Raw genomic sequence first — 576,716 nt, forward strand, 5'->3', positions numbered from 1 at the left:
TGGCAGGGAGAGATATTAATTAGGGAGAACATATGAGCCTGGCCTGTGCAGTCAGTGGTTTAAGGGTAGTGGTGATAAGCTCTTTTGTTTTCATTTTAATGTCTCTTTATGTAACTTCTTGCTGATAATTTATTTAATAGTATTTCTACCTGAAGGGTAAAAATGAACATTAAGTTTAAGGGTTGAATAATTTTCAGGTCATCAAGTCCACTAAAGATAACAAAAAATTATTCTGATTTCTCACCTCCTTGTTAAGTCCAAATCCGTAAACTACAATAAACTATTCAATTTCTCAGAAAAATCAACTGTATCCCATCCCACAGGGACAAAATCCACCCACTCATCCTCCTTGTTTCTAAAATGACAAATTCTGTAAGCCCGTGGCAGAGACCATGAATATGGTTTTCTTTTTCTGGTTTTAGCTGGTTCTTGGTTATTAAGAGAAAAGCAACAAAAAGAAATTTAAACTTTCTAAAGGCAAGTGCTACTGGAGAAAAAATAGTTTATGGTAGTATGACTGAAAACAAAATTCGGACTTATCTGACTATTGCTCCCACTCCAGGCTCCCACTCCTGGTGCATCATTTATCCTCTCCCTTCTCCTGCAAGGTTTTCCTTAAATCATATCTTCCTTCAAGGTGTTGTTATATGTCTTTTCCAATAACATTTTGTGTTTGAATTCTTCTGGTACATTTTACTTCTCTGAGGTAGAACATTTATCAAGACACAGGCTCTCCACACCTCCTTTGGTGTGGAGAAGTGGGGAAATTTATAACACAGGAATTATTTACTCTGTGCTTCATTTTTCACTCACATAAATAAAATTTTTGTTCTCATCAACTAACTTGCCAGCATGCCACAGCTATAAACACTTATCATACCTTCTGATTACAGTTGCACAGCAGCACATCTAACACAAGGATCTGAAGAAGATTTGCAATCCTATATTACTCCTTCAAAGAGACAGGTAAAATTTATTATGACTTTCTAACAGGCATTGAAATTCTGTGGTTTGCTCAAGATTTTTCAACAGCCAGACTAAAACCTAACCCAAACATCCACCACTCATTTCTCTAAAAGCATCTTTAGTAAGATTTAGCTGATTTCACACCATTTATTTCAGGACTGAGACGTGGCTTCTCTTGAGTCCACTGTGATGCTGGCTTAGATAGACCAAACCTTCATATTTACATAATAGAAGTCAGGTCAAATGAAGTGAATGGTTGCCAAATGCAGTGTTGGTTGCCATGTCATTACTGAAACCTGGGAAGTTTCCTAAGACAGAAAGAAAAATAAAAACAGGTAAGGGTCCTGGTATGCTTACATTGCTGAAGTGTTCCCAGTCACAGGACTGATGCTGCATCACTAGTGTGCCCACGGGCTGGGCTGGGGCCATGCTCTCTGCTTTGCTACCCAAGAACTGCACAGGGCCAGCATGTGGCCTGACAACGCCTCTTAAACCAGCTGAGCAGACTGCTTCAGTTTTGCTTTCCTCTGTGCTTCACAGCCCTCTAGAAGTGCTCCTGGGACTCCCTTTCCAGGGACACAGGCAACACAAACCCTGAGCTTCCCACTGTGAAAATACTTCCGTACTGGGCTGAGACTCCCAACCTCACATCAGCTGTGGATCTGAACTTGGAAAAAAACTCACATGAACAAAGTTGTAATTATGGTTTAGGGACTTCAAGGGACACACCACACTGAACTCAGAAAAGACCAAGGGCCCAGGACTATGTAGTCTTTCTTCCTGGCCTCATGGCACAATACTCTCCTAGCCAGATGCTCCCTGACTTAAGTTTTATGCAGGAAGACAGATGTAGTCTATGATGAAGATGTAGTCCATGATACAGTCAGGACTATATAAGCAATGCACAGAATTTTTGGCATTGGTTTATACATCCTGAATTGAGTATTTCTTCAGAGAAAGACCATATGAAGTTTATTTGACCCTGTTCTGCTCTGCACCAAAGCTGCTGAAGAGGAACAATTCTTAATCACCCCACATAGTAAAACCAATGGGATGTGAATAAAAACATTCTCAAATTTTTAGAAGAATAAGAATGTGCTATTTAAACTGAAGTCCTTTGCTTTCATGCTTTCTGAGCTTTTCGTACAATTTAGAAGACACTTTCAGTCTGTGCAAAAATGATATGGCTACTTTACCAAGAGCTGAACCTTCAACAGTGTGAACTGGCATGGTTCCAGTTAGGCATTATAGCAATTAAGTTCAAGTACAAATCTAGCTCAATACACACACAAAAATTAATAAAATTGTGTCCAAAATTGTGCAGACTGATAACTCATTAAACAGGATTTCAGACTGTTAGACCAGCATCAGTTGTAATGCAAGTGAAATTGCAGGGTTTTGAAATCACATTAATGAATGAAGGATGTTCTTACCTCACACATGAAAAATAATTCAATGGGAGGGAAAATTGCACATCCTCTCTCTGTGCCTCTCACTGCCAGCTCATCATTTGCAGTATTGGGCACTGGGGATTCCCATTTGCTGGACTGCAGCCAGCAGCAGGATAATGCAGATGAACTTAAATAAAAGGACAAGATTCAGGGCATGTCAGGAGGATTTCCATTCTCAGCTAAATGTCAGCACTGATTTAAATTCAGGCAGGTCAAATCATGTTCCCCAATGAGCCAAATGCTGATTGCTGCCATTTCCACAGTAGCACAAGGCTGTCCAGGACCATCCTTTGCTTCACGTGGGATACTGAGTGAAAGACAAGCTCAATAAATTCTTAATGTATTCATTTCCAGGCAGGTCAAATGGTAATTAACCTCATGCACGTCCCTGCTGCTTTGAGAGCTAGCTTGCTATCTACCATGGAGCTACAATTTGATCCCATAGCTACCGTACAAGGGAGCTGATAAAGCTGTGCAGAACACCTCAGGAGCTGAGAAAGGAAGGGGAGAGGCTGAACAGGCACCTCTTTGAACAGTGTGGACCCAGCTGCAGGAGCATTCTGCTTGCAGGGATTGCTGGGGCAGCCTGGGATGCACAGGGCAGGCTCTAACACAGCTCTGCTCCCCAGGGCTCTGGCTTGGCAGTGTGAGCCAACCTTGCTCAATAGATGAGATGTTCAAAGGTGGCCCTGCTGATGGATGCCTATGAAAAATAAAACACTTCTTTCTCAGGCAAAGAGTTTCATTGCTCCCATGGCAGTACTCCAACAGCAATTTTTCCATTTGAGATTTTTTCTAGAAGGGATGGACCTATCAGTGTGTTTTCTGCACTGCTTCTGCTCTTTGGCAGAGACATGGAGATCCATCAGCAGTAAAAATAGGCTTAGTGCCATGCCTTGGTAACATCCTTGATATTGCTCTATACCAGGATAGAGAGGATGGGTAACTTCCCCTCCAGTTAAAGCTGCTTTTTCTGTTCCCTTATGTGTGAAAGAGTTTGTGCTTGTAAGGATAAGCTTGTGTTTAAGAAACAACTGGAGACCCCAAGAACATTTTACAGACTGTGGGAGGAAAACTTTCAGCCATACTACATATTGTCAAACAGTTAAACTGCTTCCCTACCCTGCCTGTGGAATTAGAACTGGGAACTGTAACTGTCCAGAAAGGCAAAAGCTGTGGAAGGGACTTTTTCTACAGCACTCCACAGGTCACTGTCTCAGCAACGTTGGCCTGGCTGATTTTTCTGCTGGCAAATTATAAATGTGAAAAGGCATTGGTCATCGACCTCTGGTGCTGACCAACTTCAATACCCAGGATAAATCTGCTCAATTTCTAGCAGGGAATGCACTGAAAAACAAGCTCAGGTAACAGGAATTGATGTCAGGTAATCAGTCTCCAGTCAGTTAGCAGTTTAGGGCACAAAGCTTCTATTAGTGTGATTAATTTCAAATTTTTTTCCTTCTGAGCAGTCACGAATTAAAAAATTACACATCAGATTCAAGAACAGACCCTTCTTCTCCCAGCTGTTGAAAAGCTAGTAACAGTCTGGGCTATTGCAAACTGACATTCTTCATACTGAACTCTGAGGTCAGGAATTCTCTTGAAGCAGAAGAATTTAGTTCCAGGATTAGATGCTGATGATATAAATTGTACTTGAGGGGACCAAACTTTGACCAAGGTTGCAAAATGACTCTCAACACCCTGAGGCCCACACGTTTCATCTGGATTCTTTATTACCTTCAATAGCTTCCCTGAAGAAGAAAGCCAAGTCTTGGACTGGTCTGGTTCATGGTGGTTAATCAGACATCATCTCCAAAAGCACTGGATGTTAACATTCACTGGATGTTTAAGAAGCAATATTTGAATATTTGTCAGTAAAGTGGATTTTCCAGTCTTCACCATGGTGGGTATCAGGGATATCTGGTATGACACATGAAATAATGAAAAGTGAACATCTCCTCTTCTCTGTGCAACACAGGTATTTCCTCTACTGTCTGAGAAATTACAACAATCAAAATACTCTTAAAACAGCAGAGCAAAATTAGATCCCATGAGCTCACATTAAGGTTGAACACCTAGCCCTGTTCCAGGTGCAAGCAATAGTGCCAGGCTGCAGAATGCATCTCAGAATGTTTCACAGACTCCGGGAAAGAGGTGTAGCCAGCCACAGGGAATCATCAGTGCTCCTGCCCTTCCTTTTACGTTTGTTCCAGGGAACAGCAATACTAATGTTCTGAGGCCACCTACTGTTTACTTTTAACACCTACATGTTAATGTATAGGATGCTGTCCCGGAGTCCAGTCTTTTTTCAGTGACCAGAAAGTGTTCCTGGTGCACCTTAAGGAAGTCACCATTCATCAGAAACAGAACTTGCTCTATTTTAATCGACATTATTTTATAAATATCATCACCCTCAGTTTTTTTAACAAGACTTTTCATGGAAAATAAGAATTACTGTCTTGATAATTTTGTATTTCATTAACATCTTCCGCAGCCTCTATAAGAATGCCATTAAAAGAGCCAGATCCTCCCAAAGCTTCCACTTTCAAGTACTCAGAAGGCGTCTAGATGCAGAGTGAAATCCTAGCTCCACTGACTCACAAGCAATTATTCCCCTTTGTATCAATAGAGCTAAGTTAGGGTGTTTTTTTTTTCTCTCTCAGTTCATCATAACAGGAATTTGCTGATCCCATGCTGTTAATCCCATCTGCTGCCACAAGCTTTGGCTTGAAGCACAATGAATAAAAGAGGTAGAGAAAAAAAGGAGGAGGAGAATCAGAAGCTGTTATCCACAAAATGTCTGAGGCTGAAAGCCTGAAGCTGAGCCTGTGGAGTCCAATCACTGCAATACAAATGGAAAGAAAGCTGAAACTCCAGCCACTGCAATATCCTACCCATTAGTAATAGCAGGATTCAGGTGACTAGTACAGTATTACTCCCTTCCATTTTCACACTGGGTATACACTCTCGGGTGCTATTTAAGCGTGGACTCCCAGTTCTTGTTGTCACACAGGTCCCACTTCTCCTTCCATTAAACAAGATCAATTGGAAGCTCAGATCTCCACTTTCAGTATCATTTCGTGAGCAATGGGACAGTGAGGTCTGCTGGGACCTGCCCCTCTCACCAGCATCTGCCTTAAAGAGGCTTCAGTGCAACAGTCAATCAACCAGCTGATCATCAATCAATCAGTTAAGGCATCAACAGCTCATTTTTCTCTCAATTCTGCTCCACTAAAGATCTCTTCAATCTAAAACATATTCTTTAGAGACCTGCAGAAATCTGGTTTCCTAAGTTATTTCTCCTCCATTTGTTATTCCTCACTGCTGAACGTTGACCAGACAGAGGTTGAGTTGTGCAGAACCTTTGCTGCTGGGTAGAATCTACAGATCCCAGGAGAGAAGTTACCTGGTGTGTCCCACAGAGCTGCAATCACTCATCTCCAAGGAAGCTGAAAACAGCATGAAGCATGTATAGTCTCATATTCTTTGTAATATTTAATATTCTTTTTAATATGCACAAAGCAAAATCGATGTAGAAAATAATATAGAATATTTATTTTAAACTTCTTTGTATATGAGTAACCATATTTACTGAAGAATGAGAAAGTAACTTTTAGAGAGTAAAACTCTTAAGATCTTTATTGATTTCTTCTCTTATTGCTAAACTATACCTTAATATGATGGACTAAGAGGCAGTAGTTAATGAGTGGCTGGGTTCTTTGATTCCCCTGAGCATTCCCTTTTCTCAACCTCAATGTAAAATAGTTAGAAGTAGCTTACCTCGAAATATTTTTACCTCAAGTAAAATTATCACAATATTCTTCCCTAAAGCTGCTCTGTTGATTCACAGTGCCATGCTGAATTCAGAAAACGAAGTAATTTCTGAAATGAAAGCTACATACTATCTGGATACCAAAAACCACTATCAAAATAGTCTGAATTTGTGAAGACAGAGGTGGTCCAACTGTAAGATATGTGTTTTCTGTTTAATATAGACAAATTTTTAATGTTTAAGGAAAATGAGCTTTAAAAGTCCCTTCTAGCCCAAACTGTTCTATGTGAAAGTAGAAGGACTAGGACAACTAGTATCACATCTTAACCTCTAATCAGGGTAATTAGTAGACTTAGTGAAAAATAGTACAATTAGTAGAAAAAAACAGTTAGGCTGCTTTCTTTTTCCATTTTGTATTTGGAATAAATAAACCCAGCACTGGAGCATTGCACTCTTTCAGGGTTGCTTTTTAAAATCTGCAGATGATCAATAAGGAGCCAGAGAAATATTTCAGGGCTGAAGGAAATAGTTCTCTGGGACCAGATTAATGAGTTTAGTGTGTTTAGTTTGTTAAAACAAAACCCGTAAGCTTACTTGTTTCCAATTTATAAGACCATCAAAGAGGAAAACTGAACTTTAAAAAAATTAGAGAGAAGGTAACAAGAAGAATTAACACCACAAGATGGAAACAGTCATTCGCAAATGAAGAATTAGGCAGAATGTTTTCTATTGGCAGTGATTAATAAAAAGAACAAACACCAAAGGAAAGAATGGGCTCTCTGTTCCCTGATATCTTCATATTTGGACTAGATGCCAGTCTGGAAGGTTTTCTTTAGTCTGGCACAAGGCTTGACATTGCATACCTGGGTGAAATGCAGTGGCCTGTGTTATGCAGGGTTCAGTCAATCAATGAGTACCATGCCTTACCCCTGCAGCTCTGTCTTCTGTTGCCTCCATCTCCAAATTCCCTGCATGCACACTGAGCATGGAAAAACCTGAACGCTTCAGCCCAGTCATCATTATTTATCTTGTCTGCAGGTTCCTTGAGCACTGGCTGTAGTTAGCTATTCAAACACTGGGACACAACCAACAGACAAGGCTTCTTTTGTCATACACTGACCTGGCAGACACCTCTCAAGTGTTAGGAATGTACCATGCAAGCATTGTTGCAGACCTTAAAGAGAGAAAAAATGTAGTGTGTACACATTTATTTCTCTCTTTAACAGTGTGAGGAGAACTTACTCAGTTTTCTTCACTGCGCTAGCCCCAGAAATGAAGGTAGGAAGAAGGCTACAACAACAGACATTTAAATGTTTATAAAAACTTAACTCGTATTATGTGTGCATGCAGCCACATATTTTTAGAGCTATCTGTAACAGATAGTCCAAATAGAGTGCAATTCACACAGTTCTATAACAGCAAAAATTTCTTAAAACCCCATATATTAATAAGAAAGTTCTGTAATTGTGGGTTCCATGCCTTGAGAATCACTTGGTGACTCATGAATGTTGTCAAGTTATGCAAAGGTTGCAAGGCAACTGGTCTACTCACTGATTTCCAGTTTTAATTTTTTAGCAGTCTGCCTATGAAGATTTCTTATATCAAATATTGACACAGGAACAACTGAAGTTAATGAGAAATAACTAGCCTCTCCTCATAATTTGTACTCCCCTGTCATATGCAATAGCACAACCAACACTCAGGTTGATGATGCTTCAACATGTTTCCAAAACAGTTTTACCTACTATAATTGCATCTGCAGAACAAAACTACTACCTATGTGCAGCATGTATGCACTATTTTACTAGATATTATCAAAATAAAGAAAAAAACCAACCAGTTTAGCATTAGTTGTCTATTTACCAACCCCTTGTTTATTTTGTCATTATTTTTGTCTTGACTATAGTAAGTCTAAAGTTAATAATACATTTGGATGCCAGTTTTTCCCCAAGGAGCAAATACTGACAAGAAATCTCACTTGTTTCTCAATTGATTTGCTTCTCTTTCAGCATATATTCTGGGGAGAATTCATTTACATACATATTCTGGTCTTTCAGTATACACAGTTGGCTTATAAGGGAGAAGAAGACAGATTTTTTTACCAGGCCCTGTAGTAACTGGACACAAAGCAATGGTTTTGAACTGAGAGGGGGTGGATTTAGATTAGTCATAAGGAAGACATTTCATGTCTCAGTGTCTCACTGAAACACTCTGTCCAGAGAACTTGTGGATGCCTTGCACTTTTATTGGAAAAGTTCAAGGTAAAGTTTTATGAGGGCTTTGAGCAACCTCATCTAGTGAAAGATGTCCCTGCCCATGGCCTGGTGCTTGGACTAGATGATCTTTAAAGACCCCTTCAAACCCAAACCAGTCTATGTTCCTATGATTCTGTTCTATGATCCTGTGATTCTTTGATATTAATCTAAAGATTGGGGAAAAAATGAGGATATAACAATCCATGTGTACGAACAAACTGATCAAAATCAGTTAAATGCAGAATAAAGAGACAGTGATGCATTAGTTATGCTCCAAGAATTGGACAGTGTCTAGAAATGTGTGACTGGTTAGGTATGACATATTAATTCAAGACTCTCTTTAGTTTTTGTGTGATTATATTTCATCTTGAAAGTTTACCAGTTTGCATTCTGTGGTGGTCACTATAGCAATTTCTTGCCAATTGCTGGTATTCTGAAAGGGCAAGCCAAAGCCTCAACTAGTGACATCCTCTGCAACCTATTTGACTTCAGTCAAGAGTTAATGAAGTATAAATTAGTGCAACAACTTGTCCAAATTTTGAAGTCTTCATTTGGGACCATGTAACACATGGACTGGTACATGAAAAAAATAATTTATTCGCTAGAAGTACAATCACCTGGGCTCCTTAATAGCAATATGAATGCAACAAACCACTTGAAAAATCAGTGTCCTTGGATTTTCTTTCACAATTGAAAGTGCTGTTTTAAGTGGCATGATTCATAGCTACTCAAATTCTGTAGTTTTACAAAGAGCATTTATACATTAATTTGGAATACAGGGTGTTAAAAATGAATAAGTAGTTCTTGGGGTTATTTTTGTTAGATCACATTAATTAGCCCTGGGATGGCAGAGAGGAGAAGTTTCTCTTGAAAGCTCTACTCTGCAGTGCATTATTAATTTTCTCATTCATTCCTTTTTAGCTCATTAGCTTTTAAATGTTATAGTTTAATGGTGAGGGGAAGCTGGAAGTATCTGTTCACTCTGCCATCCATTTCAAGCCCTCTCACAATGATTGTCATTATGATTAGTTTATATTGTGGTGGTACACAATGTGGGATAGGAGTGATATCATCACAGACTGTGGTGATGACAAAAATGAATTCTTAGAGTGATTTCTTTCTGCGCCATTTTATGACATCTTAGGAACAAAGTGAATTAAAGAATTTATTAAAAACTTTAATTAATTAAAACTCAACTTCCACTTACTAAATGAAAGCAGAGGATGGGGGAGAACAAAAGTATACAGTGGTGAGCCTATGGCAGAAGATGACTGATACTTGATATTTGGAAAGGGAGCAGAAAACTGGAAGATTTTCTCCTCCAGGTCGAGAGTTGCAGTGTATAACCTACAACTTCACATTATCTTTGCACTTTGACTCATGGACAAACAGTTGAGGTTTGACAAATAAACTATTCTTGGAAAAATGTTGGGGAAAATGCATAATAACAGTCTCATAAATTATAATCAGTCTCATTTAAAGTGTAATCTGGATGCACAAGGAAAAAACAATATGTTTATACACTCGAGCAGTCTCATCTTGTGAGATGGAGGAGCCTGGCTTTTCATTCCTTTCTTCTGATAGCCAGTTATTACAGCACCAGGTCTTGGTTCACCAGGACCTTAAACCTTGTGCAGTGCTTCTATCAACAAAAACTGCAGGACCTTTGACATGTTACCTTCATTTTGCAGGATACTCCTTTGATTAAGAAATTACTAATGTCACACTTTTGGAAGACATCTCCCATATGAGACCATGACACATTTTATGGCCTGAGGCTGCAAAATGTTCTTTTTACACTATTCTTTTTGTATGCAGCATTCAAAAATTTCATAGAGCTCTAGTCATCATAGAATTATATAAGCATAGAATGGTTTGGGCTGGAAAGGACCTTAAATATCACCTAGTTTCAAACCCTCTAATATGGACAGGGACACCTCCCAGAAGACCAGGTTACTCCAAGCCTCATCCAGCCTGGCCTTGAACACTTCCATAGCCACAACCTCCCCAGGCAACCTGTGTCAGTGTCTTGCCACCCTCACTCTAAAGAATTTCTTCCTAATATGCAATCTAAAAATACCCTCATCCATTTAAAAAACATTACCCCTTTTTCTATCACTGTATGCCCTTGTAAAAGCTCCCTCCCCAGATTTCCTGTAGCCTCTTCAGGTACTGGAAGGCCACTATAAGGTCTCTCTGGATTCTTTTTTCTCATCTGAGATCTGAGTAATTCCAACTTCCTCAGCCTGTCTTCAGAGGAGAGGTGCTCCAGCCCCCTGTGATCATTCTTCTGGTCCTCCTCTACACTCCAACATCTTCATGTCCTTCCTACCTTGGGGGCCCCAGATCTGGACACAGTACTCCAGGTGAGGTCTCATGAGAATGGAGTAGAGGGGCAGAGTCACCCTCCTTGGCCTGCTGGCCATGTTTCTTTGGATGCAGCCCAGGGTACTGTTGGTTTTCTGTGATGCAAGGGAACCTTGCCAGCTCAAGTTGAGCTCCTCATCAGCCCCACATCCTTTTCCTCAGGGCTGCTCCCAACCCCCCCATCACCCAACTTGTGTTTGAGATTGCCAAGACCCAGGTGCAAGACCTTGCACTTGACCTCACTTTATGAGATTGCCGTTCAATTTTTTAGGCATAATTTCTCAGCATACCTGTAATTGTTCCTTTGTCGAGAATCCATTAGGTACACTGCAGAAAGGGGCATTCTTCACCACTATGCTAAGAATCAAAAGTAACAAGAGCATTTTCAGACAACAGCTGGAAGTGTTGTCTGAGAGCACTGTGACCCTGCTTTTATGTGTTGGAGTGTGCTGGTGAAAGAATTAGGCAGGACCAAAAGGAAATATTTCCAGGCAGGTAGGGCTTCTCTGACAGTGCAAATAACATCTGACTCATATCATGCTAATCACACAGTATTTTTGTAGCAGTACGTGATAGCAATTTCTTCAGTTCCTGTCAGTAATTTACCTTCCTAATAAGGTGGTTCTGCTGAAAGGAACCAAAAGTCAATAGATGCTGAAAGTCAGTGAAATCTGAAATGTGAACCTAATGATGAATCTCTTCAGTTTTACACTTCCATGCTCCCTGCCGCCTCCTCCCCCCTTCCCCCCCCCTTCAAATCCCTTTTAGAATCCTCCAATTATTTTAATCCCTCCCTGAGAGGTCTCAGAAGGGCTTCTCTGACACATCTGCCTTGCTCATAAGGGAACCAAGGATGCAAACCATGGCTCTGCCCCTGATAATGAGTGGTATGAGAAGTCCTGGACAGATAGTACTGTGCTGATACCCTGTGCAGCACAGCAACCCTTTTCCTATCAATACATAAGTTTACCTTGAACCACATTGTACTACTGGGGGAGAGAGCTTATTGCAGTCTTTTTGAAATCTGTGTAAAGCAAAGTCACAAAAAGTTTACATTTTCTGGAAAAGTATGAGGAAAAGGTGTGCTTCCTTTCTGGTCTTTACTTTCAATTCCTCTTCATGTCTTCACAGGAGCATTACCATCAGCACTGATCTTTATTCCATGCCCAGGTTTGGGGTTTTGTATTTTTTTTTTGTTTGTTTGTTTCAGTTCTTGTTGTGTTTTTGGTTCTGTTGTTTCATAAAAATTAAATAATAACATAAAATAGTTTATGTCCTGTTTTACTGATCCGAAATATCATGTCTGAAGTCTACTCTATATACCATATTGCACAAGTTACCACAAAAATTTGTTCTCTATTCCTTTTCCCCCAAATAACTGAAAGCTTCATAACTGCTCCTTTAGAGAGCTGATGATTTGGGTTCTGAGTCTGGCTGTAACTATGATTTATCTGCTGGAAGCACAGTGGCCTGGGGTGCTGTAGCATTTCAGTTCAGATCAACAACCCTGCTGGTGGAAACAAACCTGTAAGTATTAATGTGGATGTCTTGCTGGAGACTTCCCTCACAGCTTTATAAGCTGTACTTATTCATTGTCATCTCCTCTTTTAATCTAAAGCTGCTTCAGCCTCATGGATCAGCCTTGGACAGAACTTGGTTTTCACCAAACACAACAGCTGACTGCTGCCAAGTAGGAGGAGTCCCACTCTCTGCTCCTGGCCATGTATTTTTGCTGCTTCTCTTCTGTATTTTTGCTGCTTCTCTTCTGACAGACATTTCTGGCATGATTAAACTTTTGGTCATCCAGTAAAAATGGTGATGAATACTCTTTTGCTGCTTGTGCTATCCTGGTGGGTCAGAGTAGGCTCCAGTGAGCACAGAGCCATTTAGCATAACCACAGGAGTGAAGGCTCTGTTTGGAACAGAGGAGCCAGAAAAAAGAGTTGCCTTGTTTGATGGATGTGCTTGAATCAGCTTGGGTGCTGGTTGAACATCTTGCAAGAGTTTTACAGGTTATAAACAGGGGCCCCCTACTGCACTCCTTTGAGTACACTACCTGGAGATAACTTGTAGTCAGTCCCCAATCATACAGTCATTTGTGTTGGAAATGACCTTAAGATCATTGAGCTCCAACCCAGGACACCTCCCATGAGACCAAGTTGCTCAAAGCCCTTTCAAACCTGGCCTTGAACACTTCCAGGGATGAGGCATACCCAGGCTCACTGGGTCAATGTCTCAACACCCTCACACTAAAGAATTTCTTCCTAATATCCAACCTAAAACTACGCTCTTTCAGATTGAAACTATTCCCCCTTGTCTTATCACTCCATGCCCTTGTAAAAACTCCCTCCCCAGCTTTCCTTTTGCCTCTTCAGGTACTGGAAGGCTGCTATATGGTCTCCCTAGAGACTTCTTTTTTCCAGGCTGAACAATCCCAACAGTCTGTCCTCACAGGAGAGGTGCTTCAGCCCTCTGATCATCTTCATGACCCTCATCTGGACTCATTCCAAGAGCTTCATGCCCTTCTCGTGTTGGGGGCCCCAGATCTGGGCACAATACTCCAGGTGGGATCCCACAAGATCTGTGTAGAGGGTCAGAGTCACCTTCCTTGACCTCATGGCCAAGCTTCCTTTGAAGCAGCCCAGGATTTGTTTGGATTTCTGGGCTGCAAGTGTACATTGCCAGCTCATGTTGAGCTTAATCATCTCTGGACACATCCTTACTAAGAACTGGAATGCATTGCAGAGATACAAAACTAGTAGAAACCTAGGGCATGAAAAAGCAGTAAAACTACATGATGTACCAGGTAGCATAGACTTGCTACTCTGTGCCTGGTAACAAATAGCACAGCCTTACTTTCTACATGCTGCCAGCACATCTCTTTGGAAAGAGGCTGGCCCCATAGAACACAGCTTCTGAGGGAGCTACCTCCCACAAATGTATGAGGTCTGAACAAACCCTCCATGTTCAGAAGGCTAAGCACAGTAGTCTTGTTCCTATCACAAATAAGGCCTCTGGGAGGCTTGCAATATATTGCAGTAATGATTTGCCAGCTCAAGGTTAGAAATGGGTCTGAGTGGTGCCTCCTAGTTCAGTAGTTCAGGCACAGCATTACTCTGAAATAGTGTTTCCACTTCTGCTCCCAGTTCAGGGACTCTGTCAGCCTCCACTTTGGGGTTATCACAAGACCAGAGACTTAGAGCTCTCTCTGCCTATGGCACAGGTTGTCTGAGTCATGTAACCCTCATGAGCCACTGGCTGACACTTGGAAAAAAAAATTAAGCATATTAGAATGTTCCTGGGACTAAGTTGTTCATTAATTTATAGATGACTTTGTTAGCACAATTCTTGAATAATAATTCTATTGCAGTGAGATTTTTTAAATCTCTTTGCAATAGGATGGTTTTCGTGAATTTCACTCCATCCTATTACAAATTAAAAGCTTCCAGTCTCCAGAAATTAAAAGTTCTGCACATTCATTTCAGAAATGCAGTGTATTATATCTTAGAAAAAAGAACAATCATTAATTTATACAGTTACCACTGCTACTGTTTAAAATAAACACTATTTTATTTATAAATTTAAACAGCATTTCTGTATCAGCAGCTAATTCAAAAGTAAAAAAGGATCTTGACCTACCAAAGACATGCAAGCTGTATGTCTCTGAACTCTCTTCCAGATCAGAATGCTTCTTGCTTATAACATTCTCTTATTCTCTTCCTAGTAATATCAGCTTGGTTTCTGAGTCAGCCAAGACCACCCAGGTTGATTTAATCAGCAATCCCAAGGCATCTCACTGAAAATTTCCACAGCCCTGAAGGAGGTTGGAGCTCTTCATCAGACAAATTACTGCAGCCCCAGATTCAAAGCATGGAAGGTGAGAGCCCATCCTGAGATCAGCAATCTGGATGGTTCTCTTCCATTGCACAAACACTTCCCTGCTATTCATACAAAACAGTGTTTATAACATAACTGGAGTGAGATGTAGCTGACATTAAAAAACCTTTGTGTTTCCATGGCATTGGCATGAATTCTTCCTCTCTCCCTCTGCCCCTAAATGAGTTATCTGAGTTGGTTGGTTTTGGTTTTTTTTTTGTTGTTGTTGTTTTGTTTTGTTTTGCAGGTTTGTTTGTCTGTGTTGGATTTTTTTTAAAGAAATTAATTTCTAAATTAAACCAAACATGTAAATGACATGCTTCTTAGATGGAGGGCCAGGTTCACATAAAATGTTTCTTCCAAGTTTTTCCCTTATTGTGTGAAACCAGCTTTCTTTTTATTTCCCATCATAGCCTGTGCAAGTCTTGTCCAGAGATTAGTCACACCCAATCATGCCTTCTTTCTGTTGATTTAGAATTAAAAAAAACAGGTTGGAAGAACCCTACAGAAAGAAACTGTCTTTGTAAAAGAGAGATGGAAAACTCTAAGTTGTATGGCTTACCGGGCATTTAAGAGGTTTGGCTCATCTTGCTTTTGAACTGTAGCATATTATATTTACTTGATGAACAATCTGACAAAGAATGAGGCATGAAAATACCTCCCTCTCCTTCTCTCAAGGTCTTCTCTTTAGTTTTTATTCATTTATCTTTTGTCATAAGATAACTCATCAAAGATATGTACTCTGAATCAAGGTTCTTGTGAGTCATCCCATTAGCCACAGTACATGGGAGTAGTGGAGGTGGAAAAGTGGAAGAGAAGTCTTGAGAAACTGGAGCAGAAGGTAAAAGCCATGAGGCACCTCAAATTCTCCAGAAATACTTCCATGTGGAAAGATTGCTGTCAAGAATTTTGTCTATTCATGAATGCTTGTAGAACTTCTGGAAAAGAAGACATGAAAAAGGTAGCTATTTTTATTTTAATATTAATGGGTTGGACACAGTTGATTTAATAGCCATATTTAAGTGAGAAAGGCTACGACTGCTAGGCAGTCACAGATATTTGAAGAGTACTGGGCTCTGAGAAAGAATGATGCATTTGGAAGATAGCTTGGATAGGGAAAGCCAAAAGAAAGGGAGGAATTGCTGCATCATTAATAACAGATTTGAGATTGTGGAGCTGAATATGCAGGCTTGGATGTTTAGCAGAATCTGAGCCCGGATTGGGCATCAGGGACTCAAAAGAGAAACAGAAGTGCTGAAGTCCCTTTTTGAAGCTGAGGATTTGTCAGGATGAAAAAAAATGGTTGTCCAGAAGCAAAAGAGAATAGTGGACTGCATAGTGCATACTGGACTGCAAGGTCAACAAGATCCAATGGAACATGCAGAAGAAAAACAAAACCACATATCTTAAGAAAATATTTGCAGGAAATATGAGAATCAAAGTGAGAGTTCAGTTTGAGGTCATTATGCCTGTGAGAAGCAGTTATTTTATAAAGCTTTCAAAAACTGAAAGAATGTACTTAAGGATTCCTAGTCTACTTAGAAAATTAGAAATTTTTGTATGAGCTGTTTAAGATACAGGTATATTCATCCAATACACAGATATTACTTTGAGGACAAATTAAACCCTTATAGATGGACTACTGAGGCTCAAATACATGGATTGTTTTGTAGAAAAAAATGCATCTGTTGGAACAAAGAGTGAAAACTCGGTAGGAAATAATTATTTGTGATTTTAAGCCAAGAAATAGTTAAAAGCCAGAGTTTAAAGTTCTTCCTACAAACAGAATACCTGTTACTCAGTGGGACTGCAGCCTGCATCAGGGCTAGGAACAGTCTCTCCCCACTTCTGGTGTTTGCAGTGTAGCACCTCAGCCAGCCCTTTTGTCATCCAACTGATGCATTTATTTGACACATTTGCATGAGAATCCAGGGAATGGCCCCCTCAAATGATCGTTTTCCCTCTGACAGCTGGAACACATGAAATCTTATAAATCTCACTGAATCTCTCAATGACTTATGCTTTCAGAGGGCTGGAGCCCAGAAGGTTGCCAATCATCCTGTTTGCTGTGTTCAGCAGCTTACTCTCCCACTTCCAGATACTCTCAGAGAAACTTTGCATGCCTGACATTGGGACTGGTTTAATTCACTGAGGAAAAAACTGGCATAGCCATATCCAAAAATAATGGTGGTTCAGACAGGCTACCTCCTGTATGAATATTGCATTTACTAACAGTGTAGACAAGGGATATCACTTCTGGTAATGAGAAATGATCATCACTGATTCCTGTGAAGCATAAAGAAGGCCAGTGGAGAGACTGTGGGTTGCTACCAGCAGATATATACCTGTGGTTTGAGGACTTACCTGTGCTGGACTGTCTGATGGCCCATTCAACATACTGGTTTCTTCAGTTTGTTTGCTCTTTCAATCCAGTTGCTTATCCAGGGCAGATAAAGCTGCCTTGTCAGTACTGCTGGCCTCCACACAAATGTTTTGGATAGTGAATTAATCCGAGATTTAAATGAAAGCAGCAGTCATCCAACTTGACTGTCACGTAAATGATTAGTCACACTGTCAGATAGGATATAAAACAACTTGATTTTCTGGAGTGTATTGAGCTTTTTGTTTTTCCTAGGAAGGTTAGGCTTGTGGTTCAGTATAAAGGAGCTCTTGTGCTTGGAAAGGCACAATAGGATTTCCTCTTGTGGGATGCTTTGCATTTTTCAGAATAGAGCTGATAAGTGAGGATTTATAATGCATCACTGGAAAAGATGAATTTTCCATACATCTCTGAATTGGTAATCAACTCCATAAAGAACAGGATCAACCATTTTGTAATCTGTTATGTTTTGGAAAAAATTTATTTTGCTACCCTAATTAAGTGGGAGAGATACTAGTTGTTTAGCTTGAATAACTAAATTTGAAATAGAACTAATCACTTAGAGTTAAAATACTGTGTGATTTAATATGCCATTTGCTGGATTTGTGGAAGCCTCAGGCTGCAATAGAGTTAATTTTCTTCGTAATGTTCCTAGTAGCTGGAACAGTGCTGTGTTTTGTCTTTCTAGTATGAGAAAAAATAACACACTGATGTTTTGGTCCTTGTTAGAAATGTTTTTCTAATGTTTCCTAAGTCTGGGACTCTTCAGTTTCTCATGTTCTGCTAATGAGCACAGGTGCAAAAGAAACCTAAACCAGGAGATAAGGAGGCCACAACTATCAGCAGAGACTGTGAATAAACAAGAGCAACTAATGGCCTGCATAGGCACAGAGGAAGAATTCAATAAGATGCTAAAAGACCCCTGACCAAAAAAAAAATCACCATTATGACAAGACAATGGATGAAGAGCAGGTGGGGGGGGCAGGTACATAGTTCACAAGGGTGTAATTGCCCAGGAGTTTCTTTGTTCAGGTTCTTCTTTGGAGGAGGGCTGACCCTACTGTTGTAGCTTTCAATTAAATTATTTATTTTTATGAAATCAGAGGCTTGTGATTCTGCTGAAGGAAACATAGGGTTGAAAAATAAAGTGTTCCTGAAGTGTGTGTGAGTGGTGTTGAAAGGGACACCCACCAGGTCACTGAGTTTCCTGCTGTGAAGGGACCCAGGTCCTGGCAGGTGAAGGCTCTGGTGGTGTGTGTGTAGCTCCTGGAAGAGTGGGTGGATGTTTGGGCAGTGGCTTCTCCTTTCACAGTAAGAATCTTGCAATTACCTTTCCTGTGACTGCTGGTCCCCAGGACTCAGTGAATTTTCAATATGATGGATACAAACTCGAATAATCCTATTGTGTGCTAATCCTCTCAGCAAACACATTTTTTGTGAATATTACTGCCCAGAGATACAGACAGACACTGTCATTCAATAAACGTCTTCTTCATTAACCATCTATTTAGAAGTGTACAAGTGTGAAGGGTAGATAACATTCAGCAAGGCTTGAAAAAGCTGTGCTTGCAAATGTGGTTTAGCCTGGTCTGCCATGTCAAGCTGGCCTAGCAAGCAGCTGTGGTGGGGTCAGGTCTTCAAAGGTTTATTACAGTCTGTTCCCCATTGGAGTGAATGAAATGTAATGTGTGCCCAGGTCTTGATTCTCAGTGTGCGTGCCATGACTGTGGGGCAGCAGCTGAAGCAGGGACCTGGGCTCCTTTCAGCAGGGCCAGGATCAGCAGAAGGGTGGAGCAGACAGCTGGAGACACCAGCACTCCCCCAGCAAATTTTCTCTAAACCTGTATGAAAGCCTTAGGTTATATCTATGTAAGAACAAGGACTAATGTTAGTGGAAGGGATCTCTGCATGTTCTTCTCCTTCAATCATTAAAGCAGTTGGGCTCTACAGGGATGGCTGGGAAACTCTCAGGAATGGAGAATTTCATCCTCCTTGGGCAACATGTTCCAGTTGTCAAGAAAGGATTTTCTCTTATGTCCAACCTGGACCTCCCATGTCCTAGTCTGTGACTGTTGCTATGTTATATAGAGAGTTATTGAATGGAGTTTCTTCTCCCCATTCAAATTTCATAGGCTGCAGCTAGGTCACCATTCAGCTTCCTCTTCAGAGCAGCAAACAAGCCCGGCTCTTAGAGTTCTAGGTACTGAACATTTCTATAGCCACCTTTTCAACTTTTTCCAGCTTCTTTGTATCCCTCTTGGACTGGAAGAGCCCAAACCAGACAAGTAGGTTCTAACAGGAGTCTCATACATTCCTGTAGGCTGTTGGCCTTGCTTCTCCTTACAGACCACTGCTATGCAGTTTGTCTCATTTGTGAGGACAGTATGCTTGAGACTGATATTGAGCTGTGTGTCCACCAAAACTCTCAGCTCTCGTTCAACAGGTAGCCAGTCAGTTCCCCATGAGTATTCATGTTTGTAACAGTGGAGTTATTCCACTGCCAGCACTTGGCACTTTTTGTTGAACTTGAAATTTCTATTGGTTCCATCCCTGAATTTACCAAAGTCCCCCTGAATTGAAGCTTTACATTTCAAGTGCTTCCAATTTAACTTCATCCACAAATTTGCTGAGGGTCTGTTCTCCCTCATGACCAGGTAACTGATGAAGATCATCTCCTGACACACTCCATCCATTACTGGATGCTCACTGGGCACTGAGCCGCTGATTACTGCCCTCTGATCCTGGCAGATTTTAACAGACATCATAACCTGTCCTTCCAGCCTGTGGTTTTAATGAGTGCCAACACTACCAGGATAGGCCAAGCAGGGCCTGGTAGACACAAAAAGCTATGGACCATTCCCATAGCTTGGGGAGGAGCTATTTGCAAGGGCTTGTAGTCAGAGGATGAGGAGAAATGGTCTTAAACTAGAGTAGTGTAGATTTAGATTGGATTTTAGGAAGACATTCTTTACTCTGAGGGTAGTGAATGACTGAAACAAGATGCCCAGAGAGGTGATGGGAGCCCCATCCCTGGAGACATTCAGATCAGGCTTGACAGGGCTCTGAGCTATCTGAGCTAGTTAAAGGTGTCCCTACTCACTGCAGAAGGTTTGGACTAGATGGTCTTTAAAGGTCCCTTCCAACCCAACACATTCTATGATTCCAAATAGGGTCTGGGAGCAGGACACAGTTGCATACTAGTTGTACATAACATCAGACACTCACATCTGGATTGTGTTATTCAAAAGGCAGAACTTTCTCAAAAAGCATAAAATAACTAAGGTCTTTATTAATAATTAGGGTCTTTATTAAGAGCAAATTTAAAGGAGGAAGATAATGTGCTTTTATTAAATATTGCATTCAAACAGGAATTCATGGAGGTCTTGTGCTTTACATGAGATCAGACTCAAAGTTTTGAAAGAGTCCCTGAAAAGATTGTATTCTTTTCCAATAACCTTTATCTTAACTATTTAGGGCTCATTCCCCAGAAAAAAACCCAGTGAAGGCTAAGGAGACATCCAGTATCTCTTTGTTCCTCCATGTGGCTGAGTATTCTATAGACATGAGATGATCTAACTGTAAAGAAGCTCCTGTTTCTGTCTCAAAAATGTTTCAGCATGTAGAAAAGATTACTAGCTTCAAATCTGAATGATAATTCAAAATCTAAAATTTTCTTTGTGAACAGAAATTATGACTTTAGTTTGAACTTGTCAACCATCAGCATCTTAGGCACATTCTAATCCTAATTTTAATTCATAATGTCCATAGCTCAAATGAAATTTCTAAAGGAAAAGCTATTTTTGCCTGAAGAAAACCAAATTCAACAATACCGGACCTAGATGTTTATACAACTTACATTGTGTAGACCTTCTTCTACAAGGAAAAATACGTTTGGCTTCAATGAGTTGGCATTGGTTGAGAAAAAACCTGATCATTTTGATCAGTTTCTGACACTTGTTATTCACTTTCATGAAAAAAGTACGGTCTATTTTCTCTAACATTTATGATCTCAGTTGTGTTAGCAGAGAGGATGGAGTGATGCTAACAAGACAAGGACTAGGTTATTCTTACTCCCCCCATTCAGTGTCTTAGGATTCAGCAACTGGATATTTTGGCTCAGTCCCAGGAGGAAAGACTGCAAAAACATTGACACTTATGATAATATCTTTATTGTGTTTCTGCACAGCATCAAGTCCAAAGGGACTTTACTCTCAGTTAGGGAATTGAAAAAGAATTCTGGTAATAGAAGATAATACTTAACTGGGAAAGAAGGAAAGCAGAAATGCAAAATTTGGGCCTATGGGATCTATCTCTTACTCTGTTACACTGATGGGGTGTTTTTCTACCATGTATATTTTTCAAGGGATAAAACATAACAGGATCCAAATAAAGTAATCTAAATTGTACAGGACAGGTAAGACTTGTACTGTCTGGTGTTGGATATCAGTGCTTTGCAAAAACACATGTATTCCTTGGAAGTGTCTGAGAGAGAACTAATGCATTTTAAATCAAAAACTTTTCTTCAAAAAGTTTCTTTTTAAAGTCTGAAATGTTCATGAAACCCTTGATTTTTATTTTTTTTTTACCAAAGGGGTACCTAAAAGGACAGTTTCTCCAGCACGACAGTTCCAGTCCTCAATAGCTGTGCCAGTTCAGGCAAACTGATAGCAAGTGAATTTGTGCTTGTGAGTTGGTGCAAATGTTGTGCATTCACTTCTCAGGGCTAAGCAGTCGCATGGGAACAGCTATTTCAGCACAACTCTTCCTGAGTAACTATCTGCATAAAGATGTTTACTTGGGAATAACTATTCAAGCATGAAATAGCTACTGTCCTTTACCTTCAAAACATTTATTAATCTGCCTTAACTGCTCGATGTAGGTGGACACACTGTAAAATTCTCATTTCCCATCCAAAGCTTGAATATAGGTTGGAGACACAGTAAAGGATTTAGTTAGAAAAGCAAACCTTTCACTTAAACTGCTTTGCTGCATCAGGTATATCCTGTGGCTTGTGTTTAGCTCAAGCATATGGTGGTGACTAAACCTTTGAAAAGAACCCTTGCAGAGCTTCACCTCTGTTTTCAGTCTTTGCAAGATCCTCTACACTTTGAACTGTATGCTTTGAAACTTCTTGTGATCTGGGCAACAGTATCATCCCTTTTCTGAATCAGGTACTACAGTCTTAGGGTAGAGCTCCAAAGAATTTTTCCCAGCTTCAGAATTCCCATAAGAAATGAGGGTTTTTTTCCTTGCTTTTTTTTTTCCCCAGACCAAAGCATAAGACAGCTTCTTCTGAGCCTTTTAGAGCTCTGTTGGCACAACAGGGGAGGGAAAGGGAACTGTGATACTCAAGAGATTATACCATGAGTGAGAGGAGATTTGAAATTGGTAAGAAAACTCGTTTTATTCACTAAAATATTTCAAATATATTTTTATATCTTTGGTCAAGGAATCTCCATGTTCTGTAGGTTGCAGATTCTGCTGCTCTACATGGCTCATTGCTTTTTAGCCCACCAAATGAAAATGACCCCATTAGTAGAAAGTTACATTAGTTTTATTAGATTGTTATTCAAGAACATTAGAAAATAATCATGTCTTTTATTGTTCTAGTTTTTTTTTTAAGATGTCTTCTTTTTTATCTAACAACGATCATTAATAGGAATAGAACAGTTATGTTTTCTTGAACATATTGCTAAACAAGTTGTAATATTTCTGGTAGAATGCATGGAACACATTAAAATGAAAGACCTCTTCTAAAAGCTTATAGTACCCCCATCATTATATATGTCCAAATTTTGATAGTCTTACTTCCCATAAATATTAATTGAATAAATTATTCCAGAAGCTGTGCCAGTAGGAATAATGGAGTAACTTACATAGCAATATACTGCTTGCCCAGAATAAGGATACTTGCACTGCTCCCTGTGTGTTGGTGATAAAATTGAATAGGAATACCAATTGTAGGCTTATGCTAAAATAAAATGCACCATCAGACATTATGCTTCCCAGGAGATAAGCCTGCTTTTCACTTTTCCAGACTGCTGTCAACCTCATCTTGTGGAACACATTTGTCCTCAGCCTCTCTGGCTTTACCAGAGACCACACTCCATTATTTTGCTCTTCTGAGCAAGAGTGGTGGAAGTCAGTCTGGTATTTAGTTCTTGGAGGGGATCGAAACAGAGAGAAGTGGTTGCTTTATGAGCAGAAACATCCTGCTCTAGGCACACACATACCAGCCTGTGTGTATATAACAGGACTGTAATTGGCAGCACTTTATATAACGGACTGTTTTCCATTTTGTCTTAACATGGAGACATTAATTTCCTTAAGCTGCAGTGATGTGACAGGCCTTAGCACTTGGATGAGACAGAGGTGCTCCATAGGCCAGGGTCTCAAAGGAGAGCATCACCCCCTCTCTATTTTCCCTTTTCAAGCACACACAAGTCATATGCATATGCAAGTCATATGCTCCTGCATTCCCTCCCCACCACTGGTGTCTTCCCACAGCCTGCAGGTTGATGCCTGCCTTGTGATGCTCCCAGCAGGTCTCTCTCCAAACTTCTGTGTCATCCCCAGGGGTCCTGAAAGTCCTTCAGCTGGAAAGGACTGTGCTTTAGTAATTCCCACAAAGGATACAGATTTTTTTCAAACCGTACCCCAGGAACCTGCAGAGATCTCTGGGTGACTGTCAACCTCCAGAAAAATAAACGGCAGTTAAAGAGAAGCATGGACCGGGGAGAGAATCTTTCTTTTAGAGTCAGAAGGAGATTGCAGTGAGACATCTGAGCTAATACCTGACAAATGGCAGACTGTTAAACCTTACTGTAGCCACAGTCAAAACCACAGCCTGATTCAACAAGGGAATAATTACTAAAGGCTTTTTCTCCTAATTTGATATTTCTGTTGTATTCAGCAATAAAGGCTTAAACTCTAGTTTTTATGGCTCCTCCCCAGGTTCCCTTTCTCCCCTTTCAATACAATTGCGTCACTCAAGTGGTCCCTCCTTGCCCAGCCAGTGTGGCAGCCCTGTGTGTACCATGGGAGGGGATCAGCACAAACACTCTGCTTAGCATTTGAGACACCTTCTGAAGCTCCTCCAGTAATGCACCTGATTTTTCAGAGTAGGTGTGTGCACAGTGGGCTCTTTTCCTCTAAGCGACTGGTTTGTCATCCACAATCAGGAGGTGGTGTGACCTTTGATAAAGAGATCTGAGCACTGTGTTTGCCAGCAGGGCACAGAGTGACACATCCACTATTTTTACTTCATGCGACACTCAGTTTCTTTCTGACCAAAGGTATACAAAGAAGGGGAACTCATGGATTTGATGGACGTGCTTGATAATTCTTCTCAACCAGAGCTCACCAATGTAACCATCTATTAAAAACAAACAAAAAAACAAACAAAAAATCCCTACCCCCTACTGATAAACACACCTCATGACTGCATTGTCCCTATTACCAAGCCCCAGAGCTTCTATGGGGACTGGCAGTCCATGCAGGAACAAACATTGATCCATTGCTTTCATTTGTCATGGGTTCATGGCTTCCAGATACAGCTGGATCTTTCTCACAGTTTGCATCAGCTTTCTTTTAGGGTCTGGAAACAACAGCAGCTGCTGTATGCTGAGCATTGCTGATAAAATTATACAGCTTGGTAGCATTTTGGTAAATATTGCTTGTGGGTGAAAGAAGCAAGGACACCAACAGAAGCCTGTGTGGTGATTTGCAGATACAACTGGTCCTTTACAGCAGAGATTGGACTTGATGTTCTTAAGGGTCCTTCTACCAGAGTGCAGGAGAAGGCAGGCCATGGAACAGACCGAAGGAGGTTTTGTGAAGTCATTGTCAGGGAATAGACTGGTAGAGTGGCCTACCAAATGTCCCTTTGGTAGAATACCCACATCACTGATAGAAAACTTCATATCTTGACCGAAGGAGAACCAAGGACCAAGAGAGTTCATGTAAAATAATAACAGGGCAAACCAGAGGGCTGGAGACAGGAGAAGAGAACAAGTGAGCTCATAGAAAGAAGTAGAAACTGTAGACAAATGGAGATAGGGATCCAGGCAGCCTTATCATCCCCTTCTTATGTTCCCTTAGTACACCTTACCTCTTTCCAGACATTTTTCCTTATTTGACTCTTCAAAATGGGTAAAAGAGCTCTAGCTAGGGGATTAGGAAAAATGTAACTCCATTAGTCCAGGCCAGGTTTTCCCTCTACCTTTTACATACCTTTTAATATCAAAAGAAAACCCTCACAAGAAGACAGGAGTCTTAGGTTAAGATGACAGACAAAGGGACTCCTGCTGGAAAATAGCAATTGATAAGGAACTAATGCTCTAATGAGTCTGTGAGCTCCTGACAACAACATTGCTCAGGCACTTCCCTAAACCATGTGCTGTCCAGGCAGGCAAACTATTAGCAGATAAAATCCACACTTGCCTGATGAACTGGGTTACAAATCTAATCTGAAAAGACAGGCTGCTAAGACTTTGCATTAATAGGTAACTGAAACTGCCCACTGCTCAAACCCATGTGGAAAAAGAAAAGCAGGATGAGACAAGATTTAGGAATTGTTCCTTGTGCCTAGAGATGAGTTTTCTGTCTCTTAATGTAATGCTTTCAGAAATCAGCTCAAAAGGCATTCTGAGCTGCCTGACAGAGCTGTTCATAGAAGCCCTGCATTGACACTGAAGTGCCACAGCCTTTATCGGAAAAAATTACTAATGAGGATGAAGTTTCTACTCTGAGGGACCCATGGGGCTTCTCTCTTGGCCCTAATGAAGCAGCTCGGCTGCTCTCTCCTTTAGAATTTGGCATAACACTTTTTTTCACACAACCACTACTGCATATGACTTTGTATACATAATCTTTTTCTTTTCTTTTTACTTTGTTTCTACTATTTCACCATTTTTTGTTGTGCATCTTTTCTTGCTTTTTCTTCATATTTTTCAACAAATTTCTCTTGCTCATTTTTGAACATTTTACTCTTTGTTTTGCTACATAACAAAACTGAGCCATGAGTCTTACTCCTACGAACTGTCTTGGGTAGTTCCCTTCCTATTCCCCGTGTTTTATTTCAAGATGGTTTAAATTATCACAGTTTACATGAAATCTAGAATAGGAAATTGGTATGCTGACTTAATCACTTTTCTTTCTGTGCTTCCACAGTCTTTTCTGCCTTCTTCCCCATCTGCCATCCCCACTCAATATATTTAGTTTCTTATTTCACATACACATCTGACATTATGTTGGGAGTTGCATCAGTACAGCATTGCAGTTTAGTACTTTCATTACATTTCTACCATTAAGTGCTGCCTGAAAGTGAAGTTTTTTGCTTCTTAGTCATTTCCTTACAGAGAGATGGGATAAGATGGATGTGCAGGCACTGCTTAAGAGAAGATATGAGAACTTTTTCTGCTGGTAGTGACGATATTGCTCTTTGAAGGGTCAGAATGCCACATAATTGGTTCAGTTCAGCCATAATATATGTTGCTATACTGCAAAACTTAGTTTTACATATACCAGTCAGTAAGCTGCTGAAATCTGCCTGTTGTGTCTGAATTCTGAATAAAATAAATCTGCACACCTGTATTGCTCTTCCTTCGCTTCCCTGTTCAGTGAGTGCTGCAGAAGCACAAGCCTACACTTAAAAATGTCAACAAAAGATGTCTCAACTTTCCTCACCAAACATTTTGGATTTGAGGTCCATGTTCTTTAAAAAATGAATACTTGCTGAAGCCCATCACTTTCTGATCAAGGAAGGAGGGTGAGGTAACTCATGAGTCTCCTTATGAATGTCTCATAAAAAAGCTTAAACAGAAAAATTCTGGTTTTGTTTTTTCAGTAAGCAGGATCCACTGATGCAAAGTTTTTAAGCATCCTTACATTTTAGAATACATTGCAGTGTGAAGAGAAAAAAAGCCAAAGTGCGTCCCTGCCCTCAGATACTTGCTGCAGATACTGAGTCATCTACTCAAATGTCAAAGCAGTTGCTTGAATTGGACTGAACTTGAATGTGAAGGAGTGGCCTTCTAGTACCACTCACCTATAGCACACTGACTTGATAGGGTAGTTGCAGAGTCTTAAATTTCCTTTCCTTTTGAACAAATAACCAGACACTCCTGAGTAAAGTTTACACTTTGTGCCTTTTCTGTCTCCTGATCCATCTTTTTATTTTGTTTTATGCTAACTTACGGGGCCTCCCAGAGAAGCAGCATTGTCCTAGAGCACAAAGAAATCAGAAACATGTTTTTTGGTGTGACACACCCATAGTTTCAGTAAGAGTTTGAAATGAAATTATGGACAACTGGCCTCCTAAGTAATAATTGGTAGGTTTTTAAAAAAATGTTCACATTTGAAATTAATTTCTTCTCTTTCTGTTGCATGGCTGTAGGCACTCAGCCCTTCTATCAGATGTATGAGACATGACACAAAGATGTGAGATTGCAATTAATTTATTTTTTTTTTGCTTATCAGCAACAGCTCTTTATAAATAACATTTATTCTACTGTGGAATGAAAATTAGCAGTGGAGTCACTTTCATGAGCTCATTATGGTTTATAATTTTTCAAGCCTATTGTAATTTTTTCCAGAAACAATTTCATTCTTTGACACAAAAAAGCTTTATTCACCATAACAAAAGACTGAAGAGAAAGGAGTAAGGGAAATATCTCTCAATATTTTAAGAAGAGACTTAGTGGGAATGAAGCTTGATCTCAATGGGAAAAAGTACTAACCAATTGGGTGATATTCAAGCCACAAAAATTTTCCAATGTCCTAATTTAAGTGGCTTCTTACCCATCTAAATCTCAGTGTTTTTAATTTGAAATCAGCCTCTCAACAGAGAGTCTCAAATGTATTCTTCCCACTGCAGCTGCACAGTCAATTCATTTCATTCAGTTCCTTGCAAACCTAAATGATATGCAAAGAAGGTGATGTGGGAGAAATATCAGTGGGATTTACCATACTGGGATTCAAGTAGCTTTCAGGGAGCAAATGACTTGGCTTGAGGCATCCCTTAAGTCCCTGATGGGATGAGACTGCAAGTTTTTTGTTAAGGGACTCAAAGCTGGGGGACTCTAAAGCTGAGGGGATTTCGCCTTTCTAGTCAAATACTGCTGATATTGGCTCGGTTTAAGACCCCTGGGGTTCCTCCAGTCCCAGTCCAATAGATAGAAATTGCTGGAAAACTGGCATCTTCAGAAAGACAAACTTTACTCATATAAATATGAACAACAGAGACAGCCTGATCCTGTTTTTCCCTTTAACTGCTGAGGGCATAAGTTAAGAGTGTCACAACCAGATGTTATAAGAATATTATATTTTATGTATTCTTGCATATTCATGCACCCATGCACCTGTGTGTGCTGCAGGCCACCCAGCTATAAAGTTGCCTGGCAGAAAAAAACCTGAGGGTCCAGATGGACACCAGGCTGAACATAAGCCAGAGAGGTGTCCTTGCTACAAGGAAGGTGAATGGTTTCCTAGGCTGCATTACACATAGTATTGGCAGCAGCTCAAAGGAGATGATGTTTCCTCTCAGCATTGGTGAGTCTACACCTATAGTACTACATCTAATTCTGTCCTCCATATTTAGGGACACCTTCCTGGAAAACTCTGTGTTTCCCTGCTTGAGCAGGGGGTTGGATCACACGACCTCCTGAGGATCCTACCAATCTGAATCATTCTGTGGTTGGGTGTTTCCTTCACAGAAGACATCCTGTCTTAGCAGTGACAGATTTAGTTTCAGCCTCATCTGTTTTTCCTTTGGGTCCTTAGCTATCTTCAGATGCCTTCAAGCTAAGGAAGACCCAATAACTTGTATTGAGAAGACTCAGTATCCTGATCATCTCCTTTCTATGCAAGTAAAACCACTTAAAGACTAGTGTAGAATGATTATTGATGAGAAGATCAACATTAGCCAGCAATGTGCATTTGCAGCCCAGAAAGCCAATCACATCCTGGTCTGCATAGAAAGAAGTGTGGGCAGCAGGTGAAGGGAGGTGACTCTGTCCCTCTACTCCACTCTCATGGAGGAATGTGTCCAGTCCTAGAGCTCCCAACATAAGAAAGACATGGAGCTATCAGAGTGAGTCCAGAGGAGGGACATGAAAATGATCAGAGCTCTGAAGCACCTTTCCTATGAAGACAGGTTGAGAGAATTTGGGTTGTTCAGCCCCAAGGAAGAGAAGGATCCAGAGAAAATGTACAGTGGCCTTCTGAAGGGGCTGACAAGAAAGCTGGGGAGGGACTTCTTACAAGGGCATGAAATGACAGGACAAGGGGGAATGACTTCACACTAAAAGAGAGTATATTTAGATCAGACACTAGGAAAAAATTCTTGACTGTGAGACACTGGCACAGCTTGCCCAGGGAAGTTGTGGCTGCCCCCTCTCTGGAAGTGATCAAGGTCAGGTTGGATGGGGCTTGGAGCAACCTGGTCTGGTGGGAGGTGTCCCAGCCCATGGTAGGGGGCTTGGACCTAGATGATCCCAATCCAGACCACTCTATGATTTTATGGTTCTGGTTCTATAATTATATGATCACTGCATCTTCCTTTGTTAACAATCATTCTTCAAAAAGTCTTGTTTCCATTGCAAACATCAACATCCATAATACAGGTTTGATTCAGGCCCCTGTTAAGACACAGTCTTGTTAGTTTTTCTTGCTTCTTGTTTTTTCATGTTGCTTGGTGTCAAGTTGTTGTGAGACAGTCTGTGGAAGTATAAAGTACTTCGGCACCTTGTTCAGCCAATGTAGAGAAGGAGATACTTTGAATTACTGTTGAGAAAACCAGTATCTCTTCAATGAATGTACAGGGCAACCTCACCTAGACATTCTACATTTTCGAGCAGTGCAATAGCTAAGTTAGATACCAGAGGCATCAGATCTGAAAGCAGCTCATACTTCTATCAATAGGTGGTTTAAGGGGAAATAAAAAACATATGTATTTTTTCCTAAGGAAATAAGCTTGCCCTGTCTGTGTCTACATGAAAACCAGTGTCTGCCAGCACCCAATAATGATGTTTAATCTGTGTCTGAATTTCAGATAATTCTGTCAGAAGGGTAGAGATCTAAACTATAGGAAGTGCTGACAAGGTTGAAGATAAGAGGTTGGGTGAAGAAGAGGCACCCTAAAAAAACTTCTACAGAAGGAAGGTTTTAGTACTGCCATTTTAGACTTTGCCCACTCCTGAGACACAAAACTTTTGGCAAAAGATCCAGCTGGTTTGTTTTCTCATGGAACCACTTGATCCTATAAGCATTCACCTTTCTTCTTCTGAAAAAAAAACAATCAACCCCAACAAAACCAAATCAGTGTAACCATGCTCCAAACATCACAGAACTACAACCTCTATTTTTGTTTAAAATGAAAAAAAACCAACCAACAAACAAAAATTATTTTTCTGTGCCTTGCAAACACTTTTGTTGTGAAAAATTCATTCTTGTTTGACACCTCAGATGCCTTTTCCCCACACCATCCTTCCCAATGAGTAAGGCAGGTATGGTGGAGAAATGGGATCATGTCTAACTAAATTTATTATTTTTATACATTTTCATTTTATGTTTCCACATGAAGGTTAAGGATAATTACCCTAGCAGATGAAACATCTGTTGCTAAAAACAGACAGCAGATGGAAAGGATTCATGGCATTTTTCTTTTTTAACAGTGAAATTAGGTATTCAGTGATTTTTTTTAGCACTTCAAAACTAAAAGCTCACACTTCCTCTTATGTAGAACCTACACCAGAATCTGGTTCTGCTTAGACCTATCTACATAGTATTTGAAACCCTAACAACCCCACAGCTAATAAATTATTTAATTAACACAAAAAGCTGTGAAGTCATCTCCCAGATCTATTAAAAAGAAATTGATCAAATAAACGTGATCCAGCTTGTGAGAGCCCCAGGTCTACCTCCTCTCAAAACATCATCCTTCCTACACTACTTTGTAGAAGGGCTTGTGTGTCTATTCCAATAAATAAATAAATGATTAAAGACAATTCTTTACACCTCAGGCTATGTGGCACAGCACAACTTGGCCTCAGGCAACTCCACCCATGGAGCCTACTGAGAAAAGTCTTTGTCCTGGGTTGTCCCTGCACCTGGCCAGTGCTTGGTGAAATGGAAACTGGCATGGGCCAAAATCACACCGAGAAGATCCCACCAAGTGAGCAATCACATGTCTGTTCCTGGAGATGTTTAGGGTAGGGCTGTGATTGCATTTCTGTAGTGCCACTTGAAGGTTCTCTGGAGGGGAACAATTTTCAGAGGAGCCAGAAAGGTGGCTTATATCCTCCTCTCAGAGACTGATCTTGATTTTTTGTGTGTCTGTACTTCATGTCCATGTATCATGCTGATGGGCACAAAAGCAAGGTATAGATAATAATGATGGGCACTGAGTAAACAGAACTTTCTGTGTGGATTAAAGTCACTCTGGGTCAAAACTATTAGCAACATTGTCTTTCCTCTCACAGTTAGGAAACACATGATCATTTCTATGTGTTTCACTGTGTACTTTTGACATGGTCATTTGTATGTGTTTCACTGTATACTTTTGACACTGTCACCAGATATCTCCTTGTCAATAGTTTGTGGTGCTTATTTCAGGCAGCATTTGCTGCATACAAAGCATCAAGCTCCCATTCTATGAAAAAATAGAGCCTGTTCTCAGAAATTGAAATTGCCACTCACAGTGTAAAGGCTAAAACCACAATATTCACTGGTTTGATGTCATAGCTATGAATTATGAATATTTCTTAGTCATCACCTCCAGACTGGAATGCTAACAAGTAAGTGCAATTTCTCCCATTCATTTTCCGTGGGTGTTAATACAGAAAGGCTTTTTCACACATATTCAGCTATCAATGCAGAGTTTTTCATCCATAAACAAAATCTTTACAGTTCCTTCCTATGTTCTAAGCAGCTATTATGCTGGTTTCAGTTTTCAAAAGAAATAATAATTTTGGTTGCCTGTGTTAAGAATGCTTACTCTATATCTGATTTTCTTAGCTCTCAGCATGGGCTGAAAGTCCTTGTAACCACATGATGCCTCAGAGCAAGCTTCAGAAAGCCTTAAGAACAAAGTGCACACATTTTTCTGGCCACAGAAACAGCTTTTGGTGAGTGTACATCTCACTTGTTCAGAATATATACCAGTAAGCCAGCCCACTAAGCTTGATTTTTGGTTTGTTGTGGTTTTTTCTTTCTTTTAACCCCCAATAAATTTTATTTGCACTTGAGTTTATAGAAACTGTTCTCTAAATGTGTATGTTATTCCAAATCCAGATGTACATGTATATATGTGTGTGCAGATGCAGACAGTGCATCTGGGCATGTTCAAGAAAAGGATCCTCCTTTGAGACATACCATATACAAATATTGTTAAATGCAATGGGTTCCATCCAATCTACTGCATAGGAGAAGAATTCATGGAGTTAATTATCTTGTGCTGTTCAGGGACAGATCACCATCAATGACACTCATCATGACTATAGACACTCTTGGCCTTTGAACCCCATTTGTGTCAGACATTTCCATCAAACCTGTTGTGTGAGTCCATCTATTCCTCACCAGGCAGATGTTGAATCATATCAGTTGGGCACAGGTTCACTGTTCAAGACAGGACTTTATGGAACACTTTAGCACCTGGGCTCATGCAGCAGGTGTGGTGGTGATCTAGAATTTGCATTTTATTTGTCAAATTTGGACTAAAAAACCAAAAGCTGCTGAATATCTAAATCTGTTGCCAGGGTCACTCTCCTGATGCTTCACAGCTTTTTTGTCCTCAACCAAAGTGGCTCCAGTTGTGCAACAGGTATTTAAACTGGAAGTAATGTAGATTAAATTAATCCCACCCTGAAGACTTGCTATGTACATACTTGAAACTGGTCATAGAATATTAATGACATTAATGAAATATTATTAATATTAATAAGATGAGACACTGAAAAACATGTATGTGAGTCTGTTTGTAACCTAACTAACATAATTTCAATATGCTGGTACATAGAAAATTACTATTTTATTTAAATTCATGACAGTACTACAAGGTTTTCCATGGATGGAGGGAACCATCTCTGTGCTTCACACATGTAGACCTGTGCCATATTAGTAAGATCCTGTGTACAGAAAACTGGAGGGGGTGAAACTATGAAAACAGGTTCTTTAAAAAGTCATATTCTCAGCAGTCCTGGGCTGTGGAGAATCCTAATGAGAGGTGCATGAATGAAAAATCAACTTTAGTGAAAAATTACTTCTATTTTATGCTGAACTTAGTACTGAAAAGTACTAAGCATATAGCTTATATCAAAACTCCTGAATGATCTGATGTTTCAGCAGCTCTGGCAGCTCTGACAGCTGCACTTGAATCCATTTCATCAGTAAAAGCTGTAACTTATTCTGGGAGCATGTCACCCAGGTCAGCCAAACCCAGGCACTGCAAAGAATGTCTGAACTTCAGATGAACCTTTCCCAAGAACTTGGTGGCAGATGAAGTCAACGATGGAAATTAATGTAAATGAAGGTTAATACAATCAGTTTTACAGTGTCTAATACTCAGATCAGACCTGATCAGCAAGACAGTTATTCAAAACCTTGAAAAAGCTTAGTCGAACACTGAATGTATCAGGTACATATTCAAAAAAGCATGGTTAGAAAATAGAGTTGTGATTTCAACTCTGGTGACAAACGTCAACTGACAGAAGGTTACCTGAAGACAGATCACTTATCTAACTCAAGAAGCAGGTATTTCTCAAAGATAAATTGATAAAAATTAGTTTAATACTGACAGATCACATGGTATGGGAGCACTGAGTTTTGTGTTCCATAACATATTAAATAATGAACATAAAAACACAGGATGACACTAACAACCCAAATGTCCTATCCATAGTGGTGAGAGTGATGCATAGAGAAAGGATGTAAGAATAGGATTGTGTGAAGTCAGACTTTATTTTGACTATCCTGAATAATTTTGTATTATTTTCACACTTTGGTACATCACTTTTGTGAATAGTTTATATGTCAAACTGCCCAGATTCTAGCACAGATCTTTCTGAAATGATTTTTCTAACTTCTCTGTGACATGTAAACTTACCACCTCTTCAACTTTTATTGCTGATGTTTTAACCAGGTTTTCCCCCAGTGGGATCTCAGTCTTTGCACATTATCTTGATTTCTTTGTTGATTTTTTTCTTGCAGGACCATATCAAAAGCCTTTTAAAGACCCTAGGCAGACTCATTGACTTCTCCAAAGAACTCAAGTAGATTTGTGAGAGAGTACTTCTATCAACCAAATCAGTGCTAACTCTCCTCTAATTCTATTCTTCACCACAGTTTCCAGTTATTTGCTTAGTGCAGTGTTCAGTCCAACTCTCCTGCAGTTACCTGCAACTATCTATAAAGTTTGGTCTCAGTTGCTGCCTTCCCCTGGTGTTGCAACTGAACTGAAGCAATAAACTTATCAGTTGTAAGTGCAGCAAATTTGTAACAGTTAACTCCAGAGGAAATTCTGGGAAATCCAGATATCAGCACACGCTGGGACAATCCTGGCCCACTAATAAGTGTGTTTGCAGGAAGTAAAAATTCATTTATTCAAATATCTGGGACAATGAGAAATCACTTCAAGAAACTAAAGTTGTTTTAAAGATAAATGAGGAATTTTACACTGTTATTCCTTTTCATGCGTTCAGTAAAATGGTGCAAGGGAAATTCAGTTTTAATCTGTTCCTTTGTGCTTTGTTTAGATTACACCAGGAAGGAAAAGTTAATAGTTTCCAAACTTTCAGTGTCGGAATATTCTTCTGATGGAAGAATGTAACCCAGGAGAACAAACTCAAAACTTGGTTTTTATTTTGAGGGTAGAATGCTTAACAGTAATAAATTTGTCAGCACTGGAATCTGTACCCAGCTTAACCACAGACTTTTAGCATAACCCAGTTCCTAAATTTCTGTTGTAAATAGATTCATTTGGTTCACTGAGAGTTAAGTATTTCCATACTGAGCTAAATTCTAATAATTCCTTATACTGTAAGCACTCCATTTATTTTGGGTGACAATGATATGTAACTCAGCAAAAGGGTAGCAAAATTATTGCAATATTAATAAAAATGCATCACAACAGTTGTGGAATAAACTATTAGGCTTTAAATCAGAAAAGTAATTACAGGCCTATTAACCAATATGGCCACAGCTGCTCTGTGTATTTATACACACAACTGTCTTCACATATACACCAGGAGGATTAGAATGAAATAAAACCCATGAAAGAAAGTATTTATCCAGTGAGTTAGAGCAAAAGCAAAGATTTCCTTTCCATACCAAGGAAAATGGAAAAAAACAGCTGCTCAGTTATTTTGTATACTTGTTCTTGCTTGACAATGATTAAAAATGTTAAAAGCATCAAAATGACATGTCAAGATTATAAATGGGGGTTTGTTTGTGAACAGCATCTCTCATCAGAATTTCTATTCCTCTCAGCAGTATTTGTCTACTCATCAGAAATCCCTCCTTCCAGAGATTACTTTGGTTTTGCTGATTCACAGAAATCTTTTTTTTTTTTCTTTTTTTCATTTTTTCTTTTCCTTTCCCCTCAATACCGGTATCTTTTTCATCTGAAACTCTTGAAATCCAAGAGGGGAATGATCAATAATAAGGGAATCTCACACATTGGCTATTTTAACTAAGTGAAAATCCAAAGACCAAGTAGGCAAAATGTTCATAGATTTTCAGGAAGTTGCCACCCATATGGCTGCAAAGTCTATGCTGGTCTGGCAGCCAATTTCCTGCATTTCTGCTGTGGCCAGAAATGGAAGTTTGTATCACACTTCTCTTTGCTAATGTGACATTCAGTTACATTACAGGCTAATTCACAGATGACATTTTCAAATGCCTACCTGCTTATTGCTCATCTTGCACTTTGGTACTTGGTAGTTTCTGTGGGCACAGGAAGGTGTTGAGCTACTCCAATCCACTTTCAGGCAAAGTTGAAGCAATCCTAAACTAACTTCTTTGAGGAGTGAGTTTTTTATTTTATAGTCGGGAACTGGGAGAGGGCAGAGGATGAAGAGAGCCTCTGTCTGGCAACAGCTTTGTAATCATCCCTGCTGCAGTTTCCCAGCTTCTGCCTGTGCTGCAGTTGCAGGATGGGGCTATTGCCTGCCTGTGCTTTAGGAAACGATGCAATAGGGATGTCTGGAGTAACAAACCACATCACCTGCAGAGGCAGAAGGAGCACAGAGAGGAGGAACGTCTTTGCTTATCACAGCCACCACAGGCATGCTGACTCCTGACACCACCACCTTATCATGTCCAGTATGGCAGCTCCCAGGCAATTTGCTCCTCTGTGACTAGAGAATCAAAATAGCTTAGCTTTGAAAATAGTTTGTAGGACAAACCCAAGTGTCCTGGGATCCTGCCCTGATAAAGCCATGCTAAAATTGACAAGATGTCTTAAGAAATGAAGAACCCCCTTGGCATGAGCAACAAAAATGACATAGCAATAGGTGGTGGTGTGGAGGTAGTTTGTCAGGGGGAGAGCTGCACAGATGGAAGGCATGTGGGAGGGAACCAGGCATCAGGATATAAAGGAAAGGGCATACCCAGGGAGTTGGCTAGTGAGCCAGTTTACCTTTGTGCATTGGGCCTACACCAGTGCCAGCATCACTGCCCTGGTTTGTACACAGCAGTTCCCACTGCTGTGACTCACACAGACCATGGCAAGAATCTCAAACCAGCCAAAATACTGCAGAGAAAACACCTCTTTCAACCTGACTATTGAATCCTCCTTGGACCTTATTTTAACCAAAGCTGCCTCTTCAAACACAGCCTTTATGTGGTTTCCCTGGGCTATTCTTTCCCATCATCTCATTCTACATCTATGTCTATATATTCTTCTGCTGTTCATCCAGACAGAAGAGTAAAGGTTAGAAAAAGCATAAGAATTCAAGTAGAGACTAGTGCAAGGTCCCAGCTATCCAGAAAAGAGAAACAAGAAAATTGAGGTGGCAACAAAAAGACCCAAGTAAACATGGAGATGTCTTAGTGCTGGACAGAACTGAAAGTTTCTGCCTTGTTGCTTCTCTGGATGGCAGAGACTTGCTGTTTTCCAGTCAGGTTTCTCTATGCTCCAGGTAGGAGGGCAGGAAAATTGAACAGAAAAAGCACAGCTCAGTGATTTACCCACTTTTCCTGGCAAATGAGGAAAGAAGGCGTAGGAGTATAGTTTATCCATCTTTGGCCTTTGATATGATACAGTGATGTGGGGTAGAATTCAGCCAGTCCCTGAATCAACAGGGAAGGAGGATACTTTTGCTTGCCACTGAGACAGGTAACCAACAGAAGATCATTTACTGTGAGATATTTTTGGACTTTTTTCAGGGCCATCACAGAACCACGATGAGTACCTCTGCATTGTTTATCTGTAAGCCTTCAAGTTCCAGTTGACACATGCATGTTAAATGGATAGCTGCTCTTCTAAATCCTGGAAACTAACACCTACACTGAGTTTTTCAAGAGGATATAACCTTGAAAAATTCAGTTAAACATTTGAACTTAGCTTGAATCAATCCTATGCAAAATTCAGTCACTGGCTTCTCCTGCTGAGGCCCATGAGATTGTGGCAGTGTCTTTGTGAGGGTTTACACAGCAGTTGGCATAATAGTTCTGTGAGATACAGCAGGAATGACCAACACAATAGCTTGCCCTGTAACAAATGTCAAGATGTTGCAGTCATATCACTGCAAAACACATTCTAGTTTGAGGACCTTGCTGAAAGCCCCCACACTGTTGCCTTCTGAGATGCTAAGAGTGTTGCCACTATGCTTCCCCATCTATCTGTGTATAAGGATGTGCCAGTGTTCTACTGAGTGCTTTTGACAACTTGAATTTTTATCTCTTCCACAGTTCCTGTAAGCAATGAGTAATTCTTCTCCACATGATAAACTCCACAAACTCCGTTGCCCCCTAATATTAGACTCTGAAGAAACCACGTCAAAGCAGTGATCTCATGTCAAAAACATCCCTGGCTCAAGAAACCCTAGCAAACAAGAGAGAGAAAAAAAGAAAAAAAGAAAAAAAAAAAAAAGAAAAAGAAAAAGAAAAGAAATAACACCTTCCTTGGCAATTTGGAGGATAATTTCTTTCTTCCTACGGAGAGTATGATGAGTAATTCCTTTGGAAATATTAAATTCCCTTGGAAAGTGCTTTGGAGTAATATTACTGAAGTCTTATGCTTTCAGTATTGCAGTCAGGATCATGAAATGCTCCTGGATTAAAACTTTGATTTAATAAGGAGAAAAAAGTGGGCAAAGAAATAAGGAAGAAATATTACAAGTGACAAATTAGTGCTCATAAATCAGCCCTCTCTCCCTCAAAGGTTACTAGCAAAATTCAGCACTGTTCAATCATTGAATAAAAGAACCACAGAACCACAGAAATCACAGAATTTTAGGGGTTGGAAGGGACCTCTGGAGCTCTTCTAATCCAGCAGCCCTGCTAAAGCACAATTCACCTAGAGCAGGCTACACTGGACCACATCCATGCAGGTTTCTAGAATCTTCAGAGAAGGAGGTTCCCCAATGTCTCTGGGCAGTCTGTTCCAATGCTCCGTCACCCTCAAAGCAAGATTTTTCCCATGTTCAGATGGAACTTCCTGTGTTCCAGTTTGCTCCCTTGTCCTGTCTCTGGCCTGGCCTGGCCCCATCCTCTTGAAACCTGCCCTTCAGCTCTTCATCAGCATGGATAAAATCCCCTCTCAGTCTTTTCCCAGAAGACCCAGGTCTCTCAGCCTTTCTTCACAGGAGAGATGGTCCAGTCCCCCAATCATCTTTGCAGCCCTCAGATGGGATCTTTCCAGTAGCTCCTTGTCTTTCTTGTACTGGGGAGCCATGTACTGGACATAGTGCTCCTGATACAGCCTCCCCAGGGCAGAGTAGGGGGAGAGAAGGACCTCAACTTGTTGGCCACACTCAATTTGCTGATGCTCCCCAGGATGCCATCCATCATCTTGGCCACAGGGGCACAGCTCTGTCCCAGCTCTTGTGCCCAGCCACACACCTGGGCCAAGCAGGAGAGGAGTCCTGTGGGGGTGTTTGTAAAGCAGACACTGTCTGAGAGGTTTCTCCTGTCAGGGTCTGCTCAGTACACAATGGAATTTTGTATCTCAAAGACTTAATTTCTTCTCTTGTAGTGTAACAAGGCAACCAGGTGCCCCTAATTGCCAGGGAGTGGGCATGAGCTTGTGTCAAGCCCACCTGTGCCTAATTAGGGCAGACCCCCACTGCACATGAGCAGGACCAGGTGGCCAATAAAAGGTGAGTTCTGAAGCACAGGCTCAGCTCAGTTCTGGGCTAGCCAGCAGAGAGGTCAGTTGCTCTTAGAGCAATAGCACCAATCCGGGCTAGTCAACTCTGAGAGCCATAGGCTTAGAGCGTTGCTTGTGAGTCTCTGCTGGAACACCTGGTTGGGCCTTGAAGCGCCGTTCCCTAAGAGAGGTTCATCTTGCTACATCCTCTATGTGATTATTTTTTAATTTTTATTTTAATACTAGAAGAGACACATTGGACCACATTGACTAGCTTTCTGTTTACCTCAGACCCAACAATTTTCCTGGTTGATCAGCCAGTTCTGTAACTTTTACCTCAATCACAGCTTATCTTTAAGAGGGACAGATGGAGACTGGTTTAAGAGAAGACTTAAGATCAGAGTGATCGATCTAGAGTGATTTATTCACTAATGGTTACTCAATCCAAGCTCTCAGTGAGTGATTGCTACATGTTAATTCCTTGCCTTACTAAAGCTCTAGTCTGAAATAGAAACAAACAAACAAAAAAATTGTTTCTCTAGTAATTTTAACTAACAGAACTAAGGCTGTGTATTTTCCCTGTATTTTGGATCTCAACTCTTAAATCAGTCTTGTTGCTTTTTGGAATGGCTTGCAGTTTCTCAACATCCCTTTTTGAACTGTGAGGATTTGAATGAGTCTTAGTAAAGCTGTAAATATTGTCTACCTACTCCTATTTTGTATTTCCAGTCTTATGCAGCCAACTGAACACACAGTATTCCAAGTCAAAGTCATAGGCATGAGGTTGCCAAATTTTCCACAGAATCTATAGTCCTGTGATAGACCAGAGATCAGGTGGGATAACTGTCATGACACTAGAGCACTATATTTAAGCAATTGAATCTCATCATTATCTTACTTAAATGTAGGTATCTGTGGGACAGCCATATGTCTAAACTTTGATTACATTTAATGGTGATTTAGCCAATAGTCAGTTACTCTGGACAGAGATTGAACCCCTCAAGCCCTTAAGGAGAAAATAGTTTAAGAGAAATTACTTGTTGAAACATTCATTTGGGATGATAACTGGACTAAGTAACACTGCATAGGTCTATTGTCTATGCAGACCTTCTCATCACAGAGGTGCTCTTGCAAGGAGGGGCTCCATGCCAGAGAAGTTACCTGGGTGCAGGTGGGTGCAGTGGGCTGCAGCCATGGGTGATCTGTGCTGATTAATGACCAACCCTGGAGGACCTTGGCCATGGGCCATCCACACTGGGGCAGGAGCATGTCCTAGGCATCCTGTGAAAGAGGGGTTCCCTAGGTGTTTTTTTAATTGGTTTTGGTTTTATCTTTCTTTTTCCTTTTTTCTTTTTTTTTTTTTCCTTGCTACCTGAATCCATAATCAAAAGGTTTTGTTAACTACTATGAATTGAATGAAGTAAAATTCCCTAAGTAGAGACTGCTTTGAATATGGCAGCCTCTTGAGTACCACCAGCTGAAGCAGTGAAGGTCTCCATGTTCTCCATACTCCTGATTGTGCAGCCCCAGGGAAAGAGCTGAGCTGGGGACATAGGCTGCAATGAAGTGGTGAACATTTCTTTGAAGAGAGAGTCCAGGAATCCAGGTAGGTACTTTAAAAGGTGAATAATTATGTTCTCCTAAACATAATTTGCTCTTACTCACAAGTAATTTTTGATTGGTTCTGATTTATGACTGGATAGTAATAACCAAAGAGTCTTTCTCCTGGCCTAGAAAAAAATTATGCCATTTTCAAAAATTATATACCCAAGTTCCAGTGCTTTGCAGTATTACAATATTTTATTTTCCTGCGTTCTTGCACTACTGCTGTCCTCCTGTCGTGTTCTGTAAAACTCCTGCATCTCTGGGAGGGGAGGGTAAGCTCTCATCTTCTTGTCATGCAAGAAGTCACCCATTTCAGCTAAAAGAAGGTCATTATGGAAAATTGTAGGAGTATGACCAGCAGCTTTTCCTGTAAAAAAGGTATCCTTTCTTGGTTGCCTACAGATTTTCTATCTTTGATCTAGACTCTTTAAAGCTTAGGACCTAGTATGCTGACTCAAGACCTCTTGATCCAGGATTTCCCCTGCTTACTGTTTCTTATTTGAATAGTAGCATCAGCTCTGTGAGTACCTAAGCATCCTTGCAGTTACACTGGTTCAGGTTTGTGTAGATCCTTTACTCACAGGTGGAGGAGATCCAGCTTTTCTCCTGCTTTGGAAACATGAAACATATGGTCTCTCTGCCAGGGAAGGTTTAGGTTTGATAGTAGGAAAAAATTCTTTACAGAGAGGGTGATCAGACATTGGAATGGGCTTCCCAGGGAGGTGGTGGATTCTCCATCCCTGGCGGTTTTTAAAAAGAGACTGATGTGGCACTCAGTGCCATGGTCTGGTAACCACAGTGGTGGTGGATTAAGGGTTGGACTTGGTGATCTCAGAGGTCCTTCCCAACCCAGATGATTCTGTGAGAGTCACACAGTGAATGTCTCTCCAGGAACCCACACTACCTGGTTCAGACCTGTAGGCCATTGGAGAAAGCAAATTTCCTAAACTATTCCAGGCTTGTAAAACAGAGAAGGAGGAAAAGGTTGGTCAGCCTCAGGTCTGAGCAGTCTCCTTGCCTCCCCAGGTGCACTGGTGTAGAGATTGTGGATTGCTGGTTATATCAGGATATGTGTGGAGGCATCCAACAGCAGACAGTAAGACAGCATCTGTTAGCAATACCTCGAAATGGAAACCAGGCTTTAATCAGAATATTGCCTTCATGCTTTAGGAATTGTTTTGTTTTGTTTTCATAGAGTAAGATAGTTTTGAGGTTTGCATTAATTAGTGCTATTAAAACTGAACAGTAAGCAGAGATAATTCGAGGTAATTTTTCCTGAGAATCTACTAAATAAGATTTATGTTTAGGGCAATTAATGAAAGGCAAATAGTTTTATACATGGCAATGGGGGAATTTCAATAGAATATAAAACTTATTTTATTTCTTAGGACAGAAAACACAGAAATAGATAGAAACATAGAACAAAGTAACTTGGGTCCCTTAACTTCTTCCCATATGTATTCCAGCCCCTGACTCTCCTTATAGCTCCCTTCTAACCTTCTCTAGTTCACTGATCTCTCTCTTGTAAGAATAAATATACTTAAAACGGTTACATAAAACAATTCCTGGTGGCAAATCACGCACTGGAGGTGGAATCTATAGGATCCAAATAGAAATTCATGAACAAGATTATCACCTGTAGTCCTTTATGGTCACTAAAGGCAAATAAGCTCTTCTCAGCTGCTCTCCTTCTAAAACAGACATTAGCAGTAGGATAGATGATCTGATACCTGGTAAATAGGAACCAAAAATAGGTAGGATATATGATGCTAAGGATGACTAGCTCAGATGGAGGCACTGCCACTGTGGACAGCTGATGATAACAGGATTCCTTCTCCCATGACTGCATTTCAGTCTTTGCTGGGAGAGAAACGCAAGGCACACATTTTTACACTGGAATCCCTGCAAGCAGCAGCTCCAGTACTCCAGGTATTAATCTTTGACCAAAAAGACATACAGAAACTGTTAACCCTCCTTTTCTCCAAGTAAAATGGTAAATGGCAGAAATTTGGTCTCCTTACAACTTGTCAGTTCATATCTAACATGGAGCAGTATATTTAAGTTTCCCTCACAAGAAGCTCCCAGGACAAAACCTTCCTACTTCTGTTTAGGCAGTGGTAATGACCCACTGCTGGCTTAGAAAAATCCCATTTTCAAGGAGATCACATGAAGTTACTGAAGACAACAGGAGTGACCTAATGGACTTCACAAAATCAGCACATCACTTTTTATATCTATAAAGGCTGAATTACTCGTGCTGCTTGAATCCTCACACATTGTTTTTTAAAGATATAATCACCTTGTAACACCGTGGTTGCAGCAATTAAGGCATTTAATTTTCTATGCAATTTTAAATAAAATAAACCCTTTATAGTTACATGAAAAGAAAAGGTTTCTCTTCACAGTTTCTCTTTTTTATTGTCTCCATAAGCAGACCTGCAAGCACCCCCACACGGATGCTCAGCAGGTTGTATCAGGCAGCTGCTTTCTCTGCTTGGCCAGTTTACAGCAGCATTTCTCCCCTGAGAGCAGTTCATGACATGTCTGAGCAAGCCAAGAACTAGCCAAGTGGGACAGCTGGAATTAGCTTCTGTGTGGCTGGTTCTTTGTGCCTTCTTTCTTCACCAGGCAACAGCTTCAGTGTGGCTGTGTCCACTGAGCTCGGTGCAGCAGTCCCTGGCTTGAGCTGGAGAACATCTGCAGGAGGTGCCCGTGGTGCTCTGGTGGGAGCTCAGGTTAGGGGTTTTCTAGAAGGTTATTCCAAAGATGCTGGGAGGTAGAAGTCGTATCAAACTGGCAGTGGACTTACAATTCACATGCCTCTGAATTAAGACTCCCATCATTGGCTTGCATTTGATTGTCCCTGGCCAGACCTCACTCATAAGCAAAATGGCAGGGGAAATTTAAGCAAACTGTAGGGTTTCCCCTGCCAGGGCTGGTCACCATATCCCCAGGTGTCTGGCTCATTCAGTCCTGTAAGGAGCCCCATACAAGACAAACTTTGCTCCACTCCAGAACCAAGGACATGAGGGTTTTGTGTGTTGGAAGGAAAAATTTTAAGTAGTTACTGGAAGCCTAGAAAAGCAAGTTTAACTGGGGATATGAATTAAATGTATGTATAGGAGACAAATTTTATCTAAAAAGACTTAAACTAAGAAAGAAAGATTTCTACATTCATCTTCTACATTTTCTTCACTTTCTCTGCTACAAAACCATGCATGTTTCTCTCTGCAGCCAGGAACCCTTCCTCCAACAGTCTGATGTTCCCTGTGACTTTCTTTGAGCTGTATGACCACTGATGGAGAAGAGGCAGGGATTTCTAAATTGCCTTCTCTGAATTTGAGTCATTTTTCCCCTATTGCATGCTAAAGTTTGGTTGCAGGTGGGATGAACACTGGAAGCAGGAAATGTGATACCAGCAGGGAAAGGTCTTAGATCTGAAAATGGAGATGGTCAGTAAATTCACAGATAGGAAGGACTCTCTGCTCACACCCCCAGAATATGCATCAGCCCCTTAACTGTTTCTGAAGGGCTGCAAATGTCACAGAGCTAACTCTGATTTCTGCATTGTTTTGCATTACAGATATTTCTATGGTAAAGAAAGAAAAAGCTTCTATGTGAAAAAGCTCCAGGTCCAATGAATCACTGGAGCTGTGGCTTTATAGTCTGCTCCTTTTCATTTTTTCTCATTAGATGTTACCTTCTTAGTTTTAGACCACAATGACTTGTGGTCTAATGCTCTATGAGTTTTTAATCACTGGCTGCACTGCAGTGCAGGTGGGGGGAAGGACAGGTTCCACCATGTGGTTCTGGATATGCTGTAAATTTACACAATCTGTTACTGTAACACAGACAACAGGCAAGGAAAAAACAGCTTATTTTTGTCCCAAGTTAAGGGGACAACCATTGGTTGTGCTTCCATTCTGACAGGACACATATACACATTTTTACCTGTTTGCCATATTGATTCTCATTTTTACCATCCTAAAATAAATACTTATGCCATTCCCCTTCTCTAGCTCTGGACATTAAATAGAGGCAAGGATTTTATGTCATTCAGTCTTATATGCTCTCCAAACTTGTGTTACTTCCCTGTATGCTGGTCTGCTCCATCTCACTATATCAGTGAGCTTGGCTGAATTATTGTGCTACTTCTGCTACCATGAATATTTCCCTGAGGTTAAGTAAAAATGTTTTGGGAAAGGTAGAAAACAGTAAGATATCCTCTATAAGAAGGGTGTATAGATATAGAAAAATAAGTAGGAAAGGGGCTTAAGTAGGGGAATTGTCCATTGTAGGAAAAAGCTATCTCAAGAGAAAAAGTATTTGTGCCTCATCTGGTGGGTTTGGTTCAAAGGCTGCTTTGAGTCTTACACGTTTTAATGGGATGCATCCCTCCTCCCTGGCAGCACAATGTGTGCTCCTGGCTGCATCTGGCAGGGTGATCAAAGTGGTCTGGAAGGTATTCTCCCTTTCTTTCCACAGTGCAGCTGGGCTACCCATGTTTCAGCCCAGAGCAGCTGGGGCAGCTTGGGATGTGAACAAGTAAGTTGAAGGAGAAGTAAATGGGGATTTCCTAAATTCAATCACAGTGACAGCTCTTTTCTTTGTTTCTCTTTTCATATATGCTTACATACACAAGTCTTCTCATCCAAATTTGTCCCAGCTTATCTCAGCTGTCAGTGACATGATGCTGGAGTCCAGAGATGCCCATGGCAGGAGGCAAATCCATCCTGCCATGCTGCAGAGTGGGCTGCTGCTTTACACACACTGCTAACACAGGACAGCTGGATTGTCCCCTGAAATTCTCTCTGGATGGAGCTCACTAGCTAGATGGCTACATGATGAGATGATGTTTTTTGCATCATTTGATGATGTGGATTTAATTAGGCAATTGCCTTAGTGTACCTGCACCAGCTTTGCAACTCTTGCCTAGAGTGCTCAAATGAGCTCGATCCCTACCTACAGAGGGATTGCCATGTAATAATGAAATAAATTTGAAGAGTTCAAAGCAGTAGCATTTTCTGTAATCCTATACAAAGACAATGAAAGACTGCATTTCTTGCAGAACTTGTGTCTTATCTTGTTCCCTCCTTTGAAAGCAGGAGAAAAATCAAGAAATAGTCAACACAATTGGGCTTTTCTTTTTGTTTACTTGGAAAACTTCTTTTAACCATGAACTTTAGCAAATTTTGGCAGTTACAAACCTGTACACTTTTTTTTTTTGTTGTTGTTTTGATTTTATAGCAAAAGAACACAAGACAATACTGCCAACAGCAATTATGATGGAACAATTAGTTTTAAGATGGACTATACCCCCTCAAAGTGATAAACTTTCCCTTTTGCATAAGGTTGAATTTTTTGTCATTGGTGAAATTACTTCTCTTAGACCCTACTTGTAATGGAATAAAAATCATATCACTATTTTTTTGTGCAAAACACATTCATTTAAAAAAAGTCAATAAAAACTATCTTAAAACCAGAAAAAGTTAAACAAAAAGAGTTGAACCCAAAGGAAAGTTACAGTACATTTTGAAATGATTAAAAAGTTTTCAAATCTAAAAATTTTTTTTCTTTTCTTGCTGTTACGTTAAAAGTTTAAACAGACTTTGATGATTCATCAGAATTATATCAAACAAACAAAAAATTAAAGCGACCTGATTGGCATCCAATATCTACAAAAGCCTGGTAATTTGAAACCATTATATACATTATTTTATAAACTTCTTTTTAAACACCAAAACATACATCTTTTACAAACCAGCCTGCTTGTGACAGGTAAAATTTACAAGACAATCTTTTCTGATACAGTGCTTTAAAGAGAACTGTTTTCACTCCTAAACATCTTTGTCACCTCCTGAAAAGTGGCAGTGGGCTCCTTGCATTGCTAAACAAGAGCGATTCAGGTATTCCTATGACATAAGAATGCTACAGCTCTGAGGGCTCCAACCTGTTCCCATAATACAGTTCAAGTGCACTCTTTAACACTGGTAAAGATTACTTATGGCCTTTGTGTAATATGACATACTTGCAATTATTGCTTTCATTATTACATAAAGAAATTAATTTAATTTCATTTCCTCCCCATCCGCCCTTCCCTTGGGTGACGCCGATCATTTGCTAACTGAATGGCCATTCTGATAATGGAGATGTTAAATGTCACATTTATGAAACGCAGGCTAAAAGCCATGAATAATGGGCAATAGTCTAAATTTCAAACCACAGTCTGGTGAATTTAGAGGAACGGCAAAGCAAACAGGCAAAAAGCACAGTTTTAGTGCATGATAAATGATGGTAAATTACCAGAGAATGAGCTTGAAGATGTGGGTCTTCTGCTGGAAATCCATGAAATATCCACTACCACTCAGCAAATATCTCAAGAGATACAACAACACACTGTTGTACTTTCACTACTGGTTTTAAATAGCTGTTTTGCTTTATTATTAAGGATGACACCTTTTCAAATATAGCTTAGCAGAACTGGTCCAGGGCACCCTCACTCTTCCATGACTGCAATTATTATCAGCTATACCCCATCCATTTGGCTTTTACAAGCAGGAGCTTGATGAGAAGTAAATGTGTGTGCTTAACCACGTGTCTTGTTCAGCCCACATTTCTGCTTTCATTGGAATTTATATTGAATGGAGAGCAACAATTTTTATGTCATATTTTCTAAGTTTACCACCTGCCTGGCTCATAGAGACAACGACTTCCCCAGTAATCAGTATTTCAGTGGTAGGCTTGTCCTCACTTTGCTGCAGCCAGTCTGAGTTTCTGGAGGGGGTAACAATACCTCAGCACTGCTACACAAAGGAATTCAGAAAAGAGGAGAAAAAGATTCTAAGGACCAAAATTTAACTTGTTTGTGGCACAGGAAGAGGAGGAGAGACAGCTTGAGAGATGGAGCACACAACTTTCTGACTTCAGTAACAAAGTGGCAGTGAGAAACCTTCGACTCCTTCCAGCCTTGTTCTGCAACTACAGGTTAACAAAACTAAGGGGATAATTCACGATCACAGATGTCCCCAAATTTCACGTAAATAGCTTGACTGCCTGGAAATCTGAGCATTGTAATGCATCTTTGCATTGCAACACCTTCCTAGTTGCATTCATAAGCTGTGTCCTAGAGGACCACAATACTTTACAGTGTTCTAGACAGATGTCTATTTGGCCCCATGGGAGAGAAGTGATGCTGCAAGCTCCCTGGTGTAACCCTTTCAGCTCTGCTGAAAGACACTCAGCTCATTATGGCTCTGGACAGAAATCATATCCACTATCTATGATGTTTTTTTGGGCTAACTAGGATGTTTATAATACACAGGCAAAATAATTCACATAATTAAGAAAGGTGCATAAACCTGTTTTTTCTTTTTTGGATAAGTCTGATAACATGGTACTGGCAGCATAAATTATGTTTTCAGTAACTTTAAGGCTCATTTCGTTGCCAGAGTTATCAAAAAGACCATCAATGTGCATGGCATTCTCAACCTGATCAAAATGCAGACAGCAAGCACACTTTTATCAGGCTCACACACTCCTGGCAAAGTCAGAAGTTTCTCATACAAGCATCTATTTGCATTTAAAAAAATTGGTTTTTTTCTTTTGTTGTTTCTTTACAAAAAGCAAAGACTGTCTTCATCCTAAGGGTTTTAATCCACTGATACTCAGAAGTACTTAATTAAGTCTATGAAAAACCTCCCTTACAGATGATTCTGAAAGAAAACATCGTGTAGTGGAGCCATCTGTAGGAATGTGAATTGAAATACAGACACAGAGGATAAGCAGAGATGTGAGGGGAAGCTCTAGCAGTGCCAGTGACCTGGCAATGACAGCAGCAACAGCAATATAAAAATAATCATATGGTAGAAACAGAATTGTATCTTGGATGGATTAATATGGACACAGATTCTTCCATTAGGTTATGAATGTGCCGTTTTCTTCCTGGTCAGAAGATTACTGCTTGTCCATGTAAAACAGTAATTAAAAATGAAATGAAATGGTTTGGATTAGTAAGAGAGATGTTAATATGAAAATCTTACTTCTTAAGAGGTGTTTCACCTTCATTCTCTTATCACTATCAAAAAGAGCCAGAACAAAACCAGAAAGGCCACGGAAATCCCAACATTCACAGAGGGGCATTTGTTTGAAGATAGATTTGGCTGATTTTATTTAGAGGGGAGGAGATGCTGAGGTATAGAACTCATAAGTGGCACAGAGAAGGCTGAACACATGATCCTTGGCACTTTCCAAACAGTGCTTTAGTAAGAAGGTTTACAGTGAAGTGAAATGAAATGAAATGGCAGCAACATCAAAATAGAAGTACTATACATTGTATTTATGCATATTTTACTAGTAAAACTCAGTATGAAAAAGGCATTACTGAGGCAACAAACTTGCCTCAGGTAAGAAACTTTGATTTTTTTTTAATTCTTTTTTTTTTTTGTATGGCAATTACTCTCATGGTGTCCTCTCTCATGACACTTCTGATATGTCCCAGTGAAGTTTTGATATTGTTGTCTCAGGCCTATTCAAGAATATTGACTACAGAAAACAGATGACAAGTACACTTCATAACTAGGCTGGGGGCTCGAACAGAACTAATTGCATAATGAATTGAACACATCTCACACCAAAACCCCCATGTAAACCGTAGCCTCATGCTAAGTGAGTATTGCATCATCAGAAAGTCTTACCAGCTTTGAAAGTGTAGCTAAATTTGCAGATTTGTTCTTCAAACTGAAATGTTTCTACTCTTTAAGAGACATCAGTCTAATTGTATCTGCTTTCCTGACCACAGACTTCATGACCAATGCAAGCCATCCTCTATCCATGACTCGAGGCTTGCCAAAACATTTCATGGCTTATTGGCAAACCCCTCAGTGCCTTGCAATCGCAGTAGGAACTGCCATATTTTTTTCCTTCTTGAAAACATGAGGATAAGAGCAGGGAAAAGGGGTTAAAATGTATAATGAGCACATTCAGAATCTAACACTGTTACAGAAGCATGTTTACTTTGAGAGGACCCGGTGACAGTCATAAATCAAATGGACAGGAACTATTTGCAGACAAGTACTTGATAATACTTGTATGTGCAGTATATGGTCTTTCTAGAAGTTCACTCAGTTTATTAATGTACTTGTACAATGAGCTGTTTTCTAGTGAAGAATTGCTGCATGATCCCAAAGAAAATATCTACACCAATCTTTCACAGCTATATGAGCTATTGGAGGGAAGCAGCCACAAAAGTTCCTACAACAAGAATTTTAGGAAAATCCTGTTTTATTAAAAGTGTTACAAGCTGCAACTATTTAAGTTAAATTTTATTATTAATTTCTTTGTGTTGGGGGTAATTTCTGCATAAACGCTTCCTGTATGTCAAGAAATGGCTCACAGTTTAAATTTGGTGAAACTCAAGTGAAAGTCAGACAAAAACATTTTCTGGGATACAACTGCTGAAACTACTCAGTGAAGATGTTTGATGAAAAGATGGAAAACAGCAGAAGAAACCTGTTAATGAATCTGTTAATCTATAACAATGATTTATGTATTCAATAGCTTTTCAGAATGACAATGATGTCATGGAAGGAATGGCTGAAGCCCCATCAGTAATGCAGACTGCAAACTCACATTCACTCTAAGGTATACAGATGCTGTAAAATGCAGGGGTAAAAACATTTTCATAGCACCAAGCAATGAGTATGTATAATCTGCTTTAATACATTGACTGAAAATCCCATATTTCCATATTGCCCTTAGCTGCTCAGGCCCAATCAGTGTGCAAGGCCATTTACTCCAATCAGGCTGTGGGAAGCATAAAAGCATACGGATGTCATGGGTTTCCTTATTCCACAAGAAAATTCTGAAGCCTGCCAACAACCTTTGGAAGCCCCCAAATCCTGTGAAATCACACGTCCAGTGGAAAATCTATGGCAAGGTCTTTGGCTGCAGCCCAACCATGCCATTCCACCAACTGTATCAGTCTGCATCAGCTAAGAACTCATCTCATAAACTCTAAGGATGGACACTTTCCAATTGCCATTAAGCTAACAATTTGAGGTAACAGCAGCATTATATGCAACTTAATTGCAAATAATTTTACTGCAATAATTGTAGCATAATGACTGCTGTTAAAGAAGTGACTGCACATGCAAAAAAAAATCCAAAAAGTCAGCAGTGCTTTGCAAATAGGTTTCCCAATATTTTCAGATACATGCTCCCATTGCATACAGAAGTCACGACAGGCTGTGCATATGAAGCTGGGGCAAAACTGGGTCACCATTAAGTCAAACTCTGTCATTTCTAGGAGTCCTCATGGGTGAAGTTAGGCACACACATCCAACATCTGATTTTTGGAAAATGGCAAGCAAAGTAGGCTGATTAGGAGTAAAAAACCGACCATATATATGTTTCTTTATATGCACACAAAGTAGAATTAAATGCTATTAACAAACAAATGTATAGATAAATATTTATGGACAAATGACTGGCCACTTGTCTTTAATAGGTCGATTTGTAAATGCTGTTGTTTTCAGCAATCTGACATGTTGTACACAGCAGCCTCAGTGATCAATTGCTTTCACTCTCTCATTGACATAAAATTTCATGCAACAGTGCACCTTGGAATGATCCATACCAGTTCCTTAATACTGTGGGGAGATCGTAACACTGTAACACTTTTAATAATACAATAAAAACAAACAAACAGACAAACAAAATCATTGGGGGAGAAAAAGAAATTATTTAGCAACTACTGTTTCCTCCTGCCCCAAAAGCTGAGTTTTACTCTTGGTAATAAATAGAAGGTACATACTGTCCAGATTGTCTGTAACAAATTTGTGATGTATAATACTGAACGCAAGTGGTCACTTCGTGTCTGCACATACAGTATCATTTCTGAACAAGTTAATAATGGGTTATACTGTATTTTTGCCTTGCCCAATATATATAGATACACCTTCAGCAAAATTTCTTCTCAGTATTTATACTATTAATTGAATCAAATGACAAAAAATAAAAGAAGAAGAGGAAGAAGAAGAAGAACAAGAAGGGAGCTTCCTTTACACTTGTGTCTGATGCTGGGTCTCCACAAATGGAATGTGAACATTTTCTAGGTTGAGTTCCTCCACACTTTCATAGTCACTCATGGCTACTTCAGAGTCATCAAAGCCGCAGCTGGCTGAGACGTCGGAGGAGGAGGCATCTAGAGAGTTGTGCAAGGATAAGGGCATCTTACCTGCACTAATGTTTTCTTTGTTCTGGCTTGGGCCAACAGCAAAAGTACTAAATTCGTTCCCAGTCTGAGACCCTGTGGTGTCTGTCTCGTTGGGGAACTGGTGTGGAGGGAGGTACTGGCTGGGGTGGAAGTGCGGCCGTCGCCTGCAGTCAGGGCTGAGCGTACTCGTCATTGAGACCGGCTGTGAGGGTGGGAGGGTTTCATATTGGTCTGGATAATCCTCTGGAAGAGGAGGGGGTAACTGGTCCTGGCTTAAAAACTCCTCTTCATGAGGGGGAGGGTAGTCGCTGTCAATGTCGTAGCCACCAAGGTAGTAATCTGTTTCCAGCTCCCTGGTACTGCCATGATGAGCTGAGCTTCCGTCTGCCGTCTCAAAGTTGGGCACTTCCTCAATGTCAGACAGGCGAGCCCCTGGCATCCAGTCAGAAGTATCCCAGTGATAGGCTGCAGCAGGAGACAGAAGCACAGCACTCTGTGAGGGTAGGTAGGGCTGCTAAGGAGGGCGGTGTGTAAGGAGGGCATGCACTCCCCTCAGTCCTCACAGCACCTCCAAATCACAGCATGCGCCACAGGCCACCGACACGGGTCAGCCATGCTCTGACCAGAGTGGGAGGGAGGGAGGGAGGGGAATAAATTGTATTATGATGCTAATGCAAACAAGCAAAGAAACAAAACATGGCCACTCTCAGGCATTTTGCTTTTTATAGAATGCTAGTAGGCTGTATTAGCAACTATGAGTCCAAAAAAACCAGAATGACAAAAATCTCTGAAATAATGCTTTTCTCCATTACTTGAAGGAATCTCTTAATGAAGTCAGCATGCTCATGGCATAACATCTAGTCTCCCCTTCCACCTCCAATGACTTTGTTTCAAGAAAGAAAGTGTGCAAGCAAATAATTTAATTGACTGAAAACTGTATCCTGAAATATTCTGGCCATTCTCATGCAGCCTTTAAACCCAAAAGAATTCAAACAAAAGAGAACACGTGAAGCTTTAAAAAAAAAAAAAAAGAACATGTTGGTGTCCTGCCCACCCCTGCCCAGCCCAACAGGCAAAAAGTGTCTCAGAAAAATCACCTCTGTTGTAGTTCTGTCCTTGATCCATAACAGTCACTGTCAGATACAAAGTGAAAAAAACTGGTAACTCGGAGCTTGTTACCAGCATAGTATTACATGTGAAAATACAACACTCTGCATGCATATTTCTAAAGTATGGCTGCTTCAGTGTCATTTTAATAGGAGTTTTAATTGCTCTTTATTTTAGCATACAATACAAGCTTGCCCAGTCAAATGCAGGCATACATACAGAAATTATTATGTTAGGTGTATTATATTCCTTTTCTATCATATCATAATTATCTACCCTCACTGAACAGATATGGATTTACATTAGAGCTGGAATTCTTAATACAAAAAGCGCTATCTGCCATCTCTACAGTTTATAATTGCAAAATACATTTCTCTTGCACTTGTTCACTTTGAAACAGAAAAATAAGAATCTACCATTCTCAGGGCCGGTTCAAACAAATCTGGGCCCACCTGGGCTCAGATACCATGGTGATGGGCACGGTATAAGAACCTGAATAGAATAGAATACAAAGCCATTTAATGGGGCTGTCAGCTACAATGCCCCTCAACCCCACACCCACCTCCCACTTGCACTGCCATGCTAGCTGGTGGCGAGGGAGGCATTCCAGTATGGAGAGGGTGCAGGGGTGGGGGAAAGAGCAAGGAAAGAGGTTTTATGTGAGACAAGAGCGAGGAATAAGCTGCAGCGTTTTCTAGATGAGATGCTCTTGCTCAGCCACATGTTATTTGGCTTCATGCAGGAAGTTTCTGGGCAAGGTCTCTGGGCTGTACTGCTGGGGGAGGTTTGGCCAGATAAATAGACCTTTATGGTATTACAGTACTTAACTTCTGTGGCTCAGCTACAGATGAGGAAAGAGGACCCCTCTCGCTCTTGCTTATCACCACATGGTCTACATGGTGATGGTGATTTCATCCTTAGCTCATTATCCAGACAGTAACTTTCTACCTACTATGTGTTAGTCTGAAGTGAGGAGGGTTGGAGCTACTGCAGATTTAGCAGCAGTGTCTGAACCGGCCCTAACCACTCTTCTCCTTCTTCACTTCTTTTCTGTAAAGCAGATTTCCTGTCTTTCATTCAGTATAATGACATTGCACCTGAGATCCATCGGGTCCCTCTGAGCTGTGTGGTTTCAGGATCCAGGAGAACATCACTAATTCTCTGATTTGCACAGTCCCCAGTGGGTTCCTGGGGAAGGAGCCCTGTCCTCCTGTGGCTCCAGGCAGAGATTCTGCCCAGCAGGCACAGGGAGCTCTGGTGCAGCCAATACCTCACTGCTGCCACCAGTTCAGTGGCAGAGCATGCAAGGTTCATCAGTCTCACAAGAGGAACTGGGCAAAGCCTTTCCTGTGACAACCCTTGGGCACTGCTGCCAGACTGGCTTTTTCTGATCTGCAAAGCACGGTGGAGAGCCAATGTGTTTGCTTAAAATTCCCTTTAGGAAGTCAAGGACATTTATGGTGTCTGTGCTTTCTTTTCAGCACAATTTTCCTATTTCTTAAACGGGACTTTTTTTGAGTTAACCTTGGCTAATTAATTTTACTTGACAGCCTGAAGAATGGCACTCTTACAATTCAGGAAATCAGCAAGTATACTATAGACAAGGATTCAAGTGCCATCACTAGCAAGGAGTAGAAGAGCTTCTCAAAACTAGCATGACACTGGCTCAAGAAAAAAAAAAAAATCAGTCATTTCACAAAAAGAATTTACTTTTCTAATCTGTCAATATTATCCAAATTGGATTACCTAAAGTCTGCAAAACTCATTTTAAATTTTCTGAAGACAGATGCAATTTTGGACTTGTGGATAATCTGAGTTGATTGTCGATACTCACGCAATAATAAGACAAATGTTGTATAAATAAATAAAATTAATGTTATCTTTAATACATCACATCTCCTCAGTGCTTTACAGAAGAGGGAAACAGTGATATTCCTGCCCTAGAGGTAGGGAAACCAGTTCATTTGTAACATGATGTGCCTATAGTTATCCAGGAGGTCAGTGGCAGAGATGAGTTTTGGGTCCTTGGACCCAACAGCCATGCTCTATTCAACAGTCAGATCAACCCCAGGGGGAAAGGCAGCTGTAGGGAGGTTGCCTTGCTACTTGGCACCCATGGAGTTGTATCTACATATCTTCTGTTTGTCACTGTGTTATCGGGAGAAACCATCCACCTGCCCCCCCACTACACTGCTCCTCTCCACATGGTCCTGTTGGACTTTACAGCCTTCCTGTATCTTCTTCTCTTTCCCAGCCTCTTCTGCTGGAATAATCTTAACCATTTGGCTACATTATTAACCTAATGCTATCCTCTCTGAAGGTAATGGGAATAAGCAAGCAAAAACATTGACTTGAAGAGAAGAGAATGATGACCTTTTCTACCACCTCCAATCACCCACAGATATTTTGTGGTACATCCCTCAGGTGTTTTTGTGTTTGCTGGTGAACATGCTGATCTGCAAATCCCCATCCCTGCCACCATTTTGCTGGTCAGTGTGGGTTAGTGAGGTTCTGCTGGAATGTTTCACAATGAAAAGAGGAAGCATTGTTGCATAACAAGAAAAAAAAATTCAAATACCTTCGTTTTCTATAGTGTCAACTACATTGTTGACAAGCTGTATGACAGTCACTATGGAAGCTTGCAGAGGAGGGAAAGCAGAAAATAAAGGGAGGGAAGGACAGCTTCAGGTTAGTATTTAAAACACACATCGTATGTTACCACAATAAATTCTCTCAAACAGACAGAACTGACATTGAAAAAAAAATAAAGGCTGCAGGCCAATGTATGATTTATGCAGTGGGTTGCAGGACATTTCATTTCAGATAATCCCATATATTTTCAGGGTGGTAATAAATTCCCAACCAGCATTTCCAGAAAGGCACATGATGTGTATCACCTCATAAATTCAAGCAGACTGGCCAGCTGATTCAATTAAACAAAGTAGTATCTTGTCTACCTGACACTAATTCCTAATTCATTCTTTCTTTAAGGTCTCCAGACACAGTGCCATGGGCTCCAAGGGATCATTATCTTTTATACCATCACACTATCTGAAATGGTGCTAAGCTCAGTCTATTTCCTAAAAGGAATATTTTACTTATTTACTGGTTGTGCTGTGCCATGTAATACCTCTGGGATGTTACGCAGGACTGCTGTAATTAGGAAGACACTTTCAAGCAGGTTTGGTTTGAATTTTGAGCTATGTTTGACAGAATGTTTTCACAAATGCTTTGTGTGCTCCTGGCAGCTGTTTTACCAAAACTTACTTTTCCTTTGAAATAATTAATATGGTTTTAATTGTTAAACAATTCAGTTTAACATGCAGTCAAGCAGGCCTACAATGTGTGGTCCCCTAGGTGACCTATTGTGGACCAACTAAAACCCTTGCCTTTGAGGACCTGAAATAAAACCCACCAAAACCAGAGAGAAAGCTCTAGCTCAGTGGGTACTGCATCTGCCCCTTGTCCTTTGTTTCGAATGATGGGAAAGCCAGTTGTTTTGGAGCAGGCTAAGAAGGGGACCAGAAATGTTGGGCAAGAAATACTTTTTTGTTTCACACAGTCAATGGACTTAAAGGTCACAAGAAACATGTTAACAGTAGTAGTGCCATTCAAATGTATGTTGAATATTGACATCTTTGTTAAGTTTTGGGCATGTGATCAAGGATCTCATAAAATTTCTTCAGTTCTTGTGAAAGCTTGGCAAAAAAGCCTTGATAAATCAAATAAACTACGCTCTGTGTCTACACTGACCATGTTAATGCCATCAACAGCACAGGTAATTGTGCATGAGAGGCTTTTATTGCCTTATGCATAATGAAGATTACTGAAAAATAAGTGATTCCATCTAATCAGCAGCTGAGTGGCCAGACAAGAGCTATGAGGCAGCTATAAACTGTATGTGGAGGACAACTGGGAGTGAAAAACAGAAGGTCAAAACTCAGGACCAGTGTGGTCTTCATTGCAGCTAAAGGTTGACTCTGCTGGGAGCTGAGCAGCGCATGCTCAGGCAAGGGAGGGAAACTTCTGCCCTGGTAGCTGAGCACAAGAGATTACCTAAACCCAGCATTGGTCATAGGGTAAAAATTGGTGTCTTCAACAGCAGCTCCTTCGACTTCCCTCTCTGAAAGCCAGTCTGTAGTGACAGTCTGGGCTGTAGTGAAACAGCAACAAAAAAATTCATTTTTGCCATGTCCCTCCATTCAAAATAGCTTAGAATGGAAACATGTAATTTGTCTTTCAGGTGACATTAAAATGTCATTGCTACGAGTGGGAAACTTTTTAAAAAATTTATGGCTAATAGTTTTTATTTATTTATTTTGAGCAGAAAAATACAAGTAGACTCAAAATCTTTTACATGGTGAGACAATCTCTATTTGACCCAGCAAGAGTAAGCTCCAGGCACTGTGGAGAGGGTGAGCAGAGGCTGCTGAAGGGTTTCTCTGGTGCAAAACAGGTTTCCCCTGTTGGAAGCAATTAACCAGTTTCACAAGACAGCCTCACACAGCAACGTGACACAAACCTGTCCCTGCTGCTAGCCATGAGGACACCAGCAGCAGTGCTCTCAGCTTTGGAGGAAGGAGGGTTGTCCCGTGTCCCCAAAAAGCAGGGATGCTGGACTGCATTTGTTGTGATTTCTGCAAACTTTTAACCTTTGCAGGGATGTGTAGCACATAGAACAAAAAAGACAGAAAGAGGAAGGATTTATGCCTTCCAGAGGAATATCTGATAGTCCTTATGTTCATGTATGTGAGCACGTGTATGCTAACTTATGCTTGTATTGATACTTAAGGCTCTTTCACTTCAACCCTTCCCTCCTCCTGCAAAACCCAGAACATATGTTCTTGCATTGACCTTGCAAAATGACTCAGATGATATAAGGTTTTTCTCTCATTCTCCTTGAAGATACAGATTTGCTTAGAATTTTAGAATTGTTATCACTAAAGGCCATATTTTAATTGCAGTTTCACAAAAAAGGGTTGGACACAGAAGGTCCAATCCAGCTTCAGTGGGTATCATGTCACTGATTTAAGTGGGGGCAGGATCAGATGCTTCTTAAAAAGCCTAATTAGAATGTGGGAGATATAAAAAGTAAGCACATACACTAAATGGCCTCCTGGATAATTACTCTAGAGGTAATTACAATATAAATATCTATTAATAAAATAATAATTCCAATAATTCTTCTAAAAAACATGAAAGTGTTGGTTTGGGTTTTTTTGGGGGGGGGTGAGATGCAGGGGTGGAAAAGCACTGAGAAGCTTGACAAAAGTACTTATGATGCTTCAGACAAAGCTGAACCAAAGGACCTGCAAGTGCACTTCTCTTTAAGTGCTTTTTTCAACATTTAGGAGTACCTAGGTAAGAGCTGCATGACATGACTGAGGAACTGGGTCTCCAGACAGTTCATTCGCTGGTGGCTGAGGAAACAAAGTGCAGTTTTTCTGTGCTAATCTTTTTCTGTGTATCTAAATGAGGCTTCTCTGACATCCATCATCCCTCACTGGCAGAAACATCTTGCCTCTTCTCAGACCCACAGCTCAACATACATGGGCCATAAAACAAGGGTTTGGTCTGACATTGCTGGCCTCTTTCAGGCTTGTATGGATCTGCCCACGTCACTGAGATAATGATGTAGGACACAAGAGCAAGCAATGCCCATGCACCAAGCAAGGATTCAGTGGTGTTCTGTTGTTTGCTGAGCTGTGATTGCCAGGGAGAGGCCAAGCCACCAGAGACTGACTCATCTGCTCATTGTTGCTGCTGAGCACCAGTGGAGTTCTGTTGGCACCATGAATGAAGCCTGGCAAACATCACAGAAATTACATTAATTTGACTGATGAAACATGAAAGTCATCCTCTTCCAAAAGGGAAAATGATAGAAACTTGAGTTTCCATTGTACCTCTAAGTTATAGTTATATAATCTTGGCAATGTGGCTCTGCTATGTCATACCTCTACTTCACTGTAAAGCTCCAAGCATAAAGATTTTAATTAATTTCCTGCAATTTAAAAAATGGACCCCAAGTGAGGATTAGGACCCAGGACTTTCTGACTTCTAGCATCATTGAAGGGTTTCTAGACACCAACGAAATATTTTAATGATATTAGAAAAACAGTTAAGTAGTTTTGTCCATAGTATAATAAAGACAAAAAACATTTCTTACCATTATCATCACCAGAATCAGACTGGAAAGAGCTGAGGGACTGTACTTCAGAGTTGCTGCCTTTGTTACTTCCTGAAAAACAGGTCACTTCCTCAGCGTCATCAACCCCTTTACCTTCATTGACAGCAAAAACAAAGCAAAATGGTACTCTCTAGGTATACATACTTATCTATTTATACCACAGAGTCAATTAAAGTCTGTCCAGAAGTAACCTTGCGGGGTTTTGGTTTTGGTTTTTTTTTTCAGAATACAACTATTTGCTTCAGAGAGAGGAAAAGACCTACTAGTCAAGAAGGCAGCCAATGAAGATACTTTTGGATTCTCTGAATCCCAAAGAGTCTGTCAAGTGGCTGACACCACTGTAATCAAGGAAGAAATGTCTGTATCCAGGATTGCCTTTTTAGATTCCATGTAGTCTCAGCAGCATGGAAAATGACTTTTAAAATGTGGTATAAACATTTGTACATGAGATTACAGCTCCATTTATCTTTACTTCTCATTTTCTATTTTGAGAGCCCCATAAAGGCTCATTCAGTGCTCAATAAAGCTATTGTGCATCTCTTTATTTGTATCAGTAGCCCTTGGATCAGATTTCAATGGCTCTACCACTTATGTATAAGATTATACTCAATATGCATCGCTTTTCATCAGGAACATTCAGTCTGGACAGCTCTTCTACAGTTCAGAATGGTAACTGCAGGCTATGGTATAAATTCTCATGTAATTAAACTCACATGAATAAACAAGTTCAACTACATATTATGTGAGTGATAATAAGGAATATGAAAACTTATACCCTATAATAAGCATTAATTTCCAATGAGCAAGCTCAGGTGCTGCAAAAATGTAAGTCCAGGTCCCTACTCACTAGCTGTAGATATTTCTACCCAGCACAGGGCATCTCCAAACAGCAGTGGCTGATTTGCTCCTGCAGGGTAAGGTAGGGTAAGCAGGGTATGTAGCATACAGAGTGAGTGCTGCAGGAATGAAGCTGCACTGCTTCCCACTCCTTGCCAGCTGAGGTCCCTCTCTGTGGCATGGCCTCCTGCTGTGGAGAAATTCATACAGGGACCAGAAGTGTCTGCTGCAGAAACACCCAGGAGAGTACAGAACAGAGCATGTATGGGGGCTGGTGCTTTCAATCAGCAAAATTATGTTAAATTGTTAAAAAGGTCAGCCATAGCACAACTGTGAAATACTCCCCAAAGATGTGAAAGCTTATTCCTGTTTTTCACTAGAAGAGCTTGGCCAATGTGTTGCCTTAGACAAAAATCTGTCAGAGCACAGATATGAGGCAGTGCTGAATTCCTCTCTTTATTCTTTAGTTCCTGTTGCCTAAATCTAAGAAAGTTCATTGATAATGTAGTTTTATTAGATAGTTTTGGTTACAGCTGGGTTGCAAAGGGGTTGATGGTGCATTAAGAAAAACTACTAAAAAGAGAAAATATCATAACCCAACCCCTACTCCCTGTATGCTAAAGCTCCCAGTCCATATGCCATATTCTGACTCATGAGGATAGACCATAGGGCCACAACTCTGTCCCAGCAAACTGGTATTTCCTTCTATGACATAGTATGTGAGTTTCTGGTATCTCCAGCAACTTCTTCAGGAATGGAGGGGGCACTGTGTTATCAGATGAGAAACCATCAGAGAACAAACAGGGTAATAATAATGGCGATGAGAAATTTTGTGATCACTCTGATACTGCATGTAGATGGGAAAGCAATGGAGTGAAAAGGTGATCCTATAAGCAGTGCATGATTTTCTTCTTCATTTCACGCACACTGGAAGTTGAGAATATTAGCTCATTTTTTGCCATTGCCAAACAGAATTGTTTCATGCAGGAGGTTTCAACATTTTTAATTCCCTTGGGAGAAAATCTGCCCAAACCTATCAGGATTTCTTTTTGCGAATTCTGCCCCAAATTCTTTTTTTTTTCCAATAGTAAGATGATTGCATTGTATCACTTGAAAAACTAATGCTCAAAGCACTTGCTCATATGTGCTTTCTGAACAATGAAATAAAAGTGTTTAGTCATACTTAATGCATAGAAGCAGAAGTCTTGTACTCCTACTGTTAATTATATCCTTTCAGAATTTAACCAAATCACTTCTTGGAGAAACATAACAATTTGAAGTTTATGAGGAGCATTAAGACTACATGTGCCACTGTACCTGCTGTACCCTGAAGGCAACCTGTACCAGTGGCAGGGAACATTAAGAGCAGAAAGCAGCAATACTTACTTTCCATCCCAGCATCCCACGTGCTCTTCCTGATGGAGTCACAATCGGAGCGACAAGGAGACACAGTGGGCAAGTTTGGAGCTACACTGCAAACCACCACCCCCCGCCTGGCCGTCAGTATTCGAGGGGACTCGGGATGAAATGTTGTCATCTCCTGGTGTTCCACACCAAGCCCATCAACTATCTTGTCCAGGTTATTCCTTGAGTCACTCTGGAAGCATGGGGTGTAGGCCATGGGTCTCACAGGGACCTGTGGAGGCCCGACCTCCTGGTAGATATTTCTGCTGTCTCCGCTGTTCCTGATATTCTTGAACTGGATCCCGTTGCTCTTGTTGAGCAGGGCAGCAGTGGCAGGATCCTGTACCAGAGTGATGTTGTTGCGGGAATAGTTCTTCCTGAAAACTTTCTTGCGAAAAATGATAAAGAGGATGACCAACAGGAATATGACAAAGAGGACCACAGCTATTCCTATCAGCTCCTCCTTGCCGACGTAGGAATGCCCAGCTTGTATATTGGGAACAACCACGGGGCGAAGACCACAGTATTGCCCCACGTAGCCAGGGGTGCAGTTACACAGAAACGAGCCAAATATGTTGACACAGGAGCCACCATTTTCACATTCTTCCCTTTCGCACTCGTTGATGTCTTCTTCACACCTTGAAAAAAAGAAACAGAGCTTGGGGAATGCCTAGCAAACAGCCCAGCTTGTACATCATGACTTATATTGACAAAGTGGTACTGTTACAGTTAACACCTTCCTGGTGCTTGGCAAATGATGTTATTATTATCGTCATGCATTTAAGGGTATTTCTTTTTTTCTACAACTATTGCATGACTTTTTAAGACAAGAACATAGAAACATCAAGAAGGAAATAGGAGTTTAAAGCATCTAATAGAAAGAGGCTCCATGACCCTAATGAGGTTCAGTTAATGTATTAGAGAATCTCAACCTTTTAATATTTGTTTTAGACCATCCCAAGAGACTCAATACAACATATTAGAAGGATTCAAGGAGAAAAAAATATGAGGAAAAAATACAGTAAAAAGAATTAGAGTATAATTTAAGAGAAGAGGATGATATACTGACTGTGTAAAATTATTTAGGGCTGGGGACAAACAGCAAATATTAGAGAAGCAGGGGAAAAAAAGAACAGAAATCTTAGTAAAAGAACTGGAAAGAAGAAGAGATGATTTTTAAAAGGCAGAACAAGAAGTATGAACAATAGACAAACTGGAGCACTGCTTCCAGTTCTGGAGCCTCTTTTACAGGAGAGATATGGATGTGCTGGACTGTGTCCAGAGAAAGTCCAGGAGGATGATCAGAGGGCTGGAGCACCTCTCCTGTGAAAACAGACTGAGAGAGTTGGGGTTATTCAGTCTGGAGAGGAGAAGGTTCTGAGGAGACCTTACTGTAGCTTTCCAGTATCTGAAGGGGCCTACAAAAAAGCTGGTGAGGGACTTTTTAGGATGTCAGGTGGTGATATGACTAGAGGTAATGGATTCAAACTAGAGGAGGGTAGATTTAGGCTGGAAGTTTGGAAGAGGTTCTTCACCATGAGGATAGTGAGACACTGGAACAGGTTGTCCAGAGATGTGGTGGATGCCCCATCCCTTGAAGTTTTTAAGGCCAGGCTGGACAGGACTCTGAGCAAACTGATCTAGTGAGAGGTGTCCCTGCACATGGCAGGGGGGTTTGGGACTAGATGATCTTACAGTTCCCTTCCAACCCTGAAAATTCTATGATTCTATGATAATGAGGAAAAAGTATGTTGTTGGGAACATCAGGGGATTTTCTCTTTCTGCACCAAATTTATGATCAAGGCTGGGATTTTAAGAAATTAATAAAGCAAGTTATATGCAGCAGGCTTTTATATCAGGGCTAAGGTGACGAAATAATTGATTCACTTTCCAAAAAAAGATTATACAGTGCCTTCCATGGGCTTCATGAGATTGCTTAAAAAGCCTCTAACACTTAGATGTGCATATCTCAGTGAAAATTGTCTGGAGATACCATCCTGAAATAATAATTTAGGAGGCCAAGTTCATAAAAGCATTTCTGAACATGCGAACTTCATGAATTTCTCAGTTGCCATTAGCTTAGTCTTGAAATAAGCACTAAGTTTCGGGTTAGGTTTTTTTGCTGGGTAAATTATAGATTTTGGATACAGATTTTGATAAATCCTGCCACTGCTGAATTGAAAAGCTCCTGTTGCCCACCTGGAGAAGGTCACTTACGTTACTCCTGTCAGGCCATTTCTGCAGCTGCAGATGAAAGCGTTGCCGATGGGATCACACGAGCCTCCATTCCGGCAGGGATTCGGGAAGCAGGCTGTGATCTCTGACTCACAATTCCTTCCCGTAAACTGAGAGAGGCAATTGCACTGGTAGCCTGGGAGGTGAAGGACACAGAGAAATAAATCAGAGGCTTACCACTGTATCTGTCTAGAAGCAAGGGGATCCATTTGGTGTCTTTGCTCCAAAAAATGTAATGAACTATAGGGGAGAGGGATGTTCATACTCATCCTTTGCCTAAAAGAAAGCTGAGGTAGGGCTTTTTACATAGGTATGTGGTCAGAGGACAAGGGGCATTGGTTTAAAAATTGAAGAGGGGAGATTTACATTAGACATTACGAAAAAATTCTTTCCTGTGAGCGTGGTGACATTGGAACACGTTGCCTTATGAAGCTGTGGCTGCCCCCTCCTTGGAAGGGTTGAAAACCAGGTTAAACGGGGCCTTGAGCAACCTGATCTAGTGAAAGGTGCCCCTGCCCATGCAGTGGGGTTGGAACTAGATGATCTTTAAGATCACTTCCAACTCCAGCCATTCTACTATTCTATGATTCTGGTATGTCTGTGTGATCCACACTAATGTCATTGAGAGTTTGTTTATCTGGAATGTCTCAGAAATCAGAGCTTATACCCACAACTAGGGATCAAAGGAAGTGCTGTGGGCCAGACCATCCTGATTGTCACGTTTCAGAGAAGAATAAATGTAAGCCATGCACAACTTTGGATACAAGAAATACTCTAGGTGCAGAATGCCTTTCCCAGCATCTTTGAAAATAAAGATCATACTGCTGATAGCAGCAGCCCACACTCCATTTGGGGCTTCACAGAAGAATAAATACATGAGCTGAGAGCTTTTCCATATCTGCCTTTTACAAGGATGACACAGTAGGGATGTGACAGTAATAAAACACTTGATAGTGATAATTAGCACTTTCATAAAGCGCAACATCTGGGCATGAGCTATAAACTTCCTAACACCAGCTGACCAGGGCAAGATCAGCTCGAATCAGAGTTGGATATGTTTAATGTGTGCTATTTAAAGACTGATTAATCACTGGCTGCAATACATCAGACAAAACTCCATGAAAGCATAGGGGGACCCTGTTGGGTATCTAAGTCCTGCTTCCATACTTCTTGCCAACAGATGAGCAACATCAGAATTAAAAAAAAAACAGTTCTCATACCCATCGGTTCACTCTGTCAGGCAACAAATGACAAATCACTTTTTACCCCCTCTCCCGTTTTCTTATGTCATAATGCCATTTATAAAACTTTATTTAAGGTCACAAAGAAATCCAGGGAGGTGGTGAGTCAATTCATATTGTGAACTGGAATTTGAAATCTGAGTGCCTTTTCCCTTGGGAAGAGCAAGGAACACATAGGTTATGAAAGCCATGATGATGGCTAAGGCAGTCCTTGGAATGGGAAGACTGGTAGATCAGAGTTGTTGAACTAGCAAAATTTTCCTGGACAGCTGTAAAAAACTTTGACTGTTTTTTTTAAAAAAAGGCTACTTACAAAATCCAAATGTCCTAAACAGATGCAGAGGCAAGGTTCAGCTCTAGTTATGGGGTTCACATAGTTACTGAATACAGCCTATTTACTGGAACAAGGAACCTTCCTGACATTAATGCTGCTGGAGCTAGAGCTGAAATGGTTGAGTGCAACTCAATTCCATGTCAAAATTATTGGACATAAAGCTGAGGTAGCTGAAATATCGTCCCTCAGTGGTGAGCTTTTCAAACATTTTAAAAAAACTTTCTTTATCTATACGTCTGAAAAAAATATATCAATTTTAAAAGCCATCATTCTGGGAAACAAGGCAGAAATTTCCAGCACAGTTACAAGGAAAACAATTTTAGGGAAACAATATGGAAAAGCCAGTGGGAGCACGAAGCAAAAGCAGTTCTGCAATAAGAATCCCCCATCTTTTACATTCTATATAGTTCAATATGCCTTGTTCAGTTACTTTAATTGAATTCTTTCATGAGGACAGGCTTTAGAAAAGATACTTGGAACCAGACTTGCTGGTTTATTCAGTCAAGAGTCCAACCCTATGTAACTGAAGTAAAGGAAATAGATACTCAAATATCATGCTGTTTCATTGTTCTGCTACAAGAAGGGAGACAGAAGCTCTGCTGTGTTCAAAGTTGCAAAGTTTAGAAGAGAAGTGATTCCACTTTGGGGATTCCTAGAAAGGGACATATTTGGTCAGTACCAGCAAGACAGGATTATTTTTTGGTGGTTTATATGTATCTTTCTTGCACAGTCTGAACAACTTTCAGGGCCTGAAGAGATCTGGGGCTGAAGAAAAGTAGAACTCTGACTGCACCAGGCATTGCATTTTGATGCCATCCCTGTGAAAGATTAACTGTTAGCTGACAAAGTAGCTGATCTAAAAATATTGTGGGTAGAAATCACAGCATGAATAAATAAGGCTCTTTCAGAGCTTCATTTTATGACTGAACAGTGACATCTATAGTTCAGAAATTTGCAGCAAAGTTTTATATATTTTATGGTCTCAATGGGTTTAAGTGAAATGTTCCATTAAAATATAAAAGATTTTGTTCATAAACAAATCTATTGCCTTATGAAATAGAATAATAGATATGCTAACTGATATTTTAAAACTATATAACTTTAAATTTACTTAAAAAAAGAACTTTTGGAATTGAAGTTGCTATTTGCCAATCATTGTAAGAGAAAGCCTTTGAATCACTTTCTTTTCACATCTTTAGATTATTTCAGTTGATTAAGTTCTAGGTTCTCAGTCTGTAATATTCTGTTGCATATATACACTGCAGAAATATTAAAAAAAATATTGATCAAGTTAAAAAGAGAACCCTCTGCCATTAAGCATAAAAGGAATATAGATTTATTAATTATTATTGTTTCTTATTGTTAATATTAAAGATGCACTAACTTTAGTTAACATTTGATATTAAGAGAAATTGACAGAGACTGTTCCAGATGGGTCAGAGCTCTATTGGGCAATGTATGAACACGACCAAAATGAAAAATGTGCTTTTGTAAGTCCACGTTTTCTGATTGAATTTGAGTTAATGATGGTGGAACACAGCTATTAGAAGATTTAAGTATTCAATATAGATTCTAAGTCTAGGGCTCAAAGTTAGAAATCAAAAAGGCAATAAAACAAGACAGTATGAAATTACAATATTTATCCCTGACTTCTATACACCTTTGGAAGCACTTGCTATACACCTGCCAACTCTGAGCCACTGGCAAAAGACACAGCACTTCCCTGTGACACACAAGCTTGGAGCTAGAGAGGATTCACCAGGGAGGTCTCCAGCTCAGCAAAGCATATGTTGAAACCCACAGAGGAGGGAAGTGAAGAGTGGATAGGATGCCTCAGTACACAGCCTGTGTACACTGACTGGCCAGCAGACCTGCCAGACCTTTTATGCTTCTCCAAACCCCGCAGCACTGGCTGTAATTTCACCCACTATTGCACATTGTAGCCACATGGCCATGGACTAAATGCAATCCTAGAGAAAACCCTTTCAGTCAGGAGTGCATGCTAGGTCTTACAAAGAGATTTTATTACACTTTAAACTTAATATCCAGGTAAGGTGTCCCATCTGTTTAGCACAAGAACATGACAAACAGAGCTGAAGAAAATGCAAAGTGCCCTGTCCTCTCAGCAGAGGACAAAAGACCTCTTTCATGCAATTTAGGGCTTGCTCCTGATCACAATGGAGGCACTGGAAGTCTTGGAAATTCTTCAACATTTAAGATCATACATGCCATCTGGGTTCCCTCCATGAGATATTAATATTTCGTTTTGCACATTGATGCTGGAAAATGCTCATCTGCATTCTCCAAGACTGCAAATTTTGTGATGTTACCACTGTATATCTTCAGAGGGAAACAGAGGATAAAAGATAGAGAGTTCTGGTAAACACATCTGTAGTGCTGCTGGGGTGGGACCACAACACCCTCAGCCTGTGGTACAATAACCAGTACCAATGGATGACCTAAGACCAACAACAAGCTGTGAGCAATGGCACATCCCTTTTAGGCTACAACTGCATTAGTAAGCCCTGCAGAGCAACAGGAATAGGTCTGTGGAGCAAAAGTTGGTCCTGAGGACCCAGCACCCTCAGTGCACATATTTCAGGGCTTTAGGATTATGTTAGCTGCTCTCCTGGTGCTGGCACCATCTAGAGGGAAGCCTGGTCCTGCCCTTCAAGGTATCACATCTCCACAGTGGGAACCAAAACATGCTGAGAGGGGATAATGAGAAGATCCACATTAATGCACATCTGTGGTCTAAACCATTACACAGACATAGCCCTGTTTAGCTTACATATGGTCCTGGGCTTTCTGGTTATTTCATAAGGCTTCTCTCATTCATCTCCACTAATCTGGGTCCCCTCTCTGTAGCTGAGTGTCACCTTATCACTTTGACACCAACAGCTTCTCTTCCTGCCTTGTTTGTGTGTCCCTCTCTAGAAGGAAAGGGATTTTTCAGCTCAGACCTTAACAAAGACAACAAGCTGTAAGCAAGGACATGGTGCAGGCTTTCTGCCTATACCTATGTTTGCCTGGCACTTAATAAGCAGAGACAGTAGCAAAAGGTGGGCTCAGTGCCATCAGCAGATGGGATGCTGCTATGCAGCCAACGTTTCCATTGGTAGCATTGCCAGCCTAAGCATCTGAATGTCTGTCTATCCTCAGGTTTACTTGGCTTTATTAAAGAGGATGCTCCGAACTGCTGCCAATTCTTTTTTTGAACATGTGTATGCTCCTGTTTCTATCTATCACATGCCAGAGGAGCTGGCTGTTAACTGTTATGTGCTTTGGCTTTTGCATTTGATCTCACCATGTAGTTTCTTTCCCTGCTGTGTAGCTACACCTTACAAACTTGCTGTCCAGAAACAGGCCTGCCCTTAGCCCTGCTCAGATAACATTTTCTGGCAAGGTAACTGATGAGAGGAACTGAAAGTGAAGGGGACCTTTCCCACCACTTGTATTTTGGTGTATTTATACACATATCAGGCCACCTTCAAGAACTGTATGTTCTTCAGCCACACATATTTCTGCCACTTCAAATTTAACTTATATTTCTGCCAACAGATGACTGCCTCTTGCCTCTAGCTAGTATGAAAATTAACCTCAGTTTTGTTTAAACTGGTGCTTTCTACGAAAGGATTGGTGTGTATGTTCCTTGAAACTGGGAATTAAAATTCCTATGTCTAAAAGCATAGCTATTAAAAAAAGGGTAACCCCTCTAAAAGTTTTAAAGGCTTTTTAAAAGTTAATTGATGTGCATTTGGCATTCTCATGTTACAGCATGAGGGTTTGTGTGTGTGTGAGAAAATGCAAGATCTAGAATATAAGTAATACCAGGTCAGTTCATGACTATGCTATTAATACACACATTTTTTCCTGATGTAATTCTTATAAACTACCTAATCCTCAAAAGCACCTGTGTTAATGTTGCCAACATGCTCTGAAACGTTATTAAAATCACCACCTAAGTGTCATATTACATTTTTTCCTCTCTTTGGATTTTAACTTTCTTTCTTAAAAAAAAAACAAAAAAAAAAACCACCAAGAAAACAACCTCCCAAAAAACTGAGGTGAAGGAAGAGGGGAAAGCAATGTTCTGTTCCCACACTGCCACAGTCTTTGACTCAGGAGATATTTCAGCTCAAATGCTTCACGTTCAAATAAAATTGCGTACTCATATAAGCCATTTACTTCAATCAAAGCCAGATGTATTTAGGACTGATCAAATTAAAAGGAAGTAACTATACTTATAATTGCAGGCTTTAGAAGCACAAGGTTTCTCTGTGTGGTTGAAAAGCTTGGCGCAGGGCTCAGATTTGATTACAGTAAAGCTTTCTATTGCTGTGATTGCTCATGTTGTTATTCATGCAGATAAACACACATTTACTATTGGCAGACCTGGTAATACCAATCTATTATTAGGGTTGTGTGACATTTCCCATTTTAAGACCTCATATTCAGCAGCTTATAGCTTAACCACACTTTAAACACTTGGTTGAATTTTCTTGGGAAATTTCAGTCTAAAGAGCCAAGCTGTTTCTGAAACTCATGCTGTTTGTAAGCTTTCAAAATGCTGGTGACTTTCTTTAAAAATAGCTTTACTGACCCATACTTATGGGTAAGGACTTAAAGGTCTGGAATAATGTGGCCTTTATTTCATGGCTGTGGTTTCCAGTGTCTTCAAGAAAATTGTCCTAAAGCCAATATAGCAGAAATCTTTTTCTGCTAGGAATCTCCCAAGCTATCAAACCCGATGAACGCTTTTCCAGACCATTTTAAGGATGTGTTGCATCTCCCTGCAGGGTCTCTGAACATGCAAGACCCTTTCTATAACTGTAAACAAGGCTGGGCATGCTGTTACGGGACTTAATTTGGACCCATGGAAACACCCAAGCACAAGCAGAGGTTCGAATCACGGTCACTTTCTGCTTACCCAGATACCAGATTTTGAAAGCAGAGAGGTTTCTCCATACTCTCAGTGATTTCTTGGAACATTATGATTTCGCCTGCAGAATAAGATTTCCATGTTGTCCTCCTGATCAATATGACAAAAAGAGCCAGTACAGGTCAACTAGCCCTGTGCTGACTCTCCTCTTAGGGTAACACCATTGCCATCAGCCCTGAGCTCTGTGCAGCCCCCACACAGCACTGTCCCTGAGCCAAGTTCTTCCAAGTTGCTCTGGCTTTACCCAGATGAACCTCACCAGCAGCCAGGACATTCTCCTAGTGCACCCAAAGCATCACCTTAGCAATTCCCTGAACAGGGATGCAACCTCTCCCTATTCCGATAGTGGCAGGATGAAGTGGAAGGTAACCAGAGGCAGCTTTTTATTAATGATGAACAGGGCAGTAGGCATTTCTATTGAAAGGAAGATCTATAAACAGCTTTCTGGTTTTTTGTCACTTAATTTCCTTGTGAAGCACAGTAGATCCTGATCCTGATGCTATGGAAAGCCCTGAGACTGGGAAGAGGACCTTTGCATGGTATACTTTTGAATGCTTCCTCCCACTAAAAAAGAGAAAAAAGCAGCCATTTCCTTTCTTGAGATAAAAATTATGAGCTATTACTTTTTTTTTTTTTCTATTTAAAAAGAAAATCAGCTGCTAACATCTATCTCAGTGAACGCAGTGGCTGATTATTCCTAAATACATGCTGCAGTCTGTGGCTCCACAACTAGCATTTGCAATACTGTAAGGATCTCTGCTCCATGGAATTTAATTACATGGCTTTTTTGCATATGGGGGTTACAAACAACAGAATGACTGATGGAAACAAAAATGCTCGTGCCTTCTCCTTGTGGGCTGGGCTGCAGAACCACCGACATAGAGTCAGGGCCCACAGCGCTGGAATTATGGCTTTATAACAATCCTTTATTTACATACACTGCTGAGGCAGTAAAAACAGCAAACAGATTTTTAACAGCAGACAGCTGAAAGATCCCTGCAGGGCACGTGCCCCCTCGCCGAGGCAGGAATGCAGGGAAGTGAAATTTGTTCCGTGACTGTTTTCCAGCAGTGAATTACGCTGACGTGAAAACGGTGCGTGCCATTCCAGCAATAAAATGGGTCAGATCATCAGCACTGCCTGTTTCTTGCTGGCCCCACTGCTCCCCTTAGTTTGAATTGGCATGCACATGGTGCTGGGAAAAAAAAAAGGATTACTCTAAAGTGTTTTGTTAGAAAGGTTTCAATTTACTCATCATGAGATTGCTGAGCAATACTGTAAATAGACTCAAATAGAATCTATACAAGGATCTGTTCTCAGGCTTCCTAGAATGCTTGCTTGGCAAATGGTTAACCTCAGTTATTAAGTATGGAGACTGAAACCAAGCCATGTTATGTGCATGTATATATTACAGTTGTATTTTCTAGGGATTTAAACAATCTTGCTTAGCAGTTCTCAGTAGCTGAAGCATCCTCCTGACTCAGAATGATTTTCTTTTGCCCTTTTTTTGGACACTCACTTTCTTTCCTTCCTTTAATAAATAGTCTCTTACCAAGAAACAGAAGCAGCAACAACTGTCCTCATGCTGCACATCACATCCTGGCTGGCCAGTGTTACCTTCCATTCCTCCCAATGGTCCTCCCATCTCCTTCCACTGACAGCAAAGCCAATAGCAAGGCCCTGGCATACCCTTTGCTCTGCCATGGGAGAAGAGGTGGCTGGATCAAAGCCAAGGATCCAGAGGAGATGCCAGCTGAGATATCTCAGCATCAGAAAACCTCCATTGTCAAGGCTTACTTTGTAAGAGCACTTGTGTCTTTGTAAGAGACACTTGGTTGTTCAGAGCTCACCAGATTTCAGTCCTGAAAACTTCCTAAACTCTAAAGTTTAGGAAGCTGCTAAAGTTTAGAAAAATCTACTTAGGGGAGGGTGATCAGAAAGGAAATATGAGAACAAGGCTTAAAACAATGAAAAAATAGAAATAACAATTATGGATACAAGAGAACCACATGGACACAGTAAAGGCAAAAGCCCTGGATAGTGGTTAAATGCTCCATTAATAAAAAAAGCTTAGTGGGAATTTCCCTAGGGGACCATGACCAAAATCTCTGGCAGTAAGAGGGTGGAAAGCTCTGAATTTGCAGAAGACCTCTCTGTTGACCATCCTTGTTTCTGGTAGAAGTTTTAGTGTGCCAGAAAAGGTGAGAAATACTGCCTGCTAACACAGTGTAGGAACTGGATGGGAAACCTGTACACTGCAAAGACAGAGCAACCCTGAAGGAAAGGTCCCACACATACACCATTTGTTTTTTTTTCTGCTAAGATTCTGGCTGTTGTCATGGTCTGGTAACTTGTGTACTACATTGCTGGGTAATATGTCACTGGCACCAAATCACACAAGCCACTGTATAACCACTGGACAGGAAACACCAACACAAGCACAGTTTAAATCAATGCCCTATAAACTTTGAATAGTATTACTTAGACCTTGAAGCACTCAAGCCTCTGAGGAAGCTGTAAAACACTTCTGGGGCAGTTTATAGTGGGGTGGACTTGCTATTTTCCAAGCAGACGTGTAATCAAATTATTCACTCACAAAAAGGACCAAGGTGTTTGTGGTCAGCCCAGTAATTATTTGTGACAGCTTCAGAAACAGAGAATAGGAACAGTGCTGCTGCATTGGTGAGGGACATTTGAAATCACCATTGTTCTCTACAGCTTTCAAAGCTGTAAATGGATCCTGAAAAATCCAGCTAAGCATTACAGTAATTGTAATTCTATAGGATTATCCTAACGGCCAATAAATCGATTTCCTCCTGGAACACTAATGCAACGAGAAGGGGCAGCATTTCACCATTATTTATAGAGCAAACAGCTTTTACACAATTTGCAATACCTATCAGAGTTTTATAGAGTTCATGAGATTTTTTCAAGCACGTTGCTGCATAAAACCATCTCTGGCCATAAATTGTAGAGAAAAAATGAGGGAGAGGAGAGGAGAGGAGGGATGTGATGGGGTTGGGGGGGGGGGGGGATTCAAACCCATAAAGTAATGCAAAATCTTTACCACCAGATGGCACGCTGGTACAGGTGCCGCCGTTCTGGCAGGGCTGCCTCTCGCACGCATCGGGGTAGAGGACGCAGCCAAGCTTTAACTCCGTCAGCCCAACCACTTCTGCGAAGCTGCTGCGCTTGTTCTGGAGCGGCAGCTCGTTGTTGTTTAGGACAACCGAATCCAGGCAACCCTGAAAGCCACTCAGCACCTGCGTTGTTCTCTTGTCGGTCAGGCTGCGGACATTATCCACTTGGACCTGGGCGCCGAAGTAGACGGAGCTATCGGTGCCCAGAGTCTGGAAATAGAGGGGGGCTTTGCGGCGCTCCACGTAGCTGTCATCCAGGGACAGGCTCGTGAAATTGCGATTCAGCTCCAGGAAGACTGAATGCCAGCTTCCATCATTAACGGCCCTGCCAGAAATTCCCAGGATTCCTGGGCCACTTCCACAGTCCAACTGGAACCACAGTTTGCCGTCAGCGATCTACAGGATGGAAAAAGAAAAAGATATCAAAGTGCTTCAGGCTCACGGCTGCCTTAGAGTCTGTTGTCATAGAGGAAACAGAAACACAGAGGACTTCTAGACATTCACTATATAGTGTTAAAGCTGCTCTCCTATGTGACACTATAATAGCAAAAAGCTGTGCTTTTGTCATCAGGAAAAACCACGAGGTGATAAATACCAGCGTAATCAGAATGCACCCAAAGCCAGTCACTGCAGGCAAACTGAAAAATACAGAAGAAAAAGAAATACAGATGCAGATCATGGGAGAAGTCTGGCATACGGGTATGTCTCAGTGAACAGGGAGTGGACTGGAAGACCCTTGTTTATCCTCTTGTCTCTGCTGCTAACCAGTTGTGTCTCTCTGAGCAAGCCCTGCCATCCACCCATCCACCCATGTGCTGTGACTCTGCTCCTAGTGTTTGGTGCTATCAAAGGGACAGTCAGGGTAAGAGTCAGTGGCCACTGTCTTCAGCTGGACATGCTAGGTGCTCTGCTCATGCACAGATCCTGTGCCTCTCTAATATTTCAGAGGATCTCAGCAAGGTGTGGACTTGTCCTTAAGTACTGTAAGTTCAGTTTCTCTTAAAAGCATAAGATGCTGGCTGGCCAAAAGTCAGGTGTTTTCCCAGGATGCTATACTACCTGTCCTGCCCATATCTTCTTCCTTTCCTGATATTTATGCTGGGTTCCTGGCCTTAGAGAGATTGTTAGGATTTCTCACTCTCTCTCCTGCCTTTTGCCCATCTGAAATCCTTGTAAAGGGTATATCTGTGCCAGCCTGCTGGGGCAGGCATAGTGCAGAGTGAGGGAATAGGTATGAAGTGCTGGTTTCCTGATTAGCAGTCTACCCAAAGAATTTAGGTTTCTTTAACAGATGGCAGATAAGTTAAAAATGGCTGACAAGGCTTGAAATAATTTCTTATGTCACATTAATTGGATTCAAGCTCTCTGAAAGCTCTTGCAATTATTTTACCTTTATGTCATGCTCTAGGAAGCATTTATCTCTGCAAACCCCATCTCAAGACAGTTCTGTCCCATTATTTATCCCCCTGAAAAGTTCAAGCACAGTGTCCTTTTTCATCCTTCCCTGCAGCACATGTTGTACTCTCACTGGTTTATCTGCAACACAACCCTACTGCTCTCTCCTGGCCAAGCAGAGTTGCCATTACTGTCAGTGCAAAAACTTCTCTGAACTTTGGTGGCCTGCTAGCCTGCCACAGCTAATGAAAATGTGAGGATTATGCCTGCATTGTGTCCATCTGACTTTGGCCATTTTTGGCCACTTCTGATTTGAATAGTCATTCAAAACTGTGCTAGCTAGAGACATCCCTTGGCGTGTGTCTGAACTGGTGTTCAAACTCTTCTGTGCCAGGCTCTTTGATGCAGCTTGAAACTAAATGGTTTTAGTTTAACTAGAACTGTTAATCTACAGGAGCAGACTGTACTGTTGCATCATTATCAGTATTTTACTGTCCTTGTAGACTCACAAAATTACCTGGAGAAAAGCTAAGGGTACAATATTCAGGTTTGATGATCTCTGGGCTTCCTTCTCCTTTCCAGACCTCAGACCCTTGGAATCATAGAATCATAGAAAGGTTTTGGTTGCAAGGGACCTTAAAGATCATCTAGCTGCAAACCTTCTGCCATGGGCAGGGACACCTTTCACTAGATCAGGTTGCTTGAGGCCCCATCCAACCAAGGGCCACCCACTGAGTGCTTCCAGGGATGGGGCAGCCACAACTTCCCTGGGCAATCTGTGCAGCATCTCACCACCCTCCCAGGAAAGAATTTTTTCCTAATATTTAACGTAACTCTCTCCAAGTTTTAAACCATTTTCCCTTGTCCTACCTACACACTTGTGCAAAAACCCCTAACCCAGCTTTCTTGTAGGCCCCCTTCACATATTGGAAAGCTGCTATAAAGTTACCTTGGAGCTTCCTCTTTTTTCTTTGGCTGAACAACCTCAACCTCCTCAGCCTATTTGCATAGGATAGGAGTTCCAGCCTTCTGATCAACCTCCAGCTGGGCTGTAACCTCAAGCCAAGCTGCACTGGCTTTGGTGTGTATAAACATACAGTCAGAATGTTAACCAAATGGCTCTCCACTGCTCTGCAATAGCTTGGATGATGTGGACAAATTGATGTTAAGCACTTGACAAGCTTCCTATGAATGCCAACTACCTAATTTTTCTGCATGGCAGAATGGTTGTGGAGGGATACACATGTAGAAGGAGCCAGAAGAGCAACAATTAGCCCCTACTATGGGCAGCTGGCTATTTTGAAGTCCTTGACCAGGAGGATGTAATGAAACTGAGAAGTGAGATCTATGGCTGTAATATAACATGTTTGCAGGATGTTGTTTGGTACTCCTAGAGCTCAATCAGGAAAAGGTAATGGATGTATAGAATAATATGTCTGCATCATGTTTCATTAAGAAATCTTTTCTTAAAAGACACAAAACTCAGCTGTAAACTAGTTTTGTAGATTGAAATTGTGCCTATTAAAGCATCTGCTCAGGAAGAGTCTTGGTAAACAAGATGCCCTGATAAGCAGCTGGTTTCTCTCCAGAGATGGAGCAATAGCTTCTTTTCTCCCTGTGCAACAAAACAGCCCCAAAACCTTGAAGGTACTGCTCAGAAAGTGTGGTATTCTCAACAGGAATACAAATCAAACATCACAATACATGCCAACATGTTACAGTTTGAAAAAATGCCATAATTGGATAAGCAGTTAACTTGCTTCTTATTCCAAAACATTTTTCCTATGGAAACTGTTCTACACTGATTGTGTATAATACACATATACCTCCCTTAAGACTACTTATACCCTGAAGGACCTACTGCCTATGTGTCTATTACCCTTACTCACCAAACATGCTTTTCCAATTATCTTTATAAATGCAACACCACATATGAGCACCTGGGATGAATATTACACCATTTGTATGTGGGAAACTATACTCTAAAAGATTTGCCATTAAAATATGTTTTATACATCCTTCTCATCCACTTTTATTTCCTTTCACCAGCAGATGATCTGACATAGAGAGTAAATATATATTGTCTGAAAGGCTGTTTCCTTCCTTTTATTAAAAAAGCACTAGTAACCCCCCACCTCAGGCTAAAGTGAAAGATGGAAAGGATGGTCTGACACTTACAGGACTAGCCTAGCATATGATAGATATCCATGGGAATCCACACTCTGTAACACTCTTCCTCTGGGATGTCAAGCAAGTCATTAGTTTCAGTTCTCCATCAGTAAAAGAGGGATAACGTCATTCCCTCCCTCACACCAGTGCTTCACTGATACATACATTAAAGACTGTGACATGCCCAGATACTCCAAATGATAGGGCCAAAAAATAATTTCATTAATTAGACAGTCACAGGCCTTGCTGTAGCTGAGCAGGGAGGACGTATTTGTCCCCTGCCGGCCCCTTGCCTCCAGAGTGAGGAGAAAGAGCAGGAACAGCTGGTGACAAGCAGAGGCTGCAAAGGGCTCCTGTCCTGCAGACTTATCAGCTGGGCTGGCAGGGAGGAGAAGGGTCCTCCACTCAGCAAGGGAAAACAATGTCTGCAGTCCTAAGCATGGAAAATTCCACCACAGAGCTTTGATTCAGCAATTGATCCCAGGTGTTCCCATGATTCATGGCAACCACCTGTGCTGTCATGGACACTTCTCAGTCCTCAAAGAGCTTCTTTGATTATAGCATGGAACTTGGTACCTTGGTACAAGCTGACTTTCAAGTCAACTTCTTACCTGAAGTGTATTCAAATTAATAGTGTGGAAATTCTATGAATGGCCAATGCTGTTGTCCAAGCCCAGCAGTTACCTAGACAGACACCTCAGTGGGGTGATTGGCTTGGTTGAGGGTTGGGCAGCATCAGACTCTGTCTGCTTTTTTTCTCCATCTATGTGATGTTAACACAGCACAGTGCTTGAGTTACCCCATCTCACAGATGAGATGCAAACTCTGCAAGCACTTGCTAGTGCAGCCTCTGACACCAGACGAAACCAGATCTGCACCAAGATGAAAGCAGTGAGACGTGGCTTCATCCTAGCTGGGCAGACAATTCCCACCAAGCTTCCACTTTTCAGAGCTTTATGGGTTTAGTTACTGTATCTCTCATTATAGCTATTAGGATAATTAATGCATACTTAAGCATGTATGATCTTATAGACACAAACTTCCTCACCTGTACAGAAGTACAAAGAAGAGAGAAGGTTCCAAAAGCTGATGCAATCTGTTACATTTCAAGTTTCATTCAACGAGTGAAATGGAGCCAAACACATATTGTAAATTATATTAGAATATTAGCCTGGCTAAGATGTTTGGCTAGCATCCATACTTGTGTATCAACACAGGTAATAAAATGATCAAATGGTTCTTCTGAGACCACCTTAGGCTCACACAGTCCATCTGCAGTCAGACACTATGGATACAGCATGCTGACTACTAATCTATCAGGGGAAATATTTCGTTAGCTGAATTACATTTCAGGTTTGTTTGTGTAAAGCAGTGTATTTAATTAAAATATGACTTGTTTCGACTCCAGTCATAACTAGGATCATATCCAAACTTCAGCCTTATCCAGCATAAGCCATGCAGCAGTAATGCACTAAAATGTGTAATACACACTTAACCATGCAAAGTTTTACATTAACTGCCTGAATGGAAGAGCATATGCTTGCATTTTACCATTTGACAGCTGTATTGCTAGTATGATAGAAAAGACTTTCTTTACCTATTTTTAATATTTTAAATTTTACGAAACAAGTTGAATCTCCATTATTTTCCATGGGAAAAAAAAAAAAGTAATTACACAGTTCTCTTCTGCAATGGCCTCATAATGCTTTCAATTGTTAAATCTTACTTTTCCCAGAGATGCTGCAAAGGAAAAAAGAAATGCTGATACAATTTGTGGCACATGTAATCTTTTCAAAGGAAAAAAAAAAAGCCATCAACCTGCATCTCATTTTGCTTCAATTGTCTTAAAAGCAAGAGTACATAAGAAAAAAAAATGGCCAACCTCTCAAAATCGATGGATGAGTTGCTTTATTTGAAACAGCTGAATAAATAACACCCTTATTATATTGTATCAACACAGTGTGGCTGGTAGGCTTTCAGCAAAGTAGTAGACAAGCAGTTTGCTCTATGGAATTGATTATTCATCCAAGAAGGAAACCACATTACGATTATGAAATATTTCCATCCTTGGAGTTATCACAAATGTATGAGCTCCCAAAATCAAGCTGGTCATTTAAACACTGAAAACCACAGTGCAGCATTAATTTTTAAATAGACTGAAATGGAGGAGACTTGCTTCAAAAAAATCAATGCCACTACATGCCCCAACAGAGGTGCTGTTTTCTGCTCATTCTCCCATGGGCTTGTACAATGTTGTTGGTCTAAACTTCTTCCACCTCTGACTTTATTTGGAGCTCAGTATTGGTGCTGGGCCCTCTGGTGCTAATCCGCCAGATACTTAAGTACATGCTTAAAATTAAGGTATGTGAGTAGTTCCAATTGCCTTCAAATGCAGGAAGTTAAGCAAGTGATTAAGTGCTTTGCTGGAGTGATGCCAGAGTGCTCAAAAGAACACAGGATCCCATCCTTTATCCTCTATTTGGAAAGCTTCTTCTCATGTTTAATTTAATTGAAAGCAATGCTCAAATGATAACAACTTCACATTTACATACCTCTAATTAATCTACTTAATGGCCTCATTTCTGAGCATTCCCTATGTCACAACATACATACCTGGTTTTTAAAAAAAAGACAAAACAAACTAAAAAGGCCTTACCTCTGGTTTAGAAATTAAAAAATACATTGTTAGAAAGTCTAAGTGTAACTTTCTTGTAAATATCTCCATTAGGGATCTCCAGAGCACACTAAGTCAGTGGGCATCAATGAAAAGACCTACTGTGGCTCCATCCCTTGGGCATAGTGCCATGTGCCTGTCATCAAGCACTTTTGTGAAACCTCAGTCTGATTTCCCTCTGCTGAATGACCTTCACAAACAGAACTCCAGGAATTCATGATCTTTTAAGTGAAGCCATTTCTTAAAAAACATACTGAAAGTAATGTTCTATTTTTCTTTAATCCCTATATTTACTGAACCCAAGGGCTACACCTGGGAAAAGGATGTACTTACTGCAACACCAAATCCTGCACTACCTAAGAGCCAAGTGTGAGGCTCTGGGAAGGGAATTCCCTGTGTCTTTCTTTGCTTGATGCATGTGAGAAGGTGGAGACCTTGTACCTGTAACACTGAATACAAGACTCTGGACCTTTCTCATCAGACGCATGAAGCAGCAGCTGTGTCTGAATTTCTCTATTAAGTGCTGCATGAGGTGGGTTCAGAGCTGGAAATTCCTCCTTGGAGCCAGGAAGCAAGAAATAACATTACCTGAAGGCTGGCCTCTCAGAGGGGTGCAGAGTAGATTTTGTTGCTGGTCCTTCAAGTATTTTTTTGTCCTGTTATCTTTCAAAATAAAATGGCTGTGTGATTCTGTGAAGCAATGACTGAAAACACCTAACTCCTAACCTACAACTAAATTACTAATCCAGGTGACTGCAATGAGGGTGTTTCTTACTTTTTTTTTTTTTTTTTTTTTTTTTGTAATAGCAGGAATTTTCCTTTTTTGGTGGCAAAATTTTACAGCTTCAACTATAGATTTCCACTCAGCTGCCTATGACCTGACCTTCTGGACTCCTTAATCACAGTAGTTTTATACACTAAGCTATAACAAAATAAATTATCCTACCAATCATTCTAGCTCCATTGCAGTCTGTCTCTGTATCTCCTATTGTTTTCAAGTGGCATCTTTCACCAGGGCTATTTATTTTTTCAAAGCAGTTTTCAAAAACTACAAAATTGCAAATGCTCCCTACTGATATATGCCAAGAGCAATCATGATGAAGGCTTCAAAGAAGGTCTTCAAGCCTGCAGTTTTGGTTTTTTGAACAAAATGTACACTGAAAAGTTCAAACTGTGAATTTCTATATGTCTCAAAGAGCTTAATTGTTTTGTGTAAATCTGACCATTGAGAGTTCCCAGTGAATGACAGACAGCACTCCTGCTTATGAAATATTTCAGTTTAACAGCTCTAAGATTATTTGTTGCCTGTTAATAACTCATTGAGACATTTAAACATTACCTGAGCATTCAGCCAAAAGAACTCTAAAGATTGCAAATACAGACACAAAAGGCTCTGTGCCATTTCTTCCATGGAAGAATTATGGGACATGGCCAAGTTACAAAAGTCAATGTCTTAATTTTGTCCCTTAGAGGCTCTAAGCAGAAATGCTGTATGTGCAGGCTCTTGGGTCTAGCACTCCCTTTCCTTCCAGCAGATATTTGTCATTCCACTGAAACCCAACAAAGAACAAAAATGCATGGAGAGCTTATCAATTAAATATCAAATGGATCTCAGACTCTATCTACCCCATGCATCTTTCAACAAATATCTTAATTCACAGAGTGCAGAAATCAGTAGGAGGCACATTCTGAGCAGTTGGTTTCTGGAATTAAGTTGGCAGCAGTGCAGGCATGTCCTCTAATCACAGGCACGGACACAGAGGAAGAACAGCTATTTCAGCATTGTTTTGACTATATCATCATATAAATGGTCAAATCTTACATCTTGTGCAGACTGGCTTCTGCATGGAGACATACATAAAGTTCTTATAACAAACAGCAACCAGTGGAGTATTTTCCAAGTAAAGTACCACTAGCAAGCTTCTTTTCTGATCATTGTTGTTGCTGCTCTTGTGGAAATTTCTGCATTTCCCTGTCACTATGAAACAGATCTGACTACATCTTCTCAAGCTGCAGCTGAAATGAGAACAGCATTCCCCAAACCAAAAGCCAACAGAAAACATACATTCAAGAAAAACAACTGTGGAAAAGATAAGTTATTTTAATTACCTTCAGAATTATACAGGGATTAGCTCTGGTGTACATTATAATCCCATTGCTTTGCAGTGTTCGCAGACGGAGAGCCAACTTGAATTCCTCTTTCTTGCTATTTTCAGAAACCCGGTATTTAATGTAGCTATTCCCAGCAAAGCTAAGGGAAGTGTGGCCTGAAATAACCAATTTGAAAAGACACATGTTCTTTTAGTGACACATGAAATAACTCCTCAGCTGTCAAGTTAAGCGAAGAATTTATAGAGCTAATTAGAATGTTGAGGAAGAAATAAATAAAACCCAACTTTTATGGGGAAAAAAAAGCTGGCATCTACTGTAAAAATACTGTGTGGATTTTAAAATCTGGATTTTTAATTCTTTTTCAGGGGCTGTAGAAAAGTTCTATTTCCCCACACTTAAAAAAAGAGTGATTTCTCCATGTATTCAGCATGTTTAAGTTTATACAACCCTGGAGACACCTAGGTTGTCTTGCTGATAATAGGAAGTAAAAAATGACCACGCCTGTACATCAAGCAGTTAAATCTATCAAGTTAGGTGTGGGCAGATGCCACCACACCCTTGCAATGAGTTCCCCTCAGCCCCTGTCCAGGACCACAGTGATTCAGCTCAGCATCTGCTGTGTTTTCATCAGGGAAATAGCACGTCCTCTGTCATGCAGCCCCAGATTCACTGAAGTCAACACAAAGCTCCACTTCACCAGCTTTCCACCTGGTTCTTTATATCCCAGGGAACAACACAGCTGCAGAGAACTAACAAATGTCCCCAGACTTTCTTGTTAGGATGGGATAGTGTTTTCATTAATAAAGACTGGAATTTTGGTACTCTAAATAGTAAGCAGAAGAGTTAATTTTAGAGCTTTGCCCACTGCAGAAAAACATCTGCCATAACAGTTCTGTTTTCTCTGCAGCCTGTTTTATTGGTCTGGGATTCAATCAAGTCAGTGAAAATTTCTCAATGGAAACTGGATCACAGCCCTCATACAGCCCCACAGACAACTATTTATTTTACAGGGCTTATAAATAGAAAGACCAAGTGTAGTGCTGAGAAGTGTTAAGCAGCACATCTTCTGTTGACCTCAGTGGCACCTCTACCTACAAAATGAGACTGGCACCACCTTGCTGCTCAAGGTATCCCCCTCTCCTGCTGTGACACCCACCTGAGCACTCTCCCAGCTTTCCTGGTGGGCACTGGCAGATGAAGGGTCTCCGGCTGGCTTCATACCCCACGCACTGCATGTCCTCTGGACAGGGCTTCTCCAGACAGGGATCATTTGACCCTGGGCAGAGTCCTCCTGCAGTAAGTTAAAATACTGTCAGGGATACAATGTAAAGCATGATCTTCAATAATACAAGAGTAGTGAAGGACAATTATTGATCTGTGCAAGCAAAGAATGGCTTAATAACAGTAACCAAAAAGAAACCCTTTGTGGAAGAGATGTCCTTGGGAGAAGTACACAGCAAAACCGTAAGAGTTTTTCTTCAAAGGCTGTCCTAAAACCCACGGGAATGCATTATGAAAACTGACTATTATGAGCAGTAATTGGTTCATAATTGGTGTTGTGACTCTCAGGCCAGACATTTTCTCACAACACCTCCTGTGCAGGGGATTTTGGGATATGTTGAAACAAATGACATGAGGCACTGTGCTCCTTTTGTGCCAGCATGCTTGTGAGAAGCAAATTTAAGGAGGTAGAGTTCCCTAGGAGACAGAACAAGAAAAAGCCATTCCTTGGCTACAGAGTGGCAGCTGGACTTTTCATCTTTGTCCTGCACAGGACACACTGCCAGCCTAATCGTATGGGACAGGCAAACCTGCCCTGTCCTCATGTTACTCCTGACATTTCTGAGGTCTAGTATCCATTGGGCACCTGGTCCAGGCTGCCAAAACCTATTCACCTTTTTTCTGGCGGGGGTTACACAAGTTTCATGCATCTGGAACTGCATATGCTCAGGAAAAAAACAACAAAACAAACCAAACCAACAACAATAAAAAAAAACCAAAACAAACAAGCAAACAAAAAACCCATAAAAAAACAAATCAAACCAAACCAAACCAAAACCAAAAACCAACCAACCAACCAACCAAACCCTGTATAATTTATTCTGGACAGTAAGAACTCGAAGTAAAAAAAATGAAAATCAAAAGTAAGCTTACTGTATTTCTTGATATTACCTAAATGAAGATATAAGCAGATCAATATTTTAAGTACATAGTTCCAATTTATAATTAGAAATTGGGTAAAACATCCATGTCCTTTTTCTTTTGGGGAAGAACACAATTTGGATAAAATTACTCTGAATTCTACTGTCAACTCTTTTCTACAAATATTTTATTATTATGGAATCTAATCTTGCCCAGGAATAGGTGAATTCAGAACTACTGACTTCGTAAGGGAAGTAACCTGAAGGGACAGATAAATACTCACTTTGAAATTTTCTTAAAATACTTGTGTGACACAATTCCACTAAAGTTCCCAGACCTCTTACATTCTTAGTAACTAAGAAGCTGAGCATGTCAAGGGCTTACTTAAAAGGCTATCAATTGCAAAGGAACTTCTTGCATTCCATGGGTTTTAGCTAAAAGTTCTATATAACTCAAAGTGTTATATAAATAAATCTATTTTGACTGCTCTAATCCTAATAGATTTGCCAACGCTATCTGTGATAATGCAAACCATGATATAGCTATTGATGCTCAGTACATGAATTCTTATGAATATGTGACTTCCACAAGTTTGTCTTTTCTGGGTTGACATAAGGAACTTGATAGATACATGGTCAGCTTCAAACTTCTATTATCTGTGTGTGGCTGTTATGAAAGTTACCTTTAAGTGCAGGAAAAGGGCACTCCTGCCCTTCCTTCTGTTGATATTACCAGGCAGAGTTTGAGCAGAGGCAGAGCCAGCAGCTGGGAAAGGACAGGTGTCTTTTGTTTTCCTTATCAAATTCATTTACTTAATACATGCAGCTGTTGATTTTAACAATAAAAAGTCAGCACCTTCTTGCCTATCACTTCTGGAATATTGGCAGGACTTGTTTATTGCAGGACTCTTATTATATTTAAAAACTACTTTACTTTTTGAGCATAGGTATTTTATTTACTATTTATAAAGGAAGAAATCAACCTGTCACAGTGTATATCTCCACAAGTAATGGAAAAAAGATTCTTATTGCTCTCACACTTCAGTACAAGCCAAGAAGGGCTCATAGTAAACATGGCTGGAATTACCTGGCACTGTAAGTGTTTTCTGGAATAAGAAAAATTACTGCTGTAGGTTTCAAAGTGGACATGGGCTGACTGCAAATATGGCAATGACTGTAAATGTCTTGCTTGATGTACAGCTCAGTCAATTTAATCTTTAACATCCTCCTCTCCTTTGTCAAACATTTGTTTGAGAGGTGTATGCAGTAAACGATTTACAGTACTGCCTGTAGCACTGTTAGAAAATGATGCATGGCAATCTTTATTAATCACTTTAGTAGGTAACAGCTGCAATATGCAGTCACATTTTAAGACTTATAGAATCAATAAACAAATGCCATTTAATAGGGTTTGCACTGCAGAACTATATTCTATTTAAATGCAAAGTCTGCGCAATTCACAGAGAATATGATCTTTTCTACAGCTTTTTCTTTTAGGGGAAAAGAAAACCTCTCATGCTTTGGAATTCAGTGGTGAGTAACAGTGATTTCTGAAATTGTAACGTGGTTCAGTATTATATAAGCTCCTTTGTATTTTCTAGTTGGCTATTTTAATTTACTCTTCTATGACAAATACACAGCATTCAGCTATATACAGGGCATTGCACTTCTCTAACACACTTAAACCTTTTGTAACGCTGTATTTCAGGTGAGCCTCTGCAGACAGAAATTTGGACTAAAGCCCCACAGCTTGTAAGTGTGCAGCAGAAAGGGGCACTGAGATTTCCAAATGTGGCTTCACAAATTTTCACATTCCCTAACCTATGACTGTATCTTTGACATGAAGCAATAAAGCTGTAGCTCGCTTTGTTATCCATCTTCGCCAGTTATTTTAGCTGATTCTGACTCTGATTTGTACTTCAGTTATCCCTACACAGAAAAAAAAATTACATGGAAAGAATCTAATGTATTTTGTGCAACTGTGGAAATGCACTAAAGAGCTGCTTATCCTGGCAGGCAGAGTAGTTCTTCTGGTAAACTACAAGCAAATCAACTTTTTATTCATCCTGCTGAAGTAGGATTTCATAGCTGTCAGGAAAGTTTTAAAATACTTGGATTTGGAAGAAGAAATGCTTTATGCCTGTCTATATGGTTTAAGTATATAAGCTACAAATCTGCATTATTGCATTGCCTTAGCTAACACACAATTTCAAGCTGATTTCACAAATATGCAGGGCAAAATTGTGAAATCATTCAAGTTTACGTTGTCCATATCAAAGATGTACAGCCTGAGTTCAAATCAAATTATTTTAAGGTTGCATTTCCACTCCAAAGAACAGTCTATTTACCATCCAGTAAGAGATTTGAGAATTATGGAGTTGAATTGACCTCTCTTTTCTTTTTCTTTTTTTCATAATGCTGTTCTCTACAAGGTATTACAGAGACACATGAGCTTGTGTCAACCAGTGCATGGCAGGAAAATGTGGAATAGAACCACTTGATTAAGACAGATCATCTTCAGTGGTATTCTCTAAAACAAGGTAAAAGTATTACAATCTCCATGATAGTATGCTGAGGGAGAAAACTTTCTTTTGCAAAATGAGACATTCCTGTCCATGCAAAGAAGGCTCACTTCCAGGAATGTAAATATAAATTGAAAATAGAGAGGTTCAACAATTGTAACTTGAGCCTTGTGATATCTGGTGTTTTTCTGTAAGCTTATTATTGTGAATTGGTATAAATATCAAAAAAGGAATCTGTTTCTCTTGGTTTCAGAAAAAAACTTGAAAGGTGACTCTTGGAAGTCAATGTTCTAGGGAGCAAATAAAGCAAAGCTCCAAACTGCTACCTTTAAAACAGTGTAGGAATTAGCTTAGTGGTAAAAGAAGATGGTCAAATCATGAACTGCATTTTTCTTTTTTTTTGGAGTGTGGTGAACAGGTATTGTAAGCAAATATTACTATACATTTATCAGTGCAGATATGCAAACCTGTTTCTGCACAAATAGGCTTTGTTTAGCACAAGTTTTAATGTTGGAAACTGGAACTGGAAAACTGTGTGTGTCACACAGTCCTAGTGAATCAGATTATTTCCAAGTTTAAGAAGTAGTGAGATTATTTGAGCTCTTCCATCCACTACCTGATCACAGCTTCCCTAAAGATGCCTTAAGTGGTACATTGCAATTCCTACTCACCCTGATTCTGCAGTCATGCCCCCACTTCATGCTTCAGCTCTCCCATGTTTCAAGAAGATTGGGCCTTAAAATGAGAGATGTTCATAGGCACAAACATCTCTCCTTATACAACTTAAAAGGACTACTGTCAAATCAAATTTAATACATTTATCTGCAGTTCTTTGTTCCCAAGCACCGGCAGTACACCTTCTTCTTCAGGCTTCCTGGCTAGCCTGCCAGAACAACTGAAGGTTCATGAGTATGTCTGTGCTTCCTGAACATGGGAAAATCAGTTCTGTAGACATAGGAACAGGGTTCCTGATGCCCAGTCCTGCAAAACATTTAGGTCTCTTCTAAGACTCAGTGTGTGCAGAGCACATGGACCACCTTTTAAGAAAAAGATCTTATATTAATAGCAGATCTTATACTGCATCATAGTCAATGCTTTCCTTTTGTCAGAACATTTTCAAAATACTAGAAGTGGCTTCATAAAGGCTGAATTGCCTTGTTTCACAAGAAAAGTGGTCTAAGACTGCTATTCACTTGATTAAATAATGTGGATGTGTGTCTGCACTTTTGCTGAATGCTTCTGGGTCTATTAGAAAATTTCTCTCAAACTATTAAGCCAGAACAGTATCAAACACTTGAAATGGAATTCATCTCATCTAACTTTAGGGCATGATTCATCCGACCGATTTGAGACATCTAGGGAGAGATGTATCACATCATTAAAAATACCTCATTCTTTCCACTATCTGCAAATGGGTCTTGGAGTGACCAGCTGAGATGTAGATATATGCCCACGTTTGTCAAGATTTCAATCCAAGCCTCTCCCATAAACATAGTAATATAACCTCACTTTTGTAAGATTATAATGCAGAGCAACTCTATAGCAAAGTAGTCCCAACAGAACCTGCTTTTTCCTGCATCTCTGTCTCAACACAAAAGAACTACTTTGCATCAAGAAAAAAAAAGAATACGGAACAGATTTTTGCTTCTGAAAAATAAGAACACGATGAGAACTATTTTACACAAACACATTTTTTCTATCCCTCCTATCTTCATTTCCCACAAGCACTGACAGATGTTCACATACCCCACATTATGCGATGGGAGATTGGCAATTGCAAAGCCCCTACAGCCACACTCATACCCCAGTTTGTTACGGTGTTTTTCATACGAACACAAGAAGATGAGCCAGAAATCTAAGGAGACAGTCTGTTATTTGAAAACTCTTTAGTTCAATTTTATTGATTTTAAAGGCTTAGATTGATGCACCTGAACTTTCAAACTTATCCTTCCAGAGCTGAGCTTCTAAACCTCTGAAGTTCACCCACTGCCTGCTTTACAGCCTCCCCCCATTTTCATGTTAGATAACTTTGTTGCTCACAAAGGTAATTTAGGTAAGTTATGCACAGCTGGGATGCATAAATTGTGCATATCTGTGACATCTGCCAGTGGGAAAAACACTCCAACTATGATACATATTTCAAGAACGAGTGAATTAGTTCAAAATCGAGCTTTCTGGGTCATAATTGAATCAGATCTCTGAAAACATATGCAATACCTTAATGGTTTTGTCGTAATTCAAGCTATTAATATTTACTGGACTGGTTCATGAAACTATTCTAGTAATAAAAGATGCATAATACTTTTATTATATTGATAATATCTTGTTAATGCTGTCCTGTTAAACAAGCCAAGATAAATTCAATTTTAGTATTTTGTGTGCTTACCCCTGACTTCATCAATTTGTGTGCATGTACAAGAACTACTAATCTAAGAAGTACCTGCATTTTTCTAACTCTTCTACTGGGCCTAGCCTTTTCGCAAAACTATACATTTTAATATACCCTCAAAAGTCTGTGCCACCTCCTAAATGATAAACCAAGATATGTGGCTATAGATTCACCTAAATGTCAAGGCAGTTCTTGTGGCTCCTTTAATTAAAAGCAGGAGAAGTCTGAAGCATTAACTAATGTGGTGAAGGACAAAGCATGGATTTTTATTTTTATTTTACTTCCCACCAAGATCTCTGTGCAAGTAATGGGCACCCTGGCTTTCACCTCCCAGGCAGTTATCTTTAAATGAGCAGCTCTGGACACTTCTATTTACAGGCTGGATGGTGGACAGGACATGCAGAACCCCACCCTGAGTCTTGTGCATCACCTATGGGAAGTCAGAACATTATGGCTAGAATATGAGTTGTGGGCACCCTTCCAGCTTTCCATTTGGATTGGGACAAGCTGCCTTTTGCTACTATTCCTGTAGGGCAGTCCTTGAGGCCAGGAGAAACCATCCAGAGGCTAGAGAACATGTATGGTTTGCAGAACCACACGGCCTTTCCAGTAGCCTGCCACACATTTTCAGGATTGACTGGTACATGAAAGAAAAATGTAGATATTGCTTTCCCAGCTGAATTGTGCTTTCAGCACAATCTTGCCATGCAGGGAGGAAAAGGGAGATAGCTGCTGGAACAGAACTCAACTGCACTGCAACATCCTTTTTTGGGGGAGTTAAAATCAGGGATTATGAGGCAGATCCACTTACTGTTGGTATCTGAAGGGAATAATAAATCATTATTGACTTTAATAAGTAGTGAAATGAAATTATAAACAGTGAGAATTTTGGCTGCCAGAAAACCAATTTCTGACAGTGAGGGCTATCACTATCCCCATGGAGATGAGTATTTGTGATTTCCTGGTATGAAAATGAGACAAAGATGTGACTTAGAGCATATAAAAGTGTTTTGCAGAAAGTGCTTCTACATTTGCTCCTGGACTCATCTGAAGGATTGCAGCATTGTCCCTTTTGAATCCATGAAAATCCTCTATTTCAGAGCCTTTCATGTGTAACAAAATGCCAACTATTTTTATAATAGCTACATCTGCTTGAAACTTAGAACATGATTACCTAAAAATTAACCACATAGCCTGCTCTTGAATGTACATGAAAATATCTGTGACACAAAACTTAACTTCTGTGGCATTATTTTTCACATGCTGCAGGAGACAATGATTTCTGGTTAAGTTCCATACAATTTATGACTATTTCCATTCCCACAGAAGTTAATGGTAAGACACAAACTCCTGCTGACTGCTGCAGAAACAAAGGCTGGGTACTTAGAGACATGGATGCTGAATTCTTGTATTGCTCTGCATGTGTGTATGTGTGCACGTGTGCTTAAGATGAGGGAGACTTAGCTGTATTGATTTTACAGCAGCTTTTTTCTCTGCTCTTAAATGAAGTGGAATGAGGAGCAAATAGCCTGGTAAACAAAAGAAACAGAGCTATTATTATAACTGTCTGAGGTTTTATACTCCAAGCACACAATCGTAAGGAAGATTGGCTTTCAAGCCTATTTGTCTTATATGCCCATGTGAAATTTCGGCCAAAAGGTGGAACAGCTTGAAACCCAGCCAAAGACCCACCCTGTCACCTACCATAGTGTTGGAGGTCAGGAAGAGTGCTTGCTTAGAGTTACTTAATAAAATAATTCATTGATTTCCATGCCTCTCTGCAAAAATGAGACTGGAAAAGGCATTTCCATCTGCAATGCTTAGGTCAGGGGTCCTTGAGTCCTAGTCCTTGGAGACTGCCAAAGCATTGCTGCAGACCAGACTGTTCTGCTAACAGTTACACTGCAGGTTTATTCCAGTGGGGGCACTGAGGGGGTGGGAAACCGCATCCCTCTCCCTCTCCCTCACCTCTCCTCTCCTCTCCTCTCCTCTCCTCTCCTCTCCTCTCCTCTCCTCTCCTCTCCTCTCCTCTCCTCTCCTCTCCTCTCCTCTCCTCTCCTCCTCCTCTCCTCTCCTCTCCTCTCCTCTCCTCTCCTCTCCTCTCCTCTCCTCTCCTCTCCTCTCCTCTCCTCTCCCTCCTCTCCTCTCCTCTCCTCTCCTTCTCTCCTCTCCTCTCCTCTCCTCTCCTCTCCTCTCCTCTCCTCTCCTCTCCTCTCCTCTCCTCTCCTCTCCTCTCCTCTCCTCTCCTCTCCTCTCCTCTCCTCTCCTCTCCTCTCCTCTCCTCTCCTCTCCTCTCCTCTCCTCTCCTCTCCTCTCCTCTCCTCTCCTCCTTTCTTTCCCTCCCTGGGAAGTTGGTTGATGGGTCTGATTATGGAGCCTCCAGGAAAGTGGTCTTTGTCATAAAAGGCCAAAGTTCATCAACTTCCATTTACATCAGTAAACATGAACAATTCTTCCTGAGCCTGAGAAATCAATTCCCACAATACATCAGCCAGTCATGCTTTAACGGACTGAATTCAAATGCCCCTTCCAATCTGCATCAGAGGAATAAAAACAATCCTATCACATAATGTGTAAAGCTGGGAGGGGCAGAGGGAGCAGGACTCACCATTGCACATGCAGCGCACATTCCTGTAAAAGCGGGGACACACAAAGCTGATTCGTGCCGTGCTGTAGGTCATCAGGGAATGGGAATCAATAGATAGGCTTTGCTCACAGTGTTGTTCCTGACAATCCAGTCCAGAGCAATTCTTCTCCAAGATGGCAGAAATGCGAATCACATTTTCCAAGTGTCTCCTTGCATTGGTAAGCTTCTGAATCAAATAGGCAGGCTTATAGAAACCACCGTTGTGCATCTGAACAGCAAACAGCATGTCAAGCTGATTGCTGCCTGCCACCGGCTGAATACTGATGATGTGCAGGCTGTCCTGTTTTTGGGAGAGCACTGCGTTTCGCAAGGTACGCCTGAAGCCGTGCATGTGAAGGCCCACGAAGTCTTCTGGGGAAACGTTCTCAAAACGGATGGTGACTGCGTTCTGCAGCATTTCTTGCAGCAACTGCTCAACGTGAACCACAACATCGATGGGTACCTGGAATCGGCCATCACTGACGGAGACATTCAGGATGTACTTGCCATTATCGAGCCCTCCAAGGGCAATGATCTTCCCATCATGGCTGTTGACCTTGAATAAACTTCTTTGCTCCGATTTTAATGTATATGTGAGGACATCGTACACATCCTGATCTGTGGCATGAATTTTCCCAATGACTCCCCCAGGAAAATCATCTTCCATGGTGACAATGAAAATCTCCAGTGGAATGGCAGTGGGTCTGTGAATGCTCTCTTCAATGACCCTCACCTGAATGTAGGTGTGGGAAACCTGCTGGGGCTTGCCAGAGTCCTTTGCCTAATGTAATTTTGAGAAAATAAAAATAAATGAGGAAACAAAAGCCAAAGAAAAAAACACGCTTATGGCACAGCTAACAACCATAACTTTTTGCTATTATGTATTTTTACTGAAGATGACCTCTCAAAAGAACTACACAAATGTATTTGCCAGATACATATGTAAAGAAATGTCTAAGCCATTTCTAGCAGTGGAACTTACAGACTCTTCAGGGAAGCACAGATACCTCATCTAAGTGATTGAAAAGAGAAATGTGTCAGCAGAATGTCTCATTACTTATACTGAAATGTTCCCACGATCCCACAGCTATCACTTGTCCTCAACAGAACCATTTGGCTGTGGTATACTCTGCATGAAATGGATTTTAGGCTCACATCTATTCTGGAATAGGCACTGAAGCCCAGTGATGCCAGCAAGACATGTGGTGTGGTTGACACACTGTAGGGAAGAGACACCATCCAGAGGGAACATGACAGGCTTGAGAGGTGGGCTCATGCCATCTCATGAAGTTCAGCAATACCCAGGGAAAGATCTTACATCTGGGTCACGGTAATCCTGAGCAAAAACACCAGTTGGGCAGAGAATGGATCAAAAATAGAGCCCTGAGGAAAAGCACTTGGGGGTGCCGGATGATGAGAAGCTCAATATGAGCCAGCAACATGCACTTGCAGCCCAGAAGCCAACTGTGTCCTGGGCTGCATCAAAAGAAGTGTTGGCAGCAAGTCAAGGGAGGTGATTCTCCCCTTTTACTCCACTCTCTCAAGACTCTCACACTGAACTGTGCTTAGTTCTGGAGGCCCCAACACAAGAAGGACACAGAACTGTTGGAGCAAGTCCAAAGGAAGGTCATAAAGATGATCAGAGTGCTGCAGCACCTCTCCTATACAGAGAGGTTGAGAGAGTTGGGGCTGTTCAGCCTGGAGAAGAGAAGGCTCTGGGGAGACCTTACAGTGGCCTTCCAGTACCTGAACAGGCCTACAAGAAACCTGGGGAGGCACTCTTTATAAGGGCATGTAGTGACAGGACAAAGGCTACTGGTTTCAACCTGGAAAAGTGTAAATTTAGGATAAATATTATGAAGAAGTTCTTGACTGTGAGAGTGGTGAGACACGAGCACAGGTTGCCCTGAGAAGCTGAGAATGTCTCATCCCTGGGAGTGTTGAAGGCCGGGCTGGATGTGGATGGGGCTTAGAGCAAACCTGGTCTAGTGTGAGGTAGCCCTGCCCATGGAAGGAGGGTTGGGACAAGATGATCTTTAAGGCTCCTCCCAACCCAAGCCAGTCTATGTTTCTCTGAAATACCACATCACTTTCTGCATTGCCTGTGTTTCAGACTCTGCTCAGCTTGTGTGGATATGAGGGGTTTAAGAGCTTTTCTACAGTGCTCTGTGCTACTTTACCTTAAGCAATCAAGAAATATGTTTGAAATAAATAAAATTTATCACCCTCCAAAACCAAAATAGGTTGGTTGTGCTGCTATTAAGCATAAAATATGAGAACCACACTGTACTTGGACAGATGACTGTATGACCCAGAGCACGTTTGATAGCACCATTTACACTTTTCTAGAGAGATTAAAAGGGCAAGTTTGACAAAAAACCCAAGGCCATCTTGACAGAAAGGTGTAAAAACTTGAATAAGTGTCCCTTCCTGCACTAAGAAAAATGTTTCACTGAAGTAAGTATTAAGATATACTGCTCCACATATTTACTTGCTCTGGAGGAAACAGAGGACTAAATTATCACTGAGCAGAGATATAGCACACATAAAAGATCTCTGAATTTGGACCTGGGGAGGAAAACTTACAAGCTAAAGAAAGTCAGGTTGGCAATGGCAATATAGACATTACTAGGAAACAATTAATAACTTTAAGACACTCTAAAAACCATTCATCCTCACTCCTAAAAGGGCTGGGTGGAATACTTAATTTTTTTTTTTTTTTTTTTTTTTTTTTTTTTTGGTACATGTGAGTGCACAAACATGCATACATACATGTACAGAGATTACATACCAATACAGTTTCAATTTTAACATTACATCTTAATAAACCTTACACAGAAGAGGAACCTGATGGTGAAAAGAAGAAAGCAGCACTCTGGTATACCTGAATGTAAAGAAATATTTCTGTGTTCCATATAAAGCAGGAAAATACAAAGTATGTTTTCTTTGCAAAAATCCCTACAGAAAATAATACTGGAAGGAATTAGGCCTCTACAATCCAACAGTGTTGAACGCATCTCAAACATTGTGGTCTGTCTAATATTTCACTTATATCGCATACTTGAATTTATACAGTTAGATGATGCTTCTTAAATTTTGGCTATACTGGAACTTTGGCTAGCAAATTGCCCTCAGGGCAGGGCATTTCAGAATGCAGGCATGGCAAGAGTGAAAGTGGGGGGTTTTTAAATTTTTTTCAAGGCTCAAGAAATAGGTTTCAGGAATATTGAATGGCAAATTTGTAGAACTTTACTTTGATTTGAACTGTTAGCATCAGAGCTTGTATTTTTAAAATTCTTACTAACTAGGAATATTACTGCTATGAACAGTATTAAATGTACTTCTAAAAGGGCTCTCAGGCTGTATATAGACAAATTGACCTCAGCAAAGCAGGTGGAGGAAGGCACCATTTCAGACTCAGCTTCAATGACCATGGCTCATATCAGTGGTGTAGTTCATTCCCTAGATTCGCATGTGAACCTAAATTTTTCTGCATTTTCTCTGTCGGGTCTGAGAAACATGGACAAATTACTTTTAGATTTACAGCTTTTTGTAATCAAAATCACCCTGGTTACAAAGTTCCTCAACAATGACTTTAAAGCTAAGTTTGAGATGGACTTCTACTGCATGTGTTATTTTCACATTCTTTAAGAGCTAAACTGACCTTGGAAATGTGATTTCATGAATTCTTGGTAGGCTTCCAAAATTTAAGATTAAATTTATGACTTAAAAGCAGAAGTTATTTTCCTTCCTAGAACGATATTTTGCTGTGACTTGTTCTGTGGTGTACTTCTATGTGTATAATGTGTTTTTTATTATTTTCCTCACTTAACTACAGAAAAAAAAAAAATGAAAATCTTAAGTCATAACAGCCATTGCTCAGAAAATCCATTTCATACAGAGGAAACTGGAAAGGTGGTTGGCTGCCTATTTATATTTACATGAAATCAGGTTCAAGGATATTAAAGGAAATATACCATATTGTGAGCCTGTAAACTGGAATGTGTGGCATTCAGTCAATTAAAACCAACCCATACAGGCAATGTACATATGAACTATCAACTAGAGGGTTTTTTTTTAGTATGCACATGCAAAAATCAAGCCATACCTGCACGCAGAGCACATACTCGGTTGCCACCATATGCTTGAAGATGACTGCAGATCTCAAGATGCCTTGAGGGTCCAGTGTAAACTCCTCCTCTTCATTGCCAGTGAGGATGGTGAAGGTAAAAGGGGGGCCATTGTGAAAAGAGTCTTTGTCTGTCACTACCAGCTGCAAAATGCTTGTGCCCACTGGTTTATTTTCCTTTACACATATACACAGTGTATAAAGAAAAGGATTAAAATGATACATATCACAATCACAAATGGTTTGCTATTGAGAATATACAGCTGAATGCTCTTTGCCCAAGACAGCATTTCACAAGCACTGCTTTTTTGACATCACTTACAGCCCATAGAAGAGGGGCAGAGATAGAAGTACCAACCACATCTCCAGGGCCCAATGAGCTCTACCTCATACTGTGTCTGGTCAGGACTGACCAACCATTAAGGCTCACACCCTGCAAGGTGCAAAGTGCAAACTCATCCCAGCTCAGACTTTTTGAGTCCAGAGTACCTGGCTCAATAGGGATGAATGGTAATATATGTGAGAGATGCTGAGGGTAAGGAGCAAAAGAAAACTGAAACTTACCAAGGACTTAAGAAAAACATGTTTAGACTTTAAATGCATCGTTTGCTAATAAATCATCAAATGCTAGTTAAATGAAAACAAACTTGTGTATTTTAAAAGTCAGAGAAGATTTTGATGTGCAGGATAAACTTACTTGAATTACAGCTGTATAGTTAGCTGGAGTAAACACAGGGCTGTTGTCATTCACATCAGAAATGTCCACATTGACCGTCACAGAAGAAGACAAAGGAGGGCTGCCACTGTCTCTTGCCTGGATAACTAATGAATAACCAGATATCTGCAAAAAGGTGAGAACATTGTCTAATAACGAAATCAGACCTAAATTTTCAACTCATGTCCTTTACATCCAGTGCACCACCTACAATATTCTAAGAGAAGCTGTTTGGCCCCATTACCTTCCCTGTCCTTAGAATAACATTATTCTGTTTATTGCCATACTGTGTCCCAACAGCTTTATAAGACTATCAATAAACATAACAGCTTCACTATACTAAAGTACCTGTATCAGATGCAGCATTCCTGAAACAAAGGGGTAGACAAAAAATAAATAATGGATATTATTCAAACTCAGACATTACTATTGTAGCTAACATTTTCATCTCTCCTATGTGTCAGCTGGAATATGTGACCTGATTCTATTTATCTTAGAGTTGGTTTCCAGGATAATATATACATTGCTTAATAGAGCCAACCATAGTTTGACACACAGCGTTTCTAATGTGGTGATGGAAAACCAAGAAAAAGTTCACAGGCAGTTGGCTTAAACACAGTGGAAAACATTTGGGACTACTAGAGACAACAGTCACTGTAGCAACAGGGTATTTTCCACTGTTCAGTAGAAGATAAGGGTTTTTTAAAGCCTATTTGCAACAGACACAAACTAATCAGCAGAGCGTGGGCAGTTCAGTGCATCACCCATGGGCCCTCTGTGCACATATGTGCCCATGCATGAGGTGTGACAATTTGCAAAAGCTCAGTCTCTGCACAGCTAATGGATGACAGCTTGATTTCATGAACTACATCTTTATGTTGACCTCCTTATGTCTTACAACTACATTTTACTGTATATCACTCCCTGCTCCACAGGGAGAGCTGCTGACAGGTCTGCCTGTGAATCCTGCAAAGGGAGGGAGCAAGGGGCCACACGAGTGCCAGATAAAACACCCTGCTCCAGGCTCTCAGTGCAGGGCTGGGACAGGGAAGAGCAAACCCTGCAAAGGGGAACAACATAATGCTAAAAGGGCTTTTTCATGGTTGGAGGAAATGTCAAAGCCATTTGTGAAAAATAAAAGCCATTTGGGTAGAAGAGAGGTACAGGCTAAGTGTACAAAACAAGGTGGCTCTTCTGGGATGTGGGACCTACCTAGAGATAAATAGCTCTTTTCAGGCGCAGATGTAGCGAGGAGAAAGACTGCAATTGATTTGGTGAGGGCATAGGGACACAGGAGGAAGGAAGAATCCTGAACTATGGAAAATCAAGAAACTGAGGCAGCGAATAATTTATTTTCTTTTTCTTTTTTGAGCTGTAATTTCTGCTGCTAGCTAAAGACATGATTGTTAGTTTTGCAGGATCCTTCTCAAACTTTACGTGTCTTTGCTTTCATTTCACTGTATCCCAGAAAGGTAGATGGCAAATGTCATGGTTTCTATGTGATTACAGCTCTGGAAATGAGTTTTCTTAAAACCACTGAAACCTGGGAGTCAGCACTGCCTTTGGGGATCTACAGCAGATGGGGCATCATGTATCATTTTCCCTGAAGGGGTCAGAAACACCTGTGTCTAGGAAATATGCCAAGGAAGCAAAGAAAAATACACTATCACAGCTTATTTTAACCAAGGGAAACATTGGAAAATGCATATCTAACGGAGCAGGCATTAAATATGCTGGTGAGGTGAATGCGTGTTTGTGCATGCATATGTATATGAATGCACTTCAGAAACTAAATAAAATCATAATAAGAAGTTAAGCCTGTGTTATTTAAGAGAAATACATTACAGCAAATTTTTAACATGAATATCCATTGCTACTTTCTGTCCTCAACAGTCAGCAGTAGAGTCATTCTGCCACCAAATGCTGACAATTTAATCCTGCCTTTGCGATAATACCAGGATATTTACCACTGTTTTAATCAGTAGCCCTGCTTCCAGTAGAAAGCTTTTCCAGCTGAATCCATGTTCTGAGGACAGCCATCAGCTTTCCCCAGTTTTGGGGATGCATTGGTTGGAGGCAGAAGGCATGGGTTTCTTTTTGTGTTGCAAGACTTTTGAAGCCATGTAGCACTCTCCTGCCCTGCCAGTAGCACAGACAGCTGTATTTATTTGTTGCTTTTTTTTGTTGTTTTTTTTTTTCCCCTAAAGCTGCTAATTGCTACCTATGGCAAAATGATGATAAATCACCCCAAATGAATAATCTAGTGAGCAAACAAAGCAGCAGAATCTGTTTAATGAAGCACTCTTTCACTTTTGGTACAGCCTGGCCACTTCATAACATCACCTCCCCAGTGACATGTTTTGCAGAGTGCTAATTAATGGCAGAGGTCTCAGCTCAGTGCTTGGTGCCACGGTCTGGAGTGTGTTGTAATCACTCTGTTGCACACCCTGCTGCACGTGTGGGCTTGCACACGCAGGAGAGAGGAGGCAATTCATTAACACAGCAACAGCTGCTGGTGGCACCACAGGAGAAATCCAGGGCTTGCTTTTTTCCCTGATCTGGCCTCAGCTGCTGCATTGGTGCAGGATGAGAATGCTAGCAGCGCAGTTGGCTTTTAGATAGGACTAGGGATAGAGCTGGGGTGGGAAGAAGGGGAGTAACATCAAAAAGATCTGTTGGAGTACCTTAGGCTGATCGTTGCAGAATACAAAAGACACTTCTTCAAAATAAGTTAGCAGCAGAGTTGAGATCAATACACATCTGTAAGTCATTGTAAGTTAAGAAGTCCCACATATCTTACCCTTTCTCTATCCAATTTCTTTTTAACCTTCACGAGTCCCAAAACTGGGTCAACTGAAAATTCATTGTCTTGATCCCCATTCACTATGGAAAAATGAATCTGGCCATTGGAAGGACTGTCCAGATCTTCTGCTATCAACTTTTTTGAGAGAAAAGTGAAAATTAGCAAAACAATTATTAAGCCATCTGTATGATACATTATTGTTCAACACCCCAAATAGTAAAACTTTATATGCCATCAAACTAGTTCCATCTGAACTGCACTCCTCTATAGCATCAAGCCAATCATTTTTTATAGGAGGTTCCCCTTTGAGCTTATCAAAATTCCAGCCTGAAAATATACACAATATTTTAATGGTAATATTCCATAAAACACTTGCTTTCTAGATCCACAAATTCCAATACATGAGCATTGTGAGGTCTAGGTGTGTCACACTGCATGCCAGAGTACACAAATACCATGTTTTTCACTGAAAAGTTCAGTTTTGCCTTTCCCATAAAATCCACTTGTTTCTAGCTGACTCATACTTTAAACATGCCATTGCTCTTTCACAGCACACTGGGGTTAAAAATGAAACAGTTGGTCCTACTACTACTACTACTACTACTACTGCTTCTACTTTCTTTTTGGGGGAGGCTGGCAGCAGCCTGGAAAGCAGTAGCAGACACAGTGTTGTCTAGGGAACAGTTTGGGTGATTCAAGACACAACAGTCATGATTTTTACCCAGTGCAGTGGTACTTTTTTACAGGTTGTGTGGCAGAAGGCTTCACCCTGCCTTAAGTGCTACCCACAGCCTCGCTCACCATTATCACTGAGTCACCAATGGCAGCATCCTCGCTGATGACCGCGCTGTAGACCAACTGGCTGAATGTCGGCGCGTTGTCATTGACATCTGTCACGTTGACATTCACAGTCGTCACAGCGCTCAGGGCTGGAGTTCCTCCATCTTTTGCTTCCACTACTAAGTAGAAATCCTTGCAGGACTCATAATCCAGCGCTTCAAAAATGGAAATTGCTCCTTTGAAGCAAGGAAGGGAATGTCAGTAGCCAGCAAAAAACCAAATAACGCTATGGACTAAGGGATCTGACTACAGTAAATAATACAGCGTGATATTTACCACCATGGCACACATACAAAATATTCTGTTCTAACTGTAACGCTGCCCAGTGCAATAAAAATATTTGGTCAGGTTGCTGCTGCTGTCATTTGCTTAAAGAATGACGCCAATTTCACTTGGGTTGCCTCTGAAGGAAGGACCTTCACAAGGCATGAAGCAATCAATGGTTTCTCATGAAAATTGTTTTTATTATATGAGTATTGCAGACAGAGAAGTTAGGGGTATATTCACCCATTTGTTTGGGCTTATACACAGAGCCTGTGGGAGAACTGGATGCCGACTCTGGAAATCAGCCCTGACAAGTCAACAGAAATTCACTCCTTCATAATTAACGTCTCATGAATTAAATACAAATGAATGGGGTATGAATACGTTTGAGAAATCAGTTGTCTATCATTTATGAGATTAAACAGAGACTTCATCACTCAACAAGGTTTTTTATAAATTTTGGGGTCCTTCATCACACAAACAAAACCTGACTCACTTCATGCACTGTCATCATTTGAGCAGGAGGAACTAAAGAAGGAGGGCTTTTGGACTCTGAAAGGGGGGGAACATGAAGACAGGGATCTGTTCCCTCCCATTTCCTGCCATACCATATAAAAGATTAGGAAAGTCATCAGCTCTGCTCTCTTTTCTTTCTGCTTGCTGCTGGCTGTGCTGCTGTTCTTTACCACCATCTTGCCATGTGCCCATCAGAGCTCATATCCGTGGGGTTGTGTGTATATACATATATTTGTATATGTTTGTATTCTTTGTTACTTTATCCCTTATGTTATTACCTTTCCCTTGTGTTACTAAACCTGCATTCAACTGTTTTCCATTTCCAACTTAAAGTCTCTGGTCTTTATTCCCCTTTTATCTTCCCTTTGTGAGTGTGGGAGGGGAATACAGAGGAATTCTGTCCTAAATTTGTGGTCTGCCCAAACTGCTAAGCTGTGGCAATGCACCCAGACTCCCTCTTGTATAGAAATTATTTTTATCCAGGCCTGCCACTTGTTTCCCATGTGCCTTTACAAGAAATGATGAGTAGGTTTTGCACAGATTACTAGTGATGCTATGAAGAAGGTAATACTAGGCATGGCAGGAAAGACTTACAAGCAAATCCTTAACCTTGGCAAGCCTAATCCTTTTCAATATAGACCAATCAGGAGCAGAGATGTGGGGGCTTAAAGGCCATTTGGTCCAACTGCAGCCTAGCACAGGTTAGCTAAACCTAATAATTCTTAAAGGTATTCATCTCTACTGTTCTTATAAACCTCCAACAAATCAGTTTCCTAACCTTCTTAGGAAATGCATTTCACTACTCAGTAATCATTACAGTTAGGAATTTCTTCCTATCATTTAACCAAAAAAATCCAAATGCAATTTGAGCCCATTCACAACTTCTTTTCTCATGACAGATAATGGGGAACAATACCTCTTTGGAGGTATTTTTTAAAGACTTGAATAATATCAGTATGTCTTCTTTTCTAGGTTAATAGCCTCAATTCATTCAGTCTGTTCTGATAAGCCATGTTTTAAAGAACCTTGGATCATTCTTCTTAATCTCATCTGGGCTTTCTCCAAATGAAGCCTACATGTCAGCATGAGTTTCTGGAAGAAGACGACCTGAAGAAGCTTCCAAGGGGCTAGCAGAGAGTTCCCACTGACAAATGGTGTGAAGGACATTATTTTTCAAGCCCTGATCAGGCATGCTACATCAGCACTCGGCTGTCTGGAAACTGAGCTCCTGCCTCTAAACCAATAATAATGGAGCTGTCACACATTAATGAATAATAAATAGTTTGGGTTTTTTTCCCTGTGTGATTAAGCTTCATTATGGGTTTTTATTGATTTATCTCCTCAGCTTTATTGTCAAATGTGAAGCTAAGTATTGCTGTCTCGGCATATTTATGTTTAAATTTTGTTAGCGCTAATCAACATTATGAAGCTAACAGACAACACACAATTATGTTAAGTCCCTTACATGTAAGGCAGTGGCCTCTGCAGAGTGCAGACAGATTTTTGCACACAGAAATATAAATTACACAATACAGCAATTTGAAATTTTCCAGCTTACTGGTTATTACAGCTGCACTCAAACAAATGTTACCTTCAGCTTTCAAAATCATGATTGTTTTGTTCTGAAGCTCTGCCAGCAGATTTGTACTGGTCATTCTGAATGTTATGAGAATAAGGGGACCCACTACAGGAAGCACAGAAGAATCATAGCTTACTGTCCATTGACAGATTAAAATCTCGGTAAGGATAAAGAATGTCTCCTACTAAGGAAATGCAAAGAAAATTAGCCTTTTGCACCAATTAAGGTAGCTTTTCTTAGTATTGCTTAAAGAGAAGCAGCAGTGTGTTTTTTAAATTTATGATGTATGACCAAAACCATGGCTGAAATCAACTGCCAGACAACACAAATCAAGAGCAGTCTACTTCAATGAAGTTGCATAAACAGCAATCACGTTAGAACTGCCAGCCACTTGGTCCTGACAGTACTGTCTGATGTTTGCTAAGGCCCAGACAGTTGAGGCTTTACTCAGCTGGTAAGTAGTGCAAGTGTTCATAACTGTAAGGGTAGCACAGTTTGGCTAACAACTTGTTACATCTACACTGACATCAAGAGACTTACGAATGGAGAAAAGCATTCTCCACTTGAGCTGGGGCAGCTGAGTGTGACTGTACTTTACATCACTCTCCAACCTAAAATTGGTTTTTAACTCTGCCACTAATTCCACATTGACAAGCTCTGAGTCTCTGTTCTTGGAAATTTTTTTGTTCCAAGGTATTTCCCCAAAGTGTTCACATTTTTCTGATATTTTAATTTTGCATTTTGCATTCCAAGCAAGAACAACTTTACAAACCTGTTTTTGAGTTAATCCTGAACTTCCCTTTCTCATTCCCTGATCTGATGAGATAGGCAATCTCAGCATTAGTACCAATGTCTTGGCTTGTAGCAAAAACTGAAAGGACCTCAGTGCCAGGCAAGGTGTCTTCAGGTACTGTAACAAGATAATCTCTTCTTTCAAACACAGGAGGGTTATCATTAATGTCTAGCACAGTAATGGTAACGGTGGCAAATGAGGACAGTGTTAGGACAATGCTCTGATCTGAGGCCTTTACAGTGATATTATAGGAAGACTGAAGCTCTCTATCAAGTGGATGCTCCAAAATAATAATTCCTGATGACCGGTCCACAGAGAAGTAACCATCTGCAGAGTCTGCCAGGGAATAGGTAACTTTTCTGTTCACACCTGAAAGGAAAGAAAATGTGAAAGTGACAAAATGAAATAAATAAGTCAACAGCCTCTTTCCTTTCAGAAACCCTAAACAAAATCTGCTATCACACTGACCCTTTCCACTGGGGGTGGAGCACATAGAGGTAGCCTGTGGGTATGGTAATGCTGAAAGTTTGGGAGATGAGGACATGCTCTTCTCACATGTCAAATCCCAGTGGATGAGTTAAGGTCCTTCCCTCATCATGATTTTTTTTTAATAGATTACTTTGCAGAACTGCTGTGTAATGAAACTTGAAAGCAGAATACAGAGATGGTCCTTGCCCAGATAAGCTTACAATTGAATTAGATGAGACAGGCAGAATGCTGAAATTGGAAATGTCTCAGAGCACATCTTGAAGGAAAAGAAATGTACATAAGGGAAAAATAAACCCATAAAAATACATCAGGTGGAACAGAATGTACTTGCTACTGGTGCTGCCTTATTCCACTGCTGAGAAGCAAAATATTGTAAGATGATACCTGTTAGACAAAAGCTGTATCAAAAAACACCTGGCAGGATATGGACATTTTAGAAAGGAGTGTCCCCTGTCGCCCTTAATTTGAGTGCAAAAATTGAGTTGTACAACATATATCCTGTGTTTTTCAGATCCTGCCTGTATCTCCCAATATGTAACACCTAACCTTCTGGCTGCTGAATATGCAGAATTGTGCTAAGGTTGTTGTCAGTAATAAGGCCTAAGGGAAAGGTACTGCCTTGGTTGCCTGCTACACTACAGTGTGATAGTAATTTCAAACCTAATTAAAAGTGAACACAGCTATAACCTAAGTCAACTCCCTTGATGCTGGTTGATTTTGTGATTTGGTCCTGGGCATTTCACTAAGAGATTACAGCTAAAACACAAAGATCCACTAAAATGGAGAGCTTCTGTTGTTAACATCTCTCACTTGAGCATTTGTTGCCCTTTTTGTTGGAGAACAGACTTTACAAGCCTGACATTAATCAGACGAACAAGAGCTACTAATCCCTTCTAGGCATATTTTGTTAATATAAAATTTGTGACAGTATTATTCTGCTTTCCAGCAGCAAAGCATTGTAGAAATGTCTGATCAAAAGCAGCACAAATCACAGTTGCTTTCTGCTTGACGCAGCAGTAGAGCATCCACACAAGGGGGAGCTGGGAGACTCTTTCTTCAATCACAAACATAAAAGCTACAGAAACTACAAAGTCCTAGACCCTATTTGGAGAATTTTAGGAATTACTATTTGGCCTCTCCTGGGAACAGTTTTTAAGCAGTGCTTCAGATAGTAATGACTATATTTCAAGCATTCAGATGTCTTTAAAATAAGGAAAATTTTAAACAGTGGTATTGCAGTGAACCAGGTGCATTTTGGTTTTATTTTGTCACAGCAAAACTTCTCTGTTCACCACGGCACCTCAAATGTGAAAAACACTGATGTGCTTCCTCAGCAGAACAGGCAAAGCAGCTGAAGGTGTGATTCCTGTCCTACAGATGAGAAATCAGGCTCAGATCATGAACTTTCATTGTTGAAACACCTAGATTCTGAATACCCTACACCTGCTGGAAACTCTGCTCACCTCTTCACTTGGCCTCTTTATACAGGCATCCAAATGCTTTCTCAGCTGACAATCAATCACACTGACAAAAGAGAAAGAGGGGTAATGCCCTCTCTAATGTGAAAAGGTTTGAGAGTCTGAATGCTTGGAGATGTTGTCTAAATTTCTAGAAGGTGAGGACCTCAGTCTGCTAGAAAACCTCCCCAAACTTCCCTTTGAAAAAGGGACAGAACTCACCAGAACAATTAATGAGCTAGTAACTAGAGTCGATCCCTGGGGATGCTGGAAGGAAGGATTTTTGCTTGATTCAGAGCATACAGTTGAACACCCAACCTACACAAGTTTTAACTGTAAAGGTATTTAGTATTCTGTACTGAGGTCTCTTCATGTCTGCCAGTTTCTATGCAGAATTAAATACTTCTCTGAAGCTTTCCACACATATGTGTCTGTGACTGCAGGAGAACATTAATCTGGTTTGCGTTTTTCTCTAGGACAAAACCCCTATATGATACTCACCACAGCATCCCTGGACACAACACAGAAGATTAAGGAACTGTGCTATCTGTAGGCATAAATATCTATAAAGGAGATGGCCTACCCATGACTCGTGTCTTGGAACACCCCAAAATTTCATCAGGAATAGCCTTCAAGGGGAAGTGAGGAGAGACAGAATTTGGTGCATGTGATTCCATGCAGGGTGAGTTTAGACACAAGAAGTGATAACTCCAGTGACTGCAATCTATTCGATACATAATCAGACCACTCTACCTGTATTCTACTTCCTAAAGGAGATGCCCACTGATTAACAAAACATGAATATTTTTTTGATAAGTGATTGCTAGTCACCCTGTAATAGAGACAATTCAGATACAGATTATGGCATTCTGGTTGCTAACTCTAGTATAAGGGATTTTAATGCAGAAATGGAGAGTTACTTTTTGAAGGCAAGAACTTTTCTTCCCTCCCTGCACAGGAAGAGGAACACAGAATTTTCAGGGATGTGGCTACTATCTCCTGAGAAAGAAGTATCCACCAGTGTGTGTCAGTGGCATCCCTGCCATGGAGGCGATGGTAGGTTCTGCTGTGACTCTAAAGGAGATGTTTTCTGTGGATAGGAAACAACTGCTCCAACACCATGGTTTCTGAATTGGTAAAGAGAGCAATCCTCCCACACTGCTTGTCTGCAGCTGTTGAGGGGATTACTGTTTGCAAACTGTGTTGTATCTGTTCACCTACTCACTTAAACTTCTCAGATTTCCAAGGTGCCAATCACACAACACAAGCTATTTGAACACGGAGAGATTTGCAGGAATTACTATGACTGTAAGAGGATTGCAATACATTTATAAATAAAGGAATAAGCAAGCACGTTTCTATTTAGGCTTGTATTAGCAAATGATACAATATTTCCCATTGACAAATCTGTTGTTTGAAGAGTTTGTACAACATACAGCCATACAGTACCTCCAAGGCCATCCTTGAGGATTTTTTTCTTGTTTTCTTCTGTACAAAAAAGGGGTATGCACTGAATGTCACATAATGACATTTTCTGTGTCATTAATACTTTCAGGAAAAAACCAGGAAAAAAACAGCTTGTCTTTATGTTATTCAGGACTACCAAATTCCTCCTTGTCTAACTCAGAATAAGATCACTTATGTTGGTAAGGACCTTTAAGATCACTGAGCACAATCATTAACCTGTCACTGTCAAGTCCACCACTCAACTGTGTCCCTAAGCAGCACATCTATGTGCCTCTTAAATACCAGCAGGGATGGTGATTCCACCACTTCCCTGTTCCACTGCTTGACAGCCCTCTCAGTGAAGAATTTTTTCCTAATATCCAATCCAAACCTCCCCTGGCACAACTTGAGGCCATTTCCCCTTGTTCTATCATTTGCCATTTGACCAACACCCACCTTGCTACAACTTCCTTTCAAGTGGTTGTGGGAAGCAATAAGGTCTCCCCTCAGTCTCCTTTTCTCCAAGCTAAACAACCCCAATTCCTTCATATGCTCCTCATAAAAGCTCCAGAGCAGCTTCATGGCTCTTCTTGGGACACACTTGAGCACTCAAGGTCTCTCTTGTAGTGAGTGGATCAGAACTGAATGCAGTATTTGAAGTATAGGTCAAATGAAAATGGTGGAGTTACAGCACCATTTAATTCAGACCATCACCAATTAAAAGGCTGAGCATTAACACAACAGCCACCATCCCCACATGACAGTGAGCTTCTGCAGTGGGCGTTACCATTTCCCATAGGCAAAGGTATTTTATTATTATCTCACACAAACTAGAATTTACATGTATTAAAGACCACTCATAGTGTGTTTCTCCTTTCTGTTTTCATCTGTGACCCTGAACTTATTATTTAATGTGTTCCCCAGGTATAGGTAGCCTACTCCTTTATCTCTGGAAAATGATGCTTAACTTTGTCATTTCTCATTTTCATTTTGAAAACCTATACAAGGAAAAATAATGGCAAGCTTTAAAAATATACAAACAAGAAGTAAAATAGAAATCTGTACAGGAATAGAGCTGCAATAAAAATTATCAATTTATCAGTGATTTGCAAGCATGATATCTGTACTTCCTCTTGGCTCTGTCTTTCGTGATGTGACCATTAACACCAGCATGTACCTATGGCCTTTCCTCATTACCCAAACACCAGCCACAGCACCAGTTACTGGAAGTCAAAAGTCCACAACTTCAGTAACAGCAAACAAGACAAAAGAGGAATACTAAACCCAATCTTCTAATACTTACTCCATCATTCTGAGATGAAAGAGAAAAATTTTGTAATATGTACCTTGCTGAACTGTAGAATATATAGTCTTGGAAAGGGGAAAGATATTTCAAGTGGTTTTTATGATTTAAGCAGAAGAGCTGGCCAAGTTCAATCCATAACACCACTACCAAGCCAGGCTTTCACTGTTTTGTGCCTTTTCTGTGGGGCAATGATAGCCTTAAACCTAAATGCCTTTACTCACATCAGTGCTCCAGACAGTCACATGGGATGGCCACAGGGCCACAGAGAACAGGGATGAAGATAACCAACCTCTTACTGAAGGAAATATTAGAAAAAAATGGTAGACAGAAGCTCTTAGTGGTTTATGGGATCTTTCTATGGGTATCTAATACCCTGCTTTCCATTTCATCTGGTTTGGGTGGTGTCTTTTTGGATGGTAAGATGAGATCTGGAAGGTTTCCTCACCCTCCCTCTCTTTTTTTAGCAGGTATTTACCTAGCCCAGGGCACTTGTTTCCATCAATGCTGCTGAGTGATTTACTTCCAAGTACTGATCAGGCATAAGCTTGATTATTTTTCTGAAGTGGGGGAAGCCAGTTTAGAAACACCTGATTTATGGTTTTACATTACAGCCAACAATATTGGACAACAGAGCCTGAAGCAATGAAATGCACGTGTAGAGCAATAGAAATATTAAAATATATGCATCCATGTATGTATGCATATATATAAATATTCATGCATATACATATATGTGTGTGCTGGTTTTGGCTGGCATAGAGTCAGTTTTCTTAACAGGAGCTGGTACAGGGCTCTTTTTTGGATTGGTGCTGAAAACAATGTTGGTAACACAGGGATGTTTTAGTTATTGCTAAGCAGTGTTTACACACAGTCAAGGCCTCTTTTGCTTTGCACCCAACCAGAGAGTAGGCTGAGGGTACACAAGAAGCTGGGAGGGGGCACAGCTGGGACAGCTGACCCCAACTGACCAAAAGGATGTTCCAGACCAAATGAGAGAGTATAAAGGTGGGGAAAGAAGGAGGAAGGGAGGGCATTTGTCTTCTCAAGTAACCATTACATTCTGGGGATGGTTGAACACCTGCCTGCCCATGGGAAGCAGTGAATTAATTCCTTGTTTTACTTCTCTTGTGTGTGCACCTTTTGCTTTACCTGTTAAACTGTCTTTAACTCAATACATAATTTTCCCACTTTTACTCTTCTAATTCTCCCCCCATCCCATTGAGGGCTGTGAGTGAGTGACTTGGTGGGGCTTGATTGCTGGCTGGGGTTTAACCATGACAATATGTTTCAGGGATCCAGTTTAAATATAAGGCTTATTCAGTCAATGTAACCCAAGAGATTCAGGTCTCCTTGTCTAGTTCTTTGCCTCCATGTTGTTAACAATGTCTTCAAAAATCTCAGAAATTAAAGAAATTAATAGAAATGACAGAGTATAAATACATCAGGAATCTTGTAGGGTCATCTGTTTAATCCCTGAACAAAGAAAGGATGGATGTAATTTATCCCCAAACAAAAGCTCATGCTTTGATCATGAACTTGCATGACCTCCTTGGATAATACCCAGTGTCTGACTTTTCTTAAAACTAAAAATCTTCTTCTGACTTTTTGCCGAGATTGAATAAAAATCATAAAAGATTATAGTAAAAAAAGAATAAAGACTGAGTTCTTTCCTCAGAGCTAGTTATCTGGTATCTAAAGACTGTTATATTTCATCATCTCTCTGGTCCCTGGCATACTCTCTCAACTGTTTTAATATTTCCTTGTAGTTCATGTTCTCCAGACCTGTGAACTTTCCCTTAAATCTCCAGGTATCTCTCATCTTCTTGGAAGTGCTGTACCCAAAACTCATCACAGCCTTTCAGATGAGGATTTGTGATCACTAAGTAAACAGAAAGAGCTACTTCTGTTTTCCAGTATTAGTCTTGCTTACCCCTCTCATTAAAGTATTTGCCTTTCCACACCACTAAGAAAGCATCAAGTTCCATTCTCTGCAGGTCTGCTGCCCAGTCAGCCATTATCCAGACAATACTTGTGCTCATTTATCTTGATGACCTGCACTGTACTGTTCCATACCACTTTTCCTGCTGTTCAATCCCACAACTAAGACTTTGACACCACCCAGGGTACTTGCAGTCCCATTCTACTTCCTGACACCCATCAATACTCAGACCTTATTCCTACTTATCCATTCAGGAATGAGAATAAGAGCAGTGCTGCACCTAGTTTCCTTCTTAACTTATCTCTCCAGTGGAATGGTCAATTCACCTGAATCTAGCTTCATGTAGTCCATGTTTCCATAGCTTGTTTGTAAAAACATCATGTGTTATGATGTCAAAGACCACACTACACCCCTCAGCAATACCACCCATAATATTTATTTCTGTATGGGCCCTTCACATGTTGTAGATGGAAATAAGATTGATGCCTCCTGTTTGTTGAACACAGACTAGCTTTTAGTTATCTTGATACACATGTACTCATTATTTTAATGCAAGTTGAGTGACTAAGTTTCTCTGATTAACTGTCTACAGCTTTAAAAATATGGCCCCTTACAAGATGCAACAATGGGGTCATATAGAAAGGATTTGGTCTTCTGGGTGCCAAGGCATGGGAAGCAAAATAAGAAATAGAGCTTGTTTAGGCAGAAACATAAGCTTTCTATCATATCCCCAAACACTTTGTTTACCTCCTAACACTAGGTAAGTCTAAACTCCATAGAGCCTATTATTTTTTATTTGGCAGTTTTTCAAGGACCCGGTGTGCTGCATCTGTGCATTCCTAGAAGGGATTCTGTTTTATTAATACAGCAAAGGCTAGCTTTTCTTCTGAACAACTCTCTGGGTGAACTTGGACCTGTATGTGTCCTCAGGAGAGAGCTGAGAGCTTTGAGCTCTACACATAATGCTAACTAACACTTTTTTCGTATCTGAGATGGGGATGTGGGTCACTGGACTCCCACTCTCCTTACAGAACATAAGTCTGAAGGCAAGGACATCTTTCCAGGAAGGAGGAGTATGAGGCTATACTGCCATAGACTATTACTTTTCATTGAATAAGCCCTGAGAAACAGCCCAGAACCCAGTCACCTGCTTGGCTACATAGCAATGCTCACTCGTGGATTGCTTGTGTGTTTGTTTGTTTGTTTCCAAGTGATTCCTGAAGCCTTTTTCAAAAAAGATTCAGTGATAGTGGAGAGGATTTCATACTTCATCTATAATTCCTTGCCTATGCAATGCTGTTTTGAATAGTAGCAGAAAAAGGAATTAATAATTCAGGTCTTGCATATCCTGTATTAGTGCACTAACCTCTGGAATATTCTAAAAGTCAGTGATGCAAAGACTGTGGGTAAAGATACAGGAAGCTTCATCTATGTTTTATAGAGAATGAGCCATCCTCTGCAAAGTATCTTGTTACATTTATTTTACAAACACTCAGACAATTTTCAGAAATATCATCTAGCTAGTGCTGCCTTCATGGACAAAGTTGCCTACCTATTAGCTGCTGGATTTTAGTAAATCTTCTGTCATAATATCTGTTATTCTCCTTATTCATGTTTCAGTCCTTGTTAACCTCTTTTCCAGATCCTGAATGTCTCAAAAGTTTCTATATCCATTTTAAGGGACCTGCTCAACATCAAAAACATGCCAAGTGGATGTTTCCTGTAGGGCTGCAGTTTCTTCTTCTGTACTTGACAGAGAAGGTCAGGGTGCAGATCTCCCATAGCGAGAAAGTCAAATGTATTCCCCAGGAAGGCAGAGTCCCTTCTGCTGCAGCTCTTCCACATTGCATGAAGAGGTGAATAATTAGTCCCCTTCAAACCAGGCTGATTAGACTTGATTGATTTAAATTCTCCACATTGAATGCAAACACACTAATCAGATGACTTCAGAATTGGCTCATAAATCTCGGTCCAAATACTATTTAAACTCTACACCACTCTTCAAAAAACACAACGTAATTCAGTCAAAAGTGAACTGTGTAAAACAGGGTTGTATATACTTTTGGGAATGCCTCAAGTCTTATCCTTGCTCCTTGAATTTGGCTTTCAACACTCATTTTTTTCCTCACACCCACCTGAAAATGAAAGCTTCAAATGTGGAGAACTGATGAATAAACCTCAGGCTGTTTTGCTTTCTGCTGTGAGTCTACGGACCCTGCAGAAGCTGGGACACATCTGGGCATCTTATGCACAGAAGTGAGAAAGTGCTTTGAAAAAAATGGCATACTACTTATTATTTTTACAGGCTGCACTACTGAATGCTATAAAATCTGCTATTATACGTGGGAAAATGTTTTCCTGAACTACACTTCCTGCAAAATCTCATCTCCCATTGATCCTTTTTCTTTGAATTATCTCCAGCTTGGGAAGAACTGGCAGTCAGAGAAGGCATCAGTGTGGGTTAGCTGCCTGTCTGCAATGTTCTGCCAGGACAGTGAGGATGTTAGGCTTTCATTTGTACCCTCATCGGTACATGTCTATAGTTATCCTCAGAGGACCCCCTAGGTGCCCATGCTGCACAGCACTCAGGGAGCACCTTCATCCTTGAAGATATCCAAAAGCCATCTGGAAATAGTCCTAAACAGACTGCAAAAGCCTTTCTGCTTGAGCAAGGTGGTTGGACAACATAACCCTCTGGAGGTCCCTTCCAACCTCAATGAATTTATGATTGTGTGAACCATGTGGCACAACACCTTTGTACCCACAAGGCCAGCAGACATTTTCTTGCAAGACTGTCCAAATCGCTTCTTCAACTATGATTTGTCATCAAGCATAACGCTGGGGTCCTCACATTCAGTACACAGAGAGGGCCCCTCCTGACATGTTTGCTATTTGCACATGCTTGCAAAAACTCAGGGTCATTCCTGCTGGAGTGTGACCATGACCTGAGACAAATACAAAGTCAGAGAATGGAGCAGCTGGCAAAGGATGACTGCCTGGCTGGGCAGGGGAGCAGGTGCAGACTTTTGCTATTTGAAGTGCTGACTGCTATTTAGGGAAAAATCAGATCAGTCTGAATTGTGTTTCTGAGAAAGTCCTAGAGCTGGCTAACCAGACCATGACCTGAGCACCCACTGGCTGCTTGCAGGCTGCATGTCACCACCCCTGTGCAATGCACTTGTATGGGCCCTGGGGCTGGAGAAGGGGGTGAGGACAGAGCAGAGAGGTCTGTGCACTGCTGGGAACTCTCTAACCAAAGGCCACTCGTGACAATTTTTTCTCTGCCTACATGTTTTTGGTTTCCTGCACACTGGCTGCATGCAATGCAAGGTGCAGGCTCCAAGAAAACCTCATCCATTGATACAGGTTATCTGTGCAGGGAATGTGAGAGGACCTGCATGAGTACGTGGCTTTGGCTGTAGGACAATGCAGAGACTGGAAAGCAGTGGTGGCAGGAGAAACAGGACTAGCTGACAAGCCTGTTCCTATTCTAAGAAAAATTCAAACTCCACCTTCACCACAAACCAAGAAAAAAAATCAATAGGTAGTGAAATCACTAAACTGACTACAAATGTGGATGGTGTGCAGGTGCCAGTGCCTCAGAAGTGATGAAGAGGAGTGCAGAAGGACAGATGACACACTGCTTATATTTAATACAGTAAGTGATCCTGTCTTTGGTAGCCCTCACCATCAATCAGCATGGAAACAGTCCTGAGATCAATGGCAAGACAAAGCAGCTGCAATTGAGGCAGGACTTGCTAACCATCACTAAAAGCACTGCTGAGTTTGGACCACCCAGTTATTCTCATACTCTCAGCTTAGATAGCAATTTGAGCTCTAGGTTTATTTTGATGCTTATAAATTTTTTAATGTCACGCTTGCCACTAAGTCCCATGTAGGTTTTCTCAGAAATGCTACTCTAGCATGACCCTAATTCCTTTGAAAGAGACTGAGATTGTATCTGTCTGATCGATTTATTCAGGTAATTACACCTCAATATTCACTCCAACACTTCTTATGTCTTAATTTGAACAAAAAGGAATAACTTGGCACTTTGATTTGAAGACAGTGGGAGGGGGAAAATCCTTGGCTCTCTCTGATCTTGTCTAAAAAACAATTTAAAACCAGAATTTTCTTTCATTTCTTCATTTTCAGATTTCCAAACCTGGTGGTGTTGAATTAGTAGAAAAAATTGTCTTGTGGAAATTTTAAGAATTTCCAGTTGAAGCAGGATGGAAATTAAAAATGCCTTATATTAAAGTTACTAAGATGCTTTAACAAAGAAACGTGTGTATATTCTCTTCCTTCAAGCAATCTTCTAATTTAAGACACCTAGCTCCATGATAAGGCTATGTAAAATGAACTTGTGGGCTATTAGACCTGTTTGATAACTAAAGCATTTTTCTTCTATTGAATACTATGAAGAAGAATCACATCTCCTTCAGTGTGACCAACCACTACATCTAGTTTCTAAGCATGTATCCAAATTACAAATATATTAAACAATGATTTATGTCCTAGTCCTTAAAATTCCCAGGACATTACGAGTTCAGGAACTCTAAGAGGTATCAAATACACAAAGCAGATAGATCACTATTTTACTATTTTATCTGGAAACTGCCTTAATTATCCAGCAGCATCTAATCACAATATTTTCAGTTTTATTTTAAATGTTATACTTGTTTCATCTCAATGGCCTCTCTACTTAATCCACTCAGCCTGTGGCTCTTTATAGCCCAAAGCAGAACTGGAAAGTTCTAGAAGATGTTTCTTTAATGTTAAAACTTTATCCATATCACTATTAGTCCCTTGAATTATGTTTTCAGGCTAATGCTCCACAAAACCTGACCACTAGGAATAATAACTTTTTCTCTGTGCAGGGAACATTACACTACCTGAATTAATTCATTATATAGCAATAGAGAATCAGTGATTTTGCTATGGACTAATAGAATAATAGATAAAACAAAACCTTATTTTGATAATCAAAGTCGCTTTCATATGATACAGTATCTTGATTGATTTTCAGGTCTAATTAAAGTACATAGCCCTTTCTTAGTTCACCACATGCATCCTCCCTTTAACTTATCTAGTTTCAGAAGGGAGATGTAGCAATTAGCTCATGGTTGTTTGGTTTTTTTCTTTTTCATTTCTAACCATCTTGAATAAAGTTGGTGCTAGCAAGAACTTTTGAAAATTTTTGATTCTAATTCTTTCTATCTCCCCCTATTTCCTTGAATGACATCTCACCTATGAGAAAAATGGTAGTTAAGACAACAGTGGAAAACAATACCAGGGCTTCAGACTGTTCATTAGTTTACTATCAGTAAATGGCTTCTCATATTTTGTGATTTTTCAACCAAGGCATATAGAGCAGCATTTCATAGATACTTCAATGAATGCTTGCTGCTCCTCTACTGATCCTTTGTATTTTCATTGTCAGCCTTAGTAACATCTGAGAATTCAAACATGCACTGTACTGAAGAAAAGGGGATTTTAACATGAAATATGTTTTCATTCAATGAAATCTGTGCTTTTTATGTGGAGCTACTCAGGCCATAGTTTTTACAAAACATCTCCAAAGCCACAGGAATGAAAAATAAACTATGGGACGCATTTATTCCAACTGAAGTGAATAACCTAGAAAAAAACCCTATCTGATATTTGTCAGGTTTTACTGCTGTGTTATGCAAAATATACCCCTCAAATATTTATAATTGGGCCCAGATTTCAAGGTTAAGGTCTTTATGTAATAAACTATTATAGTTTAAAAAAATGTACAGTTAAGCAACCAGAACATTTATAATGTACACTCAGTGTACAACAATGGTTTTATGCTAAGGTAACCAGCTGGAACAAATGGGAGTTATAGCAGTATAAAACTCAGGAAAAGCTGAGATTAATCATGTATAGGTCCCTATGGTACCAAACAATTTTACTTGCATAAATGGGTACTCAAAACTATGGCCAAAGGAAAGAGGTGAAACCATCGGAGGAGCAAAGTTGGAATTTACCCTCAGAACTGTCATTTACCCCTAAACATCCTGGATCAAGAGAATAAAAGACTACATGTTTCTGTGGCTGCTGCAATACTTTTCTCTTTGTAATGCCATTATGTCAAGCTCAGCCACAAGCCTTTGAGTGTACAAAAACGAACAGAAAAATGAGAAGAATGCAGAAGCAAAAGGAAGAAAACATGAGGAAAGGCAGCAATAGAAAAATTATCTGTATTGCAATCTCACCAACCCATGGAGTTTTCCTGCACATTTATTACTGTTTGCAGTATTGCTCACTTACCTACATCAGGATCAGTGGCTTGGACTCTTGTTAACAAAGCTTTAGTGGCTGTATTCTCATAGACACATGCAGTGTAGTGATCAGATGAAAACACTGGTGGATTATCATTAACATCTTCTAAAATAAGATGGATTTCTGATTGGCAGAACCTGCCACCACCGTCTGTAGCTCGGGCAACCAAGTTGTACACAGGGATTTTCTCTCGGTCAAGAGTGGCCAAGGATTTCAGCTCACCTAAAAATCATTAAAAGTAGAGGTCATAATTACTGTTGTAGCAGCATTTTAAAATATTGTATCTTAAAACTATGTATTTCACAGGAATAAGAATGAAGAAAAAAAAATCATCTTTCTTTATTCATACTGGAGCTGCCAGTATGAATGCAAGGAGGGTAAACCACTCATGGTGACCTTCAACAGTCTACAGCTTCACCCATGTGAACATCACTATATTTTTCCAAGTCTGTCTTTTTATTAGTCTCAAGACTATTAAACATAGAAACACATCCTGAATCTCTGAATCTGATGGATGAAGCCATAATGAAATGTAATTTTTCTAATGATATTGTTAAAAAATAATATCAATAACACCCTCTCTCCTCCACACATAGCAATCTCCAACCAGCTCTGAATTTCTGTGTATACCTCTGGAATCTAGCCTGAAAAAGACTCCTTATTCTTTTAGAGATAAGTATGACAATAAACACTGAAAAGAAAGAAAAAGCCAACTTGTTCAGGCTGTGAGAGCTTTACCCATGATCCATTTTGCCCTGTACAGATAAGCACTGCCAAACGTCACCACATCAGCAAAATGCCTCTGTGAGCTGGATGATAAGTTTTGGGTTAATTTTGTAAAGACTGTAAGTTGCAGTTAAATACAGAATTTATTCTTGAAGAGGGCAATACCTCCCCTTCCACACCTTGCACAGATGTCCAAATGACTCCGTGTGCATCAGTAACACTACAGCACTGTCTTCTGCTAGCCAGGCAGAGGAGGCATTGCACAGGGAAGGACTTAAGCCTATCATTATGGAAAACAAATTCCTAAGATTAACCAAGGGGTAGGATTTTTATTCATGGGAAAGTGATTTTATTTAGCTTTACTTCATAACAACCATAAAACCTAGATCTTAGCAGAGATCAGTATCTTTTTCCACACTAACTGCCAAGTGCCAAGACCTTTGTTGAAATACACTGTGTCCAAAAATTCATTACTGATATCCTTTCTTTTCCTCCTCCAATTCTGTGTATAACAGGAATGCTTTTTTAATGGGGTCTATATACCAATGTATCTAGACCAAGTTGGAAGAAATTAGAAGTAAACTCTGAAGGTGAAGGAGGATTACACTGTCAACTTCCCCTCTTGTGCATCAAAAAGTCACCCATAGGTGCCTGAGGTTGGTATCCACTGTTCTGATTGAAATATCCATCACAGACCAACAAAGATGTCTCCTTTTCTCTCTTCTACCACCACCACCCCTTCAGAAGTGGTCATCCACACCTGCCATAGCTGGAAAAAACATTTGATAACCAAGAATAACCTAACTCCAATTACAGAAGCTGGGACCTACCAATGTCAAGGAATTAAGAAGGATATTTGGAAACATTCAGTTGTTGTCTTACCATTTTCTGGATCTAAGAAAAATTTATTGTTCCCAGCACCATAGAGAGAGTAGCGAATTTCACCATTAGACCCAATGTCTGCATCTCTAGCACTGATTTTAAGTATGACTTTGTTTGATGGAATGTCTTCAGGAAACAGTGCTGTGTATGCAACCTAAAGACAAAAAAAAGAAATGCAAGCTACACTGTAACAGTATTTTATAGTCTTTGCACAACTTTTATTTTTAAATCTGTTTGTAGTGAACTTTTTCTACATAGGAAAATTTTTTTTCTTTATGTAATGTATTCCTAGAAGTTCAAATCATTGTTAAACTTTGAGATTTCCCAAACCATTGCCATATTATGACTCCTACTAGGGCTTGTCTTACATGTTAAATGCTATCTCATTTTCTATCTTCTAGTTGCTTCATTAACACCTACAAAATGGAAACTTTGATGTGTGTGCTAATGAAGACAACTGTTTTCATCTTCTCACTCAGCAGCGCTTGAGGGACACAAAGGCAGCATTCCCCAGAGTGGTGGTTACATTGATAGTGTCCATCAGTGGCAATGTAATGGTAGGAATTACATTAGGTTATACATCAGTATATATTCTAAAAGATTTTGTGATCAGTCATGTTAAAGAAATCTGAGTTTCACAGAGTCTTTCCTTTCACACAGACTACTACTGTAGTACTATCAGTTCCTCACATGTCCCTTTCACAGAACAAGACAGCTTCTGCTGTGAAAGCTGTGGTCAGGCCATACCTCATGCTTGCCTGACATGAGAGCAAGCAACATTCTTCTACCACTCCACTTTGCTCTCATACTGTGATAGAACAATTAGTAATGGCTTTAAACTGGAAGAGGGTAGATTTAGTTTAGACATTAAGAAGAAATTCTGCTCTATGAGGGTGGGACAGGTTGCCCCGAGAGGTTGTGGATGCCTCATCCCTGAAAGTGTTCAAGACCAGGCTGGATGGGGCTTTGAGCAACCTGGTCTCATTGAAGGTGTCCCTGCCCATGCAGGGGTGTTGGAACTAAATGATCTGTAAGGTCCCTTCCAACCCAAAGCATTCAGTGATTCTCTGATACTTTCATCTTGGCTTCACAGGACTATTTCATCCTGCTCTTCTCTCAGACAACTCTAGATTTTTCAACTAAGACCTTAAGGATGGAAATTCACAGTACCTGTGAATATGTACTGTAAATGGCAGGGACACCCATAGGGAAAGCATTGCTTTCAGCACAGCAGTTGATTGCTGTGGGTCCTGCCAACTCACCTGCTCACAGATCGGATTGTTATCATTAACATCAGTGACGGTCACTTCCACAGCAGCTTGGGTGACAAAAAGGCCATCCGTGGCAGTGATGTTCAGGTAATAAATGTCTTGCTCTTCCCGATCTAGAGGCCTTTTAACATAAACCTTCCACTCATTCTGAACCAGTCCCAGAGCAAACTTCCCTTTGGGGTTCCCTCCTGAAACAAGATAACACACAATGGGCTCAGGTGTCCCTTCAGAGGTCCCGCCTAGTTTAAACAAATAGATGCATAATAGAGGACATGGACTATGCAGCCATCATTTGTTTTACAGTGATTGGTGCTTTCAAACTCTCAGACTTGGGAAATATGTAATGAGATTACATTCTCTGTGTTTATTGCCCCCTGAACACCTTGTATGAAAGTGAACCAATAACTTTCTGTGGAAACAAAATCCATTTAGTAGAGCTGAAGATGATCTCTTGTTTAGTTCCCCGTAAGGGCAATCAAATTCAAACTGTGAACAATCAATAGTCCTCTCAGGCTGGTACAATTGTCTTTCCACTTAGTCTCGGGAGAGGATGTAATACACCATAGCTCTTGTTACCAAGACAATTTCATTAGCTGTTGATTATGCAATCAAGGACTGGAAGTGGGTTCTATTAAGGAATCCTCTAATGAAAGCTTTATCATACAGCTGTGCTGTTCCTCTGCTCATTAAAATTCTAGTTTTTAAAAAAGTTTACATGACACAGGAAGACACATTAGTCCTAACAAGAGGTCATTTGAGAAGCAGTTGGAAGATAAGCAGTACAATTAGATCAAATGTATCTGAGAGTGAAAGCTGGAGAAAGGAGTGCAGGAGACAAAGCAGAACAGCTTTTTATTGTGCTGTAACAGTGACACTGAACCTGGCAATCCTGCTCTTTCACATCATTAAAAGGCAGCCCAGTGACAAAAGCAAGTTGGGAGAGGGTAAGTTATGGTCCAGGTCATCCTCAGGAAGGAAGTAATGACATGTAACAGGCAGAAGGGTACAATAATCAAGGCAGACACAGTTGGTAATGTTTCCAACACTTATTTACTCTTTCATCTGAAATGATACAGTTTCCTGCCTGCTCCATGAAGAAAACACCTTCAGTCACCTCTCTCTGAGCCCAGTCTCATCCCTCTGTCACACCAGACAGTAAAATCTTAAAACTAATGTTGTGGTTTAACCCAGCAGACAGCTAAGCTGCACACAGCCATTCACTCATTGCCCCCCAGTGGGATATGGAGAGAGAACTGGAAGGGTGAAAATGTGAAAACTCATGGCTTGGACAAAGTCAGTTTAATAGGTAAAGCAACAGTTGCATGCACAAGAAAATTAAGAAAAAGAACTAACAGAAAGTGTTCAGCCATTTCCAGGGAAGCAGGGCTTCATCCTGCACAATGGTTACTTGGGAATAAAAATGCCATCACTCCAAACTTGCTCATTCTTTCCCCAGCTTTCATGGCTAAGCACAATGTCACATGGTCTGGAATATTCCTTTGTTGAGCTGAGGTCAATTGCTCCAGCTCTGCCCCCTCCCTACTTCTTGTGTACCCCCAGCCTATCACTGGTGGGGTGATGAGCAGAAAAGGCCTTGACTCTGTGTAAGCACTGCTCAGCAACAGCTAAAACATCCCTGTGATAGAAACACAGCACTGGCCACGAAACCAGAACATTCCTCATACCAGTTGCTATGAACCAAATCAACTCTACCTCAGCCAAAACCTGTACAGCCAAGTACCCAGTCTTGTGTGCCTAACATAAACTTGGTCTGTAAAAAGCTACCCACACCTTTAATAACCTAGGATAAAGCACCACAATCACAGCAAACTCATGTGCTGTGAAACTGAGTTGAGGACAAAGAAATGCTACCTGAGAACTACTTTTTATGTTTCTCAATCTAGAGAAGTGGTAACAAAAATATTAAGGGAATGCTTATTCTTTTGTGTAACAGGATCAAGAATGTAAAGCATGCTAGTGCTAGTGCACTTTTGCTTACAACCTATACAGTGTCCTGATATATGTCACAGGATCTCTCAAAGCTCAATGGAAAGACCCGGTTCTTAAAAATTCCTCTCTAGTACTTGAGTTGAATGTTTGAGTAAATAAGTATTAAAAAAAAAAAAAAAAAGGCTGAATTTATTTGAGCTGCCTCTGCTGTCAAGTGATTCAGTGTCACTGTTGTTGCTTCTGTTGTCACAATTCTGTCAGTTCCCAAGGACCTCCTTAGCAGGCAGAGAAGATCTGAACATGAAACTGAGCTTAAAAGCAAGCAAAAAAGACTAATGCACATTTCATACCTTCTTTCTACATCAAAAAGCAGAAAAGAGGTCACAGGCTGTAATCTATGCCTTCTTTATTAGCTACCAATGACAAGAGAGACTGTTTTCTATTTAATATGAAAACTAAGTCAGTTGGGACAGGCTGACTAAATCTTTCTTGTTAAGCATCACCATTTGTGCTGGCTACAAATGTGCCAAAAAAGCACATTGTAGGTAATAAGATTTAAAGAAAATTAGTCAGATAGGCATTATAATTATAAAAGACTCTACAATCACACAGAGCACAAAACTGATGTATCAAACAAAAATATTTTCTCTTGATAGAAGACAATTTTTTTCAATCACAAGACCAAGCAGAACCTAAGTTTCCCACTGATTTCTATGACACTCTGGAATAATCATCAGAGAACTCAGTTAAACCTTATATTACCTGTTGCGCAATATTTGTATTGCAATCAAATGCAACACATTTCTCCAAAAAGAGGGTTACACAGCATGTTGATGTGCACTACAAGCCAGATCTGAATACAATCCAAAGCAATGAGAATCTGTCCATTGACTTGAGCCTTAACGTAACTTCAAAGAAGGAAGACCTCTACTAATGGACATTACATTCTCCCTATTCAGTTCAACACCAGCATAAAAAAGCTTAACTTCTTTTCATAAAAGGCTGTAATCTTGTCATAGTTTAGTTTCATGTTGTAAATCATTAATAAAAATGTTCCTAAGTATTCTTATTTAGCTTTGTGGTATTAATCAGTGTTTTCCTGCATATTAGTCTTTTTGTAAAAGGAAATTATTAATTGTCCTGACCAACTATGAAGCAGTACACCCTATGTATGGGTATCCCATTACTACTAAAAGAGAAGAGGTAAAATCTAATTAAAGTCAGCTGGTGGCTTTTATGGCTGGCAGTAACACTAGCTTGGAGCAATTTTAAAATCACCGTTGCATTTTTCTTCATGAAATGGCTTTTAAATCATGTATAGGAATTTGGGGAGTATGCATATAAAAAAAGGGTTACTGAGATTCCCCCCCTCATACACATACTTTACTCCACTAAAAGGATCAGTTTGAATGAGCAAGAAACCTGAGCAGCAGACAGACAGCAAATGTGTAACGATTTATCTGCATGCATATTTTTCACTTTTTCACTTTTCTTAAAAAAAGGAAAGGCAAAAAAATCCACACTGTGGCCCAGGGAACCATTTTCTAGCACTTATACATATGTCTTGATGCAGATCTCATTCTGTGGTGATTAATTAACTTTTTCACTAATATATGTAAGCAGATTCAGTTTCCTAGGGGTGCTCTAATTAATTAGTTTTTCGCTCTGAATAATGTAGCTTTTCTAAACGGAAGCCTCCTGACTACATGTATTAATGGATTCTTTAAAATCTTCTGGCAGTTTTCTTATGTTCTACTTTGAATGTCACAACAGTGAAGTGCTAGCTACAAAAAACACTCCAGTAACTTTTTAGAAAGGCTTTGAGGCTAGAAGAATCAGCATTATCTTTTATCTTTTGTGACTTGAAGTTTGAATAACGCTCTCCCCCCCTCCCTCCCTAGTCAGCAAATAGTACAAAGCCAAATCAAGCTCAAGTTTAAGTAAAGAAAGAAAACAGTCAGATACAAATGAAATGCAGAGACACAGTGATCCAAAATAAACAAATCCTGACACACATCATTACTAAAGCGTACACAGAGGGAATTACAACAGCTAAAAAGGAACTGAAAACTAGAAGCCTACGGTTTTCATTGCAATGTCCTGATCTGGGAGGTAGAACTGAATATTTACTCACTTACTTAGTTAGCTTCTCTCTTATTTTATTAATTTATTTAGATATTTTCAACTCCCAATTAGAACTCTAGGCATCACATAAAATCAATAGGTTTAGCTCCCACTCCCAGTTTAAGATGTTTACTGAGCTGCTGAAATGATAAACCCAATCCTCTTAGCTTTACTATCATAAAACTGCAGACAGTCTTTCAGCCTGCAGCACAAGTCATACCCAAACACTGAAACATCCATTTCTCCAGAACTCTAGCATCTCATATATAAAATAAAAACAAACAAAAACTCCCTTCAATTCACTAATACTGGGCAATCAACCCAGTAAGGAAGCTACTGTGTGCAATATCAGTTTCTTCCAAAACACACTGTTCATCTTCCTTGAATTCACCTGAACCAAGCTCAAAGACTATTGTCTGTCCCTACATTTACATGCCTGATAGAGCCTAATTAACATCACTGAAAAACATAAAACACTTTAATATACTGAAGTCTTAGCAACTCATATTCTGATATGATGATTTTTCCTACTTTACCACTGTTAAATATTGATAATAGCTATCTGGGTCCAGGCTGGTTAAACATTCTAGTTAAATATCTGCAGAGCCCTGGTTTTAGCCAAACTGCCTCAGATGATAGAGGCAATGACCTCAAACAAGCCTTCAAAAGAAAACCACTGCACTCTCTAAGTGCATTTCTGTCATCTGTGCTTACTATTGATTTTCTATTAAGATTTACATGTAGTGCTTTTCCTTTGTGAACATCTCCAGTTGCTATCAAACTACAAATAACAAAAGTGATTTTTTTTTTCTCCCCACCATCAAATGCAGACAGAGGTGGATTTGCAAATGGCAACTAGTTGTCAGTAATTATAGATCCAGTCCCACACTAAAGGAGTTAAAAATAAAGAAATAAATTTATTCATCAGGATGTATTGACCTCTTTTTCAAAGTTGACCAGACAAGTACAGTCAAGTGCTTTTATTTTTAAACAGAGTGCAAAGGACTCTTCAGTGATCACTTCTGACCTAAACTTTTCATTTCCTAAACCAATGGCTTTTTTCCAATGTATCTTTTGTGTGCTACTTTTCTCCAACTGCATTTGCACAAAGCTGGCCTTAGTAGCTCCACATCTCATTCTCAAAATTTGTTTTCTTTTTCCTTTTTGACAGTGTCCTGTTTTGCCTCGGCATTTGTTGTTTGTATTCACAGAAGTTTCTATGGCTCAAGACACCTCCACAAAGCCTCAGCATTTTGAATAATCATCTAGCTAATATGATTCCATGAAATATTATAGTGCTGTTCCAGAGCTTAACTTGGGATAAAGTGCTTGCTAACAGATGATTTAGTTAAATTATATGTTAATAAGTTTTGACATTTGAATCAAAATAACCTAATTTCTCCATGTGCATTTCCCAAATTCAAAGGCTATATTAAAAGACAGAGGAATTTCTGAGGTCATGTACTTCAGCAATTGTACAGCAGGCATTAGAGAAAGTTTTGGTCTCTCACATCTAAGGTTTTCAGAAACTAAAATACCAGAAAAATATCTAATGTATTTTGAACTGTGACAGAAATTAAGGACCAGAATAGTCAATAATTTTCAAGTCACATGTGACAGTTATTATTCAAAAGTCCAGTTTTTGCTAAAAAACAGCACAGTCAGATGAGAAGACATTTTTATGCAACTAAAAGCATACTACAAGAGACAAAAGATTTCAGAATGAAAAAGTTTACATTCATCTGATGATCATAGTACATTAACACATCTTTGTTACACATGAAAGATTTGCTTTTCCTATAGCAATTTCTATACTGGGATCCCCAAACTCCTTCAAATATCACAAAATCTCTAGGATAAGGCACTACTTAATTACTTTTTGCTATATGGGAACTGAGGCACTGGCAGCTAATCCACCTTTCCTGAATCCTCCAAATCCTGCGTTTTACCCATAAGACAATTTTTCCTCTGCTTCTAATGTCCCACAACATGTCACACTACAAACACACAGTCTTTGCCAACCTTTATACTGAATCCAGTCTTTCATGTCAGAATGAATTTCTGGATGCTTTGAAGCTGATGCTACTGCTGACATGTAACACAGACAAACAGTGGCTAACTGGAAAATCAGACCTTTCCCTAAACACCATCCCCCAGCCATTTCCAATTTGATAGCTAACGAAGACGTAGGAGTCCTATCCTCCAGAGCAAAAGAGACAAACTGTTATTATTAAGTAATTTGTGTCCATAGCCTCCTACTTACATGAAGTCTTGTGTCATTTTAATCCCATCCAGTGAGAAAAAAATGTGATTTTGCCCAATAATCTAATTATGACTCTGTCATTAATATTAGCTCTCAATTTGTGAAGGCTGGGGGGAGTAACAAGGTTGTTCCCTCACATAATCTATTGGACAATGCAATCTGTAAGCAGAAACATAACTGCAACATCCCATCAATCATAGCATACTCACACAAAAGGCAGTCTGAATCGAGGAGAAAAGAATGATAATAAATAGAGCACAATAGGAAAGAGCAATTGTTACCACACTTTGAAAAACATGTTAGTAATGCAATCAAAATTGCCTTCTGCTGTATATAATAATTCATGGCAGCTAATCAGTGATTCTAAGTGAATTATTATTTCCCTGGCCAGAAGTCTGTGCTGGTAAAAAATGGCATCCTCTCACTCCTTCCAATGTAAAATTAATTTTGTATGGTTTTTTTCACCCCAATAAATAGTCGTATTTCTAAGTGGCTCTTGTATGCAATTTCCCATCTCAAAAAGAAGAATGCTATTTAAGAAAAAAACATTAAATGCTTGGAAATGTAAGAATTTTCTCCTTAATAATAAAATATTTTTCTCTTGGTTGAAAGATTAAGTCATGATGGCTTCCAAGCTGCTGACATGTCAGCTGTGATGGGGTGATGGGTTATACCACATTGCACTGCAGCAAATCATGAAGCATTAATCCTGGAATTATGAGAGAATACCCACACAGACACACAGACACACACTCCCTTTCTCTCTTTTCAGCCTTGGTAGTTGCTGCAAATTCTGCCAAAGTTAAGAAAAAAAAAATCTAAGATGCTATTGTCTCATTCATGATTCACCTAGAGCTGGACATATAAAAAATTCTTCAGTGAAGCTGATTTTGGGAAAAAGCATGCAAGTTGTTTCTTACCTGTAATATGGTAGCTAACCTGTCGGTTGACATCAGATGTGTCTTCATCCCAGGTGCTGAGAACAGCCACAACTTCCCCTGGAGGGTCACTCTCCTTCACTGACCCTCTGTATACCTCATGCTCAAAGACAGGTGCGTTATCATTTATATCTGTCACGGTAACTGAGACCAAGGTGGTTGATGACAAGGATAAGGCTTCCCCCAGATCTGAAGCCACCACAGCAAAAGTGAAAGCTGGATCCTTCTCATGGTCCAGATCCTTCAGTGTGCTGATCCAGCCACTGTTGCTATCAATGGTGAATGCTTCTGTGATCTTCTCCAACTCTGATTCAACTGCAAGTGTATAAGTGACCTGTCCATTTGCACTTGAGTCTGCATCAACTGCTTTAACTTGCATAAGCTTTGTTCCTATGGGCATCCCTTCCATTATTATAGCATCATAGCTAGCTGTTTCAAACATGGGCTTGTTGTCATTTACATCCAATACCTTAACCTCAACATCCACAGTCAACACAATGTCCACTTTGTCTAACTGAATGGTGGCCGCAACTTTGAAGTGAAATGCAGGATTTGTCTCATGGTCAAGTCTCTTATCCAGTTTCATGAGCCCTGTGTCTTGCTCTATGATGAAAACCCCATCTTTGTTGTTTTCAGTCAACTCACCATTAACCATGCTATACAAAGCACCCTGATTAGGCAAAACATGCAGAATGTCGATGGTACTACCTATGAGGGTGTCTTCTGCTACGGTAAAAGAATACTGGGGTTGAGAAAAGGCAGGCAAAATAATTTCTGGAGGCAAAACATGGATGTAGACAGGAATGAGGGAATGCTTTACTGGAATGCCACCATCAACTGCCTTGACAAAGAATGACAGAACAGTGTTTTTCAGCTGGTTAAAGCTACCCTTGGTGACCATCCATCCATTATCTGGATCTATTTCAAGCAGATCAGCCACTGAAACAGAGGCCTCACTGTAAAGAGAATAGGTAATTCTGGAATTGGATCCATCATCTGGATCTACTGCTTGCACTTGGGTCACCAAATAACCTTTCCCAACATCTGCTTTGACACTAGCTCTGTATTCAACTGTCATAAACTGGGGAGCATTGTCATTCTCATCCACTACTATCACTCTTACAGTGCAAAACGTAGTCCTGCCTCCTCCATCAAGGGCTCTCAAAAATACACCAATATCACTTTCCAGGGGGTTCTCCCGGTCTAACCTCTCCGTTGTCAGAATCTGCCCGTTGCTATCAATTAAAAATCGGTCCTTGGCAAAGTCATTTATTATGGAGTAGCTTATCTGGCCGTATATACCCGAATCTCCATCTGTTGCCTTCACATGGATTACCTTAGTTCCAGGAGCAGCATTTTCTCTAACCTCTGCAACGTAAACGCTCTGCGAAAACACAGGGCTGTAGAGGTTGGCCCCAAGGATCTGTATGTGCACCTGAGCTGTGCTGGTGAACAGCCCGTCTGACACGGAGACATTCAGGCTGTACATGGGTTCCATTCTCTGTTTCCGATGGTTGGAAAGCGTGATAACTCCACTCTTGCTGTCCATAATAAAACTGGTCCGATCATTTCCTGATAAGATACTGTACTCCAGTCTGTCAAAATCAGAGCTGTCGGCATCAGAGGCTTGGACACAAGTGACAAAATGACCCCGAGGAGCCAGTTCACTCACATACGATTCATATATTAACTGGTTAAACACTGGAGGGTTATCATTCATATCTGTTATTGAGACACTAACAAGAACCTCACTGCTCAGTGGTGGGAACCCATTATCAGTTGCTCTGACTTTCAAACTGCACTGCTGTATGAGTTCATGATCCAGCATCCGAGCTGTCAGAATTAGGCCACTGGTGCTGTCTATATGGAAATAGTCTGTGCTGTTAAAGGTGTCCTGGACTATTTGATACTGCACAATCTTGTTATTGTCAGAGTCAGCATCAATAGCGACAACTTGAAGTACAGGAGTCCCAATCAAAGATGCTTCAGACAAAGTAGCATTATAAGCTGACTGATCAAAAATTGGAGGATTATCATTCACATCATTAATGATCAAGTCCACAGTGACCTCTGCTCGAGCGCCAGTGAGGGCATCGCTGGCTCGCACCATCAGCTTGAAAAGAGAATTTATTTCATAGTCCAGTGGGCTGATGACACTCAGGACTCCAGTATCAAAGTCGATATTAAACTGGTTGTAGGGATCCCCATCAACAATGATGTAAATGATATCCTGGCCTTCTGGACTGGTTGCATTTATGCTTAGAATTGGTGTGTGCATTTCTACATCTTCATTCACGGAAGCTGTGTAGAAGGGCTTGTCAAATACAGGCATTGCTTTGTTAACAATAGTAATGGGGAGCTCTACTAAAGCAGACAATGATGGGTTACCACCATCTTTTGCAAGAATGACAACCAAATACTCTATATTAGATAAATCAGAATTGAAGGCTGCCTTTAAAGTGACGCTGCCAGTTCCTCTGTCAATTTCAAAATGTCCGTAGTCTTCCTTCAGAAGATATGACACCTCCCCATTTTCATCCTTATCTTTATCAATAGCTGTGACTCGATAGATCAGGGTGCCAGGCTCAGCATCAACTTGTACAGCAGCATAGTATGGGAGCCCCACAAATACTGGTGCATTGTCATTTATGTCCTCAATGTAAACCCTCACCACCACTCGAGCGACACGGAGGTGATCTAGTTCACGGCTTGCTTCTACCACCAACTCATACAGCTCTTGCTCCTCTCGATCAAAGGGGATTCCAGTTGTCTGAATAACTCCTGATGTGGATTTGATTTTAAATTTGTTGCCTGGGTTTAATATGCTGTATTTCAAAGGCTCATTGAGGCGGTTACCAACGGCATTCACCACAGCAATCTTTGTGATATTGGTGCTGTTTTCTGAGATAGAAGTGGAATAAAAATTTTGTGTGAAATGGAGCCCACTATCCATGGCTTCTTTTACCATTATTGTCACCATAGCAGTGCTATAAAATTTCCCATCAGATACTCTTACTATTAACATATAATGGTCTCTGGAGAGGCTATTGTTTTTAATGGTAAGCACCCCTGTGCGTGAATCGATTAAAAAATGGTCCATATTGCCTTCGATTAGACTATATGTTAGTTCAGGAGGGATCTCAGAATCCGGGTCTGTAGCCTTGACTTTGAGAACCTCAACACCAACATAGGTGGGCAGGAGCAAGACTGTCTCAAATACAGCCTGGCTGAAGACTGGTGGGTTATCGTTGACATCAGTTACCTCAATGGTGACTTCCACTGGGCTCTCGGCTGTAAGCTGAGGATTCCCACTGTCTCTAACATGCACGTGAAAGTGGAAGTGGGCTATTGTTTCATGGTCTAAATTTGCAATTGTTCTGATAGCACCTGTGCTGGAGTCTACAGTGAAATACTTCTTTGCAGTAGATTCAACAATCTGGTAGACAAGCAAAGCATTCTGGTTGCTGTCAGCATCAGTGGCACGTATCACCAGGGGACTGTTATTTGCACTCCGGACTATGCTATTTATGGGAGCAGCTTCGCTTATGCTGCCTGAGTACTGAGAGAAGAGGAAAACTGGTGGGTTATCATTTTCATCAACAATCTGAATGTTTACAGTAGCATTTGATGCCATGCCTGCCATATTTGTTGCCTGTACAATGAGCTGATAGAATGAAGCACGTTCATAATCAAGGGCTTTTTGACTGGTGACCACTCCAGAATATGGGTTTATAGCAAAGACTCCATCCACATTCCCATCTTTAACCTCATAAACCAATGTGGACTGACTGATTGCAGAGAGGGAGATGATGGAAGTACCAATATCCACATTTTCATTAATCTCAGCTTGGTATTCTTTGAGAGTGAACTTAGGGTGGGAGTTATCTGCCATCGTCACAGATACCCGCACAATTGCTGTTGCAGACAGTGGTGGAGAACCTTGATCAGTCACTTTGACTGACAAAACGAACTGTCCCATTGTGGTGAAGTCTGGCTCCTTCAGTAATGTAATGATTCCCAAAACTGGTTCAATCTTAAATGTGTTTCCAGTATTTCCTGAAACACAAATATTAGAAGCAAATTAGCAATTGAATACAACACACTTTATAATAATTTAAACCAGAAGTAAACAGCTGCAATTTGTTAAAGGTGGTTACTAAAAAAAAGCAAAACCAGAACCACCACCACAAAATAATACCAAAGGGCCTGCCAGCCTTGCTTTCTGAAAATCAGGCATCTCAGCAAATGCTATGGGTGGTCAAAGCGTCAGGAACTCAGGTGCTGATATCTGTATCTTGATTCTGAATATTAGCACTGAGCAAATGCTACATGAACATCACTCCTATTGAAGTAGGAAAAAGCATCCCTAAATTATGAGAATTAGTCAAATACATGTACACCTAAGGCAAAGAAAGTAGATCAGAGGCTAACAAGCCAATTACATGACAAATGGATAACAACTCAGGCTCTTAATTGAAGGGGATATTAAGCAACCGTAGAGAAGATTAGTAAAAGACTCAAAGAACTGAATATAAAAAGGTTAAACTGGCATTTAGAAAAATAAACCAGAACAAATAGCATAGAAAAGAGATTCAAGTATCTTGTGGCACAAAGGTTTATAAGATGATCTCTGAGGAGGATGGATCTAGATGAATGAGATTTAGCAGCAAATGTCATGAAATGTCTGTTATAACATGAAAGCAGAAATATCACTGACTGCAAAGGTGTAAACAGTGAGTTTGGATCAAGGATCTTCTTTGGGGCATTTTTTTTTCTTTTTAGTCTTTTTGCCAACAGACACATTCAAAACTTTTTTGTATCCCTAACCTGTAATTAGAGATCACTTTTATTAGGCAATCTGTATTTTGCTTGTTCCTTGGATGCCTGCTTGAAGCATAGGATGTTGTGTGTGTGTATGGCATGTGTAAGTATACAGACTCTTTTTTTAAAAAATTTGATTCAAAATACTAACAGCATGTACTGAGTTATAGCAATTCCAATCATTATAACATGCATTCTGCTATTGCAGGTTATACTCTGAAATCTAAAACTGCTTCCAATCTGCAGTCACGCATCCATCCAGGACCTGGAGTAAAATACGTCTCAGGTAACTGGTGATAAAAAAAGAGATTTTCTTTTAATGGAAATTGTTGCAGGTTCTGTCTGCAGAGCAGTAAATGTCAAGACTGCAATAGCTGGAATACCAAATGCATAAAATCCTAAATGAAGGGAGTTAATGCAAACTATTTTAAAGATGTGATTTGCTATCTGTTGTAAATTCTGAGACTTGAAGGCTAATTTAAGCTACATACTACTCTACGTACTTCAATACTGGTAGTGGTTTCCTATTTATATCCATCCTTCTAGATCAGTAAAGTTTACTCTAGTAGCTAACACAAAAATTGTGGTATTCACGGAGGAGCAGAGATTCTGCTACAGCTACAAATTCTCATAAAGATCACAGTATCTGTCACATTTGCAGACACTACAAATGCTGCTGCAGTTATTTTGTCACTGCTTGCTAATAAAAATAATTTTTAGCTACTAACTGCTTCATGTAAGGCCAGAATTGGTTCTTCTCCTTTAGGAATGACTTCTAAAATTACACAAAAGCTACTTTCTTTACCAGTTCTTCTCTTCATGTGTAAGGTGATGTAAGTAATGCCCTGGAATGAGAGAGCTGTGTACATTCTGAATGCTGCTGTTAAAAATTAGCATCCTCAGCTGCACAGATTTTATGGATCATAGAAACTACAGGATCAGAAGACTGACTTTTGATGCAGCTGGGATTGGAACATCTGTGGATAATGCAACTGGGGGGGGAGGGGGTTCACAGCTTCTAGCAAATGGAAATTTAAAATCTGACACTGCAGGGAGAGCTAATGATGAAACAGAAACAGGCTGTGAGGGAAGAAAGAGACTCTAGAAAAAATGCAGACTGAAAGAAAGAACCATCTAATAGCTAAAGCATCCTTCTTCATAATTTTTTTATCTGCATCTGATGAGGTATCTTCTTTTCTCCAGGCTAAACACCCCAGTTCCCTCAACTGCTCCTTGCCAGGCTTGTGCTCCAGACACTTCCCCAGCTTTGCTGCCCTTTCCTGGACATGCTCTCACACCTTGATGTCTTTCTTGTAGTGAGGGGCCCAAAACTGAACACAGTACTCAAGTTGCAGTCTCACCAGTGGTAAGTTCCAGGGGGGCCTAGTCCTGCTGGTCACACTGCTCTTAGTACCTAATACTTGATATAAGAAGGCTTTTGGCCTTCTTGGTTACCTGGGCACACTGCTGGCTCATATTCAGCCATCTGTCAATACCCCCAGGTCCTTTTCCTCTGGGCAGCTTTCTAGACACTCTTCAAGGCTGTAGCACTGCATGGGTTTGTTGTGACCAAACTACAGGACCTGGTTCTTGCCCTTGTCAAACTTCATGAAGGGAGGTGAAGGGACTACAGCAGAAGTCCTATGAGGAAGGGCTGAGGGAGCTGGGGGTGTTCAGTCTGGAGAAGAGGAGGCTCAGGGGAGACCTCATCACTCTCTACAACTCCCTGAAAGGAGGTTGGAGCTGGGGGGCGGTCGGTTTCTTCTCTCAAGTAGCTACCAGTTAGACAAGAGGGCATGGACTTAAGCTCTGCCAGGGGAGGTTTAGGCTAGATATTAGGAAAAAATTCTTTACAGAGAGAGTGATCAGACATGGGACTGGGCTGCCCAGGGAGGTGGTGGATTCTCCATCCCTGGAGGCTTTTAAAAAGAGACTGATGTGGCACTCAGTGCCATGGTCTGGTAACCACAGTGGCAATGGATTAAGGGTTGGACTTGATGATCTCAGAGGTCCTTTCCAACCCGGATGATTCTGTGATCCTGTGACTCATACAATTGGCCTTGGCCTATAGATCCAACCTATACAGGCCCCTCTGTAGAGCCTTCCTACCCTCAAGCAGATCAACATTCTTGCCCAACTTAGGGTCAGCTAAAAACTTAATGAGGGTGCACTCAATCCCCTCAGCCAGATCATTGATAAAGATACTAAAGAGAACTGGCCCCAATAGTGAGCCCTGGGGAGATCATGACATTACAATTTCAGCTTCTGCCCTAACCTGCTTCAATAGTGTAGACAAGCTCTGCATTTTCTCCTTTATCTTTGTCCAAAGCCGTGACCTGCAAGACTGCTGATCCAACTGCTGCTGATTCAAACACTGAGGCCTCATACAGTGGGCTGGTGAAGTATGGACTGTGGTCATTGGAGTCTTCCACATTTATGATGACTCTGGCCAGGTTTCTTCTATAAGGAAATTCTTGATCTCGGACCTATAGAACAAGTGCATAATACACATCCATCTAGTAAAACTCCACAAATACCACTCATCTGAGTGCTAATAATACTTTTAGTTCCATGAAAAAAATTATAAAAAAATCCATTCACCTCAAAAAACCAGTCTAAAATACATTCAGACACGAGATGGTACATAGTAAAATTAAAGAAACAGGAAGACCTTAGAGAAAAAAGATTCGTGAAAAAAATGTGTGGCACTTAATCATCATGACACAAATTTTTAAAATGGCAACCACATGACAACTTAAATTTGCTTTTAAGTTTGCATGAAATACTTTCTTTTTAATACATGCTAAATGGTCATGCCTTTCCCTGCTTTTTAGTATAGAGGTAAATATCCCTTGTCCATCACTCCTTCTTTCAAAGAGCTAAAATAATTTCACCCACTATAGTCAATCACATGTCAGCCTAGCACTTGTAGCTGCCAATGGACTTTTTTCATCATATGTGTTCACATCTTTCTGAAGATGTTGATACTATCAGTAAACAGTAGGAATTACCTTAAGTGCTGAGCAGACCCAGCACAGGTATCATTTGTCACACCTCTCTCAACCTCATATGAAGAATTTCAGCATTGCTAAACTGGTAATTCAGCCAATATGACCCCCAAAAGTTTGGCTCTACAGAAATAGAACAAATGCCTTAATGTAGCAGGTGAAGATCAAATACAAGCAGCAGAAAACAACCTCTGTCAGCCATGTCTCTCTGTGATTCTGTTTATATTTATTTCTGCTCGCCAAAGGACTTGCAGCTTGTCACCCTGTGAGCTCAGACCCAGGACACTGCTCCTGCCCACTGGATCTCTCTGCAGCTCTCTGACTCCTGGGCTCCCTGGTCCAGAGTTGGCCCTGTACCCAACACATCATGAGCTATTCTTTCAACGATCTCTTTTGCAGGAGTCTCAACTGATCAAAGAAAACAATGCGATGCAATGTTTAAACTAACACAGATTATTTTTTATTGCCCTCCATTCCATAATATACAACCTTGCCTTGAAAACTTATGTTTTGTAATTTAGACACACTAATAAAAAATGTTAATTAATTTCCTTCTGCATACTCAAACATTTGCAAATATTGCTGAAAGTTATTTTGCAGCTTATGTACAGAAGTCCATAAAAGTAAACTATAACTGAGACTTGTATTCAGAGAGGCTGTAGCATTTTCTGTGGCAAAAAAACAGTTATCTCCCTGTGAATAACTTCTCAAATAACTTTCAGCCTCACTTCAGAAACTCTGAAGATTACCTTGAGTGAGAGCACCAGATGCCAAGAGATTAAATAATTTCCTGCTTGCTCTCCCCTGAGATAGCAAATCATATCATATTCCATACAATGAATTCACAATAAGTTTCTCAAAATGCCCAAATAAGAACTGTAAAATAAATACACAGCAGGGAAGGCAAGATGACATTAATGACTACTTTCTGCACTAAGAGTCCTTTGTTCATGCAAAGACTAAGGCATGTATGCACCTGAAGCAGCAGTGATTCTGTCCTGAGCCAAGTGAATATTGCATTCTTACCATGACATTAAGGATGTGCTTATCTTGAGCCTCGTGGTCTAATCTCTCAGCTGTATAGAGCACCCCAGTGCTGGGATCAATTCTGAATTTTCTCATGCTGACTGTATCGATGCTACTGTGGATAATGTAGCTCAGCTTATGGTTTTCATCTCTGTCTATTGCTTCAATTTGCAGAATTTCAGTATCAGGGAGGATGTCCTCTGAAATGGTGACATCGTAACTTGGGTGAGAGAATTCTGGGCCATTATCATTGTTATCCAACACTTTGATAAGAACCTATAGTTAATAAAAGAAAAAAAAACATTTGAAGTTATTGAAGTCTAGTCACATTACTGAATAGACACCTAGAGAAATGTAATTTACTTTGGATGGCTGATGCTGTTATGCTGCTGTATGGAGGGCTGAGAAAAATCATTTAATATTAAATGCTTCCTGTTCAGGTCAGATCAAAAGAAATTGTAAGAATATGACTTTGGAGGCAAAATGTCTCTAATTATAAAACCTACTCAGAGCCTGACAAAAAGTACATATTTTCAGTGTCTATGGATTGGAAAATATTTCTACAATGGTCACAGGAAAGGTTTTGTCACCCCTTGTAAATGCACTGGTTACAGGAGACTTGTAGAGCTGTTATGGGATTTACATTTCTCTTCACTATTAGTAAGACTATAAAAGAATCCTTTTCATGTTACTTAAAACTGCTTTTTATACACTCAAGATTTCTCTAAATCCTGTGTTGTTTTCTGCCTGTGTCAGGAAGCACCAGCAATGTCAAATTGTGACAACAGAGGAGACTTCAAGTTGCTGTTACAAGTTAGGCTGTGTGAGGAGTGCTGAAACTCAGTGAGGTGACAACAGGAGATGTGACCTCATGACCACCCAAACCCACCCCACACAGATCTTTATGGACCTTTGCCAGGGATGACTGTCTTGATAGGCATCTAATTCACTTTCCCATCAAATGTTTGCCTCCCGTTGTTAGTAGTTTATAAATGGGAGGAACGCTGCTGAAAATGTGAATGAACTCTGTGCCATTTGCTTCCAATCTATCTTTAAAACCTCAGTACTGATTCCTAAAGAAGAGTGGAATAGGGGCAGGCAGCCAGGATGCTGCTGTGGCTGCTTATTACAGCATTTCAGTATGCCACAAGCTGTCTCTGGTAACTAATAGGAATCACTATTTTCCAAGCTTTGCCTTTCGACAGTTATGTGACTGTGCAATGCTGTGTGTGTGTGTCTCTGATGAGGTTTTGTGTTTTTCATCACTGGAGGAGACACTTCCTGAAGAAAATTTGTTTTCCAGACCTTGTATCCTACAGATTACTTTGGGCAATGTGGCATCAAAACCCTCGGCAAACTACTTAATACTGAAAGAGACAATGCAGAGTTGCCTCTTTATCAGTATTGTTTTTCAGTACTGTTTATCAGTACTTTTGCAGTATATACATGTGAAAGCACACATCTAGCTTTAGGAGGAGTGAAATGAAACAATCTTTTTATTCACATGCTTTGAAATAAGAAATAGTCTAAGGAATGACATGGGAAAGGCCATGCGCCAGGACTCCTCTCTAAAACTACAAGCTTGAGACACCTGTCAATATATTTGCTTTGTTTTTCTGAAAAGAACCTGACTCTTTTTTAAGCAAATATTTTATTGCTTTTCTTGATCAAGTCCTGTTCACTCGTTCCTTCTCAGCAGCAGAAAAATAGTTATACTTCTACTACAATATTTCACAGATGTTGGCCTCAGACAGAAATGAAACTTTAGATTTCCATGATACTTGGAAGGGTTTGCAGAACTCATTACCAGGAGGAACATGAGCAATTGTAAGCAGCAATTGCAATGAACTAGACTGGGAACTGCTTAAAAGACAGCTGAAATAAAATGCTAAGTTAAATGGCATAGGTCTTTTACTGTGCATTCCATAAGACTTAATCTTTACCAGATTATGGTACACCAGAGTGAAGCAGGGTGAAGCTTGTATTAAATTGTGTTTCAGTCTTGGACATGTAGCAATGAAAGTGCGAGGAAAGATACTTCCCTGAGCCTACATTAATGATGGAAAGTTGCTTAGCTTTTTATATTTTTGTTCAAGGCGTGTTTCTGAGCTGAGGAAAAAAAAAGCCAAACTGACAAGTATGGGAATAAATGATTTGTAATATGTGAAATAAAGCCCAAGGAAAAAATGAAAGACTTTAATGGGACACAGGACCATTGCTGAATGACTTTTGTTAGTGTAAGAAAGAGACACCAAAGCAGTCTGATTTGGGGATAAGCTGATTACCACTGTTTAGCAACTAAATACATCTTCTCATGCAGTTTTGATACTCAGTCCTTGCCAGGCACTGCTGCAACCGCTGTATTATTTTAACGGTGCATTGTTGATACATTTAATTTTACTTCTAATTAGTGGCCTAAAACTGTTATGCACCATTTTAGATGGATCTGATTGAATATATGCAGTGTTTCATTCTGCTGATGCTTATACAGCACCATTTACCCTGAACAAGTATGCTGCCATGTGCTGGAGAGGCTCATATGGGTGAATTTGTTTTTATCATTATTGTGTCAAGCCCAAGCTATCCTGTAAGAAAAAAGCCCCAGATTTACAGATGCAATGTGTCTTAAAGTTACTGCTACAGTGGTGACATGCTGATTTCTTTGTGTGGTATTTGATCACCCCAGTGCTGGGGATTACTTCCCACTGTATCGAATGCATTTTGGGATAGCTAGCAAATTGGGAAAGCAGAGGAAGGCACAAAGCTTTATCCACCACAAAGCTTGCAGTGTGATTATGCAAGCCACAGCTCGATGATTTAGGCCTTCACCAGACTCCATAAACTAAACAGGGTGGAACCAGATAAGCATCAGAGGCCCAGGGTAAGTCATGAGACTATGGAAAATATAGTGTGGATTCACAAAGCAGCATTTCCTCCCATTGAAAAAGGTAGAAACTAATGCCCTGACACACAGATATGGACCCTGATGGTGCTTGGGGAGTGGGAGGCATGGAGAGGGGAAAAAAAGAAAAGGAGTTCCTCATTCACTGTTGTTATCAAACTTATGGGGAATTATGCCCTTAGGATTGCTTTTCTTTGTTTCCATAAAATAACTTTTTTTCTTTTTCCCTTTTCACTTCTTATCTATTGTAAACTGATCAAGTGCCTGTATAAGAGGCAGGCATCTTCCTCCCTCCCTCCCTCCCTCCCTCCCTCCCTCCCTCCCTCCCTCCCTCCCCAGAGATGACAGTATTTTAATGACTTGTCAAGTGATCTACATTGAAATACACATTATTTATTACATACTCTGCATTTCAACAGCCATTTCCATCTGGAGATGGAAGGTGGTGGGTTAGAGATGCTAATGAAGGAAGAGGTCATTATTGATTCACAACTTCTTCTAGTAAAGCAGTTAAGAGTATTTCTAATTTTCTTGTCAGCTGTCCCTCAAAATCCCTGAGGGTCAGCTGTAATTTTAAACTTCACAGTCTCTCCTTTACCAGCGGGGGTGGATTTTCCTTGAAACAAAAGGAAGTTAAATTATATATGGGAATAGTGATTATACGGAGCTCTGTTAAACTCAAAAGCTATGGAAAAGGAGAAAATGGAACCCTCTTATGTTCCTAAAAATGTAACTGTCTTGGGAGCTACTTGAAACAAAACCAGGTTAAGTAAAAGGGAACTTAAGAGCCATTTTAAATAGCTATTATTTCTGCCCTCCTTACAACATTTTGGAAGAGCAAGTGACTGGTTATTAACCCCATCCTTTGCACTGGAAAACACTGCCTGACAGCAAGGTTAAGTGACTTACCAAAGCCACACAACCAGTGCAATGTCAAAGCTGGGAATGTAGTTCAGGACTGCATCTGTAGGTTTATTTTTGAGCCATCCCCCTTTTCTTAGTTCACCTTAAAGTGTCGACTTCCTATGAAGAATATTTCCTGCACCAGCAGGATGACCTCTAGTATGGTATTACTTAAAAAGATTGGGCAATCCCTTCCTTTCATAATGGACAAATGTTACACTGACACAAACACTAGGCTCATGGAAAACCTGATCCTACAAACATATGTGACGCTGAGTAAGCCAGATTCTACCAAATCATTAATATGTAGAGAGTTACCCAAATTCATTTAACAGCTGCCAAACTTGGGCATAAAATCTTGGTACTACTGGCAAATTTCCCACTGACTTCAAAAGGGCAAGCACTCTGCTCCTGGAATCCTTAAGCTTTAGCCAGCCTTTAGCAAGTCTTTCACCCCAAATCATGTGTTATCCTACTGAAGCAACTCAAAGACTCCCAGTGTATGTGTAATTTAATGCTTTCTTCATATTAATTTCCAAAAAGATATGGAGAGAATGAGCTGTGTTGCATAAATACCCTTTATTACTCTGTAAGTGACTGGTGAGTTAAGCTGTGACAATACCCATTGTGTTAAAACCAAAGACAAGTTTTAAAATTTCCCCAAATGAGGAATGAAAATGTTTACTATTTCTTGCTGCTAAGTAGGGATTCCTCTTTGCTGAGGACTATGCAAGGTTACTGACTAAACCGCTTTTCATAGACAAACATTAGCTCCAAGTCTTTTTTTCCACTCTCATAAAGCAAACATACAGCAAAGCAGTCTCTGCCCAGCTATCCTTGAAAGCTCATATCTTTTCCAGCACGTCACAGGCTCCAGCAAGGCAGGCTTGCTCCCTTCTGCTTCCATTGTGCAGAGCCTAATTTATAGTCTGAACAAGCGCCTCGCTATAAAAGATTTGCTTCTCCCTGCTCACTTCCTATTTCCCACAGTTAAAGCGAGTTTCAAATAAAGGATTCATGGGCCTCCAAGCTTACAAATTAGGAAAAGTAACACTCAGAGCTTTAGCAAAGACTTTGTATTCAAAATGGTAAGTGAAAGGCCTAAAGAAATACAATCAAATCAAAGCACGGCAAAACCTAATGCAGGAAGTCTATCCAAAGCTGTTTTTAATGTTGCCCATCACAAATACCTTTAGTTTAGGCACAAACATATTTGAGTGAAAACTGGATAAATGCCAGGAGCTGCTTTAGAGACATTTGAAGCTGGAAGAATCTGCTTGGCTAATTGCTTGGTCTGGGCACAGTGTTGTAGGACAACCTATTAAGTGCCTGAATTGCCTAAACTCAGGCTACGCTTTTGTATGGGTTTTGAAAACCTATTTTGATTTTATTTTGCTTTTACTAGTGTTACCACACAGCTTTTTTTGCTACATCCTGACAAGTTTTTCTCTATCTTAAACTGCACTTTAATATAAAAATGCAAACCTCAGTGGCCTGTTATTTTATACTTTAATGTGCCTCTTGATTTATGTTAAAGTGGCAGAAAAATTCTTTGTTTCCCAGGCAAGGCAGTGCTGAGATCTCTGAGTGGAACAGGAAAAAAAATCAAGGAGCAAGTTGGTTCAGTTTGGAGGAAATGCCCAACTAAGCAAAAGCAAAAAATTGAATTGAAACACCGTATCTTCTTGTCCATCCTAGAAGAATCCACTGTCCAGAGCCTCTTCTGGAAGACTCTTAAGTCTTACCTATATTTTGGCCATGTTCCTCTAAAAAGAGCTTTTCACTGCTCAGTTAAAAGAACCACAAAGGTATTCTCTGAAAGATGAGACCAGTTTTGTTATCCTGAAACTCATAGATAAAGCTCAATCCTGAGTAAAAGAATAAATAAAAATCCACAGTCTTCTGTAAGGAGAGAAAAAAAGGGGCAATGTGCAGTAAAACCTCTCACCTGGTTGGCTCCAGCTGAAAGTATTACAAGGGACCATGCACTGATCTACAAAAATTTTTCAGAGGAAAATGAATGTTCCTGAGTGTCCACCCTCCTGAGAAATAGTGAGATGCTTTTGTGAGAAGTGAAACTGAAGCCCTTTTTGCCTCCTAGCCTGAAAGCACCAGCCTTCACGCTTTAAAGCACATATTTATATATATGTATGTGTGTGTGTGTGTGTATACATATTATTAATTTATTTATTTTTACCCCATAGTGATTAGGATGATGAGAAACATGGCAAAGGCAAAAAAATAGGCAAGAGATAAAACTGTCTTTTTAATATAATATCATGAATCCAGGAATCTGTTTTTTAAAAAAATATTCACTGGTAAAATGTTTTCAACAAAAAATAAAGCTATCACCACTTAGATGAATGTTCCCCACTGTACTGTAGTTTTGTGGGTACTTTAGCAGAATACAACACCAGGCAATATAAAGAAATAAAAATAGTGCTATTCTTATGCTGCATTCAGATGTTAAGGATCTGAATTGTTCAGTAAAAAATGGAAATGAAGGCTTTGGGGATAAAATCAACTCATGACTAAGAGAACCTTTGACTACACAGTCCAAGTTAGTCAAAACTGGCAGGGGTGGGCATTTAGATGCCATTACACTGACTTCCTGCGAGGAGGTTCCTCTCTCTGTTCAAACAAGGACAAAAGACCCTTTCCCAGCCCAAAGGGAGGTGGTGGCACTGGTGAGGAGCAGGGGATCTGTGGGGAGCTGCTGTCTCAGATCTCTCCAGTCTGTGGGATGCAGAGGGTCCATCCCATCCCCAAGGCTAACAGCTTGCCTGGCAGCTGCAGGAATCACATTTTGTGGGGATTTAGAGCCAACGTTTGCCTTCAGCCTTTAATAAATCACCGTGTGGCCTCGAGCAGTGATGAATTAAGCTGAAGGAAAAACCCAAAAGCTCTCTCCCTGTCTCAGCCAGGAGACTTAGCCCCCCTAGAAGTTAATCAACGTGACAGAAGCTTTATATCCACACTCCGAATGTATAAATCAAGTGAGTCAACATTTCTTTGCCTTTGCCCCATCCTGCCTTGCCCATGGTGGCTCTGCTGCCAGGGTGCTGAGGCTCAGCTGTACGAGCAGCACAGAGAGCAGCAGCAGCAGCTCAGCAAGTCCTGACACTTTGGAGACTGTTCCTTTTTGTAATCCTAATTAGGGCCAAAGCAAACAGGTTTGTAGTTGAAAAGAAAGTTTTTAATTTTAAAACTATTATTAGTAAATATTCTTTATGTTCTTTTCACAAAAATGAACTTACAGGAGATACAACTTTTGAATCAAAATTATTTGCTTCCTCTCATGATACAGTAGTGAACCATGTGTGCAGTAAGGCACGAAGGAAGCAGTTTATCAGATTTTAAGGAATGCAGAAACACTGCTGAAGAAACTTTGTCAAGTCTGTGCCAGAGATCGTGTTACTGAAGCAAAAATCTTTGGCATTTTTATGCTGCATTTTACCACCTCCAACTGTGTAATAGACAAAGGGCCAGGAAGAGATAAAGGGAAACAGGTGGGGTGGAATAAAAAGCAAGACTGTTCCATTTGGCATGACAATGATCAGCTGCTTCATAATAAACCATTGCACTTTGGGGGGACTTTATATTACTTTATGTTATACAAGTATGTGAATTTACACATTTGCCTTCCCCTCTCTTCCTAGTCTACCGTATCTTCTTGGAGCTATAGTTGAAAATACAAGTGGTACTATGTACATGAGGTAAAATATTTAGAATGCCATTTTATCAAAACTCAGAACGAGGACACTGGGAGCTGTCAGTAGATGCCATTTTAGAATCATAGAATTTAGTTTGAAAAGACCTTTAAGATAATTAAGTCCAACCATTAACCTAACATAACACTATGAAGTCCACCAATAAAATATGTCCTCAAGAACAACATCTACACATCTTTTAAAAACCTCCAGGGATCATGACTCAACTAATACCCTGGGCAGCCTGCTCCAAGCTTCACAACCCTCTCAGTGAAGAATTTTTCCCTAAAATCAATCCAAAACCTCCCCTGGTGTAACTTGAAGCCCTTTCCTCTTATTCCATTGTTTGTTACCTGGAAGAAGACATAGCCTGCCACTTCACTCCAGCTTCCTTTCAGGAAAATGTAGAGAATGATAAGGTCTCCCCTAAGCCTTCTCTTCTCCAGACTGAACAACTCAAGTTCCCTCAGCCAATCGTCATAAAATTTGTGCTCTTGACTCTGACTCTAGGAAAGAGTCTTTCATTTGACTCTATCTATGACATATTTTACTTAACTTATCAGCTTAATATGTTTATTATTGCTCTGAAAGGAGATGAAGATGAATAAGGTCACCAAAGGCTCCAAAGTATGGCTGAATATACAGTAGGGAGAGATAATTAGACAGGCTGCAATTCTGGCAGCTTTGAGATAAGGATCATTTTTGAAATCTCTGTTGTGAAGACCAAAACAAATGCATTCTCAGATGTTGTCTGGGCCACAGTTAAATACTTACACGGTATTTGAAGAGAAACAGGTGGAGGAAAGAAGGGCCTATACCCAATGATGATTTCCTAGTGCTATACTATAGCAATCTTAAATTACTAGCTTTCATTTTTAAATAGGTCACATCTCTGTTACAAAGAATGCTCAAGCTTCTTTTAGAATGCAACAGCTTTACTGAAATATGTTTTTACCATATGTTTTAATTAAAAATGTAGAGTTTTCATCAAAACAGGTTTTGAGGACTGTCATAGGGGTCAATATCTCAAATCATAAGCAGCAAAACCAACAAATATAATAACGGCAAGAAGAAAAATTACTTGCATCCAGAATGTTTGAAATTACCATGAATATTTGGCTGAAATGTTTATAGGAATTTCATGTTAGTGATTCAACACCACATTTCTGAAATTTGGACTGAGAGTGTTGCCAAGATTTTAAAAAAGGCAAAACAAAAAACTAGTCAAGAGCTGAAGAAAATGTCTTACAGAAAGGGAATGTAAAGAGGTCAGGTGTTCTGGTTCACTTGCCTACCAGAAAACTGGGAGGTGATTTGACTATTCTGAGTAAGTGCCTTCCTGGAGAGAAAATACTGTTTTTTTAGAGAGCTCTTTAATTGAGCAGAGAAAGGCATAACAGGGAATACAAGCCAGAAAGAATCAAGTTAAAAATAAGGGATGTTTATAGCAGAGATGCAATTAATTACCAAAACTTGCAGGGAAAATAACAGATTTCTGCCACCTAACTTACTATCAACTAATGTTTTCTTATCAAGAGTGAATTATCTGTAGAAATTATCAGACAGGGATCAGATTGGACAGATTTTTGGGCTGATTATAAATGAGATATACATATGTGATTTAACACTCTCTTACAAAAGTTGGTGTAGTGACTCTGAATACAGATTTACATCTTAACTATTTGAGCAAAAAGGCAAGGTAAAACAGTAGCATCTGCATGGGCATGCATATATATGTAAATATAAAAGCTGTTCAGGTCCTTCTTCTGCATTATAAAGACGCAAATAACATGACAAAAATATATTTTTTATTTCCTCTATAAACCACATTTAACCTGGGATTTATGGCTGCATAGAGGTGTCCTCTACCACTATGTATTTTTCCCTACATGGCAAATAATATTCAGACTACAGGTGCACCTTACACTTGGGCAGTTATTCAGCTGAAGGATTTCAGGCCCTAGCTAATCCACACCCTGCAACTCCACCTTGTATTGAGGGAAATTGCTCTTTGGAGTTTCCCTGGTGCCCCTGTCCTGGTGCCATGACCCTAACCACATCCCGGCTCCAGACTGGTTCCCATCAAACAGATACCCAGGCTTGGCATCAGGGTCTCTCCAACAAGGATGTGTCAGAGCCAGCATTATCCCAGCCCTTCACATTAATCTGATCTGACTTTTTAATTGCTGAAAGGCACTGACCCTAATAAGCAAGTCTGGTTTTAAAAGGTTTGCTTCTTCCCCAGAAGACAAAGTAATCACAGGCAGCGACCCCAAAAGAGAAAACCTTTGAGTTTTAAGTTTCCCTTCCGAACAATTTCTTCTCTGAACAATTGATCCTGTGTCCCACATTCGGGTCTTGGGAGAATGAGAGGTAAAAACTCCATTTAATACGATCAATAGCAATATTCCCCAACACCACAGAAACATTGTTGTATTTTGGACCATTACAGGGTGATACAACTGTCAAAATCTAAGCTGCACCGTCTGTGACAGAGACTCCCTCAGCTGGAGAAAGGTGAATTACTTTCATGTGAGCATGAAGAGGACAAAAGGAGAAATATCACTTTGAAACATTAAACAGCCAATTATTTACAACTAGATGGAAAGACTCTGAAAAAATATCCCCTTCATTAGTTAACAGTGGCTTCAGAGGATGAGGCTTTATTTTAATGGCAAAAATTATTAATTTTTCAAGCACATATATTCCACTAACAAATTAAAAACTTGCCAAGAAAGGAATGTGATATTCTACCTGAGTCGTGGCAATGTTTGTTCCATCGGTGACCTCCACAGTCATATTATATATTGACCTCTGCTCTGCATCCAGGGGCTTTGCAATGACAATAGTGCCCACTCCCTTCTCCGCGTCGAAAGAACTATCGTAATTCCCTCCTAATTGTTGCACAAAAATACAATTAAATTAGCCATTTCTAGAAAATTTCCATTGAAAATGTTTCAAGAAGTGGGGATTATCTGTTTACTGGCATCCATCTTAACGGCCTGCCTTAGCACACACAGTACATCTACTGATACTTCCTTGTTAATAACTCATTTATATTTCAAAGCACAGTTTGTATATTGAAAGCAGATATCATTAAAATGCACTGCAAGAAAAAAAATCGAGCAGTATATTTAAGTGAACCATAACTAAGACTATGAAAAGAATCAAATGGCTATAAGCTCATAAGTTGTGTGCCCTTGTAGTGTAGATAATGAACAAGCACAATTATCTTTTTGTGTAAAAATAATTTTAAGAGCATTTTTTTCTGCAAATTTTATTTTCAGGAAATTCTCACTGATGCTCGTGGGTGCAAAGACTGTCAACTGAGTCTTTGAAAACTACAATTATAATCAATTTTAAAAATGCAAATACTGATTTGTTATGTTAATTTCAAGGACAATGATAATTACTGGCAGCAAAGGTCAAATTCTACTAGTCTTTTAGGAATTATTTAAATAGATCTGACAGGATACACATCATCAATTCCTTTCCATTTTAAAAAACCCCTCACAAAGCACTGTTCTGAAACTAATATCCCTTTATTCTGTCACACACTGAATGATGCAGCAGTGGGAAAACCCTCTAGAGTCTCAGGTGAAAGAAAAAAAAAAGAAAAAAAAATTAAAAAGTAAGAGGAAGCCATAAATAATTTGAGATTAAAGAGTTACAGGATTTATCCATTACAGCAATATCTTAGAAATTAGAACCACTCTGTATATTCAAAAGTAAAGCCTACGCTCCCTGCTGCTTCTTTCTCATCTATAAATTGGAATTCATTATGAGTTGAGTCTGAATTTTTGGAGGATGGGGACAGGGAGAGGTGGAACACAACACTGCTGACAAACAAACTCTTAAGGTAATGACAGCAATGCAATGCCACTAGCATACAAAGTGGAAAAGGCTTTCAAACCCCACTGGAGACAAAACCTGTGTAAGAGCTGCTTTGACCTCTTGCTATTTGATCCACAGGAAGAAAAACATACATTCCATGAACCCAGCTTTTGTGCAATACATGGAAATATATAGTTGAATGGCTGGTTTATTGTCACAAAATGGTTCTCATGTAAGAGCAGAGGACAGAGAAGCAAAGGGGACAGTCTTCCTTGCTCTCACATTAATTCTTTTATCTGCATGGTTTGCTGGCCAACCATCAGCATTATTCTCCAATTCAGTAATGCATTTAGTGAGAGGAAAAAAGCTTTGACATCTCAAGAAAGTGAAGATTTGGAGGAATCACAGTGAAGTCATAGCCCTTGAATTCCTTTATGTGAAGAAACCCTCACTTCTCTCTACCTATTGCACAGGTTATTGCAAAGGAAGTTTCAGCTAGAGGCAGCACTGCTATCTGCCTTGGGGGCAATTCAAGGAGGAGGAGAAGAACAGGGAGGAATAAGATCTACACAACGGAAAAGCAGAACTGGTGAACTTCTGCCCACTGAAATTCTCCAAACATAATTGCTCCAGACATGCCACCATAGTTCTCTATGCTGGATATATGTACATACATATATATACATATATATATATATATATAAGCCTGACCCAAACAAATGAAGCTGTGGTTTTCCAGGGAAACGCTGAGACTGGATCTGCTGTGATCTATGGTGGATAGAAACATTGCTTATTCCCTAACTTCTTTCTGCAAGCCCAAATTGCATATTTTTCTGCATTAATACATTCACATTTAAAACTATTTGACATTAGGAAAAAAAGTATAATTGTCCTTGACATTTAAGCAGTATCAGGGTCTTTGGATTTTGATTGTATCTTGTATCTTCAGTGTTTGTTTTTTGCTTTTTTTTTTCTTTTTTCTTTTTTTTTTAAAGCTAGTCTAGAAGAAAAGGATGCTGCCTCACAATATTTTAAATTGTTAAATTGATTTACTTAAGAAAAATCATACCATGAAAACCAACTCTGAAAAAAGCCTCCTTTGAAGAAGAGAGTTTGAGATTCTTGCAAGGAAATCTCTGCTGAAATGAAGCTAGCCTTGGGATAGTAGGCACTTTACAAAGAGAATGTTTCATACTGATAACCATGAAAACAAAATGAAAGCCTATACTTCAAGATGCTTAATAACCATCTTAATGAGCAATCAAAAGTTATATGATATCAACTGGCTTACACTTCCAACAAAATCCTGCTTTTAAAACTTCCAAGAACAAACGTGGAAAGATTAGCAATAAATGTTTTAAATACCCTTCCTCTCTTACTGAGAGCTGGGTATGCATGGAGCTGTGCTCTGTATTGCAAATATGATGACTTCTTCAACACATTTTCATTAAATGAAGAACATTCTTCCCTTAAAATATGAATTCAATCCATCACATCAGCTTTTAATATGTTATTCACATCTACCAAAATAGTCTGGTGACAAACAAATAAATCTTGGCCACCAGCCACCTGACTCTAGCCCACACTTGTAACTAACCAGGTGATGCACTTTATTTTAAATTGAGTAATATTCTACTAAACATTGCAGCAACTTCATCAAACACTGAGAAAGAGATAGATGAGAGAACACTGTGCTTTCAGATTTGTGATTATAATCTCTTTTGGAGTGAAATCCTGATTTATTTCTGACTCTGGCTGCTACATTTTAACAGACCATGGTCAGATGTTGAGAATGAAGAATGCCTTGTGTGGCTGACCTTCTGGGGATACTGCCTGAGGTACTGGGTCCTGCCTCTCATCTGGAGTAGAAGTCTGGAGCAGTTTTGTACTGCTCTTCACCATTCATACACCCTCAAAAGAGCTCCTCATATGATGAACACTTCTGAAGTTGCACTTAAGCACTGAAGAATAATTAATGAATTAGGTGTAAATGCTAAACTGTACGAGTCTTATAGATGGTTTAAGTCTATGCAAGGCCTACTGTGAAGCACCCAACACAATTATCTTTGAAGGACAGGTGTTGAAGGCATATGGAGAGAGAGTCATGCAAAAACAAACAGGACTTTTGTCCTATAAACTCCTCCAGTTGAAGTTTTCCAGGAACCCCAGGTGAAGCCACTTCCTTCCAAATGTGCTCCTGCTGAGGCTGCAGGGCTGAGCCCGTAGGAGGTGACAGCTGAGAAGGTATCAGCTTCACACATTTCTGGGGTACCTGAGGCCCATTTTTGAAAACATGCTGCTGGGTAACTACCAACCCTTTGAAGTGAGCTCATCTGCAATGCTGTAAGCTCCCACAGTAACAGTTTTACTAATGTTACTATCAGCCATTTAACATTTTCTTTCATCACAATCTTAGGATGAAAGGCAGCTAAGGATGATGAAATTTGGTTCAGCTGCTCAGTTTTATTAATGTGAATTTTTATTACCTGTGTTATTTTCCAACATATGGCACATGGTCTCCTTTTTATTGTCTACTAAAACCTGCTTTCAGATACAAGATACATAGAAGCTGCTAATGTGCTTGCAATTGCATTAGGAAAAAAATATTTCAAATGGAAATAATACATTGTGAGTTCCTCAGGCACTTTGGGAAAATCAACAATACAGAAGGCCAGTTGACTGAGCTGGCAGGTTGGTCAGACAGGTTGTCCTAAGAAACCACTTTAACACTGAATGGCCAGAGAAAGATGCAGATTAGCCATTGCTTGTAATATCATTGCAGGCTAAGCTGTACTGCTGATACATCTTCAATACAGATTAAAGACTTCTCTTCAAATGCTGTGATAAAACTGAACCACATAGAGTGGGTTTTCATGAGAAGTCCAAATCTACTTGCAAACCATCTTTGGATGAGAAGACTTACCATGTTTGGATGCTATAAATTAATCCAGAAAGTGCTTTTTCTCTCTAATTGACTGTTAAGATTTTCAAAGACACAAAGCACTGATAGTTAAGTCCATACTTCAGACATCTAATGGTAAGCTAGAAGACTTCCACTTTTACTGTCTTGAGATTGATATTAGTGCTCTTCTACAAGCATTATATTTCTACAAGTGGGAATTTTTTATGTTATATGAAAATGTGTTATAATTTATATAGGATTTTCCAAATCAGAGTAATCAATGTAACTCCAGATGTTGTCAGACTCAGGACAGCTGTAGAAACAGCCCCTGGTACAAAAAACCTTGTTAGTTGGGCCTCAATACAGTTTTGTGAGACCTTCCTAGGACATCCCAAATTGCACAGTATGGTCCAGAAAGAGATGTCAGGAAACTGAACCAAGACAGCTCAGAGCTAACAGAGGTGGTGTTCTTGGTACAGAGTAGCCTTAATTAAAATATTTTGGCTGAATCTGGAGTGTTACCTTGGATTTTAGGTATTTTCTTGGTTTCATTATCACTATGAGCATATATTTATTCTGACAAACAACTGCTCTGGAAAGAATTAGTTCTTGTTTTAATAAAACAGTTTTTAAAAAAAGGGCATTGAACTTTACATAACTAACAAGAGAGGGTCTTCTGATGTAAAGCTCATTTGGTGCAACAGACAGGCCAAGTGAAACCTTCTGAACTGCTAAAAGGGTTTTCTAGAGGTCAGCTGGAGAATGGGAGAATTTGTCTAAGGCAAGATATAAAGCAGATCTGACATTGTGTGGATGTTTCTTGGTTTGTTTTTTTTTTTTTTTTTCTTTTTTTTTCTTTTTTATATTTTAGTTTAATTATATTATTATTTTATTTTAGCAGGCATATTCTGCATGTATTTTGATTACAGTACAGCATTTGCTGCAAGAAATGCATTATTTTTTTTAGTGCTCTTCCTAGATAAGATTTCTTTTTATCAAGTCTATATATTTCTTTTTATCAAGTCTATCTATATTTGTATCAGCTGCTGATACACTGTTTAAGACAGTTTTAAAGGAAACACTGCAGTGAGAAATTATTTTCTCCTCTGGGAAGAAAACATGTCATCAAACCTGGAGGACTTATAAGAAAGTGAATCCATCTGAGGGCCTTTCTCTCTCTTTCCCAATGGAACAATCCTGAAGAGTGGGATGGCATATGCACCTCAGAAATACCTGATAACTGTGGAGAATCAGACTTGTTTTAGATGTAAAGATGGACCATACGAAACCCTGCAGGGCATCCCCAGATCAAATGCAGCTAAAACCTGGCAAGAGTCTTCCTTCACTGGCAGGTAGGAAAATGTATACATGCTCCACATTTAAACTTAATAAAGGTTGGATATATTGAGACTGCATAACTCTCATATGGCCTTCCAATGCCATGATGGATCAGTAAAGAAGGGAAACACAGGAGATGACTTAATTTAGAGATTAGTCCTCTAAAACACATTTTCTCAGGGAAGAGAAGCTTTTTACTTGTCTTGCCCTGAAGTAAACTAACACCACCAAGGACAGGGATGATAAATTGGGTCAATTGCTACAGTCCTCACATTGCTGAGAGCAGAATCAAAGGAAAATGCAGAAAGCTACTCCACCCTTAAACTCAAGGGTGAGTCCGAAGCAATTATAGGATTGCCAGTAAAAGTACAGCCAAACTTTTCACTTTTTCTGTTTTAAAAAAAGATGAAATAAACTTAGAGACTGCCTCAAGAAATATAAATACTACTGCAGACTTCTGCTAATCATAACATAAAAAATATTAGTAATACAGTGTGTGTTTATTCTCCTCTGTACTTTATCATCCTAAGAATAAAGTAATGCAGACTCTGAATTTTTAGATAGAACTACTGTAAGGTAAGTCAAAGCCTTGGGTTTGCTGCTAAGAAGCTGAAGGTAAGGGCATAAAAAGCAGAAAAGAAATCAGAAAGGTATTTTAGCTAATATAATTCAAAGGAGGCTAAGGAGCTACATGTTTTTGACATTAATGAAAATTTGCAGCACTGAAATAAATGGATAATTAATTAAAATTAATAGATCTTTAAATTATTGTAATTTAAACACCTTCGATAAGAATATAAAAGGCATAGGCTGGGGGAAGAAGGAAAGGAGGCCTGTTTGGAAGATCAGAGAGATGTTGTGCAACATGCTGCTTAAGCAAAAACTAGCACCATGCAGCTTAGCTCCAGTGTCAAAGTAGTCATCACACCATTCCCACCACTATCAAAGGATGAGATAGAGAGGGCTCAATTTACCTGAGAGAAAAACATTTTTAACTTATTTTGGAATTCCTATTTAAAATCAGTTTCTCATTAATGACTGAATAAATTTAATACAACTGAAACAACTGTGTTTGTGTTGTGGGAGCTACATGGACTGTGAATGGCATTGAATGCAGTCTGAAAAGAAAAACCAGGTATGACATCTCAACCATTCCCAATATAAACAAAATTAAACAAAAAAAGACAGGTAAGCATCCTGTTCCTTCGTAGTTCATGGATTGAAGATCTCCCTAGCTGCAAGAAACTCTCTTGGAGGTGAGTAACTGAAGAATTTAAACAGTTATTTAAAGTGTATTTAATTAAGCTGTAAATTAATTAAGCTGAAGTTAGGCAGACAGAATACTACATAGCCAAACTTCATCTACCTTCCCTTTTTTTTTTTTTTTTTTTTTTAACAGGGAGAAACTGAATGTTATGTATTGAAAAAGAGGTCCTCTGGAATTCCAATGACCGTTTAGTTTGAAAAGGTCATAAACATAAAGGTCAGGCTGCAAAGTTTGTATAAACCATGCCTCTACAAAAGCCTTCAGGGCTTTTGTTGACATTACTGTGGACTGCACGGAGGCCCAAAATCACAAGAGAGGAGCAGGATCAGGCCTAGATTTTATAGCAGCACAAAAACCAGCTCTTGAATCAGCAGTCCCATACAGGTTTCCATACAACTAACTTGCACTAATAATCCATGTCTTTCATTGCCCTTTTCAGCACTAGAATTCAACGCAAAAGCAAAGTATCAGCATCTTATTTTCCACATGGTGATATTGAGGAACAAGGAGAAAAAATGGGTTTTATACTGACACTGACTAAAGGCAGAGAAAGATAACCTAAACAAACAGCACTTTGTCTGTAAACCTCTCGGGGGTGGGTTTTTCCTTTGCACCTTGTGTGCAGAGCATCTTTAACAACAGGGTCTTATGCATGCCCAGGACTTTTGGCTAATTCTTCTGTGTGCTGTTGCTAGTGCTATTATTTGTAACAGCTGTAATATTTAATGACAACATCCATAAGGTAACAGGACTGAATTGGATGGTCAGGGTCACTGATTTCTCATTAAGCCTTGGGAAGCTCTGTCTCCATGGCCCTCTCTAGTGATGCAGCATCATGCAGCATTAGGAGGTAAAGCCTACAGGGAAACCATTAGGGTTGTTTAAATAGAAAAAAAATCTCCTTCTAAACCTTTTGAACCATTTTAGCCATAAAGGTCACATTAAATGGCAAATTAAAGGCTTAAATTTCACAATGATCTCCCCATAATCTTTGTTTGGTAGGCAAAAATGAAATATTATTACAAGGTGTTAAATTACAAGTGGCTCTCGTAACATAAAAGCATGCAGTGGAAGAGCAGGGGCTTCTCTCAGTGCTTAACACAAGCAGCATTTTAATGAGAGGAAAGGACCAGAACACTGAGAACACCAGAGAAGTCCAGCAAAAGGTTCAGATGGGGAAAAAAATGTCGATAATGTCAATAAAGATGGATTTCTCCTAGGAGAAAAGTTACGGTCAGGGAAAAATAGAAAGGTAATGTAAACATTAGCTAATAAATTGCATTTAGCATACTGAAATAACCAAGGGAGTGGGAGGAAAACTTTAGGAAACATATGCTGTCCTTCCCCAGGGGCTAGCAGGAACCCTAGAACAAGATAATAGCTTTGGGTTTAATTTTAATGCACTTGGCACATCAGAAACCGTGATACAAACTCAAAGAGGAAATGTTACTGCTTCTGTCTTTCATCTGCACAAATTAGCAATAAAAGGTGGATGAAAACAACTCTGACAGACCCTTTCTCTTGTGGTTCTTGTCCTTCCTGTGAGCTAAACCCCTCCGCAAATAGCAGTGCTGAAATGAGAGACAGGCTCAATCCCTGTAAATAAAGACTGCTGATGCACTCTTTCCAGTAAGTCTGTTGCAAAGGCTTTTTGTTTCCCTTTCATACAGTATTTACTTCACAAACCTTTGTTTAAATTGCACCACTCTGTGTAGACACTGTTTTACATCCAAAGGTATACAATCATTACCTACAAGTAAATAATAAGCAGCACAGTAACTTTGCAGAGTTGTTTTGCTGCTGGGCAAAGTCTCAATTTGAAGATGTTGAATAAGTTATTCTACAGGAGAGAAATGCTTAGGAACACTGACCCTGCTTCTCCACTGCAAACAAGTGAGTCCCTCTACTCTCTGTGTTTTTGGCAGCTACTCCCTTAGAGGTGTCTCCCTGTGATTTTAAGACCATGTCTTCTGTGGCTTCCCCTCCTTTTCATTAAGGATATTTCTCACTTCCTATTTTTATAACCAATATTACGTAAGGCAATTTTGGGGTTGAAATCTCACATCAGAACACATTTCTCTTTATCAGCTTGCATTCAAGACAAACTTTTGGTGGCTCCGTTTGTAACCCATATGTTGATGCATCCCATTCTGTTTCACAGTTAAATGGATAGCACTGGACTGTGAAAATTTTGAATTAATTATTTGTGATAAACTGTGGAAAATCCGTGAATAAAATGATAATAATTGGACACAAATATGGAAAAAGCTGTCATAGAAAGAAACGCAGCACATCCATGTGTTGCATCGCATCCTGTCACAGGCACTTATGAAAGACGTAATATAAATTGTCTCAAAGAACTTGCAAAAATAAAAGGCAGCCTGGTAAGTTGTATTTTAGCAAATGTGTTTGCACTAAGGGTACCTTCTGTTGAACAGTTCTGCCCACAAGCTGTCTGTAGAATATAGAACATCTCTCGAGCATGCTTGCCACCTTGAAGCAGGGCAGTCGGAAGCAGAAAAAAAAGAACAGAATGCAGAAAAAAAGGTGAAGAAAGAGAGAAATGAGGGACAGCAAGTCTAAGTACCATAAATACATTTAGAAATGAGATTAGCAAAGTATGACAATAGAATTTAAATGACAGACAACATTAAGATTGCAGTAAATAACATAGTATGAAAAAAAAACAATTCAGCCATACAGCGCTTTTTTTCAGCTTAGCTAAAGAATTGTAACAAAAGCAGGAATATTATTATTACTGTTATTGCTATATTAAAATACTATTTTCATTTCAGCATTACAAAAGTGGGATTAATTTGTGGGGGACAGTTCACAGTTAGTTTTCTTGCTCTCAAAACCATATGCTTTTTTTCTGAAGTGTCCTCACTCCACTGGCTCCCAACTTACCGACAATATCAAACCAGAGAGGAATGTTAGATGGCTGCACAGAGACCACCCCAACAATTTCTGTCACTTTATCACTTTCCATGACGGTGAAGTTGTAAAAGGGTTCATCAAAAGTCAGGGGCACGGGGGAGGGTGCAGGTTTTTTTATCCACTCAATATGGAGGCGTGCAGTTGAAGATTTTTGGGGACGACCATTGTCCACTGCTTTTATCTGGCAGGTACAAAGAAAAGAGGACTCAGACTGAACATCACAACTTGGCAGATCAGACTTAATTCTGTTGCATGACAACGACTGTTTGGAAAGTGGCCTTTTTAATCTGCTATGTAAAAATCCTATCAAAAAAAGAGGGATTGAGGACTCCATTCTCAATCCTCATTTTTTACCATAACACTTTGACTTTTTCTGAAAAGACTGATTTAAAAGTGAAATGTTTTATTTTAGAAATGCTGATGTAAGGCATCCTGGAAATGAAATTCAAGCACTCTCCACACAGATGCTCCTCTCCAGAACCAACTTCCCTCTCAAATTTCACCCGATTTGCTCTTGCAGCAAAGCTGAAAGTTGGATGACCCACTGGGACATCATGCACTTGCTACACATGCTCACCCAGATCAGATTTGATTGCTTTTAAATGGCATCTGTACTGCAGATAAGATTGAAATTCCTTACAAGGCCTTCTTTAGGATCATTAATTGTGTTAAATAAGTTTTGGATCATTTCCCCCATTCTCCAAAACAAATACATTTTAAAATTATTCCATATTTATTTTCCTTGCTTTCTTATCTCTGTTGTGTTCATTAAGAGCTGCCCAGCTTGGTGCTAATTTTTTTCATTATAATGTCTTCCAGAGGAATGGGTACACTTGATATCTGCTTGCAATGCCTTTATGGTTTTAGCACAGAAAAGACAAGATGAGCAGCAACAAAATCTGAGTACAAAGAAAAGAAGAATGTAGGCTACAAAAAGGGTGTTTAGGTGAATAACATTAAGGCTAATCAAAACATTTTTCTTTAAAAACTAAAGGAAATGTTTCTCTCCATATAGGATTTACTGCTGTAAATATCCATTTACTACTGTAAATATGTTGTTACTATTCCAGTTAAAAATGGGAAATATTTTTCTGCAATACCATACAGTTTTTTTCTCTAGAAATGTATTAAGTGCATTTGGTACTAACACTTGCCCATCTTCTCCATTCAAGGTGGCAGACCCTTAGGGAAAAGTTCATGAGGGTGTGATGAGCAGTTTCAAGGTAGGAAAACCTTCAGCTGTTGCATTATAATAAGGGCCAGATCCCAGCCATAACTTCCAGCTCTGCAATCATTCACCCAAAGTGTGCTCCGCTCTGACTAGTAGCTAGTTCTTGATATTTTTTTGCCAATTTACTATGGGTCAACTTTTGACAATTTTTTCTCAAATCCTAAAGTACAACTTGCTGGCTTATTGCTGTGGATGAAAATTGTGTATTCAAATCTTTTATTGCGTTATATCAACACCACTATCTTGTATTCTTTCTTTTTTTGACCTTGTCTATATGGTTTGAGTTCTGGCAAAAGTGTTTTGACTGAGATTTCTTTTAACTGTACTTGCTGCCATATTTATACTGTTCACTACATGCACTAATACAAACCTTCTCAGGCCAAATTTTTTGGCAATATGTGAATACTACCTTATTAAAACAGTCAGGTCTTCCATGTAGGTCATAAATTAAACACAATCAGGTATCATTCTTTATTCAAGTATGTCTATTTCTAAAGCAGGCAGTCAAACCATGGGTTTTGTATGTCAATGGAAGAGCACTTACTGTTAAGATGTCGTAACTCCCTGCTGTAAACTGCTTTCTGGAGGAAACCATCCCTGTTTTGGGATCAATAAAAAACTTTCCATCGTCATTTCCATCCACAATGCTGTATGAGATTTCTGCATTTGGGCCTTCATCTTTGTCATAAGCAAAAGCTCTGTAGATTGGTTCCCCTCTTTTCTTACGATCTCTCTCTGGCAGTTTGATCTGATAGACTTTTTCTGGAAACTGAGGTTTGTTATCATTCTCATCCAGAACCTGGACCACCACCCAAACAGAGGACTGCTTGGGAGCTGTGCCCCCATCTGAGACGGTTACCTGAAAAAAAATAGAAGCAGAGACTTCATTCTGTATAGGAACAGTGGGACTACATAAACTGAAAAAAAAAAAAAAAAAGCAAAAAAACCCACAATATTTTCTCTGTACAGAAGGCATACTCACTATAAACATGTTCTGTCTGACCCAAATATCCTCACAATAGCAAATAAAGGAATTTGAAACATTTTTTTTTCTGAGATGAACCTGAAATGGGGAACCTACAGACTGGGAATCTATTTCTCAAAATACAATTCCCTTTTATCTCAAACTCTGCGAGTTTACCTTGGAGGAAAGAACTGGATTTAACCCATTAAGTAGGATCCCTGATTTTTTGCAAAAATTTTACAGTTTCTTCAGTTTCACAATGAATCTGAAAGATGCATTTCTTCTGAAAGATTAATTTCTTCTATTCTAGAAGAATCTCTGTCACTTTTTCTATTAATTATTTGGAATTTCTTAAACAACAAAAGAATTTCTGTCAGTTCTTTCCATTCATCACCTGAGATTTGACAGCTCATTAATTCCAAAAATGTTTTATATGATTTTAAGGGGCAAAGAGAGAGGCAGGTACCAAAAAATTCTGTGCTGTACTGTGTAAAAAGCACACTTTGCTGGCAGAAACATGTAAGAAATAAAATCTTTGAGAGGAAAGTTAATTAGTAATTTAGTTGCAACTTAAACAGAATTACTAATAATTTTTGGTCTGAAACGCTGTGAAAATGAAATGATCCAAGATCAACAAGCACCCGAGAGACTTAATAATATGCCTTCAAAAATGCAATCAATATGTTTCAAACTTCACCTTCAACATTTCAATTGCATTTTTTAAAGATAAATAAAGCAGAAAGTTACTTCTGTTTGCATGAAAGAAATTCAAATTTCACTTTTGGCTACATACACTAACATGCCAGTTCCCACAGTACCAATTTCTGGTGAGAGTGACACAAGATATTGCACATCTTTCCCTTCTCACACTCATCATTGCACATCAGTTCTTTTACTGGTTAACTCCTTGATGCTTTATTTTTCTTTAAACATTGCTCTGCCCAATTATAAATCATGCAGTCCTGATGTCCAGTCCTCAGGCAAACAAAGTTTTCTGGGAATAATGTCCCTTGCCATTGTCCCCTCCATGTCACAAGAAATCTAAACTTAGGGTAATGCCAATTCAGTACTGAGATCAGCAGAAAAATACAACATTTTCAAAGGTAAAAAATGTTCTACGTTTCCTGTATTTAACTATATTTAAAAAAACTGGTAACAGTAAAAAGGAGAGGACTGACAGCTTTAGGGACTGAAATCCTTATTTACAGAAAAATAAATGGTAAGGCAGTATATAGCAGCAATGTAGAATCAAATCAGCCAGTAACTCATGGGAAGAGGGGAGCCTGTCCTCCCAGCAACTTCTATCAGTCTTGGGCTTCTCTCTTGTAAGACTGTCACCAGGGCTGGTATTTAGCACTTTTTGGGATTGCTGTCTCGTAATGGGATGGGAACCCCAAAGTCACCAACATGCCATTGGTCAGACACAGAAATGGGGTGTGGGGAGAAGACCCATAGCTCATTACTGGAGTGTGAACTGGTGTTTGCACTTTCCAAAATATCATTTAAAACTCTGAAAGGCTGCACACATGGCTGACAAGCATAGAATCATCGAATTGGCTGGGTTGGAAGGGACCTCTGAGATCATCAGTCCAACCCTTGATCCACTGCTGCTGCGGTTACCAGACCATGGCACTGAGTGCCACATCCAGTCTCTTTTTAAATATCTCTAGGGATGGAGAATCCACTACTTCCTGGGGCAGCCCATTCCAATGCTTGATCACCCTCTTGGTAAAGAAATTCTTTCTAATGTCCAACCTAAACCTCCCCCGGCACAACTTAAGACCATGCCCTCTTGTCTTCCTGAGAGTTGCCTGGGAAAAGAGAGTTGCCCACCTGGCTCCAGCCTCCTTTCAAGGAGTTGTAGAGAGTGATGAGGTCTCCTCTGAGCCTCCTCTTCTCCAGGCTGAACAGCCCAAGCTCCCTCAGCCTCTCCTCATAGGGTCTGTGCTCAAGTCCTTTCACCAGCCTGGTTGCCCTCCTTTGGACCTGCTCCAGGACCTTGATATCCTTCCTGAACTGAGGGGCCCAGAACTGGACACAGTACTCGAGCTGTGGCCTCACCAGGGCTGAGTACAGGGGCAGAATCACTTCCTTGGACCTGCTGGCCACGCTGTTCCTGATACAGGCCAGGATGCCATTGGCCTTCTTGGCTACCTGGGCACACTGCTGGCTCATGTTCAGCTTCCTGTCAACCCAAACTCCAAGGTCCCTCTCTGTCTGGCTGCTCTCCAACCACTCTGTGCCCAGCTTGTAGTGCTGCATGGGGTTGTTGTGGCCTTTCCACCCAATGAGAGCCACACTGCCAGGGACCTCAGCCTCTCCACTCCACCAGTCCTGGAGAACTTCAGAGCTCCTGCACCAAACAAGAAGCCAGTTCTGGCAAGTCTATTACAGACCCTCAGCACCAAATAACTTTTGGCCCTTTAGAGATTAGTTCCCTCTATTTTTGTTCTGCTGTGGTACAGCTAGACAAACTCTCAGAAGAGCTGAGGTTAAGAAAGAAAAACCTTTTCAGGATTTCTGCTGACTCCATGGATAAAATAATCAATGATGCCAGGTGATACAGGCTGTAGTGTACAGAAACAGCACATATTTAAATAACCACAAAATGCTTTTTTAGGGGCTAATGTTCTAAATACATAGAAAATAGAGAGAAGACACTTCCCTCTAGGTTCTAGCAGTGATATTATAAAAAAGGGGAGGTGGGGGCAGAAAGTTTAAAAATAAAAATAATAATGAAATCTCTGAAAGCCATCATGGTATGAACAGTGTTTAAGTGACTATGATGAAAAACCTAAGTGACTGCTGAAGCAGCAAAGACATTCTTCTGTCTTCCCAATTCATTCTCACAGTTTGTCTGATAACTGCTAAAATCCTGAGAAACTGCACAGGAAATATTTGCTGACAGCTAACTCTAAGTAGTAATGGCTAAAACACAAAATGTCAGCTAATTAGCAGAAATTAACATAGAAAGTCTGTAGTTATTTAATTCTGATCAAAAACTTTGCATCACTGGTTATGTACCAACTAAGCCTTTTTCTCTGGGTGACACTCAAAACTTTTCAGAATGACAGGCTCCAGCTCCACTCAAAAGCCCTGAGTGCCAGACACAGGAGCTGAAGTGTGAGTTAAAGCTCTCTCTTTCCAGGCATGTAAATTAATTAATGAAGCTCACACCAGCAATGGAATTAATTCCCTAACTGTAAATCTGTGCCCCAGCTGACCCTTTTTTTCTGCTCCATCAGCTTGACCCCAGCTTGGGATTTTCAGGTTCCAACTATAAATGGGATAAGAGAGAAGCAAACAAACAAACCAAAACAAAAAACAAAACAACCAAACAAAGAAACCAGCAAACACAACACAGTAAAGCAAAATAACAAATTGCTGCCAGTTCAAAATTGTTCCCAGACAAAAAGTGGGAGGATCGGAGAGGTCACTCAGCACAATGCTCTGCAAATACTGTTTCCATCAGGACACTGCATCACACCAGCACTTAGGGGCCCCTCTAACCAATGCAATTTTGATTCAAACATTACCACAATTCTCAGCAAAAATCTTTAACAGCTGGAAATCACAGTGAAAAGTAACCAGGGAGGAGAGGGAGTTTGGGATGTCTGTATGACAAAGATGCAAACACTAATTCACAGCTGTTATCTCTGGAAATGTGAAAGGCAGATGTGCAAGACACAGAGAGCTTTCTGGGAGAGAAGCTGTAATTCAGGACTAGTGAGGTCCTTCCGTTTAGAAATTTGGAGATGGCATGGTGGGGGGAAGACAGAAAAGAAAGGTGATACCAATGAATATCAGAGTGTCTCAATACATGCTTGTAAAGATGAGCCACCAAGAACCCAACAACAGATTAATATCATAGTAATCAAGACACAGAAATAGTGAGGACCAGAATTAAAGTTTTCCAGAGAAAATCAATGTCTTGTTAGCATGTGTTTTGCTATATGCTGAAGAATCTCTCCAGTCTTTTTGCTGAGTCTGGTATGCAGACACCAATAGGTGCAGACATACTTGCTTCTTGCCTATGTGCAACCTGAGATGGAACAGTCCCCTTAGTAAAGGTGACATATCTTAAAAGGAATATGAGGACATGTTTAATGGCATCTGATGGCATGCAATGGCAAGAAGAATATGAACTCTAAGATTCTAAGCATCACTGTTGTTTTCCCACTACCTGCTAGGCATTTTCACTACAGATTCTTCATAACATAAAGAATATTTTATCAGTTATCTGCATTCACAATTAACTTCAATGTTTATGACTTTGCTGAACCATATTCATGTTTATGTTCAAACCCAAAGAACAGTTACAAAAGAAATCCGTAGCAGTGGACTTCTCATTCAAACCTAAAGTCAACATTAATTGTTCAGAAAAAGAGCTTGCATGTTATATTTGAAAAATCTCCTCATTTTATGACCGTCTTCTTTTTAAGGCACAGAGAAGACATCTACTGTGAAAGTATTGGTTGAAACATAGTGTTAGTCTAGCTGACCTCAGTGCTGGTGCTGAAAAATAATTTTACCTTGAGTTCTGTGAGTTGGACTGTGACCTTTAACTGAAGAAGGATTAGCTCTTGAATTCTGTCAGAATACAAATGAAACTGTGAGGACCACCCTCCTGAATTAAAAGTATAATATTGAGTCTCATTAACAAAGCTCATGACTTCCAAGATAATTATTAACTCAGCTGGAGAGAGTAGCTAGCAGGGATCTTATTTCAACAAGTGCAACAAGACAATCAGCAGATGTTTAATGTGAATTATCAAGCCTCAAGAAGAATGAGAATTTTCTTCCATAGCAATCCTTGGCAGAAGGAAGTACTCTGCCTACCCAATTTTTCAAGGGGAGCTGCCACATTACTGTCATTAGCACTGGAAAATGCTGGAGATGTCATATTTGCTTTTTTGTTTTCGTTTGTGTGATACTACTTAATGCAAAAAGAGATGAGCTGAGATGCCTGCGTCTCATCTGAAGAGTGTGCATAATCAGGGTCTCAGGTAGAAGTCTCTCCCTTCCCCCAGCCAGAAATGACAATTTTGCTTCAGAAAACTCGTTGAGTTGCTGGAGACAGAAAAATGATCAAAGGGAGCCTGAGAGCTGAGGCATACCCCTGCTGTTAGTGACTAATGGTTTTTTTTCTTCTGCCAATGCACAAATGAGCTGCAATACCTATTGTAAGAGTCTCTGGAATTCAGCCCAAGTAAGAGAAATAAAAGATTATAAAGAAGAGCTTATTGAGGGATGAATAGAACTTTAAAGTCAAATACCCTGAATTACTATCTCTGCCTACTTCAGAGAGATAGACCAAGTTTGTGGCTAAATTCTTACAAGGAAATATTTTTCTGAAATGCATTATAGTTCTGAAGTACATGCTGGATTATTGCTACAAAGCAGAGGCAGTGTAACTCAAAGACAGACAGGAGGGGAAATAAAAAGGTACTTTTTAATTTTTTTTCCCAGTTCAACACAAACACTGAGTTAGCTGGAGTGAATTAGATGCCTCCTCAGTCTAATCCTTTATTTGGCAGCTGTGGAAAAGAAGTGGGCAGCTGCTTATTTCACTTATCCTACTAGAATGTAGTGCTGTCCCTACAGACAAATTACTTAAACACTTCTTGTAGGAAAGAGTGCCAATCATATCAATATGATTCACCTTTCCTTATTTCCTTTACAATGTGCTAATCTGGGAACTCTTGTTTTCAATCATAAAAAAAATTAATGCATTCACTTTGGCCAGTATGAGAAATAAATAATTTCGAGTACATTTTAAATACAGACTATTACTGACACAAACACTCTAGATTAGGAAAGTCAATGGCTTCCAGCCACATTCAAACTAGAAAACGACTCATAATGGTCTGTTAAACCATTTGAGAATTAACTATGACATCAGGTAATTTCAGTGCTGCACTGCCAAAAGACAGGAAGGAAGGAAAGCAGGCAGGCTTTTTCACTTGGAGTTAAATGCTCCCTGAAGTATCAGAAAACCTAAATATTAGAAAAGCATACTGAAAAAAAAAATCTTGGAGGCTTCAAATCTTAACTTTTGTCAGACACAGTACTGAGAACAATGATTTAACACAATGAAATAACAGACTGAATGATTTAAGGGTCCAGAACTATTGCTATTATTACTACTACTACTACAAGAGCAACAACATTTATTCTGTGTCACACTTAATTCTTCAAGCTTTTTGAAAGTCTGAAAAGTGAACAAGATTCATAACCCTGAATAAGAAACAAGACTTGTATTTTAGCCTTAGTAGCAATATAAGCAAGGATTTGCACAGCTCTAAAAGAAAAATACTTTGCATAGGGATTGCTTTTTAAATTGACTACAGTTTGGAGATCCTGGCAACCTTTGTGCAGCAGGCTGTATTTATACTATTTAAATCAATACATGCTAACATAAATGCAGAACAAACCATTTCTCCATTAAATTCCCAGGGCAACAGAGCAGCCTGGTCTGTCTTAACATAAACTTTTAGGCAATATCCAAACAATAACTTCCCTTTCTTTTCACTAAGTAAAACCAAAACTGTAGTCCTTAGGGATGTCAAGCTCATATAATTTTGCTTTTGATGAACTGTAGATAAAACTTTGCCCAGAAGTCACTCTAAGCCTATCACTTTCCAGAAGTCCAAGTGTGCTTCCTGCTTTCATTGATGGAATTGAATGCAGATAATTTTCACCTCCACTGCCTAACAGTATTGTGTAGTCACTTATGATTCAGCTGAAATGATTTATTAAGCACAGCATTGCTCAGCTACAACTTTTCTTGACCTTCTAGATGATAACCACACCAAAAGAAGTGATGCTTGAAACACTGCATGAATTGTATCCCGTATTAAGCAGTTTGCAAAGTTTGTAATGATACAGATGGAAAATTTGATGTGTTTGTAGTGGATGCATCAGCCTCAGTCCCCAAATAACTCTAAAGGTCTTTTAAATAAAGCAAGAACTTCCTTTCTTTGTTCATGAAGTTCCAAAAAAGTGTATCACTACCCCAGTATACAATAAACAAAAATACGGAAATGCACACACTACAAATAGGCCTCTGATAATATCTGGACCCAAGGACATCTACCACCTTCAGACTGCCACCTCACAAAAAAGCTGAAGACTGATATGCGATTGCTTAAAAAATTTTAGAGGCATATGGAACCTCTTTGGGCACAACATATGACTGAACAAAAGTATAACTACCCTTATAAAGGAGAAAGAAGATAAAAGTTGTGTATTGATCTTCACAGTAAACTTTGAAGAAGGTGTTTAGCTCCTGCTGATACAATCAAAGAGTTTTTGAACAAAAAATGAGTCGTCAGATCTTAGAACATTTTGTTTCAAGCACGCTTAAATAACATCAAGTTTGGAAATTAAGATATTTAAGGAGTTTAAAGTTAGCTGTAATCTTTATGTTGATTGTAATCCAATTCATACCTGACTACCTACTTCAGCTATTTGTGGATTTTGCTTTTCTCATGACAAGAAACACCTCTCATCAAATATTGGTAAGTTCAGTTCTATCAGATCTACCTCTGCAAATAATGCCCTTCTCAAAAACTCTTACCTCAGCACACAGGAAACACAACAGCTCTGAGTTTATTTTGCTTCAGGAGAGGTGCATCTAAGCTCACTGAACTGCTCTCTTCTCAGATATGCAACTACCCTTCATTTTCTGTCCCTAAAAGTCACTTGATTCTCATCTTCACTATGAACAGGAATCAAACACCCTCCTCAAAGCTTCCTCAAAATTATGAATATCATTATACTTCTCCAATTTTCCCTTTTTTCATACTAGAGAAGTCAATATGTTCAAACCATGTACCAGCAAGAAAACCGTTCTGGCTCTTAATAAAGACATAGGATTTTATACCTGCTTCCAAGCTTTTATTGTTGATACTAATAACTTATTTTATATTTTAACTATCAGTAGAAAGGCTATACTCAAAAATATATGCTGGTATATTGCCAAAATTTAATCAAGCTATCATAATAGCCACTGTAGAGTTAATTAATCACTCAGCACAGTGATACGTACTTTACGTACTTTACTTTTACTGCTTGGGTGTGCAGCTGTATCCGTCTGTAATACAGGTCCCCAGATATTCAAAATGATGGGAAATTAAGGTTCAGCCACTCTTTCGGCAGGAAGTCTCAAATTTGGAGCAGGTGATTTCCTGTGTGTGGCAATATTTCTCTATCTGTTCAGCAGCAAGTCAGCATCAGTGCCTCATGCTAACATGGTACGTGGTGTTGAACCTACTCCATGCCCTTAGAAATATCATGGCATGAAGTTTCTGTAACAGCACAGTACTAACTTTAAATATTTTTAAAATACTTTCAATATTCAAAGGAAACATCATCTCTCCTAAGCTACAATATTAAAACATACTTCCAAACTATTCTTGTCATGCCAACAGGCAGTGCTTTCTAATGTCAGATGAGAAACTCTCAGAGGTTCTGTGATAGTCAGTCTTGAAATATTATTGCTGTCACTTAGGAGGTAATACATTTATTTGGCATCCAAAGAGATGCAATTCCTTAAAAGGAATATTAACACTTTAACACTTTTTTTTTTTTTCCCTCCAAAAATGCTCCAACAAACAGCACTCGGGTTGTGCTAATGGAGGGTGACACCACCACGTTTCTGGCAGAAAAGCTGAATAAGGTGCCTCCAGTTCCTCCTCTAGCCCCCTGTTCTCCTGGCATCCATTTGCAGCCACCTTCACCTGTCAATAAATTGTTTCTGCATATGTGTTACCCACAGGGCTACTTAAACAATCAAGGTTTCAAATGAACTGCTGAAAGGAAGCAAAATCTCCTAAAAGGCAGATGGTTAATGTGTAAAGGTGGTGAGAGAGCAAAACAAGGAGTGGAATGGCAAATCTTCCAGTCAGAGGAGGGGGAAATTGCTGAAGATGTTTTGGCCACTGAAAGAAAGTGCATTTTGTAACTAGAATTTTGGTGATTAATTCTTCAATTTAACTACAGATAGTATTTCACTTTACCCTTCCTTCAGAAAGAAACCTAAAACCCCTGCCCTAGAACTCATCACTTTTAAACAAGCTTTTGATCAATACTAACATAAGTAAAGCCAAGTCTAGTGATCTCAAGGAAAAAGGATTTGTGTCCCAATGATAATTGCTGAAACATCCAATTGCCATTTTACATTATTTTTTCGTATTTTGTAAGAAATAATGAATGTGAAATGTTTTAAAGATATTATATATATATATATTATAGATATTATATATTAAAGATATTTTCATAGCTGGTAGCCTCTGACATTTGAAGGAAAACTTATTTTTTTAAGGTCAAAAAATAAAGCTTCTATGATTTTATATTCAAAATAAAGCTTACCAGTTAAAAACCTGATTAATAAAAAATTTATTTCTGAGCCAGGTAGACAGTATATAAAATCAGACCTTTAAGGGATACAGTCTGTTGCCAATTTTTGATCCTTTGATTTTAAGTTTGCAAAAGGCCAAAAGGGACATTTATCTGGTCTACATGAACTGTAACTCCAGAAGACTGCTGTGACATCAATCTACAATGAAAAAAATGAAGACATACTTTTTGCTGATATTCAAGTTTTTGATAGAAGATTCTTTGATTAGTAATGACATGAAAAGTGACATTATGAACAACTTTGAGTTTAATATGACAGCAATTACATGTATGAGAAAAGTGACTTGTAGTCAGGTGAGGACAATATACTGAAGAAAGTAGTATAAATATATTCAGAAAATTAGGATGAAAAATATGTAAAATAAGGTAAAGGAGAGAAGCATGAATAAGGAGATTCATTGCTGGGGCTCTTCCCAAGGCAGTTTTTTATAATGACATTATTGCCCTGTTTTTGTCAGGCCAGATTAAATGAAATCAAATCAATAACTGCTTTGATTTTAGCAAGAAAAAATGCTGCTTGACTTCTTGATGCCTACTCCACAACTTTCTGTGACAAATTAATTTTAGACAGATAATAAGCATTAATTGGGACATACTTAATCACAGTTTCATCTAATAGGCAACACAGACAAGCCTTATTATCTCAATCTCCACTTATCTTTGATTCTAAGTGTCCTATAAACATCTGCTCTCCAGTTTACATTGACATGGGGTCAATTTCAAAAAATGGCTAAGATTCAGAGTTGGACTGTTTGTAGGGAAAAAACATGTAGGTTCTGAATTTGAAGTTAAACACATATTTTTGGACTTTAGTTTTACTTTTTCTAAATTCGGTTTTCAGCTTTGAAAAATCAGCCTGTCAGAAGGGCTTGAGTATTATGACCTGTACAAAAGATGTGAAACATACTCAGATAATTGTCCTGGTGGTAGAGGATGAGAGCCATCAACCCCTTCCCTGATGGGTCTGAATTCACCTGACATAGAGAAATCTCAGTTTTTTTCAAGCAGCTAAGTGTACATTTAGAGACCAGTTCACTGCAATCACTGTTTTTCCCTCAGTCATCTCAGTTCTCTTTTCAGCTCTGCTGAACCTTTACAAAACTCCATAAAACAACTGAATACCTTCAGAATCTCCAACCACACCCCAGTGGAGTCTGCACATACTGCATGGCTACAGACACACAGGGTAAAACTAAAGGCAAGGCCCTTGCTGAATGGAGCAGTGGAAGAATTACAGGTACCTTCTTGGAGGAGAAGGACCTGGGCAGCTGTGAAAGCCACTGCTTTGGAAATCAACGGCAATTTGTCCTTGGGATGTTGGTGAGGAGAGGTTTGCACCTGGAGCTTAACAACCTCATTTCAGCTTGATTTTAATTTTCATGCAGCTTTTGCCCGGTGCTGGGCTCCAGCTGAATACCAAGGATCTGAAAGCTGTAAGCCTTTAATTAAAGGGTAGAGAACATGTCTAGCACCAAAGAACCACCACCCCCACCATATGCGTTATAGCTAACTGGGAGGAATCTTCCTTTGACAACCAGGCAAATAAGGTTTTTCTTTTGTTTACTTTAAAGCAACAACTTAAAGCAACATGCAATTTCATTGGTAATTTTTTAACATGATTTTTTTTCCAGTTGGCTCTATTTTTAATACATATAGCCAGTGACCCTGCAAGCAATGACATATATTAATTATTTTCGGAACATGTCAAGACCACACTGCTGCCATAAATATGTAGGAACAAGGATGTTTGGAAGTAATGATACAATAGGAAAAGCGTTCCCAAAGTTTTAATATGCCAAATGTATTGAAAAAAAAATATGTAAATCCTGTCCCAAAAGGTTAATTTCCCCAAGAGTCAGAACACATTATAAATATTCACGTTATTAATATTAATTAATCAATTAAAACCATTATAATTAATTAATTACACGGTGCCTAGAGTCCTAGAAAGGGGTCTTTATGTGCCTGAATAATAAGAAGATGACATTCTGCTCCTGCGGTGCAGGAGGAATTTTAAAAGATTGCAACTTTTGAAACAGTTTTAGCACTTTGATTCTTCTGCAGAATTAATCCTTAACATGCATTTGGTTTTGCAGCCACAGGATGGCATTCACTGCTGTATAAAGGGTCAGTGAAATGTAAGTAGAGCCTGTAAAGTGTACTTTCTACCAAGGAAGGAAATATGTAATAAAAAAATATTAATATAAATTTACTGCTTTCTACTGACAAAAACATTTATTCAGGAATAGTATGAAAATCTTACCATGAACAACCTTTAAGGTCAATGTTCATGCTTTGAGGACACCAAAGCCCACAACAGATACTTCCTGCCTGACTTCAGTGAGCTGGGACCTTCTAAAAATACAGAGCAACAATTCCAACCTACCAGCAACTGCATAAAGCACTTCAATTTCACTTCCATGGTTTATGGAGTCTGAGTAACTCTTTAATGGATTTATATAGACTCATAATTTACTGTTTATTTTCCCATTAGGGCAGTATACAGAGTAGGTGTTGACACATGGCATACCAATGGGAGGATAGTTGGACTGAAGGAATGGCCAAGGTGACTGATAATTGGATTGCAAATGTCAAAGAGTGTGGTTAAACAGCCAGCTATATCAACTCACACATACTTTTCCCAGTTGTGAAATGAAAGTTAAGAGCAGGGACAATCAGCTACAAGTAGTTACAATTTATAGAGTTGGGTTTGAAGTCAGCAGCCAGCAGCATCCAATTAACTGCAGTGGAGATGTCTAACACTACTGGTAAAAGGACTGGATTTGGAGTGATGAGCAAGAATGTCAGACCAAGAGACAACCCAGTAATACTATTAACCTTTGTGAGATTGCCCTGCAGATAATATGATCTGGGGGACAGTAAAACACTGCGTGAGACACTATGCCCAATTTGGTAGTACAAGACTGATGCATGGGAGAAAGAGGAGAGTTCTCCTGGATCCATTTTATATGCCTCCAATTAGCCCTCACTAGGTGAAGGGAGAGAAATGGGAAAGGCAGAAAGAGTCCCTCTAATGAGTTGATTTGTTGGTTTGCAGTGGAAGAGGCTGAAAAAACAAAGTTTTAGGAGCTGCTTTGCTTTTAAGATTGTCTCAGGACAAGGAGCAGGGTACTTTGTTAGACATAGCTGTGAGAAAGCTCCTGATTTATGGGAGCTCTTGAACAGCACAAGTGCATCCTGTCAGGATCAGTACAGGAGGTGTGATCCCTTGGCACACAGAGATCAGATATGTCAGCCCCATACACTAATCCTCATGGTTAGCTGCTGGGGTCAGGACTGTGGCTTCTCACTCATGATGTGGAGCCCTGGATGATGCCATCCGTAGTGCTGCTGCTTGCTGAGAGAGATTGTATACAAAATACAAATACAGTTGTTCTCTGGAAGTCCATTCAGTTTTAGGAATGAAAGTATTAATCCATGGTCTAATCCATGGATTACTGATCTGACAAAACATCTAAATCTTATTTACAGGCTCAGTGAGGAAAAGGCAGTTTGTCAATCAAGTGAGGTTTAAGATGCAATTCCTGTTTTGCTATGTAAGTCTGGTGAATGTGTGCTCAATAACCTTTAGAAAACAGAGCATGAATGTATAGTTTATTCAGCTACTACTGTTTAGGCACTGAAGTGGAGTGTATTTCACACTCAGAGAACCTGTGGGGGGTTTCTCAACTTAGCAAGCCCCCAGGTAGCTCTCAATGGCACACAGTGGAGAAGTGGGAAGGGACACCAAATTAGTCCTGCAAAAACTATACAAGGTACTGAAAACACACCCTACAGCTCTGAGCAGGGTAATTTGATCTGTCAAGAAGCAGGATAAATGAGTGCTTCATGCTGAGCATCAAGCTGCAGCAGCAAGAACTTCTTTCAGGAGCTCAGCAGCTTGCTGGAAGTTGGGTGTCCCATCACTGGTGAGATCCATCACCAGGCACCCTCCAGTGCTGCAGAAAACCAGAATCTTCTGTACACTTCAAACTTCTTTTTATTAAAAGAGCCACGGCTTTCAATTGATATGTTCACAGTGAGAGTTGGATATTATGAGAATTAAATGCCTGAAGAGAAGACATTTAAAGCAAATATTATTTTACTTTTAAGATGCCCCGGCTGTGCTGCTACAGTTAAGACTGCACTTGGGTGATACAGTGGCTTGTGACAAAAATAGCACAAGATCCTTATTGTAACAAAACAAAAAAACCCCAAAGGCTTTAGAATTCAATTTAAACCCATAAACATATGGACAAAGGTACAGAGATGGAGTTTCTGTACACCCACTTGAAGTTTTGGTGAGGATGAGGACTATATGGTAATGCACTTATCTAACTGCCTCCTGCACCTCCCTCCTTCAACAGAGGCCATGCCATTTTGGAATGCTTTGATGTATCACATCATAACACATCATCTCTGCTTAGCTAAAATGTGTAGTCTAAAACTTATGACTGTCTAGAAACTTTTGAGCATTAATTAAACTGTAGGGGCTTTTTTGTTTCTTTGAGGGTTCTTTTGTTGTTTGTTTGCTTTTTTTGTTGTTTTAATGTGGCAATATAAAACACTGTGTTTAAATTCCCCAGGTTTTTTTTTTTTTTTTCAAGTAATTCTTAAAAAAATAACTGTTTTGCCTTGAAGATTAAGAACACATTTTTATTTATAGAATAATTTATAAGTTGTTTGGAAGGATAGTGGAAGGAAACAAGATCCACAGGGAAAAACAAATACATTTGAGGTTATGACAGAAAGTATTAAGATATTTGTTAGTATCTTAATTAAAGCTAACATTCTGATCTTCAGAAAAGCCAATCCCATAGAGTGACAGACTGCTATTACTAGTATTTGTATTTTTTACTTTCCCAGGGAATGTGAGAAAAAATAATTATTTTGATCTTGACATTTTTGTTCTCTATTATTCATGTTAATCCTTTCCTTTGAATATTTAGAATATTCCTTGCCAAACAAAGTATTACTTTTTGCCAAAACATAAAATGTACTCTAGAACTGCTATGATAACGTTTTCAAGGTCTCTGTATCATGAGAGATTAGGAAACAGCAATATTGCATTTTGGAATGAGGAGATTAATCTGTTTCCTGACAACTGAAATTTGTTAGGCTGGGAAAAGAAAATTACTGCTTTTGAGGGCATATTTCATAGCACTTGATGCTTCAGGGCCTTTGTTCTTTTCTGTGTAAATCATATCTTCATAAAAAGCAAAAGAATTGTTTGGTCTCTGATTATTATCAAGCTGAAGCAAGATAAGAAAAGCATTAGGATTCTTAGGTTCCATGATAATATATTTAGGGAGAAAAAAGGTGTCAAATATACTTATTAAACTGATTCTCAACCTGATTAGAGGTTTTCTTATCTCTAAGTGTCTAGTAAATACTTTAATTTGTGTCATGTTACAATTTGTGCTGAATTCTCCAATCTTATTTCAGCACATTTCACACAGTGATGCACTTTTGCCATAACAAACTATTTTTAAAATTAAAAAATAAGCACTTTTTCCACACTACCATGTTTTTACATTACATTTTCATACTCTTTCCAGTATGTCTTTTTTGCTCAAGCTGAATGTTGAAGGATTATGTGATGGAGGGACAGGGTGGCAATCAGTGAATATAAAAGAGCACATAAAGAGGGAAAATATATAATACTGAAAGACATGATAGTCTATGGTGACAAGAATGTAAAGAATGTGATGAGACTGAAAGAAAATGTGTATTCAAGGTCAACTAGGAAGAGGTTCTCACTGAGTGCACTAAGTGGTGAGGGCAGTTTTGAGGAATGACAATTTTTCAGTACATCGCTGATACTGGAAATTATGGGACCCTGGATAACACAAGCATTAACAATGTGGAATAAACTATTAAAACACCAGGGGAAGAAGCACAGACAAAATCCAGATGCTGTGACTCTAGACTGACAAGGCAGTAGATCTCTAGAATAAGGATAATCTTCACCATGATGGAGAAAAGAGAGCTGTAGGGAAGATAGTAAAATCTAATAGAACTTGCAAAAGGAAAGAATTATTCCAGTTTTTCCTTTGTAGAAGGGCTGCTCACAACAGAAGATGAGCTGGGGAAGGGACCACTTGAGCTCTGGGTGTCCTAGGAACCATTTTAAGTCAAAAGAATTGCAAGTTCAGGGTTGGGATCTCTACACAATGCATTGCAGGGTAGCTGAATTTGGCTCATGGGAAGGGTGGCAGCCAGTGAAGACGCTGTGAAAATATCCCAGAATTAACTTTTTTTATAGATTACAGGCATGAATTCTCAGCAGCTGAGTACAGATCACCTTGAGAGAAAGGTCAAATGAAGGCAAAACTTCTTTAAAGGCATGTTTCTAAATGATGGCTTCATTAAAAACTTACTGTCCAGAAAGGGGCAATACTGCAATGTATTTCTAACTGAGGAAGAAGATGCTCCCTGCCTTTGATGCAATGCTCAGCTCAGTCCTAGCCAGGAAGACAGGAAACTGAGACCTCCATAAAATGTGTGTACGTGCCTGTGTGTGTGCTCACACACGCACCAGACATAAATAAATTAACAGTCTGGCAGCTGATGGGTATTGCAAGTGCTACAAAAAACCATGATATAGCACTAAAGCAGCCATGCTTCGAATAACACAAAGGCTCTGTACATCTCAGATTAAAATCACGTGAAAGATTTCATGCTGCTTCTGCAGAAGATTAAATCTTTGGTACATTCATAAAACAAATGTGAAGATTTAGCAACGCGGCGTGTCCTTCACAATAACTCTTTGTCACACCAAGCATGGAGCCTGCCAAAAGAGTCACCCTGAAAGGGTATATCTGACCAATTTGGGCCTGGTAGGTGGGCTCCAGCCTATAAAAAAGAGAGCTACAGATCTTAAGATACACACAATAAAGTAAAAAACCTGTTAACCCTGAGCTAATGTGTGAGCTAATCCATCACTGAGAAAGCAAAATTAGACCTAATTCCTAAATCCTGACAAAAAAGGAACTTGGTATAGGTTAACCACAGGATTTGCCAGCACAATCTCAGCAAGAGAAATGATTTATAAAACCAGAAGGAAGACCATTAATATATCCCTCTCTATTTCAACAGCAGTTAACACATGGGTGCAGACCTAATTTTCAAATGACAAAATAATGTTTGGTGTTTTGGTAACACTTGTCTATCTCATTTCCATTGATCTAATGCTCTGCTATCCTAAAGTTCTGCTAGCAGAGTAAAAGAAACAGGTGTTGGGTTTATTTTAAATTACTTTTCTCTAGTGTATCCATTCACCCATTTCAAGACATCTGGGGAAATGCAGCCACGGGCGTTGATATCTCATTCGCTCATCCTGGGTATTATCAGGGATAACTTCAAGAAAAGCAGTGCTACTGAAGCTGGACTAAGCACACCACTCAGGGTAAGCCAAGGAACTCAACTAGCCCCCAGGATAATAATGAAGACTTTTCCCTATCCACAGTGGAATCACAGGTGTCTTAATATAATGCTAGTTAACCAAAAGGCCACTTTCTTGAACTACTTAACTTCATAACTACACAATGCTAAGTCCAGTGAGATTTTTTTAAGTTCAGAGGGACAAAGAAAAAGCTGATGCACCTCTAGGCTTCAAGGAGATGCTCAGGACCTTGCAGGGTGGCATCCCATAGGCTTCATTGTTTTCCTGAAAGAATTCCACCTTCTCTCTTATGCATTTAGAAGAGGTGGAAAATGCCTGATAAGACACTACATGATGCCAATATGATGATTATCTCCTTCCAGTCTTGCATGCAATGGGGTGCCTACAGCCAAGACCTGCTTTTCAATTGCAGTGGGTGCACAAGGGAAATCCTACAAGAGGCATTTGATGTTCACCCTGAAAAAGCTGACAGTGCTGTGCTTTGCAGATTTTCATTTCTTCATTTCATGACCCAGCAGTTCAAGTCAGTGATCAATAAAATCTGCAATACAAGCTCCAACCTCTCTGCAAACTCCAGAGATACGCAAATGACTCCTTAACTAAGGCAAAGCTCCAGGCAATCAGAAATTTATTTTTTTCTAATGAGACACAGTAGCTGTAGCAGACAGCTGGGTGTGTATCAAAACCCAAACCCTAGACAACTCTGATGTGTCATGCTATTCAAAATATGAACCTGAAGTAGTATTTGCAGAATTATCTGTATCTTTATACTGCGTCAACTTCTAATCTAAATGGCTAATATGTTTTTGAATCTGGATCATAATATCTATTTTTCCCTTCAAGCAGACTCACTGTCTGATGAAACATGATTTTGCTGAATCTCTACTGGGGCAGTATTCCACTGTACATGGTAAATTTGTCATTGTATATATTGATGAACTGGGAAGATCAAATCTCTTCCATGAGCTAATGAATGACTAAACACTAAATGAGCTATGTTTGTTTGTTTGTTTTTTTAAATATCCAAAAAAATTAACAGAAGCTTACAATACATCTATAAAAGGTCTATAAACTGACTAAAATCTGTATTTGTCAAGCATTCATAACAAACCCCAAAGTTTTGCATACTGAGTTAAGATTTTTGATTTAGGAAGTTCATTAAACATAGAAAAGAGGACTGCTTTTCTTCATTACCATTGGTATCCTGCATCAATAGAATGGATTGACCTAACAAGTGAGAGATTTTTAATGCTGGACTAAAATGCTGCTTTGTAAGAAATTCCATACCGTATCAGAGTAGGTGGATGTGTCAAGAATTCTCTAAGAGAAGCCAGAATCAGATACTTGCATATAAATGATGCACTAATTGAGCTGTCAGTAGTGTGCTTATCCTGTGCATCTTTTTGGTATTTACATGTACAAAACATTTTTAAGAAAAATTATCTAATCTTGAGAGAGTTAAAAGAATTACATTAAAAAAAGACTGAAATCAATTTTAAGCATAAGGCAAAAAAGCAAATCAAGCATCCTAAGGACTGACTCAAAGTTCTCACATTTTGTGGAAATGTCATAGACATTCTTGGTGCATCAAGCCTCTCAAGGCAACTGGTATTTCATTAAATAACTGAAATGATTTGATATATGTGGACCCAATATGGCCCTTTCTCTTTTGTACATATTATGTCATCAGAGCTTTGGGTACAACTCCTATTTGCTACCTGAATTTAACATGGAATGTTAAGGAGTTTAAACACAAAACTCTTATTTCTTTTTTAAAAAATCGAACTTATTTTTCCTTGCTGTTATAATTTTATTCTTACTTAATAAGAAAACAAAATTAAAATTCCAAATGCATGAAGAAAAAGGTTATTAAACTCAGTTTTCCCAGTGCTTAGACTTTGTTGTCTGCATTGCTTCTCAAGTTGCTATCTGTAAGAAAAGTACATCTGGGAGAAATTGAAATTTGAAGTGATCAAAGAAAAGAGAATAATCTGTAAAAACCCCATGCCTTAATTATTTTGAAGTTTAAAATTCCTGTTCATTTCTCTTGCACAGAGGCTACTCAGATAGCAACTGAACATGTAATATTTTCAGTCATGAACTTAATAATTCTTCATTTTATTGGATCACATTAGTTAGAGACAAAAGTCTAATTGAGGAGAACACTTATCACTGCAGACAGATGAATCTCACCAGGACTTTTCCTGTATTTTGCTGTGTAAGAATTTCTGCCTGAATGCACATGAGCAGTGTGCAGTGTCAAATGCAAATCTGTCTCTGGAAGAGAGTTTTAACCTCCGGTCATCTCTTTCCTTTGGAGAGTTGTTAGCTACTTTGGAAAACAGCAAACTGGTGGAAAAACATAATGATAATTGAGAGGGAAGGGGGGGGTGGGGTGGGGACGACTGCAGCCCATGCATCTCTAGAAATCTTGGGCAGAGTAACAACTCCTGAAGAACACAGGGGGCAGGATGGAAATCTGCAGCGTGGGATGAGTGAGCTCAGCATGTGCCTCCTGTGCCAGAACCTGGGGTCTCTGTTAGATCCACCACCACACTGACCTGTCCCACAGGAGCTTTCACTCTCTGCTGAAAAACCATACAGAGGAAGCACAAAACGAACATGCTTTGGATTTTTTTTAGAACTATTTCTTTTCTTCCCTTTATTTTCTTGTTTCCCTACTTTCCTTTTTTCCTTTTCTCTTTCTTTTTTCCCCTTTCCTTTTCTTTCCTTTCCTTTCTTTCTCCTCTCCTCTCCCTCCCTCTCCTCTCCTCTCCTCTCCTCTCCTCTCCTCTCCTCTCCTCTCCTCTCCTTCTCCTCTCCTCTCCTCTCCTCTCCTCTCCTCTCCTCTCCTCTCCTCTCCTCTCCTCTCCTCTCCTCTCCTCTCCTCTCCTCTCCTCCCTCCTCTCCTCTCCTCTCCTCTCCTCTCCTCTCCTCCTCTCCTCTCCTCTCCTCTCCTCTCCTCTCCTCTCCTCTCCCTCCTCTCCTCCTCTCCTCTCCTCTCCTCTCCTCTATCCCTATCCCTATCCCTATCCCTATCCTTTTCCCAATTTTGAAGTTGACATTCAAGCTCAATATGTCACCATTCAAAGCTGACCTCATGCTACAGTTTCCATTGTCTCTACATACTTAATGTTCCACAAAAATCCTTTCAGGTGTCCTCAAAATCATAAAAAATAGTTCACTTATTTCCAACAAGCACAACCAGTAATAAATGTTAACTTCAAGCTGATTACCTATTTTCTTAATTTCCCTTGAATCATCTGATAGGCTCCAATGCTAATGGGAGAAAGGCATGTGCCATTGGAGCCATTTAAACCTCAGACAAAATGTTCAGTCAGACACACTGCCTCTTTTTTACCCCATCACCAACATGTCACCAAGAAAAAATGCAGCTTTCCCTGCCAAATGTAGGCAATAATAAAGATCCATGAAACAAATGCTCACACGGATTCATAATCCAGAATTTAAGCCATCAGTGTTCTGTAGAGTACTCTTCAGCTACATAAACCAAATGAACTTCAGCTTTTGTACTTCTCCTGTAAAAATATACATGAGCATATTGCCCCACGGATGCCTATATTCTTCAGAAAACTCTGCAGTGATCCTCACAGAGGATCACTGACTTCAGGCATCCCTACAAAAAAAAGGCTACAGACTCACTGAATAGGCTCAAAAGCAGAACACTGTTAAATCTGTTAAATTCTTGCATGGGAGATGCCGGAGGAAAAGGGAAGGATGGCAGAGAACACAGCAGTGGTCCAATACTGAGACACCAGTGGAAAGAACTGAGAGGCAGGGCTATTTTCATATTTTACTTTTCAAGCTTTTGCCCCTCCTCTTCCTCAGAAACTGTGGCCATAAAGTTTCCAGCAGCAATTTCCTCTGTGATATGGCAGACCAAATTCCAAGTGGGAAAAATGGTGGTACACCCATTGGAATTACCCTCACAATTACAACCTCCCATTAAAGGAGTGGAAATCTGAATTCTTTTTAGGCTACAATTACAGCAGATAGTTATGCTTCCCTCTAATTACTGGCATGCAAATGCATACCACGTAACACAGTTTGTTGTACCCTGGTAGTGTACTTACAGTAAATAGAAAGCAATACATTTCATTCAGCCCATGTATTTGACACTCACATCAGATTTACCAATTTATCTTCATTACAAGCCCCTGCGTGGTTACTGACATCCTTCTCAGAGCTGTGCTCAAGCACCCCAGCAGGAAGATTGATGAGGCTGGTATATACTGACTTGTGACAAAAGCAAGGCACTTGAGAGGCACCATTACTGTTCTGATAGCATTAAGCTGGCTAAAAATTAGCTGCACTAAGCCAACACTCTGCTCCCACTTCTCTTTCATTAATTACACTACGTGACCCGGACCTTGAAAGGCTCAGGCTGTTGTCACACTATCATTGTCTTCAGATGCTTTTTCACTCTTGAAGAGATTTAAAGTTCTGACCATGCTTAGTAGTAACTATTTTTATCCTTTAGAGAGGCTCTGAATAGACAAGTTTTCCAACATGACAAAAGTTAAAAGGTAATTTCTGAATGAATCTACAGTGGCGAGTATAAACAGTTTGGAGGAACAGACGGATACTGTGGATATATTTTCAAAACCTGCTAAATGACTTTAGAGCCTGCATCACGTGCCCTCATCAAGGACATCCCACATAGCCTCTGTGCTTTAAAAGCATGAACTTATGTATCTTAAGAGGATGAAGGGGTCATCTCTTGCTACAGATAAATTTTCCTTCCAACCATAACATTTTAGACTGCTGCCAGAATTGTACATTCTGTAATGCTCTGGCTCATTCTCCTGCTTGCTAGATGCCTTGGCCCAGCAATTGCCATCAAATTGAACTCCTCAGCAGTGGATCTGTTTTGCAGAGGCTTCCCATGTTGGAGTAATAAGTAACGCAGCATCTGCAACAGTGCATTCAGAAACCTCTCAGGGTGAGAAACTGTGTGCTCAGAGCCACTTTGAGGCTGAACGCACAAATCAATGAGCTGTAGCCTGGACTCAACAATCACATCAAACTGCACATGCACACTGAAAAGCAATCCAGAAAGTATTCATATTCTGGACATCTCAAAATCAGCCAACACAACATGAGGATGCAGATTCTGCACAGAATGGTTTACTTTTTAAGTTATCAAACTTCCATAACTCCAGCAGCTGTTTGCATAAAATCACAAAGCAAAATTACTGGAGTCTGTAAAGCTGTCAGACCAGGATTAGGAGGCATCTATAAAAATTTGGGGAGAAAAAATAGAAAATCTATTTTCTGTATTGTTCCATAACTGAAGCTCCACTAATATTCTCCACTTCTAGTTCCTCTTTTTAGTGAATTAGCAAAACACATGAGCAGATAGATTTGAAATGATTAGAAAACAAAAGATACTGAGGAGGAGAAAGAAATAAAAGAAGAGAAGAAGATGTGTCCAGTTACTGAAGAAGAATAAAGATAGATCACCTCAAACCTGCAATTGCACTTCACTGGGAAATATACTGCTATTTTCATGCTTGCAAAGCAAGAAGGTAACTCTCACAATTACCTTTCTTCATCCCAGCTACAGAGTCTTTAAGAAAGTCTGTGAAATAGAATATATGATTTTGGCTTGCTCCATGTGAGAAAGCAATGCAATCAAGTGAGCATTTTCCTCCCATTTCAGGCAGAACCATTCCATTAGTAAAATTCTGCTAAGGCAAGAGAGCATCCTGCATGAAATCCAGAGACATCCAATTTAAACCTAAGCAGAGAAATTCTACCTGAATACATGAACTGAATGAAACCTTCAGCCTTGCAAGACATTAGAAATGTATCAAAAAATGTAAACCCTCAGCCTGGATGCTCAGAAAACATAATGACACAACCAATGATCTGGGAGAAGAAATACATTTTTGTTCTTCCAAAAAGCCCCAAAATGAAAATAAAAAAAAAAACAAACAACTTCCCTCAAAACATCACCACAAAAAAAAAAATCTCAATTATTATAAAGGGAAGTCCATTTCTGACTTTCTGATGAATCTTTTAATCCAAGGACCAGACACATTTCTGTGTTTACTTTGGTGAGATTAAGTCCTGTTAAAGCAGCCTCAGGTACTACTAAAAAAGTAATGTGGACAGATGTCCATCCATCCAAAGAAGATAACTAAGGAGGAAGGAAGAAGAGCTGCACATCTGACTTGGGCTCAGTACATTGCAACCAGCTTGCACACAAAAAGGGAGTCACTTAAGAGTCCAATTTCCTAAGCACGGCAGCCTTAATCCAGACAAGTCATGCTAAGCCATCACAGATGGTGGTCTGGAGACCATCAGTAGCACTACACAGAAGTACAACAGCTAACATCTGCCATCTACTTTCTCCTTGTTTTCCTAACAAATTCATGAGAGAGGTGGAAATGCTGTTAGTAGTGGAATTTACTCAACAACTAGTGATGCTATGGCTATAGCATCCTTGTCAAATTCAGGTGGGGAAAAGACAGGTTTATCAAAAATAATTAAAAAGTTGTCTCTAGGAAAGCTCTGTCAATGTCTCACAGATGAAGTGTGCAAGAGGGAGCAGGGGCTGCCAGGTCAAGCAGGAATCAGAGCTTTTCAAAGGGAGCCAAGTTTGCTCCCTGTTGTACCAGAAAAACTACTGGAAGATAGGAATAAATGAAGCCCAAAGGGAAACACTGTATTACTGGGAGACCACATTGTCTCTGCAATTAAGGCCTCCCCAGGTGGTTAATTACATAGAGAGACAGAGACACATTTTAGAAAACATTTTCTGAGCATGCCATAAGAAGGTGCAAAGCTCAGCCAGCCCGTCCCCAGATCCCCAGCAGTCTATTTGCTCCAAAACAGGAACAGGTTGCCCAGGGAGATAGTTGAGGCCCCATCCCTGGAGATATTCAAGGTGGGGCTCAACAAATCTCTGAGCAACCTGATCTAGTTAAGGGTGTCCCTGCTTACTGCAGGGAGGTTGGACTGGATGACTTTAGAGGTCCCTTCCAACACAAACCATTCTATCATTTATGAAAGTGCCTCCCAAGAGGTGGCAGTGGGCAATATTTCATCAGCAGCTCCAAGGGTCCACTTGGCCACTGGGAAATGTCCCTGCCAGAGCTTGGTTCCCTTTCCCAAGCACCATTTGCAGTGGGTCTTACAAAAAAGTGGTCCTCACCCCATTTCTCCAGGACACCCTGTTCTGCTGTCTTCCTTCTTTGTAGCCTTCCCTGCACTTCACTTTCCACTGACAAGCCTTGGGGCACCATATGACACTAATTTCCCTTCAGTCCTTAAAATTTTGCAGATGGTTACTTTTTCAAATGAGACAAATTTCAGGGGAAAAAATATATTAATTTACATTGATGAATAAAGCCTAGTTGCTATAAGGAATTATTATTTATGTTCGCTATTAATAGTAAAACTTGCTCATGCATATGGGAATCCTCCAATAAATGTGATTTTGGCACATTTCACTGAGGTCTCTCAGGCAAACACATAAATGCAAGGGAGACATAAATACCTCAGATTCTTGTCAATAGATATATTTCAAAATCAATGTCAATTTCATTCAGCTTGTGATCTTCTCTGACAGCATAAACTATAAATCCTGCACTGATTTGAACATATGATTACTTTACTAATTTTACGACTTAATAAATCCTAAAAATGGGAAAATCCTTTTATTCCCCTCTGTTTATTTATGACCTGGAATGTGTGAAAGTCTACAGTGAAGAATAAAGGGAAAAAAAACCAACATAAAAACCAAATTTGTCAGGTAGTAAATTAACCTTTGTCTCCCATGTTCTGTACTAACTAAAAAAAAAACAAACCAAAAAACCCACAACAACCTGGGATTTCCAACAAACAAAAGCAACCATGGAATATGCAAAAGTATATTTTACTCCATTTTGCTGCCAGATAGTGATTGTGCTGGAAACTATTTTGTCCAGATGTTATTTAACTCACATGGATTTAAAGAGAATTTCCTAAAATACATAGTAGGAATGATTGATTATGTGGGACAATAAGGTTCTTTTTCACTTGTACAAACATGAATCAAGAATCCCTTACTTCACAAATAGACAGGAGAACAGAGTCAAGGATCTTCTACCCAAAGGAAAAAAAACACAGCATGGTGTTGAGCAAAGTGAAAGAAAACACATGTGGTAAAACCAGTAGTTTACAAGCACATCACTCCATATCCAACATATGTGAGCTACTTATAAAAAGAAACATTCATCTGATTTTAGGCCAAGGGAATGGTTTAGACAGTCTTTTTAGAGAAATTTTTTGTACTTGAAAATTGTCATTAATAGTCCCAATAAGTGAAAGTTAAGAATTTCTTCACTGATTCTGATGATGTAGTGTATGTGAGCAAGGTCAAAAATCTTTCATCCAGAGTAGTTTGTGTGTTAGAGCTCAGATGCAAAACTTTTAACAGATTTAAGCTGGGAAGCTGAAAACAGAATAGAACATTCTTGGCAAAGTTGGGGTGATTTCACCATTTTTTTTTTCTCAGTATTCTAATCTTTCATCACAAATAAAATTTCAAGGCTACAATAGGAGATTTAACTGAAGCAGATTAGAGGTGGAATATAAGTGTTGTGCTTATTTGTTTATTTTTTTCCTGTGCTTGTGAAATGCAAAACGTATTATTTCTTCTGTACAATTAGGAAATTCCCAGCTTTGTGTGAGTCTATTAAACATCAAGAGAAGGGAAATAACACTCTCCTGGAAAAGGAAGATGTGATTTTAAACTAAAAAATTCAGTTAACCTTTTAGCATACATTTCCCACTTAATCTTACCTCCAAAAAATGCTCTGCTTGCTGTTCCCGATCCAATTTTCTTGACGTTGTTGTAATCAGACCTGTGAAAAAAAGGATAATATTTATTAATGCCCATTGAAAATATATGTCTTTATCAACCAGAAGAAATAGATTCATTTTTCAAATACTCAAGGGGAAAAAACCCACTATTTGAAGCTGTAACACACACAGATTTCTTGACATCTGTCAAGCATTTTCTTTCACAGTGCAGCCATTATGACTTTCTGACTAAGAATGAAGCTGCAAAGAAAAATGCTGTGAGAAAAGTAATTGAAAATTTAGCTGTGTATCTACAGTTAAAATGCTGTATTTTATAACAGTGAATAATAATAATAAAAAACAAAACCAAAACCACCTTACTAAAGAATCAGTATTTGTCTTATGATTAAGTGCTTCAATGAATCATTTGCATTTGACTGAAATCCTTCTGTAAAAAAACCTCATTAAAGATTTCAGAGTTCTCAAACAATTAATGGGAGAGGATGCTGATTACTTCCACACCAAGAATACTTGACAAAGAATATTATTTCTATAATAACTACTTGTATACATAATTATTTCCAAATGTAATAATTCCAATGCATTAAAGGTTTTGTACTACAATTTCATCAATTTTTTCCATGCTTTTAAAATAAAGTACCTTTTTATATGAGGATGATCAAGATACCTTTTTTTAAAAGCAATGTACTTTCACAAGTGATTAACCTCCTGTGAGATTTATACCAAGGAAAGAAAATGAAACACTTCCAAAGTTCCTTCAAGAAAAGCAATGCGTATCTGCTTTGGACATAGCTTATTTTGAATTTTTTTCTCACTAGAGATTTAAAGGGCAGGTATGAGCTTTCCTTGGATATGAAAATGTATAATGTGCCCTTTTTGTGATAAATTCTGAGGAGAGTAAAAGCACCACCTTGTCCTGGAGATAAAGATGTCTTTGGAGACAATGCCAGTGGACAAAGCAGTTCTAAAGAATTAACTCACCTGTAAGATTACCAAGGAAGACAGGACACTAAATATTCCCCAGAATACCTCTAATACCTACTTATTTAATCACTCCAGGCAAACATCTAAACACAAATCCATGATGACACTGAATTCTTCAGAAAAGCCAGCAGTGACATCCTACATCTATCTTTGGTCAGAGAAATCTTCTAGAGCTACAACTCCTCATACACTGTCACCGTTCTCCTTGGAGGAATCACTTCCTCTGTTTAGGTGAGAAGAGAAATTCCAGAACTTGAATTAATGGAAGGAAATGCACAAAGGAAAGTCTACCTTGCTTCCAGTGTTTCAGGCTCATTAGGGGATCTATCCCCAAGGGGAGATCACAGACACCAGAGTGATGCTTAACAATGATATGGAAGAGCCTGGTGCTGGCAAAAAGCTGAAAAAGCAAAATAACTTTTCACATGTGTACATTGAGTGACTGCAAGGATTCAAAATAGTTACACCGTATAGGAGACCTCTACTCACTGCATGAGTTTAAACAGATGTGACAACACAGATGACAAATTGGTGCTGTTCATATAAGATTCTTTCATGTCTAAAAAGAAAGCAAAGATACAGGGAAAAAGTTCCTAACTACAAGAGAAGTTCAGCCCAAACAAACTGATAAAGTAAAAAATTCAAAGCTGAAATATCCCAGTACATCAGTACATGGTCACTGTGGATATTTATCAAGCACAACCTAATTATGGTAAGTAATATGTATTAATATGTAACTAATGTGGTAAATAATATGATCATTTCTGTATCATCTTCCACTTTCTTCCTTCCCAACGTACTACTATGAACTCCACCTCCATTTTAAAATGGACATGTCTAGCTGCAAATTACAGAAAGACTATGTCCTCATCATCTTCTTCAGGCAGAAGAATTCACAGTTATTTTGAAGAGCCAACACCTGAAACCAAGTATCACTGTCAGAATGGTCTTGTCTTTCATTGGTAAAACTAAAACTGGTACTACTACTACTACTACTACTACTACTACTACTGTTCCTCCTCACAAAACTACTGTTATCAGTAAATTACTGTTCTCTGAAAGACTGTCTCATTGAACATTCTTGGTGGCCCCATCGCAGTCTCCTGGTTGCTCACTTCCATGTATATTCTTGAAGTCATGGATAGATGACACTACACAAAACTGCTGTTTAAAATATGTCTATACATAAATTCAGATTTCAACTACTTGATATTAGTATTTCTTTAACCATGCTCACATATTAGTATGAATGTAAATCTGGTACTTTTAGACTATAAAACAATTTCGAGAAATTCTCTCTAAGATCACTCATCAAACCAGAAAAAAAGAAAAAAGAAAAAAAAAAAAGAAAAAAAAGAAATGTATTCCAGTTATGTCTAAGTCTACACACAGCTTTACCACTCTGGTCTCAAGTAATTTAATTTAATGGAGTTTATGACAATGTTATTGTATCCCTTTCTCCTGTATTCAGTACTCCATGCCATAGGTGCATAATAATAGTAATACTTAGAAGGTTGTATAAGTTTATTTTTGACATGCAGGAACAACTGAGATGAACCTGGCTTTGCACAAGAGAATGTATTTCAGTTTTAGTTCTTCTCTGGCTGTATTAAATTGTCGTACTATGTTATGGTGTAAAGGCATTGCCCAAAGAAAATAAGTCACAGAGAAAAATAAATTCAAAGAAATAATGTTGGGCTACACTGCTATTTATGATATAAAATCACAGGGGAACAATGACAAAAAATGACCTTTTTTCATATCTTCAGTATGTGCTGTATCTCTTCTAGGCACAGCCATCTGGACCACTGTCCAAAGCCAGCTGGGAAATATAGCACACATTTATCACAAAATAATCACAAACACTAATAAGCTTCAGAAGTCATGGCACACCTCTCAAAAGGCTCCTCTCAAATTTCCTGTGAAACAACATGGTTCTGCTTAGGGCAAGAGATACTCAAAACTATGATGATTCTTAAAGAATAGCCATGGAATCAAAGAGGAAAACTGGATCCAAGAGAAAAGTTATTTACAAAAAAAATCAATACAAAAGCAAGATTATGTGAATCTGTTCCTAGCATTTCATACTTTTCTTTGAATCTCTGAGTTTAAACCTCTCTCCATGCACCCTTGCACACCTGTTTCTCAGGACACACAACTGAACTGTTTTGTTAAAATCTGAAACATTGCTTGACCTGATATTTCAACTTGGAAGTAGGTATAAGATCTTCTTTAACTTCTATACTTGTATAGCTTTTTTTTTTTTTTTTACAATGTGTGTTACTTTTTCTACCAGAGTACTTTTCTCCAAATAAATGAACAATTATTGTTCTCTTCCTGTTACAGAGTTCAGAAGTGCTGGAAGGTGAATAACCTTACCCTGACATTAACAACATGTCCTGCTACACTGCAGAATGCAGTGACAAGTCCCAGCTAACATCAGCTTGGAACACCCTTCCAACACCTCTCTGCACACTCATAGGATCAGCATCCTCTCCTGCATCATTCTCCTCTAAAAGGAAACTAAGCACGGACAACATAGCAGTGCCCTTCACCCCATCACCTTATAACCTGGATGAGAATCAGAGGTGTGGGATGGGCATCAAGGCAGACCTGCAGCCACAGTGACACAGAATAAAGTACAGGACCAACACTAAGAAATCCTGACACTTCAACCAATACATCAGCCTATTCAATTTTCAGCCAGTGCATCACCTTAGAAACAAATTACCAGTTATTAGGGCTCAGGTGTGTGACCAAGACATATAATTAACACTTAGGACTGAGGGTAAGGATCATGATTTTAGCACACTGAGATGCAATGTGATAAAAAGTTAGTGAAAGAGACCTAAAGCCACATGAGTTACTTCATATTTGCCATGAGTGAAACATGCAGTTACTAGAGTGCAAAAAAGGAAACATTCTGATCATATCTCTGAGGTTTTTGAATTAATGCCAAGTATGTGTGTGGATCTGTGTCTGTGTCTGTTCCAAAAATGTATGCCTGTAAAATCAGGAACAATTATGAATTCAACAGTATGTCTTAAGCTTTATAATAATTTCATGTGAAAAACTGTATCTTCCTTAATGATAAAGCCAGCAAACCTGAGAGAGTAGCAGCTTGTTGGCTTTACTGTGTCATTTAAGGTCTGCTTTGTTAAACAAAAGTGCATAATGTTCTGTCTCAAGCTGAGTTTTTTGTGACAGATTGTATATTTTGAACAGCAGTTCTGCTTGGATGGTTAAACACGTGGCTATGCTAAACAGCTGCATCTGAGGAATACCCAAAAGTACCCACTGGGCTCTGATGAAATGCAGGTAATGGGCTGAGTCTGATGCAATTCTACTGCAAAGAAACTGTAAATTTATGCTAGCTAAGAATCTCTCTCAAATGAAAGTAATCTTTGCATTTTTATTTTTAGTCAAGAGTACATGAAAAAAACACGTAAATGCAGCAAGGCAAACCAATTTATATTAAAAAGCCATTTGAACCCAACATCTTTAATTTCAAAAAGTTCAGTAACTACATTTCCTGTTACATATCTGAATTATTGCTTCCTCAGGAGATTGTGCTCCTACTAAAGCTCCAAAATTTAATTTGAATTTTGACATCTTTTAACAGTCTTTATCAGATTGTTTTGTACACTCCTGGAAATTTAAATATATTTTATAGGATTGCCTAAAGCTAACAAGGCTACTTATGCTTATGGTTATTTTTATTATTAACTTGACAAGAAATGGGGGATAATACACAAGCTGGGTGAGAATCTTGAGAAATGTAGACACAGGAAAAGCAATTAGTGACTTTTCAAATCTTAGATGAATTTCATGAAGATTGAAGTGAAGGTGACAACCACAGATGGGGGAAAGAAAGCCAAAACTACACTAGCTCGAATTGTCATCTCAGGTTCATTTATTTATTGGACAACACTATTTTGTAAATTCTATACATTGTCCACTAGTCAGTCAGAATATACTGTGAACATAAACCTTAATTTAGATGCTGGAAAACTTAAGCATTTCTTAACACTTCCTGTTCTGGAAAACTACAGGCATTTGCCACCTCTGTTCTTGCAGACAGAAAGGCTGATGGCACCTGGAGAAAAGGGAACCTGCCTGCTAACTCTGCTTTCAATGCTTTAATTAAAGCAGCCAGGTGCCAATTAGGATTTTCCAGCTGAATAATCCATGCTCTGCCTTCAGTCAGCTCTCTTGTTTCACAGAAGGTTTCTCACACAAATAAAACCTCTGTGGGTGCCTAAGTCAACAGATCAAGATACAGAAATACACAGATATATAAGGTCAAATATACAATCAAATATTTGATTTGTGCATTGACTTCACATATACCCAAGGAGATGAATGTTACAATGGTCCTAAAATATGCATATTTATAAAGATATATTTAGTTCTGAGGTATATCAATGTTTATTCTATATATATGCATCACTAGAAATATTTGTGCTAGAAACAAATTATTCAATGGACTTAAAGAGCCACAGAAATAAAAATCAAGGGCTGTTAAATGCAAAGGCTATGGCAGAGGAAATCTCTAAGCACTGGTTCACTTAGTACACACAAGGAAACACTGTGGTGGGTTTGCTTCTTCTGATACTTTTATTCTCTATGCACCCAGACCAGCCCACAGCTATAGGTGTGATACTGAACTAAACTAATGTCTGGCTTAGAAGAATTTTACCTATTTTTTAATATTATGGCACTCAGGGACCAAAAATCAGTCTGCCACAAGGTGTTTTTTTCTAACAGATTGAATTTCCCTAATATGGCTATAAAGCCAGGGAGAGTTCAATAGCCTTCTCCTTATGAAATAAATTATTTTCCCTCTACCCCTGGATGGATAATTTTACCTGAGCTGTTTCCTGAAGTAGTTGTTAATAGATAACAGAATCTGGTATGGGGAGACAGCATATCTTCTTGCTGTCTCTAGAAGTGTTGCAAATTTAATTGTATAAAGAATACATTTTTAAAAAATGAAACCTGAACTATTTTATTGATTTCTCATTTACAACATTTTTTTAGATGAACTATGGAAAGAGCAGATGACAGGTAATAAGCAGGCTTATGTAAAAGAACCCCGGTATGTTCCTTTGTATTAAGTCTAAGGCTTAGTGTCTGCATAGAAATAGGGAGGTGAGTAGAAAAGCATCATCTTTCCCTTTCCTGGCAAAAGACCAATAGGATGAAATTTACTGCATGTTTTACTGTCCATTATTAATTTTTTTTTCGTTTTTTTTTAATTTTTTTTTATGCTATGCATATTTATACAAAAACATTTCATTAAAAAATGCAAGAGCAGGATGTGTTAGAAGTATTACTAGAGACTTCAGGTTATTACAGGTGGTTTATAAACAATATATTGCCTGGCTGCAAGTCACAGCAATACATGCTGCACAGCCCCTCCACCTACAGTGTTGGGCTCTTTGACTAGGCCAGCCAGGCAGCATGGGACCATTATGCTGTACCACACAGACATATGTACATCTTTCCCATACAGAAATGGTCTGGAAGGATTAGTCAAAGTCTCATCTCAAAGTTCTCTGATCACTGGTTGCTGGGGGAAACTTTCTCATTAAGATTCTGATCCTCATCTTCAAAGAAAACAATTTTTTAATGGAAACAATAATATAAAATTAGAGAGCTTTCTCTGCAGAGTTCTTGTGCCCTGTGAGATGCTCTGAACATCCTGCAACATCGATGCTATCTCATCAGAGTCCAAAGCAGATGTGCTTCCCAATATGCCATTCTCAAATGCTGCAAGGAACAAGGATACAGAGAGAAAATCACGTGAAGATATCAAAGGAAATGTTCTGTAGAGTTATCCTTGAAAGCTCTGCTTGGGGAGAGAAATGCCTTGGGATTGCTAGCTGAAAATATGGGCCTTTTAACCCAAAAAGTTAAACAGACAAAAGGAATAAGTAAAACAAACACTTCTTCTCCAGAAAGGTTCCATAAATTCAGCAACTGGCTATACTCCCTGCTCACTCACCAGAGTCCCCAGGCTGAATTTGCAGAAATTCATATGGGAATGTATGGGTTTGCTGACGAATTTACTAAAAAAATCTCAAATATTTATTAACAGTACACACAGACATATGAACACAGCCTTTCTGTACATAAACTGAACACAGAAAAGAGTACACATCTGTTGAGAAACACAGCCATCACCTGTCAACAGTCCAGGCACTCTTTGAAAGTAAATTTAGTACCTTAGATGGGAAAAAAAGGAACATCCACAATAAATGGAATTAGAATTTCTACCATATATTCAGGAAAATAAAACAACCATGTATCCCTAACTACAGAAATGTTGAAATTAATAGCAATAACCAGTGTAATTTTATTACCCACAGGCAGTGAGAGGCATTGTAAACACTCCATGCACATTCATCTCCTGCAGTAAAGTAGGAATTGACAAAATGAAATTGAATTTAAAAGATAAATTATAGAAAATGGTGAACATTTTACTTGGAGATGTAAACAAACATATCATTTTATGTAATTGCACATGTAAACCTCTAATTTAGAAAGACTATATTCTGATCTAAATGAATTATACTTCATTGAGGAAGAAAGAGAACCCACCAGGCGAGCATCTGCAATTAGGTCAAGGACTGCTGCCTTATTGTTTTTCCTGAGGTGACAATGAAGTGAAATGACCTCTTTGAAAAATGCTAGGAAAAAAATGATTGCTTTTATAAACAGTTTGCTCTCTAATGTGTGGTTATGTCAGGAAAACAAAAGGGAAAAAAAAACCAAAAAAGAAGCAATACCTTTTTACTCCTCTTTAGTTGTCTCTTCTCGCTCTTGTTAAGAGTTCCCTCAGCTTATTGCTGAAAATATCAAAACTCTGCACAAAATGCACCACAAACATTCACTTGAATGATGAATTTGGATTATTCTTTCCTTCAAAGGCAGATTCCAGCTTTTTTTGTTCTTAGAATCTGTTGAAAATGACAATATGGTGTGCCAGTCTGTTCAGCCTGGTGGAATAAGGGAGGGACTCCCTTTCATCCCTTCAAAACTCATCCAAAGCAGTCCTCAGCAATTGCAAGCTAAGCCACTACTCTCCTAAATATTTTTTCCATTTTACAAGTGGCCAGGTTTTCTGTTCCCCATCTTCACATTACAAGGCTGTTTGGGAACACAATGACATGGTTGAAAGCCCCTTGTTTCCAGACAGTCTGTGTTTATGGCCAATTTACACCTTCAATTTGGTCAACTAAACAAGACAAGCTCCTTCATCTTCCACTCAGCTAATGAATGTGCCATTGCCTCTTCTCTACTGCAGTGCCAGCCCTCATCCCTGCCAAGCCTGGGTAAGATCTACACAGCCCCTCTAAAGCAGCCTGGCTACTGCCTCCAGCAGATGCACTTCTAGCAGAGACACACAATCTTATTTGTCCTGTTATCAGTCCTCAAATACACAGTTTCATTTCCTCCACTAATGAATTCTACTCCCTGAACTCCCAGGGATCCTTTTTTGCCCCAACTCTACTGTTTGGATGATGCCTGCTGATACTAGATCAAAGCAAACTCCTACTTTTGAAGCCAGAGCCAGCATCATTGAGGAAACCACCAAACAAGATCATTTGTCTAGCCAACACTTTAAATAATCTGTTAATGTGTGCCCTTCAGCATGCAAGTTTTCTTTCAAGACTCATCATTTTTATATCCTCTTTAGCCAAGAGACCCACATGTCCATATCAACCCTGCTATCAATCTCCAAGTCCTCATACCTCATAAATTCTGCAGTGCAACGGTATCAAATGCATTACTGAAGTCCATGTAGATGACACACAGAGCATTTCTTAGAGCATCATTTATCTTATCAGTGACATCAAGATAGCTGACACAATTTATTTCTAGTAAACCCATGAGCACTTTTATCCTATTTTCTGTTTGCTTCCATGTTTTTAATTATACTGTCCTTCAAAATATGTTTGAAAGCCTTGCAGATGACAGAGGTCAGACAAATAGTTCTGTGACTGCAAGGCTTATTTCTTCAACCTGTCTTCCTGCTCTTTACCTCTGACGTTTTATTTGTTATCTCCAATTTGTATGGTTCAAGTCTGATATTTAAAAATATCCCTCAATAGTTCCTTGGTATAGGAGTGCAATTGAAGGTGCTGGTTCTTTTTGTAGAGTGTTATTCTTACTTGCTGAGAGAGTGAGAGCAGTGAGTTGGGTTTGGCCAGGACAAAGCCAAACCCGTAACAGTTCTGGACAGAAGGACCCAGTTTAAAGACCTGTCCATGTCAACCACCTGACTGTGGTTGCTTTAGACTACAAATAACCTCAGGCCTTTCAGTGAAGTGCTTGAGCTCTGGTGGGATGTTCTCAAACTGCACACTCAGGAAGCCTCCTTTCAAAAACAATTCCTCCAGGGCAGGGCAGTGGAGCCACCATCAAACACACAGAGCCCACAATACACAGCTGCACTTTTCAAATGAAAAGGCTGATAAAGGTTAAAGTGCCCAAGCTGCTCTGGCTCCTTCAGAGCAACTGATGGGCAATTTCTCCATGGTGTCATCACAGCCTGAGTCATCACATCTGAAACAACTCAGTAAATGCCCTTGAGGGACTGTAATGCAGGGAAAAATACTTATTAAGGAAGTTCACAGTTTGTGAAGGTTTTTCAAGTTCAAATCTTTTACTTAGGCTTAAATGAATATACAATAGAAATATCATGCATATTTTCTTTTGTTTTCTTCCCTTAAAAAGTGCAGAGCCCTAAAAACCTAATTGCTAATATGATGCCTCAGCACAGATTTTAACATCCCCCCGCATTGCTTCATTTTCAGGGCGGAATTACAGAACTCTATTTGGGTTATAATTAGCATTTAATTATTACTGGCAGGAATAGCTATAAATATATATAACTGGTGGCTAGCTTAGTAACCAGCACACATAATCATTATACAATTTTCTTTAATTTTTTTGTGCACAAAGGCCTCATAATTCTGCAAAACCGATGACTGAGCCTAAATAGATTCTGGTTATAATTTATGCTAATTAATTTCACTATTCATAAGAAAGAAGACTTATGTAACATCCATGGCGGGGGTTGCTGGTGCCACTTTCAGTGGAAAGGAGTTATGCAAATACTCCGCACCTTGGGCCTGAATAAATCATGAGTTATTGTTCAATCTCCTTCTCTGGCATATTATGATGTAATAACAAAGGAAAGAAAAAAAAATAGTAAAAGAGTCTCCGATGTACACTTTTGTATAACATATGCATAGGTCACAGCATGGTGGAGTCCTGGTATTTTCCTTTCTTAATTGTGGAGGAGGTGTGGAGGGTTCGCAGGGCACAGCTGTCAGTTTTTCCTCCTAATCTAGACACCCTCATTACATTTTAAAGAGAAGTGATTTTGAATTTTTCCACACACCCCTCCTCAGCCCAGTGCTATTCTTGGCAATAAAGAAACAACCCCAGCTTTCCTCCCAGCTGCACTCCAAAGAAAAGCATTGATCCCTCATTACCAGCAATTGCCTCCAGCTCAGGAAAGCCACAGTGCTAGGAGAGCAGCACCCCGTGCTAACTGCAAATTCTCCAGGTCAAGTAAATATCATCTTCATCTCTAATAAAAAATATGATTCATCAGCGAGATGACCTTCCTGATCCAGAGGCAAAATGCAGCAAAGAAGCCTCATAGAATTCTAAGATGTATGACCTTGTTTCATGACGTGCAACTCACACACAGACCTCAGCATATCAAGATCCACTGTCCTTCCCAAGGGGGTCTCCTGCCTAAGAAACCAAATTGAGACACCACTGCTTGGTTTCTATTTCCCCCTGTCCTGGTCTATAATCTTACATGAGATCACAGAATCACACAGTATCACAGAATGTTTGGGGTTGGATGGGACCTCAAAAGATCATCAAGTCCAACCACCCTGCCAGGGCAGGATTTCCTAAATGACAGGAATGTGTCCAGGTGGATTTTGAATGTCTCCAGAGAAGAAGAGATTTTATGTCTTCAGATTTCATTTTGCCCTCTCATAAAACTGGGGTAACTGATATCTTTCTTTGTAAAGTTCCTTATGATCTACAAGAGTGAACAAATTACTTGTGTAAGAGTGAGACATTATTAACTAACAACCTGCTAAAGCTCAGCCATAACAGCATTTTCAAAAATTTATTGTTAAGTAAGTAAAGCAAATCGCATCTTTAAAGACTGAATTTAAATTGTTATCAATGGGTAAAATACAATATTAGCTCAGACTCCCCCCTTCAGTGTCTCAGCACATAACATACAGCAGAAGTGCACATTAAAATTAGGACATGAGCAGCAGGTACCTTCCTGAGCAAAGCCAGTCAGTATCTCAGCCTTGCCAGCAGTGGTTACTGCAAAGAAGCGGCAGAATGGGTCCTGGCTACCCATAAATCTTCAGCTGTAGGAAAGGAGCAGAATTATTTGCAAAGAGCTCTTTTGTATTGACACCAAATGAGAGGGGTGATGCTTGGGCTGAGCATGTGGAGCAGAGGAAGAGCAAGCAAACACCATACAACTGCTCAGTCAGGGGTCTCGGCAGCATCCCAAGCACCATCCCTGCTGGCTGCAACAACAGCACCCAACTTACTTGTAACTCCCAGAGTGACTGAGGAAGAACCTGAAGGGATTAGGACAAGAGCTACTCCTCTGTTCCTTCCTGAGTCCTTCCAATTCAGTAAACCAAGTCTCCTTAGCTACTTCCCTCTTATATGGACCTCTGTCAGAAATATTAGGATAGGTATGGATGAAGCAACAATGGAAATATACAGAATCATGGAATGGTTTGTGTTGGAATGGACCTAAAGACCATGTAGTTCCAAACCCCCTGCACAGGCAGGGACAACTCTCACTAGATCAAGTTGCTCAACATCCCATTCAACTGGACTTCAACACTTCAAGGGATGGGGATGTGTGTGAAAGCAGAAGAAATCACAGTCAGGTTTAAAAGACAAGTCTGCACTGATAAACCAAGAAGGTGACTGAGGGCAGTCAAAGAGGCTAAATCTGGGGAATGTGCTGTTTACACCTGGTAAGAGGGCTCTGATAAGGTCCCAACACTGATGCCCTGTCAGCAGGAGACCTCTGGTGTGGTAACAGGAGGAGGGCAACAAGGTTACAGCGTATCACATATCAGAGACACACTGAGGACTTCAGTTTCCCACAAAGTCATCTTAGCCACAACATTTGGTGTGTAGGGTATGAGAGTGTGAGTAGGTAAAAGCAACTTACAGAGCAAGTTTAGTAAAACAAAATGCCCTTCTCCTGTAACAAGGTCTCACACTGAATATTTTACACTTAACTGCTAAATTTTAATCTAGGCCACTTCTCAATAAAATGTATGCCATGTCTAACTATCCTGCTGACCACAAGCTGAGGAGAACCGTGACGATAATACACACACTCATTGTGAAACCTATTCTGTGCTAACCTATCATGACTCAAAAGCTGGTTGTTATTGCACTACTGGATACAAAGGCTCTGAAGCAGAGTGAGATGCTTGGTGTGCTCATTTGCATATCATTACCCAGCATGCTCTTCCTCCTCAGAGCTATTTTCATAGCAGCATTGTTGTTCGAGCCCTGGGAACAAGTGGAAAGATTTGGTGACTTTGTATGCATGCAGTTCTTTTCTACTTATTTTGCTCCCCCTTTGTAATGAAAGGCTTTGCAAAGGGGGGAAATGAAACAATTTTCCATTTTTAAGGCTGTATGGGAGGTGGTTTTTTTTTTTTTTCCCCAGTAGCTCAAGCTATCAGGAGCGAATCTTGAATAATAACTAAGATTACAGAAATGTGAGCCTAATGTTCCTCTCTACAAGGTGCTCAAGCATAAAGGTTTTGATCGGAGAGTAAGAAATTAGGTTTAACTTCCTTCTGATTTAAGTTTCGTTTGTTCAAAGAACCTATTCCAACAAAATGTGATTGCAAGCTCATTATTCACTGAAGGGCAAATATCTTCAGTCACAATCCAGTAAAATCAGCAGCTTTCTGTGTGTTACAAGCCTCTATGAAGGGAAGTGAACATACTGGCTTCTGTCATTGTCTGCATCTAAGATTGTGATGATTTCACCCTGTCCAATTCATTTCAAAAGCTGTAGCTTCCAATTAAAAGTATAAGTTGTCAGCCAGAATAAGTGTCTATCATTTGAGCCAGAGCAGTTTTGGTTTCTGGCAGTTTTACTGCATCAAAGGGTAGATTTACAGATCAGTTACAATTTATTTTTTATTTGGTAGTAAAGGGAATAAAACTGCCTCAGACACACAACTCAAAGCCACACTAAATTGTTGAAGTTTTCCATAGTTTTCAATATGTTTTATCAAGGTGGAAACAAAACTTTATTCCTCAAGCAATTTTATAGTTTTCAATGGGTGATTTAAAATAAAAATGTAAAAAAAAATAATACAGGAAAATCTAAAAGCCTCAGTATCATATTCTTTAACAACAATCTAACACATGAAGATTAAATTGTGCTTCAAAATGTCAATGAATTCAGCATCAAAAGCCTGTGTGAGGTATGAGGAGAACCCCTCCGTGGGTTAAACAGATTTCTCCCACTTTACAGATAGGGAATCTTAGCTATAAAAATAAAATGGCATGTTGAAGACTGGTGCAAACCATAGCAGCAGCTGTTCAGTCTCTCAGGTTTGTCTTTTAAGAATGTGAGCAATTTTGAGGCTCCTTCTTATGATACAAAAAATTGGGTAAATATGAGTAAAAATAACGTACAGATGCATGACAGAAAGTCCTTGGGGCAAGGAAAAAACATGAGTTTCTGGGATTTGAAGGATAAGACTCAGTACCTCCTTAAAACATACAGTGTTTGCTCCTTGGGCTTTATGTGACAGGATGTGAGTGGCACTTCACAGCAGGATCCCATGACAATGCCTTTAAGTGTTTATGCTGTATAACCCTTGATTAATCAATTAGGCATTCTCACTCATCCAAATTATTAATTTTACTAGCAGTATCTATTTTATAGCAATGGCACTGCCCTACATCTAAAAACTGGTGTTATAGGATTCAGAAGTATTAGGTTATACCTGCTGTAGGTACTTGGGATGTTCTTAGTCAAAGTAATACAACTCAGAGATATAAGACAAATGGATTAGGTATTTAAAACATCTTAAGATAGGGGAAATCACTGTCAGCTTCTTTAAAGCCTAAATCTATCCCAAGCATACTGCACTGAGCTTGGTATCAGTGTGCTGGGGTATCACAAGGTAATACTTGTACAAACAGGCAGAAATCAATCAAGGTAAAACCACTGCAAAGTAATAAAATAATGAACATTACTTCATTAAAAAGTGAATGGAGCAACAGTTCATTAAAGGTTCACTATGGAACCTTATGCCTGAAAATAATTTTGCTTTGATGGTCAAAGGGAGGAAGACAAAGAATATTAAATGCATTTTTAACCCTTTCAAAGTCAAGGTTTAGTGCAGGTGTCATGGACCAGAACAGAACCCTGCATAACCAATGCAGGGAAGATTCACTGTACTCAGCTGCATCAGAGGCAGGCACTTCTAAGTGTGATCTATATGCTTTATTTTAGATATCCATGGCAAGAGGAGACAAAATTCAGTTTAGGGGTGCCTATCTCACTCCAGGCAATGTAAAGGTAGTTTACAAAACTAGCTCAGATGCAGATGACTGCAGGGTTTGATAAGGGAAATCCTATTCTCTGTGTCCTAAGAGATGAGAGAGAAAGCAGAGGAAAAAGGCAGAATGACTGTCCCTCACCCTGAGTCCTTCCCAACAGGCATGGCCTTAGAGCAAAAAATAACCCCAGAAATTGTCTGGGAGCTGTGAGTCAGCTCTGAATCATTTATTTTAGGCTACATCACCCTCTTTCCCATCACTGATATTGCTCTGGGCTCGCTGCTGGCTGGCTGCTTTCCTTGTCTCTGTGCAGGGAGGGACCTGTCCTGTTGTCCTGCAGTTCAGACAGTTCCCTCATCCTCTGGCCTCTGCAGTTCAAGGAGAGAAATAGCCCCCGTGACCCTTACTTCTGCCATTGAGATAAATTAAACTTTCCATTCAATTTTTATTTCTAGGTCAAGACCAGAATGATAGATTAAAAACAGAAATAGCTGAGCATTCATTCTGGGAGCTGCTGCTGTGCTGCCCCTCCAGCCTGTTGGACCCCAGGCAGCCCACTGCCTCCAACTACACCAGTTATTGATTTTTGTACCAAAACATTTACACTGGCACTTCCCTCAGTGAAGGCAATTAGATGGGTATAAAGGTGCCTTCTACTAGCATAGACTATGAGATAAACAAGCTCATTTATACCTCTCTAAGTGCATTCACTTCAGGGTATTTGTACTGCTTTAATGATACCAGTGTAGTTAAAGCAATACAACTTGTGTCTACAGACAAGACCTCAGCCTAATGGTAATTAACACAGACTTTTCCAGCCACCCTGAGCTGCTGTGGTTTATGTTAGAAATATCAACTGACCCATAACAATTTGCAACAGCACCAGAAACCTCTATAAAACAGCTCCACCTTCAATTGCTTTTGTCACATTTACAGGAAGGATGTTTATTATGCCCCTTTCAGCAGGAGGCCCCAGGAGCTAAAAGTTGCTTGTGGCCACTTTTCTCTTGCGTCTGGACAGCAAAACAAAAAGAAATAATCAATTCAGCCACTGACATTTTGCTGTGAAAGAACTAAGCCAGCACAAAAACGCTGATAAAAGTGGAGGTTAACCCCGTGCTACCCCTATTGTTCTTTATTCACTAGCTCTGAGCCCTTGAGCAGACCATGGAGAAGGGGCTTTGCCATCTGTTGCTAGGGCTGACATCACCCCCTGTTTGCTCAAGCATCCCTTCTTGGGGCTGTGTTTGCATCATTAATCAGCCCTGGCTCTGAGCTGCCCCATTCAGCTGGGGCTCTGCTGTCAGCTCTGGAGCACCTCACTGCAAAAGGGACCTGCCAAAGTGCTTGGCCTCTCTTGGAGAGAGCTTTGGATACACATCAAGATTACTTAGGATGGAGGATTTGTCAACTCCCTGCACCCTGCACGGTAGCTAACTTGACAAAGGCAGAAAAAACAACCCCAGAAAACATTGCCTTTCTCCCATAAGCACCCTCCAGGGGTTAAACAACTTCAAAATAAAGAAAACCAGATTGTGCTTTCCGCTGAGGCTGGATTTGCCAAGAGGCTGCTGAACCCATCAGTGTGATAATGGATGCACACTTTGTTTAGTTTTGTACTCCCGGCCGCTTTATCTCTTTTCCCTGAGTAATACTAGAACAATCTCATGGGAAACTACAAGAAATTCCTTGTCCAGGAAAAAAAAAAAAGAGATTTACTAACAAAATGGGCTGCCAATGAAGACAGGTGGGAATGCTGCCATTGGACAGTCAAGGAACCAAGGCACAAAGGAGCTTAAGACTGGCTTAAGGTCACAGATATGCAGAAGAAAGGACCAGACCTAAGAGCTGCCTACAAATACTGCAGCAGCCCAGGCACTGACCTGGCATTAGACTCCTCACTTCCAACCATACTCTGTTTTCCCAAATGTCTGAATGGGTCATGCAACATTGGGATAAACTAAGGCGGATATTAGATTTAAAATATATATGGCATAAATATGGAAAATGCTTAAAAAACCCTTCACAGATATTCAACAGGCTTCCAGCAATATGCAAAATTTCCATTTGGGGTAGTTGTGTTTTTTAACTTAGGGATGAAGAGGAGAACACACACACAACTTTGTTTTGCAGGAAGCAGATCTGTAATTGAAAAATCAAAAATCTTCTATATGTGGAACATTAGATGGGACTCACCCTAAGATTAAGATATGTGGATTTAGGTGACTGCATGCAATGTTAAGGTCTCATCAGAAGATCTTTATCTTGGCTGTCTAAACATAAGCCTTTAGGGATTTGGATATTTCTCCTGATCCCACAACACTGAGCTGGAGAGGGACATCTCCCCTGCAGGTCCTGCACATGCCTAAGGTGTGCCAGGGCTTCTCATGCCCATGCCCATGTCTGGAGTGCTTTTCTCCTAGTTTGAAGGAGAAAAAGAAAATGTTACTTTGCCCACATGTTCCTGCAATGTGGCAATGGGCAAAAATCAAAGAAGAGCAATTTAGGCTTTTATTTTGAGTGACCTGAATTTAATTTTTCTCTTATATGGCCTCTTTTCCAGACCTTACCTGACATCAAGCTGTGCTAATTAATATCCTCCTATACGGCTCAGCACCAGTGATAGTCTCCCTCACAAGTGTTTTTGACAAAACTGGGCATCAAATGAAGTGCTTTTCTCACTAAATCCCAGCTTTATAACAGTTGTTTTCACAAAAAAACCCCACACCTCTTCATTATAGTATTTCTAATTTCCATATTTTTCTCTAAATTTAGGAGTTTGAATTTGAGAATCCCACTGTGCTGTCTAAGAGTCTCTCTACATGCCTTGTTGCAGTCCAAGTTTACACAGCCCTTGTATCCCAGGATCCCAATGGGACAAAATCTGCTGCTCAGAGGAAGCTGGCTGAGCATGTTGCCCAGCCCAGGAGACTGGGAACTATAGAAAAGGCATCCGAAATTTTATTCTCAAAAGAAAAAAGAGGTATTTTTAATGCTGATTCTCCTCAAAAAAAATTTCAATCTTGTGGATAGCATTTTTGATAGGGAAAAAAAAAAACCAATTAAAGTACTCAGGCTATCCTGCACTTTATACAGTGATACTGTGATGCCACAAACTGAGAAACTTCCTTGCAGAAAGGGATTTTTTGAATATACACATTGACTGTGCAATATGTCCTGTATGGAAGGACTAAGGAACTGAGTCAAACCCCAACTAGCCCTTGAATGAGTGGGTCCTCAGCGTTGTAAGCAGATATATGTTTTCCTGCCCTTCCCAGTAAGTAGCCACCAGTGACATTATCCTCTGAGAGGGATCTGCTCACTTTTTCACTGCTCTGGTACCCCAAGGGAAGAGGCAAAGTGTTGGCTTCAGGCAGGGGTCTGAGAGATGCATCAGCCACAGGATATAACGTCTCCACTTCTTGCTCCACTCTGCCCCTTTCACAGGAGTGATATCACCAGAATATACAGACTTAAATTAAGTTGATAGCTCTACAGTGAGCTACCAGGAGAAAGAAAACCAAACCCTCTTGGTAACTTTAGAAGAGATCCACTATGGCAGCACCATGCTGTGACAGGAAAAGGATTAATATTTCAATTGATGTGACACCAAACACTCTATAGGATGAAAGTAATTTTGTCTGGTTTTGGCTAAGTAAATCTGGGTGTCCTGCCTAAGCCTGTTACCCAGGTTTCTTCTGTAAGAGGAACAGGAGGAGACGCTCAACAGTATGGATTGCTGCTTCCTTTCCACTGCCTACAGATAAGTCTGCCTGTAAGCAGGGATGCTTACCTCTCAAGCAATGACATTAAATGAGGCTTACCCCATCACTCATGGCCAGTAGCACCATGATCAAAAAGCTGCCCTTACCACTCATTGCCCTACTCCCCTCTCTATCCTTTCCTGTTCAAATATATTTGGTAAGTCTCTGAGTGGGAACATGCAGGTAGTCAGGTGTCTTTTTGGTTTCTTTTGACAATTTAGTACCAAGATTTAACTGTTTATACAGGAAGACACTGAATACAGTTACTTGTGTGAAAACATAAGCATCTGTGATTGTGATTATGGCTAAATTCAGCCTGTGACCTCTGCTGTAGTTTATTACCTTAAAAAAAATCATAATAAAATCAAATTATATCCCTTACTTATAAGGGGCTATTTTGAGAAATCTGGAAAAGGTGACCTGCACATTTTGGGAAGAAGGGAGCTTGCTGAGTGACCTCCCTGTCACCCGAAGCATAACGAAGCAGAAATAATTGGGAAATTCCCTCGGATGTCACCTCTCAGATTGTGCTTGCCACTTCTCAAGGCTGTCATCACGCTGCCGCCTGCTCACACTAATCGCTGCTGGCACAGGACCTGCTCCTACCACGCTGCATTATTAGCAAGCTGTTGGACACCCGTGGCACAGAGCCCCAGAGCCAACACGGAGAGAACCGTGTGGGCAATAATGTTGTTTGTTAGATAAAAACAACTGAATTTCAGAGTAGAAAAACCCAACAGAACACCAAACTCCAGCCTTTCGTCGAATGTTGTTTTACTTCTACCCTCACACTGAGCTCAGGAATGGCTTTATGAGGTGGATGTAAGCTGATGTTGAAGAGCAATACTTTATTTGCAAAGTACCTTCTTCAAGCCTACAAAGGTTGCCAGGGAAAATTACTTGCGATGTTTTAATTGCTTTTTATAGACTGCAGAGTGCCCGTTAACCAAGCCTGAAGTAAGGATGTGAACACAACCTGCATCCCAAGGAGTTCCAGGAGGCACTGGGGGTCAGACACATGCATTCTGAGTCCCACTTAGCACCACTCTTTCCCTGAGTCCCATTTAGTCCCACTCTTTCCCATCGTGTCACAGAGACAGTCACCTACCATAGACCTCTGATAGGAACACAGCCTGGTACAGCTCTCTCTGTCCCAGCTTCCTGAAGAGTCGGGAAGCAGGAGGAGAATCCATCCACATGGTTTCCATACACCCACGCCTGCCACGGGAACAGAGACGTAGGCAGTGACCCCCTGCATGCCCAGTCCTGTGTTTCGAGCAGCCGGCAAAGAGGGGGGGATGGATTCACACTCTCCTGTAAAAATTATCCATCACAAGTCAAAGTCCAGCTGTCAAACAGTTCATTCCTTTATACCATCTTCCCCTACATAAGGAACAGCCTCTCAGTTCAGTTTTCAACCTAACACCTCATTCAAATCTCTCCTAAGAGAGGCAGTAAATATTTCAAGAAGAACATCAAGTTACTTCCCTCTTACCAACTTCCCAGCATATCTTTTCCACTGTGTCTCCTGTTTCTGCTGTAAACTCAGGACACAGAAATCCCATCAATTTGCAGCCATGATGATTGCTCAGATACAAAGACAACATGATAATAAAACAATTTATGAGTAAGTTGAAACAGTTAACAGCTGACCTCCTCTCTGTGTTGATGAAATCAATAGCCAAAATTTCTCCTCCTCCAACAACTGCACCTTGGGAGTTTGGTTACTGTACTCCACACGTGTGGAATGCAGGGCACACAGCATGGGACAAAGGATATGTGCTACATTAAATGGAAATATAACATGACCATATATTTGCAATTCTCTCCAAATGAATCTGTAAGATTCATTTACAGATACAGATTAGGAAACTGGACAAAATCTGTTTCACATCCAGCACCATATGAAAAATATATTTCTGGAACATTTATTTCTTACTTATACAAATGGCCAATACTTTATCTGAAAGTGGCGTTTTAGCCATCACCATTTTTTAAGTGTGCACTTTCCAGAACAGTTTCACACACAATCATCCTGATACTGAAGATCTATTTCACAGAAACGAATAAATCTTGGGTAAATCCTGGACTAATAAGAGACAAATTATAATTCTCCCCAAAACAGTACTGAGAAAGAAGACAGTGAACAGTATACTGGACTTATGTGAGCCAAACTTTTATTGGGGTTTTGGCTCTGCTTTACCAGCTCATTAGCTAGTTGGCAAAGGGATACATAATCAATAATCCATGTCTGTTTTGTCAAATCTCATCACATTTTTTAGCATAGGAGCAAGACTTGATGAGCTGATGAGGTTTCTACCTCCAGAAATCAGAGCTAAAGGCCAAGAAGAGCAATCACCAGTATCCCAGGCTGTTATCTCCTGAGCTGCTTCATTCTTTTCCACATCCACACAAAGTCCATACAAACATCTAGGCCAAATTATTGCCAGAATCTAGAGAAGACCAGATCCTTGCTGGCAAAGGAACTGGAGGTAATTGAAGCTAAGGCTCAACAGGCAATTTGAGTCATTATGCTCTGAGGTGTAAGGGACATAAGCCACAGTTCAATAATTATTTCTAATTTTCAGATGTAATAATTTGTAACAGAGACACCTTAAAGAACTCAGGTGTTTAGAAGACTGAAGACAGGCTTAGGAGGTCTGTTTAGATCTTCTAAAATCAGAACCTTGTTAATTGTTTTATTGTGGGCATCCCTAAACTGAAGTAACTGTTCCATAATGAACTATTTTAATAATCAGTCTGAATGTAATTAATGATTTTTAAATGTGGTTAGATAATACTCGTGTGTTTCAGTTTTACACATGGGCATAACTCTCAGTCCTGTCTGCTATATTTCTGCTATATTCCTATTTCATACTGAAGTCAGGTACAGATTTTACCAGATATGTCTCTGCTTTTTGTCTCATGTGTCACAACCACATTGTGACATCTGTAGTTATTGATGAAGTCCCCAGAGAAGGACTATCTGCAGCTGGAAGCCATCTACTAGAGCAGAGCAGGTTCACTGCTAGAGCCACCTCTTCATAACTGGTGCTTGTGACTCCAGTTATGAGGGGTCCACTATCCACTCCTGCAGGCAACAGAAAAATGGAAGGAAATCTGTAGCTGCCAGATTAAAAAAAATTGAAGGTGAGTGAGTGATCTTTAAGGACACTGAGGCAATATGAGAGTATGGGAGCTGATGCTCTTTAGACAACGTGGGAAGCATGTAAAATGGGGCAGAATGGAGCAAAATGGCTATAACTATTTCTGTAAAAAAGGGAGGGTGTCCATACAAAAAAAATATTAACACGTCTGTATAAGCATACATATAACAAATGTAATGACAGACCTCTGAGGCTTATAAGTGTTGTGGGAAATTTAGTAGACTTCTCTGATAAACAAAGATAGGAGGAGAGCAGGGGGAAGCAATGATGATGATAGCCTCTCCATGCATGAAGCAGCTGATGGATCAGATAGACCTGTCTGACTCTCCTATTAAGAAAATTTTACAAGCATCTGTACCTGATACACCTATCAAAACATGACGGGTCCAGTTAGTCAGTGAACAGGCTGGAAACTGCATCAGTTTCTCATTCACTTGGTTAGCTTCAAGGACTCATCAAAACTGCTGTCAACTAGAAGCCATCACATAAATTTGGGGATCAAGCATATCTTTTCTCAGTAGTTTCACAGGCATCCTGTTCTGTGCCTGTTTGCAAACGAGATGATATTTTCTCAGTATAAGTTTATCCAAGATCTACACTTCTGCTTACCCATCTGGTCGTATGAGATAATTCACGGGCATCTTTTGTTCTCCTTGCTTCTAATGCACTATTAACTTAGCTGAGGAATGACTCTATTTATTTTGCCCTAAAAGAGGAATATTTAAAAAATTTACTTCTTCCTCTGAAGATCCTAAGCTATCTGTTTCATAAACAAAATTAAAAGGTTGTGAAAAATGCCATTAGTACATCTTTCTATGTACACTTCTAACAGCAAAATCAGCTGAATGCCTTCTTTTGGCAGTATCAGTTTCTAGTGGACGATATCCTTGTGTCCCATCAATCTCTTTTTTTCAATAAGACCAGACTATAAAGACAAGCAACACAAAGCCATTCCTGCACATGTAAGCACAACTTCCCATATCTGTTTTCCTATAAAAATCTTAGAAAAGATTGATTTGAACAGCATGTAAGAAAGCACTATTAGTTAACAATACGATAATGACACCAAGGAAGTTCTTCAGCTCAATGTGACACACATAATGGACCAATAGGAGGATTTATACAAATCTGACTCTAAGCTTTCACATCTGCAAAGCTTGTTCTTCAGTCTTTGCACAAAATATTTTATTTGCTTCTCACTCTCACACATACAAAAAAAGTGGATGAGTTGTAGCCATATGTCCCAATTTTCTTTGATTTTTCAGAACTCAAAGTACTTCATGATTGTGCCTATGAAAGTGAGGATCTATCATGGCTGGACAAGATAGCTACGGAAAGATACTTTGGGGAGCTCTATTCAAAGTTGTAATTATATTTGCATCTGCCTGAAAAGCAGGAAAATGGTGGAGAAAAAAAAAAAAGGGCAGACTGGCACAGAAAACAGTTGGAGTATAGCTGCTCTGTAGGTCTTACCTGAGGTGAATCCTCTTGCAGTCCTGTAAGGTCAGCTCTGTGCCAGAACCACTGAGATCTCAAAAGATGAGCTCAGATTTCCAAAGGTGACAGAAGCAGGGCTTAGGAGACACTGCTTATTACCCACAGAATACACTGCAGGTTTTCTTTATTGAGTCAGGCCCAAAACATGAGATGGAGGTTTGAGGAAAGCTTTAGGTGGGTCAGCAAATCTCAAGATTGTCCTCTGAGGCATTCAACGTAAATACAGTACAAGTACCAACACAACCAACAGAAAGGTGTCTGTTGGACAAAAAAAAAACAAAAACAAAAACCAAAAAACATAACAAAAAAACCCTACTTCCAATTTGCTAGGCTTTGTAGGGAAGCTCTTCAATGAGATTCACCATGTGATAATGTAACTGAAAATAACAACCCTCATCCTCCAGTTTTATACTAGGTTAGCTCCACTGACTCCTCTGTGGCCACTTCTAATTCATGCTACTTCTATTGCAACTTGGATGAGAATTAGACCTAGCATCCTGATGAAATTTTAATTAAACATTCAGCACAGGCCCTGAAGAACATTTTTAAAACAGCAGCAAGTGGAAGCAAGTGCATAGAGTAAACAGTTGGGAATGCTCTAATGCTGAGACAAAGAGATGTTGTGTCAAGCCTGATTTTTTTTTTTTTTTGAAAGACTGAAACAGCACTGAAGAATACATCACTGACACAGAAAATTACCAAATATTTATAAATAATACAGTATGCTCAAACCTATCACACTGCAAACAAAACAGATCAGCAAGCTATCAAGCATCTGATGAGAGAGGAAGACATGCAGTCAGACAGCCTAAAAGTCAGCCAACTGCTGACAAGTGGTGTAAGTGATGGGGCAGGTGAACCAGGGTTCTAACAAGGGCTGCAGCAAGGGGGGGCTGCAATGGTCTGAGCTGCATTCACACTCCTGAATGTTCTTACAACCACACCGAGCTTCAGCTCCTGCAGCTACAGCCATGGCTGGCACCCACCCACCTACTGCTGGGGAGGTAAAGGTAGGAGGGTATGGGAGGGAAAGGGAAAGTCTGATCCCAGAGATCTGACAGAAAGTCTGACCCCACAGATAAAGGACCAATGCAGTCAAGAAATCTTAAGCACTGCTAAAAGGATGTGTCTGAGAGGCAATCTAATTGGCTCTCTTGAAGTCTGAATGTCATTCAAAATGTTTAGCAAGACAACGAAGTCATAAATTATATCTGGAAGGAGATTCTTTCCCCAAGTCATCCCTGAACAGTAATGCTGGATAACAGGTCAATAACTCTACAATTAGTGCTCCTGTCAGACAGAAATTTGGGTAAACTAGCATTGCTTTGACCACTAGGGTCGCATCATCATATCAAATCACAATTGGCAATGAAACTTAATAGATTCTAACTATATTAACTAAACCAAGATGTAAAATCCACTTCTCCTCTGACATCCATATGCCACAAACAGAACTGATATTCACTTCACAATGTACACTTAGTTTAACCTTTTTTTCTGAGGTAACACGATGACAGGATTGCACTGCCTGATAAAAGCTCTCAGTCGCTTTTGTGCTGCTTGATAAAAGCCCTCAATCACTTTTATTAGGTAATTTTCACCAAATTTAACAGAGGAGTACAGGTCTCAATGGTACTAATTCAATATAACTTGTTATACATTTCAGAAAAAGCAGCCTTTTTAGACAGGAGAGATCCAGCAGCTTCAGGGAGGTGGTGGTAGATCCACCCATCACAAGTAGAAGTCTCAGCATTAGTGGACACCAGCAAGGACAGCCCATCCTGAGCTTCTGACTCTCTCTGGGGTGTGAACCCAAAACCTTATGTCCTACTTCCTCAGAGAACAGCCAAGCCAATCCTCAAGGCAAGAAACCTCCTGGCTCCTCCTATGGACACTGCATCACAACAAAATATCTAAAATTAATTGACTTTGAGAGAAACCTTAAACTGGATCACCAATCTAGCAGTTCATGCATAAAGAATGTAACCTTGGAAATCCTCCAGTTTTATATTAGCCATTTTAACACAGTTATGGTTCAGCAAGAAAAACCAAAGATGCCTCAACAGTAGAGAAGAGGGTCTGATCCAGCATCTGGATCCTTTACCTCACAGGTAAAGTGCTCAGAGCACTGCAATGGGAGGTCACATTTTCTCTTGGACTCTTCAAGGGTTGCTTTGCTTTACTTCTCCCATTACAGAAAAGAATGAATTATTTTCTGCACTAAGAGCCAGAAAAAAAGAAAGGGTACAGCAGCCATGAATATAATGCCTCTTACCTAGTACACTCATCTCCTGGAAGAGAAGAAATGACAGCTTGAATCTTTGGAGCAAAAGAACATTAAGCTTCCCAAGTAAGTGCTGTAGTCACACCATTAATCCACCTGAGACAGAGCCTCTCTGTCCCTCCTACAGCCACCTTCAAAAACAGCATGGCAATGACAACCCTGCAGGGAGCCCAACCTTCTCAACAGGTGTTCCTTACACTCAGAGAAAACCTCCTGGATCAAGCCCACCCAGTTTTAAATGTGAATTACAATGCAGTCCTGTTGAGACAGGGATCCAAGAAAGAAATTCTCAGGACCCTGGGTGGTCAGGAGCACTCACTATTAATGCAAATGTACTGGAAGTGCTGAAGAGTCCTGAGGTCTGTGCGTAATTAAGGCTTTTGGGGACTGCACTATTAGATTTAGATATCTAAGTCTGAAGTCCTATCTTAAGCAATCAAGACATTTTCTGCATCTGGCCCCTAGTGACAAGTCAACAGAAGCAGCTTCCTGTTGTTCAAGTGTAGAATAATTACTTTTCAGAGAAATAACCACCTGAGTGTCCCTTCACAGCTCACGGAGCGTGGCTTCAGAAATGCTGCCTTCTTAGAGGTCCACATTTGGTTGGGTAATCCCACCCCAGGTGTTCATTTTACACACAAAATGCCCAAAATAAGTCACATTTTCTGTGGTCTGGATGAAGTACATGTAGATCTGGGGATGACACTGAAGAGGAAGAAAGTGCTGAATACTTGCACACTTGCTGAGGGAGTTGGAATGAACAAATGAGGAAGAAGAGGACAACAAAAGGGAAGATTTTGCTGTAGAGTCTGAATGCTTCTTCCCCATGCCAGCACTACTTTCAGGCACACAGCACGTACTTTGATCACCCTTGCATACCATAGTCCCATCCATCTGGCACATACAACACTCCTTTCAAGACTAATCCCAAGCAGTTTCCTACAGAGAGTTACAAAACTCAAGATGATTCCACAAAAATCCCCAAAGCAGTTTTATAAATAAAACAGTATTATTTTTTTCCTTGACAACTTATATGGGCTGCATCAATGGATACATGGCCAGCAAGTTCAGGGAACTGACTGTCCCCCTCTACTCTGCTTTCATGAGACTCCACCTTGAGTACTGTGTCCAGTTCTGGAGTCCTCAACATAAGAAGGACATGAAACTGTTAGAACAAGTCCAGAAGAAGACCATGAAGATGATCAGAGGGCTGGAGCACCTCTCCTGTAAGGACAGGCTGAGACAGTTGGGAATATTCAGATGGAAAAGAGAAGGCTCTGGGGAGCAGTCTTCCAGTACCTAAAGGGGGCCCACAGGAAGGATGGGGAAGGAACTTTTGCAAGGGCATGCAGTGATGGGATGAGGGGGAACAGTTTTATGATTGAAAGAGGGTAAATTTAGGTCAGATACTAGGAACAAATTATTCAGGATGAGGATGACGGTGATGAGACACCAGAACAGGCTGCCCAGATGTCTTGGTTTGGGCCAGGATAGAGGTGATTTTCTGTCTTGTACTTTTGCTTTTAGCTGAGTCTCTTTAAGTAGTTGCACTTGCTGAAATTAACAGCAAGTTTCTCAGACAGTGTGTGCTTCTAGAACTGATAACACTTTATGTTTATAGTTACTGCTAAAGACTGGTATGCAGAGCCAAGGACACTGCTCAGCTCTGAGGGAAAACTTTTACCCTACAGAAGGAAGGAAGAGATCACACCTGCAGCCCCCCTTTGGGGAGGAACGGACAAGATAGATGCCAGAATTGACCAAACAGAGTATTCCATCCCATATACGTCACACTCAGTATATATTTGAGGGATCACGAGGGCCAAGCCAGATTTCTGGATTTCCTGATTTCCTGCTTCCCTTCCTTCACCCAGCATCCTGGAAGGATTCCGTCCGTTCGCCTGCCTGTGGTTCTGATCCGTGCCAGCCCATATCTGTGTGTTCCTGCCTCCAGTTCCCAACTGCTGCCGACTCCAGAATTCCAGCCTGGACTTTCCCAGGGCTGCCCTGCAGCCTCGGTGGTGACGTGAGAGTTTCATTAAAGTTGTGCAGTTTGGTTTCCAACCCATAAGTCTCTCTCCCTTATTCTCTCTCCTTTCTTCATCAAGGAGGAGAGAGAGATTAATAGAGAGCATCTGTTATTCGGTTTAATTGCCGGGCCAGTGTTAAACCGTGACACCAGAGAAGTTCTGGATGCCTCCTCCCTGGAAGTGTTTAGGGCCAGGTAAATGGGGCTTTAAGCAACCTGGTCTCATTGAAGGTGTCTCTGCCCATGCAGGGGGCTTGGAACTAGATGATCTTTAAGGTCCTTTCCAGCCCAAACCATTCTATGATTCCATGATTCTAAACTAGGAAGCAAACGCATCTATTGCTGCTCCCACATGCCACACATGTTGACAGGACTGCATACAGTCTGTGTTTGAGAAGTCACATGATTCTGGGCTATAAAATTGTTTCTCCCTTATACAGCCTCTGTCTCCAGACTTTGGGTGACTCCCAGGGGCTGGCTATCTGATTTGCTCTTAGTGCTTTACAATGCTGTGGTTATGCAAAAGTGATTCAGTGATCTGAAGATCTGGGCCATAGATTTGCATGGAAAGAGTAAGCAGTTCTCACATGAAAACACTGAGATTAAACATGATATTTTAGGACACTCAGTGGCATTTACTTAAGGAACACTGTATACTTCTGGTTACTGTAAAAATAAACAAAATCACAGATAAAGGTAGTAGCTTGAAGATATTGTACAAAGCCTTCTATCACTGTGTCTCAAAGCATTTAACATTATTTTTAAAAATACAACCACCAAAGACTTTCTGCAAAACATACTCATTTTCCAGTTATATTTTGACATTGTGACATTTGAATAAACACATGCTCCTATGCAGATTAAGATTTTCAATGTCTTTATCCAAAGCCAAGTTCCATGGCATGGAAAGTATAAAGGCTCCTTCATGCCAAGTCTAAGATAAAGAATTCTCCTGCCCTGGGTGGTGATGTGATGGGGGGCTGTGGGAAGAGGCAGAGCATTATGCCACAGCCAGGGGAGGTTCATCTTCCTTGGTACAGAGCTTAATGTATGACTCTGGACACCAAGAGTGCGGGGGGGACATGTGAATTAATCTTTGCACAAGCAGAATGTGATTCTCACTGTCCATACAGGTTAGGTTTCCAAAGAGAAAAGACCATGTAGACATCATAAAAAAAAAACAACGTGGAAAATGCAGGCTATACATAAACAACATTATTGTCCATACTGCTTGTACAGCATGAACTGTCCTTCCTTACCTTGCCCTTTCAAAAGAAAAAGGTTCACATAAGTCTCAGTTTGATTAGAGACTCTGCACTCTTAAATGGGATTATATGGTCAGAATGAAACAGCTTTAAAGACAAGAGAAATTACAATTCCAAACACTGCAACTAAGAGAAAAATATTTGGAATGAAAATTTTGTCTCACAAAGAGAAGTAAAGACTCCTGGCATGAAATTATTTACATGAAATATTGAATTTCAGGACAACTTTGTTATGTTAAACATAGAACTGTTGTCAGATTTCAGGATTTTGACTGATTCAGGATCCAAAGCAAGGTTCAGGTGGTACACAGATAAGGAGACGTCTGGAATGAAATTAAAGGAGACTGGATTAAAATACTTCTAATTTCAGTGAAATAAACCTGCAATTTCATGCATAAGTCTCTGATCTGCAACTGGTTCTGTAGAGGTGGACTCCTGAGGCCTGCAAGGCTCCCTGGGCTGTGCCAGCAGGTGCCTTCTTTGGCTGCTACTTAGGGGAACTGTCATAAGTCATTGAGTCAGTGACAATCTTCATAAATAAGGAATTGATTAAAATTCTGCATGAGACATTTCCTCTTAGAGAAAAATGCAAAGAACGCAAGAGATGCCACTAAAAACATCTGGCAGCATCTCCCTGTGTACCTCCTGCACATCTCTCAGACTTGACCACTTTCAAAACCTCTCTAAGGCTTGGAGCCAGTCTTGCCTCATGTTTTGCAGGACCCACTAGCCCTTTCCACTGATGCTGATGGAATTTCTTCTGCAGCTCAGCACTAATCTACAGCCTGACAAGGATCCTGCTGAGGCCCCCTTGCTGCTCAGTACCCTTAGTACCTTCTCAGGAGACCTTAAAACTACTTCACTGCCTGATAAACTCATCTCAAAGTATTTATAAATTATTTTTGAACCCCAGAATACTGGAAACAGCAGATGGAACAATTTAGAGAACAAACTCACAAACAAACTCAGTTTAAAACACTGACCAATTTGTAGCGTGAATTAAACTCTCGACTGCTTCCCTGCACTTCTAGAGTGGGAAAATGTCTTTAAAAGCAGAATAAAAACCCAAACGCAGCAACAACCAAAAAGCACTTACAGGTTATTCCCTAACCATGTCTAGATGTATTGCATCATAAAATGTCAACATCAAAACAATATAGAAAAAATAATTACAGACAGTGTTAGTGTTGTAAGCTGATAAGGACCAGATGGTCTTTTGTATTTATGGTTTGCCTTGTGCATACAAATGCTTTTGGGATCTAATTAGCCTTCTACAAAACTCAAACTGGGTAATTACTATCATTATCCTCTTTTCAAATAAATCTGAAGTCTAAACTGCAATTAAGTTTTTTATCTTACAATTCATATCCAAGCATTTTAAGAATTGTTCTTTGCTATCTTTTCACCAGTGTTCTTCCAGTGACTGACATAAATAAAATGGAAGAGCTTAAAATTATTTTAAAAAGGATGATTTTGTACAAAGAGGAGTTTTCAGTTATCAGAGCTAAAGTAATCCTGAGAAATACTGCATTCATGGTGAACAGGTTGCTGATTTCCTGAGCCTTTAATTCTGCCACCTTCATGGTTACTGAATATCCCATATTCCTATCGACAGTAACCACTAAAAAACAAAGAACGAGGCATAAAAGGGAGAGCTTCTGACAAATGTGTGTATGGAGACATATAACTTCTCCTGTACATGCAGTGATCATCTTTTATATGACACAAAGTGGCAGTCGTTCTAATTAACTTTTGACTTAGGCAACACGTAGGTTGATGATGGGCTATGAAAGGGTAGTGGTGCAAATAATAAGCAAGAATGTCACTTTTATTGGTTTCTTGCCCTCAGGACAGCTAATCACGTGACAAAGGTAGCGTGATACAGGAAAGCATGACAGTATAATAATGTACACCACTGAATTCATTTAAAGGAAAATAATCAAAGATAGATAGCAGATGAAATTACAATGTTATAAGCTAATAATCTTCCAGTCCCATCCCTAACAAATGATTATAGGTTGCAGCACTGCAACCTGCCAGTTCCTCTTACAAGAAGTAAAGTACTAAGCTAAAAAATGATGCTAAATGAAATGACACTTCTGGAGACTAAAGGAAGACACACTAAGTGGCTGAAGTTTTAAAATAAATTCCTATTTCTTGCTGAAATGTTTTGATTTTACTCTGCTGCTTCCGTGAAGATAATAAATGGAGTATCCAAATCAGTACTAAAATCAGAACAAAAGCTGTTTCAGCCTAGTTTGTATTTCTGTGTTTTCTTTAGATAAAGTTATGTATATCACCTTCTCTCTCATGTGAGCTGCTTACTCTGGAAATAAATTTACATTTGATTGTTCGAAGGTTTAAGCATTTTTAACCCCCCCAACTACATGCCAGATAGTACAGACACAGAATAACTGAGGCTGGGAGGGACTTGAGGAAGTCCAGTTTCTTGCATCTGCCATGGGACTGATCATCCTCTTGAAGTTAAATGTGTGCTTATGTGCAGAAAAGCTTCTAAACTGCAATTTTAATTAAACTTTTTCTTTTTACAACACAAAAGCTTGAAGCTTTGAACTCATTAGTGAAACACAGGGATTCCCAATACCCCTATCAGGTTTCCACACAGCCTCAGTGCCCACGCTCTTGAGCCCACATCTGTCGTGTGATGAGGAAACCGTTTCACGCCTGGCTGAATCTTGATGTGACTGTAATTAGGCACCTATTTGTATCATCTCATTTAGCTGTGCCAGTGTTGGGTAAGTGTGCTTAGAGTTTGCCTGAGTACCCAGACAAGGAAAGGCAAGTACGGACATCTCTCCTGTCCCATCTCCTCATTCAGAGATTAATCTCTTGTCCTAGGATAGGTGACACTGAAATTTTACCAGAGACCTGAATCCAAGCCAGGAGACTGCAGAGTTTTCTGAGACACCCCCTCTTAGTGCATCTCTTTCATAAGGGAAATGATAATTATATATTTATGGGAACAGGGGTGGAAAAACAGATTTCTCTTTTCCCAGTTGAGTGCCTGTATCACCTGGCTACTGAGTCACTGTCACTCTTTGTGGCCTAATTCTGTAATGATTTCCATGACAACGGAGCTATTTGCTATTTGAATATTGTGAAGTCTGAAGGAAAATCTTTACAGATAATAATGCAAAGTTATATCAGAACTAATATTAAAAGCAAGAGAAAAATGGGAAGAACAGCCACAATCCAGCAAGCAACCATCATCTCTGACTTCAGCAGGCAATTTCTCTGTGTTTGTATGCTAGCACCAGAAACTGCTTAAAAAGATCTTTTCTGCCACAGTGAGATAAATACCTGCTTAGTTACTGATTTCCTAGTCTTCAATTAAGAAATGCAGCATGTCAAAATGCAGCTTTGCTTGGCTCCTCAGATATCTGTCCACTGTTATTTTCTTGGGGGGGATTTTTTTACTTGTGTATTTGATGATTGTGGTATGCAAGGCAATCTTATTTTACATGAAAAAGGCTTCATATAATTGGAAATCTATAGCTGAAAAACTCAGCTTACTTCCCAGAAACCAGAGCTCTTTGCAATGTGCAGGCATTACATGCACATATGAATCCTGCTAGGGGAGGGAACATGCCCCAGTCACTCAGCTACAAACAATTCAGTTTTCCAGGTGTTTCTCTCAGGGGCTACATCTGTCCTGCCTCTCCATGTGTACTGCAGCAAGGATAGAGTGCTCAGTACTTTTCCTTCCTCTCTCTCCTCCCACAGCTGAGTCCACAATCCCCCTCCAAGAAAAGAAGGAAAAGCAAGATGCAGAACGTACAGGGACTACACATCATTAAAACATTAACTAAATATCTGTATCTCTGCCAAATGCTGACTTAGATGCACAGGTTGTAGCGCAGACCCCAACTCACTAGCAGGTGAGCCCCAAAACTCTGAGCAGAGGCAGGAGCTCCCTAGATCCAAGTGTTCCTGAAGCCATGGATGCAGCATCAATCTAGGGGTATCTTGAACTCAGTTCTGAGAAGCCTTTGCAAAGGTCAGGACAAAATGCTGCTTCACGAGCTGTGGGGAAATAAACTGACAGCTGCAGCTGGCCTGAGTGAAGAACTGCACACCTGAGTGCACACTCAAGTTAAGAGCTTTTTTTGTCTAATATAAATGCACTCTTGATCTATTTTTACAATCCATTTCTATGCTGATTTAAGGCAAGACTCCACCCAGTGACCATCAAAATCAGGCAGCCTTTTTACATCGAGCAAATGCAACAAATCCTCAGGAGTCAAATTAGAAAGCAAAAAGAGACAGAAGGCCTTGCATTTCCTTTTCTCAAATAAGAAGTGCTGTCCAAAGCATGTGGAGGGGCTTGAAATACTGCTTTTGTCACCAGAGATGGGCTTAATTTGATGAAATGCAGATGGTAAGTGTAGGGGGCTTGCCAGCATTCTTTCTGGGCAAGGCATGAGCAGCAGACATCTACCACACTATTCCTGTCCATTCTTGTTCCTGGATGGGAGGATGGGACTAACAAACTGACTGGTGCAAATGTATCCCTGAGTTCATGTGTAAACTTCTCTAATCCCTCCATGGGAATCTGCAAAGTTGGAGTTCCTTCACCTGTTATGTTGATGGAGTGATGACTGTTCAACAAAGGAGGGAGATTAGCCAGACAATCTGGAGACCAAATAAAAAAAGCAAAAGCTTTTGCTTTTACCTGTTAAACTGTCTTCAACTCAACCTACAAGTTTTCTCGCTTTCTTCCTATTCTCTTCCTCATCCCCCTGGTGGGAGAGGGGAAGTGAGGGGAAGTGAGCAAACAGCTGAGTGGGGGCTTAGCTGCTGGCTGAGGTTAAACCACAACACATGGTGACCTCAAGAGAGTCACAGTGGTGATCCAGGGAACATTTGCATCAGTTGGGAGCCAGACAAATGATCATCAGGGATCCCTTTCAATCCAAACTTTTTTGTGGATTAAAATAAATTAATAAAATAAAAGAAAAAAATACGAGAAAGAAACAGAACCTCATTCAGTAGGCTATATGCAGGGTGTGCAGGCTCTGTCTTGAACCACAGCAGCTGAGGAGAGCAGTAATTATGCAGCATCTTATGTGTCCTTTTGCATCGAGTCCTTAAAGCACCTGGATATACACCTGAGGTACAGATACACTGAACAAACCTGCCTTGGCACTTTTTTGCTGGAGATGCACAGAGCTCTGCAGTGTGCACTGTGCATAGAGACAGGCACTCTATGGATAACTATATTTTATTCCCCAGCATAAAACTCAATTGTCCCAGTAATGGCATGGCTTGCAGCCAACAGTACTATTTTGTTTTGCTCTGAACAATAATTGAGTTGACAGACCATTTTTTCACTGGGGGTTGAAATATCAGATTTGATCAGATATTAGTACTGATGCCACTGCATTTTGCCAACTTGCCAGTTTTTCTGGATGACAAGCAGATTTGTGATCACAGCATCATGACTGAGAGTCACAGCTGTGGCAGATTACCTTGGTCATGGGTAGATTCTTCTGATGCTGCAGAATGTAATAGTGCAAGAGTGGGAAAATGGGTCAGACAGACAGGAGTCAGATGCATTGAGTGACAGGTGACCCTGTAAATTCAGAGTCAATGTAAATGTCCTGGTCTCTGATGTCTTTGCTGCCATTTTTCAATCCTTCCTACCCTTGGACTCTGGATGAATTACTTTTTCTAACAACACAGATAAGGAGTATTACGTTTATTTTCTGTATCTCTGTGAAACTTGAAGCCAGTGATTACATTTGAACCTTTACAGTCATTGGTGTTCCCATTTTTTTTTTCCAGTTTTTTGTTCAGGGAAACACCTTGTGCATTCGTCTCCTTGTTTTCAAGAAAATGCTTAGTTTTGTGAGAGTGCTTAAATGCCTTCTCAAACTGTTTTGTGACATGTTCCTTAACATGGGCTGGTGTAACTGCTTAGCCATCCAGAAGCTCACCCAATAAGGTCTTAGTGCCCAGGTGGCTCATTGCACCTCTCTTCTGCAATCTCTGCTGAATTCCAATTGCCCCTCTAAGTGAAGATTAAGGAGTGGTATTTGACCTTCTAATACCATGTATATTTGATATCTCTTGGGAAGCCATACTGCCAGCTTTTATAGAAGCCAAGCAATCATGGTCCCCTGATGGAGCTGCGGTGACTTATGTTAAATCCCTAAGCATAAAAGCTTCATGATTTGAAAAGGATGTGAGCAGGTAGGGAGTTCCTAAATATGTACATCTTGATGATACTTCCTGAACTGTGAAATGCAGCTTCCCCATCAAAAGCCAGACCTGCTGACACTCTGCAAACCTCAGGCAGCTCCTGTTTCCAAAGAACTGAGAGTTAAGTGAACACATTATGTGTGCCTGTCATTCTTCCTCAATAACATTTTTTTCTCTCTTGGCCAATTTTAACCTTAATTTGACAGAAAGAGAATTCTCAATCCAAGTTCCTATGCATCTGATGAAAACAAGCAGCCAACTAAAGGATGGAGACCCACGTTAATCTCCCTGTGCTCAAACTGTAGCACAACTTCAGCTGACTTAATGGTTATCAGATAATCCATGTGTCAAAAAATGAAGTATGAATGGAGGAGTCATAGGAAACATGCAACTCATCTGGCACTAGCAACACCAGATTTTTTTTTTTTTCCCAGAAGACCAGAATGAGTACAATCACATTTCATACATTTGCTGTATCCTTGATGCTCCTGTGATTTTTATCTTTTTTAGACAATATTAACCAAGCATGACAGAGGGACAGCTAGAAAAATGAGAAAATGCTCAAGCATTCATTTCAGTTCACTTCTAAAATTCCATTGTTTGATCTCTACAGATGTGTGTAGGAGTCCATGTGTCACTGTCAGAATACTCTTGAGAATAGGAAAGTGAAAGAGAGGCAGTTAAAGATGTAAAGACAGAAAAGAAAATTATGTTTTTCAAACTTCAATTTAAAAGCATCTCTAGTTTTTTTTTAAGCATGAGTGTTATTAGCATTTTTGCAAAAATGAGAACTTACAAAAAGTGGGGAAAAACCTTCTAAGTAAAAAAAAAAATTCTTAATAATTTAAACTCATTATTATCACTCTTATGCTAACACCTTTCTTATACACTTCTCTCAGGTATTGAGACTAGCTCATGGGTGTCAAGCCTGGGAGCAATAGTAAGGAATTTCAATAGATTGGTTGTATGTGCCCAGAGCCATCAGGACCAGATAGATCTTTTATGGTGTAAAACCATTAATCATTTAATTTACAGTAAAAGAACAGGGTAAATGCACTCAACTGACACCAGAGAATGAGGAGAAACACATCTCCCAACTGTGAATCTCCCATGTAACTTTCCTTTTTGAGGGAACCTTTCTCAGGAGGCAATTCCTTAGATGATGCTTGAAGGCTTACGGTCCTTTCTGGTCTGGAAATGGATTTAAACCTTCAAGCTGGGAAAGACACCCATGTGCAAACCCCCAGCATGTGCTCTTGATTTTGGTACAGAGCTGAGCTATCAGCTCTTCCAGTTACCTAAAGACTATCTGCATCTTGTTACAGAGCCCAACTCATTCAAACGCTGTCACATGGAGTGTGCAACATTGCACCCGTAGCCTAAAAAATTCATCAGATGTAAGCAGAATCTAAAACTCAATTTAAACACACAGAAAGTCCTGTTTACTTGTTCTATCAACACTGGGTGTTAGCATTTTCTATTGGCTACATTGCTGCCACAGGGATGAAGTTAATGCAGGACCTACTGACTCCTGTATTGCTTAAAGAAAAAAATCTGGGTTTGCATTCCAAATAATGATATATTCACAAACATCCATCCCAAGAGACCTCTTTGGAAGAGAGATGATGACACAATTATTACAAATAATCTTGCTTCATTTGCCAAGTTGATTTGAGTCAGAGAAAAGAGGAAGAGATGAACCCATTGGAGCTTCTACAGGACTTCGAGATACAGTGAACACAGGAAGGCCAAGCCATGCATCAAATGAAAAATGATGCTCATCCAAAACTGAAGCTGTTGTCTTCCCAGCAGTTCAGAGCACAGTTGCTTCTTAGCAAACTAGAAATGACAAATTTAGTACAAGTTGAAAAGAACAGAACACTTATACAGAAGCCAGTGCACCACATAAAATCTTGCACTAATACTGATGATCTGGTTCAGCCAATGCTCCCTACATGCAATGTACCCCACTTTGTAAATTTTTGCTATAATCAAGGGGTCTACAATGCCTCAACACAGGATACTTGATGTTATGTGCTTCCATGCGTTTCTCCTGATTTTCCTATTCACATGTTAATCCACCACTTACCTACTTATTCCAGCTTCCCCTAATATTGAAAATTAGTGCTAAGGGCAGAGCTCTGGAAGGCAGAAATGAGCTCTGCTTCAGTGAAATCTCTGGTCAACCCAAGCTGTAATAGAGCAGATATAGTATATAGCTCTGATGTTAAGGGGAGAATCTCTGAACCTCTTCACTCAGCCTATACTCCCTTCCAACTGTTAAAAAGCTTGACAGCATCTGCTACCACCATTCTGAGAGCAGTTTTGATTCTATTCTCCAGTTAGATTCTGTTTTTTACTGTATTTTTTGATTACCCACACCCTGTCAACAACTACCTGTGTTTCATTATTCGACCTGGAACATGAACTGGAGGGACAAGGCTGCCTGTGCTCCTTCCCCCCCCTGCAGACTGCTCTCCTGAAGGAAAGAGGGGATGTCCCCTTGAACTGAAGCCAGACATGTAAAGAAAGGCGTAGGGCTACACAACCCCCTCCAACTGCTTTCCACTAAGATGCCTGTATGTAGTCAATATGTCAAGATGCAATATGTAGTCAAGCCCAGAACAGGAGAAGTAAAATGGTGCACTTCAAGCATGAAGGAATAATGTAGAAAGACCTTCAATGGGGAATTACCTATGACAGAACCAAAGAATTTTGGTTCCTAATGGTCTCACTGCTTCATGACAGTGATATCTCAAATAAACATCTGTATTTGATTAAATTATACAGCAATCAGTATGCAACAACTTTAAGGCAATAGATCTTTGCATTTATAAGTACTCTCAACATGAATGTATACAACCCTGCTACCAAGAGTATCTGAATGGCAGATTCAGGAGCTCTCAATCTGTTAAAATACAATGGAAAATATGTCAATATATCCATGGAAAAGGGCCATCATACTTTATATTACCCTTCCTTTTTTATTGCCAGGCTCTTTTGGAGCCAGTGAAGGAAGTGTCTTTGAGCATTTGTGTTTCACCGTGCCTTCACTTCCATCAAGACACCAGGAGCACATATTGCAGTCTGTTGCAGGCTTCTTTATGCCCTGAGGGGCTCAGAAGTGTGTGAGCTGTTCAAATCCAAATCCTCGCATAAACACGGTGCAGAACTTCAGAAACTGAGTCCTTGCTGCCAGGGGCAGTCAATGGGGAAGCTACTGCACACCATGCAAGAACTGTTGGCTGTGAGAGGTTTCGGTGGTAATGAACTACTGTGTGTAACACTGATGAAGGAAATCCTGTATGAATCTAACATGGTGAGAGCCATCACCTCACCTGAGACACAGCTTGTCAGCCCAGACACTTCCAGGGAAGGCAGGAGACCTGGGAGAAACCTCGCAGCCTCGGAAAGTGAACCTGTTTTTTCCCTTTGGGAGGGATTCTTTAAGCATCAGTAAATCACACTGCAGAGGGGTAAAATTTTTGTCTCCTTTAACTCTGCTTTTGTTGAAGATGTGTTCTCAAACTCACCCTCCTGCAGTCCTGAGAAAAGGTAGGACCCAATATACCCTGCATGGATAAGCCCTGGGGTCCAAGCCAGAGCTGGTCCCATGCCTCAAGTTTTACAAGAACCATTAGTTCTTGAGCTATGAGCTATGCATAGCTCCAAACCCTGTTATTCCTTGTCTGGTATTGAACAAGGTTTAGGTTGGTTTTCACTGTATCTGAAAAAGTCAATAAATTTTCTCTTTGCTTTTCTCTTTGCCACTTGCTCTACAGTCAGATGTCTGCTGCCCTCTGTGAAGCAGAACTACCCCGTGATTATTTGCTTGTTGACTGCCTTGTTGTAAAACTGGTTTAATTGCATCATTATTATTTTAACTAATTTAACTCTAGTTCTGCTTAGCTTTGTGCAGTCATGGATTCATTCTCTCTCCCCAGAAAGAAATCAAGCTGTATGCAGAGAAGGGTTAGCATAGGTAAGCAAACTGACCCTGTGAATCAACAGGAGAGTGAAACCTATGAACTCCTGTGATGATGAACCACAGAGAAAAAAAGATTGAACCAAAAACTGGGAATAAGGAAATCTCCCCCATCAACATCATACTCCTCTTGCAAAGAGTATGTAGTGCTGAGAACTCAACTAACACATTAGAGGATAGAAAAGAAAGGACAGATACTTCTGCAGTTTTACTGTGCTACTAATGATCCTTTACAGAATTTTCATGGTGTAGATTCTTATTATAAATTTTCTAATAATAAGCAACTTTTGCATTTTATTAGACTGCAAAGACATTAACTAAAATAGAAATAAATCTGATTATTACCTTCTCAGATGTGTTCTTTTGGCTGCCTGTATTTTGTATAGAAATGTTTGGAATTATGAATGGATACACACACATGTATACATAAAGTGATTTACAGAAGACTTACTATGCAGAAGTGCAGCTGTGGAAACTATCACAAGGTTGATTCATTAATTTAAAGTAAATCAGACCAAGTCAATTGCTGGAAGACCTGTACACTGCTATGAGAAGCAGTAGATAAAATGCATAAAATATCTGTGAAAGTGATCTTCTGAATCCCAGAGTTAATATACTTGTAAATGGACTATCAGGAGTTATATTTTTTCCAGTACTTAAAAATATTTAATTAGAATTTGTGCTGCCAACATCTCATCTGCATCTTAGGAGATATGACACTGAACAAAATAGAAGGCAAAATTGCGTTTTATACTAAAAAGAGAACAAATCAATCAGCTCAGTGTTTTTCTGAGTAACGACAAAGGTCTGAATTTAGTCTTTACCCTCCACAAAACAGCTAAACCAAAACAGTCTCCTTTTTCATTAAGTTACTTGAGAATCACTACCAAAAGACACACTAGTTAAATGAAAAATCCTATTGAGTATTTTCAGTGCTGACCCTTTAAATGATCTTAATCTTTAGTGTTGCATCAATCTTACTCTCATTGTAACTATTATCACTGAGCAAAGATGATCACTTTTTATAAGCAGCCAAAAAGGCTTCTGAAGGTTGTCAGCAAAGAACAGTAAAAGGAAAACTTTCTCAATTAATAGACTATTTTCCTTTTCCTCCTGAAGCCATAAGGTTATAAAATCTCCTTTGAGAAGTAGATTAAGGTGAAAAGAAATCTTTGTGATTATGGGACAAATTTCATTTGAGAAGAGGTTAATGAGTGCATTCTCAATTCATTATTGGACTACACAGCTGAGGACTGGATGGTCAAGCCCCAGCTCTTGCCACAATCATCTATCAGAAGCTACAATCAAGTCTTTCATTTCTTTCAATCAAGTCTTTCTGTTCTTTTACGTTTCTCAGGGGGCAATGTGACAACAGTAAAATCTTTTGCAGATTTGTTCTTGGCCACTTCTTGCCCTGGTAAATGATTGCTAAAAATACTACAGAGATACTCTGCTGCAGGATTTATTCAGGCTTGCAAAGTGTGCCCATTTTACCAATGCTTTAATCACCAATTAGTACACAAGCTGCTGCTATTAACTCACTACAGCTTTATCTAAAGTGAATAAAACCCATCAGCTTGCTTCTGCCTTAGAAAAAGTAATAGGGAAGAGCAGGCTGAGCTAAACAGTAGCTCTACTTTTATGAAGATAACCATGTCATGGGTTAGACAGAAAGCAGCAGGTATTCCCACTTTTCAGACACTGGACAAATTGCTTCAAAATGGTTTAAGGTCAAAAATCTTTTAGAATACATTCCAGTCAAATTCAAGGCACAGCATGTCTTTTATGTTGCATTGTAGACAATTGCAGAGCAATACCAAAGTCGTGCTATATGCAGACAGAATAGTGAGCTGAAATCCTATACCATTTAACAACATATAGTACAGCTGGTTTTATTACACTTTTTGTTCTTTGTATGTTGCCTGATTCTTATTTTATATATGCCCGTGTCACAATTTCACCTGTATTTTCAAAAATACATCTGAATTTCTGCTTCCAATCCCTCAGCATCTGTTTCCATACTTTTTAAAAAATTTTATTTCTTCTTTCTTCCAGGGAAGAAGAATCATTCCTCCACTGACTAATTAACAAAACTCATATCCGCAAAGAAATCTAATTTTCTGTATAGCTGCCAAATGATGTTGCTGTGTAATCAGCATTTCCACCTTTAAAATTACGATACGCAACCAGTGCCCTGAGCAATTCTCTGCCACCTTCATCTTCACAGGGATGAGTTCCAGATGTGCCCACAGACATTGCAGGAAACTCTCAAACTATGTACCCTGTGTGCTGTGGAAGTTTCTTCAAACCTCCCTGCCAATTAATGTCTGGTTCTGAAGCATGAGGGTTTATAGTTCTTGACTTTTCTCTTTATCCTTCCTAGTACAACTGTGCATATTCTCATTAGCTGGTTTCCTATTAAGTTTCGTACCTTGAGGCTCCAACCAGCACAGGTTCTTTATCTGGCATTACTTTTAATTCTGGTTGCTTGGTACTTGAAAAAATGAACAGTAAAACCTTCTAAATGGCTTAATGATAGGAGATTCTCTAAGGGTGTTCCTAATGGGAAATAAACACACCTTTTTCACAAAGAATAAAGTATTAGTGGAGGTACAAGTTTACCATGACCAGTGATCGGTCCATACACATGCTTTTACATTAGTAAGTTTTTCGCTAAGTATGTTATGTGGAAACAACCTCTCATCCTATGTTTTTGCTGAAGATAATTCAAAATCATTTAAAGCCCCAGCAGCTTTAGTTTCTTCTTCTTTTTCTATTTTTGCAAGCAAAGCAGCAATTTAAGTCCACGTAACAGACTTGCATTAAAAATATGTGCCTTGAACACAAAAAGAATGAGACTTTTGACAAGCTCTCTCTACAAACTGATGAATATACTATACCTAACTGTGACAAAATATTTAATACTACAGGCTATTTGCAGTTCACTTATAAAAAGCCACTGACAACCCCGAGGAAACTGTGAAAAACATACTAAAGAATTCTGCTGATGAACTACATTTTCAAAGGGAAGAGTCATTCTTCTGTTTTCCTAACCAACAAGGTTAGCATTAAGAAACTGCTTATTGTGACTTTGACAATACCCTCCCGTGGTTTCATTCTTCCCTGACTTCATAAGCCGTGCACTTGTGACTGAGCAATTGCAACTGGGAACAGGGAAGCACAAATGCTTCAGTGAGAAGTAGTAGAATATTGGGTGGAGATGAGGTCTATAAATCCTATTTTTTCAGAAGCTTGTGCCAACAAAAGTAGCCTTATCTCATATATATCCAAACACAAAGGTTCGTCTCAGTGTTATAGCTCCAAATTAAAGGAGAAATGTCATACTGGGCGAGAAAGCTGGAAATGACATAGGCAGAAAGGAAGGACAGAAGAAAGAAAGGCACAGAAAGAAGAAATATCTCCTTTGGATAGTATACCAAGTGAAGAGGCAGAACCAACATGTTTCAGAACGGCAGAGATAGAAGGGGAGCTCAAATAAGATGCAGTAATGCAAGGACAAAGATTGCACCTGACTGGCTCAGGAGAGGCAGGGGCTGGGACCCCTCTAATCAAATGCAGGCACACAGAGAACAGATCTCTACAGCTTGCTTAACACCTCAACAGAAACCATCAGTCAGTGAAGAGTATCTTTCATCCTCATGGAAAACTGGGTCTTTTTTTAGCATTTAGGGAATTCTGAGAAACAAGCTCAAATGCAAATATTCGTATTACTGAATTTAAAAAATAGGTGACATACATTCTACTACAATATCTTAAATGGTTCAGCAATGTAGCTGTTTTGAAAACTGATGCCTGAGGAGCCTGAGGAATGATTTTTTTAAAATATCAGTGAGATCTAAGACTTCTCATAATATGTGCTCAATGGTACTTACAATTGCAGCTTCTTATTAAATAAAATTCCCAGAAGTCATCAGAATGTTTACGCAAAGCAGGAAAACCTACACCAAAACTTTAATTTGAAAAAGCAAAATTAGTCCAACTGCTAACACTTTAAGCATACAACCAGCTGCTAAGTGCAGATCCTTAACACTAGGCATGATCAAATGAGATGCAGATTTTATCGTACTTACTGTTATTGACCTGGACAACCAGCCTGGATATAATGACTGAGTGTTGGCAACCTGTCAGTGCCTTCAAACTGTTAATCTGATTTACCTTGCCACATGCCTCATTTTATCACAGTTAAAACTTAAGGTTGTGGATGTATTCATAATAAACTTGTCATCCACAACTATTCAAGAGCTGTGCGCTGCGTCAAATTTCCTCGAGCCCAGATTAGTTTTCTAGCCAAGCCAAAATCAAAGTCTGATGAAGACTGAGTTATCTTCTGAAAAGCTACAGGGAAGAAAGTTTGTGTCCCAGCAGGACCAGGTGAAGACCAAGGCTTGCAGTCCAGGTGATCAGGTATAAGATTGTCCTCACAGCTCAATTCAGTCTGCCAGTGGACAGCCCATTGCAACTCCCATCTATGGCATTGATATCAGGTGGACAAACTGATCCAAGATCTTCACAAAAACGGCCAAGACTGCGGCAACACATTATAGGATGTGTAGATCCCCAAGGTACGATCATTCTCGTACTAGGGATATCTCAAGAGCAAGTCATAGTGTTTTACTCTTAGCCCAGCCTCTCATGGGGCACCTGCTCCCTCAAGTAACTCAAAACAGACACTGAGCACAGGAAACTTGTTCAGTTGGGATTGGCTATCTCAAACTATTTTTTTGGTGACTCTGAAAATAACCTACTTCTGGGGAAAAAAAGGATGTAAATGTAAGTCAGCATGGAACAATCTGTGCTGTGGAACACATATCCTTAAAGAAGGATAACCAGGAAACTTCCCCTTTAGAAATCATGCAAAGTTATGTAATTTACATTAGCAACTTCCCAGACCCAAACATAAATATCAGGGAAGAAAAATCTATACTACAGAGATACCTGATTTTATTTGTATTTATATAATTCAACTATACATTTCTGTAAAAACATAAAATAAAAAAAAATTAAATTAAAGTAACACTAAATAATATTAAGAGTGAACATATCTGAATAAAGCTGCCAGTGCCATTCTTCGATCTGTAAATTCTACCCATGTGCACTTCAGCACAACCATGGGAACATCACTGGTTATTAAATCAGAGAAGGAATCCCAGGAATAATAACAGATGTAACAATGCTGCTGAGTATTCATTTACATCAAGAATAAAACCAGGAGGTTTAATACTTATACAGCATCAGTTACATGGCAGCTGATACTCAGCCACCTACACATACTCCATATTGGAAGTATTCATTATGTACACTGCTGATCTCTGTATTTAACAATGACAATGTTACTAGATGTCGAGTAGTCATTTATTTATGTTTACTTTCAGAATGGCTGGATTCTTACCCTTTACCACAGAAAAAAAATAAAAATGCCCTATTTGCTGCTCCTGGGGGAAACAAATGAGATCCAGTGCTTGTCAGCAAGCAAGTCAGTAGAAAGGCTTCCTACTTTGAATCAGATTTTAGAGATCCTGGCAAGGCTGGATGCTCTCCCTTTTAAGTCTTATCAGGAGCTTCCTGACAATGAAAATGTCCATTTCTCTTTGGAAATAGCTAGGGTCCTTCTCAAAGTATGTTTACAACACCTTTATAGCCTCCCCTTTCCAGTAACTTTGGTCTTTGAAAAGTCACAGATTCAAATTTTTATTGAACCAGTAGCTGTGAAGATACATCTCTTTTGACACCACTTGGGTGAGATGCTGTCTCAGTAATCCTAAAAAATCCATAACAAGTAAAAAGCCTTCCACCTGCATTACAGTTTGAGGTTTGATTTGCCCACTGCCTTATATTGCTGAGTCTGGAGAGATATATATATATATATAGAGAGAGAGATATACATATATCTATACATATATATATCTATGATCTCATCAATGGAAAGTCATTGCTGCCTTTTAAAATGCACCTTACTATGTCATTCGTTTATTTCACATTTCATAGATCAGACACCCACATCCAGGGTGGACAACATGTTCAGAACAAACCATTAAAGAACAAATTTAGTAAAAGAATATGGAAGACAAGACCTGAAGGACTTTAAGAAGTTTTGTCCATCTCACAGCCTCAAAGATGGACCAGCAATACCTAAACCCTTCCCAATAGATATTCTCCTTACTTCTCTTACTACTACAAATATTCTGTTACTATCTTCAGCTCCTGAAGATGTTTCATAGCATCTGATGTTTCATCACTGCAAGCGCTAAGCCATCCTTGCAGCTAAAAAAGTTTCCTCTAAAGTTTAGCCTACATCTCTTTCCTTACCATGACACTTACTGAGAAAATGAGCCTGTTTTTACCTCTTGTTCACAAGTCCAGTGAAAAGGTGTCATGTAAAAATGGATGTAAGAAAATCCCTTGGAAGCCTCCAGCCTGAGTTTCAAGTAACGCAGAAGAGCAGGAGTGATATGAGCTGTTCAGGCAGTGCACACTTACAGACGGGGCAGCAGCATCACCATCTGCTGGAAGGAGCAAATTTAGCAAATGTAGCAGTTGCCACCAAAGGAGGAGTGAGAAATGCCTTTGGCAGATATGCAACATAACAAGAGGAACACGGAGAAGCCACATGCTGCCCAGTTCACAAGAAGTGAACAGTTTAATGGCTTTCCCAGGCCACATAGCAGAATAAATCTCTCCTGAGAGTCCTAGTAAGAGTAGTTTCAGATGGTTTGTGTTTTATCTATTAACCATCCTTTAAATAGAAAACAGAAATCTCAACCTTTTTTATATTCACCTCCCTCCTGGTAGAGTCCATCTGCTGTGGTGGAGGACTCCTGGTCTCCTTTGCCCAGACAGAGCTGGAGCAGACTTCCTGTTGGTGAGATGCAGGGTGGGCTCAGAGGGATCAGGCCAGCAGGCAGGCGTGTGTTTCAGGATCTGACCATCAGTTTGCAGAAAGCCAAGAGCAAAGGGACTGTGAAAGGCTGGTAATTGCCTCCGGAACAGATTGGGCTCCTGCCGAAGAGGAATTTAGCACTTCTTCACAGGCACTGCCTGGTCAGATGGTGCTTCTTCATCCTGCAGCTCTCTGTGTGCAGCCAGGCAGCTAATGCTCACAGTACCTTCCTAATACCTGTTCTTACATTTGCAACAGCTGCAGTAGCTCTGGGGGTCCTAAAACAGGGGACATGGGAAGCCTCTGTGCACAGCTGGACATGGGACATCCTGCAGTGCAGATCTGAGGACAGTGCTGGGGAGATGCCCTTGTCCAAGGCCACTGTGGGAGCACAAGGTAGTGTGGTGCTCCCCACTGGGACTCACACTATCACTGATGACTTCAAAGCAACCCAGGGAGAGAGCAGCATCCCAGTACATTTGTTTGCTAGGTTTGACAGCAGCAGTTTGGCTCTTGGTGCTTTTTGAGCCTTATCAAAGGATCATGCTGACAATGCCATAGAGGCAACTTTCTAATGCATGGACTTGAGCAGCCTGCAGTACCAAATTTGGTGGTGAAAGCCCAGTTTCAAAGAGCTGTTGAAGAGGATTAGCACATCAATCAACATCACCCCTTACTACTGATGAATAGTGTAGAAAGGTGTTGTGAGAAGAGAGCCTGCAGATGTGTTAGAGCAACAGCTATGTGGGCCCTGGTATCCACTTTTTGTTAGGTTTAGCAATAAAAAAGGATGAGAATTCAGGCTGAGGTAAGGATGTGAATCACCAAAAAAAAGCATTCATGTGGCACTGATAACCCCTCACCTCACTTTAGTACCATCAAACTCTTCCAAAACTATGGTCACACAAGTCCCTGAGCCGAGTGCCAATAAAACTCAGCCAGGAAAGGTTATATTTTAAGTACGTGTTAACCTGTGCTGTCCTATCCCAGTATAGGAACAAAGTAGCTACAAGGTGTTTTGCCCCCTGTGGTTCACTGCTGGATAGATTGCTAATGAGCAGCGCAGGGAGCTTTTCACCACCAATGATTTTAGAGCAAAGTGACCACTGTGTGCTATCTGCCTAAGGGGAAAAATAAAATACTGCATCTATCTGTGTCAGTAGCATCTCCTCCATGCTCCTGATGATGCAGTGTGGGTGTACAATGTCTCGTTCCCCATGCTGCCCCAATCACAGCCCCATCGAGCTCCCAGTCAAGCACCAACATCCCACCTGCTCTGCTGATAACATTTCCTATTGCAGTCTCTTCTCTACTCTTACCAGAGAAATGTATGTCATGGAGTTCATTCCTATTCTTTAGATTTAACTATGACTTGCATTTAAAGTATTTTTGGAGTATTGAATAGCTGCAGCTATCAGCAGCCCATATTTTGCAGACTGCTACAAGCTGGCTTTGCACTTCACCAATATCTAATACTGGAGTTACTTTTAAGAAACATTTGTTTCTTGCTGTAAGAAAAGACCAAAACCTCACCACTTAATGCCTCCTCTGAGCCCGCAAGCAAACTGATTATCACCATGTGCCTGAAATTGCTACGTTTTATTAAAGCTGGCATGTCACATCCAAAGGAATTGCAGCAAACAGGCTGCCTTGGGGAGGATATTACAGTGGAGTTGCAACCGTGAGCATGGCCCCACTCCACACACTGCTAGGAAAGCTGATCAGATTTCAAATCTAATATAGGGTGGGATGCTGAACTCCTCTTAGCCCTCAGTGCTAATTGCAAAAATCAGCACCATGCCACTGACTGCAAATTATTTGGGAGCAACTACCGAAGTTTGCAGTCCCCAGTCTGTTACAAACAGCATGAGATAAATGTCTATTTATAGCAAACAATATTGTCATCATGACCCTGACATGATTAATAATTTTCAAAAAAATAATGGTCAAGTAGAGAAAAATGTAGCCTTGCACTGCCTACATTTTAGGTGACGCATCTCCACCTTTACGTCAACCACTGGTTGGTTTTACCCTTCTGCAGCCTGTACAGTCCTTGCCTCTTGAGCTGGACTGTACCCAATTGGTGCTCTGAGAGCAGATGTAAAATTCAGCAGCACAAAGAAGTATAAAACTAACACCCTGATGGTTTACAATGATGGCCCATACCTGTGGTAGTGTTTTGCATACTCAGCATCAACCAGTGAGGTCCAGAAGTACCAGCACTAAGTTCCCTCGGGCTTCACATCTTGATTGATGCTGGGGCGTAAGAGGATGAAAACCTAAAAAATTGGCCTTGGTTACAGTATCTCAAACTCCTTCTGTTTTGTACTCTTACACCTTTTGATCTGATTGCCCATCCTGCAGCTCTTCCAGTGTCAAGTAACTCACAAATTTATAGCGCTTGCTTCTGTCTGTTCCTTTCCTTCTGTCATTAGTTATCCTTAATGTTACCTGAAAGAAATTAATCATCTTCAAGATGTCTATCTCACTGCCAAGGTTGGAGCCGTTCAATGATAAAAAAAAATATCAGGGGCACACTCAGCCACAGAGGCGAAGACACAAATCAGATGATCACAGGGTAAGTCAGTCTAAAAAAAAAAAAATCATTGTGGGGTAGAAATATACTAAATTTATAGCAGCAACAATGTCCTTCCTGTCAAACCTTTTTACAGAAATCAGACATAACTGATTCAAGAGATGAAAAGTATAAGGCTCCATTCCAAAAGTTACCATGAAATCTCTTTAAAATAGAGGTTCGAGTGTGTTTAGAAGTACACTTCCAAAGCAAGTCTTTGTATTTAGGAAGGGATCTCCAGAGGGTGTTAATTCTGAAAGCAAATACAGTACTACAATTGAAGCTGCTTCTAATTCACAACAGCAACTGAACATGATCTTTTTCTTTATTTACAGCTGCAGAAACACAGCACTCCAGAAATACATCTAGAAGTAAGCAAGCATTCAGACCTAGACTACAAGTTGCTCTGCACCCTGTACAGTCACTGAAAACTGAAAATAGGGCATCTATTATTGCAAGCCTAACTGAAGAACATGTTGAGTTCATTTCACCAGGGTGTGACTACAAATTGCTGGGCTCTGTGGCAAGTCAGACTTAAACTGCATTTACAACATAAAAAAGCTGATGCCAGTGTTTTCAGCTTGTTATTTTGTGGTTAAAAGCTCTCTGAAAGCCAGACATTTTTGTCTGAAAATAATATATTTGACATTATTTTCAATAATGCATACTCAGAGTTTTCTCAGAATTGCTTCAAAAATTGTTTTCTTTCAGCTCCTTTATCTAAGTGGGAGATTAAGCAATGCCAAGGATCAACACTTGTGAAAAAAGTAGGAATTATTAACAGATTTAAAAAAAACTCCACACCCATAAACTAAGTTATGTAGGTATCTCAGTTAGTGCCCCAGTGAATTTAGGGTTGGAGTTGACTTGCAGAGGCATTTGTCTCTGAATATCCAGAAAGACAACAGGGTATTTAAATGCACTAAACTAAAAATGGCAATCCAGTACCAAAGACTGAATCTTCAGGCAGGAAAGTAAGACCTTTGAAAATGTGGATTTTAGGCTTTCCTCACTATCCCTTTAGATGAATATTGTACAGGGCTTCAAAACAGAGACCTCTCTAAGAGAGGTATCACTGAGGTATGAATCAATACTCTGCCCTGTTCACAAGGCTGCCTGGTGGTCACCGTAACAGTGACAATGCCCTTCAACAATTATGGCATGAGGGTAAACAGGTTATCAAATATTCGTGTCCTGATTTACATTATTTACAGCACGAATTGCTTCTGGTATTACTGCCCTCATGAAACAATCATGTTTTGTTACCCTAATGATATCAAGGAACCAGGTAAGTCATTTCAGCATCCCTACACATCTGGGAAAGAGATTTCAAGAGCAGACCGAAGCACTGAATGATAAGTCAGGTGGAGAAAAGAGACTTAAAAACTGTGCAGCTGTTTATACATTCAAGTAATATCAAATGTCTATGATAGAAAAAGTGTCTTTACATGTGGTTAAGACTGACCCAGCCTTTCCAGTGCAGGTCCCTAGAAGGAGGGCTGATTTCAGCAGTGCCAGATAGCTGAGGTTTCAGCTCTTCCAGTGACCATTTACAGGCTGCCCAGCTCTGCTGAAAATTGAATCTGAAGTCCAACGATCACTGACAGATGTAAGAATTTACCAGTGGGACTACAGGTTTCCCCATCTTCTTTCTTATAAATAAATAAAGGTATAGTCCAAATACCTTTACAATAACAGATTTTACCTTCGAAAGGGAGAAAAAGACTTGGTGACATACACTTAGGAACTTGGCTTGTGAAAGAGTTTCAACAGAAAAGATAGCACCACCTACAATGGCATCAGATTTGGAAAGGACAAGTGCTGATGTCCAGGAACACCAGACAACAGTTCCCTGCACACCCCATGAACCATCAGTGGGCACAACATCTGAGTGAGGCTTTCAGACTTGGGGTTCAAATACAGCTTTCAGCATAAACTCATGAATCAGCAAGCTTGCTGTACGGCCTACTTGAATTTTTAATCACTCTCTTGAATTCAGACATAAGAACAGGAGACCAAGTCTGACACAGTAAATCATCTGAATATGAGCTATGTAATTGCTTCTGATTTTGCATTGAAACTTTGGATAATGTTGAGATGGGTATCAGAAACATTTGAATAACATTGTATTAAAGCAAGTCAAGTTCATAAGCAAGAGAAAACACAGCACTCAGAAAAAGCAAAATGATTAATAGTGTCATGAGGAACCTCTTCACCAGAGAGTTCACCAAGTCCCATTTGATTCAGAAGTCATTACCTTGCATCTGTATTTTAACGGAGCAGCTGTTTCACTGCTAATTGCTACTTCGACAAATTGCTCTTTTCCAATTAAGATTTTATTATTGGATTTATCATTGCAAACAGAAATAGATGTATTTCAATTTCAGAAAGACAACAGCATGGTTGCAATTATCCACAAGTCTTCCAGAGGGGCATCAATCTGAATCAGTAAATCCAAGGTTTTAGAAGTTCTTTAAAATCTAAACAGAAATCTAGATACATGCATCTTATATGAATGTCTGCCTCCACAGGGATGTCCAGACAAGCTTTTTTATATAGGGGTTGTCTCAAGCCAGGGATTTTAACTCTTATCTAGATATATAGTTAAATAGCTTGATTTTCAGAAAGGCTAAATTCTTACAAATCCCACCCTCATTTTATTTTGGTGGACTTGATGCCACAGCTGAATTAATCTCAAAGTAATAGTTAGCTTTCTTGAACAGTCCTCTACTATAAGGCTGCCTATCAAAGTGGCAATTAGTCTTTCAAATGAAAACTAACACATTTTTAAAACTGAATTCAGCACTTCTTCAGAAATACAAGATTTAAGGAACATCTTAATAAGCATACATCTTGTGGTCCACCATGACTGGAAGTGCTGTTCTCTGCTTACTATCTCCAGAAGCAGTAACTTACAGAAAGTCAATGATTACTTCGTTAACTGCTGCAGAAGTGCAAATGTGGCATCACTGGATGGAAGACAGAGGCTTCACAATCCTTTATGCAGTGTTGCACCAAGAACACAGTTCATTTATGTCCTTTGGTTTGCAAGTAGCTACACTGAAGACAGTGAAGGAACTCCTGTACAGGGCAAGAACACACTCAACTTTGCTGCACTCAAGGGAGTAGTGCAAGGATACTTGGGATTACGGGGGATATATAAAAAATAAGTACAGAGGAGAATAAAGCATCAGGTAGCAAAAATTAAGAATTCAGCAGCTTCATAAATGAAGAGATGTGGTTTTGGGAAGGTAACATTTCATAGACACCGTGGTGGTCTCAAGAGTAAAGGAGAATAATATTGCTAAGACATCTATTTTTCTATTTCTTCTATGAAGAAACTGTGCTTTGTGAACATCTCCCTAGCTTGTAGAGATGGCATAGAAAATTAGTGATATATAGAGTAGCAATCCCAAGCTTTCTGGTCTTTAGTTGGTACTATATGCACCTTTCAAAATACTTCTATGAGGTCCTAGAGTTGTGTCATCCCAGCACTGGTTGGATAATGGTATTTTTACTTCAGGGGAAAGTAAAACTGTCACCATGAAAATACAGTATTGATCATCCTTGGAGAAATATCTGAACACCAATTTCCAGCTCAGAAATGGGGTACACAGGCAAACAAAGAATTTCAAGGGTACATCTGCTTTGTACTACTACTCATGGCAGATATCTCTGTGAGAAGGCAAACAGCCATGAACAATAATGCACAGGAATATCACAACAGCAATGAGGATGGTCAATGTCAGACAGCTGCCCCTCTGTCTCTGGTGATTAGGAAAGATTATGGCTGTATTTATGTTGTTGTTTTTATTCTCTTTAGGAATATAGAACACATTTCATATTTTTTAAATTTCAAAACACTCCAAGTTTTTTAAAAAAGATTTCACCGGCTTTTTAGACAGCTGGAAATAGCTCTGACAGCAAATTTATAACTGGAAAAATAGCTGCTTTAAATACAAGAAGGGCAATAACCATTCATCTATCAAGCACCAGCTTAGAGTAATGGATTACACAGAAGAGCCACTTTAGTTAATCAGGTTGGACTTTGTAATACTGTTGCATTCCATAAATAATATTCTAACAGGAGCTTTACTGTTGGAGACCACTTTGAGCAAATGGTGAAAATAAGTCTGTCCTTTACCTTGTCAGAAAGTATCTAATGAAAAGACACTCTGATAGCTTTCTCTGCCCTTTGAAGCAAACTACTAGAAAATCAACCTCACTAAAGATGACCTATCCCAGCCCCAGGAAAAACCAAGCAGCTATAAAATCATACAATGACTGTCCAAAATAGCAAGGCTAAAAGAGCCATGTCACAGAGATGCAAATGGGGTTATTTCCTCTACTTAAAAATAGGGGGAAAAAACACACTAAAATTTTCAAGGTCTCAGAGCCAATGACTTGGGAATACAACACTCAGCAAGCAACTTTGTTGGAGACTATGAAGGGTATGATTAAGTGGTCAGATAAGAATAGCATGCTTGGGACCTTTTATGCATTTGTTTTCCCCCAAATTGTCTGTAATACATCACATTGAGGTGAAGTGTGGCAAGGTCAACAACTGTCAAGATACTCTATGAAGTAAGTTTTCCTAATGCAAACCCTTTGACTCAGGAACATTCTCTTGAGCTACCCTTAAGAAACATATCAATAATGTAGTAATAGCAATAAGTTGAAATGATGAATCTATTTATAGCACAAGAACCCACAAAGCTTAGAAGCAGCATGCAGTCCCGACACCTTCAAGCTCCACACATCCTTCAGGGAAGAACTGAACCTGTTACGATGATAAGAAGCTCAATGTCATTCACTGAGATGTGCACAGCCAAAGAGTCATTCCCCTGATGGATAACTACTATTGCACTGGAGGCTGTAGGCAATTAGTAAACAGCACATCGTGCAAGACAAAAAGTCAGTCTAAAGCGATTTGGCAAATTTCTACTATTATGGAAAGTGGTAATGGAGTGTAATGGCCACATATATCAGATGGGGTCTCAGTCATTAAGATCTCATCCAAGAGAAGAAAAAATAGTAAAATGGCTGGTCTTTAGTTCATGTAACAGTGAAGGATAAACACTGAGGTGATTCTGCCAAGATTTACATCTGTTGTTCCAGGAAATCAAGGTATTTTCAGCTTGATGCTTAAGGTTAACAATCAATTTCATCTGGGTATTCACATATCATCTTTCATCCTGAAGTATTCTACAGCACTTAAAAAATAATATATGAATCAGGACCTCTACTCACAGGAGCATTCAACTCTTCATGCTTTAAGAGCTTGTAGCACATGCAAGAAAGAAGTAACAGACAGAGGCCACTTGACGCTTTATGGCCAGCACAGTTAATTTTCTGCCACCATTAACATTAAATAAACACACAGTCATCTAAGCTCTTCCACCAGCAAGTAAACAAAAAATAGTCTAGTTCTTGCATTTCTGCAGCTTGCTTTCTCCTGCTTTAACGGCAAGCCAAAATCAAAATGGAGACACAGTGAGATTAGGCATAAAGCAAAATCGTTAAGGAAGGAGCAGGGTGAACACTCCCCTGTCTCTCATTCTTGCACGTTTGAATAGTATCCACTGCAATTATTTTCCCTTTCTACCTAAAGAATGAAAGTGCATATTATTTTCATCCTATTCAGTGTCACCGTGATTGTAACAGGAAATTTCTCTCTCTCTCTCTCTTTTTTATTTTTTTTTCTTTTTTTTCTTTTTTTTTTTTTTTTTTTCCAACATATAGTTCTACTTCACATCACTAGAATTTATGAACACAGCTCTGGAAAGCTCTGGTACTATAAGCCACCTGAATGAAGGTGAAAACTTCAGTACAAGGAGTAAAACAATGTATTTTAAACCCTACACTGTCAACTCTATCAACCCTCCTAACATAAGAATAAAGAGGGCTGCTGAAGCTGGATTTGGAAAAGCAAGGGTCTCATGTTCAAGGGACCCAGCCAATAATAGCCAAAAATCAAACAAAAATGTGGGATTTTAAGTTATTCTCTGTTTTGTTTTGGTTTTTTTCTCTATTTTCAAATTTTAAAAAGACAAACTTCTAACCAATAAATTCCACTAAAATCAGAAGATAACTAGAAAGCTGCCTTGGAGACATAGTTTGACATTTCATTCTTCGGGAACTCCCTCCTCAGATTCTGTTGCCTCAGTGAAACAGTAAACAGGGCTCTAGTGCATCCAAAGCAACATCCCTGTATCAAGTTCTTTAGGGAAAGTTCAACCTGAAGTGCTGTCTCTCAAAGTTATTAACAGCAACAATCACGAGTTAAGGGAAATATTTTTCTATTAAAGGTCAGTATATATTCACACTAAACAGAAACCATTGGTTCAGTGCATCCCCAGAAATGCTGGTTAGCACTTCTAAACAGATTGTCCATAGGTATCTTCACCTGAAAAAGGAACTGGGACTTGGGAAGACACATTGTTTCTCCCAAGGTATAATGAAGATGTGTGACTGTTTGTCCTACTTCTGCCTATGTTGTAAGTGGTTTGAAAGCTCTGACAGGTTGATTTGGGTTCTGCTTTTCTTTAAATTTAATCAGCATAATCATCTGCAGCTGCAATAAATAACATATCTAAGGACCAAAATCATGGTTATTTTAAAATCTACCAGAAAGAAAAAGAGAAAAGAAGGAAGACAAGTAAATAGCAGAATGGCATGTTCTCATGTTCTCTCCTAGTTTCTAATGCAACTGAAAGATAACTCAACTTTCCACTTTAAATTTATCAGGAAGAATTTGCCAGTTATGGTCTATTTGATAGTGTGTTAATTCTGAACTATTTTGGATGAAGCTGCTGGCCTCTTCCAAACTCCTCTGTGGAGGCAGTACCTGAGACCCTTCTCCTTCCTGCTGACTCTATTTGTGAGAAGGTCAGAAGGAACTGAACACCTCCATGTGCTGCTGCCTTCTGATGCAGCAAGATGGTTCCTGGCCTTCCCTGCACATATTCTTGAACCTGATTCTGCTTTTCTGAAACTAAATCAAATGGCTTACCTAATCTATCACTTCTCTGTAAGATAAGATTTCCTAAGAAGCACATGCAGAAACCTCAGTTACAATTATTGACTGATAACACTTTTGGGAATACAAATAGCACTTGTTCGGATAGCTTTTCTTCTCTTTTTTTTTTTTTTTTTTTTTTTTTTTTAATGAAAAAGTGCTGTGTATGGTAAAGGCCAAAGAAATTCTGTGGCTCCATAGGCAGACCACAGTAAAAACTCTGCCCCTTTGCCAAGGCACTCTTTCTCAACCACAGACGGATTTGTCATTCAAGAAACAGAGAACCACTGACTCCCATGACCAAATTCTACCAGGAAACCTGTCTTGGAGAAGGTACCTAGGAGTTCCGCTCTCTCCTTAGCTTCTGTGAGATAAATTTTCTTTACTTACACCTCCTAGCATGACAAGCTGTTCTCAATGCAGTACCAGCGAGGATTCTCCTCATTAAGGGTGTATGAGAGAATCCATGACATGTTTAGCTGAAGGATGACTCAATCCCTCATGACACTAATGTAAAAATCCTTTAAAGTGTAGGCCAGTCACTTGGTTAATTTAGGAACACTTACAGCATAGAATTGGCTCTTTAAGCTGCAAGTCTTTGGTTTTACCTTTTTTTATTTCATTTTCCACTTCAAAAAGTGCCCTTTCATTAAGTAAACTCCTCTTACTACTTAGCAGAGCTGGATTCCACTAGGAGACCTTTTCAGGACCAAACTCCAGCTATCCTGTGAAAGTGTCCCACATAATTACAGTATGTGATGAGAAGGCAACCTTCTGAACATCCTTAACCCCAGGAGTACTATTACTGCTCTTTGAAAGGTTTGAAACAGAAGTACAAAAAAGAGAGGACAGTGCATTTGATGTTCCTTTTTGCATCACACATCAGCAGATTTACTTATCAGAAGAATTATGAATGTTTCAAAAAGGAAAATAGAACCTTGGATGTTTGACTGAACCAAATCTGTGCTTTTTCCACCCCTTTAAAGGTAGTCAAAGAGATTCTCATACTCATTCTTTCAGTCTTTAGGCAACTGATATTCAAAATCTGAAGATTCGATTATGCTCTCATATTTTCAGTAATGGTTTGATGGAATTTAACCTCTGGTTTACAGTGAAAGCTCTCATTTCTTCCATTTGCTAGCATTAAAAGAACTCCTCTGCCATGAAAGTTTAAGTCCTTAAATGAAATGGAAAAGAGAAATACTGTAAGTCATGCTAAACCATGAGACTGATAGACAACCATATGAAAGGGGGAGGCAATCCAACAAATTATTGCAGTTCACAGATTTAGCACCCAACAGCTGCATGGATACTCCTACTCTGCTGCAAAGACATGGGAAAACACACAAACTTCAAATTATCCTCCTGGTGATTTTTGCACTGGAATGAGTCAGGAGCATTTGATGTCCATCACCATGGACCAGCTGCAGTGTTTACATCTATTGACATCCTCCCCCAGCACAGTGATGGGAAGAGTTGTCAAGGAAGGCACCATTGCAATGAGGAAGAAGAAGTAAAACAAAAGACATTTCAGGCAAAAAGAATAATCAATATCTAGATTGAATAAAGAGGTCAAAGAAAACAGTAATTAGATAACTTCTGATACAAATGTACTTTGTTTAAGCAGAACAGAAAAAAAAAATCCCTGAGTAACTAGGGAAGTAACTCTGAAATTTAATTGTGGTTTACTAGAGACAGTTCTGTCATTCTGGGAGAGGAAATAAAATCTCTGGACTTGCACTGTGAGTATCCAAACTGTGCAAATGATATAAATGGAAGTGACTTAAGTCACCCATTTTAATCATGATTTAAATCACCAAGCAGGAAACATTCATTTAAATAATCAATTCTAATCTTGTTTTGCAGCTGTACTTTTTAGTTATTTCCCTAAAGTAAGTTTCAGTCCAGTGGCTGGTAATCATTAAAACACACTGAATTGTAACTAAACTGTAACTATACACTAAATTGGAAACCTTTTTCTATCGGGCACTGTATATTAAATCTTTAAAGCAGTTCTGTGCTTTGCTATGCTAGATTTGTGAATATCTGTATTTGCTAGATTACTTTTATTATTCCTGTTTTATATTTTATTCCTGCATCAAGCTGCACTGGGAGGCAAACTAGGATTCAAGTACAAAGTCCATAACCAGTATTTTAAAATCACAGGTTACTTTCTATAAAATGACACGATAAATATAAGAAAAATATAATAAAACCCAAATGATTTATTAGATTTATTAAATACTAGTCAACAGATCTAACTGATGGTTTCTGGTAGCTCTCCTGACATTTCTGATTTTGTGAATCTCAGTCTGTCCCTCTCCAATGAAGTTTAATATCACACAAAGTCTATTTTCTTGCTTACTGTACTCCAGGCCTATTTTAGCTGAATAGGACACCAAAGTGCCAAAGCGCAAAAACCAAAACCAAAATAAAAAGAAAAAAAAAGGCTCAGGCTAACAAGAACTGGTGCCATTTGCTTACTTGGTGACATGCACCCATTCAGAGGTGCAGGCAGCACCAATGACTGCATTACATTTCTCTCCATTCACTTCAGGGGCTGAAATCTGCTCAAGTCTTCAAAGCATCACTTGGGAGAGGGGGAACAGTGCTCAGGCAGGAATCCTCTTCTTGCTTGGTCCTTGCCATCTGGGCTATCTGACAAATCATGAGGTGAGGAGGAGGTCTGTTTGCCAATTGAAAGAGGAAAAAAGAAGGAACTTGGACCTGTCACAGGAACATGAGCCCATCTTCCATGTGTTAGGCTCCATGGAAGGGAACAGCTTTACAGCTCTCCCAGCTCCTGAGCAAGAGGCACACGACAAGTTTTGGAAGATTTGGAATGGATTAACTCATTGGGTTTCCTAACAAATTCATGCAAGCATCACTAATTTGAAAGGCCTGCAGCTATACAAACATTACTGGATTGCTTCAGGAGCCAGTAAGAAGAAACTGGCAATGACATCAGTGCATAAACAGATTCATTGTTCCAGCAGTCTCTGTCCTTGTGACTGTGCCTCTACATAAGGCATAGACAAGGATATTGGTTTTCAGGCATTTGTAAAATAAGGATATTAGAAAATATCATAGAAATTTATTACTCATCCTACAAGAAGCTGGCTGAGTCCATACAATATTGAATATCAATATATCAGTTTCATAGATTACAAATAGCTTGGGATCACACCAAACACCAGAGTGGCTTTGTGGATAAGGTATATTAGTTGCAGAAATTTATTTTTGCTTGCACTCAATGTATCTTAGTTCAGGAACAGCAGAAGCCAGGATGAAGTAGATCATCAATAAAGAGCAAACTTGTTTTGGTGTATTATGGGCAAGATGCAGCCCAAGGGACCCTCCTACCCTCCTCCAGCAAGGTTCTGTGCTCAGGCAGAGCAACCTCCCAATGGCCAAGGAACATCAACACACAACTGTAGCCACTTTAAATGCAAATGTAGGTAATTTTAATTAATGATGCACCATACTTCAGTCTGATGATTTAACATTTGAGTTCAGTGTACTTAGTATTATATGACCCTGCTCTGAGCACTCAGCAAATACAAGCAGTGAAACGTGAAGGGGCAGAAAGGCACAAAAGTTCTGCAGTCTTGCTTAATGTGCGCTACCAAACAAATGGGACATGACTACAACTAAAAGAATTAACTACTCTACTATGAAAACAAGGCAAAACAAAACCAACAAACCCAACTGTCTTTTACACACTACCTTTACACTGGAAATTTCAAGTGTTTTTTCTGTGTATATACATAAAGTTTTTACTATGTTATACAATGGGCAAGGACTCAAAACAGCTCACCAGCCACTACTAAGATACAAACCACACCTTTTCTTAAACCGCTGAAAAGAAAATGACTGACATGAGGAGAACAACAACAACATAATAACGGGATTTAGGGATTTGATGTTTCATAAAGAAATATTATGCTCCAAATTTAGATCTGTGTTGTACAAACCAACCAAATAAAGTAAAGCACAGGTGCAGAGGAGCACCTCAAAATGAAGACTTAATTTAGTTCTCTACCTACTAATGTGCAAAAGCAATGCAGTCAGAAGGCACATATAGCAGCCTGTGGGATTTTCAAACATGATCCCATGGTGTAAGGGGTGTTTGAAAAATGTAATACATTTTCCTCAGCAACACATCTAATAATGCTCCTAATTGCAATACTGGAGTATCATTATTATACTCCTTCTTGAATGACAGTGGTAATTGGTGCCTCTCATTCTGGAGTGGGACTTTTTCAATTCTGGAGTCAACTTTTTCAATTGTGTTGGATCTAAACCTCTGGGTGAGTTGAAGACCAAAAAACACAAGGGAAATTGCAGCATGCTGCAACAATGCCTCTGCTTTTCAGATCTTAATGTCATTACCTGCCTCTTTTCAACTCAAAATGTAGTTAGAGTTAAATAAAACAGAAGAGATTGGTTCTGATGAGGATGATGATGACAATGGATGCAGCTCTAAGCAACCTGATCAAGTGGGAGGTTGGGAGAGGGTTTGGTCTGTATGATCCTTAAGGTCCCTTCCAAGCCATTCTAGGATTCTATGACCATGGCAGGTCTGAGTTTTAATAAAGGTAAAATATTTAAAGTTAAATTTATCTTCAGTTATCAATTACACTTAACACTGTTCTCTTCCATCTGCACTTTCCATAGAATACTCTGAATTATTAATGGCATAGAATATCACATTTTAAATGGAATGTTCAGAAAATATTGAAGGGCTTTCTGCACACATTCATAATTATATATCCATATAGTCAGAACACAAATTACAGAACTATACTAGGGAGAGACCTGCTGAAATATATATTCCCATTTTTTTCTAAAGCACTTCCCAATTTTTTTTCTTAACTTATAAAGAACTGAGTACAGTAATGTATGCATACATATATATATATATCAAGCATCTTTTCAAATCCACTTTTGCTAATTAGTTATTAATAAAACCAGGGACCAATTCTATGCTGTTTTTTAAGACATATGATACTCACTAAATCAACTGAGTTACACCAATTCGCAGCCTGAGGAGAATTCAGTTTTCAGGCACTGCTTGTTGTAGACTCTCCTTTTGCATTAATCAAATCAAATTTCTGCCTCCAAATACTAAAGGAGTAAATGTAGCCTGCAGTCCTGCCTAGAACTAAAGAAATAATACTGTGTTGTTAAAGACCTTTAAGGGAACAAAAATATTGGGAGAGAGAACATGCAAAGCTTTGGGTTTCTAGTAAACTTTGGTGAAAGGTCCTTTTGGGAAGCCTCCCATAAAAACAATATAGTCTACCAAGTGGATTTATCCACTTAACTTGTAAAACTCCAGCAGGTTTGGGGACACTGATATCCAGTACAAAAGCTACAGTAAATGTTGTGTTGGGTTTAGAGGCCTGAAATTCCTGGAGACATCTTTTGAGATGTTTCTGAAGTGTAAAGACAAATGCTCTCTCTGTAGAGAGAGAGTTCTGTAGAACTTAATTCTAGGTTGGGAGAAGTAGTTTTATTTGAAAAAAAAATTAAAAAATTATACTGAGACTTGTAAAGAAGGTACTATATATGCCAGTAGGAAAAGTTATGAACACCCCTTCTGATTGAGACTAACTTTAAGAGTGCATTCATTAGTAAATTCTGATCCAAAATAGTCCAGTAGAGCCAGAAACAGATGCTGTAGGTAAAGAACTTCCTTAAATCAGAACCCAAAGCAAATCTAAGATAATTCCAACATTTAGTTCTCTTGTTAAAACACAATCCCAGAGCTATCACAGTCTTGCACAGATACCTACCTTTATTTAAAGGGAAAAAAAAAAAAGAAAAAGAAAAAGAAAAGATGTTTAACCTAAATGTGGAAAATACAGAGAATGACTGAAGTGACTCAACATGCATAACACATTGTCTATCTTGTCTTGTACTAAAAATGTGACTCGAATCCCTAATGATATTCAGCACACCTCTCTCTTTCATATGCTCAAAATGCCCTACTTTCCTCACACTAGAAACGTTACCCATACAACCCAGCTTCTCACGCCAAGTGAGCTGCACTCCTATCCAAAAAAACTTATCTACAGCAACAGACTCTGGTTTATTCACCTGACTGTTTTTATTGGATCTGTCCCTCCTTTATCCTCATGCAAACTTGAATTGAGAATAATGCACATTTGTACTCTGTACACTCTTGTACTCTGTACAAATGTACATTTCTCACCAGGAGTTGTTGGTACTTTCTACGTGCTGGCACCCAGGGAATATTTTTTGAAAGCCTCAGGCAAACTGTCTCTTAGATTTAGATGTTCCTTTTATATTGAAGAGCTTGTGCATCTCTCCTTGAACACTTCAACAACTGTAGTATAAGGAGTGTCTTTTGGTTGCTGCCTCATAGCAGTTAATAAAAGTAAAAAAAGTAAAAAAAGTAAAAAAAAGTAAAAACTTGTGTAAAAACACAAGAAAAAGGATTAAAATAACAGCAAATAAGTAAAGGTGTGCATATAACTTTTTGATGTGTATGGCAATGAATTCAGATTATGGTGTCTCTTTCTCCATATAAAATAATTCAGCACTACACTGAAGTCTTGCTGAACTATGAATTTTGCAATACTGTTTCTCATAAAATACAACTACAACTGCTGTAACTTCTTCCCTGGTGACATCTGGCACCAGACTCCCAGGTTAGCTTCAACATAAAACAATTCCTACCTTTCATCTGTGAAAAAACACAAGATCTATTAAGATTAAATCAAATATCTTAATATATGACACACCTTCCATGCCGGCTATAGTTTATGCAGTGTATCTCATTTATATCTACAGCCTATATATCTGCAGCCCTAGTGATCTTGCAGTATTTTGGAACTGAAGTGCCACACATTTGGGTGGATCTGTAAAAGAAATTACCCATAGAAAGTTTGTTCTCAAAATCCAGATGGCCACAGAGCTACAGCACACATTGAAGAAAGATAGAAAATATGACTACTGGTGTGTATGTTGTGACATCACTTACAAAATTGATGCCTTTTAATGATGGAATGCCTTGTTTGCTCTCACTTGGACTTAGTCCTAAACAGTTTGCTACATAACACTATACACTGGGTGTCAAAAAATTGACCAGAAAGAAATAATTTCTAATTAAATATAGTATAGATTGTGTTATTCTTCTATTATGAAAAATAAATGAGGGGAAATGGTTTGACACTCCCCCCCTCTTTGTTGCCTCTTCTGCAACAAAGAACATGGACTACTTACTTTTTATGTCTGCTAGCACAATTAAGGGAGTGGATCTTCACTTCCAGATATCCTAGCAGAAAAATAACCCTCAAACACCTACTTCAGATGGAGCAGAACACACCTGCATACTCTCTGTGGTACGTGCATGCGTGACAAGGTGCCACAATGAGAAGCAGCCACAGCCTCTGCTAACCTCCTTCACCTTGCTGCTGAGACCTTTGTCAGGATCTGCTCCTCTGCAAGGGCCTCAGGATCAATGTCAACATCAGAAAAATTAGAAGTTTGCCCTTTTGTCAAACTTTTCTTGACAGACATCTTCACCAGTTATATCTAAGAGCTGTAGGGAAGAAAGCTCGAACTGTATGTGATTTGTATGAAGCTATATGACAGCATAAAAAATTACCAATGCCTGACAGAGTTCCTTTTCCTGTGTTTTACTGTCTCTTTATATCTTATTTAAAAGTTCTATGCAAAGCTGTATTGTTCATCATTAAAGCACCTCATGAAAGGCTACTGTGGAGATGAGGAAAGTTACCCTGGGTGCTCGGAAGCTGTGGTCTTTTGTAAGCCCAGAAGTCATTCTGATCATCAGAACTACGATGCTGGGACTCTGGTGCTGGACAGTCATTTTGGGTTTTCATAGCATGGAAGGGTTGCACTCAGCATGCTAAGGCAGAGCAGGCAAAAACTGCAACAGACACTACTTCATCATTAACACTCTCATCAACCTGGAGAATTCAGAAACCATGAGGTTTCTCTAAGAAGAATGAGATTTATAAGCAAATGTACGCAACAAAACCCACGGGCTGGGCATAAGAAGTTGTCTTCTTCTTGTCAGTGATTTTTAAATATAGCCCCCAGAGTTTATGACATGAGGAAGTTCAGTAGATATTCTCTGCCCCCTTTCTTTAGACTCCTCCATCACTAACCTTTTGAACTGCAGTGGGGGTGAGCTGAGCCCAGGGCAGATCTGCTTCTCTTGCACTGTGTCCATCACACGCTCACAGTGCTGAGACACTGAAAGTGAGTGCTACCCTGCTGCTTGTGTATGGTTTGAAAGATTAAAAATGCTTCCCCTCCTCCCCCATCATACACCTTCCCCACCCTCAAGGCTATCCACCCATCACCCATCCTTTGGCTGCCTCTCCATGTCCAAACACACATCCAAAGCTGAGGCACTTGCTGTGTGGTATTTCTGAAAATGTTAAGCTCTGGCTCCAGGAGCCTGAACAACAGTAGTTTGTGCAGTGCTTAGACTGTAGCCCACATGTTATGCCTCCACCTACACAGCCCTATTTATTCAGCCTCTGCAATGCTCCCTGTATCAGTAGTTAAGTGCTGACCTGCTCACTGAATTTTAGCAGTAGATAATTTAAAACTTTGACATACACTTCACACAAGGATGGCAGAAGCTATGTTAATAGATGTATGGGGCTATAGCACAGAAGACACTAAATCTAACATATTTGTTTTGTTGTTAGAAAACCCACTGTGAGATGTCCAACAAAGACACAGCTAAAATGCAAGACAAGTGAAAGACAAGACCGTCCAGAGTTTGTATTCGGGGCAACTCCTTGGGCTGGCACAGAGATTCTCCCTTGTTAGGCAAGTTCCTGCTTTGGAGCAGTCAGGAAACACAGCTGAGCATCACCTACTGCAAAAGCCCAGGAGTTTTACTGCTTATTCTCCAAACCTCTGGTTGCCTTTTGTGCGGAAGGTCTCTACCTCTCTACCACCTCATTCCTTTCCCCTCTTGGCATCTGCATGTGCTCACCAGATCCCAGTTCTGCTGCCTGCTTCTGCGACGCTATCCCTGGGGAACATCCCCAAAGATGGGGCTGCAGACAACATGAACTGCAAGAGCCTTCAGAGCACAGACTCCTGGAGAAACCCACACAGCCTATTTATAGAGCAACAGCTGCAGCAGAGGCAGAACTGACTGAACACTCAGGGAAATAGCACATTCTCATTTCAGATCATTGTAATACACAAAATGTATAGCCCTTTTTGTTCATCTTTAAAGAAAAAGCTTAAGCTGATCAATCTGCACTTTGCGATGGCTACAATGTGTTCCTCCTTAATGACTTCTGAATAGTGAGCATTAGCCTGAGCCTAGAGCAACTGTGGAGAAAAAAATATCGAGACTCCGATTTAAAAAATGACTGGCAATTTTATCTGCTTCAGTACCCTAGTCCTGCATGTTTGCAGTCGATTAGTCACTGCAGATTACTTTTCAGCCCACGTGGCAGCAGTTGGCTTTTTTTTCACAGAGAACAAGGAGAACCGGGCCAGAATGGTGGAATTCAAGTCTAATTTTCTGATGCCCCTAAAATATGAACTTGCCTGCTTACCTGTAAGAAATAACACATCTTAAGAGTATTATGATAAAAGTAAGAATTGGTGATTAAGATGGCACTTTTAAAATCACACTAGTATTGTTTTAAAACACAGGAAAAGGAAAAAATAAACAACTGAAAGTCCACCAGTGTTTGGCATACAATTCCTCTGAGCTTGGAAGTGTAAGAAGCATCAGAAGTTTATTCTTTCTCTGGACACTGCATTTGGAAAGACAATTTAAGTAATAATCAGATTTAGTATGTAAATTCAACTTTGATATGGCTCACTCAGAATCTTTTTTCTGTGTAACTGCTTCAGAAAACCGCCTGCTCCATTTTACATTTTCCATTAATGCACCAAATCACAGGAGTTTGGTAATGGTCAAAGATGTTTAATTGTTACTAAATGATAACCAGTCAGAAATTACATTCTAGTATGTAGCTGGCTGGCAAAGATGTTGCATTTTCAGATATTTCCCTCCTAGTTCTTCCTTTCCATTTGGAATTTATCATTAATGTGTCTCACATGACATGTACAGTCAGGAATCAATCTGAAAAGCCAAACCTCAAAGCTTGTAATTTCTCATTTTTTGTACCAATGTAAGGGAAAAACTTACATGATTTCTTTGGTGGATAAGGCCAGCTTTGCTATTTTCATCATTTATACTATCACTGACCTTAGAGGCCTCAAATATGGACCTAAACTAATTGTTCCAGACCCAGGGCAAACAAAAGATGAAAACAAGCTGGACACCAAAATGTGTACTTAAAATTTTAATCCTCTCTTTCCTCTCTCTTTACTGAAGGTGTTTCTGACTTGGGGCTAGAAATGGAGAATAAAGGGACTTCTTATGTTGCTTGTCCCATGACTCCCAGAAGTTGTGTAAGATGGGGGGTGGGAGGAGGACGAAGAGACAAAGTCATGGCAGTTCCCACCCTGAAGCCTTTCCCTCCATTTTAGTTTTCTCCAGATCTGGAGGCACATATCCTGCAATGTTTGTGGTGAGGCTCTAAACTGTTATGTTAAGGCACCTAAGTTTTTTCTTTAGGACCTTCAAAGAGCCATTCTCTCCCTTCTAACGAAAACCAGAATGAGAAAACTGTCCCCTGGCTTTCATTACAGAGGGATGCTGAAGAATTTTTTAGACTTCTGGCTTATATCATCTCTAATGCAATTTGGTACTGAACAGTACATTAAAAATATTTATTATCTAGAACAAGTCTGTATCTACCTGGAGATATTAAATGGATTGGTTAACACATTTTTGAAAGGTACTTAGATCCTGTGGCATTAAAGATTCATGTAAAAATCTGAATATAGCAGAACAAAATGCAATTTAATAGGCACTACAGTACAGACACTGCTGTGTTTCACACACCAATTTAAGTTGCAAATTGTGTTTTTTTATAACCTTCTTTGTTAAAAAGAAAGAAAAAAGAAAAAAAAAAAAAAAGAAGCAGAACAGCATAATAGTTTTGAAAGCTCCAAAGCACACAGAAGGTCACAGAATCAGATGGAAGAAGGTCATGCAGCATGCAGGGCATTCCAATATTTGGTCTTTTCCAGATACTGAGCACTACTGCAACACCTGCAACACTCTGTGAATGGGTACAAGCTCAGACCTTGGGCAGGCTGGCAGGGGGATGGACATGGAAAACTCCGGGACCCCAGACCCCACTTCCTCATGGAGAGAAGGGGATGCCTTGGAGCTCCCATTGCAGCTGCCAGTACCAAGGAATCAGTCATGTGGGCGGAGGAAATGAAGTCTCCAAGCTTCCCACCACAAAAATGGGAAGTTGCTTTTTCCCTGACTGGTTGTCCCAAATCAAAACAGCTTCTTCTGGTGTGGAAAGCCACTGCAGCAGGTAATGATTCCTTCTCAGAAAGAGCAGACCAGGTTGTAATAGGTGCTCATCAACTAAGAGTAAAGCTACAGGGAAATCTTTGAAAGCAATCACAAAATTACTGGAGTCAGCTACAAGGATAAATCAAATAGCACCACAGCAGCCTCTTGGCATGAAGAGATACAAAACCAGGCACTGATGGTTACTGGAGGGACTGGGATGGTACCCTGAGGCTAAACACTGTGCCCTGCACGAGGGAGCCCAAAATACAAATGAAAATCTTGATGAAAGTGGAGAGGATGAGTGAGAATAAACAGGGCTAGAGCTGTGTCCCACCACATAGCTGAGGGCTTGTGTGTCACCAGTGCTGCACCTTGAGCTCCTCAAGAGCTGCCAAAAATGGAGCAGCAGAAATACCAAGTGTGACTTTGACTCTGTGAGTTGACTTTGGTGATGGAAAGCATTTACACTGAATGCAGAGCATGTCTCAGTGAAACTCAGTGCCGCAGCATATTACACCCTTCTAAACAATATTATTAAACTACCATAATAATCACTCTGCTCTTCAATCCAAGGTCTCAGAGCACATTACAGGCAGTAATGAAATAACTCACACAAGACCATTGTGAAGAAGAGGGGAATCATTACTGCAGCTGCCCACAGTCATAAAGCTGTGCTTTCAGACACAGAATTTTGTAGTGAGACAGGACCAGGTGCCCTGAGTTATTGATGAGTGGGTGTGGGTTCACCTGTGTCTGGCCTCCCTCCTGAGCATGTGCAGGAGCAGGGGGCCAATAAGAGAGCAGCTGACACCCACGGAGAGGGCTCTCACTCTTCAGTGAGGATGGAGAAGCCCACAGCTCGAGGAGCCCCAGGAGCAGGCAAGAAGGGGCAGATCCCGAGGCCTCAGGAACAGCCCTAGGACATTGTCCAGGAATGGGCTAAACCCCGAGGCCTCAGGAGCAGCCCTAGGAGCAAGAAGGGCTCCTCCTGCTACAGAATTTCATTGCGAGGAGCCAAGCACATGAGTGTCACCAATAAACCTCACTCGACTGAAGTCAGGTAGGGTCCTGTCAAGGATTTATCATTGCTTTCCTGACAGTATTCTAGCTGAATTTCCAGGCCTTGAGACTTTTGCAATTACAGAAGATGCTTAGCTTTCATTTAGAAGAAACAAAATGAAAACAACCCCTTCCCCTCTGCCTCCTCTAAGCTATATTTGTTGGAAAACCTGTTTAATCTATCCTAAGACAGAAGGCAAATGAAAACAATAAAAATGTAGTTTGCTTCAGATACTCCCCTTCTCTAAAGGAGCTGCAAAGCCTTCTTGAGGGCTGAGTCAGGATTTCTATCCAGGAATGGCACCAGCCCTGAACTGCAGGAGTGGAGTCAGCTGGCTGGGATGAAGTCCTGATCTCTATGCAGGGGAAGTGGCTCCAAGAGACACTTCCAGATCATAAAAGAACCTTATGGCAAAGCCAAAAGGGGAATCCAGGCCTTAATCATCCCACGCTTTACCTTAATGAGGAACTGTTAATACATAAAGGAAATAACTGGCAACTCACTGCAGCAAATGTGAGAACATCTTGTGGCTCAGACTTGAGGCTGGAGTTCAGAGGAGCTGAGTTCCAACTTACAAGACTCTCCCAGTGTTTTCATACATCATCTAAAGCCAACCCCTAACCCCATTTTCTAAAAACAAAAGTCCCTTCTGATTTATTACACTGGTTTTTGTGCCATTAGCAAGGTTCCACAGGTGGATAAGGAATCAAGCAGCATCTGTACACGGGACAGAGCCCATGCCTGGACAGGACAGCACCAAGACTCAGCCTGGACATCAGATCTGGAGCTTTGGTGGGCAAGTGTGAGACATTAGTGCTAAGGAAATAAATCACACTGGATTGTTCCTCTTCTTCACCATGCAGTGTCCTTCATCGACTGTGACCTGATAAACCCACATCAGTTGGGCTTATGATGAGTGTAAACCTGCAATCTGTGCTAACTACAGGGATGCAAATGAGAGCTTTCTTAAAGAGTGCTTCCCATACGTTTCAGACATATCAGAACTTGGGTCTTCAGCTTTTTCTTTTTTTTTTTTTTTTTCCTTTAAATATATATTGTGAACTACAGAAAGCCAACATGTCTAAGCTCCCTACCCCCAAAATACTTGAAACATGTTTAGATGCAAAGCAATTTTTCCAGCTTTTGAAAATAAAAGAAGCATTAAGTGGGGTCACTGCCTCCAAGCCAAAAAATTTTAATCTCTAGCCATAAAAATTACTGAGTTATTTGTTCTTGGGCAAGGGGGAATAGGCATAGTGGATAATAAATGGCTAAGATGTGTGCATTTACATCCTATCTGCACCAAAAACAAAAAAGAAAAGTTAAGCAACCAGCTTACTATGAAAGCAGGGCCACAAGTAATAATCTTTGTGACAGACAACCCTGCATGTCTTTTTGCACCATTGGCAACTGCTGCTGCTCATGTTGGAAAGGTTCTTGAAAGCTACTTCAACCCTCCACACCTGCACCTGACCCTGGTCTTTCCTGAATGATGGAGACTTGGGGAGGAAGAACTTCAGAGGTCACTTTTGGACTGTGACCATGAACACCTTTAAGGAAGAACAACCTGTATTTACAAGGAAGTCAATGGCAATCTGGCACTAATTCATTAAGTGCATCTTTTACTCTTTCTACATTCAAGAACTGAACTGTGTTTAATTAATTAATGATTGGATTAATGCATTTAAGTACCTGAACAGGGAGAAATTACTAGGAAGTAAGGAGCTCTTTATTCCAGCAGAGAAAGTTACAACCAAAGCCAACAGCTGCAAAGAAAGGACAGAAAAGTTTGAATGAAAAGTAAACCAGACATTTCAGAGAATGAAGAAGATAAGCATCAGGGGGAGAAAGGTCTTACAGCCTTTAAATAAAGATCTTACTGGAATACAGGCTTTAGCCATCTCACTGTAAGAGCAATTGGGTGGCTTCCTACAACTTGAACTGTACACTGGGTCAGAGTAGGTGATCTAATAACCCTCTGACCTCAAGACTGTGAATCTATTCATTTAATATCCTATCACACTGCAAAACCTCCACTTCCATCCCCCCTCCAAAAAAAAAAAAAAATCGAAGGAAAAATAGAGGAGCTCTCATGTGCTATGCTAGGAGGTTTAGGAAAGAAAATCACCAAAATCACTGTTATATTCTGTCTAAATATAACAGAACTATAATAGTGAATAGAACAATAGGATCGAAAATTGTAACATGGTAATAGTACAAAAATAATAGTATTACAACTATAGGAAAAAAACCCTATTATCTTCAATTATTTATTCTTTTCACAAAGTGAAAATAATTCCTTATTCATTCCACCTCCTCTTTTGAGGGGCAGAGAATAGAAAAATTGGTGGGTTTTTCTATGTTACATTATAAACCCTTACATGGAGATCTATACGGGGGCAAGGGCATTCCTATGCATGACATGATTTATGGTCAATATACTGGAGGGCCATGGAGATTAGTTCCAATTGTTATCTTAGATGAGAATTTGTATCTAACAGTGTCATATGAACCCAGCAAAATATATTTTCTCATTTCACACTCAGACAATCACTAAGGGTTCAATCCCACAACCATCTGCAGCAATGGCAGAAATCTCATTGGCTTCAATGACACCAGGATTAAACTCATTCGTTGAAGGTGTTACAGTGCAATTATTGTTACTTTTATAAAAGCATCCATCAGACAAAACAGTGAGGGTTGTTGGTTTGTGGAGTTTTCTTGTGTTTTTTTTTTAAAGACAAAATTAGCAGAGAAAATGAAGTTGGGCTGCTTCTACACAAGCTCTAAAGTAAAAGTAAAGAGCATGCTGTGAGTGCTGAGTGCACAGCACCAAAGTATTCAACCCAGGAGATGTGTTATGAGACCACATGGAAATCTGGGAAGTAATATTTTCAAAAGCATCTAAAATTGCTTCTCAAAAGTCACTGCTAAAAATCATTCACAGGCATTTTTTACAATTTTACCTGTGCTTCCTGTGCCACGTATACTACAAATCAATTTTGACCAGACAGAATGAAAGATTGCAACACTACTCAAGGTGGGGAAAGGATAAACTCTACAGTAATAGGATCAGGCTGTTACTCATTTATGGTACTTTCACAACCTGACAGTTCCACAATTTCTGGGAAAGATTTATCTGGTCCTAACAAAATCATTTCTCAAGTGTCACAACTCAAGTGGACCTGTAGATGAGGCAGAGCTGAGGAATGGGTGCCAGGCAGGAGCTGGCACAGGGCAGTGTGCCTGGTTTCACAACACCAACCGCATGGATGCAGGGATGGAGAAAGGATGTCTCTATTTGGAGGGTAGAAAAAAGTGTTTCTGTGGTGATTCTGACACCAAACCAGCATGGAAAATAACACCCAGTTAGAACAATAAAGTCTTAACTTATAAAAAAGTATATGCAACTTGCAATTGCAATACAGAGAATATTTTTGGCAAAGACTTGCTTAGGAAGGAAATGTAATGAACTCTATTCCTATAAAGCCCTTCAAGGCAATCAGAGTAGCATACCTTTTTTCTTTTTAAAGGCAACTGAATATTCAAATGCACTTTTGTATTTTAAGTGTAATTTCTAATTACATGCACAATTGCTTATCCATCTGTTTACAACATACTGTAAATGTCTGTAGTTATATATGATTCAATAATTATTGAAAATTAAATATTGTAAACAGTCAAATTAATTTCTCTCAGCATACCAAACTGCAGGAAGGCTGCAAGATGATAAAATAATACATGTCCCCAGAAATGGAACAAGTCACTCCTACCCCACACCTCACTGAATATTCTTATTTCTATTCTGTAACAGATAGGAAACTTCTTAATCCAAAAATTCCTAATGAGAAGAGTATGAAAAGCTCCATTACACTCAGCTACCAGTGAGAGGGTGATCTAAAATGAATGTGGTCTGCAAATGTTTCAGTTGTGCTGGAACAAGAAAATCATGATTCTTGCATGAGGCAAGTAGCTGTTAACATTTTCGTATTTCTATCCTGTTTAAATCACCATAGGAATATACAAAACAATTTTTTTCTTTTGTTCATTTATTAATAGCATAGTACAGTAATACTGCTATTCAGGAAGCCCAGAACAGGAAAATATGGGAACATAAAACACTTGAATATAAATGATCTGTTCCCAGAAGAGCTAAGGCCATCCCTCCCAGCTTTCTGTACAATAGGGAGTTCTGTCATACTACTACTGCTCTTCTACTACCATGGTCATTTTTGTCTTAAACATGTTTTTTATGCATTAATAGTTTCCAGTCCAGATCAGGTCACCTGATTTGAGCTCCTGGACAACAATGGCAGGGTAATTTCACCATTCAGCTCCTGCATCTGGACCATAAGTGTATAATAGCCTCTTTACAGCTAAAATTATCCTTAGCCAGAAAAATAAGATTATTTCAATTCTTCACTTTCCTCTGAATTTTATGCCTTTTATCTATTAGATGACAGAAAACATTTGTCAGAAACCCTATCCCCATGTAGACACAATACTAGTAAAAGCATCAACCATTTTTCTTTATAAATTACAGACTGAATTTTTTTGGCACCTCCCTGGTAAAGTGGTGCAGAGTTTAAAGAAGGTGATGGAGGAGTCCAGTGATGTGGTAACTTTTAGTAGAGGGCTTGACGCTGGATCCAGACATGCTTGTGAAGAGGTGAGAATCTGGCCCTAAATGTTGGACTTCATCATTTAACAGTGAGTCCCACTGCCTACACAGAGTGGGAGATGAACTAAAATTAGCATCTTAACTTTGGTACATGTGTCTATATGCATACTCTTATGAAAAAGACTTTTGAGTACCCCTGACACCATCCTGGATCCTACCCTGGCTGTAGACACCAGGTTTGTATCTAAACCCCATCTACAAAAACTCTTGAGTTGCAGTGTTGGATGAAGGAATGGGGAAGCTTCAAAATATATTTTCTTTTTTAAGTATCTAGAGGAGAGTGCACAGCTTTTCCAGAATATAAAGGAATTTTACCTCTGAGGAGCACAGCTGGGTGTCATGTTTGAAAAATTGATCCTTCCTAGGTGGCTCTGACCTCACATCCCAATGAGACAGCAGCTACATTATTTTATTCTAAGACTATCACTGTGCTTGTTTTCTTATGAAAAAGGAGAAGGAGAGCAGGAAAAAAACCCTGAAGTTATATCCATGCCTTTAAAGGAAAAATTAAAAAATCTTCTTTGGACATGTTCGCTGAAGGGTCCTTTAACATTAAAAAAATACAAAAACCTAAAAAATCTCTTTGATGAAATTTGTGCAAATTTTTTGGCAAAAAAATTGAGGTATATATAAATTAAATATTATATACACACACATCAGAGAGGGGGAGGGAAAACTCTGTCTAGATATATCTGAGGGATATATTTCTGCTACACATAATGTGGGGCAAACCCTTTGCACACCCTCCCTTCCAGCTCTGCACGGTGCTGGGAGCTGCTGCCCCAGGACAAAGCTGGTGGCACACAGGGACTTGTCAGCACCTTGCCAGTGAGGGACTAAACTACCCTCTCCTCCATATTAAAAGCCTGATCTCCAGTCCTTGTCACACCAAGAGTGCCCAGGAACAAACTTAGCACAGATCAATGCTGCCTTGGTTTTCCTGTCGCATCCCCATCTGCTTTTCCCCATCTGTTGTCTCAAGCACCCCTTAAAACTGTGAGCTTTTTGGTGTAGCAACCATCTTTTCCTCCACTTCTCCTGCCAAGCACAGCAGGGTGCTGCCTTATGACTGCAGCTATGAAGGTGCCACAATACAGCAAATAAATACTAAAAAAAAATAAATTCATAGTTTCATCTTACCAAAAGGCACAATAGGTTTTGCTTTGCTTCACTGAGTTCTCAATTCTGAATAATTTTCTAATTGCTAAATGAAAAAAAGTCAACAACCGAACAAAAAAAACATAACCCCCCCCTTCCTTTTTTTTGCAGTAGATGTTAAGGTAATCTTGAAAATAGATTTTTGGGGTGTGGTTGGGTTTTTTTCTTACCTGAAGGCACTATTGGAGGTAGGGTGAGCATTCATGATGGCAAAAGCTATGTCCACACACTCTTCAAATACGTGTGAAACACTCTTGGGTGCATTTACTGAGTGATGACACCATCTTACAGAGTTATTTCAACAAAATATATATTGTTTTCTTCATGTTTTATCTCTTTTCCTCATGTTTGAATAACCTCTCTCTACATAGAAATGTTTCTTACCTTGACATTTTTGTTTTCTATTACATCTTTTATTACATTCTCAGAGCTGCACTTTTGCTGTTCACAAAGAAGCCAGGAAAAGAGCTTAGGCTGGTGCTTTGCAGGGTGTTTGTAAAATTCCAGCTATTCTACACAATGATTTGGAGGTCTGGAGCTGAAAAGGAAGCCTCTTCCTGCAGGCTGAATGAGTAAAAGTCTCTTGAGATCCTCGCTGCTCAACACCAGGTAGCACCAACCAACTGGAGCTGAGCTGCTCACAAGCAGGGGGTGAATCTCCTCCATCCAGCTGATCTACAAGGAATTATATCCAAATCCTGACTTTTTGCTTCTCTGACACTGGGCTGTGCAGCCCAGTAAAGAATCCTAAACTCAGCAAGCAAACCCAACTCAAGCCAAGGAGCTTCCATACACACAAGTTCAGGTCATGTGCATCTTATTGAGGAAAAGCTGTGGATCACATCAGTGGGCTACCCTAGAGTTAATTCTGCTCATGTGGTTGCTTTATTTTTCTGTCTTTAATACAAAACATTCCCTTAATAAGTTTAGATTACATTAAGTTTTGCAAGAAAGAAATAAAAAACCCAAAAGAAACTCCCTAAGAAATTACAGACTTACTAGAAAAGTATCTACAGCATCACACTTATCTAAGATCTTAATACCAGTTTAACAATTTTCCATCCCTACACCTACTTCAGCTAATCTTGGGTGTGTTTATTCTCTGTTTAATCAATCTAATCCACACTTACTCAGTCCATCACATTGAGCAACAATTATTCTTTGTGTCATTTCTAGCATGTTTCCAGGTCCTATCTCAAGAACTGCCCCAAACAAATCGAACAGTAAGGAAAACCAGAAAATTCTATATCCCTTGTTGCCACTTCTAAAGGAGCTCTCTCAATACTGTAAATGATGAGCAACATTCCTTCAGGGATTTAAAGGAAACCCACTTTGGTCTCATGTTAACTGAAATAACTTGAATATCTTTGAGCAATGACAGCATCCTTCCACAATAATTTCATTTTAAGGATAAGATGGTGAAATCCTGAGGCAGCACAAACCATATTTTTCAGCTGAAGATGTAGTACCCTAAGCACCTGTGCATCCTCAAGTAACTTTTTTTTTTTTATATACTGCACATTTTATTACATAGTGTCTGTTATTCAAATGAAGGTCAGGAAATACAAGCATATGGTGAAAGGAAGCAAAATTAATTATAGCCAAAACAGCCTCTTGCAGAGCAGGCTTATATTTTTCTTCTGGGTATTGCAGCTACATTTTAAAAATGGTGAATGAGCTTTGCTGTTCATGGGATGTTAAGTTAAAATTCAGGAAATAATACTTAAGTTTTCAAACCAAATCAAGGTCTGATAAGCTACCTGTTAATTTCCATAAATATAGATCACTGAAGTGCAGATTCCTCTCACCTAACTCATCTGACAAAACTGTGGAATTTCTCTTAGAAGGCAGTAAACCCACAGCAGACCACAACATCCACTCCTATTTACCAGATGCAACAAGCAAACATTTCATTACATGGTAAGAAGAACAAATGTAATATTAAGAAAGATAGAGTACAATTATTTGGGAGTAGCCTAGGACTTAAGGATCTGGGTTTGACTCCTCACTCCAGGACAGCATCAGACAAGTTGGTTAGGTCTGCACCTGCATCAGGCTGATGGAGAGGGGTTTGCTTCAGGCACTCGAGAGTCAGCTCTGACCTTACAAGCTAGGGAGGCTTCATCAGAGCCATTGCCATCTCCTGGCTCTGTGCAAGGCAGAATCCCTCCTTGTCTGAGAGCAAGAAAGAAAGCAAGGAGAGGAAGGACTGAAAGGTAAGGATGGGAAATGATGGGCTAGTTGGAAACATGATAGGAAATAGGTGTTACGGGGCCTCTCACCTGCTAAGAAAACTTCTTTACACATGGCAGAGAACACCTATGGCCAGGTCAGCCTTGCATTCAAGGTTCAGCAGGGCAGTCTGGGCTGGACCCATGCCACTAAGGCTTTGCATTTTTTGTGGCCAGTGGCTTTGAAGGCAAATTAGGATCAGATCTTTATTATGGCATGTGAGAGTCTGATCTCACTGATTTTAAATTGTCTCAAAAGAACAATTTTAAAGTGCATAGCCCTGGCTAGGGTGGAGGGCCTGGCCTGGCCAGAACTGAGAAGGGGGTGACACCTCGGGAAGAGATAAGAACTAACAGATGGGTGGAAAAACTCCCCTTCTCTGAGGGCCAGCCTGCAATGCTGAGATGTCCCTCCAGGTACAATTTTCCCAGCCAGGGTGGAGGAAGCCACCTTAAGTGTACTTATGCTGATGTACCTGGCTGAGGGGGCTGGAACGGAGCAGGGAGTGATGCCTGGAAAGAGGTAAGAACTGAGGAGTGAATGGGGGACTGCACCCTCTTCATGATTCTCATTTTTTTTCCCACTTTCTTACCCTTTTTCTCCATTTTTTTTCTCTCTCTCTCTCTTTTATCTTCTTTTCCTCTCTCTCTCTTTTGCCTGGCTCTATAGTTTTGCCTGTGTCAATTGTCAAATAAAAGTCTGATTGCACCCAACCCTTCTATGGTTGAACTTTGTTTCATGGATCAAAAACAAAAATAATTTTTAATGTTACAGCAGACTGTAACATGGCATAAGATGAGTTAGCCACATTCTTTGTGATTTCCCTGCTTGTGAAAAAGAAAAAAATGATGCTGTTCTACCTTATCCTAAAGTGTAAAAGACTTATATACCATGGGAGAAGAAACCACATAAATACAATAGGTGAGGAGGTACAGGCATGGCAGAATACATATGATGATCAATGCAAAAAAAAAAGGTTACAAGAGGAGGGTCCCTTGTGGGAAGGTGGTTTTTAAGACCTAACTTCAGAGCTTTTAGAGATCTGCAGGAAGTTTTGTATAATGTGAAAGTTGTGATTAGGGGGTCTTCTGATATTTAACCCCCAGATACTGCTTTATTTTTATACGTATACATCTCCTGTTAAATTAAGCTCTGTGCATCTAAACATATGGCGGCACGATCTGTACAATTATACAGATAAGGTCACATAGTTAACTGGCAACAGCACTACTAACTTCAAAGAAGTTGTGTCAATCTTCCCAGGGATGGAAAAGCACTCTCATCAACACAAAGGGAAGGAGGAAAGAGAAGGAGGAGTAATTTCACAGAAAATAATTATCTTTAGTTATAAAAGCATAACTGATAGAGACAGAGTCAGAAAGAAAAGAAAAAAATAAAACAAATATGCTCTTAACCTTAATTTTTTAACAGATCAGCTTAGCTTCACAGCAAGGTGATGGGGCTTTGGAGGTTTAGTAGGTGCTGACACAACCTCCTTTGTGATGGAATACAAATTAAAAATAATAGTTGATGATTACAGACATTATGATAGTGTATGCAAAAACACATCTTTTCAGTTGCCTCCTCTTCTTATTCCCATTTCCCATTTCTTTGTGGGTTTTTTTTTAATGCTTTGTTTTGTTTTTAATATTCTCATACAGCATTGGTTAGTCTCATTCTCCCAGACAGGAAATTTCTCCACATTTCTTCTTTGTAAAGTACCAAGGATCAGATGTCACCTGAGAGTAAATGGGTGCAACAATCCATAAAGAAACATTAGAACATGCTCACACAATAAGGTTAAGATACACCATTCAAGCCACTGGAGTGCTTGTCCTAGGATGACAATATGAATGTATCCCTTGCAACTAAGCAAAAAGGGGAAATGCTGATTCAATATTGTCTGCTTGGCATTTGCAGGGTCTAGCATCATAGATGCAAGTGTTACCTCTGACTGTTGAGCAAATGCAAGTTATTTGATTGATTAAAAAGCAGCAGGAAATAAAAAAAAATAAAATAAAAAACCCCAAACAAAACAAAACAAAAAAACCCCAAACCCACAACTCCCTTTGCCCCAAGCCATCATCTAATCTGGGCTAACATTAGAATTTTATTTTCCTCCCTGGCAGCTTCATTGAACACCATACTCACAGGTTCTACATCCCAGCATCCCTAACTCACCAACACAATGGCCCCTGCCAGAGTTCAGGTCTGGACCACAAGCAATTACACTAATGTAGGAGCATTCACTGCTATTATCATACTAATGTACAGCAGGATGTGACAAGTATCCATGGCATTTGCATTGTGCATACACTTAACAGGGTTTTTACTCAGTACTTGTGGTATAGTTTCACTGAATTACACTGACAATAATTCTATCAAAAGTATTTGGCTACCTGGAGGTGAATGAATCAGCCCTAATCACAAATTAGGGAAGGAATAGTGCATCGTATGAAAAAGGTACAAGGTTTCCTGATTATTTCTAACTAGACATGGCTCCTGAATATCTATGCCTAGAAAACCTGTAATTGACAGACAAGGTAGAAGAAATCAGTTTCACAGCTAAGCTGATAGCCAAATAGGGCAGAAGATCTGCTCTGCTGATACTTTTGAGAATAGTAAATGATTGCTGTAATGTACAACAGTATATTTATGAAACTAGTGGAAAAAGTTCTTGCTGCTCCAGAACCAGTGCTGGGGCAGGACAGGAGGGTCCTTCTTGGTGATGATGGAGTAACCTCCTCCAGCAGCAAACACTGGATCACTGGCCCTCATCAAGCCACTGCCCTTCAGATATCTGTGTCCCCAGAAGCAAATGGAGAGTTCAGGTTAAAAACTGACACTGCATTGAATAACTGAGGACACAATGGTCCAGTTGAGGCAATGGGGATACTCCTGAGGCTTCTTACTGTGAAAGAGAATTAAAAAGGTCACCATGAACATCTAAAGAAAGGTAAAAATTTCTATACACTGTGTTTAAATCTGCCGATTACAAAGAAATGGCATTTATGAGCAGTATTGTTAATGCCATTTTAAAAGATACACTTGATACCAGAGACATCCAGCAATCTCAACTGTATTCAGTGCTTCACAAATAAAAAAAACACTGCTAGTAGAAATGAGTTCTGTTCAGGAGAGATGATAAAGCTGGATTTATTATTTTATTAAGAGCAGCATTACTGTAGCCTCAAGTAAGGTGACACAGCTGGCACCTTTATCCTCTCAATAGATAACACAGACAGAGTGAAGCATGAACTGCAGCCAGGAAGGAGGGAAGAGCCTGCCTGGCTGAGCCCAAATTTTCTTATTTTCAGCAGAATTGTGGTCTAGACATGAAACTAGATTAATTGGAAAAGGTTTTGTATTCCTCTTCATCATACAATTTCAGGAGTGATACTTTTCTTTGGTTTTATATGCCTATGACTACTTGACTGTGCATGGATGTCTAATAATGTCAAGATGGCTGAAAAATCAATAGCTTTAATTTCCAGAGCCTACCTGATATGCAAGCTTCCTACTTTGAATTAATTTCAGGACAATCACATGAGGTAAGAAAGTATTTCCACTTACAAAAAAAAATAAACACTGCAAGGTTAGGTGACTCACTCAAAGTCAAAAGAAGAGTTTGTGTCACTTCTGGGCTGCAGCTCAGGAGTTAATTGAAAATTTACTCCAGGGAATGAATGTGCACTGGAAAGCAGATGAGCTTGCTGATATACATCACTTCCTCCTTGTTTGCTTGGGGCTTGGTTTGGTTTTGTTTGGCTTTTTTTGCTTTCTTTGTACCTTTTTGGCTGGATGGTTGTTTTTTCCTCCCTAATCATCATAACTATTACTATTATTATGACAAGGTTCTTGGGCCCTTTTGTGATTATACACATTCCAACATTCCAACATTTAACTCAACATTCACAGACCTTTGATTTGCTAGCTGCTAATCCTGGGCTCAAACCACTGGATCTGGTAAAGAATGAGACATCCTAAAGCAGAAATTAAAGCTTTTAAAAATACTCAGAAACTTATTTTTCAACAGTGAGCATACTATAAAGAAGTCATTAAGAGCCGTGGTTTTAAATAATATTTAGAACTGCAAGGAAAGAGAGTAGATCATTTAGTGTGTGTTGACACAGCATAAATTACAAAAAGTGGAAGCCAGCCTATGTGCTAAGGGAATTCCACTGTAAAAAACCTATTTTAGTTATGGATAGTCATAGATAGTGATGGATGTATTGGGTTGGACTCTGCCACTGTTCATGAACTTGAAACATGTACAAATAGTGTTCCAGATCACAGAAGAAAGGGAGACCAGTTCCTCAAATTTACCTGTGACTGGAGAGCCCTACAACGAATGGTTTAATCTTCTGCAAGGTCTTCTATGGCTTTGGTCAGGTCAGTTGAACTCCAGGGAGTGTAAGAACACAATGAATAGCAGTGTGCATGACATGATGTGCATAGCCAGTTGACACTGCACATAGAGCTACCAAATGGCTCCATGGCCAGCACACATGCAGGAGATGCCACCAGGTGCCCTTCAGAAGCAGCCTCCAGACAGAAGGGAGGCAATAGCCTCAGGATTCAACATACACATTTCCCAATTTGTTCACTGTAGCACCTAAAACACACTCTGAAGAGAAATAGCAAGTTGGACTAAACAATCCAAACAAATCAAAAAGCCAAAGGCCTTCAAAAAAATGTTGAAGTGCTTAATTCACAGGAAGTTTATTAAGAATTCATCAGCATGCACATCATCAGCTGCAGTGTCAGGCAGATCCTTCAGTAATGCAGCCAACACTCCATGATGGAGTGGGAGATAGAAGTGATGGAAGTATTATAGGAAGATAGGAAGCTTCTCATTCTTAAAGAACACACCTTTTTTTCTGTTGTTTTATTTAAAAAAAAAAAAAAAAAAAAAAAAAAAAAAAAGGAAAAAAGTAGGATGAAATGCCTCTTACAAGAACAGAGTGACAAACAGACCAAGGCAGTACTAAGCTTAGCTTGATATTGATACAATGTCCCTTAGAAATGTCATAAGAAGGTAATTTTGCTTAATATTTTCAAATTTCCCTATAATTATTACGTGCTGGAAGATTTTAAGTGCCTCGTGCATTACAGAACCAATGCATGTTAGTCTTTCTCCTCACCCAGAGCAAGTTGGGCTAAATCTGCAAGATGTGAAAGGCTGTAGTAGGGACCAAGTTGCATCCAGTTCCTTCCACATGGCTTTCTGCATCACCTCTAGCACAGGAGAAATTTTAATAACTGGAAAATTAAGATCACTGGAGCTTGCCTCACAGAGCAAGCTGTTCCTCCCTAATTTGATATCCACCCCCAAAATCCCAGAAGAATTGAAAAAATATGCAGTACTTAACAGTCTTTGTTCCTTTGCTGGAAAACCAAAAAAACCTCAAACAAACAAACAAACAAAAAAAACCAACAAACAACAAAAAACCTATAACAAACATAAGCCTTGGAGAACATGAGTTTATTGCAGAGTCCCAAATGTGCTCTCCTGAATAAATAAACCACTGTTCTTTCCCTCTCCTCTCTGCCATACTTCTACTTCTGAGTTGAGAAGCAGCACTGAGTACCCAACAGCTATACTGCTGCCCAGCATCAGGATATGGTGTGACAGCATTTGACTGAATCTGAGAAAAAATCACATGCTGAGATTTCTTGGGACAAAGCAAACAAAAGCATCCATAAAAATCAGGCTGTATGGCAGAAGGGTGTTTTATTATGGCAGAGCAAACATAGCATTCTGCCCCAGCAGGATCTTATGCCGACCAAATAGCTCAGCAAGTGCAAAAGAAAGCCCAGCCCAGCCTACTGTGCAGAGTAGCATTCATACCAACTAAATTGGGAAGCTCACTAACCCCTTATTAGCGTATATAAATATTAATACCACTTCAGCATGAATACATCCAGTCTCTTTCCAAATCTAGGTGCGGATGTGACAGTACAGAGACAACTTCCAGAAGCATAAGTGCTCCTCTGGAAAGATGTACTGACCTACATACACTATTTCTGAACCCACTAGTGCATTCTGCCTCAAATCCTGCAGCAAATACGACTTTGGGAGTGCCAGGTGTCTCTCTCTGTTTAGACAGTGCCAGCAGGAGACTAAGCAAGGTGTAACATAATTTTTCAGACACACTGGCATAATTTTAGAGCAAATTCATTAACAATAATGTGCACGAGAATTAAATTTAGTCTGTTGGCATGTTATTTAAAATGTCTCTTAATCTGAGACTGAAGAGAAGCTTATTGGGTTTGTCCAGTGTATGTGGAACACTAAATAAAAAATGCAATTATTTGAATTAAAATTCATTTGTTTTCTTCAGAGAATGGAAAAGTAATAAATCAACGCAGTAAATTACCCCTGTGCTGTGCTGTGGAATTAACACCCATATACATGAAATAAAAATAAGAATTTACAGCCCTAATCAATCAATTACTCTTTTTTGTCATCTGTTTTATTTGCCTCTCATCCTAAAATAACTCACTCAGATTGGGGCAGCTGTGGCACTCCCATGGGCTGGTCTAGGAGCACGGCAGTCCAGCTGCTCCACCAGCAAGCAGCTCTTCTTTCCTCCTCCACATCCCAATCCCACATCACCCACCAAGCCCTGTGATCCCGTGCTCTGCAAAAGCAAGCCTGAGCCCTTCTCAGCACAAAAATCAGGCTAAGAGGCTCACCCCCAATTCTCCCAGTGGCAGCACCAGGCTTTGGGCTGACTCACAGATGCTGGAGGTGCCAAGCACCAGGAATGCTTCCATGGCTGCTGGGTGCATGATGTGGATGCAAAACCAACACTGTAGGAAGCTTTTCCCTGCTATCATGTAACATGGAGAGTAATTTCAGCTGTTTGAAAACCATGTTAACCCATCCCACTCATGAAACTGTGCCCTACAGCACCTCTGACAATAAAGAAAAATCTCAATTTACCCTCTTGGACTTGCTAAGCTTAGGCAGCAGTCTCCACCAGTTTGCAGAACAAGGCTGCCTTGTTCTCCAGTGTGGATGATTTATGGTTTCACACACACTCATGTGCTACATTATTCACTTAGTGCTTGCACTTATGAATAACAGCTCATGAGATGTTCAAGCTGAGTCCAGAACTGATGATCAGCTGTATTAAAGGAAAAATAATCAAGGTGAGAAAACAAAGAGCTTCATAGGAGATGGCTCATGCTGCCTTTCCATATCCAGCCAGATTTGCACAGGAGGTTTCCTCCTGTTTCTGTCCTCTTCCCCCTGAGAAACCTTATGAACCCCAAGTCAGAGCCTGCAGGGGACAGCCCCCACCACTCACCTGCACTGGCCATCCCACAGCAGAGCCAGCCCGCAGAGAGAGTGCTGGCTGCCTGGAGTGGCTTCAGTGCCCAACTCTTGCTGTCTGTAACTCTTCAGCAGCCCTTGGCTGTTGCAGGAGCAATGCTTCCTCTCTCCATAATCTATACAGCAGACTGCAGGTGATAATCCTGAAAGGTCTGAAGATTGCCTTAAATAGATCCAAATGCATGTGATGTATTTGCAGTTAGATAGTACCTAAAATACCCACCCAGAGCTGTGACAGTCAATACAAATGTAGGAAGTGACAAGCTGTCTACTAAAACATTTCGTCTACCTACAGGCCTGGCATATGAGAAGCATCATTGGTCACGCTGTCCAGATAATCAGTTAAGATTTTAATACTTGGCTGCAGCTATTACCCTGTATCAGAACCAAGAACAAGACCTGGACTCCCTGTGTCCATACTCAGAGCCTGGATCAGATGGCCACATACATAATGGTGTCTGTGCCTCCAGAAATTTGAATTATGTGTACGAGCCATAGAAATGCTGAAAGTGAGCTCTAGAGGAAGGCAAACCCAGTCACTGCTCAGCTCCAGCTATCACTGAGGAGCATGAGACATGGGGGTGGGATGGGCATGCCATGAGCAGGGTGCAGCAACACCTGGAGCATTTCTTTGTGCCTGCAAGAACCATCTAAGAAGATGGGAATACTCACCTCACCTGGGTGGTACTGTGAAATGTCTGAAACACCCACCAGACAGATGCCATAAGCTATGACATGCCCTGAGCACTCTCTGCACTTTTTAACACACCTAAGTCCTAAAAATAAGAAAAAGGTCACAGGAGACCAAGCCAAGTAATGTTTCTTTCTCCAGAAATAGAGAAAATTTCTTCCTGCAATTTATCCAGGTAATCTAAGGAAAGGATTTGTGAACCATGATCCATACTACTTTGAAGCAGAGGAAGCCAAACTCCTCTCTCCCTCCTGTTTCCCTGAGCCTCTGAATAAAAGCGATTTAGGCTAAACTGACTTCTGACCACAAATCCAGTAAGAGGTTTAACCCTGAACACATAAGAAAAGTCCAGTCTGTTCGGCATTGGAGTAGCTTCTCAGTATCCAAAAGGCATCCATACATTCCAACTTCTGTTGCGTCTCATTGAAGGATGTAAAAAATGTAGGATGCTGCCTTTTTGTTGCCTCTCGGCACCTGGTAACTCACGAGAGAGATGTCAATCTGCTGACTCTGCTGAAGCTTTCAAAGAGACACAGAAAATGAAATATTCCCTTTCTCACAAGTGACTGCTCTGCCCTGATGGCAACACCACTCTTGCTCAACCCACGTGTGTGGCAACTGCCACATATCTGAGTTCCCATTAAACCTATTAATCTTAAATTTCCTAGCATGAAACATAAATCTACCCTCTTCTACCATAAATCTACCAGCTTGAAACCATTCCCCCTTATCCTGTCACTCCATACCTTTGTAAAAAGTCCCACTCTAGGTTTCTTGTAGGACCCTTCAGGTACTGGAAGTCTACTGTAAGGCTTCCCCAGAGCCTTCTCTTCTCCAGACTGAACAACCCCAACTCTCTCAGCCTGTCTTTATAGGAAAGGTGTACCATCCCTCTGATAATCTTCATGGCCCTCCTCTGAACTTCCTCTAATAGCTCCATGTCCTCCCTGTGTTGGGGGTCCCAGAGCTAGACACAGTACTCCAGATGGGTTCTCATGAGAGAAGAGGGAGAGAATCACCTCACCTGGCCTGCTGCCTACACTTCTTTTGACACAGCTTGGTATACAACTGGCTTTCTGGGCTGAAAGGACACATTGACAGCTCATGTTGAGCTTCTCATCAGCCAACACCCCCAAGTCCTTCTCCTGAATTCAGGCTGTTCTCAATCCAATCTCCACCCAACCTGTATGTGTACTTCAGATAGCTCCGACCCAGGTGCAGGACATTGCCCTTGTCCTTGTTGAACTTTGTAAGGTTGGCATGGGCCTAAATCCCAAGCCTGTCAAGATCCCTCTGGATGGTAAGATCTTCCCTTCTAGGCAAAAGTACCCCTGCCTGCTTTTCCAGTGGAAGGAGGAGCCACCCCTGGTATGGTACCAAACTAGGGCGCAATTGAGTTGTGGTACAGCCAGCTCTGGTCCTTTGCCACCGTGCAGATAAACGGAGATCTGCTGAGCAGGTTGTTCTGCAGGAGAGGCTGACAGGAGGGAAGATCAAGCATTAAACACTGTGGAGTCCTAACTCTGCTACTTTGCCCAGATGGGATTTACGGGGTGGGGAGGGGGAGAAGGGATGCAGATGGAAGAGCCATCTTCGGCCATTTCAAGTGTTAAAAATAAGTGAGATATGTGCCTTAGGGCTCAGCAGCTTGAACACAGTGATTATAAATGCTCCATGATTCCTCACCTGGGCTTATGCTTGAAAAGATCCTGACCCCTTCTTATGCTACATATTGCAATAGGATTGCCCAGCCAAATGTTGAAAGCTTATTTAGTGAATGCAATTTTCCTACACCAAATTAAAAATGTTTCCTCTCAAGACTATTCCTTCTGGTTTTCTGTCTGTTTAGAAAATTTCAGCAGACATAAATGGTTTTTTTTTTCAAAAAAAAAATCAAAGCCCCAGAACAAAACAAGTATTGCAATCAGCATGAAAGCTGTGTGAATCCTCTCAACTCCTTTGATGAAGATCTTTCTATTGTTGTGAAAGAGTTCTCTGACTCTCTAGCTCTGCATCACAATGGAGGGTTACCACCAACCTTGGGCTCTTCCTCCTGGGGTGATTTCTTTCTCAACCAGGTACCAGGGATACCTGGCTTGGGAAAGGTCTTGAGGCCACAGAGATGTGAGAAGCTGCTCAGCATGGGCACAATGCCCCACTGTGAGCAAACGGCAGAACTTTAGCCTAAAACAACAACTGTACCTGTGACACTGCCCACAGAGTACATCCCTAGCTGCTACAAATCAATGGAAACACATAGATTGGTTTTTGAAGTCCAGATGGACTTTAGATCATTCAAACTGCTTTTTTTCTATGAAACAAACTGCATCATTTCCAGCTACTGTAATGTGGAGCCTAATTACTTGTACTGGACAAGTGTCATGCCAATCACATCAGTGGTAAGGTTGCCTTATGAAGGACCAAATGTTGTTCTGTAAATTGCAGCAGCTTGAATCTGCTTCCCAGCATTAGGAAGCAGAATCTTCTGCTCTGCAGACTCAGTGTAGCAAAGTCTCATCCCTATAGTCACTCGGAAGAGGCAACAGATAGAAGCTATTCAGCGACCTACAGAATAGCAGTGGCTGCAGCAGCACATCTGCAGCACGTCATCTGCCACTGGGCTCATGCACTGATGCAAAAGAGGATACTTTAGACACATAAAAGGTGTTTTAAACACATAACTAACCAGAAAACAGAGGTTTGGAAAGCAATGTAACACCAATGGATTCTGTAGGGGAGCAAGTTGACAGAGATTTAAATTGCATTTTCCCACCACCAAAAGGCAGCAGGATTTCCTTACCTGTTTTGGGATTAATTACAAAGAAATTCTGGGGATTTCCACTTGTAATCCTGTAAGTGAGTTTTTCATAAGTGCCAGAGTCAGGGTCTTGGGCTTGGATCTGAATGACAGATACATCCTTCGGGGAGTTTTCCATGACAGCTGGGTAGTAGATGGGTTCAGAGGTGAGAGGAGCATTGTCATTCACATCCTCCACTTCAATGTAGACTTCAATGGTAGTGTAGAGTGGAACAACACCATGATCAGTTGCATAAACTGTCAACCAGTAGGATTTGGTTGTCTCCCGGTCAAGAATATCTGCTGTGTAGATAACTCCTGTGGAAAAACAGCAAATGGGACCTCAGGAATAGGATCAAAGAAACGCTCTGGCTGTACTACAGAAATGTGTTATAGTATATTATATGTGTTATAATATGTATTATAATATAGATAGATATAACAAATGCTCCACCCTTGGAAAAATGAAAGTCATGCATAGAACAAAACCAGAAACCTGAACTCAGGCATTTTCAACTGAACCCTTCCTCCCTTCAACTTCTCAATCCTTTATCCACAAAAATTTGGGGTGGGGAGGTAAAAAGACAGTTCTTCACAAGTGTCCTAACGTCATAGCGAATTCCTTGCCAGGACTGGAGCTGGCAGAACAACAGAAGAAACACCATCATTTCTCCCAGTGATGTGAACTTGTATAAACCTTGGTAGAGTGGGACATGACTACTGACAATGACTTGCAGACAGGCAGGTGGCTTATCTTTTCAAGCTCCTACCAGTTCCTTTGCTAAAGAAGAAAACCTAGGGGGCAGTTTAAAATAAATCCATTCAACTTCAGAAAACAGTTGGTGACTTTAATAATGAGATCATTCACTGAACAATGCTCATCTTGGATAATGAGCAGTCAAAAGCTCACACAATGGAAACTCTTAGGCAACCATGATATGCTCTTTTATCATGGAGGAAGGAAGACTTTGGCCACTTTACCTACTGGTGTAAGGAAACACCACTAGAGCACGTGTTTGTGTATAACAGAGCCACAGAGAGACAGGGCATCCATCACCCCATTGCAGTACCACCCTTATGCCCATATGGTTCCTGCCACGAAGGTTTCCACCCCCCTCTTATCTTCCTAGAGTGATTTAGAAATCCATCCTGCTCCTGAAATGAGCACCAAAACTAAGAAGATAACAGATGAAATCAGATAGAGGACCCTTAAACCAGAAAGACTTCTGAGCACTGGAAGACCTGCTTGTATTTGTAGCCCAAACCTTCACGGACTTGAGCACTGACTGTGAACATACAGAGGATAAAACATGCCAGTACCATGCAGACAACCACACCAGCATCAGTATAAGTCAATGCATATTCCCACCACTTCTGTGATAGAACAAACAAGAACTTTTTTCTTCTACTAGTACAACATTATTAATAATTAATAATTATACTACTACTACTACTAAAGCATTGCTAAAGCTTAGACAACACATTAATACAGCGGATCTCAAACTTGAGATGCACTTAAAAGGCCAGTTTGCAGGAGACATTTGGAGAAATTGCAAGGCAAGACTGGAACACAAGAAATCTGAATTTAGTTTCAGATGTGCTTGGTGCTACTTACAACAACATTCCCAATAAACCACTGATGAAAAAAGTGCTCCATGATCAGCACTAATAAATAATGGATGTGTCTTTTTGGGCTTCGGGTTTTTTTAAGTAGCAGACAGCACTAAAGTTTCTAAGATAGCCTGAAATCCTAGAAAATCTTTAAGGACACTGGAATTGGCAGAGGGGTGTTCGGGGCAGACTTTTGGCACTGCTAATGAGTGCAGGCACCATGATAAGTCACTGTGCAGAGCTTGAGCTGCCAAGAAGGTATCCTCCCCAACAGTCCTACTGGGAATACTTCTTAATTGGGCATGTAAAGCTCAAATGTAATCTATCTGCATTATTCTTCTGCCTGAGTCATACCAAGCATCAAATCTTGCTTTTTTAGATTATACCAACAATTAATCCCTTTGTGACACTGGATTCAGACAAGACCTTTGGTTTAAAAGTTAACTGCTGAATCTATTCCATTTCTTGAAAAGCAGCCATGAAAATGATGGCTTTATGCTCCTGAGATGGCAGCAGTAGCAATGGATTTGATGGTCTGATAGAGCTCCTGATGGTTAACACTATGAACATCCTCAGTGCCAGCCTCCATGGGCATTTCCCAGCAGAACATATTCTACTAGCAAACTTCCTACATGGCTTTTATGAGGGGTAGCAGCAAGAGGTGAATGATGTAACTGCTGTCCTAAGCATGTCCCACCCCTGGCGAGGGACAGAGAAGATCACCAAACACGAAGGGATGATGTGTGTCCCGAGGGAGTCAGTTCCTGGCTCAGAACTGACTGATATACTTGCACTTGTCTTGTAAGACACATTTTTTTTTTTTTATATTCTAATTTCTCTTTTTAAAAAATTGGTATTTTAAATTATATTTTTAAGTGCTAGTTTGAACTGACAAGTATTTCCTTACAGTGTGATCAACAACATAGGAATGGGAAAGGAGCAGGACCAATTCCAGCCATATATGTGGCTTAGGTCTTTTTCTAGTAACATCAGCTCCATGTTTTTCTTGCTCAGATACATTATTCATCCAACAAAGGTGAGCAACACCACACTGGAGGACAAAGGCTGAGTGTATTCTAAATATTCTTGTCAGCAGCAGCCTGTAGTATGCAATGACTTTCTGTAGAAACATAGGTGAAATATGTAGTGGACTGTGATGAAAATGTCTAGAAGTCTGGAAGAGAAATTGCATCACAGGGATGAGAAGAGCCCCTAATAAATGGCACTCTGTGGAAATAAATAAATAAAATAAAACCCATGTGGCAAGGATGAGGCATAAAATGGCGAACATTAGTGCTCCTAGAGATGTTGATTTATTCAGCGGACAAGAAGAATTATTTTGGGTCTTTAAACAAAATTTGAAATAAGTAGGGTTTTCCCACAGTGAGAGCACAGAAGGGTTTAGCAGATTAACCTCTTTTTATGAAGCTGAATTTTACCAATACTGAGCTTATAATAAATCTATCTTCTGAGTCACTCCTTCATTTTATGACTCCTGGCAACAGTTACTTTCTAATTCTGTATTTCAGAAGGAAAGGATCATTGAACAAGTGTTAGCAACTGCCAGTGGGTCTGCTACACTGGTTCTTCTTTTTCGTTTTGATTTATTAAAAGGTCCCAGATATAAATTAATTCCTTTCACTCAATATGTCTTGTCATTTCACCTGTCACCACCACACAGCAGTTTGATAAATAAGAAGGTCTTTGTTCACGTTCAGATTTTCCACATGGAAACCCTTCCATTGTCCCTGGAACACCTTCTAATGTGCTCTGAAATGTCCTGCACAAAATGCCTCCTTGCTGTCTACCCAAATCTGGTTCTACAGAAAGCACACACAAAAATAAACATGCTGCCTGAATATTTAACCAACCTCTCTATGTATGGATGACACCTTCCAGATGGATGTAAAACTTAACTTTCATCTAAAAAAATACTACAGTATTTTGAAAAAGAGATGATTAAGGGATTTCCTGTAGTAATTCTGAATGATAGAAGTTTTTGGAAGAGGAGCAGATACTTCAGAGTCAATCTACGCAGGAGCCTCCCCACATCCTGCTCATCATTGGCTGAAACTGTGAGAGTATGATACTTCAATTTTTTGTCTAGGCTCCTAACTTAGGTAGAGTAAGTTGCATTGTCTTCTCACTACCAGTATGCCAAACACTGGGAATTCTGTCCTGTTCCCTGGCAAGCATTGCTCCTGCCGATATCCTCCATGCTGAGTATTTGCACTCTCCTTTTTCTGCTATTAGCTCCCAGACACCTGACCTTGATTTGCTTTTCTCAGCTAGATTAAAGGGCCTCATTACTCTCAGTCTTTCCCATACCCAGCTTCTTACAGACCACCAAGCTGTCTTTTAATCTTGCCTGAAAAAAAACCTAACTAGAACTGAACATCTTTCAGTGTTTGTGCTATTGAGGGTATTCATGAAGGATGATCTGACTTATAGGAGGAATGCATGTGCAAAGCAGATAGCCCTGGCGATGGGCACCTATGTAAACACCCAAGCTGACAGCTCCAATAAACACTCTTTTGCAGAGCAGTGGCAGGTCCATTCATCACCTAACCTATACATAAAGTACTGTCAAATGTATAAGGTCAACAAACACAAGGCAAAAAAGAGGCAAGAAAAGAAATAATGCTTTTCTCTAATCTCTTTTTGGTTTAAGAGCCTCTTGGGTTCCTTGTGACTATAGTAAATACAGAACTTCCAGATAAATTTTGAGTGGACTGTGTCATTTGAAGTGGTCCTTTAAAGAAGCACTGCAAATTGGTGGGAGAGGCAGGCAGGAAATGAAGTTTGATGATTCTTTGTCCACTTTTTTTTTTTTTTTTTTTTTTTTTTTTTGCCTTTCCTAATAGTCATGCAGCATCCCACTGTGGGCCATTTGCAGGAGCCATGCAGAAAACGTTAGCCCCTTATTTTTCCAGGAAAAAAGGGAAAACAGGCCTTTAAGAGAACAAGAACACAACCTTTGCATTGCTGGCACAATGACAACTCCAAGGGCTGCACTTAATTTACATATAAATCTGCCCAGGATTTTAATCAGAGATTGATGCACTCTGTTGTCATTTTTCACTTCTGTTGTTTGTAATGCACTTGGTAGCTGGTGAATCACATATGGCAAATATACTTGGAGAAATGCAGTGGCAAGTATATCTGTGGCATGGCTTTTTGATTTGATGGCTGCCTTTATTTCTGAGGCTGAAGAAGTGCTGGCTTCAGTCCTTCAGGGATGCTGCAAAAATCTGTCTGAGGGCAACGTAAAGAGCTGTTTTACAGACTGCTTGGTTGGATTTCAGCTGCCTCATGTAGAAATTCAGAAGTGCCTCGGTGGTGGAGCGTCCCAATGGATGGAAACATCTGGTTTTCTGCCTTGTTCAGAAATGCATCTGCAAAATCTTGGAACACTTTGGGTTTTAATCACTTTGAAATTTTCAAGATCTCTGCTGTTGTTTCTTCTTACTTCTTAATTTGTTTAGCTCAGGCATCATTACCTAGTTCATGTTTCTCTTCTAATTAGCAAGCACCTGGGAAGAGTACATCACAAAAGCTATCCAAGAAAAGCCTTAGAGATGCTCCCAAAGGCTCCTCCTTCCTTCTCAGCTCCTGCCTCTGAAAACAAAGTTCTGTCTTTCTTTAGTATCTGTTATTATTGCTATGCTTTGAAGTAAGTGAGATCTTCCTGAATTTTTTGTGGTCTTTTCCAGGGACATTCTTGATCTTTCTCATTCTATTGCTCAGCTCAGCTCAAGTCTACCTGTGGATCCTGGTGCCAGATCTATTTGCCTTTTTGCTTTCATGCCATCATGATGAGGAAGTAGTGCTGGTAACCAAGCTCAGTTGTTCAGTTAAGAAAAGCCTCAAAACCAAGATGTTGCTTGTTCTTATCCTTTGTCAGCAATTCAAGCCGATTGCATCTCAGACTGGGAAATTAGAAAAGGCCAGACAAGGTGAACAGCCCACTTATTCCTCCCAGACCCTGACCCAGGAGGGGCTACAGAGGAGGACTGGGAGGCAGCAAAGGCAGAGTCTGTCCTCAGCACAAGCTGCAGTGCAGGATGGAAGTGACACTAGATCAGCACACCCTCAGATGTTCCCCACTGCCATAATGTGGCCTGCCCCTTCCCACTCTCTACTCACTGGTGTAAATGCAAAGTTCAAGGGTTAAAATAGCTATAAGAATATATCCTTATGATGACTGAAGGACTAAGTGTGATGGATGCACCTTCCTGACCCCACTCTCAGTATCAGCTGCAAACTTACTCTCAATATGTCTAGGTGCCACGTCAGCTTCTGCCATGCAAAGTGCTACAAAAAACGCATTTCCAGAGCATTAAGTTTGCTTTTCCCTCCTCCAGCTTCAAAACAAAGGGGTTCAGTGCTAAACAGCTACAAAGCAGAAGCTAGTTTGTCCCCCAATTACAATGACAGGAATGAGGCAGAGTCAGAATGCCTACTGACAGCAAAATACTCAGGTCCTTTTTCATCCCTCATATTCAAAGGAAGAAAGCAAAAATCACTGATTCTGAAATACTACTAATTATTCATGACCCTCATCAAAGGCTCTTTGAGTCTCACAGACATAAACACAACGCCTTGCTTGTCACTGAGCCATCAGCCAAAGGTCCTTGCTTGCATTGCTTTGCTGGGTAAAACTAATAAATAAATGCAGCTTTCAGAGAAAAGGGTGAAATTATGACTTTCTTTTTTCTTTTTCTTTCTTTTTTTTATAATTTCTTCATTTAAAATACAGAGGAGAAGAAAGAGTTTACACACACTTAATCTGTCCTCATGGAGACAAATGTTTCTAATCCAGCCACCCACCCCTCAAGCTCTGGCTGGATCCTGCCCCAAAACATCATTGAACAGGGGCGGGATACAAAGATTTGTGAGTCTAAATGCAAAGATCAGAGCTAATATGGATTTCTTGCACTGAGCAGAGACATGATTTTTGAAGGACATGTAGCAGAGAGCTACCATAGGCAGGAAAAGTTTAAAAATACTGCAAGCCCATTATTCATCAAACCAGTGAACATAAAATCAACGAAAATGGCATGATTTGTAGACAGGAATTTCACACCCAATTAAGGAAGAAAATTTATGATTTCAAGAAAGCTAACATTATGCCTCACCCATATATTTTTTTACTTAGGTCCTTCATATAGAATGGCTCTGGTTTCCATAAAAACAGAGCACACACACCTCTTTTAGGAAATGTTTATTTTGTCACTTCCATTAAGGGTAAACTGTAAATATAACACAGAGGATTAAACAGTTTTAGAGTAACGAAGATGTGAACCTGAGCACTGATGCCAGACCTGATTCAGCACACTGGGGTCACTGAAGCCAGTGGGAATTAGAGTAAGCCATACATTATATTAATCCCTTTTTAAAGTCTTCTCCAGCCATGAATCACCAGTGCCAGCTCTGAATATGGACAGTGATATCAGATCAGCCACAAACTCAACCAGAGCATGAAGGAGACCTATCCCTCATTCCCCCCCACTGCTTGCAGCCAGCAGCTTTGAAAATCTGGCTCCTCACTCTGGTGATTAAATGCTGTTTTATCGCCTTCATTTAAGGCCCCCCATTGTGCAAAGTGTGACCTCCTGTTTTTATTTTTATTGCACAATTTTTGTAGGCTTGAAGGCATATTAAAATGCAAAACTAGTTTCTATTGAAGCAAATGGGAATATGCCCATTGACTTAAATGGAGATTAGATCATGCCCAGGAACGAGTCCAAAAGCAATATTAACTTTGCGAGACTATACATGCCTAGAACTTCCTAGTTTTCTTTTCTTTTTCTGGTTCAAATATAAAACATACATAAAAAGCCATTCTTGTCAAACAGTGTAAGACAGGTAACATTACTGTCTAGGGCTCAACTTTTAATTTTCTCTTTTTTACTGATGTATTGAGTGTACAAACTTACTGTTACCTTAAAAAGCACACTCTGCATTGAATATTACGTCTGCATTCCCAAGGCAATAAAAAAGAATTAGAAAGCCAGTCCTCAGCAATGCTATTTCCACTGACCCTGGATTAGTCTGCAAATACATCTTTTACCATGATATAATATACAATTTTGTCAATATTACAATGAGCAAGAATTGTGACAAGGACATTCAACACATTAAGAAATGTAATGTAATAGGTAAGTAGGCACATAATGTACAGGTTTACAAAGCCTGCTGGACACAACATGTTACCTTGTGCTTCAGAGGCAATTTCAAGTATGGACTTCTACCAAGGGAAGGGCCATGGCTGCTGTTGTGCACAGCACCAGGTAAAAAGCAGGGCTGAAAACATTTTCTTCTTGTGGAAGAAACAACCACCAGATCAGTTATATATGGCTTCATCTGACCTCTGAGGTCTTGGGACAACCAACAACCCACCTAAAGTCAGGGATACTCATTTGAATTGAATGCACAGTGTAATTGCAGACCAGCTATGGCAGGGGGCATTGGATCAGGTGTAGCCCCATCAGCATGGGCATGACTTTGACACCAGGCTGGGGAATCCTGCCTGAGTAGACCTCAGCCAGCCCTGCCTCAGGCTGCAAAACACAAAAGTAGCTTCATTTACAACAGGTAGAGATGTTCAACTAATTAAAGGCAGTAGTCAAGTTTGTTTGGTCAGTACCCCAAAGCTGCTGTCCCAAAGCAGACAAGAAGGCTGCAAGACTGCTGCCAGGAGGGCAACTTCCCATTAAAGGAGGAGGATCTTAATGGCACTGGAATAGAGGCATGTCTCAGGTTAGGTGCTTGACCTTCCAGGTTACTTATATTTTGAGTTTTGAGGTGAGATTCTTCCATATTTATTTCAAAGTATGTAAATTTGATAACTTGATGCTACTTGTTTCCTTTGCTTGGTTTTTTTTTGTCTTTTTTTTGGCTGGGGGTTGGTGGGAAGGCTTAAAACTTCACATAAAAATGAACTATCACTTAAATACAGTATCTTCAAGGTCACTTACACATCAGTTTCAGAGTAATTTTCCAAACATACCACCCAGACACTGAATCAGAGGCTTAGTCAAATAAATTCTCTATCTTCTTCCATTTATGAATTAAATGAAATGAGATGAGTTGACATTTTCACCTGACTAGGCTTTATTATGTTTTTTGTATCTTCAATCACATCCCTCTACTTATTAAAAAAAATACTCATACTCATCTTACATTAATACTTTTTGCTTGGGCAAAAAAAATCTCCAAAGCTTTACATGGGTAAACTAAAACACACAATGGCCAACTCTAGAAGAACAAAATAGTTTTCAAAAGGACAAATACTATAAAGAAACCTTATTATTTATTAATAATCTCATGTCAAAGCCTAACACACTTCATCACTGCTGAACAGTGCAATAAAACCGTGTAGTAAAAAGCATCTGAGAGAAGGCATGAAGCCCCAGCAATGCCTGAACTGCTGCCACATACAGCTTCCTATCACTAAAAGCATTTGAGAACAATGGGACTAAGTGTGACATTCCTCTGACAAATGGGATGGGCTGGGAACCCACAAAGCTGGAGTCAGATCATTCACCTGCTACAAACATGGGCTGATGGTGCTGGGTGTCCTTTTACCCCTGTAGATCCTTCCTCTTTGGTCTGAGACACAGCAAAATAGAACACCCATTTATGGGGTCCACTTTTTGCTGTTTGCTGGAATTTGTGCAGGCTCAACTTTTCAGACAAAGTGGTAAGAAAAGCAAATGAGAAATGAAATTCTGCATCTGTGGCAGGTGTTGTGCTACACAGAGGTATGTTAAGCTTTTATAAATGTTGCCAGTGTGGGAATGCACACTTAATGTAACTCAGAAGGACAACAACTAATGGTATAATTTCACTCTATTGATTATACCTTTTTTTTTTTTTTTCTTATTTTTTTAAGGCACTTCTGGCTACTGGATTTCACACACAAATTATAAACTGCAAATCTTCTTCAATATTATAACTCTCCTGTATGTGTTTTTCTCTCTCTCTCTGTTTGCCCCTTTATCAAACAATGACTTCTACCTTGTTTTCTGAGCTTCACTGGGATTATAAAACCCAAGCATGCCTTTTACCCACCTCTGCATCCTCCCCAACAAACCAAATGTGGAGATGGCAGCAGAAGAAATCTTCACATTGCTAGCACCAAAAATGAAAGCTGTTAAAAGCTCTATAATAATCTGTTTGTATGGAGACATTTTTTTCTCAAAGGACTAATGCCCAGAGTAACCTAGATTCTGTACATTCTCTTCAGTAGATTAATAAAGAGATCAAAGTCTGACCCATGGGCCCTCTGTCAGGAGGACTAGGAAGATATTTTAAAAAAAGGGTTTGCTTCTGGTTATTTTAGAAACAAGATCAGAAGCAAAGCCAAGCTGAAGCAGGAAGAAATGGAGAAAAAAGGTAAAGTATGCTCAAAAGGATTCCCATAAAAGCCCTGGCAAGGGATTTCTGTGCAGGGTTCTCTTCCTCTACGTAGAGCTCTGTATCTTTTGTATGGCCCACAGCATGAGAGATCGTTCTGGGAACCCTTCCACAAAATCTGTGCCAGTCTCTTCAGCTGCTGAACTGCCCTGGAGAGTGAGTGATCCCTCACACAAAGGAAGGCAAGGCTCAACTATGACATAAACCAGCACTGGTTCTTTCAATGGATCTCAACACTAAGAAATGTTGGCCTGAGATGGCTGGCCAAATTAGACAAGATTATTTGGAGTAGTCCACAAAGCGCATGTCTTTCACCTTTGAGCTATATATATTACACTGGAAATGGAGTATTACGATATACAATACAGTTGTCATTTTCCCCCCTCCTTTGTTGCTGTTCCTTTTGTCCCACAGCAGGTGGGCAGGCTATGAAAAGAGTAACAGCATTAACCCTCAAATCTACTTTTACCTTCCTCTATCCAAACATAAACCCAGAGGAGTGGTCAAAAAGGAGAGAAAAAGCACACCAGAAAGGGGTTTAACAGCCACACCACAGTAGAACATGAACACTGCAAAGATGAGCAGAGAATGATGCACAGGGCTGGAGCACCATTTAACCCCTTGCACCAAGAGCCTCGTTTTCTCTGCTTGGAGGTACTGTGCATGGCTCCAGAATCTACTTTAGAAGCATGTCAAAACCCTGAGAAGATGTAGAAAAAAAGAGAGATCCACAGACAGTGTAAGTAGCAGAGACAACAATTTACAGTTAGAGAGTTTAAGATTTCCATTTCTTAAGCTTATTAAAAAGAAGATGGAGAGGCAACTTCATTAGAAAATCCATGTAAAGTTCATGGGGAAATATTATTGGGAAGTAAAGGGCTCTTTAATCTAACAAAATAAGGTGGAGTGAAATCTAATGATTGGGAACTGAAGCCAGGAAAAATAAAATTAGCAATCAGCTTGATAGCCTTCTTCATTATTTATTTTTTCTAAAGCGGGTGATTAATTCCTGGAATAATTTCTTCCTATCTCGAGATATCTGCACATGAGGGCTACAAGCTGTTGGGGAAGAAACATTTCATGGCAAATGTATGCTATGGTTCAGTTAGAGAAAAATCACTCAGTTTAAAGAAGTACAAATGTGACACATAATAGACAGTGATATAAAAGGGATGAAACCAAACAATCTGGTTTCTTCTGGCCTTAAGCACTATGGATTTGGGAACACTGTCCATCTGTTTTCTCCAAGTAGCCTGGAGAGAAGAGGAGAATCACTGGATGCTGCTGGGCTGCCACAGCTCTCCCAACCTGCCCAGCCCCATTCCCATGGTCTCTCTTCTTGTCCCAACAGCATCTGCATTGCCAACCCCACAACGGGGAGAAAGTACACCTAATGGAAGAGTAGTTTCTTCTTCATCCTGAAACCCTTATGGTTATGGTTGTTGAAAAGTACTGTTGCTTATTTGTGATTCCAATTGGAAATCTGACTGAATACAGAGGAACAGGTGGTTCTCAGGTACACAAAGTATCCTGACATGAACCTGGCTTAAAGCAGCCCAGCACTGCCCAGGTGGATGCCTACAGGGCACAATGCAAAGCCCAGCAGCCCAGAAAGTAATTTCACTTCACTTTTTCTTAGCTAATGAGCCAGCAGCTTGCAGATGTCCTCTGTTACATATGAGGGCAAGCAAGAAACTGAGGAGCCTGTTCTAGAGATGTGCACAAGGCATTGGAAGCAGCACATCTGCTGGTGGTGGCCACTGGAAAGCCTAAAGTAATGTCCATGGCATCTGTCCAGGCTTGAGTTCCATGAGGGATGTACTTTGGGGGGGTTGCAGTCAGTGAACAATCTGGTCTCTTTCTGTGGTTGAGAAGAAACTCTCAGATTACAAAAGGACCCTCAGGCAGCCATCCTCTGACTTATATAAGAACTATTGATTGCCCCCTTCTTTTTTTTTTTTTTTTTTTTTTTTTTCCCCAGTGAATAAGGGCTCTCAAGCAGTATATACTTCATCATTTATTTTTTTTTCCAATGCAACATACTGCATTTCAATATGAAATATGGACTGGATACACTGAAACCTTGAACCATTTGCAGAACTCTCTGGAGGTGTAGAAAATACATTTTTCCTGAGTATCACACTGGTTTTGCCTACAGGGGACAGGTATGTAACATTCAGCATGTCAATAAAAGAGCTAACTTGTATTGAATCAGGATTACTGCTTTAAGATGTCCAGAAGCAAAACGCTTCATTTTTTCATAAATGGGCTTTTAGATTTACTTCATCTTCCTTTCTCTAGAGAGACTGAGGAAGAGACCCCTGTTTCATCCTTCATGTCCAGAGGGTGCAAAACCACCTCAAGCAGCTGCTTCTGCTATTGGGGAGGAGTTTTGATGACTGCAGCAGAAAAATATAAAAGCAGGTTATCTGGAGGCCAAACTTGAGTTCAGACCACCTGACAGTGCCAAAAGTCTTAGGAGCATCTCTTGCTGTTCATTTCAAGAAGGACAGGAGCTCAGTTTATGTTACTAAGCAGACACAAGAACAGTTCTAATCACACTTCTAAAGCACAAGAATGGGTCTTACACCCCAGACATTTCACTAATGGGGAACTACTTTCCACAAAGCAGTCCCCATGAGACACTCTGATGAACCTCTGCAAGGAAGACACACTGGAATAATGTGTTCACCCTCACTGTCATGCCACCAGTACCCCCCAGAACGAGGTACACATCCATCTGTGGGTGTCTGGTAAATGATAGCTGAGAAGCTGTTATTTACTAAATCACACCACAAAACACAGAATAGACTCCTGATGCCCTCACGGAAGCTGGCAGGATGGAATGTCACTGATGAACTCAGTCTGGCTCTTCCATTAATTGAGATCTGAGCTTGCAGCCTAGTCTAGTACTAGTCAGAACTAGTAAAAAAGGGAAAGACTGGATAGGACAGTCCAGTCCTTATGCTGAATTTAACAATCCAGAAGTAACTGCAGAGTTCATTCTTTCTTTTGAAGCCCAAATGAGAAGGCTGAGGAACTGCCTACTTAGAAATCATCAGCTTCTGAATCACTTTTTGCACACTCTGACTGCCCCAAAAATCCTGCCCTGGATGTAATTCAAATACTCTTACTCTCCTTAAAAGCTTGGAGGCTTTTTTAATGGTCTTATTTTGTGTAAAAAACAGTATGCTCCTCCTGCAACTTTCTTTCAACCTCTTTCTCATTTCCCAACATCTACCCCAACAGCCTACATCTTTCACCAAAAAATAGTCATCACTGTTTGAAGATCATTCACAAATAAAATGGCTTTCTTCTAGCATGACAACCTTTTCCACAGAAATTGCCAAGAGAAATCCCAGATACTTCTAAATGTACTTCTAATAGGATGGTCTTAGAGGCAGCTACAGGTTCTGCATGGGAATCACCTCCTGTACAGCCATAGCTGTGATTGCAAAAAGTGAAATAAATAGAATTCATTTCCATGCTGGATTTTCTCCAAGACCCCTTGAGCAACCTCATGGTATCTCTGCAGGAAAAAACTGCACATGAGTATTAAAATAGCCAGAATTTTAATATTCTTCCTTGCATAGAGAAAATGGAGCTAGGGTTATAATGGCAAACCTAGCACAGACTTTGCACAAGCAGACCCTGATTACACTTCTGCTTTACACTCCATACTCTGTGTGATACTAAATCCAGGGGTCAAAGAGTACCTGGGAATATGCTGGAGTGTACTGATGGAAAGTGCCATCATTTTAATCTTGAGGCAGCACTAGTCTGACATTTATCTTCAAAAATCTTCCACAGGTAGGACACTCTCCTTCAGACAAGAAACAGAAGGGAGCGGGAAGCTGAGATCCACAAGAGACCGTGGCACATCAGAGCAGTCTGATAAAAGCCTTAGTGCAGTCAACCCTTCCATGATCACTGGGAAGGGTTGGACTCGATGATCTCTGAGGTCCCTTCCAACCCAGCCTATTCTATGATATGATTCTATGATTCTGTGAATGGTGCCAGTGACTCAGTGGGTGCTTCCTTTTGGCTCTGAACAGAGAGAATCAAATCAATGTGCTGTGGCTGCTGCTCCCCTAAGTGTAAGACATAAAACTCAGGCCCTTATCCCACCAGAGCCATCTGAAGTCATGGCACTTTCTGCCAGCTTTCCCTGCCTGCTTTTCCAGGAAATGCTGTGGCTCTCTAGCCAAGATGCTAGGAAGCAAAGAGGGCAGCCTGGCACTCGAGGGGTGCTGAGACCTCAGCATCCACCCAGATGGTCCCTTGCTCATTCAGGACAAAGCTCAATGCACTCTGTAGGAGTAAGCATTGCATTCCCCAGCTGGTGTACACACACAGGCACATAAACTGCAGCAGCTCAATTTTAGAGTGTTTTATGATGAGGCAGACTAAGCTCCCTAAAGAGGCAGGGAAAGTCAGTGTCTTGATAAAGGAAATAATGAAATGTTGAGATACTAATATACGCCATGTGAACCCCTGAGGGAAACAACAAACATGAGCCCTAATGAAATAAAACAAAAAAACCAAGGGCTTTGCTGAGGACTCAGTCCTTATGTGCTCTTTATGAACTGCAGTGATTTCTAACACTCATTTCAGTTAAATGTTGTATATACGTACATACAGACGTATGTATTAAAACACGTGCACATACGTTTACATATAGATATAGTCCAAATGAAAAAGGGCAAAAGGAGAAATGATTTATTTTCATTTCTGTAAGTGGCAAGACTGTAAATGCACCCTATGCTTTCTCTGCACGGATTGCCTTACAAATCCATCATCATACACAGTTTAAAGCTTTCATAAACACTTAGCATTTGAATTTGCATTTGTGAATATTTTAGCTTTCAAAAATGCCCTTATGTTTAAACACTCAGTAATAACAATGTGGAGTTTGCCCAGGGCTAATAGATAGCCTGCACTTAAGATTTAAAAAGTCTATTTGTCTATTTACACACAATTTTGAAATTGAGATTATATTTTCTCTATTTAAAATGCCTCAGTATGAGCAAATTGTAAAATCAAATTTAATTATTTATTTATAATGCAGTTCTGCCAACTGTGGAAGCAATAAACCCAACCAAACAAAATCCAGGAAACTATCCCAGATCCAAGAGCAGGAGGAAACCTGGCTCCCTCTAACTGAGTTTCCCTCACTTTTATCTTCTCAAGATCTCTCAGACTGTTTTCCAATTTTTATTTCCATTACTTCCATTAAATGTCTCTAACCTATGACCTGCATTTACTGCCACCCATTTATCTTCCATTCTTAATTGAGATGTAAAGTGTCCACTTGTCCAGTGCTGAGCACAAAACTCTGACAGCATGCTCGATAAACCCTGGCTCCTTCAGGAACGCTTACTTGGGAAAGCCCTATTCAGAAATTGAGTCTTGAAGAGGCAAAGCTGCTCCATTAAACTGGAGTTTACCTTCTGAACATACCCTGGTGAGGACCAAAACCCCAGTAGCAAAAATCATCTATGGGTTTATTTGCATTTTCTGGTACAAGATGGAAATAGATTTGTTTTTACCCTGGAAGGGTACAGGATGACAGGGCTAGTGGCATAGGGCAGCTTTCAGCAGTCATTTATTACTTTTATATAGAATAATGTGGTGGGTTTTAATCAAACTTACTCCCCTGAGATAGAGTGTAAAGGAATTTTTGGAGTATGGCATTGTTTAGAAGAGTTAGATCTTATACAACATAATTTCAGGAACTCTTGATAAGCATTAATAAAACTCACAGCAGCCAGGTGCTTCTGCACCCATTTAACTAAGGGGGAAGCCCAGCATCAGAGAGACAGAAATCCAATAGAAGAGAAAGTGTTAAGCTTCAGCTACCAAGCAGTCATTTTAATCTCATGGAGTAGTGCTGAACTAAAGCAGGAGACAAAGAAACAGCAATATCTTAGCCTCTTGAAGCAGAAAGTAAAATTAATACAGCACACTAGGCTACTATTAAATTGTAAAATTTAAGGAAATACAGTGTGGTCAGGCTTTCAACTTCTCAAAATAAATAAATTAATGACTCCATATTTTTTCTAAATGACTGACTGTTTGCACAAGTGAGACCAAGTAAAATACACATTCACTGGGATCCTGAAGGAGAACATCCAGAAGGAAAATACTTCATCCAAAACCATCATACCAGGGTCTAGTCTGGAAAGCTCCGTGGCCAAAACATCTGAACAGAGTGCACCCTTATTTCATATTCCAGAGGTATGACTGTGAATGGTGCTGACATACCCTGGACAGCTTTAATTTAAGATTAAGGCTTGGTACTGCTATGCTGATAGTTGCAGCAGCAAGGTGAGGGGAAGGCTGCAGGAACCACAGCAGGGTGGCCATGCCCAAAGGATGCTCAGCAGTGGCACATTCACATCACTGCAGAAGTGAGCAGCATGCATCTCCCCAAACACTCCCAGGGCTCAGTCCAAAGTGGAAAAGGCTTCCAAGGAGGCTGAAGAACTATGAGCCTAGGTACAGTCTAATCTATCTTACTTTCTCAAAGATGGTGACAACCAAGCTACTTCTCCCTGCTTTTCAGTAAAGTTTCCAAAACCTGAACCAAGGAATATTTTCCCATATACAGGTGCCATTCACACACAGTGACATTGACAGTCAGGTATCTATGTGGCTCCCAGCTGAGCATAATATTAAACTTCATATTACAGCCATTTATAAGCTGAGCAATATGCTGAAATTACTGCTGCAATATCCTTCTGTCTGGATGTCTGATGGTCACAAAGAATCCCACGTCAAGACTGTGTCACTCATAGTAAGACCCTCAAAGGCAAGAAAGCAGTTGGTACAGGAACATGTGAGTTGAAAAGTATTGTTTCAAAGTTGAAAAGTATTGTTATATTTGTAAAGTGCTTATTGGCACTGTGACCCTGCCACTGCACGACAGCATGGACCTTGCCTTAATCCCAGTTTGCAATTGCAAGAGGAGCTGTGCTGTCAAGCCTTCTTATCCAGCATGCCATCAGAGAAGATCCTGGGAAGACACAGCAACATTACCCCAGCTGGTCAGTTAATTTTTTAAGCAATGCAGTGGGATGGGCAAAGCAAGGTCTCATGGAAAGGTCCTTGCAAGGGACCCGAAGGCACAACCAAAGCAAAGAAGATGTTGAGAATCAGGAGACACCATGGATGTTCTCTGTGGAAGGCATCACTCCAAGGACAAAACAAGTGAGGAAGCAGGAACAGCTCTGCAATGACATTGGCATTCCCAGCATGAGCGTGCCTCAACTCGCTTGCTACCAAACAAGCATCTGGTGCCACCTAATTAAAACACCAGTTCCAGGAGGTGACATCCAGCATCAGGAACTGAATGAAACATCTGCTAATTCTTACAACAGCCAGACAAAACAAGCCCAAAAATGGCAAAACAAACACACGCATACACACATTACTAACTTTGGCACTGATATCCCCACTGAATGTAAGAGCTGTATAAAATTCCCACATTATTAACCAGTGCATCTTCAGTTTAGCTGAACAACTGTGCAAATCTGCTACAACACATGTACAGCTGCTCAACGGACGAAAATGGATCAGTTTTTAACAAAAGTGGGTAAAACACGCTTCACCACACAGCACTGCACCACGGAGGGGAAGGCTCCCTCGAGCACAGGCAGCCTAACAGCACAAGCTATTAACTCCAATGATTAAATGACTGGAGACTGCAGAAATCTCAGTACATGCTTGGCCTATAATAGCACAATGCAGGGTGTGCTTTCCTCAGTGACAAACAGATGCTTTATTTTTATTTCTGCTATAAATAATTGTCTGTGGTTTTTTTAATAGGTAGAGATAATCAGGCATTTACATGGTTTCCAGCAGAGCAGCAATATTAAGCTACTACATTACAGCCATTCATAAACTGAGCACATCGCTGGAATTACTTTTACTGTCATTATTATCCAACAATCTCTATAGTATGCATTGTTACCACAGCAGTAAAATTATTAGAATCTGAGCATTGCTGGAAATCTGTAAGTAATACCACGGAGGTGAACCCTTAACAAAATCAAGTATGTGAGGTGAACTCTGGATGGTCTCTCATGCTGAACCCTGCAGGCTCCTGAAAGCAGAGCAAGGGCATGGTTCATTGACTTGGTTTTGAAATCTTTTATACCATTTCCCATCAGCAACGTTTCATGTACATGGTTTAACCCTACAAACGACCCTACCAGACACATGTGTAATGGCACTCCTCCAAATGCCTCATTTTGATCCATAATCTCCTTAGTGCTTTGTTTATTCTTACTTACACTCTTCCAATTACTCTGGCAGAAACTTCTTGCCTATTTTGCTTTGAAGTTCTTTGTTTTGTTTACTTTAGCTCTACTATAAGACAGTAGAAGCAGAGACTATATTTAATATGAATGAACCCTCTGGAATAAAACTTCATATCCTTGCTCTGTTATTGACTTTTAAGCAGCATTTTGTATGAAAAAGATAATCAGAAACAAAGCAAAAGAACAAAAGTATATCAGCTCCTGAGACCACAAGGTCAATCTGGCAATAAAGGTAGAGGTGCATGCAGGCATTTTGGAAGTGCTTCATAAGGAAAATCCTACAGTAACTTTTGGTGACCTACTTATGCTCAGTCAAAAAAAAAAAAAGACTTAGGTTTGTTTAATGGGGTTTTTTTTGCCCCTATCATGGAGAAGAAAATAGGAATTTCAGGAAGGGATAACGCACAACCTGATTGCAGCAACTTGCAAATGAACTAGCAGGGGGTGTCTGGGAATAGATACCAATTTCCATTCCAACCGGAACAGAAGTTTCTATATTAAAGGGTATTACTTCTGAGCAGCTAGCAAGGAAGGAGAAGCTGATGAAATAAAATGCATAAAATTTCAAAATTATCAGGACCAGAAAGAGAGAAGGAAAATAAGTGAAGCTGTAAGCTTGCTAAATACTAAGATGGGGGGGATATGTACAAGATGCAGCTGCCAAGGCAGTCGCTGAACAACACACTTCAGAGATAAGAGGCACCAGCCATTCTTCGAAGCAATCATAGCTGCCAAGAGCTACAGAGAAAAGACTGAATTGAAGGGGATAGAGAGGTCAGCTGTAGTGAGTAAGAAAACAAGTCAAGGCCAAGGACAGGCATGACGCTTTGGGATTTGGCCAGGAGGTGATAATTTGTGGGTTTAGCCAACTGCAATCTCAGTGGAGTAGAGAGGGCAGAAACTCAACGAGAAAAGAAAGCTGGCAGCAGGAAGATGAAGGAAGCCAGAATACAGAGCAGGAATAAGGAGCCTGTGTAGGAAAAAAAAGGAGAAGTGGCACCTGGCAGCACCAGATATGCTTGGAGAATTGTGTTTTTCCCATTCCAGGGACACAAAGGCAGATCTGAAAGCTGAAGTGATGCCAGGAGAGAAAACGTGGTTAAGTGAGGTGGCAAGAACAGCAATGACTGAAGGTCACAATGGATCAAAAGCAGAGCTCAAGAGAGCAAGTCAATTGCCAGAAGAATGTTTGTCCATTGTGGGTCTCACATGAAAGAGTAAGGAAAGAGAATTTCTATACCAAACCACTGCCAGTTGCTAGTCATTGGCCAAGGGAAGAGTTGTGCTTTTACTGCATCCTCCTTGTCCAGCCCTCTGAGGCCCCTGTGTTAGATGTTTGGGAAAAGGCTTCTCAGAATTTCTCAAAGAGCTAGAGCATCTTTTCACATTTTCTGTTTTAAAATCTGAATTAGATTAATATAGCACCTAGGTTAAGCAAGGTACAGCATATTCTTATTTTATCTTCCTATCCCTTCTAGTTTAAAACCTGTCTGGCTATAAGAAGTAATGACTTTGACTTGCTGCCATCTGCACTTAATACACTGACAGAGGAACACCACACATTAATTCTGAGAAGTCTATTTGCCTGAATTTCCATTAAGACTAAGGCAATAACCTCTAAGCAAATGTTGCCTGAAATCCTACTGCCATTCATACCAATGCTACATCTTTCACACTCTGAAAGAACTCGGATCTCACCCTCTAGTTTTACCAGTCTCCTGAAAGGGCAGTGATAAAACTTCTCTGCTGGTCATGATATATAATACAAATGTCAACCAGAGCACTGTTCACACTTGATATATTTATTATCAACTGAAGGATATAATTTCTTATGTTATTTACAGAATGCAAAAACATGCCCTGCCACTTGACAAGGTAAAGAAGCGTGCTATGACCAGCAAAGGACAACAGCATCAAACCTGCAACACCAAAGCTGCACTTACTGACCCCAGCAACAAAGGAAGAATTGGAGGGAAACTACATGCAGTATTTTATATCCTGAACTAATTAAAGATCTCATTCCCCAAACAGCCAGATAGCAAACATAAGCAATGCCTCCAGATGAAGAATTCCTATTTTGATGGTTACTGTAATGAGCACATTCTCAAAGGAAAAAGCCAATAAAAAGCATCTCCTGTGTGGGGGATGCTGAATGAAAGCTGGACTTTTCTTAATTTTACAGCAATTCCTTATTGCATCATATCAGCCTCCACCAAAGGTCTCAGTTCAATTTCTCTGTAATGAATCTGCAGACTCAAAAGAAGAATTCCTTCCCATCTCAGCTGTCTAAATTTCTCTTCTTGACTTAGAGCTGACAATGATTATGAATAAAACAGAGTTTTAACATCATTGTATGCAGTTTTAATTAAAATTTATTAATTTGAGAGAAACGATCTCTTTATCACCAAAAGACACTAAAACAAAAATGCTTTTATTGTGTTATTAAACCAATGTTTCAGATTAAACCATCACTACAGCACACTGTAGCTCAACTGCTTAATGGCAAATTAGATTGATCCTTTCCCTCTGCTTCTCCCTGTCCTTTCATGTACATTATGCCTCAGGCAAAAAAAAAAAAAAAATCACACTAATGCCTTTTGCAAAATTTTATCCCTACAGCCTGATGTCTCTGCTGAATCACACACAGCCTTCCTTATCAAATTGCTGGACCACTTAGGAAAAATATGTATGTACCTTGCCCACATATTATAATAAAAAAGCAAGTACCAGGGGCCAGCCTTTGATGCACCAAGCCCTGGACCTTGTGGAGTCTGAAAGGATCTTCAGGGTCACTATTAGAGAAGTGATAGCTGCAGTTAAGAGCCAGAGGGAGAGCATAAAAAAGAATTAAAGAATTTTTTTAAAAAAGACTTTTAGAAAAGAAGAAAATTTAAAATGCCAGTGAGTATCATGACAGAGAGTTAGGTGGTAAGGAATGATTAAGGGCACTGGAGGAGTAAACTGTAAACCCAGCTAACTCCAGGATCCACTTTGGAAGAGTTGAACATGTTGGGTAGATTGGCGAGATATTATTTGAGATGATGTGATACAGGGAAGAGTTACCAGTGACCTGACCAGTACCTTCAGTGACATGAAGGAGACAGACAAAATTAAGAAAAATCCCCTGGAGAACCTGTTTGAGACTTGAAGGGTGTGCTGGAGATATGACTGTAAATTAAACTGCTTAACCCAAAATAAGAGAGATGAAGAAGATGTCATCAGAGCAGGAATCATATTGAAAAGAGAGAGACAGGGTGGGGAAGGAGGTGAAAAAAAGCCACTAGAGACTTCTCAGGTTAGACAACAGAAGAGATCCATGGAACCCAAGGCTGGTCAGCTAGGCAAGGCACAGATGAAACAGCATGTGGGACATGGCTGAGGATGAGAACAGAAAGGAACTCGCAGTGTAACTCTTTAAATACTATTTTACAAGTGGGTTTTATTTATAATGTGTCTCTTAGATGGCAAAGAGAGGAACAGGGACCACAAACAGATAAATACAACTATCGTGACCACTGAAACATTTTTTGCTTAACAAAACAGAAAAAAAACCCAAAAAAAACCAACCCACCCATCAAAAAAAAAAAAAAAAAAAAAAAAGAAAAAAGAAAAAAGAGAGAGAGAGAGAAAAGGCAGAAATGGCAAAATGGCAAGGAGGGAAGTTCACTGGGGTGAAATGGAATAAAAAGATTATGAATGAAAGCAGAGCAAGGAATCAAATTGCTTCAGTGCTAAGGGACAGTCAAGTTGAGAGACAATACACTGGCATAGGCAGCAGATCAAGTGGAGAGAGATCATTTACATGGGCTTCAAAAAACAGTGCAGAGTAAGCAATTACAATGCACTCCCAGTAACACATGTGGAAATGAGGGTGATAACAGCATGTGCGCAGGAGATACAGCAATTGCCAGGAAAATCAATAATCGCTCTCCAGAGTGATTCTGATTTTCAAGTGGTTCTGAGGGTGGAACAGGGATTCCATCTCCATCACAGGCAGAGGGAAGCAAGCACTGCCCTGCACAGCCCTTCTCCTGCTAACATACTGCACACAGATACAGAACAGCAAATGCCTACATTCAGAAAAAAGCAGGATGTTTCCAGTTATCTTTCTCCCCTCCTGGAAAACAACCTGTGAAGTCACACAAATGCTGAGTTAGTTCTGGTTGCTGATTATGAAAACCAAACTACTCCCCTTGAGGCACTTAGCTACATTCAGGGTCCTGTAATCTTTTGTGGCTTCCTAATCCACTGCCAAACAATATTGAAAAAACCCAAATATTCTCAAAATCATAATGCTTACTCTAGCAATATGGTATTTGTCCCACTGTTTATAGCTCATACAGACTGAAGACAACCTTGGGCCTACACACGGATTCCTCTCTGTGTATCTGTCATTGGCCAAAGTAAAACATTTTGTCTCCTGGAAGATGGCTATCTTCATTCTTTATCTAGCGTTATGGCCTCTTAACACACCTTTACAGGTTGACTGAAAGCCCACACCAAACTCCTGGCAATCTCACTACCTTTCTGGATGGTACCACTCCACAATACAAAAGTCCACCCCAGACCATGCCTCTTCCACCAAGAGCACACTTTTTGTCAGGAAAGGTGGAAAGTTATGATAAACACAATCAGTTCACTCTATCAAAGTAAAACCTAGGGACAATACCAAAGCAACACAAGATAAAAAAACCTCACATCTGTATCTCTAACCCTAACTTGAGTTCAGAAGCATTCAGGTCAGGGCTAAAGCTCAAGATGATCTCAGGCACAGGAGAGCATTTCCCAGTAAGAGGATGAAGTCTAGAGAATTAATTGTTATTTCATTCAAAACCCATTATTTTTACATCTTTTTGAAAGGGACAATCATGGGATGCAAACCAAAAGTATCTTTGATTTCATGGCTTCCCTGAAGTTTCTAAACAGGTCTAAAAATTTCTTTTATTTCACTTCTCATTTAAGGTGTTTCTTTATCAAGCAGTTCTTCCTTTGGCTGTATAATGTCCAGGAGAGAAACGGTATAGCTTTAGGCTTTGCTGAAAGGAAACCTTGTGGGACCAAAAAGGTGGACTCAAAGAGATGGTTTTTTAACCCTTGTTGACTTGCCCCTCTCCAAGCACCAGCCAAATTGTATCTGTGTGGTTGTGCTGGAGATTTTTGTATACAATTGCCTGTTAAAGTCACTCCTTAGGTGTGCAGCATTTCACCTTCACCACCTGCTTCCCAGTAGCATCTCCTCCTAATAGCCTCCAATTTATACTTACACGAAGCACTTATCCACACAGCATTTCTGGGACTCCTAACATTTCATACTGCACTGCAAAGTGCTTCTAAAAATCCCATGATCTTAATTCCTGCACAAATGCAGGTTTGACATGAACAGGACATCTTTTACCTTATTTTTAGACATTTATGATGAGGCTAGGGAGGATCCTAAGAGGTATAGCCTATATGCAGCTCTCCTCACTGAGCTAAATAAAAGCCATTGTCTTCTTTAGTCAGAACCATCATGACTTTGTCAAATTGTCTGTCCCAGATGAAACCAAGCCTGTTATTGATTGGCACTGGGATGGGTTTTAAAGCTGGCAGAAAGAAAAGCACTTCCTCACTTGTAAACTCGGTGAGTCTGACAAAAGAAATGTGCTTGAACAGCTACAACACTCTTTTTACAAAGTTGATTTTCAGAATAAAGTCACCCTGTATAGGCTTTTTCCTGACAGTCACAAATAATTTCAGCAGCAGAGTTCTAAGGTGTCTAAAAGATGTTTTGACCTGTCTTGGGGAGCTTGTGTGAGATCTCTGGCTGTCATGAGAGGGACAAAGATGAAAAGCATGATTAACAGAACAAGGAGTTACTCTTGGAAAGTGGAATAACAGTCACACAAAAAAGATACACAGAAAAAAAAGCAGCAGCAAAACAAAAAATTCACTATTCTGGAAGCCTCGTCTGATGGGGTCCCAAAGCAAAGGCTCCAGAATTTTCTTTAACCTAGGAGATGCTTGTAACATAATCCCTAGGACAGAGCAACCTCAAAAGAAACGAGGTGTTCATGTTCCCACCTCATCCACATGTAAAGAAGTGACACTTTTATGAAGAGAAAAAAGAAGAAATGGCAGCAATGCACTTCACTTCTCTAATGCAGCTAGGGAAAGGCATGTTATAAAGCAATCTAAAAATTAGCTGTGCAGTTAAAAAGAACAGCAATTTTAACCTTTTGTTAATAAACTCCTCAGCTCTTCCAATTCCAAAGGACTCTCCAGGTACTGTCTTGTCTTCTTGCCCCTCAAAGCATGCATCTCTGTGCTGACCACAAACATGACAGAGCCACTTAGCCACACCAAACCTGAGATATGAAACACAGCCACCCAAATCACAGACACACAGAAAGCCTGCATTCAAGCTTATCGTCATTACCTAATCACATGTTAAACAAGCTAAGAATTAACAGTTAACATGTGAAAAAAAAACTTGGCTTCCCATCAAAAGCAATTATAATTAATTCCTAAGAAATGTATTTCTGGATGCAAAATCAGATGGAGGAATCAACTGGGGGATAGATATGCTTCTTCCATAGCTCCACTCAAAATTCTAATTAAGACCAGAAATACAAAAGTGGTTGTGGTGGAAAGGTTAATAGAAGAGGAGGAAGTCTCAAGAGAAACCATGCCTGATATTTAGTCCTTCTTTTTGGCTCCTTTGCATATTTTCCTTAATAGTCAGTGCCTAGAGACAAAGATACACAAAGACACACACACTCTATCATGAAAGTATTTTAGGAAAGTAAGGTGAACTCAAAAGACTACGCTCTCTCATCCTGGGGATCTTGTGGAGAAAGCAGGTTTGAAATCTTTGTCTCTGCTGCAGTCAAAAATGAGCTGTGTCAGAAAAGCTGATATCCTCAAGCTATTGGGGTAAGCAGAGAAACGATCCATAACTCGAAGGATGCTGAGCGTGCAGTCTGCTCCCTGAGTGATTAAAGCTCAGACAACAGGATGATGGTGTGTGGTTCAAAAGAGCAGGGAATGCTTTTCAGCTAAAATTCCATTTCTCTTCCACTGGTTCTCCTAAATATTACTAAGATAAAGAGAACCTGTACAAAATAAGCCATCTGCAGGCTGGAAGAAAAAATAAGAGGTGAGTTTTTCCAGCAGAGTTTAACAAAATTTACTTTCTGGTCTCCTGACAAGGCTGAAGAAAGGAAGCTTGAGATTGGGCATAGGCTTCCCTTGCCTCTATGAGATACATTAACCTTAGAAAAGTCTCTGAGCTTGGGCTGGGTGTCCCCAGTTTGCAGTTTCTGCAAACAACCTGACTGCAATATCTCTAAGCCACAAACTACTCCCTGCATTTCAACTGCAGGTGTCACAAATACCAAGAGCAACACTTTCAGCATCACTTTTGATAAACTGGGATTTCTCACCAGGAGTAAAAACCACCTGGTTAAAACTATTTTTTTCTGAGCATAGTAAAACAGAGGTTTGGGGGAAAACTATCAGAAAGATATTTTTTTAAAATTTTCATTTTTCAACTGCTTCTTCCATTCATCAATGCTGGAGGAGGCAGGGAAGAAAGAAGACCTATGAAACACAGTCCTGTGGGAAAGGATTCTAAAGTCTTTTTTTCAATGAGTTTGTTTGTTTGTTGTTTTATTTATTTGGGTTGTGGTGGGGGTTTTTTACATCCATTTAAAATATTTCCCACTGACAAAGAGTATTCTCTGGAAAATCACCCCACTATGGTCACTAAGACCTACCCCATGAACAGTGTGGATGGAACCTAATGACTCAAATTGATTTTGTAAAAAAACCCTACCCTTATTTAATGCTTTTTTTATGACTTAAATGTCATCTGTAAATAAAGTAGCACAGAAATTCCACTTCTTGTGATTTCCATAAAGATTTAGGCTGCTTAACCAAAGCACTGTGCATAAAGGTATCTTCAGATTATTCTATACTTGTCATTTTATAAGGAGAAATGCTTGCCTTCCTATTATTTATCTTACATAAACTGAGCCATAGTGCTGGGCTTTTTTTATTTTTTAGGATTAATTTATTGGAAATTCTTTTTCTGCATTAAGATTTATTTAAACTGATAAACTGTTGTTATTGCCATCAATCAACACTACCTTTTGAATCTTTGGATTTTCATTCTAGGGCTCTGAGGAAAGACCCATTCTAAAGTAAAGTGCCTAAAGTAATCTCTACTTTCTACTCTCTCTCTATTTTCCAGTATAATCCATTTTACACTTTCAGTTGTAAATACATAGTTCTGTCTACCTGGCACTTCAGATAACAGAGGTCTCTGTGCAGAACAGTCTGCCTCAACCATGTTTAATGTCAATCACTGGGCATCCTCTCTTACTGATGCTGGTCACCTCACCCTTGGTGTAGAAGCAGAGGGAATAAATATTTCCATAGTCAAGATGGAAAGACAGAAATAATTAATTTCCATTAGGTCTCTACACCTCAGAAAAAACAATATAAATAAAATAGTATAATTCTATCAGTTTGGGGATTGAACTTAGTAGAAACTGAAATCCAGAAGAAACTGGACAAGTTTCACTCAATGGAGGTTATTTCATGATGTTCTTTTAACTAACTGAAATGGAAAATAAAAGTGGGGTGCTATGTATAACACTAGTTGCCACTGAATGCAATGAATCCAAGTGAAAGGTTTCTGTAAAACCACTTTTTCAACTATATGATTTATTTTTCTTTTTAAATTAAAAATCTCAGAACTCTGGAGAAATTTCTGATGCCACTGAAAAAGTTATCTGAAAACAAAACGTCTGTCCAGTTTGCAATAAACACTACTGCACAGGCATCAACACAGTTTTAATTTCATGGGACCTGGGCATATAGTTGAATTTAAGCATATGAAGATTTACATCAAATAGGCACTAAACTTAAACTAATCTTTAGTATCTTAGTGATCAAAGATCAACAGGTCACAGCAACAAAACAGGTCACAAATGTAGAAACTTCATAATACAATATTTATACCAATCAGCTTTATTTTTTATGACACCTTGCAAGGCATAAAATGCTTTAGAGGGTTAAATAATAAATGATAGGAGAGAAATGAGGGGGAAAAAATTCTAAGGACTAAAATTTATATTATTTGATGAAATATAAACTGACATGGACTCACTGAGGGAGGAAGATACAAAAAAGCTGGCCCAGATAGGGAAACCTTCAGAGGTTCTTCAGGATTAATAGAGCCTTCTTCTTCATTTTTATCTAGAATTCATAGGCCATCTAAGGGGTGAGAGCTTTGTCAAAGGACAATATTTATTAAGTTATTAACAACTATTCTCTCATTCATGTTCTGTAGTGTTTTCAGATCCTGGATCAAATTTTGGTATTTATTTTAAAGAAGTTTTGCAGCCATCAGGGTTTGTGCATTCAGAGGGGGACAACGGGACATGGGCACGCCCCAGACCTTAAGGGGTACAGGAACATGGTAGCTCAGACATACTTCATAACTATCCTTACGCTATCATTTATTATCATAGTAACAATTATTATTTTATTTACAATTGAATTAGTATATCATTGATAAATTTTATTTTTATCATTGCTTACCACCTCCACTGGCAGGACCACGTACTTCAGTGGCCCCAAAATACCACTTTCACGGGCTCCATTTCACATATGATCAAACCTTAAGAAATATTGTAAATGAGATCCAGTGAATTACATACCCTACCAAAGTTTCCCACCTATGAGAGTGTAAGACTTCTCACTGTAGTTTCAGCAAGATGGTTACACAACTCCTGCTGTGTTACCACACACAGCTCTCACAAGGTGATACTGCATAAATGAGTATTTTCTTAACTGGGTCTTTCAATTATTTAGAGATACTTTGCAAATGCACTGCTAACAGCTGTTTTATAACAGATTTCATGGTACTGTACACCTGGTGCTAATGCTTCAGCATGTCTAAATGGTTTTCTAAAGATTACACAATCAAACATCGTAAGATAAAGTCACTGTATCCCTGTAATTGGAGCCCTCATCAAAGAAGAAATTACTGTTACCCTTTCAAACCGTATGCACTACTTTTCAAAGCTAAGCAAAAGGTAATATTATGATAGCCACAGACCCTGAAGACCTCCTCTGTATTTACCACAAACGTAGGGATCCTGTTTCCTGGCATGATCCTGCAACAGGCTTATAGAGGCTACATAATACGGACCATTAAAATCATCTCTAAGGCAAATACTCTGTTTTAAGTGAAATAAAGATTCCAGCTTAAAAACTGAAGCAGAATAATACTTCAAACACTGTGCCACAGAACCATTTACTTACCTGGTGTCACGTCTGAAAGTCAAAAGTTATCTTTGAGTCATGCCTGAAAACCTGATTTCCTCAGCAGTGATACTATGTTGAAAGCCCCTATTCTGATCCCTAAATGAGATGTAAATAAGTGGACATTTTTTAGATGCTGAATACTAAAGCAGTGTCAGATAACTGTTAGCTTCATCCAGGTGTTTTCAATAAAACAAGTTGGGTAAGACTAATGCAATACAGGTTTGCTGAATCTTATGACTTATTTAGAGAATTTTCTATGGGAATCACCTGTGTGTCTCCAGGTTTCTGATCTGCCTGGGAATCCATAAACAGGAAGACAAATTTTAACTATATTAATTTTTGCATATATTTAAATGCTGTTGGATTATTGTGACTACAATTGGCACAGAAATGGTGGTTCTGCAGGTGTTTGGGTGCAGAGATGTCTGTATAAGGTGAAATCCTAGGTTTAGTGAAACCAGTCCTAGACTTGCCACTAACTTAAAATGGGATTTTGAACACAAACAGATTATGTGAGATGAGATCATGTTAAATCACAGCAAATCAAAGACCACACCAAGCTGAATAAAACACAGAGGACAACTGATGGGCAAAGCCATGGACTTACAGCCACGTGGACAGCTTCTCCTGAGCTGTGGAAGCCAGTGGGCTCCACTGGGAGAGCCACCACCCTCTTCAATTCATTGGTACAAAAAAGACTGTGATAATGGCCAACAAGCGAAGCAGCCTCCTCTTTGCTCCCAGGCACCATTTCACAAGGGTACCTGCAAAGTGGAGCAGTAAGTTTGGTGCAGACCTTTTCACCAGTGCCAAGTTGAAACACTCACTTTGTAGTCAGCATGAACTAAATGCCCATCTGCTTCTTGGAATGGCTCAGTGTCCTGGTTTGGGCCAGGATAAAGGTGATTTTCTGTCTTGTACTTTTGCTTTTAGCTAAGTTTCTTGTAAGTAGTTGCACTCGCTGAAATTAACAGTAAGTTTCTCAGACAGTGTCTGCTTCTGGGACTGATAACACTTGATGTTGATAGTTACTGCTAGAGACTGGTATGCAGAGCCAAGGACACTGCTCAGATCTGAGGAACATTTTACCCTCCAGAAGGAATAAAAAGGTCCCACCTGCAGCCCTCCTTTGAGGAGGAATGGACAAGACAGATGCCAGAATTGATCAAACAGAGTATTCCATCCCATATACGTCATACTCAGCATAAATTTGAGGGATCATGAGGGCCAAGCCGAGCTTCCAGCTTCCGGCTGCCTGCCCTTCCTGCATTTCCTGCTTCCCTTCCTTCACCCGGCATCCTGGAAGGATTCCGTCTGTTCGTCTGCCTGTGGTCCTGATCCGTGCCAGCCCATATCTGTGTGTTCCTGCCTCCGGTTCCCGACTGCTGCCGACTCCAGAATTCCAGCCTGGACTTTCTCAGGGCTGCCCTGCAGCCTCGGTGGTGACGTGAGAGTTATTGGGGGAAAGGGGGGAAGAATGTGGTTTCCATTTTCCTGTATATTTGTATATATTTAGTAATTTTTCCTATTTATCATTACTGTTTCATTAAAGTTGTGTAGTTTAGTTTCCAACCCATAAGTCTCTCTCCCTTATTCTCTCTCCTTTCTTTATCAGGGAGGAGAGAGAGACTAACAGAGAGCATCTGTTACTCGGTTTAATTGCCGGGCCAGTGTTAAACCGTGACACTCAGTAATACTGGGGGACTTAAAAGTTATTCTGATTAGACCCCTTCTGTTGTCCTCCCCTCAGGGAGTCACACTCCCACTCCAAAAAGGCTGGAAATAAACTGTTTTTGTTAAATCACATTCAATTACAAGAGTATTTATTAAAACAAATAACTGTAACTGGTAAGAATCCCCCTGTGCTTGTTTCTAGGTATTTAAATTAAGTTAAATGCACAATAAACTTTACATTGTTTCAATTTACATGACTCCAGAGTCTTTAGACATCCCATAGGCAAAATTCACAGACTTATAAACTGCTATTAAACATGAACATATGGTGGACTCGGAATCCTTTGCTGTTGCTGCTCTTACAGGAGGGCTGAAAAGTGCTTTGCTCCCTCTAAATCCATTAAAGCAGCCTTACACCAAGCCAAAATTCCCCTTCATCATAAGGAAGCGTGCTTTATTTCCAGCAGCTGCTCCAATGAAACAGCAACAGTCCCACCCACGAGACATTTGCTTTTCCATATGCCCTGGTAAATGTCAGGCTCTGGACCTGCATTTTGAACCTGCATTTTCCACTGCAGATTCACCAATGTCCTGGTCATCTGGGCAAGTATCCCAGGCTCTCTTACCCACCTACAAAAACCAATCACTCATATGCAAGAAGAGATTCCTTGCCTTCAGTAGCCATCCCTTCTCAATCTTCTGTGAGATATCACTCTGTATCAGCTTTGCTTGGTTTTCTGCTCAGAATAGAAGAAAATCACTGAATTTGTCTGGCCAGTTCTTGACACTGCTCCTCCCTCTTACTTCTCTCTTCCAGGCTCCTTTGTTGGATTCGATTCAATATCATATCTGGGCAAATACCCATTTTCATTTCATCCCCTTGATAATCCTGCCCATAGTATTTCTCTCAGGTTCAAAGTTTCCCTGAGTCACTCTTCACATCAATTTTTCACATTCCGCACATCTTTCACTTCAGCAGTGCCCCTTAATTTCCCTGATAATTAACAGTTTGAGTCCTACACTGAAAGCAAAGCCTAAACTACAGATAATATAACACAACTTCCCCCTCCAACAGAAAGTTCAGACTATTTCCTGAGAACTCACAAATCAGGTCATTTGTCATGTTACAAACTAAGATCAATTGAAAAAGGGTTGGTAACAACCTTCCTCAGACCCTACTCTAGCCATAACTTCACCCTGCAGGCATAACTTCAGAGGAAAACATCATTTAAAAGGCAAATTTAATCTGTTCCAGGATTTCAAAAAGAATAAAACCCTATTATTCACTCACCATAATTACAGATATACTACTCAACTACAGAACAGGGTCCAGATTCTTTGGGCAAACTGACTGAGCATTTCCATTCCTTGATATGTCTTATTTATTTTAATGTTAACCTTAATTCTATATATATTGCAATTTTAAGTTTGTTTTGTAATAATTACAATATCCCTGTAATGTTCCCAACCCTAAATTATTTTGCATACTCCAATCTTTATCTGCATTTTAATAAAACTTGAATTTTGGAATATGTTTTAAATTATCCCTTTGAAGAACACAAAGACTATGCAAGCGTACTTTAATTCAATGACTCTTAAAAAGTCTTTACTTGAAGCTGAATCATATTTGAATATGTCCATGTCTCCTTTGCTTTCCAAAGTCCTTAATTCACTTCAAAGTCTTGAGAGTGTCCAAACAAACTCATTCCTTCCTGAAAACCAAGATCTTATTACCATTGCTACTTCTGCCTCCTGTTTCCTATGTGACCTTGCAAAAACTCGTTCTACTTAGAGCAACTGAACGCAGCACCACAATTTTGTGTAATATGCTGGTACACAAAGAAGAACACTATTTCATTAGTTATCTACATGATCATTTGTAGTACCTGAATTTGTCATTAGTGATCTCTCCAAGGGCTTATTAACTTGCATTCTGCTTGTCTTATGACAGCAGGAATTATATGGTAAAATCCAAAGAATGAAAATAATAATAATCCAAGGCAATCTCACAAAAATTTTAAAATGTCCTTGCCATTAATCACTGTGCTACTTTCAACAAACTTTATCTGGCAGCAAGACAAATCACCAAAGCCAGAGCCTGTATCTATACTAAAAATAGAAGAACACAGGAAATTTCCCTAAAGAAACCTGCTACAAAGACATAAAAATCAGATTCGTCTTATTAATTTTGACATATTTTCCTCTAGCCAAATAGTATCATAACCATGAACTGAGAGTAACAGATGTGGGCTGCCCGTACTTGAAATGAATAATGACACATAATAGTGGCTTTTAAATAATAGAATCATTGAATATGTTGGGTTGGAAGGGACCTTGAGAGATCATCTAGACCCTGTGAAGTGAGCAGGGACATCTTTAACAAGATCAGGTTGCTCAGAGCCCTGTCAAGCTTGACTTTGAATGTCTTCAGGAATGGGGCCTCCACCACCTCTCTGCGCAACTTGTTTCAGTGTTTCACCACCCTCATAGTAAAAAACTACTTACTAATATCCAATCCAATCCAATCTATCAGCTCTAGTTTAAGACCATTGCCCCTCATCCTATCACTACACGCCATTGAAAAAAAAACCTCCCCAGCTTTCCTGTAGGCTCCCTTCAGGTACTGGAAGGCTGCTGTAAGGTCTCCCCATAGACTTCTCCAGGCTGAACAACCCCAACGCTCTCAGCCTTTCTTCACAGAAGTGGTGTTCCAGCCCTCTGATCATTTTTGTGGCCCTCCTCTGGACCTGCTTCAACAGGACCACGTCCTTCTTGTGTTGAGGGCTCCAGAGCTGGACACAGTATTCCAAGTGAGGTTTCACCAAAGTAGATTAAAGGGGCAGAATCACCTCTCTTGATCTGCTGGCCATGTTTCCTTTGATGCAGCTGAGGACACAATTGGCTCTCTGGACTGCAAACGTGCATTGTTGGCTCATGTCCAGCTTTCCATCCACCGGCAAACCCAAGTCCCTCCTTTATGCAAGGCTGTTCTCTATCACATCATCCCTCAGCCTGTACTGATAATTAGGATTGCCTCTACCAAGTGCAGGACCTTGATCTTGGCCTTGTTGTACCCTCATGAAGTTCACATGGGCCCACTTCTTTGGCTTATCCAGGTCCCTCTGGATGACATCCTGTTCCTCTGGTATTTTGACCACACCAGTCAGTGTCATCAGCAAGCTTGCTGAGGGTGCACTCAATCCCACTACTGTCTATGTCATTGATGAAGATATTAAATAGCACCAGTCCCAGCACAGACCCCTAAGGGACACCACTTGTCACCCATTTCCATCTGGACATCGAGCCATTGACTGTGACCAACTGAATGCAATGATCCAGCCAAACCCTTATCCACCAAAGAGTCCATCCATCAAATCTTTCCAACTTACAGGGGATGCTGTAGAGGAACATGTCAAAGGCCTTGCAGAAGATAGATGACATCCACTGCTTTTACTTCATCCACTGATGTGGTCAGTCCATTATAGAAAGCTATTAGGTTGGTCAGGCAGGATTTGCCCTTAGTAATGCCATGCTGTCTATCTCAAACCACCTCCCTGTTCTCCATGTGCCTTACCAGAGATTCTAGGAGAATCTGTTCCATGATCTTCCCAAGCACAGAGGTGAGGCTGACAGACTGGTAGTTCCTGGGGTCCTCCTTTCTACCCTTTTTTAAAAATGGGTATAATGTTTCCCTTCTTCCAGTCACCAGGCACTTCACCTGACTGCTATGACTTTTCAAACACCATGGAAAGTGTCTTGGCAACTACATAAATCAATTCTTTCAGGACTCTGGGATGCATCTCATTGGGTCCCATAGACTTACATATACTCAGGTTCTTCAGGTGGTCCTGAGCCTTATCTTCATTTACAGTGGGAGGGACTTTGTCCCTCTTGTCCACATCTTGTGTTTCACCAACTTGGGAGGTCTCAGGAGAGAGATCACCAGAGAAGACTGAGGCAAAAAAAAAGTTGAGAACCTCAGCCTTCTCCTTGTCTGTTGTACCAATTTGCCATTCTTGCTTATTGGGGAAGAAGACTTCTTTAACCCTCCTTTTCTGGCTGACATACCTTTCACGTATCCTTTCTGAAGTCAAAAAGGATTATTAGGTCACCTAATCTGACCTCTCATATACTACAGTCAGATTATAAGTAGGTCTAAAGAAATAGTAAGTGGGATTCACTGACTGTTACAGTTGAGCCAAACAGACTGAGACATTTCCATAGACCCAGTACCATATCATGTGCTATCAGCCCTCACACTTGTAAACCTTACTATCTTGTTTGATTCTTAATCACCAAACAGCTTGGCAGCCTGCAGTATCCAGCAGCTATGAAACGCATGGGAAAGCAAAGGAAAAGCGGGCTGCAATCAGCTGCTTTAGATGATCCCCAGAGGATCAAAAAACAGCAGACACTCAACGTTGCTCCATATAACAATAACTGTCAGTAGAGAGGAATGATGAAAAATGAAGGTAAACTTACAGCATGTTTTCTTTTAAGCTGCAAATGTAATAATTACACAAGCTTCTCACTTCCCAAAATAGTCTGTGGCAGTTGTTTCCTTACCCTCTGCTACTGAAACCTCTTTATGCTGCAATCTGCTTCCAGAGGTCCATCTCCCCCCTTCCTTGAACTAAGCAGTAGTCCCCTGCTCCTGTAAACCTTATTTTTCAGCCAAATTCCAAACCAAACCAAAAAAATCTGGCTAGCTACAATTTTGAGATGAGGAAAAAACTTCTGCAAGGTTTTAAAAGCACACGTGTGCACACACACACAGATGAAACAAAGAAACTATTTCAACTGAAAGCTGTAATAAGAACAGTTGGCACTGAAGCCAGAAAAACCTTATGGCAGGAGGCCTGGAACAACCAACAGCTAAGGAAGAAGCATTTTCTCTCCCTTTTTTCCCCCTTCTTTTGATAATTTAGATTGAACTACAGATTTCAAACACACATATATATAAAAGGAGGTTTAGCAATTGCTAGCTGTTGGGTGCAGCCATTAATTCAGAGTTGATGTTAAAGCAGCATTTTCCCTTGTCTTGCTTCACAGAGGATGGAAAGTGCCACTACCCATTTAGTCTGCAGCTGCTGGAGGGAATGAAGCTCAACCGGCTGGGCAACAAGCAGAATTGTTGCTGGGATGCTGCACAAGATGAGCAACTGAAAATTCTTTTTCAAACTGGATAAATTAGCAAATTTGTCTGTGTATAGATCAACAAACACATCATCAACAAACCGACATGTTCTTAAAGTATGCAGACTTGTTATACTAAAATTATAATAATCATCATATCTGGGGAAGTCAGCAAGTACTACACAAACTGTTCTGCTTCTTCATACTGATAATGTGGTGGTACAGAGCGGCAAGGGAGACAGCCAACCTACTCAGTGATTCCCTAAAGTCCCCACACCATCAGCCTTGGCTCACCCCATCATTTCCCAAGTGTGCAAAAACCCAACTGCAGCATTCCAAGCAGCTCCCTACTGCCCTCACAAAGCTATAGAACTCTCCAAGGTCAGCATGAATCTTTTATTTGGGATATTTTTACTGGAAAGGTTTTCCAAGCTTGAAGCCTATCATAAAAGACTGTAAAGAGGACTCAGAAAGATGGTCATGGGTAATTGCCAGTGACTCACCTCATGTGAGAGAAATTATAAGATTAGCCCAATTATATCTTACACATTTTATCTTCCGCTCCTTTGATTTGCCAAGGAAAGGCAGATGGTAAATCAGCCTACAACTAAGAAATGAAAAAAATTAAGGAAAAATAAACAACTTGCAAGACAAAAAAGTGCAAACTGACCTACTTCCAAACAAGAGTCTTTAAGAGATATGCTTTTAATTTAGTTATATTAAAGCACTATCTCCTCAAAAACTTCTAAAAATACTAGGAAGCTCACTTCAAAGCTCAGCAAAACAAGTGCAAGGAGGGCTGAACTGAACCAAACCATGAGTTCATTTTGCTGCTGCCTAGAGTCACATGTAAAGCTACAGCATGAATATAGGAGAACTCTCTGGGCAAACTTCACCAGGTTATGGCAACTTACAATTAGAGGAATCCAAAGCCATGAGGAATTACTGTTTATTGGTGAGTAGCAGCTCTCAGAAGGTTTTGTTTGCATTCATGACTTTCTGTAACCATTTTATGAGCGTATTTTGATCTCCAGCAACTCCAGCACATGGTGCTGGGGAAAACGTGTTCCTGTTTGCTCTGAACTTTCATGCCTGGTTGTTTCATTAACACCTTAGAAGACACAACAATAATCACTCTTCGACCCTCTTTTTGTGCCTCCACATCTCTAGCATTTCTGCCCTCTGTCACCTCTTCACAAGCTCCAGTCCTTGTTCATTTAACCTCTTCATGCAAGAAAGCTGCTCCACAAACGCAACCACCACTGTCACCTGATTGTAGCTCCCCTGTTACCATGTTCTTTTCATAGAATCATAGAATTGGCTGGGTTGGAAGGGACCTCAGAGATCATCGAGTCCAACCCTTTGACCACCGCTGCGGTTGCTAGACTATGGCACTGAGTGCCACATCAAGTCTCTTTTAAAATATCTCCAGGGACGGAGAATCCACTACTTCCTGGGGCAGCCCATTCCAATGCCTGATAACTCTCTTCGTAAAGAAATTCTTTCTAATATCTAACCTAAACTTCCCCTGGCACAACTTAAGACCATGCCCTCTTGTCTTGTTGAAAGTCGTCTGGCAAAAGAGCCCAACCCCCACCTGGCTACACCCTCCTTTCAGGGAGTTGTAGAGAGCGATGAGGTCTCCCCTGAGCCGCCTCTTCTTTAGGCTGAACAGCCCCAGCTTCCTCAGCCTCTCCTCATAGGGTCTGTGCTCAAGTCCTTTCACCAGCCTGGTTGCCCTCCTTTGGACCCGCTCCAGGACCTTGATATCCTTCCTAAACTGAGAGGCCCAGAACTGGACACAGTACTCGAGGTGTGCCTCACCAGGCTGAGTACAGGGGCAGAATCACTTCCTTGGACCTGCTGGTGATGCTGTTCCTGATACAGGCCAGGATGCCATTGGCCTTCTTGGCCACCTGGGCACACTGCTGGCTCATGTTCAGCTTCCTGTCAATCCAGACTCCCAGGTCCCTTTCTGCCTGGCTGCTCTCTAGCCACTCTGTCCCCAGCCTGTAGCGCTGCATGGGGTTGTTGTGGCCAAAGTGCAGCAATGAGTGATCCATCAATGGGTGTACTTTTACAAGCATTTCTTCTTTTTTTCTGAGTCTCACTGTCTTGGATGACTCAGCCTCTCATGGTGCACACAAAGACATATGCATTCACACACACATACTATAGAAGAGAAATGTGCACTTCAAGTCTATTCAGTGTTATTCTGTACCCTTTCAGCTGTGGGACTCTGCTCCTCTGCACTTTGCCCAGCTAAAATGACCAGAACTTAACCCTTCATAGTGGATATCTGTCTCACAGCAAATTATTTATCATCACTCTTTATTTTAGGCCATAGAAAAACTATTTTTTTTGATTAAACAGTTTCTTCAGCAAATCTGATGAGGAAAATCTCGGTTTCCATAGGATGAGTAGAGGGGCACTTGCGTTTGACTTGTCAGGATGCTCTTGGTCTCATAGCTGCTGACTCAGGGTGAGATGTCCCTGTAACTGCTGCTCTCGTTCCTGCAGGGCTGGTCACTCCACAGGGAGGCACTGAGGGGTTTATATGGTATATGAAGTGGTGTATGATCAGGAAAGGGAAAGCTTTGGAGCACTGGATTGGGAAGACAGACATGGACTAGGATAGAAAAATGAGACTGGGATAATGAAAGGTGAAGACCATGACAACCCCAACATCTGGGACTGAAACGGAGCAGTCTCAGTCTCACCACTTCATAGTGCCTGCAAGTAACTGGAAAAACCTCAGACAGGTTTTACCCTCTGCTAGCCCTGAGGCACTTTCTAAACACATTAAAAAACCCAATAATAATAGTAGTAGTAGTAGGAAAATGAACACTAAGAACTGTAAGTCTGCAAAGTAAAGTGCTCTAATTAATAAAATTACAGAAGTTGCCATTATACAAAACGTATCTCATTCCTGATTTATTTTTTTCCGGCAGCTTGTGTCTTGTTTTAGGCACCAGAATGTCAGTCTGCTCCTAGACTTGGGTCCCACAGTATCATCCCACCATAAACACACGTGTTTGCTCACCATACAGAAACTCAGTATAAATTATCAGCAGAGTAATTCACTGTGTATTACCCAGCACACAAAGGCAACCTGCCTGCTATCCCTGAGAACAATAGGAAAAATCTATAAACCCTTTAAATAGTACCTTAGTACAAGAAGGCACCAGTGTGGTGTTATACAGGGATGTACAGGATAGAGGAACCACACACACACAGAGACATGCACAGAGCTCCAGATAAAGACTTTTCCACAGGACCCAGCAGGAGAAAAGGAAAGGAGGCCAAGAAAGTAACACCGTACAAAACAAAACTTACCATCAGCAATGCATCACTTCTGCCACAGTGTTACAATTTTGTTATTCCCAGTTTTTCTCTTTGGAAATTGAGAAAGAGATGAGGGACCTCTTCTGTAAAATGCTTCTGTGTACTATATTAAGAAGCTCATTTACATTTTAAAAATCCTCATAGTGTTACCGGGTTTGCTTGAACTTTGTGGTGCTAAGCAAACGGGAGTCTCTCAAGACTGTCAAGATACAAATATGACTCCTGTAGTTTTCAATTAGCAGTTTGCCCACGTACATGCAAAATAAATTGATTTAGGACCTTAGTCCTGAGATACCAAAACCTAAATGAAGGTTTTTTTCCTTCCTCTATTGTATCCTGTCTGCAAATATTAGTTACCATAACAGAATATCACGTAAATCAAATAACTGCCTCTTTTTCATAATCATGCTGGCAGCTGCAGTGCCATGTTTAAAATGGTTATTCACTGGAACTCATTAAGAAAGCATTATACATAGTAAATTAAAATGCAGGGTCTATGATCTGCAGACAAAAGGCTGACAAAGCTTATCAAATGTGTGCTGTGGCCTTCTCATTAACTCAGGGCCTTAAATGGCATTGTCCTCTAGGCATAGGTTACTGTGCTTGAACATCTTTCCGTTTGTACTGAGCAGGCTGTATCTGGCCTCAGGAAAATTGCTCTGAAGAAAAAGCTGTGCTCTTGAATCAAAGTAAGGCAAATTTTTTGTTGGGATATAAATGCACCCTGAGTCAGCTACTAGAAATTTGAGCATTGCTGCCCATGCATTAGAGAGCATCAGCAAATGGTTTTACTCACAACAATGGGTGCTAAGCAGAGATGAGGCCTCAGAGATGAGGCCTTTGCAACACCTCATAACTTTGGGGAAGTAAGAACCATGGCATGGGAGCAAATGCCAAACCACCAGTAAACCTCTCCAGGTCTATAGAAGTGTTTGTCTGACATATTCACAGAGGACTGTGACCAGAATCCAGCCTTTTCTATTTGCAAGACAATGGGGTTTGTTCTTTATGTGTCTCCCATTCCTAACATAGCCCTGAGCTGCTTCAGTACCATCGTCCCAAACCCTTAGCAGAGCTGCTGCAAGGGATGTATGGATGTAAGAGGCTTTCAGAACAACACAGGGAAGTTATTCATACATACACTGAACAGAGTTAATTCCTTAAGCAAATCAAATCTCATCTTTGTCATATAAAATGTTGTTAGTTCTACACACCATGTCAGTCTTACGTTTTTCACTCTGATTTTCTGCTGCAGATGACTGTCGTTTACAGTATAGATGGTGCACAAAGCATCTGTGCCTCACAAGATGGCAAACTATTGTGAAAATAACCTTAAATCCCAACAGCTGACACAAATTTTCACAAATTAACACAGGGATGCATAGAGCATTTGTCAGTATATCTGACAGATGCATAATTAGCTGTGCCCATAAGCTTCACCATAATACTGCTGGACTTGCACTGAACATGACAGTGCAGACAACACTAGTGTGCTTCAGTACATCTCTGATTTCCCCAATGACAGCTCTCTTCAAAGATCATCATTCATTCAACAGAAAATAAAAAAAATAAAAATCAAACAACAAACAAAACCAAAACATCAACAAACTGCCCAGGCCCTAGCATGGGCTTAATTATCTACAACCTCTTTAATATAGCTAGGGGCATCAAGAGTGGCACTCCTTGCCTCACCTCCAAAAAGAAAAATAAATCGTTCATTAAAAACAGTCATCAAATATTCATCTGGACTGCAAAATTCATGAGTAGAAAAAGGTTGGGAAGGAATAAGTGTTAGGGACAGAAAGGTTAATAAGTTCTGTTTAAATGCTGAACAGTCAAAACATCTTAGACCTTACTAATTGAAGAAGTAAATTTTCTGTTTTCAGCGGATTTTTCTATTTCCAATGCATCCAAGCAATTTTCTTGTGACTTTCCAATGCTAGGCATGCTGACAAGCAATGCTATGTAAAATACAGCAAACCAGCAGAAGCATAACACTACATACACTACTACATGGTAGTGTTATGTTTTACAACTATGCAATGGTTTGGCAACCATTCAGATGCCAACACAGAGCTTCCCATTAGAGAGCAGCCACTACAATGCCAGAGGAGCAATCTCCAGGAATGTCAGTTTCCCAAACTCAGATTAGGACACTAGAAAGACAAATGTATTCCCATGGTCCCCCCATTCCCATGTGCTAATACCTCCCTCCTGTAGGCACTGCACCACAGGCAGGTAACTGTTTGATCTTAATGGCTTAATCCAGCTGGGTGCCCACATCCAAGTGACCATTTTAGCTCTCCCTATTTTCCACCATCAGTTCTTCAAAAGACCTTGAGCAGACCTGATGCTGCTGGGAGTCACAGCCAGGCATCCTCCTGCATTGCCTCAGCCACTCTGCATCCCTGTGCATGAAGCATCATCCCCAACAGGATGACCTCCCAGAGCCCACCTACACCACGTCTTCAAAAATTAAAAAGAACAGGCAGAGACTGGATCCCAGATCATTTAAATTTGCTCCTGACTCCACATCATTGGTGTTTAGTAAGTATTTCTGTTCAACACAATGGCATATGAGGCTCTCAGGTGGGGAATACTGAGCAGATACTCCTTTGCCCCAGTCTGCTCAACATACAAAGTGTGGTGAAGCCCCCCTGCAGTAAAGCCAAAACTGGTATCCTGAGAGTTATTAGCATCCTCCTTGTCCAGCTTGTGGAAAGCTGCTGTGTTGCTACATCTGAGCCTGTCAATCCACCCTGGAGGAAAGGGTGCTGGTCAGAGCACATCAACTCTTCACACCAATTAACTCCAAAAGACCCATGCAATCCAGCTCCTCACTGTCATATTCAATTACTTCATTGCATTATTTTTTCCTTTCCTTTTTTCCACCTCTCTTGAATACTTTCTATTGTGAGACTGAGAAGGTCTTTGTATTTATTGACAGTTAAAGGAGATAATAATGTAGCCAGAACAGGAACAAGAAAATGAAGATTAGAGCCCCCAAGCTTAGTCAAATGAGTGAAGCTTATACAAGCATTACAGTTTTCTCTGCTGCACACATCTGTGGCTGAGGAAGTGGAGTCATTACTGCTCTTCTTAAATACTCACAGGACATTATTTAATGTTGACTGACAGTGTGGTGGCTATGAGACTCTATAGAAACAAACACAGGAGAAACCTGGTGATGTGAGGCCCCACTTCTGCAAATTGGTGTGTGTTTTAACAATTCACATGCTGCATAACTTTCCAAGAGGTTTTTTTACCTTCTTCCTGAACTGAGACAAGATTTGGAAGAGAACACTAACAGAACATTGGAAAAAACCCCAAGAATTACTGATAGCTTAAAACTTCTAGGTAGTAATGGCCGTGATTATAGCAGGAGAGAGAACAGGCATGTTTTCCAAGAAAAAAAATTCTGATAGAATGGGCAAGAAGAAATGTAAGAGATGGCAAAACTTTGTCAGCATTTAATCAACCTCTGAGTTGGAACAATGCTAGAGAGTTATGAAAATAGCAGTGCCCTTGAATCATGGGCAGAAAGCTGAGAAATGTGCATAAGCCAATTGGTGCTCCTGGGGAAGGGTAAGGGTGGGGGGAAAGAAGAAGCAGATGAGGAGGAGGCAGCAGAGGAGAAGGGGAGCCCATCCTGCCTGGAACTTCATTGGCAGTCAATACAGTGGTCAAGCATTGACCTGGGGTCTTCCAGCAAAAGAAATGTCCTGCTTCCTCCATCACCCAACTGCCCAGGAGGCTCTCCAGGTGGACAAGCCAGGCTGCTCCCCAGGGAGGACCAGAGGTTGCAAACACATATCCAAAATACAGCCACACACTGCCATCGTAACCACCTTAGGTAGACAAAAGAAAATGAAAGAAATGGCTTTGTAAACAGAGGTGGGATGGAGTCAAAGACTCCTCAAGACCTGCATTTAGAGATCTCATGTGCATTTTTCAAGACTTTGTGAATCTGAGGACTTGGCTGGGTAGGTTCTTCCTGCACAGACCACTGGCATTTGTGCCTGCTTGCCAGACATATAGAAAGGGGCTCCTATAGAGTTAATTCCCAGGAGTGGGAGCAACCTTCCTGGTAGAATAAATACTCCTAACAGTAAAAACACTCACAGTGGTTTTAATCCTCAAGGAACTAAGGAGGCCAAACCAAACCTGGGCTGAGTCATGCCATCAGACCACAATTACACCTCTGTGCCTAAGGCACTTTATTCATTATGATCTTGGGTCATAGCAAGCAGACCTTAAAAATATTCAACTGTGGGGGTTGGTTTGTTTTTGTAAACATTTCCTTTTTTCTTCTGGGTGTCACTAGATGGCAGAGCCAGTCACCAGGCTTCCTTATGACACATTCCTACAGCTTTCAGTATTTGGATTTCAATTAAGCTGTAAATTCCTGGGGTTTTCAGTGACTGTCTCTGGGGTAATTACAAAATCAATGTACTTCAAAACAAACAAAAAAGCTTACAGGTTAATGATATGAATGATCAACCCATCTTAATACACTCCATGTTTGGAATGATGATGTAAACTTACCCTTCAATTAAAAAAAATATTTAAAATATCATGCCTAAAGTCAGAGGAGCCTTGGAGGAGCTTTGGCACTATTTGGCGTTAAAAGAGACCCAAAGGTCTGAACTTCCTGCAAAAGCAGCCAGAGAGCCCAAGCTTCTCATGCTAGCACGCTCTGCTTTATAGATGCAGAACAAAACCCCCCATCCTAGATGGTTAATCTGCAGTTTGTTTATGGGTTGAAGTTACCAACCCATAACAAAAAGGAACACTCACCAGCACCAGACAAACTGGGAAGAAACTTGCACAAATCCTAGAATGAGAAGTTTGCAGAAGTTCTGTCCTGCCATTACTTTAAACCATCTTGAATGAAAACAAGTTTTAACAAACTGATAGCTTATTTTGTAAGAATAATTTTAGACACTAATGATACATGTATGATATGGAGTCCACTTAATCAAGAGGCTGAGCCACATCCTCCATGTGGCATCCACAGGGACTCCCCACTTGGGGAAAGACCTCTGGGGTAAGACTGAGCATCTCCTCTGGCTCCAAATTTGGTTTCTACACAGGGATTTACTGGCTAGTCACCACAATCTAAATATGCAAACAAAGAGACACAAGCAGAGGTATGATATATATATATATAGGAACAGTAGAGCAGCGCAGTCACTAACTACTGCTGGCACAACAGGTTTGCTCAGAAATGGGAGATTCCTGCTGTGCACTCCGTTTGGTTCTATCTGGTTTCCAGTACAGGTTCTCCTTCATAATATAATTTACTGTAGGAAGCTCTATGTAATCTGGTCATTAAAGCTCTCAGAAAAGAAGACAGAGGCAATCATTATGTCATTCAAAGTTCAGCTGGAAAATTCTTTCTCCCCCTTTTCCATAAAAAAAAAGTAGGTTTATAAAGCTTGTGCAAAATTGTTCTTTTGGAAATTAAATCTCTGTTACACCTTCATCCTATTAGTCTCTTGCCAATTACTTCCCTTCCTGTGATTACAGAGCTCAGAGAAATGAACCAAGATGGAAATGAGACATATGCCTGGTATATGTGATAGTCCATCATTGCCCGAATCATGCCAACCCAAAGCCCTTATGTTTCAAGAACCATCTCTTTTCTCTCTCTCTCTCTGTTTTTTTTTTTGTTTATTTGTTTGTTTTTTGTTTGTTTTTTTTGTTTTTTTTTTTCTTTCCATAAATACTGCCTGCTGGGAGATTCAAATGTGCCAAACCCTTCTGGCTCCATGGTGATGTGTATGGCCAAGGGGCACCGGTGGGATGATGTTATCCTTCCTGCTCCAGAATGGTGAGGGCTTCTGGAAAGGCTCTGTGCACTGGAGTACTTTCACATTTGAGGCACTTCCTTTTCCACAGCAAGTGCAAAAGGATCTCCAGGAATCTAACACACAGATCAGTTTGGGTTGAAAGGGACCTTAGAGATCATCCAGTTCTAATTCCAATGCCATGGGCAGTGACACCTCCTGCTAGACAAAGTTGTTCAAAGCCTCATTCAACCTCACCTTGAACACTTCCAGGGGAGGGGGCACCCACAACTTCCATAGGCAACCTGTGCCTTAAAGCACATCATCCCTTAAAGCCCATCGTTCCTTCATCCCTTAAAGGCCATAACTTTTAATTAATATCTCTGGTGTCAGCAAAAGTAGTGCCATACTTACAGCCAGGGATTTTAGATTAAGTGCTGAGCAACCCAGCTGAATCCAGCAATGTTGCCATGAAAGAAGCTCAAAGAAGCTCTTCAGGATGCCTATATAAAACCCTCCAGGATATGACCAGAATCAGTCAACAGTAGGAATAAATGGCAATATGGGAACAGTTATCTGAGTGCATCTTTGCTGGATTTGGCTCTGGTGGTCTACATCATGGGCACCCACATCAATCCCATAAGAAAAAAGGCAATTTCAGAAATAACCAAGACAGCTATTAATGACTTGATCTCTCTCTTCTCCAAGAAACTGCTGTTCCAGAATATACTTTAGAACTATTACCAAGTGCTGGCTTTGATTTCATTTTCCCTGGAATTTATTTTTTTTTTGCCTGAGGAAGTGCAGGTCTGGTCACTGAGTGTATCCAGAGTTGTGTGGTTATCTGCTGCAGAAAAACGTGTCTCTTCAACCTTTCTTCTCTTTCCTTTTTTTTTCTTTTACTCAGCCCCTTCACAGGGATCATAGGAAAAGCCTACTAGTGATAATTAAGCATGTAAATTGCCTTAAGTAACTAAAATGAAACAGCTCATTGAATATGCATGATATGCAACTGTAGGAGCAGTTTTGAAGGACATGAGGGCAGCTGACAGCATCTTGAGTTTGTGAGTGTTGTGGTGACTATAAAAGAAAAAAAATAATGGGGAAATATATATGCACTATTTAACTGTGTATCAAAACCTGCCAGAACACCAAGGAGCATGAGCAAATTTGCTAACAAACCCTCTGAGGAATGAATGACTCCATGAAATGACTGAAGGTATTAGTCTTTCATCTTTCTGTCTGTTAGTCTGAACCCCAGATCAGCAGTGACAGCAAACACAGCTCTCATAGGGCACAGGTGGCAGCATCAGCACAGCCCTGAGCTGTTCTTTCTGCAGGCTACCCTGCCATGCCAGATTTTTCTGAGGATGCATTGCAAGCATTTGCTTTGCATCAATGACACGGGCCCATGTATGGGTGAGAAATTCGGTGAGCCGAGGTATCCTTCCTCTTTTGAATACAAATTTCCTTTTCAATTTAAATCCAAGAACATAAGGCAATTGTACAGGCATAGGAAATCCCTCCAAGATCAACCCAGATACACTAAACTTCCACACTTTTTCTTGGCTGATGCTTTTATCACTCAGTTGCTGAGAACATGACTTGCCATCCCCATTTCAACACTTCAAGGAATTATTTTACCAGAAGAGCTTTCATGAGACCTCATTCTGCACTGTGTAGCTTCCCCACGTCGCACCCCCTCCCCAGTCTCTATCCAGTACACAATCAGACTGTTGTCTGTGACTCTCAGATCTTTAAAATAGCCTTTAAACAAAAATCATATACCTACACAGTCTTTAATTTTAGTATGTCTATCACTGTGGTGTCCTCAGCATGTAATACCTCTTGGCATTTAGATATGAGGATAAATTATCAATAGCAAGGGGGTTTCTTCCTCCAGTGCAGAATTGTGCATGGCCACACACACAAGCCCCTGCAAAGAGGCTGAAGCTAAAACTCTGCAAGCTGCCACTAACCTGATATCCCAACTGCTCACCTGGCACAAGCAGATTCATAACTCTCCCTGGGGCTGTTAAAGTAGGTTATTTAAGGATGTGGGGGTTTTCTGTTTGCTCTGCAGTTTTGGAGGCCGCGTCAGCATTGCAAGGCTCCTCTGCTTTACAGGGGATGAGCCAGAGGCAGTGTTAGGATCATTTGGGAATGGTGCAGCTAGAGCACAAGCATGGCTTAGAAAAGCAACCACCACTTTGATTATGGTTCATGTCACTGCTTCCAAATCATCTTCCAATGGCATAGTCAAACTGGATGCATACAGGGTGTAGAAACACCTTGCTACTTTAAGAATTCCGTAAGTGGAAAGCTTATATGGGAACAGGAAAGAGGACTTGAAAGATGCTGATAAATACATTTCAGCTGATGTTAGAAGGACAGAAGCAGCCCAGGCTGCATGGGACTTCAAATGATCATCTCATCCAACCTTTCATGGGAAAGGGAGCCAACATGAGAATCTAGCAGCCTGTCCAATCTCAATTTGGAAACCTCCAGTACTGGGGACTCTACCACCTCTCCAGGGAGGCTGTCCCAAGGACTGATTGTACTCTGTAAAAATTTTCTTTCTGGCTTCACAACCGCAAACTTAAGAGTTCTTTCATTACCTCACCACCACAGCCTAACCCATAGAAAACAGGTTCCACGTGCACAGTACTTATTTCTACAAATACCTGCACAACTCTTTTTCAGCTGGAGAATGTGAATGTGTAAAATATGAAATTTTTTATTTTAAAACAAAAACAAAAATATTCATCTGGAGTCTTCATTTTCAGTCTTTTAAATCATAGGGTTTGTTGTTGTAGGTAGCAAATGTATAATAGCCACATGTATGCAATTATAGAATGTGTTTTATATTGCCTAAATTATTTTCCCTCAGGACCAGATATATTATATTGTTACTATATTTGGTCTCCCAGTATTTATATTTCTTCAGATTTATTGCAAAAATCCAGCTACAGATTATAAATTTCTGGCTATTTCTGAAAGAAATATTTTGTTGAATTTTGTTGGAAGTGAAATTACAAAAATAGAAACATGATTTTACATACAATAGATATTTTAAAAGTCAGCATGTAAGCCACTTAAAATATTTGGCAGGATATTTATCTAAACTGTTTCAATTTAACACTGATGTGTCCTAACAAATAAGATATATTGTGAAATCTGTTGTCATCCTCAGCCAGATAATGTTGTCCATATTCTTAGATTGCTGAATATCGAGCATTATAAAAAATGTTGAGGACAGTGATAACAACACTCATAAATATTATTTCTTTATGTAATGTTCATCCCTCTGATATACCCGATGATCCAGTACAAATTAGCAAATGCCCACCTAAATTCTGCAAAACCTTAAAATATTAGTTACACCCAAATAAGTAGCAACTACACACCGAAAAGAAGAATAAAAAACTAAAAGCAAAACAGTACCTCATCCTAAGAGATTAATAACAGCTCTTTCAATGATTTTTAAACAGGATTGAATATAGGAAAATTAGTTAAAAACCTAGGATATATAGACTAACCTCATAACTTGGCAGCATATAATGCAAGACCTATTTTCAGCAATCCCAACAATGCTGCTGCCTCCACTGACCTCAGGTCTGGACCTGCATGATTCCAGCCCCAACAGTCCCCTCATCACCTCTTAATTCCCAGGACCTGCACCTGCATGTTCATGTTTTGTTTGATCTTGCAATTTAATTCAAATCAAAATAGAAAAAAACAATGAAAACCCAGCAAACCACCTCTGCAGTCAAAGGTCTCTGAATTCAGCACGAAATTTTTGGTAGTTTCTGGCAGTTCTGACATGGGCTTGTCTATGGTTTTCATCCTCCAGCACTCTCCTGGACTAACTCCATAAAGCTCCTGTGGACCTGCAATCTTCCCTGCACAGATTGTGGCTACTCCAGGCAGCCCAGACATGCCCTGGCCAGTGGGGTCTAGCTGACACCCCCAGTGACCACCCCCTGCTTGTGTTGAAAACGAAGGGCTTTATTTAATGAACTTGTACTTAAATAGTAACACATGGACTCTTCCTCTATTGTTCCAACTTTCTGTTATCTCAAAACTATCGATGTTTGTGCACTGGCAGCAATTTTAGAGATTTTGGGTTGTTTTATTTACCAAGACAGAGCTTTCATGCAACTTTAACTGAACACAATACCTGGGTCATAAGCATCTGCCTCAGGGCTTTTTGGAGGTCAGCAGCAAATGCATTTCAGGAATTTCAGTTACTGGCATCATCTGACAAGTGCCCAGCTGCCAGGCAAAAATGGGGAAAGGCAATTTTTAGGAATTAAAAACATTCTTTTCCAGTATTTTTCCCTAACGTTGCTATAAAGTCTTGTAACTGCCAGGTAAAAATAAGGCAGACAAATTATTCTGCCAGGAAACCAAACCAGTTTTCACTGACAAACTTTCACAGTCTGATAGTTTTGGTGGTTATCATGGAATACACAAACTTCACTCAAATCCTAGCAAATTTATAGAAAGACCCTATAAAAGCAACAGAGGTGCTTGCATTTGTTTTTTTTTTTTTTTTTTTCAAAACCTGCACGCCTTTTCAGCTGCAAATCCTCTTGGTCTCCACCAACAGTTGCCAACCCATGCAGCAAACCTGCAGCAGGTCCCATGCAAGCTGGCCATGACTCTCCTGTCACATGCATGGAGAGGAGCCACTGTTCTAGCCACAGCCAAACTCCAATGCAAATGAAGATCAGTTGAAGTTCATCCAAATGGGAGCACAAGGTGCCCCTCAGCATCGTTCCCAGGGCACCTTTCAGGGACACTGACCAAGTGACAAGCTTGCCGGGGTGCTATTGCAGTCAGGGATGATTTAAGGTTGAGGTGCAATTCACGCCTGGTGTTGAACACTTCTGGGCAGTGTTTACTGTCTCCTGGTGATGATTTACAGGGTTTGATTACTCGTTTTTCATTACAACCAAAAGGGAGATTAAAATGTTTCAGAGGCAACTGCTTGTATTAATCTCTGCAGCACAGGCTGGGAGCAGAGCTGTCACTCAGGCTAGGGATGGCATCCCAGCTGCCAGCACCACTACAAGACAAGAATCATTAAAAGCTAGTATCTCCTCAAAAGATAGACTGGAGAAGAGGAGAATTATGGCCAGCCAAACAGGGTTTTTGAATAGTAGCCAACACACACACAAAAGCAGCCAAAATTCACTGACCATCTTCTATTGATTTCATCTCAAGAAGGAAAAAAAGCACTAAAACAATACTCAAGCTTTGTATAAGAATACTACATGCATTTTAATTATCTGCATTTAAATCTCCTGTTCCTTTGCATCTAATAAAGTGCAGGCAAGATTAATAAACTGGGTCAGGAGGAGTCACTTCAGTGAAGAAGAAATTTCAGCTCCAAATATGGAGTGGTGGGAAGTGCAGAGACACAGACAAGGAGCAGGCGACCTCCCAGCTCCCTCCCAACCTGAGCCATCTCTGGCTGGGCTTGGAAGGCAGAATTTATCTTATCTTTCTAGGCTGAGTAGACAGGGAGAAAAAGAAAACCAAAATAACTTTTTGTCAGACTACAAGCTGCACAATAATATCCTCCTAAGGTTGGAGAGAAAAAATATATTAAAAACAAAAGAAAAAAACACCAAAGCCACTAACCCACTTTGTTATTTTCAAGGGATTTTGCAAATACCTGCACAATCACATTTATTCACATTTATTAACTGTAGCTCCTGTTAACAGCTTTTACGTTTAAGTGCCTGATTTGCCACAAGAGGAAATTCAGTGGGCAATTCAGTGTGCTGCACATCAAAACTAAATAAATCATAATTACAGACTGCTCTGCTCCATCATGAGGAGAGACAAACAGTGCTTTCTCTGCCCGTCTGCCCATCCCCATGCCTGACACCATCTTTTTAATTCCTGAAAATAAAATAAATAAATAGATAAAACCAAAAGCATTTACTGTAATAATTCACTGCTGAGGTCAAGAACATGCTGTAGGGATGGTAGTGGCAAAGAGGAACTACAGTGGGAATACAAACAGATACTTTCCTCCTAAACTGCTTTGATGTGCCATTCCAAGGATGACTGGGTTTCTTCCCTTTACAGTTTTGGGCCTGTGAAGACTTTATACTTTTTTTCTTCTTGTTTTTTTGTTTTTTTTTCCCAGATATCCTTAATGCAGAACCCTTTGCTGACCTCCCAGTAATAACAAACAGGAGATGAAAAACCCATGTGCTGCCTTATCAAAGCCATCTGCAGAATTTGAGCTTTCATTTAAAAATAAAAATTAAGCTTCTAGCCTTTAAAGGTTGTAGAGATAACCTTCTCTACATGAACTGATCCACGGCCATCTAATTTTCTCCTCCTGTGTCACAATTTCTTGACGTCCATAACATTCATAGTCAAACTATCTGGGGAAAACCATTTCACAGATAATGTTGTCTTGTCTTTTCTAAGTGAAATAGCATCAGCTTCTCACTGCTGATGTGTAAAGCTGATAAGCAGAAGCAAAGCAAGGCTTCTCCTAGAATAGATTCACAGGACCTAAATGTGGGTATCTAAAACACATACATATGTAAGCTCAACATCTATGAGTTTCATTATAGTTCACCAAGAGAAAACACCACTTCTGGGTGGAATTCATCTCATCAGCCTAGGTGTGACTCCTCAAGATCCATTTTAGACATTGACCTTCAGGTGAACTGCTCCCAAGATGCCTGAGGCTGAAAGAAAATAATGGCCTTGATGCTCATAGCTCCTACTAGAGCATGGCAAGGAAATGATGAGGGAAGATACGGCCAAAATTACTGCGCCAGATGACAGATGAACCTGCTGCGGAGATTATTTCTTTCCAAGTTCTTCGTTAATCATGCCAGGGAAAAATCTCTCCTTCCTTCAAAGTGCCATCGCTGGCACTTCTTGACCACAGAAACAAGCCTCCCTGGCCAAATTGGTAGGATCACACATTCCTTCATCATGTTCAGTGTCTTATCTCCAAATGAGGTCACTCTCTTCCCAAGGAATAGAAAACAGAGAGATTTATCCATTCTGACTCTGTTAGACAATAAGTTTGAGAGGAGAAACATAGAATTGGTTTTATTTATCTGCAGCACAGAGAGCTTCAAGTATTAAAAATGCCCTGAAAGCCACACAAGTAATCTTCACTCTCCACAAGGGTCATCCAGGGCCAAAATAAGCAGGTGGGTATATGACTTCAAGGTCAACAGCATGAAGTGCAACCTCCCAGTAATACAGATATGCTTTTCTTTTTCAGAAACAACTAATTCTTTCTGAAGTTTCTAAGCCACTGATCCATTCCCTTCTTTTGCAGCCATTCTGTTATTTTTACTAGTGAGTAGCAATCCTATTTCAAAATAAAATATTTCTTAAATCAACTCTTCTAAGTGTGATGCCATGAATGGATGAAAACACCAAGCAACTTTCTCTTGGAGATAAAATCTGTTCTCAGCTTCTTCCTTTATGCATCGCAGGACTGAATTAGCCCCCCTTTTTTTTGCCCACAATGACATATAACCTCCTCAGCAGTAGCACCCTTGCCTACCTTTATGTCATCTGCAAATGCTAAAAATATTGAGCAGCATCAGTCCAAGAACTGTTCCCAGAAGTAGCTAAGTGAGAAACAACCTCCTCACTGATATCCCTCCCCTAGCAACAACATTGTGAAATATGTCATCAAACCATTTTTAATTCACCTAGTATGTGTTTTTATACCTATCTGTTGAATCAAAAGATCTACTGGTATCCAGTCCAATGCTGTATGGAAATATAAGTACACTGTAATAGCAGAATTTGTGATATTGAACACATCTCTCCGTCCAGGATTGGCAGAAAGTATCTTCATTTATGTGGTATTAACATAAAGGAGTGTTAGTAAAATACAGAGCTTTTGCTTTACCAAACAAAAGCTGTGGCCTTCCTCTATCTTAAAGGGGTCTACAAGAAAGCTGGTGAGGGACTTCTTAGGGTCTTGGGTAGTGGTAGAACTACAGGGAATGGATTAAAACTAGAGGTAGGTAGATTTATATTAGACATTAGGAAAAAGTTCTTCACCATGAGGGTGGTGAGAAACTGGAGCAGATTGCCCAGGGAGGTGGCTGAAGCCCCATCCCTTGATGTTTTTAAGGCCAGGATGGATGGGTCTCTGAGCAACCTGATCTAGTGAGAGGTGTCCCTACCCATGGCAGGAAGGTTGGAACCAGATGATCTTTGATCATCTTCTAACCCTGACAATTCTGATTCTATGAAAAAGGTGACATAAGGAAGAGGATGCAGAACAGAGAATGAAAAAAGAAAAAAATGTCAAAAAAGCATATATAAAAATAACAGATAAAGGGGAATAAAGAAGAAAATGTCAAAAAACTCAGAGTAAAACTGAACATTTTATTCACAGTAAGAGTTAAAAAAAATAAAATTCCATCATATTAATCTATAAGTTGTTCCATTGTTTCCTAGACCCTATCTGCCCAAGCTATATGTGCTAACAAGAAGCTGAAAGAATCACTGAGTAATATATTGCATCCATCATTCAGACTGATGAATAATAGTTAGGGTTAGGGTTAGCCTGACCTTTCAGGTCTTATATTCAGTGACTTAAGCAGACAGAGTAAGCCCAAGCCTATCTTAGCAGCTTTATGATGCAATCAGAGCAGGCCTGTACAGCAAAGTAATGGGAACTGAGGAGGCCAAAGCCAGGGGGACATGAAGCCTGTTCCTATGGCTGTGTACCCACACCAGGTATACATCTCCTAGTTCAGTTTTCTTAAAATGAAGCTGGTGTGGGCACTCTGAGACCAGCCTGAACCACAGTCCAGTAACTGATGATAACCAGATTTGCTTCCAAAAATCCCTTGTGATCCAAACGTATCCAGGAACATACATACAGCTGGAAGAGATGCAGGATTGTGAAGGTGGAATGCAACAGGTGAGTGGAGATCACTAAAATGACCTCAATGTTTTAAGAGACAGCAAAATAAACTTCTTTACTGATGTGACATTTGGGGGCTGACTCAAAACGGACACAGTTTCAAGCTTTTAATAACAGACATAAGTAGGAGAACATCATTAATAAGCTTTCCAGCAAGAAAAGTACCTACAGGACACAACTGGCACTGGGTCCCACCACATCAGCCACTGCAGAGAGAGTGGGAAGCAGCCACCAATGAAGTGAATAGCTTGGTGATATAATCTCAGGGTGTTAGAATAGAAGTAACTTCTGCCTGAATCTGTGGGAATCACAGTTATTTTTGTGGTATGCACATCCCCCAGGACGTGCCCAAACACTGACTCCCACAGCTCACCACCTCCTGTAGCCCTCAGTGTGGATGAGAATGAAGCATAAAGCTCTGACTTGGACTGAAACTTTCACTAAATACCACAGCGTTTCCAAACACTTTTTTCCTCAGCTTCAAGGCAATTTTCCTCCCCCCTTTTAAAAATGGTACTCTTTGTCTGAAAGTGTCTGAGTGTTGGCCAATACATTTGATTATTTCTATTTTTTACCACAAACAAAAAAGGCATGATCCACAGACTGGGGCACACCCCCTCTTTTTATTTTTGGATTTCAAAGAAACCATTTTCTCTATTAGACCATATTTGTTTGCTTTAGACTTCAGAAATAAATAGCAGATGACAATATGGAGCAGTTACTTTATGTGTGTGCTTATCCATTTTTGTATTAATTGCAATGAAAAATTCCATGGATGAGTGTTTCCCCAAATCCCTTTTATTAAGTACCCTGGAAACGATGTGTCCCTTTTTCTGGAGGTAGTCCCCCACCAATCCAACACGGTGATCAAGTGTATAAACTGTCCCTATAGTATTTAGGAGTCTGCCCTTATTTTATCTCTTTTCAATTCAAAATCTTTGTAAATTTGATCGTGTCCTGTTCACCTATTCCTCCTTAATGGATGAGAAAGAAACAAGCCCGGATTAATATAAGCTGAAACATTGTGTTTAAACAGTTCTCACAGGAACTTACTGGAAAATAAAACAGCAAAACCCTCAAACAAAGAAAGCTCAGACTTGCCCTGTTGCTTGTTCTCTTTGCTGCACTCTGAGACAGCACACACCAGAAACCTTCCCTGAAGAAATGGGAAGATAATTTTTAAAAATTACAAAAAGCAAAAATCCCAGCACAGAAGCATAGAACAACAACCCTGAGGACTCTCTCAATAAAAGCAGCAGATAGTTGGCTGGGCCCATCCTCTGGATACAGTAGGTCTGAAGACTTTGATTCAGAGCAATCAAAAGCATGGGAAGCACTGGGGTCCAAGTGATGGGCAAGGCTTTGGATAATCTCACAGTAGCCAAACAAGAGTCTTCTCCAGACCAGATGATGTTGTGTGTGGTGGGGTAGTGGCAGCTTCTTCTTCAACTATGTCCCCACCCAGAATCTTGCTCCTCATAGCAGCCTCCGGGTCTCAGGCTTGTCCTTAGGGAAGAGAGAAAAATGTGCCCTCTTTCACCTTTCCTCTGCCCATATAAAGCAGGACTGTAAAAGGAGGAGCCCAACATAGATGCTTCTCTTCAGTCCTGCTTTGCCCCTCCAGCAGAAGAGATGTGTGTAGCATAAAAGGTAAATCAATGATTGCTACATTGCAAGCTCCATGGCGGCCCAGTCCAAGACCACAAATTTAATTCAGCCAGGAATACATGCATAGTCCAGGCATGTATATTTAAAACTAGAAAGCAAAAATGCTACCAAGCAAAACATTTCCCTGCACACACACATTGCTGCATGCAGGGAGGAATGAACCACACAAGGCAAATTCTCTCCCTCTCATTTAGTGCCCAAGATTATAGTTATGAAAGCCAGGAAGCAGCTGAGCCAGATAATCCAACAATACATTAGAGCACCACCAGTAATGCCTTAAGCAAACACGAGGGGACTGCAGCTCCTAAGTACATTTAGATTGTAGGGAAAATGGTCTTACTAGAAAAATAACTAGTGTCATACAATGCATAACATGCTATGGAGTTGTGCTTAGGGCAGTAATCTTATAGCCAATATGCAGATAGTTTTGTGGGAGGGGAAGGAAGGGTTCCACTCAGTTTTGTTGGGATGCCTAATGGCTTTTCATGTTAAGAGAAATATAAATAAATATATCATCATGATGCAGATAATAGCTCTAAAATATTTCTTGGAATGTGGAAAACAGATTATTAGAAAGCTCTGGTTTGAAGCATGAGGAACGAGGCCATTCTTTGACGTACTGCCCAAAGAAGTGGTGTTCTTTGGAGGAAAGATTCATGAGAGCATTCTTCTCTGAGACAGCAAAGGCAACACTTAGCTCTGCAAGAAAAACATATTCTTATCTCATCTGGAGCAAGATTGATTTCATTCTTTAATATGCAGGTGAGAAGGCAAGTTGTTTGTTTCTCCACGTAGCAAATGGCAAGTTTTAGAGAAAAATTATTTTGTTAGTGGAGCAGTTTGTCTGTGTGCTAGTTTTTGTTCTCCTATTTATAACAAAACCCCTAAAACTGTATTAATTTTTTGCTACATGATCAGTGATCCATTTAATATCATCCACTACAGGGCAATGCAGCCTTAAGCTGGGCTTACTGAACTTTACCAGGTTCAGTATCAAGGTCTCCACCAAGTCCTTTCTCACTTTTCCCAGTAAGTCCTAGAGCAGGATAACTGGCAAGCTGTTAAGTAGTTAAACTGTTTTTCCCCAAGATGATAAGTCATAGAAAATTTGCTCATAGCAAAAGCCCCAATTAACATTTTCTTCAGAAATCTTGACAGTGGCATTAGTAGTGGCATTTTTTAAAACTCCAAATACTCTGGATCCCCTATACCATCCCACTGGCAACGTAATGCCATCACAGAGTAGGAAGATGCCCAAACCCTGTTTTTAGCAGCAAATAATCCCAGTTGGATAGTTGGTCAAGCCTCCTTTGAGGAAACCTTATTAATGTGTGGAAATATCTAAAGGGCAAGTGTGAGGATGGAGCCAGGCTTCTTCTCAGTAGTGCCCAGCAATAGGACAGGAGGCAATGGGCACAAGGTGGAAACACAGGAACGTCAAACATGAGAAAAAAACCTCTTTACTGTGAGAGTGACACAGAACTGGAACACATTGCCCAGAGAGTCCCCTTCTCTGGAGACATTCAAAACCTGGCTAGATGCAATCATGTGTAACATGTTCTAGGCAATCCTGCTTCAGCAGGGGGCTTGGACTAGATGATCTCTAGAGGCCCTTTCCAACTCTGATGATTTTTAGATCCTATCACTCATGGAGGCTCAACAGCCGAATACTTACCAAAAAAAAGCACATTAACTCTGCACTGCTGTGCCTGTGGTTGTTGAAATCTGTTGCCCTCTCTTTTTCTTTCTGTCAATCCATGCAATAAGAGAGGGTTAATTTTGAAAGATCATCCACCCCTACCCACCATGACAAGGTATAGCCATTGTCTCCAGGGAAAAAGGCTGAATATGCAAGAGGGAGAGCAGATGTTTCATTGTCCCAGCCAATTGACTACAGTGGAAACACCACCAAGCCTCAAGTGCACTCTTATCCTGAGAGGGCTCTCATCTACCTTCTCAATAGACCTCACAATAGCTCATGTATTGATCACCAGCATCTCTTCTGTTAAAAACAAAACAAAACAACAAACAAAGAAGCAAACAAAAACAAACAGACAAAACCAAAAAAACCACTAATTCCACAGCAGTTCATCATCTCCAGGAGACCTACCACCTCATGAAAAGAGGCCCAAAAAGTGGCCATCGGGGTGTAGTCCTTGGATGCTAAGCACTGCCCGTACACTGCCCACATCCTGTAAATCTGCCCTCTATCAGTCCATGGATGTTCTCCACCCGTGAGCTGGGCAAAATAAAAAGATGTCAAAGAGCCATAGGTGTTTCATCACCATAGGCACAGTTGAGTTAGGTTCATCTAATAGCTGAACTAGAAACTACTCTGTCACAGAATTATAGAATGGTTTGTGTTGGAAAGGACCTTTAAAAGTCACCTAGTCCAACACCCCTGCAGTAAGCACAGACATTCTCAACTAGATTAGGTTGCTCAGAGCCCTGTCCATCCTGTTCTTGAATGTTTCCAGGGATGGGGCATCTACCACCTCTATGAACAAACTGTTCCAGTGTCTTGTCACTCTCACAGTAAAGAATTTCTTCCTTGTATCTAGTCTGACTCTTCCCTACTTCACTTTAAAACCAATACCCCTTGCCCTACCCCTACAGACCCTAGTAAAAGTCTGTCAACATGCTAGAAAGCTGCTATAAGGTCTCCCCCAAAGCCTTCTCTCTTCCAGACTGAACAACCCCAACAAGATACCAAAGAATACTGAATTAAGTTTGGATCATGCTCAAGTTTTCTTTATTTGAGACATACCTGGCAGGTTATCAGTTTTCCATCAATAAGAAAAAACTATTTATACTATATCTCTACTGGATTGTCAGACCTTAGACTTCCTTTAAACTGAAAATACCATTTATATACAGCATGCAGCCAACTGAAATATCACATATCAGCTACATGTGACACTCAAAGAAGATGTCAACACTTGTCTTGCAACCAGTTTATGGAGTCCTCAAAGTATCTGCTCTCAGTGCTGCCGAAAGACCTTCTGAACAAGGGGAAGTGCAAACAAATTAAGTATAAAGCACTTTACTTTTTAAGTGTAAATCCAAAGATATAAAGTAGCATGTTAGTTGGAACCATTACAAAATCAGCTCCAAAAAAAATAGCTGAAGCTCTGCATGTTTATTTCCCTCTAAGTGATCTGCTATAGACTACTCTTTTTTTTTTTTTTTTTTAAATCACTTGGATCAGAGCCAAGAATCTCAATGTGCCACAATAACCACGTTTATTTAGTTCCAACTTCTTTCTCTAGTATCATATCAGCTCAACCTGGCATCAACATGGTGCCCTCTGCCAAGGAGCCCAGTAAGGAATCCAATCTGCTCCTCATTATGTGATCTTTGGGAGGCACAGGAGGGTAAAAAAGACCAGAAAGGAGTGTGTGGGGAGCTAACCAGGGCAGCAGTGGACAGAATGAGAAATGGGAAGAAGTGAGTAATGACTGACAAAAGTGGAGGAATGTGATGCTGGGACATAGAAAGAATGAAAAAAAATTTTTAAATTAAATTCAATTAAAAAAAAAGGTGAAGTAATGAAGGAATGTGACAAGCGGAAAGGAGAAAAGCAACATGACAGCACAAGTCAGAGGTAGGGGAAGTGAGAAACCTTGACAAAAACACAAACCCTCATGGAACACAGTCCAGCCCCTCCATAAAGCAGAGGCTTTCTGAATACTTTTCCAAGAGCTTAACTCACTAATGAAACTGAAAAAAACCCAACAAAAACAACTTTCAAGGCAGGTGAAAAGTGCTCTCACACCAACCCACTCCAAACAGGCCATGATTTCCTTTAATTGCAAGTGAATAATCAGGTTTCCCCTGGGCAAAATATTAGTGAAAAAACAAAATGAAGTGAGCAAGGGAACACCTGCTTAATGAGTGGATTTGCCTTTCCAGAAAGGCTGGTGTATAGGTGCATTATGCAAAGCCACAGCAGAGTTTCGGTGTGGGCGTGCACTTACACAGTCGATTAAGCATAATTTAATTACATTTAAATAATTAATAATGAAGCATATTTTAATTGCATACAATTTCTATGTTGTGAAGTGCTATGCACCTTGCAAAGCTCTATTGACAAACACTCAGCAATGCCAGATCTCAGCATGCCCAGGCTACCTGCAGCCTCCTGTACCCTTTGGACACAGATTGCAATTAGTTATTACTGCCCTCGCAGCCCTGTCTCTCATAGGGCACAGAATAGGCACAGCTCCTGAAATAAAACTGCTGTTCAACATACATCTTCATCTGCCACATTATATTGTGAGGTACTAGAAGGATAAAGGCCCAGGAAAAGATGGATTCTGACTATTTATCTAAATTGAGCTTAAACTGCCAGTCAGTCAAATACATGCACATGATTCCTGGTATCACCTAAATCTACAGTTTCCTATCAATAATTTCCTCCTTGGCCCACTCCCCTGAGGGTCCTTGCTCACCACATGGATTAAAGGATCATTCCTTCTTCAGGCACAAAATTCTTCTTTCCCCTCCCTCTTTTTCTGGGATACGATAAGGGAATCCAGATGCTTCATTTCATTTGCTGGCTGAAATTCCATATTTACCACTAAGGCTTTATTTAGCTATCAAAAGTATGTAACTATGGCTCTTGTTCCTATGCTTTAAAGTCTCCTAAAGATTTCAAAAGCAGCTGCTTGCTAGGTTTGCCATATACGGTTTACATGATGGTGTGATTACTTGGTTTCCTTGGAACAAGCTCAGGTTGGTTTCCACATCTCACAGACAATTAATCACGAAACAAAAGAAACCCTTTTGGGGCAGAGGCTGATACATATAGGAGGTTTTAGGCAGATGCAAGGTAAGGGTACTGAGAGATGTCTGAAGCATCTGCATTAGAGGGGAGTGGTTATTTCACTCCTCCTGTATTTCACCATCACACTTCTTATACCAGCTGCAGTCAGGCACAGTGAGGCTCCACACCAATTAGGTAATGTCAAAATGCACCAAAATCAAAAGTAAAAGGCTCCCTGCATCAATGTGCCCACAGAAGCTAGATATAAAGGGAAGCAACATGATGGATAACTTGGGAAGAGGTACAGGTAAGTATTTGCTGCTAAATACATAATATTTAAATTCAGAAAACTCCCATTACATCATGTAAATTGATCTGTACATCATAGATAAGCATACATGTACCAGCCACTCCCTCACAGATCCCAGTGCTTCAAGGAAAAATAGTTTTGTTGGGCTAAAACAAGAGTCAGTGAGATAGTCTTAAACTGAGAAGAGGGGAGAAAAAATCTAACACTTTCAATGATAATTGAAAGCTCCAATGGATTGTAACTGTTAAAAACATGTCTCAATTTCCATGTGAATTTTTCTGCCCCCTCATGCCATGCCTTTCTCCACTGGACTGAAGGGCCCTTTAGTGCTTAATCTTTCTCTCCTTGAAAGTCCTTAATACTTGCAGCAAAGAACTAGCCATTTCAGACAATTTTCCTTTCAAAGCCTGTTATTTCAGAGTAACTGCATACCAAAGTTAAAAATCACAAAAAGTGTCTAGACTAGTGTATTCCTTCTGATAATATGCTTACTAAGCAGGATTACTGGCGAAAGATCAACTTAGCTGGTCAACTGTATAATAGTGTCTTGTTTATTTAATACTATTTCCAAAGGCTTTATATATTGCCTATATGTAGTCTGCCAATCACTGAAATCATCCCCATTCTCACTGAAAATTTGTGGCTAAGGGAGCCTGAGTAATGCTCCATAAGGGGGAGCACAGACCAAGGTGATGCTGCAGCCTGTCCTCATAAGGGAGATTTTCCACTCCCTTAATCATCTTGGTTGCTCTGTGCTGGACTCTTTCAAGCAGTTCCCTGTTGTTCTGGAACTGAGAGGCCCAGAACCGGACACAATATTCCAGATGTGGCCTCACCAGGGCAGAGTAGAGGGGAAGGAGAATCTCCCTTGACCTACTAGCCCACCCCCCTCTAATGCAGCCACACTTTCTGAAGCCTGTAGCATTGCATGGGGTTGTTGTGGCCCAAGTGCAGGACCTGGCACCTACCCTTGTTGAAGCTCGTACTGTTGACTTTGGCCCATCAACCCAGTCTATCCAAGTCTCTCTGCAGAGCCTCCCTATCCTCATCCAGATCAACATTCCTGCCTAACTTGGTGTCGTCTGCAAACTTGCTGATGCTACACTCTGTGTCCTTATCAAGATCATCAATAAAGATGTTAAACAGAAATGGTCTCAACACTGAGCCCTGAGGAATGTCACTTGTGACCTGCCACCAGCTGGATTTAATTCTACTGATCACCACTCTTTGGGCACTCCCACCCTGCTAGTGCTTGATCCAACAGATCATATGCTCATCCAGGCCATGAGCAGTGAGCTTTTCCACAAGAATTAGCTTCCATCTTCCTATGGCCTTAAGTTCCTCCCCTCATAATCACTGTCTCCTTGCCTGTGGGCAATGAGGCTGCTCCCAGATAAGTCAGGATCACAGATTTGCAAGGGCTTGCTGTCCATGAGGGTGCTGATGTCACTTGATGCATGACCTAGAGGGCAGGCAGGGAGGAGAAGAGAGGATTAGAAGAACAGAGGCTGAACTGGAGCTTTCACGGGCAAGTGCATCCCAACTTCTCTTCTGCCATAGACTCGTCCTCTGAACCAAGGGCATCACGAGTAGTTTCCACCCACAGATGTTCTGCTCCATAAACTTTCATAAATAAAGGCCACATTTGGTAAATGGAGGGGAAAAAAACCTGAGCATTCATTCAAAACCCAGACACCAGTCAAGGAGGGAACCAAATAAGGCAAGAAGCTCCCAGAAAAAATGATTGCACAATCCTTTAAATTGAAAATTGCAGATACTGCAGGGCACAAGGCAGGCAGGGTACCCTGGGCAGCCTTCATTCCACCACTACTTAAGTCTGAACATATGCCCTCACCACCTTATTAATCTGTTTTAACATAACTGTTTGCAAAGCATAAGCAAAATCACCAAATAACAGACAACTTGGCTCCTTTATTACTGCAGTAGCTTTTTATTTAAACAAAAATATAAATGCATATAATTGTTTTGAAATTCACCTGCCTAAACCTAGACACAAGTTGTGTTTGCTTTTATTGTGAGACATTGTTTTCTAACACGAAAGAATTATCTTATAGGAAACACAGCTAATGTAGCAAAAGCAAGTTCTTAAATGGAGTCCAACTGGGCACAAGATGAGCAATCCCAAAAACACAATTCAAGGGGGTAAAACACCACCATGCAATGGAGGATAATAACCTGCTTGCAAGGCTTAGACTGTGTGGGATAGAAATAATTTAAAATCAATTGAGTTACTCTTTCTTGGCAATTTGATAGAAAGGAGAAACAGTGTAATTGGCAATCAAGCACTCCTTTGGGAGCTTCCAAGCAGCCAGCTGGGTTTGTAAATGCATGTTAATCTGCCAGGGCCAAATCCTGCAGGCACTTAAAACAGGGGGGTAAATTGCATACTGGGGGTAAATTACTCCAAACAGGGATGTAAGCAGTAGAGGAGTAAAACTTGCATGTCAAAAGGAATGCTGCTTTTGTCTCTAAAAGCAAATACAATCCTGCTTTCACTCCTCTGCCAAAACAGAGAGTTCATTGAATGTAATCAAGCACAGATCTACTCACCCTTCACTTGCAAAGCAGTAACCAAATATAGCTCGGGGACAAATATGCAGTCTGCATGATTAATTAGCTGGTATTTTTATCTAACTTTCCTTCAACCTTTTTATGCTTAATAATATCTATTCATTAAATCAATGATCTTATGTATAAAACCAAGTCCATTAGTTTATTTTAAGTCACTATATATAGACAGGATTGCATTGCAGGAGCAAACAGTATGGGCAAATTGTAGCAGTCAGCTGAATCAAGCACCTGGGAGGAGTGAGGAGGAAACACAGATGCTGATCTCAACTTGAAAGGACATGCATCGCTATAGTCCTTTAAGGAGTGTTTCAGGGCTTGCTTTGAAAAGAATAACATTCCAACTGAACTAATTATCTGCTTTTATTCCTGAAAATAATTTCCCTCAAATACTGGTTGCCTTTAGTTGATAAACACAAAATTTACCTAATGTCTCATGCTGTGATGGAAGATAAACTAGAAATGACCTTTCTTGCTGATTAACCAGACTGTTTAGATGAATTTAGAACAAATTCAAGGAGAAATACTCTTCAAAAGAAAAGATGCTTCTGGCCTAAAACTGCATCTTAAAACCATATAACCAAGCATCTCAGGTACCAAACTTAGAAGTGATGGTACTGTGTCCTGCAGAGTCCTTTCTCTCTCCATTATGGCAAGAGCGCAGATAACTACCTAAGATTATGCATTTCACTTCTAGATGGCTTGTCAGGTGAGATTAATTCTACCGCATCCTTGCATGTCACTGGCAGACCTTGCATAGAGCATCTCTAAAGAGCTTCACTTTTGTGAACTATCAACAGAGGCCTCTCTTCTACATAACATTAGTGAAGAGGTCTGCTACCTCTCCTGTATCTCCTCCAACTGTTATGGAAAGGAGAGACAGTGCTGAATCCTAGTCCCAGTGCTGTCTCTAGAGAGGTCTGAAGTCCCTTATAAAACCGTATCATGCAACTGTAGGGACAGGCATCCCATGAATAAATTCTCTGAGGTTGAATACAAAGGCTGTGGGATGCCAAGTGTTTGAGTCAGGCCAGCATCTTCTTAATGCCCCTGGGCAGGCTGATAATCCCACTTAACCTTGCACTGGAGAGAAATGGTTTCTGAGACATTGGGAAGGAATGGGTCAAATATGAGCAATTTAGGCAATGTATCCAATTGATAACTACTGTGGGACTAGTACTTTATAAGCAACACAGAAGATGAGGAAGAATAAATTCTTCCCAGGTGAATAAATAAAACATATACCCTGCTCCATGAACTTCTCTGGTACAGAACATATAATCCCAGAGGCCAATTTTCTCTGACCCCATAATATGCAGCTCTTCATGTTAAACAAGGTAAACTGAAATTCTACAACTGCAAAATAATTCCTGGAGGGAGAAGAAATGACCACAAAAAAAAGCCCACTCAATAAACCCCAGGTTTCACATCCTCTGAGGAAGCAAAATCACATTGTCCATGTCAGTTCCAAAGGTTCAGAGTGAAATTAGCTGCCTCCAGGTGTAGCAATTCAGCAACACGGAAACTGAAGATGACTTTTGTTATTCCTCAGCCATCTGAGAAATATTACTTCACTCTGCATCTGGCCTGAGACTGGTATCTGAATGCATCTCAAGGAAAATGCTCTAATATCTACAATAAGCAAGTGTTTTAGAATTAAAGCAGACTAAACAGTAGAAAATATAACAGGAAGTAAAATACAGGACTTTTTCCCCAGAGGTGGCTCTATTACAGCCTTCAGTAGTGCAAAGTACTGTAGGATTACTTCCTCTCTCCTGGTTATGATTAAATGCTAATCTGGAAAAATGTATCATAAAAAAACCCCAAACCCAACACTTTGAGAAAAGACTCCAATGGATTTGGAGCCGAAGCCAAATCCCATCACAATTCACACAAGCTCCTGGCTTCCTTTGTTTACACTTTCTTACTTATCTACATGTACTTTTTTCTATGTTTCTCTCCTGGCAAGCCTCCAAATTGTCCCATCTGAGCCTGTGTCTTGCTGGAACACCTCCAGCCACTCTTGCTTTACATCACCTTTCCCATAGGTAAAAGATGGGATAAGTCAAGTGGCCAGGAGCAGGGCTGCAGGGACAGCACCCCGGGGCTCCCTGCTTTCCCACAGAAGGAGCCAGGTGTGACTGCCCCTTCCAGCCCTGCTGTTGCTTGACCACTGGCACAGCTCAATCAGGAACTTCTCTGGGACAGAACTAACATGGAGACACTGAGATGCGTCCCCCCCCGGCCTTTGTTGAGTTGGGTGTAAACCAGCAGGCATTGGAGACTTGGGATAGATAATAGGGAAATTCACTTTTTTCACCCATAGGAAGGGCAGATTCTTGCTAATGACTGAACTGCAGCAGATAGCATGGGGGTATTGTACAGAAACACAAAACCCAGGAGGTATCGTACAGAAACACAAAACCCAGGAGTCTTCTGAGATAAGGTGCAGGAGAAGAGCTCCTCAGAAGACATGAGAGAAGAAAGGAGAGGGATAAGATAGTTTATTTTTGGCTATGACTAATACAGCTTTCAGAATAAGTGCTTCATACTCTACTTGAAAGAGGAAGAAAGAAATCTAAGATGCATTTGTCTCTATTAACAAGCATAAATACAGTGCTTCAGCCTCCTCTTTGACTAATGCTGTGATTAGAAGGTATATAAAAGAGAAGGAATTTTACATTTGAGCCTGAACAGCAGGGATGGAAATCATCTTATTTAAGCTGTTTAAAGATCAGGAAGTCTATTGTAAGGTAATCATTTCAGCTCCCCTTATAACTCCTGAAGAGGCCCCCTGCGTGTGCCTCCAAAATACAACTTTTTGTCTTACACCATTAAAATGCTATGAATCCTGTTGCTGCTAACCTCAGAGATGGCAGTGTGACACAGGTGAAGACTTTCCTCTCAGTATGGCAGCTATTTGCTCTCCAGAGAACTCATAGGAAGCTGTATGCCATGGAGAAAATGGAAATAGTTTGGAGTTTCACTCCAAAAATTTTTCTGCAGTTAGACACCTTTTTTCTTTCTTTGTTTCTTTTTCTCTCTTCATTCTTTTTTACTTTCTACTAAAACTGAAACCAATTCAATTAATTCTAAATTTTGTTGTTACAAAATAAGAATTTTCTACTTAGCATCAGAACAAAAAATTCAGTTTCCCAGTTCAATGCAAAAGATGAATTTGCAATGTAACTTTAAAGACCATCTAAAAAATTAAATAGCTGACTTAATTTTTTTCCCAAATTTTCTGGATTTTTAGTTTGTGAAATGTTCAGTTTGGGCTTTGTAGATCAATTCAGGAAGAGCCTTCAAAATATCAGACATTCCTGGGTGAAACCAATTCCTACCAAGAAGACAGTTGTCTCTCTTAGCCACTACACATTTGGGGTGAAGTTAAATGTAGGAAACCAGTATTCCTGTTAGTTGTTTAGCTTTGCAGTACCAGAGACTTCATCAGAGAGATAAAATGATAATGAAAGACTATCAAAGCTTTCTCCCTTGTCTAATAGGATGTACCTGAGCAGTCTCTACACTCAGCTTTTCATTGCACAACGCCAAATGGACTGTGAAATTGTTTACATTAATGGCCAGTGATGGTTTCTCTTAGAATGAAATTTATTGGGTAGTCTAAACCAAGCCCACCAGATTTTAATCATTTTTTAGCAAAATTGCTTCACATGTTCACATGTCTAATAACTCATAAGGGAAGGGAAAACTTTAGCAGTGACATCTGCATCTCTGCACCAATGCAAACTGCTGTGCTTGGAGTAAGAGGAGCTCACCAAACCCTTGGCATTGACACCTTTTGACATTGGCAACACCTCTTGCTAAATCAGATACAGGACACACCCTCTGGATTTTAATTTCTGAAGCAAGAATCATCACTTTTCAGTGGCTAAGCAATTTTATTTATTTAAATCTTCAACCACAAAGCCTAAAAGCAAGTAAACATGACAGAACTTCAAAAGCAGAGAACTGTAGCATTTGGGTTCTTTTTTATTTAATTTTATATTTTTGAGGGAATTTAAAAGGAAAAGAAATTGCTAAAACTACAATAAATACCAGATGGAGAAAATGAGGCAAGCTGTAAAAGATATAGGTTAGAGAGAGAGAACAGGGAAAACTCCATAATAAATGATTCTTTGATTCTCCATGCGCCCTGACTGTCCAGCACCACAGAAATATAGGAACCCAGGAACCTCATGGTGTGAAAAATAATGAAAGTGGAGAGCAGTTGATTTTCAGGATAATGTGAATGCCACAAATGATACTCTCCAACATCTGAATAAACAAGTTGAAATCCAAGGAAAATTAGAAGGGAAGAGTTTCTGCTATTTATTCTTGTATAATTTATACAAACAATTTACAGAACATATCTGAGCTGTTCTACAAGGTTTGCTTTTAAATCTGTCTTCCTTTCAAATTAAAAGGAAATAACATACTTTGACTTCCAATGCATTTAAATTAGGGTCTTAACCTGAAATCTGCTATGGAAAAAAATGCAAGACTTTATCTTGAAATCTGCTGGAATAAGCTCCTCTTCCCAGCTCACAAAACTCAGGCATGATTCTGGGTGAAAGAGAATAGAGAAATTATTCCCCTTCTCCACTTCAAGGAGTCAAAACCATAAAGCAAATTTTTTCAGAAAAAATCCTGTAATTCCTACCAAAAAGAACAAAATTACCAGTACGTTATCAAACTCATCTATCCTGAAATTATGTATTTTTTCTGTAATCTCAGAAATATACAACTTTCTTTGCTAAGACTAAGAAAAAAACAAACCACCCCCAATACACCTCAAATCATGGTAAAACAAAAATATAGCAAGGAAGAAGTGGGGTACATTCAAATCAGCTGGCAGCAGAACCAGGAGCAGAACAAAAAAGTACACTGGACCTAAATGCAGCAATGTTAGGAATAACAGTTGACAGCTGACTTGATAATTCAGGGCTGTCTGACAGATAGGCAGTATCCCTAAATCTCACCCCTGTTCAGAAGGTTAATACATTTCTTCATGATACTCCTGTTACTCCTATCATTTTGCCAGCACATCAGCTCCATCAGATACACTGCTCTTCCTGCTTCCGCCCTGGGCCCATTTGGGCTCTCCTCCATGGAAGTATGGCCAGCAGGTTGAAGGAGGTGATTCCCCCCCTCTGCTCTCATGAAAATCCACATTGAGCACTGTGTTCAGTTCTGGGATTTGCAACACAAGAAGGACATGAAGCTGTTAAAGAACCCAGAGCAGGGCCATGATGATGATTAGAGGGCTGGAGTACCTCTCCTGTGAAGACAGACTGAGGGAGTTGCTCTGAGACCTTATAGCAGCCTTCCAGTATCTGAAGGGGCAAGAGAAAACCTGGAGAGAGAATTTTTACAAGGTCATTGTCCTGGTTTGGGCCAGGATAAAGGTGATCTTCTGTCTTGTACTTTTGCTTTCAGCTAAGTCTCTTGTAAGTCTCTCCCTTATTCGCTCTTCTTTCTTTATCAGGGAAGAAAGAGAGAGCATCTGTTACTTGGTTTAATTGCTGGGCCAGTGTTAAACCGTGACAATCATTTAGCGACAGAAGAAGAGGGAGTGGCTTAAACTAGAAGAGGGTAGATTCAAGTTAGACATTATAAAGAAATTCTTCACTTAGGGTGATGAGCCACTGGAACAGGTTACCCAAGAGAAGTCATGGATGCCTCACTCCTGGAAGTGTTGGAGGACAGGTTGGATGGCTCTTTTTTGCCAGCCTGGTCTAATGGGAGGTGTCCCTGCCCGTGGCAGGGAGGTTGGAAACAGATGATCTTTAAGGTTTCTTCCAGCCCAAACCATTCTATGATTCTGGGATTCTATGAGTGTATGACATAGTGCATTTTACCTGTCAATGTGACTCAGACACAGCAAAATAAACAATGATTATTAAGAATACAGACCCTAAAAGCACAAATCAAAAGGTTCCCAGGCCCAGTTTCTTAATGAAAGAGACAAACATTAAGCAGTGAAATTGGTGTCATGTTCCGCAGTTCTGGGACTCAGTCTGTATATGATTTAAGGGTATAATTTCTCTCTAGCCATCCTTATATGTCTAAAAGTTTGGTGTCTAGTCCAACCTGGTCTGATAGACTTTTTGTGCAGGCTATGAAGAGAGAGAGCTATTTCCAGAGGCCAAAAATCACCTATAGCATTTCCAAAGGGCCCACTACACTGGAAACTCAAGTGAGTAAGTCAGACACAACAGGCAATTTCTAGGCAAATGATGTTGAGTTGGGCTACAACACCTCTTAGCATAAAAGTTTCTGCAATTCCCTATTGTGCTTCAAAATACAGATTGCTGTATTTTCAGCCCTTGAAATTTCTGTATATTTTTGTCACAGCCCAAACCAGGACAATTTTCTGTCTTCATTTCTTTGGCCCTCTGCTCCCCATCTACAATGTGTTAATAACACCAAGGATTAAGTCCAAGTCCATGTTCAGGTTCCTAAATATAAGTGTCTCCATGTAAGTCAAACACCTATGCTCCTCTTATGCTTCAATGGAAGTCTAAAAAATCAATTCTCTCCACACTAACACCTGGTGATATTTAAGGTTCCCCAGAATATCAGAGACATCTTCAATGGGCTGACAGATATGACAGGAATTACACAGGAACGAATTCTTCTGCAGTGCTAGCAGGAGACAGGGTATGCAATGCTGGGGCATATGGAATGACCCTGCTAGACCTTCAGCTGACCAAATGCAGGTTGTTACTCAGAAACCCTTACATCAAGCACACTTGCAAGGCTTAACCTGGGGCTTAATCCTAGCCCTGACTTCCATAGCCAGTTAGGTTCATGATGACAAGAGTGATTCCTCACTCACAGTGAGGAGTGAAGAGCATCGAAGAAATCCAAATTAAATCTGGAAGTTATGCCGTCAGAGAAGATCCTCAAGAATGTTAAAAAATAGTGAATTGGACCATGATAAATTAATGACATGGGGAGCACAAAATAATGAACAGTCCTCAAGAAATTGTGCTTTGAATGAGCAAGACCATGAAAAAATATCACAACTAATTATAATAGCAGTCTTATAATTACAGTGCCTGGTAATTCAAACAGAGAGCAGACAGACTAGATTTGTGCTTCCATTTCCTAGCTTCTGAGTTTTTTAACTTTGCAACCTTAACCATACTCTTTCAATGCAATTTCAGTGTGCACTGTTCCAGGCACAGTCATGAGTACAGGAATACTAAAGGGTGAAGTTTTCAAAGACGCTCAGTGTTGGATTAACATTTCTCTCCCTGAAGACCAGAGTAATTTCTTTATGCTTCTAACATCTTCCTCCCCCTCCTCCCCACCCAGCCTGAGATTTATAATGTAATTTTATACAGCCTTACTTCTTCTTCTGGAAATCATTCCTGGAGCTTTATGAATTATATCCATACCATCCTGGTCTGAATACCTATTTTAAGGAGTTTCTTTTGTCCTAATAGTTCACACAGAAAATCAGCTGAAGCTGGCAACACTCCAATAAAATCCACATTCAGTTACTCCATTAAGGAAAAAAGTGAATACTTTTGCATTTGCACCTCACAATATAAACTAGCACATAGCTGTGAAATACCATCATTATTTTACAGCACTGATCTGATTTTCAACTGAATGCCCTAAAATGAAGGGTTTCTTCCGAGGGCAAAATACAAGGAATCAAACTTAAAAATGATAATTTGGTAGTACTTAAGTATTTTTGTAGAAAATCTTTTATTTCCTATTATATTAAATAACACCAACTGACATGCTGAATAAATGCAGACACATTTCCTAACTATAAAGAAACAGAGAGCTACAATGTGGCAAGAGACTGGTATTGTGCTCATTAGATCACTAAGCAGCAGCACTTATAAACAGAATATTTAACTAGACTCTACAAAGATATTCAAATGTAGCTGCCAGAATATACTTTGGATTTTTCCACCTAATACAAAAATGCAAGATATGAGAAATTATCTCCCTTTCAAGAAAACAGTTCAAGGTGAATGTTACCTGATTAACTCACTTTGTTATTAATTAAATTCAGTAAAAACCCCAAATACAGCGTGCCATCCTTTATTAGCATTTCTGCAGAAACAAGAACCATGTATATAATTCAGCCAACAAAATTTAGTGAGAATTGATGAAATATCAAAGAATAATAACACAGTGGAGGAAAGAGTTAATCTCAAAATGTGACACTGAAGGGGAAAAAAAGCAGTCTCTCATAGGGAGATTTATGAGGAACCTGAGGAAAATTATTACTATGTAATTTGCATATATTTACCTATACATATATAAAAATTACATGTACATGATGTATTGTTACATCCTCTGTATATACTGCATCCTATAGAAATAGTAATTTCTTTTAAAGTGCTATGATATTTCAAGAGGAAAAATGTTCCTCTGAGAGCAGAGACATCAGAAACACGGTTCCATAATCTATTTTCTGCCTCAGATTGAATTTTATTTGATCATGTAATTCTTACCTTTTACCATATGGTGGAAATGTTCGTTTATCTATAATATGAATTAGCCAAGAAAGAGCATGGATAGTATTTGCGAACTCCCTTCAGTTTCTGTGCTCACATTAGCCACATACCACACCTTTTCAGCAGAGAAGAGAGATTTGTGGTAGTGTGAAACTGGGCAGCATTGCCCTATTCACTTTAATGATAAAATGCTCTGATTAGCCCGGGGAACTTGGCATCTCTGCTGTAGGGTATAAGTAAAGAAATACAATTTTTATAACTGTCTTCCTTCAATAATACAGACATGAACATCATAAATATTCCATATAAACCTAAACTTCCAGGTAAATGGAAAATTAAATTACTTGAAAATATATATTTTTGTTTGTATATTTTGTTTGTATATTTTTTTTGTTTGTATATTTTGTTTGCTTAAAAGACTTATTCCCAAAAAAAAACAGGTTCCGAGCAGAAGGGAACAATCTTCTTCTAGCAGACACAATCTTCTTCTAGCATTAAGACAAAGAAGGATCTCTCCAGGTATTTGTCTGGATGGAGGAAGTAACACAGAAAGACCTATTCCACAATTTAGCAAGAATTAATGCCCACTTAACATAAAAGCATTGCCAAATCCGTGATTTAAAGTAAGCTGTAATGATTATTAATTTGGTGTCCTCTGTACACAAGTAAGAATCCATTTGTGACCCAAATGTCATGCAAATCAGCATAATTACACACTTTATCGTTCATGTGATTTTTTCATTAAATTAGGAGTTCAGAGAGTGACTGCAGTTTCATCATTTGATTACCTTTACCTCATGGAGAGCATTGCCTTCCAGCTACATGTGGAGAACAATGTTCACAGTTAAATACATATGCACAAACTATGAGACATGTGAAGGTCATTAAAAGCTGAAATATGCCTTTCTTCAAGTCTAGAATCTAGCAGTCAATCAGACATTACCAAGAAGCTACCAAATTAACCAATCTGCAATATAAGAAATAGGTAGCTAAAACAGGGAGAATATCAAGAGAAACACTAAGAAATTCTACTGCATCCCTCCACAAGAAATGAGACAATGGCAGCCCCCAAAAAAAGAGAAACCTCCAAGAATGTGAGATGTGATTCAAAACATAAACATGCCCCAAGCTAAACAGTTATGAAAAATGTTCCCAGTAAATTTATATGTGAGACAAATCCATCATTCCCATGCAGCACAAAACAGACTGTAGAACGGAGACAGAGAACTGCATGTTGGAAGTACTTTGGGAGGTACTATGGTATTTACTTAGGAAATGACTAATTACATATTAAGACAAGAGGGAGAAAAAAAGGAGGATCCCTCTATTGTGCTAAAAACATATTTTATTTTTTTTTTTTAAATGCACGAACTGCAGTTAGAAACTTGGTCTTATGGAGGGCCCAGGGACACATCAGGATTCAGCTTCAGCTCTCTGAATTAGTAGCGTGTGAAAGGGATTATTTATCATCACACCAGACACTAGAATGTCATCAAAGTAATGATGAGGCTGAGGAAGGGGAGGGGGTAGGGCTGGGGGTAAAAAGGAAATTTCCCTTAATTGGTCAAACGTACACTGTGGGAAAGAGGGGCAGGTATCTGGGCACAGCCACCCCAAAACAGGTTCTGAGAAGGTCAAAGAAGGTTTCCCATGGTGGAGAAGTCTTCCCATAATGAGCAGGTCAGGGGCTCTCTGCACTCTGATTGAGGATCCAGAAGCACTTGAAGAAAAGAGGATGGATTTCTATCCCCTGCCCAAACAGTCACACATCCCTGTGCTAATAGAAATATTGCAGTGTGAATGGAAGAACCCCCACATTGGGGAAATTTAAAAATATTAGGTTATCAGGTATATAACTTTATAAGCAAAGTTATAACACAACGGGTCTGGAGGAGCATAAAATGATGTGCAAGGTTGAGGCAATTCTGATCAGTGATTTTTATGATCTCATCAAGTACTCAAAAAGTCAGGAACTGAATTCTTTCTGATTAAAAAAAATTCACCATTCAGCAGAGTTCTGTACACCCACGCATGCATACACTTATCCAATGTATTAGTCATGTACTACTACCAAAACAGAACTAAAATATATTTTAACAAATCTTGCACAAAGTCAAAATATAATTCCTTTACAGACATGTTTGTCCACAAATCTGCTCATTCATTTAACTTAAGCTGGACATCTATTACACAGATCTGCCAAAGCCATAATTCACTTTTGGACATTAGCTGATAAATACATAACGCAGACACACGTTTGTCCTTTTCAAAATTCAGCTCAAATCTGTTTCTTTAGAAAAGAGCATGACCTGTCCAAGTCACCTTCTAAAACTCAGAAAATCCCTGTCCGCTGAGCCATGCACTTCAGCCTTCACGTCCTGGCTCCTGCTTGAAACAGGAGTTCTGCACACCCAAGCACTTGGCCTTGAAATAGAAATTTATGACTGCTTTGCATGCCATTGACACTTGGAAGTGCCATTCATAAAGCAGACACTCATGGCAGGGCTGACTCTCTAGGCAGGACCAGAGGATTCTGAGATTCATAACTGGAGTTTTCACAAGAAAAATAGCAGAGAGGCTGCGCCTGAGCCTGGGAAGCAGCACTTCACTGCAACAAGTTCAACCTTGCACTATTTATATAAACCTCCAGGGTGGTGAGTTAAACTACCAGTGAACTTTTGACTTTGCAAACAGTTACACTCAACTTGTCTCCTTAAATTTACTCCTAAGAAGAGATGTTGATGCTGAGACAAAAGTTCACATATAAGGAAGTAGCTGGCTCTGTACTGCTTAAAAGTGTATGCGTTGCCTTTTCAGGGCTGATGTAGCTAGAAAGGGGTCTGTACCACATAATCCTTACAAAACCTCATGGATACCAGCCCTGCTGATTAGTGCTTCAATTTTGTAGTCAAATGGAGGTCACTGCAGTAAATGTTTTTCAGAGGAAATGATTAGGATGGGGAAGGATGTAGGGAGGATTTGCAAGAGATGAAAACAAATGACACTGGCCTTGTAATAAAAATTCGGAGAGCAGCAGGGAGGGGAAGATGTATCATCATTAGCTCATTTACCAGTTGTGAACTAGCAAGGGCTCATATCCATGAATCTTTCCACGCCACATGCACATTTTTAAGAAGGCAGAGAGCTCTAGCATGCACCTGTGAGATCAGACCCAAAGATCACACGAGTAATATGCACCCAGAGAGAAAAATAACAGTGGAAGCTTTCTACCTGGCATACTTCTGAAGTCTGCTGCACTTCAAAAGGAGTAAGAGCCACAGCAGACACCTGTGAAAAACGAGCTGTGCTCTGTTGGGGGTACAGCAGGTACCAGCTACTGCTGGGCAAAATTAGGACTAAGTTCAGTGAAGTACTTAGCTCTAGTAAGTTCAAACACAAATTCTAAGCCAGACATATGCAAAATTAGCCACGTAGGAAAGCATGAAGACATTGGCTTTCTAGTGGCTCTTGGCCTTTGTACCCATATAGAAACAAGGCTGGATTTTCAAAACTAAAAAAAAAAAAAAAATTAGGAAATCTGACTTTCATCAGCACTTGTGCTTCTTCATTATATGTGCTACTCTAAAGACCAACAACACAATAAGGCTGAGGTTAAAAAAAGAAAGATGAGACTCGGTCCACACAGGGGAAGACCCTTTAAGAGAGAGTTACCACTCCATCTGCCACCCCAGGAAAGAAAGAATGACTGCTGCCTGCAGTTGTTAGGTGAAGACAAAGGTATCATTGGAAGATACAATACATGGTTCTGTCAGCAATTCAACACAAAGATTTATTGGTCTTGTTTTGTGAGTAAAGGCAGAAGATACAGTTGTGCTGGCCCCTTGTATAGCAGGAGTGAAGACTTAAAAATCACACAAGGAAAAAAGAAACAGCAGCTGTGAAAGAAGGAGGAGATGACGTGGGAAAAAGAAATTCATCTTCAGTGAGGACATTATCTTGTTAAGTGATGCAAATAAAAAACATTTACATCAAGGCAAGGCTGCCTGCTAACTTCTTCCTCTGCGCTCAGTCAAATCTCTTCCTCAGGTAGGAAGAAAATTTTGCTGATGAAGAGAAAAGAGACCCAGGGAGAAAAGTCAGTCCTGTGACTGGTTCACTGGATTAGAACTCTGGCAATAGGTGTTTGGATTTACTGAGGAATTTAAAGCCTAAACCACACCAACAGAAGGCTTCTTAATCAATATTCAGTGGCTGCAAACTGACTCAGACCAAGTGTTTTATAGTGGCATCTTCTCTCTGGCTCAGCTCTCCAGCTACACAGACTGAAACATTGCTTGCACAAAGGGCTGAGTTCAGTAAAGCTAATCCCATTCCAAAACACTCAGACCAATATTTAAATCCCACTGGATTCATTGGGTTAAAGCACTTAGATGAATCAGGGCTCATGCTGGTGGCAGGGACAGTAAGAAAAACCATGCCAGGTACAGGTGGGGAGGACATATCAGGGTATGTATTCATTTGCATGAGTAGGCTTTGGAAGAGAATAAGAGACAGGAATAAAATACCAGAGACAGCTTTTTACTTAATTGAAGATTAAGAAGAAGTAGGAATAGAAAGTATAACATAGTTGAAGGTATGATAGGTTCACAGCAGAAGGCAGGAGATTACTTAATAGCCTTATACAATTAAATTAATTCCTTTTAATCATTTTATACACATTGTAAACAAGATCTCTCTATCCCATAAAAATTACCTTTTGAAGGTTTAGTAAATACATTAACTAATCCTAAAATCCCAGGCTTATTTTTTCTTTGGTTTTTTTTTGTTTGTTTCTTTTTCTTTCTTTCTTTCTTTCTTTTTGGAAAACTAAAATAAAACAGGGAACAGCTCTGTAAACAGTTTTGACCTTCAGAGAGCCTGGCACTCTGTTTATTTATTCCAAAAATGAAACGCTGCTTCAAGCAGCTGAAGAAAAAAAAAATCATTTATATGGAAATGGCTGCTCCTCATTTGCAGTAACCAAGAGGATGTACCCCAAACGTGTGCAATATTACACAAAATCCACAGAGTAAATAACCACTACACTGAACCAGAAGTGAGGTGGAAGATAAAACTCACTTCTTTTTACGAACAGTTTAAAACCATCCTCAGCCCTTGGGGCTGCAGGTGCTCAGCATGACCCTACCCCATGCTGGTGTGCAGAGGACCCTGCACTTTCCCATCCACCACCACACCACAGTTCTCTGAATCATCTCATTTCATTTTCACAGACAGTTTTTTTCAGAGCAGAATAAGCTGATGAATAATACAAATACACAATACTATTTCTCTGTAAATTTAATTAAACAATTGACAGGAGAGTTAAAACATGGCCATGCAGTGTTGTAATAATCTACAGCTGCCTTGCCACATCAAGCCTAGGAGAGCAGAAAGGGAAATTAACAACCACAAAGAAGTTCTATAGTTTTATTTCAAAATATGTGCAGTGGGTAAAATAAAAATGAAGATAGCAAAATGTAGGATTTTAAAAAGACTTTCATTATTATGCAACAAAAATATAACAGAAATATAACATAAACAATACTGTATATGTTTTACTTTGTTATAAACATGTAGACAGGCCAGCTCATTTTATATACAGTACAGACATAGAAGGATTTTTTAAGCCTAAATAGTTCATATTCCATCCTAACATCAAAGGTGTAACTCCTCATGCTCAGCAATATGGAAATCTCAGTTAACAAAAAAATAGAAACTTCAATTATCTAGGACTTTCTTCATCTACTGCTTACTGCCCAGTGCCCATTCACGGGAGAAACTTTAAAAAAAAATAACTAGAGATTAAAATGCAGATGCATTTCAGAGTGGAAAGCTCTGAAGGGAAACCACAGGAATGTTACAGGATGCAGATAATTCTGCTGATGGTAAACGCAGTCCAGAGGATTTTAGGTGCAAGTTTCAGTACCACAAAACTCAAATTCAGCAGCTGCTGCCATAGTGTAACAACTGGCAAGACAGTACTTTTTCTTTAATTTTTCTTTTCATCTGTGATATTGTACATTTCGCTGCCATGACAACTAAACATTTTCTACCCATCTGTATAGTGACAGAGTAGATGTATACATCTGTTCATGAATCTTGTTTTTAAAAGACAGACAATATTTTCCCAACTTTTTTATGTTTTCAAAGTGTTTTTCAGAATGAAGCAGAATATTGCAGTTTCTTTTGAATAGTGGTCCATAAATCACATCACACAGGCAATATGTTGCCCTGGAGACACTCTCAACACCACTCATTGCCACCACAAATGAGGAAGTCAAAAGAGAGACTGGTGACAAGGACCAGGGAACATAACATTCAATGCACGTTCCCTCCCCACGTTGCCTTTGCTTATCACCATTAGCAATATCACTACCTAGAGATCTACTTCTTACTGGCTGATACAAAGCCTTTTTCACCTAAAAAGGGACAATATATGAATGATTAAGGACAATGAAAGGCATTTTATTGCTGTGTAGGTTAATAATTCTTTAAAGTCTTTGCAGTATCTTCCATACCAAGGCTTCCACATCTTTAGAACACATAATAAACAAATTAACTTCATTGACATCAAGCAACTCAACCAAGGCTGTGGCACCAGTAACCTTTGCATTTGCCTTGTCCTTAGGCACTTACATTAAATAAAAACTCCCTTTCCTCACTACTGAGCTCTTAACTCTACAGCCAGGCCTGGCTGCAACACTGGCACATGATATGCTTCCCAACCACAATAAGGAACAGATTCCTGAAATCTTTAGGAAGATTTCCAGCTCCGTGCTTTAGCTACAGATTAGTGAGAAAATAAAAAGAAAAAAAATGTTTTTTGAGTGAAGTACTGCAATGGAGAAACAAGGCATTTGGTGGGAAGTAGCTTGAAATTCAGATTGTACTGGGAAGGGAGACTCCTCCACATACTGAAGTAAAAAAGAAAAAAAAAAAAAACATCCAACAAAACCAGAGAGGTCAAGCATCATGTGAAAGAAAGGAGATGTCTACTGCTCTGACATCAGGGTAGAAGTCAGTATGGTTATTGAACCAAAGTGGGAAAATGAGAGGAATACAAAATGGCAAAGAATACTTCCATAAAAGAACTGCTACTGTCTTTTATGCCACATAACACAGCAAACCATTTGACAAGCCACTGAAGCCAGATAGATGCCTTCCTTTGGCACATTTTCAAGCCGAAATATCATGTGAAGCAGGCAGCATTAATCTGCTTTCCCAGCTTCTGCATGCACCTTCAAACTGCCTGGCCCCAAGCCCAAAAATGGGAATTAGTTGCTCGGATTAATTTTTGTCACCTCTCTGGTGAACCTCATACCAGATTTAAAAGAAGGACACCATAGCAAGGCTCCTGACTGACATGGCAATTACTCTAAGCAGGAACATTAGCTAGTAGCTGCTGAAGCTATTTATTAAGGTAAATGAAAGAGAGAAGCATCAACTGAGCTCCTGGTGCATTTCAGCCTCGGCTACAGCCTCCCCACTTTGCTACACTCTGTGTGCATCACACCACGGCAGGGATGCAGGGGTAGCACATCTTGGGTGGGCTCTGCCATCAGCTGTCCTGCAGCTGGGGGTAACCAGCTCACAGATCAGGCACACTGCTAGCTGTGCAAGGCTGGAAGTTCTTCCACCATCACAAAACAAAATCATGGAATGGTTTGAGTTCGGAAAGATCTTGAAGGTCACCAAGTTCCAATACCCCTGCCATGTGCAGGGACACCTCTCCCTAGACCAGGTTGCTCAAAGCCCCATCCAGGAAGGGGTGTCCACAACTTCTCTGGGTAACCTGGGCCAGTGCCTCACCACCCTCACACTAGAAGAGTTCTTGATAATGTCTAACCTAAATCTACCCTCTTTCCAGTTTTAAACTGTTACCCCTTGCCCTATAGCTACATACTCTTATTAAAAGTCCCACCGCCTGCTTCTGATTAGTAGCAGAGCACCATCTCACCCCATACCCTTGATAAAGTATTTGTGGTATCACAGAAAGCATTAGCTGTCTCAGGAACACCCAAATGGCTTCTTCCCGCAGCGCTCAAGAGGCAGGAGCTCAAACCCTCCAAAAACTAAGACAACCAAAGTGGTCTCCTGCTGTTTCCTCTTTACAAAGGCAAGTGTCCAACAGCTCTTTCCATCTCTGGCCATCAGCTCCAATGACTGCCAAGAATTGTCAAAAAAATACCATAACTGTATTTTTTACCTTCTTAAAATGATTCATTACAGGCTTAGCTGCAGCATGGAGCTACAGTCAGTGCCTTGGACAGGTCAGATGGAGACATGGTGCTTACAGCATTCATCTCATCTAACCCTAGTATTTATTTTCTATTATATTTCCACCCAGCACTGCAGCAATCCCAGGTTTTGGAGCACCATTCAGCCCCAGAAGGCTGGAAAGAACAATTGAGCAACCTGAGCACATGGCTGTTGGGTATGTCCAGTGCAGTCAATGTAACATTTCTATAGTTAATTATTTGGAATAAATGTATGAGCTTAAATAGGTCACTGCAATACTACAGTTCTCCTTGGAGATTAGACTGAGAAAGAAGTAACTCCTGAAGGGAATTCTCCTTTAACACCCTCCAAGTCCAAATACCAAGTGACTGCATAACACACAACTGCTTCAATGCATTTTGATATGTGTTTCCATCAAAATCACTCACAGCATTTTAAAGCCATTAATCATGCAAGCATCACAACTCGCATAAAAATGCCTTTGACAATGTGATGATCATTAGACTTATTATACAGACAGGTAAAGTGAGGCATGAAAAGGTTAGTCGTACTGCCAGAGGGATTTTATCTCTCTGTAACATACAGCAAGCAGCTTTATGCATCTGATAGTTGCTCTGACTTGTGATTTCAGCTCGAGGCTCAGGGGCCCACCATAAACACCTCCTAGCAAATAAGCAATCTAATCTGCTAACACACCAAATCCCCATGTTAGCACACATCCTGCTCAGGCCATCACAGCTGCTGCCTCCACACCAAAGCCAGGACAAAGGAACAGTTCTCCCCACATTTCATTTCCAAGCCATTCCTCTATCCTGCTAAAACCACTTCTGGTTTATCAGGATAACTATCCACCACGCAGTCTCTTCAAAATAGTTACAAATTTCCTGTATGGACAAGTTATAAATGTCTATATATGACTCAGTATGAATTTTAATGACATGAGTTATACCACTGCAGCTCTGTGCAGGGATGCTTCCAAACCTATGGGGTCACAGTCATATTAATCCAGCAGAAGATCACACAAGCATCAAAAATGTAATGCAGTCCTTAATGTTATACCTGATCTCCCATTCCTGTCACCACAAAAATGCTTAGTGCTTTCAGGGCCTGTAAACCCAGTCAGTGGAACTGATCCTCTCATTTCTTTACTCCAAAGAAAAAAGATGGGCTCTCTTCCAATTGCTCTCTTGAACTGGCTCACCAACTGGCTATGTGAGAAAAGCAGACACTGCAAGGAGATGGCAGGAAGCACCTTCAGGGACCAGGAATGGGCTGCCTTGGTCACAAAGACAGAGACTCTTCACAAGCAATGCAAGTTAATAGAGCAAAACCTGCTTTTTTTTTTTTTTTCTGTGTTGATCAGCCCTTCAGAAACTATGCTGGACAGTATCCCCTTGGTTCCAGATAACTCCAGGGAAGAGGATCACAGCTCCTCTTTCCGAGGTTCTCATCCCCTCCAGGAACTTTCTAGAAAAGCCCCTAAGCCCTCTTGTCGAAGTGGACTGGCTTGTGATTGACACTGGAAAGCAGCCTGGTTGCATTCCCTGTGACCACATGGTTATTTCTGACCACGTTCAATGTCTAGACAGAGCTTCCAACTGGTATCAGAGGAATTTTAATTTGTGGGTACAGAGAAAAAGAAACATATTTTCTGAGAATTAGATGGATTTGAACTTTGCCAATGACAGATTAATGTTCATTATGAAAGATTAAGCAATTAAAGGCCATGAAAGAGCTGAAACATACGCAAAAAGTTTTAAACACTGGTATATTTACTCAAAGACAACACAAATCCTTCCCTGCTCCTAACAATATAAGAGTACAGCATTTTGTATTGCAGCAATGGTTACAATCAGCAACCTCCACCAGCAGAATCTGGGGTTTTTTTCCACTTCCAGAATCAACCAATTAAATCTCTATAGTTCAGGTAATTCAGATATCATCTAGATATTATCTTCTATCTTTAGAAGGAAGTAGCCATGGGTTTTGACAATAAATTGATGGGGCCATACTCTAGAGTCAGCAGTCCTAAATTCATTAGATGTCAGTTACTAAGTAGATTTTGCTTTTTACTCTTTAGCCAGCACAGCTAAATGCCAGCCCTGTTCCTGCCTCATAAACAGTCACCCACCTCCTCTCCAAATGTTACCACAGGCACTGGCTTCCTTTTTATTATTTTGCCTTTCTCCAGAAGGATGCTTTACACCTTAGAAGCAGCCAGCTACCCACACTGCACTCCATGTTCTTAGAAGAATGATATCTTATTAAAAATACACGCTAGGATGCAAAGGAGCCACACACTTGCAAAAAGCACTTCATCTCATTAGCAAATGGCTGGTGTAACTGCGTGTCACAGAGATGAAGACACACCATTGATTTGCTCTGCATGTAGATACTGAAGGCACTGAACACACTTCCCCATCCCTGGAATTGTGGGAAGAAAAACCACACATTAAAGCTTGTGAGACTACTAACAGAAAGAAGTAGCTCACGGGCTGAATCTGTTGTATTCAGGTTGTACTTGAGAAGGATGAGGTGGGTGTCTCTGCAGAATGAAGCTGGGAAAGGCTGAAGGGAGGAAGGCTGCCCCATCCTTTGTAAGGACCAGCAGCTGTTTAGAGTACCCATCACTGCCCAGAAGAATCAGCCCACGAGTTCCACTGAGGTTTCACTCTAATATCCAATGCTGGCAGCCCTGAGAGCCATGACAGGCAGCCCAGGATTCTGGCTGCTCCTGAATTGGTGTTGCAGCTATCCAGTGCCTCCAGCAGCAAAATTTAAGCTGTGCTCATCACTGGGGATGGGCTGGGACTGTAACCTGTCATCACCTAAGATTTACTGCTTAATGAGAATTAAGGTGAGGTTATACACCCCACCTAATGCAGCCAATAGAAGTAGTGCAAAGCCAACCAACTAATTCCTAAAGACCATCTCAAGAAGAAAAAATAAAATCCAGTCCTTTTTAAACCAGCTCTAAGATCCTGGATAGTGTTAGAAAGGTGGTCTCTTGACATGCTAGGAGTCATAAAAATCTGTCCCATCCACCATTTTGGTCAAGCAGATTCATCACAGATATGCTGAACACTTCAAGTTCCCACTGTTTTTAATGACTTTCTACACTGTCATTCCCAGCCCCCTCACCCCCAAAGAAAAAGAATCAAACTATTAACTTATCTACGCCTCTCACACCCTTTCAGTAAAATGGGAAACCACATAAATGTTGTACATCAAAGAGCTTCCTTCATTAAAATGTGAAAAATAATTTGTGTACTTTAGATGAAAGGTGCTCTGGGACTGTGAAGTATTCTGGCAAATTTAATTAAATCCCAGTTATTCTCTCATAAAAAAAGCTTTTGGGGGAAAAAAAAAGTTATTAAAAATTTAACTGGTTCACAGTTAGGGTTTGGTCTTTTTGTTGCAAAATCTTTACCTTATAAATTGAATCAGTGGTAAGAAGAAAAAATCTTTTAATGACCTCTGAATAAAGTTACACTTCCAGAACACAAATTCACAGTAAAAGTTTCAAATTAGGAGGAAAAATCTCCAAATAATTATCCATATCATTCATTATGGCTGCAATGAACTAAAATCAGAAATTAATTTTCTATGCAAACATCAGTAAAACTGAAAAACCAAAGGTTTCAATCATGAAAGATGGGCAGATCTATCCATTACTTTGGGGAAGCAGAGAGCTATTGAAACTACATACAAACATTACTCTCAGGCCAATGTAAATACTTCTTCATAATTGTTCCTAACACAAATTAAAGCAGGAAAGTTTCTTTTCATTCCTTACAGTCGCTAGGGTGATTATTCATCAGTGTTAATGGCTATGAGCTCAGCTTTGTAACTCAAAACCAATTTTCACTGGCAAAAGAAGCCACCCAGCTCAAGCCAGACCCACGCCTCAACACCCCCCTCACACCAGAGCCTCACACCTCTCCAGTCAATCATCTTGGAGAACTGGCACTTGTACATGTAGTGAGCACATTTTGCTCAACTCCAAGATGAAAATATCATCAAAGTGACTGAAAAGCATCTCCTAAGAGAAGTAGCTTCAGGATGCCTCGCTCTTGAGGGGTGGTGGTGGTACTCAGAATGTCATCAGTGGGCAACGGCTGCAAGGTTAACACAAAGATGGGTACAGAGGAATTGTTTGGTTGTTATGGTCAAGACAGACATCAGAGAGCAAAGAAATCAACATCTGCATCTAGCTGGAGAGGGAGGTAAGCTCTACAGAATGTCTTGATGTCCCCAGTCATTTAAATGGGGGATGTGCTGGAGGGCACTACAGCTCCCTGCAGACACAAGCTCCCTGTTTGCTTTCTCATTGCCCCAGCACTGAGAGCACAGAGGATACCAAGCACAATCCTATTTCTTCTCACACTTCCCATTCCCAAGGTGCATTGATTGCAGCAACAACTGACTGAGCAGCAGGCACACACCGCCAGCAGGACTCATCTGACCTCCTTTCACCAGCTGGAGTAGCACTGACCTCACCTTAGCTGAGCATTTTCATGCCCAACTTATGTGAGACATTTAACTAGGGAAGTGAAGCCATATGAGATGAACACTGCCCCATACTATGTGTCCAACTTAATCCTTATATCACCTACTCACATTATCAGGGTGGGCAGCTCAGGGCCCAGTGCAGTTTCCCACCCCATGTCCCTGCCTTGTGCTCTGCAAAATGGGAGACACAGGACCTGCCAAGATGTCCTCGAAACATCCTCAGAAAAAGGAAAATATGTGATAAACTCCTAACCACAACTGAATGGATCTACTCCTTTTTTGTTAGCTGTGAACAAAATTAACATGTCATTGCCAGTGGACAACTTAACTGTGAGAAATATAAAAGCATTTTAGTGTGAACGTCTAATGCAAACTAATAGTGTGGTGAAAACTCCCTCCTCATCACATACACTCTGTTTGGCTTTCTCTCACTTATTTCTTCCTGGCAACACTTCAATGCTAATAAGACACCATAAGTGTATAAAATGTAGTAAAGTTGTTTACATTAAACAGCAGACTACAGATAAAAGGAATCTGCTCCGTGAGCTGTAGAAGGTCATCTATTTTCAGGTAAACACATACATATGGATACAAAGATATCTGACAGTCAAAAGATTTTAAAATTTTATTTTATTTTTACCTTACTGGCAAATTCCAAACAAGTTCCAAGATCTGAGCACTGAAAATAGTTGAACAGCCTTAATATATGACACAATTTTTTAGCAATGAGAGCAATGAAAGGTTGGAAGAGAGTTCTAAGCAAGTGCCTAATTCACCATTATTTGTAGCAGCTGAACTGCAAAACAATTTGTAAGAAGCACTCTTTAATCCAGCTTCCAAGGTAAATGCTGGAGCCTGCCCATGTACTGAAGCAGGGGAAGAGAAATACGGACTTATATTTTTTATCAGCTCAATGTTACTACCTGTCTCTGCTTCAAATCAGCCCCCAAAATTCCTGAGTTATTCTGTTTTGTTCTACTGCTCCCTAAAAAGATACACAGCCTGCTGCAAGGGTCTGACAGCAGGACGCATCCATGATTTTATTGGCCACTGGAGATTCCTCTCTCTTGGACTTGTTTCAGGAAAGGATTAGGCAGTACACCAAAGTGGCTTCACATAATCTTAGACACAGTTGAAACATCCTCTTCTATACATCCCAGGAGGACACTGCCCTCCATTGCTCGTATTGCCCTCCGCATGCTCATAAGCTTGCAGTTTTGCATTAACAACATCACTTCTCAACGCCCCTGGGCTTCCATTGGTGCCTTAGGAGAGCTAAAATGGATTTTTTTCCAGTTTCCCCTCAACTGTGAATTGCTCACATGGGGAAGCAGATCATGGTCTGAAGTGATGCCAATATAAAGCTACTGCTCAGATGTTCAGTTTTGAACACCAGACTCTGAAAGTCAGTTTTCCTCCAGTATCACCTAACTACCTTGTGACTTGGTCCCATCACTGGTACTTTGGGCATAAGCTCTCTTCAGGAGCACCTGAGTATGATTTAATGGACAATGATGCACAGGGTAATTTCAGGATGACTTCTGGACTTATATGCTGAGGGAGAGAAAAACAGAACACTTGATAATATAAAATACTCTTTGCAATAAATCTCAAGAGTGATAAAGGTGACAGGACATACTGACAACACACTCCCTTATAAATAAATAAATTACTTGGAGATTGAGATCAGGAGCATTCTGAATAATAAAGGAGATTCTCTATACATTTTCCAAACAAGGGAAAATATGCAAATTACAGCTAGCTATAAGAACTGCACACCATGAGCTCTTTTATGGCGTATAAAGCTAACAGCTAAAAAACTGGAATGGGAAGTTCTGCATGACTGGTCTCACTTAAGAAACTCTGAAATTATGTCAAAATTACAATAAGGACCCTTCAAAGCAGATATTTGGTAAGATGATATATTGTCTTAGAGTTCATATTATTAAATAAAAAATAACCAAATTTACTCCAGTGAAACCAAGACAAACCTTGTTCCTTTACTATTTTGCAACTAAAACCAATGGGGAAATTATAAACACACAGACACAGAATTTATGAAAAAAATCTTGGTTTTCCACCACAACTAATTTTAAAGAGAAAAATGTTAACAATTAATTTCTTAAAACTGGAAATCAGAAATCATAGAATCATCTGGGTTGGAAAGGACCTCTGAGATCAAGTCCAACCCTTGATCCACTACCACTGTGGTTACCAGACAATGGAACTGAGTGCCTTATCAGCCTCGTTTTAAAAACATCCAGGGACAGAGAATCCACCACCTCCCTGGGCAGCCCATTTCAATGTCTGATCACCTTCTCTGTAAAGAATTTTTTCCTAATATCCAACCTAACTATCCCCTGGCAGAGCTTAAGTCCATGCCCTCTTGTCTTACTGGTAGCTACTTGGAAGAAGAGACTGACCCCCCCCCCCCCGGCTCCAAACTCCTTTCAGGGAGTTGTAGAGAGTGATGAGGTCTCCCCTGAGCCTCCTCTTCTCCAAACTGAACACCCCCTCAGCCCTTCCTCACAGGACTTGTGCTGGATCCCTTCAAAGCCTCCTTGCTCTTCTCTGGACCTGCTCCAGCACCTCAATCTCCTTCCTGAACTGAGGGGCCCAGAACTGGACACAGTACTCGAGGTGTGGCCTCACCAGGACTGAGTACAGGGGCAGAATCCCTTCCCTGGACCTGCTGGCCACGCTGTTCCTGATACAGGCCAGGATGCCATTGGCCTTCTTGGCCACCTGGGCACACTGCTGGCTCATGTTCATCTTCCTGTCAATCCAAACTCCCAGGTCACTTTCTGCCTGGCTGCTCTCCAGCCACTGAAGGAATTAAAGGAAATGAAGGAAAGTTTGTCCTATTAAAAGTTGCCCAAGATAACTCACATTACAATGATAATGCAGTACTGCAGACTTGAAAACAGATGCTCCTAGGAATGCTTTATTCATGCTTGACACAGATACAGGATGAAAGATGAGATTTTGGCCACGACCATGTCCTGTGATCTGTCTGGCACACTCCTTCCCAGAGAGTGCTCAGGAGAGCCATGATGGACAGGCTGAGGACCAACAATCTCCAGTCCTAAGTGGCTGCTGCAAGTGCATCCCCATTTCCTGAGCCACCTCCCAGCAACACCCACTGTCACTTCTCTTATTTTATAGGCCAAAGTTACTTTGAAAACTGATTTTAGAAGCCTGGGATAATTAAGTAGCTCTGAAAGACTGGCTCTGGGCAATGAAATTTACCTACACTCACCAGGAAAATGAAGAACATCTGTAATGCTATTGCCTCAGAACTCTACAATTAATTCATTTCTTCCAATGAGTCTGCCCAGATTTACCCACTAGATTCTACATGCTTTCATGAAATTAAATGAACAAGAAAAGAAAAATCATGTACCAGAAACCATTTTCTTTTTTACTTTACTTTGTTTCAAGGAAATGCTAGCAATGGTCTGACATAAATATTTATAAGACCCCTCAAACTGTAATAAAGGAAAATATCCTTCAACTTTCATATACAATAACCAAAAACTATTTTAGAAGATGGTTACAAGATGCAAGGAGTCTGAAGCAATAAATTTTTTTACTTCTGCCAAAGATTTAACAGTGCAGTCAGGTCTGGTTTATTGTAAACTGTGTCATCTGGTGTTTCTAGTTTCCATTATTAGTTGTTCGAAGCCATGATTAGGGTCTTCCAACAGCAACTGGCTTCTTTCTAGATTCTAGCCCAAGTTTGCCAGGAATTCATATCACTCTTGAAGTACCTTAAAAGGTATCAAAATAGAAGATCAGATTGCTATCTTTGGCACCATAAAGAAATCCATGGAGTCTGTATTAATTTGAACTTCACTTCCATTTAACAGTATCTTCAAGATTTCTGTGTGGTGAAAGACAGGCTTGGCTTATTCATTTGAATTTTAGGGCTGAAAGCATCTAAAGATAACAAGTTAATAGGGTCATCTCCAGCTTGCTTTCTTTTCAGAGGGCCTCTACAGGGGTGGAATTTAGTGCCAGCTAATGCCTAAATTTAAAGACTCAATGAAAATCAGAGAACTCAGACTCCTGAATAACCTTAGGAAATTAAGTAAGAAACTTTTGAAAGTATTGCTTAAGTCCATGCTTATGGGCTTCGCAAGAACATTAGAACCCCTAAGCATTTCATTAATACCACTATTTTATCTCTGTGCTCAATTTCAATGGGACTTAAGAAAATGTTTCAATCCTTCCCTGAGAAGTAGCAAAAACTTACTGCTTCAGTTTGCCTGCCTATGCAGTGGAGTTAGTAATTCCTAGCATCCTGGGGCACTGCCACAGCAACTCCAATCAAGCCTACAGAATTCACTGCAGCAGAAGATGCTGAGTGTGTCTGGTCTTTCTGCTCCTCAAGAACTATTGCTACTGCTATTACTAGTATATCCACAGGCAGTGTAGAGGTAAATATAGAAACTCCTTGAGTGCCAGGCTGTGGCACAGTAGTAGAAACACATGCCAGACAGACTAAAAAGTGGAGCTTGAGTTAAAAATGCTGTTTAGCTTAACCACAAACCATTAAAGCAATTAAAAAATAAGAAGAAAGACATCAGCATTTAGGCTGGGACTGATCTCATCTAATTCAACCTTTCAGTAAGTCTGGAAGTCTCCCTAGTTGACCAAGTCTGCACTGCAGCCAGAGAAACAGCATTGGTAGATGGTATTCAGTCACCCACAGTACACAGTATCAGATATCCATATGCATTTGTCTGACTCATATATTGGGTCTGGATGAAATGGAGTTAATTTTCCCCACAGCAGCCCTCAGAGTGCTCTGCTTTGTAATGGTAGCTACAAAGTTATTATCTGTTAGAACTATGGCTATGATGAAAACTCAGAACACACTGTCATCCCACAAAAAAAGGATCTCTACTCATTTTGTGTTACAATCTGGAAATACAGAGGGGTTGTTACACAATTGTCCTCTTAGGAACTGCAATTAGAAGACTGACAAGGAGTGTGGAGGGACACGCGAGGCCGGAAGCAGTAACAGACATGACAAAATGGCTCAAGCTTCTCCATAGCCCCTGAGCTCCATAAGGGGAAGGTTACTACCCACGTTTGCAAGTAAGATCAAAGCATCAAATCTTGATGACATTCTATACATAGAAAAGACAGTGAGATGCTCTGCTAGTGCTGTATTTTCAGAAAATGAAAAATATAGCATAGCTCTCATCCCCCATGCTCTTAAAATCCTTCTTTCCACAACGTATTTCTAGAAGAGCATCAATGTGTGGGTTACATGTTGAGAAACAGTTCCTTGAAATTAGGCTAAAAACATCAATACAGTAGAAGGCAGTCATTACAAATTACCTCATATGTAAACCTGATAGAATATATTCTTGTTTAAAGCTGTGTACAATTACCAGGGATGGGTTATATCTGACCAAAGGAAGGCACGTGCTGTAGACCTCAACCTCTGAGCTAGTCATACAAGGATCATCACACATTTTTAGGGCATAATTCACTGCACTTGTTTCATTATTTTATGTGTTTCTTAGTTGCCCATTTCTCTCTGTTGACTATGAGGAAGGCCTGCAGCAACACGTTCTGACTATAGATGACTCTATTACAGCTTGGAGTCTAAGAGAATATGAGAAGGATACAAAAAAGTGGCTTTTTTAACAGAAGACAGAAGGAGAAGGAGAATCCATAAATGGCCCTCAGCACAGGGATCTTGAGTGGCCAGCTTGTGACTTTTTTACCACCAGTCACAAGATCTAAACCTCCACTGGTGCAGCTTGAGGCCATTTCCTGTCATTGTACCTCTCACAATTTGGGAGAAGAGACCAGTCCTTACCTCACTACAACCTCCCTTCAGCTAGTTGCAGACAGCAATAAGGACTCTCTTGAGCCTCCTCTTCTCCAAACTGAACAGCCCCAGATCTCTCAGATGTACCTCAGAAGACTTGTGCTTTAGACCCTCCATCCAGTTTTTTTCTCTTTTGGACATGCTCCAGCACCTCAGTGTCCTTTTTGTACCAAGGAGCCCAAAACTAAATGCAGGATTTGAGACGTGGCTTCACCAGTACTGAGTACAGAGACATGATCACTTCCCTTCTCCTGCTGGCCACACTATTTCTGATGCAGGCCAGGATGCTGTTGGCCTTCTTGGCCACCTGGACACACTGCTGGTTCATATTCAGGTTCAGTTGGGTGTCAACCAATACCCCTGTGTGCTATTCTCAAGGATGCACCTCTATACAGCAGTATACATCTACAATAAAACAAGAATAAAACTATCATGCCAACAAGCGTGTGACAGGCAGCATGGTGTGGTGTGGATCCACCAGGCAGAGCAGCTGCTTCTCAGTTACCTCTGGACCATTTCCCCTCCTCAGTATTGCTGTGCCTCAGGAGCACAGGCAGATTGCATTCAGCCCATGGGGTGATACCATTAAGAAGGAATAAAGGAGAAGAATAAAGATAATGCACTCAAGCAGAATTTTGCTAACAGCACAGACCTGCTTGGAGTCCAGCCTGCTCACATATATGGATGAATTTGGCCCACTTTATATCCTAATGATTATAATGGATACTGCAGTCTCCTTTTCATTAAGGCAGCAGCCAAAAATATTGATTTGTTGTACTTTGCACTCCTGCTTACCTTCACAAATTTCAGGAGAGACGGTGCATAAGCCAATAGAGTTGGTCAGTTTAAAAGTGACAAATTAACTCCACTGGAAGTAAATAAACAGCTATCTCACTGTAAATTAATTCAATATGTGACTTGAGCACTTTTCTACAGCTAGAAAGCTGATTCATCATTCAGTGGCATTTAAGTTACCACCAGTTCAATAGCAGAATATTAATGTTGTGCCCTATTTGACACAGCAGGTTGAATTCTGCTCTCGGGTGACAAAACCATGACTCAAAGAGTAACTTTTGAACCTCCAAGCCCTGTTCTCCACATCACCCTGCTTGCAGCTATGCACCTGAGCGTTCTCTGAGTTGGCTTCCAAAAAGCTTAAGTTGTACTGAACACCTGGTGAAAACAGAAGAATAATCCAAAATTCTTTCATGTGCTGTGTTATCAAGTGTCTTCTGGAACAGCTTAGTGAAACAACACAGGTAACTTCATTTTGATGAAAATACTCATGAAAGAGTGAAAGACAGAGAGATGTTTTCAACTTTCTACTATTCAGGGGGGTTGTGAGATCCCCTCCCCACACACCTCACCAAACTAGATTTCGTTTCTAGAAGGAAACTAAGTACGTTTACTGTGGAATGTTGAGTACAATTCTCAATCATGTAAAAACATGATTTATGATCTACTGAACAGGGGCCCTAACTTATTATAGGCTATGACCTATAATAGTCTAGGCACAGAGTAAAAAACATGGGTAATTTATTACTGACTGACAGGCACTAACTTACTCTCCCTACCAATACCTTTCAGATCAATAAAGGTAGAATCCTGAGATTTGCAGACCAACACTGCAGCACTGGGACCAATCTCCCACTGCATTATGAAGAACCTGTTTATCTGAAGCTGATGGAACTCAATAAGCAGGTAAGTCAACATTTTTCAAATGGAACTGAAATTCATGTTCCATAGCCTAAATAATGTTGCCCAAACACCTTAAAATGCTATCAGCACTGTAGGATATGTAAGTTCTTCATGCATCTGGAAATCAGAACAGGTGCCACCTTGACTTCCAACACTCAAGTCTGATGCTTCTGGACACAAGGTTTTGACTGTATCATCTGTGCACAGCTGCAGCAGAGAGACTATAGCACAAATGGAATAAAAATATTTTTCACTGCTTATGTTCAGACATGATCCACAGCATTTGCAATGTCATCTGTTATTCATAATGCTCAGCTTAGAAAGCTGACATTTGATTACACAGTTTGAATTTGCCAAAACATACATTTAAATCTTATGTTTTAATACCACATTCTCAATTAAAAGCTTTAGAAAAAGACATACAAAGTCTGCTTAAACCACAGTAAACCCACAGACCTAATATATTCAATATAATTTCTGAAACTGTTGACTAATATTTCCTAATTTCCTCACTACTTCTGTACCACAGCTGCACCATTACCCGCAACAGCTATCAGATGTTTGAAAAGCCAGTTTGTTAAATGTTTTACCAGATAGCCTTTTATACTTAGTATTCTCCACATTTTCCAATAGGGTGCAATGGTAGTGAAGGTCAACATCTTAAAAAACTTAACATTTAACATCAATATTCATAATATTACCACCACCAAAGGAAAGTGAGCACAGTTGGTTTGCAGTTAAGCATCTTTCCCTGTATGTCCACCTTCACACATACCTGCCAACCGTGCCACAAGAAAGCAGATTATACAGAATGGCCTATCATCCCACACTACTAAGTCCCAAGAAAAATTACTCCAACAATCAGAACAAGACCACAAATAGGTTTTAGGATGAAATAAATTCTTGTTTCATGCTCCTTATTTCCTTTCATTGAGTTCACCACTGTGTTCAAGGTCACGAGTGTTGTTACTCTGGGAAGATGACCTGAGTAATCTACAGTGATCAACAGACAATACAGTGGCTGTAAGCAAGTCATTCCATAACCATCACTGCTTTCTAAATGGAGCTATCACATAGCTGCTGAAAAAGAACGTGTGTTATTCCACATGCACAGAGTGATGAATGTAACCATGTCAGTGCTGTACCTGAAAAAATCTTATTTATAATTTTATCTTGCCTACTACTAAGAACTGAATTTCTTGTTAAGGTAGAAAATAATTATTCCTAAATCTCACTTTTGCGAAAACCCTACAATGGGAAGTTAGGACCAAAACTCACCAGTTTCTTCATCTATGCTGAATCTCCCCAGGCCGCTGCCGTCCCTGATGGAATACTGGATCTCTCCATCCCTTCCAGAGTCCTCATCTCGAGCAACAACTTGCAGAACACTTGTACCAACGCGGGAGTTTTCCTTCACAGATCCAATGACAGCAAAGTCAGGAAAATAAGGGGTATAGAGATTTTCATTAACATCCACCACTTCAACTTCCACAAAAGAAACAGAAGAGAGAGAAACCGGGCGCCCTTTGTCCTTTGCACGCACAGTGAGGTTGTAGAACTGCTGCTTCTCATAATCCAGTTCCTTGTTCAAGCGGATGGCGCCGCTCGCTTTGTCGATCTCAAAGCGCCCGTTGTAATCGTTCACCAGCGAGTAACGCACTTGGCCTCCCAAGCCCAGATCTGGGTCATGGGTTTCCAACCAAGCGATGACAGTGCCAACTGGAAGGTCCTCGAGGACTTTCACACTGTAGCTGGATGGTATAAAGGCTGGAGAGCAATCATTGACATCATCCAAAAAAACCCTCAGAGGCACAACAGAAAACTGCTGGTGGCCACTCTCTGCTTTGTCCCTAGCCTCAATCTTCAGTGTGTAGTTTGCTTTTGATTCCCGGTCTAATTGATCAGCCACATACACCATTCCTGTGGAACTGTTGACAGCAAATTGCTGGGTGTCTGTCAGTACTGAGTAAGTCACTTCACCATTAGATCCCAAGTCTTTATCTCTGGCTTCTACCTGGATAATTTCTGTACCAAGACTTGTACTTTCTAAAATATTAACTGAGTAACTATCCTGTAAAAAAACAGGCTTGTTATCATTTGCATCCTCCACAGTGACAGTCAACAGTCTCCACGCAGATTTCTGTGGATTACCTAGATCATAAACTGTAATATTAAGGAGATAAAGCTCTGTTTTTTCACGGTCTAAGGGCATAAGAACATTAAGTACCCCTGTATCCATGTCAATGTTGAAACAACTGTCTACATTACCGTCAGAAATTGTATAAAGTACTCTTCCATTAAAGCCTGAATCTCCATCATAGGCTTCTATCCTCAGGATGCTGGCACCAACTGGCAGATCCTCTGAAACCTTCACATCAGTAGGGAAGGATTTGTCAAAATGTGGTGCCTGTCTATTCACTGAATAAAAGTCAAGAAAACCATCTTCCAAATTCAGCTTCACATTTGCTTTTGCTTTTTTGAGTAACTTTTCTGCTAGCTTCTGAGCAACTCTAGTTTCTCTACAGCTAAAGGTCTTTGAAGATACTTTCCCATGAACTACTGAAATGTTAACAAACATAGCATCAGCAAAGTTTTCTCCATCAGTTGCTGTTATCTTAAGGCCAAAATTGCTGTTCTTTATGCCAGAATTAATTAGAGATTTTTTAAGTTGCAGGACACCAGAGTCAGGATTTAAATAAAAAATGCCAAGTTCATTTCCAGAGATTATTTTATACTTCACAAGCTCTAACTCATCTATGTCTATTGCAGAAACAGCAGTGATGTGACCACCAACAGGAAAATCAGAAGAAATCACTCCCTGACACGCCACTTTTTCAAAGAGAGGTTTGTTATCATTGACATTGCCTATGTATATGGTGACATTCACCTCACTTTCATGGCGGTAGGGAGAACCCCAGTCAGAAGCTCTCACAATGAACCTGTAACTTTCTGGTGAGGACTCAAAATCCAGTTCTTCAGATGTGCTGATTATACCAGTAAACTGGTTTATTGTAAAAGGTAGTGAGTTCAGACTGGCAATGCTGTATGTAATGTATCCATTTTCTCCCCTGTCTTCATCAACTGCTGAAACTGCCAAAACACTGGACCCCACGGGGACACTTTCATTGATGAATGAGCTGTAGGAGGGCTGTTGGAATTCTGGAGTGTGATCATTGGCATCTTCTAATCTGACAGTAACTTGTGCTTTTAAATCATCACCTTTGTTTGTATATACTTCTAATTTGTAGAGGTCCTTCTCAATGATTTTCAAAGGACGAGCGGTAATAATAAGGCCTGTGTTGGGATTGATCTTAAAATACTCAGCTTCCTCACTTGGAGATATTCTATACTCCACACCCTGTGGCTCAGGCATCAGCTTAACTACAGCAACCACCACACCAGGAGGTGAAAATTCACTGATCAAAACATCATATGCTTCATTTTCAAACTTCATGGGGATACTTTCCTTCTTGGGACTAGCAATGTGGACCAGTTTGACTGCAGAAAATTTTTGAGGAGATCCTTTGTCCTTTGCTTGCAGAGTCAGGTTATAACCATATGGGAAGCTGTCCCAATCAATAGGCTTTCTTTCTTTGATTTTATACTCGTTCATCCATTTACCTTCTTTAGTCAGAAAGAACTGTTCTAATGGATCTCCAGCTACAATAGAAACAGATTCTATTTCTCCATTGGCTCCTTCATCTAGGTCATCAATGTTAACAACTGCATAGGTAGGCTCCTTGTCTGATGGGAAGGGAACATGGGTTACTACAGTTATTGTTGGGGCATGTTCATTTATACGTTCAATGTGAACATAAAGCTTGGCAGTGCTGCTTATGCCATTGTTTCCATAAAGCTTCATCCCACGGTCTACAGCCAAAATCTCAAGATCATACCTGTTTTTCTCATCATAGTTTAACCGACCACTTAAGGAGATGACACCACTTGTAGGATGAACTGAGAAGAGATCAACTTTGTTTTTGAAGTAATAATAAAACTCACCATTGGACCCAATGTCCGCATCTGTTGCGGTCACCTGTGCAATGCTAGTCCTTAGAGGAGTGCTTTCTGCTATTGTGACAGAGTATGTGGTGGGTGAAAACAAAGGTCTTAAGTCATTCATATCCAAAACCTGGATGTTCACTTTTGTCCATGCTTCCAAGTCCTCTCCTCTGACAGACCCTTTCACCATCAATAAATAATTGTCCTGGATTTCTCTGTTCAATATAGCAGAATTCCCACCTTTAGTCCTTATTCTTAGGAAGCAAAAGTCAGCAATGATGACTTCCTCTGCTTTAAAAAAGCCCTCATCATCACCAGACACTATCTTGTACTTGATATCCCATGAAAGGTCAGCCAAGGTAATGCCCATCCTCGTTTGACTGTTGACATAGGTCCTGGCTGCAGAATTCTCATACACCGTGGCATTGTAAGTGGAATGTGTAAAGTGAAAGCCAAGTGGGATAGTCCCCTGAACCACCTGGCAAACAGAGGCCAGGAGCTTGACAATCAGGAGGGCAAAGCATGACGGAGGTGGCCACGAGCCTGACCAGCGGCCCATATTCACTTCCATCACATCATCCTTTCACCCTGTGACAGAGAGAGAGAATGAAAAAGAGTTGGTCAAGAGACAAAAAACTGTACTCTGAAGTGATATGTCAAAATTACTTACTACATTTCTAATTAAAAAACAAATATAAGTAACAACTAGTCACTATATATATATAACAAAACAGAAAGTGAGAGCACAATACACACACACAAGCACAGCCCTTTTTGATTGAATTTTTATGTGTGTGTGTGTAACATCCCTGCATGCACACATACCTGCATGCACCTTGAGTACTGTGTGCAGTTTTGGGCACCACAGTATAGGAAGGACACTGAGGTGCTGTAGAGGGTGCACAGAAGGGCAACTAGGCTGAGTGAGGGTCTGGAGAACAGGTCTTATGAAGAGAGGATGAATGAACTGGGGCTGTTCATCTTGGAGAGGAGGAGGTTGAGGGGAGACCTCATTGCTCTCTACATCTACCTGAAAGGAGCCTGTAGTGGGGCAGGTATTGGCCTCTTCTCCCTTGTAACCAAAGACAAGACAAGAGGAAATGCAGTCAAGTTGCTCCAAGGAAGGTTCAGATTAGATATTAGAAAAAATTTCTTCATTGAAAGAGTAGTGAAGCATTTGAAACAGATGCCCAGGGAGGTGGGTAGAGTCATCATCCCTGGCGGTATTAAAAAAATGGGTGCATATGGCACTTTGGGAGATGATTTAGTGGTTAAGGTGGTGTAGGACTCAATGATCTTGCATGTCCTTTCCGACTGTGATGATTCTATATACATAAATATGTATCTATATGCATATACACATTTTTAAATATAAAAAAACCCCTATGAGACCCTACCATATTTATACACATGTGCACACGGTCCAGAACAATAATCACAGTGAAAAAATTGAAAATAAGACACAGACCTTTGGGTACTTTTAATATAAGAGGATGAACCACATACAGAAATTGGTATTTTTTTATTAACCAGTAGCTTCAACTAAGCTTAAACTTGTTGCTTTTTAAAGCATATTAAAAAACTCATTTTTAGTCCCAGTGTTTGGACAGGAGATAGGATTTTTCTTTATGTATGTAGCACTGTGACAGTCAGATGCTACCAGTTGTTTTTTTATGGACAGCTAGGAAAGATCCCATGGTGATGAAATCTGGGCGAACAAATGGTACATAAAAATCACTATCTAACCATTACTTTAACTAGAGATACCTTCAGAAAAATCAAAATTTATTCTAGCTAATTAAATGCAATTGTATAAACATACTCAGACATACACATAACCAGAGACTGAGAACAGACAAAATGCAACAAAGGAAATAACCTGCCTCAATAAAGCTCCCAGGTAAAGACTCAAGTTAGGAAAAGGCACAGCTGAGATGGCCCACAGGACTTCACTTTTTCATATTTACCACAATGTATCTGTAATTAGGATCACTTTTCACTAAATACAGTGAGTAACATGCTCTAAATGAGGCCACATTTTTTCCTGTATGTCCAATAAATGCTCCATCTGCTGAGTATGGCTGCCCTCCCAACCTATGAAAGGTGAAAACCCCTCTCCAATCCACTGCCTGTCCTGTTGCCAGCGGGTAACTCCCACCAGGAAGAATGTAAACCTGTCCTTGCTCAAAGGGACTGAACTCCAGTTTTAATCACATTTCACTCTGGCAACGCCAAGCAGAATTTGTCTACAAAGAAGGAACATGGTTCCACCAGCAGTTTTTCTCAATACAATCTGTCTCAGTCCAGCCACCTCAAAGCAGTGAGAGCCTTTCCACTGATTTCAAAATGCTCATTATAAAGGTAGATATTGAAATGCATTTAATAAGAAGCCATTTGAGGAACATCTAGATTTCCTCCATACAGTCATGTTGTGGAATAACTCCAGTGCCCCAATTCAAGGATCTAAATGTGGATGTTAATTGGAGACAGGGTAAGCAGAGACACGGGCTGGAGGTGGCAGGAGGGTGCTGAGGTAGCTACGAGCCAGATCCTGCTATTGCTTCCTTCTGCACAGAGAGGAAAAGAGCCTAAGGAAACTTGATAGGTGCTTACAGTGAGACAGTGTGAATAAGCCCCTTTGTTACAGAGTACATAGCTCCTACTTGTGAAAAATCATAAAAAATAATTTTAAAAGGCAACTAGTGAAAGATCCACTGCACACACACATTGCTTTCATTGTTATTTAAAAGCTACTTGAAAACAGTCTTCTCCAAGCTAGAATACAGAGAGAAAAAGGAGAGGAAAAGTTGTTAATTTAAATTTCCAACATGATTTCAACATCCCCTAGGAGATTTATAAATTGCATACAAGTTTTGGAATATGAATTCAAGTTAGTGATCACTTCCAATATAGCTGAATGACTACTGCAGTTTTAAGTACTAATGACAATCAATTTATCGCACTGATGTTATAATGGCCACACAAGACACTTAACTTCCTGATCCCACAGTCCATATCCCATGGCTTAACCATCAGTCAATTTGATCAATTCTCTCAAGCGTTTGTCAGAGCACTCATTTTTCAATACACTTATATTTTCCCATGCAGTTCTCCCCCAGCTGTTTCCTTCTTACTTTTCTAGATTACAAAAAAAACCCAAACAAAACCAAAACCAAACAAAAAACCCACAAAAAAAAACCCCAAAACCCATAAAAACCCAAACAAACCCCCCCCCTCTTTAAAAAGAAAATAAAAATATAAGAATGTATAAGAACATATCACCTCCTGGACCTGCAACACCCCACTGACAGGCAAATCCCCACAACACTGCATGTGACAGATACTCTTCTGAATGTGTCCACTCAATTTTTGTTCATGGATCATGTGAGACCTGTGATTAACATCTCATCTCATATAGCTTATGCATCAAACAATGAACAGTTCTCCAATATGCTTGGGCAAGTGAGGGATTGGGTCTATTCATGCTTTCTTCATGTTCAGGCCGATCCCCAGGAGACCCAGGATGGAATGTTTCTACTTCATCTAGGGGAAAAAAAATTATTATTGTTGCTATTTCACTCATCTAAAAGATCAGAGCAGTGGCACTTTATTTTTCGTAACAGCAAACACTCATTGACTTAATCCACCAGTGTGAAAATATCAAAGTCCCTTATTTTCATGGGGCTTTATATGAATCTCTTTGGGTACTGCCACTAAAAGCTGCTCCTTTAGCCTACTGTGGGAGATGATGCTCTCAAGTAGAAAATATAATCAATATGCAGGATGCTGCTGAGGGAAAACTAGCCAAGGGTAATGAGAAATTCTAATGAGAGAGACCCAACTCATAACAAAATAAAGTGTTCTGCCTCTTTTGTGATGTGGCATTATGGAAATACTCAACAGAAAAATCATTGTGCTGACTTTCTCCAGGTACACTTGAGCATCCTTCATCTATGCTGCTCTACCAGCCAGTTGATTTTTTCTGGCTTATGATGGAGATTGATGTTATGTTTCATATGAGCACCCAGACTTTATTTCACTGCAGTTCCGCAGCTTCATGAAATAGGTCTCTTTGGAGTAATGAAATTAATCATATTATCTTATTTACATCTCATTTGGAAGTCTAGTTTCTCTATCCACACCATAGTTCAACCTAAGTTAGTTTCTCTCAGTCCTCCATGGCCATCAAGTTTCCAGGCCCACTGTAATCAGAAATCAGTTTTCCTGAGAATTTCATTGCTACAAGAAAAATGATTTAAAGTTTTACCTTCAAGTACGCAATAGCCAAGGCTACAAGCTCTGTTGTGGCAGACAGGCATCAAAATAGTTATTTACAAAGCTATGGGATTAGGTGATCCTAAAGAAAATGTTTTGTATATCCCAGGCAATGTAACATGACAACATTATGCTCCCACTCCATTTATCTACTTATTTTCTGAAAAAGCCAGGGCTAAGACCTAATCTCAAATACACTGCTATAAATCCAGTCATGTCAATGCTTTACTAAGTTTCTGTGGTTCAGTGCAAGCAGGAACAGTACCGACACACTAAATTTCACCTAGAAACAACATGAGTGTGTGCATCAGTGAATGTGTTTTAGTTCTGTATGCATATGTATACACAAATACACAGTCTGTGTTATAATTTCAGGCTTGGAACTAGAAAAATCGGACCTTCACATCAGGCAGCACTTTCAGAGTTTGATTTCATTTCAGATGGGGTATGCAGAGTTGTAACAAGCTCCTCATTGAAGTTATTCATCTATCCATATATTTATGGGGCCATCATCATTATATTATTTGAAAGTCCCAATGGATGAGCTATTAAACTGCCACTTGGGCTACCCAAGAATGTTTTATTCATTTACTGAATTCCTTTCTTCTGTGATATTTGTTTTAAGAGCTCATAATACATACATACTCAATGCACAGGAAATGTAATGCGATAGGGTACAGAAACAAAGTACAAAGCAACCCACCATAAATTAAGAGACATTTCTTTAAAGGCACTTCTTGTCAAAAAATGTTATGGTTTCATGTGAAGAGAAATGTTGTGATTACTTGTGTTTGATTTTGAAATGTTTGGCCAGGAGCTACTTTAAAAAAAAAAAATAAAAAATCCCCTGGTACTGCTCAACACGGTCAGTCCAAAGAAAAGAAATAGCTCTAACAAGAGCAGAGACTGAAAGACAAAACCTGCTTCTAACTACCCAAGGAGGTGAACAAGATAACACAAAGTAGGAGTCCAGAATCTTTCCACTCTAGCTCACATTAAATACTTTGACCTTGAAGTGGGAAGGAATGAGTGAAGAAATAGAACTGTGTGTCTTGTTTTTTAACAGTCTGTCAAATGCAAACTCTGTAATTCCACGTTCTTCGTTCAGCCACTTTCCTTTACTCCTTGAACTAAGATTAACTATGTGACCCAAACCTTGCAGAATAACTGTGGGGACCTGTAGGTGGCTGATGCTCCTTATAGGAACTGAGAGAGTTACAAGAGTCATTCCTTTTTGTCATCTTGGCTCTGGCAATCTCCACACTGCACTGCATCCAAACATAACACCCCACTAGACCAAAAAGGAAGATTCAAGTCCCAGGAACTGAACGGATTCCTGAACACCAGAATCATGGCTCTGATTCAATTTGCAGATAGGAAACAAGTGCTGCATGATCCTTTGGTTGATTCTCTCTCCCAAAGCTAATTCTTCTAATCCTGAAGGCCTCTATACCATAAAATACTTCAAAGAGAGAACAATGCATATACCTCTTGGGTAAGCATTGAAAATATTAAACAAGTGCAAAAAGAGCTTTTAGAGAATATAAGAATTATAGCAGGCAGAATGAATAAGATTTTAGCAGGTGACAAAAGGGAAAAAAAAAGTATTTTCCTCCCTCCCTACTTATCCTCCAAGCCCAATTACACCTTGTGAAATAAGGATTTTTCCCTTAAACTAACTTAGTCAATGGGACTAGCTAATACAGTGTGACTAATTAATACAATTCAACCATTTAAGGTTTTCCACAAGTCCTTTGAGAGAGAAGAAATCAATCTGTGTTTCAGCTTCGATCTTCATCAACAATCAGGTGAATCTCATACCTATAGGGTTCTCTGGTCTTGGAGTAAAAAAAAAGTTCCCAAATTTCAGATGACAGTTTTCTGAGAGTCTAGGTATTTATGCACCTGTGTGTATGGGGAAAAAGGGATAAGAAACATTGGCTTAAAGGTTTTTACCTTGATTGGTATTTCTTATGAAGAAGATGGAAAAGGCAAGGTGCTTTTTTGAACAGGACAGGAGTTGTGACTACACTGACTAAATGGAAAAATGCTATAAATTTGAAACATTATTCTTCTCATATTGAAAATCTAGAAAATAAGAAGCTTTACAGCAAAAAGGTGCATTTAAAAATATAAAGGTCCTTTTTAGAAGGTAGAAGAGCATTAAATTCACTAAATAGTGTGTAGTGAAGCAATGCACCCACAAGGGGAACAGAACCTCTTGATTTTGTCGGAAATCACCTCAGTCCAAGTAACTCCTTCCTTTAACTGAAACAACATCAACATCAGCAGTAGCTCATCTATTCTTATGGTCTAATCATCCAAACACCAAACCTACCTACCAGTCTGTCAGACAGGGAAATCCATGCACCTCAACAGAGCCTCTTAGTACTCTTTTCTACCACCAACACCGATCTGCCTTCACAGAAACTTCTGCATGACCAGGCCATGAAGACTGGCAAAAAGGGTACAACTCACATTACAAAGCTTCTTGACTGGTCTGGAGTAAAGGCTTACATGAACCTGCATCAGTGATAAGAAAAGATGTCTATCACACTATGTTGTCGATACTGCAACAAGGGGGTGGGAGTCCATGTACATCAGTGCCCTCTCCTGGAAGGAGCCTTCTTCATAGCACAAAACCATGGAAAACTCTTCCAAACTCATGGAAATTCTGTTTATGGCACATGGAAGATACCAGTCTGGGAGTTTAAAGACAAAGGAATCATTTTACCAGCAAACCTCCGATACAGACTAGAGATAGACAGGAGTTTCATAGTCTCCCCTCATTACACTGGCAGCATCACTAGCATGCTGTCGAATGAGAATAGGGAAAAAAAGCACATTTAAATGGCACTTACCCTAGCCAGACAGTTACCTTGAGCTGCACTCCACAATAATTTACCCAGCCAGGACAGGCTAACAGGAAATCAGAATACAGAATGAAAACTTAGAATGTGTGCCATACAGAAATTAATTAAAAATGTGCATTCAACTCTGAACAGGAGGGAAAAAAACTGACACCGATAGATTTACAACAGCAGATGTATTCATGGGGCTATTTGCTCCCCTATGAGAGCAAAGATATGATTATCCATATATATGATTGTATCATGATATGTTTAGCCCAAAAAAGAGAAGATGAAAACAAAACGACCATTTCTGCAGAGTAAGCCCTTGCAAGAGACAGCACTATAAATTCTAACTGTCCTTAGAGCTGCAAATCCTCCTACTGCCTGCATATAATTTCACAGGGGAGAAAGGCCGCCCAGCATGCAGCAAGTGTAATTCCAGGCCATCCCTAGGAAGTGAAGATTTAGCCACCCAGCCCGTATGTTATGAATAACTTTGTTTTCCTAGCAGGTGCTGGGGATTTTTTCCATACAACACCGATTTTTGCCAAGTATCAGTTCAACAGCAAATGCTTCCCACTTGTGAGCAGAAGCCAGGCGTCATTTGTCTTCCTGGTGAGCAGAGGGGGTGCAAAGGGTCTGTCGGACTCTCCCTTCCCCCTCAAGGATGAAACGTGGCTTAGGGAAATGGAAGGAGGGGGGGAGGGGTGGAATAATTTGCCGCCATGCAAGATCTGTTGAAAGGGAATTCCTGGGAGCCACCTTACGAGGGATTTGAGCCTGTCCCTTGGTGGTCTGCCCCCAGGGAAACAAAGGCTGATATCCAGTTTTTCATGCTTTGTGTCCCAAAATTCCCCAGGCTCCTGCTTCTTAATCACTGTAAAAAGGGGAAGCTTTGAGGCACTTTTGAAATGAGCCACTTATTTTCCTGCAGACTACGTGCTTCCATATGAAATACAATCAAAGATACTGTTTCTTGCTTATTGAGCTTTTTCCCCATCAAGTTTATCTCATAGATCTACTTTGACCCCCACCCAAGGAGCCCTGACTTGAAAGCTCTTTCTAGATATAATGTCAATGTGAAAATTCCAGCAGTGGTAAGTCCCACTCCTGTCACTGCTGATCTTTCCCCAGCTCTACTTTCACCACACACTAATTTGGATCCCCTTAAGAAGCCAGTTCTTTACTGAGATGCACCTCTGAGCCTTAGGGGCAAGACCTCAGCACCCAGACTCAGGAGGGCTGCTAAGGATGGGCAGGCAGGGTCACACCTCGCCATGCAGCAACTTCGAGCTGCAGCACTGAACAGTGATTCCACTGGGCTCTTTGCAAACCTGATTGCAAGTAATAAATACAACTGAGACCAGAAAGGCTTTTGTAGGAATTGCCTAGAGCTATTCCATTTCTACTTTTTACAATGCCCAGTGAAACACACCAATTGATTAAGCACTATGAGAGGCAAAGAGCAGCACCAAAGCACATGTGTTGTCCCTGCAGCTGAAAAAATATCTTCCACGTTACCCACATAAGGCTCATTTCCCACTCTGCACTCTTTTCCATGGGAGTTTTCCTGCAAACCCACTCCTACTACTCTTAGGCACTGCTGCCAGTCTGCTCTGTGTTTGGGGTACTGCACATACTCCTTCTGACAGCTTGCACAGGTTCGTATAAACTATTTTAATATAGTTTATTGTAAGAAAGAAGTGTATGAGATTTACAACTACTGTTTCCAGAGCCATAATAGGTATGTAGGTATAAGGACTGTGGTAAGCTGTTACTCTCAGAGGAAAAAAATACTATATATCTTCCCCCAGCACTCTGTGTGTGGAGGCAAGGAATCTCAAATGGTCCAGACCTTTATATAGGGGCAAAAAGGAGGGTGGTTGAAAAAGAGATTAATACGAAAAAGCTTCTTCCCAGTTGACAGTTCCATGTAAAATGGAGACCAGGGGAACAGAACAGCAGCTTGGACCAGATGACCTTTAAAGGTTCTTTCCAACCCAAACCATTCCATGATTCTATGATTATGAGATGCCAAGATAAAACAATGACATTCCAGCAAGAATTTTAGGAAGTAATTGTGCGATAAAGCATTTTACTCCATGCCCTACCTTGAGATAAGCCTAACTCCAGATCTGTCCCAAAATGATCTGCTGACAGAGAGGTGGTATCAATCGGATTGCTTCCTAGTTAGTGCAGAAAAGGCAGGTATGGACAGGGTCAGTAGGAATGAAAAGGTACAGTCAGGAGAGGGATGAGTGGAGACAGCCCATGGGATCTGCCAAGCGTCCCAGGAGGGGAAAAGCAAGCCAGAAAGGCTGGTGTGCAGAACTGAGGGAGAAGTCCCCCTAACCAGCACAGTGCCATTTACCATACACAGAGGCACAGGTATGTTCCTGCCCATGGCACACCAGGCTTGTTGTCCAAAAGTTCAGTTGGGGTTGCTGATCCTCCAGTTTCTACCATAACTTGATGGTATTCCATCCATGCAGGAGCAACATTCAAAATTATTTGGGAAAATGACATTGCCTGAACGATCTGCGAAGAACTCTCAGAAGACATATGGATACATCCAGGTGTCATTAAAGAAAAAAACCAAAAACCAAAAACATGCCCACCAATAAGTAATAGAACAACCACTTGATAAATACTTAAATCTTATGATAAATACTTAAATCTTATTTCTTTCTCGAGGCTAGGAACTGGAGTATTAGTTTTACAATGCCATTTCTCTTCAAGTGACCTGTGACAACATCCAGAAAGAGAGAAGTCATGCCTAAAGTGCAAGGAGCAAATATTTTGATTGAGATGTCCAACAAGCTGAGACTCGAGAACAAAACCTAGATTCAGCAATGAACAGGAATCCACAGAGTGCTGGCATCTGCTGAATCCAGAGTGCTGGCATCTGCTGCTGTGCCACCAGCATAATGCAGAGCTGCTTCTGTTTCTGAAGTAACCCACGGGAGATGTCTACAACCCAGTAGATAAGAGATGTCTATATGGGTCTGACTGCAGATCAAACACCTTTCTGAAAGACAACTCCCAGAAATAATGGCCTCCCCGCTGGCCTTCTGATGAAGTAGCCTCTGCAAATTTGGAAAAACCTTAAGCCCACAAGGGTTCACAAAAAAAAACCAAGAAAAGCAATCACTGATAAATACAGTGGATGCTTTCTAAATCTTTCTAGGTAAAAAAACCAGAAGTTTGTCGTTTGTTCAAATAGGCAGCATTTAGAGAAAGGGCTATTGCCATTACTTTTTAAAATTACATTCAGCTCAGGCCATGGAAATTGATTAACCTGCCTATGTAAGAAGCAACGCACAGCTACATCAGGTCAAATACATCACAGTTTCTCTCAGATAAGTGGAATTCACACTGCAGACATTTTGTGGGAAATAGACAAGTGAACAGAGTCAGCCTTAAACCAAAAAATGTTACAACAGAAATCCAGACATTTCCTTTCCAGCCCATGTGTAAAGGCCCAGTCACTGCAAGGAAAAAAGTTTTCCTTTAAAGCTGGTCTTGGACCACTACCTGCATTAGAAATACCTAAACTCATACAAGGTGGTGAATCCAATAATTTTGAGTAGAATATTATAAGATGCTAATTTTGATGCATACAAGGGAGTGCTGGTGGCACTCAGACAGACAGATCTGCTTTGGCCACACAGAAGAACCACTGGTACCACCTCTGGTACCATCTCCACCAGGCACCCACTCCCCAGTGAGCAGCCACCAAGGGAAAGGCATAGCACTGAAAATCTTTTGCATGCTGAAACTCTCACCACATTCAAACAAGTTACTCATTCTGAAACCACATATGCTTCTGCCCCCCTCCAATGGTTGTCTCCTGCATGGATATTTGAGACAATAACCACTTTTTAGCTAACCAGGCATTAACTCAAACCACTATGGTTTCAGCTTTCCAACTCGGCCGGTTCAGTCGCCGCAGCTGGGAGCCCCTCAGTGCCTGCTGAATGTTTGGAAAGGTCCAACTTTGCAGGCATAGCCCAATTAAAATCTCCACAGAGCAGAGATCACTATTTAAAGCTGAACTGTTCTCTTTTGTTTATTTATAGCAAAACCATTAATTGCTTATCACATATTTGTTTGCTGGGAAACCACTGCTCCAAAGTAAACATCAAGTTTAAAGACCATTGCCAGAACAACCAATGGTATCAGAAGCAGTGCTAAAAATGTAAATCAGAAACATCAAAACACATCAGGATTTCAACTGGAGGAACAAACAACCCATTATTTCTATGCCAGAAAAGAGGTTATCCATAAGCTGTCTGTTAGCTGCACAGTCATCTACAGTCCAGCAGTTATTTATGTCCTGGAGAATGATGGACACCACTGCAAAGTATCTGTTGATAATAACTTCACAGCAATCAGCATATGCTAGATTAAATGAGGCATCTCTTAATACAGAGTTTCAATAACCACCTCAGAAATGTGCTTTTTAAATATTTGGCATTGGAAGCAGAACCTCAAAAGGTTTGTTTCATTTATGAGCCAGTTTCATATGTCAAAATCATACAAAATCTACCAAAAAAAAAAAAAAAAAAAAAAAAAAAAAATAGAACTAGCAGGTCTTCACTAGCAGACCTCCATGCTTCCCTTGGGAGAAGCATGTTCTCTCACATGAAGAGTTCTGCATGGAAAACCAGGTAAAACAGCCTTTCAGAGCTACAGCCTGCCCTTTCTCCATGAAAGGCTTTCCAGTCAAGTGCAACAGCCCCAGTTGCATGGAAAGCTTCACCACCAGCCACGTTAGGAAGCAAATACAACTCCACAGGAGACCACTACCTCCTGAAATCCATAGAGGTACAGGACTTCCCTAAGTACCCACATCCACTGGCTGTCAGAAGAGCTTTGACTGCAAAGTGCCTACACTTGCCCTGGCAGCATAGCATGGCCTTGAGCTCCCTGATTTTGATGTGTATTTGAATGCCAGGGAAGTGCACATACTCAGCCCACTTATAGTTTAGGGAACAGGCAGAAGAGCTCAAGCCCAGGCTGCACAGGAGACCCCACCACATACTCCAGCAGCCAGCTGTCTCTGCTTTCTGTACCTGAAAGACTTGGGGCAGGAAGGCTGCCCTATAAAGTAAGGCTCACCAGCATTCTGGCGTAAAAATGCAAAGCCTATACTCTCAACTTCTGGACAGAAAGCACACATTGCATGAACACCACACAGTGGCTGTGGTAAATCACCTACACACACACGATCCAGGGTAAGGCCTGGCCCCTCCAGCCATGTTTTCATTGTCCCACCCCGGTTTGCTGCCAGCCTCCTTGGTCTGGACTTCTCTCGACTTGCAAGGAGCCTCTGCAGTCATGGTGCTACACCAACTCCTCAGAGCTCCAGCAGATAAATCTTCCTAACAAAATCCACCCCATCAGTGCAAACAGGATAGGTCACACCTCCTCCAGCTTCTGATCCAAATTCTGGAAAACATAACTAGCCACTGGCTCCACATCTTCTGTTCATGCTATAGAAGAGGAGAAAATGATGCCAGCAAACTCCTATCATCCCACCAGGTAACAATCTGTGCCGTCAAAACTCAGGTGTGGATGTGCCAAGCTGCACTGCTGCTCCTGCCCCATGTCAAAGGTGCCATGCTGATGCACAGCTCTCAGACATGGATGTTCCCTGCCACACCATCCCCTGGAAAGAAAACTCACACCATGTGCCTCCCAGCCATATGCTTGTTCTTTTCCCCATGTTTTTCTTCTGGCAAGAGACAGGGAAAGCTGCCCACCTGAAAGGATTCCAGCCTAAATAATAACTGCTAGCTCATGTCTAGTGAGGTCCACTGCTGCTGAATTTGAAACCTCAGTTGAAAATAGTAACATGCTGCTTGCATACAGTACCTTTCCATCAAGCTCCCCTATGCACCAAATGAAAGCCAGCTGCCATATCAATCTGACCCCTATAAATCTCCAAAAAAGTAAAAAAATAAATAAAACAAAAAACCACACACACACACAAAAAGTCCAAACCAAAACCCCCTATCAGAGAGCATCAGGTCAAAGACCAAAGTCATCAGGAATAATTCTTTTCTCTAATAATGTTATAATAATTAGTATATATACACATTAATAACTCTTTAATTCATTCCTGTGAGGGTGGTGAGACACTGGCACAGGTTGCCCAAAAGTGTTGTGGCTTCCCCCCTCCCTGGAATTGTTCAAGGACAGGTTGGATGGGGCCTTGAGCAACCTGATCTAGTCGAAGGTGTCCCTGCCCATGCAGGGGCGTTGGAACTAGATGATCTTTAAGTTCCCTTCCAACTCTACCCATTCTATGATTCTGTGATAACTCTGCCTAATCTGAAGCTCCATTTTCTCTTTCTTCTGTGTTTTTAAAATGAAAGTATAAGGCAAAAAAAGTAAGAGTTATGCAATAGCAATGCATCTGCGTACCAAAATGAACCCAGCAACATTACAAATCCATACAAACGGAGGAAAAATATATGTCTTACTTCTGAAGCTATAATGGATAAGGAAAAAATGTTTGTGGCTATATTTCTATACCACTTTTATATGAAAAGGCTCTCTATAGATTTTGGCATACGAAAGCCACTGTGAAGACTGTAATAAACTTAACTTATTGTAAAAGAGCTGTAACACATGCATACCTAGAATGCATGTACAAATCCCACTGTATCAAATTCTGTATTCTGTGGCTTTTGGAAAAATTATTTTCATTTATTAAATGAACTATACAATACATCGTTTCTCTGAATAAAAAGTACTGGTAGAAACATTAAGTGGTTCTCTAAAAAAACTTCAAACTTAAAAATAAGCTTTTGGTAAGTAAGCATGCTCCTAGTGTGAGTGGAAGTACATACACACACAGCCCATTTCATCATACCCAGCTGCTCTCATGTCTCATGTAACTACAAAGCCTCTGACAGCTACAGTCATTTAAGAGTTTAAATCCTTGTTGCTTTGTCTCCTGGGGATATCCTAAGGTTCAATGAGGACTCAAAGAGAACACAAAAAGCATTTTTTTTTTTTTTTTACATTCAAAAATGCTGCTCCCAGGCAGACATTCCTGCAGTGTATATAAACACATCCTTTGCAAAAACTGAACAAGCAGAGGAGCTGCACACTGTGGAGGTAACACACACAGAGCTGCCCACTCATGTGTGGGATGAGGAATGGGCCCCAACAAGCAGGACATCACTGTATGAGCCTGGGCATCTCAGCCTGATGCTCCTACCAACTTCTTCACAAGAGCTGCAGACATTCTACACAATGAAACCAACTTGTATTCAGGCACAATTTTTTCATGCCACAGCTTGGTGATCACTTTACATCAGGATAAGCCACCATAAACACCAAAGCAGCTGCCCTGTGCTCAACCTGTTGTTTTTGGTTTTTTTCCTTTCTTTCTTTTTCTTTTTTCTTTTTTTTTTCTTTCAAGTGTATGTTTTTGTAGATTTTATTCTTGATGGGGATTGAGCTATCCTATTGCAAATATGCCTGTGAACACAAGGGAGGGAGGGGGAGATGAGAACGGGTGCCTGGGGCAGGCGGGAGGGATCCTTTCCATGTCCATGGCAGCTCAAACTGTTTGTCAAACAACAGCCGGAGTTGAGGCAACAAGATGGTGTGTAAAGAGCAGAAAGTACCTTCAAGAAACATACTGAACACTATCAAAATACCCAAGTCTTAAATAGACACATGAAGTATTTAAATGCTTTCACACCCATAACAAATTTTGTTTACTACCCAGCATTTAAACAGCTTTTTCTTTACTATTGTAAGATTGTTCCCAAACAGCGCAAAAATTTGATGTTGCAATGAATAGTAGCACTTCAATTCCTATTTACAACCCATTCAGTGACATAATTCCACAAACAGCACACAGGATTCCAACACTTTAGGAAATAAAACCTGTTCTTGGCTCAAAAGAAGTTGTGCAAACTATCTAACAAAAGACATTTTCTTTAGTTTTCCCTCTCTGATATAGAAAATTAAATGAAAAAGTAACCACTGACCAAGTAATATGAAAAACTTTATTAGACCATCAGAACCATCCAGCATAGTTAACATCCCTCTCGTAATTATATGCAAAATGTTCAGTATCCAAGGAAACAGCGTAGCAATGAAGTTAGAGACCACTGTATAAAGGCCCCTTCTAAATCACCACCAAGAATGTCTATTCTAGAGGGACTGGCCAGTTTACTAATGTGTGACACCCTGATTGCTCAGACATGCTACAGCTTAAAAACAAAAAGCTAACAAGCTACTTCTGCATAAAGGACTCTTTTGTCTTCTGTGCATGAACAGCCCCTTCTTAGCATCTAGTTATAGAGCTTCTCTGTGGAGTTACAGATTTCTCCAAGCCCATGTCCACTTTGATGAGAGTTGTTGAGAAACCTGCAATGATGGCCACTAATTAAACTGCATAACCAGCAACAAATAAAGCAGACATGTTGTCCTTTGCTCCAACTTCTCAGCAAACTGAAATGTGAAATAGAAGAAATATTGACACTCTGCTCTCCTCTAGAGCCTGCTGGTCTGAAATCCATTTTATTAGCAATAAGCACTAACACAAACTGACTTACACCTACATTATTAAAATTAATTCAAAAATTAATACTTGTGCTTCAATATCAACAGCTCATTCCCAGGGATGCTTCCTAGAAAGACAAGGAGGTCTATAGTAAAGAAGCCAATGCAAAATTAACTCCTGCTTTTCGGTGTTAGCACTTAGATCATAATGACAAATCACTAGTTTTTAGGCTCAATTTCAGCAAGCATTCATTTATTTCCTGATTTCTGTGATAGCTTACTCCACCCAACAACCACTAAATGTAAAGCATTTCCAGCCAGGTTCAAATGCCCCATCACTTTGTGGATGAACTTTGGTAATCCACCCCTCCAGTATGTGTGACAGCTTTATGGGAGCACATACCTCAACATACTTGCTTCCTACATCAGATGCCTATGTGATCTTTCTATGTGACCTTTACATTCCCTTTGGCTCATTCTTTTGCATGGCTGCAACACCCTTTATAGAAGTAGATAGGCCAAGCTTCATACAGCATTTCCAGCATGGCCACAGACAGATAGCTAAGTGCTACAACAACCTGCCCAACAGCTCCTGCCCAACAGAACATGCAGACGTAAAACCATCTCCCTTGCTTTTTTGAATGTTTTCAAGCAGTGTGCTGATCTGGTAAAAAGGCTCCATCACCTTTTCCTCTTTTGTGCATTCTCCTCAGTTTCCACAAACTCTGCTCCTCTCCTGCTGTAGCCCTCATTGCCTCTGCATGCAAATCCAAAGGCAACTTTTCTGCCCTTCTCTTTCCAACCATGCTGGTTTTCTGGGGGGAGCCTTGCACCACTGAAGCAACATCATCAGAAAATTGTTGATTTTCTTAAAGCTTCCCTCTTCTACAGCGGCATGTGGCTGATGTTCATTTCGCAGCACCACAAACAGCTTCATCTCACGAAACACCTCACTGCTTTGTCTGATATTTTCTCCTCTGGAGCTCTGAACTCACATTCACACACAATAGCTGATCTTGCCCAATTAACCTTTTAAGCTGCCTCCTATGCTTAAGACACTTTCTTAAAAGGCCATAGAAATTAGGGCCATAGCCTTCTCTTAGTACTCTTTTTTCACTCTTTTTGTCAATATATCCCAGTTGTACAGCATGCCCGAATGGCAATTTCTGCATTATGTCACTGTATCTGCAAATCTGGCCTATAGTACCATCATTATCTGATGCTTTCCTAGATCTCAGTTTAGGTTGCTTTCTTTAAAACCCCTTCATAATTCCATTAATGAGGTACCAGGCTAGCTAAAAATATGTCTTGTTTCGGAAACAGAGAAGCCAGAGGGATGGCTCAGTTGAGAAGCTGCTGGAAAATCCTCTGGTTCCAGTCCTGGCCTCGCCTCTGGCCAAAGCCAAGCAGATACAGGAAGCTGGATGCACCTCTATGAGTAACATATTAAAGAAAGGGAAAACAAAACTGCAAAAAATAAGAAAAAAAATAGCTGCAGAGCAGAGGAGAGGAGGAGGTGAAAGCAGTGCTAGAGCACAGACACCAAGGTCAGTGAGGAAGGAGGGGGAGAAGGTGCCCAAGCAGAGATTTCCCCGCAGACCATGGTGAGATGGCAGCTGTCCCCCTTTATCCCATGGAGGAGCAGGGTGGAGCAGTCCCTGAAGGAGCACAGTGGGGCAGATGTGGATTTGTAGCCCCTGAATAATCAGTGGGCAGACACGGATCTGCAGCCATGAAGGACCCAGGCCAGGCGAGGTGACTGTTCCCAAAGGAGACCATGGCTCTGTGGGCAGCCCAGGCTGGAGCAGTTCCTGAGGGACTGCACCTGCTGGGAGGGACTCATGTCAGGGGGCTTTGTGAAGGACTCTCCTGTGAGAGGGACCCTGCACTGGAACAGGGGAAAGCTGTGAGGAATCCTCCCCCTGACAAGGAAGGAGCAGCAGAAACACCATGTGGTGAACTGACCCTAAACTCAAACTCCTCTTCCCTCAGTGCCACTGAGGGGATACAGGAGGGAAGCAACTGGGGCCAAGAAGGGAGGGGTGGGGGAAAGGTATTAAGAGTTGATCATACTTCCTCCTGATAGATTGTTTTCTTCCCAAGTTGTGTTCATCTGTCTTCCCTGTTACTGTAATTGGGGAGTGAAAATCTCTTATCTCAATTAAGGAGCCTTTAGGTGGATTTCCTCCTCCCTGTCCTGTCAGGGGGTGAGCGAGCAGAGGTCTGGTTGTTACTGACTGGACCTAAACCCATGACAACATGGCTTTCCAAAGGCATTGTCTGTGCTCTTGTGCTCCTGTCCTTGAAGCAGTTGAGGACTCTAAACAGTTAAGTAGTGAACTTTCTCATTTCCACTCCATTTTACTCACCAGCACTGTTTGTTTTCCTTCTGCCTACGGCCAACAGTGACCGCAGCAGTAATCTTGAGAATATCAGTCCTCTCTCAAAAGCCACATCAGAGATGGAATTACTGGAAAGACTACACCAATGAAGTCAAAGCCCAGAAATAGTCAAATTCCGTTAGCACTGTGGGAGCTGGTGCACCGTAGTTGCGCACTTTTCTGATTAATGCAAAGTGATACTTAAAAGTTGCAATTCAAAACAAAGATGGTTAATTCAGAAAACTGAAATCTGGAAGCATAGGGGGACATTTCAGTAACCTTTCTGCATCTCATGCAGATTCACCAAGAACTTGCCAGAAAGGAAACATTGATGGGATCTGAACTAATTTGATCTCTTAAAAGGCAAGTACTGGATGCAAAACTGCAAATATTAACTGACTCCACAAAGTCCATCTCCAGAAGGGTAACTCCCTAAACCACATCACCAGTGGCCTCATTTCCAGAGACACCTATAACTCAAATCAACAGGAATGTCACAGTTCATTACCATGGGAAGGTTGAGCTCTTCACTTCTCTCTGTTTTAGCCTGCTTATTGTGGTTCATGCTTATCTGTCTGCCATGAATGTCGTGAGGTTTAATTAGTTTTGGTCTATAAAACACATCGAGATCCCCCAGAAAAGCTGTATATGCATGCACAGTAGGATGCAAGACACTTTTCTTGGCATCCCTGGAGCAATGAACATGAGCAGCCAGAGGACAACTCCAAAGACAAGGTACTCGAAGCATTAAACTGTCTGCAATCCTAATCTGTATCTGGAGGATCAAAAGTTTCAGAGGCAGCATTTTGATGCAACACATACTGAATCTGGAGTGGGAGTTAACAGTGGTTTTACAGAAGAGTGCTGGCAAAAACATTCCCATCAGCCTATTTCAGCAAAAATAAAGAAAGTCAAAAAAGCACTCACCTTCAACTGGAAATAATAAGGGGAAAAATGGAAATCAACATTAACAAAAGCGCCATATGTTTTTTTTAAATATCCCAAACACTTTAAAGTTGCCCAGATTTCTGTATTCATTAATCGCTCAGGACACAGATTTATTTATTTATGGCTCAGAAAAGAATTCCCCGCTCAGATTCTTTCCAAAGAACAACCCACCCCAGTTCTGCATGGTCACCTCAGCCAACTTCCCCTGCTATTTCTTATTCTGATGCTAATGTAGTTCAAACAGCCCAACCCTATCTTTAGGTCACTTAGTTGTGTCAGTTTAAATCACAACATTCCCACAGAGAAAAATCTGATCGTATTATTTACTTTTGGGGACAGAGAAAGGAGAAGAGAAAAAATGCACTGTAAGAAAAGCTTTTCTTTTTCTCTGTTGTGCCTAATTCAAGCACCAGTCTTGAAAATCTGCATGAATTTTAACAGCAGCTGAAGCATGAGAAAAGAAACATTTGAATTAAGACTTACACAGTTACCTTCAAGAATGGATACCCTGAAAATATCTGACCGTGCAAAGGCATGTAATATTATAGAATTATATATATTATTAGTTCTTATCCAAAGTATGCTGGAATAAAGGCCAAGATCCCATTGATCTCTGTGGGCTTCAGATCTCACACTTTTGTAAAGTAAGCCTGTATTCTGCCTCTCCAGCTTTCACAAGCACCCACATGGGGATATTCGCAGGGTTTCTCACAGGAGGGAAAAACCATGATGTTGAAACCATCCATGAAAGGTACTGGATTTATTCCAGATGTGGAACTGTTTTTAATTAATTTGGAAGCATCTGAAGTATTTGCTCATTAAATATTCTTTGAATTTCACACATGCACGTAAGAGGGTAAGAAAACCCAAATTTGAAGCTAAAATCATTATGTCTCATTAAAAAGACTCTGACATCACTTATAGCAAAATTAGGCTCACATGAAGACAAATTACAGCACTGCTGTAACACACCACATCAGTATCCAAAGCACATTGTTTCTGTGCTGCCCATCTCCAGGAAACCTCACCTTGAGCTGGGGGACTCAATGGTTGGGAGCTCTCCCACCTCTGCTCAGCTCTGTGCCTTTCTGCGCAGGATACTTCCCAGTGTGCCCAGCCCCATCACCCAGGGAAATACTCTAAGTACAAAGATATCTGTCCTCTAGAGAAGGAGGAATTAACTTATGGTAAATCTGTGGGCCAAGTCACTGTCACTGGTAAAAATTTTGCATCTGATTATACAGAAGAAGATCCAAGCAGTCAAGGGAGGAAAGAAACTTTTGAGGTCTTGATCCAATGCCTAACAGCCACCTGTCACTATTGAACTATAGTTAAAGCAATCTAGGAGTATATCACAGTCCTGTGCAGATGTGAGAAACAAACAAAAAACTTACAGCATCCTGCTTTTGTCAAGTTGACAACAAAAAGTTCCACCACAGAGACAGAAGAGTGAATTTGGACAGCTGCACCAAGGCTGCTCCCACTTCTGTACTAGCGAGGCAAGAAGGAGGTTGTGCACAGTGTCCCTCAGGCAGGTCCACACACAGAAACCCACAGACCCTCCAACACAAAGCACAGACATGGTTTTGCTATACCTAAACTTGTAAAAGGAGACCTGTCCCTCAGAAGTGCGGGGGTTCTTGGGGTAAAGGTATCACCCCATGCTATATACATGCTCTCAGTATCCAGAGGATCCAGGTGAGATCCGGTATTCCCACTGCACGCTGCAAACACCTAGACAGGCACCATAGCTTTCTGATACTCGGTGGGAACAGACATTAACATAACGCAGCTCTTGTCTCCCCTCTAGTGGCTGAGCCACCACCACCGCTCGCATGGCTTCTGCTGCCGCTGCCAAGGGCGCCGAGGGCTGGAGCGTATCCCAAAATAAAGCCACCACAAGCTGAGCTCCTACATGTCCCCAGCCTGGACTCATGGCCAAGGCCAGGCAGGGATGTTTTTGAACAGGGAAAACGCACAAGGCAAAAGTGAGCACATCTGGGCAGAACAGCTCTTCTGCTTCCCGTGCAGCCCAAGCCTCCCAGTTTTCAGGTGACCAAATTGCATTCAGTGTGAAGAACTACAGATAAGTTCAGTACACAATTTTTTTTTACTTTTATTTCTCAGAGACCCAAAAGAATCAGGTTTCCGGTGACTACAAAACATGCAAACTTTTCCCGCCCAAAGACTATGTTTTGTATCAGATAACAACAGTTTTGTCACCAAGGGTCAAAATTCATTCGAGATCGCCAGACAAATCACTCACAACACTCTGATCAATTTTACTAAGCACTACCAAACTGTGTGTGATGCTCTCTTTTTCAAAACCAGTATACGAACATAAAACCCCCATAAACTTCACATTTCTTCACAAGTCTTTTTTTTCTTCCTTTTCCTTTTTTTTTCTTTTTTTTCCCTTTCTAGAAAAACAAGCAGGAACATTCAAGCTTCTTTCCGTTGGTTGCCAGTGCTAAAATATGCTAACAGCATTAAGGCAAGGGACGACTTGCAGAGCTCACAATCTGTATTCAGCATAATTAGCAGATGCCAGTATAACTTATTACTGATTCTTTCTTTCCATATTTTAAAAAGGATGTCAATGAAAACCTGTTACCTAAATGACTGTTTTCTCACTGCTGGCATAAAATAACAACCACAGGAAAACAAAGTCACACAGCATGTGTTAGGAAATACCTGATTTTGAAATTACATTATAGCCAGCTACAGTGAAGAAATTAATGCCTGCAGACAGGACTTTTCTCTCTTCCTTCACACTTTGCATTTTTAGACTGTTTTTAAACTATGTACATATTTGGTGGCATTCCTAGTTACTCAAATAAGCAATGCAACATTCAAGGTAAGGTAGTAATATTAAATGAGGTTGCTCAACTGTCTCAGCCAATGATCATTTCAAAGCATGAGAAATGAACATACTTAAGATGCATTTTCTATGCAGGGAGCTAACAGCTAAGAAGTAAGTCTACAAATACTTGTGAAAGGAACTAAAGCAAACCAGCTAAAATCAGCCTCAGCTAAGGGGACAGTTACAGACTGCACTTCTGCCTGCCTGCAAAGCTGAAACACATTTTATAAAACAAAGCCCTCTTGAACTAAGAGGCTGTTGAAAGATGCACCCAGCACACACACACAAAGCAGTGCACAACAAGGCTGTGGATTAAACAGGTTTCTAAAAGATAAACTATATAATGATCCAGTTCATGCATCATTTGCTGCTATTTCTGCTTGGTGAAGACACCTTCCTGCTAACATTCCTTCATATCACAATGCAGTGAAAAAAAAAAAAATTTTAATAAACTACATTCTGACTCCAAGGGCTAAGTTGAAAAGCCCTGTAAGGCTAAGCTTCTCTGCAGCTTTAATAAATTTCAGCTATAACTTCATTTCTTATGCCTAACAGACAGTGTAAACTTCACCCTTCCCAAGAATTAAGGAAGAAAAAATAACATTTCATACTCTCCCATAAGCAGCGCATGTAAAGCACAAAACAGAACCACTGCACACATACCCCAGTTAAACTGGTCTCTGTGGAAACTAATAACTTTCCACAGTATGCACCGTAATCCAAGTAATAATTTTAAACAGCCATAAGCTGCAATGTGCTGAACTAAAGCACTTACCTTGCAAAGAGTGCTTGAAGACATTTAGTTACAGTAAAAGAGGAGAACGTGCATGTTGCCAAGTATTTCCCATGGAAAGGGGATATGCTTTACCCCACACATGCACACACAGACTGGGTGCGAGTGCTTCCTAGGTAGAGAAGGAAGACCAGGAAAGACAAGCAACAGCAATAATGACCCAGCTTTATGTCTCAACCAGTAGCAAGTAAAGCTGGAAGAACCATTTGAGACAAAAAGGGAAAAAAATCCAAGAAATATGATTTTTTTCTCTTCTGGATGCAAAGAGGTTTGTTTGGGTGACCTATAATGCCTTAACACAAAAATCTTCATAATCCACCTCCCTCCTGAGCCAGTTAGTTGCACATGTGAAATGACACTGCACAAACAATGCACAAAGACTTCAGCAAAAAATATTAAAGTATTCTTACCTTTTAGACAGAATAAGTGACAGATAACAGGCATGAGAAACTCAGTTGGCACAGTTGCTGCACATATTTCTCTGCGGACTTCTCTTCAGTGGTCCCAAAAGCACTGAACATAAAAAAACTCCAGCCTGCCTGCTTCATTTTTCAGCAAGAGAGATACATGCTGTCACGGTAACGCAAAAAAGCAAAAAGAACTACAGATCTTAGTTTTTAAAGCCTTTGTGCTTATAGGAAAGAAAAAGAGGGAGTGGGGAAAAGAAGGAGCAAACACTTTTTCTAAGAGAAACCTGGTCGTGGCTGTAGAAGTAACCACAGCACAGAATAATTCAGTTTGAATTTCCCTGTTTGCAAGTTCCTTGGGAATTTTTTTTTTTAAAAAATAAGTCTTTAAGGAAAAAAAATCAAATGCATGGATGGGGGGAAGGGAGAGGAGGAGGGTACTGCTCCTATGTGACATACATATGGAATGAGCATTAGAACAATGCTGACAGGACAGCTAAGCAACTGCACTATGGGGCAGCAGTTTTCAAAGCAGGGGTTTTGCAGCTTTGCAGAAAGAAGAAAACAATTAAAGAAAAAAAAAAAAAAAAGAAGGAAAAAAACCCCACAACCTCCACAAAGGGGGGAAGGAGGTGGAAGAAAAAGGAAAGAAAAAATAATAATAGAGAAAGAAAGAAGCTTTTAATTCACGGAGAAATACTACACTAAGAAAAAAAGAAAAAAAAGAGTTGCCTAGTTTCCAAAAGGGGGGGGTGGAGCGGGTGGGAAACGCCGTGACTGCTTCCCAGCGATGCAAGCAGCAGCCTTGATGTCTGGTGCACTTACATTTTATGCGGTGCACAGTGGGTCCCCTCCTCCCCGCCTGCCTCCCTCCCTCCCTTCTTCCCTCCCTCCCTCCTTCCCTCTCTCCGCCCTCCCTGCCTAGGAAGCTCTCCCTCTCAGGAGACAAGAATTCCAGTGGACCCAATTAACACTGTACTTTGCTGGCTCCTTGGTATGATCGATATTAAATAAGCTGAGTTTTAGCAGCACTGAAAAATAAAGCAGCCATGTAATGTGTGGCTGATGGAGGCTGTGATTTTTTTTCCTGTTTTTTTTTCCCCTACTCCCCCAGTCTCAAAACGATCCAAAGCAGAGGGAAAAAAAATTAAAAAGCATGTGCCAGCGCCAGTGACAGAGGCTGCATCAGAGATTCCTTAGAAACTTGATGGAAGCCGAACATCGGTTGCTCATTTCACTAGCTTCAGCAGTACTTTAATAAAGTGGATTTACAAATCAATGGAAGGAATCCAACGGTTCACAAACAGGCTCTTTCATCAGGTCCGCAGCCTGACCGTACAGGAAGTTTGCTGAAAGAGTCTGGGGGCTGTTTCACCAGCACACTTGTTTTCAGTGGACTCCCAATAACATGACTTGTTTGGTTTGGTGAAAGAAATGCAGTAAGAGGTTCACTGCTTTAAGGGAATGCAGCCTAGTGTATTTTTTGCTTCAATCCCTCAGCACGTGTGACAAGGCACCCTACAAACTGCAAATTATTTTAATTTGAAGGGTGAAGTGGTTGGGAGGCAGTAACCTTCCTTGGTCCTGTTTTCCCTGATCTATCAATCACAGATTCCCATGTAAAAACAATCTACTACAGGCTCTCTCTATAGAGGAAAAGCAATTACCAGCATTAACTCTTGCCGTTGCAAATTAATACAATACAGTTCACAACTGATAGAGTCTGCCTGCAAGCCATTAATCTAAGAACAAGTGAGCGGTTTGCTTAAATCCAACTGGTCTGAAATTCTCAGGTTAAGAGCTCCCCTTCCCCTTTCCATATTTCTACTTGTGCTTGTGAAACATGTGGAAAGGAAAGAAAACCATATTTATTTGCTGGGGCCAGACTACTCCAGGCTAACAATATCCACCAGTGAACCTGCCTACAAATACAGGATTTCATCACCAGTAGCTTTTTTTTTTTTCATTTCTGGGGTGGCCATAATCTTCAAACCAAACCAAATAAATAGTGCAAGATACCTCACTGAAGAGCTAAATTAATGCAAGATTTCACTTCCATACAAATAAGAGTAATTAAAAATACTCATAAAACCATGCTATAAAAGGCAGTGAAGATTTAAATTAATTAACTCAAAAAGCCTCCAATTAAGTAATGTTAAGGTTATGATTTTCCCCCTACCTGGGGGAGGGAAAAAAACAACAGCAGGACAAAACATTACGAGTTAGTGACTAGCAGTAGAAGCTCCAAATGCCACACTGTTTGTCACAAACTATGATGCCTAGAAAGATCACTCAGTTAAATGTGAGTATGCAAAAATCCTGAGAAACACTCAACCATCCCAACCAATACCATAAACCAAAAGATTTTTCACATGACATAACACCAAAGAACACTGGCAAATTGTTTATGCACATGAAATCTGTGTTTCCTGAGCTACAGTAGTTCCAGGCTCCTGCATACTGCAGGAAGATGCTGCCCACTGCATCTATTAACTTCACAAATATACTCCAGTGGACGTGTTTTCTGGTGCAAGAAAGGTCAGGGAAGAGGTGAGACACAGCACTAAGAAGGGCAAAGCTGCACTGGAATTTGAATGAGGAAAATACAAAAACATTCATAGGAAATAAACAAAACCAATGCAGATGTTCATGCTTCACAGTCTTTATTGACTCAGCACCACAGCATGGTAACCATACTGGATTGGAAATAAGACAAAGATATCCCTGATAATACAAATTCGATGGTTCAGAGTCTGCAAAATTGCATTCCCCTTTCAGTCCCCTACTCTAAATCTGGGGGAATTGCTTGAAGTGTCCCTGGAAGTGGCCTCAGCCTTGTACAGGACACTTACCTCTGCCAGGGGATCAAAGCACTTGGCAAGTGTTTTGGGATTCCAAGTGAGTACAAGAACATTTCATCTACCACAGAAAATGTACCCATCTTCCATGAAAGTGAGACACAAAGCCGAGCTCCAGCCAGGAGAGCTGAGAGGCTCCAGGAAAGTCTTCCCCCCCAAAAAAAGGGAAACATCCTCAAAGAGCACTTGGCAATGTCCCTCTTCCCCACAACTACAGCCATGAACCGTCAATGACTTCAAGTACCATCTGACAAAAGGCAAGGGAAACTCACCCTGGCAATCAAATTATTTGCACAAGAAACCGGAAAGGTCCAGTGGGTATCTGCATTTTGGGAAAGGATGAGGTTTACAGCTGCAGAGGGGATCATAAGTGCTCTTGGAACCCATAAATGATCCATCAGCTGATCTGTCAGCTCAACACTCCTAGGCACTAGGAAAGTCTTTATTATCCCCCTTTTAGAGATGATGATTTGAACACTGAAAGCCTAAACTGCTTCCCCAAGGAGATGCAAGAAGTGCTAGAGAATAGCAGGGAACTGATTCCAGGCTTTTCAAGTCCCTTAACTGTGAAGACTGTTCTTGTTTCAAAAACAAGCAACTCAATTTGACATATTTTGAAAGTCATCTGTTGCTTTAAAAAAATTAGCATCATTCTAGTCTACTCTTAAGTATGAATCAAAGCACAGTTCATATTATTTAAGGTGATTATGCACCGGTTAAGAAATCTGCATGTGTATACACGCACAAGTTTTAGTCCAAACAAAAATTCATAATTCATATTATCTTACTACAAAATAATTAAAATATCATCCCACAATTAGAATTAGAATTACAATCCTAATTTGATAGGACATTTCAAGCCAGTGGGGAACTGCACAGAAAGACACCTCATACATGTCCATCAGCAAATTCGCAGATGACACTAAGCTGGGGGGGAGTGTCGATCACCTGGAAGGCAGGAGGGCTCTGCAGAGGGACCTGGACAGACTGGAGAGTTGGGCTGATTCCAATGGGATGAGGTTCAACACGGCCAAGTGCCGGGTCCTGCACTTTGGCCACAACAGCCCCATGCAGCGCTACAGGCTGGGCACAGAGTGGTTGGAGAGCAGCCAGGCAGAAAGGGACCTGGGAGTCTGGATTGACAGGAAGCTGAACATGAGCCAGCAGTGTGCCCAGGTAGCCAAGAAGGCCAATGGCATCTTGGCCTGTATCAGGAACAGTGTGGCCAGCAGGTCCAAGGAAGTGATTCTGCCCCTGTACTCAGCTCTGGTGAGTACATTGCATTGTTTTCAGAATTTGCTTTATACACATGAAAGCCAACGCTGTGGAAGCTGTAGAGAGTACCTAACAACAGTCAAAGATGGAAAGATGAATCAAAGAGAAAGAGTTACTGTGATAAAAGTCAGTTCCTACAGGGCAAGAACTAATGACTGCTAATGGGGCAGTGCTGTATGACCCAGAGGAAAAGCTATAAAGATTTTTTTCTCTATTCTCCTGCAAAAAATATATTGGGAAATGGCAGCATTTACAACACTCTTTGGAGAACTGTAATTTTTCTGGGTGCTTCTCAGGAACCTCTGACTGAAACTGAAAACACTGAAGATTAGCTATGTAAAGAAATATGGTATAACTCAATGTGTAACAGCTAATCTACTTTACTGTAGGTATCATCAACTCTTCTCATTATCTAAACCTTCCAATTCAACTGCTCTCAAAGCCTTTGGAACTATTTTAAATGCTTACATTTTCTTTTTAATATACTCTTTGATTATTTAAGGCAAATAAATTGCAAGGGATTTCTCTCTTCCTTTATATTTGTTTTCATATAGTACCATAAATACTAGGAATTACAAAAGAAAAACACTTAACTAAACTCTGGCTTCAAAACATAATTACTGAAAACAGAAAGAAGGGTGAACACATGGTGATGTGGTCTTTGCTCAAGAATGTAAAAAAACGTCTGTGGATATTTAAAATATTTATCAAATGAAGGGGATGTATATCAGGTTGCATAGTTCTGGATTACACACACTTTCAAGAGAGGATGATTCATGTTAATCTACACCAGTAGGGTTGGAGGTTTTGCTTTGTACTTTTTAACTTCTAATTATATTTTAGTAGCATCATAAACAGAAAGAACACATAAAGCGAGAAACAAAACCTAAAATAAACTAAAGAAAAAACAACCTTTTAAGGTACTTAACATCAGAGAAGGTTAGTCAGCCAATTACAATTTACAGCTGCACAATAAACCAGGGTGAGGTTCAGCTGACTAAGGCTCTGCACCAATATGTAACGAGCACCAAAGATAAAAGGCCAATTTCCTATTGAAAATTTGTGTTTCAGTAACATGCAGCAATAAGTCTTTGGGCAGGGTGATTACCTCCATGGCAGCATCCATCACAGCAAATCTGAAGAGAGAACCACAGTACCCATCGTGTCCACTTCCATGCCTGTCCATACCCACACCTTGGCACAGAGGCTCACTGCACCCTGCATCAAAGCAACTGCACTCCCAAGGCAATCCTCAGCCAGAGAAACTGGGAGTTGAGGAATTTCTTTTAAGACCTTCTGCTCCCAACAAACTCTCCAAAGGAGAGATCTGAAGGAGTGAGTTTTGTAGCCTAAAACAAGACTCCTGTAGAATTTTTCACACACCGGCACGTAGATGGGGCATACGAGGTGTCTCCAGCCACCAGCACCTGGACTTTGTTCCTGAAGCTTTCTTGAGATCTTTTTAGGATACCTTATTTTCACCAATAGCTACTGAGGCATTTTATTTCAACTGACCAAACAACTTGCTGAATTTAATTTTCACACCTCCTAACTCCTTAGTCAGTGGATACAGAACAGATTCTCCTGAGAAAGGCACTGCAAAATAACATAGAGCACAAATTTAAAAAACAATAGCTATTTCTCACCAGTCCCATCAGAGATGCTCTTGTTCTTTACTAGCAGAGTATTGATGCTGTACTCAAAATTTGAGTGCAGCAAGATAAGCAAACCTAAACTAATTTTAAACTAGATTGAACTTGCTCTTCACACCAGTGAAGCTACAAATACCAGCACAGACCACATAAATCTATTCAGGTTCCAGGAGACTCTGACCACTGACCATACCATGATAAAGCATCTGTTACCCTGGCTTCATGGCAGCCACAACCACCCAGGCAAGACTGGTTAAACCTAGCTGGGATGCTTTTACATGCTTGTGACTGTAGCATTAGAAATAAATTTACTGGGACGGAATGAGTTCCTTCGTGAATGAACTGAAAGAATTAAGAAAAAAGAAGCTGGAAGATATTCATGCCACTTGACTTTAGATGCTTGGTTTTGGCTCACAAGACAGCCACAGGTAGTGCAGAATGGCTCTGGAGAATCTGCCTGGCCCCTTTAAGTGCATGGTCAGCCTGAGACAACACTGCTGCCAGCATGATGCAGCCCATCCTACACGTAACCCATCCATCCATCATGTAACCCAGTTTTGGGGTTACATGATGTATATCCCACCTCTACCCTTGATCCTGCTCACACTGAGCACTAGCATAGGACAGCTCTTCTAAAACACCTCCAGTCACTCTTCCTAATGCAGGCTGAGTAACCACAAAACCTTCCCCTGTCGGCAGCTTTGGGATTAAGCTGGCTCAAAGGCAGAAAGAAACTTGGATCATAACACGTAGCCAAAAGAGCCCCCATATTGGTCTGGGCACACCAGCAACTGATGGAAAAACAATATGGTCCCAGACAGTGAGGAGGGAAAGTAAGTATCAATAAAAGCATTACAAGTACCTAAGTAAATTGCTATGTAGTGCTCTTTGATTTCACAAAGAAAAACTCAACATAGATGATGATTTGGCTCCGCAGCTAATTTTGGTCAGGCCTTTCTATAGGATACTGGCATACAACATGAAATATATTTTAAGTGTCACTTTCCATGAATATATTCCTCCAGCACATGCTAATAGCAGCTTAAATGTAAAACCTTGCCACGTCACAGCTGCTCACATCTATTACTTTTGAAGACAGAAAATAACTGCTAACCATCGTTCTTCCCAAATGGACAGAGAATATGGGAAAAGAGATGGATGGATTTGGCAAGAGATGTCAAATGCCTAGGATTTCTGTCTCCCGCTCACTGCAAGCTTGCATACTTTGCTCCTTCTCCAGTTTTATTATAGCACTAAATTTTCCAAGCATCTTCTACAAGCCAGTTCAACCAAGTAGAAAGTGTGCTGGCACAGTGCACCATCACAACCCTGTCACTGTGGTCAAGCGGTCAAAATCCTCATCAGCTCACATTTTCAAAGATACACTGAATCAGAGAAGTTGAAAACATTCCCTGTCATATGATGGCAACTCCTGTGAGGGTATCCTTGTCATGAAATACAGGGAATCTTCAGGCACATCAGGACTAGATGACTTTCCATGCTACCGAGCTCACCTTTCCATTTCAGGGGCATCAATGAAGGTCAAGCTGTAGCTCAAATATATTAGTCCCAGACTTAAATAGGCAAAATGATAACTCTCTCCTCTGAAGCCCTGGTTTCCATCAGCTTGGTATTGCTTTTCTCACCAAAGCTTTTTTTTCCCCCCTCTATTTATTTCGCTCATCTATATAAAACCTTCATATTCTGTGATTTGCCTGTACAGGGCTCAGTTAGAGAAGAAGGAAGAGAAAATAAATAGAGAAACCACCCTGAAAGACCATATATTTCTAACAGGTTTCTCCCACAGGCAGACTGATGGGCCTGCTATCAGAAGAGAGCGGATTAGTGTAATTGCTTTACAGTTTTGACAGTTTCTGTCATCCTCAGGACAGATGTTCTTTGAGTTCTGCCCTATTTGCTAAACGCTATCAAGTGACAATTCCCATCCATTTTTGGGAGGACTCCTGAAGCGAACTGCTTGGGTCTGTACAGAGACTTGTGCTTAAGACTGCTTCTGCAAAGGCTGAGAGGGTGGTTGCCATGGTTGCTGGAGGTTAAACCTGGCAGGGCTGATGTCTTTATCAAAGCCAAGCACCAGCTGTGGAGGCTCCACAAAAGAAACTTCTAGAGTAGAGGTCCTGGCAAAGGAAGCTGGAAAAGAACAGACAAAAAAATGCAGCAACTTGATAGAAAAAGGCAACTGAGATGGTTAATCTTGGTGGATTGGTAGGAGTGAGGAATTGCCCTGTAACAGGGGAAATAATAAAGAATCAGGTGTCTTATTCCAAATTAATTTCAATGGCGATGACTCCAAGTCTGGCATGGTAATAGACAGCTAAATAAATAAAGCTGGGACAGCATTCATCAACATGGGCTTCAAATCCCACAGGCAGGAGGGATGGTAACTCAGGGGATACATTCTATTTCTCAAGCCAACTCTCAGCCAACAAGCTAGAGCACCTCTATACTCTATCCAGAAGAGGTGTAAAACTAAAGTGCAAGAGAATCCATTACCATGATACAATCCCTTAGTATTATAAGAAAAGATGAAAAGCTACAGCTTCATCCATTTCTCTAGCACATTTTCAACTTCCTAAACCAATATAAGGAAAGAGGGAAATGAGTGGGTAAATTTGTTGTCCTTGTTGCATCTTGGGAAAGATGGGTGCCTTTGCCCTAAGTCATTTTGAACCCATTCTTCCTCAGCCAAGAGCAGGGCTGGGACACGTGCTACAGAACAGCCCTAATGGACAGAGCAAGGAGTAGCACCACATCCACCACACATACCATGGTGCGACTACAATAGGTAGGGCTTCATAGCCCCTGCTTCAAAACTCAGGATGTGGCCTTTAGCTTACACACTATTACAATCCAAACCAGAACTTCACAGCACCTCAACACTGCTCCTGCTCTTTTACCCAGAATAAAAATGTCAGAGCAAAGGACGTCAATGTCACTTTTTCACTGAGCTATATCCCATCCCACCCAAAAACAGTAAAACCTGGTGAAAATGTGACAACAGTGAGAAGAAATGCTGCCCAAAATATCCAGCACTAAACAAAACAAGGGTAGAAGAAGACAGAGTAATAGGATAACACACAACACATCCTCTGAGGTTCATGTTTTGAACCTCATCTGATGCAGATGAGATCAGGGTTCACCATATAGGAAAGAACAGATTTCAGCTTGTTACTTAACTACATGTTACATGGGTAATTTTGTTTATGGATGTTCCTAGCAGAGACAGAGGGGAACCCATCCTCTCAGGGCAGCTAAGTGCTTGACTTCTGTGTATGTTTATGTGTTTGTCAAACACTTAGACAATGTAGGCACTTAGAATCCTTTAAATAAATAAAATGCATTGGGTTAGTTCAGTGCAAAAGGCACCATTATCAATGCATGTTAACTACTTTCAATAGAAATTATAACAGGATATGGGCATAAGTGCAGCCAAAAGAAAAGCCTAATGAAAACAGGGTAGCAGGGAGAGAAGGGAGGAAATTTAAGCCTGACAGAAGTGCAGCCTGAAAGAAATCAGGACAGTAGATTTGAGAATAGCTCAAAGGGAGCTAAGATAGGGAGAAAAAGCTCCTCCCATTTTACTATGATTGGGCCAGCTTACATTTCATTACAGGGAATCCAGGAAAGGCAATTGTGTAATCAAGAGCCAGACTGCTTTATTCATTTATAATTAATTCAGAGTACTTTGAAAGTGAGCTTAGAAAATAGCCAAGTGCTTCCCTTTAAGGAAACCTCTTGTAATGCTTCTGCAGGGCACCGCAAGCAAAGCAGAAGTTGTTCAGCTGAAGACAAAAGGTTTTCTCCTGACACAAATGAATGAAGTGTTACCACAAGCAGTGAAGCAGAGAATATGGCCCATCTTCAAGGAAGGGTTTCATTCAAGCACTGTAATTTTACAGCAAGAAACATCAAGGGTTGGACTTAATGATCTCAGAGGTCCTTTCCAACCCAGTGATTCTGTGACCACTCTTGACTTTTTTACGCCATTTCGAGGGTTGAGAGAAGTACATTATAGACTGAGATGCAGACTATTCAGTCTTCTATTCCAACCTTAACCATTCTATGATTTTATTTCTTGTACACAGACAACTGCTCCCCTAGAGGCAAGCATGATTTTGGGCTCCAAAACCACAACCAGCACTTTAGCACTTGCAAGAAGAGTGGGAGTTAACACCAGTACAGTTGTACTACCCCTACCCAGCCCCCCACCTTCACCAGCCACCACACTGTGAACCACATCAACAGCAGAGCCCTGTATCCTGGCACTGCTCGTTTGTTCAGATCCTCAGGTATTAATTAGCTGTCCTGTGCCCACACAAATAATTCAGAAAGTTAAATGCCACCTTCCGTTTTGCGTGGTTACTAATTTATCCACACTTGGCCTTTCATCAGTAATTCATATTGACGTTAATGGAGAGACAAATATGTGTGTAACAGAACACAGACAGACTAAAAGAAATGAGAAAGAATGTGGTCACCAGAAACCAATTATAGATTCAAAACTGCACAGTGGAAACCACCCAAGTGTTGAAATCAAATGAGAATGAAAATGTACCAAAACCACACTTGGACTGGGGAAGGAAGGGGGGCACAGGGATGAAGCTGCTAGCACATACAATCAGTCTCAGCCTCATGGAAAAGGATATAAATATTTAGACATGAGCAGACCTCTTAAAATACAGTTGCAGAGTCTGCTGGCACATGGACAAACATACAATGAGCCCACCAATGTGGAGACACAAATCAGGTAAATCAGACTTGAAATTGGCAGGCAACATGTGCAAGATGCGTTTTGTAAAGGCAAAAAATGTGTTCACCATCAAATACGAAGATGAATTTTCCAAGACAATCTGAAGCTGCTCTGAAAAAGAAATAAGCATTAAATATTTAAGAGTGTTCACCTAAATGCTATCACTTGGAGCACATGGTAGCTTTTTCTTCCACCAGTATTTTTCTCACTACAACAAAACAATTAAGTCTTTAAAGTGAAATACTTGAACAGCCTGGCTACTTCAAAAGCTGAACATCTTCCCAGATGGCCCTGAAAGAGTTAAATGCATTTCAGATACTCTCCTTCCCATGTCTCAGGATAAGTACTAGAAGATTTATGTGCAATGAATTTCCAATTACTGATCTGCACCAGCTGGGCTGTCAATCAGCTTGCCTATACAGTGCATGTCTTCACCTCCACATGTTCTCCTTGCACGTAGAGGCTCCTTCTCCCCCCAGGAGCACACACAAAAGCATGTAATTCCCACATTCCTATCAACTGGAGTAGGCTTAATGTTGTTTTGGACTTCTCTTGCTCCTCCAGTCTAAGACAGACATTATTTTTCTCACTATGGCCTCCAGGAGAACAATTGCAATGATGACTCTGAGACACCACAGGGTATTTTTAAAGCAAAGTGACATTTTTTCCAAGGCTTTTCCCATCAGCAGTCATTGTCAGGGAATGCAGGATATGAGGGAAATCTGGGAGGGAAGCTCGAAGGATCAGGACACAAATTCTCCAACACAAAGCCCAGATACAAGGATTAAAGAGAAGAAAAAACTCATCTCCCTATGGAATGCTTTAGTTATGATTTTACCCAGGTAAAAAAATACAAAGTTGTCAGACAATTAGATAGAGTTATTTTAGGATCTCCAAAAAGCTCCTCAGATTCACCTAAAAGGTAATATATCAAAAAAAGTCCTAAATTCCTTCATGGGTTTTAGCTGAGTATACATTAAGAGTTCATGAAAACAGGTGTCCTGCCCAGGGTCATCATCTACCCCATTTTCATGGATTACCATTTACTTCTTTAATACTCAGAGTTGCTCTTAGCACCACTCCCTTTTCTTCACTTCTCAGCCACATAACTAAGGGAAATGCTGAATCAATAAACCTTTGCAGAGCAACACTAAGCAATATAACCAGTGATTAAATCTTGTTCTCAATGTAGAATTCAGCCTGAAGAAACATAATTAAAAAAACTAACCACAAAGCTCAGAAAAAATAGTTTCCTCTCCTGTTTTCTAAGATTTCACTAAGCCATACATACCCCTGAATCAAAAAAACCCCACAGACATGGCATCATCATTGAGACTTTTCCTTTTACAACATGGTGTTGCCTTGGGCTGTTGTTTTTGCACCTGCATTTCACTTCCTAACTTGGGTTACAAAGAAGATGATTTTTAAAAGACAAGCTAGCAGCTACGTAAATACCAAATCCTTGTTATGTATCGGAGTGAATTTGTTTCACTGCAAAGGTTGAGCATCCTGCAAAGGGCAGAGCTTTGAGGTACTGCACCAAGCTAGATCCTCTAGCTGGACCCAGAAGTCTTTTTGTTCCTGTAGAGGCCTTGCCAGATCTCTCTGGAAATTTTCATCCAGGCTCAACTGCCTATAAATAGAGAGCTGCAGCCCCCGGGGGCTGTGTGGCTCTGTGCTGCTGGTGTGCTCTGAGTTGCTAAGGAGATGGCAGAACTGAAGGCTTGCAAACCGCGTGGGGGAACGGAGAGGAAAACGGCACAGCTCTGAGGTTCGGCTGAGAGCCAGGGACCTACCCTCCTGTGGGTTTCCTCTGGATCAGAAGGAAAAAAGCACAAGAAAAAAAATGGATGGAGATTCCCTCTCAGTCTGACAGAGGCAAGACACTGGGAACGTCAGGGAAGGCATTCCCATCAACAGACTGCTGAATAATTATTACAAACCATCAGCTGCGTTCTTGCAGCATCCCTATTTCCTGAATTCAGACCTGGGTTCTTTTATCTCAGCAGAAAGTAATTATAGTTTATATTACACAGCACTATCCAAAAGCAAAAGGCATTCTTTAATCTGGCATTAATTCACTTCTGTGTACACCTGTAAACATAACTGATATGGAAGCTCTGAACTGAAGCACTAGAACAAACTACCTAAAGGAACTGAGATGAGGATGACCCCTTATAGACAATTTTTTTTCAGATCTGAACCAATTTGTTTATCTTGGACTATAGGATGACTAAATGGAGGTGGAGTCTAGCTCAAGACACAATAGGAAAATAAGGGTCATACTGAATTAAGGTTGTATGTAGATACTACTGTCCATTTCAGATAGTCAAATCACAAATCACATCTTTAAATAGATGGCTCACATGACCCTGATCGTAGCAAATATCAGCAAGACTGAGTGCACACACCCTGAGAAGAGGTTTTGCATTTCCAGCATGAATGGAGATTTGATTTTACAGGGATTTTTAAGGCTTACTTACAGTTTATGCAGAAGCAACCTTGCAATTGCTCCTGGTGGACTGGGAAACAGCCTGAAGATAAAGATAACTATAAAAAAAGCTCTGGAGTAGTTTCTAAGAACAAAGCCCTCAGGAAAACAACAAAAAAAGCTGTAGGAATTTCTCAAAAGAAACAGGCAAATACAAAAAGAGCTGAGGTTGTTGCTGCAAATGCAGCAGCAATGGTCCATGGTATCAGCCACGATTTCTCATATAGATCACTTGGTTGTGATAGAAAATTAAATTCTTTTGTTTTCCAAGACTCATTCACAGACAAAATGATACATCCTAGCTGAACACAGGCAGCATCTCTTGCCAACAGTGTATTAGCTCATATCTCACAGAAAATACAAAGACTTAGCAAAACAAGGTGTATTTTTCTCTGTGGCCACCCATGTTTCAAGCCAGAGAATTATCAAAGTACATCTGACAGTTACTCATTACTAGACAGGAGAAAGAGAAAACGGAACTTCTTTTTTTTATTATTATTATTATTATTTCTCAAGACGCAATGAAACTGCATTAGGAATATTTGAAATAAAAAGCACATTAGAACAACTGAGTGATTTGAACTTTTATTGTCTTCCATCTTTTACAGACGTGAATGCTAACACTAACTTACTAGTGACAAATCGATGGAAAGAGAAAGAACATATGATCACAGCTTATTTCCCAGTGTACATATTTCTTAATATAGAAGAGTGTATGATAGATGTGCCACCATCTGATCTTGATTGTTGTAAAACCAGTCATGCTGCCTTCATCTGCCAAGAGTTTGAGAATTACTGGTGATATTTTTGGCAGCCTTAAGCACACAGAAGCACTGAGGCATAGTCCCAGAGGACAGCTGAAAGTTTCTTAATAATTTTCATCTATTAGATGCCACTTTTGCACTTTACTTGAAGATTGTCCAGTGTGATTTTAAGTTAATTAAGGATGATGAAAGTGAGGAAAGAGGCTTCAGGTCTTCAGTACTGCTGCTACTGCAATTCTTTTTTGTGGAGAGGAGATTTTGTTTATGACATAATACATTCACTGAAGAGACTACTTAAAACAAAGATCTGATAACATAGTCTTTGGTCAGAAATATAGTCCTTTCCTGGTGGGGGGTAAGAGGTAATCAACATCCTTCTCACATATAAAAACAGGGAAAAAACCCAAAAGTATTCTTATTCAATTATATGCTCTAGTTTTTAAACACATAACTTAGAATCATAGAATTTTCAGGGTTGGAAGGGACTTTTAAGATCATCTAGTTCCAACCCCCCTGACATAGGCAGGGACACCTCCCACTAGATCAGGTTGCTCAGAGCCCCATCATTCCTGGCCTTAAAAACTTCCAGGGATGGGGCTTCCACCACTTATCTGGGCAACCTGTTCTAGCGTCTCACCACATTCATGGTGAAGAAACTTCTTCCTAACTTTCAAGATAAATCTGCGTTCCTCTAGTTTGAACCCATTTCCTCTAGTCCTATCACTACCTGACATCCTAAAAAGTCCCTCCCCACCTTGCTTGTAGCCCCTTCAGATACTGGAAAGCTACAATAAGGTCTCCTTGGAGCCTTCTCTTCTCCAGACTGAATAACCCCAACTCTCTCAGTATATTCACAGGAGAGGTGCTCCAGCCCTCTGATCATCCTCATGGCCCTTCTCTGGACACACTCCAGCACATCCATGTCCCTCCTGTAAAAGGGGCTCCAGAACTGGACACAGTACTCCAGGTGGGGTCTCATGAGAGCAGAGCAGAGGGGGAGAATCACCTCCCTTGACCTGCTGGCCACACTTCTCTTGATGCAGCCCAGGACATGATTGGTTTCTGGGCTGCAAGTGTACACTGACAGCTCATGTTGAACTTCTCATCCACCAGCACCCCTAAGTCTTTTCCTCGGGGCTGCTCTCAAGCCAGTCACTGCCCAGCCTGTATCAGTGCTTGGGATAGCCTTGACCCAGATGCAGGACCTTGCTCTTGGTTGTGTTGAACTTCATGTGGTTGGCATGGGCCCACCTCTCCATCCTGTCAAGGTCCCTCTGGATGTCATCCCTTCCCTCCAGCATGTCAGCCACACCACACAGCTTGGTGTTATCAGCAAACTTGCTGAGGGTGCACTCAATGCCACTGTCCATGTCACCAACAAAGATGTTAAATAGGAGTGGTCCCAATAATAATCCTTGAGGGACTCCCCTTGTCACTGGCCTCCATTTGGACATGGACACATTGACAGCCACTCAAGCCAGTTCTTCATCCACCAAGTGGTCAACCCATATTTTACCGTCCTGGAGACCAGGATGTCGTGTGGGACTGTGTCAAAGGCTTTGCTCAGGTCCAAGTAAATGATGTTGGTTGCTCTTCCTTTGTCTATTGATGTAGTGACCTTTTCATAGAAGGCCACAAGGTCTGTCAGGCCCAATCTGCCCTTGGTGAAGCCGTGCTGATTATACCAAATCACCTCTTCGTTATTCTTCTGCTTCAGCTGTGCCTCCAGGAGGATCTGCTCCATGATCTTACCAGGCAGAGAGATGAGACTGACTGGCATATAGTTCCCTGGATCTTCCTTCTTTCCCTTTTAAGAAAATGGGGGTTATGTTTCCCCTTTTCCAGTGAGTGGGGACTTCACAAGACTGCCATGACTTTTGGAATATAATAGACAATGGTTTAACAACCACATCTGCCAGTTCCCTCAGTACCCATGGGTGTACCTCTCTGTTGGGTCCCATGGACTTGTACACTTTCAGGTTCTTCAGATGGTCACAAATTTCACATTTTAATTTCTGCAAACAAAATTATTCCTACTCTAATTAAGCCACTTTCTTTATTATAAAAAAGTCTTAATTTTTCAGGAAATTACAAGTACAATTGTGCCCATGAAATCTGACAAGAGGTTTAATACAAACTATTCTTATGAGGAATATTGTTATAGACAAGTGGCAACAGGCAAAAATTGAAATACAGAAAATTCTTTTTAAACATAAAAAAAAGAAAACTTGGTCCTCCGTGAGGGTGATCAAGCCCTGGCACAGATTGCCCAGGGGGGTTGTAGAGTCTCCATTCTTGCAGATATTCAAAACTCAGCTGGACACAGCCCTCAGCATCCTGCTGTCTCTGACTCTGCTCTGATTAGATGACCTCCAGAGATGCCTCCCAACCTCAGCTGCTCTGTGTCTCTGAATATTAAGCATAATTTAAATATACCAACTGTGTTGAGGCTGAATATAAAATTTAAGCTAATTTCAGCTATACAAACAAAGAAGTCAGTTTTGGAAACTTAGTTCATAAGATGTACTAAAACATACTAAAACTGATAATAAAGTGTCATTTTAAATACACAGAAGTCTTAAGTGATCATATTCCATATTTGCTAGCAATAGAAGAGTACAACCAAAGAAAAACACCATTTCTTTTTACATACCTTATATTTCCAACACATGAAGTACTGTGCCAAGAAATTCTCCATCTTCTATTCAAAGGAACAGGTTTGCAACACGGATTCTGGATTTGTCTCTGCACATTGCTATGTAAGTGTTGATGGCTATGACCCCTTTTCCTGCCAATCTTTATTTCCATATGTTATCCCACTGACTGTCACACTTCCCATATTTCCCTTTATATTTCCTCCATTTCCCAAGCTTTAAACTCATATAAAGATATTAAAAAGCGATGCCAAAATAAAGCAAATAAACAACTCAGCCCTTTACAAGTGTATAAGAGCTAGCTACAGAAGCCTCTTCAGCTTCCAGCTGAGTCTGAAAATGCCTTTCACACCACTAAATGATGCTCAGTCCAGCACTGACTGTGCAATTCCACAGCTATTACTTAGCCATCACAGCTAATGAAGATGGGAGCTGGCACTAAGTGATATTAACCATCAATGCCACCTGTTCAGTACAGGTAGATTCACAACTCTTCTTGGACACAACTCTTACATCTCTCTCTTTCCTCTAAGAGGCAAAGGAAAAACTGCAGGAGCTCAGCCTCTGCTATGAGCACAGGGTCGGAGCACGGACAGGCAACCAGAATATGAAAAGTTCTGAGCTAAGCTGAACTGCAACAGCTGAACAAGCAATATCTAGACACACACAAATCTGGAAGATAAGAGGGAGCACAGCAAACACAGTGGTGCAAGTCACTACAGCACACTGTTAGAGAAGGCAAGTATTTGAAGGCCGGCAAATTAAATTCATAATCATCTGAATTCAGGTATTTCTATAATGTCAGACAAAGGAACCTTTCAGGCAACACACTATTTTCTTTAAATACACATGTTAAAATTAATTAAAAATGGTAAGGGGAGGTAGGAAGAGTCAAGTTAAAATATATTCAGTATACTAATATTCTCACATACAAGTCTTTCAATACTCTCTGTGCCGGTTTACACTGCATGCTTCTGGCAGACAGGCTACTAGGAGAGGGAAAAAACTCAATGAGACTTCCAGGTTTGCATGCATTAGCTCCAAGGTGACAAGATGTATAGGGTTTATTTCTCTGTTGAAGAAAAATCTTTCAGTGGGTTAAGAACTGGATAAAATTTCCATAAATGCGTGAATCATACAAGTTTGTTTCATAAAAAGTCTACACTGAGAAGCCTGGACTCCTCCTGATCATTCACACATCTATGCTAAGGTTCAGGTCTTCATTGCTGCCCTGCCAAAGAGGCAAGGAAAAAATGGGTGCAGCAAATACTGTTTTGCTGAAAATGGGTTGACAGAGTTTTCAGAAGCTGGCTGCGAGTGCAAAGAGTTAAACACCGCAAGGCACTGCTCTGATCTCACACATCAGTGAAAAAACAGCAGCAGCTCTACCCAAAGCAATGCTGCAAAATAAACATTAAACTGAATCAGACCCATAAGCTTTTAAAGAGAACAGTGAGCTAGATATAGATATGGATTTCCCAAAGTGAACCCCTTCTGTACCAACACAACTTCTAAATATTCTCATTTAACCTTCTTCAGGATTTAGATTTGATTTCAGGCCAACAACAGCCATTTGGATCAGCCATACAAAGTAAACCTGCAGAGATCTCAGCTACTGAAAAAGGATGGAAGAATCCACTCGAAACAAACATTTACCAAACCTCCACAGAGCTGAAAAATAAAATTACTGTCAGAAGAGTTACACTATTCCTGATAACATCAAATGATCCCATTTGCCACCTGAAGTTGATACAGGATACAAAATTTAACTATGTGACCTTACAGGCACACCTTTCCTTATCTGGGGTGACAGTGCTGTTATTTAAGCTACATATAAAACTCTTAAAATTTCTCTCTGTATTACCACTGCCCATCTGCAGTTCCCACAAGGTTAAAGTTGTAAAGCCCAACTCTGCTTCTCAGTCTTGAGCTTTTTGCCACTGTGACCAGCTGTTAGAGCTTAGGCATATCATCAGGAATCCAGTGACACAGCAAAGGTCTCAATGCAGTACACACATTTCTGGCTTCAGTAAGCAGAAAGCAGATCAAAAATTTTGCCCATGACTAACAATTCCCATCATGCCTTCTAAACCTCTTCAATATAAACTGATCTGCTAATGTAACAATGGACAAAACATTACCTTTTTTTAGAGAACTGTTTTTTTTTTTTAAGTCACAGTTTATTCTTGGTTTTTTTTGTGTGTGTGTTTGTTTTTTTTTTTAGTTAAAAAAAATAAAGATACTTTTCTGTAGTGGAGATACAGCTGCTTGCAAAACAGCTCAACCCAGTTCTAAACCTTGCAAAGACAACTGATTTTCTTGCTGTATTGCTTCCTGCACTGCTGTAAGGTCAGCAGAAAGTCAGAATTCAATCAGAAGTGCCTGCAGCAGCAAAGTTTCTCTCCAAAATAGCTGCCACCTGGGGGCACAAGACATGGCTGGGCCACCCTGGCCTGCAAAGCCAGTCTACCTCTCTGACTGTGGTGGAGATCCTCCATTCATAAGTCTCATGAGAGCTGTGATATGAAAACAAAGAAAGAAAAATGATGGAGGATGGAAAAATGAATGAAAAATAGTTTCAAGGGAATTATATTAAACAAGAGGCAAAGATTTTCTTTGTTTCCTCCTCTTCTCTTTATTTCAACTTCAAAAACATTGAAAAGAGAAGAAAGGAGGAACAAGTAGGATGAGTTAAGGAGCATGACAGCATCACTGGGAGACACAAACGGGAAGCTGGCAGCTTAGCCAATGCACCAGGGCACAGCCAGAAGGGGACGCAGCACTGGGTCATGGTCCCAGCCACTGGACATGATGCAGCACAGGGGGACACCTTATAGGAGCTGACAAGTTTTCCTTGCTTCGTCAAGCCAGGCTGCCCCACAACTGACAAATAAAATCGGGCTCTGAGTGTGAAAAGTGGGTCATGGCTACAGAGAGAAGGATGAGCCCAACGCCACAGCATGGACCCTGAGGCCTTTATTAGTGGTGTTATTATGCAAATCTGGCAGCACCCATCAGCCTGTCAGCCTGGTAGCAGTGACCTACCCCAGCTGAATGACATTAAATGTCCCTTCCCCAGCCTATACCTGTTAATGCTCCTGTTTCCCTGGGGAGGCCATGCTCATGCTCCTCCTCTCCTGGCTCTGCCCTTCCCTCCCTGGCTCCCTGCCCACCCCATACCATCTGCCTGACCTTCTCCCCTTCCTCACTACAATTTGTGGTCAATCATCTCCTTCCACCAGTGTCCACTTTCAATCCCACATCCCCAGACATCCCTGGCACTGGGCAGAGGGGCAGTTTGGGACAGGAGACACAGGGATGTTCTGGCTCAGACCCCACCATCACTGCCCTGGCTTTGCTTCTGGAGGGGCTGCAGGCACGGTGACGTTGACAAGTCTGGACTCTTTTAAGCATTCAGCTTTTCCCCCAAAGGCTGAAGTCCCCAGGTGCACCAGGCTTCCAGGGAAATAGCACAACCAGGCAGAACAACACAACCAGAGGCAGGCAGGTGCCTGATGGACACCAGGAGGAACAGGAGCACTGAGGGATGTGTGCTGTGCACAGCAGCCTTGGCAAACCCTGAGCTTCCCCATCGCTCCCCGAGTTATCATTATCATCTGCACACACAAAAAAAATCTGGACTTTTTAAACAGTGCTTAAATGATTCTCTCCCCTGAAGAATTAAATTACCATTTATAGCCTAGTCTCCCTATTAAAAATTTATCAATTTATTCATCACTTCTAGGAGTGAGACCTTTCATTTGTTTTACAATGAAGAAACCTTTGATCTGCAATTCTCCAAGGCTACCATTTCTTATTCTTTAGTTCTTCTCATTAAAAATAAAATACCTCTATCCTCCAAAATGTCTTGTCAACTCTCAAAATGCCCACTTGAACAATAAGAAACTTTTTTATCCTTACCTTATGATAGACACTTCGGAAGTTTAAAAGGCTTTTAAAAAAAATCGTAACAGTACTGTATTGAAAAAAAAAGAAGGTTTTACATACAAGAACCACCAGTCTGGAAGACTGCAATCAGACAGTATTTACAAAGTGAGCCAGAAGAATGCCTTTCTCCTATAGAAACAGAAGCAAGCAGCAAAAACAGTTGCTCCACCCATCATACTGAATTAAATTACCTGAAGTGAGTTTTCCTTAAGACACCCAAGCTACACCTCAGCTCTGCCAGCCTTCCACTAAGGAGCAACTCCTACAAAGAGCCCAAGCCAGCATATGCTTTAAGACTCAGAGGCACAACCTGTGTAGGAACATTTGGAAACCATATTTTAGGATTTTTTCCCCCTTGTTCATCCTGTTCTCAGCAGCTGGGCACACAAAGACCCCTCTCATCAAAACAATTGTTAGCATTTGGGTGTGACTATGACTACAGAAAGAAGATTTACCCCCGCCCAAGCTGCTAAATGTGTGTTTCGTATCAGTAGCCTCAGGCTGCTTCTGGGGAGGGCAGGACAGAATCTCAAACTGGATCTGATACAGACACTTTTTTATTAGTTTCCTCTAGAAGGTTTTTTCCATTAAAGGTATTAGAGGCAACCACGTTACACACTAACAATCTTTAAAATGTGGCCAAGGACCATTCACCCAACCCCAGGTTACACAGCACATCCTGGCCATGTCCATGATACATTTCAGCCCTATTTTGAAGGGCTAGGACCCAACTACTACCATACACATGGGTTTCAGATCAAAACTATGGAATTACCCACAAGTTTTATCACCATTGCTCAGCAGAGAGGCACCTTCGCACCCTGGAGAAGGCTAAAGGAGAACACTAGGGTTCAAACTCATCAGAAGGAATTTGGCCTTGATGCTGTCACCCCATAGCCTACAGGAATGACCCATGGGAGGCAGGACAGTGCTAGCTGCTATGGGCCAAATCTGTGCCAGGTAGAAAGCAACTATGTCTTCAAAATTGTTCTTCTTATTTTCAAGAAGATGTCACTATAGGGGTCACATTTTGCTGCTGATCCAGCCTAAAGCCAGTGTGCCCACGCTATTCCCTGGCACAAGAGCATCTCGTGGACTGGTGCAACACATACAGGTCTGTATTGCCCCTCACAGGGCTTCCACTGCACAAAGGTTTCCAAAAGGAGACTTTTCAACAGCCCTTCAAAAATAAGATTTCCTTCAAAAGCATCTTTTTGGGAAAAAGTGTATTTTTATCCAAAATGCATATTTACCTGCATTTGTCTCCACAGAAACTCATGTCCAAAATGGAGAACAGTGCTCAAAAAGAAAAACATGCTGTTTGCAGTTTCATTTTTTACATAAAACCTTTTTTTACATAATGAAACCCTATTTTCTGTGCACCTTTGTCACATACAACTGAAGAACAATCTAAAGCTGAACTCCCAACAGAGACCAGATCCCATTCCAAACCTGAGCTCAGCTCAGCCACAATGTTAAATAAAGCCCAGAGTCATCTTCTGAGAGGTCAAGGAAGCAAGAAACCCAAACTGCCCAATTCCCAACACTTACACTCAGCAACACCAAAGAAGAATGTCCAATTAACCTGGTACAGAAACAGTAACATTCTCCACTACCAAAGCAGAGCATATCAGAGGATCAGAAACCACTTAGTGTCCAAACCTCTGTTTAGTGCAATGTAAACCCTCCAGCTGCTACAGGGACACAAAGATGGCTTTTGCCAGCAGACACATTTGTACAGCAGGCCCAGCTACAACCACAGAGAAGTGCCAAGGGTACCTGTGCTCCCTCCTCCTCATCCCAACAGTCACAGCTACCTGCATCAGGAGAAAGCAGAGGAGGAGCAGAGCCAGTAGGAAGCACAGAAATCCAGAAAACAGCTCCATAAAATTGCACGTGGCTAAGTGCAGCTAATCAGGCTTTTGTCACCAAATACAAGATGGACCAAAAATATTACTGTCTTGTAAGTCACTTGCATATGCCAGAATATTTCCACTCTGCATAAACAGATTCCTTTCAAATATTGTGAAAATGAATTCATCCCAGAAAAACACAACAGGCCTAACTGCATGTCACCAGATGTCACCCAGGCTATAATACAGCCACTTGAGTATGCTCTTCACCAGCATTGCATCAGAGCTGTGAATGTCTGATGAGCCCCAGGAACACTGGCTTGCCAAGCACTTGTCAATCTCCAGCCTGTGTTATTCCTCTTCAGTAATCTAATGCCAGCATCTTGTTCCTGTGTACATAAAAGCTTGCTCAGCATGTTCAAATTGCTATACTTCTGACAGCCTAATCATTTGGAGAAATGCTGCCATATTAACAGATAACAGCTTGCCCTCCCTGCAAACAGGAGCCTCCTACTCCATATCACTTGTACTGGGGAAAAGGATGGACAAGGGGGGTTCACCCCCTGCTTCTGTTGGCAGGATAATTTCAATTATACTTAATGCCCACTACCACCATAGAAGTACTCCAATAAATCATGGGGGACTGATTTACTAGGAATAAACAATGCATACAGGCAGAAAAGAGGACTTACTCCCATTTTACAGGGTGTTTCAGAGACAGAAAAGAACTTTATGTGACAAAGAGAACATGGGATAAGAAGGCAAACTGAATTCATCTTACCCAGTTGCAGTCCAAATAATCATAATATTATTGAACTAGCACTCTGCCTAAAATGAGTGGAGATGAGAGGCTCCTGAAGTGTGGTTTGTAGTTAACCTTTGCTCCATGAGTCACAGGAATGACTGACAAAGGTCAGGCCAAAGGTTTCCCTACCCCAATATCCTGCCCGATAGTGGCCCACAGCAGAGGCATATGGAGGAGTAAACACAGGCAAAGGCTTTCCATTATGTCTACACAGCAACACAGTGATACAGAGCTCCCACATTTCAGGAACCTGAGGTGATTCTTCTCTTTTAAGAGCATTTGATAAATTTCTCTTCCATTACTTTGTACAGATGCTGTCTGCTGGCACAAAAACTTCTGGCATCCACAAGATCCAGTGGCAGAGAACTGCACAGCTTCATTACAGATCTCCCTCAGGTTTTTTAGGCCTCGTACCTCAGACTTATAACAGCTGGAGTTAAGAGTAAATATCCCTTATTTTCCAGCTATGCAAGTTTTTCTATCTGATCATAGTTATTTTAGATACCATTACTGTGCATACAAAGTTAAGGTTATTCTTTGCATAACTCTGCATTCAGGTCCACCATGCAGAACACATCAAGTTCTAGAAAAAAATCCAGCAAAGTTCTAAGGCAAAGACTACATTTTTATGTTTTGTTATGTCTTTAATGCAAGAAAGTAGCAATGTCTTCCCCCCTCCTTGGGCATCAGGAACAACTCCCATCACAGAAGTCCTGCAGCAGGTCTTCCTAGTATAGTAACTGCAAGGAAAGTGCTTAATTATTTAGGCCAATAGTTCCCAAGTGTTCTCTTCTAAAGTGTGAACAACCTTCACCCCAGAGTGCTTCTTTCCACAGAAAACCCTGCAAATATTCTTCCCCTACATAGAGGATAGTTATTACCAACCCTGTCCTCTTGATTCTCTTTGCAGTTTCTCCAGAACTCAGATACCCATGTTAATCGTCACAATATTGTTGTCAAGCCTCAAGCCTCTCAAGGAGACCAATAAAGGAAATCCCTTCACTATATCAACAATACATTGATCAATGTACAAGCCAGTTTGTACAGGAAATAAACAACCTCCATCCTGATCAAAGGTCCTGAACATGTAGCTTGACAGACTATAAGGAAGTGTTTTAAACACTGCAGGGCACTATGTTTGCATTTAATCTTCTCTTTTTTATTACTTTTTTTTTTTATAAACATTTTTCCCCAACCTGTCAGTGTTTGCTTTCCAAAATTTGTTTATGGCATATAAGCTGTAGGTTATTTCTGTTAGAGACCCTAATTTCCTCCTCTGCTGGGACTATGGTGATAGCCCCAAGGAAGTTTACACTGGGAGAGAGAAGCACGACAGGCAGTGAATTAAGTGGTTCAGAAAGAGATGCAGTTAGTTAGTAAGAAAATTAAGTTAAAAATAGAAATTCTTGATGGTTCCACTCTCTTCTCTGTCTCAACTTTGGCAAATGGGCATCAAGAGACAATGAAAGAAAATAACCATCAATATTTGAAATGTAATATGACATCTGATTTGACACATAACTAATACTAAAATCTGTCTTTTTTTGTCTGTTGTTTTTTTTTTTTAATTATTCTTCTTGTAGGTTTCATGTAAGATGAAGAATGCTGATATAAAGTCTCCCAATTAGTATCCTAGGACCAACTACAGCAGCTGATCTACCGGAGCTGACCAGTAACAGTCCTCATCCCCAAACCCTCCTTGCAGCACCTCCCTTGCTCCTCCTCTATGCCTCCTCTGGTGAGGACCAGCACAAGGTACAGAGAGGAAGTGATCCAGAACAGATGTGATGCACATATAATTAAAAATATCATGTGAGACCAATAAGTTAGCTGCAAATGAAGTTATGCACTTGTCACCACCAGACCAGGCACAGGGCTGGAACCTCTCGTTCACCTCTTGTTCTCACTTCCCAGAACCTTCAGGATCTGACCCACAGCCAGGAAGAGCCTTTCACCTCTCCAAGTCTTGCTATACAAGGGATCAAGCTCTCCTGACAGTCCTTGTTCTTCCTCCCTCCCTCCTGCCAAAAATGTCTGTAAGTTTCAGCTTTTTCCTTGGCAACCCTCTGCAAAGGCAAGAGCATAAGGGAGGAGTTGAGGAGTTCTGTCCCTCCTTTTTATTTTATTTTTTTTTCTTTTTGGTTTGGTTTGGTTTTTTGGTAGCCAATTCCCCAGCTGGCTGAGTACAATTCATTTGTTTCTACTGAATGTTTGCTTTTTGAGCTGCTGTAAAATTAGATGGCAGGAAGCCTAGAACTCCTGCACAGGCATCTCCCTTACCATCTCCTAAGCCACAAAGTGCAGAAATGTTGTGTTCACTCAAGTGAAGAAAGCCTGGCCAACATTTCTACAAGGCTTGGAAATACTTTGAAACCCAGTGTTGAAAGCTCCTGGACTGATTGGGACCTATATCCTTCAGAAGAAATCCCAATCTATCAAAACAGTAATGCCACTATTGAGAAGGAGCCAGACTCTGAGAGGTGCTGGAACTTAAAGTTTTGAAAGTACCAGATATTTTTAAATCTGATGCTTAAACTACTAAGCTGTCCCATCACGCATTAGTGGAAGTATTTATTATTTTTAATACATTCCGCCTGCAGGCAGAGGCAAACAAAGTAAAAAAGAAACTACAAGTGCCCCTTCAAAGGGACTGCCAGCTGAAACAAGAAAGCTGTATGTGCAGTTCAGACTTTGTACTTTCAAATGTGTGTGCACCTACAAAGAGAGACAAAGCATTACAATCATGCCGTTCCTGACTCCAACTATTTCTTTGCATTTAAAAATACACAGAATGCCATGAACATTCGTTTTTCTTTAATGTCACACTTTGGCCAGGAGAACTGAATGCAGGAAAATGAAAGACCCAGTTTGTTATTGAAAACTGAAGGCTTCTCATTAAAAGTTTTTAAAAAGAAAAGTGTAATAGTCAGAGGGAAGTGTCTCCTTTTAACTCCCTTGTCTTGTTCCTCCCCAACTGTGCTTTGGGCCATGAAGATTAAAAAACTATTAGGAAAGAATGCTTAATAAAGGTGGCTTTTTGTTAAGAGCAGATTGCAAAAACTGTAAGGGAAACTTAATCTGATTAAAATAAGAATGACATTTACCAAACCAAAAACTTGGTTTTAATGTGGAAGTCTACATGCAAAACAATAATTTTTACATTTTTGTGAGCAGAAGACTATTTTATGGTAGACTACAAAAGGCTGTCCTTGGGATTTACAAGGTGCTAATAACACTTCTCCCATAACTTGTTTACCACACCAGAAATATATTCTGATAAACGCCATCATGTTGGATGTTACTTGAAGAGGGCTCAAAATACTCTGGAGTCAATTCACAAGCTTTTCACTGCCTTCCTTCTTTTCACATTCTTACATTGTGAAATAGGACAGGCATAAAATTTAGACCATCTTAGTAACATCTAAAGCTATGACACATGGCACATCCAGTCCACAGAGATTAATCCATGGAGAGGCACTAAACTATTCCTTATCCCATCTGTTTTTTGTACCACAGTTTTGTACAAGTGAAGCTGGCAGTGTCCAGCACAAACCTCCCAGGACTAATTCTGAACAGCCCACCAGACACCCAGAGACAGACCTTGGAGCATCCAAAGGACTATGCAAAAGGCAGCAGCTCTCAGCATCCATTCAATTTTTACTGGCAGACACAACCTCTAATTTAGGAAAAAAAGGCTACAGGGTGGCACACCCTCACTGAAAAAGTGCCAACACCCGCTTTACAAAAGCCTTTTAAAATTCCAGGATCTCTTCCAGTCGGTTTCATCTAACTTCCATTTCATTTTATTTCTACAGTCTTTGCTCACATACCTTTTAAGTCATTATTTCCAAAAGTGAAAGATAATGTACCATTATTATCCTATATCTTAAGAAAACGCAATACACTACTAGATCGATATCCCAACCTTTTATTAAATGGCTGCACAGCCAGCCACAAATCTTCCTGTTCTTGTCACTCAAATAGTGAAATACCTAAGGTTCTTCTCTCCCACAAAAAGCTCTTGAACGTTTAATATCTTTTTTACTTAATGTCTTTATTCCTGCCTGAAGTCAGCTGCATGTACTCTAATGGTGCGTTTCTTCTATTACTTCTCCATCTGCAATTTATGCATTTGTACAAATTTAACTCTGGTGAGCAATAAATTCAAAGGCAGAAGCAACAGCAAACACTCATCAAACAAACTTCTTCAACCCCATCTGCCTCAGTTTTGGCATAGGAGCAATCAAATATCTATTGCTCAGTGGGGAACCATCCTCAGTTCCAGCTTACAGACCAGAGTCCCTGACAACAAGGCCAATGAGAATAAAATCGTGATCTTTACTTTAGGAGTAGGATCTCAAACTTTTTTTCTGCTCTACGCACACCCATCTTATGTGGTTCAGAACTGATGTGGTGTGGTAGCAACCTTGATGCCATGCTCTCCTAAGTCAGGCTGTGAGTGACCACCAAGGACTGAGATACCCTCCCCAGATGGTATCATTAAACATGAAATCCTTAACTGGCTGGGGATGCACATAGGTCCCAGAACTCCTTTTATATACAGCTTAGTTGCAGACGAAAGGTATGGAGGGCATTTCCTATCATACTGTTAGAATAGTTTCATACAAATTGAAAACAATGATGGTATGATTCCTTACCAGTCTTACTTGTTACCAAAACCTAACCTGAACTGCTTGTTTAAAAACAACAACAAACAAAAAAACCAACAATAAACCCATCCACTAGATAAATTGCAGGGTTCTTGCTTTAAATAAAAACACATCTGGTTTCCAAGCACATGCATTTCTTCCTGGTCTGAAAAGTTCTTCTATTCCTGGCCTTTTTTTTTTTTTTTTTTTTTCCCCAGTTGTTCACAAAAACAAATAAAGAAAGGGGAAGGTCAGCAAGGAATGACAGAAAGTGACAGCTCAAGTCATCAGGTCATGAACCTTTCTGCCACATGGTCCCAGCAAAGGGTACTCTTAGCATCTCTATAGAAACATTGTTTCCCTTACTACGAACACGGGACAACTATTCTTGGAGATCCTATAACCAAAAATTGAAAAGAAAAAAAGAAAAAACAAAAAATAAAAAAACAAAACATCAAAAACCAACCCACTTGGTTTGGATTAAATTATTAAAGGATTTTTAAGAGAATTGGACTGTGGACTTAGAGAGCTTTCAGGAAGAGCTGACCAGGGGTCGGGGCTCATGGACTGCAGCTGCCAGCTGGCAATGCCAAGCCCTGGCTGGAGCAGGCACAGCCACAGACTACAGGATCCCTCTGCCCCTCTTGAGCGATGGTTGGGGGACCAGCAGCTGGGCTGAAGAGAGTTCCCCCCACAAAATTTCCCAACCAGCACTTACATTTCTGCAGCACTTGCAAGCATGACAAGAAGAAGGGCTCCTGCCATACTGGGAATATTGTTAATAAAGAGGAATAGCTCAGATGGCTCCCTGAGCCTGCAGGCAGCCGTGTGGGATCCTGCCATTAAAAGCAGTATGTATGAAGAGAGAAGGAAAGGACAAGAGGAGGTTTCTGGTCTCTGGTGGATGGGTGTCAGTCACCAGTGGACCCCACACCACTACCATGCCTCTCCCTCCTCACAGGGCCAGGGATTCCCAGTCAGCAGGGAGTTCTCCCCAACTTCCCAGCTCCAGGCAAAAGAGCAGAACATTGTCTTGCTTCCCAAAGTAATGACACTATTCTGCACTAGTTCAATGCATCCTCTACCACCCAGGAGAGTACAGCAGGCGACAAAGCTCCTCAGGCAATGGGCCAGGCTGTGTGTGCATTGCCACCTGACCTGGCTGCAAACACATGCTCTCCCTCTGGATCTTGGAGATAGGGGAGTGAGAAAGAGGAGATTCACACACAACCCCAGGAATCAGCTCCCAACCCTGCTCCCCAAGGCACTGAGGTTTCTTTTTGACCAAGCTGCTCCTCAGGCTGGTGGTGGGGTTTCTCTTTGACCAACAGTCATCATTGTTAATGCAATGCACCAACACCTACTTGTAACAGAAAACAAAACAGGGAAAACGCTGCAGTATCTGCAGGAGTATTGTAAAATGCCAATATTCCACTTTGCCTGAGAGTGTCCATGTGGGCACCAAGGTGCTGTGAGCAGGCTTGAAGCCCTCTAACCCTCTCCTCCCAGCCATTCCCTACTGAGGCTGAGCATCACCAGTGACTCAGGGTGAGTTCCACAGCCATCAGGCACCGTCCCATGCAGAAAAACTCTGACTTGGTTTCAATTAAAAGAAACTACTCTGGAGAGAATTCAATCCCAGTTCCAGGCACAGCAATTTCCAGCTCCCCATTTTAGAGAGCTCCTCTCCAAGTATTGCTGGTCTCTGGCCACTGCACAAGATGTGCTCTTTTTAGCTGTGGACATTAATCAAGCTGCTCTTTATTTTTAGATTGTCTTCATATGACTTTACGCCACGAACTCTATTAACGTTATGTCTTGGAACATCAAAGTTATTCACAGATCAATCATACTGACAGAAAATGTCCCTCCTGCTTTGGAAGAACTGAACTTGGCTTTTTAAAAGAGAAGCTGAGAAAATTAAAAAAAAAAAATTAAAAAAATAACTCACATGCTATAAATCAACTGATCGGACATCCTGGCTTTGAATGAAATTTCTCTGAGGAGCTGGGGAGGGAGGGAACAGAGCAGTGATTTTTCCCCACCAATGCCTGTGTGCACAGGTTGAGCTGCTGGTCTGTGTGGAGCTGAATGAAGGTGCTTGGACACCAGGGCAGCACCTGCTGGAAGCTGGGAGGGAGGACTCACCTCTGCATTTCCAGCCATTTACTTTTAAATGCACTTTTAAGCTCCTTCTCACTCTTGTTTCCTTTCTCTGTCTCTCAATATACTGGATGATACTGCATCTACAAGAAATCTTAAGCTCTGACATACTCCCCCCAGCCTAAAAGTAACTCTCTAATTCACCCATTTCAAAAGGATGAATTATTCAGCTGATATGCTCTGACCCTGGGCTGTTGCAGGTATTGTGATCCCTGTTACAGGGAAAATTGAAGGATTACAACCTTACATTGCACTCCAGCTGCCCATCTAACCCACACAGTAATCAAATTCTTCATTCTCTATTTCCCCCCACCCCAAGTCGGATAAAGTAAGACTGAAAATACAAAATACAATTACTTCAAACCCTGTCTTTTCTGTTTACTGTACTGAAGCCTGCTCTTAAAAACAGCCCCACTGCCTCCCTCTCTCCAAAACCAGAAACAAGTCACAAGGCAGGAATGTGTCCTGTACAAGAATCATAGAATCAGAGAATTGGCTGGGTTGGAAGGGACCTCAAAGATCATCGAGTCCAACTCTTGAACCACCGTTGCGGTTGCTAGATTACGGCACTGAGTGCCATATCCAGTCTCTTTTTAAATATCTCCAGGGATGGAGAATCCAATTTTATCTATATTTCCTCACTGGTATTCAGAAGTACTCCAGAACCTTCTGCAAAGTGGATTTTTGTTTACACCTGGAGTCACAGGTATACCATTAATCAGCAAAATTTACTACTGCCTATGCCAACTGATGGAAGGGAAAATGAAACCAAAGATCATAAACACAGATAAAAGATTACAGGTATGCTGTCAGCTACTGCTACAATTCCTGAATGGAAAATTCTGATCTGATGCTGCTACCAGTGCTTAGATTATGCAAAAGGAAGGATATTGTATTCCACACCCCCTAGTTTGCTTACTCTGAGCACAAAAACAGAGCCAACAATTCTCCCAAGAGAGGAGAGCATCTAGGACACACAGGCATCTAGGAGGAGACCTGAAAGCAGTAAGTTCCAGCTTCTTTAGATACCAACAGCTGGAGTATCATCAGAGGCATGCAGAGAAGGGTTAGCAGTTCCAGACTGATCAGACTAAGCAATACAAAGCCAGGTTGGGAGTAATAGGACATTTTTTTTCCCTTTCAAAGTAAAAATCCAGGGCTTACTGAGTATTACTATGTACACTGATTTCTGTACATTCAGTGAGAACTTCTAAGCAATTCTGCCTTCTTTGCACCCCTTTAATATGAGCCACCAAACAGACTTGGGCTTTGCTACCACAGAAAAACCCAAAACAAACAAGCTCCAAACACAAAGCAGAAGAGGGTAAATATTAAAGACATTATCCCAATCCCTTGCTAAATTAAAGCAGGCTAAAATTTCACAGCTGAAAAAGGGTTCAAAAATTTGGCTATGGAAGCCTTTCTCTGTTTCAAATTCCATGCATGAAACGTAACTGGCTGAGTCTTAAGATTGCAAAAACTTAAATGTCAACTTTTTATAAAAGCTATAAACTCAGGGAAAATTCTGCCCCCAGGAAAAGCAGGGTGATCTTCTCCAACACTTCTACAGCTTCATGTTTTTAATGAAGGGGATCAACCTCAAATTTCTCAGTGAGAACAACTTTACTAGACAAACAGCAGTCCAGAAAAACATACTGCTATTCCAAAGGTGTTACAACTGATCTCCAAGTTACCCTCTAACCAAGGGAAAAGAATAAAAAAGAAATAAAGTGTGCACACAAGAAGCTCCTGGCCAATCTCCAGACATGTAAGAACTTCCAACCCCACTGCCCATACCATCCCATTCAGGTTATGGACAGGATACTGCACACAAGTCACCATCGCACCACTGACCAGTGCCAGATCATCTGGATCCCACACATCACATCTAAATTCATTTCGTATTTTCCACACTGAAGGAAAGCTATAGTAACTGATGGTCAGTATGGAACTTTAGCGACAAGAAAAAAAAATCTACAAATGAGGAGAAGAAAAAAAGAGAAAAAAAGAAAAAGAAATATAACTAAATTCAGGCTTATAATTTAAAGACCACAAGACGCAAGTTTAATCTGTGAATATTTTTGGCTCCGTCACCAGTCAAGAATTACTGGCTCTGCCATGTCAAAACACACAGGATTTTTGTTATGCTTTCTTAAGTGTTATATTTACACATCGTGGTTATATTTTTTCTGGCTGCTTCTCTAATGCTTATGGAATGATAAGGATTTCTTACTGCATTAAAGAGGCTTAAAATGCTGTGCACAGCCAAGCAATTTGGGAAGCAATCGCTACATTTTTAAAGTGAACTTTAATCTAGAAATGCTCATAAAAATCATATTATGGCATATGGAAACAATAATGTTAATTAAATAATTTGCATTTACATATACATCGGTCCCAAGAGACAAGAACATAGTAGCACAATTCACATGAAGTACACCACATGCTCAGTGGCAAGAGATCTTAAATGTCTGACCTGAAGAAACCCAAATACATGGAACATCTCCTTTTCCCTACACTTCCTACCCTCAGCCCTTACATGCCCAAAGGCAGCCACCAGTTTTTGGTTGCCTTTGATTATATAGCAGGACTTTAATGTTTGATGGTTAGTGGTGTGAGAAGCATCTGCACCCTCGGTATATGCATTGTTTTGTTTTACTAAGCCATACATTATTACACAGGTGGCAACAGATCTTTGTGCAGTAAGGAGGTGCTCCACCAAAGCACAAGCACCTTACTTAGCTTTCCATGCCAGGCCCTGCTCAGCTGGGTACAGATCTCCTCCTCCCTAGGTGACAGAATGTGTGAGACTGTCCACCCTTAAGCCTTCTTTCATTTGTTCAACACAGGCAAAGATAACTACAAAGATATTTAACACCCACAAGCCAGCTCTAATTCAATATTCTTGGTCAGACAGGATTTGTACATGACAGAAATAGAACTAACCGCATTACAGGAGGAATGAACTCTTTCCAAGATCCTGCCCATTTAAAGAGCAGTGCCAAGCTCCTTCTATTTATGTGGGTCTCTTAACTATTTAGGAAAGAATTAGTAGTGGCAAGAACCAGAAACACTAAAAGCACACTATTGTTTTTAAATGAGAACACTGTCAAGATGAAAATATATATAGAGAGAAGCACACACACACTTTAAAATACCGTAGACAATCCCATCTTCATTTGTGTTTTCTGTTAGATTTTCTGCCCCATTTATAAGCTCTGTCAGGAAAGCAACATTAGCTAATTTCATTATTTGTTCTCAGCCAATTTGACTTTTTGGCTTTCTTCCTATGCCCTAACAGAGTTGCTCTGTTTCCAAAGAAGGGAAAACAATCATTGCATTACTGGAGATCAGATAGTTTTTCCCAAGTTCATTCTAGCTCAGTGAGATGAAAGTTTCATGTCAGCAACAGGCCTTGGCACCTGCAATACCACCTCCAGCCTGGACAAGAGCAGGACATGCTGAGAAAGCTCTCTGGAGCTGAAGCTACTCGATGAGTCTGGAAAAAAACAAGAAAAAACCCCAAACCAGTGATCTACAGTACTGGAACATCTCCTGGTAAATCAGAAAGACAAAGAAGTTGAGATTTGCACCATGGGATGGCAACCCTCATCTCCTATGGGGCTGGATCCCCAAGGGTTTTTATTTTTTCTGGAGAAACATCTCCAGTCCTCACCATCATCCTGATGCTACTCAACCACACTATACACAGAAAGAAGTGAAATGAAACACCAGCTTTCTCTGTAAGTGGGCACTTCACACTGCACAAAGCTGAAAAACTTCAGCTAGTTCCATAGAGATATAGCTTTGGATCTAAATCAGCTACTTCAACTCTATTAAAACAAAAGGATATTTGAAGCAATGCAGATCTTTATAAGCCTGAAGATCCCAATGTTTTGTACCACACTGCTTTATCAGGCCTATCTTGCCTCGCTGTTTCTGGGGAAAAAAAAAAAGCCCCAAAACCCTTAAAACAAAATAGAGGATAAAGAACTAATAAAACGTAGGCCTGATCTAAGTCCCAGAAATTTCAAAGGGAGTTGCATATGGCCCAGTGCTGCCACAGTATTTTTCACATCTGTGGGGCATTAAAGGAAATAACCAAATTTTGAAATTAAAGTTGGGTGTCCCTCGTGGCAGTGCTAAGGAACTAAGCCTTTTTTCTTGCCCCTTCATTTTCTTTTCATCTTCAATTTTGTTTGCCACTGCTAACTTAATATACAGGAGTTAATTTCTTTCCTGACTCGAGGTATCACTAGGGGAATATTGTGTGTTACTGTGGTGGCTGGAAGTCATTACATCTATATAAAAATTAACATGTGGCACTACTGTAATCTTTTTTTTCTTTTTTTATTTATACAAAAGCACCTGCCTTATTATTACTGGAGACTGAGTAATTACTAATGCAAATAACTGAAACTCTAACTACATTAAATATGCAAATACAAACTCCTAAGCATTTCCCTAAATCAATATAAATAAGATCCTACTCCTTGAGCTGCAGAAGTACAAGGTATCCTACAGCAATATAGTATGCAACAAGAAAAGACTAGTTTTCCATCCCACTCACCTTCATGATAAACCTTTCCAAACCACATGAAGATATAAAAGGACAAGTGCAAGGTTCTGCATCTGGGCCAAGGCAATCCCAAGCACAATTACAGGTGGGGCAGAGAATGGATTGAGAACAGCCCTGAGGAGAGGGACTTGGGGGTGCTGGTTGATGAAAAGCTCAACATGAGCTTCAGTGTGCACTTGCAGCCCAGAAATCCAACTGTATCCTGGGCTGCATCAAAGGAAGTGTGGCCAGCAGGTCATGGGAAGTGGTTCTCCCTCATCACTCTGCTGAGACCCCACCTGGAGTACCGTGTCCCGTTCTGGAATCCCAAACATGAGGGATATGGAGCTGCTGGAGCAAGTCCAGAGGAGGGACAGAAAGGCCATCCAAGGGCTGAAGCACCTCTCCTATAAAGACAGGCTAAGAGCTAGGGGTGCTTAGCCTGGAGAAGAGGAAGATCTGGGGAGATCTTATAGCTGCCTTCCAGTACCTGAACAGGGCTAGAGGAAAGATGGAGAGGAATTTTTAGAAGGACACATGATAAGGGGGGAATGGTTTCAAGATGACAGAGGGTAGATTTAGATTAGACATGAAGAAGAAATTCTTTCCTGTGAGTGTGGCAAGACACTGGCACAGGTTGCCCAGGGTAGTGGTAGCCGCCTCCCTAGTAGTGTTGAATGGTGCTTTGAGCAACCTGATCTAGGGGGAGGTGTCTCTGCCCATGGCAGTGGGGTTGGAACTAGATGATCTCTAAGGTCCCTTCCAACTCAAACCATTCTATGATTCTGTGAAATCAAACCTCCTGCTTGAAAACCTCCACACAAGAAAAAAGGGAAACCAAGTTTTGTATTTCAGAAACAAGTATCAGACTAAGCCCTTAAGGAAACAAGTTAAATGGACTGATAAAGAGGGAGTGATGGACAGAAAACAATTGAAGTTGTTGAATACATTGAACATAGTGGTTATAAAACTTCAGACATTCAACCCATTAATCCTTAAACTCCTCATTTCTGAAATAAACTCTTCCATGCTCAAATACATACCAGGTATAAACATGGGGAAGGGGGCAGGAAACATCACCATCCCCCAAAGCTTGCTAATCAGAGTATTTTAATGTATAATAATCATCTTCTATTGTTGAGTGTTACAAGTATGTCAATATTATTTCCCTAGATGTTTAGTGCACACAAGCAGCAGGGAAAATTATCCTGTGCTGAGCTCCTTGCTGCCACTGCTACATTGCAGCTAGCATCCAATTTACCACTTAGAGCACACTGAGGTGTTTGTACATTGCAGTGTAGTTTGGGGGCTGCTGTAGTTATACCTATGAGGTCATCCAGCAAAGATACAAAACTTTCAGGCATGTGCTTAGCCCAGAACTCTGTAACAATCTGTTGAGCCATTGTCCCTTCAAAACCATTCCATCCATTCTAAGGACAACAAAAGGCACAAAAGCACATTTTTCAAGATTCAGTGCCCATAAGAGATCTTATCAAGAACCTTGGCACAAATAGATGGTGTGCATTTCCATCTCCACTGACTCCAAAAATGTACATGATGATGCCAGAGCATGGACAACAAAAAATGTTAAAAAAACCCCAAGCAAACAAACAAAAAAAACCACCACACAACCAAACCCTCCAACGTACTCGAAACAAAACATATTTTATTTGTTAACAAATTATAGATGGTGCCATCTCTAAGGAATATAGCAAACTTCCTAATCTAAGGCAGACTGCAGTTTCCCATAGAAGTATGTTCAAACCAACACTAACAAACTGAATAGCGTTTAATCAGAAACAGATTATTCTCACTTAAAATCAGTCCATCTGAAGACTAAAGCAGTGCCTTAGCAAAGCAATGTGCCCCATCCCAGGAGATGCCTCAAAAGATGGGACAAACCACTGCTGAGTACCAGGCTTCTCTCTCCATGAGCTACAGAGAGCACACCTGGCTCCCAGCTCATGGATACTTATGTTCTGCAAGATAAATCCCAGCTTCTTGGACAATCCACTCACTCCAGCAGCACTGCAGGACAGCAGTACTCTCCATGAAGCTTGCACTGACTCAGGATGAAAAATTAAGCTCTGGGTCACTGGAAGGCAGCTAAATCTCTTCCAAAAAATGGACATAATTAAAAGCATAGCTGTGTAAAATGTGAGGTAAAGAAAGGTGGGAAATCACAGTGTGTTTCTGACTGCTCTTGTGTATTTCATTACACTGAGATTAAAGGGCAGGTCACTTCCCTGCCAGCTTTCAGACAGAAGGGTATGTATTTACCAAGGCGATTCCCCAGAGCAAGTTACAGCTGGGAATGTAATGCACTACCAGTCACCACCTTGGTTTACCCTCTGAAAGGCTGAAGAGTTACCTGACACTTAGAAACTGCACCACACACGTTTGCCAGCCCTGCACTCCTTTCTACTGCATCCTCCTTCACCGTCCACTGAGCTCACTTGAACAGACTTGTACTCTTCAACTGGAAACTCCCCTGGCTGGGGAGCACATCCCTCTCCTTTGCCTGTGGTGTGACTAACACAACCAATAACAGTGCTAGTACACAAATTTATGTGCAGCCCAAAGGATTTCTCCACACCAGACCTGAAGGGAGATGGGAGAGTGCACCTCCAGGCAGCCAGGCAGGAGGCAGTTCTTTATCAAGAGCTGATGCTGCTGTCAGGCACTGTGGTGGGACAAAGCATTTTGGTCAGGCCATGCTTCAGACCTGCTCCCCTCACCTCTGAGATTTGCTATATGGCTAGAAGGGCATTTGCAGCAGCCTGCCATTGCAAGCCTTAAGGAGTCTGAAATGCATCCTTGCTGTTCTCTAATGTAATAGGGTTATTGTTATCATTTATAAATGGAAGTGATTGGGCAGCAGTTCAATGCTACAATTTGTTGGGGGGTTTTTTTCTTAATTTTAGCGGATCAAGATTTTACAGATTCTGTTTCAGCTAAAGTTCTGCTTCATTCCCTGTCCCAGGCAACTGTACTGCAGCAGATGAGGAATCAAGCATTGCAGCATCTAAATACCTTGAGGCTAGAGTCTAAGCTTGAACCTGGCTGCTTTCTTCTCCTAAGGCTGTTTTTAGAGCAGCTTAACAAGTGGGAACTTTTTTGATGTATTTAATTTTTTGCATCCTCCCTAACCCTAACTCCTTAAAAAATATCCTTTACAAAAACTGCTAAGGATCCCATCTTTTGATTTATTGTAATGATACCATAGTGCAAGAGTATAGTGTCAGAGTTTGGCGATACGAAAAATGATATAACTTCTGTTCCACTGACTCTCCCTTTACTGCAATAAACTACTATTGCACTACCCAAACGTAATAAGATGCTGTTCAAACTGGTTAGGATCAATGCACAAAAAATGAACTAGATACCTCTTTCTACTGCTGCTGTCGAACATCCTTCACACTGATACAAAACCTGAAGAATTCCAAAGCATCCCTTTGATTTTGCAATTAACAAAATTAGCACAAGCTGCTCCCAGGCTTATCTCTAATGAGCCTCGTTTTATCTCTTACCCCCTTTAAATTTAGTTTAAATCTCTTTCAATAAGCCCTGCTAAATCCTGTGCAAAGACCCCTCTGTCCCCTTCAGAGAGGTGTACCTCATCTGTTGCCAGCAGGCCTTGTGTCACCTATTGCAACAAGTGATCAAAACCACCAAAATTCTGCCCATGACACCAAGCTCAGAGCCAGGTACTGACCTGCTGGCTCTTCCTGCTTCTTCCCTCATCAGTTCCTGTAACTGGAAAGATAGAGAAGAACAGATAGAGATAGAGATAACAGAGAGAACTCCAGATCCCTTAAACCAGCCATCACAAGGCCCTCAAGTCTTTCTTGATTGACCTCAGGCTTTTATTGCAACTCATCACTAATAATTTCAATGAAATGTGCAAAATGGTATTAAGTTCCTTTTTCTTTCTAAAACCAACCTGCTAGCCTGATCAAAACATCAGTAGTTGTATTCAGCTCTACCTTTCAGCATATAAAAGGCTGCAAAATGGAAAAAAGAAAGAAAAAAAAAAGACATATCACACTGGCCTTCTCTTTGTACCAAGTTCTGTTTCACTGCAGAAATGTGGTGCTTTTACCTTGATGGTTCCCAAGTTTCACTGAGGAACCAACTAGAAGTCAGTGATGGCTCAGAAGTTGAAGACCTCACAGTCTACATTTAAGATCTAATCTCACAGACTGTATCACACAAAACTACTACATGAAACACAGGGATTGCTGGTGGAAACAGAAAGCACTGAGTTAATCTTGGGTGGCCCTCATCCAGGTGCTTTATGTTCTATCCTTTCATTGGGTGATTTGAGCCTGGTGGCTCACAACATCACTTGGTAGCTAAGCAACAGCTGAAGAGTTGTGGCAATCAGAAAAAAAACAATGTTTTGATTTGTTTAAGTTAACTTTTTAAGAAGTGACTGTCAGTCCTTAGAACACCCAGTGGCACCCCTCACAGGCAGCCGTTTAAGATGATTTCTTTTTATTTCTTAAGTGATTTGCATATTTGAGCCAAATGAAGCTAGGAAATACTATGGGAAAATACTGACTAAACTCAGAAAAAAACCCTTGAATTTCTCCTTGATTATGTTTTACATTACAACAAAAATTCCAGCTTCCACAAGACAATACTGGGAAGCTAGTACTCTTTTATGGAGAAGAGCCTGCTTTGTGCTCTGTTCTATACCACTCTGCAGTCCCCATCTGCTCCAGCTAGGACAAGGAAAAACACAGTCTGTCCACTGCTCACACTGCCCAGGTGCAGTGCTCAGAGGCACCAGCCCCAAGACCTGATTCTCTGAGTAACAACTGCATGAACTTGGTCTTTGAGAGACTTCAGGCATGCTAAAACCTCAAGCTGTACAATGACTGAAGGCGACTCTGCCATGCAGTTTCTTAATCGTTTTCATCCTTTATTTTCCCTTTCAATGAACACTGAGAACTATGTTACATGGTTAGGTTTCCACTTTGTTTTCGTCCTGAACCTTAGATCACTGGCTGCCACAGCTTTAGGAGGAGCAGGAGATGTCCACACACCATGCAACTTCACTGCAGGTGTTTCTATACTGTCAGTGCCTCTGAGGCTGGAAGGCCTTAAATCAGTATCCTGAAGCACTTCCCACAATTCAAGCAGCAAGATATTGAGCACAGAATTCCATAGCCAAAAATGTAAATGCTCTTGTGCTTCATTTGTGCCTTGATTCATCTACCTGAAGCACTTGCTCTTTGGCATGTGGGCAAAACATCTGATGCCCAACCATACCAAAAATCTCTGGGCACTACTGAAATATTAAGAAAAGTAGTAGGGAAGTCAACAAAACCTCCTCCCCAGTCAATTCCCTTGCCAGAAAACAGAAACATGAAGGGAAGGGGTAAGCAATGTATCCTGGCTGGTTGGATCATTGGTGCTTTCAGCTTTCAACACAGCCTAACAGCCACACAGACAAATGCTGGCAGGGCAGATTGTGACCTAATTTTCTTCCCTGTGCACGAGGTACTGTGCCATTGTGAAACTGCCACTGAATTTCAGAGTCATAGCTATGATGAGGGGGATTTCAAGCAGCCACACACTGTGCAACTACTGGTGGGACAGCAGCCACCGCCCCAGTGTTGATGCCTTCTGCTGGGGAGCATCCACCACATCAGGCTCCAGCTGCCACATAGGTAGAGCTGCAGCCCTCTGGGTCAGCACGGCCATAGGGTGACACAGCAATCCACCCCTGTCCCCAGAACTATTTCCCCCTCTTTACCCTCAGGATCTCTCTGAACAACTATCTCTAAGTGATTGCACTGAAGTTTCTCACACATCCTCTCTGCCTTTGAAGATCTTTATGCTGCTAGGACCACTGCTGCCTCCCTGCTGCCTGGCACAGAGATGACTGTACCATTAATGCCACAACTAGGCAAAGCATCATGATGCAACAGAAAGCAGCCCTACATCCAGACAAACTCTGATATCAACAACTCCTTGACTAATCTGCTTTAAGTAGGAAACACTGGTGCTTAGCACAGGTCTGAAACAATGACCTTATGGGCATTTAACTGCAGATTTGGGAGCCTAACTTCAAGCACATGAGTTAGAAAAGGTTGGTTGAGGGCACACGTAAGGATCTCAAAATCCTGCACCATGCAAAAGCTCACACTGGGCAGCTGAGCATTCTCCAGGCACCATGAGGCTGGTCCTGCACAGGAGCTTCCCTGCCAACTGTGCCAACATCACCTCCAAGGAGGACATCTTTGGGCAGTTATTGAATGGTGCTATCCCTGTGATGTATCCTCCACACCAGAGCAAGTCCAGGCCTGAAGAAGGTGAGCTTGTCCTGTCTGCACAGATGTGCTGCAACTGGTGTTGGCAGCTTCCACATTGCAAAAATGCTTCCCCTTTGTCTGGGCAGGTTTGAACTCAGACTCACAGATATCTGGCCATTGCAAATCCCAACTCTTGTTCATCTTTATGAAGGATGAGCAGGCCAGGCAGCCTTTCCTGAGGGCTGACGACAGTGTTTACCTACATTACCAATTCCCACTTATCCCTGCAGCCCTAGGGAAATCTTTCGAGTTTATAACTGGCTAAAAACATCCTATTAGGTAACTTTAAATGTGATCTTCAAATGGGGTTCTATTATGTTAACTCCAAGGCAAGTCTCATCCAGTGCCTCCATATAACATAATATAATATCAAATGAAAGGGAAATAAGGAACGAAGTCCTCCCAGTTTTACAAGAGTAAATTGATCCCCAGTTGTTTTCCTTTTCCCTATGGACTTTTCTTTCCCCAAGGAGGACTGAAGCACTCCTCCTTGTTCTGTGAAGGGACTCACTGTGCAATACTATCTTGGTATTGCACAATCCATTTCTTAAAAAACCACTATGCTATTAGCATCATTAGCTGATTAATCTTTCAGCCTCACTTACCATTAAATAATCACCTGGATGCAGAATACTTTCTCCTCAAAAGAGAGTGCACCTCAAGTGTTTATCCCTCACATTAATGCAAATACCACCAACAGTCCAACTGGTGGTCAGGAGGAAAAGCAAACAGTGCTGCTCAGCAGGCAGGGAGAAGCAGGTATTGAAGAACCCATCAGAGCAAAAAATGCAATGTTCATCCTTTTATACTTGCCCCCTCCTTAGGATGAGGTGGCAAGTATAAAGATGCCTCTCAGGCATATGACATGATTCTTGGGGTGCTCTAAACAGGGACTGGAGTTGGACTTGATGATGATCCTAATGGGTACCTTACAACTTGGCAGATTCTATGATTCTGTGAGATAATTCCCATTTTCTAAATATGAAAGAACTTTAGAGGGTTATATGTAAAATATACACACAAGAGTGATGTGTTTCAGTGAATCACAGCATTTAAGGTCAAGAGCACACTGCCTGACTCAGTTCAAGGCCGTGAATGAGTTCAGACCAAATGGCTCCTTGCTCAAGCCCACTGCTTCTGAGCAAGAGCACCAACTAGAGAAGCAACCAGTTGTGAAAGAAGGTGACAGCCATGCATCACATTTATATCTGAGTTCTTTCTAGTGGTTAACTGCCCTCCCTGTGAAAAGAAAAAATTAAGTGACTTCCTTCAGTTCTGCTTTCCAGAACACTGTCTTGTTACACAAACTGAAGTACCACGTGGTCTCATTAATCTTCTCCTCATGCAGGTACAAACAGACCAAATACCTTTTTCATTGTTATTTTCACTTCCCTTCCACCTGAAAGAGGACTGCATATGTTGGGTTTGGGTTTTTTGGGGTTTTTTGGTTTCTCTGAAAAACAATGCCTACTTTCTGGCTTGCAAATTACAAGGTTTGGTCATCAGGTGACATTTCCTTAAGGTCACAATTTTCCTTCATGTTGCCTCCTTCAATATTTTTTTTTTCCAGATCAATGCTCATAAATGGTGTAAATGGTATGAGATGCCAATACCATCCTACCATTTTCCCAGCAACAAAGATGTTTGGAACACATGCAGCAATCAGAACGATGTGGAGCAATACGCAAACAAGCAAGCAATGCCTGCAGCTCATCTTCAATAAAATGCTAGGCTTGTATTTGCCTTCAGAGAAGTGAAAACTCAATGAAAGATTTGCCTGAATCAATGCTCAGAAAAAGACCCTTCTGCAATATTTTAAAACTTCTTTTTAAGCTGTTAAAAAAGGAAAAAAGCCACCAAAAACACAAGACAGCTACACATTGATTGTGCAAACTTCATTAAGGAAGGATAGTTCAAGATAATTACTGCTAGTAATGCAGTACCACTGTACTAGCACTTTCTCCACTCCTAGGTGAGGCTGCCACGTAGCTCAAATGGTTCTTGTAACCTTAAAACAACCCAGTTTTCCACTTTTAATGGACTCTTAATAAGACAGCCAATACTTCAGACAGGAGAGCTCATCTTGTTTCTCCTTTCATTTCAACCAAGTGTCAAGAAACAAAATGAAGTGGGAGTTAAATATCCTACCACCAGGACAAGCATCACAGAGCATCCAGAGCACTCCCACACCTCTCCCCATGCCCTGAGAATATGGCACCATCAATTACCAACATTTTATTTAGCTTATGTAATTAATTTAGCTACACACATAGGCCTGTAACAGTATCTTTGGAACCGTTTCCCCCTGTCACTCATACAGGGGAAAAAAAAGAAATGCAAATTTTATTTAATATTGCATTGACAAAGTAATACGCACCAGAGTTAAAAAAAAAAAAAAACAAAACCAAAAACAAGTTTTAGCAATACTCAAGCAACAAGCTGCCCTCCCCATTTTTAGCACTTCACACTTCAGGCAAAACACAAACAAAATCTCACTCTCCATCTTGTCTCTGGCTTTTGTTGTTGTTTTTGTTAAGTTCCAGCAAATCCCTTCAGGCATACTAGACTGCTGCAAGGGCATAATTAAACCTTCAACAACCATGAAGGATATTACCTTTGACAACAGGAACAGGAAAGAAAGTCTGATACTTATCCAAGGATCAGATCTGCTGAGTTTAACACTTATCTGGCCTCTGACTTGAGTTTCATTGTGTAAATGTGAAACTAATGGTGATTAATATTGAACATACAAGATGTAATGAAAAACCTTCATATGCCAGGAACTCTGGGACACTGATGAACTCAAAATGTTCATTAAGGTGTGCTGCTCTGCATATGCATCTCCTATCCTCTTCAGAAATCTCCTGAGGTTGGCAGAAGCTCCCTCTCCCCTGTAAGAGACAACTTCCTGCCCTTCTCCAAAACAGTGCATGGCTCAAAGACTGTACCACGGTGTCAGTGCTTCACCCTGGGGAGTCAGCATCACACTGATTTCTAGACTCTAGGTGGAGGCTGTTTCCTGATTTCTTCTCTCCTTTTTATGTTCACAGACACTTGGGGTAGATAGTTTCACACTACATTCTTAGTGCTCTCCTGCAGCCCAAGGAACCTGACGGTCACTTTTTGCATCCAGCCAATAATACATCCTCCAGGGAACCAGAAATTAAAAATTACAAACCAAAGCCAGCCTACCATACCTTTTTCCATAGGCTGATTCATGAACTTGTAAAACTCGAGAAGTCGGTCAATAGGTAATGAAGTAAAACAGCAAGGACAGCAGGACACTCAGCTGATGGCTGTTCTGACATGCCTGGCACTGAAAAGACTCAGCTCACTTATTAATAAGAGCTCTCAACCTCTGACCAATGTTGATAAATGTACACTGCAAACATGCAGTCCGGTGCTCAAGATTTCAACTCTTTTTTTTTAAATCACTTCCTTGGGTTTGTTTTGTTTTGTTATAATTGAATTTGTGAATCATAATCTCTCTGTGCATTAGCAAATTCCATCTTGATTTATCAAGACTCAAGGTTCAAACACCTTATTTAATATCTCTACCCATTTTTTACCCTTACTAGTGCCAAAATCCTTATAGCCCTACAAACTTATTGTTACATTTGTTTAGTCAGCATATAATGAGGCACAATGCACTTATGGTCATCTTAACAGAGTCTCTGCTCCATAAAATCACTGCAGCACAGACATATCTGTGATTGCACCTGAATGAAGGGAGATCTAAAGGCTGAAGCTCTACATATTCCCAGCTTCCATTTATACTATCAACACAATCATCTGGTCATCTCTCCTTTTCTTTGACAGCTGTATTATCTGCAATTAAAATCTGAATCAGTGGAGGCTATTTTAAGAACAAAGAAAGTATTTCAGCCTGGTGGAGCGCTGCAAGATTGGGTAGGGTATGCTACAATTGGCATTCCAGCTCATTAGAACAGCTTTGCCAAGGACTATTTGTTCTGGAAGCATTCTGCAACTGTATATACACAACACAGGAACCACTCAGCACCAGCATCTGCTGAAATCCAGCCAGCTTTTTGCTGCCCTTGCACATGAAAGAATTTGTCAGAAGAGCCCTTTTGAGACAGATGAACAACTGGAGCCAAGGAAAATTCAAGGGAGGCAGTGTGATTCCTTGCCGGGGACCAGGAACGGTGACACCCTCCCCTCTTGCATAAGACAGCATGGGGACATTGTTCTAGCAACCAGACATGGTCAGGAATTTGGTCTATGTTGCACCTAGGAGATGTTATTAGAAGAGCTCTTGCTTCTCCCCCCTTCTCCATAGTAGCAACAGTTACCATGCTCCCCTTCTAAAGCCCTACACAGCACACTGGATCCTCATCAATAACCAAATCCCCTACTAGATTAAATACAGAGGAGATAAACCAACAGATTTCAGAGATACCAAAGAACCACACTTACGTGCATTCTGAGAGCTTAAAATCCAGGATGTTCAACCTAAAAGCACATCTGTACCACAGAGGGAACTCTGAGCAGAACCCCAGACGAGGACATGGAATGGGGCAGACATGCCCATCTCTCTCCTCCAAGCACAACTGGGAGATGTGGCAAGGAGATATTTAGCACAGGGGATTCTGACCACCTCAGTCTGAATGGTGCCACCCAGCCCCACTGTTCATACACCAAAGTATGTTGTAAATTTCTGAGGGTATGCTTCTGTATGTCAGGACCCAAATATTCACATAAGTTGTCCAATAGGTTTTAAATCCCATAGTATCTTTTGTCTGTAAATGTGAGGAGAAACAAACAAACAAAGAGTCTAGATTTTAGGAAAGAATCATAATCTTGCTTGGGAATGTTTTTAAAATGGCACTTAGAAGAACATATATTCACATTCAAGAAGGTGAAAATGAAGGTAGATTTTCTGAGCTGCAGAAGTTTGATGCAGCTCAGTAAAAAAAGAAGTTAGGCTTTGTTTCTCAGGTTGGGTATCCAAGATTATTAGGGGACCTAAGTTACTATTTGTATTTATTTATTTACCTATTCTAACTATTCAGAGACACGTGTTCTCATAGGGCCACATGCAAACTACCTGCCACAGTATCAGAGTGAGGCAGAGATTTTTGTTTTTTTACATTTTTACAACAAAGCAAACTAATAAAAAGAGGAAAGGAGGAAACTTACTGTTTAAGCTCCTTTCATTTATTTTTCCAGCTTCCCTTCGCTAAGATTTATTTTAACAATATCCAGTTATTAAACACACCAGATAGCATGAGACTAGAGATAAATTTGCAAGACATGACAGAAAAGCAAATTAAAATAGTGGAAGCTGTCAATGCACACCTAACCAAATGCCTGTTGTGCTGCAATGGTACACTACTGCAGAATTAGATACAAACACATCCTGATGGGATTTATCACAGTGAATTTGTTTTAATACATCGGTACCTTTCAACTTGTCTTTATTGCACTTTCTACTAAAAAAAAAATATTCTAACTTCCTGACCGAAGACATAATGGATCAGTATCAAATAAATTTCAGTTTTGCCAGGAAATAATAAAAATTTGTGAGCCACCACACTGCATTAAGACACAGACTGCTTTGCCTCCTCGCATAGCAAGATAGCACCTAATGAAGAGAAGCATACAAGAGTTTCAGCTGCCTGCAAAGTGGGGCATGGAGGCAGCTAAGATGCATCTCAGAAGGTAAGAGAGATTCATGCCCTTCTGTCCCAATATGCTCTGCCCTAAAGCTCCTAACATGGCAGTAGATATCTCTGTTTAGGCAACCCAGCTTCAGCCCTCATGCCTATTTAAGCAACACAAGGCTCAGTGAGCATTGCACCAGTTGGCTTTGGGCCTCGGTCATTTGTGTGCTCCCCAACAGGAGCCCGTGGATGCTGCCAGAACAATGGATGCTACTCAGAAGTTTTTCAAAGTAGTCAGGATGGAAGAAGAATACAGACTGCATCCAGACACTCTCAGAATGACAGACAGCTGATCAGATAATTCCTTAACCCAAAGGGACATAAAATACTCATGAATTTTCATACTGCATAAAGTCATTACAAAGAGCTAGGTTGGAAGTACATGGTCTCTGCCAGCATGGGTGTACTGCTTGGGTCCCTGTATTTGGCAACATCTATTGCAGCTATCACTTATCTTCTAGGAAGAGATTAAAAAAAGAAGCTCTGAGGACAGGCGAATGCTCTTTTGCTTGCAGATCACATCAATTAAGCACTGAGCAAAAAGAAATGCACTGACGGGAGATGTGGACAGCCCAAGTTCAGGCCCCAGCACCACTTGATTCAAACTAACCGAGATGAGAAAATGTGCTTGTGTGAAAAAAAGGCATCTTAATTGCAGTATCCTGACACTACTGATTTCATGAAAAGGAAGGAAAACAGAGCACATTCAGACTGGTTCAGAGGAAAGTCAGATTTCAATCTTTGCAAGTTACTAAACACAAAACTGCATTTCTCCAGCTTCACATTTCCCAGCAGAGTTAGCACAGATAAGAGCACCTGGGAATAAGTCTGTCTTGCCAATATGCCAACAGTCACATTGCCCATATGTCTATATAACCTTCTTTGGCTTCCTTTGCCTTTAATGTCCCTGAGTGAATAATAATAAGGACTTTTTCATTGCTGGGTCAAGCACTTCTGATTCTTTGCCAGGAAACCAGAAAATTCATCCACTCTTTCAGGTATCCAGGGAAAAATGCAAGAAAGCTCTGGAGAGCTTACTGATACTCAGCTGGATTATGCTGGAGTGCTCACGGGGAAGTGGGAGGGTTACCATCTTGAGTGAAAGCAGAATATGGGCTCTGAGCCACCACCAGCACAGCCAGCTTGAAAATATCACTGCACCCAAGCAGGGTGTTTCTGCATGGGCACAAGAGGAGAGAGGTCCTCACTTAGGAGCAAGTAGAAGGCAGCAAACACTCTGCAGATCAAGCACATCACCAGTGAGCTGGGCCAGGGCTGCTGCTTCTCTGCACTTGGTCACAGAGACGCAGCTCCAGCTTGGTCAGCACAAGCAGCAGCACTGTGCATCTCGGCTACATCCTGACCTAGCATCTCTGCACTAGACCCCACAGCCAGGAAATTCAATTCCAGCCCTTGTCTTTACAGCAGCAATAGCTTAATGACAGCAGCACTCTCACTTGCAGGAGAATAGTAAATTGACAGGGGTAATAAAACATTCACTATCAGAAAGGCACTAGCAAGAGCAACCAGAGCCATCAGTCTGAATGCTGTCTCCTCAGAAGTGAAATAAGCAGTGAAAGGCAGCTCCTCAAGTGAAATACCAGGACTCTCATTTAAAGAATAAAAACAGTGAGGAAACAGAGCAGTTTGTTAATCTGTTTGTTCATTTTTTTCCAAAAGATATCCTTAGCTGATGCCAGGCAAATCTTATCAGATGCCTTGCTTCTCAGAGCAGCTTTCTCACCTCCAGTGATATCCTCTCAGGTGGCAGGATCCTGCTTAAAAGTGAGAAATTAAGGTCACAGTGCCAATGCATAATATGCTGGCAACAGACTAAGCACAACACATAATGTAAAATGAAGAAAGACTTTTTTGTATTATATTATCTCAGGCTTAAAATAGGAGGTCTTATCCTTAATGATGGCTTTGGTAAAGTGATTTGCCTGAATGGCTTATGTATGGCACCCCTTTACATGGAGGCTTTAAGCATTCTGCTTCACTGGTCCATTACTCTATGGAGATAGAAAAAAAAAGTTATTAGTAAGTCATACACAGAGTATATCCAGGGTGAAGTGGAAAAGACATCACACTGTATCTTCAGAGACACAAGTTCACACCCCCCAAAAAGCCATCTCTTGTCAACCCATTGGCAGCAATAACCACACTGCTCTCTACATTTCATCAGATTCACAAAACTGAGTTTGAGCTACACTTTAGAAATGGATCGGTGAGTTTCAGGAGGATCTGGGACCTGTTGGTGCCTCACGCAAAAATGAGTCAGCACTCACTATTCAGAGACAAGCCACACGTGAATTCAATCCATCACTGGCAAGTGGCAAGGTGCCAGGCACACTTAGGATCTCCACGGTCTCCTCTGCTGATTTCAGCTTCTCATACAGAAAGAAAACAGTTAACTCCCTTGCATTTGTAACTGACAAGAATTTTGGACTACATTTTGCTAAGGCACACAATAGCCAACCTCTCCTCAGCTCATTAAGGTTGTACTGATGTGCAACAGTCACAAAACACAATTTCACTCCTCAGGCTTGCTTTATTTTCATTCAACAAGCTCAAATTTAAGGTCACAGTGCTTTCTCCTGCACAAACAGAAGTGAAAAATAAGTTAAAAACAAACTACAAACCCAAAATGTTATTGCACTTTTCCTCTCTCAAGTCTAGCACTGTACAGTAAAAAAACATCTGGAACATTTCCACGATGAAAATATGTAAATTAATTACCCTCTTATGTTGATTGATGCAAGTTATTTTAGTTGAGAACAATGCTTGCAGTTTACAAAACAATATGTCAATAAAATGAGCTAGAACTGCTGAAGAAAATACTTGTTGTAGCCTAAAGCTATTTTTGCACATGCATAACCTTGAATTACAGTTTTTAGGAAAAAAAAAATACCACTTCCATATTCTGATTAGCAGCTAGTAAGTTGAGACTTGCTTTTCTTCAAGTATTATGGAATATATTAATGTATCAAACAAAAATACACCAAAGAAGGTTACAGAGAGCATATTATTATCCATGAACACAGTACATGAGAAGTGACAAAACAAAAAAAAATTACAGAAAATTATTTTTTTTATCAAGAAAATAAAAATGCTTCAAAGCATCATCTGTTCCTCTATCCATATTATTTTCTCATTCTCTAACACCCCCAGCATATTTTCATGAAGAAAAAAAGTAACCTGTATAAACAAAGCATCACTACAGTTAAAGTCCCACTTTCCATCAAACCTTTAAAAAACTTCATAGGACCTTCTGGAAGGGCCAGAGCTGCTTTCTGCTCCAGCCTGACCTCATACAACCGCATCTATTCATCATGGTCAGGAAAGAGGATAGGAGTCTTGCCAGGAAGGGCAAGTGGGACCCATCAGAGAGGTCCTGGTGTAAAAGGGAATCAAGGTCGGAGTAGATCAGCCCGCAGTGGTTAGAGCTCCTTTACATTGTTTGAAGTGTGACATATCTATAAGATGGCTACAGTCAAGACATGCAGGTACATCCCCACCTGAGATGTTGGTGGGACAAGTCAGAACTTCACACGGAGTCATCCAGCTCAGGGAATGAAGGTCCCAAAACAGCTACACAGTGATCCCACAGAAATTAAGGGCATTGCTGGTTGGCTCTTTTGAAGACTTGGGCAAACTAAAATGAGTCATAAGTACCAGAAATCTTCAAATATGCAAATATACACTCCAAAGAATCAAAACATTTACCCGACACCTGCTTGCTGGAGGATTTAACTCAGTCAACAAAATTCTTGGGTAACTCCCTGCTGAGCACCCAGCTTCTTGTCACCACTTCAGCTTCTGGGAATAAAGGTTCTGGGATTTCTGTCAGAAAACTGTCTCCCACTCCTATCTATTTTTTTGTGTTAACTTTCAAGAGCAAGATGGGAGAAAACTGTTAAGCTTCACATTCCTCTACAATCCAAGTTTCCGCAGAAATCGCACTTTCTCACCTCCTCCCTCTCAGAGCTTTTCCTCAGACAGAGCTACAGGAAATCTGATTTTATCTACTCCCCTGATTCTGATTTTACTCACTCCCCTCTCTCTCTCAAGGATAACTCTGGCAATCCCTCAGTGTTGCTTCCCATTCCCCAAGGGAATGCACAAAGGGTAGGGGGGGGGACAACTGCCACCCCCATCAGCCATGAAGCTCCCAGGATCAGTCGCAGAACAGACCGTGGATCCTGGTAACTTCACTCAGCAGCTGCTAGGAGAAGTATTTCAGCTGCTGAGCTGCATTACATTAAGATCCTCCCTAGAAACATAAGTGATAGTACAAATTCAAGCTTCACAAAAATGGAACATTTTGCAAAAACTTTGTACTTCTCACTGTATCTTCCCTCTTCCCCCCTCACCTCTTAAAAGGCCTAAACCCCAATAAATGCAAATCAGGTCTCTGAAACACATGAAGAAGACTTCCAATTACAGACAGGGAACAATTTCCAAATACTAATAACACCTGCATCTTACTGGACATCACATTGAGACCTAGCAAGCTAAAGTAGTTTTTGAAATGGGTTCATATTATTCAGGTCCAATTAGCAGTGGACATAAAACTGAAATGGGATAAACATCGCTTCATGCTTACATTCTTATTGAGTCTGTTACATTACCAAAGATCAAAAGAAGTATCTAAACAAGCTATTCTCACTGCAAAAATAAATAAATACAACTTAATGAGAAGAAAAATATCTGCAGTGTCAAGCATTACCAATCTGAATGTGGAGCATTCTGTCTGACTGTAATGGAAGGAGACCTCAAAACCATCAGATTAACTAGAAGCTTCCAGCCACAGCTCACCCAATCACTTCTTAAAACTCATAATACAGAAAGAAATGTAAACCAATATATATTCTATTTCTGCAGGATACATATTTTTTCTGCTCATCTCCTCATAGACGGATATTACTTCTGCATAGGTATATTATCTCTCTGCATTTCTATTTCCAGAAAGTAATAAAATAAAATTGTATTAATCTGAGGCCAACTCAGAAACACAAAAAAGTGTCCCAAAAGTCACCTCTCTACCTCCTCCAAACTTAGACCAGATACATAAGAATTAAGAAACTAAATAAAAAAAATCCAATATTTTTTAAAGGCCTATGTGATGGCTTTTCATGGCTTTTATGACCAGGGAGAGCAAAGAGAAAATACTTCAACCTCTTAAAAAAATAATCCAAAGATAACTAAATAGGATAAAATATTATGGGGTATGTACTGTTACTATAGAAAAAGCAAGACAGAAAATACAAGCAAAATACATTTTGGAGTTCTTTTCATCCACTGACTTGCTAAAACTACAAAAGACAAACAGGCACCAAACACAGAAAAGAAGATCTCAACCCAACTGCAACCCAGACTGGCATTAGAAATATCCACACTGCAGCAAAACACAGTCCCCACCAAAGTGTATAACATAATTATTCTTTATCCACTGAGATGATGTTGATTCCTTAAGTGAAACACTGCTCTGGAGCCTTGCTATAAAACTACTGATACCATGTACTCCAGTTTTGCTTGCTTAGTTTTCCTGAACAACTGTAGGTCCCCCTTTCAATTTTAGGCTCAGATTTTACAGAAAAGATAAAATTTCTCTCAGACAGCTTTATTTCATACTGGAGATTTTCTTAGGCTAGTTTTTCACTTGCATATGACCACCTAAAGGCAAGTTTTTTTCCCAAACATACTTTAATGCTTACAACAGGGAAATAAAAACCTGACAAAGGACTACCCAATATAAAGAAGGTAATGCCATGTGATATCAGGGATGTTTCCAGTTGACTGCTGCTACCCCAGGCTGAACAGAATGTCCCAATGAAAAGGGGAAAAAATGAAGACACGTTCTTTTTATTCTAAATTCATTACAACTAAGAAAGCCACCAAGACACAAAAATATGATACTCAAAAATATCAAGGTTACCTTGAAAAACAGGTGTATAATGAGGTAATTCTAAAATCCCTCCTTGGAGAGGCTGCAGGAACAAGATTCTATGATAGACAAACTGCCACACCACTCCAGAGTCAATGGAGCCACATCCATGCCTCTAATTACTTCTTTAATTTATTACTTGGATTCATTTATACTTCTATGGATTCAGTCAATAACTTGAGGAAGACTGAGCTTGTCTTTTAGTCCTGGACACTTGACTTTCATTATTCCTGAAACGAATTCCACAATATGACTGTGTATTAAATGAAGAAATACTTCCCTAAAACTACCTGCCCAAAAATACAATCCAGTAATACACCAAGGAATTATTTTACTATGTTGTACCTCTTTAGTACTGCATCGCTAGTTTTACATACCTCCAAGAAGACTATAGAAATTGTTTGTGTTAACTTCCTTAGCCTGCAAAGTAGAAGATGGCTCAGTTAATTTATTTACATTTTCTGTAATTTGGCATTTGAGCCCACAGAGGCATTACTTTGTTGTCATCTCCACTCAAATTCTGCCTTGTTAGCGTCTAAAGAAATCAATGCCATGAAGCACTTCACTTTATAACTTCATCTTCTTTCAGCCTAGAGCTTCATTAGTGTGAAAAACTAAACAGGTACACAGCTTGCAGTCACTCTACAAGTAAAGTAAATGTATACACATATAAAAAGAGAAAAATTAGATGAGGATGACTGCTAATTCTGTGTATGCAGACACTTATTTTTTATTAAAATGTCCCATTCAAGCTTATGAAAGTTTTTTAAAGTGCTGGAGAACAACTACAGGTTTTGATGCACAGCAGTCATCTCATTATTCCTTTCCCACCTTCGTCCCTAAAGAATGGAAAAAAATATTGCAAGAATTAGAAAATGGGAGAAGTACATACCTAACCTTTAAAACACTCCTAAACGATTTAGTGAAAATCATTTTGTGTCAAATCAAAGCAACCATACAAAAATAAGTAAAAATTTAGAGGTTCCAAAGCTATTTCAGAACAATGGATTGCCCAGGATTTCTCATTGTATTTCCCACTGAAACAGCAGATTGGCCTCACCAGGGTGCTGACAAGTCACCTCCTGCAGGTTTGTAACCACCAGTCAGCCCCAGAGAACCCCAGTACCAATGCAAATCCTTCCCACTGCTGTAATTTCCCATCCTTGTGCAGTAACAGTTCAGTTCTTTCAAGTTTCCTAGAAATATCACTATTTTAATCCCTCGTTTAATAAACACTAGTCTGCAAAGATAGGTTCAAAATTCTTCTTCCTTAATAAATAAATAAAATGGAGGTTAATATATTACTAGATTTCTTTTTTATATTGGTATGTTCACATTAATTATTCCCATTAATTGTTCTCCTCTTTCATTAGCCATAGGACGTTACCAAAAGAGCTTAGCTAAACTATATGGTTGCACACCATCAGCACTCCCTTTCCTGCACTGCCTTATATGATCCCCAGATTGACCACGATGAGCACTGGCTCCTTTCAAGCACTTAAACCCTCAAGAGCTCGAACTTCATTCACAGCCACACAACTAAATAATGAGGTTTCCCAGTGCAAAATGGAAGCATGAGAACGCTCCCCTTTTTGCCCTGCCAAGCTCTAGTCCCTCTTTCAGTAACCTCCTCATTATGTGCAAAATAATTGGACCCTGACTCTTGCGTTCATCCGGGAGAGGGAACCGGCGTTGTCATCCGCTCATCACGCAAATGGCTTTCTGTGGGTCCCCAGCCCAGGCACCTCGGTGCCTGTGCACACCCGTGACTGCAGCCCTGTCAAGGTGGGGGGGGTCCCATGGTCTCTCCACCACCCAAGTGGCAGCATGGTTTACCTCGCATGGGACACACACAGAGATGGTGCCTCCCACCGAGGTCTCCCATCACACACACAACAGAATCATCTCACACAGCCTCAATTAATCTCTTTTAGACTCTCCATCAATAAAAGCCAAAGACAACAAGTTTGGCTGTCTCTGCGTGGGAATGCAGGGCTGACATCAGCTTCATCTTTATTTCCTAAACCAGAATATAAGATGTTTTCTGCAACTTTGACTGGTTTTTGCTTTAGACCACCAACCACTGATTAAATCACTGTCTCTGCTTTAGCATCTTTCTTCCAACCTTGCTGTGTGAGAACTGCAAGCCTGTCTAGGGTCTTTCTCAGCTCACTGACCTACTTACTACCACAAAGACAAGCATTAATACAATTTTCTTTCTCTTCTAATTTCTGCTATTGTTTCCTTTCTAAATGCTGCTTCCCAACTGCTGAGTCTCTGTAAGTTATGGGTACTTACCTTAGTCAAGAACTGTCATCCAAAAACTACTTTCACACAACACAGTGCCCACAATGTTCTTAATAGCAGACATCTCCAGCAAAGCACATTAACAGCTGCAAACAACCTTGGGTCTTCAAATGAAAATAAACGTAGTAGTGGCCCTATCTCTTTTCTTTTTTTTTTTTTTTTTTTTTTTTTTTTAAGCTCTAAAGACTTTTATTTACTCTTTTATTTCACTGATATCCTTTTGTAACAGCCACTAGTGTGGTGGTACTACTGGAGGTCACTGAACCCACCCAAGATGATGAGTGGGGAATTTTTCTCATCTGATTTCAGCCTGCTAAAAGTTATTTATCTAATCCAAGTTAGTCAACCCCTCTGCCACTGTAATCAATAACAAAAGCATGAATCACCCACCCTAAGTGCCATGCCAGATACCTGGGAAAGAAAGAAAGAAAAAAAAATCCCAACTGGAGGTGCTTCTCATTAACCATACAAGGCACCTCTGCTACTGGTCTGGGGCACCCTTCACAGGTGGGATTCATTTATCTCCAGCTCAGCTGATAAGGAGCCCAGGAGACCTATGTTCTTTGAGGGAGTCCAGTTCAAAGCCTGATCTCAGATAAACTGCACTGCCACTTAATTACTTTTATATTGTTTTTAATTTTCTCTTATATGAAAGGGGCAGGGAGGGTAAGGGGAGGGAAAAATTCAGCAGGAGGGAAATTTCAAGTTAAACCACAGCATCCCAGTCAAGATGCCTTACTTCACTGCCACTACAGAGCTGGGCCAAACTTACACAAAGCACGTTTAGCTTTCACTCCTGGGGGGACTTGGGAGGCAGCAAGCAAGACAACAAATTGGGATTTTCTCTTTTTTGTTCTCATGTACTTCCTGCTTGACACATAAATGCACACTCTGCAGAAGGACAGTCCAAACCAGAGGCTACTAAATAAAATGACAACAGGAATGACAGCTCCAAAGACTGAAATTACAAAGCTTGGATATTCAGAGAAAATGCAGGTGATTCTTTGCTCCAGCCAAGCTGGATTAATAAGGAAAGAAAAATGGTGGTAGCAGAAGAATATGGATCCAAACATCCAACCCATTTCTCCTCTTCTGATCCTAGGCAGTGACAGACATATCAGTTTAAATGGAAGAAGTGCTTTATCACCCACCTTATGGCAAAAGGGAGAAGAGGGTTATACCCATGACAAAAGGAGCTCAGAAGCCTGCAGTGCTCTCACCAAAGGAAACCATACAACTACTTTGTAGTGTCTTCTTCCTTTTGGGCAGAACTGCTGAGCATGGTCTTCAGCTCATCAGAAGTCTGAGGACAGCAGGGTCCCCTATTTCACCCAGCCAGCATCCCTCATGTGGCCATGGTGCAAGTCAGTTCATCTGCCTTGATTTCTTCATTTCCAAACTGGGAGTGAGTAATCCTGTGATTTCCTGTCTTTCCTCATGCAGGCTTTTGATTTTTATCAGTGAAACAAACTCAGTGTTGGTGAGCTGGACTTGTGTCCCCAGTATGGAATTGCAACCCAGCTTCCAGAAGAAGCTAGCAGTGAAGCCCAGTGAAACCACACCAGAAAGCAGCAGTTCAGGGCTCCTTAGCAGCATTTTCACTCATTATCAGTCATTCCTATCAAACTGCTCCATAAGCTCCCTCCTTCCAAAGGCTCACTGTCTGAAACACCCACACATGAAATACCAAGATGTACTAACGTTTTCTGGGAATTCATTAGAGAAAGCTATCACCAGAACAAATCAGAGGCCTGTGTTTCTGCAGTACAGGTGAAGCACATGTCTGTCCTTTTATAGGAAGCCTGACAACTTGCTGCTAATCCCTTCCTAAGAGATACAGCTTTGGTACTCAATGCTGAGGGTGTGACAAGCCCACCCAGCCAACACCTGCACTAAAAGCTTGACACCCAGACATTTTGCTGAGTTGTACAATACAAGACCTGAAGGTGATGGGCAGTAATATCTCTCTCCAAATGAATTTTGGAAATATTCCCAAACTTGTTAGGTTTGCAGGATTACCACTTTTCCCCTCAGATTCTGGTTTCAGTGTATACACAAGGATGGTAAAACAGTTTCTTTGGGGGAACTGTTGCTCTGCAGATTTATATCTTCATTCCAGAACTACTAAGTGAATATCTCTAGCAGGCTTGAAAGTCTGTATTTTACAGAACATGCCAGACCTTTATATGTTCACAATACAGACAGCAATGAAGTCTGCTCCACTCAGGGTCCAAGTTGTCAGGAAGGAATGAGTTACTGGTTTTAGGAACTGTGGAAAAACTCACACTCATTCCAGTTGTGGTCCCAGAGACTCCTTGTCAAAGTCAATTCATGAATGGCCATAGAAGAGATGCTAGGAACTAGAAAATAATAACTACAGGAAAGCGAGCTAGAAAAAGAGGGTTTGTGTTTTTTTTTAATTAACAGATTGACTGATTTTAAAAACCACAGTATAGTGGGCTTTTAGCTTAATTCTCTGGGGTTTTTGGCTTATGATAAAATAATGTTACTTCAAATGAAAGCCTTGGATTGGCAATGGAAAAGAAGAGATGAATACAGTCTATGATATTTCTGCATATAGATCTCAACAACCTCCTGATTCCTTTCAGCTGCACCTGGGTTTGATCTGCTGGAAAAAGCAGCTGAAGTACCTCCATTTACAAGGCATGGAACGCAACTTTGAATGATGGTTGGTTTTGAAATCCTGTAAATAGCAGTGGCTCATCTTTGCAAAATGCTCTGCTCCCATCTCGAGCCTGGAGATGAGCTTCATCATTACACTCATCATCCCCCAAAGAGAAGGAAGAAAAGAACAATCCAACCAGCCACATCGCCCTTGGGAAACATTTCCAGAATTAATCCAGCTTTATCATTTTCACATGATCTCAGGCCTATGATTCCAAACAGGTATCAGAAACGATATCTCCAAGACCTGATTTTTCCTTTGGATGTGGAACCTCACACTGATTTTATTAAGGTGTATTTTATCAAATGCCATACTAGAGGGTAGCTCTGGCTTTAGAAGGCTCTTTTGATAGACCTACAGCTGAACATTACCCCAGAAAAAGCTTCTCTAAAATCCAGCCCTTAGCTGTCACTCCTGTTACACTTAGAACTGTATAACCAAATGAGGCCTTAAATTACAACCCAGACTTACATTTTTAAATATTTGTTATAGTTACCCTGGGATACTTTGCTATGAAACTTGATCAACGTGTTGATATATGTGGAGATTAAGTCATCCAGCCTCTACTGGCAGGGAAATTAACACTCATAAGAAGAAGCCACTATTCTTCTTGTTTGAAATCCAAAGAATCAGATTCTAATCTCAGTTTCACTGCAGTGGATTGAAAATACTCCACAAATGCCAAGAACTACTTAACCACGAGGAAAGCACAAATTAGGACTTTTGCTAACCTTCAGCAATAAATATAGTTATGTTGTCAGTACAACATAAAGATAGCCCACTCATAAAGTGCACCCTGAAGGTGACAAATCCTATCATGAATAACTTGAAAACATGTGAGAGCAACAGTACTTTAAACTCTGTAAGGATGTACCACAATAACAGCAACAATTCTCAGGGTACACACACACTACACAAGAACTCCCACTCCACACGGGATAATGACCTACATAATTTCTGCTTAACGATCCCTATTAAAGCCAGTGCATATCTCCATATAACCCCTGAAGGACACCTACAAGTGTGGCTGTGAGCACAGTATGCTCCAGGGCCATGACAAGCTCCTTGCTCTACCTGCCACCTGCACATGGCTGCTGTGAAAAGCCCCCAAAGCTGCTGGGAGCCCCAGAAACTGCCCCATAGTTTGGTTCACAAGATGCTGACCCAGTGGAGGTCTGATCACTGGCTGCTAGAGAGCAATTTTGGTCCTAATGGCCATATGTGAACAACCTTCAAGATGCAGGGTTGACACACCCAACAGGACTGCCCAGATGAGTAATGATGCTCCTAAAACACCAGAAACAGATCAAGACAAATTACTTTTGATTTAAAAATGTTCACTCTCTTCCACACTGGCACGTGGACCGAGGATTTTTCACTGTAGTTGTGAACTGAGGGAAGAGCACACGGTCGATTAACAGTGAAAAAAGAAAATCCTGTGCACAAGAGGTCATTGCAGGATGCTTCAGACTCACCCCTCTCACCAAGGACCCTGATGCCACCGATGTGAGCCAGGCCAGTCGCTGGGACATGCCAGCCCCTTGCAGGGTGTACGCTGCAAGCAGACTATGACAGAGCTGCTACAGCTGCAGGAGTGTTGGAATGCTAAATTCATCTCATAAACGCTTGGGTTAAGAAGTACTTGATCAGCAAAGAAATTGTGAAGCCATAAGAAACTCTCTCAGAAGACTCAGTGAGAGAAGTGGTGTGACTTTCTGCAATAAACATGCTCTTTTAGCTTTTACCTATCACAGTAATGATATATTCAAAACTTCTAGGGATAGGTAGTAAAATTATTTTTATTATTATTAACATTATCTTAGTTTATATAGATAAAACAAAACAAAAAAATATAAGAGATTAAACATGCCCAAAGTTACCAATACCATAACAGTCGAATATAGCTCAGTCTTGGCCAGATCCTTCTTACATCGTCTCCCAGAATCTATGTGCAGACACACTCTCTGCTTGCAGGTTAGCTAGTGAAGAACTAAGTCTGCAAGCACATTTTTAGCCTTGTCAATCTAAGAACACCAAAGACATTAACTGTGTTACAATCTCAGGTATTTAAGCAAGCTTAAAAAAAAAACAAACTCAAAAGCAGTTAAAGTAATAGAGCTAAAACTCCCTATCCATCTTTCACTCTCTCTCTATTCCCCAGTCAGGTATGTAGCATAGTCCAGGACCCCAAAACTCCCATCTTTCTTTACTCAGTCACCACCATCAGAAACCAGCACCCTCCCACTGTTTCTTTTCCCATTCTTTGCTCTTTGATACTCATTAACCCACACCAAGACATGGAATAACCCTCTATCAACCCCTTATTCTCTTGAAATCTCTCTCCTCCCTTCCATTTCCTTAGTCATCCCACACTTATACCCTACACCTGAAAAAGTCAGCAGCTGACCAACCAGTATTTATTAATATTCAAAAAACATTTTGGCTGTCACCAAACAACACCAAACAGAGAGAAACATCTCTGGGAGGAATGTTCCAGGATGCAGCTTCCGGAAAAGCTGAAGAAGCAGACAGAAACAACAAGACTCTTCATCCTGATGCTTTAACACAGGCCTTTTCCCCCTTGATCCTAGAAAACCATGGGGAACCACCATAAGCTTCATCCCCAGCAGGGCCCTGCAGGGTCTCTGTGTGTTATTTGCTGGTTTGCTCCAAAGCAGAGTTCAAGCAAGCACAGTTCAAGCCCAGAGGACCAGGACCCCAGCATGAATCCAGTTAACCCTCACCATGTAAATTCACCCAAAGCCAAACACAGCCAGACACATCACATATTGTCCAGAGTTAATTCCCAAAGCCTTGTTGGCAGTGTTCGTGCCTTGCTGTTTATTCCTGACTTCATGATAGAGCTGCAAAAGAACACTGAGTAGTTGCTTTTAGTCCTAATGACCTGTACCACAACACTTTTTACTAATGCAATAAACCACACCAAATGAGCCTTATGGGCATCTTTAAATATTCTCTGCACAAACCATGCTGAGTAAAGAACCTCTCAGATGCTGCCATGGGAAGCAGAGGGAAGCAGGCCAGCAGCCTGCTGCAGGGCAGCAAGGCAAGCCAGGGAAGCCCCATCCAAGACATCAGGGGTGATCCAAAGATCACACATCATTCAGAGAGAGCAGCAGAGGTGATAGGATGCTTTACCAGCACACTGCCCTGCACCTCTGCTCCACCCCTCATGTCACCCTCCAGCTATTCAGTATCTGATAACACTGAAGCTTTTTGGCTACTAGAAAGTAGCAGCTGCCTTTTCACTCTGTTTGCATCTTGTCCCTGAATGTAAAACCTCCAGCTTAAAATAACAATAGTAATTATTATTATTACAGTGGTTCCGCACAATCCTCTAGCTGCTTTGCCAGGGGAACATTTGCTTCTGAGCAGCACAGGCTTGTTCTAAGTCTAAACCACTGCAATAATATGTACATCCACTACCAAAGGCAAAGAAAGAACAGAGAATGATATTTTTTCCAAAATACAAGAAGAATATAAAAAAAAAAAAAAAAGGTTGGTCTTTTCCAAAGGAAACCAGCAATTAGAATCTGTAAGATCCTAATGGTGAACAGCAGCATCTGAATTTTAACTCAAAAGTATCACAGCAAACCTCTGGAAAAAACCAACCATGTGAAACCTCAGCTCTGGGTTAAATGACCTCCAGTGTACCCATAGCCTGGATTGTACTGCAGTGAAAAATCCATAAAGTGAGGTCACCCCAACGCAAGCTGGCAACTCCACACAGTCCTACCACAAAAACACAGCTTTGCAACCAGTGACTTAACTCAGCTGGCTGCAGCATGAGCTGATTTTATTTTGACACTTAGAGGGTGCAACAAATAAAAAACAAAACAAACACCCAGACACGTAAATGTCAAAATTATTAACTAATTATTTAAATACGAAGAGATAATAAATAATTTCACCCTGTGGCAGAACACAGAGACATCCTTTTAAGACTCTGGGTGCTGTGATTTGTTTAAGCAATATGCCACATCATCATGTTTAATATTAAAGAGTTACCACTGCAATGCATGTGATAGCAAAATGAGATTTATACAGTCATTATATGTACTTGTCATTAAATTGCACCTGCATTATCATGAGAAGTTCTCAGATGGTTTCAAGGCAAAAATATAATCTATGTTCAGTGTTATTTAGGAATATTAATAAGTTCTTTTATTTTAAAATGCAAGCATTAATAGTTGTCCTGAAGAGAGATCACTTTTAACCTTTAACAACATTCAAGCAGCCATAATTTTGATCAAATTGTTTGGATTTTGATTTAGCTCAAGTCCTAAAGCAACCATTAAACTTGCAGATACCTTCTCTCTCTAGGCTTCCCTTTGACAGCTGGAATAATCTTTGAAGTCTGGATAGACACAGAAAAAATGTTATTTACAGCTGGTTTGTACAGTGCAAGCAGAGACATGTTCTGTTGTGCACTTGCAGGGTTGGTGAGAGACCATTTCTCACCAGCACCACAGGAAGTCATTGAAACTATTTTCCCCTCCCCAGATGATCTACAAGACCAAGATAAGAAGCTGGAAATACTGCAGGGCAGGAGTTTAAGAAGTGCTCTAAATGGCCCCAAACCAATTCTCATTACAGTCAGCATTAAACCCTAGCATATGCTCCACGGAAGGCAGAAGTGGCCTAACACATCCTGATGATGGCCAGCTAACTGGAAAGCCCAGCACATTGCAACATGTGATGCTAAACACACTTAAAAATAAAAAATAATCTTAAAATAATCACAGTGCCTTTTAAAAAGCAGAGAGAATTCCATACAGAGAGTAGGGAAGGAAGGAGAATTTCAGCCCACAGAAGACACCTCATGGGTTGCTTCATCTTTAGTGTGAGGGTTGTGAGACACTAGCACAGGTTGCCCAGAGAGGCTGTGGATTCCTCATCCCTGGAAGTGTTCAGTGCCAGGTTGGATGGAGCTTGGAGCAACCTGGTCTGGTAGGAGGTGTCCCTGCCCATACAGAAGGGTTAGAATTACATGGTCTTTAAGGTCCCTTCCAAACCAAACCATTCTGTGATTCTATGATTCTGTGATATCTCTGACCAGCTCTGAAGCCAAGGGATAGAGCCCTGGACTCTGCAGGAATGGAAGGGCAGCCCCATGGTGAGGGCTGAGCTGTGCTGGCATGTGTGGAACAAGTGAGGAACCACTTGCTGATGCCAAAGGAAGTTACCCATATGCACTGAAAGCCATACAATTAGTAGTGTCATCATCCAGGAGAAAGAAATAAAATATTGTTTTCTCCCAGGCAAAGCCATGGGTGTTCTTCATTTGTGTTAACTTGCTGTTGGTGCCTGCAGGGTCCATGATTTGATTTACTGTGGATGATGGGCAGTACAGGCACTGACACATTTAGGTATAATTATTACAGTAGCCAAGCTCATACAGCACAAACAGGAGCAAAATCAACAACAGCTCAATAAAACAACAGAGGATTTTCCAACACAAACCGCTACATACCTCACATTACGGTCTGCTCTTCATTCTTTTAAGAAAAAAACAAAACAAAACAAAACAAAACAATTTCACCCCAAATTACTCTGTGCTTTACAGTTTTCCTATGAAGTTAAACAAAAAAACAAGCTAAGAACAGTGTGTATCTCAAACAACCACAAGGCATATTCCAGTCCAGGACCCACCAAGTCCTGCCTTCTGCTGCCAGCTCAGCCCTCAAGTCCAGTCACTAAAGAGGGTTTACACAATACACAGAACAAAGGATATATTAATGGTTACCATCAACTCCTTATGTTGCATTTATGAAAAATAAAATAAAGAAACAACCCACAAGCTGGAAGTCTGTGCAGATCCCAGAGCAGCGGTTTGAACGGCAGCCCAGCAGGGTTTGCTCAGATCCCTCTTCACAGCACTGCCATCTTTTGCATCCTGACAGTACTAACAGTGCCCAAAACTTATTTGCCATTGATACACTTGTCCAGGTTTTAACAACACCAGAATGACTTTAGGGTCTGATTCAATGCCTGTTCACAATATCTGGTTGCTTGTTTTTTTTAATACTGTGACAAAATTAGACCATTTTCATATCTAAATTAAATGAAAATTAGCACTGTTTTGTTTTAGATGTCTCAGTTCTGATAGCAAAGAAGCTAAGAGGCACTAGCAATTTGTTAGCTATAATTTATCATTCATAATTTATCACTCCTTATTTAGGTCTCCTAAACTAAGGACATAAGGATGCACTTGGAAGACAGGCTACTCAGTTCTACATGAATTTATATTTCCATTCCTTTCGTCATCATACATGAGCAAAATACCTAAAAGTCTGGGATGAATGCACAGTACAACAGAACTGCAAAATAAACCCATCTGCACTGGAATTACAGACATTGAAATGTTGATGTATTAAAAGCTGTAAAAAAAAGAAAAAGTTCAAAAAATAGACAGATCCAAATACCTCAATTCCAGCCAACATTTTTTCTGTACATTAAAAAAATCTTCTATGCCTCTAAATATAATAACCTGAAGCAACAAATTCCTGTTGCACGGCCATGACCAGCTTTCAACCAGCACTGATTAAATGCAAATTCAGATCCTCTGCACCGGACACCTTCCACACGTCAAAAAAAAAAGTATCAAGCACTTCCCATTTTATGTGGTCACTTAATATAAGAACTTGTCTGGATATATGAAGCATCTCTGAGAGCAGTCCACTAGATCACATACACACAGCAAACTCAGTGTGCACAGGCTCAGTAGGGTAGAATTAATAAATGCACTGTTGTGTCACCTATTGAACGCCTGTCACTAAACTGATAATCTGCAAAAGCAGGGACTGAGCAATGCAATGACTGCAGCCACTGATGGCTTCCTCCACTGAAGTCTCAAGAAGTTAATAATGGTTCAGAGTGCTTGATCCATGCCCCTAGGAATGACTCAGGACATGAGCAATGAGACAGTCAGCCTGTGACCACATTTGACATTGTATTTCCTCTCATATCTGCCCTGATTTCCTTCCCTGGAACACGATGCTTTTGAAAGGCACAGCATGACATCCTAAGAAACCTAAGTTTTCTCTGCACTAACAGACACAGTCTGGGTAGCAACAGAAAAGCAAAAGCAAAGCTGCTCTTGAGTGTACACCAGGATTACCAACAAGAAGGAAGGACTACTCCTGGATTGGAGCTCTGGTCAGTGTCATATATATGAAAACTCCCACTGAAGTGAATGCAGCCAGGATTTCACCTCTGTCACAGAGATTTTGACTCCCATCCCATTCTGCCTTGGGACTTCCAGCCAGCATTGTAAGGTTCTCAACTGTGCCAGCAGCTTTTGTGTTATGAACTGCAGGCAGAAGTTGTGAAATGCTCCACATAAGCAACCAAATACTCATCAGACAGTTAAGAAATTTTAGACACTGCTGAACTGCAAAGGATTCAAACCTGCACCCAGAAGTATGATGTTTCACATTGGCACACCATGCTTAAACAAACCTTATCCTAACCAACTTTCTGTCCTTCAGAAAAAGCTGACTGTAAATACAAGCGGTATGAGTGCAGTTGGCATGTGTCAAAAGACATTTGAGAACTCAGCACAGAAGTACATCTGTAGCGGAATAGCAGCTACAAACTGCTCCTAACAAGCAACGGTTAAACACTCTCTCTCCTAATTGCTCACTTCATTGTATTTGACAGAACTCACCAACCAGAGTGGTACATGAGGTCACAACAGCACAACTTGATGGTAGGAACTGTGACAACATAACCTGATGGAACTGAGGGCTCTCTTGTCAGAAACAGAGCATACCAGCACTTAGGAAAAACTGTGGGGGAGGATGTTATACCCCATTACTGTCCTGCACAGACAGGATAACACCACAGTAATGCAACACACAGTTCATACCATCAGCACACAGGTACACAGCACAATCCTTAGGATGCCAACAGATGTTATGTTATGAATCAAACTTAAGAAAAAAAAAAACAGTAAGAGAAAAAGTAAAGAAAAGCATAATTTGCCACATCAAGGCAAGTACAACCAACCTGCTGATTTTTGACAACACTAGCACCACCAAAGGTTACTAAGGGATATTCATAATTTTCAGCCCTGCAGTACATTGGCTCCTACCTGGCTCTCTCAGCAAAACTCCAGCGTTTTTGGGACACAAAGATCAGGACTGTAAGCTTTTTCCCAGCAATACTCTCCAAAGGCAAGCTGGCTCTGGAGGGATCATTCTTTCCCCACATCCACCACCAGCACCACCAAGTCCCCTCCAAGCAAGAGAAGTAACTTTTTGTTCAACTGAGGGATAAGCTCTCTGTATGACATTAGAAAGAAAAAAGAAAAAATAAACAAACCAAACCAGCCAATAACTAGCCACACTATTTTTTGTCTTGTTCTGTTTTTCCTAGCTAATACTTCTGCTCTCCCCACAACTATTCCAGACCAGGAATAAACCTTCAGTGAAAGAACGCAGTCTGGGCAGCCACTAGGAAACGGTGCTGCACTTCTGCTCTGTGTTTCTCATAGCTCACACTCCCTTGATTTTTAATTCCCTTGCTCAGAACTCAAACCAGATGTCATAAAGCAAAGCATTTGCTAAATGAGAGATAAGTTAAAATGCCTGTGGAGAAGGCATTTTTTTTTGTCTTTCTGCCGGACAGAGATTGGTTAAGGATCTGCAAAACCATGATCAGTTGATGTACCTCTCTAAGCCGATCTGACAGCGCTGCAAAGGGAAAGCAAATGAATAAGAAGGAAAGCATTCATTTCCTCGACTCTCTTAACCAACCTTGATACTTTAGTGCCTCTGCCAGGATGCTAGCGCTGACTTCCCTTTATGTCCCATTTACTTGCATTTATTTTAATTGGATATGGGACTAAGGACACTCAGCAACCCTTAATCCTCCCAACAACAAAGCAAGGGCACGAAGCCATCACGAACAAAAACCAAAAGGAAACAAAAAAAAAACAAAAACAAAAAAAAAAAAAAAAAAAAAAAAAAAAAAAAGGAAAAAGACACCCACTGATGCCTTTCTCGGGGCAGCGCGGTTCTCTTTTCCTCCTGCAGATCATCCAGCGGGGTTCAAAAAGTAAGCAGGAGAGGCTGGATTATTTCCTTTAATAGCACAAGTGAGAGCTGGGAGAGCCAAGTTTAACCCATCCGCGGCCGGAGAGGGTTCCCTACAAGCACCTCCTCAGCTATGCACTTCCCGGGCATGCACCAGCCCTTGCACACACACACACACACACTCACCCGCACACACTCACATACACTCACACACGGTCCAAGTTTCGGTCGTCCCGGGGACGCTGGGGGCAGCCGCCCAACAGCACCGCAGGGATGGGGACCCTCCTGTCCCTGCACTGCGGAGCCCAGAGCGACCACCCCCGGCAGAGCCCAGCAGGGGCGAGGGGTCACGGCTGCTCCCCCCGCTGCCTCAAGCACCCCGCCCCGGGACTTGGAGCTACCCCCTGCTCCAACCAGCGCGCCGGCGCCTGCAAACGGAGAGGGCAAGGCGAACCCTCCCTTCTAAAACATTTTGAGAAAAAAATACAGACATATATATAGATAAAAATACGAACAGGCAAGTCCTCTGATAACACCGCTCTCTCCCCAGCCCAAGCAGCTGCAGCCAGTCCCCAAGCTCAGCCAAGACCAACTGCAGCTGAAGAGCAGCAACAGACACGCATACCCCCTCTTTCCTTCGCCCGCTCTCTGTGACATTAAAAAAAAAAAAAAAAAAAAAAAAAGTAATAAAAAAATACATCTCTTGCCTGCCTGCGAGCTGAAAACTGGCGAGAAGCGAGCCCAGGGGAAGCCGCCCGCCGCTGCACCTTGCAGAGCAAAGTGGGAGGGCGAGTGGCGACTGCCTGGAAAGAGGAGCGGGGGGTGCAGGTGGGACACGGGGACAGCACTCGGCTCCGCTCTCCCGGCGGATCGGTACCGGGGGAGCGGCGGCGGAGTCCCCGCGGCACAAGTTTCCACAAGTCGCGGCCGCAGCCCCCAGCGCCCCTGCGGCCGCCGCCCGAGTTTGCCTGGCTGAAAGTTTCTCCCACATCCCCCTCCGCGCCCCCCTCTCCAGCCCCAAGCGGGTACGCACCGGCCGGCTCAGCTCCGGGGATTGCCCCGCGGCCTCCCGCGCTGGGTTTCCATGCCGACCCACACACCGCCGGGGGCTACGGCGGGAGCAGGGGAGAAGAGAGGCGGCGATCCCCGCCCGGCGCCGCGCCGAACCCAGCGCAGCGCAGCCTGACGGGAGAGCGGCCCGCGCCCGCCTCCGGCCCGCGGGGAGGGAGGAAGGGAGGAGGGACCGCCACCGCCCCGGCCCCGCCCGCTGCTGGGCTCTCATCGCAGCAGACCCGGGCTCGGGGTTTCGTGGGAACGCTCCCGAAAAGTCTGTGCAGCGGTTACTCGCCGAAGGTTACCCGCTCCTGCAAGCTGCCGTGTCCCCCGGTGTTCCCCCGCTCCCCTCAGGGGTGACCATTTCTCTCCTGTGACTACCGGCCGCCTCCCCACCGGGTCTCTGCTCACCGGCTCCGTCCGGCTCTGTACGGCTTCCCCTGCGCTCTGAGCGGTGCTGGGGGAGCTGTTTCTGCGGGAGGTGGAGGTGGCTAGAGGAGCTGGTTAACCCCCATGAGGAAACCCACACCCCGGGGGGAGCGCTCTCTGAGCACCTGGGCGGGTTCCTGGGTACCAGCGCGATTTGCCTGTGAGAACAGTTCCGCTGTTGAACCGTAAGGCTGTGGTACACAGTCTGTCACAGTTTGCTGTGCAAGCTACACCTGTCCAAAGAGCTGCTCCCTTTGGTTTCTCTAGCAAGGAAATACATTTAGTGCCTTTGAACTGATGTGCAAGCTCCGATTCTGCCTACTTAATAGGATGTTGTGATAAGGCACCTATTTTGTTATCTGTTTATTTGTTTCTCTAGTGGTAAATCCAGGGCCCTTCCTGAGTGCCTTGCTCAAGAGAGAGAGATCACTTTCAGATCATTCCTTCCTTCCTTCCTTCCTTCCTTCCTTCCTTCCTTCCTTCCTTCCTTCCTTCCTTCCTTCCTTCCGTAGCTACCTTCCGTAGCTACCTTCCGTAGCTACCTTCAGAAGTGTGTAGAAAATATCAGTTTTGTCTAAAATCCGCAATAGAGTCAATGATCTTAACCCACCACCTGGATCTGTTGGTGATAGAAGGTGACCTTGTGCAAGTGACCTTTTTGGGTCAAGTTAGTTCCAATTGCATTAAAAACAAGTCAGAAGATCAGAGCCACACTGTGTCACTCACTAAATAAACACACCAAGGAGATGTCCTATTCCTAGGAGCTCATAATCCACATCGACAAGACAAATATAGAGTGGGAGGAAAATGTATTATGCTGCAGATGGTACTGAGAAAGAAACTGATTTGCCCAAGGTCATGCAGGAAGTCTGTGGCAGAGCCAAGAACTAAAGACAACTCTCCTGAAATCTATTCTAAAAATAGTGCTTGCTAATTGCACATGAACTCCAGAAAATGCACAGATAATCATCTTTTGACCAGTATTTTGCATGTACTGGGCTCTATTTCATTGTAATTTTCAACTGAGCTGATAACTGAACGGTCACTTTCTAAATTTAAACCATATTATTTAAAAGTCCTCTATCCAGAAATCCATATTGTGGAACAAAAGGCACTAGCAGATAGCATCTGGTCCAACACAGATGCTTTCTGAGTGTATCTGCTTCTGCTGTCCCCTTCCACACCACCAGAAGGTTGTCCAGATCTGCACCTTTGTTTTGGGAGAGAAGATCCTGCTCTTTATAGTGTTCTCCCGAGGCTCTGAGGGGTTGTATTGTCCATACCCAGTCTGACTGGTAGCAGTTCCCCATATTTGATCCCATATTCCACCATCTTCTGTTTAGCCCCATTAAAATATTCCCTGAAATACAGCTTTTATTTGCCCTTACAGAACACCTCTCTCAAGTCTGAGTCCTCTTCCCTTTGTCCTCTTTCTATGCCAGCTCCCTCTTACTTGTTTTCTTAACCAGTGCAGGGACATACCTTGCAATACAAAACCCAGGCAACTGGAAAACAACAGTAACATGTCGCACCCTTCAGGCACCCTTACTTGTCACTTAGGAAAGCTATTTACACATACATTTAGTGAATGTTACAATGTATAAATGCTAATGAGTATTAGTAGAAGTAGTTAATGCAGTTTTCCTTATTAATCAATCCTATCAGCATGGTAATGATTTCGGTTGTTCTTGTGGAGCTTCCTCGAGCAGGGAGTGAGCTCTGTTGATTAGCAAGACCATTTTGCATGTATATAACATTTTTGTTCATCTGTAACAATCTCATTATCGTATTTTTTTTCTCAAGGAGATGAGCAATTCTCGGCTTCTGCTTTAGGAATAACTAGGGCAGAAGAAATCACGTTGTCTCCTATACCACCATTTTGCAGTTGTGTATGTTTCAGGTTCAGTGGAATTTACACTGCTGTGAATGAGGACTGGAAGGAGGGCTGAAATGCCCCAAATCAGATAACAAGTCAGGGATGCCCAGAAGCAAAGCTCCTAGCTTCACACCTCAGAATAATATGCTATTTTGCTGCAGGTCTGGAAGGGTAATCAACTTCAAATGACTATTAGAAACACAGTAACATAACTATCAATCCTGATTAATAATGTCATCATGCTCTATAGATACAGACCATGAAACAGCTTTTAGCTTCCTGCATTCTGAGTGGCAAGAAGAGTCTTCTCATTTTTCTGCCAAAAGGATCAGGTTTGAGAACATGTGAGTAAACCACTGCAACAACAGAATATTTCACTTTCTCTTAACTCAATAATTTACATTGAAATGATCATAAATAATTCAGCTAGTACAAATAAAAATAAATCCAAGTAGAAAGAAAAGGTTCTCCCAAAGATTCAAGATTCAGAAGAGAGGAAAACAGGTTTTAGACCTGATGTTAACTGAGCCAGTAGTGAGCTGTTAAAGCTGAATCTCAGCACACTACCATAAATTATGAAACATTGACATTTCACTTTGAGTTAATGCAAAGGTCTATTTATACACTGTTTTAGAGACAGTTGCCTGGGCAAATTAATGCACTTTTCCCTTCACCAGGCCAAATGTTAGCAACACTGCTATTTTTCAAAGTAACAAACTATTTGCATATTGAAAATGTTTTAATACAATCTGTCCCCCTGGGCTGCTGTGTGAGTTACTTTGAAAAGGTAATCAGTCATAATTCACTGGCTTCTTGATCCAAAATCTAGCTTCATTGAAAATGCTGCTTATGATTTTCAGTCTGAGACATTGTTCATTGTCAGGGAATTGCTTTCTGTTTACAAGGCCAGAGGCCACCAACCTTGGAACAGGCCTTCAGTGCGCTAGAATAAACTTTCTGGGCTTGCTACCAATAAAGGGTATGGAGAACAGATAGCAGCGGAAGACCTAGGCATGAACACAAAGCAAAAATATTCACTATACTCACCTGAAATTTGAAATTTGGATGCGACTACATATCAAAACACCAGCTTGTTGTTCCTGTGTATTGGCAATGATTTTGTCTTCCTTTTAGGTCAGTTTTTTATTGTGTTTGTGTGTGTGTTTGTTTGTTTGTTTGTTTGTTTTTCCAAAGGGTAAAAATTGTAACACCCCAAAGTGACTTCTTGTGGGACTGCTTTTTACAATTCAGTGTTTCATATGTAATTTCACTAAAGCATTGGTTAAGAATGTGCTGTAATACTGAATGGTGAGACTTAAAAACAGTGCTTAAGGGCTCCACTAAACTGGAATTTAAAAGAATTTAAATAATTATTTGAAATGCCATCCAAATGATACAAAAATCACTAGTCATTTTTAACAAATTCCATGGAATTTGGGTCCATCATTATGAACAAGATGATGTAGTATCTCCTGCCAGAGTCTTTATCTCAGAGATAAAACCAGAAGTGCCTTGAGACTGATGTGAACAAATCCACAACCAAGTAACATAGTGCTATATCCTGCAGGTGGGTTTCTCTCTGACTCTCTGATTCCTCAAGAGAGGCAGCCTCCTGGTCATAACAAGGACTTCTTTATGCATTTCTTGCAGGTTTTTTTGTCTGTTCTTACTTCTCTTGGCAGTGGATAACCCTAGTGCAGTGTCAAGAAAGTTAACAAGTAGTGACAGAACTCACAGACTTCTCTGGAAACATGATGTGGCAGCCCAAGATAGCTCGATGGTGACAACACAAGACATTTGCTTCAAGGCCATTCTTCCGTTTCCTCAAAAAGTGATTCCTACACAAATGTTATTCCAGGGCATTGCATGGCACTGGGCTGCAGGCAGGGCAGCAGCAGAGGCGTTTGCAGCCTGCGGGTGCTCTCAGAGGAGTAAGTAAGAGGATAGTTACAGCTCATAGTTTATCACTGGCTAGCAGGGCTGCTTAACAACAAGGATCTGTTAATGCAGGAAATGTTGCACTGGGGGCTCACCACATCTCTCTGACTCGTTTAGAGACTGTAGTGTGATCACACACCAAGAAATTAATTTTGACAGTGAGTATTGTAAGTATTTCTCCTGTATTATGCTGGATTATGCTCTGCAGTGCAAGAACTATCAGCATTTCTTGCATCTGACCTTTAGAGGTTTAACTTAAACTCATTGATTGATGTCATCCCACATAGAAAGGTAAATTCTGAGCTGGTGTTTCTGCAATTTCCATCATTTGAACGATGCAGTAATATTTGTGAAGGAACTGGTCAGCTTTGATAATTTAACTTTGACTACTTAAGTGCACTTTTCTTTTGGCTCTGTTTCACTCCTCCCAGCCATAGCCTGGTCTCATTTGAGCCTGGCTGCACCTAGTGCTTACTGGAAGAGAAGTAGATCAAATCCACATCCTCCCTTCACAGGGAACAGACCTGTCAGTCACAGAGGGTTATAGTGTCATCAAGACACCAAAGACATATCACAGGAGGTGATACTGGAATGCTTACCCTCTGTCAAGGTAATAAGCTGCATTTGATGTCTTGATCTAAGATATCAAATCCTGCTCACAGAAAATTGACAGCAGAATTCTGTGGCTTTTTTTTTTTTTAATATAGATTTTATTTCATTGAAACAGATCTGAGAGAGGAAGGAAGTGCTGTGTGAAGCCATAAGTTTCCTATTCATCTCACAGCTCTGCCAGTGAGTTTCTAGGTAGAATCTGACCTCTATCTTAACCTCCTCGTTTGAATTCCCATATTGAAAAAATAAAGAGAGAGAGTGACTGGGGATCATAAGACAAGAAAAGATTATCTTTTTGTGAATTTACTGGTAAAACTGTAGTTTGATACCATATTCTGCTGTCCATATCTTGTGAGAATTTAGAGAAAATACAAGTTATTTCTATGCCTCAGTTTTTATATCTGTGACACAAAACCAGAAATACTTTTTGTCTATTTCCTGTTTTTACACAAAAACCCTTACCTATTTTTATGTATTTTTCAGTGGTATACCCTCTAGACATCTGACTTTGACTGAGTTCCTTTAATTTCAATAACAGGGTGAGATAAATAGTTCTGCCATTTCTCTGTGGAGCACTCTGAGGTCAAGTGCAAAGATTCTGTGGGAGAAGATAAAACACAAGAAAGAATAAAATGAAAGCAACTTGGTTATATAAAAATTGTGGAAGGTCCTGGAACTAAACAGTTGAAAGCCCTAAGGATTCAGGATACCATGCAGCATAAAGGAAGGACTGATCTTACTTACCCACAATAGTTTTGCATAGATTTTTCTCTTCATTGTACCAGGAACTGACTCCAGTAAATGTTTTAACATGTGCTTAACGTGATAAACATGAATGGCTTTTTGACTTCAATTTTAATGCACATTTAAGCTTAGGAATGGCTGGTTTTGGGATGGGGATTTAGTATGGGATTCCTTGATCCTTTACACACATGATTTCATTAGGTGCTGCCTGTTTCTGTAGCACTGCCTTAGGGCATGAACCAAGCCCAGCTGAAGTCACAGGGAATCTCTGTAGATTTTGATGGTGGTTGGACTGGACCCTTTATAGGAAACAAAAACAGATTTTGTGGAACATAAAAGCTAAAAAAAAATCCCCCTAAATTTGTGGGGATGAAATACTAATTTCCTGTTTTAGGACTAGAGACTTTATAAATCTAGCTTCTAACCAGAGCAAAATTTTACCAGCTGTACAATAAGCCACTGAAAACAAGGGGAAAGTGTAATGTACTCTTAGCAAACCTTTAGGTTTAACTGAGCACAAGGCATTGCTTGGTGGCCCATAACAGTTCAGCAGGAGGTAATGATCATCTTTATTTGGGCTCACAGGTTCTTTTGCTGTATTTGCTTTCATGGTACCTGTTTTTTTAAAAAATCTATAAAGAGTACATTTACAAATGCCATCTCATATGTGGTTTCATACCATAGCTGTCATCTCACGTGGGGTGAGATGACTCTCAGTTTCCATGCCAAGCCATCCCAACTTTACTTGTATCATAACTCCAGTTTCTGCTGTTGGCATCAGCTTGTAATGGAGTTGCAGGATCAAAACCTTGTCAGTCCTGAAAGCCTTTTTGATAATGAGCAGAGTTTCAAATGCAGATTCAAGTCTTATTTGATTGCATTGTTATTCTCCTCCTTTTGGGTGGGCACGTTAGTGACTGGTTGGCAGGTGCAATTTGTACTTCCAGTACTGGCTTTGCATGCTGCCTGCTGCCCTCTGCTTCCAGATGAATCATTCCCTTACTGCCTGGTGAGATAACAAATAGCAATTGTGGAAATCAAGGAGAAAAAAAAGCAGATAAAAGAGAGGGAAAAGAGAAAAAATAGCTATCTACTACAGGTTGGATAAGAACATCTAATTCTCCAGTGGTGGGTGACTTCAGTACAGAGAGGTAAGAATAATCAGCTATGTAATAGGGCATAAAGAGGGAACTAGAGACAATAAAGAATGAAAGAACAGCTGAAATTACTGGATAAAATGCAATACAAGTCAATCAAGACAAGTGTAGCATTGTCACCTTGGACTGTATTTGTGTTTTGAGTGCTGGTACCTGCTAAATGCTTGCTGCCTCACAGCTCCTCGAAGTACCAACTGGACCTGAGAATTCAGAAGGTCCAGCTTTGTAAGGCCTCTAATTTATGTACCCTTTATATACCTTTACCCAGGTCCCTGAAGATAAATCCAAAGGTTATTGCTGCTACCAATTACTTACTTGGACAGCTAGTCTCTCTCTGAGGGCTAAAGGACAATCCAAAGGAAGAACAAGGGCTGAAGATATTAAAAATGCCTAGTTAGAGGTGTTGCAACTTTTGTAGGGAAATTTGTAATAACTAGAAAGGGACCTGGTTAATTGTTGGCTGTTCAATACCTGATGAAAATCAGAAAGCTCTATCATTTCCTTCCGTCTGGGAAATGGAATCATACTTTCAACTCTTATCCTGGGGCCACAAGGGCAGAAATGGATTCTCTGGTTTCTATTAAGATGCAAATTGAGATCTTTTCCACTTTGGAGAAGTGATGGTATCTGATCATAGAGTGAATTCATTGGTATCTAGTAAGCCTGTTTCAATCTTTTTCTTCTTTCTTGCAACATATTTTTATAAGTCTTACAGGAATTTAATATCTTTGAGATCCCTATCCTTAGAAGCATGGATTCAAAAGTTTCCAGAGCAGACTGACTGACAGGGGCAGTGTGAGACAGTGGGACTGAACAAGATGTTTCCTCAGCAAACCAAGCTGCAGACACATCTCAGAAGGAGCAGTGCATGAAGATCTGAACTGGGGACACCCTTGGTAGGTTTGGCATTAGGGATCTGGGAGACCCTTCACTGAAACAATTTTGCTGTCATCCCTAACTCAGTGGTAAAACTGCTGTGATCTTCAGTGAGATTGAATTTTTCTCTTAATTTCCATAGGAAAAAACTTCCTCTGACAGCAGCTGGCCAAACCTATATTAAAAGTAATGTTACAAGAGGCTCTGCATTGCAAACCACACAAATTAGCAGCTCTTCCCTTCTCCTCCACCCAAATACACCTCACCCAGTCATCCCTTCTACAGACAACAGAAACCATGACTCTGTCATCTCATCCAGCAGAGATCCCTCTCGTACCTCACCAGTACCTTTGCAGACATAAAGCTGATTCAACCTGAGCAGGTTGTGTGTTGAATTTAAGGCAGTTTCTGGCTAGTGGAAGGCATAGCAACCCTTAGGGAAGCCATACCCTGAAAGTAGCACCAGCTGCTGTGTAATATTTAGGACGTTACCATATAAAATACTCCAGTAATCTTAATTTATGAATGCATTCTAAAGCAAAACTCAATCCTATTCCTAGTAGTAACATTTCAAGCTTTTTTAATGTATTTGTTATACTCTACTGTTGCTCCACATATTCCACAGGGCTTCTGGAGCCACTAGGGTGTGACATAAATAAAATAAGGTTGTCAAGCTACTCTTATTTAATATATGTCATTTAACTGCTGGGATTTACTACATTAGATAGAAACAACAAGGACAAACTAAGAGAACCAGCTAAAGGCAAGCCTAGGACTTAGAAGTAGTGGGGAGAGAGATAGGCATAGATTTAAGAGTTACACTTAGGAGACAGCTGGATGAAATGAGGAAGGGGAACACAGGATGGAGCTGCTTGGGCAACAGTCCTTCTCTGAGAGACATGTTAAAAGGCTAAACCAAAGTAAAACCTAATGACAAGTGGTTGAGACCCTTGAAGCATGGACTGCAAGAAACCAGGTCCCAGAGCAGGGTTGGGAAAGATGGAGGGATGTGTGCAACCTAAAGATGGGTAATGTAGTTTTGTGGGAAGAGGCAACAAATTTTACCAAAGCACCAAGGCAAAAGCTGATATTGTGACCCTCTGGATTGCAAGATTCATCATACTGTCAGGGTCCTTTTCACCATCTGAAAACCAGGAGCTTACCACCATTTCAGCTGCTACTTGAAGGTCTTAATCATAGCAAGGAAATCTCCTGTACTAAACTAATACAAAGTTGAAAAAAAGATCTATACATTTGATTTAGCACACATAAATTTAATTCCTGGATTGATCTTAATTGGAGATCAATCATTTGATAAAGTGAAGGGCCACACTGTATCTGTGCATTGCAGGAAGAACTGGGGAGTCGCTAGGCTGGACCCAACCAGATGTTGTTGGGATTCAGCACCCTGGCTCTGAGCTTGTCTGTCTCCTAATGTTTTGCAGGGACAGGTTAGAAATGTCCTAATAGATAATGAGGGAATAACTTGCAGACAGAAACTTTCTTCTCCAGACAGTCATTGATTGGCTTCTGCCCTGAGGCATTACAGTTTATACCCCTAATATCTTTTTATATTGCTGTTGCCATTATGTGGGTAATGGACATTTATATAAAACTCTTTATGAGCTGTAGATGGAGATCAGCCTCTTCACCAAGCACGTGGAGCCACCTCTGGATTAAAATGCAGTAGCTGCTTAGTAGCCTGGCACTATTAATAAGCCCCTTAAATTGAAAATGAAAAATGACTCCTCATCAAGTTGAGACTGAATGAGAGTTTTAGGAAAACATTTTTCTTCTCTCAGAAGAGGTTAGACCAGCACAGGGCCTTTCTGTGCTTCCTGGAAGTCAGCAACTTCAGGCAAATTTGGTTTCTGTTGTATATTGCCTTTAGTAAGAGAGAAAACTGGCATTTCAAATTTAACATGGAGGAGTTCCTCTCTACGGGTCATCTGCTGTGGTTTGGGAAGCACATCAGATTCTAGCATCTGCTGAGCTAATCCAAACATGTTTCATTAGTGAGATTTCATGTAGAAAAGAGTGCCTGCTTGGATAGATTTTCCTAAATAATTTTCTGTTTTTCTTAGAGTTCTGCTTTTGCAGAGGACAAGAAATTATTCCTTTAGGATTGAAGAAAAGTCATCGCTCAGTTACAGGGCGGGTGGAGAACAGATTGAGAACGACCCTGAGGAAAAGGTCTTGGGGGTATTGATTGATGAAAAGGTCAACATTAGCCAGCAATATGAGCTTGCAGCTCAGAAATCCAGCTGTATGCTGGGCTGCATCAAAAGAAATGTGACCAGAAGGTTAACACAGGTGATTCTCTTCTTCTACTCTACTTTCGTAGAGTGCTGTGTCCAGTCCTGGAGGCCCCAGCACAAGAAGGAGATGGAGCTGTTGGAGCAAGTCCAGCAGAGAGCCATGAAGATGGTCAGAGGGCTGGAGCACCTCTCCTATGAAGACAGACTGAGAGAGCTGGGGTTGTTCAGCCCAAAGAAGACTCTGGGGAGGTCTTATCGTAGCCTTCCAGTACCTGAAGGGGCCTACAAGAAAGCTGGTGAGGGACTTTTTACAAGAGTGTGTAGAGATAGGACAAGGGGGAATGACTTCAGACTAAAAGAGAGTAGATTTAGATTGGATATAAGGAAGAAATTCTTTCCTGTGAGGGCGGTGAGACACAGGCACAGGCTGCCCAAGAAAGTTGTGGCTTCTCCTTCCCTGGAAGTGTTCAGGTCCAGGTTGGATGGGGCTTTGAGCTACCTGGGCTGGTGGGAGGTGTCCCTTGCCCATGCATTTGATTTGGAACTAAATGGTCTTTAAGGTCCCTTCCACCCAAACAATTCTGTGATTCTAGCATTGTCAAAACTAAAAGTGTTATCTGATTGTTGTTTCCTTTCACAGAAGCATTGTTTGAAAGACAGAGTAAAATACAACTACTGAAGCTATGAAGTCCTTGGACTTGTCTAGGGAAAGGACTGTCTGAAAGAGATGTAGATAGCTAAAATTAAAAAAAGCAAACAAAAAAAAGCAATTCAAGCAATATTTGCAAAGACTCTACATAACATCTTAGGACTGTGAGAAGAATTTCTAGCTTGTATGGTTTACATAGTATATAACATTTGATGCAAAACTCTTTTTCAAAAAGAAATTGATTTTTTGCTCTCATTGCTTTTGCATATTTAACAGTTTCCAGCACTTCTGTAAAGATTTCTATCTTCAGAGGCTGAGAATTAATTAAAAGCAAATTAAAAATAATAATCTCCATAATCTCCCAAGGAGAAATATTCCCTTCCTATGGCATGTGGGGAAATTGAGAACAAAGCTTAAGTGGATTTCTGAGGGCTTCCCATATCTGAGCCTGTGTTAGAACATCAGAGTTCTTGTCTCACAGGTTTTCCTCCTAAAAAGGTGGAGGGGATAGTGCCCAAACCATTAATTTCCCTACCTCTCTTAAACACATGCCATCATTATAACATATCTTATCCATTTGAGTTAATCAGATATAAAACATTAACTTTTGCAGTTATTAGAGCTTTACCAAAGAGTATTCACAGAAATTACAGAGCAACATCAAAATTATCATGGAAGCAAATTAATCCTTCAGTTTAAATGCCTCCAACCAGGGACTAAGAATTTCCCATTGCTACTCTAGAACTTCCTTGCATACTCCCTGCTTATCGTGCTCCCCTTACTTTGTGCTTGTTACCTTTTTAACATATAGGCAATGCTAGGGATCTTTCATTCATGTTACCTTTATCATTCAATTAAAAAAAAAAGTGCCAGTGCTTTTATCAGTGTGTGACTTGTGCTTTTCTCTAGATACTATCTACAATATCCAGATTACTTAACATTTGTGAAGCTTTTCCCCACCCCCAACCCTCTGGGCAAAGGCTGAAAATAAATGCTGATATGAGAAGGATTACAGAGTGGGGAAATGTTTATTAATACATCCCCATCAAGCCTGGAAAGAAAAACTTATATATTGATGCTGTGGATTAGCAACAAACTAGAAGAAAACAAACATTTTTTCCTGCTGGTAGAGATGATAGTGGTGAAAAGACTGAAGGCATTTTGACGTGCAGCAAATAAACTCCTCTTTTGCAGTGCACGAGGTGAAAGGATGTTTTTTGCTGACAGATTACAAGAGAAAGTGTAGGTAGAGGTGAAGAACAAATGTAACCACCAACACATTTCAGTTAGAGAGGCAATCAGCACAAGCTGGGTGTGTGCACCAATGCCCCTTTGACATGCATTTTTTTTTAATTTTGTGGGTGACCTTTCATCTGATGCACTGATCCGATTTGCCTGGAACCCTTTTATTAACCCACTGCTAGGTCTCTTTTTTTAAAGCCATACTATTTGTGAATATAGAATCATAGAATCAAAGAATGGTTTGGGTGGAAGAGACCTTAAAGATCACCAAGTTCCAACCCCCCCTGCATGGGCAGGGACACTTCCCACTGGTCCAGTTTGCTCAAAGACCCATACAACCTGGCCTTGAACACTTCCAGGGAGGGAGTATCCACAACCTCCCTGTGGGCAATGGGCAACCTGTGCAGATGCTTCACCACCCTCACAGCAAAGAATTTCTTCCTAAATTCTAAGCTGAAGTGAGAATCAGATGCCAGGATGGCCTGAGCTGGAAAGACAAGAGCACTCTGGGTTTAGAGGGCCACAGAATGCATACTAAAGTCTGGACTGGGAGAGCTAGAAATAGCCTTTCACTGTTTCTCTTTCCTGGGAGCCCTTTAGATTAAATTAGCAAAGATTGTTGGAGAGGGTAGACTGGGAGCACTGGGATGGCAAGTGTATCACAGAGAGCTAGAGACAAATAATGGGGAAGGTACAGTCAGGGTTATAGTACTGCATGCCCAAGAGAGGAGATGGAAGGACATCATGGCAGGAAGAGTGAAAAAGGAAACAGATGCAGGAAGGCTGGAACCCACTTCAAGGAGAGGCAGCCATATTGGAGTGGTAATAAGGTTTAGCCAGTGCTAAGACAGATATCCAAATGGGGATCCATCACCTTCCGGTTTGAACTGGACATCATTTTGAACTGAATTTGATCTCTCATGTCTCTGAGCTCAGAGCAGGTGTGTGAGCTTTCAAAATCAAGAGGTAGCGTCTTATTTCCAGAAAGGGATATTTACGTGGTGAGGGGTTAAAACTGATAGAAAAAACGTATTTCTGAAACTAACTTTGTCTCAGCTTTGTGGGGAGTGACAGCTGTGTCTCTATCAAGTGGCTGTGGCAGCTTACTGTGGTTGGAAAGATATCTTTGGCAGCTGAGGATGGACCTAGAGTTGGGGTGTGACTGCAGAAAAAGTGCAAGAAGTGGGGAAACAGATTTGGAGGGAGATCTTACATCCGAGCTGTGAGAGTTTGTGCTGGTCTGTCTCATAGATTTCTGCCTCCTTAAAAAAAAATAAATAAATGTGTCTAACAACTTGAGCCCTCTTTCAAGAAGAGTCCATAATGATGCTGCCCAGTGATGAGGCTGATAGGCAGCCCTGCCTTCTGGTTTATCGCTGGATATGATACTACACATTGCTAATGCTATTGATGACCTGGGGCTACAAGACATTTGTAGGGTGTCTGTGCACAAAGGTGGAGCTGCCTCCAAAGTGAAGGGCAAGCTTGCTTTGTCTGGCCCACTAGCAGTGGGACTTCTGGTCTTTCCCTTGGGCTGTGCTTCTAAATACTGATGGAGCAGAAGTGGAAGGATCTCTACGTAGCTATTTCTCTTCATTTTCCCCTCCCCAGGTGCTGTGCCAAGCTGCAAAACACCTCTCAAACAGCCAGCTGAGTTTCTTCTGCAGTGATGCTGACACTAATGCATGGTACTCACTTTTCCCCACTGCATCACCAGCCTCAGGTCTGGCACTGACCTGCAGCATGGAGCACGTGGCATCTGTCCCCCTGTGCTGGCTGGTGAGGTCACCTGGAGGAGCTGTCCCTCTGTCAGGCTGGGCTCTTTCCGGGCTATACTACTTATTTTTTGAACATGTAAAACTGTGAGGCTTCTACCAAGCTGTCTGTTGGCCTTGGGTCCATGCTAATGTCTGATCCACAGCTGGGAAAGAGTGCTTGGTCTAGGACAAGTCACATCAGGGACTCTTTGGCAAGTTAGCAGTGTAAAGGACTGAGTTCCAGCACTTGGGAACATTCCTGGCGCTGTTTGTAAGCAGAAGTGTATATAAGTTTATAAGCATATGTGTAAGCATACTCTTTAACTACTGTTTCCCCACAAACCCTGTCATTTTTCAATGATTCTTCATTTATTCAATCCAGATAGAAGCTGGTTCCTTCAATTTACATTTTTTACACTCTTTCATACTCCTGCATATTTTAAATCTGGAAAGAGTGTTTGTGATCTTCCAGTCTGACTGCCCACGTAACACTGCATTTCCCCGTCAGTCTGTGGAAGTGATAGTTAAATGGTTAAGGCGTTCCCTTTATAAGCAAACAACCTGTTCTTTTGGCACTTTTTGGTACACTTGGAAATGTTCACTGATAGATTTAAATTAGCAGGATACCACTTTGAATGCAAGTATACCAGCTTTTAGCCTGCTTTCATTTTGAAACAAGGCTTCTGTGCTCATGTTCTCTGTGCATCTCTCTGTCACACTTTTCCACAGGTTTTTTTTTGGCTTCTGCAATTTCAATCACATTTAGCAATGGTCCCAAGGAGATTATTTTTTGACAAGTTCTAATACAATAGAGGGTGGATTGATGAGGGAGACATAGTCAATATCCCTGGGATAAGGGCCACAACATAAACTGAAGCGTTAGGAAGCTATCGGAGAGAACAACTGCAAGGTATAGATCCATAGGAGACCAGACTTCCCAGTTACACTGCTTGCTGATAATAGTGTTTCATATTTTGTCCATATTTCCCAACCTGACCACAGTATACGTGTCCTGGATTTTCTTCAGTATGATTTTCAAATTCAATTTGATCAGAGGCCTCAGCTGAGTGGGATTCCTGCTTTTTCCACTCCTATACAAATCTGAAGATATTTCTGGATCTAATCCCAACAGGCCTTTTTCTAAGGCCTAAAAAATGAGTATGGTCCACATCCAGAACTAGAATCAATAGGCCAGAAAAGCTCAAAACTTTGGTTTTCATGTGAATGAATATTTCAGCAATTTTCAGCTTGAATGTCTATTCTGTTTATGGATCACAGCATAAGGAAAGAAAGGAAGTTATAAAAATTTTTTTTTAGTTGAATTAGAAATGGAAAAGATGTTCCACCAATCACCACTGTTCCACTCACAGTCTCTGGTACTGGCACACTGTGCCTAGGGACTTGCTGCTGGGTTTTTGAAAAAAGACTGTAAACTGGAAAAATAAAACAGTTTGTATCTCTAATTGTGTGATGTTGATGCACTGAACTGCATCCTAGCAAGATGGAACAGAGTTCTTCTGTAACAAGTGGCTGAATATGAAAGCAGCTCATAGCAAAAAAAAAACAAAAAAAAGGCAGGAAAAATTAGGAAGGAAAAAAAAAAAGAGAGAGAAGAAATTAGAAAACCTTCATGAAAACAGGAATGAATCATTCCCACAGGCTGTCTGCTTGCCCAGTGTGTGCTTCCTGATTGCCAAGACCAAGGAATCACACCCCTTTCCTAGGGTAGGCTGCTTTCCAAAGACAATCCTGGAGCCTGCATGATCTGGCTGAGGGAGGATCTTGCAACCTTGACCTACCATGAAGGTGCCTAGATTATGACATGAGGTTTTTTGGATGAGCAGTTCTGCCAAAATCATAGAATCACAGAATGGCTTGGGTTGGAAGGAACCGTAGAGATCTAGTTCCAGCCACCCTGCCATGGTCAGGGACACCTCCTACTAGATCAGGTTGCTCAAGGCCCCATCAACCTGGCCTTGAGCATTTCCAGGAAGGGGGTAACCACAACTTGCCTTGGCAACCTGTGCCAGCATCTCACCACCCTCACAGGAAAGAATTGTTTTTCACAATGTCTAAACTAAATCTCCCCTCTTCAGGCTTTAAATCATTGCAAAACGGTAGCAAAAACTTTACTGTCTTTCCCAGCCCCACTTAACCCTGATGACTTTTTTAAGATTTAAGGCTCTTGCTGTGAGGTTGACAAGAGAGCCCCAACATACAAGAAAGTCTGGTCCTCCAGCTCTGCTTTCTTGCTGTGTATGTGTGTGGCAGACAGTAAACAAATTCACTTAGGTGTACCCTTCACTTCAAGCTGTACCCACAAGGTTCATAGCAGGCACACAAAGCAGCACTTGCGGGCTTTTTAGAGCTAGTGCAGAGAGTGGATTTGGTTGGAAAAGACCTTAAATGTCATCAAGGTCATTAACCTAGCATACTGCTCAGACATTCACCAAGCCATGTCCTAAGCACCATATCTCCAAATCTTTTAAATACCTCCAGGGATGATGACTCAACTGTCTTGGGACTGAAGTGTTAAGGAGTGATCTGATGGAATCAAATCAGGTGGGCTGCACTGCAGTGGGCATGCTCTGGAAGGTGTAGTAAATCTACACCCAGGAGAAGAAAAACTCTGGTTACAAAATGGAGCTGGGAGTGTATAGTTTGCTCTGTTGTACAAAAGGAGATAGGATGGATTCAAGCCAGGTCAGAAGAGAACCTAGGTTGAGTTTTGAATGGAAAGTGACAGAAATTCATCACCTGGCCTGTGCCAGGATCAGGATTGCTTAGGAAAAACTCGCTGTAACAGATGCTGTCAGTGAGGGCACAGAATTGGGTGCAAATGCCAAAGGTACAAACAGTGGGAGCTTTAAAAGGTATTCAGTGGGTCATTTCAGATGGGGACTGTTAACACTTAGCTGGAGCTCACAAGTGGGTGGGTCACATCACCAGTCCTTGGACTCTGTAGTATTTGTTGACTTCCTCTAGCTGCTTGGTGTAAGCAGTGATGCAAAATCTGGTTAAGTGTTGACTCTGAAAGATGTTGTATGAAAGGCATCAAAGTTGATTGAAAAGAATGAGTCCATGCTGTGTTTAAGAAAAGTTTAAGGTACTTGCATGCTATGGTGATTGCAGCAAAGTTCAAATGCAACAGGATTCACCACATAAAATAAATCCTGAGAAAATTAAGTTCAGATTTTGGAACATTAATGGTCAACTAACACTACTCCAGACACCAGCAGTAGGTTCTGATGAAGACTGCAGATACAGCAAAATGAGTATAAAGTGAAAAAAAGAGCTGTCTTTTACTACTACAGTTTGCTGGTAAATATATTCTCAGTGTCTGGAATTTAGTAGCTAATTACCCACATGAAAAGTCATAATTCTTTAAGAGCATAAATGTCTTTAAACAGCAATTAAAAAACAATTAGAACTCAAATGCAATCAGAAGAAAAAGAGTCACCCTATATAGTAGAACACATGCTGCAAATTGAAGATAAATGTGTGTTATGGTTTTTATCACAGTTGTTTACTGAGTTTGTCTACTGCTGTGGATTGCCTCTTCAGTGCCTGCCTCTTGACTGTGTTTAAGTGACCCATGCCAGCCAAAAGGCTCTTGTTGTACCCCTGACCTTTGCAACACAGTAGGAAATGTGGCCCATTTTCTGGAATTCATGCTTGTGTTTTGAGTTGCTGCCATGCCGGGGGGGGGCTTTAGCTATGTCAGTGCTTTTGAGAAATGTTGGTTTTTTTGAAAAAGCATGTTTTTTCTGCCTGTCAGGTTACTGATTTATTTTTTTAGGAGTTAGACAGGCTTGAAATTAAAGCAACAACCAATGTGTTAACAAGATTAACTACTTAATTATGAAATTGTTAGCAAGAAGAAGAAAGCCATGGAAAGCAGCCCTTGGTTATACTCAAAACCATGCCCTTCCTCAGCTGTTTTATTGTCTCAGCTAGGCATTAAACTAGAAAGTTAACAGCAGAATTGGATTATGCCCACCACTGGTCTGTCTTGGATTAGCAGACCTGAAGTTCCATTTCCCTGCTTCCTTTAGTAAAAGTTCTTCCTTGTGTTTGCTACCTGTTCTCCTCCTGGCTTTTCCTGCTTGTTTTATATAGTAATATAATACTAAAATTTACACCAAATTTAATTATGACTCATAGTTTTCTCCTAGGTCTCTAGCCCTCGATTTCCTCCATCTACACTGCATTCTTGTAGTTAAATGTAGAAATACAGATATAGTTAGCTGGACCTCCTCTCAATGTGTTTCTTTCTCCAAATTTATTTCTTGGTTATATTGCACAATTACCTAGAATTTTGCCATAATTTATAACCCCCAATGGAGTTTCACATTACAAATAATTTGCTCCCCTTACACAGGATAATTTTTGCATCCCCAGGCCAGGGTGTGCTGCCTCTTCTCCTGCTGACCAAGCTGTTGTGGGTTGGTCCTCTCTACTCCTTCAGGACTGTTTCTTTCCCCTTGCAACAGCTTTCATTGTGAAACCACATCCTTATGTGATGGTAACACTTTTTTAGCCTTTTCTAATTTTTTGCATTGATTTTTTTGTTTTGTTTTGTTGTTTTTTTGGTCTTTTTAATTTCTGTGCTGTTTCTAAGAGTTAAATAAAGAAAGGGTGGACTAGGTTAAACAACTTGTACATAGATAGAGCTCATTTGAAGTGACTATAGGTACAGAAAATCAAAGTCCAAAAATGTCACACATTCTCCTCAAAGCTTGTATGCAATGCAATAATAAGGTCACTCCAGTCACCTCTTCTCCAAGCTGAAGAGACCCAGCTCCCTCAGTCTTTCCTCATCAGCAAGATTTTCCACTCCCTTAATCATCTTAGAGACTCTGTGCTGGACTCTTTCAAGCAGTTCCCAGTTATTCTTGAGCTGAGTGGCCCAGAACTGGACACAATATTCCAGATGTGGCCTTACCAGGGAGGAAGGGGAACCTCTCTTGACCTTTGATGATTGAAAGTTGGTAAATGTCACACCAATCCACAAAAAGGGCCAGAAGGAGGACCCGGGAAACTCCAGGCCCGTCAGCCTGACCTCAGTGCCTGGCAGGGTTATGGAGCAGATCATCCTGGGGGCAATCACACAGCACCTACAGGAGGAACAAGGGATCAGACCCAGCCAGCACGGGGTTAGGAAGGGCAGGTCCTGTCTGACCAACCTGATCTCCTTTTATGATCGGGTGACCCGCCTGGTCGATGAGGGGAAGGCTGTGGATGGAGTCTGCCTGGACTTCAGCAAGGCCTTCGACACCGTCTCCCACAGCATCCTCCTGAAAAAACTGTCAGCCCGCAGCTTGGACAGGAGCACCCTGTGCTGGGTTAAGAACTGGCTGGAGGGCCGGGCCCAGAGAGTGGTGCTGAACGGGGCTGCATCCAGTTGGCGGCATCAGCAAGACAAGAGGGCATGGTCTCAACTTGTGCCAGGGGAGGTTTAGGTTAGATATTAGGAAGAATTTCTTTATGGAGAGGGTGATCAGGCATTGGAATAGGCTGCCCAGGGAAGTAGTGGATTCTCCGTCCCTAGAGATATTTAAAAAGAGACTGGATGTGGCACTCAGTGCCATGGTTTGGTAATAGCAGCAGTAGTGGATCAAGGGTCGGACTTGATGATCTCAGAGGTCCCTTCCAACCCAGCCGATTCTATGATTCTATGATTCTAGCCACCCCCCTTCTAATGCACCCCAGGATGCCATTGGCCTTCTTGGCCACAAGGGCACATTGCTGGCTCATGGTCATCCTTTCATCCACCATCACCCCAGGTCACTTTCCTCTGTGCTGCTCACTAGTAGGTCAGTTCCCAACCTATACTTCCTCAGCTGCAAGACTTTACACTTACCCTTGTTGTATTTCATTAAATTTCTCCCTGCCCAGCCCAGGTTCCTCTGAATGGCAGCACAGCCTTCTGAGGTGTCAGCCACTCCTCCCACTTTTGTGTCATCAGCTTTGTGCTTCTAAAGCAGATCAGGTGTCTCAGTTGATGTTATGCCCTGCTGAGTGTGCTCCAGGATGGCTTCAGAGCCTGTGGAGTTGGCAAAGAAAAGTATTTCATATTTTGAGCTGCTCTATTTTACATTGAAAAGGCAGCATGACTTGCGTGACACAATGCAACATGGAAGATGAATTCATGCAGACCATATAGCCACATGTACAGACACAAAGGTAAAAGGGAACAGGATACATTTCAACATGATGTTGGTCCTTAGTAAGGCCATAATTAAAAGCAGCTAAATGCACAAAACTAGGCAAGGTGGGACCATTAAATCACCTAACTTCCTACATGCAACAGGGTATTGCATTTCATTCAGAGACCCTGCACAGAGATCAAAACATGTTTTTCTGCATCTCAGCTTCTGGAAAGGTGTGGGGTTCTTCTCTGAAGACACTGCATGATGGGATGTTCACCACTTCCTTTGGTAGCTTGTTCAGGAGGCCAAGTACTCTCAGTGCATTGAAAGTGTGTACCTTTTGGTATTTTCATTTTCTATTCTTTATTCTTTAGCTTCCACACATTCATATTTTGCCTATTTCTGTTAGGGTTTTTTTGTGGATTTTTTTAATATTGGGAACACTTGTGGAGAAGTGCAGCTTTTAAGTAATTTCTCAATTATTCTTTCTGATTAGCATGTTGAACTCCGCCATTCTTTTGCCCCTTGACATTTACTGTGACCCTTAGATAATTTTGTGTGGCCCTTTCTAATTTGCAGCACAATTTTTATATCTGAGCACTGAACCAGGATCCAGAACCGTAGATGCTGTTTTGCTAATGCAATGCACAGAAAGTAAAAAAAAAAAATAAAAAAATTTAAAAAGTCTCCTTACATCTCTCGTGCTTGCATATACAAAGACTGTTAGATGTTTTTACCAAGCACTGCTCCAGAAAACAAACCATGGCTCACAGCACAGGGCATGGAGTGGTTCATGTATGCACAGCTCAGGGCAATGACCTCTCTGCATAGCACTTGGTTTCGATCTCCTGTAGACTACATGCAGATTTTTCCTATGCTTCAAATTATGTTGCAGATAAATGGTATTAAAAAAAAAGTAAAAAAATAAAGACTTAATGCCTTCATTTTAAAGAGGAAGGAAATATTAAAAAAGCTATGAGGCAAGCAAACGATTTGAATACGGAATAGATCATCTGTAGCTGATCATGAGTAAATTTAAAGATCAGACTTAAAGTATCAAACTGAGATGCAAAAGAGTCAGAGTGATAAAAAAATATTTTCCTTCAAGTTTTAATTTTTTAAATGAAAATCTCAACATCCCAGATGTCTTAATAAAGATTTTGGTCCCACCAGTTCAGCTTTAACCACCCTCTTACTCAACCCACCACAAATATTAATCTTTTCAGCTGCTGCCTTCTCTGAGTGTTAACTTTCTTTAAGCTTCTGCCAATATAATAAAACACCATACTAGCTGGTAATGCAAAGAAGTAGGATGCCATTCCTGTTGCTGCTTTCTGGGAGGAGATGCAGCCCCATGTACCTGTTCTTTTGCTGTCCTATACCTCTGTCCAGTTTAGGGGATGGGAATATGTAATGGAGAGCCTCACAAGTAAAGAAACAAATCTGTCGATAAAAAATGAAATAATGAGTGGGGAGCACTCGCTCTTTGTCTAATCTCTTGAACTTGCTACGATTTTTTGCTATCTGGTGGACCCTCTCCCCATTCAGCAGGAAGGAGATTGGCCTCATCAAGATCCAGAAGTTATACCAGGGCCATCTGCCAGAGGCCTGGGGTGGGTCCCTGGGTTGCACAACCTGGCCCTGCCCATGCTTTGGATGCTATAAACTGTACAGCCACCCACAGGCAGCTTAATTCTGTTTAATTGTGGATCAACTCCTCTGGATGAATTTCTGTACTGATGTATCTGGGCTGCTTCTGGAAAGGGCTCATCTGTTTTGACCCAGGTCTGCATTGTCCCACAGAAAGACATTAGAGTGGAAGGGTGAGCCTGGTTCATCAGCAGATTATGTTCTGGAAAGCCAAACAGACACCTCCTTTGAAAGGTCTCCTGGGCACCACTGAGGGACAAAGCAAAAGGGAAAACCACTCAGCATAAGTCATGGAGACCATCCTATGCTTTCTGCTGTGCTTTGTTGCTCTGTGAAACAGTTAAAAATAGGAGTGCATAAGCATTGGAGTTAGCATCTTTGCCGTGAGGAGTGCAGCAGTTTATATTTCTTGGAGCAATTGTTTCAGGCTCCTTTGCTGTTCCAAGTGTGCACTGCTGCTCTAGTGAAGCTCAGCTTGGGTTTTCTTCACAGTTGTGACAGCCAGAGATGTCTAAAAATACAGAGAGCTAAGATTCCTCAGAGCAATTGTGACTTCTGTCTTCACTTTCTCCCCACAGATTTCTTATGCTTGCCTGTAAGAAAAGTTGTTTTTGTGGTTTAGGACAGGTGTCCATTTATTTCTTTTTTTATTTATTTTTTAAAAGGTTGTTTTAAGCTTAAGGCATGAAGGAAATCAAAGCACTGATAGTTGCACTGTTCATAAATATATAGTGACCATGATACAAGAACAGTTTTTGAGATTTCATCCAGGTTTCTACAGGATGACAAAAGCCTTGAATCAATATGATGAGTTGGTATGCAGTATAACACAGAACTACACAGCAACAAATATGAAACTTAACATTAAAATTATATCAGTCAAATTTAAACTTAGGATGGAAAACAAATATGCTTTTCTGAGTAATTGCTTCTTCCAGAGCTATAATGGCTTCTCAGTCATAGAAAGATTTTTCTTCTGATCCTATATACACCTTTGGGTTCTGTATTTTTCCCCTGGAAACTGCAGTGCCATAAGCAGCAAACTTTGCTTAGCTGTTTGAGAGTAGCATATGGTTCCCTCCTTCAAGGAATTTCATAAGCGTAACACTTGATCTTTCATGTAAGTAGGAATTTGAGAAACAAAAGAGATGCCAAGATGCTGGTTTGTGGATCTGTCACTGGGTCAGTCCTGTCAGTTTCTTATCAGTGTTGTGTTTTAAAGAATTCCCAAAACAAAAGCAGAAGAGCCATAAAGGCACAAAGTAAGCAGAAGGGACAGCAGAGCCAGTTAGAGGGAGGAGAAGTAAAATTAATTCCCATAGGGCTTAGTCGAAGCACAATGAAGTTCATGCTCTGTCATGATCCCTTAATGTTAATATTCTTACTGTTTTTGTGGTGATTGTTGCTTTATACAATACTGAGCCATAAAAAGAGACATACTTTAAAAAATGTTCCCCCCAAGCAAAAAAATGAATGCTTGTTTGCATTTAATAATCACTAAAAACTTGAAATTCTAAATTGGATTAATTGTGTCTATTATAAATTGATGGGGGAATAGCTATGCATTAGCCCTGAATTCTGATTACCTGAGAGGTTCCACTTGTAATATAATTAAGAGCAACTTCATAATAGTGGTAGGTGTATGATTGAATAATACATGCATCCCCTGCTGATGAAATTCAAGACAAAGTGTTCATGAAAAAGCAGAGCTTTTTTCTTTTTCTTGTTCACGCACTTAAAATGCCGAAGGATTATTGCAATTACAGCTCATGTTTGTACTATTAGCAGAGACATGGCAAAGCCCTTGATGCAAACACCTTCCGAGTCGGGCAGGTTTGGCAAAAGACTCCCCGTTTTGTGTCTCAGCCCTAGTTCTGCACAGCATTCCCTGGTGCCTGTGGTGGCTGCTTTAATTAGGAACACAGATCAGAGCTTGATAGAAGCAAGCTTTGCAGTAATAGAAGAGCCATCACTTTGGTGACAGCTCGTTGCTTAATACATACGCCCACTAGATGGCTGTAATTGGCGTGGTCATTTATTACTTATAATATACTTTACACTTTCCTGTCTTTGAAGCCCTGTTTACTCCTTCCTGTTGATGTCTTTCAGTGCTTCCTCAAGGCATAACTGTGCCTTCTTAATGCATAACCTCTAAAAACCTGCACCCATTTACTAGATTCGAGCTGAATATTCCTACTCTCCTAGGCTGGACAAGCCTCTTTGATTCTCCACTCTGACTTCTTGTAGGTTGTGAGTATTCACAGCCCTATACCCACAGACAGATGTGATTCAAGCCTTCTACTCCCCTATTGAAAGAGACAGCCCAGCCACACATGTGCTTAGCTTCAAGTGGCCAAACAGTCTCTGTCCTTGGTGAAATTGTTCCTCTTCTTGATATAAAACTGAGATGAAGGGATTCAGGAGAAAGGGCCTGAAGTGATGAGAGAGGGGAAAACTGAACCATGAGAAGGGAGGAGAGCTGAGTGGAAGCACATGGAGGCTGAGTCAGGAGTTCACCCCTAACACAGGACTGTCCATTCCTCAGTGTCATGCTATGGGCAGCAGTTCTGACTCTCCTTTGTAAGCGGTTCTTTCTGATAGATGTTTAATTTTGCAATGATGCATTTGTCATTGTTCACTGAAAAGGCAGCCACTCACCTAATCTTTCCCTTCAGATACACTCTAATGTATCATTACAGTGAAGGGCTTATCACTGATATGACAATACATCTAATTGTATTTTACTGGGGTCAAAGAGGAGGGAGCTGGTGTAATGGTCAGCAGTTTTGAAGCCCCTCTCATGAACTACAGATAGAGCACTACAGAGAAGTTACTTTCATGTTGCTGCTTTTACTTCGAGTCTCATGGTCAGAACCTGTGCTTGCCAGTGATGCTTCAAGTTTTGTGCTGGTTTAATATTCCCACAACTGGACTGTGGTAACCCAAGGGAAATGTCCTACTGACAGCTTGAGCAGCCATGGATTTAACACAATGCCTTCAGCTGAAAGGTGAATATAATGCTGTTTTATCACCTCTAATGGTTTTCAGACTCTGTTGGCCCAGAAGGTTTGGGAACCATGAGTGATTATAAATGTATATTTACACTTGTCATGCATACACAACCAGTGATTACAGTTAGGTATTTGTGAGTTCAACAGGAAGAAATCTCCCCCCTAAAACCAGCCCATTGTGGGTCAGTTGATTCATAGTCTACTGAAATGCTGATCCCTTTAGCTTTCTGTGACCTTTTTGGCATTTGATGGCACTATGGCCTGCACTGTCATGTTGAAGACGTTGAGATACAACACCAAACACCTACCCACCTATTATCCAATCTCACTGCAACATAATGTAAGTTACTGCTGTTGGATTTAATGTAGGTAAGGTAAAATCTTGGAAGGCTCTGATCAATATGAGCCCTGACCGACCCTGCTGAAGATGAGGCACTTGGGCTTCAGAGGAGGCTGGCAGCCATGCCTGCATGGTCATTGCACCACTGGTAATTTTGCCAGAGAAATGTCTGGGAATGTCATACTTTCTGATTTACTTTTCTCAGAAATATTCCTCCTCACTCTCTGCAGGATAAAATCTCATCTTCAGCTGTGACTTATCACTCTGGGTTCAAGCATGGCTCTTATGAATAGACACAGGACCTTAATAATCCCTGGAGAGTGAGCTTTTTTCCTGTATACAGATTGTATTTTTGAAAAGTAAACTTTTCACTTACCTAAAACATTCAGGTGATCTGTGACCTAAGATTACCTTTTAATTATTTACCCCTTATGTTGTTGGCCATATAATTCATGTACACAGATGATAAAGAAAACATAACAAACCAAAAACTTAATTTAATACAATTCCAGAGGCTAATTATATCAAGGCAAAAGCTTTCACTTTGTTTTAATAGACTAAAGCATTCATCCTTTTTTTTTCCCCTTCCCTTTTTTTGGCTGGAGATGTGTAATATGCCTATCACAGAGACTATGACAGAAAGAGCCAGCCAGAACATTTTCTTCAAAATGACTGGTTCATAACCCATTGGTACATTTTCCAGTGTTTTTGTCTGAGCAGTGAAAGTTGAAATTTGCAAACAAGGCTCTCTGTAGCTTCAGCAGAACAAGTCAGCAGCAACTTGTTTGTGAGAGACAACATGCCATCAAAAAATCTGTACCGTCTGTGTGCCTGCAAAATGTTGCTTTGTCTTCATAATCCTTTTATCACAAGAGTGATATAGAGTGAAATTAAATAGTTTTCTAGAATGGAAGAAGAAAGAACCCCTGTTCTGAAGAATATCAGGAAGGGATTAAAAAAAAGGAAACCCTTTTTTTAGATGTGGGGAAACTGAAACCCAGAGTGATTAATTGACTTTCCTACCATCACACAAGGAAGCATACAAAAACAAAAACCAAAAACCTACTGGAATTAGAAATCTCATGTGCTAAATTGAACAGTGGCTCTGGTTCTTCTGCCTTGGAAACCTTGCCCATCACCTCAGCATCATTAAATCTCTGATCATTTTTCTTTCTGGGGGGAAGCTCAATACTGCCACTTGAACAGGATTTCTTTAGAAACATTGTAAAATATAATTTATTCCTTGAAGAAAGTGCTTCATTCCAGAGCAAATACACTGTCATCTTCTTCTAGAAAAGCTTGTGTTTCCCATGAGCTGGGGCCTGCTAAATTTTGAATAAATACAAACTTTTTCATAGCCATTTCCATGTTCATCTTCCAAAACCCATCTGATCTCTTCGGAGTACATCTTGGGCTGCTTAATATTATTCTCCCACTCCAGAACTGTGCATTCTCTACATTCAAAATCTACAATTTCCAGACCTCTTCCAAATGCATGAGATAAATGCAGGAGTCTGTCAGATCATTGAACATCCAAGTCTTTTTCCACCTCCCACAGTATTCTCGGCTTTCTTTTTTATTTGTCTTCATATTTTTCAAGCTTCAAGCTCCCTTCTCCAACCATAAAAAATAGAAACAATATTAAAAAATGAGAATAAAACTGATGTATAGTCAACTCAAGGAGTTGCAACTTTAAATAAATCAGTAAATATCTCAAGACCCAGTAAAACAAAAAAAGTTGGAAGCTCTGGAGCACTAACCATACAAGCTTATTTATTTTCTGGTATTTCTTTTCTATGCATGTGTCCAGAAAGCATCACAACCTGCTATAAACAGTGAAACATTCTTGGCTCTCTAGAACCCCCAGTATGATCCATTGTAATCCCATTTTCTTAATATGCAGATGTAGAGAGAACCACATCACTGAGTGGGTCAAAAGCTTATTGATTTGGGTGTCTGAGTTAGAAACAGACCCATGTTAGTCTTCTGTTGCCCTCAGCAGGGAAGTAGGGGAGTTTCTTAAGGGTGAATCTTAAGGATTCGGATATTTAATGGAGTAAGGTTCACTGTGTAAAGATAAAACTTTGTTTTTGTCAGATTTGGCAGAGATATTTTAAATACCTTTAAACTGAGAATATTTTCTGCCTTCTTTACTGTAATGTTTACATGGAAAACGTAAGTGCTCCTTTGACTTCTCAGGGCATCATTAGAGGGCTCAAATGACTGCATTCTGCAGGGTCTGTTCACACAGAAACAGTATTATACTAAATACAGGGAGTAATTATGACACCAGTTCAGTGATGCCATTTTTGGTGAAAAAATGTTTTTTTGAGTGGTTCAAAACCACATATGTATAGGGCCAAAGAATACCGCATCCATTTTTACAGATGTATCTCTCCTTATCTCAGTCTCTGTTGATGCCTTTACAATATGTTGACTATCATATTTCAAAGCATATGCATTTTTTTCTAGGAGGGACAGTTGAAGACAGTTTTGTTTTCTTAATTCTTCCTTGAACTTCTGCATGAGCATGCTTTTCCCTTGAGAGAAGAAAAATATTAGAAGCTACTTTTATGCTGTCTGCTTTGGAGACAAGAGGATTTTCAAAATTTCACATGCCAAAAGGTAATGTATCAATGGTAGAAAATGTCACATCTCTTGACCTTTGAATGAGGTAAAGGTAATTTCCCTTGGGTTGTCTAACATTGGAGAAAAACCAGGAATTCTGACATTCAGCTTTCTAGAAGTGGAATTACAGATGGCTGCTGAACTCATTACAGTGAGTATGAAAATGGAAAGCAGGGGTTAAGGAGGAGAATGGCAGAGCAGCTCCGTATTTCCTACTGATAAAGGGGAATCCAGATCTAAATGCTATTAAACATAGGAATGTCTTAGGGTATGTAATGGATCAGTCCCCCACCCATGTCCCCTGATCATAGGGTAAACCAATTTTGGAGGCAAAGAGACAGTGGGAAAATATTTTAGAAAAGAAACGGGGCACTCTTTGGTAAGCAGGGAAAGCTGAAATGTGCTGTACCATATTTACATAATCCAATTAGTCTTTCTTATAAAGAAAAAAATACCAATTTATTTGAGCAACTGTCAGGGTCCAAGAGAATAGACTGAATTAGCCCAAAATACAATTCTAATTGTTTATAGAAATGTTGCTGTAGTTTCCCTTTCTGGGATACCCAGAGGCTATTGACAGAACCATGTAAACTTGATTTTCATTGTAAGTTGGATTGTACAGACTTATTCTTGAGGGATTCACTTTTATTCTCTTCATTTTCCAAAAGTCTTCCAGGTAAGTCCCTGACCTCCAACCTCTAATGCATCTGCCTTTGTAAGGAAAAGAAAAAGTATAGAATAGATCCTTGCTATAAGAGCTTGCTAGATAATGTTTATGTCATTTTGAGAAACTCAGGAAAGTTGTACCAGGTAAGACATCAGCTTCACAATGTCTCCTGAAAGATGCATGTTTCTGACAGTAGCAGGGTAATCTTGGCAGATGTATTAGCCCTGAGGCATCTTGGGCCATAGGCACTGATTTCTGTTAGGTTAAAATCACAGGACAAAATCTGCTTTTGATAATTTTCCTGGGTTTTGTTGGGATTGAGAACATGGCCCAGATGGCGTCACATTGGAGTCTGCGGAGTATTTTGGCTGTGATCCAACACAGCACATGAAAACTGTGCTTCTATAAATACATCTTTAATCCACATTTTCAGTGGAGATGAAAGGTCTCTATTATCTCTCAGCACTGAAACATAAGAGAACAATAGTACTTCTTTTGAGGACGGTAGCAAAATTCTACAATCTCAATGGTGCGAATGTGACCTGGGGTCTAACCTTAGATGTATTGAGTGGCCCTCAATGGCACCAACATAACAAGCAACTAAGATCTTTGTTGTACTGAGTTCTATCCAGGATTTATTTGGAAGGGGATTATGCTTTCTCATATAATCTGGAGATACCATGAATGTGTGAGTTAATGCTGTTAGAGGATTCTCAGAAGTGAGGTACTAACTTTGTCCTGCACTATCAAGTCTGTGTCAGATCATTAATTTTAAGTTTTGATTTAAAAAAAAATAAATTGGGCCTTCTTTGAATCAAATGCCTTTTTTAATCCAAGGGTAGATGGGAATTGTGTGCATGGGCTACGTAATAGAGCTGAAGAACTCATAGCATAGACAGAAATGATCATTTTGTGGTGAAATGAATGGGTAAATACTCAGGAGACTTGCCATCTATTACTCCTTCATCAAGAGATGTCAAGAATGGTTTGAGACATTTTAGTTAGCATCTCTCAACAGCTTGTAATATCTTAAATGCAGGGTGGTAGTGAAAGTGAAGAGGAGTGGTTATTTAACTTGCTAGGTGCAAGAGCTGTAATAGTGTAGAGCATAATTACTATTACTGAATTTATTTTGATATGTTGCTCCAAAGTAAGCCTGTGAAGGAGGAAATGATGTCATGAACTGGTAAAACGATGTGAGCATTTATTTTTCTTTTCCTTTCTTTAATATCTTCGGTGTTGAGTTCAAGTTACAAACCTTTAATTTAAATACTATTTCTATCTTAACATATGGATGAAAGCTGGATACTCATCTAAGTTACAACCATATGCATGAGTGCCATTGAAGGCAGTAGAAAAACATTAGGTACTAAGTGGATTTATAAAAACGTTGAAATTCATCAAAGAGTTCATTGACCTCTTTATCATTAAGGTTATCCACAAAATAATCTGGGACATCAAAAAAATGAACCCGGAGTCTTGGCTGTGGGAGCCATGCTGTTGCACAGCCAAGAATCAGAGGGAAAAGGTTTCATAATGTCCTTTGATTTGCTCCAGAGAGAAATATAAGAAAGGGATGACTTGCAAAATGTTTTTTAGAAGTGACCAGCATAACAGTGTCTTTCTGTCTTGTGTGAATAGACTTGTGGTGAGACACTTCTTCACATGAGGAACCTTCCCTCTTTCTGTGTCCCTTTTTTTATTCTGTGACCCCCTCTCTAAATCTATTTTCCATGCCAGGTTCTAGGAGCTTCTTTCAGTTCTTTCCACTCCTAAAGGCCTGAGGTCTCTTCTTCTGGGTGTTAGCAAAAAATGTGAGATAGGTTTTGGACGTATTTTTTGCCATAGATTCCTTCTTTTCTTCTCACCCTTTACAGTTCTGTAAGCAGTACCTTGTCAGACTCAAGGATCCCAGTTCCAGCTTTGTAAGAATTTGTCTTTCGGACACATTGGTAGCATTGCAATGAACTTACTGAACTCAACTGGAGCCATGTTTTGACTTTAGCAAAACTATTTTTTCAGCCATAGATAGAAAGGCATGTTAAAACATTCTTTAGTACACCACACACACTTGTGAAATCTGGTAGGAAAAGGGACAAGTGTAATAATTTATTCTGACATCTCTACAAGACAAACCACAGACTTCTCTGACATAATTCATGTTCAAACTGGAGGAGGTCTTTGAAAGACCAGAAAATCCACTTTTAGTTTAAAAACAAGCAGTGGCAGAGAGCCTGATATAGCCACAGCTAAGTTGTATGAACAAATAATTATCCTTGTGAATAAAAATGCAGCCTCTGTGTTGGAATTCACCTGCCTTAAAGCTTCAGCCTGTGGTGTTCACTGTATCACTGTCTGCAGTTCTGAATGCACCTTATCAGCATTTTGTGCAGTTACGTAAAAATTGTGATCAGCTCCCTGCTCTTCTGACCACAGTGCTGTGGTCACAGTCAGTCCAGATTTCCTTTAATTAGGGTCACCTTCAAACAGCTAGGAAGACAATTTTCAGATCTATCAGAATTTTATCATAATTTTCCCAAATTATCAGCCTGATCACTTAATAAGCTGTAGTCACTTATTTTCTGGCTCAGTATTATTTCTTAACTGATTTTTCAATAATCTTTAGTAGTATTTCTTAACCATAAGATACTGAATATAAACACTCGGAAGACTTTATGATTCAGTAAGTGAAAAGGTTTTAGTTTATTTTTTTCTGTCTTTGTTTTAAATAAAATCAATAGTTTTGATGACATTTGCAAAGAATTATGTCTGGAACTGATTTAAAATTTGCAGTTGGGAAAATCTTTGCAGGAAATCAAGTTTTAACAAACCAGATAGTTTCATAAGCATTATCTGCTTTCCATAAAAATCATGTGTGTGTTATGGTAAGAATACTGAACCCTTGAAAGTAAATTCTAGAACACTGCGGATCTAATTCTTTTTGCAGTTCAGACATCTCCTGTCCTCCTGTGTGTGTTCCATGCTCCTGCAACTGGACTTAAGTCCCCAGTACCCAAGACAATCAATTTACTCTTTCTTCCCTTCAAAAAAATCTAATGGTTGCCTGAGGTGACAGAGGGAATTTTTGGAGCAGCTCAGCTGATGAAGGAGTATGTGAGGTTGAGAGGAGGACAAACCCACACAGAGTGCATCCAGAGTTTGATGCCCAGAGCAGGACAGACGGACAGCCAAGTGTGAAATAGTCAGTGGGGTGACAGCAGCTCTCCTCAGTGCTTCTTTCTCCCCATTGGGTTTTAAGTGTAGCCCAGTGGTTTTTTTTTATATTCCTCCCCAGTCCATCAGGTTGCTCTTACACAACATCCCAATCCCTTAAACAGGGGTCTACTGCCAAATGTTATTGCGCTTAACTTCTGAACCATGTGACAAGGTATATAATACTTTTCTAGCATGGTGGATGTGACAAGTGAACTGGGAAGGAGTGTTGCAGTCTCCTTGGAGGTTAAGGGGAATGTTCCTAAATTTTTTTGAGTGGAGAAATATAATTTTGCTTATGCTTATTGTGGTAAACCGTTCATATAAAAAAAATCCTACTGTTTTCTCCCAGGTAATTCCAGAAGTAAGTAGTATTGGAGTAAATCTTCCAGAACAAATGAAAATCAACTTAGTCTTGATTCCAAGACTAGAGTGGGAGAAACTCACTCCAGCCCTTTTAAACTGTCTCAACAGCTCTCCGAAATTAAGCAAGGATTCTTGTTACTAATCCCAATGGATCTGTGTTCAACATTCAGTCAGTGATGACCAGTTGTCTGTGGGACTCTATGCCTGTCACCTCATTTTTATTCCACCAAGGTTTATGAATAATTTCTCCTCTTACAGTTCTGAACACATTTCTGGAAACACAACCACTCAAAGCACTGCAAGCAAGATAAAAGGAACCTTTCAGCCACAGCATCTGCAGTGAGCAAGGTGAAGAGCTGCTCTGCTGAATTGTTGCATGAATGATCTGCAGTGGTGGGAAGCTCCAGCAGAAGGCAACCCAAGCCATGGTCATTCGCTTGTGTTCACATTAGATGGAGAAAGGGCAGCAGGTTCTTTGGAACACTGGAGCCATGGAGAAGACCTCATTACAGAAAACAAAAATCTGAGCTGTGTAGGAAAGATAAACATTACAAAGATATTATTAGTTGGTGTCAAACCTGAGAGCAGCTGGAGAACATCAGAGGCACACACTTAAGATATGCACAGATGCTGAAGGTTTTGAAGTGGAATTCCCTGCCCAGAGTATAGTTATGTGGGGAATGTACTCACAGGCAGCAGTGGAGACTACACAGATAAATAACAAAGGGAAAATACTGAAGGATGGCATGAGAGAGACAGTTCAGACCTTTGATTCATCCTGGCACTGAAGCACCTGTGTTACTATGACTGCTTGAAGACAAGGACACTACTTGTGTGCTTGGATTCTGTGCTCAACTGAAGGTTCAACCCAAAACCAATCAAGAGAACTGGTGTGGTATATTGCACATATTACATATATGGTTTTCTATAAGTGACCAATATGTTTCTGTTTCTTATTTCAATATGAGATTCTCTTTATCCTGTAATAGTTCATGTTTTCTCTAAGTTCCACATCTGGTTTGTAGTACAATGCCTCTTTTTGGGCACCTTTTGCCCCTCAAGCAATGCTTTGTGTTTGCATGGCTCTGGAGCACAAGATGTGTTACTCTGATGCTTCTCTTCAGTTTATCAGTTACCTTGCTGTGTTTTGCATTCTGCAGCTCCAGTTTTTCCATCCCTTATATCACTTTCCATACAAATAGAAAGCAGAAGTTTAGCTTTTTTCTTCCCTCTTTTAAATAGGGTAAGATAAAAAAAAAACCAAACATAAATTAAAATTCTTGGGAATCACTCAGCCTCAGAAACTTTTTCCCTCTTGACCTTTTTCTAGCATGAAGAGAAGAGGTCCACTTGTGACTCCTTTTTCTGTGCTTAGTGCTTTGTGCAGCCAGTTTTGGATGCAACCGGAACCAGCAAGTTCTCCTGCAATATTCACTTGACATTAACCTCTCAAGGAGAACCTTTCTGAGTATGTACTTGAAGCTGAAAGGCTCCAATAGCTATTGCAACAGTTTTGTTTGTTTTTAACTGAAGCAGTGGCATGGTTAAGAATTTTCTGTGTTTAGCTGGGGTGGGAAGCATATTCTCTTGTTTATGTTGGAGGACAAGCAGGTTTCTTTCCTAATAGCATTTCTTTTATGTGTGTGTTGGATTTGCAGAGTTTAGGAGATTTCTTGGACGGATTTTCAGAACGGTAGTCCCAGTCCTTTCCAATGAAAACCGGTTGCTGAAAATGAAGCCCTAGTAAACAATCATAATTACCTTGACATGCAGTTTACGTTTATGTCTTTTGAAAAAGGAAGTTACAGTATATATACACCAACATTTCTTAAATGTTTCTTTGAGTTGGAGGCTTTTTTTTTCCCCATGTATGAACAGCCTTTTTTTGTTGAATCAGTTCTGTTTGCATGTATTTATTATATCTTGCTGCTGAAAGAAGTTAAAGATGAAACAAACCACATTTGTTTTGGTGTTAGAAATTCCTGGGTTTTGTGTTTTGTTTTTTGGTGGTTGGCTTGTTTGTTTTGGATTTTCTCTCTCTCCTTTTTTTTGACAAGAGAAGTCATATTCCAAATATCACAAGATTTCCATTTTTAGGCTGAGAGACAAAATACTTATTTTATAAATGATAGAGTTGAAGAAGGAAATAGTGACTGTCTTTCAGACATGTAGTAAATGAAATACTCTGTTATGTTATCTAGTATTCTTCATCTCAAGCCACCTCTGCATATGAACAGAGATGTTTAAATTACACGTCATCTCTTCACCACTGAAATGTATCTGTCTCCAAGGAGAAGCTTCTTAATTATTTGACAACAGAATTTAAAACCACCAGAGAAGGATATATCAATTCTGGAATGCAGTTGGTTAAGTAGAATACGACCTAGCATCAGGATGGAGGCTGTATTCTTACACAGTATTCTGGGTTCTTCAGTGGCAATTGCCAGTGGTAGAATTTTATTTCATGTATGAAGAATGGATGTTTCATATCTTGCTTTCTCCTCTCCTGGTTATGTCAAGGTTACCTTAGAAATTCGACAACCAAATCACACAAATCTTTGCAATTGATGAGACAAAGGTACAAAGCTCGTCTTGCTATACATCTCCTTTATATCACAGCACCATTTACACCTCTATAAGGAAAGAGTGCCTAGCCTGGCAGTTCTGATTTAAAGTCCTTTTGCACTGAGCCACTTCATTGTGACACAGACAAGACAGAAGGAAGAGAGGAAAATGACATTTTTTTCCCCAAGCCACCCACATGACTGGAGAAGACAATTTGGATAACTAACTCTCTGCCTAGGAGGTCAAGTGTAAGGGCATCTTCCTTTCTTCTTGGAGTTCTAGATGCTGAGAAGCCCATGCACTCTTATCTGAACACCTGGCAAGTGGCAGTTTCAGCTGATGTAACTTGGCAGCTAATATAAATATATAAGAAAGAACAAACTCTTCTCCCAACTTGAAAGTCCCCTTCAAAGTTCCAGATAATCTCAGGGGATATGTAGCATAAGTGCAAAGCTGAGACTTAATGTGATTTCCCAGTCCGCTCTGCAGATATGTAAGTGTAAAGGAGAAAAGCAGAAACTTAAGCTGAATTTAAAAATTCAGAGTCCCTAAGCATTTAGACATTTCCCTTCTGGGGGGAGGGAAAGAAGCTGTGAGACTCTCAGGCTGCTGAGATCTGTAGTTAGAAATAATGGTTCAGTCCTTGTCTGTTCAGATATGAAAGACAACCACTCTGAAAATCAGTGGAGGAAACCTGAAGCTGAGAGGTGTTACTTTCTATTTGTCATAGGTAATGAGGAGACAGATGGGAAAGAAGAGGTATTTGCTATGGATTGATTAAAGCTTATTTTTGGAGAGGAGGAGAGATTTGCTTCTTGCTTTCCTCTGTCTCCCCATTATCTGCAGCTGACACTGACAGAGGCATGGATGATTTAGGCATGCAAGGTCACAGCTGATCTCTGTCTCAAGAGCAGCTCAAACCCATCTCTCAGGTCAGAGAAGCTGCTGTGCTACGTGCATGTATGTGTATGCATATGTGCAGTGTGAAATCCAAATTTAAATCCAAGTTCACTTCATCCCATCTGTGCTTTTAACTTCTTTGGATGATGTTCAAACACTACAAATATGGAAGTCTTGAGCAAAGTTTCAAGTAGCAGAGGATCTGGCTCAGCCTTGGATCTGCGGGACGTCTTCTTCTGTTCAAACAGTCCCCAGAATTTCAGCCCTGTGGATGACCATCATCCCCAAGCTAGTGGGCTGCAGCATTGCCAATGCCTCCAGCTATCTGTTCAGGCTTTTGCATCTAGTTACTGCCTACACAGAGGAGGAGGATGAGCACACCATGCTACATCTGCTGCCAGGGTGCCCACTGCTCAGTGCTCCTCAAGGGATCTCTCTGAGTCACTTCCCATCCCAAACATGTGCAGAGCTCTACTTCTGAGAAATGCAGAGAAGGAATTATTTACACATGGATCCTCTCATTTCAACTAGATGGAACATTTTTTTCCATCTTTATCTATAGCTGCAAACAGGAATGTTATCCAAAGGTATACCAAAACAGCCATCACGTGCAAAGGTGCATGTGGATTTCCAAATTGCCAGATCTGTTTTTTGTGAAGAGCTTCACCTGAGTCAAGTGTTTTAGGTGTGTAACTCTGCAGACCGTGGGGTACCAGGGAGGGTCCCTTCTGCAAGGACTCCTTTGAAGCTGGAGACCTCTGCTGGGAAGCTTTTTCCTCCCAACTTCTTGGCAGCGCTGTCATTAGGAAGAGGAGTTGGTGGTCATCATCCTTTTTCAAGATACCTTGTGTACAGGGGACCTTAATGCCAAGAGTCACAGTGTAGGAAAGAGGCTGCATATGAGATGTTCTGGGAGGAATGGAAGGGAAGAATAAAGAGCAGGAATAAAGGGATGAATAAGGAGGAGCACAGCAGCTCCTCAGCCCAGCTTTGGCAGGGCTTCACGTGTCTGCACTGCGTGGCTGTGGCTGCGTGCGCCTGCAAGGATTTGTTATTTGGCAGGCATGATTTAGCTCCCTGCCTCTGAAAATCTGACTCCAATTTCCAAGCAAAAATAGAATATTTTTTATCCTTTGGGTGTTGCATTTTGTATGATCTTGCTACCAATGCCAGATGACAACATTCCCCCCTGCCACTGTGGAATGAAATGAAGCAGAAAATGTGGAGACAAAAGGAAAAATTGTTTTGATCTGGAAGCATTTGTTAGCTGTTCCCCCTTTGGTTCCAAGCTGGGCTGGTTTTCTTCCTTCAAGGCTTTTTGTGTGTCTAGGTACAGAGAGACTGGCTCAGGCAGCCTGAGTACCTGTTTTGCCATGATTTGACAAGACAATATTGCAGAAATACCATTAGCATTCATGATTATCAAAGAGACAGTGTAAAAGAAATTGGCTTACTCTTGTCATATGAATAGATCTGTTTCATAAGTTTCTTGAAGGCATGTACGAGGCAATCCCTTCAAGGCTGGATTTTTAAGCTTTGCTAGCACTCTGCCTTATTTTAATATGTTGCTTGAGAGATGTCATCCCTAGAAAAAGCAAAAGAATTATAAGATGAAAAACAATTCTCCATCACTGCTGAAATGGCCCCATATCTAAGTATCAGTGGGCCTGTTGTATCACTGATAAATTCAGCATTTAACATATTTGGGTTTGCTTGCCCTGGGGAGGTGGGATAGAGTACAGGTTATTTTACCTGATACCATGAAGGGATGATTTATGTCCTACTATCTTTATCTTGATATTCATCTAGAGTTTTCATTGTTCATAACCTTACAAAATGCCTACCAGTTTTCTCTTGCTGTTCTGTGAGTGCAGCAAAATTTTAAATAAGAGCACAATTAAATGGAAAGCTGAATTGTAAGCACCAAAATGTTCATAATAATTCAGTACACTAGGGCTCTGTGCAGTATTATCTTCTGATGTTTCAGTGGGAGATGAATTAAAGCTAAGCTTCCTTATAAAGTTGCAGGTTTTTCATCAAGATCTCCCTTCCATTGTAATGGTGAGTTGTACCATGATTTAAGTTGAAATACTTTGCTCTGATGCAAAACTGCAGTTTGAGATTAAGAAAAAAGCAAAGTCTGCCTTGATTGTTATTTAACTTTGTTAATGACTGAGCCCTGTTGGCTATGACAATTTCCACTTGTTCATCACCGTTTCTTAAAAAAGTAAACCAAGAGCACAACCCTCTTCCAACTTAAAAATAATTACTGGCTGCAGAAAGAAAAGGAGTGAAGAATTAATCAACGGAAAGATCTGTAAGAGTAGATGGTTTCACAAACAACTTACTTTCTACCTCAAAACTGAGAAACTGCTGAGAAATAAATTGGTTGATTCAAACTGAGTTAACTTGTCTATATAAAGGCACTAAACTCATACACACAGATATTAGAATTTGTACATTTTCTAGATTTATTTCTAGAACCTTGGCACACCCGATAAAGGAAGGAAAATACTGTACATCATTCAGTGCAAATCACACCTCAGGCACAAACTACTTGTTTTTTCTTTATAATAACCAAGGAAAAGATAGGACATCATCTTTTGTTTTTCAGCCTTTGAGCTACAGGTGAGAAAGTGTGCATAAATAGAGAGTCCCTTGTCTTTACAGATATGCAACACATAATTTGAGTAGTACCATATATTTTGGGGTTGGAGAAAGTAAGATGGGAAAAAAATCCTCTATTTGTATTTAGACCTCTCCAATGGATATATCTGTGTGAGAAACAGTCAGTCTTGAGTCTCTGCCTCATAAAAGGAGATGAGCAGGGTGTGATCAACTCTGTTTCAGGTGGATGTCTAAAATAGATGAGATGAAACATGCCTTGGCAGAAGCAATTTCTCTCCTGTTTCCAAAGGACCCTCAATGTGTGACCACCCATTGCATCCTGCAGCACATGACTGCAGATTTTAACACAGGATGAGTGCCTGTTGAGTCAGATGTGAGAAGTGTTCATGAAGTACAGTCATGAGGCCTATGGTTATGGCAGGGACCTACCAGGTCTAGCTCAGATGTGGAAATACGTAGGAGGAGTAGGATGGAAATTAATCTCATCTGTGTGCTTGTAGACAAACACCTTGTTTTCAAGTGAAACATCTATCTTCAATCTTATTTCTGGTAGGTGCAGATACAGTGAATCATGATGGAGACAGAGTCGAATTTAGTTTCCTTTTTCAAAAGTTATTTTACGAGTTTTCTTTGGATTAGCTTAAATAAAAATAAATAAATAAATAAAAATTAATTGATGACAGCACCTAACCTTGTCCTGTTCCCTGATGCTGTTGAATAGAAAATTATTTATGTTCTCTCCATGCTGAGAATACCTTGAGGACTTTAATTTGCCAATGACACCTAAGACTTAGGAATAGGGACAACATCCATCTAAAATGCCAAAAATCTGGAGGGGGATAAGGCTGTAAATATTTTCCTTTCAATGGCAACTAAAGAAGAAGAAACAAAGGGAGTTAAAAAATGGGCCATAGTCACATCATGGAGTCCCTCACAATTTCAGCTAATTAGAAAAAAAAATAAAGTGCCTGCAATGACAAGCTCAGAAACAAAATTTTCACATTATATGGGACCTAATCAGTGAAATGGCCAAACTTGAAGTAGAGTGATTATTCACTTCACTTGCTCCTGGGTACTCCTGCCTCTACTTAGTGATGATACAGATCAGCAGCCCCTGATGCCCATCTGCAACTCCCAAGGTTCCCTTATGTTCCTCAAACATCCAGCTATTTTGAACAAGAAAAACAGCATGTACATCTGCAGGTTTTCACTCAGGAAAACATGGCCATCTATAACAGGATTGCACTGTTTGTGGATAAGAGAAGAGCAACTTAATGTAATTTATCTGAACTTCTGCAAAGCATTTGACACTGTCCCACATGACATCTTTGTCTCTAAATTGCAGAGACACAGACTTTAAGGATGAGCTACTTGATGGATAAGCAATTGGCTGGATGGTTGCATTCAAAAAGCAGTGGTCAGTGGCTCCATTTCCAAGTGGAGATCAGTGATGAGTGGTGTTCCTCAGGGGTCTGTGTTGGGAGTGGTGCTGTTTAACATCTTTGTTGGTGACATATACAGTGGAACTGAGTGTGCCCTCAGTAGATTAGCTGACAGTACCAAGCTGTGTGGTGAAGTCAAGACTCTGGAGGGGAGGAAGGCCATCTAGAGGGACACTGACAGGCTTGAGAGGTGGGCTGATGCAAACCACTTGAAGTTCAACCAGGCCATGTACAAGATCCTGCACTTGATTTGGGGAAAATTCAAACACAATTGCAGGCTGGGCAGAGAATGGATTGAGAACAGCCCTGAGGAGAAAGACTGGGGGTGTTGGCTGATGAGCAGCTCCACATCAGCTGCAATGTACACTTGCAGCCCAGAAATCCAACCATATCCTGGGCTGCATCAAAGGAAGTATGACCAGAAGGTTGATGAAAGTCATTCTCCCCCTGTATTCTGATCTCATGAGACCTCACTGGGAGTACTGTGTCCTGGAGCCTCCAACAAAAAGAAGGACATGGAGCTGTTGGAGTGAGTCCACAGGAGGGCCATGAAGATGACCAGAGGGATGGAGCACCTCTCCTATGAAGACAGGGTGAGAAAGTTGGGGTTGTTGAGTCTGGACAGAGGAGGATCTGAGGAGATGTCATAGCGTCCTTCCAGTACCTGAAGGGGCCTACAAGAAAGCTGTGGAAGGACTTTTTATAACAGCATATAGAGATAGGACAAAGAGGAACATTTTCAAACTGAAAGAGAGTAGATTTTGATTGGCTGTTAGGAAGAAATTGCTGTGAGGGTGATGAGACACTGGCACAGGTTGCCCAAGGAAGCTGTGAATGCTCCCTCTCTGGAAATGTTCAAGGTTGGATTTAAGCAATCTGGTCCCTGCCTATGGCGGGGGAGTTGGAACTGGATGATCTTTAAGGTCCTCTCCAGCACAAACCAGTCTGGTTCTCTGAAAAATTGGCCTGTAAACTTGGATGGACAATGGCAGGGGAAGTCCACAGTTTAAGTCTCTTTCTTGGTTTCCAGGCCTTTTGTTGACATGAAATCTGACTATATCCTCTGGTAACCTGCTTCTCCTGACCAATCATCTGGTAAGTCAGAGTATTCTCTACAATGTAAATTTACAAAAACCTTGTGGTACCAAACACAGTGTCAGAAGGGTTCTGTATCTAGCAGCTCAATGTATCTGATCACAACTGCTCAATGTGTGATGGGACTGCTCCCACCACACGCCTAGAGTTCAAGGCAGGTATTTCTTATCCTGTGAACACACAGCAAACACAAAAAGTTTGCAATATCAAAACTGACCAACTTGACCAAACACACATCCCACTAAGAACTGGCCAGATGTGTGTCTGTGGTGTAACCAAAACTCTTGTTTCTTCTGTCACAAGTTGGGGAAGAACAAGGCTTTATGACAGGATGTGTAGGCATCTTCCAGTGTCCACAAGCCATGTGCCTGGATGGTCCTACACTCACCATATGTTGAGCTCTTAGCAGCACCTGCCAACAGACACTTTGGGTGAACAGATGAATCTGCAGTCACAGGGACTCTGAAGAACCCCCAGGAAACAGAATGATGAGCACCAAGCTTAAGGCTGCCTAAATAATTACGTTGGCTTGCAGCTCCATTCCAGGTACCCAGAAGAAGCTGTTCAGAAAGAAGACAGCTGGTTTGGGATCTATGCAGATGGTTTGGCCCTCTGGCAGTTTTGTGGTGGTACTGCTGGAGACTGCAACACTACTTAAAAGTAAAAATTCAGAAGTTTTGAGTCTTGGAATGAAATAGGGAGATATTTCTGAAATTACTTTGGCAGCTGAGTCAGATATTGATTGATACTTCTGATACTTGGGGAAAGATCTGCATCAATAGTTAGAGGCAGATATAAATCCAAGAACTAGCTACCCTACAGACCCGAAAATATGTCATAAATCTTTTCTTTCCTTCTTTTTTCCTAATTTAACCTAGAACAATGGATGATCATATTAGAAATCCTGTTACAGCCTTGACTTTACTTATGTTCCTGAGGCTTGACAAATTGCTTTACCCATGCTATGGCAACAGCCATACTTCAATCCTGAACAGGCTGCTAAATTTCCTGGAGTTCAGGTCAGAACTGGCCAGTTCATCATATGATTTGACCTTTGCTGCATCCACCCCAAGCTAATGCACTTCAGCCAGTTTACATCATACAGATCCACTAACTTGGCTTAGACTGAAGCAGTTATTTCTGGTCTGGAGGTGAATGACTGCTGAGTGAAGCTGTGTACAATCAAGATTTTTTTTTTTTCTGAGTAACTATGTGATGCTGATGTATTTCACTCCATTCCAAAATGGAATGAAAGAAATGTGCTTGTTAAAATAATATCCATAAAACCTGTTTTCAGAAAAAACAACCCCAAACTTCAAGCAAGGCAGTTAATATTAAGAAAACCAAAAGGATTTGTTTTCATTAGAAAATGTAAAGCATGCCATTTTAAAAAATTTCCTTCACTTTCCTAATGTAAAATACAAAAGTGAAACATGGAAACAAAATACCATTGGAGGCCAAGATGTCCTGTTCTGTTTTTAAAGCTAAGTCTCACTGAAATCAAGATGGAACATTCAGATGCAGGCAAAGATATTGAAATGTTTTATAGAATCATAGAATCATAGAATTGGCTGGGTTGGAAGGGACCTCAGAGATCATCGAGTCCAACCCTTGAACCACCGTTGCGGTTGCTAGACCATGGCACTGAGTACCACATCCAGTCTTTTTTTAAATATCTCCAGGGACGGAGAATCCACCACTTCCCTGGGCAGCCCATTCCAATGACGGATCACTCTTTCCGTAAAGAAATTCTTTCTAATATCTAACCTAAACTTCCCCTGGCACAACTTAAGTCCATGCCCTCTTGTCTTGTTGAAAGTCGTTTGGTAAAAGAGCCCAACCCCCACCTGGCTACACCCTCCTTTCAGGTAGTTGTAGAGAGCGATGAGGTCTCCCCTGAGCCGCCTCTTCTTTAGGCTGAACAACCCCAGTTCTCTCAGCCTCTCCTCGTAGGGTCTATGCTCGAGTCCCTTCACCAGCATGCAAAGGAAGTCAGCCCTGAATGGTGTCTGAAGACTCCTGATGTAGAGTACGTTTCACATGAAGCTGTTGCAGGAACTTTGAACAGTTTTCAAAGAATTAAATATAATAATCCAATGGACTATGAGTGCTGGGCAGTCCAGAGAATCAGTATTTCACTGACAGCCAAGAGAAATGAGCAGTGAAAGGGTATTTTCCTAAAATGAGTCTGAACTCTATTCCAGAGAACATCTGTGCACTGTGTTAAAGTTGAAATAATTTTTTTGTTTGTTTGTTTGTGGTTTTTTTAATAATTTACTAAAAAAACCACAAATGCCCTTGGAGAATTCTCCTTTCACACAGCTGTCCCTGGTGTTGCTTTTGTCTGGTTTGGAGTCTTATCCAGAGCTCAGCTGGATTACAAATCAGAAACAAAGCACCATGAACTCTGATGTGGGCACATTTGGGTAGAGGACTCATGACCTACTCCCTGGTGTCCTCGATGATCAGTTTTTGATCAGTTATTAGCCAGGCACAGTGTGGTGACAGAGAGCTGTGGCCAGGGTAATGATGGGTGAGATTAGACCTGCTGTCCTGCCAGCCCCAGCTGCTCTCCTTGCCACAGGGAAACCCAGGCACAAAGTGGCATTTTAAGGTTGCTCTTCAAGGATAAGGGGGTGAAGCACCACTTAAGAGATGGCTGTCTCTCTGCAGGGGCTGCATAAGGACTACAGGCTATGTGGTTAAAGGATAAATTTGTAAATGAGCTGAAGAGGGTCTTGACTTCTGAGTACATGCCCAGCATCAGTGTTCTCTGGGGCTCTTCATTTATACCCTGATGCTTTAAATATATTGGTCCACAAACTACCAAAGGAAGAGCTGGGTGAATGCCACTGCTGGATGTTGATACAGCTTGCTTTTAAAATTGAATTCCATTCAATGAAGCCTAATTCCTTTTGCTGTGATATTATAGTATCATTTTGCTGGACACATCCATACAGATAATTTTCAGCTTGTTAACATGACATAAGGAGTCCCTGGATGAAGTAAGTGTAAATTAAATTGTTCTAAGTGAAAGAAATACATCTTTCTACAGGAGTTCAGCACAGGACATGTTCACTTCTTACTTTCCATTCATGGTAGATAGTGTTGGGTTTTTTAATATTGTTTTCTTTTCTTTTCTTTTCTTTCTTTAAACTTTTCATATGTAGGTCACAGGATAATTTATGAGGGTAAGAATATAATTTGCCTGTAAATTATAGTAGAGAAATGTAAAGCACTAGGATGAGGTTATAACATCATAGTCCTACTGATTCAAGAGCTCACATTTCTGAATTTTAAAACAAGGACCTACCCACTTGAAGAAGCAGAGCCTCAGGTGGTGTCTGGCTATATATGAACCCTTTGTCAATCTTCTCTAATGGGATGAATTTTGCCCATCAGTATTAGCAAAGAGGAATCCAAGTTTTAACTCAGTGTCTCATCTGTGCACCTAGTTTTAATTTCATTATTACCAGCAGTTTGGAGTCTGACTTGTTTTCTTATTAACAACAAGTATTTGTACAGTAGACCTCCTAATTAAACTGAAATGTCAACTTTATGCCTGTACACAATTTTATTTTCTAATTTAAAGTTCTGTTCTGCAGGAAATGCTTTAATTTAAATAACTCTCTTTGGGGAAATTTATTTCTTTTGTGACTTTCAAGTAAATTGCTTTATTTGAAATAAACAAGCCATGCAGTAGAACTATATTCATGTTGTCCCAAATGTATGAAATGGAAGTTGGACTGTTAGACTCAGGGTGTCTTGAGTCCTGATTGTAGGGCAGCCCTCCAGGGGGGCTGCTGAAGACTCTATAGCTCCACAGGCTGTGAGGCTGGGGGTTCGAGGGCTTCCTTGCTTTGCTTTTAAGTAACTGCAGAGATTAGATAGGGCATTCACAGATTTTTCTTTTGCAGGCAGTTTTTAAATATTGGGAGTTTTTTTCTGGATCTGGGTAGAATGTTGACATCTCTGCATGTCCCTGTGAAATATGGTGACCTTACACAAAGCTGTCATAAGGACAGCTTATTTTAAATGTTTAAATGCTAAATTAAAAAAAATTAAATTATTTCAATGCTTTTCTGAAACAAAACCACACAGGGAGAGGCTAATAGAGCTGGGACTGCTCATTCTGGGGAAGAGAAGGTGTAGAGGAAGTTTATCAATGTCTATAAGTATTTCATGAGGGAGATTATTTGGCTGGACTTTTCTCAGAAGTGTCCAGTCAGAGGACAAATACATTTCCTGTATTTCCTGAAATACAGGAAATTCTGTTTAAACATGAGAAGTAAACTTCACTGGGAATTTGGTCAAACACTGGTACAGGTTGACCGAAGGTTATCTGCATCATCTGAGATATTAAAAAAACCCAACAGCTAGAGACAGCCCTCAGACTTTGCTTTGATCAGGGCAATGGATTAGGTGATTTCCAGAGCTGCCTTCCCACCTCCACCATTTTGTGCTCTGAAACTGGAGGGAGCTGAGTCCCTCCATATAAGTCCACAGCTGGAGATGCTACAGGAAGGGGATTTTTGATCTGAGAGATGGTGCTCAGCTGAGGTTGAAGTGCTGTTGCTTGCATGAGGCTTTTGAAGTGGGAATCTGTGCCTTGAGCATTAAATCTTTTTCTTTTTTTTTTTTTTTTCTTTTTTCCCCCACCAGGAGATATGCTGAAGTTCCCAATGGTCCTGCTTTAAACTGGACAAATAGATAAAATCCTTGCCCGAGGCAGGTCAGTGGCAGAATTCCCAGTAACTTTACTGTGGCCAAGAATTCACTGAAGACAGGGGATTTGTAACATCAGTGTATTTATGTTATATCTGGTTGTTTACAACTTTCTGGAGTACTTATCTTTTACAAACAATCTTTACAGAGCATCTGAGTGTCTAAGTGCCTTGAAGTATAGCCATTTGCTAATGGTTATTGAGGACTGTATTTAAAAATGAAACACTGTCATTCACAGTGGGACTGTATGCAAAAGCTGCTCTAATTACAGTGATAAGAAATGCAGCAGACATTCCAAAAATTACAAACTTTTCCATCTTTTCTCCTCTGAAAGCCTTACATAAGCAGCTTGGGAAATCTGAAAGATAACCACAATTTAATCCCAGCAGATGGAAGCTAATATTATCTCATAATAACAAAGAAAGGGGGATATATATAAAATAATGATCTTGAAAATTTTATTGTTTGCTCTAATTTCCCACCCAGCACTATTATATCAGGTTCTGCACTGTTTCTGAGAAAAATTATATACCATGTATTATTACTACATTGTTCTGGGTGAGATTATCTGGTTTTTAAAACTGAAAGTTTAGAGAGGCAAGATTTGCATACATATTATCATTGCATGTGCAGTGATGGTGCACATGTGCATTCAACACAAAAAGTTAAGTGCAGTGGGAAAGTCTTAGTTGGGAGCACCCTTTGGATTTCAGGATCTTCAGGTCCTAAAAGTGAGGTGCTCAATGCATCCTGAGTGCTGAAAATCTAATCAGCTGCCTCCAAGAACCATGTAACCCAAGCATAAACCAACCAAACTCTGCACTAAAGCTCAGTGTCAAGCATTTACTGGTTAGTGCTACAGAGTGTTTCCTTATCTAAAGAGGAACAAGATTAACTTTATTTTCTACTCTTCCCCTTCTGTGACAGTTTTTTACCAAAAAAATTCATTAGGAATTTAGGAATAATAGGCATTAGGCAATATAAAAACTCTATTCCACCTTAAACTGCATTAAAGGCGAAGAAACAGCAGAAGTTTTGTCACAATATCAGTTTCTTGCTTCAACTTAGTGAGATGAGCTGTGGTGTGGGCAGAGCAGCTGTGGTGAGCTATGAAACACTGCTCTCTGTCACCTGGCCACAGTCTCTGTCACCCTGTCCTGACATCTCTTCTGGCCCAGGCAGATCAGGCAAACCACTTCATCCTCCCAGGAGTCTTCTGTGTCATTACAGGAACAGGAGGAAACAGAATCACATGCAAAATCAGGCCCTTTTTGTTCCACTTCCAGGCATGTAATATTTAGAAGATTTTAATTAACTTAGTTGTTTGCTCCATGTTCAGAGAATGAATTCTGTATTAGGAAATGTTAGTATTCCCCTTTTTGCCTGCCTCATGTCCTCGAGATGTGTTCATAACACTTGCTTTGTTACTGTAGGTAGATGTGATTTATTTGATAGATATTTCCTTCAGCAAGATATTGAACATCTATAACAATTCTTCACAGTTATTAGATTTAGCCATTTCCAAAGAGCAAAGCAGTGGATTAAATTCCCAGTTAATTTGTCTTCTCTTTAATAGCTTCTAAGACATTTTCCATTCTAATTTTTTTTTAAAAAACCAAAACACCACAATCCATACATGTTCTCTAATATCTGTAATGGTGTTCCCTACCAAAAGTGACAATGCCAGCAGTTGTTCCTTCACTGTGTTCCCAGCAAGTATAATTTAACAGGTGAGAAATAAAGTATGTGAGTGAGATAACAGTGTGATACTCTAAATTTAGATGATATTGAGGGTTTTTTTGTGAATTGTAATTATTCTTTCTGTTTTTCCTCAGAAGGCATGGAGAATCTTAATTTATCTTTAATAAAACCAGAGAAGGTTTGGGAGTTTGAAAAAAAGAGAGTTCTAGCTTTTGACATGTTATTATAAATTAAGGAACAAATTTTATTTTGTGTTTCACAGCCTTCTTATGAAAGACAGCTCTTTGGGAGTTAGTGTCAAGAAAAATAACCCAGGAGACAGGGTGTTAGCAGAAAGGATTCTTATAGATTGTACTTGATAAAATTCCTATTTTTGTTGGCTAAAGAGTTCATTTCAGCCCTGCAGGAAGTTTGGTGGGGGGTAGTGAAGCTACTTAGCTTTCTGCCTTGGCTTGGACAGATCCAAGAACATAGGTCTGCTCAGCAAGTCCTGGACAATCTTCCTACCTAAATTGCTTGCTTTTTTTTGTTTGTTTGTTTTTTTGTTTTTTTTCCTTTCTGTCTTTTGATGAGTTGATGGGCTGTGTGCTGGGATTTTGTACTCTCTTGATTTTCTCAAGCCCTGGTAATAGTATGTTAAGGAAGAGGAACATCATGTGGGATTTGGGTCTCTGACAAACCAGAGAATATGTCCTGGTGCTCCGGTAAATGAGCAGCAGATAATTGCCTGGTAGGTTTCTGCAGAGGAGTGCACTGAGGTTATGGGGACATTGGGAAAGTTTTGTGGCTCTCGCATAAAATGACCTCAGAGGTGCAGATCATTTTCCATGAAGTTGAAAATTTTCTTCTACTTGAAAAGACACACTCTGAGGCACAGCAGAAGACTCTGGTGTTTCTAACTGGTACAACGAAACATTGATTTAAACTTGATGAATTTAGCATTCTGATCTTGAATTCCTAAAAAGGTAATAAGACCAATCAGTCTAAGGGTAAAACTTGGTGTGAAGACACAAGGACCTACGGTCCTACATTTTATAGATAATTTTGGAAGCCTGATCCATTGTCTCTGTGACCAAGAGTAATTCTATTACAACCGTGATATCAGCATTTTCAGTAATATTACTGCAGCCTGCTCATAAAGGGATTATAACTGTTTTCCAGTGCAAGAACCTACCTGATCTGTACTAAAGTGCTATCTGATCTTTTATGCAAAGTACTAATAGTCATTGCTCTGGAGAGAAAGTCAAATCTCAGTATCCCCCTCTTGTTACTGTCAAAGGTAGGATGTAGATCTTTGTGAGGCTTATCTGTTCATTTCCAAAGGCCTTGTGTTGCAGAACTAGGAAATAGAAAGAGTTTCTTGAGAATGTGCTCCAAAACTTGTTTCAGTGTGTCTGCAGTTTTTTATTTATTTAGAAGTGAGTTTTTAAAGCTTAGTTTTATTACATTGTAATGTGCAATATTGAACTCCTTTGATTAAAGATATGTTAATGCTTTGAGCCTATTAAAAAAAATTAAACATCTCATCCTTGGAATTTGAATTGAAATATGTAATGATCCATGTATTCTCTGCTCTGATTAGCCAGTTAATTCACATGGATTTCAATATTCTTATATTTTATTAACTCTCTTTCCTAACTTTTCTTAGCATTTGCCATTTTGATGGTCTCCACAAAAGTCTTAAAACCTAAGCACCTGCTGCAAATGTTATATTAATAGTATAATAATAAAATTCAAACAACAGGAAGTCCTAAAAATTGTATTCATGTTTTCTTTCCATTTTAATAAGCCAAGGTTTGATATTATTCTTTCACCACTCTCCCTCTGCTTCAGAGGTGATCCCAATGGTTTCAGTAAGAATACTTGTAGAATACTATTCCTTGTCAATTAAATTTACAGAATATAAGCTCAGAATGCAGTTATCTTCCAGTATTAAGTATTTATACTTTAAGTCACTTTAAAAACAGGGGGAGAGAAAAATGTATAACGAAATAAACTTCATTTCATATTCATAGGGAGGCTACTGAATAATAAATTGATCACAAAGACAAGGATTGACCCACTACACATCTTTTACATTTGACAGAATTAAACAGCTGATTTCGTTTCAGTCTCTGAACTCTTTTTTCACTGATGACTACCCATTCAGTTTAGCACATCTAGCAATTACTATATGGTTATACTCTCCATCATAGTTACTGAAATTAAATATAAATAGAATTACATGACATTTCAGAATGTGTCAGCTGACTTTATAGTTCATTAAAGTTCTTTATAGGCAATGACTGGTTATATATCAGACAGAGAAGGACGCTGGATTAGAAACAAACTAGTCCATGGATAACTTGTCAATGAGCATCCATTGCCTTCAACCTCCAAACAATCAGCTGTAGAGATTCTTCAGTTCTGTGAATTCTGCTTAAGTGTAGAAAGGCAAAGGACCTGAAGTTGTGAAAATACAGAGGTAGACACGGCTCTGGATTTTGTCCATGATGCTGAATGTTGGGGGCAATGAGTTGTGCTCACGTCACACAAGTTATTTTTGTCCATGATTTAGACAACTGCTCTCTAAGGAGCATGATCAGTCTTCGCTCTGACTGCTGCAGCTTTCTGTAGGTGGTTACACTTTATTGACTTGCAGGTCTATGGTTTGTTTCCTTGGAAAGGTGCAGCAAAAATTAATCTGCTTGTTGGTGTTCCTCTGTGTCATCTTGTAGGGAAGCAGAGCATAACCCTCTCTGCTCTCTAGTCTAGCAATAAAGGGTTGAGATTTGTATTCTCTGTGAACTGTCTGTAAGACTACAGTGAGCTGGTACATTGAACTTGAAGATCATCTTGCTGAATGATCTTGTTTTATTTTAAACTTCTAGGTCTTACATCTACATGCTTCTGTCATTGTGTAGCTAGAGTTTGTATGTTACCACAACATGCATTAAATGCCTCATTTATAACCTGTGGTTGGTTTCTGACCCATCAAGATGGTTCATCAGATCTTTGGCCATCTACCAACTTCCTTGTGCATGGACATACCTACATACCTTTTGGGGAAGAAAATGAGTTATTGTGCACACTGAGATCATCTGCTTGCCCTACATGTGTGCCATCAGGTGACTCATCATGGCAGGAAATCAGGCTGAGATGCACACCATAGTAAGGAGTTTGGTTACCGCAGGCCTTGCACCAGGTATATGAGGTCTCCTGGCTCCATCACAGTTTAAGTATTTAATGTCACAGCTCCCTGCAGATACGTGCTGGGAAAATAAATATTCATAGAGCTTATTATAGAGACAGGCAGACTGACAAAGGAAAGGTTGAAAATAATTTTATTTGAAATTGCAAACATAATGCAATATAAGACATAAAATGGTCTGTCTACCCGTGAAAAAAATGTACAATCTACTAAGGGCAGACAAGAGTGAGGTAAACAAACATTTAATACGCAGAGGATGCCAAATTCCTCCCTAGAAATCACTGGTAATTTGGCCAACTTATTAGGAGAAAAAATTGCTTTTCAGGAACTGAGTTTCAGGAAAAGTCTTGAGGAGTGTGTAGGTGGGAGTTTCTAAATGAACATGTTTATTTAAAGAAGAATGCAATATAAAGCTGTTAACTCTTACTAATTATTTGTGCTCCAGCTTGTTTTCCAAGTCTTGATATTGGAAGATGCCATTTTGTCTCTCACTCTCTGAATCTCTGTTCTAATGTTCTCCTGGCATTTTATGACATGACAAAAGTGAGTGGCCATCAGGACTCAGGCTCCAGCTCTCTGCCCTCTGCAGCTCCGTGAAATGGCTGAGCTCGTACTGGTGACGGTCCAGTCAATGGGCACGGTGTCCCTGCTCCCCAGTAGTGTGAACAAAGGCTTTGCTGACAGCCTTGGTACCCTCCTGCAAAGGCAAAGTAATAACCAGGGAAGGAGTTGTTAAAGGACAGAGGCAATTAAATAGCCGCAGCTTGTCTCTGTTAGGAGGTAGGTGTTCTCCTGGCCACTGGGTGGAAAATCAGCTGAAAGGCTGAGCCTGGTCCTGCTGTGGCTGCTGCTGGAACTTTTCCTGCTGGAGCAGTGGTGAAGCCTGTTTGTAGTTATCAAGAGCTTTTCAGTTGTACTATTTCTATCAGCTTCATATTTATTCCTCTATAAGAGGAAAACTAAGTATTTCTGTGTATAAAGCAGATCAGATGCAGTTACTAGAAGATATTCTGCACCAATTGTAAAAATTTAACTGCACCAACTGTAAAAAAGCAGTTTCTTTGCATCAGGAAGAGTGCCTGAGCAGAGGTTTTGTCATCTCTTGGGTAAATGTATGATTTTTCTTTTTATCATTATAGATACAAAAGACATACAGAGCAGGCTGGTATTAAATAGACTTATAAAACAGACAGAAACCTCATCCAAATGGCTAATATCAGTAATTCAAACCCAGCTTTACGAGGGAGCTTGAGAGACTGGCAAGTAGGTAGCAAACCTCAAGGACAACCATCCATCTCCTCCGGGCACTCTCCTGGGGTATATCAGCTGCTCATCATCCACATTCTCAAAAATTCTCTGCCTGACCTGCTTGCCAGCCTGATGAAGGCTGCATTAGGGACACTGTTTTTCCCCTGCTTTGTTCAGCCCCATGGTAACCTTCCTATGCCTGCTGCCCACAGCCTTTTCCTTAAACCACTGATGGGTTTTGAGCTTTTGAAGAATGGGATGCACAGAGCAGGGCACTACACTGGGGCTGGGAAGATCAAGCTCTCTTTCTCACTCTGCAATTAATCTGTCAGCTCTGTGCTCCCATTTTCCTCATGCTTTTGTTTCTTCCTTTAGATTGGCAGCTCAGTGACTGAAAAATGCTTCTAAAAACAGAGTGTAAACCCATCCTGAAGTGATCTTGGGGCTGGTTGGGACATTCAGGAGCTATGGAAACACCAGGAATAACTAATTTTTCATCTTCAACAGAAAAAGCATACAAGCAGTGCTTTCTTTTGTTAACATGACTGATCTTCATGCTTGAGGAAGAGCTGACTGATGAGCCAGCATTCTCTGTTTTCGAAAGCAACTTTTTGCTGGTAGTAAGCAGCACTGGCTGTCAGCTAGCTATCAGGAAAAAAAAATGTAAAAAGTAAAAGAAAAATCATTGCAGGCTTTGCACTGGGCAGACTTGCACTGTTCTGGGCGAAGGAGGGAAACTGTAAAAGGGATGTTGTGGTAAAGCATATGACTGGGACACAGCAGGGGATTTTCTTTTGGTAAAATAGCTCTCAGGGCATGAGCTGCTGGTACCCAGGAGCCACATTGTGTTGGGTACTTGCTCTCTGCAGTGTAAAGTCAACACAAAGCTAGAGACTGGCTTCTGCCACAGAAGATTTTTTTATAGGCCATAGGAACAGAACATAGAACTGTGGAAAACGGAGAATGTCACTGAGTAGCTCAGTTTTTTTCACTGGAATTAATCATCAACTGATATACTCCTCTGCTTCAGTTTGGCTACTGTCCACAGACTTTAAAGGTGCTTATCAGGTTTCACTTTTCATACATCTTTATCTTATACCTTTCACTGCTGCAGCTGGTTTACTTCAAAAAAGTTTGGTTTAAGTGTTGTCAGTGTTGGGTTTTTTTGCTTTTTTTTCTTTTTAAAGTCCTCCCTTCCCAATTAAAAATGATAACCCATGGCAGATTTATTATTAATTTGTGAGAAGAATGCTTAAGAACTACTCTTACTTCAGATACTCCTGCAAAAAGTTGATGTCCTCCAGGCACCTTAACAACATCATTCTTATTTCTTGTCCAGCCCTGGTGGTTTGCATGACCTTCATATGATCATTAACCCAAGTTTGGAAAGTTATCATAGTGAATTCAAGAAGAAGATGTGAAAAGTTGTGAAGACTTATGCTGGTGCACCAATCAGAATAACTTATCACTGACTTACCTTAGAAATATATGTAGAGTGATTTATTTTATGCATTTTTTTTCATTGTGATTATGGGTAAGTGGAATGTAATTAATCATTGCAGAAACACTTGGGTAATACTGTAGTCAGAAACAATGATGCATCTGAATACCTTGCAGGTTGCTCCTCTGTTTCAGTGCCTGTCTACAGATGGTTCATTTAGATTGCTGTAAAGCTGAAACATTTTAAAGATAGTTAACCAGCACACTTTCCAGAACGAAGAAAACCAAGATAAAAATATATTCATTTCTTCAGAACAAAGGAAGAAAATCTGGGAATACAGGGAGTTGATTTTGCTTGAATGTTATAAATATATAAATGATAAGGCCTGGAAATAGAAGTAAGAAAAAAAAGGAAAATACCTTTATGGCTCTGAATCTGATGGAGAAATCTTCCCTTAAATTTGCTATTCTTTGTGACTGCCTGGTCAGTGTAAGCTGATAGTAAGTAATGAAATGGATTGGTAGTAATAACTATTAATAAATATGATAGTTGCAATAATGTCTAATTGCCCTTGGTATGTGTTTAATGGACTCATTGTACAAATACAACATAAAGAGATATGTCTCGTACAAGAAGTATCAAAACCATAAATGTAATGACAGTTATCAAGCTCTGAAGTAGAAAAAAAGTTGGTTTGTTTTTTTTTTTTTTCCATTCAGAATTTCAGCTGGGAAATGAACATTTGAGTCAGAAGGGAAAGTTACACAGTGCAAGTTAAAAAACAAATCCCAGAATTGACAAGGCTGAGCTATGCCACAAACACTTTTCCCCATGATTAATTAGATCCTATTGTAAGTTTTAAAAGGTCAGCATCAGTTTTGCAGGAACTCCTCTGAAGTCAGTTGAAAATGTGAAAATGTCCTGTCTCCATTTCATCACTCAAAACATTTGTGTTGTGTTTCACTTGCAGCTAAAAACTGTTTGCTTTCTCAAGATACATTGTTGTATTTCCCAGAACTGTGCTCTCTGTTTACTGGGAGCAAATGGTCCAGGAGAATGAGTGCTCAATGTGACGGGCAACATATGGGATCGAGTGAGACACTGAATGAATGTGGATGCAGTAAAAGCTGTTCTTTTGCTCAGAGTGAATGTTAATGATGTTTCGATGGTTCATGAATAAACTCATTCAGAACACAAAGTTCTTGGGGGAGAAAATAACAACCCTTCTATTAAGGAAATATGCCCATGTTGCTATTGAATCAGAAGCCAATACTAGCAACAACAGTTGCTGACAGTACATGAAAAAATAATAAACTTGTGTATTTTTTTTCATACAGTCAGTTTAGAAATACCCTAACTCTGTATGCTGCCAATATGTGGTCCAAGCCCACGGGATCAGGGCATAAGCCAGCTCAAAGCTCTGTCTGTGTCAAGACTTGTTGACTTACCTGGATCCAGTTCAGGATTTTCCTGGCCACATTGTATGCCCAGATTTTCTTTCTGTGGATAGCAGGGAAATGAGATATGCTCTGCAATATTGTGTCAATATGCAGCCCAACAGCATAGCTGGAACATGCTTACCTCTCATACCTTACCTCTGCTTTCCTGTCTGACCACTGTGACATTTTGTCTATGAAGGTCTTCCATAAGAGCATCCTTGACCTGCTCAGCCCTTCCCTCTTCCTTGGGTGTGAAGTAATGAATAAACTCTTCTGACTCATCACTGGCAAGAGGCTCTCTCATGAAGATGAATCTGTGTGTTCAAAGCTTGGAGAAAAAAAGATCAGATATGGAATTTTGATTTTGGTGTGAAATAGCCACAGTCTGGAGCTGGTTAAGATTTTGGTATCATGGAGTTTTGATTAAAGATTGGACAACTTAGATAAAGTAATACAGATGCGTAGATACTGCAGTTACAGCTTTGATGTTGCTACCAGTAAGAAGTATCTTCATCAAATAAATTGAAGTCATCTAAAGAAAAAAAATAGGGATTGTCTTTCCACTCATTTTGATATTGTTACAAGTGGCACCAAAACAACAATCACTGTCTTCATAGTGAACAGCTGAGTGCAAAGGCAGGGCTGGGGAAGCCACAAGAGTGCAAGGTCCCACCAGCAGCACATTGCAGTTGTTCTGGACTGTCTGATAGCTCTCAAAAAAGGTGAACTTGGATGATGCTTCTGAGTGCTTCTTCATTTTCATGTCTACAGCAGACAAGGTTTCTGAGCACTCTAAAATTCAGTACATGATTCAGACAGGAAGGAGGGGGTTTGAGTTTTTTAATCCTTATCTGGTCATGTTGATGGAAACACAACCCCACTTGTCCTGCTGCGCTTTGGTTTGGGTGTCTCGGCTGCACCCGTGATGCTCTGCAGACAGAGCTCCACTTGCAAATTTGTTTCCCTGTAGAGAGACATTGTCAACCAGGTGCCTTGAGTTGCCAAAGAGTGGGTGTGAGTCCACCTGTGCCTGATTAGGACAGGCCCCTATTGGGCATGAGCAAGACCAGGGGGCCAATAAAGGTGGGACACACACCCACAGAAGGCACCTCAGCTCACTCTGGTGCAAGGCATGGAGAGGCCAGCAGCTCGTCGAGCCTCTGGAGCAAGAAAGGCTCTTCCCGCTACCCTTCTACCCTGGAAGCGCTGTGTGGTGGCTGGAGTCCTGGAAGAGACCAGCAGCTCGTCGAGCTTCAGGAGCAAGAATGGCTCCTCCCGCTACATTTCCCTATCAAACACTAGAAACATTTAAGAATGATAAAGACACAGCAGCTTGCTGTCATCTCTTCAAATGATCATCACCTGTAAATTCTGGATTTTGGCCTAAGTCTACTGTCCACTTCTGTTTCAGTATAAACATTATTGGTTATTTCTGAAAATATTGTTCAAAGTCTGCATTTAGAGAGCATGCTAGAGTCCTGTGGTCCAAAGTTTTAAATTGCAAAATATTAACCCTAAATTAAATCCCTGAGATTTCAGTTCCTTTTCACTGTGACAAAAATGCATTTATATAAACTCTACTGCATACAAATTCATTATGGGGGACACTAGCCTTATTTTCCTTCTCTAAAACCAAACATTTTCAGTGAGAAAGTACTGAGTAAGCTATACTTCACAAGAAAAGCATGTTTCATGATGAACAGGAGAGAAAAGATTCCTTGAGCAGCTTACAGACTAACTATACAAATAATATATCCAGACACAGGATCAATCATTCAATAAAGGGCCAAAAAATGTTTTTTGATGAGTGTAGTTTTTATTTTTTTCAGTGTATTTATGTATTACCAAGCTATTCACATGAAGGGTTTTTTGCCTCCTTATCTAGATTAAAGAGAAAGACAAGTTTTCCTAAGTATCCTGCATCAGTCCAAGCATTCCAGCTAAAATTCTTTGCATAGAGTCCTGAAAACTGCAGCAAATAACTCACTATTGTACACATCCTTTGCCATTTTAGAAGTAAAGCATAAGATAAGAACAGGAATGTTGCATTTTATTTAATTTTATTTTTATTTTATTTTATTTTATTTTATTTTATTTTAATTTATTTTTATTAGATAGAAAGAAAACATATGACTAATTCCTACTTGAAGGAATTTCTCTCAGTTATGTAGTTAACTTCTAATTTATTGCCAAAATTTATTTGCTGTTAAGTGACATTGACTCTGGTGACCAGTGCCTCGGTTTATTTTTTAAGAAACAGTTTTATAGCTGAAAAGACCATATATTACAGAGCCATTTGTAAAGTTTAAATGTTTTAAGCTAACAATATATGATTGCACAGCCAAAAGTAAAAACGTTATGGCTTGCTAGGGGAACTCATAACTCTAATACATAGTTATGAAATTGGGTTTATGACAATGAAAATACAGCTTATGTCAGCACACTTCCTCTAATGAGGCTGTGATTGTAATAGAAATCTCTGTGCTTCATCTTACCTAGGCTCTCAGCTTATGCCTGTTCCCTGATTGTTCTGATTTCATGCAGTCACACTATGAAGCTTTTGTATGAATATTTAATACTGTGATTTGCATTACACTGGTGCCTCATTGTGTGAGGGACTGTACAAACCACATAGTGAGAGCCAGTCTTGCTGTAAAGAGTTTCAATTTTAAATTGACAAGAAGACAGAAAGAGTGGGAGAGGAAAAATAAGTATAGAGAAAGAAAGAGGCAGACCTACAGTCTCCTTGTAAATATGTGGCAGAGAAGTACTTCTGAGCCCCAAGACTCATTCATTCCTTTTTTTAGGAAGCTTATTCATGTCTTTGTGTTGCAATAACAACATTTAGCACCCCTGATAATTTCCATCTTTACTCATTAACTAGATATTGGCTCCTTTGTAGTGATTGTGTCTGTTCATATTGCAGGGGACATCTCATCACTGTCAGAAAAAATACAAATGTTTCATTGACAAAAGAAAGCCTGCAAAGAGCCTGGTTTAAAGTCACAGAACTATCACCTCATACTTTATGGGCTTTTGTTCTTGGTCTAACCTACTTTATCTCTATTATTTTTAGGGTTTTTTTTGCCTTATCTTGTGCTCAACTACCAGTACACAGTGACACCTGCAATTTCACAGTACAGCTATGAAGTCACTGAAAAATTTAACACTTTTTATTTAGATGAGACCAATAATGAAGCCAGTGGTTTCTATGCTAAAGTGATAATCTTTTCTATACTCTTTTTTAATCAGTATCATTCATCTATGTCATTGTGAGTGCTAAAACTACCTTCAAGAGCAAATTTATTTTGGGAACTAGGTACAGAAATTTGCAATTTGCTATTCCCAGCTCGTATTTTATTAATGGTTTTGATGTTGCCAGTTATTACTTCAATAACCTTCCATTCAAGCAGTTAAAATGCAGATGATATATTCGTCTCATAATGGCTCTTCATCAATTAATTGGCAAGGTTGGAGATGCTTCAAGCCAAATGATAGCCAAATGCTCTGATGAGCTGTGATAGCAGAACACAAATGTAAGTGGGAAGTAGTGGTTTGTGAAGTGACATATATAAAAGGAACTCCATTAAAAGCCATATTTTTGAAATAATGGAAAAACACATCAGGATTAAGCTTCACAGTGAGATAGAAAAGTCATATATATACTTTTTTTTTTTTTTTCTGTGCTGTGTATTCAGACTGAGGGCAAATTCTCCAGACTCAGTGGTCGTATAAAATAGAATAGAATAGAATAGAATAGAACAGAACAGAACAGAACAGAATGAAAAAGAAGAGAAGAGAAGAGAAGAGAAGAGAAGAGAAGAGAAGAGAAGAAAAACAAAAATGAATAGTCCAGCTTGAAGAGACCTAAAAAAATCATCTAGTCCAGCTTCCTGAACTGTTCAGGGCTAACCAAAAGTTAATTCATATTGTTATGTTTTAAAATAATTTTATTCTTACGCTGTGGAGAAGTCTTCCTAGAGAGGTGGTTGATGCCCTATGATTGTTGGTGGCATTTGGTCAGTACCCTTAATAATGCTCATTAGAGGTACGCAACCTAGAAGAAAAGTATAATTTTAAACTATCATATCACTATAAAATACATATATACACCTATACATATGCTTCTATATAGAAAAGAAGGCCCCCAGGAATGCTTTTCCAAGTCCAGTCTAGGGCTGTAAGCTGTCTTCTGGGAAGGGAGCAAAGAGGTGGTTTTACCTTTTCTGCAATGAAATGAAGCAGTTTTAGGGTCCAGCCCTGTGGCTCATTTCTCTCAGCCACGTAGCTCTTAAAGATGCTATTTGCATTGTTCAGTGTGAATTTTCTAATTACTTATAATTTCTTAATTTCATAGTGCCACCTTTAAAATGAATAGGAGATGAAGTTGTGCTCCTTTGTAATAAAAACTTACCAGATATCCAGTTCTAAAGCACTACTCACACATACACACAAAAGATGAGCATTTTTAAGCTGAAAGAACAATCATATGTGTCAAGGTGGAAGAACTACAAGAATTTTAATTTTATAAAATCTGTAAAAAATGTGTTATAAAAAATACAAGTTCCAGCAGAATGTGCTTAAATGGTTAGTCTATTATTGCCCTTTATATAAGATGTTATAACCATTTCTGCATAGCAAGTGCATAGCATTATCATCTCTAGGAGGAAAAAAATAAAGAAAAAAGAAAACTCAACAACAGACACTTCTTAATCATCTTGCTTGAAGAGAGATGCTAGCTGTGAGAGCCATTAGTGTGTGTAGAGAGAGATAATTAGAAGAAAAGCAGAGATTAAACAAGAAAAATTAATTTATGTGTGAAAAGGTAAAGGTTCTAAGATAAATTTTTAATCCAGTATATTTAACTATTTCCTTGTTCAGCCTCAGCCTGAAAGTTGAAATGAAACTGAATTAAAGGAAACAGCAGCTCATGATTTCTTTGTGCTTCCCTAACTACATCCACTCCTTGTCTCTTGTCTTATTTTAGAATGATAAACTCTGAAAAATAAGGCTCATTCCCCCCATGTGCTTTTTAATACCTACATTAGCCAAGGTCACTTGAATGCCAATATAGAAATGCATGTGCATATTTATAAAGCTGCAGAGGAGATACTCTTTGTGATAGTTCCCCAGGCAGCAAGTTCACCAATGCACCAGGCAGCAAGTGATTCCTTCCAGGAGATTCAGATCCTGAAGTGGAAAGCCATCTAGAGAAGAGTCCTGGAGGGTATCATACCAAGTTGGGGACGCTGATGGTCCTAATGACCCCCAAGTCTTTTATGGTTTTTTGGTCACTGAACTCAATGTCTGATCTTGACTCTGAAAAATTTTTTTATCTTTAGTTAAAAAGGTGCTCTTGATGTTTCAGGAAGACTGAAAAGCTGAAGCTACAGTGTGAAAATGATGTTGTTTTCTGGATATTCATAGATTGTGAATTATGGAAGCTGTTCAGCTGTGCTGCCACCTTGCTGTCTTTTGTTCAAAGACCACCTAAAGAGGGGGATGCTTCCCTCACAGAGCTCTGTCAGCCAGACAGTGGCAGAGACAGTTAGGTCCTAAATGCAAAAAATATTATTGAGCCAGGGAGAAAGAGCTTTGGATTTCTAGTTACCTGAATGGTTATTTCCTAATTCAACTCCATTGCAAAAGAAGGAATACTAAAACAACAAACTCCCAAAAAACACTGACAATCTTCAATTCATCCTGTTGTTACAGTACAGTTACAACACAATGCCTTGGTATCTATGCATCTTACCTTTTGTTACCCTGATTGGAGGCTGTTTCTTAATCTTCTATACTAAGGCTATTTTACATTTTTATAAAAAACAAGGATTATTCAGTAGTCAAAAATTGTACTCATATTACTCAAACACACTGAGAGCATAAAAATACTGTCAAAAATGGTTAGATTCAGAATGTTTAGTTTAGGGATGTGAAGCTCATACAGTTCTTGTATAGGTTCCAGTATTTTTCTTGACTGCATTGCTTCTCTGTGACATTATTGACCAGGTTGTGATTTACAGCAGTGCAATCAAATTGAAAAGCCAGACCAAGCTCAAAACACAAAGGATTCTGACTAGCTCAGAATCTCAGCACATTTAGTACTTTACTGCTATGGTTTTTTTAAATATTTATTGGGAAAGGGAACACATTAATTAAAAACATAATTTTGGATCATAATAGGTGTGAATTTGAAGTCTGCCTGGAACAGAAATATCACAGTTCTCCTGTCTGGTCTTGTAAACCTACTAATGAAGTAAAAAGTATTGAAAGCAAGGGTTTTTTTTTGTGCTTTTTTGCTAATTTCTCTATCTAAGACCTACTAAGTTTACGGCATGCTGAAACACTCAAAACTGTAGGGGGAAACAATCTGATGAGGATGCAGTGGATTGTACTTCTTGTTATCCCCTATCAAGAGGAGGGTGACTGGTTCAGCTGCAGATGTTACATGTAGAGGTTTGCTCTCAGTAAGAGGAATCTCACCAAGATGTCAGAGACCCAAGGGCAGTTGCTTCTGGGCATGGTAGAAGCTCCAGGGATTCCCAGGTACTGCAGAATTAAAGATGAAAAAGTGGAGTCAGGACTCATCAGGGCTGTGAGGTGCCAGGATGGGAGAGTGACAGGAACATATTGCTGCATGTGTTAACAATTAACATAGCTTGTACATTAGGTACAAGAAAAGGTGAAAAAGTGGGCTGTTAAAAATCAATAGTGATTCCATGGCCAGCTATATGACAGAGAGGAATTTTTCTAAAACCTGACATATTAAAGATCCTATTATAACTGAAATCAGCTGCTAATATACAAGGATAAATTAGCACTGCAGATAAAGAAAGGAATGTGTACAGGCCATAGCAAGCTGCTGTGAGGTTCAGGAGGTGTGGGTTTGTCACAGATAACTTTTAGTGCCCTCTGCCCTCTGCCCAGCTTGCATGACAACGGAGTGGAGCCTAGGCAGCAATTCTCAGCAGCCCCTCATCACCGAGTGGGTGCCTATTTTTGATCCAGATTATCTAGAAACTCTGCTCAGCTTATTGACTCCATTTACTCCACATAGATCTCAGTTAATAATGGAAGCAACGCTCTGTATTAGCCATCTACAAGGACAGGATCTGTGTTAATGATATAGGCTGCCCATAGCTAATGGCACTCTGGTTACTGACTGGAAGTGTATCTACAATACAGGTTTAGTCTTCTTTCCTCTGAAAAGTAGATATTTAAACCAAATATTGTTGATATGGTGGCACTGTGCTATGGAAGAGCTGTCCATTAGGACATGTGCTTGCTTTTAAATAGGCTGGTGAGGATGTGTGTGTACGCGTGTGGGTAAGGAAAAAGTCAGTTCAGTTTATGCTGGTGCATTGTGCAGATGTCCTGAGCATTGCAGAGCATCACCATCTGCAGGTGGTGACTGTCAGAAGCAGCTCATTCCCTCCTGCCTCAGTTTCAGGGCTGAATTACATAATGACTGGCTCGCTGGTTTTTTTTTTCTGTGTGATTTTTTCTTTTTTTTTAAATGTTTTTATTTTCTTTGGCAAAGGACTGTCCAGGCAGCACAGGTATACTCTTGGTTATTGAGCATCACAACACAAATACCTAGTGCTCTAGATCATGTGAGATAAAAGGGCTGCAGTGGACCACGTAGCAACTAAGAGGCCCAGAACCAAGTTTCAGGAGGAAAAAGTATTTTTTTTTAAGGTAAGGGGAAAATGTCTTCTGCTGATTTATGGCACCATTACTTTTCTCTTGCTCTGGTACTTTGTATCTTCAATACAACAAGTTCTAAACAGGCTGTGAAGCCAGTGAGCTACCAGCCATGCTAAAGAGTGCAGCAGAGGGAGCACATGTAGAAGCAAACACTGGACTCCAGCTCAGTGCAAGACTGATCAGGCCTGGGGGTACATCTGTCAGGACAGGATCAGGCAGTTGCATCTGTGTCTTTCCCACCTCTGCTCTGAGCCATCTGGACTTCATCCAGCTCTGATATGGAATCCATGCAATCACAGTTGATAAGAGTGCCTGAACCTTAGCTGGCTTGTCTCCAGATAGCTTTGAGCCATGATTGACTCCTGGCACCTTCCCACATTTAGAGAGTTCTCTTCTTCTCATATCTCTTCGCAGACTGCAAGCCTTGGGGTGGCCTGTGGGTTTATTTTGACAAATTTGTTCCAGAGATTCAGATCACCTTTCTTAAAGCTTTGTTTCCTTCAAAGCTAACATTTACGCTCAGGTTTGAACCCTCTGTGTCTCAAGGGCTATCTCCTTGAGGTGTGGATGTAAAAGTTTGGGTCTGGCCAAACTCTTGTGGCATTTATGAGTTCAGGTGAGCTGATCTCCTTCCAGAAAAATGTCTCAAAACCCAAAGAGCAGTCTGGTTCAGCAGCTACATTATACTCACACCTTCCTTAAGCTCTACAATTATCTCCAAGTCCAAAGATATGTCTTGCCTATTGTTCATTAGCCCTGTGGGTTACACTTATCCCTAAGCCTTTAAAATGGAAGAGGAGGAGAACACTTTTGTGTTTTTCTGCAAGGGCCAAGAACATGCTGAGATGTTCCTCTAGCACAGAAAGAAGGTGTCTGCTTAGTCATCTTTCTTGAGGGCCTTCAGGGATAGATCCTTAAGGTGACCCTCCTATCTAGCTCTTTGCAATTTAAAAGCACCAAGTCAAGGATTTAAAGACATATTGTTTATATTATTCATCATTAAGCACTGACAATGGATTTGGCAGCTTACAAGGAACAGCAGAAGAAACATTTAACTGGTACAGCCAAGATGGAGAATGAGAACAGTGGCTAGCTGTGTCCTCAGGCTTAGTTCTGCATGTTTCTCATAGCACTGTGTCACATCAGGTGCAGTATATTTTTAAAAGATTGATTTGCAGAGCATTCTATGTTATTACCCATGAAGGAGTCAGTCCTTCATTTGAGACTTCATGGTGGTAGACTTAAACATCTGTCCTAAAACTTTGAGGTTTGCTTTTGCAAGAAGTTGTCAGATCCAGTAGGAGGACTGAACTCCTAGTTTTTCTTAATGGAAAGAACAGTCCACCTGACATCAAGATTTATATGCAGATAAATATTAAAATTCACTTCTGAAATGAAAGGATAGCACCTGTCTGGTGAATATTCCCTATGGATGACAGTTTGGCTGACAAGTTGGCTTGTTTCACAGAGGGAGAAAAAGGAGAGGGCTATACTGGGTTCTTTTATATATATGCATATGTACTCATGTATGTGTAAATATATATATAGTTGTGTATTGCATACTGCAAGGAAATCAGTATTTTTCTCAGTCCTGTATGCTTTGAAAGAATGGAGGGTGAAAACATTTTACATTCTTCCCTGGCCATTCTTTTTCATTGAATTCCTCTTCCTCCCACGAAAATGATAGAACCACCCAATTTATTTCATTAAAATAGATGTACTTTAGGCTCAGATATGAACCACAAGTTGTTATAAGACCTTTGACTGCAATGACGATTTACACTTAAGGTACTGCACTTTATTTTTATGTTATTTGATTTTATTTTGACCAGCAATGAATTTTAAATCTGTTTCCCCTCACCCTTTTTGTATTCTTATTATTGATGGAAGATATACTTTTAAAGGCTTTACATGGTTTGGGTGTTTAAGCATCACCAAATGAATTTATCGATTTCCTCATGTTGAAATATGATACTTTTCTGCTTAAAAAATCTTAAAATAATGAGGTCAAAGTTTTTGTTGTTGATATTTGTGCTACAGTAATTCATGGCTGATTATTTAATTGAATTTTCATATGTATGAAGCAGATGTTATAGGCTCTCTGCTATATCACTCTGGTACCGTTAGTCATGCAGATTTATAATAAAGCAACACTTCATTGTTCCTTCCCACATTTATCTACATTTTGTGCTGCAGCTGATTTTGCAATTGTCTCATTTAATTATGAACATTGACATAATTTACAGGATTTATGCATCTAATTAAGTGGGCTCTAATAGAGAAGCTGCAGAAATAAAGCCAAGAGACTAATATGTTTGCTAGTGGTTATATCGGTTTCTATTGTTTCTCATAAAGCAATAGGAGTGAGAGAAAAAATAAGGTCTTTGTTTCCTGCTATCAGAAGGAATCTTAAAATAAATTATTTTCAGTTTTCTCAGTTACATTATATATGAAGGAATATTTAAAAAATATTAAATGGATTGTTGATAGTGAACACTATCAACTAAAATTAGCAGCAGAATAGAAAATCAGAAGTGACAATGAGAGCTGAAAAGCCATGGCTATGGGAAGTTTTTTTGACCAAGGAGATTTTTATAACAACTGGTAAACCATTTATTAGTCTGTATTTATTCACTGAATAAGCATTTATAAACTATATGTGTGTGACATTAATACAAAATGTGAACCTTTTTATTTTTCAGGCAATGATAAAATGAAAGAGATTTGTTGATTAATGATCCTCTAAACTGGTGGAATAGCCCAGCAAGGTCAGGAATGAGAAAAAATCCAGTTCATTAGTCAGCAAGTTTTCCTCCTCATGATTTTATTACTCAGACTTGCTTATTTATTGGTCAAGACAAAGGAAATGAACAGTAAAAAGGCCAGCTAGGGTTATAGTCTAGCTCTGTAACTAGCAGGTATGGCTTCCTTCCGTTTCTATTCAGTCCACAGCCATCAAGCGTTGGTGTCGTCACGAATCACTGAAAACCTCAAGTAATATTAATTTAGTTTGACCTTCATCATAGACAGAACAATAACTGTGTTTGTTAATTTCTATAAGTCTGTTTAAACTTTATGGTCCTTCTTGTGTTAAAATTTTCAGCTGAAAGGAGAGTTTTCTATATCCAGAGATGTTTTTAGCTTGCTATGTCCATGGATGCTCTCTCTGAGCAGTTATTCAGAACCAGGCTCATCAGCACCAACAATTTCTCATTAGAAATGACAGTAGGGTAATTGAGGTGCCACTCTTGGAGGTGAAGTTGTTCACAGCAACTTATGTGTGACAAGTATTTCCTGTCTCTGGTAATACCTCATATCTTAATAAGTCTTAAGAAGGTAGTGAACATTCAAAAAGATTTTAGCACAGAGTAACTCATAGCTGATGAAAAATGATGCTTGATGAAACAGCAGGGACACCAGTGATCTAGCCCATGCCTTTGCCCCAGCCATTATCCCTCTTTACCTATACCAAACTTCTTCTCCTTCCTCAGTCAGGAAATTCAGCAGTCTCTCTACAATCTGTTTGCATGAGTAATAGTTGGGAAATTCTATAAGTTTAAAATAATTCTGTCTTTTATTGATTTAATCCTGTAATTTTTGTGTCCATTCCCAGAAAACATGAGAAACAATTTATTGCTTTCTTTTATTTATTGGAAGGTTCATGTGTCTCCTTTCAATCTTTTGTAAGTTGGACAGGATTCATTTTTTCTACTAGGGAATGGAGAGAGGTATTCAATACCCATGAATTGAATACCTATGCGTGGTATTTTTTAATTATGTAGCTGTCATCTGTCTTCCCCAACTTTTCAGCATAATTGTAATGAACAGTATTTCTTTCCATTCCAATCTTTTCATCAAAACCTTGTGATGTTTTTTTGTTTTCATAAAAGTCACAGCTCCAGGAGTCATGAGATTATTGGAAACTTTCCACTTTTCTTAAAACTTTTCAGAGAGAAGTGTAGTGCAGAGGAAGAAACAAAAAAATAGAATTTTTTTCCTAAGCCTTTGTGCGTGTTCTTCTTCTCCTTCCTCATCCATACAAAAGATTGTTTTTTCTCTCTTTAAAACACCAGGTCAGCAAAAACTCTTATTTTGCTTATTTCAGGAACTCACATGAAAGAACATTAGCTAGAATTGTATTGGTTAGCAGACTACACAAGAAATGTGAAATATTCCCAGCACCTATGGTCAATAAGGAAATGGCTACTGTACTAGCTGACAAACTGCTGTGTTTTTGAGAAACTCATTACCTCCAGAAGAACTGTGGTATCATTCTCAGAAGAGAGGAAAATCTGATATCTAGAGTATGGTATCTTTCATCTGCATGCTTTCAATTTCAATGAAAACCAGATGCTAAGGTACTAACTTTCATTCCTCATAATATTGTCACTCTTATCAGCCAGCCAGACTGATAATATATTGAAAAACTGTAGCTGGGTGGCCATTAGATTTAATCCTTTAGCAGTTATTTTTGCCTCTTGTGTCTCACCCGAATGAATACAGCCTTGCAAACACCCCATGGTTTATCCACTGCCCTGGGCACGTATTTCTGGTGGAGTTCTTTTGTAATCACATGGAGAGCAGGTCAGGAGAGTTGTAAAGTAAAATGGATCATGTTGTGTGAGACCCACAAGGTGACTTTACAACAAGAGTGCTATCAAGGAAAGAGAGGTGTGACTAGAATTAAGCAGAAGACAGCTGTGGCAATGGGGTATCAAATGACAGGATAGAGACATCAGTCTGAAAATATCTTAGTTCCTGCCACTTAAGCATATAGCAGTGCTTGAATAATTATTCAAGTAATTCATTAGAAAGTTAGAGTATTGCTTTTCTTGTTTGTGTTCATCCTCACATTAAAGGAAATGCATGTTTCATCTCAAAATGCTGAATGTGTTTTTCTTCTGTCCACAATCCACAGTTAAGTGATTTAATTTTCATGTCTGGCTTCTATTTCTTCCTCAGAGACCAAAATGTTACATCTGTAATGGTCTGAAGCACACTCTCTTACAAGTCAGTGCAAAGTCTTCTGCAGACATTAATGGTATTGAAACCATGGTTTAAATGATAATTTTAAATGAAGGACAGAGTTGGTAGCTACTGCACTTCTACAGTTTAGCTTACTGATAACATTGGGCTATATTTTTAAGGGCTAAAGATTTGCTTTACCACGTTTATCACCAGCTAATTGTTTCTCTGTATGCAATGCCTGAAAACATGCATACTCTTCTCTGAAAACACAATGGGCTTCTTTTTCTCTTTTCTTAATGTGGTTAAATCATCCTACTGCTATGAGCTATTCATATTGTTAAAATCCATGTTTGTGGAAAACTTGGATATTCTTGAAAGGGATAGTGAGAGGGGGAATGAACTCATCTGAATGCAGAAAAAATTTAGGAGGTACTGGCAAAATAAAATAAGGGACAGACAGAAATCCTTGCAAAGAGGGAAGCAAGACTTCATAAAAGAGACATCTGGCAATACAGAAGAAAGAGTTTTTTGGTCCTAAGCTAAGGGACCATGCCCAAAGTAAGGCTGAGAAAAGATAGGTGGGACATTGGGACTTTGTTCTTTGTTCTCCCATGGGATCTAACAATTACTGATGCAAGGAATTCAGAAGGTTGGCTTCTTGAATGCTTCAGTGTACTTGGATTTTGGAAATGTGTGACTTGCCAGCATATGTCAGTCTAACAGAGGTTTTTGCATTTCCTTTTTCCGTCTTTTGCAAATGCCTGTGAATGTGAGGTCTTATGTTCTTTTGTAGGTTTTGTCTTGCCTCTTTATAAAGGGAATAGATGGTAAAAAAGGTGCTTGAAATATACTTTAAAGACAGTGCTTTGATGGAGGAGCTGAGAATGTGTACTCCTGACACACATCAGAGGCTCTCACGTGTTAGTGCTGCTGTGTAGCACTGATAGCAAGAAAGCAGTTCACAGCTTTTTGAGCTTCCCTCCCCCCATCTATATTTATACTCGTGGATATGCTCATTCTGGTGAGAGAACCATATTTAAAGAGATTATTTTCACACCTGTAATTACCACTCATTCTTCCCACCTTGGAATAAAAATTCTAACATGTGAGGACATAGACTCCATTTTTTATGTTTTCGGGGGTTCTAATAAACCCTTTGAAAATATTTCCAAGCATATTCATACCATCTACTATGTTTATGATGTACACAACAAAGAAGCATTTCAGAATAAAGTTGTATCTTTTTTTTTTTTTTTTTTAACTTCAAAATACAGAAGTAGTTCTGTGCAAGAAACTATAAAAAATTGTTTCTGTATTTGATTGCTTTCTTTTCTCATGAGGAGAAGTTACTCTTGGGGAGATTCTAACTGGATGAAAGAGGACAATTTTTGACAAGGAGAACAATCAGTCTTTGGAATAATCTCCCGGGGAAGTGGTGGATTCCCCAACATTGAACACTTTTATGATTCATCTGGACAGGGTGCTGGGCCATCTTGTCTATACCATGATTGTTCCAAGAAAGTTTGGACCAGATGATCCTTGAGGTTCCTTCCAACCTCATAGTCTATGATTCTATGAGTCTATTATTGTATGAGAATTTTTTTCTCCTTGAAACAGAATCCATTACCCTGCTACTCTTCCAGCCTTCCTCCATCAAAAGCAGGTAGACCAAGTAAAAACCAAACTACCAAAGGAAGCAAACCATCCCCTTGGAACTGGAGTTACAGAACTAGTTAATTAGACACAAGGCTCCCTACTTTGTCCCATGTCTTTCTGCAGTGTTGAATTCACCCATCTTGAACCTCTAAAAGCAAATGCAAGTGAGGAGCACATCCATATTTCTGCCATCTCTCAGTGATTTACTGTGTCTTTACCACACACGCGTGCTCCCTGTCTTTGAAATGAATAGAGAGGGAAATGCCTGCTATAAAATACTTTTCATGCTCCTCTAAAAAAGCAACGCATCTGCTAATATTTATGGTTCTTCCATTTCCTTTTGTAATCCTCTCGCCCTTCATACACAATGCCATCTAATGTCCCTCTTTCATGTTCCCAGTATAAACCCCACAGATTTCACTCATCTCCCATTAAACAGATGATAATCCCAAAGACAAAAAGAAATTATGCTAAACTTCTGGCACAATCTATTCAGCACACCACTGAAATGAGGCACCACAGCCTCTGTCAAGGTGCATTCACTGCTCTTCCTTTGTCCATATATACAAAGGATGCCTGAAGCACCTCACATTGCAATCACAGCTCTCCTGATTTCTCCATTTTATATTCAGCCCTTCAGGACACTTATAGCTAATAAAATGGGAACAGCTAAACTACTGGCAGGTGCTTCCTCCTTTCTATCACTTCACTCAGGGGCAGCAGAATTAAAGACGTTTGGGTAAACAGTGTCTGTGTATGGTTCTTGTCTTGCAGATACTGTATGGAAACCAATTATCTTTAAGCTCTTGCCTCTCAAACACCAGTCCCAGGCATCTCATTCTCACCTTACAGACTCTGAGAGTCACTTCTGCAAAATGCTGAACATTTCTTTCAACAGCTGAGCACACTCTGCATTTACCTTTACTTTTGTGGTCCTTAAGGAGCCTCAGCAACTTCACTAAGTGCCTGCAGCAGCAGTGACCACTGGTGGGGATTTCTGCACCAAGGAGGAGTGCAGGAGGAGCATTGCTTTTTGTGGGCTGTATATTCCTCTGCACTAAGTTGCTCCATGTCAATGCCCATGGCTATAGCATGATATCTCCTCCTTTGTCATCAGGAAGCCATAGAAGATGTTTTACAAAGGGTGGCAACCACAACTATTCCTTTAAGGAAGCGCGATATTGCCTATCCTTAATTAACTTTAATAGGTAGCTTACTTTATCTTATTTTCACATGAGTTATCTAAGTATTTCAGGTCTCTGAAGTCACATGGAAATCCCATAAAACTTGGATAAAGTAAAACAATTATTCCTGTAAATCTTTCTCTTTTGTTGAAGTGATGTTTTTGATTAAAAGAAGTTTTTAACCTGTGACAAAAGGGTCCTTAATAGAGCTCTGCTGAACAGCATCCAGGAGCTGAGTATCTTTTGTATAAGCTCTTCAAATCCAGATTATGTCTGTACTGGTTTTGCTGTGTCCAAGTCTGATTTCCACTTTCAGTCAAGGCATTAATTTTTCTCCATTAAGAATAGGTGACCTCAGCAGCCATTTTTAAAGCCAGGAAGATGGGCCACCTCATATTTTCTACTTGTACCTCTATATTTTCTGTAGAATAATATATATGTACTCTATTCTACTTCACATAAACTGTCCTTCCTTTACATCTTCCAAAATAAGGCACCTACCTGACCTGCATCTGGAAATGGAGTTTTAGTTCTTCAGATAAATGAGAAATACCAAAATTCCTGACTTTCAGGAAGTCCTGCATCACAGTATTCCCATATAACACTGACGTGAGGTTGTCTGAAGCTGTATGCAATGACCTAATTCTTAACAGAAATTTTCCTATGGATTTGGCTGGTGCAGGATTTTTTTTTGTGGGGAAGTGAATTAAGCCAATATAAACAGAGCCCTGTCAGTAATGTTCATTTAGTCCATATGAAGCCAAACCATAAAGGCCTCGATTCCTAACAGTAGCCACCAGGACTCTGGCTTTAGCTGTAGTTCTGCTGGATCACTTTTCCAGTCCTTTAGACTAATCTTTCAAATTAATGTCTTAAGTGCTCGCAAAACACCATTGCAGTTAATTTTGTGCAAGCAATAGTTCCCATGATTCCCATCTCACCCCTACAGTTCTGCAGTTACTCTTGTTCTTTCACTGCAAAGAATCAGTATCACATTTTTATATTTATATTTTTTGAGCATTTTGTGCACACAACTCTGCTTATGTCTGCAGATTTAAGACATCTTAGAACCTACTGGATTTGTCCTGCTCTTGATTTACTATTTGAAATAATAAATGCAGAGCATTTATGTAATACTTCACCTATGGAGGCTCCACAGAGCAGCACAAAGAAGGCAGGTAACACTATACCTGTTTTACAAGTGGTAAAATATGACATAATGGTGATTTTGGCTGTCTTAACCAGTCCTAAAACTAAGGGGAAAAATTCATTGTAGTCATACTAGAATTAGACCTGACCTAAGCAATATTAAATCAAGCATTTATCAAGAACCAGACCTGTGATATCTCCTTTCACTGACTTGGGGCTGAAGACAGCATTATTGAGATGGAGGGAGACAAAGTGCCAACACAAACACCCATGCTCTTATGGCCCTGGAAAGAGCCTGCATGGGTGTGTTTCGCAAACCCTCTAGAAAGTAGATGACTTTCTCCCCCCTTTTATTAATCTTTTATTTATTAAGTAATTGTATCATAATATTTGATATCTTTCACTTGAATCAGTCTTCACTGAGGAGCACCAGGCAAGCAAAGAGGCTCTCCCCAGGACTGCTGTAGGCAGGTGCTCTGCATACCTTTCTCCTGCCCTTTGACATCCCTGGTATGTATATTGAGACCTTGAGCCAGGCTAAAGCAGGCAGATCTATGAAAAGGAACAGAATGACACCACTTAGAGCCAGCTGACAGCCTCAGTCATAACCATCCCTCCTGTGCAGGGAGAGGCAAGCTTGCTGTTTAAGATGCAGATGGGATATCGATTGAGGAAGAGATGAAGACCACCAGGATAGTTTTGTTTCCGGTATAAGCATCAATCTCGGTTATAGATTAAAAGCAATGTGTCCGTGCAATGGCTCCATTTGTCTCATCATTTGTTTTAATTGCTGCTGACTCATTGTTTTTCCTCCAGTCGCTTTGCTGTGACTACAGTGATTAATGAGGATAATTCAGAAAGATATTTTTATGGAGCAAGCAGGATCTAACATCTGGGTGACAAACTGACTTTTCAAAGTGAGAGGATTAACATTAAGTTAGAATTTAGAAAATATTGTCAGTTCTGTGTTCTGTGCTTTTATGTGGCAAGCACACTGTAATCAAGTCATGCTAATGATTTTCTATATATTTTACACTAAATAATTAGAGAGCAATGCAATACTGTATTAGAAATGTGCATGGGTTTCAGTTTGCTTAGTCACAAGCCATTTTCAAGACTGAAGAATATCAGTAGCAAATGGCTGTTCTAGAATTCCCTGTAGAACCCATAATTTAACTTGGAAAAGAGGGATAAACAGGGAATTTTCAAAGGAATTTATATGAGCCATGGGCTCCAATCCAAAAATCTTCTTTATATTTTAAATACAACCAAATGTAAAAAAAAGTGTGGCCAAAACCTGCTTCTTATTTTGAGAAAAAAGAAACAAAATTGTCACGGTTTAACACTGGCCTGGCGATTAAACCGAATAACAGACGCTCTCTATTAATCTCTCTCTCTCCTTGATAGAGAAAGGAGAGAGAATAAGGGAGAGAGACTTATGGGTTGGAAACTAAACTACACAACTTTAATGAAACAGTAGTGATAAATAGGTAAAATTACTAAATATATACAAATATACAGGAAAATGGAAACCACATTCCTCCCTCCTTTCCCCCAATAACTCTCACGTCACCACCGAGGCTGTAGGGCAGCCCTGGGAAAGTCCAGGCTGGACTCCTGGAGTCGGCAGCAGTCGGGAACCGGAGGCAGGAACACACAGATATGGGCTGGCACGGATCAGGACCACAGGCAGACGAATGGACAGGATCCTTCCAGGATGCCGGGTGAAGGAAGGGAAGCAGGAAATCAGGAAAAGATCTGGCTTGGCCCTCGTGATGCCTCAAATTTATACTGAGTGTGACGTATATGGGATGGAATACTCTGTTTGGTCAATTCTGGCATCTATCTTGTCTGTTCCTCCCTAAAGGAGGGTTCAGGTGGGACCTCTGTATCCTCCCCCGGACGGTAAAATGTTTTCCCTCAGAGCTGAGCAGTGTCCTTGGCTCTGCATACCAGTCTCTAGCAGTAACTATAAACATCAAGTGTTATCAATCCTAGGAACACACACTGCCTGAGAAACTTACTGTTAATTTAGCAAGGGCAACTACTTACAAGAGACTTAGCTAAAAGCAAAAGTACAGAAACAGAAAATCACCTTTATCCTGGCCCAAACCAGGACACAAAATATTAATTAAAAAGGCTTTTCTCTATTTTGTTTCAAAATTTTTTATTTTACTGACTGAGACTTTATAGATACTACATTTTGCAGCTAAGAATCAAATAATATATTTCCTATGCCACACAAGACCAAATTTTCAGCCACATTCAACTTTTGCTATTGGAAACACATCAGCCTGGTTTTTTGTTTGCAAATGGATGTTTACATTTTCCATAGGGATTATGGGAATAATCCATCCAATATTAAAGACTGTCACACAGAGCTTGGTCAAAAATTTTCAAACCTAACATCAGACTTCTAAAACTCTACACAAATAAAACGAGATTAATTTTCAGGCACACTAGAAACCCATCACTGCCACTGACCTTATAAGAGTCTGGGGTACTCCACAACTTGAAGAATGAGGCTCTTTTTATTAGCAGTCTAGATACGAATTTTTGGGTTTAATTTACAGGTTTTGCCCATGTGAGTCCCACCAATTAAACATGGTGGGGAAAGCTTCTGGGTGTGGAGGTCAATAGCTCTGGAGTAACTCACATATCCACTCCACATATCCATATCCATATCCACAGCCTCCAAGAGGGTATGACTAAATGCCAGCTATCCACTGGGAACAGTCCCTGGGCAGTTTAGCAGCTAGGGCATAACTGGGATTTCAGTAAAAGAAATGGTGTGAACAGCCTGTACTAATACTGGGAAAGAGTCCAGAAGTTTAATAGCAAATATAACATTTTTCCAGTGTGCAGGAACATTCCTGGGCATGCTTGGATTACTCTTGTAGATTCAATGTCTCATTTCAAAATTTTGCTTGGAGGTTTGAGGAGAGTCAGGTTTAAGCTAGTGCATTGGGTCATGATGTTTTTTTTACTTTTTTGAGAACCGTAGCTTGCCAGGGTGATGGCTTTTAGAAACTTTCCATCTGGATACTTTTGGGTGCTCAGATACAGGTCTAAAGTGTGAAGGGCTTTGCTTCACTACATGTGATACACTATAGGAAACACTTCTTCAGGAATAAATGATAAAAGTGATGAGCAGGCTGCAACTGAAAGCAGAAGCTCAGCATAGCAAAAAAGCATAAGGCTTTATGGTGAATGTGCTATCAGCTGTATTTCCTGTCCTATCTGAGCAATTGTCAGTCATCTCACTCCCCTGTCTTCTCCTCCTTTTCAAACACAAATATGGACTCCTGGCATGTGGTGTGGGACCCTGCTGTTTTGTAGTCTCACACTTTACTGAGCTTCTCACGGCCACTTGCAGCTGGCAGCAAAAGCAGAGCCTTTGCATGGGGCTCATGGGGAGCTGTCAGCTCCTGTTCAGCCCCAGGCGGCGTCAAGGGCAGTTTCTCACCTCGAGTGCGGCTGAACAGGGGTGTGATGGAGCTGCAAGGGAGTAGCTTGAAAAGACTGCTCCGTTTTCTTCTTTTTCTTTTTCTTTTTCTTTTTCTTTTTCTTTTTCTTTTTCTTTTTCTTTTTCTTTTTCTTTTTCTTTTTTTCTTTTTCTTTTTCTTTTTCTTTTTCTTTTTCTTTTTCTTTTTCTTTTTCTTTTTCTTTTCCTTTTTCTTTTTCCTTTTCTTTTTCTTCTTCTTTCTTTTTCTTTTCTCTTTCCTTTCTTATTCTCTTTCCTTTTCTTTTTCTGTTTTTTTTTTTTTTTTTTTTTTTTTTTTCCTCTCAAGCTTGAAATTGATGAATCAGTGCAAGCCTTTAGCAAAGAGAATGAGCTGATCTGAAGAAGTATTTATTTGGCAAGCCCATGTTTTCTAGTTTCTCTTTTCAACTTGAAAACTTATGACATGCTTATCTACTCACATTATGCAAGGTGGGAGAGATGCAAGCCAAGCTCCCACTTCTTCCTCACTTGTCTCCTGCAGTAAAGCCCTAGAGCTGGAGTGGGAAAACTATCCCCTCTGTTTATTTTCTTTCCACAAAAAAACCTATGTGATGCAAACAACAAACTCTGCATAACAGCGGTTGGTAGTACTTAGTGTTATCATCATACGTGAGTTGAGACTCACTGCTATGTCAGGTTTGAACTCCTCAAACATTGGATTTGTCCCTTCCTTGGACCCTGCCTTTAATCATATACACATTTTCCCATGTATTATCGTCAGAAACGTTCCCAAAATGCTGGAGAACTGTTCAGCACCTGTTCATCCGAAGACCAAACAAAGTAATAGTTGCCCCATCAGAGAAAGAGCACAGTAAAACACATCCCCTGATTCTCCAAAGGGCACACACACTTATCTAAAGCGAATCAAGAGAACACACACATCTCTACCACATGTTCTCTTAAATTAACAAACACTTTAACAGCACAATAACTTATATTCACAAGATGCAACTGAATGGAAACCTGACTTTAGACTTATTGAAAACTCCTCTAATGAGAAATTAAAGCAACAGAATGATCTTATCAGAAAGGATTCTGAACACTTTCCTTGAACTGAGAAACAAAATGCCTGAATGCCCTTTTGTGTTCAGAGTCACTGAATGTTACTGGCTTCTTTAAGGAATGTCTTTAGCTGGCTATTAAATAAGATTGGAACCAATTAGACAATCTCACACTAGTGATTTCTGGAGTAGAGCATGAAAGAACTAGAGAATTTGATCCTACATTTCCTCATATGGCCCTTTTCCCAATGAGTTTAGCTTTGCTTTCTTTTTCTTTTGAAAAATTAAGTAGATCTTGAAAGTCATAGAAGGGAAGGAAGGTGGGATGTGTTTTGAAGGTCTTGGCCAAAAATAAGTTCATTAAGTTTCTTTACAAAACAGCTAGAGACCTCACAGATAAATATATTTATATATTTTTTGAAATGTAACTCCTAGGGGGAAAAAAATAAAAGCTCTATTTCCTGGGCTGCCACCAGCTAAAGAGTAGAGAGAAGATTATCAGAGGAGCTCTTAGGAGCACTGTTTCCAGGGACTCCAATATGTCTGTTTACTTTTCTAAAAAATCTTCTGCCAGGAAAATATTTGTCAGTCTTTCCTAATATGACCCAAATAAGAAAACTTATGAACATGCAGAGCTTCTCTCCTCCTCTCAGAAAGGAATTTCTGAAGTGCTGACACGTGAGTGCATCAGGAACACTATGAAATGTGCCTCACCAAGGGTTAATAGGCAAGGCTCACAAGAGCACATTGCACAAAACAAGCCAGAACTTGGATCTGTGGAGGTTGCCACAGGATCCATCTGAAATGTAGCTGGCTTCTAAAATATTCAGGGGTTTTAGTGAAAAGCCTATGAATTCTGAGCTGCAGATTTTTTCTGGCTTTGTAACACTCAGGAGGTATTTCTGCAGGCTAAACAGATGACTTACAGACCTTTCATAAATTCCATAAAAAAGGAATATTAGGAAATAATACACTCCATGATATTTTGGCCTTGTGTAACACATTGCATAGTATTTCTGTGCACAGTGTACTTTTCTTTGTTGTGTGAAATATTCACAAGATTTTTCAGAGAGATATAATTTTTGTGCTGTGGCATCAGCTGGGTGATCTATGTTTTTTTGGTCAAAAAGATTAAAATGCAACTCCTTCAATATTAATATGTGATTGAGGCTAGACATCCCTTCCCTACCCCAAAAAATAAAGTGTTAGATAACCTTTATTTAACATGCTAGTGGTAATTTATTTCAAACAGATTTTTATAACTGATACTCACAAAATATTTTTATAGCTGTGGAGGTTGGGATGGTGTCCACATTTTTTTAATTCCTTATCATCACTCTGATCAGCAACGTTTATTTGCTAAATGCAGGAGGGGTGAAGCTTGGAATGGTAGAAATGTGCCGGCAGTGACAAACCATGTACAGTTTCCATTTCCTTTCATTAATTAGATCCTGGTAAAAAAAAAGAAAAAATGTTGGATCACTTCATAACAGTTTTGGGTGCCTGCTCTGAATAAATTTGTGCCTGAGTCACCATCAACTCCATCAGTCAGTGGAAAAGATTGGATATTTCAGGGGACAAATTAGATGTCTCATTTTAAGGTGTCACATTTTAGATGTGTAATTTAGGGTAAAACAACCCTTTCCATTTCAACACCTCTTTCCCTCCAAAAACTAGTAGGGGAAGCTAGGAATCTAACTTGTATTTTGAAGTTTACACTGAACATATTTAGTCAGGTGAAATCCAGCTTCATGAACATGCCAGAATGAAAATCTACTTATAGCTGTGTAGGATATTGCCAATGGCTACTGCACACTACTTTTTGTGCTTCCTGCACAAAAAAGCTTATTTACTGAGAGGTTTTGTCACAAGTAGGAGAAAAAAATAAGAAAAGTATATAAAGGAAACAATTTCTATAAAGCTATGTTCAATGCAATCATAGACTTGAAGGTTTTCTTTCCCAATAAAGTACAGAAATGGGAAGCTATGCAAGTTATTGCACATAAAAATAATCAGATTGAGCAAACACCAATCAAAAAATCTTTCAGCGTGAAATAATTCACAAACAGGAGCACCTTGAGGTTTTAAAACATCTTGTCATGTATCTTGGAACATGTTAATGTGACAAGTTACAAGATGAAGTAACTTGAGAGTTATACATTAGGACAAGTACTATCTCATGTGTAAATACTGCTGTCAACGTAATTTCAGTTTCTGATATTCAAAAATGTTTTTGAAAAGGCCACATGAGCCTTTTTAGCCAATATAGGCAAAAATGGCTGTGCTACTTCTGAGAATGAATCTAAAGTTACACATGATGAAATGCAATCAAGCCATGGAAACTCAGAAACTTACCACTCATGTTCTGGGCTCCTAGCACTGATTGTATGTACCTTTTTGGCATACAATCAAGTGTGATCAAATCACTGTGGTGAAAGAAATCATTGCCCAGCAGCTGGGTGGTAATAATTGTCTCTTCATGCTTTTCCCCAGTACTGGGGAAACACATTTTTTTCATCTCATACGTTCTGTTTCATTACTGGAATAACTGAGGAGGAACAACTGGCCAGCTGTGGGAACTCAGCTGCATAGTGTCAATTTGTTCACCTGTCACAACTCAGCCTTGTTAGATCTTGTGTCCACACCTGCTGTGCTACAGATCTAGACCTGGTTCTTTTTAAGTGGGTCTTTGGGTTCCAAAATGTATAAAAAACTTGAAAATATTTTCCTTGTGCATCAATCAATCATAATTTTTAATTATAGTCTAACCAACATGGGCATTTTGATGACAACAGACATAAATTAATCATTTCATCAGTTCAGTCTTCAGTTGTTCTCAGGATTTTCTTTGAAAATTCTAACCTTTTCTTGTCTTGAATTAAGTAAGCAAAAGTTTTAAAAACTAGTTGTGTGAAATGGTATTGAAGTTCATATGTAATCTTTCTTCAGAAGCATCAGTACAAATGAAAGATGGATCAAACCCCCTTTTTTTCCTACTATTAGCCCAAATAAAAGATGCTGATATGGAAAATCAGGCTGTTCCTATATTTTTACTGAAAAGTTGTCTTAAACTTGTGCTTTGAAATAACCTCAAACCATAAAAATTGTCTTTACTTTGTTTTCTTTTCATCTTCTGTTTCAGTAAGCACCAGCATCAGGTTCTTTCTGAAAGTCTCATGCACACTACAGGTCAAGTAACTCCTTAAGACTGTCCTAGGGGACATCGCTGAGGAAACAGAGAACAGATAACAGTGTAACCTGTGGGAAATGTTTCCTATAAAATTGTAGAGCAGCACTGCAAGGTAGGACTCAATGAATAATTGATTTCTTGGTTTGTCTGCTAAATGGAAGACAAAGTCTATTTCTTTTTTTTTTTTTCTTTTTTTTGGTTGTCTAAATAAAGAAGAAGAAAAAAGTAACTAAACATTTGAAAAAATTCATTTGACCTAAAATGAATGCCCTTATTCTAATTTTAGGCATCTTTAGGAAGAATGATACCAAGGCAAATGTGTCTCTTCTCATCAGTAACTCAGTATCAAGCAAACTTTTTCAGGACTGAAAGACTTCATTCCTTAGGAGGACTCACATGGATGTTTCCTTAGTTAACCTGCTGCTGAGATTTTTGGGTGAGTTGTTTTCAAGCTGTAGTTTCATAACTAGTAGAGTCAGGTGGAATATCATCTTGCTGCTGAAAGTTACAGGACTCCTCTCCCTCCACCTTGTCCTTAGATGGCTGTTCCTTTTCCTCCCTTAGTGCTGCTGCTAACACTTCCGTGTCCAGGAATATAGCTTAGCTGCAAATTAAATCCATACAGAAGAAACAAAAATGCTTTGATCTGGATCTGATTGATTCTCCAGTCTTGCTGCTCAGCTACCCAAGGACAAGTGCTGGTGTGAAGAAAACCGTGTGGCTGCATGGCTGGAAATAGAGCTGTCTGTGACCCAAGGCTTGGGTTTGTGACGCTGAGCTTTATGATTTCAGTTCAACTTCACTGAAAAAAAGTTGGTGTTTAGCTCTGAGGGAACATAAGCCAAAGCCATGCAAAGAAAGAGAAGTAAAACCACAGAAGCGAAACTGTTGAGCCAAAAATTAAGTACTCAGGAGAAAAATAGTGACATGTGCCGGTATAAAACTCCAAGAATAAAATGAGACGAGCTCAACAAAGTCAAGGTTCAGTGATTTCAAACTAGGAGGTTGACACTTCCTCATGTGACTGATGGCTTCCTGGACAGAAGATACTCACAGGGTTCCTCTGTCACGGGAAGCAAGTGTGCTCATGCTGAGCCTCATAGCTTGTTAGCCCTGGTTGCCTGCTGTGTGTATTAACTGATAAATAATTGTTGTGAGCTCATAAAATGTTTATAGTTCTGCTTGCAGTGTCTCTGCACCAGGCAGGCTACAGGGCTCTCCACACTCCCTCTTCTTCTGCCCTCATAAATATAACACTGCAATGTGCACACTGCAGCAACGTCCTAAAGAGATGCTGACAGCTCACCACCTCATCCTGTGTAACAGGGCAATTAATGCAATCAGGGAGAGGATTTGATCCTCTCCAACAGAGCTGGTAACCGAGCCTGGGCCAAAGCCCCAGCCACTGTGGTCATCAGTAAAACAGGGTGACCATCAAACCATCCATGCAGTTAATTCACAGTGCTTTGCTGCAGCCTGGCAAGGGCTGTCCAGTGTGATGTGTCCTTTTCTGTTGCAAATTAGCACATGGCCCACCACCAGCAGAGACAGACATCATATTGCTTGTAGTCGACATGCGTGGAGCTGTGCCAATCGACACCAGCTGAGAATCTGGCTGATGTACAACTTGCATTGAATTTATTGGCAGCTCAGTTTTTGCACATAAGCTTTGTCTTCGGTGCAGACAGGGGTGTTTCTGCAGGATTTACAGCTATCTTGCTGTAAAATACTAGTAGGGACTGGATGCTGGTAGGTTTTGCTGCAAATAAGTAGCCAAAATCAATTGCAGGTGAGGGTTGTACGGCTCAGTTCATTTAGTTTTACTGAGGTTACAGTCTATGCCTTGTCATTAGGATTTTGGAGTAAGAGTGATCTCTGCATAGAAACAACCATGAAGTGAAGACAAGCCATAGTTGAAACCAAAATTCATAATCGTGTTTTCCCCATGAAAAATGCACATACTGGGATGAAGTAGAAAAATTCACTGATATGTACTGCTTGGTTTAGTAAGAAGACACATTACATCTCTTTCACACATTCTAACAGTGAGTTAAATTGATCCTAAAAATGTACTGGTCCGTACAAATGGGAAAGCTGCTGTATTCATATGTATATAATAGGCTCATCCCTGCTGGGGAGCTTGCAATAGGCTATGGGTAGTTGAGAATTGACATGGCTAATTGCTTCACCTTGGTAATCGGTGACAAAATGGGGGGTGAGGAGCAGGGGGAAAGTAGCAGAGCTGGCTATCAGGAAGCCTAATGTGTTATTTAGCTATTTCTTCTCATGAAACTTCATTTCCAAACTCGTGATTCTCACTGTAACTCCCATTCTCTTTTTCATTTGTCTCATTAGACCCGCTGGACTCATTTACACCTGTTCAGATGAGTTAACTTTCAAAGGCGATTAATGGAGAGAGAAATGAAAAAAATTGCCTGCTCCCCAGGGGTATTTTTGTACTAACCCATTTGTTGCTGCTTGACTGATATCCTGAAGCATGAGATTTTATATCCTTTACACATTTTTATTCTATTTTATGTAACTAGCTGCTATTATCCTTATGCCTAATTAAGATTCCCATTCTTTAATTCTGAAATTAAAGAGAATTGCTGCTGCATTTCCTCACGTAAAAGTATTTTATGAGCTGGCAAAGTGATCTTTGTTCACAACCTGTAACACACTTTGCACTTCTTGGGAATTAAAAATGTAAGCTAACTTTTCTGTAATACGAGAGTAGAAAAGAATACACTGGCATTTAATAGATTTTATGTATTTGTAAATTCAAATGAGGGGATTGAAATCTGTTAGTTGTTTAGTAGGTATGGGGCACATGAACGAGTCTGCTGCCCACTTTATTTTTTTAATTTTTTTTTTCTAGGGGGAGGTATTCTAAGGGGAGGAAATAATCAGCAAAACTGGCACTCAGCAAATGAACCAAGTAGTGTGGTCATTGAGTTCAACTCCTAAAGATACAGTGCTCCAAGACTGAAAGCTTACTTTATGGTACCTTTTTAAAAAAGTATTCCATCTTCTTTATGACCTCTTTTATGTTACAATTATTGTCAACTGCCTTGTGGTTCAAAAATGCAAAGAAAAGCTGCATGAAAGCATTTCCAACCCCCTCAGAATTACCTCTATTTTTGCTGACAACTTCTGAGAGAAGTCTGTGTTTGCTCATATAATGCCTTCTAAAGGCTTAACAGAAATGTATCATATTTCTAAGTTTCCTGTTGCAAATTTCACACTTGTAGGAATTTCCACGGATAAAGTTTTTTGACTTGTCTAAGTCTGCTTCATTTACATATTATAAGTGGAGAATTTTGCATTATGAAGAAACAGATGGAAAGCAGTACAAACTTAGAGAAAGAAAACTGTTAATTTTTATTGCTATAATTTTAGGATTCTAGCACCAGTCTTCTGTCCCAGCTCTTCTGGCACTGCCATAGCGTGAAGCTCATTAGTGTCTCCCAATGCGTTTTCCTTTGTAAGTGTACTTAGTCTACAGAAATGCAGATGTCCTGCCCTTTCATTTGGTTTTCATTCTTCACTTGTGCAGGCTTACAAGCATACTGTCCCAGAATATATCTTTGATTTATGTAGGCTCTGCTTAATGCTAAAGTTCTAGATATTAAGCATCTTTTTTGTCTGTCAGAGTTCTCTGGAATCTCCTTTAGCAAATTTATGATACCAGTGCCTGTATAATTTAAAGAACATACAGAATATGCTAATGAGGTGTTGAATGTATTAACAATATTTGTGAAATTAAGAATTGGAAGCAAGTGTCAGAATCAACTCTTTCAATTTAACTTAAATTCGAAAGCACAAAGGTATACATTTTCTGTTGGTGTCTTCACCAAAAGTACATTCTCTGGTGTTTACAATGTGATGAGGTTCTATTTAGCTGATGGGAGTTTATGAAAAATTTGCAGCCTTTTTTTTAAACACATTTTGTCTTGAGATGTGCTTGTATGAGAAGGCAGGGAATATCTGAAGACATATTTCCATCACCTTATTTTCTGCTTACAAAACATAAAAGGTCCCAAAATAATTGCTAAGGGTAAGACTGATGTATAAGCTTCATATTTAGTCTCCGCAACCAAACAATAAATTCTCCCACAACATTAAGAGATGTATTTAGGAAGTGCCTGGCACAAAACAGGCCAGGACATCCTCCACTCCATCCTCTCCTATTCTGGCCATTGTCAGCTGGGGAAGATCCTTGCTCTCAGAGTGACCATCCATGCAGCACCTTGCTTGCAGCATCCACCCAAGTACAGGCAGCTGGGAGCATGGCCAGGAGCCCAAACCCATCCAGAAGAAGCTGAAAGTTGTTTGCTGTGCATTTGCTCTCTATATGACACTAGCAATAATGATATTTTGGTCCATGAACACACCATGTACAAGACTATGCTGTGTAAGAGGAGTTTTCATATAGCTGTGTTGATGTCTAACAAAATCTATTACTGTAACAGCTTTTTCTACTGGGAAGCCCTTCCAAAGAGAGATGAAACTGCAGAGTATGGCTTTATCCCTGCACTTTTTGCCTGTGTCCTTACAGTGCCTGATACTGATCATAATTTGTAAAAAGCTGGAGGCTTTTCTGATTTTCAGTGTGTTTTTCCTTGATCTTTTTCAAATGAGCATCTATCTTCTATATCACCGAGTTTTCTAGAGCATCCATCACTGTTCAATCTCCACACTTCCCTGTTAAATCAATTGGACGTTATAAAGCCCCCACAGGACTCTGCGGCTGTTTCTGCTCAAGTCCACAGTCTGCTTGGGGAATACTTTGTTTTAAATCATCATCATTCTCAAAACCTTTTAAATTGTGCCAAAGTACGACTGTCTTTCTAGTATGGACGAAAAAGGGCTTAGGAGTGTATGTTTGGGGGGATATGAGATAATTTAAGAGATGTGGTTTTGGTCAAAATGCCAAGGTCTTTTTTTGAAATCAATTTATAGGGAAATAATTCTCTGTAAGCAATGTATATTGAAGGTTTATTGCCTTGCGTGGAATTCCACACTGCTTCAACGGGAGTTTTGCTGAAGGAAATAAGAGAAATGAAAGAGAGAGAGAGAGAGATGATGTGTCTGAAAGATCTATTCGGCCTTGTTGGAATGTTCTAGCAAAACAAATCCTGATATACAGACACTTGCTGATTTTTATACAATTGGCCAAATACTGCTCTCAGTCACAAACTACAGAGAGTTGTGAAAGAATAATTATGTGAGCATAAATGAAAAAAAACACTGCTTTGGATGCATTTACCACACTGTCAATGCTCTAGCAGGTATTTAGTGATATGCAGTGTTGAGGGTGTTACTGGAAAAGATTAAAGGATCTGGGGTCTGGTTTTGTCCTTGTTACTGATTTTCTCTGTGGGGAAAAGCATATCACTTAACCTCTCTACCAACACAAAATATCTTCTCAGAACTTAGTTTTTGTAAACATCTCATCTACAAAACCACCTGTTCTTATCACAGTGACTTTCGTTTTCCTGTCCTTCCACCCTGATTTCTATTTTGCCATCAAGCTCTCCTTGAGTTGTCTTTGATTTTTGCAGTGATGCTGGAGAAAATTGCCTCCTTTGCAGAGTCCCTCTTGTAATCAATAGGGAGCCTGCACTAGGAGCAGCAAGTTGCCAGCTGCTGGGATTTAGCTTGAACTTAAAAGCTTTCAGATTCATGGCTCTCATTCTGCTGTTTGTTTGTTGCAAAAAAAGGTGTAAAGCAAAGGGACCTCTGATCCTGGATAGGACTTTGGGCAGTACAGCCTCACAGACACTAAGGAGAACCCCAGAGAAAAACAGGGAGCAACCTTCAGCTCAAGGAAAGTAACACAGAACCAGCTTTAGTGAGTGATTTGAATTCTCTGGCTCAAGTAAAAATAAAGCAGAGCTTGTATCAATATTTAATTGATGTAAAGTAAGTTTAAGTGGAATTTTGTTTGGAGGAATAGTTTAAGCTATTGCTGACTAAAAATATTAAAATCTATTTTCATTTTAGTGTTTAAGATAACTGCTTCCCACTGGGGAACAAAAGCTTCCCCTCCATTCATTTCTGAGGGAGGATTTTGTCCTCCCTGCCCAGGCACGCTATCTCTGGTCATCCTTTCTCCTGGGAGAATACTTGGTTATGAAAGGGTCAGTGCCAGTGCCAGGAAAACTCCCATTACTGTGTGACACATGATACAACCCTGCAAATTTATTTAGGGCTGTCCAAGGGCTCACAGTGTCAAGAGCCTCTATGAGGTACCAGATAGTGCAACAAACAGCTGGAGGCTGAGCAGAATAGTTCCAGACAATGCACAAAGGCCATAGTCTGACACGTGAAACAAGATTTTTCTCCCCATTAATTTCCTTTCCTATCTCATCTTCCCACATGTTGTCTCATTTCCCTGATGAATCTGGCCACTCCTCTGTTCTGTACAGTTTCTATTTGGGCAGGGGGTCCCCATTGCTGCTGCCCTGCCTGCTGTGCAGCCTGGCAGGACTCTGCTTATAGCCTCTGGGCTGGTAATTTCTCCTTCAGTAGGAATGAAGAGGAATGGTTAATTCAGGAGAGAGATCAAGAGCAATGCCTGGGCTTTGGGGTGTAAATTGGCTGCACGCTGAGTGGTCTGCAATAATTGTCCACAATTATTTGTTCCTTCTCCAAGACAAATGTTTCTGACATGAAATGAGAGGCACCTTTCTCTCTTACGTTGGTGGTTCAAACAGTTGGAATATATAGACAGATAAAAGCATGTCCCTAAGCACATCACAGACCAACTTATACATTACCTTACAGGTACCCAAGATTATCCAAAGATTACCCTGTGCCTCAGCTCTAAAATAATATCCCTTTGCAGCTGTTTTGATTTCCAGTTAATCTTTCAGGCATTACCAGTAAAGTATATTTCTCCTGCTGTGAGTCAGTATTGCATTCTCATTAGTGACTGACTAGAATGTTTGAATTTTAGATAAAGAAGTATTACAGCTCATAAGAATATATAAAAAAAGGCATTCAGGAATAAGACTCAGCTACTGAGGCTTGCTAAAACGCTGTGTTCCAAATTCATATTGGGTTGCCACATTTTGGTGTTCTTTGTGAATGAGTCCCTGTATTTAGAATGGGAAACACAATGGAACCAGTAATATTGTTCGGGTTGTTTTTTTGTAAAAAATTAATAAGTTTACAATGCCTTTGTATGGTGTTCAGTTACCCAGAGGGTATGAAACATCTGCTTGTCTGTGGTAAGCAATGACTAACTCCAGCTGAGCGTCCAATCACAAAATTGATCTGCATTTTATTATGTATATAAAAGACACCAACAACTTAATATTTTTTTATTTTATTAGGCTGTGTTTAAAAAAATATTGGAAAATGGTACTAAGCAATTAGATAAAACCAATGTTCAAATAAAACATTGGAACATTTGGATTTAAATAGTCTGCCTGATATTTTCAAAACCCTAATTTTGTTATTGTTTTACTGGTAGAGAACCGAACAGTTTTATTTGTGCACTGGAACAGGCTGCCCAGAGAGGTGGTGGATACTCTGTCTCTGGAAAAACTCAAACCTCTCCTGGATACCAGGAGTGCAGCCTGCACTAGGTAAACCTGCTTTGGCAGAAGGTTGGACCAGATGATTTCCAGAAGTCATTTCCACCCCCTGACATTCTGTGATTCCAAGATTCTTGGTAGAACTTTCTCTTTAAATGAAAATGAGAATAAATTTTGGTGATACCCAGAAAAAAGAGACAAAAAGCAATATAAGTCTTTGTGCAAGCTGAAAGGATGGGAAGGCATAAAATGCTCAATCATTTAGTTCAGGAATGTGTTCATCTAAAAAGATACCTGTGACAAAGCCAGGAAACTGTTCCAGTAGCAAAGAACAGGGAAATGAAATGAACTTCATACAGAATCAAAATGACAAAAATTGCATTTAATGGAGGGGAAAAAAAAAAAAAAGGCAAACAGGCAAGTAAAAAAGAAAAAAGCAAAACAACTAAAAGGAAGCAAAGTGGGTATGGATTTTGTGTATGTGGAGAATGTTCTTTTAGACAGGTTTTTTATTTGAATACTTACTATTTTCTTTGAATTACTTACAATACATTTTGCTTGTAAGTGTTTAGAACATTTGCTCCAAAGCAAGATTTGTTTCTTTTTCCTTTTTTTTTTTTTAAGTGAATATTGATTGTATTCCTCTGCATGCAGTGGAGCTTGAAATGAATATTTTTGATAGCTTCCCTGCTTGTGCACCGAAGTTATCAATAATCCTGCCAGAACATTAGGTGAAAGAGGAGGTGAAATCAGGCCCAAGCACCTTGATTTGCTTGATATAACTACAATGACGTAAGTATCCTTGCTACTGATTTATACAAATGTGACTTGGACCAATTCCTGTAAAAGCAGGGTGTAAACATTACATTTGACCAAATCTTACTTTAATATTCAAGTTCTGTTTTGGTGATGTTGATAGCAAAGCCCTTAGTAAATACAAATACATGCTGACCTAGATGTGGTTTTTGCTCTACCTAGAACTGCAGGTATTATAATTGGAAGGTATTACACACTTCAGGTATTTTAATTGGAGTACCCCAATCTATTACAAGCATCTTGTTTCAAATCCAACACAGGAAAATATGGAAGAATTCAGATGAAAAGTTAAAAATACAGACAAAACCCTGACTTCTCTCGGTTTTCCAGAGAAAGAAGTTTTAGAGAAAAATGCCACTTTATATTCAAGGAAAGAAGGTTGAAGGGAGTCAGGCTGACTATCTTTAAACACAAAGAATAAGACAAGCTGTGGTGCTTTGGCCTCGTGAAGCACCTTTGTGGTGTTGTTTCTCATTACTGTTGCTCAGATGGGGCCAGCTTTGCACAAAACTTGAGCCAGAATGGTCCTAATGAGTCCTTCAGCCCCTGCAACCCACGTGCCATACTGTGATCAACACAAATACAGAAGAAAGCTTGGCTGTAGCCAGAGTGCTCACAATTTTACTGCCAAGGATCTTTATGTGTTTACAAACACGTAACTAGAGAAAAATTAATATACAGTATTAAATGTCATTACTTGCAATTTTTTGTTTTATGGTGGTTCAATACATGCATACTTTTCACTCCGTGGCTCACAGTGATGGAAAATAACCCATAGCAAAACACAATGCAAAGACCTGATTTCTAACAAGATTGCCCAAATTAACTAGACTACAATTTAAAGAAGTAAATTTTATTCCTCTAAATATTATTCCTCTAAATCTCTCTCTGCACTTCTCAATCAAACTTTTTATGGAAGCTTTTCTAAACCCAGTTATTACCATTTAGGAAAAACAAAACCAAACCAACCAAACAAAAAACCACAATGCTCCCCAATTTCTTACTATTTTTTGTAGGGTTTGCACAAAGCTGTGTTAAGTGAATTCTCATATAAAACAGATGTGTCAAGCACTGCAGAAATACTCTTGACTAAACAGCCAAATATCTTGAGCTACTGCAGATATTATGAATTAGCAATGCAAACAAGGCTGCAATGAAATACCTTCCATTAATATTTTGATTCAGCTTCAATTTTCTCCAAAGTATCCAGTCTTCCCTGTTGAAACTTAACACCAGTTTTAACTGGTGTCCTAGCTTGTGTCACAAAAGGCACCTGATCAGTAGTTAGAAATTATGCCAGTAATAGGATTGATCTGTTGGGCAGAGAGTTCCCCATGCAATGTCCCAGCCCACGCAGAGCTGTGGTCATTCCCATCAAGGGGAGATTGCTCTACACTCCTGATGGCCCCTTGCTAACACTCAGCAGATCTGGCAGTCCAACTGCACACTGCTTTTAGTGCTTTGCTAACATAATAAGCAGAGAGAGAACCAGCATATGATGTTTTATTCTGCTGGCAAATGCTGTCTGATGCTTTTGTGTTACACTCCAGGCTAAGAGGAGAGATTGTGGTTAACATTTGCTGGCTTGTGCTCTTCTCATTGCTCATATCTGTGTGTTTGGTGCAGCCATTCCCATGCAGGTATGGACTCAGGAGCCTCTCTGTGGTGCATATAGAACACTTCTTACTGTTTCTCTGAGAGGCTCCTGCCAGTGAGTGGGACCATCTGCATTTCCATGATAGCCACACATATCCCCATATTGCTTTATTTTCTTCGGGCTGTGCCAAGAAGGCATCCAGCTTTCTCATTTGAGATGCTGTGACATCCAGGTGACTGAAGGAGTCTTACACTGCTACCCCCATTGCCATGCTGCCTTTCTGCCAAAAAAGCTGACATTTCACCCTCTACCTTTCACTCTGTATGCGTTTGCCCAAGAATGGACCAATCAGACAACAGTAATTTCTGGCTTTAGTATCCCCCACCTCACCCATTCCTGCTCTTCCTGCAGATTCCAGCCCAATCCCTCTTCCATTCAAATACCATGCTCATGCTCAATGGTCCCTTAGAGGAATGTACCCGCTAGTATGTGGATGCAGACCACTGATGTATTTCTTTGCTCAGAAAGTAATAGTGCAAAACCCACTCTCTCTCCCTGAATATCATAATTGCTTGCATTATAAGTCTGAAAATTAAAACACTTCTGTCACAGAGATGACCTCTCAGCAGAGACAGCACTTTGGGTAAGGGAAAAAAACCCAAACCCTCTTGTTTTTCTAAATGTGGATTATCTCAACCTGAAAGAGAAGAAAGCTTCTTTATTTTTCTTCCTAATTATATTTCATAGATGTCCCAGAACAAGCCATTTCTGCAAAGCCCTTTGAAAGCACATGGGGTGATGTGAAATATGGTGTGCTTTCCCAGAAGAGCTATTGGAGTGCCCTTTCTTAGGCAATACAAAGTACACACTTGAGCACTCAAGGGGCAAGTGCTTCCCTTCAAATGTTTCCCAGTTGAAAGGGAGGCACTGAAAGAAAAATTGCTTTCTGTGAGCTTTGACATGCTGTGTAAGGCAGAGAATGATCCCGCAAAGACTTATTGGACTTGGGGTACATCTGCACTGCCCTCAGAGCAGCTCACAACACTATATCCTAGAAGCTTTCAGCTAAATATCTTGGGTGCAACCTACAGCTTAACCCCTGCTGCAGAGAACTCAACTCTGCCTGCAGCCTTGCAGGCACTGTCTGGATGCTTAAAGTGGGTTTCTTGACAGACTTTCTCTGCACACATTTCCCCGTTGCTCATGGGAGGCAAGTTCAGCTCCCCATAGCAATAAACCAGAGTTTGTGATGTTGGGAATGCCACAGTGGGAGGAATACCTCTCCCCAGGCAATCACTTGTGGAAAGTGAGGCATCTAAAGAAACCCTGAGGCATCCATGCAGTTCTCACAGATGGGTGCCTCTGCCAGAGACTAATGTCAACCTGTCTAAGCATGTAAAAATCATCAGATCAAAATGCCCAGTTTGGCAAAAGTGAGAGGACACAGATCTGAAACAATTCTGAAATTAGTGTTATCCTCAGCATCTCTATAGAGCAAGATAAAGCTACACTCACAGCCTTCCTTCCACTGTTTTATCTGCTTCTAGTCAGAAATATTTGTGCCCAAATACCTTTTTGTGCATTTGTGTCTGTGTTGTGGAAATCTAATCTCAATAGTCTTTCAGGATTTTCCAGTGGGCACCAAAGCTCCTTTCTGTATTTGTACAAGGAGGTCATGGTCCTTTACTGTCTTCTGGGCACTGTTGCAGTCAGGCTCAGAAGGACCACACTGTAGAAACAGAATGAGTCTCATTATAAGTTCTACTGTTCTCTGTTTAATATATGCAACTTTAGTATCTATGTTGTGTTATAAGCAAACAATATGTACTTTTAAGAAATAGAGTCTTAAAAAGATAAAGCTAATCCTGTTTTTTACCTGCACTTTCTTGGGATTGCCAGAAGCAGCTCACTCCTTCCATCATCTGGATCTAAATTGGATGTAGTGCTAAACTTGAGAAAGGAAGCCAGACCGTCATTCTTAGATGTTCAAAACTGAACAGTTTGCAGATGAAAGTGCACACCTTTATCAATAGGAATTAATTTTCAGATTCCCTGTGCCCTCCTTTAATTTTTAGAAGCAGGTTCCAAAGCCCCCTGAAATTTGGGCTGATTTTGTTTAAATCTTTAGATTTGGATTTAGACATTTTAGTTCAGGCACTTAACTATGTAGGAAACATCATCTTCAAATCCACTCTGTCTTTTCTTTCATGGAGCAAGATCCAGTACACTACCTCTAAAATCAAAGGCAGGACTTGCATTGATTTCCAAATGCACATGTTGAGGGCCATAAGGCCTTCTCCAGATGATCAAAAGTAGGGTTCATTTGCTTGAATGTCATGCTTAATTTACCACCACTATTAAGTAGCTGCACTAGCTACCAAGAATTGCACAATTGTGGTTTTGGTCCCCTAATCGCTACTTCATTTTCATTTTTAACGCTCATTTTGTGCGACAGTAAATGAAATTAAAGAGTAATTAGGGGACCAAATACACAACTGAGCAATTATTTCATCCTATGTAATTTAGACCAACAACTACAGATCTTGAATAAAAAGGCCAGAGGCAGCATGAGTACTTCACCTTTTTTGTGTTACTATTTCAAGTCTTGGGAAACATATTCATGGATAACTATGTAGATAATCTTTCTCTTTATCTATGAATACTAGTAACAATCAACCATAGCAGGGTGATGCCTTTCAGTTTTGCATTTTTTGTGTGAAGTTGAGTCCTTTGATAAATGGCAGATATCTTAATTTTCTTGTTAAGAGATATGGAATTTCTAATGCCACAGAGTGTATTAATTTTTCTGGACAATGTACACTTAAAATACGAAAAGCTGTGAGACTTACAATGTGTGGATGTTTCCAGTACTAGCTTTTGGAAATAATATCCTTTCGGCTTAAAATATATGTTTGATCCATAAGGGTTTTCATCCCAAGTCATCTAACATATGCACAATAAATCACACTGGGTTTGAAGATAACCAAGACTTTGTTGAGAATATTCACTTGGAAATGAGCACAATTCACAAAAGGAAATGAGCAGAAAAACTCTCTGATGAACAAGTCAAGAGAATGACTCAATTTTTTCCACCATGGTCTTTCTGCAGCCCCAGGTTAGATCCATCACAAGGAATGCTCCCAGGAAGCAAACTGATAGGTAAACCCCATTAATAGAAGATTAAAATTACTTCAAATTGCCCTTGTTGAAGGAGGAAACATATGGGGAATCCCAAGTGGAAGAAGAAAACACTTGATATTCTATGGATAGCAGCTGGAAAACTTCCTTTTTGACTTCATATGCATCCATTCAAATAGTCATGACCTTGGATATTTTTGTCCCTTGCAGTACACAATTAAAACTGTCCAGAATTATAGTTTATGAGTAATCTTTAATTATGCAGAAATCATGGTGTTTATAGTAAAGGTAGTATGTCACTGAGTTAACATTATATGCATAGGAATTAAGTGGCTTATACCTTTCAGCCATTAGGGTTGTGTAGTAGCCTGTTGCCATTTCCCACACCTGTTTTAATATTTAACTAGATGTGCTCTGCAGGCACAGCTTTGAGGTCTCCTGTGATTACTGTATAAGGAAGACAGGGAGAAGTAGGTGGGTGGATAAGAAATAGTGGTAACAAAGGTTTTATTTCATCCTGCAGGTGACATTGAAGACATATTGCCATCTGGCATGATAAACACTATAATACATCAGTGCTTGTTTGCCAGATGTTTCTAGACACAAATAGACAGTGGTTCAGGTGCATAGGGATGATTTAGCAAAATGAATCTTGCAAGATTGGACTATCTGAGTTGTCATGTTGCATCTTTACTTCTACTGGCTAGGTATGTAAAGCAGGAGAGAAATCAGAGTTATTGAGAATTAAGCAAATTGTGCTGTAAATCCAGTCTTCTACTGCAGACCAATAGAAGTAAGAGAAAGAAGAAATTTGTGTAACAGCTAGTTCAAATTGATATTGTCATTGAAATAGGCTAACATGTGCCACCGTGCCATGCTAACATTTCATACATTCATTTAGGCACTTTTCAAACATAGATCACAAGATGAATAAATGTTTATACTCATATTTCTCAATTTTTCAAACCAGAACTTTCTAATTTCCATTTTGATCAGCAATTGCATGTGTCTAAGTGTATTTCTAGGTCCCTTCTGCCTGGTACTTTTTTTCTCCTCCCTTACTGAAACCAAGAATGTCATAAACATCAGTATGCCTTTCACACAGAAAACCAGATATTTTCTATACTGAGTTGCTTGCACATTCAATGAAGCCATAGTGGTAGAGGACCTTGAAACCTGTGAAAATTGAGTGTGAGTATTGGTAGGTACTGCAGAAGACTGGAGGGAAATTTCAGTGGCAAAATTCTGCATTACCCTGATGGTATATTTTTTTTTTTATCTGTGCTATAGCTTTGTCACGAATCAAGGCAAAATGGAAAAAAAATATAAAAAATTTCCTTCCTGAGTTCAGCCTTTTTTCAGCCTTTTTGCATCAGCCCCATGGGCAGCCAATGGAAAATATAGAAATAAAAATAAGAATGAAACAGGAATTAAAAATCTCTTAATTCTTCTATCTTCCATGCATTTTAATTTCACCTAGAAACCTTCTGTCTGTTCAGGATAATAGGCTGGGGATGAAAACTGGGAAAAATTAGGAAATGGTAAGGAATCTTCCACCCTGATAAAGTATCTCTGTAAATCCAGACTACTGTTTCCAACATCTTGGTGATACTGATGTTGTAGTCCAGCTGATGGATAATATGACGTTGGAAGAAGGAAAGAAAAAATAAAACATTGAAACAGAGAAATCCTCGAGGCAGGGTGCATGTCACATTATTTCACCTCTTAAAAAAGATTCAATGCCTTGCTGGGTTAGACCAGTGGCCCCTGTAGTCCAATCTTCTGACTGACAAATCCAGAAAGTGGGACTATGCTTCCAAAATTTCTTTTGAAGGCCAGTTTGCTAGTGGTTACATGAACAACAGTTGTAGAATTATTTCAATGAATGTCCTTCATTCTAAAATGGAGGGATTTGCTGGACAATTATTCAGCATCCTGATAATTGACTGCATTTGTGATTTTTTCACATTTCAGTGATATCTTTATTGAATTACGAAACTGAAGAGCGGAAATATTTGTAATCTTTCCAGGTAAGACAGCTCCATCCTTATCATAATTTTCTTCTCTGAATCTTCTCTTTCTCTGCAATATTCTTTTGAGGGTGTGGAGATAAGAACTATGCTCAGTAGTCAATATTTGTGTGCCAAGGTGTTATACAATGGAAACATAAAGTCATGTGTTTTGTTCTCAGAGTGCCTTCTAATGCCTCTTGCTTTTTGGTCCTCATGCTGATTCTTAGAGGACCTGTTCCCTGTTTTTTCTCCACTTTGCAAAATGACCAGTGAGCACTACCTTGTTTCCCATCATTCAAATAGCTTCCCTTCTGTAAAAGGTCTTTTCTTCCAGCCTCCTTCTTATTATGTGGTGGACCTCCTTCTTCTTCTCTGGGGAAACAAATCTTTTCTGTCCATTTTATTCATTTTATCAACCCACAAACACTGTCATTGAACTGAGGCTGGAATTACCTCTACAGGTGCCATGCTGACACTTTCCTTACAGGTTGTCTTGATTCACTTACCTGTGACTTTTCTTGCCTCTTCTGTCACACGTAGGCAGTCTGTGCTTCCCAGAAAATCTGCTTGACACTTTCCTGTGGAGTCCCTCTGACACCCCACCACTCCAGTAGCTGTGTTTTATATGACTAGTACCAGATGCAGCTCCAAAATGTTATTTGTTTCTAGGGTTAAAACACCCTATGTGTTTACCAGTACCCTGTAAAGCCTCTCTGACCTACCTGCTACAGTGGTTCAGAAAAACTCAGATGTGGGCGTTTTTCCTTTGCAGTAAAGACTAATGCAAAGAGTTCATTGAGCTTTTCCAGTGTGAATTAACCATCACCAAGTCTCTTATTCATATTTTTCACCAAGGAATTGCATTGATTATCATCTGCTTCCCATTTTTTAAGTACTGAACTTGTGAGAGTCAGTAAAAAAACCCCACCCCATGAAAGGCGTGCTTCACAGTCCTTCTAACTCTTTAAATGACCTCTATTAATTTTGAACATTTTTTCTTATTTGAACAAGCTTTACATTTTTTATCTGCAGACCTATCCCCTGTCACAGCCTCCTTAACTTTCCCATTGAGGGGAGGGGTTATTAGATTGCTTTGTTTTTGAGTTACGAAACATGTTGTACCTAGGTTTATAATACAATGATTTTGAAAATCAGGATGGTTGGAGACTTCTTGTTTCGGAATACTCTTTTCAGGTTGTATTTTTATTTGCTTTCCTGCATCAATTTCTTCATTTTTCTGTAGTCTCTTCGCTGTTTTATTTGTAAGAATCTGATTCTCCTAAAATGGGAAGAGGGATAGTAGGTCTTTGCTGGAGGCTTTCTGTTTTAGAAACAACTAACTAAAAATAGTCTCAGTTCTGGGTGTTTCTGTGTGTGTCTCTACAAGAGATTCATGAACAACTATAACTGACCACACTCACTAGTGAAAATATGGTCAAGGATGGTTTGTTTAGTTTAAAACCCCTGTGGTCAAAGGAAGAGACAATGTTCTTGCTGACAGGGGACATTTACACACACATGAGCTATGAAATGTAGCTTGCTGGTTTGCTGGTACAGTCAATTACTCCAGTTGTTTCTTTTGTGTTTTGTGCTTTGGAAAGGATCATCTGGCTTCAGAGAGGAATGTATAATAAGAATGATAAATGCCTGCTTAAAGACTGGTAACTTTCTATGAATTTGATGGGTACTTTAGACCAAAGGGGCTGTGAGACATTAAGGTCCCTTCTTCTAAAAACTTACTGCTAATGTGTCATGCCCCATAGTAATATGTAACACCTATAACAAGTGATCTGATTTTCACTGGCATTTGGCTATTCAGACATATATGACATATGTGAAAAAATGTTATCTTTTTCTTTGACATCCAAATTTAGTGCATATGGATCCTGTCAGGTCAACCTGAACTTTCAGGAGAGGTAGAATGTAGGTAGGAATTGTCAGGTCACATTGGGTGACCTCTGCTCATGTAGCCTGAATGAACAAGCTCCTTTTTCAGTGACAGAGGAGGGAAGCTATTGGCAGGATCATCATCTTGTTATGCTATATCACAGGCAAGATTCAGCCATGAAAAACACTTCTCATATATTTGTTTGGCTTAATCCTCAAACTGCCCTTTGTTCAGGGTAAATATATTACCCCTTGAAAAAGCATTTTGTGTGGTTGGATCCAGTTGCACTACTTTTTTTCAACTTGGCAGGTCTGATTACTTTTTCTATCCATTCAATTTATCTTGTATGCTTATTTTCAGATATTTTGGGAACAACACTTCTTTGAAACTAAGTTCTGAAAAAAAATTGGAAGCTTTGCTTGTTTTTGTTCAGGTTTTTTTTGCTTTCCTAAGTAAAAGGGGAAAACTAGCAACATCTATCAGTGTGTGTAAATAGGAAATAGCACTGCACTGAGATAAAGATACACAACCTCTCTGTCACTGTAATGCAGCTGATCAGTCATTATTCTTTCTATAGATCAGAGGCAATGAGTTTAGATGATATATATGATCTCTTGGGAAAAGGGGCCAGTAATTGTACCTGTTTAGATCTGCTGAGCAGTGACAATTCAGTTCTAGTGGATTAGAAATTGTTTCTGCACTTCTTTCTAACTCAGGAGAAGTAGTAGCTGTCAACAGCTCTGCTCTGTAGGGACAGTACAATGTAGCTGCAAGAATATGTGTTTGTTATAATCGGTGTAAACACCTGAATTGTTCACAGGAAAGAAAAAGGAGAAAGGAAGAGAAAAAGAGAGAGTGAATGATCAAATTAGAAACATGCTGTTGAAGGTGAATGAAAATCTTGCAGGGACAGGTTTTTGATTGAAAACTCTTATTTATAATAATGGTTCCTGTACTAACAGTTTCAAGTTAAAACAGAAAGAAAAGCTGCTGTTCAATGTAAGTGCTGGAGAAAAAAAATCCTGAAATAAAGACTGGCCTTGAAGCAAAATTTTAATAATTAATTGTTGTTCACTTTAGAATCAAAGTGTCCATAAGGGAGTGTGAATAATGGAGCTGAGATCCTTCTCCCAGGAGCTCAGTCAATGGACATGTGGGCTAGATGAGGGACATGCCTGCCCAGCATGGTATTTTGGGGCACCTGAAATTTCAGAGGGAGGATTTCAAGGGGTCTTTGTGTTGTGACAGAGATATAGAGCTACCTGGCACCTTGTTAGGAGTGTTTGAGGTGGTGGCCAACAGGGGTAATAAGGTATCTTTGCAGAATCTCAGAAAGTTGGGGGTTGGAAGAGACCTCGAAAGATCACTGAGTCCAACAACCCTGCCAGAGCAGGGTCACCTTCAGGAGGTCATCTAGGAAAGCACCCAGGAAGGTTTTGAATGTCTCCAGGGAAGGAGACTCCACAAACTGCCTGGGCAGCCTGTGCCAGTGCTCAGTCACCCTCACAGTAAAAAATATTTTCCTTATGTTTATATGGAACTTACTGTGCTCAAGTTTATATCCATTGCTTCTTGTCCTATCATTGGGCATATTTGAGAGGAGCCTGGCACCATGCTCCTGGCTCTCCCCTTTACGTATTAATGAGGTCAACCCTCAATTTCCTCTTGTCCAAGCTGAAGAGATCCAGCTTCCTGAGCCTTTCCTCATAAGGAAGATTTTCCACTCCCTTAATCATCTTTGAGGCTCTGTGATGGACTCTCTCAAGAAGTTCCTGGTCTTTTTGGAACTGAGTGGCCCAGAATTGAACACAACTTTCCAGATGTGGCCTCACCAGGGCAGAGTAGAGAGGGAGGAGAACCTCTCTCGACCTACTAGCCACCTCCCTTCTAATGCACCCCAGGATGCAGGCTTGAGACTGTTAGCCTGTATTTAAACATGATGTATTTAAACTCAGACTCCTTTGGACTCACTATTGTAAGAAATTTGTATTGCACTGTTTCTCCCACAATGTCAAGCAAATTTTATAAAAAAGCCAAAAAAGCAGTAGGTCAAATAAAGAATTTTGTAATCCATGGTAGACTTATTTCGACTACTAGCTAAGAGAGACTACTAGCTGACACTAAATTGGGTTGAATTAATTTTTTAAGTATTAGAAAATAACTAAACATTTCCCTATGACATAAATGAATATGTCTGGGAAATATATTTTCCGTTTTTGTTTTAGATGTTTTTTTTTGCAATAATATTTTCATGGATTATCTGAATTCTGTGACGTTAAAAAACAGGGTTAAGTCAGAGGAACTGGTATCATCTGTTATGACATTTGTTTTGGATTTTGGGCTGGGGCCAAAAAAAGGTTTTGATTGTTTGCAGCTGAGGGTGTTAGAATGAATTGCTTGACCAGGATTGTTCTAGAACAAAAGCATTCTGGTGGAAATAAGGAGATAATAACTACTAAAATGAAGTCCTTCAAAGAATGAATTCAGTCTTTTACGATGTTCGTGAATTGTTAATGAGCAGGCTGTGATTTTATTTGAACTTCTAAATTAATTCAGTTCATTTTCTCTATATTTTTGATAAACACTTCTACTGGATTGTTTATAAACAATTAATATATAAACAATCACTTGGGGCCTTCTTTGCTTCTTTGAGGTTTCTCTGTCTGTATATTTTGACTTATAATCCTGGACCCCCAAAAAATCTTTTTCGATGAACATTTTATTCCTGCCAGGAAACCTAAAGAAAAATGTTTGATTTAAGCAGACAGTATTTCAGAGGAAAACAGTTTTGATGATGAAACCTCTACTATCTCTAACTATAACATACATTTTAAAATAGAAACAGTGTACAACCTTCCTAAAATTGGGGGAAAAAAACAGTAAACAACTTTTTATTTGCCTACAGCAATAATTTCTCTACCCATGAGTAAGGCAGCTGAAGCGTGATTTGTCTGGCAAAAAGGAGGTGTCTAAACCTGAGTAAGACAAAACTCAACTGGTACGCCTTCTCAAGGACATTATTTATCTTATCTAAATGTCTATGGTAGATAGACTGTAGGTGGCAGGGAAGTATTTTAAACCTCAATCTGTTGGTATTACCTGAAATGGTCATTTATATATCTTTTGCATTAGTGGATAAGCTCTTAAGGGTCCTTTTCTAAGAATAAACGTTCTCATTTGCAAGTTCCTTAATCTCATGCTCTGTGAATTCTTTTAATATCCATTTAAAATGAAGCATTACTTTGAATGCCCCTTCCAGCCAATTTCTTTTCTAAACTGCTCATGGAAAGGAGGGGACACAGTGTGTTTGATGTTGGGATGAATCATGGGCTAGCTAAAGCCTTTGAGATGGAACAACTTCTAACTTCTAAGATATGTGTGCCAAGAAGCACCAAATATGTCTAATCTCTAAAGCTTTTATGTTATTATAACACAAAATAACAAGCTACCATGACATAACTCCTTACACAGAGGATGCTTCAAGTGAGGAAGTTGAAATTAAAGGCTTAAGAGAAATCTGTCCCTTTCCCTTACCCTATTTGTCCTTGCAGGGTAACTCTTCTTCTTTCTTGCAATCCTTTGTAGATGGAACCAAACTCCACAGTACTCTCAGGATCCCTAGGAAAGCTTTCTTTCCAGTATTTTTTGAATTTATCTTCAGAGATGTTCTCTGCTGCCATCAAGCCTGCATCTATGTTCAGGAGTTTCCTGTTCTGTATTTGTCTCACTGTATATTTCTTAAACCCTTTTTGTTCTATTGCATTCCAGAAACTTCACTCAGCTGTACTTACTTCCACTGTCCAGGAGGATGCTATTTCTCCTCTATATAAAATAAACCACAGCATGTAATTAGCAGAGCCCAGGAAAACCATTGTACCCTCTACTGGAGATAACAAAGTGAGGTGTGATTAGCTGTCATAGAATCTTAGAATTTTCAGGGTTGGAAGGGACCTTTAAGACCATGTAGTTCCAACCCCCCTGCCATGGCAGGAACACCTCCCACTAGATCAGGTTTCTCAGAGCCCCGTACAGCCTAGCCTTAAAAACTTCCAGGGATGGGGCTTCCACCACCTCTCTGGAAGTTTTTCTCTGTCATATCTCTCTCCATCTTTAAGTTCTTCCTGTCATCTCCATATCAATATGCTCATGCAGGGAAAGCAGCCGTTTGGTTTATTCTGCACCTTGCAAGGTCAGAGCTTTTGCACAGCCATTGATGTACTTGCAACTGCAGTGAATGCTCTTGCAAACATAAAACTTCATTGCTCTGATAACATCTTTGCAGGGATCCTCAGTTTCCAGGCTCTTTCAGTTTGCTGCAGCACAGTTGTCCCTTGATCTGAGTTGGTAAATAAAACTAGATACACAGACAAACATACACAGAGGAATACATATGTGTACATTCCTGCCTTTCATTTTTTCATTAGAATTTATAAGACCTGAAATCAGCCAATATTGCCAAGATAAGTCAACAGAAAATAATAGTGACCCTGATACTTTTCATTTCTTCATTACTACCCAGGTCATCCTACTGCAGTTTGAATATGGGTTATGTTTTGCTTGAGACTTTATGCTTTATTAAAGAAAAAATAAAATTATAATAAACCCCAACACTTTCCATGCTGAATAAAGATATAAGGATTAACAAGATTTTTCCAAGAAAAATAGTTGACAGGAGGACCAGATGCCAACAAAGTTGCAAATGGACATTTCTATAGGTTTAATCCTTGACTCATCAGCCTTAGGGAGACAGTTTTGTTTGAAAGCCCAAAATTCAGTATGACAATATGTAGTTTCCTCTGATTTTCCTCTGAATTAAATAGAAAGTGTGTAACAGCCGAGCGTGTAACATTCACAGCAGCAATTAATCTTCGGAGATATCTGTTCCTGGTGGGAAGAGTTTAAAGGAGGGAGAATGTGAAAAAACATTAAATTTGTTTGTACTACTAACTTAGATAGTAAGTGGTAAATAGTCTGGAAAAACAAACAAGTACTTGAACTCTGTGGCATAAAGAAACTGAAAAAAGGAGAGCAAATTATAAATAAGACACCCTTTTTATTTCAGAGAAAAGAAAGATAAAAGACAAGCAATTGCAGTGTTTGCCTTTCTTAAGGCAGAAATATACATAAGGAGGTGGGTGTTTGTTTTCTTCTATTTAGCTGGAAGCTAAAGGAGCCAAAACCAGATTGTTCTTTCTATAATTGCAGGATACCATACAGACTTGCAATGGCTGACTGCCTTTTGCTACTTCACTGTGACACTAAAGATGTCTCACAAAGTAGATTGTAATATCCTCTCTCCTTGAGAGTCCAACATCGTGTGGTGATGTAATGGGATGTTCTACCTTTTATGTTCTTTCAGGTTCTTTTCCCCTTTCATTCATTTAAATGCTTAGACAGGTGGTTCAAATAAGTCAGGAGTACTACCTTTTTATGTACTATCTATCTTTCATCCTATGTAAAGCTGTTTCTACTTAGTAATACGAGAAGGTGTAATCATTTGCATGAATAGATTTATGCATAATAATCCTACTCTGGGGCACAAGGATAGGTGGCTTAGCAGAGATCTATTCCATGTCTTTTCCTATGGTTGCAAGAAGGTGATTTTTAGATTATTAGATTATGTAGATTATGTTTCAGACATTCTTGATACCGGCATCATGCATGGACACAAAAGAAGTGTCATTTGCCTGAGAATTTCTTCTGTCTTTATTTTTAAATGCAAGCTTTTAAGGTAGAAAGGCTATTTTTTGCCAGACCAGCTGACAGACCTGAGGAAAAATGGATGGTTTTTTACGCTCAAAATTTCTTCTTTTGGACTCTGACTCATCAGAACTCTGAATGTGAAGTCTGACTATTTTTTTTTCTCATTAGTATTGTTTGGTTTAGTAAGAGATACCATATGTCTCTAAGCTTTCTGCCTTAGGCCACGGTGGCTACCACATCTGTATTTTATTCTTTGTGTTTTATTTTCTGGTCTGTTTGTACACAATGGTTTGTCTGTGTGCGATTCTCATTGGTTACCCATTTGCACTCTTCATCATAACTTTCATCAGCTTTCATCAAACTTCTTGCCTTTATTATACAGAATATAATTTAATTAAAAATAGTATTTTGCTTTGTTTGTTTGCTTTTTTGTTTGCAGGAAACTTATCTAAATGACTGTCTCTGCTTTTGTCAGGACAGTTTTCATATAGTGCAGAAAAGATTTAAATAATTGATTTTGTTCTTCATCTAAGTTACTGAATCATCCAGCTACTGTGCCACCACAGTCCTTATGCCAGCTTTTGAGCATGTCCAGAATTGAGAATGTGGAAAAAATTTTATAATATGCTTCTTTGTAATGAAAGGTCTACTGAAAACTACTTGGCAAGGAAGGAGTCCTGTGAGATTTCCAAGAACGTAAATGACTGTCATCTGATCCTGATTAGACCAATCTCTCAGCTAAGCAGACGTCCACTGAAGGCAAAACAAAAACTCCTATCATTATCAAGAATACAGTTCAAAACCTGTTGCTTAAATTAAACACTTAATCTAATGGTAAAAAAAACACCATGTAAATTAAAGTGCTGTAGCTGTGTGAAATCTCACCAGCACCAATGGGGGCTTTATATCCAGGACAGTTGGGCTGTACATTGCAGTTTGGTGAGGAGAATAATCTGTTTGACATTCAATGAACACAGAGCTTAATCAGCCTGTAGAAAATAAACAAACTCCCTATCTCTTCGTGAAGCTACAGAAGACAAGCCTTAGCAGCACTGGGAAATCCCAGGCTTCAGATCAGGATGCATTGTTGGTTGTAGGGCTTTAGAAGCAGAAAGCTGAGCTAACTCAGCTGTGACACAGGAGATCACTGGCGTGAAGAGCACACACTCTGGAAAACAGCTCAGCTGTGGATGTGGGTGGCAGCTTGCAAATGAATGAGAGAGGTCTGAGAGCATGAGCCATTGATGCTTATGGTGGCAGGAGTTAAGTATGTGTGAACAAAGTATTGAAGAGAATTGCATGAGGGGAGATGATAACCAAGAGGCAAATGTTGAGACATAGTCTGCAGCCTGTACACTTGGGCTGCTGAAACATTTGCCTCTCCTGTGCTATGTTATAATCACTGTAATATACTTCCTACCTACCATACTGATGAAGTAGGGGCAGGCAGAGTATCTGGTTCTGCTTGTGAATTTGTCCAAGTCTGTAACATAACGGGGAAATGATGGATCGTGTGCAGGCAAGAGGAATCAGAATTGAGACCCTGATGCCATTTCTGGCTCATCAAATGACCTATTTAGAATCAATTTTTAATAAAGTACTCTTTCTTTAGTGATCCTTGATTGGGGTATCCTTTTGAAAGATGTGTCATGCACTGGACACAATATATATGTGTATTAAAAAGCAGTTTCAGCTGGAGAATGTACCTCTGCATTGCTCCTGTATGGTACTCTGATCCTGATCCATAGTGCTCCATGATGCTGATGCAGGGAAGGTTTGTTTTTTTTTCCTGTCTCCCACTGTCAATACTGACTAATGCCTCTGACAGCGCCAAGAGACCAAATCAGTTAGAACTTTGATCTAACCCCAGGTGATATAATTGTGTTTTATGATATTTTTTGGAACAGGACTAGTAAGAACAGCATTTTTGAAAGCCCAGACTGTCTCGGGAGGCGAAGTTTAATTTCCCAATCTGGTTATAGCAGTTCAAATTAATACTATGTCTGTCCTCCCTGACCAATCCCATCACTAGGGATATTTTAACTGGCTGCCTGAAGGTGCTTTGGCTGTAGCTGGCAGCATGCTATATTGACAGACACTTCTAGACTCCAATATACTTTTTTGTCCATTAAAGGCTTCCAGATTTGCTGTCTGAATAGAGAACCAATGTGATATAATTCTTATTTGAATTAGTGTGCTTCAAAAATGCCAAATTGGACATCACTTGAGAAAGAGTCTGAAATTTTGGAGGAAGATCAAGCATTAGAGCAACAAAAAAATGAAAGTGTGCCCTACTTGCCCAGGGTACCCATCACTGGTTGATCTTCTAACAACACAGTATTTGACCACAGGGGACACCAGAGTGGAAGATGTTCCTGCCCATGCAAGGGGGTTGGAACTAGGTGATCTTTAAAGTCCCTTCCAGCTGAAACCATTGTATGATTTTAGGATTATGTAAGCAAAACTGAGGGAAATAAACAGGCCAAGAAAACTATTCAGAGAGATAAACACGTATGTCTACAGATACATTTTGTGGTATACATGGGTTGAAGGTCAGTGTGTAATTCCACTCAAGTGAAACTGTGTAGACCTCTGAAGAATCACAGAATCACAGAATTACCTTGGTTGGAAAAGACCTTCAGGATCAGAGTCCACCTGTTAACCTAACACTGCCAAGTCCACCACTAAACAATGTCCCTCAGCATCACATCTACATATCTTTTAAATACCTCCAGGGATGGCGACTACACAGCTGCCCTAGGCAGCTTGTTCCATGCCTGATAACTCCTTCTGTGAAAAAATTCTTCCTAACATCCAATCTAAACTCTCCCTGGTCCAATTTATGGCTATTAACTCTTGTCCTATCACTTGTAACTTAATGAGGCCAATCCTCACCTCTTTACAATCTTATTTAAGATACCTGAAGAGAGTGATAAGGTCTCCCCTCAGTCTCTTTTTCTTCAGGCTAAACAATCTCAGCTTTCTCAGCTGCTCGTCACAAGACTTGTGCTCCAAACCCTTCATCAACTTCATTGCCTTTCTTTGGACACACTCTAGTAGCTCAATGTCCGTTCTGTAGTGAGTAGCCCCAAACTGAATACAGCACTAGAGGTGTAGCCTCACCAGTGCCAAGTAAAGATCACCTCTCTGGTCCTGATGGCCACACTATTCCTTCTACACACCAGGATGTCATTGGTCACCTGGGCACACTGCTGGCTCATGTTCATCTGGCTGGTGGTCACCACCCTCAGGTCCGTCTCTGCTGGGCAGCTCTCCAGCCACTTTTCCCAGGCCTGTACCACTGCTGGGGTTGTTGTGGCTGAAGTGTCCTAACTGACATTTGGATTTATTGGAACTCTACAATGGGTCTTAGCCCACCAATCAAGCCTGTCCAGATCCCTCTGTAGACCCTCCCTACCCTCAGGTAGATCAACACTATCACCCAGCTTAGTGTCATCTGCAAATTTACTAAGGGTGCTCTCTATCTCCTTGCCTAAGCCATTGATAAAGGTTTTAAACAGGAGTGGTTCCACTACTGAAATCTGGGACAATCTTAAAATGTTGCCCTCTGATGATACCAAGCAGTGGATACTGGCTCCATATCAGTACTCTTTCCTCATTCTAGGAACTTGTATTCCCAGAAATTCTCTTGCTCCCCTTATTCCCAACCACTTGTACTACCAAATTATGGTTGGTAGGTTTTACAGCTGTAAGGGATCAATATTTATTTTAATTTAAAACCTGGGGGACAAAAAGTGTCTGGCTTTGATGGAAGTGAGATATCCTTCACGATCTTGTACAGAGGCATAATAATGGATAAATAATGGTGTTTAAAATTCATTTAATAGGCCGAGGTCTTCCAATTCCACCGAAAGAACTCTTTCTATCAACATATGTGAAGAACTTCAGCTCATACCATAACAATCAAGGATTTCTGGACACATGACAGTGTATCCAATGCACAAGGCTTACGGACAGAGACATGGGCTTATGTTGCATCTTTAAAACATATGTTATGCGTATAGGCTACTATTATATGATACATAAAAAAGAGACAGCTATGATCATAGAATCACAAAATCATAAAAAGTTAGGGGTTGGAAGGGACCTCGAAAGATCATATAGTCCAACCCCCCCTGCCAAAGAAGGGTCACCTATAGCAAGTCACACAGGAACACATCCAGGTGGGTATGTATTGATCTATTTAGCTGCTGTGGGCCATGCTCATCTTCCTCTACATATAATGGTCTTGCTTACAGGCTCCTGCAGTTTGTAATGGTAAACGATTTTTAGTTCAGTAGTTGCAAACTTTGATCCCAACATCAGACGAAATCTCAAATGCACATAACAAAGCTGCCACTATTTTTAGACTGCAGTAATTCTTTTATAAGGAGACAATTCTTGTACAGTGTATATTAACTCCTCAGAAAGCCTTTCCACGTGGTAAAATAGATTTGGAGAACAAAAGCACTGAACATTGCAACTTGAATAAGAAGACGGTCTTTTATTGTTAGCTTTGAAGCACGGAACAATGTCTGTGACTTGTTCTGCTGAAGAGAAAGGGAGAAATAGAGACTTTCACCTCCATTTACATTCTAATATTCTCTCAAAATAGAATTCCTCTCTGGCCCTCAAATTAATACCATGCAGTAGCTTGGGGATCTTGCTTTAATTTATGTAGCTGGTGACAACAGAACTGGAAACAAACAGTTCCCCATCTCAGATGTTTATTACCACAGCTTGGATGGGGTTGAGCAGGAGTCAGCAGTAAGGGGAAGCCTTGCACAGTAAAAAAGGCTGCACTGGCCTGACAAACACTTTGATTCTGATCATGAAAATTATAATCTGGCATGGCTGACTCTAACAGGAGTCTTTCTGCACGTAAAAACCCATGCTGAATGTATGATGCTTCTCACCATTCTCATCAGAGGCAGGAGCTGGCAGGGGTGGTGATGGCAGGGTGAGTGTGGGGAGAGGGCTGCTGGCATGGGAAGACCCAGCAGATAATAAAATGTGCCTTGGCCATAGGGTCTCACCCTGCTCTTGAGTTTCCTGACAGTTGTCTTTTTTCTAATAATTTATTTAATTAGCAAGCAGAAAATCCAGCTTTAAAGAGAAGGAGAAGGAATTCCAAGAGGAAATCCATTTGCTGACAGAGGCATGTATGGTTTTTTAATCCTTTTTATATCCATCACACATTTGCATATCCTGTCTTCTGCAAACTAACTGCTTTATATCTACCTGCAGCTACTTAGCCCCGGGTAAGTCATGTTGCTGAACTGCTGTCATGTTGCATCTAGCTGGCAGCACTGGGACAAAGCAAAATCTGAACAACTGTCTGCCTTTTTCTTACTGTGACAATCTATGGGCTGTTTGGATATTATTAAAGTTGTCAGCATGATGCAGACAGCTCACTGATGTCTTACCAGGGTTATGATTGTTCTCACTTGGCATTACAGAGCACAAGCACATCAGGGAGAAGATGAGAAACTTGCCCACTGGCTTAGGACTGCTGCTTTTAAAGGCAATTTTAATTTAATAACCATGAAAAAAAAAATCTTTACCTTGCATGCTCAGTAGCGGTCCAGTAGGAAGTCTGCTGGATGCAAAGATGCAGTGGTCAGGTTATCCCACCAGATAATACAAGCTAGATAGAAGAAACATTTAGTGCTTATTTTTGCTCTGTGCTGAGTACATTAACACAGGTAAACCTGGGTGTTTTCAAGCCCAGCTCAGAGTTTTCTAGTGCATACTGCATGAAAAAATATTGCAGACCACTCATTGGGCAAATTGCATGCTGCCTAGAAAAGTTGTTTCCATAATCTCTGTTTGTTCTAAACCAAATATCTTTTGGCAAATGCCATGCTACCCAGTCAACTAATTCTGGACATATTCAGAAGATCATTCTAAATTAACAGTTCCCGTTCTTATAGCACCAGCTTGGCAGGTAGGGCAACCAGAAGATTTAGGATTTACTTGGCTGTTGGACTCATTAGTCTTTCACATGTATGTGAGTTTGTATGAAAAAAAAAAAAAAGAAAAAGGAAACAAAAGATGCTGTGTTTGAACCTGTGCAGAGTTTGTTGTTCAGATTGTTTTGTGTGGCTGCCTCTCACACCTGCAAATTGGTTTTGCATGCTTTGCATTGGAACTATGGAAATTATGGTATGGATTGGTGAGGAATTAAAAGTAGATCTTGGGAGACTTTTATGAAGAAAGTAATTCTGGAAGAAAAAAGAAACTGCAAAATTACTTAAGATTTTCAGAACTCATTTGGCATTAACAAAAACCTTATCCTTATGTGGGGAACCAATCAATAGAAAAGTCAAGACAGATGAAGCAGATGGCTTTTGGTGCCCACTTCATTCTGTTTTGTCTTTGATGATTTTAATTTACACTAATATTGTCCCCACTGCTGTGTGTCTTGCTTGGGTCTCTTTAAAATGAGGCATTTGGCTAGACTAGCATGATGAATGGTGGGTCAAGTTCTAAACGTTTAGTTCAGATAGTGCAAAAAATTGCTGTGTTGAGATAGTCCTTAGAAACTGTAAGCTTCAGTTAAAATTCAACCAGGTCCTCATTCAGAGCAGTAAGATTTCTTACTGGTTCATATCTTCATTGCTGCAAAGCAGTGTATGGGGCTGGGAATGAAAATATCTACTGGTAGTTGACATGCATTAATTTATAAGGCAGAAAATGTGGCAGTCTCAAGTAAATTTGTAATCATTTGTCCTTCTTGGCCTATGACAGCTGTTTTGCTGCTGTGCTGGCTGTTGGCTAATATCAAGATCACCTGTCCTCTGTTAGGCCTTCATGCTCATCCCCTATGGCTGCACAATTACCTTTCAAAGGCTGCAATACCAGAAGCTCTGATTTTCATGTGTGGAATTTGAGCTGTGAATACCATGGCATTAAGAATTAATTGTGTTCATAACTGATGGCCACAACATCAGTTCTAAGGAAAAAAATTGTTCTTACTTCTCCTCTAGTAATTACTGAACCAGCAGGCTTTAAAATGTATTTTGAAAACATAATTGAAAACCTTTCTCAGCAGTCTCTTGTCAAAAGCATTCAGACTAGTAAATGCTTAGAAAAAAGTTAAATCAGTAACTGCTTTGTTGCAATACTCTCCCTATTCATAGCTAAACCCAGGGAAAGAAAAAAAAAAAAGAAATTTAGACAGATCATAGAATCATAGAATCATAGAATTGGCTGTGTTGGAAGGGAGCTCAGAGATCATTGAGTCCAACCCTTGAACCACCGTTTCGATTGCTAGACTATGGCACTGAGTGCCACATCCAGTCTCTTTTTAAATATCTCCAGGGATGGAGAATCCACTACTTCCCTGGGCAGCCCATTCCAATGCCTAATCACCCTCTCCGTGAAGAAATTCTTTCTAATATCTAACCTAAACTTCCCCTGATATCTAACCTAAACTTAAGACCATGCCCTCTTGTCTTGTTGAAAGTCGTTTGGCAAAAGAGACCAACCCCCACCTGGTTACACCCTCCTTTCAAGGAGTTGTAGACAGCGATGAGGTCTCCCCTGAGCCGCCTCTTCTTTAGGCTGAACAACCCCAGCTTCCTCAGCCTCTGCTCACAGGGTCTGTGCTCGAGTCCCTTCACTAGCCTGGTTGCCCTCCTTTGGACCTGCTCCAGGACCTCGATATCCTTCCTGAACTGGGGGGCCCAGAACTGGACACAGTACTCGAGGTGTGGCCTCACCAGCGCTGAGTACAGGGGCAGAATGACTTCCTTGGACCTGCTGGCCACACTGTTCCGGATACAGGCCAGGATGCCATTGGCCTTCTTGGCCACCTGGGCACACTGCTGGCTCATGTTCAGCTTCCTGTCGATCCAGACTCCCAGGTCCCTTTCTGCCTGGCTGCTCTCCAGCCACTCTGTCCCCAGCCTGTAGCGCTGCGTGGGGTTGTTGTGGCCAAAGTGCAGGACCCGGCACTTGGCCTTGTTGAAGCTCATCCCATTGGAATCAGCCCAACTCTCCAATCTGTCCAGGTCCCTCTGCAGAGCCCTCCTGCCTTCCAGTTGATCGACACTCCCCCCCCAGCTTAGTGTCGTCTGTGAATTTGCTGATGATGGACTCAATCCCCTCATCTAAATCATCAATGAAGATATTGAACAGAACTGGGCCCAACACTGATCCCTGGGGGACACCACTAGTGACCAGCTGCCAACTGGATGCAGCCCTGTTCAAAACCACTCTCTGGGCCTGGCCCTCCAGCCAGTTCTTAACCCAGCACAGGGTGCTCCTGTCCAAGCTGCGGGCTGATGATAGTTTTTTCAGGAGGATGCTGTGGGAGACGGTGTCATCTATGGTTATACTTGTGCAATTCTTTGAAATGAGTTTTGGTCTAATGAAGACAGTTGTACTGTAGTTATTTATTTCTGTGTACTCAAGTTCATGTGTAAAAGAAAGGGTCATGCCCTGAAGAGAGAAACTCCCCCACTATCACCTATTATACTGAAATGTTCCTGCCTGAGGTGCACCTGAACTTTCCCCTGTTCCAGAAGCAAAGGCACCAGATCTGACTGCTCAGCTACATCACAGGAGGAAGAGTCTGGCCTGGATCCAGAAACAGTGGTGGTAGAGTTGAAATGTGATCACTGTGGATGGTCAGTGAGAGAGCATGAAGATGAGGTGAGATCTGATTGTTGTATGTGTGAAGTAAGAGACATGGCAAGTCTGACTGAGACAGCTGCTCAGGAAGATTTGGTGTTGGGAAGAAGACTTTGGCTTTGTCTGGCTTTGCAAAGACGCATCATAAAATACATAGAGGGAGACAGCAGTGAAATGCAGAGAAAACAGAAGGGAAGAAAGCAAATTAATAGAATCTATACACATAAATCTGCTCATCTTTGGCATAAGGTAGCAGGTAAAACTGTGAGAACATCTGTGGTCACTTACAGAAAAAGAAAAACATTGCCAGGAGGGTGAGGGAGCTGATCCTTCACCTCTGCTCAGTGTTGGTGAGATACATCTGGAGTGCTGTGCCCAGTGCTGGGCTGCCTTCTGTGAGATAGACAGAGACATACACAGCCAGCAGAGGAACACTGAAGTAAAGACTTGGAGTATCTGACATATGAGGAGAATCTGAGAGAGTTAGGACTGCTCTGCTGGGAGGAGAAAAGACTCAGGGGATCTTGTCAGTGTCTATAAATACCTCAGTGGAGAGTGCAATGAATAAATAGTGCAGAGCCAGGGTCTGCTCAGTGGTGTTCAGTGAGTGGACAACAGGCAATGGGAACAAAATGAACTTACATTCAAAGACAAGAAAAATGGTTTTTCACTGTGTGTGCAACTGAATGCTGAAATAGTTTGCCCAAAGAGACTGGGTAATCTCCATCCTTGGAAAGATCCAACACTGGAATGCACACAGCCCCAATCACCCTGCTCCTGCTGGCCCTGCTTTGGGCAGGGACTTGGACTAGGTCCCACCTCACCTTAATTCTGTAACTGTGGAAAGGCAAATTTCTTACAGAAATATGGATTTTATTCACTAATTACAAGTGATAGCCCTTCTCTGTGAGATGTTATTTTCAACAGTACTTGAATCTCAAAAGTGCTTTGTACAGCTCATCAGCTTAGGATGAAGAGCCTTATGTGTAGTCCAGAGAGAGCCTGCAGATCCCCTCTTTCCTTTCATTTCTGTATCTAAGAGCTTAGGTCATGTAGCTTGTCTCTGAGAGTTTAATTGATGCAAACTGAAGATTATAAAAAAAATTTAAATAGATCTTTCAAAGTTAAATAGGATCTTTTCTGAAAATAATATGGAGAGCATCATAATGGATTTTTATCACATATTGCCATAGAAATACAGTGCCTGTATCTTCCTTGATAACCCACTGTTTCAAGAAGGTAGAAATAAAACAGGAATATTAATAATCCTTTAGAAATAGTCTTATGCAATGTAAGAGATTACTGTTTCTGATTTATTCCATAGCATTTGTTTGACATCAGTCTCTCCCAAAGAAATTTAGAGGATATTAACTTGGTTTTGTAGTAAGATTCTATTAATAAAACATATGGAAGGGGTTAATAAATGATGGATAGGGATTGTAAATGATTTATAGATTTGGGCCATGTCTTAGTTATAAGCACATCAATAGATGACAATGCTGAATTTTATAAGAGCTTATAAATCAATCTATTGGATTGTATAAAATGTTAATTCTTTCTTTACTCATTTATTCAAAGAAATGTATAATTTATTAACCCTTTATAAACCAATTAGGAGTGGAATTTTATTTAGAAGTGTACAATGGTGTGAATAGAGAAACTTCTGACATTTTAAAAACCTTGACTGTTTTTTAATTTAAGAACCTTATGATGCTGGTCCAGGTGCTACCCTTGGCCTCTGCAGTTGAAGAGAATTGAACATAATAATTTTGAAGTCCCTTTTCAGTCCTGAGTACCAAACTTAAGCTTCCAAACTTTGGTGGGCCAAAACTCAACTGGATACATTTGACTAAATGAACAGACTATCATCAGTTTCTGACATCTCAGTAGGTGCCACCTGTGCTCCCTTTCAAAGAAACAACCAATTTTCTAAAATACTTTTGCTATTTTCCATCAGGTGATGAAACCATAGGTACTGTATATCTACTTGTTGTTACACAGCAGAGTTTTATAACTGAAGACCAGAAAATTTTTCTCTGTATTATTATTAAAATGTGCTCTGTATTATAATGATCCTAAATACTCTCCAGGCAAGATAACAAGTGTAAAACATAAAGACAATATGCTGAAATGAAGCAAGTAAACAAATTCCTAACTCAGCCTGAAAACACTCGGGCACATCTGGTGTTCTTTAAGATAGAATTTATGAAATTTCAGTATTAGCATGCAAGAGTAGTCTACAATCATGAAGAAAGCAGTGATCTGCCTAGAGATCAGAAAAATGTTTTAACATCATATTTCTTGAACTGTTACTTCCTGAAGAGAATTTGGCTGGAGAAGGTAAAGGTTGGTTTGTTATTCATAATCGTGTCATGCCTGGCCTATGGCAAAGGCTTTGAAAAATCCTGAAGTTGTCAAGCACTGAGAACATAGGATCAGATCCACATCAGCTCACATATGCTTGTCTTTATTGACCATGTAGTGTAAATACTGGAGTCATGGAAAGAAGCTGAAATACTGGTAAGAGGGAACCACTCTGCCACCCCCTCTGACTCAGTTTTGCACCAGGTTTTGCTTGAGCAGTAGAAAATTGTCTGGCTCAGTTTAAGTCCATTAAAAAATGAGTTAACTATATTATAGATGCTCCAGTACCCAGTTCGAATGAAACCTCAATAAGAAGCTGAGACCACAGCAAGTGCAAAACCAATATATAGCAATAGAAAAATTGGCCTAGAAAGGTGTATGGAAGCAAAATATCAGTATTGATAATTTCCACTCTTTGTTTTGTTTGCCACAAAATATCACTTCATTGATCAGAGTCATGTGACTACAAAGTAAATTTCAGGAATTTGACAGATATGATAAGTGGGTTGTTCTTTTTGCTCTATATAAAACAATCTCCATTTGAATTCTCTTGAATAAATGTTACAATTCATCATTGCGGAGTGTGACTGTTCTTAAGTGGGTTCTCACCTTACACACAGAGGGGTTTAAAAGTTATGGTAACCAAAGGATAAACCTGCTGTGCTGACACTTTTTTATTAGGACTGCACCAGGTTTTTAAACTTCAGCGGCTTTGATTCGCTTGATGCAGGGGAAAAAACATCTTGGAAAAAAGAATTATTTTTCCTGGACCACTCTCCCACATCTGTGTTTTTCTAGAGAAATCCCTAAAACAAATATCTGATAGGGACCTGAACTGCTGGAAAGGTGCCACATGCTGCATTTGGAAAGATCAGAATTGAAACAACAAATGTTTTGAGAAGAGCATACAAAAATCCCAATCTGGCCCCAGTACAAATGGAGAACACAAGCTGTCCAATGGCCACAATATGTCAAGCTATGGGCTTGCACAACCCACTTTCTTTACTACTGTGTATATTTAGGGGTTTACAGTCCTTGGTCTCCCACTTTAATTCACATCCGTAAAATGAAAGACTTGTGTCTCCAGCATTTAGCTGCATGTCTGTACTTACTTGTCCTTTTAAACTCTGAATGGAGAGAAGGTTTTTGACTTGAAATGCTGCTCTCATCTCCATTGCTGCCTTTCATGGGGACACCAGCCAAGTCACAGGGCAAGGGAGTCTGCAGTGAGAGGCCTTAACCTGGCCTGCCGCCTCTGTGCCCTCATGGATTTTGTACAGGTAGGACATTTTCTTGCTTTTCTTGTCTGCTTCACTCCACAGCCCCTGAAGCCTCCTCTGTGTTTTGTTCAATGCTTGGTTTAGCTGGACTCTAATCTTACATTGGGATTGCAAAGCACAGCACCATTGTAGCCAGAGCTCTATCCCATACTCCACTGAAGAGTTCTAATAGCAAGCAAAATAACTGTTGGTCATTTGAGCTTAAATATGTCATGGCCATCAAAAGTGGTGTCATAAGGAATTTTATATTAAAAGGCAGTGTTTGGCTTCTCTGGGTGTGAGTGTAAGTAGAGATGATTAGGAAATTCAAGTCAGTTACTCACATAAGTAGCATTTCTGGAACAGACAATTCCCTTTGTCTTCCCTTACTCTCCAGGTCGTTAACTCCATCTGTTTATTACATGTTTGCATTACCTAATTGGCTAAAATACAACATCCAAAATACATTGAACTGGGTTGTGCAGAAATCTGCTGGTGAGATAGCCTAGGATTTACTGTATTAAGTAAGGACTGAATATACCTGTTTGATTAATTATTTTTCTTTTTTCCTTGATTTTTAGAGCCAATTAAAGCCTTTAGCCAGATTCTCAGCTGGCATGAATCAGTCAAGTACAATGAAATCAATGAAGCTAAATTGGTTCCTACCCACAGAGGATCCAGTCCATTCATTTTTGTCAGCTGAAAAGAAGTATTTGGCATAGCAGATTTTGGAATACAGGATGGAAATATTCACCATAAAAGCCTTTTCACATTATGTCTCTTACCTACAAGAGTATACAGCCATTGGACGCTTTATAAATGTGTCTGGCTTCCTGGCATATGAACAAATAAACAAAGATAAGTACAGGGCTGCAAATTAAAGCTCAAGAACTCTCCAGTGTGACATTTTCCAGTTCTACAATGTCTCTGAGTACGCCTGCAATCAGAAACCTAGAAAAAAGAACCACGTAGCAGGCAGATACAGGTCTGTTTGTCTTCCTGATTTTTAATGTTAATTTTTCTCTTTGCTCGGCCATGCAAGAATGAATAGTCTTAAGAGTTTTAATTCATATTAATGGTCATAATTGGATAGTTTTGTTACTTGGCATTGGTAAGGATAAAATATCAACTGCTTTTTAGTTTATTTTTTTAGTTTATTTTAATTTATAGCCAAAAGAGGTTGTGGCAATGTGCTAATCATAAGGTATGTATTAGATATGTATTTCTCTGCATGGGTTTTGAATTCCTCAGTCACTTTGCATGACTTTTTCTACTTATCTTCAGACTTTTCATTATTTTCATTGTGTTGTCTCCCTTTCATACAGATTCACAGTTTTTTTTCTCTCTCAAGCTCAGTCTTTAGACTTGAGCTCATTATTCTGCTTGGAAAGTGTCACTTTGTGGCACTTGTGAGCTATGTGGCCTATAGCACACAAGGTCATCCAGAGTTATTTCTGGTAAGGATTATTTTAAAAATATTACAGTATTTTTCATGCTACTGCTAATCAATGTTTCTTCTGGATCAACATTTTGTTAGTCTGAATTTTGTCATTTACTTGATGGTCATTCACTACATTGCTTGTTTACTTAAGATATAATACACAGATTAATGTCCACAAAATATAAACATTTATGAATGTAGTTAATCCTTCATTTTTACCCTTTCCCACTTGATGAGTCTTGATTATCAAGCTGATGCTTTTGGTTTTTTTTTTTATCTAAGGTTTTGGGTTTTTTTAGTTTTAGACCAGCTAATTAAATTATAAAAAATTAAAAATATTTATTTTTGCTTTTTATCAGGGATATGAATTCTCAGCTTAAATGTTTTCTCATCAGAGTAATGGTTGCATACTGCTTAAGAGTTGTGACTCATGTTTTCAGCTTCATTATTATTCAGAGACTCCTCCATTAAGCCATGGGGCAAAATTATGAGTTATATGTTGGAAGACTGATACTTCCAGTGGCATCAGGCTGTACAGCAATTAAAAATAGAAACACAATGAAACATTTTGGTGTCCTCTTCAAGACAGTTTTCCTGTAACCTTGCCTTCAAGATTCTTTTGGATGGCACCATCTCAAACCCTTCATCCTAGGTAAAAAACAGAAGCAGAAGAGGTTCTTCCATGACCCATGGTTGTTAGTAACAAAAGACAGGTTTGGGGAATAAGCTTATATTTTTTCTAAAAAGATAGAATATTAACAGATAGAAAGAGGAAATTACTTATGTCTGGTCCCCAAAAATCTTGTAGTTCTCAACTTAGGGTTGAGTAGTAGTACAAAATTACATGGAAAGTGGTAAGATAAGAGCTTTTAGAAAATTAAACCAAGCCAAAGCAGCAAAATTTTGAATGTGGTTGCAAAAACCCAGGATTTTCTCTCATTTTCAACATGGTACTCCTCAATCCATGAAAAAGTTATAGTAAAACCAGAAAAAGACTCTAAGCAGGGAAAAAACCCCATAAAAGATACAGAATGCTTTTGTGGTTGGACAGATTAAAAGTCTTCAGCCCAGAAAGAGATGGTGGAGGTCCATACAATCTTCAGTGAAATCTGAGGGATGTATCTAGAAATTTTGTAGCACATTGTAAGTTACCAGTGCACTTTTGAAAATTTTTTGGAGGTATTATTGTAGGCCTCAGAAACCACTTGCTACATGAGCTGGGAAGCAAGGAATGGATGAGAAGTTATTGTAACAAAGACCATGTTGTTTAGGTTGTTCTTTAGAGAACATAAAGTGGATTGAGTCAGTTCTGAAGGCCACAAAAAGGAGGTGGCTAAGTGGGTTCTGCTCATGATGGCCAAGCTCAAGTCTCAAACTGGAGAGAAATGAGTACTACATAGAACCTAATAGTTTATAGAGGTGGGGGTGTGAGAAACAAACCCCCCCAAAATAAATTATCATCTGAGTACCATCAAGATCTGAAAAAACCTCAAGAATCTGGACTCCAGTACAAAGAAGTATAAACTCTGTTGAAATCTTGCTTATAAATAGCTCTGATAATTTGTAGTAACAGTTTATTTGTTAAATCTTAGCATTAGTAACAGAAAAGTTATACCTTAGGTGACAGCAGGTTACTCCATTAGTGCATTGGAGTGCAAGGACAAGCCAAGATAGCTTTCAGTTTCTCTGCAGAGATTTTCTGAGCCATCTGCTTTGAGAAATAGCCAGTGAGTAGGCTGAATATATTCTTCCCCTTGACTGTCTGGGTAGTAAGTGACAGTTGTCCTAGAGCTGCTTATTAGGGTCCCAGAGGTCCCTAATTCCAACACTTGAACAAAGATTATCAAATAATACTTCCATTTAACAACTTGAAAACAAATAAAAGGAGGTGGTTTTAGTTACACAAATGAAGTTAAGGTGTATAATGCATTGCCAAAGGCTGTTGCAGATGCTAAACATTTACATAAATGCTAAATATTTCAATGGGTTGCATAGATAAGTTCATGGAAAACAAACACATTCAGAGCTATTATGAAGACACTACTTTTGGCTCAGGGGCTTCCTGTGTTACAGATTTTTGAGCACTAGAAGAATATTCTGGGAAGGTCTGGTGGTGATTGCTCTGACTTTTAACTATTTCTCAGGCATTTGCTCTGACACTGCTGGAGGCTGGGTGCGAGGGCATTCGGGGTCTCAGTGTGACCCAGCACATCTGTTGTTGTGCCAGCTCACCTCATGGCAATGATTTTCAGTGTTCTTAACCAGGGCTACACAGAGCTGTTCAAAGGGCTATGAATGAACTCCTGGCTGCTGTCTGCTCAAGAGCAGGAGGGGTGGGAGAAGGGTAAGGGGCTGACAATAGCAAAACCTCTTGAGCTTTGTAGTAGATGACATGCCCAGTGCCCTTTCTGACCTTTGCTGCTGTGCTGTGGTAGATGACACCAGTAGCTGTCAATATTCAGGCTTCCTGTATCCTGCCTAATAAAACAGGATTACATTTCCAAGTTGTATCACTGTGTTTAAGACCCATATATTGATTCAGATTTATGTTTATTGTCCTGGTGGGGATATGGGAAGGCATGCAGCCTTTCATTGACATCTTACTTTGCTGTCTGATGGATTAGAGATCTGTCCACTTTTTCTTACCATAGACATATATGTACCACTAAGAGCACAGTAAAAAATTACTAAGACACTTTCTGATTTTCACAGAAGATGGAGGAACATTATTACAATATTCTTTTAAAATTCCTGCAAATTTAGCCAAGTGAACACATGCTTAAAAAAATGCTTACAGTATTTTAAAGATATGAGGACATGATTAGAGAAAGATAAGCAACTGACAGACATGCAGGTCAGACTCCTACGGAGAAGAAAAAGCAAAGGAAAATTGCAACCTCCAGTAAGTTCATTAAGAGGTAAGTTCAACCTCCACTCCGTTCATTAAATCATAACCTGGAAATGCTACTGAGGATTTCCCGGAGTTCCTTTTTTGTAAATAAAAAAGGGTTTGTTTGGAAGCCATTCCAATTTGGTTCTTGGCTTACTTTCTCAACTTGAACCACTTTTGCATAATGATAATGTTGTGCAGCCCTGTCCTGTCTTGGAATGAGTTCTGTCTTAAATTAGCATTAAGAGACAGGAGAGCATTTGCTGAGATGACTGTTAGAGATGTCTAGAGAATTGCTTTGTCTTTTATGTATAGTGTAACAATATGATAAAACAAAACAAATGCTTGCAAAACCACCAGGAAGCAATTAAACATCTGAAAAAAGGGGCCAGCAGAAAGAACAATAACACAAAGCTGTGCATTTTGCAGTGAATGCAAATCCTTGGAAGGAGAATAAATATCCTTGGTCCAATTGTAGGTATTATCAGGAAACTTAGCCCAATAAGAATGTGACCAGTTTGTTCTGGATGGGTGAACATGGCACTTCATCTTGATTTTATAGGGAGAAACTGCAAAGGGAATGTGCCTAGAGCAAGATGATGTGTCTAATTGAGCCCTGGTTTAGCACAAGAGCCACTTGGTACAGAGTCATCTGCAGTGACCTCATTTCTGTGCTGCTTGCATTCTGCAGCTTTTTCTGAATCAGAGCTTTTCCTACCTTGACTCTTTTAATGTCTTGGTAGTGAAGGGGAAAGGCAGGTTCTGTTTCTTCCATCTGAAGTGACACTGACGATCAGTGAAAAACTTGTCCATGGGAACAAAACTGATTGTTCTTGTGAGACTCTGCGGGGAACAGCTTCATGTTTGTGAAATGCTATGAAGAATCCCTCACACTGGCACATGGACATATCAGGCTGTACTTTCACAGCACCCACGTCATCTTCTGTTGCACACGTGGCTGAAAGCAGCCACATTTCCTCTTAGGATTATTTGTTTGAATATTGCTTAAGGGTTCTGTTGTACATAGGAATGAAATGCAGTTTATGACCAGAGCAACCAGTAACAGCTAGAAGCAAGAAAGTTAAAGTAAATTAAGAGTCAAAAGACTTTTTTTAAAGTACCTACATTTTTGTACATGAAATAGACTGCAATTTTTGTTTGACCTGTTCCTGTAGGAAGTCCATAATTCCTGGTTATTACACTAAGAGACACATAGAAAGAAACATCCAGCTATATCTCATTTCCCAAATGAAATCTGTTGGGGGAGAATAATGTTATTTCTGATTAAGTCCAACCTTCCATCTGATAAGACTGGAACATTTCTGCTGTGGTTTCACATTTAGGGTTACGTTAAAAACACTTCAGATGCTTTCTGGATCACTTAGACCAAGCAGTACCTTTGGTTTTTATGCCCAAGAGGCATTAGCAAGAACTCAAGGATAGTGACTCTTCCATTCCTCTCAGCAGAAGATCACTAAGAAAGTCATGGGACTGGGGCATGGGATGCGAAAGGGGAGCCTGCAGAGAAGAAAAGTGGGCATACTATTGCTGTCTACAGCTACTTAATGGAAGGCTGTCTAGAAAATGGAGTTGAACTCTTCTCAGAGGTGTGCAGATATACTGGTGCATAGGAAAAGGGTCAATGGACACAAATTGTAATATGGGAAATTCTGATTAGTTGTAAGGGAACATGCTGGAAGAAACTGCCCAGAGGCGTTGTCAGATCTCCATTCCATTCCATTGCATTCCATTCCATTCCAGAGTTCAGCTGTCTGAGTTCCTCAAAAACCTGATCAAACTCAATCCAGCAAGCACGGGGCTGGCCTACACATCCTGAACATGCCAAATATTAACTATTCTATGATCTTTGCAGTATACATGTCATGACCTCATGGACATGATTCTATGATTTTTAAGTGCTCATCCTCCTGACAAAGATCTGCTTGGAAGTTAAAAGCTCAGTTTGCTGTTCCTGCAGAGAGTTGAAAAGTTACACAAATACTGATACTGAATGCTCATCCAACAACTCACTGCCCTCAAAATTGGATATATATATTAGAAAGTTGCCATTGGAGTACCAGTTCCTACTTGCACATGTTTGCAAAGTGACTAATTCCTTCTGGGTTTCCCAATTACCAGGTGTAATCTTGGTTTGTGTTGGCTTCCATCCAGTTTAATCTAGATGAAGCTCTTGGGAGAGTGAAGAGGACAAATGAGAAATATTTATACAGGCTGTGTCTACAGGCAAGAGATACTGAAAAGACAAAAATATGTAAAAGTCGCCCAGTTTGGCAAGAGTTATTCTGAGTGCTACATTAACACACTATGATGAAATAAATGAACCAGAGAGGGAATGGATTGACAATACCATAAATGGTGAAAGTTAGTTGAAGATCTTGCCTGAATGATACAAATAACAGATGTATAGTATTTTTTATAACATACTTTCTGTTGGAAATTTTTATCTACCTCAGTTAATATCTCAGCCCATTGTTTAAAGTCAGTAGCATTAGTTGGAAATATTGAAAGCATGAATTAATCAGTATTCTTAAGCCCTGTTTTGTAATCTGAGAGAAGTGTTCAGCTCTTCTTTAGCCAAAAAAGTGAACACTTCTCTGCTTAGAACAAGTATTATGTGCATCAGAATAGAAGTGTGTCTATCCAAATTTTTTTTCTCCTTTGTTGTTGTTCTGGTTTTCCCCACTCAGACCTATTTGGTGGGCTTGATCTGAGTTTTTTATGGTCACAAAAGGACTGTGCTGCTCAGCCAAGAGCATATTTACTAAAAATATACCTGTGGTTTTGTATTTGGAATTGCATTGATGTGGGTTTAAAGTACTGGAAGCTTTGCCTTCAGAGAGAGACCATGGTTCTGGGAAGTGTAACTGCAAAGGCTGAGCATCCGAGTCAGAAAGTCTGAGTATGGAGACACTCTAGGGCATATGCTATTAAATGGCCATATATAAAAGTGCAGTTACATAAGTGCTACAGACCTGGAGACATTTTTAAGGCTGAGATGTGATAGGCTGAATGTATGGTGAGAAACTTGGATACCATGCCTTGGAGCCATTGGGAAAAATACAAAAACAACTTTTTTAGGCTGCTGAGCAGAATAAGCAACATAAGAATTATTTAACTTCCATGAGAAAATTTTCTGGAATGGGTAGAATTCAGTCTGAGTGGATGGCTTCCAATGAGGATTCAGAAAAGTAACAAACACCCTTCAAGTGTTTGTTTTTTGCAGGCAGGAGAGGAAGAGCATGCAGCATTCTGATCAGCTACTCACTTTGACTAAACCTGTTAGATTAGGCTCCCAGGACACAGTGGGATCCCTTGATTTCTCTTG

At 40.2% G+C, this 576,716-nt stretch overlaps 1 protein-coding gene across 2 annotated transcripts; it reads right to left on the reverse strand.

The window, feature by feature from the left end:
- Positions 1-51,902: 51,902 nt before the first annotated feature.
- Positions 51,903-455,839, reverse strand: FAT3 (FAT atypical cadherin 3). 2 transcript variants are annotated; one of them, XM_030449568.1, is made up of 28 exons: positions 455,763-455,839; positions 362,511-365,822; positions 269,570-269,884; positions 182,864-182,925; positions 156,808-157,122; positions 155,003-155,213; positions 145,509-145,648; positions 135,240-135,515; positions 133,481-133,691; positions 126,367-130,440; positions 119,101-119,297; positions 117,839-117,992; positions 116,219-116,452; positions 103,264-103,653; positions 100,094-100,308; positions 99,290-99,427; positions 96,472-96,615; positions 95,754-95,951; positions 91,628-92,426; positions 83,124-83,258; positions 81,965-82,122; positions 73,545-74,013; positions 63,943-64,096; positions 61,708-62,363; positions 59,464-59,577; positions 55,876-55,935; positions 53,288-53,323; positions 51,903-52,655 (listed from the first exon to the last, which is right to left on the reverse strand). In XM_030449568.1, the coding sequence occupies exons 2-28, from the start codon at positions 365,803-365,805 to the stop codon at positions 52,036-52,038; spliced, it is 13,770 nt and encodes a 4,589-aa protein (XP_030305428.1). In that variant the 5' UTR covers positions 365,806-365,822; positions 455,763-455,839; the 3' UTR covers positions 51,903-52,035. The 2 variants fall into 2 exon arrangements, with proteins under 2 accessions (XP_030305428.1, XP_030305436.1); XM_030449576.1 differs by lacking the exons at positions 53,288-53,323; positions 55,876-55,935; positions 455,763-455,839 and adding an exon at positions 388,286-388,645.
- Between the last annotated feature and the right edge of the window lie 120,877 nt (positions 455,840-576,716).

This window comes from Calypte anna, chromosome 1, assembly GCF_003957555.1.
Source record: "Calypte anna isolate BGI_N300 chromosome 1, bCalAnn1_v1.p, whole genome shotgun sequence".
NCBI lineage: Eukaryota > Metazoa > Chordata > Aves > Apodiformes > Trochilidae > Calypte > Calypte anna.

Coding starts and splice junctions, on each gene's coding strand:
- FAT3 (XM_030449568.1), bottom strand. CDS start 365,805: ATGGAAGTGAATATGGGCCGCTGGTCAGGCTCGTGGCCACCTCCGTCA. Junction 59,578..61,707: donor GTGGGATGCTGGGATGGAAA/GTAAGTATTGCT, acceptor CTGTCAATGAAG/GTAAAGGGGTTGATGACGCT. Junction 53,324..55,875: donor TGACACTATAGAAAACGAAG/GTATTTGAATTT, acceptor TGTATCTGACAG/TGACTGTTATGGATCAAGGA.